General features: G+C 37.7%; 7 protein-coding genes, 2 non-coding genes and 3 pseudogenes across 54 annotated transcripts in view; 7 read left to right on the top strand and 5 right to left on the bottom strand.

Moving 5' to 3' along the window:
- The first annotated feature begins 9881 nt into the window (after positions 1-9881).
- LOC122225905 lies at positions 9882-17736 on the top strand (annotated as a pseudogene).
- Positions 17737-48697: 30961 nt separating this feature from the next.
- Positions 48698-134919, bottom strand: GIPC2 (GIPC PDZ domain containing family member 2). 3 transcript variants are annotated; one of them, XM_042952316.1, is made up of 6 exons: positions 134364-134919; positions 106537-106722; positions 92241-92421; positions 71717-71823; positions 65594-65675; positions 48698-48768 (listed from the first exon to the last, which is right to left on the bottom strand). In XM_042952316.1, exons 1-6 carry the CDS (start codon positions 134601-134603, stop codon positions 48704-48706), a joined length of 861 nt encoding a protein of 286 aa, XP_042808250.1. In that variant the 5' UTR covers positions 134604-134919; the 3' UTR covers positions 48698-48703. The 3 variants fall into 3 exon arrangements, with proteins under 3 accessions (XP_042808250.1, XP_042808249.1, XP_042808251.1); XM_042952315.1 differs by lacking the exon at positions 48698-48768 and adding an exon at positions 51722-53525 and having other exon boundaries at positions 134364-134917; XM_042952317.1 differs by lacking the exons at positions 48698-48768; positions 134364-134919 and adding exons at positions 51722-53525; positions 134180-134257.
- Positions 100750-100853, top strand: LOC122228961. Its single transcript, XR_006206843.1, has one exon. It is a non-coding gene; the product is annotated as a U6 spliceosomal RNA (small nuclear RNA).
- Positions 134920-160738: 25819 nt separating the features above from the next.
- Positions 160739-208836, bottom strand: DNAJB4 (DnaJ heat shock protein family (Hsp40) member B4). Of its 6 annotated transcripts, none has more exons than XM_042952309.1 (4): positions 208707-208836; positions 169385-169626; positions 162743-163311; positions 160739-161036 (listed from the first exon to the last, which is right to left on the bottom strand). In XM_042952309.1, exons 2-4 carry the CDS (start codon positions 169593-169595, stop codon positions 160803-160805), a joined length of 1014 nt encoding a protein of 337 aa, XP_042808243.1. In that variant the 5' UTR covers positions 169596-169626; positions 208707-208836; the 3' UTR covers positions 160739-160802. The 6 variants fall into 6 exon arrangements, with proteins under 6 accessions (XP_042808243.1, XP_042808244.1, XP_042808245.1 ...); XM_042952310.1 differs by lacking the exon at positions 208707-208836 and adding an exon at positions 208394-208693; XM_042952311.1 differs by lacking the exon at positions 208707-208836 and adding an exon at positions 195816-195944.
- On the top strand, positions 186070-186175 carry LOC122229011. The gene has a single exon (XR_006206882.1). It is a non-coding gene; the product is annotated as a U6 spliceosomal RNA (small nuclear RNA).
- A 208-nt stretch (positions 208837-209044) lies between the features above and the next one.
- On the top strand, positions 209045-283331 carry FUBP1 (far upstream element binding protein 1). Of its 25 annotated transcripts, none has more exons than XR_006206178.1 (24): positions 209046-209452; positions 215174-215264; positions 216128-216190; positions 217005-217043; positions 217514-217553; positions 218048-218100; positions 218187-218258; positions 218385-218442; positions 219922-220084; positions 220180-220278; positions 220406-220507; positions 220765-220867; positions 220963-221063; positions 221552-221693; positions 222333-222493; positions 225859-226010; positions 226098-226177; positions 229256-229393; positions 231355-231429; positions 237222-237281; positions 237362-237507; positions 240122-240168; positions 259769-259859; positions 283143-283331. XR_006206178.1 is itself a non-coding variant. In XM_042952283.1 (23 exons), the coding sequence occupies exons 1-23, from the start codon at positions 209333-209335 to the stop codon at positions 259800-259802; spliced, it is 2136 nt and encodes a 711-aa protein (XP_042808217.1). In that variant the 5' UTR covers positions 209045-209332; the 3' UTR covers positions 259803-259893. The 25 variants fall into 25 exon arrangements, 20 of the variants coding, with proteins under 20 accessions (XP_042808217.1, XP_042808214.1, XP_042808215.1 ...); XR_006206179.1 differs by lacking the exons at positions 259769-259859; positions 283143-283331 and adding exons at positions 241081-241217; positions 242404-242631 and having other exon boundaries at positions 209047-209452; XR_006206180.1 differs by lacking the exons at positions 259769-259859; positions 283143-283331 and adding exons at positions 239118-239217; positions 241081-242635 and having other exon boundaries at positions 209049-209452.
- NEXN (nexilin F-actin binding protein) lies at positions 243550-294493 on the bottom strand. Of its 5 annotated transcripts, XM_042952303.1 has the most exons (14): positions 294217-294493; positions 268733-268811; positions 267132-267323; positions 266861-266939; positions 266628-266776; positions 260831-260872; positions 259406-259600; positions 259100-259276; positions 257467-257655; positions 253640-253837; positions 249337-249558; positions 244479-244664; positions 243666-244026; positions 243550-243573 (listed from the first exon to the last, which is right to left on the bottom strand). In XM_042952303.1, the coding sequence occupies exons 2-14, from the start codon at positions 268757-268759 to the stop codon at positions 243560-243562; spliced, it is 2031 nt and encodes a 676-aa protein (XP_042808237.1). In that variant the 5' UTR covers positions 268760-268811; positions 294217-294493; the 3' UTR covers positions 243550-243559. The 5 variants fall into 5 exon arrangements, with proteins under 5 accessions (XP_042808237.1, XP_042808239.1, XP_042808241.1 ...); XM_042952305.1 differs by lacking the exon at positions 267132-267323 and having other exon boundaries at positions 294217-294490; XM_042952304.1 differs by lacking the exon at positions 243550-243573 and having other exon boundaries at positions 243655-244026.
- Positions 288103-288269, top strand: LOC122228894 (annotated as a pseudogene).
- A 6996-nt stretch (positions 294494-301489) lies between the features above and the next one.
- MIGA1 (mitoguardin 1) lies at positions 301490-406130 on the bottom strand. Of its 3 annotated transcripts, XM_042952275.1 has the most exons (17): positions 402733-402879; positions 401857-401970; positions 381827-382004; positions 379977-380113; positions 377191-377317; positions 373898-374031; positions 372810-372933; positions 337077-337177; positions 317974-318092; positions 317645-317717; positions 316869-316955; positions 314158-314256; positions 311991-312125; positions 310291-310344; positions 308355-308471; positions 304909-305173; positions 301490-304703 (listed from the first exon to the last, which is right to left on the bottom strand). In XM_042952275.1, the coding sequence occupies exons 1-16, from the start codon at positions 402775-402777 to the stop codon at positions 304955-304957; spliced, it is 1863 nt and encodes a 620-aa protein (XP_042808209.1). In that variant the 5' UTR covers positions 402778-402879; the 3' UTR covers positions 301490-304703; positions 304909-304954. The 3 variants fall into 3 exon arrangements, with proteins under 3 accessions (XP_042808209.1, XP_042808210.1, XP_042808208.1); XM_042952276.1 differs by lacking the exon at positions 402733-402879 and adding an exon at positions 406045-406130 and having other exon boundaries at positions 301490-305173; XM_042952274.1 differs by having other exon boundaries at positions 301490-305173.
- Positions 323917-330242, bottom strand: LOC122227794 (annotated as a pseudogene).
- An 8460-nt stretch (positions 406131-414590) lies between the features above and the next one.
- Positions 414591-477842, top strand: USP33 (ubiquitin specific peptidase 33). Of its 3 annotated transcripts, none has more exons than XM_042952273.1 (24): positions 414591-414808; positions 433705-433836; positions 434254-434307; positions 435395-435457; positions 437433-437585; positions 440587-440689; positions 441350-441419; positions 444391-444504; positions 448507-448585; positions 450052-450469; positions 452556-452696; positions 454710-454825; positions 456144-456316; positions 456445-456515; positions 457138-457171; positions 459887-459932; positions 460587-460767; positions 461570-461696; positions 462374-462543; positions 463666-463747; positions 464931-465039; positions 474501-474603; positions 476552-476620; positions 476993-477842. In XM_042952273.1, exons 2-24 carry the CDS (start codon positions 433756-433758, stop codon positions 477148-477150), a joined length of 2715 nt encoding a protein of 904 aa, XP_042808207.1. In that variant the 5' UTR covers positions 414591-414808; positions 433705-433755; the 3' UTR covers positions 477151-477842. The 3 variants fall into 3 exon arrangements, with proteins under 3 accessions (XP_042808207.1, XP_042808205.1, XP_042808206.1); XM_042952271.1 differs by having other exon boundaries at positions 456421-456515; XM_042952272.1 differs by lacking the exon at positions 414591-414808 and adding an exon at positions 431432-431537 and having other exon boundaries at positions 456421-456515.
- A 9378-nt stretch (positions 477843-487220) lies between these two features.
- The window catches only part of ZZZ3 (zinc finger ZZ-type containing 3), a 110896-nt gene continuing 21400 nt past the window's right edge, over positions 487221-576716 (top strand). For 6 of the 7 annotated variants that reach the window (XR_006206171.1, XM_042952266.1, XM_042952268.1 and 3 more), the window contains exons 1-8: positions 487221-487292; positions 529486-529620; positions 531220-531367; positions 532318-532416; positions 536150-537705; positions 572757-572895; positions 576200-576347; positions 576432-576547. Coding sequence is in view for 6 of the 7 variants with exons in the window: in XM_042952266.1 (XP_042808200.1) it covers positions 536201-537705; positions 572757-572895; positions 576200-576347; positions 576432-576547 (1908 nt within the window). In the remaining variant the exon portion in view is untranslated. The remainder of the gene's footprint in view (positions 487293-529485; positions 529621-531219; positions 531368-532317; positions 532417-536149; positions 537706-572756; positions 572896-576199; positions 576348-576431; positions 576548-576716) is intronic. The other variant, XM_042952264.1, reaches the window with a different exon arrangement.

Below are 576716 nucleotides of genomic sequence, written 5' to 3'. Positions count from 1 at the left end.
TAACCAAAATAAAGCCTCACTGGCAATAATAACATCAAACGAAGTAAAATTCAGAGCAAAGAATGTTACCAGGGACAAAGAGTGTCATTTCATAATGATAAATAGTTCAGTTCCTCAAAGGACATAATCATCATAAAAGTTTATGACATAAAAGTTAGAGAGGGAGAGAGCCAAACCATAAGAGAGTCTTAAAAACTGAGAATAAACTGAGGGTGGGAGAGAGGGGAGGGTGGGTGATGGGCACTGAGGAGGGCATCTGGTGGGATGAGCACTGGGTCTTGTATGGAAACCAATTTGACAATAAATTCCATATATTAAAAAAAAAGAAAATATATTTAAGGGATGAAGGCAAAATAAAGTCATTCTCAAATGAAAAAAAAAAAAAAAAAAAGAGTTGCATACTCTACCAACAAGCCAGCCAGGCACTCTTAACTATACACTTTAAATATGTAGAGTTTATTCTATGCCAGTTATACTTCAATAAAGCGGTTAAAAAAAAAAAAAAAAGACACACCAAGATAAACAAAGCTCATCAGAGCATCACAGTCACAATTTACAGAGTCAAAAACTGATGTGATTGTAGATAGGAGACCCACAAATTGCTCCTGCTTAGAACCTGCCACAGACACAAGCCTCCATGAAATTCACTTCTCTGTTCTTATGAGCTCCCTTTCTTCCTCACTGCTACATGTAACCTCATAATGAAGCTTCTGCATAATCTGAAGTTAACCTGATTTGACTCTCTGTTTCTTAAACCAAGGATCCAAACTAAAAAGTTCGTTAATGTAGAACTGGAAAGTCAAGGCAGGTGGGCAGAGTATAAGAAGTATGATTTAACTGGTTGATTCAAAGGAATTCAAGTTTTTAAACTAAATGATTCCTGTCTCAGAAGCCAAGAACTTGTAAATATGAATGAGAAAGTACCATTGTGTGGTATTCAATAAATGTTGAAATACTGTAAATCTCTGAAAAACTCAGTGTGAACTAAAAAAAGAACAAAAGATAAAAGATGGGAACCAATATCTTAATTTCCCAAATTTGAAAAGAATAGATTCTATAACTTTCAAATCATGAATTTGATGTCAATTCCAGGAAGAATTCTGGAAGTCACAAAATAAAGCAGCATTGTGAGTGCACTAAAAAAGAGCATCACTAAAACCCAATATAGCAAGTCACGGTACTCTGAAATCATTTACTTTATGATAGAAATTTACATTCTGAAAGATCAGCAATGTGTCTTTCTCTTCTATTAAATGTTGGTTTTTCTCCAGAATTCTATCCATAGCACTGAGGGAAGTTGCTAATTTGATAGGATGTAAACCTGGAGTTTCTAAGAAGAAATATGTGGGGACCCCTCCTGGAAGCAAAGAAAACACAAAGAAAAACAGAGCCAAGCAATGAAGACAGAGTTCAGATGATATATGAACCCCTAGATCTCCAGCTGTAGACAGAGGTAGACCTAGCTCTGACTTTTTCATTGTTAGTCAATATCTCCCCTCCCCTTATTACTTACCTAATGTATTTGTTTACATATTTATTCATTTTGGCAAGTGGTCTCTCTGAACTTCATTTTATCAGACTCAGTTAGGAGCACTGTGAACCACTTTGGCCACTGACTTTCTAAAAACAACATTGTGAAGCTGCATTTCATCCAAACCAGGGTGGTCTAGGTGGTGAAGATTCTCGAAACTAAGCTAGATAAGAAACTGAAGATGTTTACCCTGTGGGAAAGCAGACACAATGGCTTCCTTCGAATAGTTGAGAGGATCTCAGGTATAAAAGTGAATAGATTTGTTTTGGAGTGCCAAAGAGTAAAATTTAAAGGAAGTCAGATTTTAGCTCATCTGTGCTGATCTTTGGGCTTAATTCATTTTTTGCTCATCTGTGAAGAACCCTGAAAAGGATATTCATCACTCCCATCCTTTCCAACAGTGAGATTCTATGATATCTCATAGATAAGATAAGATAAGAATAGATAAGATAATATATTTTATTACATATTCCTCTGATTACTTTTAAAGGTAGGAATAGCCCTAGATAAAATTCAGATATTTTCTGAGTGTTTCCTTTGTGCCAGGAACCATGTGACTTTATACATTTCCTACATCACTCCATCCCTAGAAATATGGCATCCTGGCAAGGCTAAAACCATTTCAGTGCTACCACTTTTTCATACAATTCATAAAAATACACTACTTTTCTTCTTGTTAAAAATACAACAAGTTCAGGAAATAAAATGTAGTTCCTGTTTAATCTGCATACCAGATTTGGGAAAAGACTCAAATACTCCTCAGTTAGCCCATAATCCAATTTTCCCCAGTGTGCAGCTGGGCATTTTAGAATCCATGTTAAGTGCTCATTCAACAGCTATTCTCCCTTCTTTCTTGCTGGGAGAACCCTGGTGTGATTAGATCAGCCTCAATGGGTGTCCTCAGCCTCAATGGGTGAATCATACATTCATTTCATAAATGTTTACTGAGCACATACTTCTTATGTGCCAAGAACTAAAGACTCTAAAGATGCAAGTGAGAAGGCAATACCCTGTCTTTTTTAAGTTTTATTTTAGTAGAGAAAGACAAATCAGAAACAATAAATATATTAACTAAGTAAATTATATGGTTAATTAGAAGATCAATGGCATTATGAGGAAAATATAGAGCTTGGTAAAGGGAATGGAAGTGCCAGGGTAGTAGCAAGAGGCAAGTTTCGATATTAAATATGATGATCAGGATAGACCTCATTGAGTAAGTGAGATTTGAGTAAAGACTTGAAAGAGGTGCAGGAGTGAGCCATGCTGATGTCAAAGAGAAAAACATTTAGACACAGGGCACAGCTAGAGCAAAGATCCTCAGCAGGAGTATACCTGGCATGTCAGAGGTATAGCAAGAGGCCAGTCTGGCTGGCTGGAGTGCAGGGAAAGCAGTTGATGATAAGGTCAGAGATGTCACAAGGGTCCAGATGATGCAAGACCTCGTAGGCATTATGGAGTCTTTGGGTTTTACTTTCAATGAAATGGGGACACTTCAGTGGGTTTTGAGCAAAAGAGTGACACTCTTGAATCTAAAGCCCAAGCTGATGACTCTTTCCACTTTGCATTTATCCAGTTGTTCCCCTAGCCCCACCATCCAAAAAATCAAAGAAGTCATTTAGGGTTCGACCAATCTGCAATAAAACGCCAAGTAGGAAATAGCAGCAAACAAAACTTTTTCTGTTTAAATGTGTAAATGTGGTAGAACAGGTTTTCTTCCTCCCTGCTTCCCATTTACACGCAGTAACACATTTAATCATCACAACAACCCTGCAGATTAGGTATTACTATAGTTTTTGTTTTGTAGCTGAGGAAACTGAGACAGAGAATTTAAGTCACACAACTATTAACTGCAGAGCCAGAATGGAAATCCTCCTGGCTGACTGATTCCAGAGACTGGGCTCTGAATCATTACAATAAACTGTTTAAGTTTATTAAGTTTATTATCTACTAATGGGTAGATACCTGCCAGGAATATCCAGAGGCACTTTCCTGTCCCAATTTCTCTCCATCCTAAATGACCATTCACCCAGACCAGACAGAGACTGACCAGACCAAGCCAAGTCCCTGGGGAAAGCACTGTTCCATGCAGGAAAGCAGTGGGAGAGGGGGAAGATTCCAGAAGAAAGAGGATACAAAGGAGGGAGAGGAAGATTTTTCCCTAAGGACCATAATAGACGTCACTACATGGCGTGACCCTGAGTGTCTAGAACAAAGAACTTACTCTCTTGGACTCAAAGTATAGCTTTTGACCTTTTCCTCAACAATTTTATATGATTAACTGGCAACAATAACATTGTTAATAATAGGCAGTAGGACATCCCTCCCACAAAAAGGGCAGAATCCTGGAGTTACGTAAGGAACGTGGTAGTGCAAGAAACTCATCAGATTGGGACATTTTACCCAAAGCCCCCCTAATGCCAGCCTTCTCATAACAATTAGTAACACAGAGACTTTTGAGTTGCAATGTGAATGTCTCACACAGTTATTTTACCTTCAAAGAGATATTTTTCCTAAGAGGAAAAATATAAACCTGAATAAAAAAAAATTTTCTCTTTTTTCCTTCCAAGGTCACCCCCTCAAATGAAAAGTACAACTTTGTCCAGCCAAGAAGACAAAAATTAACTTAAAAAAAAAAAAAAAGGAGGTTACCTGTAAAGCCCTACTCCTTGGGTAAATTAGGTCAGGTATCTTGATTCTGTGCCTAACACACAGAATATAGTCTCTTGAAAGATTTAATACCTCTTTCACATCAGGCCCAGTACTATTTCCCTTACAGCCAGTAAGCCCTTCAGGGAAAGTCAGTTACTCTAAGGTTTTCTTGCAAAAAGAACTCTGCTTTTTACTGATTCCAAATACTAGTGTCTCTGACCTCAGTGGTTCTCAAACTGCTAGACTCACTCCTTTCTATAGAAAATATTTTTCAACGCCCATATATAGTCCTAAAATGAAATCCATACAAAATTGTAACCTACCTACACTTATAACTTTTGAACAGAAAAAAAAAATGCTTTGACTATAACACAAAGGAGGAAAAAAATAGAATTTATAATAAAATAATGTATATGCCAATATGCTCAAACACAGCCACACCAGAAGACTAATGTAGTCAATGCATCTACATGTGGAATCTATGGAAATTTGACATCTACTACCAAATTGATTAAGGTCTATTGTATTGATGATCTGAATGCTGAAAGTAGCATGGCCACTAGGCAATGTGGTTTTCCAAAATGGGGAACAACTTGGTAAAGCTTGAAATAAATCAAGTATACTCTTCCTTCAATTTACAATTATTTTAGTTTTGGAAAATGCAGCCTATTTTTAAACCATGCAAAATATATTATGAGTTTATGTAAAATGTTATTAGGCTCTAGACTAATAATTATAACAAGTTTTTACCTACCCAAGCAACTGATGAAGCAACTAAAAGTTATGTAGAACATCAAACAATTCTTCCTTGTGTAGGACTGCCCTGCAAACTGCAACTTTCTAATATCCCTAACCTTTGTCCATAAAATCCCCACTATCCCCTCAGACAACCAAAATACCCCCAACTTTCCAAAGTATTCTCTAGGAGACAGTATCATTCCTATTGGTGACAATGCATACTCTTCATGCACTTATAAAAATAAGCACATTTTAAAAGAAATTTCACTTTAAAGCTCAATATCTCAGATTTACCTTTGACTTTACCATTATCTGCATCAGAAAAGTAAAAAAATGTCTGAGTTTTGGAATCATACCTGGGTGAAACCTCAATTTCACCACTAACTACCTTGGTGACCTTGAACAATCCCCTAACCTCTCTAATCAGCAGCTCTTCTCCTATAGAAGAGAAAACTATGTCTTTACAAAAGGACCACAAATATAACTCAACCCAAATCAGTAATGTCTTGATTGTCCATAAACTAATCTGGCATTTCTCTCAGGTTCCCATTCACTCACTGGTTAATGGGGAAAGAATTAACTATATGTCCAATGCAATTTAAATTTAATCCAATCTGATAATTTAAATGATCCCTTTAGGCAGTGTTGAGAATCTCTAGGGGAAAAGTACGTTCAGGCTCTCAGCAGGACCAGCTTCGTAGGTCTGAGACCTGTGCAGTTGCACATAGTCCTGCACTTAGAAAGCCCCCACAGCTGGTTTAATGCTCTGTCACAGTCTTAAGATTCTTAATTTTTGAACAAAGGACTTGTATTTTCATTTTGCACTGGGCCTAGAAAAGTATGTAGTCAATGCTGGCCCTCAGGCACCTGCCTCCCTCCCCTGCTTCTCTCCCTAAGATGATATCTGGATATCTGAGGAGAAGGGCATTGATGGGTCCTCATGACTTTGAGAGAAAGAGCCTCCTATCTTCATGAACGTCATTGGCGTGCATTGGGAAGTTACTACTGGTCTCAAGACATCAGCCATTATTCACTGGGTGCACCTTGCTTGGTCAGGACCAAGTAACACCTCTGTATGTCTCAGCCTTACCCCTACTATGTTGGCTATAGACTGTGGAGTGACTACTCTGGTCCTCACCAAGTCTACTGGCCTGGCATTCCACCTGCCTTGTCAGGGCAGGGTGGGCAGATGGTGCCTCAGAAGGCCTTCTGGCTCTTGTCACATCATCTACAAAACATGGGACTTGGAGGAAGCATAGGAAAACAAAGCCATAGGATCTCCTTCTGTTTGTGGTGCATAGCCAAGTTGTTGTGGTCATACTCCCAAGTTGGTACAGGTGAACAGAACAAAAATGAGATTTCCAGGGCCCCCAACTTGGAAATGGGCAATATCTCCCCTCTTTGTTCTTACTATTACTCTTATTTTTGTAATACAACTTCTTTCCAAGCCATGGGGGAAAATTACAAGACACATATCACTATCTTCTACTTCTATTTCTTTCCACAATCTCCTTGGCCAAGAAAGGTATGTGGAGGTGGGGGAGGTTTTTACTTTCCTAACATCATATCCTCCTACTTGTTTTTTTTTTTAATGCTTATTTATTTCTGAGACAGAGACAGAGCATGAGTGGGCGAAGGGCAGAGAGAGAGGGAGACACAGAATCCGAAGCAGGCTCCAGGCTCCGAGCTGTCAGCACAGAGCCCGACGCGGGGCTCAAACTCACAGACTGCAAGATCATGACCTAAGCTGAAGTCGGACGCTCAACCAACTGAGCCACCCAGGCGCCCCATATATCCTCCTACTTCTTGATGCTAACCTCGTGAAGCCTTAAGTGTATATAAGTGTGTCTTCTCTATACAATGGATAGCCCTCTATGATCTGAATTTTCTGGGCTCAGCTAGTGATGTGCTAAATGGGAAATAAGATAATTAAGCAAACCCCCTATATGCACACATGGCTCAGAAGTCAATAGTTCACTTTCTCTTTCTCTAGCCAAGTAAACCTCATGGCTCTCCCATAGAACCTTTTGCAATAAAACATGATGTAAGAAGGAAATGAAAATATACCCATTTAACATTTGCAAAAATATTAAGCCAAGAACATTTGTTTTGCAGATTGGTTTCAAGTTTGGGTTTTTAGGTTCCTTCCCTTTCAACAACTCTATCTTATTATTTTGCAGTTAATTATTGAGTTTATACAATATCCAAAGCACTTAGAAAGAGAGCCTGCACATGACTATTCAGGGATGAAATCGGCTCTGCTCTAAACTTCCTGCCTGGGTCCCAGCTCTATGCCTTTCCTGAATGGCCCACTAGGACCTCAGACTCAGCATCTCCACAACTGAATCCATTCAACTTTTCCCCAAATGAGCTTTCCTTCTTGACTTCCTTCTTTTATCAGCAGTAGAAAATGAGGTTAGTGCAGTAGTTCCCAACCACTCTTGGCTCACAGTATCCTTAGCATCTTGTTAATTTTTTTCACAATGCCCCTAAACCAAAAGAAATCCTTAATTTCATTTTCTACACAGTTAGGTCCAAACAATTTGTAAGTATGTGTGTCCTCACAACCTAATTACATTTGAAATATACATATATATTTTTTTAATGTTTCATCCTTAAATAACATTAACTTAATAATGAAATATATGCACCTGCTGGGCACTGTATCACTTCTACAATCTTGGAATCAAACTGGGCACCACTCTCACTCCCTGTTCCACAGTGATTTTCATGTAGTAGTTGCTTTTTATCACAGCAACCACCAAAAACCCAGCTTTGCAAAGATACAACAGCACCAAAAGAAATGTATGACATTGACACTGTGGCAGACATAAAGTTCATAGTTTGCATGATGTCCTATAGTCATAGAGTATAATTATGTTTTGTTTGATATTTTTAAACGTCCCACAACACCCCCTGTGAATTCACTGTGGTGTTCCGGGGCACCTCAGCCACATCGTGGGAACTGCAGGGTTAGAATGACAGTTTGGAACATGCTGTGATAGATTATTACAGTAATGACCCCCATAAATCACACCTCTTTGTATGCATGCACTAGAGCCAATGGGATTTAGTTTGGCCAATGGGACATTAATAAATATAACATAGGCAGAGGCTTGAAAATTACTGTGCTTTGGAGTTTGTCCTCTCTTGCTGCCGGAAGCCATTCTGCCACTGTATGACACACCTGGGTTAGCCCCTGGGAGAGAAAAGACCTCATGGAGAGAGGCCCCAGTCATCTCAGTCATCCCAGACACATGAGGAAAACCCAAACCATCTAGCTCTAGCCAAACTGACTCAGACCGAGAGAGCTGCCCACTGAGCTATAGAATCATAAAACATTTTAAAACTTTCCTTTTAAACCACTATGTTTTGGGTGGTTTTTAGGCAGCCTAACTGATAGAATGTTAAAGAAATTGCACTTTATACTTTAGGTGATGGAAAATCAATAAAAGAATCAATTGCTTAATGAAGTTGAATAGAGTTAAAATGGATGAACAATGATCATTCAATGGTCTCCTCAGAATTCTCTTGGAAATAGCTTGTGATTTCCAGCCTTAAAGCCTCAGGAACAGATCCTGAAGTTCGTAAACATTTCAATTTTATTATAATTGAAGTTAGAAAATTGACTTCAGGGGCGCCTGGGTGGCTCAGTTGGTTGGGCGTCCAACTTCGGCTCAGGTCATGATCTCACCCTGTGTAGGTTCCAGCCCCGTGTCAGGCTCTGTGCTGACAGCTCAGAGCCTGGAGCCTGGCTTGAATTCTGTGTCTCCCTCTCTCTCTGCCCTTCCCTACTCTCACTCTGTCTCTCTGTGTCTCTCAAAAATAAATAAACATTGAAAAAATTTTTTTTAATTGACTTCATTTGTTTGAACCACAGTTCCTACAATTATAATGTAAGTGATCATTAACCTATGAGGAAGCTTATTTGTAAAGGAAAATGTGAATTTTAATTCAGTTGTCAAAAGAGTGAAGGGAAATCTTGTTACACAATACAAGAATGGCCCCTTCAGCCCTAGTTCTGATTGCTGACCACTTTAACCACAGTGGCTGAAACCCAACAGCAAACCCAGAACCAAATGAAAATGGCCTCACAGCAGCACAAATGCATCTGTTACAAGATGCTAAATCTTAATGCTAATCAGGCCTTTCCCAATCTTTTGCGAATTCAACAAAGCAAGGTTCCAACCAGAGCACGCAGATGATTGCATGGAACACTTTTTGGCAGGGGCCATAGGCCGACCATCTAAAAAACCTGTGACTGTGAAGGAAGGTACAACCAGGAGCTGCTCTTCAGAACTGCATTGGTGTAGTGTAGTCAGAGAATATCACCATTCTAAGGCACAATAAAATACGTTTTTTTAAAAGGATGAGACTGAGTCATCAAGAAAATATTGAATGTTTATGAAAATAAATTGAAACCCCTTCAGTAAGATTTCCATTAAAAATGATTAAGAGGGGTGCCTGGGTAGCTCAGTCAGTTAAGCATCTGACTCTTGGTTTCGGCTCAGGTTATGATCTCATGCTTTGTGGGTTTGAGCCCTGCATCAGCTCTGTGCTGACAGTGTGGAGTGTGCTTGGGATTCTCTCTCTCTCTCTCTCTCTCTCTCTGCCTCTCCCCTACATGCTCTCTCTCTCTCTCCCTTTCTCTTAGGATAAACTTAAAAAAAGATTAAGAAAAGTAGTATAGGCTCTTAAAGTAGTATTGCTATCTAGAAACTTCACTTATTTGGAAAATTCCATTTCCCAGGAGCCATTGCAAATAATGATGCTTTCGGCATCTCCATGAATTAGAGGTAACTGCATCAGCTCACCCTGGACTAAATACCGTCTACAGTTTAATTCTATTGAGTGGGAAAATTCTCCCAGCCCTCAATAGCATGAGAATGACTGAGGCACTGGTCCTCAGACAGCAGCTCCAACTTCCTGAGCAGGAGACTGAATAGGGCAGTAGAGGAACAAGATGACAATTACCTCATATGGGCCCAAGGGTGAGCTCCTTTCCGACCAGGTAAGGCTCTGTAGAGAGGATGAAGTCAGTAGCCACATCACCAGGGGCCAGATATCCTAGGAGAAGTTATGTAATGAAGGTGTCCAGCTGGGAAAAGCCCACCTAATTCCACATTTCCTGCCTGTGCCCAAGACCCTGCTCACCCCATCAGGGAAACTGCCTGTGAAACAAAAAAATAAGGGAAAGGACACTCCAGCCACCACAGACATAGTAAACACAGCCGTAACTACAGCCTATACAGAGGCAAAAAAACAACCTATCTTTATGTAGTTAAAGAAGCTTTAGAAAATATAGATGCAGAAAGAGAGAGGGGAAAAGAGCCAACTACATACATATACAGTAAGTGTGCTCATATGCAAAAAGGATATATTAGGATCTTCTTTTCATTTATCAATATATACCTTAACAGAATCATTTTGAATTGCATCATATCCAATTTTACAGCCATATCCTTTTAATCAATCCCATGTTTCGGGGTATCCAAATTCTATTTTGTTATTTCTTGAGGGTGTCAGGAAGCCCTGGTTCAATACCAACTGACCAGTAGAGAGGAGTCAGACAAATAGAAATCAAACTATCAGCCTTATTTTTTATAAAAGTTGGATGGAGGACACAGATCAGGTGTGCAGCCCAATGAGACTCCTAACAGGGTATCTGGAGTTAAACAGTTTCGTAGACAGACACAGGTAGAGCTGGAAAACCGCAGGCTTCCCCACAGTCAGGAGGCCTTCCGCATAAAAGCTGCACTTGGCAGGAAGCCAGTGAGGGCACATGCTCTGCAGGTAGAATGATGCAAAGTGCGAGAACAGTGGGAGCAGAGCCCTGACCACAACCAAACAAGCTGCTCCTTTTCCCCTGGGGAGGGGTCTGCGGTGGAAGAGGGGCTGGAAGTATTCCAGAAGTGGCTGTGCCCCAACACAGAAACCAGGCAAAAGCAGGTTACCTACTCAGTGCCATTTCAAAAACAAGGCTGTGATAACTATGCTTAAATTTTTACCTTTCGGCATTTGTCCTATTATTTTCTTAGAACAAATTCCTAGAAGTGGGATTCCCAAGTCAAAGCTAAAAGCATCTTTAAAATCTTTCACACATACTATCAAACTGCAGAGAAGACTATAGATTTACACTCCCAACAGCAATGGATGAAAGTGCACACTTCTTCACTCCCCTTGCTGTTGTGATAGGTTAAGATGGTATCTCATTATTGTGCTCGTTTGCATTTTGTTACTAGGAAGGCTAAAATCTTTCCATTGGACATTTTTATTTTTTTCTTTTTGGACTCCTTTGGTATGCCCTCTGCTCATTTCTTTGGTGAGATTTTCATATTCTTATTTGTTTATAAGATGCAAAAACATTTAAGCAAGTCACTCTTCTTAATCTTACAATTGTGATGCATCACATAGCAGTTAGAATCATAAGCCCAACACAGCATGATACTGAGGTTGAGAATGATCATTTCCACATTTATTAAAACTTTTCCTCATATCAAAGCAAGAACTTATTTGAAGAAGGGACAGGCTTTTGGAAAAGGTCAACATCTATAGCCCACAGAAGTGCTTGGATTTAATATCCTCTGATATTTAGTCTATGCAATGACATTTTTATTTCAAACTTTAAGACATTTCATAATTATTAATCCAGAAATCTGAAATTTTTTTCTTTTTTTTAAGGAGAAAACAGTTCATGTTTCATTTTAATTCCAAGTACAAGAGGGACAGTTAAATTTCTTTAAACAACTGCTGACATCATCTCGAGGGGGTGAGGGCAGGAAATGACAGACCTGCATTCAAACACAATAATCACTTTATTACCAGATCTAATGACATGTCTGGGAGAGACCCAGAGTGTTGTCCAGTTAATGCCCCCTTGCCCTTCACTTTTTTATCAAAAAAAAAAAAAATCCTTAACAGATGTGCTTTATTTTGAGCATATTCAGTACACAGAACTTTAAAATTTTGAAGAAAAACTCAGGGTAATTACTTGTTCTCTTTATTAAAAGATTGCCATCAGAAATATCAGGTATAAACTGCTGACTGAGGCAAGGTACACGGTTAAATGACTGAACTCATACAGACATTTTAAAATAAACAGTTCTCAGTATTTTGATCCATAATCTGCCAAGGATAGCTACTTTATGTTTTTAGGTAATACAGTTAAGCACTGGTAAACAAAACATTCTTTAAAGACCTTTAAAACTTTTAATGCATTATTCGATACTTTTAAGTTATTTAAATTCCAGTTAGTTAACATAAAGGGGAATATTAGTTTCAGGTGTACAATAGAGTAATTCGACACTTCATACAACACTCAGTGCTCATCACAAGTGTGCTCCTAATCCCCATCACCTATTTCACCCATCCCCCCCATCCACCTCCCCTTGGTCACCATCAGTTTGTTCTCTATAGTTGAGTCTGTTTCTTGGTTTGCCTCTCCCTTTTTTCCCCTTTGCTCATTTGTTTTGTTTCTTATATTCCACATAAGTGAAATCATATAGTATTTGCCTTTCTCTGACTTCTTGCACTTAGTATAACGCTATCTAGTTCCATCCATGTTGTTGCAAATGGCAAGATTTCATTCTTTTTGATGGCTGGGTAATATTCTACTGTATAAATGTACCACATCTTCTTTATCCATTCATCAATCAATGGACAGTTGGGCTGTTTCCACAATTTGGCTGTTGCAGATAATGCTGCTATAAACATCAGGGTGCATCCCTTTGAATTAGTGATTTTGTATTGAGTAAATACCCAGAAGTGCGATTGTTGGATCATAGGGTAGATCTATTTTTAACTTTTTAGGAAACATCATATGGTTTTCCACAATGGCTACACCAGTTTGCATTCCCACCAACAGTACGAGAAGGTTCCACATTCTCACCAACACCTTTTGTTTGTGTTGTTGATTTTTAGCCATTCTGACAGATTTGAGGGAATATCTCATTGTAGTTTTCATTTATATTTCCCAGATGATCAGTGATGTTGAGCATCTCTTCATGTGTCTGTTGGCCAGCTGGAGGTCTTCTTTGGAAAAGTGTCTATTCGTGTCTTCTGCCTATATATTTTTTTTAATTTTTCTTTTTTTTAACGTTTATTTATTTTTGAGACAGAGAGAGAGCATGAACGGGGTGGGGCAGAGAGAGAGGAAGACACAGAATGGGAAGCAGGCTCCAGGCTCTGAGCCATCAGCCCAGAGCCCGATGCGGGGCTCGAAGTCACGGACCGCGAGATCGTGACCTGAGCCGAAGTCGGACGCTTAACCGACTGAGCCACCCAGGCGCCCCCTGCCTATATTTTAATTGGATTATTTGTTTTGGGGTGTTGAGTTTTAAAAGTTCTTTATATTTTTTGGATACTAACACTTTATCAGATAGGTCATTTGCAAATATCTTCTCCCATTCTATAGGTTGCCTTTCAGTTTTGTTGATTGTTTCCTTCACTGTGCAAAAGCTTTTCATTTTGATGAAGTCCCAATAGTTTATTTTTGCTTTTTTTTCCCTTGCCTCAAGAGACATATCTAGAGGGGCGCCTGGGTGGCTCAGCTGGTTAAGCGTCTGACTTCAGCTCAGGTCATGATCTCACAGTTTATGAGTTCGATCCCCGCCTCAGGCTCTGCACTGACAGCTCAGACCCTGGAGCCTGCTTTAGATTGTGTCTCTCTCTGCCCCTCCCCCACTTGTGTTCTTTCCCTCTCTCTCAAAAATAAATAAACATTAAAAAAAAGAGAGACATATCTAGAAAGAAATTGCTATGGTCAGTGTCAGAGAGGTTACTGCCTGTGTCCTTCTCTAGGATTTTTTTTATGGTTTTAGGTCTCACATTTAGGTCTTTCATCCACTTTGAATTTATTTTTGTGTATGGTATAAGAAAGTGGTCTCTCTGTGCCCCTCCCCCACTCACACTTTGTCTCTCAAAAATAAACATTAAAAAAAATTTTTTTTAAAAGATTAATTGACCATATAGTTGTGGGTTTCAATAATATCTTTGTAAGAGGTCTTAAAGTAATGGATATTGAGCAAATGGTAGTAAACAATTCCTTAACAAAAAAATGTGCTTAGTCATTCTTTCTGTTAAAAAATGTTCCATTTTGGGAGCACCTGGGTAGATCAGTCAGTTAACTGATCTCTTCTCAGGTCATGATCTCATGGTCATGAGATGGAGTCCTCTGTCTGGCTCTGAGCTGGGCGTGCAGCCTAAGATTCTCTCTCCCTCTCCTTCTGCCCCTGCCCTACTCGCATGTGTGCTCTCTCATTCTCTCTCAGAAAAAGAAAGAAAGAAAGAAAGAAATCTTCATTCTTTTTAATTCCCTTCTTAACAGTAACATACTTTTAAATCTACCAAATCAATAAATTTCAGAATTCTAAAATTCGTGCTAGTATGAATTGTCCCAAAATATTCCCTTCATCATCTTTATGCTTCTCCATAAAGTATAACAATACCTGTTAGAGCCCTCATCATTCGCCATTCATTAATTCAATAAACATTTTGAGAAGCTGCTAACATTCTTAAAAACTTAGTCTCTGCTACATTAGGAGCTAAGGTACAAAGATAAGTAAAACAGTTCTTACCCTCAAGGAAAACATGGTCTAGAGTTTATGGTCTAGCAGGGTAGACAGTGTACAGTTTATAGTGGGGGAGACAGAAAAAGAGAATCCACTGTGGTATAATCAAGTACTGACACTGAGCCCAAGGAAACAGTCACACTGAGGCTGAGGGAATCAGAGAAGGCTTCTAGGAGGAAGTGATGAGTCACTGAGTCCTGGACAATGAGCATGTTCTAGCTAGGGTGATTCAGGCAAGTGTAAAGGCACAGAGGCAGATGGGTCACAACGAGGAGAACCAGTAGTACAGTTCAGTTCAGATGAAGCATAGAGTTGGGGTGGGCACAGTCAATGGTGAGAGCACTACAGAAGGAACATTACATCTTTACATCTCAATGAATGCTGACAAAAGTTGACGATGAAAGGCTATTCTTATCTTCCTCTCCCCCATTTCACAGTTAAAGAAACAGAAAAATTAAAATTAAAATTTTAAATTAAGTAACTTGCCCAAGGTCATATATTGTAGGTGGCTAAAAAAAAATTCCAACTTAGAAATTCTGATTCCAGAGCCTAGGCTCATCTGCTAATCATGAATGGATTGCATGTTATGCTAAGGAATTTGAATTTCACCTTGAAGGTCATGTGAGGACAACAATTTTAAGCAGGAGAATGCTAGAGTCCATTTTGCCTTTTAAAAGGATGACCCATACTGCTAAAGGGACGAAGTGAGGCTAGACCTGAGATGGAACTATGTACGGTTCTGCCTGATGTACCCTGCACAACTAGAGGGAGGACCATCAAATGTGGTCTATGAATGGCACTCAAAGTTGTGCAATGCACAACCTACATGACCACATTTAATGTAACTGCAAGTTAGGAGGTTATTACAGTAATCCAGACTTAAGATGTATGAGGGATTGAACTATAGAAGAAGGGAATGGTTTATAATGCAGAAATAACAATGTAGAATCAACAGGAGCTGGTGGCTGGGTGGATGAAGATGGTGACACAGAAAGAGCAGTCAAAGAAGTTTTATTTTGTCTCAGTCTAAGTTGGAACTACATTTTTTCATCTTCTTCCCTACTTGGTTCTGGATTAGAAACTTGCACATGATTTGGAAAATGAAGGAGTCAGCCCTTATGCTCCGAAGGTCATCATGGTTAGAGGTGAGTAGAGTAAGATGCAGAGAAGCAAGTGCCAGTCTGTGCTTGTTCTTCCCCACTCTACACCTTCCTCTGCCTCCAGATCCAGCTGTTCTTCCCATCTGCCTGTCCTGCTGACCAACAGCAACCCATGACCAGATACCCAACTGCAAACTCACAGAAGCAACCACGAGGACCAGATCACAGCCTTCCACAGACCTCCATGGGAGTGGAGTTCTCCTTTGTGGACCCTATCAGCAGATTCCCCTCAAGCTCTGACATGTCCACCATGCCAATTTTTCAGGAAGACTGCTTAGTGACCGCCCTGCTTCACCAACTCTCCTTCCTGGACCCTTACTTCCCTGATCCCAGCAGGCTTTTTTTGTAGCAACTGAAATGATTATTCTGAAAGGCATATAGAGCTGCAAAGAACACAGAAGAGTCAAAACAACTTTGGAAAAGAAAAAATTCGAAGGACTTACACCATTTGATGTCAAGACTCATAAATGAATCTATGACAGAGCTGTAAAGATGGACATCCAAATTACACAGGGGCAAAACATGTGGTAAACTTGCCTGGGATAACTTGGAAGGCAGAACACATGCCCATTGACACTGTAACTCTGGAGGAAGTGGTTGGCAAGAGAATAATTGTGGGCTTTTATTTTGTATCTCAGGCAAAGTATTTTAAGAAGTGAGCTCAAGTGAGGCACCTGGGTGGCTCAGTCGGTTAAGTGTCCCATTCTTGATTTCGGCTCAGGTCATGATCTCGCAGTTTGTGAGTTTGAGCCCCACATCAGGCTCTGCGCTGGCGGCATGGACCCAGTTTGGGATTCTCTTTCTCCCTCTCACTGCCCCTCCCCACCTCAAAATAAATAAACTTAAAAAAAAAAGAGCTTATGAAATAATTGGCCAATTTGCAAGCCAATTTGGGAGCCTAACGAGGAAGGCTGTATGAAAGCTATTGGGCCCCAAATTTTAAAAGACAATTTTGAAAATATATATGAACACAAAATCCCATTAAAATCTAGCTTTGTTGCTGCCACTGGGGCTAACAAAGTTAGTTGTGGTTGGGTTTGAGGATGAGGAACCCTGACTATAGAGATAGGACAGTCTCCCATTGTCCCTGACACCCTGTGAGACTTCCACCCACTCATCATCACTAGAGGAAACACAATCCCTATGCAAAGGAATGTGGAGGAGAGAAAAAATACTCAAGGACCATGCCACCCTCCATGAACTGTGGACCTTGCAGCAGCATCAACCTCCTAAAGTGCTCCTGCAACAAGATGGACAGAAGGGCCCTGCCTTCATTCTGGAGATGCTCACATCCAGATAAACTCCAGGTCTAAAGAATGTGCTGAAAATCCAAGCTTCAGAAATATATGTAATTTCTCTTCGAACTGGGCTTCTAACAACTTTTATGTATGTCAACAAAAGTACTGTAGATTGGGCTTTTCTAAGAAAAAGTGCCCCAAAATTCAGTATACTTGGTATTCTTGGCAGAATCTTTTGTTCTCTTTCATTTTTCAGTCACTTTATTACAACTTAATCTTTGTAAATACTACTTTGGGTCATCCAAGCTTCTGGAAGTACTTTGGATTATTGGAATTATAGTCTTCATTCTGAAAGTCTTCTTCATTGGCTCAAAATGCCTTACTTTATTGGGTACCCTCTTTCATGATGTCTTGTAAATCCAAGGATTACTGGTATACATTCTTAGAAGAATTGTGTCAGTATAAATGAATTTTGTTCCATAGCAGTTTGGTTTCATTACCTCATTAGCTACAGGGAGTTTGGTAATATAACTAGATTCTTGGGATATTACCAGCTTATTCTACTTCCTTTTAAAATTTTGGATTCTTTTTGGAAATCTGAGGACTTTCAGACAGGTTTTGTAAATACTTTTTACATGACCAAGCTATAGAGTGACTTGTTCAGATGATATTTGATCAATATGTCAAGCAGAATTTCTTGAGATTATTTTTCCCATCTGTCAACATATATTTTCTCAAGAGTACATTACCTCATGGTTCCACCAAGAGAATGTCCACTGGTCAGAACTGTGATTTCAGACCATGTAACCAAATGGCAAGATGGGGATACTTCATCACACCTTCAAATATAATTAAGTCCAGGGGTGTCTGGGTGGGTCAGTCAGTTGAGCATCCGACTTCGGTTCAGGTCTTGATCTCATAGTTCATGGGTTCGAGCCCCACATTAGAGTCACTGTCAGTGCAGATCCCACTTCAGATCCTCTGTCCCCCCTCTCTCTCAAAAATAAACATTTAAAAAAGAGAGACAGAAACAAATATAGTTAAGTCCTATAAACTATTAAGACTACAACATATTAATTTCATTTGGTTGTACTGACCATTGCTAAAGTCATCAGGATAGATTTTAGTATGCACTCTCTCAAATAAACTTCAAAAAAAATATGTAAGTAATGTTTAATCTAACGTCTATATTGACATTTATTCTAATTACTTGACATGTGATTGCAGTATAAAACTATAAATGTATTTTCTTACTAATGTTATCAAAAACAGCAACTGCATAACTAAATTAAGAATTAATGGCTTCAGAGGAATTCAGGTATTCTTTTCAAACAATGTTTCAAAATAAGGAATATTTTTATGATAAAATATATCTTTATCCAAAATCTCAAAAATTCTTAAAGTTTTCATAAAATTTATATATTTTTTAATTTGAGAGGGTGTGTGAGAGAGCAAGGGAGAGGCAGAGAGAGGGGAAGAGAAAGAATCCCAAGCAGGCTCCACACTGCCAGTGCAGAGCCTGACATGGGGCTTGAACCTACAAGCCATGAGATCATGACCTGAGCCGAAATCAAGAGTCAGACGCTTAACCAAGACACCCAGGTGCCCCAAAATTTACATTATTTTATTTTTATGGTGATTTTTTTAATGAGAATTTCATTTTAACTTTTTTTCATTTACATCTAAATTAGTTAGAATATGGTGCAACAATGATCAGGAGTAGATTCCTTAGTGCCCCTTACCCATTTAGCTCATCCTCCCTCCTACAACCCCTCCAGTAACCCTCAGTTTGTTCTCCATATTTAAGAGTCTCTTATGAAAAAAAAATTTAAAAAAGACTCTGTTTTGTCCCCCTCCCTGTTTTTATATTACTTTTGTTTCCCTTCCCTTTGTTCATCTGTTTTGTCTCTTAAAGTCCTCATATGAAGTCATATATTCATCTTTCTCTAATTTCACATAAGTGGGTCGTAGGGTAGTTCTTTCTCTGCATCCTCACCAACATCTGTTGTTGCCTCAGTTGTTAATGTTAGCCATTCTGACAGGTGTAAGGTGGTATCTCATTGGGGTTTTGATTTGTATTTCCGTGATGATGAGTGATGTTGAGCATTTTTTCATGTGTCTGTTAGCCATCTGGATGTCTTCTTTGGAGAAGTGTCTGTTCATGGCTTTTGCCCATTTCTTCACTGGATTGTTTTTTGGGTGTTGAGTTTGATAAGTTGTTTATAGATTTTGGATACTAACCCTTTATCTGATATGTCGTTTGCAAATATCTTCTCCCATTCTGTCGGTTGCCTTTTAGTTTTGATGATTGTATTTTTAAATGAAAGTTCTATATGTTATATTTTATCTTTAATAAGATTTTCTACGTGAATATTAATTTACTGAGGATGATATATTTTAATATTACTCTTTTAAACATTATTAGCAATAATATAATTTTAAATTTTTCAGTGTTATTACAAAGATTACATTAATGGTTAGCCTTTAACCTAATGGCCTCAAGGTAGCCACCATTAAATTGAGAAGGAAGGGTATGGGAACAAGAAAGCAAAGAAATAAGACTTGAGAATGACATCTAGGCAAACATTGGATATATTTACTGGCACATGGAACTGACTAGATGCTAACAGATCAAAAGCCTTCTAGATTTCAGACATCCGGATGGCCAACAGGCACATGAAAAGATGTTCAACGTCGCTCCTTATCAGGGAAATACAAATCAAAACCACACTCAGATACCACCTCACGCCAGTCAGAGTGGCCAAAATGAAGAAATCAGGAGACTATAGATGTTGGAGAGGATGTGGAGAAACAGGAACCCTCTTGCACTGTTGGTGGGAATGCAAATTGGTGCAGCCGCTCTGGAAAGCAGTGTGGAGGTTCCTCAGAAAATTAAAAATAGACCTACCCTATGACCCAGCAATAGCACTGCTAGGAATTTATCCAAGGGATACAGGAGTACTGATGCATAGGGGCACCTGTACCCCAATGTTTATAGCGGCACTCTCAACAATAGCCAAATTATGGAAAGAGCCTAAATGTCCATCAACTGATGAATGGATAAAGAAATTGTGGTTTATATACACAATGGAATACTACGTGGCAATGAGAAAAAATGAAATATGGCCTTTTGTAGCAACATGGATGGAACTGGAGAGTGTGATGCTAAGTGAAATAAGCCATACAGAGAAAGACAGATACCATATGGTTTCACTCTTATGTGGATCCTGAGAAACATAACAGAAACCCATGGGGGAGGGGAAGGAAAAAAAAAAAAAAAAAAAAAAAAAGAGGTTAGAGTGGGAGAGAGCCAAAGCATAGGAGACTGTTAAAGACTGAGAACAAACTGAGGGTTGATGGGGGGTGGGAGGGAGGGCAGGGTGGGAGGGAGGGCAGGGTGGGTGATGGGTATTGAGGAGGGCACCTTTTGGGATGAGCACTGGGTGTTGTATGGAAACCAATTTGACAGTAAATTTCATATATTAAAAAAAAAAAAAAAAAAAAAAAAATCCCCAAATACAAAAAAAAAAAAAAAAAAAAAAAAAAAAAGCCTTCTAGATTTCTAAGTGAACTGTACTGCCAAATAAATATAATCCCAACCTGAAAAAGCCTTAGACTATTTGAGCATTAAAACAATCCTCAGGACCTCACACTTGCACAAGTAGGAAACAGGCTGTGAAAGTTGTATAGCCTTCAAGAATACACCCCCAAATATCCTCTTCAGGTGTGGCCATAAAAAAACATGACATGGAAGTCCCTCCCAGAGGATGGACCCAGGGCCACGGACAAAGGAGTTTGACCAGGGGAGCAACGTCATGATCTAATCAAGGAACTTCCCCTAACCCCACCTTATGAAGACAGGATATTTTCATAATGCTTGTTCAGGATTTCATATATACTAGCAACTAGAAATTGTTGAGTGTCTTCTGTTTTTCTCTTTCTGTTTTTCTCTTTTTCCAAAAGAGAGGTTCATTTGTTTTTGCTTTGTTGAATTATCCTGTTCCTGATTCACCACTCTACATTCAGAGGGAGAAAGGCTGAACAGCCTTTTTATTGACAGATCACACAAGAGGCCCCGTCCAGACACCATGTCCATCACTGGAAGATCTGAACTTTGTGCCACTTCGCTGACTTCATAGGTCTTTGGGTGCCTCCTATGAGATATGGATATTTTCTATAAAAGAATGGAATAGATATTTGTGACCAGAAAGAAAGACTGTGGAGGATACTGGTTAGCAAGTCATTGAAAACCATTTTCTTTTTCTCCTGGGACACTGTTAGCCTGCTTTGTGGTCAGTACTGACCAATATAATGTGAGAAGTAACATCTGTTGCTTCCAGGCCTGACTTGTTTGGCCTCTGACTCATGACCCTCATGCCTTTTTCCTTCCAGCTGGTGAGGCTGGAGATGAGAAGAACAACTTTTGGAGTTGTGGTGTGAACATGGGGGATCCAAAGGACAGAAGAAACAGGAGTCCCTAAAAACGTGTAGAGAAATGCCACCCTCTAGGAGTGACTGTATTCCATTCTTACCTGAGCAAAAATAAATATACTTTAATCATATTAAGCCCCTGAGGTTTGGAAGGTTATCTATTACAATCACTAATGTATATACAGCAGAAAGAACAGCACAAAGATAGAAGGATTGAAAGAAATGACACAGCCTGAGGAGGGTAAATGGTTCTCTTTGGCCAAAACATAGACACAAGAAAGAGAACAGCAACGAACAAGAGGTTCCTTTGGGCATATTGCTATGGGTCTTAAACACATGCAAAAATTTGGACTTTATTATGTAGAAATGGGGACCATCAAAAGTTTATATCTATTATATATCTTCTATTTAAAACTGCTAGAGTCAGTGCTGCCAGTAATCTGCCTTTTCTCAGGCAATTGAGAATCCATATCTTTCACACACTGTTGCCCTCCAAAATTGAGAATATACAATATAATCACCAAGCTGACAACAGCTTTTGCAATCTGTTAAAGCTGCAACTCACATCAAAATGGATCCTGCAAAATTCAGTAAGAAAATTGAGAATCAGGGGTGCCTGGGTGGCTCAGTCGGTTAAGCATCTGACTTCAGCTTAGGTCATGATCTCGCGGTTTGTGAGTTCCAGCCCCGCATCGGGCTGGAAGCTCAGAGCCTAGAGCCTGCTTCAGATTCTGTGTCTCTCTCCCCCTGCCCCTCCCCTGCTCACACTCTCTCTTTCTCTCAAAAATAAATAAACATTAAAAAAAATTTTTTTTAAGAAAATGGAGAATCAGTAACCTTCAGAGAAAAAAGTCAACTTTCAAAATCTGTTTCTTCATGAAAGTGTGGTGTGTCGGGGGGAGGGAGAAAGGGAGATGTCTTTGCAGATAATGCTATTCCTGCAACAAAATAAAACTGAAAATGGGCTTAAATCAGGGGCGCCTGGGTGGCTCAGTTAAGCGCCTGACTTCAGCTAGGGTCAAGCCTTGCATTGGGCTCTATGCTGACAGATCAGAGTCTGGAGCCTGCTTCAGATTCTGTCTCCCTCTCTCTCTCTCAAGAATAAAAACATTAAAAATAAATTAATTAAATTTAAAAAGACGGGCTTAAATCATGGTCACATTTACTAAGCTCCTTCCATGTGACAATACAAAGATAAATTACTTACCAGGACTTCGAATTACTCAGAGTAATACAATTAGTAGGAACAAAAACAGATTAACCAGGATACATTAGTGTACATGCTACTATAAAAATAGGACCCAAACGAACTACAAGGTTTGGGGAAGAATCAGGGGTCACAGAACTTTCTTAGCCTCATACCGAAGATCCTTCTTGATCAGACTCAACCTACCTTTGCAGACTGAAATTTTGGTACTTTTCTTCACAAAATCATTTGCTCTCATACCTATCCTCCACCTTCCCACATCCATGCCTTGCCTTCTACCTCATTTTCTCTCCCTGACTCATTGCTGGCCACTGTTTAAGGTGCTGCCAAGACTCTACCCATGAACTCTCCCCTGGTCCCAGTGGGATGTATTCTCCCCCTTCTCAGGGGTCCCATCAGAGCCCTCGCAGGAAATTACCACTCCTCTGCTTTGCATTATGGCTACTTTCTGACTTGCTAGTCTTGTCTCATCTCCACTCTAAACTATAAGCCCCCTGAGGATCAGGAATGTTTCTGGTATGGCACCTTGTATGTACATAGTGGATTTTCAGTATTTTCTGAATGTTAGAATTTTAAACCCAAAACCCACTCCCTGCAGATGCTAACTCAGCACACACAAATAGTCACTGCATTCTTTGGTCCAGAGCTAAATCGCTGGGTGTATGGTATTTTCCCATGGGAGGGGAACAATCCTGAAAGAATATTCAGTAATAACAAGCTGAAGAAATAAAAATAGTACTACACCCTGGTTCTAACTAGTGCCTAGTTGTATTGCAAAAATTAAGATTGTCCAATTGGTCAAAATGCTTACATACTGATTAGAATGTATTAAAATGTCTAAGTTTGCCTTACTGCAAAACAATCTTTTATAGAAAAATCTCTACTTTAAAATATGTCAGCATTTGCTCTTAAGCAATCCAGAGAGGAGAAAATGGAAAGTGGCCTCCCCTTTCTAATATCAATACCATTAGCAAATGGTATTGACATGAGGGCAGCTGGAAATATGGTCTATAATGTTCCCACACTACACTGATGCTGTAAGAGCTGGAAGCTAAAACATGGAGACAAATCAGCATTATTCAGGACGGAATGGTCAAAGCCAAAAGTAGAAAAAAATTGATGTCTATAAAATATTGAAGTAGACTGAATGTGTTCACTGAGGCCTGGAATATAATAAAAGAAATACATGCTTAAAATTTAAGCGAGGACAAACTTAGGATACGTAGAAATATGTACAAGTTTTTTTTAAGTGGGATGAACTTAAGGTTTTTGTTAAGAGATAAGAGCAGATGAGAATGAAAATATAAATCCATGGATAATAGCTCCATAAAATATTAATAGAGGAATTTTTGTGGCAGTGGTCCCCAGTCTGTTGAGTACTGGGGCCCCTTGGCCACCATAATTAGTATAAGGACACTGTAACTACATAAACACAGCAAGCCCTGTCTGTGGACTGTATAAACAACATGCCTAACACATTTGTACTACCATTTGACACAAACACAAAGATGTTTTTCCTGAGTAACAGAATGTCAGGTTGGGGAAACTGGGCAGACTGATCTAGTAGGAACACACAGCTCTGAGAAGAGATGTCAGAAGGAGAGGGAAAACTCTACTCACCAGGGGGGCACATGATGTTTGGGAAGGATCCCAGAAGGAGCACTGGCTTTGAAAGGCCCTGAGCAGAAAACAGAGGACAGAGCCTGCAAGATGGCACAGGCTGTGTAGTGAGTAAAGGAACCTCTCAGATCTTCAAGACAATTACCACGTTCAAAAAATTCTGTGTATGGTTAAAGTTTTTGTGGGAAATGGTCAAGGGGCTGAGCTTCTGGATCACCGCAAACAGCAAAAAAGTGGAAGTAATGGGACACATGAGGAATTAAAGAGTGGGAAATTCAAGGAAACAGGAGAAGGGGCACCTGGGTGGCTCGGTCAGTTAAGTGTCTAACTCTTGATTTCAGTTCATGTCATGATCTCATGGTTCATGAGTTCAATCCTGCATTGGACTCTGTGCTGACAGCATGGAACCTGCTTGGGATTCTCCACCCCCCACCTACCTGTCCCCTGTTCACACGTGCTCTCTCAAAAAAATAAAAAATAAAAAAGGGGGGGCAGCATTGGGGCACTTGGGTGGCTCAGTTGGTTGAGCATCCAACTTCGGCTCAGGTCATGGTCTCATGGTCTGTGAGTTAGAGCCCCACGTTGGGCTCTGTGCTGACAGCTCGGAGCCTGGAGCCTGCTTCGGATTCTGTGTCTCCCTCTCTCTCTGCCCCCCTCCCCAACTTGTGCTTGATCTCTCAAAAATAAATGAAAAAAAATTTTTTTAATTAAAAAAAAAAAAGGTGGGGGGCAGCAGCACTATGCCTGTTATAGGCCCTGGAAATGGAGCTTAAACCTAATTTAATCTGGCATGGGGGTCTTGGGCAGTATCGGAGTTTCTTACATAAATTCACTCAAAAGTGTTCCTGAATCCTCAGAAGCTTTTTGTCATTATGTGTTTCGTTGGTTGATGGAATGCAAAAAAAAAAAAAAAAAAAAAAGATTTGCACTATAGATTTTGTACTATAAGTTGATGAAATAATGCAAAACAAAACAAAACAAAACAAAAACAAACAAACAAACAAAACCACTATTTTCAGAGTACTGGCCTGTTCTGACTGAAGCCAAGAGGAATATGAAGTTGTTAGCTTCACCAGACAGGGAAGGCTGAACTCGGTTCACCAGAGAACTATGAAATGCCGCATAGGCCACAGTCTTCTTTGAGAGCATCCATGGACCACATCCCAGTCCCATGTATTGCCAAATAAATAGGTAATGCTAGTCACAGAAAGGCCCTGAATGGGTATAATGGTTAGAGCTTTCATCAAAACTTGTTTCCTTTCCTTGCTCTGTTCCATTTAATCCTCACAACAACCCTATTTGGAAGTTAACGTTATTAGCCTAATATTAAAGATGAAGAAACTGAGGCATAGAATTAACCAAAGTCATATAGTTAGTAAACAGCACAGAGTCCAAAACTTTGTGAAGCCTGTAAGAATTAATCAACTATGGGGGCGCCTGGGTGGCTCAGTTGGTTAAGTGTCCAGCTGTTGGTTTCGGCTCAGGTCATGATCTCCCAGTTCATGGGTTTGAGCCCCGCATCGGGCTCTGTGCTGATAGTGCAGAGCCTGCTTGGGATTCTCTCTCTCATTCTCTCTCTCTGCCCCTCCCATGTGCTCTCTCTCACTCGTTCTCTCTCTCTCTCTCTCTCAGAATAAATAAATAAATAAAAATTAAAAAAAAAATTAATCAACTATGTATTGTACACTGTGAAAAGTACTAAAACAAGCATATGATTAGCAAATGTTATGTATATTACTGCATTAGGGTTCTCAAGAGAAACAGAACCAGTAAGATGTAGGAATTGGAATATACGAATTGAATCTCATGAGTATGGACGCTGGCAAGTCCAAATCTGCGGTGATCTTCTTAAAACCCAAGAGAGACAATGCAGTTCCAGTCTAAAGCAGGTGCAGGTACAGGAAACCTGATGATACAGAAGAAGTCTGAAGACAGTCTGCTGAAGACTTTTTTCCTCTTACTCCAGGGAAGGTCAATCTTATTCTATTTAGACCTTCAACTAATTGGATGATGCCCACCCACATTATAGAAAGCAACCAGCTTTACCCCTTAAAATACTAATCTCATCAAAAAATACCCTTGCAGATATACCCAAAATAATGTGTGACCAAATATCTGGGCACCCTATGGCCCAGTCACACTGACATATAAAATTAACTATCACAATTACATTCCAAATGAACTTTCTTTCAACCCTTTATCCTTATAGCACCTTTATAATTTACATACTTTACTAGTCTGGAATTTAATACAAGTACTTTTTAGTCTCAAATACTTAAGAACCCACAATTCCCTTTATAGCAATTAAGGATATAATTTACATTTGTATCTCTTATTTTTAAACTTTAAATTAGATTTTAAATGTAGGACTTTCAATTGCTATGTCCTCAGGGAACTCCTAAACTTAGTAAGACATGAATTTGAAATTAATACTTTCAGAATTAAGCTTTCTGATAAAAATCTTACTTAAGCAAATTTTATTATTTTTCACATTTACTATAGAGATAAAGATAAGGGGGAAAAATGTCTCAGGAAAATGAGTTCTGAGGCAGAAAGGACAATTTAAATCAGGAAGTGACAAAATGACAAACAGCAGCTAATAAAATGCCTGGTAAAAAAGAACTTTAGGGCTATGAGAATGATATCTAGAACCAAAAGGGAGTCCCACCTTGCTGTTCAGAGCTAAGGGTTAGTGTTAGAGTTAGGGCTAGGTCTCACTGTTAAGGTTCCCTAGGGCAGGAATCACATCTTTATGCCTCCCTCCATCTACCATGAGGTATAATACAGGCCTTGCATAATAGGTTCTCAATTTTCTCAAGTTAAAAAAGAATAGATATTTGGAGAAAAGTAACTTAGCAGAAGGGAATTAAAAAAAAAAAAAAAAAAGAAAAGAAGGAATGTGCTGTCCAGGCATGTGATATGGCTTGGTTACAGGCTTATTAGGTAAGAAGGCTGAGATTCCAAGACCTTTTTGGATTATTAAAGGAGTAAGATTTACATGAAGGCACATTCCCAAGACCTGACACACTTATTTAGCTCAAGAAATACTTTAATTCTTCCCTATGGCAATAAAACATAACAAAAATTGGTCATTTAAAAATCCCCACTATTGGGCTGCCTGGTGGCTCAGTCGGTTAAGCACCCAACTTCGGCTCAGGTCATGATCTCGCAGTCCGTGAGTTCGAGCCCCACATCAGGCTCTGTGCTGACAGCTTGGAGCCTGGAGCCTGCTTCAGATTCTGTGTTTCCCTCTCTCTCTGACCTTCCCCCATTCATGCTCTGTCTCTCGGTCTCAAAAATAAATAAACATTAAAAAAAAATCCCCACTATATCCCCCACCTACCAGGCTCCCCCCACCCCCTTAAAAAGCTGGTAACTTTTCTAGGTTATTTAGGAAAAAAGAAAGTTCATTTCCAATTCTCCTTTTCTAATCTTTCTGCCAACTTCAAATATTTGGGCTTTGCATTTCAGCTTAAAAATCTTTTTTGAAACACACACACACTAGGATTTATGTCAATCTCAGTTCTGATTAGAAATGCAAAGTCAGCTTCACTTGGGGTACAGCACTATGGGAATTCTAATTGCAATCAGAGGTCAGACATTCCTTCAAAGTCACAAGAACTCTCACATAGATTGATTATATATATATATGGCAATCCAAAAACCTTGTCACTTTGTATAGTACATTTCCAGGAAAGAAACCCCAAACTTTTATAACTGATATACACAAAACACCAATTAAACAAAGCTGTTGTCAAAGCTTTCAGAGCAAGAGCAGAAATTCTGGGTTAAAACACAGGGTCCGTAACATCTGAGAAAAGTGCCTTGAGGTCCTTCCAATTCCAATATTCCATCTGAAAGAATAAGCACAGCCAATTGTCTGGACATAGAGTCCACTCATTAGACAGCAAATACATAAGGAGAGAGTTCATTAGAATAGAGGTACAGTCAGAGAAGAATGAAAATCATTAACCCCAGGGTTAGAAGTCACATGGTAATTTTCTAACCACTCTTATTAATGAAATCATAGAATCTTAGGATTGGAGGAAGTATTAATATATAATCTAGATTCCAGACAAAACACTGCATCAGAAAGATGACTACCCATATTTTGCAAATTCAATTCTTATGCTTAGTGAACTGTCTTTGGAAACAAGCAAAAAACAAAAAACAAAACAAAACCAAAAAAAATGAAAAGCTTGACTTTAGCCTTTTTCAAGTTATTGGCAATTTTACTTGCAGCTTGAGTTTAAAAAGACTTTCCAAAAAACAATGAAGTATGAAACATTTAGGAAGATAGTTATTTAGAAAATTGATAAATTTACACAATTTTTTAAACGTTTCAACTATTTTTAGACCCATTTTAAACAGAGAAAAAGATTAAAAACCATAAGGAAGAAGGCTGAAAAAGACATGTACACTACTTCACTAAATGTGAAAAACATGGCCATGACATGTGCACCTGCTGCTTCTAGTGCCCACAATGGGATCTCTGTCCCAGTGACATAGGTCAGCTGCTTGATCCTTCAAGCTCTTGCTAAGGCCAACAGACACAGGTATTTTATTACAATATTTCTCTATTTCTTTCCAATAGCTATATTTCAAAAGAGGACTTGCTTCTCTCCTGGAGTGTGACTAAGGCTTTGTTTAAATGAAGAGGTCATAGATGCTTAACACTTCTTAACCTTATTTCACTTAGTCGGTCACTTCTTTCAGTTATCTAAGCCTTTTTGTTGAACACTGGACAAAAATAGTCCTGATGAGGTCTTCTGGAGAGTAATGTGCTGTTTGCCTGAGAGAACTAGCTTTAAAAATTACGTCCTCCTTTAGCTCTAAAAATTTATCACTTATGTCTCTGAAATAAAGCACAGCATGAAAGAAAACACAAACATTATCCATGTAACCTTGATTTTCTGGGAGAGTCCAAGTTTCATGAATTAAAATATAGTATTAAGTGTCAAATTATAGAGGTTTGGTTGAATAAGTTGTAATATATCATACAATAGGCAACTATAAAGCCATTTAAAAGATGTGTGGAAGAATATGAAATGGAAAATGTATTAAGTGTTTAGGTTAGAAACCAAATTATAAAAATTATAGTCCTGATTTTATAGAGACAGCAAGAGGATTGAAAACTACACCAAAATAATAATTGCAGTTTTATTTATGTGATGAAATTGTGTGATTTTTACTTTTTCCTTGAACTTTTCCATACTTTTCTATAGAAAGTATTGTATTATATAGGTTAAAAATAATTGTAAAAAGAAAAGTCACTATTACCACTCAGCAAAAGATACCTGAAAAAGTAAAAGTTGCAGTGTTTCCTATGATCTTTATATCTGCATCTTTTCCATGATTTTTTTTTTTTAATTTTTATTTACATCCGAGTTAGTTAGCATATAGTGCAACAAAGATTTCAGGAGCAGATTCCAGTGACTCATCCCCTCTGTATAACACTCAGTGCCCATCCCAACAAGTGTTCTTCCTTAATGCCCCTTGCCCATTTAGCCCATCCTCCCACAACCCTCCAGCAACCCTCAGTTTGTTCTCTGTATTTAAGAGTCTCTTATGTTTTGTCCCCTTCCCTGTTTTTATATTATTTTCGTTTCTCTTCCCTTAGGTTCATCTGTTTTGGTTTTAAATTCCACAAGTCATATGATATTTGTCTTTCTCTGACTTATTTCACTTAGCATAACACCCTCTAGTTCCATCCACATTGTTGCAAATGGCAAAATTTCATTCCTTTTGATTGCCAGGTAATACTCCATTGTGTGTGTGTGCGCGTGTGTGTGTGCACACACACACTTCTTTATCCATTTATCTGTCAATGGACATTTGGGCTCTTTTCATACTTTGGCTATTGTCAATAGCACTGTTATAAACATTGGGATGCCTGAGCACACCAGATTCCCTTAGATATATATTAGTAGTGCGATTGCTGAGTCATAAGACAGTTCTTTTTTTTTTTTAATTTTTTGAGGAACTGCCACAGTTTTCCAGAGTAGTTGCACTCATTTCCCTTCCCACCAGCAATGCAAAAAAGATCTTCTTTCTCCACATCCTTGCCAACATCTGTTGTTGCCTGAGTTGTTAACGTTAGCCATTCTGACTGGTGTGAGGTGGTATCTCATTGTGGTTTTGAGTTGCATTTCCCTGATGATGAGTGATGTTGAGCATTTTTTCATGTGTCTGTTAGCCATCTGTATGTCTTCTTTGGAGAAGTATCTATTCATGTCTTTTGCCCATTTCTTAGCTGGACTGTTTTTTGGGTGTTGAGTTTGATAAGTTGTTTATAGATTTTGGATACTAACCCTTTATCTGATATGTCGTTTGCAAATATCTTCTCCCATTCCGTTGGTTGCCTTTTAGTTTTGTTGATTGTTTCCTACCCCATGCAGAAGGCTTTTATCTTGATGAGGTCCCAATAGTTCATTTTTGCTTTTGTCTCCCTTGCCTCTGGAGACGTGTTGAGTAAGAAGTTGCTGCGGCCAAGGTCCAAAAGGTTTTTGCCTGCTTTCTCCTCAAGGATTTTGATGGTTGCCTATCTTACATTCAGGTCTTTCATCCATTTTGGGTTTATTTTTGGGCATGGTGTAAGGAAGCGGTCCAGATTCATTTTTCTGCATGTCACTGTCCAGTTTTCCAGTACCATTTGCTAAAGAGACTATCTTTATTCCATTGGATATTCTCTTCTACCTTGTTCAAAATTAGTTAGCCATACCTTTGTGGGTCCATTTCTGGGTTCTCTATTCTGTTCCATTGATCTGAGTGTCTGTTCTTGCCTAGTACCATACTGTCTTGATGATTCAGCTTTGTAATACAGCTTGAAGTCTGGGATTGCGATGCCTCCAGATTTGGTTTTCTTTTTCAGGATTGCTTTGGCTATTCGGGGTCTTTTCTGGTTCCATACAAATTTTAGAATTGTTTGTTCTAACTAACTAATTCTGTGAAGAATGGTGGTGTTATTTTGATAGGGATTGCATTGAATATGTAGATTGCTTTGGGTAGTATCGACATTTTAACAATACTTGTTCTTCCAATCCATGAGCACAGAATATTTTATTTTTTTTATTTTCTTTATATTTTTTCTTCAATTTCTTCCATAAGCTTTCTAGTTTTCAGTGTGCAGATTTTTCACCTCTTTGGCTAGATTTATTCCTAGGTGTTTTATGGTTTTTGGTGCAGTCATAAATGGGATCGACTCCCTGATTTCTCTTTCTGTTGCTTCATAATTGGTGTACAGTAATGCAACCGATTTGCATTGATTTTATATTCTGTGATTTTGCTGAATTCATGGACCAGTTCTAGAAGTTTTTTGGTGGAATCTTTTGGGTTTTCCATATAGAGTATCATGTCTTCTGCAAAGAGTGGAAGTTTGACTTCCTCCTTGCCAATTTGGAAGCCTTTTATTCCTTTGTGTTGTCTGATTGCTGAGGCTAGGATTTCCAATACCATATTGAATAACAGTGGCAAGAGTGGACATCCCTGTCATGTTCCTGACCTTAGGAGGAAAGCTCTCACAGTTTTTCCCCATTGAGGATGATATTAGCAGTGGGTCTTTCATATATGCCTTTTATGATCTCGAGGTATGATCCTTCTATCTCTACTTTTTTGGGGGGTTTTATTAAGAATGAATGCTGTATTTTGGCAAATGCTTTCTCTGCATTTATTGAGAGGATCATGTGGTTCTTGTCCTTCCTTTTATTGATGTGATGTATCACACTGATTGTTTTATGTATATTGAACCAGCCTTCCACCCAAGTATAAATCTCAGTTGGTCATGGTGAATAATTCTTCAATGTATTGTTGGATCTGGTTGGCTAATATCTTATTGAGGATGTTTGCATCCATGTGCATTAGGGAAATTGGTCTGTAGTTCTCCTTTCAGTGGGGTCTTTGTCTGAAATCAAGGTAATGCTGGCTTTACAGAATGAGTTTGGAAGTTTTCCTTCCATTCATATCTTTGGAACAGCTTCAAAAGAATAGATGTTAACTTTTCTTTAAATGTTTGGTAGAATTCTCCCAGAAAGCCATCTAGCCCTGGACTCTTGTTTGTTGGGAGATTTTTGATTACTAATTCGATTTCTTTACTGGTTAAGGGTCTGTTCAAATTTTCCATTTCTTCCTGTTTCAGTTCTGGTAGTTTATATGTTTTTAGGAATTTGTCCATTTCTTCCGGATTGCCCAATTTATTGACATATAACTGCTCATAATATTCTCTTATTGGTTGCATTTCTGCAGTGTTGGTTGTGATCTCATTCTTGACTTTACTTATTTGGGTCCTTTTTTGTTTTGTTTTGTTTTAATCAAACTGGTTGGGGTTTATCAATTTTGTTATTTCAAAGAAACAGCTCCTGGTTTCATTGACCTGTTCTTTTTTTTTATTTCAGTAGCATTTATTTCTGCTTTAATCTTTATTATTTCCCTTCTTCTGCTGGTTTTAGACTTTATTTGCTGTTCTTTTTAGCTCTTTAAGGTGTAATGTTAGGCTGTGTATCTGAGACCTTTCTTCCTTCTTTAGGAAAGCCTGGAATGCTTTATACTGCCCTCTTATGACTGTCTTTGCTGCGTCCCAGAGGTTTGGGGCTGTGGTGTTATCATTTTCATTGGCTTCTATGTACTTTTTAATTTCCTCTTTAACTTATTGGCTAGCCCATTCATTCTTTAGTAGGATGTTTTAGTCTCCCAAGTATTTGTCATCTTTACAAATTTTTTCTTGTGGTTGATTTGGAGTTTCATAGCAGTGTGGTCTGAAAAGTATGCATGGTATTATCTCAATCTTTTTATACTTGTTGAGGGCTGATTTGTGCACCAGTATGTGATCTATTCTGGAGAACGTCCCATGTGAACTCAAGAAGAATGTGTTTTCTGCTGCTTTAGGGTGAAATGTTCTGAATATATGTTAAGTTCATCCGGTCCAGTGTGTCACTCAAAGCCATGGTTTCCTTGTAGATTTTCCGTTTAGATGATCTGCCCATTGCTATAAGTGGGGTGAAGTCCCCTACTATTATGGTATTATCAATGAGTTTCTGTATGTGATTAATTGATTTATATATTTAGGTGCCTTCACGTTGGGGGCATAGATGTTTACAATTGTTGGGTCTTCTTGGTGGATAGACCCCTTAATTATAATGCCCTTCATCTCTTGCTACAGTCTTTATTTTAAAATTTATATTGTTGGGGCACCTGGGTAGCTCAGTCAGTTAAGCATCCGACTTCAGCTCAGGTCATGATCTCACGGACCATGAGTTCGAGCCCCACGTCGGGCTCTGTGCTGACAGCTCAGAGCCTGGAGCCTGCTTCGGATCTGTGCCTCCCTCTCTCTGACCCTCCCCTGTTCATACTCTCTGCCTCAAAAATAAATAAACATTAAAAATTTTTAAAAATTTATATTGTCTGATATAAGTATGGCTACTCCTGCTTTCTTTTGGCGACCATTAGCATGACAGATGGTTATCCATCCACTTATTTTCAATCTGAAGGTGTTTTTAGGTCTAAAATGGGTCTCTTGTAAACAGCATAGATGGATCTTGTTTTCTTATCAATTCTGATATCCTATGTCTTTTGATTGGAACATTTAGTCCTTTGACATTTAGAGTACTGAAAGATTTGAATTTAGTGCCATTGTGTTGCCTGTAGAGTTGGGAGTTTCTGGTGGTGTTCTCTGGTTCTTTCTAGTCCTTGTTGCTCTTGTTCTCTGTTTCATCTTTTCTCCGCTCAGAGAGTCCCCCTTAAGATTTCTTTCAGGGCTGGTTTAGTGGTCATGAACTCCTTTAGTTTTTGTTTGAGAAATTTTTTCTCCTCCTATTTTGAATGACAGCCTTGCTGAATAAAGAATTCTTGGCTGCATTCTTTTTATTCTGCACACTGAATATATCCTGCCACTCCTTTCTGGCCTGCCAGGTTTCTGTGGATCGGTCTGTTGCAAACCTGATCTGTCTTCCCTTGTAGGTTAAGGACTCTTTTTCCCTTGCTGCTTTCATAATTCTTCCCTTGTCTGTGTATTTTGTGAATTTGACTACCATATGCCTTGGTGATGGTTGGTTTTTGTTGAATCTAATGGGAGTTCTCTGTGCTTCCTGGGTTTTGAGGTCTGTGTCTTTCCCAGGTTAGGAAAGTTTTCCGCTATGATTTGCTCACATAACCCTTCTATCCCTTTTTCTCTCTTCATCTTCTAGGACCCCCATGATTTGGATGCTATTCCTTTTTAATGAGTCACTGAGTTCTCTAATTCTTATGTTGTGCTCTTTTGCCTTAGTTTCCTCTTTTTCTGCTTCGTTAGTCTCCATAAGTTTGTCCTCTATATCGCTGATTCGCTGCTCTGCTTTGTCCATCATTGCCGCCATGGCATCCATTCAAGACTGCATCTCAGTTATAGCATTTTAATTTTGTCCTGACTAGATTCTACCTCTTTTATCTCCGCAGAAAGAGATTCTATACTTTTTTCAGCCCCAGTTATCATTCCCATTATTGTGATTCTAAATTCTGGTTCAGACATCTTGCTTGTATCTGTGTTAAGTCCCTGGCTGTCATTTCTTCCTGTTCTTTTGGGGTGAATTCCTTTATCATTTTGGAGGGAGAAAAATAAAATAGAAATTAGAAACACAAAAAAATCAAATAAAAGATGCTATATCCTAGGTGTATTTTGATGTGATTGTTGAAAGCTGCTTGATAGAACATAGGAAAAAGAGAAAAAAGGAAAACATTTGAAAATTTCAAAATACATGAATACAATAGAATGAATTGATATAGAATCTTAAAAATATACAAAATATGGAAAAAATTAAAGAAATCTTTATAAAAACAAAATAAAAATGTTTTTTCTCTTTCTGTATTCAAGAAGGAAAAAAATTTTGAATAGATAGACCAGTGAACAGAATGGAATACGATTGAAATTACATCCAGTTTCCCCTAGAAGTCAAACTACGAATCATTTTATACATCATAAACTAAGTAGGTGGAGAGACTTGGAGTGTTCCTCCAGAGTATGGCTGGCACAGTTGGATGGGGCTTGGTGTAATGGCTCAATTCTCCACTAGATGGTGCTGCATAGCTTACTGGGATGGATTGTTGTAGCACATGTATGCGCTTGCATGGCAGAGGTGAAAATGAAGTCACCCAGCTACCCAGTCTCTAGCATCAGAACTCTGTGCTCTCGCCAATCAAACACCCTTCCCCTTTGTCTCTGTCCTCCATCTACTCCCCATTTCTACCCTGTCCATGACCAAGTCATCAGCCTACCAGGTACCTCTGGTAGACAGGTACCTCTGTCCAGAGTTTTATCTCAGATGAGGCTGTGTTTACAAATCCCTCACTTCAGAGGGCCCTGCAGCTTTGATGTGCTCAGACCCTCTGGAGGAGGGTCTCACCGAGCAATGGTGGGGTGCCAGCCCACCCCTGGGAACACTCTCATGACCACACCACTGCAGATGTCCAGAGACTGCAGCTAGGTGCCAGCCCATCCCATGAAAAGTTCACGCAATCATGTAGCAGCAGCATTTCAGGAATTATGGTAAATCACAACACACATCTGGCATCAAGTTTCATTGCCTGTTAATATTCTTATTTCAAAACCAGCAAACGTGGCTGTTCTCCAGGGCCCACTGGGACCTTTGCCTGTGGGGAGGCCACACAGCCTGTATCAAATGTCCTCTCAGCAGGGGAACTGCCTCTCCCTATGTGGCCTGAGGACCCCTCAGACTTCACTATCTACTCCTGGAGATTCACCCTTCCCACCAGAGCTCTGCCAGGTATCGAACTACAGAGTTGCAGACTCTGTGCTCCCCTGTTCATTGATCTTAATGGTATCCAAACCTCCTTTCTCCCTTTCTTGTTCAGTCCCTTATGGGTGTTTCCACTCTTTCTCTTTCTCTCCAGCTGCTTTCCGGTGTGTGTGTGTGTGGGGGGGGGGGGGGGGGGAGTGCTTTTTCTGTACTCTCCCCCATCTCTGTCCTCTCTCTGCAAGCAAAAAACAGATCCCTACCCTCCGTGGCTTCTCTCCCCCTCAGTTCACCTCTTTGTGCACTGCATAGCTGCCAAGTTCTTTGGTTCACATTATGCCAATTGTTGAGTTAATCCTCAGATCAATTTTCTAGGTGTGCAAGATGGTTTGGTGTTGACCTAGCTAAACTTCAGGGAAGAAAGAGACACAAAAAGCTTCCATGTTGCTCCACCATCTTGCCCCCTCCCTTGATCTTTGAATTTCTTCTTGTCCCTTCTAATTAAATTCTGTATTACTTTCTAATGCAATGTAACAATATACACCAAAACTAAGCAATTTGTAATAATGCACAATTATCTCACAGTTTCTAGAATTCATGAGTCTGGGCACAGCTTATCTGGATCCTGTGATTCATTGTCCCTCAGTCAAGAAGTTGGCCAGGATTTACAGTCTCATCTGAAGATTCAACTGGGGAAGGATCAACTTCCCAAATTCATTCAGTGTTTGTGGGCAGTTGTTCCTCACAGGGTGTTGGGACTAAAAATAAAAATCTCAATATCTTGCTGGCTGCTGGCCACAAATTTCTGTCATTTCCTTGCCACATGTGCCTCTCCAACGGAGCAGCTATTTTATCAAAGTATGCAGGCCAAGACAACAAAGAGGATCTTGTAGCAAGATGGAAGTCACAACATTTTGTAACTGAATCATAGAAGTAACACCCCACACCTTTGCCATAGCCATTGCTTAGAACGAAGTCATTAAGTCCACCCCACACTCAAGGGGAGAAAATTATACAAGGACACAAATACCAATGGGGGGGAACCATCTTAGAAGTCTGCTTACCCCATTATTCTTTCTAGTAGGCCTTTTTACAATTTCTCAAATATACCTTAGAATTAGTTCTCTCATATATCTTCCTTCAGTCTATAAATTTATAAAAATAAATACAAAAATCAGGTTTTCTGTTTTATACCTGAAGATTTTTAAGGAAAGTAATTTAAAAATCATTCTTCTAATAAATTGATAGATTTTTTTTATATTTGTATGTCTTTAAGTGATTTTGTATTCCTTTAACGGAAAAAAGAAAAATTGTATCACCATGTTATTTACAATACTGGCAAGCTATTTTAAAAACCTCAATTTTCAGTGTATATAAATTATGATATCAGAGGGAATAATATTTAATGAGCAAAATCATGTTGTGGAAAAACATCTGTGACATTAGAAACACCTATACTGTTAAATGAAAAAGTCAAGATCTAAAGCACCATATTGAGCATGATCACAATTTGTTAAAATACATAAGTAAACAAACAGGAACACTCCTGGCATTATGCACAATAAAATATTAACAATGTTTATCTTTGGATATTAAAATTTCAAGTGATTTTCCCCTTCACAGTATCTTCACAATTTGAATATTTTATTATTGTTACATTTAAGTATTAAACATTATTTAAGTTTTATTTCCTCTCAACAAAGTAAAACCTAAAATTAATATATTTCTTAATAGCAATTAATATATGTGACCAATATTATCCAAAAATTCCTAATAGAACCTTCAAATAATCCTTGTAATACCAAACAGTTTTGAAATTCAAGTAATATAGATTTTTAAAGTTAGAATATTGAGAAATTTACAACTATCTTATGTAGTAAAGAGGATATTATCAGTTAATTCTAAGAACAAAAAGGACAATACTCTAGAATTCTTACAGATGAAATCTCTTTAGAGCATAAGGTAAGTGGAAGATAAATTAATAAAGCTTTAAAACAATTTTTTTCATGTACTATTTGTGTGTCTACTTTGGGCAAGCCTCTGTAGCTTAAAATTCAGTTCATTAGCTCAGAAACAAAATCCAAGTTACATATAGAATTTTCCTGTTTGCTATATTAAGTCATTTTTAAATGTCTAGCAGTATTTTCTAATTTATTGAATTGGGGTTCATACCTTAAACTTTCAATAGAAGTTATCTGCTTTTGAATTTTCAATAAACGAGGCTTCTTCCATTTTTGTCACATTATGGGAAACAGACCAAAAAATTAAAACAGAAAGCCCATTCATCACCTAGAGAAAATTGTTATATCCCAAATTCAGTTCCTCCACAGTATCGTCCACAGATAATTTGCTTAAAAAATTCATTTTAATTTTTTAAGGGAAGGGAAGGGACTAGTTAGAAAATGAAGAAAAAATTAAAAGGAGAAACTTCCCAAATCTGTCTAAAGACAAAGTTAGCCATGTGAAATTGTCTAAATCTTTTTTTTTAATATTGTAAGTTTTATCATATCCTTCATGACTATATTTTGATACAGCCACTGTCTCCATTTTGAATAGTGTTCCTTTTCTGAGTATGGAAATAATGCATAATCATTGTTGAGATTTGGAAAACAAAGGTACAAGAAAGAACAAAGTCACCCACAATTGTACTACTTAGATTTTACTATTGTTAGTATTTATATTACTGCCTTTTATATATATATTTTTAACTCCATAGCAACTTTTTTCTAGATATGTCTCTTAAGGCAAGGGAAAAAAAAAGCAAAAATAAACTGTTGGGAATACATCAAAATAAAAAATTCTGCACAGCGAAGTAAACAATCAACAAAACTAAAAGGCCACCTAGGAAATAGAAGATATTTGCAAATGATGTATCTGAAAAGAGTTGGTGTCCAAAATGTACAAAAAACTTCCAAAACTCACACCCCAAAATGAATAATCCAATTTAAAAACGGGCAGAAGACATGAATAAACATTTTTCCAAAGATGAATCCATCACTGATCATTAGGGAAATACATACCAAAACTACAATATCACTTCACACCTGTCAGAATGGCTAAAATTAATGACAATAAACAACAGGTGCTGGCGAGGATGAAGAAAAAGGAACCCAACTGCACTATTGGTGGGAATCCAAACTGTGCAGCCACTATGAAAAACAGTGTAGAGGTTCTTCAAAAATAGAACTACCCTATGATCCAGGAATTGCACTACTGGGTATTTACCCAAAGAATACAAAAATCACTAATTCAAAAGGATACATGCATCCTTGTGTTTATAGCAGCATTATTTACAATAGCCAAGATATGGGAGCAACCCAAGTTTCCATCAATTGATGAATGGATAAAGAAGATGTGGTATATTTATAAAATGGAATACTATCCAGCCATAAAAAAGAATGAAATCCTGCCATTTGCAACATGGATGGTGCTACCGAGCATTATGTTACCCAAAATAAGTCAGTCAGAGAAAAATAAATACTATACAATCTCACTGATGTGTGGAATTTAACAAAATAAATGAACAAAGGGGGAATAAAAGAGAGAGGCAAACCAAGAAGCACTCTTAACTATAGAAAACAAATTGATGATTACCAGAATGGGGTAAGGGGCATGAGGGGCTGGGCTAAATAGGTGATGGAGATTAAGGAATTCATTCTTCATGATGAGCACTGGGTGATGTATGGAATTGTTGAATCACTATATTGTATACCTGAAAGTAATATAACACTGTATTTTAACCAACTGGCATTAAAATAAATACTTAAAAGAGAAAAATACATTATTAACAAAATGGATCCTGCTGAATATAAAGTTACAAGCCCTCCTTTCTAAATGAACATTATACATTTTCTCATGTCATTCATGCATTTTGAATACAGTATTTCAATGATATCCCATCAAGATGATGTTTTTATCCAAATCTCTGTTCAAGTATTCAAATCTTAAGTTGTACAGCAGCACTATGTAACACTCGTAAAGTAATGGATAGAATTTCAGCATGTCTCAATGCTCTATAATAGTTACTATAAAATAGAAATCATCTTTTTCCAAAAATAAAAAACTCACATTTTCTGTCTGCACAGAGTCATTCAGTAGATGAAGGGAATTAATTCCTCCATGGTGATTGAACTATTCAGGTTTTCTACTCACATTGAATCAATTTGGGTAATTTTTTTCCAGAAAATTACGTATTTTACATATGGCATAAATTCCTTCTCAAGTAGGGCAGATTGTTGCTGAATATTACAGTTGTCAACATCCTTCAAGATTATTGAAATGGGGAGGTAGGAGAAAGCAGATCAGGCACTTCTACCTAGCTCCTATCATATTCAGGAACCTCTCTACCAGCGTGTGAAAACTCTGGATGTGTACCAACAACAATAAACTTACTAAATACTTACTATGTTCCAAATAATATGTTAAGTGTTTTAGGTATATTATCTATGTAATCCTTGCAAGGACCTCACGACAAGTAAATATTATTATTCCCCATTTAAGACATGAAGAAACGGAATGCCGGAGAAGTAATTTATCTAACCTGTAAGTGGAGCTAGTCTAGCACCCAAGTCTATATGACTTCCATTTCCTTATGTAATATTTCATTATGCAGTATCATCTCCAATTATGAGCCATTTTTCTCTACCATTTTTTAATGTATGACTTAATTTGATATGTTTACATGCATTAACTACTTCTCTCTGTTGCAGATGATGAAATAATCTGAACTGGAAAAGAAGGAAAAAGAATCTGATGTAATTAGATACAAAAGACTTTACCACTATGCTGCAAGAAGGACAGGCTTAGAAAATCCCAGACTTTTGCAAAAACTGAAGATGTTATACATTCTATAACATTTTCTAGCCAAAATGAAATTCTAAGTGCAGGGCTTGTTTGTAGCACATTAAAAGATATAACAATGATATTTTCACTCACCTTTATATCTTAGAGCCAAGAGACTTCCAGCAGCATTAATTTCTCAGTGTACAGAACATTTAAAACATTAATTATCTACAATTTTTTAAAACAAAAATGAAAACACTTATGATGAAAATGTCTAAACTAGGGTAGTGCCTTAACAACCAACCAATCAGGGATGGAATTAAGAGTCAGTGACTAAAATAATTAAAGGAGAATAAGTGTTCACTTAGATCAGTTCTTAGCACAAATAAAGGAAAAAATCACTACCATTTAGCATTACTTATAAAATCCAATTTGGAAAGTAATATGTAATCCATTGAAAAGATGCTTCAGCATAGATAAGAGGCAAAAAAGGTCATTTGTTCATTTAGATCAATTAACAGTCTATCAGTTCCTTAATATGATTTGTCTTATATCCTTTGCACTGAGACACTCTATAATAATGAAGTAAACCTAATAAAATTCTTTCAAGCAAACCACCATTTGTGTAGGAACAAAGGATTTTTTTTTAAAGGAAAAGAAAGTTGGAACATTCACCCAGTAGAGAAAGCAAAATACAAATGAAAGAAAATTACAGCGGATGATTGCCCACTGAGCCCAAAACTAATCAGCAGCCTTGCAGAAATTCAGAGAAAAGAATGCACCAACAAGTTCTCATACCACACAACTCAACAATTAATCTATAAAGCTTTTACTTTTTTATTTTCAAGAATAAAATCTTCTAATGTAGATTGTTTTGTCTCAAGGCAATGGGATCTGCAGGGTGGTACTGTTTTATCCTATGCCCATTTCACCAACTTTCACACAAGCTTCAACAAAATATGTTAGCCAGTGATTTGATTTGATTTTACTTTATTTTATCTTATTTGAGAGACAGAGAGAGCACGAGTGAGCACATGAGCTGGGGGGGGGGGGAGGCGGGGGGCTTGGTGCAGAAGGAGAGAGAGAATCTTAAGCAGGCTCCACACTCAGCATGGAACCTGATCCCATGACCCTGGAATGATGACCTGAGCCAAAATCAAGAGTCAGACACTCAACTGATTGAGCCACCCAGGTGCTCCACCGATTTTATTTTTAAAAGACAGCATGAATTTTAAAAAATAGTTTACCAATCTATATAAATATGTTCTGGCTGTCTGCTTACATGCCAAAAAAGGCTGGCTGGTTTTTCCCAATTAGGGAAGTAAGCTGGGCTGCTTAAAAATAAGTCTGACTTAAATATAGACTATTGGTAGTAGCAAATATTTTGGATTGGCTTGCTCAACATCTATTCCAATCTTGCTGCGTTATCCTTCTGATACTAGAGTGGACAAAGAAACTTTTTACCTCAGGGTCTTTTGCAGCTACAGATTCTGGATAGGATTTAAGTTCTGCCATTCATGTGCACTCAAGATTTCAATTCAGAAGGCAGATACAGCAGAAGTGATATGGCTCCAGAGCTGCTAAAGATTTAGTAGAAACGGGGTGCCTGGGTGGCTCAGTCAGTTAAGTGTCCGACTTTGGCTCAGGTTCTCACAGTTCCTGAGTTCAAGCCCCACATCAGGCTCTGTACTGACAGCTCAGAGCCTGGAGCCTGCTTCAGATTCTGTGTCTCCCTCTCTCTGTCCCCTCCCCCTCCCCATACTCACTCTCTCTCTCTCTCAAAAATAAACATTAAAAAGAATTTTTTTAAAAAAGATTTAGCAGAACAGCTTCCTGACCATGGCAGCAGCTCCATTAGCAACCCAGTTGGGCAGCAAGACTTTGGGAATCCATCCTTGTGTCTACCTCCCTCAGCTTAGAGGCTTCTCTGGAGTGCTAACAATTCTGGGGCCTATTTGGTAACCTAGATTGCATTATTTTCCGCTTATAACAGTACAGCAGATTGTGTTCTCTGTAACTGAATCCTGACGAATAGGATGATTTTATATAAAATTCAGGGGAGGGGGCCAAGATGGCAGAACAGCATGGAAGTTTGTTTTGCATCTCTTGTCCTTGAAATGCATCCAGGTTTTATATAAAATTCAACTTACAGAGACCCAGAGACAATGAGAGGTCCCAGGTCATCGATCAGGAGAGGCGCACACTCTCCAGGACAATGGAGACTGAAGCCCAAAGTGCAGACTGTTTGTGCCCTTGAAGAAATGAACCAAAATCCTCCAGATCTGCAGAAAATGAGGTACATAGACAGACTCCTGCAAGTGTCAATCAGAGACATGGTCTTTCACAGGCTAGTGAAATCCAAGTCTAACATTTGGTTTGGATATTTGGTTCCAACCATGTGGAACATGCCATACTTAATAAAACACACTGTGGACAGAGGAAACAAACATAAGTGCAAAAATGAGCCACAAATCAGCTAGATTAAGGAATCCAACAATAGACTAATGGCTGACATTCACCATCTAGTTCACCATCTAATTGTCCACGCTTTTCCTGGAATTACTAAATTCCAGAGATTATGAAATCCTTACTATCAACGCAACATGAAGAATTTGGACATTTAACATAAGACCAATGCTTACAACAGGGCTTTTCAGGAGGTCTAATAAAGGGAAATTCTCTAGAAGCCACTGATTCCTTCCAACTTCACCTTTGCTTTTACATATCTGCTATTCCCTATGACCAGTTATAAAGCCTAGATAAAATACTTTTAATTGAGGGTGTTGATTTGTGATTCAGTTGCTTCTTTCATGGGCTAGTATACTCCATACAGCAGCAGGAAATCATGCATATAGACCCTGGACCTGAATTGACAAGTATGCCTATAAGGAAGCAGTTCAATTATAATTATAGGAAATTATTACAATCCCAACTTTTAAAACTCTTATTTCTAACAAATGTCATTTAGCTATAGCTAATGGGTCCTGAATAACATCAGTTGATAATAGATCTGATATACATTTAATAAGGGGGAAATATCCTATAAGTACAAGATATTATAACTCAGAAGTATTGGCAAATTACTTAAATGTAAAAAAACATTAGAGAGAAGAAAAGTTAGTTCAAATGACAGTCGTCGAAACAGTAACATATGAAATCAATGTCTGGCCAGAATTCTATCTCCATGGTTTTTTTCATGATGTGAATTATCACACAATATTAATTACTAAATATAAAGAAGCTCAACTTGCTTTATTTATTCAAGGAAAGAACAAATTCACAATTAACTATTTGCTTAAAACTTATTTAAAAGTTTTGAAGTCATGAATAAGGTTTTAAAGTTTTTAATGTACCTATTTAATTTTACGCTTGGTATGAAGCCATCTATAACTTTCACAGGATATTAACCATAATCACCTCCTACAGTACTTCAGTGCTCAGTCATTTATTCGCCTCTCAGATCTCAAGGAGCCTTGGTTGGTTTTGCAGAATTAGTCATTCACTCTGAACACTCTCCCAGACCAGAAGATATAATCCCCCAGATTCTGAGAAGAAACTGTCCAGGTATCAAAGACACTTGCACTGTCAAAAAGCTATCCTCCTTAGTGAAATCACAAATGACCTCAAAAGTCAGGCTGGACAAGTCAGAACAGATACAAGAAGAATACAAAACAGCTAAGTTGGTATGGAAGGTTAGTTGCATAAGAGACAGATAGACTTGAGGTAGTCCCGAGGGCAGGCAGTGCCACCTACTGGTCAGAAAATGTAAATTTTTTAAATTGCCTAGTGAATTCCCTTTGTCAGGTGGCAAGGTGGTAGAGAGCTGGGCGGTCTCCTTCCAAGCACTAGATCACCTGGAAGAAACTTCCTGGAAACTAATTATTTTAAAACATTATACCAAGGTGATTAACTGTGTTTATCAAAAAATTCAAAAATAAGAGTCACAGACACAATCCATAGAATTTTAGAATGATCAGTCCTGAAAATGCCACTTAATTCTATTTAAGTCAATATACCTTCTTCAGAATTTCCCTGGACCTCCTTTAACTAGGAATTCAATAAACCTGTCCAAATTACAAATGAATATTTGATCTCTGGAAAGACATATGATTGACTTCATTTTTTTCATTACCACAGTTACAGTCTTACTTTGGGTTTAATATTGAGGGAAGCCTCACAAATATTCCCTATTCATCAACTCATATGTTGAAACTGACCACTCTTATGTATAGAAAACTGAGCAGGGAATATATTCAGGAAATTTATAATCATCTCTATAAACTCACCTCTTTGACCCACAAATTAAATTTTTTGTCTAGAAATGGGCTTCTGAGCAACATTAACTTCTCAATTCATGTCTCAGAATTCAAGTATCTTAGTCTTAAAAATGGTTAATGGTGATATTCCATGCTCCATGAAACCTCAAATGCTAATGACATTTTCAAACAGTAAATGGTACACAAAGCATTTGGTGATAAGCTGCTTTTAAAAAATTTGTGAAACAATGATTTTAAAAAAAAAAAACTAAAGAACACAGCACTCACCCCTTAGTTTTCTGAAACATAAACAATAATGACTCCAGAAGCAAAATACCCACAACTCAAATCAAAACAATTAAACCATAAAATCACTTTAACCAGATTTGAAGGATTTCAAAGCCAGTCTTCATTCTCCAAGATATGGTCAGGAACTTTCTTAATCTTTTTTTTTTTTTTTTTCCTTTAGTTACACCAGCAAGAATTTATTATGCCAGTGACTACAATGTTTGTTTTGTTTGTTTTTAATCTAGACTTAACTATTGCCAGTCACAATTTTTTTTACTCTAAAGAATCACTAAAAATCCTTTAGCGTATGGTTTGTAACATAAAATCCATCACTTAGCCATTTAAGTCCGCTTCTTGGCTTGCCCTCAGAGTAGCTGTTCCCTACTCAGACTGATGACAGCAGCCAAGTGAGCCTATAGCCTTGTTCTCTGGGTTTAATCCCCTCTACAGCTTTCCTCAGTTGAGTGAGTGAGAACATTGCTCTGGTAAAGTATTAACAGGATCAAGCTGAGAGAGAGTCAGGACTTAAAACTGGGTTCAAATCCTGTGTGCCACTAACCAAACATGTGCCTTAGAGCAAGGTATTTAATTTCTCTGGACCTGTTTCTTCACCTTTAAAGTGAAGATGATCATTGCCTTCCTCAGGGGTTTGCTGAGGATTAGGTGAATTGATCTACTTCCAACAACTGAGAACACAGTGGGCACTCAATTAACATTTGAAGTTCCTTATTAGTAATTATTTTGTTAGTGTTTAATACATACCAGGCTCCATGCCAAGTGCTGGGGATAGAACAGTAAGAGATAAAAACAATCCCACCGCCAAGAAACTGATATTCAAGTGGGGAATATAGAAGAAAAATGAAACAATTTAAAATACTGATGGTTAGGGTGAAAACAAACAAGGGCTGAAATCAAGAATACAGAGAATAAAGGGAGGAAGAAGGTCAAAAACGTCATCCCCAAAGAAATGCCATTTAAATTAACTACTGAAGGATGACAAGGACACGGTCATGCAAATAGGAGGAACAGTACTCAGGGAAGAGAAAACAAAGTGAAATAGCTCTAAGAAAGGAAGTGCTTGGTGAAAAGTGAAAAGTGAAAAACAGTTCCGTGTAACCAGAGCACACACTTGGAGAAGTGTGGCGATGAAGTGGGCAGGGCTCTGGAGGCCGCTGTAAAGAGCCTGAAGGAGGGTGGTGTGATCCCATTAACATGTAGCAGAAAGGGTCATTTGCCCATGTCCCTGTGGAAAGTCTTGTGCTGGTACAAAAGCAAAGGCTTTCCCCACCACTCCACTAGGCGTATCCAAGGGACCATCTCTCTCTTCTCAGGTTTATATGTGGGTCACATCATTACCAAACGAAAAAAAAAGAGCCTAGAGCAGGGAACCCACAGGAATAAGCCAGAGGTCTGAGCTGATGTGACAGCCCTCCTGCTGGACAACAGTAGGCAAAACTGCATACAAAAAAGTCCTCACCAAACACTGATGAGAGAAACAAACGAGACGGGAAGTGCTGGTTCTATGAAAGCTGCTGGGCTCTGCTCAATGACTCAGGCTTCGACAAGGGTCCTGGGTGCTCAAACATCACCCCTGACTGGGAGTCTTACTGCCTCTGCAATGAGGAGACAGCAGGAATCTTTGGAAGGTTCTCGCCCCTGTTGATCTAACACTCCATCTAGCTATAACAAGTCTGCAGGAAAACAAGGCACAATCTTCCTGTTTGGACCTTTCTCCCCCCACCTTCCCCAACACACTCACACACATACACCCCCATAGCCTTTAGCCTCTGTGTGCCCTTTAGTAGAAGCTGAATCATCCAAAAACCAGTGCCCCTTCCCTCAAAGACAAAAATGAGCATTAGATCAAGCCCTTCCAGAGAAGAAAAACATTAAGACCCTGACATCTTCACTTTCAAGAAAGCTGAACACTTATGTCCTGTAATCAATGTTTTCAGAGCACTCCCATTACTAGGTAAAACCTAAACTGGAGGAAGGCAAGAATGGAAGATGGAAGAGCCATGCAGAGCCTGAAGCAGCAGCCCAGATGGAAATGAGGCATGGATGAAACAGGGGACAGTGAAACTAGAAAGAAGTAGACATTTGGGAGACAGATGAATTAGGTACAGTAGGTGAAGAAAGAAACAATGAAGCGAATTATGATGCCACTTCCTGTCAGAGAAAATTAAAGAAAATAAGACTTTAAAATTAGCTTCATCCTGAACACGTTAAAGTTCTGACACACAAGTGGAGAGGTCAAGAAAGCAGTTGATATCTGAATATAAATCTCAGAAGAGCAATCCAAAATGTTAAGATATATATCTAGGAGTTGTAACTGTAAAAATGCTGAAAGCCATGGGAATAGATGAGTCTTCCAAGAAGAGGGTAGAAAAGGGGACAGAACCCAGGTCTGGGCCTGAGGAACCCCCCATGGATAGAGGGTGGGTAAAGAAGAAGCCAGGAAGGGATGCACAGTGGAGAGGAGGGAAGAACATTGCAAGAACATGGCTGCAATGTTCCCATTTTCATTTCCCACACCTAACCTATCCTACACTGGAAACCTATAAAAATAAAATCAAACTATTTTTATAACAACTCACCTGGAAAAGTGGGTAAGAATTCAAACTTAGAGGAACTTTTTTTTTATGTTTATTTTTGAGAGAGAGCATGAGCAAACATGAGCAGAGAAGAGGCAGAGAGAGAGGGAGACAAATAATCCCAAGGAGGCTCCACACTGTCAGCTCAGAGCCTGATGCAGGGCTCAAACTCATGAACCATGAGATCATGACCTGAACCAAAAACTCAAGAGCCAGACGCTTAACTGACTGAGCCATCCAGAGCCCCTAGAGAAACTTTTTCAAAGCTAAATTAAACTCACTGGATCTACAATTTTTTTTAATCATAAATATTATGTCAACATATTTTTGGGTGACACATAAGAAGATAATGAAGCATGAATCATATTCACTCTACCCCCTACATGAAGGAACCTCACTAAGAGAAAAATCTACACAAGAGTTCAAGTAGCATTTTTAGAAGCTTAGCTTCTCCATAATTAAAACTACAGTATCCACTGAAGTTATTTCCATTGAGATCAATCTTATCATGCATGTCAATTCCACTCTAAAAACCACTAGGAGGATCCTCATCTACAAAACTAGAAGAGAATAAAATACCTAGTAAGAGAAAGATAAATAGCCAATATTATTTGTATCAATGGGAAGTATCAAATACTGCATGTAAACTGAGACAAAACTATCACATGGGTTAATCCATAGTGCACCAATTGGGAAGTCTCCTTCTCCAAGAACAAATTCTTCTGGCATACCAAGTTACATTTAGAAAATCACCCACTTGGTGAAATTAAAAGAAATCTTACTGTCATCTACAGCTTCTTCCCATACTATTTTATATCCATTTTATCACTTACCTATGGTATTTGAGAGCTCTTTTAGGTCTCTGCTTACCTTGACAGATGGTAAGTTCTTGAAGTCGTATCTATCATTCCTACCCAATGCTAGTCCATGACCTTCAGAGACTTCAAAGTAAAGGTCCATGATTCACTTCCATTGGAACAACCATCTGGAGAATGGGTCAAAATGCAGATTCCTGGACTCCACCCCAAACATATGAAATTACCATATTTTTAAGGATTTCTAACAGCTCTGATAGGGCCTTCAAACTGCATCAAGGAGATAATGAATCCAAAAGGCATAACTACCTAAGAGTTATAAGCTGATATTTCTTCTACTTACACTATTGTTTGGAAACTACTGCCATAAAATTGGTTGAATAAGGAAATGTCACCCTGGGTAAACCTCCATCTAATAAACAGAAAAAGATTATGACTATTTTATCTTAGAGTACCCCGGCAGTGCATATCTCTTGTATTTTTACTGAACCAAACTACATAATTTTGGGATTTTCATTGAGGAAAAAATACACTGAGAAAAAAAAATACCAATGATGTATTAAAAACATAAAGACCTAAACAATTACACGTGTTATCCCCTGAATCATTTAAACAAAAAGCCTAACATTTAAAACCCCAAATTTTGGGGGCACCTGGGTGGCTCAGTCGGTTGGGCGGCCGACTTCGGCTCAGGTCATGATCTCACGGTCCGTGAGTTCGAGCCCCGCGTCAGGCTCTGTGCTGACAGCTCAGAGCCTGGAGCCTGTTTCAGATTCTGTGTCTCCCTCTCTCTGACCCTCCCCCGTTCATGCTCTGTCTCTCTCTGTCTCAAAAATAAATAAACGTTAAAAATAAAATAAAATAAAATAAAATAAAATAAAATAAAATAAAATAAAACCCCAAATTTTTATGATAAAAACATTTTTTCATGAAAAGTTTATTTTAAGGAGTCATATTTTAAATATAAGAAAGATTATAAATTATAGCTTTACAATAATTTACTTTGATCAGTGCATGAACATTTATACATCTATGAGTAGAAATACAGTAAACACATTTTTAAACAATATCAAAATACGTTACGATTTCACATAACAGATTCCCAAAATTCAATCTCAAAAAAACATTTTAAAGAATATGTTATGATTTTTATAAAAGAGAAAAGCTTTCCTTTTTCCAAAACTGTAGAATATTTTACCTGTATATAGTCAATACTACTTACTGCACAGCACAAACAGTTCAAAATATAAGATGTATACTTAAAACAATCTACCAGAAAATCTTTTAAATTTCTTTTTGTTACTGCTTTAAAAAATATCTATGGCTATACTGAAGTTTTACAGAGGCTTAATGTCTAAAATTCAAGATGTCATATTCAACTTTCAATCCTCCTGGCAGATAATAACCTAGAGTCATTTCTTAGAACTAGTTTTCAGGTAATAGGTAGGGACAGGCTGTGCCATTTGTACACTTCACAATCTTAGAAACATTTTATAACCATGATATGTGTTAGGACTTGTAATTACTCTGATGTCCCTTTCAATCGGTGTCAAGAAGATAATAAATGTGCATTTTACCCAGAGCACTAATTCTTGGCACTATAGCTGAACAACATCTCCTATCTCTTTATTCACTTCTAGCTTGGGTAAAACCCCCACTGTCCTTCTAACCTATTACTTCCACCAGAATAATAGCAATGCTATTAGTACCCATATATTTTTAGAGGTATCAGAGGGTGAGAGGGTCATTATATGATCCAACTTTCATATGGCGGATAACTATGCTCTGTTTAGAAGAACCATTATTTTGAAAACTATTTGCAGATGGAATTTATTTTGCTACTCTGCCAGATAGGCAATGGTAACTGAAGAACGCCAGGAAGGCTCTCTCTCAACTTGATGAAGGTCTAGCAATAACATGGACCTAAAGAAAACGTGCTGTACTTAGAAAATGTCTATTTGTTAAAGTTATAGGAGGAAATATAGCAAATTAATCATTTGGCAAAATTATCTCTATTTAATCATCTGTTCACATTACAATATTGGATATGGCAGCCCCAAACAGAGGTTAACTGATTACTGCTTTTATAACTGAATTCTTAAAGAGTTTCACATAATTACATTTATGAAATGTCACAGAAACCCAAAATGTACCTATTTGTAATCATCAGAATTTATACACTTGATCAGGACCAAGCTATGTTCGAGGCTCCATCTAGCCCAATGTTCAGTCATCGCATGTATTCTCTGCCACAAAGAAAACATGTGCTCTTAGTAGCCACTGAAAGATGCTGTTTTTCATGGAAGAAAATCAAGAATTAAATACCCTTCTCCACCGGGCAGGGAACCCTTACAGAACAAAAGATGATGACAGAGGTTTCTGGAAATGTTCAGAGGGACCAATGAAATAGCATGCTTAGTGAGGGGGCTGGGGAAAGATTGGTCTCACTGTAGCAGGAAGGTAGCCCAAACTGCAGACCATGACATCTAAAAAGAGACCCTGTTCTTTTTGTTCAGAGTGTTACCGAAAGTCACCAAGTTCACAAACAGATATATCTTCATGTAAGGGAACATAATGACAAAGAAACTGACCCTGTTATCAGCTTAGCAATAGAGGTGAGAGAGAAAGACATTTCAAGGAAAAACTTACTAGTATTAAAGTACCTGTGCACAGCTGAAGCCCTAAATAATAACTGCCATTTAACGCCAACAGACAAGTGGAGTTACAGCTGTACCTGGACCCTGGTATCTTACATATCAAAACTCTAGAAAAATCATGGTGAGTATAACCCACTTTGTGAATATGAGACTCCATAAATCACAGGGAATCAATCTTCCTGCATCCCCAAAAAAAGGATAAACGGACATCGATCATAATAATGACTTATCATTTCAGATCTAACATCTAGTGACAAGAATTTTTTTGTTTAAAATGTTTCCGTGGGCTTCAATGTTTTCATCTCTAAAAATATCAAACTCTTGGGGTGCCTGGGTGGCTCAGTTTGTTAAGCACCCAACTCTTGATTTCAGCTCAGGTCATGATCTCACAATCTTGAAATGGAGCCCCATGTTGGGCTCTCACTGGGCATGGAGGCTGCTAAAGATTCTCTCTCTCCCTCTACTCCTCCCCTGTGCACACGCATATACACATGCTCTCAAAAAAAAAAAAAGAAAGAAAGAAAGAAAAATATCAACTCTTTCTTTGTGTGTCCTTCTAAGACAGATGGTGTTAATAATTAATAGATACTTGGGGAGCTCCAAAAGAAATCCAATGAACAAGTAACAACAAATTACATCCTGAGGTGGGTCCTATTTTCAAATGATGGGCAAGTACAATAAGACAAACCACATTCTATAACCTACTTTTGTTACACATTAATGAGTAAAACCGGGCTTCTGTACAGGTCTCAGATTAATGAGACAAAGAATATCAGCTTCATAGCATTAGATTTATGTGAAAGAGGAGTGGATGTCTGTCCAGGTAAAGTTGTACCAGAAATCAATAGTTATCTTAGCATTAACTCAGCACGAAAAGGGAACTACTTCTGATTTCCTGGAACACAGCCCTCATGGGTTATTATTTCTGATTACCATGGCAGCACACAGCATCTTCCATACAACACTTTAGAAGAATGCTTGGTCACACCATGCTCTGCCTTATTAAATGATCTATGTTGAAACCATTCATTTCCATTTCTCCTACATCTATAACATGTCAAATAAGAGTGATAAGACAGTCATTTGCCCTCAATTTTCTCAATAATGTAAGGTTTTAGAGAAAGTATGTTAGAACTCTAAAATAATAGGCTAATATATTTTCTCAATTCCTCTGGTCCTCCTTTATTTCCACCGGGGGAAATCGATTTCTGATGCTATCTCCTCTAAAGTTTAGGGGGCTTAAAAGCATTGCTCTTTCACCCAAAAAAATGTTCTCAAACATAGTTATTTTCTGAGTAAATATCTTTCAAGAGAAAAGTTCCACAAGGACTATAAAAAACCTTCCCTGGAGTGCTTATAAAAGGTAACATAAACGTGGGTATGAGTGGAAAAAGAAATAATGGTTAAAGAATTGCTTTAAAAAAAAAATCAAATATAAGTGGTTTCTACTCTATCTGCCTTTTCCACCTTTCTTCCACACAAGCAAACACATACCACAACAGATTTCACAAGATTTTTAAAAAAAGTAATTACAAAGAAGCAAAAAGCAAGTCAATCAATCCTTGTTTTATGAAGAGAGAAAGTAGGCTATAGACGTCAAGAGACTATAGAAACCTTCCTCCTCTTACTCAGTGGATTAAAGAAACAATGCTTCTAGACCTATAGGTGGCATAATTCACACTTCGCTTCCTGAACATATCCTGCTCAGGCTGGTATAACAAAATGAAGATGCTACAAGACAAATCAAACTCTAATCCTAGTTTCACTGCATTAAGATATTGACAATGAGCTACAGACCTAATGCAATCAATGACTTCTATGTGGAAAAGAAAACATGGGTTAATGTGGAGCAAAATCATCTCTCTAGAAATACTCCCTAAAACTTACTTTAAAAAGACTCTTGAATGAATATTTAAATTGATATTTTAGGTAATTTATCTTAAGAATAGCACATATGAAACTGCATTAGAAGATACCCAGAAACCAAAATTATATTTCAAAGAAGGTATTTCATACACATAAGGCCAAACCAGAGTCCGTAACAGTGTCTAAAAACAGATCTTATGGGATTTCAAAAAAGGAAGAATGGTTCATTTCTCCAGAGATGGATCATCCACATCATAATCATTCTCGTTTCACATCACCGATGGCTCCCCAAACATCAAAGAGAAATTCATCTGGGAACGCAAAGTCTCCAAGAGTTTCGTCAAGTGCCACAGCAAATTCATCTGGATTACCTTTGTCCTTTCCAGCTTCAAACATTGTGGTAGCTATCAAAAACAATTTTTAAAAATTAATGACACATGCAACAGCATCACAGATTGGAGAAAAATGGCACCAGGAAAATTACTTTCTAAATGTAACATGCATAGATATATTTCTAGTACAAGTTATAACATTAACATTCTATCGTATCAAGGTAGCAAATATATTTTTAAACAATCTGTCCCCTGCAGCCAGATTTGCAGCTGTCCTGTCCTCTCCTCCACCTTGGAGCCCAACAGTCAGGAACCACTGCTAATCCTATGGGCGTGACAAGAGCTCCTGAAAGAAAACCCTGTGGCTAACCCTGCTGGGAAACTCCAAGTACATCATCCCTCCCCCACCTCTTCACAGCCACTAGTTCTACCAGTACCCCACTCTTAACTAGAATGGAATCTAGTCCTCCCGGCCCCTCAAAAGAAAAAAGACAAAGGATAACAATTTGGAATGGGAAAATCAAGCTACGGAGAAGAGGAGAAAGGTATCTATCTACTTGTGGAATCAAGGTAACTTTTTCTGAGCCCCTTTCTTGTTTAAGATAGAAAGAGGAAGTGGTGCCCTTATTCTGTTTTTCCAGTAAATTACCTGGGCCCCATATCTTATGTCTGGGAACCAACATCTCCAGGAGTACACATTCCCATGGAACCTGCCCAAACTAGCTGGGAACCCATGAGGCTCAGGTGTTTTTGTTGTTGTTGTTTTTTCCCCTCAGCCCCCTATAAACACTAGTAACCAGAAAGAGACAATGTAGATGTGATATGGGACTTGGGTGAAGAACCTACAGGGAAAAAAGAAACACCAAAACTCAGCATCTGCTTTCCTCCCAGGTTAAGGTTGAACAAATCAACAGTTGTAGGATTTCTCTGAATGAGCCAAGAGGTCTGGTCTTTCAGCTAAAATCTACTAGGGCTCTTAAGAGCATTTAAGAACTGTGTCTTGCCTTAAACAGTTCTGTACTGACACAGACTGAAGGGAAGGAGAAGATCTGGCTCAAAGAAGGGCACCACAATCAGAGCAGAAGTGGGATGTGGCTGGAGTGACTCCATGCAGGGATGAAAGAAGCTTCCACATGGCCAAACAACCTGGTGGCAGATGGAGAGTCCAGGTGTGGTAAGGAAGGCACGGAGGTTGGGCAGGAGGGAAGAGAAGTTGGGCAGGAGGGAAGCTACAATGATGATTGGTCACACACTTGGAGAATAATCACCTACGTATATATATTAAGAATACTGGGAGCCAGATTTGTCACTGCCAGAAAAAGTTAAACAGAGAAAGGGGAAAACTAGAATGAATCCTGTGGAACAGAACTCAAGAGACCAATGGAGACATATTTCAATAGATTTAGATACCCAGATAGCAAGAAGCACACAAAGCACCCAGAACTTGGCTCTTAAACACCTTTCTCCACTAAAAAGAATCAGAGTTCACAGGAGAAATGGCTGATTCCAGGATTGGAGCAGGCAAAGTAAAATACGAACCAAGAGTAGCTAATCTTATGCCAGAAGGTAAGAAACCATCAACAACTGGTGAGAACATGAAAAAGACACAGAAGTCAAAGTGATAGAGACCCCATCGACCAGACCAGGGATAATTTAAGCAACAAATTAAGTGGCAATGTTAATAGATTATAATCCCATTGAACAAAACATGAAACCATAAATCCACAGTGAAATGACTGATAAATAGATTGAAGGAATGTAGGAACATGAGGAAGAGGATATTTACATAGCTTCAAAATCTCTTTCCACCAAATACTTATTAAGAAGAGAATAACTTTATGGTGGAGACCATTATCAAACACCACCGTAAATCATCAATATGAATATCAGAAATAGAACAAACCAAGTCCTATGCCTCCCGATAAGATGTAATGAAAAGAATCTAATAATCCAGTGAATAAATGGGCAAAAGACACGAATAGACACTTCTCCAAAGAAGACATCCAGATGGCCAACCGACACATGAAAAAATGCTCAACATCACTTATCAGGGAAATACAAATCAAAACCACAATGAGAGATCATCTCACACCTGTCAGAATGACTAACACTAACAACTCAGGCAACAACAGATGTTGGCGAGAATGCAGAGAAAGACGATCTCTTTTGCGCTGCTGGTGGGAATGCAAGCTGGTGCAGCCACTCTGGAAAACAGTATGGAGGTTCCTTAAAAAATTAAAAACAGAACTACCCTACGACCCAGCAATTGCACTACTAGGTATTTATCCACGGGATACAGGTATGCTGTTTCAAAGGGACACATGCACCCCATCTTTATAGCAGCACTATCAACAATAGCCAAATGTCCATCGATGGGAGAATGGATAAAGAAAATGTGGTGTGTGTGTATACACACACACACACACAACGGGGTATTACTCGGCAATCAAAAAGAATGAAATCTTGCCATTTGCAACTATGTGTATGGAACTGGAGGGTATTATGCTAAGTGAAATTAGAGAAAGACAAATATCATGACTTCATTCATATGAGGACTTTAAAAGACAAAACAGATGAACATAAGGGAAGGCAAACAAAAATAATATAAAAACAGGGAGAGGGACAAAACAGAAGAGACTCTTAAATATGGAGAAGCAAACAGAGGGTTACTGGAGGGGTTGTGGGAGGGGGGATGGGCTAAATGGGTAAGGGGCACTAAGGAATCTACTCCTGAAATCATTGTTGAACTATACGCTAATTTGGATGTAAATTAAAAAAATAAAACGTACAAAACAAAAAAAAGAATACAGCACATATTTGATATTTCTGCCAGAGGTATAACCTGAATGCAATTCAGAAAAAAAAAAATCAGGCAAACCAGAATTGAGGAGCATTCTATAAAATAACTGGTTTGTACCCTCCAAAAGCATCAAGATCATGAAAATCAAGAGTGGGAAACTATTCCAAATTGATATAAAAGTAACACATGATTTTCGACATGCCCTTCTATAACAGATATTATTTAGTAAAACATAAGATCTGAGTTTAGATGGTAATGATGTATCAATGTTAATTTCATGATTCATGGTTATATTGTGACTAGATAGGAGAATATCTTTGTTTAGAGGAAATATGCACTAAAGTATCTGGGGGCAATGAATATCATTAATTTATTCCCAAATGGTTCAAGAGTAAAAAGTCTTTGTATTATATTTATAACCTTCCTCTAAGTTTAAGATTGCTTCAAAAATATTTTTATAAAGCAGTAATGAATTGACTTTCTCATCATTGTCCCCCCACCCCCCTTACCTTGCCTCAGCCCTGACCCAGAAGCTACTGCATTTACCATCAATCCAGAAACAAACACTTCAAAGAAGAGCATCCGTCGGCTGGACCTGCTACTCCAGCCAAAGCATTTTGCCAAGTTTACTAAAACTTTTATATATAGATCTTAAACGATATGCAACACTAGCCAGGATATAGTGAAGCAAAGATTCAGATACACTGGCTTAACGTTGTAAGTTTGGCTTTTGAAAAACAACTTGGCAGCAGATATGATCAAAATCCTTAAAATGTTCACATTCTTTAATCTACTAACATTGTCCACTTCTGGGAGCCTACACTTTTTTTTCCTCCCAGTTTTATTGAGATATAATTGATATACATCACTAAGTTTAAGGTGTACAGTATAGTGATTTGACTTACATATATTGTAAAATGATTACAGTAAATTTACTTAATACCCATCACACCTCATATAGATATAAAAAAAAGGAAAAATTTTTTCCTGTGAGAACACTTAGGATTTACTCGCTTAACAGCTTTCCTATATGTCATGCTTCAATGTTAACTATATTGTCATCATGTTGTACATATATCCCTAGTACTTATTCATAACTGGAATTCTGTACCTTATGACAACTTTTGTTCAATTCCCTCTCCTCTCTCACCTGCCTCCAGTAACCACAAATCTAATCTCTTTTTCTAGGAGTAGGAGAGAGGAGGTTTCTTTGGGAGGAAGGGGTCTTTTTTGTGTGGTTGTTGGCTTTTTTTTAGATTCCACATATAAGTGAGACCATACAGTATCTATTTGTCTTTCTCTGTATGACTACTCCACTTAGCATAATGCCTTGAGATCTGTCAATGTTGTACAAATGGCAGGATTTTCTCCTCTTTTAACAGCTGAATATATTCCATGGTGCATATATACCACAACTTCTTTATCCATTCATCTTGATAGGCACTTTGTTTCCACGTCTTGGCTATTGTGAATAATGCTGCAATGAACATGGGAGTGCAAGTATTTCTTCAACATAGTGTTTTTATTTCTTTTGGATATACAGGAATCTAACTTCTCTAAAAATCTTAGAAACAGAGAGATGCCTGGGTGGCTCAGTCGGTTGAGTGGCTGGCTTTGGCCCAGGTCATGATCTCGCAGTTCATGAGTTCAAACCCTGCGTCGGGCTCTGTCCTGACAGCTCAGAGCCTGGAGCCTGCTTCGGATTTGTGTCTCCCTCTCTCTCTGCCCCTCCCCAACTCATGCACGCGCACGCACGCACTCTCTCTCAAAAATAAATAAAAACATCTAAAAATCTAAAAATGTTTTTTAATCTTAAAAACAGAATTTAGCATACAAATGGACCTAACAGTATCAAACACAAAAACAAAACCTAAGATGCAGAATCATTAAGTTCTCTCTGGCACAATGAATTCTAGTAGATGAAATACTTGATGAAATATTTTGAAATCATTTTTAAACTGTATTTATTATTAGAATAACTCTAATAAGCTGGGGATAGTTCTTCATCTTAACATTTACTGAGAAAGCAACATAAATTTTATATTACAATCACAACTACGTTTTTACAAAATCTCTATATAGGATGGATAAATGGAGAAGTAGGTGATGAAGAGATTATAGTAAATTAACAGAATCTTTTAACTCCGCTATATGTCTGAAAATCATAACAAAACATTAGAAAGAGGACTTCTACACAGACAAGGGAAAAATACTTAAAATACAGTAGACACAGTCAAACTGGAGAGAAAGATTGTTTTTTTAAGTTAAGAAAAGTGGAGAGCTGCCCTGAGCATGCATTTTCACAGAGAAGCCAAGGGCTCAGGAAATAGTACTTTATTGATATTCCCCCATAAACCTGGAGGGTTCTCCCTGTGTCTCTCTTCTCCTTAGGTTGTCTTGCCTTGGCGATTTTAGCCACAACCATGACCTTGCAGAAAAATCCTAAACCTTTACTTCCATCCCTGACTTCTCTCATGAGTTCCAAATACCTGTTACTGAGTAAGTGGTAGACAAGTCTTCCTAGGTGTTCTGTGAGTAAATCAACCAGCATGTCCAGAAACCAAACCTCCTCCTCTCTTCTGAAGAAATTGCTACTCTTTCTACTGTCTCCACTGTCATTCGTGGTGCACACATTCTCCCCGTTACAGCTCTCTTCTTGTGCCTGTGGACCACACACGCCTCCCCTCAGTTGCACCTCTGCACTCTCTCTGATCTGCTCCTTTACAATTCACTCCCATGGCCACCATGTTGTTTCCTTAACCTCCAAGTCTGGGCAGCACCATCCCCAGAGATACAATAGATTTATCTTCCTAAAGCACAGTGTGGATCCTATTAGACAATGAGACAAAAGGACCAGAAAGCTCCTTTCCATCTCAAAGACTGTCTGCATCATTCCCATATATAAAAATACTCCTTGGGTCACCAATGCTTACTTACAAACACCAAACTCTAGTCTGGCATTCTCATCCAAAGCACCCTTGGCTCCCACTTGGCTGTACTTCTCTACACTAACACTACGCCCTCATGAATCTGACCACTCAAACCACCACCATCCCTCCTTCCTGTCTTTACCCAGGATAACCTACTCCTAATCACCAGCTCCACTGTCAGAATCCTTTCTCTCCTTGGAGGCTCCTTCCTCCAGGAAGTCCCATGTCCACAACTGAAAGTGATATCTGCATTCCCCAAAGCCTTCTGCCAGTGCCCCTCATATTTGAATGTGCAAGCAAATTGCCTGGGACCTTGGCGAAATGCAGGTTCTGGTCCAGAAGCTCTGCTGCAAGGCCTGAGAGTCTACATTTCCAACTGACAGGTAATACCAGTCCCCAGACCACACGTTGAGTGATAAGGTCTTACAGTGCATATTTAACATTGCTCAGTATTGTCATCATTTCCACCTCTGTATCTTCTCTCCTATTAAGACAATAAACTCCCAACAGATCTTGAATAGCTCCTGAGTCTTTCATGCCCACAGGAATTAGTTCAGTGTCTTAGGCATAGTACATGCTGGTAGGTGCACAGGTACAGGCAGAGGCTTTGTAATTACACTTAAGAAATTTTTTAAGGTTTATTTATTTGATAGAGAGGGACAGAGAGCAGGAGAGGAACAGAGTGAGGGAGAGAAAGAATCCCAAGCAGGCTCTCCACTGTCAGCATGGAGCCTGACACTAGGCTAGAACCCATGAACCGTGAGATCATGACCTGAGTCAAAACCAAGAGTCAGACACTTAACCAACTGAGCCACCCAGGTGCCCCTACACTTAAATAATTTTTACACTGGCACAGGTAACATGCATTGGAGAAAGCAAAGCCCAGAACTCTGGTCCTGTAGCCAGGCTGTGAAAGAGTAAACAAAACCTGAAGTATTATAAAAGTAGGACTCAAGTTTAGAATTTTGCGTAGTCTACCATTTTAAATATTTCTCAGACTCCACACATAGCATCTATTGAGACAGTTACCTGAAGATTTTACTAACATTTGGGTCAAATACAATCTGACTGAGGAAGAAAGAAGATGCACACAGAAGATACAAGAAAAATGGAAACCAATTTGACAGTAAATTTCATATATTAAAAAATAAAAAAATTAAAATTAAAAAAAAAAGAAGATACAAGAAAATCTACACACCACTCAGAAGCAGAAACTAACAGTGCAGATAAATGATGCTCTTAAACCGGAGACACAATGACAAGGATCAGATGTTCCCTGACAATGAGTCAACCAAGCTGTCACACACATACACATACCCACTTGACTATAAGAGACAACTTGGCACATGGCTGTTTGACACCTCAGGAAGCTCAGCAGCATTGTCTAGGCCACTGAGCCCAGGAATGATATATTCTCAACCTTGCCCACTCTGACTTGCAACCTCTGGTTTAAGCTCCTTAGTTACAAAATGAGAAAAATGATGGTCTAAGATGCCCATACCACAACTTCACGATCCCAGCTGTATAATCTCACTCATGCACTCGTGATGGCACTGCAGAAAAATAAAACTTCCGCCCTAACTACAGTCCCAGAGTTGGTCAGACCTCCAGTTATGCAGTCCTACCTCTATCATCACTACTACTATTACTAGTAATAATTACCAGTGATTATTGCTAAAAATGGTTAATAGCTCTACCTATGATTTATTGTGTAACAGGAACTTTATACATATTATTTAATGATCCCACAGTTCGTGAGTTCAAGTCCCACGTTGGGCTCTGTGCTGACAGCTCAGAGCCTAGAGCCTACTTCTGTGTCTCCGTCTCCCTCTGCCCCTCCACCACCCCAGCTCACGCACGCATGTGCTCTCTCAAAAATAAACATTAAAAAAAATAAAAATAAAAATAAAAAAAACAATACATTAAAAAAATAAATAAGTAAAATAAACATTAAAAAGATTTTTTTTAATTTATACATATTATTTAATGCAATGTGTTAGCAACCCAATAAGGTTTTTATTTTACCCTTTTTATAAAGATGTGAACATTAGGCTCAAAGTTTAATAAATTTTCCCAGGAGCTAAAGCATCAAACTAATGAAGTTAGGACTCATACTTTCTGTGAATTCACTATTTTTGTTCCTCTCAAAGGTCAGTCAACAAGCATTTACCAAATATTTACTCTAGGAGAGCTACTGTAGTAGGAGCGGAGATTAAAAACAAAGTATCTGCCTTCAAAGAACTCCTGGTATGGTAGAAATAACAAAAATATCAATTAAGCAGTTTCACTGTTGTGTTAGAAACACTATATGTAATACAGTGTTTCATAAGTCTTTTTAAAAACACAGTAATTTGCTGTATGAATTCTCAAAGAAATTAAGAATGGAGCATGCACTAAAACATGTATGAAGTCTGGCTAATGAATAAAGTATAAACATAAATTTTCAACATCCTTGCACGAAAAGTAAACTAGTATAATTTTATCCTTTTTGATTAAAGACTATCTTTAAAAGAAAAGCAAAATGAAACTCAAGCAAAATAAAGCACTTTTCATAAAGTTATATCACATTAACATGACAGCTACTAAAATATTTTTTGTCTGTAACCATATCTGCAATAATACTTAACACCCAAATACTATCTGGGGGGAAAAAGAAATTGTACTGAAAGAGTCGAATTGTTAGACTACATATAGCAGCTAAGTGCTGCCCTCTAGTGGCCATTTTGAAAATATCTTTATATCCTTTCCACAACTGAATTTAACATCATTTATTAGCAACAAACTTATTTTGGTACTATAGGTCAATCTACATTTTCCACTAAGTTTTTAAATACTTAAAGCTTTTAAACATAATATATTATTTCAGATGAAAAATCCTGGTATCAAAATCCCAGAACTGAATCTCAGCTCAACTTGTTAGCTGACTTTGGGTAAGTTACCAAACTTCTCTACATCTGTTTTCAAATCTATAAAATGACACATAGCAGTATTAAATAAAGATGTCATAACCACTGTTAGCCATTAAACCTGTAGTTGTATTTCCTTCAATTGAGGGCCTTTAGCACTTATTTTCCTTAAGGCTTTTCATAAATAATCCATTTCAAGCAACTCAAGACAGGAGTTAAACATCAAAAACACAACTAATGTTGAATATGGTTTCTTGTTAATGAAAATCTATTTCATTGGCTTTATCTGAGAAGGATGGCTTTCTATAGTGTTGTTTTGAATTCACTGAATAAAATCATCTTAAGAATATAATTACCTCTATTAAAACACCATTATTGTATATTTTTAAAAGAACTAAGAAATATTTTATGAGAAAAAATTACTTAGAATCTATCATTCAAATTTCCTTTCCACACATTCCTGGATCCCTTAATAAATTAGAAATCCTAAAATTCTGACATTGCTAGGGTGATCTCCAAACTCCTAAATCAGTATCAGAACATATTATAGTTGTATATATAATTTACACAGTTGCCTTAACTTATATGAAACTTATAGGATACAACTTTTCATTAAGTTAGGTCAATCACATAGAAGGTGTCACAGGACTCAAAATCTTCCAGACTCCATTCTCCCCTAAGGATAACATTCCAAGGCAACACATATGGGCATTGGGTCAGTTGAAAAGTCATAACTCACAGATTAACTTTATAACCAAACAAAGCACTGTCTCCTTTGGGGTTACTTCCTAAACTCATTTCAATTATTTTCCATTTTCAAGTGGTAAATACATCCCAATGCTTTTTGAGGATAGTGTTTTGGTTTTAGTCATTTTACTGCCATATTACTTTTTTTCACTTTTTAATGTAAATTTATACTAACAACTCTAGAGTAACGTGATGTCACTGCAATTTTAAGACTTAACGTTTCTGAATGCTAAGAACACTGAGACTAGCAAGCAAATATATTCATTTGTCTGTTGAATCAGTGTCACAATTGTGATTTGTACTTCATGCTAATCATATCTGAATAATGACAGAAATTCCTAATTTAACAATGGTTTACATTCTTCAAATAATTACTTTCCTTAAACTTTACCTCCCTAGATGACTGATCACATTGCTAATCATGTATAATGATAATGACTTTCCATGTCATTGGAGGAATTTGTTACAGATGACTAACTTTACAATGGGATTACAAGTTAATTTACAAGGAATTTGTGAGCAATGTTTAGTGCACTGAATTTTTCAGAGTAAAAGAAACTGATTCTTAAAGAACTGCTTCTTAATTCATTCATAATTACTCCACTGTCCAATTGTTCTTCCATGTATACTTGTATATATTTAATAACAAAAGAGCAAAACTTATTTATTCCCAATTTATACTTAAGTAATATAAGGCCTGTACCCAAAAAGTTTTTTAATTTTTGAGAGAGAGAGAGAGAGAGACAGAGACAGACAGCACGCACACACACATGAGTAGGGGAGGGACAAAGAGAGGGCAAGAGAATCCATCCCAAGCAGGCTCTAGCTGTCAACACAGAGCCTAAGATGGGGCTCAATCTCATGAACCACACGGGATCATGACCTGAGCTGAAACCAAGAGTAGGACGATTAACCAACTGAGCCACCCAGGCACCCCTGGCCTATTCCCAAAATTAAGTTCTAAAGACAGTTTTAAATTCTCCCCTGTGAAAAGTGTGGTTCTTCTAAATTTGAGTTCATCAAGATCTAGCATTGATATGTTAGTTTCTGAATAGTATAATATTCAGTTATATGGTTTGAAAACTTCTCAGCTTCTCTTCTCAATAGAGATAGAGATTATTTTTCCAACAATAAGAGCACTGCCATTTCTAAATCCCCTTTGTCTTCATTTGCATAATTTCCATAGACCCACCTCACACAAATCTGTTTTTCCAAATGCAAAAAGGTTGAGAAAAATTTTAAGACCCTGGCTTTCTATAGGATAATTTCACCTTTAACTTCTTGTCTGTGTGGAGCAAGTATCTATTTCATGCAAATTTTATATTCTGAACCAAGGAACTAAAAGAGAATATCAATTTTTCTTAAGTTACAGGCAGCATCTGTATGTCCAACACAGAAATTTTATTTTAGGTCAGACAGGTAGGAAAAAATAAGAATAGACTCTATAGGAAAAAAGGAAGGTGAGTTAAAGTAGAAAAGAAAGAATGAGTTTCAAATACTCTACCCAAGCTAGAGTAAAACACTTTACTTGGCAGCAGGTAAACATAACAGTCCAAGTCTTTGGCTTAAAAAATTTTATTAAGTAGCTGATCCAAACAACACGTGCGTGCACACACACTCACACACCGATGCATATAGACACAAACCACATCACCACAGTGTGCATTACTCTTTCGTCATCCAGCATCCATCTGCCCTTCTCAAAGGCACATTTTCCTGGCTTCTACATGGGAAAGGCCAGGACTTTGACCAGCTCAACCCTAGTATTCCAGTCACTCTCAGCTCCAGAGCTGGAGCATTTGACCCAGATCTAACCATCCTGCACCCTGCACCCAAAAACTGCTGCCTCAGTGAGCCAATCAAGCCAATCAGAGTCAATCCTCAGCATTTTGTTCGAATGACTTGGAAAAGGTCTTCCCTCTTTCCCATCATGCTTGACACTAAGTTGTAGAGGATGAAGCCATGGCCATCATTTTGACTCCATGAGGGAGGGCCTGAAGTTGCCAGAGGACACTAGGTAGGGGGGCCTAAAATGCAGCCCAAATGAAAAGAAGAGAAACCACATCCTGGTGATAGCCTAAGAACTCCAGGTCTAGCCATTTTTGAAGCCAGGATCTATCTCTAGACTTTTCAGTTATAAGAACCAAACATGTCCCCCTTTTTATTCCTTAAGTCAGCTGGAATTCAGCTTGTTGTTGCTTTGTTATTTGCAATGGATAGTCTTACTTGATAAATCAAAACCCTGATATCTTAATGACGACACAAGAAATACACAAAAATTGAACTGCTCAACTGCCCTTATCAGTCATACACCAGGCACGTCCTTCCTCTTCAGATTTCTGATCCATTGTTCACAGGGTCTCAGGAATTGTATTAAGTGTGCACAACTTCGATATCCCAATATACAATTTAATTGAGATAGATCTATAGCAAAAACATTTCATGTGTCCTATAACAAAACCTGTTCACATATATATTTTAAATCCATAAAGCAAGCCTATGAAGGAAGGCTGTTATTACAGTTTATAGTTTGTAGATTAAAAACTTCAGTTTAGAAAAGTCGACTTGAGTCTTAATGCCTCACAGCTAGTAAATGGTAAGGGTCAGGTCTTTTCATTATTCTTTTATTACACTTTCATTATGTTTTTCTTATTCCACAAATAATTTTTATCACGAAGTATAAATGCAGGACATAAATAAGCACTAAATTCCATCAAATTAAGAACTATAAGACTTTTCAAAATAGTATAATCTTACCTAACTCAGGATCTCGAATTCCCATGTACAATTCAAGAAGATCATCAATCTTCTCAACTGCTTTTGTTTTGGCTTCAGAGGGCTTTATCAAAGACAAGAGAAAGAAGATACTATTTTATATAAAATCTCTTGAATGTTAAGGGAAGGTAAAATCTGATTTGGAGCCAGTTCATGGTTGTGTCCATCAGCTCATTTGAGTGGAAATCTATCCCCAATGTGCTCTGTAATGCAATACAAATCAATACAGTAAATACTTATTTTTAGTGTCAGCATTAAGTGCCATGGATTCAAAGGAGAAACAGAACACAGTCTCCAAGTAGCTAACAATCCAGAAAGGGAGACAACTGTGAAAATAAATATGTAATAATAAGGAAAAATTTTAAAGGATATAAGAGGCATCACAGACAAGGTAAACTTAAATCTCTTAGAAGTCACAGAGGACTTGAAAAAAGGTGACTTAAAAACTGTTTTCAGGGGTGCCTGGGTGGCTCAGTCAGTTAAGCATCTGACTTTGGCTCAGGTCATGATCTCGCTGTTCGTGAGTTCAAGCCCCACATCGGGCTCTGTGCTGACAGCTCAGACCCTGGCACCTGCTTCTGATTCTGTGTCTCCCTCCCTCCCCCCCTCCTTCCCCTCCCTGTTTGCTTGCTAAGAAAAAAACAAACTGTTTTCGAAGATAAACTGGTAGAAGATAAGCAGGAGAGGTTACTGCAAATAGAAGTATTGCAAATAGGGGCACCTGGCTGGCTCAGTTGGTAGAATATGTGACTTGATTTTGGGCTTGTGAGTTCAAGCTCCATGTTGTATGTAGAGATTACTTAAAAATAAAATCTTAAAAAAACTATTGCAATAGATATGCAAAGTCTATGTGAACTCAGAGTCTGATAAAAAAGAGTATACCCAGACAGGACTTGGTCTTAGGGGTTCCTGTGTGCCATGAAAAGGGCTTTGGTCCTCATCATGCAGATGAAGGGTCTCCAAACCTTTTAATGGCTCATCCCCAGGGTAAAACATTTGTGAACATATAGTCTTACTATTTTTTATTTAATTTTACTGTATTGTTGAAATAACTTCCTGGGCCCAAGATGGAGCCATGCGGTCCAAAGTGTCATGTTATCTAACTTTTTTGTCCCTGTAAATACTATGCTTGACCAGAAACACAGTATAATCCAGTCAGCCCACCCCCAAATATCAAGCGAACTCTAGGACTCCTCACACCAAACAAGATTGACTATCTAGCCCCAGACAATCAGAGATTTTCTATTTCTCTCTTACTTGTTCTCTAATCTTTATCCTACAAATCTTGTCCTCTAACCCATTTTGCAATTGTCTGAAAGGGGACTGTCCGCTTCATGAATAAAGTTTGTATCACCTAAATTGTCTTTAATTTTTTTTATTTGTGGCATTTTATTTTTATTTTTTTATGTAAGCTCTACACCCAATATGGGGCTCAAACTCATGACCCCGAGATCAAGAGTCACATGCTCTACTGATTGAGCCAGCCAGGCACCCCTTCTTTAATCATTTTTTCACAGTATGTATCTTTCATAAATACATGTATTACTATATTAATGTATTATATACATTATGAAATACACAGAAATGTTATAAAAGGAGAAGATGCTGAAACAATAGTTAATTTTTATGTATTAATGGTACCAAAATATTTTTGTTCTTCCTAAAATTATTAAAGGTTAGAGTGAAAAACATGATTGAATACATTATTCTTTGAAAATCTTGGTTTAACGTTGGCAAAGTTTGTTTCTACATTCAGTTTATTTCAATACTTGGTCTTAATGGCTTCATAGCTAAAAAAGAAATTACCCAAAGATGTAAAATAATCAACTACTGGTACAAATGCAGAATTCAAGATTAGATTGTAAGAAATTCATAATGCTTTTAAGACAGTTATAAATATATGTTGCTTTGTGTTCTCCAAACTTATTAAAATATGCATTTTATTACAAATACCATTTTATTTTTATTTCCTTGAGGATATTATTACAACTTTCTCATGTTCTTATTTATATGAACTAAGCCTTAGAAAAACAGGTACAATATACCACACTCTTGCCTTCTTTATGGTGTATTTTGGATGCGCTGTGTAAATCAACAGTCCATGCAAAGTAAGTTGGGTGTTCACCTTTGTAGCCAGCCAGCCATATTGTTAAGTTTTGTAACAAGTATCACTACTTCTCATACACAATTTTACCATTCCACCCCCTAAATAGCTCTTGATCTCATCACCTCTTCCCCACTCACATTCTGATTGTCTGGGTTTAGCCCTCAATTTTTTCATATTTGCAGAAGTTTCCTAATTTTTCTCCCTGCCTGCAATCTTCACCCTCTCAAACCCACCCTGCTCAACAACCCATCCCTTAGAACAAAGGGATTTTTCTAAAACACAAAACTATATTGCTCTCCTCAAAATATTTTTTTTTAACGTTTATTTTTGAGAGAGACAGAATGCGAGCAGTGGGGAGGCATGGGTAGCCGAGACAGAGGGAGACACAGAATCTGAAACAGGCTCCAGGCTCTGAGCTGTCAGCACAGAGCCCGATGCAGGGCTCAAACTCATGACCCGTGAGATCATGACCTGAGCCGAAGTCAGACACTCAACCGACCGAGTCATTCAGGCTCCCCACTCTCCTCACGATTCTTAAATGGCTTCCCCAATTCCACAGACCTTTCACATCCTGACCCAGGCCTCCTCACCCCCCAACCAGATCCCTCTAGCACCCCCAAATCCCAATCCCATGGATGCTTATAACATCCCCAAGCCCATCATTTTTTCAGACCTAGAATACTCTTCTCCCCATTTTTAACCAACTCAACCATTTCTTTGGGATAGAAATTCCCTCCCACCTCTCCCTATCCCTGACAGCAGCTGATCAGCTCTCCTCTGACATTAACCCTATTCCCTAGTTTTTAATGGCTTCTTTCAATACTTCTCTCCCTTTAAAAGAAAAACAAGGTTTTTATTCATCTTTGTATCACCAGCACCTGGACTATGCCTGTCTCAAGAAACACATACCAAATAATTTATGAGGTATGCAGGTGGAATATCTTCCACACTTTTCAGAATCTGTTCTAGGTTATAAGGAGGCGATTTGTTTCAGATCTATAAATTCTTTAGATCATAAGTCCTTTGCACCAAATTTAACATTAGCAACAAACTAGCCTTTTCCTTTGAATTGGGCTATTTTCAGTTACTCTATTTAATGAAATAGGCTATGAAAATAGGAATGGAGTTTAAAATTTTTTTTTAACATTTATTTTTGAGACACAGAGACAGAGTGCATGGAGGGGAGGGACAGAGACAGGGAGACACAGAATCCTAAGCAGGCTCCAGGCTCCAGCTGTCAGCACAGAGCCCAACTCAGGGCTCGAATTCACGAACTGTGAGATCATGACCTGAGCCAAAGTCAGACACTTAATTGAGCCACCTAGGCGCCCCTAGGAATGGAGTTTTAGAAGTTTATCTTCAAATGAATCTTTCCTACCTCCCCAGACAGATCTTCGGCTGCTCCTTTTCATCCCAACACCTTATAAACAGCAGGTACTCAACAAATACTAATTATGTTAACTAAGCAAAGATGACCCTCCTCCTGAAGTGACATCGAGTTTTCTGCCTGCCTCTGACCCCTTTGCAAGTGGTTTTAAGATCTGTCCTTTGTTCCTCACAGCCTGGACTAGAAAGCAGTGGGCATTCTCCTGGCTCCCCCTGCCAGCTCCCTCTCACTGTCTTCCACTCTCTTCCAGATTCCTCTTCTACTCAGGTTTGTTCATTCATGTAATAAACATTTACTGGCCTGCATCAATGTGCCCAAGGGTGTGCTGGACACGGGGGGCACCTGGGTGGCTCAGTTGGTTAAGCATCTGACTTAGGCTCAGGTCATGATCTCAACATCTAGGAGTTTGAGTCCACTTCAGGTGACCCCACCCCACTTTCTCTCTCTCCCCTTCTCTGCCTCTAACTCACTTGCACCCTCTCAAAAAAAAAAAAAAAAAAAAGTGCACAGGACACTGGAAAAGTAAAAACTCAGAACTACCAGATGTCACTGCCATGAGTTTTTCACATACCTCCTCAAATCTCATTTGTAAAATACTTTTGGCTCTCCCCGGTCTCTTCCTTGCCCCTTGCATCCACATGAATCCTTTCATTCACTATCCAAGACCAAGGTACCTGACTCAGAATCTTTCTCTGGATTCCCCCAAACTGACAACATCCTAGGGGACTCAAACATATGAAAGTACAACTTTGGCATCACGGTTCTTTGAGTGTCTGCTCCAACAAACCACCCCCATGAATGATCCTGGGCATCGTCACCCAACAAAACTCTGGGATCCCACTCTGAAAACTTGCTCACTCTGCTGTTCAAACACATGGAGAGCCCTAGGCCAATATGAACCAGCCATCTCTGGTGCCTGTGCCCTGCCTGCTGGAGCTCCCTCGCCTCAGACACATGCCTGACCTCCCCATTGTCTACAGGAGGACTTCATCACCACAGTCCTCCCTGGGAGAGCAGACCACCATGTGCCACCCTGAATCCTCACTACCCCTGTCACCCTTAACCCCTGCTATTCTCTCCTTTCACCCTTCCTCCCTCCATTGGTCTCTTCTCCTTTTAGTGTTTTTCACTTAAAAACTGACCAAGTCAGGGGCACCTGGGTGGCTAAGTTGGTTAGGCGTCTGACTTGAGCTCGGTCATGATCTCGCAGTTTGTGAGTTCGAGCCCCACGTCAGGCTCTGTGCTGACAGCTCAGAGCCTGGAGCCTGCTTCAGATCCTGTGTCTCCCTCTCTCTGCCCCTACCCTGCTCATGCTCGGTCTTGTCTCTCAATAACAAACAAACATAAAAAAAAATTTTTTTTAATAAAAAAACACTGACCAAGTCAATCAGCAAAAGTTTACTCTTCTCAAGTTTAAATAACGGTTTATTAATTCAGCAAAGATTTGTGCTCCTTTGATGTGTCAGGTACTGTTCTAGGTGCTGCGGCTACAGCAATGAACAAAACATGTGAGAAAAAGAACTAAACAGATAAGAAACAAAGATATAATGTGTCCTATTGTGCTTAGTGCTTTAAAGAAAATTAAGGGCAAGGAAGATTGGGCAGGGGGAGGAGTGTCAGGAATTGCTACTTAAGCAAGATACTCAAAGAAGGCCTTTTAGATAAAGCAATATGTGGACAGAAACCTGAAGAAGTCAAGGGAGTGAGTCACGCCTGGAGGTGGACAGGCAGAGGTAACAACAGTACAGAGACATTGAGATGGGATGTATCTGGAATATTTGGGGACAGCAAGGAGACCCATGTGGCTGAAGCAGCGAGAGCCAGGAGAGGAGAGGAGTGGTGGGCAACGAGCTCAGGGAAGAAATGCAGAGTCAGATCATGTTGCTCACTCCAAGGACTTTAGCTTTTATTCTGAGTGCAATGGGAAGACACTGGAGAGTATGGAACAGAAAAGCAATCACTTGGACTTTTAATTCTGGCTGATGCGCTAAGCACAGAGGGAAAGAGGACAAGGGTAAACACAGGAAGAGTGAATACAAGGCGACTGCAACATTCAAGACAAGATGTAAGTGCCTTGGGCCAGATGAGGAGGGCAGAGATGATGACAAGTTGCTGGATTATGTTCTATTGTGGAGGTAGACCCACCAGGGTTTGCTGATAAAAGGGACATTGGTCACGAAAGACAAAAGTCAAAGGTGATGAGGAAATGTTTTACCCGAGGAGACTGGAGTTCATGAATATAGTATTTCATTACCAAAATCTTAAGTATGCCTGCTACTACCAGTGGCTCTGAGACTTTCTCTTGCCTCTCAGAGAATTCTGGTTAAGTGTTTGAGCCAGTCCAGATGTCTACAGACTCTAGCAGATGTTCTCAGCAGGTAGCTGAAGATGGCCATAGATCACAATTTCTTCTCTTGGACTTACTTATGTTTCCTTCTTAAATGCTTTCAGTAATCTTTGTATTATTTAAGTAGGCATTGAATTAAAGTCCTTGCTTTAGCGTATATGGTACCCTGTTTAATTTTGTGGCTTTGCCTTTATTTCCAGCTCTAATAAACATGAATATCCACACATTTCCAAGCAAAATGGGAGTTAAATAAACATAACCTACCATTTCTTCCACGGTGGCAGGACCCTTTGATCTCAGGCGAAGTGTCTCCCTTCCAGTACTAATTTTTCCTGCTGAGGACTTTCCAGCTTTTGACCTTGGCTCTATTTCTATAAACATATAATAGATGGAGAAAGGTGTGTATATTCAGAAAGAATTTCAACAGATTTCTATAAATGTAAATGTATTTTCCATCATAAAACTATATACACAATTAGACATTTGATAGAAGACATGTCTTCTTATAGAATTTCCTAAAAAAAAATAAATTCGGCTGCCATTGTTTTTCTTATATTCCACATGCAGTCTGGTTACAAAAATAAAAGGGAAATATTTTAAATATAGTTGGAAAGCACTAAGAGTTAAAAGGAATAAAAAATAAAACAGGTGGCTTTATTATAATAAAGGGATGTAAGTAACAGGAGAGCAGAGGCAGAAGTTCAGCTGGACTTCATTAAGGTCATGAAGGATTCACGTCTGGATAGAAGAGAGGAGTGTAGGCACTCCTACTGAAGTACCTACCCTCTGCTTGATGCTCTATATACAAAACTCATTTAATACTCATACGAACCTATGATGTAAGTTATAGCCCTCATTTTACAGAAAAGGAAATTGGACTCCATAAAGAACAGAGCTGGGATTCAAATCCAGGTCTTGTGACCCCAAGTCTGTATGCTTTCCTCAATGACACTCCAACACCGTACCTCTTGCAAACACAAGGGATATATTCAGAGATGTCATACTGAGAGAAGCAGGATTCTAAAGAGGCTAGGAATAAGTTTCAAGGAAGGAATTCTCCTCAGAAAGTCGGTAAAAGAACAGAGAACAAAAATCGAGGGAAAGCCACTGCTTTCCTTAGGCTTGTTGTGTTTTGGTTTTTTGTTGGTTTTTCCTACGCACCAGGAGTCACCCAATACTAAGCAGTAACATGAGTGAAAGGGTAGGGCGGGGACTGAGGATAACTCCAAAGCACATGCCCTATCTAGGCCAATAACTTACTCCAATAACTTACTGCCCTGGGGAAATGTGTGCCCCGCATAGCTGAATCTACTTGTTGGCAAAGAAACTGGATACTCAGTTCTCTATGAAACTCCTGATTTTTAAGTTTTTCCAATTAAGTCAAACCTTTAAAAACAACATATTAGCAAAAATAAAAGATGTGTGGATCCAATTCCAGTCACAGGCTACCAACTCATAAGTTCACAAATATCCCCAAGTACCCTTGACCAAGGACTCTGTGGCAGCAGTTTGGGACAAAGTACAGAGGTGGGGCAGGAAGATGCCCTACCACCAACCGGAGATAACTGAGCTCCAATAAGGAGCCACAGGACAGGCTGGTACATGCAAGTAGGTAGTGAGGGATGTACAAAGCTCTCCAGACAGACATCAAGTGTCCTGCAAATATGCTTTCTTGCTGACATAGAATCTAGAATCATTCCCATCTTCAGCAAGTACTGTTTTGCTATTGGGAATCCACACCAAAGTAATTAAGGATTTTACATATTAATTGTAACTTGTAACCGGGGACAGAATCACCAAAACATAAAACAAGTTTTCCTCTGGGGTGCCTGGGTGGCTCAGTTGGTTAAACGTCCAACTTTGACTCAGGTCATGATCTCACAGTTTGTGAGTTTGAGCCCTGCGTTGGGCTCTGTGCTAACAGCTCAGAGCCTGGAGCTTGCTTTGAATTCTGTGTCTCCCTCTCTCAAAAATAAACATTTAAAAAAAAAAAAGCTTTCCTTGGAGAATGAAATTATTTAAAATTATCACGCAATAAAGAGACCAGTTCTCCTAAGCTGATGACATTAATGCTAATCATCATGACCAGACAGATTCTCCAGCAACCAGAGCTTTATCGGCAAGTCTACTGCATTTGCCTTGCCAGTCATACTGTGCCCCGAGGGAAGAACAAATTAATGGAAGATTTTCAGCACAGAATTTCCAGAAGCGTGCCCAAAGAAAAAGATGAGGTCTGTCATCACCACCACCTCGGAGTGACGTACAGACCTAAAGCACTCAAGACAGTCTCAGCTTAATATTAACCTTCAAGATAAACAACCTTACACCACCCACCCCTTCCACACCCCCCCCCACACACACACATGCACGCGTGCGCGCACACACACACCACACCACTGTGATTTCACTAAGCAACCTACTCAGTATAACCTGTCTCCCCATAAAAATTTCCTATAAGGTGGAAAATGAACTGCTCAGCTAACACAGGTGTTTTGGTCTACCACTTCACACACATTTCTAACTAAACTACTACACTAGCATTCTGACTTAACAAGTCTCTTGCAAGTTTGGTCAGCAGGATAGAACCCTGGAAAATTGGACAACTCTAACAACAGTGAAAATAAAAGGTTTCTGAGGTTTACAAAGCTAAGGACCCAGCCTCTGGAGTTTTATCAAGGGACTGTCATCCAGGCTGGAGAAGTCAGCCAGCTTCCCTAGATGATGTCTCTATCTTACACCTTGCTCTTAAAACACCAGTAGCTAGAAAGGAAAATGCATGTAGAATGGAAGGGTTTTTTAAGTTTTTTTTTTTAATATTTATTTTGAAAGAAAGAAAGAGAGCGGAGAAGGGGCAGAAAGAGAAAGAGTTCCACGCAGGCTCCATGCTGTCAGCACAGAGCCTAACCTGAAGCTCGATCCCACAAAGCATGATATCATGACCTGAGCTGAAATCAAGAGTTGGATGATTAGCCAACTCAGCCACCCAGGTGCCCCTGGAAGGTTTGCTTCTTTATTTAAATGTTTTATTTTTTAAAACAGTTTTAGGTTCAAAACTGAGAAGACAAATTTCCCATATGCCTCCTGCCCCCACATGTGTACAGCTTTCCCTTTTATCACCATTTGCCACCACAGTGATAAATTTGGTACAATCAACAGACCTACACTGACACATCATTACTTGAGGTCTGTGGTTTACGTTACGGTTCACTCTTGATGTTGTACTTTCTAGGGGTTTGGAAAATTTATCCACCATCACAGTAGCATATAATTTTTCTTTTAATTTACATGCAAGTTAGTTAGCATATAGTGCAACAATGTATTCAGGGGTAGATTCCTTAATGCCCCTTACCCACTTATAGCCCATCCCCCCTTCCACCACCCCTCCAGCAACCCTCTGTTCGTTCTCCATATTTATGAGTCTCTTCTGTTTTGTCCCCCTCCCTAGTTTTATATTTTTTGCTTCCCTTCCCTTGTGTTCATCTATTCTGTATCTTAAAGTCCTCATATGATATTTGTCTTTGTCTGACTTTGCTTAACATAACATCTCTAATTCCATCCACGTAGTTGCAAATGGCAAGATTTCATTCTTTTTGATTGGCGAGTAATACTCCATTGTGTGTGTGTGTATACATATATATACACGTACATATACATATATATGTATATATACACACACACCCCATGTCTTCTTTATCCACTCATCTGTCAATGGACATTTGGCCTCTTTCCATATTTTGGCTATTGTTGACAGTGCTGCTATAAAGATGGGGGTGCACGTGTCCCTTCGAAACAGCATACCTGTGTCCCTTGGGTAAATACCTAGTAGTGCAATTGCTGGGTCATAGGGAAGTTCTGTTTTTAGTTTTTTGAGGAACCTCCATACTGTTTTCCAGAGTGGCTGCACCAGCTTGCATTCCCACCAGCAGTGCAAAAGAGATCCTCTTTCTCTGCATCCTCGCCAACATCTGTTGTTGCCAGAGTTGTTAATGTTAGCCATTTTGACAGCTGTGAGGTGGTCTCTCATGGTAGTTTTGATTTGTATTTCCCTGATGATGAGTGATGTTGAGCATTTTTTCATGTGTCAGTTGGCCATCTGGATGTCTTCTTTGGAGAAGTGTCTATTCGTGTCTTTTGCCCATTTCTTCACTGGATTATTTGTTTTTTGGGTGTTGAGTTTGAGAAGTTCTTTATAGATTTTGGATACTAACCCTTTATCTGATATGTCGTTTGCAAATATCTTCTCCCATTCCATCAGTTGCCTTTTAGTTTTGCTGATTGTTTCCTTTGCTGTGCAGAAGCTTTTTATTTTGATGAGGTCCCAGTAGTTCATTTTTGCTTTTGTTTCCCTTGCCTCTGGAGACTTGTTGAGTAAGAAGTTGCTGTGGCCAATGTCAAAGAGGGTTTTGCCTGCTTTCTCAAGGATTTTGATGACTTCCTGCCTTACATTGAGGTCTTTCATCCATTTTGAGTTTATTTTGGGGTATGGGTGTAAGAGTGGTCCAGATTCATTTTTCTGCATGTGGTTGTCCAGTTTTCCAGCACCATTCGCTGAAGAGACTGTCTTTATTCCATTGGATATTCTTTCCTGCTTTGTCAAAGATTAGTTGGCCATACATTTCTGGGTCCATTTTTGGGTTCTCTATTCTGTTCCATTGATCTGATTGTCTGTTCTTGCACCAGTACCATACTATCTTGATGATGACAGCTTTGAAGTCTGGGATTGTGATGCCTCCTGCTTTGGTTTTCTTTTTCAAGATTGCGTTGGCTATTAGGGATATTTTCTGGTTCCATACAAATTTGAGGATTGTTTGTTCTAGCTCTGTGAGGAATGCTGGTGTCATTTTGATAGGAATTGCATTGAATATGTAGATTGCTTTGGGCAGTATCAACATTTTAACAATACTTGTTCTTCCAATCCAAGAGCATGGAATATTCTTCCATTTTTTTGTGTGTCTTCTTCAATTTCTTTCATAAGCTTTCCATAGTTTTCGGTGTATAGATTTTTCACATCTTTGGTTAGATTTATTCCTAGGTATTTTATGGGTTTTGGTGAGCATACAATTTTTTTTAATGTTTATTTATTTTTGGCAGAGAGAGTGCAAGCAGAGGAGGGGTAGAGAGAGATGGGGACAGAGGATCCAAAGTGGGCTCTGTGCTGACAGCAGCAAGCCCAACGTGGGGCTTGAACTCACAAACCGTGAGATCACAACCTGAGCTGAAGTCAGACGTTCAGGTGACTGAGCCACCCAGTTGCTCCAATAGCATGTAATCATTGTCCTAAAAATCCTTTGTGCTCTGCCAATTCACCCCAGTTTTTTTTTAAGTCATTATTTGTCAAACCATCCTTCTCCATTAAGGTAGTTATCTCAAAACCAACCACTCGGTGGCACCAAATATTAAATTTTAAGTTCTGGCTTGGACCAACCTCCTGAAAGGCAGCTTTTACAGCTAACAAAACAGAAGCCATGTTTCTCTATGATCCTATGATTCAGGGACATAAATCACCAGTTCATACATGAAAACAGGATGGTCCTGTTTACCCGCAGGAGAAAAAAACAAGTTCTGTCCTTCTGTGCTGAATGTTTTGAAGACTGTGAAAGTTTCTCGTCTGGCCTACTTTTGGCAAGCCGGCCTAAGCATGTCTAACTAACGAGGCCAAGCCCTAAGTCAGTCACTTCACACTTCCCATGAACAAGTTTACATGAGACCTCTCTTGGGACTGAGTGCAGAGAGAGACGCAGTTCGTCCAGTAGACACTAGTAGCCAGCCTGCAGCTGGCTGGATTTGCTAGATTCAGGGCTCCTCACTCCTGTGAAGCATACAGACTACCCACCTGCTGCAGATGACGTAGACCACAGGACACACACAGCTGTGGTTACACAGCTGCTCCCATAGTTGAGGGGGAGGTCACCAAGAAGCAGTCACACTTGTTCCCAAGCCCATTTTGTGGCAATTGTATCTGTTACTCTAATTATGTAATTTAATTTAAAAGTACATGCACTGATGAAGTAAGTGTGAACCAAGGAGTTATTGTGAGGAAAAGTAGGTTAACAGCTTTGGAAAGATTCCATGAGGGCAGATGCAAAAAAAAAAAAAAAAAAAAAAAAAAAAAAAAATAGATGTAAGCAAGACAACACTAGGAGATTAGGAAAAATATTTTTAAACATCCAGCATTTCGGGGCACCTGGGTGGCTCAGTTGGTTAAGCGTCCGACTTCAGCTCAGGTCACAATCTCATGTTCCATGAGTTCAAGCCCCGGGTCGGGCTCTAGGCTGATGGCTCAGAGCCTGGAGCCTGCTTCCGGTTCTGTGCCTCCCTCTCTCTCTGCCCCTCCCCCGTTCATGCTCTGTCTCTCTCTGTCTCAAAATAAATAAACGTTAAAAAAAAAAAAATTTTTTTTTAATAAAAAATAAAAAAAAATAAACATCCAGCATTTCACATATCTAGTTTTTTAAAATGAAACAGAACCCACAGATATGCATGAAGATTGTAATTATGTAAGACCTCACAGATTGGAGAATCTGTGTCCTCTACTCAAAGGGATTTTTACATCAAAAAAAAAAAAAAAACAGTAAAAGAATGTATACATTTTTAAATAAGATATTTATACACACTAGTATCATTCTTTATGATACCCCATTTTAATGGGCATTTTCAATAATTAGCCCACCCTCCAGTCTCTGCTATACCATGAAGTGGAGGAATGAGGAAGCAGAGAAGACAGATGTCTACCTCTAGTTCGACCCTGACCTCTGGAGAAATAAGAGGCTAACAAAAACTATAGCCCTGTTTTCAGGAGGGGCACGTACAACATGGCTTAGATCCCCAACTGACACAGAGTGACAAGGTGGTGAAATGGGCATTCTCCTCATGTCTGCAGAACAAGGTCCTGTTCTGGTCCCATGAGGGCTCTAGTTGGCCTACAGCATGGATCATCACTTTCATAAGGAAGACCAAAGCCAGGATTTCAACAGGAGATGGGTACAGACAGACACAGCTACATCTAACACTTACTCAGTGAACAAGGTAGAGTTCAGAATCAGAAAACCTGAGTTCAAATCCCAGCTCTTCTGTTCACAGGGAACAAGTCCTCATCCATAAAAGACCACCACCTAAATATGGTGTTGTTTTAAGCATTCACACAGCTAATGTATAATACTTGGTCAGCCCAGTGGCCTGGCTCATATCATAGAAGGTTTCTGCTGGTACATTTCAACCTGGGGAGGAGAAATCTCTTCCCAAAACTCTCTCCCCATCAGAAACACTTGCATTGGTTTTCTGACAGTATTCAGAGACTTGTCACTTCAAATAGAGGTCTCTTTTTTATTCTATTTGATCTTTTCCATAAAACTATGATTTTCCCCCTTCAATTTACAGGAGCATGGAAATAACACATGACCCTCCCTCCCATTGTTCCACTCAGATTCTCCAAAGTGGCTGAGTTTAAACCCAACCTCTCATGGAGGCATTCAGCAGTGGAGGCCCTCCAGTATCCATTCCATTGGTTGCCTTCTCAGTACCCACTGATCATTTGAGGGTCACTGTGGTTCAGGGGAAGCTGACTGCTCTCAGCTTCAGGGATGGGCCAACCTATCAGATTCCCTTCATCACAAGTGACTGTTTCAGAGATGATGATGTGACCAAAGTCAGTTAAGGCAGAATGAATCTAAGGACTTTTGCTAGAAATTCTGAGACAAGGACATGCTCCTTTTCTGTTCTGCAATGAATAAGTAAGCACACAGTCTCAGTAGTTGCTGACCTCCATTTCGGGACAGAATGTGGAGCTAACCTTAAGATAATATAGGAATAATGAAGCTGATGCCTCGGGCAGCAGAGAAGAAAGAGCAAGAAACTGGGTCCTGATCACACTGTACAGCCCCTACACGGAGCTTTGCTAATGCCAGCACCCCTCATGGACGGTTGATTTATAAGATGCCCTTTTCTGCACAAGTCAGTTTGGTAAGGTTTTCCACTGTTGCCAACTGAAAGAGATCTCACAATACAGAATTCTGTCTAAGCAGTGAAGCAATTTCTAAAAAGGCCTTCCAATGCTTGGACATACACAAATAGACCTGTCTATAAACAGTTCAAGAGCTCCCTACCCTATTCCCACCCCTAACACACACATGCCTGCACACACACTTCTCAGAACAGCTGACATAAAATCTAGCTTGTGTTCCAAAATATAAAAATGTAACTGTACATTCCCTTTTTCCATGTGCTCTTCCTCGCACCAACATTTCTCAGACTCCTTTAGAATGGCCATGAGTTTTTATTTTGTTTTTTAAATTCAGCTGGTAGGGTGCTGGGGTACATTTAAAAAAGACAAGTTGGGGCACCTAGATGGCTCCATTGGTTGAGCATCCAACTCTTGATTTCAGCTCAGGTCATGATCCCAGGGCCGTGGGATGGAGCCCCACATTGGGCTCTGCAGTGAGTGTGGAGCCTGCTTGGGATTCTCTCCCTCGCCCTCTGCCCCTTTCCCCAGCTTGTGCTCACTCTCTAAAAAAAAAATAAACATTTTTTAAAAAGACAAAAAGATAAGTGGATGCCACATGCACAACGCATCATTGTCTACTGGATCAAAGGAGCTGGCAACAATGAACCAACACCACAAAACACACACACACACACACACACACACACACACACACACACACACACACACACACACACAGTTGCTCTTGTAACTGTTCCTTTGAGGAGACTATACAGTGCATGATAAGTGTGGGAAATGGAATAACTGTACCTGAAATCTTATTCTTTAGTTAAGATGTCATTTGAGGGTGCCTGGGTGGTTCAGTGGTTAAGCATCTGACCTGGCTCAGGTCATGATCTCACAACTCTTGAGTTCAAGACCTGCTCGAGCCCCCCACCGCGGTCATGAGCTCCAGCCCCAGGTGAGCCCTCCTTCTCTCTCTCAGCCCCTCACTCACTTGTGCCCTCTCTCAAAATAAAAAATAAAAAGACATCATTTGAGAAAAACTCAGCTCTATTTTTAGAACTCCTTGAAATTACAGGCAAAAGTTAATGCACGCCTTGAAGAAAGTTTGTAGCTTTAATACAGAGGGGACTGTGTTACAAAAAAGATTATAAACCTCTGGACTCCAATAGGAGGGAAAAAAAATTTTTAAGTGCTGGATAAAATATTTTTACCCTTTTAAACTTATTTATTCCACAGCATGATTTTACCAGAGAATTCAAAAAATCAAGAGGTATTCTTCACTTTTATTATTGGTTTACTACATATTTTCTACTAGTCTTTGAAAAGGTATGAAAAGTGTTACAAAAACAATCTTAACAGTTTAAAGAAGTGATACAATGGATTCTACATTTCTAACACAGAACCATTTATAATATTAAAGAAAATGGTTGAAAATGAGAATAATCAGGGGCACCTGGGCAGCTCAGTAGGTTGTGTCCAACTTCAGCTCAGGTCATGATCTCACAGTTCATGAGTTCGAGCCCCACGTCGGGTTCCGTGCTAACAGCTTGGAGTCTGAAGCCTGCTTTGGATTCTGTGTGTGTGTGCACACGCTCGCTCGCTCGCTCTCTCTCTCTGCCCCTCCCCCACTCACACTCTGTCTCCTTCTCTTTCAAAAATAAATTTCAAAAAAAATTTTTTTAATGGGAATAATCATATAGTTAAAAATTATGAAGCCACTAAGTAGAATGACTCAGTTTCTCTACTTCTTAGCCTAGAAATGCTAGCCTCTTTTTCCAAATAATTGTTTTCTGGCTATAAAAGTTAGTATATTAATTTTATATTAAAAATGCAAAGAACACAAGAAGCCTAAAGAAAGAAGTCACTCATAAACTCACCACCTAAAAAACTATTAAGTTTCAATATACATATGCTGTAAGTCATTTTTCTTAGTTGTTACAGGAGCCCCTGAGTGGCTCAGTCAGCAGACTGTCCAACTCTTGATTTCGGCTCAGGCCATCTCACACATAGCCTGCAGTGGGCTGTGCTGACTGCGGGGAGGCTGCTTGGGATTCTCTGTCTCTGTCTCTCTCTCACTCTCTCTCTGCCCCTCCCCAGCTCACACTGTCTCTCAAATAAACATTAAAAAAAAAGTTTTACAGAAATAGGATATTACCACACATTGTTTTGTAGTCTGTCTTTTCACTTAATACATCATTAATCATTTTCCATACACAAAAGAAATAACCTCCTTAACTTATTCTGAAAACATACTCTTACCACAATTTTGAGCACAATCTGTTATATAATTATAGGATAATGGATCTGACAACTCCCATTGTAAAAATACTCCACAGAATATGTGTTGGTATAATCGCTGTTTTTCTAATAAGTTACTTTTTTTATTAAAAGAAATTTTTAAGTTTATTTATTTTGAGAGAGAGAGCGGGGGAGAAACAGCGATAGAGGAAGAAAGAAAATCCCAAGCAGGTTCTATGCCATCAGCACAGAGCCCGATGTGGGGCTTGAACTCACGAACTGTGAGATTGTGACCTAAGCTAAAACCAAGAGTCAGGTGCTTAACCGACTGAGCCACCCAGGCACCACTCTAATAAATTACATTATATTCATACTGTGCAGCCATATTAAGGAAGCCACTTACATTGTAGCATTTTTGCTCCCTTCCTCCTACAGTGCTAGGACTAAGCTTAAGAACAGTTGAAAACTTAATCTGTCTTTTATTCACAGTTATTAATTCCAAGTGTTCCTGAAATATTATAGTTCTAAGAAACCAATCTCTGTTTAAAGTAAGTGCCTTGGGATTACAAAGTTCTTAATACTATAGATTGTAATTTCACTTTTCCCAATTAAAAATGTCAGCATTTAATAAATTTTCTTTTAAGGAGAGTTTACAACTACAATAAAAGAGTGCGTATTTAGCTTGGGTCTTTATCCAGCTAAGTCTTACGCTGAAAACGCATTTATCAGTTACACTCAGTATTCAACACATCTGCCACACCCCACAAAAGAGAATTTGGCTCTTTATTTATCTTCTCCCATAGTATCTTAGTGGCAAATGCCAAACCAACATCCAGCTAGATAGAAGGGCAGAACAAATTCTGTGACATAAAAAGATGATTAAGCGGCATGTTCTACCCCCTAAATTTATCATTGTGAAGACCTTAAGCCTTTGCCTGTGTATACACACACACACACACACACACACACACACACACATATATATATAATACGTGTATATACATATGTATGTATATACGTATACACATATATACATACAAACACGAGTGCCACTGTCAGATAAAATGCAAAGTATCTAAAACTGAACATCTCTCCCTAACTTTCCCTCAAACCAATTCTACATCCAAACTGCCTCATTTCCAGTCATCACTCTTATTACACAGGCTCCAAGGATAGACATCTTGGGAGTGACATTTGTTTCTTCTGAACTTTCTCTTCTCTCTTCTTTAAGCAGCATCAATCCAACTCCTGACAACCATGTTTGCCTTGGCAATATTACTCAGGCTTCTTTCTCTCCTTCAAATCCCTACTGCTGCCCCTAATCCCAGCCCTTATTTACTCCCAGACTGCTGCTGCAGCCTCCTATACAGTTTCTTCTCTATAAAATCCAGCCACATTGATTTTCAGGCTTAAATCCCCAAAATCTATTTCATGTCATTCTTCAGTTCTAATACCTAAAGGACTCCCTCTCTCCCTCAAAAACAAGCTCAGATTCCCCACCTAGTTTTTGGAGCTCTTCTTATAATAACCCAGAACTGCTTCTGCAGCCTGATTTGCTGCAGTTCCTACAAGCCCAGGCTCTTCACTGTTCTCAACACTTCCCACAGAAAACCCTGTCTATACTTTTCCTCCCATCTACCAAGACCAAGTTCAAATGCAAATCTTCCCTAGGAAGATTTCACCTACCTACCTTTCCCTTCTCTGAACATCAATTTAAATTTCTGAAGCGGATTTAAAATTTTACTCCACAATTTTGGGTATAAGAAAGGTCAGATTGAACAGGATTCAGAGCCCCTCATTCCAGAGGCCTGGTGAGAAACCGAGCCTTAGCTTTGTTTTTGAAGTCTCTCTTCCCTCTCTGAGCATCAAGAGGGCTGCGAATGGGCTCAGTCCAACAAAAACCCTACAGTCTGAAACTATGTCCAAGTCAGTATGTCCACTTGTAGCCTAAGCCCAGGACACAGGGCAATCTTGACCTCAAGCCTGCAAGGCTACAGTTTTGTTCTTTGGAAGGTTCTTTTGTTTTTGTTTTTAGATAGCGAGCACACAAGCAGGAGGGACAGAGGGGGACGATGGATCTGAAGCAGGCTCTCCGCTGACAGTAGCAAGCTCGATGAGGGGCTTGAACTCACCAACCGCAGAATTATGCCCCGAGCCAAAGCTGGATTTTCAACCAGCTGAGCCACCACCTAGGTGCCCCACAAGGCCACAGTTCTTAAGTCTCTAATATCCTATGGAACTCTATCAGGCATCCTGTCACCTCTTATGGGGAGTTACATGGAAATAGGACCCTGGTCCCTGATTCTGGTGGAACCTACCAAAAACCATGGCTTTCTCTTTGGGGAAGTTCCTTCCCAATCTTACCATTTCTCCCAGCCCCCATCACTCTCAAAGCTTTAGAACCCTTCCCAGTCATGGACAGTCAGCTCTCAGCTGAACTGCACTTTAAATGTTTTTCTAGCACATACCCTGGCTTGTGTTGTATTCTAGAAAGGCAGTAACATCCAATGTTAATACAAGCCTCAGGAGCAAACAGGAATGGAGTACTGTACTTGCACTCCCCATCCACCGTTGGGTGACCTCAGCAAGGTATTTAACTGCCCAAAGTCTCAGTTTACTTATCTGAAAAACTCTCTCAGGAATGGCATGATGATTAAATCAGGCCATAACAGTCCTATTAGTAATGACTTACATTTATGTAGCACTATGTGCCAAGCACTATTCTAAGTACTTTACATATATTAACTCATCTAATCCTCACAAGGCTTTATAGATAAGTAAACAGGAACAGAGGGAGTACATGGTCCAAAATCACATAGATAACAAGCAGCAGAGATAGGAATTAAACCCAAGCAATTTGTCTCAGTCTATGCTCTTTATTGCTTCCTATAAGCCTTCAATAAATGGTACCTTACTGCTATTAATAGAATTACTTGATTCTTAATATATCTGCCTCCTATAAATTGGAAGCTCCTTGAGGACAGCAAACATACAAACGTATCTGCAACAGTTGTTAGAAAGCTGGCTCTGAAGGCTCACTGCATGGGTTAGAAGGCTTCCTCCATCACTCACTAGTCTAAAACCTTGGACAAACTGCTTCATCTTCTAGCATGGTTGAAAGGATTAAGTGATTTCCAACATAGAAAGTACTTAGAAAAGTGAATGGCAGGCAGCTACTATAAGGAAATACAGATATATCTCATTGATAGGAGATAGGATACCATCGTCGGTCTTTTCGAGATCTGGAACCGTGCCAGAGTTCCCAACAAATAACGTGCTAATCACCAACTCATCTCCATTACTTTTCAAGTTTCACATGTGTTTGTCTTGTTCCTAAAATCACCCCTTACAGAAAGGTTCCACCTTCATAAGAATAGTAATAAAACTTATATTGAATACTTACTAGGTGTCAGGGACTGTTCTGTTCTTTTTTCATGTATTTAATCATTTAACCTTCGCAGTGGCCTGATAGGATAAATACTATTATCATTTTCACTTTTTGTATGAAGAAACCAAGTCACAAAGTTTAATCCAATGCCACATGATCACACAGTCCAAACGTGACAGTCTATATACTTAATTACTTGTACTTTCTCTTCAGTAACTTTTATCATATTCCCCAGTATGTTTTGTAGAATTCAGTATACATGAAAAGGCACTAAAAGCACTTGTTGGTTGAAACTTTTTCACTAGAAATAGCATGAAAAATAGACATTTCAAACACTTAAAAAATACTATCTAAAAAGTCATCTAAAACTTAAAAGCCAAAGTTTCTGTCTTAATATCAAATAGACTTAGTCTTTGAAAAGGAGCACATCAGTGAAGCTGAATCACACAGATGAGGTCCGAGTTTTCCAGCTGTGAATGACTCAAAGGACTCAGACGTACTTCACATACTGAACATCCTATTCTGATAGACACATAGCACAGAAATGAAGCCTCTAAAAGAAGACATAGCCCGGAGATCTGTTACAAAATCTAACCCCAAAGCAAAGACTATTAATGCTTTAGGAGGTACACCTTTTCTTTTAACTCCCTTTCTGATTTTGAAAACAATTTACAAAAAACACTTCAGGCCTTCTTCCACAAACATCTTTCCATAAAGGGCAACAATTACAAATTAAAGAACTTCTCTGGGATACATAGAGAATCATCCAAGTAAAACAACCAAAGTTTCAGAGATTTAACAGTTATTTTTCTGCAGCTAAAAGGCCGCACAGGAAACAAACCAGTTGAACTAGTCTAGTCTTAGAGCCAGCTAAATGGAAGAGTGGGTTTTCACAGCCTTGGGAAAGTCTAGGTTTACAGGGCAAACCCTGCAGTGTTGAGCTCATTGTGGAGACATGTTCCTTTTCATTGGCAAAAAGGGAAAGGAAGTGAGCCATGCCCTAAAAAAAATATCACTAGAGACATTCCACCCGATACTTGATAAGGACTGGGAAGGCTGCCATCAACTCATGGCTAGAAGGAGAAAAATTTGGATCAGAAAGCAGCTGACCAGGAGAAACCATGTTAGGTATGGGAAAGATTTCTCAAGCTACAAATTTTTAACAAGGGAATCATTTAAACCAGTGGCTTCCATTTTTATCACTTTTTTACTATGACCCACAGTGACAAATACACATATCATAACACAATTACAAATATATACATAATTGAAACACAAATATACAAAACGTAACTGACACGTACAGTGTAACCTACCCTTACTAGGCACAAAGGACTATGAAGTTTCCGATTCTATTCTACTTTGTGTTTTGGGGTTTTTTTGTAATGTTTATTTTTGAAAGAGACAGACCAAGATAGAAAATGAGCAGGGGAGTGGCAAATGGAAGAGGACAGAGAATCCAAAGCAGGCTCTGCTCTAACAGCAGAGAACCCAATTCAGGACTCAAACTCACAAACCCTGAGATCATGACCTGAGTCGAAGTCAGACGCTTAACAGACTGAGCCACCCAGGTGCCCCTACTTGGTGTTTTAAACATACTGGTTGAGATCCACTGGATGAACAGTGATTTAAACTCTGATCAACACAGGAGAATCTGAGGGTGTGTCTTAAAATAGCCTTTAGCTCCCCCTCAGAGCCCCACCGCCAACTCAGGAAAAGCTACAGTGGAGCATCTGCTCTTGGGACAAGTACTGGGCTCTTGAGTGCTTAGGGAAAGGGCATCCAAAAGCTGTCTCCTCCAGGTCTGGCCATTCCTCACTGTGCTGGCCCCTCCTCTCTCTACTCCGGAAAGGCTGGGCTTCCCCCACAGCTCTAGGTTTGAGCTTTTTCTCTTACTACTCTGAGTGATGGGATTTCCACAGCTTGAAATTACTCCTAAATCCCATCCCCGAGGCTCCAGTTCTCAACACCTGTCTACCTCTTACACATTGCCAACTAAATTTTCCCACAAGTTTCAAATTCCTCAGGCCCAAAATTATACTGTAAGTACAGTCTCTCTTCCCTATCTTCTCACCCAAATCTGTTTCTCTTCCAGTTTTCCTCATCTTAAAGAATGGCACTACAATCCCTCACCCAAGCCACATCTGTGGGTCATCATTTGCAATATCTTTTACCTCTACAATGAGTTGCCAATTCTACCTTCTTAATATTCACTAGTACACAGATAAATGTTTAACCATCAGCTCTCCAAGCTTAAAAAAAAAAAAAAAAAAAGTCCTGATTTCCAGCACTTTTCTGTCTGTGATGTAAATGATGTCACTAAATGTGGAGTTTGGGAGAGATGTGCACAAATGGCTCCAGCATGCCACTGTCTATTCCTCGGAACCATTTCTCATCTCCATACCTACCGGTACTACCTTAATTGAGGATTTCGCCTTCTCTCTCTGCAACCTACACAATAGAATCTTCATGGATTTCGTTGACCACTATCTCATAAACCACCCGCCGCTTTGACACAGTCTCCAAACTGTCTAAAAGCCAAGTCTCATCATGTCACTCTCCTGCTTAAGCCCCTTCATTGCCCACTCTTTATCTTCACATATAAGGGTCTTGATTATTTGGTCTCTACTGACCCTTGAGCTTTGTCTCTTGCCACACAACCACCTATAACCTCTATTGGAATCACACTGACATACATGCTTATTCCCAAACATAGGATACTGCCCCATGCCTCCGCACCCTTATTGTATTCTCACTCCCTGGGACAACCTTTCCTAATTTGTTTACTGAGCACACCTCTTTTAAGATTCAGCTCAAATCCTTTCTCCAGAAAGCTTTTCCTCAACTCTTAGGTAGACCTGATGTCTCCCACTTTTATGCCTCCAATACATGTTAGCACCTCTAACACTCTATTGGATTTCCTTCTTTTCATATCCATCTCTTCCCACTAGATCTGAGCTTCTTAAAGGTAAGAATTAGATCTTATTCACAGACAGACCAAGCAGGTAATATCGTGATGGAATACAGTGGACTCTCAAGAAACTATATCAGCGATTAATATCCTAAGACCAACATGTACTAACTGATCAAACATCTATTGAATGAAAACATCAGGATGTTCTTGCCATATACCCAAGGCCAAAGGACAGCTAAGATACCCCACCTGTACCTTCTAGATTACTAGGGAGCCCATACTGCTATAGTCAAAGAATTTGCACTGTGATTTTTTTTTTTTTAAGCCTATTGGCTTCTGTGTTAGTTTCCTAGGGCAAGTACAAAAGACCACCTATCTTAAACATAAGAAATCATTTTCTCAGTTCTAGAAAAGTCCGAGATCAAGCCAACACCAAGGTTGCTTTCTTCTAAGACCACTCTTCTTGACTCGTAGAGATCTTCATGGTCACATGGCATTCTCTCACTATGTGTATTTATGTCCAAATTTCCTCTTCTTATACCAGTCATATTGGATCAGGGCTCACCCTAAATGATCTCATTTTAATTTAATTACCTCCTTAAAGACCTTATCTCAAAATACAGTTACATTTTGAGGTAGTGGAGATTAGGATTTCAACACATGAATTTTAGGGGGCAAAATTCACTGAATAACAGCCTCCTGCTAAACTGTGAACTCCTCAAAAGGTAAGAACTATAGCCTTCTTTCTTAGTATCCACTGTGCCTAATGGAGTTCCCAGAACACAGCAGATTCTTATCTGTGGGAGACAATAAATGAAAGATCTTCTCAGAAGTATAGTCCAAATCTGGATTGTTGTCCTTTCCAAATCTGGTGACCAGCACTAAGAATGTCGCTTTCACCCTTTCCCTAAAAGAAAGCTTGATGCAGGGTGCCTGTCTGGCTCAGTTGGTAGAGCATGAGACTCCTGATCTCAGGGTGTTAAATTTGAGCAAGCCTCATGCTGGGTGTAAAGATTACTTAAAATTAAAAAAAAAAAAAAAAAAAAAATCCTTAAGACCAGACATGCAAAGCCAATTGACAATATCCTGCCTCCCTCCACATCTATTCTTTTTTTTAAGTAGGCTTCACGCCCAGCCTGGAGCCAACACAGGGCCTGAATTCACGACCCTGAGATTGAGATCTGAGCTGAGATCAAGAGTCAAATGCTTTACAGACTGAGCCACCCAGGCACCCCCCTCCATATCCATTCTACACACCCAGCCTCATAGTATCATGCATGGGCACGGTCAGATTCAAAGTCAAGAGAAAACCAACACACTCCACTAAACAAGGTAATAACTTAGGAGAAATGGCAAAATGAACATCTGCTACTTTTTCCTACCCAAAAGGAAACCTCTCCCTCCTGTCCTGTATGATTTTGGTGGGCCTACTGATCATGTAAGACTGCCTTCCTCACTATCAAGATGGAACATGACTTAATCAGTGTCCCTCCCTCTCTGAGGAATCTGAATCCTCAGTGGAGAAACATGAAGATAGGAAATACCTAAAGGGAGTTAATTCGGTGCCATGAAAGGTGCCTGGTTCAAACATCCCTGAAATGGCCTTAGCTCCTGACCTTCCCAAGGCTTGACTGACACAGTCTGTTTCTGAGACCTGATAGTCTTCTAAAAAAAACAAACAAAATGGGTTTTCAATAAACTAGGAAGTGTTTATTCTGTAGCTCTCAAAGAATCTTGGCACATATAATGGCCCCAGAAGTGGGATGTGGTGGACCTATGAAAATGGGAGCAGGCTGTAAGGATTCCCCCATCCATGTCTGAAAGTTGCATTCATCATCTTTATTACACCATTGCAAAGCAGCCAACTGCACTCTTCCTCCTTGCGTTCTGGAACCCAGTCCACATGCCTCCCCAGGCTAAATCTTTAGGGAAGTTGGTAGGCAAACATCAAAATACTAGAGTGTATGGCTATTTCGACAGCTTTCAGTATAATCCTAGAAATGACTTCACTTCAGCCTAGGCAGCCTATCTGATCACAGAGATGAGAACGTTCTGCCTCACCTACAGTGGCCTTTTCTTCTGTGGGAATCCAAGACAACAAAGTCAGATAATCATGAAGGACAATGAATCTGAATCAATCCATCAATGACAATGCTATAAGATCCAGGATAGAAGGAAACAGCAAAAAATAAGATCAGAACCAAGAGAACTGGGGGAAGCTAGATCCCCTAAGTACCTCTTGATGTATACTCCCTTCTGGGAAAAGCACCAAGCACTGGGATGAAGTCAAAGAAAAGAAACAACTACTACTGCCTTTATCGCAGAGGCAAAAGCAGCAAAATTAAAGGCTGAAGGACAGAGTAGCAAGGCCTATTTCTCAGAGAAAAACCCCCAGGCTATGGCCCAAAGTCAAGTACCAACCCAGAGGAGATAATGCATATTGATCAGCAGATTTAAGTAGAGTTAAGCTGCCACAGTAACTTTGGAAAATAAAACCTATCATTACTCCAAAATCAATTTCTACATGTCCTAACCACATGTCCTAACCACAGCACCACCAGAATTTGGGATACAGAAATGATATACCCCCACTAGGAAAATCCTACCCAGTGTCCTCAAATGTGTACACAGAATTCATAGGAGCAATAGAGAGCAGGTTCAATAGTAGCTAGCACATAAGGCAGTGTGGGGTTTATCCATCTATACATGTGTCTCTGGTATTGAAAGGGAAAAAAATCTAATCATGGAGCAATAATAGCTAAATACAATGACCTCTGTAACATCCAAGACTAATATCAACCAAGCATCCAAGTTAATGTATATCAGCAACTTTCTACAAAGATACAGGGACCACAAGATTTCAATGCAGACAATAGGTAAAAATAGAGATTAATTCTGAAAAACAGATTATGTGTTAGAGACAAATGTAGGAAAAAATTATATTCCTTGAGTTGTACTAAGAGAAGAACTGATTTATGAAAAGTCTAAAATCAAACTGCTTATATCCAATCAGTTTATAGATTATGATCTGGGGAACTGGGTAGCAAACAAAGCCAGTTCACAAGGAGGTGGACAGAAACCTGAGTGTGCCCGCCTTCCTCTGTGACAAGTGTACTCAGAAGCTTGGTTGCACACCACACAGAATCACAGTATCGATAGCATGGTCTCCTAGGATGGTCTTTCCAGGAGCAGCACTGGAATAAGGGATTCTTTCCCCCCACGCCCAATGTTTGTTAGTTTAAGTTATTTTAATTCCAGTATAGTTAACATACAGTGTTATATTAGTTTCAGGTATACAATACAGTGGTTCACTAATTCTGTACATTGCTCAGTGCAAGACATTCTTTTCTTACATCTATGTAACCCCACTCCCACAAGTAATATAACCTACACCGTATTTCTATTAAATGGCACAGAATCGCTAGGAAGCAGAGAAGAATTTCCACTTCCATATGGATAGTATCTGTCGCTTACTTGTTAAGGGAGGGGAAATGTAATTCCCCAGACCCACTGCATTCTCCCATCATTTTTATTTACTGCCCTGAGAAAATATCCATTAGAAGCAAACTATAAGGAATATTTATGTTCTGTGAGCAAAGGGAAAAACAGAAGTTGGGTGGGGTCATGGATGAGTAAGGGCAGCCTAGAATGATTCTGCTAAAGATATTTCAACACCGATGAACACCAGAGGCCGTCATTTGGCTTATTAAAATAGTGCTGGATAGTCAGGAGAAGCTGGCACATTTTCCTGTAGATGAGATAGCCCTAGGGGTTTGAACAGTTGGAACACAGCTGCCATGGCTAAAACCAAGCAAGTACAGATGTCACACCAAAGTGGAAGTAATTTCATACCATCCCATGCTGCCAAATTCAAAATGCTAATGGCGAAAAAGTATTGAAGTCTTTAAAATAGACTAGATAACTATTTTAAATACCAATTCTATGTGTAACCAAAAGTTTTTGCTGTTAAGGTCCACGGACAATAGTTATGGCTTAGAGAGCCCAGTCAAAAATTTTACTCCTCAGCAAGATGAATGTATTACAATGTGCCGTTCTTACAGTCTGGAACAGCCACAAAGTCACTCGACATCAGACTTTGTAACTCCAAAGGTCCTTCAGAAAATGTCCTTTTAGGCAATTCTTTCTCCTTGAATAGTTGTTTCCCTTATAAGTAGTGCTCTCATTCTCTATATCCTTAATGGATATACTAAATCACATGGCACCACATCTCAGTGCTCACTACCCTTAGAAAGACAAGCCAGGGAAGGGAACACTTCACACACATACACACACCCAAACTTACCAAATGCCTTCTTAGGTTCTATTAACTTCAAGGTAAAGGGTTCATCTTTTTTTAATTCCTTTAACTTTTTAGCAACATCATAGTGACGCCACCCAATGATATCTTCTCCATTTATGGATTCAATATGATCCCCCACACAGATGGTTTTAATGGAGTCAATTAGGCTACCATCTTTAATTCTCTGAAAGAAAATTAAGGATAACACTTAATACAAAATGGAACTGTATAACATTGCTTTTTATGCCCCCGAGACATTATACGTATTGACATATTCACAATGCAGCTTAATGCTCAGTTAAAGATAAAGACCAGGCAACAAAGGACAACCACCATACCTCATTCAGAATTCTGCTCCATCAGTCATCATACCTCCTCCAAGAAACTTCTCCTCAAATCCTCTGGGTTACTCCCCTAAGAATCATTAAGGTGTTACTCTCCTGCTTCTATAGTAAGTGTTGTTACATATGCTGAGCTCTAAACTAAGCACTTTACATTTGCCATCTCATTTAATTTCAACAACCTTTAGCAGAGCCTCAGACCATAGACTGAAAAATTGAAGCTTGGAAAGATCTGTTCCAAAAAATAGGAAGGGAAGGAAAACTTCCAGACTCATTCTATGAAGCCAGCATTACTTTGATTCCCAAACCAGACACCCAGCAAAAAAAGAGAACTATAGGCCAGTATCCCTGATGAATATGGATGTAAAAATTCTCAACAAGATACTAGCAAATCGAATTCAACAGCATATAAAAAGAATTATTCACCATGATCAAGTGGGATTCATTCCTGGGCTGCAGGTCTGGTTCAACATTCACAAATCAATGTGATACATCACATTAATAAAAGAAAAGAACCATATGGTCCTGTCAATCGATGCAGAAAAAGCATTTGACAAAATTCAGCATCCTTTCTTAATAAAAACCCTTGAGAAAGTCGAGATAGAAGGAAAATACTTAAACATCATAAAAGCCATTTATGAAAAGCCCACAGCTAATATCATCCTCAATGGGGAAAAACTGAGAGCTTTCCCCGAGATCAGGAACACTACAGGGATGTCCACTCTCACCACTGTTGTTTAACACAGTGTTGGAAGTGCTAGCATCAGCAATCAGACAACAAAAGGAAATCAAAGGCATCAAAATTGGCAAATATGAAGTCAAGCTTTCACTTTTTGCAGATGCCATGATACTCTACATGGAAAACCTGATAGACTCCACCAAAAGTCTGCTAGAACTGACACATTAATTCAGCAAAGTCACAGGATACAAAATTAACGTACAGAAACCAGTTTCATTCTTATACACTAATAATGAAGCAACCAAAAGACAAACAAACTGATCCCATTCACAATTGCACCAAGAATCATAAAATACCTAGGAATAAACCTAACCAAAGATGTAAAAGATCTGTATGCTGAAAACTATAGAAAGCTTATGAAGGAAATTGAAGAAGATACAAAGAAATGGAAAAATTCTGTGCTCATAGATTGAAATAATATTGTTAAAATGTCAATACTACCCAAAGCCATCTACACATTCAACGCAATCCCAATCAAAATTGCACCAGCAATCTTCCCGAAGCTAGAGCAAGCAACCCTAAAATTTGTATGGAACCACAAAAGACCCTCAATAGCCAAAGTAATATTGAAGAAGAAGACCAAAGCAGGAGGCATCACAATCCCAGACTTTAGCCTCTACAACAAAGCTGTGATCATCAACACAGCTTGGTATTGGCACAAGAACAGACACATAGACCAATGGAATAGAGACTCCAGAATTGGACCCACAAAAGTATGGCTAACTAATCTTTGACAAAGCAAGAAAGAATATCCAATGGAAAAAAGACAGTCTCTAACAAATAGTGCTGGGAGAACTGGACAGCAACATGCAGAAGAATGAAACTAGACCACTTTCTTACACCATTCACAAAAATAAACTCAAAATGGATGAAGGACCTGAATGTGAGACACGAAACCATCAAAATCCTAGAGAAGAAAGCAGGAAAAAACCTCTCTGACCTCAGCCTCAGCGATTTCTTACTTGACACATCTCCAAACGCAAGGGAATTAAAAGCAAAAATGAACTATTGGGACCTCATGAAGCTTTTTATCTTTGCACTGCAAAGGAAACAATCAACAAAAGTAAAAGGCAACCAACGGAATGGGAAAAGATATTTGCAAATGACATATCAGACAAAGGGCTAGTATCCAAAATCTATAAAGAACTCCCCAAACTCCACACCCGAAAAACAAATAATCCAGTGAAGAAATGGGCAGAAAACATGAATAGACACTTCTCTAAAGAAGACATCCAGATGGCCAACAGGCACATGGAAAGATGCTCATGTCACTCCTCATCAGGGAAATACAAATCAAAACCACACTCAGATATCACCTCACGCCAGTCAGAGTGGCCAAAATGAACAAGTCAGGAGACTATAGACGCTGGAGAGGATGTGGAGAAACAGGAACCCTCTTGCACCGTTGGTGGGAATACAAACTGATACAGCCACCCCGGAAAATAGTGTGGAGGTTCCTCAAAAAATTAAAAATAGATCTACCCTATGACCCAGCAGTAGCACTGCTAGGAATTTACCCAAGGGATACAGGAGTGCTGATGCATAGGGGCACTTGTACCCCAATGTTTATAGCAGCACTTTCAACAATAGCCAAATTATGGAAAGAGCCTAAATGTCCATCCACTGATGAATGGATAAAGAAGATGTGGTTTATACATACAATGGGATACTACTTGGCAAGGAGAAAGAATGAAATATGGCCTTTTGTAGCAACATGGATGGAACTGGAGACTGTTATGCTAAGTGAAATAAGTCATACAGAGAAAGACAGATACCATATGTTTTCACTCTTATGTGGATCCTGAGAAACTTGACAGAAGACCATGGGGGAGGGGGAGGGGGAAAAAAAAGTTAGGGAGGGAGGCAAACCATAAGAGACTCAAAGACTGAAAATAAACTGAGGGTTGATGGGGGGTGGGAGGGAGGGTTGATGGGGGGATGAGCATTGAGGAGGGCACCTGTTGGGATGAGCACTGGGTGTTGTATGGAAACCAATTTGGCAATAAATTTCATATTAAAAAAAAAAATCATATGCATTCCCTACTCTTACCAAGTGGAGTAATAACTTCTTCTGAATCCACAGTATGATCACTGCATCTAAGAGTTAAGAGCAAAACTCATGTACCCCAGCATCTCTATAATTATCATTAGAAAAAAGAAAATTGTAAAAGGGTAACCTGGGAAGGTTGGGCATTTTTAAGTTTTATTACTATATACCAAAATTCACAATAGGCTTCTATTTCACCCCCAAATTTTAAGAACAATGCTATGTTCATTATAATAGTAACTATTAATATGCTTTATGCAAGTGAAATAATACCAATTCAGAGCTCATTATCATTACGAATAATCAATTATAAAATAAATGAGAAATTTATAATCTGACACTGTTTTATTAGGGGTCCATATTAACATTACAAGTTAACAGAATTAAGAGTAACCACAGCAACCACTAAGTACAACTGGAATTTCTAAAAGGTCACAGAAAAAGAAACAAGATTTTTAAGAAGACTAGAGTCTAGGGGCGCCTGGGTGGCGCAGTCGGTTAAGCGTCCGACTTCAGCCAGGTCACGATCTCGCGGTCCGTGAGTTCGAGCCCCGCGTCAGGCTCTGGGCTGATGGCTCGGAGCCTGGAGCCTGTTTCCGATTCTGTGTCTCCCTCTCTCTCTGCCCCTCCCCCGTTCATGCTCTGTCTCTCTCTGTCCTAAAAATAAATAAAAAACGTTGAAAAAAAAAAAATTTTTTTTAAATAAAAAAAAAGAAGACTAGAGTCTAAAGAAACAAAAAAAACTATTAACTATATCCTGTTATCTACCCATTCTTAAGCCATTAGAGAGTGTCAAAATCTATACATAAATATTGCCTTCTTAAATTTTACTCTCATCTATCTCTTCATACCTTCTGAACCTATTTTTTTTCCTTTGAACAACACACAAATTTCAGTGTCCTATCACATGTTAAGACTTGTCACAGTTTTATTAATACGTAGTATATAAAATTAATTAAATGAAAAATTTTACAGACATGTATAAATCTTACTAATAAATTAAAGGTCAGAGGAACAAAAATCTACACTGTCTTGGGCCTAGGAGTAGTCACAGAAGTCACTAGAAGAGTGTCTAGACAGAAGGAGGAAAGGCAGTTACCAGAAGTCCAAGTAGCAAGGCGAGAATCCAGGTGGGCAAGAAAAACATCAAAGCACAGGTAAATAATCAGAAGTAGCAGATAAGGATCTGGGATGAAGAGACAGGAAAATCGGTGTAAGAAACCTGAACACCATAAGGTGAATACAGAAGTGGAAGACACAGATTATAGACATTGTGGGTTACCTAAGCTTTAGCCTCTTAAGTTCATAAAATAAAGAATGAGGTAGTAATTGAGACAAGTTTCTGGAATATATGCTTTGATAATCATATTATAACATGACAGAGATTAGTAACCTTGCTAAAAATGCTACTCGAACACAAAGGATGGAAAAAAGATATTAATGCCATGCTTATATTTAGTGAGTCACTTAATATCCTCTGTAACACTTAAAACTTTGTCTAATCTGGTTTTATCTCATCTTGATACTGCAAAAAAGCAGAGAAGACAAATTTTTAAAAGATAGGATTTACAGCATTATTAAACTCAGAGGATCCTAGCCACCTCAGAGAATTATTATTCTCCGTTATTTCATCGCATATACTTATAAAACCTGCTAATCACAGACACCAGAACTCTAGGGCAGCATCCCACCCTCCTCAAAATCTTAGGTATCACATTCAAGGTTGTTTGAGCTGCACGCCCTGCTGCCATGGTCAGCAAGTTTGAGATCTGTGCTGCTGATCCTAACACTGTCCTCAGACTATGCTCATGATAATGTAACATTCTTAATTATAAACAGTTATTTCACTTAGTCCTCACAACAAGCCTCATTCCATTAACAAATGAGGATACCAAGGTACAATGATTACTGATGAAAAGAACACAACAAAAAGAACTGGGCTTCAAACAGACGTTGCACCCACAGACTGCATGACCCTAAATTATGACAAAGCCTAGAATATTTAGCATCTGTCCCTCTGTATAAGTGTTTGCCAACCAGTCCTAAACCATTCTGGGAATTTCTAGTTTTAAGTATACTCTGAATTTTCTGATAAGGTTATTTATATGCTCTGGTTCTGGGAAATCTAGGCTTGGATGCTAAAATCACAAATATTTAAGTCTGTTGTCTTTTACCCAAGAAGTTTTACCCGTGAAAACCACACCATACTTTAATTCAAATTTAAGAAATCACATAAATGTTTTAGATTCAACATAGATCCTACAGTATAGGTCTGACATTTCACTTACCATAATGCCCTTGAGGTCCATCTATACCGCCAAAACTGGGAAGATTTAATTCTTTTATACAGCTAATACTAATGCTCCATTGTGTGTATATATACATACATCTTTATCCATTTATCAACTGATGGACACTTAGGTTGCTTCTGTATCTTGACTACTGTAAAGCTGCAATGAACACCATACACAAAGGCATGGTGTATTTATCTTTCCAAATTAGTGTTTTCATTTTCTTCAGATAAATACCAGAAGTGGAATTGCTGAATTGTATGGTAGTTTTTTAATTTTTTAAAGAAAACTCCATATTGTTTTCTATAGTGACTGCATGCTACATTCCTATCAACAGTATTACAAGGGTTCCCTTAACGTCCCATCCTCAACATTTGTTATTTTTAGTCTTTTTGGTAATAGCCATTCTAACAGGTGGAGGTGGTAGCTCATTGTGGTTTTGACTTGCATTTCCCTGATGATTAATAACCTAGAACATCTTTTCATGGGGGCACCTGGGTGGTTCAGTCGGTTAAGCGTCCAACTCTTGGTTTCAGTTCATGATCTTGCAGTTCGTGGGTTCAAGCACCCCTCCAGGCTCCATGCTGGCAGTGCAGAGTTGGCTTGGGATCTCCCTCCCCTACCTGTTTGTCCCTCCCCCACTCATGCGTGCAGTCTCCCAAAACAAACTTCAAAAAAAAAAAATCTTTTCATGTATCTGGTAGTCATCTAGGTCTTCTTTGGAAAAATGTCTATTCAGCTTTTTTGCCCATTTTTTATTAGACTTTTTTTAGTTTGATATAGTCCAACTTGTTTGCTTTTGCTTGTTTTCAGATTCAAAAATCATCACCAAAAACCTATGTCAAAGAGCTTACTCCCCACGTTTTCTTGTAGGAGTTCTGCGGTTTCATGTTTTAATTCAAGTCTTTAGCCCATCCTGAATTAATTTTTGTGTATGATGTGAGATAATGATCCAATTTCATTCTTTTGCAGATGGCTATCCAATTTTCCCAGCACCATTTATTGAAGAGAATCCCTTCTCCACTGTAGATTCTTGGCTCCTTTATTATAAATTGACTATATACACAAAAGTTTATTTCTGGGCTCTGTATTCTGCCATAGTGATCAGTGTTTCTATGCCAATACCACACTTTTTAAATTACCAGAGCTTTGTAATATAGTTTGAAATCAGGGAGTGTGATGCCTCCAGCTTTGTTCTTTCTCAACCTTGCTTCAGCTATTCCAGGTCTTCTACAGTTCATATGAATTTTAGGACTATTGTATTTCTGTGAAAAGTGCCATTGGAATTTTGACAGGGATCACACTGACTCTGTAATATTGCTTTGGTTAGCATTTAACAACATTAATTCTTCCAAGGCATGAACATGAAATAGCTTTTCATTTGTATCTTTCTTACATCCTATAGTTTTCAATTATTGGTCTTTCCCCTTGGTTAAATTTGCTCACAGGTATTTTATTCTTTTTGATACAATTATAAATGGAATGGATTCTTCTGATAGATTATTCACATATAAAAGTGCAAGATTTTTGTGTATTAATTTTGTATCCTGCAACTTTACTGTAGTACTTCTAACAGTTTTCTGGATAAAGTCTTTAAGGTTTTCTATATCATCTTCAAGCAGTGACCATTTACTTTTTCCTCTCCAATCTGGATGCCTTTTATTTCTTTTACTGGCCTAACTGCTCTGGCTAGAACTTCCAATATTGTGTTGAATAGAAGTGGCAAGAGAGAGCATGCTTGCCTTGTTCCTGATCTTTGTGGAGAAAAACTGAAAGTTTTTCCTTTAAGGATGATGTTAGCTGTGAGCTTGTCCTACAGGACCTTTATGATGTTGAGGTATGTTCCCTCTATACCACTTTGTTGAGTTGTTTTTTTTTTTTTACCATTTGAATTCTTTCAAATGTTTTTTCTTCAACCATTGAGATAAAAAATGTTTATATCCTTTTGTTAATGTGGTATATCACACTGATTTATGGGTGTTTAATCACCCCTGAAATAAATACCACTTGACCATGATGTATGATCCCTTTAACATATTGAATTTGATTTGCTAATATTAAGGATTTTTGTATTTATGTTATTAGGAATACTGGCCTTTTTCTTGGGGCATTCTTGTCTGGTTTTTCTATCAGGGTAATTCTGGCTTCATAAAAGGAGTTTGGAGGAGTTCACTCTAATTTTTGGAAGAGTTTAAAAAGGACTGGGATTAATTATTCTCTTTGAAGGCTTGGTAGAATCCACCAGTGGAGCCATCTGGTCCTGGGCTTTTGTTGGGAAGTTTTTGATGACTAGCAAGGAGACTGAATCCATCTGTTCAGATTTTTTATTTCGTCAGTCTTGGTAGGTTGTAGGTTTCTAGGAATTTACTCATTTCTTACGTTGTCCAATTTGTTAGATAGGATAGTTCATAGCAGTCTCTTACTATCCTCTACATTTCTATGGCTCCACTGTAACATCTCTCATTTGATTTTGAGTCCTTTTTTGTGAGTCTAGCTAAAGGTCTGTCAATTATTTTTCAAAGAACCAGCTCTTTGTTTCATTGTCTTTTTAGTCTCTATTTCTGCTCTAATATTTGTTATTTCCTTCCATCTACTAACTTGGGGTTTCATTTAGTTCTTTTTCTATTTCCTTGAAGTGTAAAGTTAGGCTGAGAATGGTTTCTCAAGGCAGGCATTTACCTCTGTGAACTTCTTAGTCCGTGTAAATGTAGAGCTACGTAGTACTATTAAATACAGTTCTCTGCTCATCTAATTATGTGATGATTTGTTAGTACTCCTAATTGATAACTTAATAGCAGTATCAGATTTTTATAGATCATTCCTTTATACCTGCAACAATCCTGTGAAATAGGTGTTAATATTCCCTTTTGAGAGAAGGATCAGAGAAGCTTAATGACTTATCAAAGATCATTTGTCCAAGTAAATAAGTGGTTGGACTAAGACTGAAAGCAGGCATGTGTAGTTCTAAAGCCCATGCTCCTATATATCACCACTCCCTGATCATGGAATCCTTCTTCCTTACCCTTGTCAATCTATACCACACTGTCCTACTCTAACCTACTTGGACTTCTAGCCACTACTGAAAGGATATCAAGTACTCACTTTAGCATATATACTAAAATTGGAACTATATAGAAAAGATTAACACAGTCCCTGCACAAGAATGACATACAAACTCTTGGAATGTTTCATTTTTTTCTCCTGCTTATCTTAGCAAAAATAAACATTGAAAGGGTGAGCCAGAAATTAATGAAAATGATTACTTATAAGGAGTGGGAGAAATGAGTAATGGGATAGAGGGCCAGGAGAAAGTGACAGATCTCTGAACGTCTTTTAATATACTTTTGAATCATTTTAATATTTTATTTTTTCAGAAAAAATTAGAACATGATGCGGAGAAAACTCAATTCAAAGAGAAGTGGATTCAATAGTATTTCAAATGAATAACCATCACCTAATGGGGAAAGGGACAGGAAAGAACCCACTCCAAGTAACCTGAATAGAATACTTTGTGTATGTACATGTGTGTACATGCATACCAATCTTGAACTCTTAATAGGTTCTTCATAATATGGATATAGCAATCCTGAAACTATTTTGCATATATTGTAGGACTAAGCAAATGAGTAAATATTTTATTTTAAAAAGTATTTTAATAGGGGCACCCAGGCAACTCAGTCAGTTGAACATCAACTCTTGGTTTCAGATCATGATCTTCTGGTTTGTGGGTTTGCACCCCACATCAGGCTCTACACTGACAGTGCAGAGCCTGCTTGGGATTCTCTCTCCCCGTCTCTGCCCCTTCCCCACTCATGCTCTCTCTCATAATCAACTTTAAAAAAAAAAAATATATATATATATACATATATACATACATATATACATACATACAAAATATATATATATATATATATATACATATATATATATATATATATTTTTTTTTTTTAATGGGGGAAGGCAAGGGAAAAAAAAAAACCTATGGGGCAGGATTAAAATTTGAGGCATAATTTTGAGTCCATTTACTTCTAAAATAGGTTTTCTAACCCCATCACTGAAAAGACCCAGAAACAAGGACACTCCAGTGACCATGAAGGAGTCTAACTAGCATCCAGATCTTGACTTTGAAATATCCATCCTCACCAAAAGCAAAACCAGAGCCCCATGAAAAAATGGTTGATTCCAGGCTTGGGAAAAGACAAAAGATGAACCTAGAACATCTTGTTGTGCCAGAGAAGAAGAACTGCTTAATAAATGATCAGAGACATGTCAAAGGATACACAAGCCAGCTGAAAGATTCCGGCAGACCAAATCTCAGAAAATCTGAGCATAAGCAACAGTTGTGGACTATAACCCATTAAGTGAGAAATCATGTATCCATGCTGATAAAAACAAAAAACAAAACAAAACAAAAAAAATGCCACTTTTTTTCAACAGAATGTTTTAAATATATAAGAAATGATGGAATTTTTTAAAATTCACCATTTTGAAACCATTATAATAAAAATCAATTCAGGCAAAAATCAATCAACAGATGTTCAATCTGTAAGGTGCAAGTAGGAAAATGATATTTTTAAAATAAAGTTTCTCCCCACAAATATTAATTACAAAGGAAAATATAACATTGCAATGAAGACTGGCAGACACTATACCTTAGGTAAGTGACAAAGGTCATAAGCAAGCTAACATAATGCACCTTCCCATGTGGTACACCAAGAGGGACACATCTAATTTTCCTACCAAAAATACATAATCCGTTTCTCACACTGTCCCTCAATTCAGGCTTCTTTGAGGTTTCTCATTCTATGAAAGGCTGAGGGATTATTCTAAAGACCATTAAAAAGACAACTAAATAAAATTCATGACCCTGGATTACACCTATAAAGGAAAAGAAAAATGCTACGGAGGATATGAGGCAACTGACAGAAATGCAATATAGGCATTAAAAATTATTTTATCAATATTAGATTTTCTGAATTTCACAACTGCACTGTCTAGCTATACAGGAAAAAAACCCCTGTGCTTAATAACTACGTTCTGAAATACTAGAGGCTAAATGGGAATATATGCATTCCACTTTTTCAAATGGTTCTGAAAATTATATTTGTACATATGTATACATATACACATACACATGTGTGTATTAGACCAAAAAAGCAAACGTGACAAGTGGTAAAAATTGGAGAAATGGGTAAAGGGTATTATGGAAGTCTTCTGTATTCTTACAATCTTACAGTAAATTTGAAATTACCCCCACCCCAGTTTGTAAGAAGTCCTATTAATCGTATTCATTTCTCTTTTAAGTTGAATTCTACGTCAGCAGTTTGCTGTATGCTCCACTTTCTCCTTGCCATCATGTTCTGCCTCCCCAGGGCTAGTGACTCGTACTGACGCAGGCACATGTTCAAGGAGACATTCAAGAAAAAAAGAACACAAACTCTGAACAGAGGTTAAGATCTAAAAAATCCACGTATGTTTGCAAAACTTCTAAGCCCTTCCTGCTGACATTAGAAAGGCATTGCTGCATGTGCCTCATGTCCTGAGCTTCCCCCAGATAATCCCACATGACTTTCCCAACTCACGATTTTCCATTTGATCACCCACTCAACCTTCAACACAGTCCTATCTTTTAGCAGAGCTAAAAATAGCCATTCTATCAAGTGGGGAGTTAAATAAAGTACTATTTACAGTTAAGGAGGTTGCTTACCTAAGACTTGTTTTAAATGACAGTGCATCAGCAAAGAAAAGATTTGGACAAAATAAAAACCTGAAACATACTCTGTTGCATGAAGTTTGTAACTAATTCTTAGTGAAGTGGATGGGAATGCCAGCTCTGGAGTCAGAGCTCTTAAATTCAAATACTGAATTTTTCTGCTATATAACTTTAAAGCAAGCTACTTAACCTCCCTTATCCTGTTTCTACATCTGTAAAATAGAGGTTGGTAATAGTACCTACCCACAGGTCAATCTCCCAGACATCATGTTCAACAGAAGAATCCAGAAACGACAGAGTACATAATATAGGATTCTACTTACAGAAGGTTCAAGAACGAGCAAAACTGTAGTGATAGAGGTCAGAGTAGTGGCTACCTTTGTGGGAGAAGCATACTGCGTGGGAAACAGTACAAGGGAGACTTCTGGGTGGTGGAAATGAAGTTTCCCTTGATCTGGGTGATGGTTAACAGGTGTGAGTACAATAAGCTGAACATTAAAAATCTGTTATACCCTGGGGTGCTTGGGTGGCTCAGTCTGTTAAGTGTCTGACTCTTGAGTTTGGCTCAGGTCATGATCTCACAGTTCATCAATTCGAGCCCCATGTTGGGTTCCCCACTGACCGTGCAGAGCCTGCTTGGGATGTTCTCGCTCCCTCTCTCTCTGCCCCTCCCCTGCTCACGTGGGTGTATGCTCTCCCTCTCTCAAAATAAGTATTTTTTTGAAAATTTGTTATACCTCAACAAGAGGAAACATAGTACCAATGGAATGGTTGAGACTTAAATGAGAAAATGTATGTCAAGTGCCTAGTACATAAGCATTCAATAAAAGTCTGTTATACAATTGCTTAATAGAACTGTTTAAGAGATAAGTCTACTTTTCTTTTCCCCACACCTCAGTTCTTAGTTTTTCATACTATTTCAAACTTCCTTCTCTTGCCTTTACAGCTCTATATTGCTCTATTTGTATTTAAATAAATTCTATAGTTAAAAATTCTTGGGGCGCCTGGGTGGCTCAGTCGGTTGAGCGGCCGACTTCAGCTCGGGTCATGATCTCGTGGTCCGTGAGTTCGAGCCCCGTGTCGGGCTCTGTGCTGACAGCTCAGAGCCTGGAGCCTGTTTTGGATTCTGTGTCTCCCTCTCTCTGACCCTCCCCCGTTCATGCTCTGTCTCTCTCTGTCTCAAAAATAAATAAACGTTAAAAAAAAAAAAAAATTAAAAAAAAAAATTCTTCAAACTTTTCTAAAGCTTATTTATTTTGGGGCAGAAGTTGGGGGGGGGGACGGGGGAGGGAGGGGTGGAGAGAGAGAGAGAGAGAGAGAGAGAGAGAATATATGTATCCCAAGGAGGCTACACACTGTCAGTGCGCAGTCCAACACAGGGCTCAAACCCACAAACCATGAGATCATGACCGGAGCCAAAAATCAAGAGACAGACACTTAACCAATGAGCCACCCAGGCACCCCTGAAGACTATTTAAGATGTAAGAAGGTGTCAAAAATATGTTGGAGCGCCTAACTGGCTCAGTCAGCAGAGCATGAAACACAGTCTCTGGGTCGTGAGTTCGAGCCCCACATTGGGCATAGAGATTACTTAAAATTATATAGGTGTATGTATATATGTATGTATATATACATACACACACATACATACATATACATGGACACCTAGGTGGCTCACTAGGTTACATCCAACACTTGATCTCAGCTCAGGTCTTTGGTCTTGAGTTCAAGCCAAACAGTGATGGGCCCCACACTGGGCATGGAGCCTACTTAAAAAAAAAAATTGAGGGGTACCTGGATGGCTCAGTCTGTTGAACATCTTACTCTTATTTCAGCTTAGATCATGATATCACAGTTCATAGAATCAAGGCCCACATCAGGCTCTGTACTACAGCGTGGAGCCTGCTTGGGATTCTCCTTCTCCCTGTCCCACCCCACTTGCATGAGCTCTCTCAAAATTATATATATATGTAATTTTTTTAATATAGCAAAAATGAACTATTGGGAACTCATCAAAATAAGAAGCTTCTACACAGTGAAGGAAACAATCAGCAAAACTAAAAGGCAACTGACAGAATGGGAGAACATATTTGCAAACGACATATCAGATAAAGGGTTAGTATCCAAAAATCTATAAAGAACTTATCAAACTCCACACCCAAAAAACAAATAATCTAGTGAAGAACTGAGTAAAAGACATGAACAGACACTTCTCCAAAGAAGACATCCAAACGGCCAACAGACACATGAAAAAACGTTCAACATCACTCATCAGGGAAATACAAATTAAAACCACAATGAGATAGCACCTCACACCTGTCAGAACGGCTAACATTAACAACTCAGGCAACAACAAATGTTGGCGAGGATGCAGAGAAAGAGGATCTCTTTTACACTGCTGATGGGAATGCAAACTGGTGCAGCCACTCTGGAAAACAGTATGGAGGTTCCTCAAAAAACTAAAAATAGAACTACCCTACAACCCAGCAATGGCACTACTAGGCATTTAGCCAAGGGATACAGGTATGCGGTTTCGAAGGGACACACGCACCCCAATGTTTATAGCAGCACTATCAACAATAGCCAAAGTATGGAAAAAGCCCAAATGTCCATCAATGGATGAATGGATAAAGAAGATATGGTATATATATACAATGGCAATCAAAAAGAATGAAATCTTGCTATCTGCAACTATGTGGATGGAACTAGAGGGTATTATGCTAAGCGAAGTCAGAGAAAGACAAAAATCATATGACTTCATTCACAGGAGGACTTTAAGACAGAACAGATCAACACAAGGGAAGGGAAGCAAAAAAGAATATAGAAACAGGGAGGGGGACGAAACATAAGAGACTCTTAAATATGGAGAACAGAGGGTTACTGGAGGGGTTGTGGCAGGGGGGATAGGCTAAATGGGTAAGAAGCATTAAGAAATCTCCTGAAGTCATTGTTGCACTATATGCTAATTTGGATGTAAATGTAAAAAATTAAATTAGAAAAAAATAAAATATATTTGGAAATAACCCCCCCTCCATTTTGTTTAAATGAAACCTTACCAACCCATCCCTGCTGAGCCAGTTCTGACTGTTAAGATCATTTCTTTGACCTGGTAGATTTTCTTAAATATTACCCTCCAGTAAGTCACATAGTTATTTTTTTAAGACTTACCTTTATAAAAGCATAGCCAGTACCATTATCTGTAATGGTGAGACCAAGTGAATCCTCAGATTTATTTATATTTACTTCCTTTTTGATCCCTTTCACATGGGCAAATATAAAATCTTCAAGACCTATCTGTGATCCTAAGAGTCTTTCCATATCAACTTTAGGTGTGTTTAACGTGCAGTATAAGATCTGTAAGAAAGAAAGAAACAGTTCAGTTTCCATCAGGAAAACATTCTGGTTATTAGGGTATTTGAGTGAAATAGTCGATTTATGACAGAAGTTACATCATTAACATTGGGTAATATATATGGAGTATTTCCTATAGGCAAGGCTCTATATTAAACAATTTACGGTCATTATCTCACTAAATCCTCACAATGACTTTACAAATACTTATCCCCTCCAAATTACAGATGAGGAATTTGAGGTTTAGTGAAAGAAAGTAATTGGCCTAAGGTCACAAAGCCAACATTTGTCAAGAGCAAGATTCTGAGTTTACATCTCACCAACTTCCAAGTGATTTGAAAATACCTCCACTACCTGCCATTTACAATGCTAAAATCAAAAGATGTCTTCTCAAAGGCAAGGCCATGACATGTATGCCACAATGAAATTATAGGCAAGTCTATTTTTGAAAACTGCTAAGTTTTTTAAATGAGGAAATTTATCTTGCATTAGAATGCTTAAGAAAATTAATGAACGAGGTGCAAAAATAAAGAGGTCTAAAACATATCTTACAGACTCACTAATCCAATCCCTTAATTTTCTTGGGTATGTAAAACAAAAACATTTCAGTATAGCAGTTTTATTCCAAAATAGTTAAGGTTTTTTTTATTTTTATTATCAATTTTGCCACAGATGTTGCCAACACTTCCTTGGACCCTGAGCCTTGCTTCAGTCCTCACTTTGTACCCTCTCCCTGGATCCCCAGGTTTCATACCATTCTTGACTCCCACTGAAGGTAAGCCTTCTCACATCCATAAGCCTCATGAAGTTCAGGAATGGCACAACTACTACTTATTAAATGGATCTTTAAGGCACATCAGAATGTGTCTGAACTGGAAGCACTCTCTGTTCTACAACTAAAAGATCCAGCATGGTCAGCAAGATTCTGACCAATTTCAGATGTATATGAAAGGAGCTACTGAGAAGGACAAGAGGCAACTGGATATAAAAGAAAAAAGGCTTACAAAGAAACATGTGCTGTCCTGCCCTTTCCGCTTTTCCTCTGTGGGGAGCTGTGCTAACTGGTGGACCTTTGATTTAACCCTTTGTGTTCCTGGGCAGGGCAGAATATATTTAGTTCTGTAATTAGTAAGTTTTTGTGAAATACTCTAGTATAAGAACTGTATTATTCACAGGGAAAAAGAAAGTCCTTTAAGAAAGGTTCCTATTCTTTATTCTGTGAAATCAATGGTATAATTAGTCCACTGACAAAAATCAGTAATAGTGTGGGTAGAGGGACAAGGTAACATGCACAGTGAACAGTTTTCCTGATTTTCTTTCTCAAAACGATGGGAAGTAAAGAAACAGTTTTATTATTACTGTTTTTAACAGTGAATCTGCTAATGGTGTTCATAGTGGATCCCAACACCATTAACATAAAAAACAACTTACCAGTTAGAAAACATTAAAACAGAATGATGATGTAATAGGGCAGGAGAAAAGCCCCAAAAAGGAAATCCCACACGAAGTGGACTTCTAGTTACTAAGCTGTTTCCTTTCTTTCAATTTTTCACATTTCCCTCAGAGCAAATATTAGATTTCCTGTAGGTATGACCCTTTTTCATTGTGCTTCCTCCCCTACAGAACAATGTTGCATCCCAGGCAGCCAAAAGTTTGCAGGCAAGGCAAGACATGGGTGCCTTCCTCTTCCCCTCTTCACATAACACTCAGATCTCAAGTATCTATACATCTTATGTGCTTTGAAGGAAAATGACTCACATCCCCTATTCTAGGCATAAGATTTAAACTAGTATAAGCGGCATTTTAGGAGCAGGCATGTGGCCAATCGCGGCCAACAAGACATGGAAGAAGATGTCCAAGGATCTTCTGGAGAGTATTTTTTTACTCTGAAGAAACATACAGTAAAAGACCATCCTTTCCTTGCCCTGGATGCTGCCTTATCTGTAGGTGGTCTGGGAACTTCCACCACCATCTTACTACTGAGGAAGAAACCAGTGCCAAGAAAGGCGAAGCAAAGAGATGGAATAAACCTAGATCCCTGACATAGGGGAGTTGCTCTGTTCACCAACTCTGGAGCTCACTCTACCCCTTTTATGCAATTGTTTTATCCAATTTTAGCAAGTAGTTTCATATTATTGCAGTTGAAAACTTATTAGATACACAGTCTTATCCCAAAATATTTAGTTACACAAACCAATAATTTCACCAACCCATTTTAGATTTTGTTTTCAACTAAAAAGATTCCAGATATAAAAATACAAAAGATAGGAATTCTATTTCTTCCATTTAAAAGTTCTTTCTAGGGGTGCCTCCATGGCTCAGTCAGTTGAGAGTTCAACTCTTGATTTCTGCTCAGGTCATGATCCTAGGGTTGTGAGCCCAAGCCCTGAGTTAGGCTCCGCACTAAGCATGGAACCTGCTTGTGATTCTCTTTCCCTCTGTCCCTCCCCTTCTCACTCTCTCTAAAATAAAACATAAGCAAAAGTTCTCTCTACTTTCTAGCTCAATTTATCCTTAAACTCAGTCAGGAAGCTGGTGAATTATGTTTAATATACTGAGATACTATGCATCCTTATCCAAATTTCACATCCTATCTCCTCTATCAAAAATTTCAGGCACAGGGTACCTGAGTGGCTCAGTCAGTTGAGCGTCCAACTCTTCAGCTCAGGTCATGATCTCAGTTGGTGGGATTGAGCTCCATGTTGGGCTGTGCGCTGACAGCACAGTGCCTGCTTGGGATTCTCTCTCCCCCTCTCTCTCTCTCTGCCCCTTCCCGGCTTGTGCTCATGCTCACTCTTGTTCTCTCAATAAATAAACATTTAAAAAGAAGAAATTTCAGGCACAGAAAAGTGGCTCCCCTTACTTCCAATATCAGCAAAATAAATCTCCAAGAGGAAATATTTCATCCTTAAAATGGTTAGGAAAAAAAAAAAAAAAACAGATTAAGAGGTAAGAGATTTGGGGTGCCTGGCATGCAGCTCTTGATCTCCATGTCCTGAGTTCAAGCCCCACACTGGGCATAGGGATTATTCTTAAAAATAAACTTATGGGGGCACCTGGGTGGCTCAGTCAGTTGAGCATCCAATTTCAGCTCAGGTCATGATCCCACTGTTTTGTCAGTTCGAGGCTCATGTCAGGCTCTGTACTGACAGCTCAGAGCCTGGAGCCTGCTTCCAATTCTGTGTCTCCTCCTCTCTCTGCCCCTCCCCCGGTTCACACACAGTCTCTCAAAAATAAACACTAAAAAAAAAAAAAAAAGTAAGAGACTTGAATCTAGTCCCACTTCCGTACTCTCAGTGAGCTCAGTCAAATCATCTGACCTCCCTGGTCCTCATGCACATCATGACATTAGTAAAGTTGGTCTACTGACACACTTGTTGCAAAAACTGAGAGACTACATATATGAGTGCTTCTTAAACGAAAAAGCTCTTTATAGAGGTTATTATTCCTGGAATGTAAGGGTTTCTTGAACAGTGATGTTTCACCCATGCTTGAAAGCTGCTTAGTTTTCCTGAAGAGATCAGATTTTGTTTCTTTTTAATGTTATCAGATGGATTTTTAAATGTAACAGATGGATTCCTTTTCTCCCATAAATTACATTATCTTTCAACTTTGTTGTTAAAGAATAACTCATGGAGGGGCACCTGGGTAGCTCAGTCAATTAAGTGTCTGACCTTGGTCCAGGTCATGACCTCGACCTTGTGGTTCTGGAGTTCAAGTCCCACATTGGGCTCTGTGCTGACCACTCAGGGCCTGGAGCCTGCTTTCTTCTCTCGTTCTCTCTCGCTCTGCCCCTCCCCCCACCCACTCATGCTGTTTTTCTCTCAAAAACAAATATTAAAATAAATAAATAAATAAATAAATAAATAAATAAATAAATAAAATAAGAGGGGGCACAAGGGTAGCCCAGTTGGTTAAGCATCCAACTTCAGCTCAGGTCATGATCTCACAGTTCATGGGTTTGAGCCCTCATTGGACTCTGTGATGACATCTTGGAGCCTGGAGTGTGCTTCAAATTGTGTGTGTGTGTGTGTGTGTGTGTGTGTGTGTGTGTGTGTGTGTGTGTCTGCCCCTCCCTCCCTTGCTTGCATGCTCTCAAAAATAAATAACTCATGGACAGTATTCTTACCATGCACTGTATTTGAATTGCTATCTTCTGGTTATCATGTGGTTATGATTATTCACCCTTAAAACTCAATATAGCCAAGATAAGTCTGAACGACTATAGAGTCACTAATATAGATTAATATTGCCTTTTCTCTCCATTATATACTTTATAATGTCCCTTGTTAATAAATAGCTTGTCATTGTTGTTTCAAAAATTATTCTGGCCCACAAACAGGTCACAAATTTCTCCAAAAACATATCAAGTGCATTTTTTTTTTTTTTTTTAAATCAAGGAAGTCCATTTCCAACTTTCTTTTGTTTAATACTTTCCTTAAACAGGAACTGAGTTGGTCAAAGATTCCACATGTTCCAAAGTTCTCTGGAAGAAATTATAGGCTTGTGTAGCTGGCATGAGATTATTTGTGACTGTGATTTTAAGTACAAGCAACTGGAATCTTTACCTCTTGAGGTTTTCTAAAATAGCAGTATTACTATTTTAATACTACTTTCCTACATCTCAATCTACCAAAAATCTAACTTTCTACAGGTTTTCTAGAAATATCCATGTTATTACAGAAAATAAAAAGCACATAATGACAAATCTAGTAACTAAACCACACTTTTTGCTGTTGTTGTTTCCTTAAGTAATCTCTACAGTAAACACAGAGCTTGAACTCCTAACTCTGAGATCAAGATTAGCATGCTCTACGAACCAGGCCAAGCCAGGCACCCCAACTAAACCATACTTTCATCAGGAGTTAATACTTCATCTTTACACATAAGAACACTGCTTGGATTGTTTCCTTTGTTAATGACTATGGTTTTTATCTGGGCTGTTCTCATTATCTAAGTCTCAGACTTTTTCCTCAATAAAAGATTATTTTACCTCTATCTGATTAACTACCCTTAAAATAAGAGGAATTAGGGGTACCTGGGTAGCTCAGTAAGTTAGGCGTCTAACTTTGGCTCAGGTCATGACCCCGAGGTTCATGGATTTAAGGCCCCTCATCTGGCTCCGTGCTGACAGCTCAGAGCCTGAAGCCAGCTTCAGGTTCTTTGTGTCCCTCTCTCTCTCTCTCTGCCCCTCCCCTGCTCGCATCCTTTCTTTCTCTTTTTTCCTCTCTCTCTCTCTCTCTCTCTCTCTCTCAAAAATAAACATTTTAAAAAATGTTTTTAAATAGCAGGAATTAAAAACAACCTGAGGGGTGCCTTGGTGGCTCAATTGGTTAAGCATCCAACTCTTGGTTTCATCTCAAGTCAGGATCTCACAGTTTGTGGGATGGAGCCCTGGATCAGGGCTCCCAATCCCTGTTTGGGATTCTCCCCGCCCCCCCCCCCCACCCCTCCCCTGATTGTGCACTCTCTCATGCTCTCAAAAATAAATAAAATAAACATTAAAAAAATATATAGGGGCATATATGGGTGGCTCAGTCAGTTAAGCAATTGATTCTTGGTTTTGGCTCACGTCATGGGTCTCCTGGTTTGGGAGAGCAAGACCCACTTCAGGCTCCAACAGTGCAGTCTGTCTGGGATTCTCTCTTCCCCTCCCCCACACTCACACACACACTTTCCAACTAAATAACTAAATACATACATACAACCGGAAACTAGGAACAAAATAATTATGGGGGCGGGGGGGGGGGGGAAATTACCCATTTACTGAGTGCTTGAATAGATGAGAGTAGCTTTAGCCAAGCCAGTGACCATATTCTTATTCAAAACTCTTCCACAAAGCTCTCAAGGTCTTATGCTACATGGCTCCTCCAAAATAGGTTATGTGATAATCAAATAACTTCTAAAACTCAAATAATCCTTCAATTACAGTCATGAACTGGGGCACCTGCTCATCCCTCTTAGCTGTACACAGTTTGAATACTGGCTCCCACTTCCAGTAAAGTAGTGGCAAAGTGAAGGAACGGAGAAGATAGGTCTGGAAGAATAGAAAAATAAAATCAAAGTAAAGGTCCAAGAACCATTATGTGCACCAGGTACTTTCACATATTAGCTCCTTTAATCCCTCCAGCAATTCTAAGTAAGAGATATTACCTTCCCCCTCTTTTAACAAACTAAAAAACAAAGGCTAGAAATGGCACTATTTGCAACAAATGGATAGACCCAGGGGCATTCTACTATACTAAGATAAATCTGACCAAGAAAGATAAATATTGTATGATCTCACTTACATGTGAGCTCTAAAAAGAACAAACCTCAGATACAGAACAGATTGGTGCTTACCAGAGGCAGGGGATGCAGGGTGGGAAAAACAGGTGAAGGTGGTCAAAAGGTACAAATTTCCAGTTATAAAAAACAAGTCCTAGGAATGTGATGCACAGCACCTATAGTTAATACTATATTGTAGATTCGAAAGTTGCTAAGAGAAATCTTAAAAGTTCTCATCACAAGAAATTATAACTATTTGTGTTGACGGATGTTAACTGGATATCATGGTGGTCACTTTGTGATATATACAAATACTGAATCCTTATAATTTACATGTATTTCAGGTATACATCTCAAAAAAGTTAAAAAGACTTAGATAAAACGGGTTAGAGTCATATCAGTAGTATTTGGTGCACATGAGATTCCAACCCTGGATGTCCAAGTCCAAGTTCTTTTCCCTGCAGTGTTACCTCTCTTGACATCTAACACCTGCACAGAGAGAGACACCTAAGTTACTGATCACTTCCTAAAGCCATTAGCGCAACTAATCCTTGTGAGTCAAGTCCTGAGGGCAGGCATAACTACGCCCTGGGCAAGGTGATTTATTAGGTGATTTATCTAAGGTCACATAGGTAATGAATGACGATCAAAATGGGAATTCAAAACTTCTGGGCTTTTTCTAACCCATGATACTATAATTGTGCTGTAACCAAACTCAGCTTTGAATTTTTTTTTTTTTTAAGGTTCATTTATTTGGGGGGGGGGGGGGGGAGGGGCGGGGTGGCGGGGGAGAGACACGTGCACATTCAACAGGGGAGAGGGGCAGAGAGAAAGAGAGAGAATCCCAACCAGGCTCCACACTCAGCACAGAGCCAGACACGGGGTTCAATCCCATGACGTCACAAGATACCTCTCGAGCCAATATCGAAAGTCAGACGTTCAACTGACTGAGACATTCAGGTGCCCCTCAGCTTTGAATTTAAAATGCAGGCAGAAACTATACATTTTTTGCTCTATATAGAACCAAACTAATACTGTTTACCTAATTAACCACTTCCTGAAAGGAGTTAGAAAATCTGCAAAAAGGAGCTATTTGTAATTGATTCTAAAAATCAAACATGATTAGTCAATATCAAAATATTAACACATTGTTTGATTTACTGTAATTTTAAGTTTGAGAGAGAGGGAGGCAGAGAGAGAGAGAGGGAGGCAGAGAGAGAGAGAGGGAGGCAGAGAGAGAGAGAGGGAGGCAGAGAGAGAGAGAGGGAGGCAGAGAGAGAGAGAGGGAGGCAGAGAGAGAGAGGGAGGCAGAGAGAGAGAGGGAGGCAGAGAGAGAGAGGGAGGCAGAGAGAGAGAGGGAGGCAGAGAGAGAGAGGGAGGCAGAGAGAGAGAGGGAGGCAGAGAGAGAGAGGGAGGCAGAGAGAGAGAGGGAGGCAGAGAGAGAGAGGGAGGCAGAGAGAGGGAGAGAGAGAGAGAGAGGGAGGCAGAGAGAGAGAGAGAGAGAGGGAGAGAGAGGGAGGCAGAGAGAGAGAGAGAGAGAGAGAGAGAGAGAGGGAGAGAGAGAGAGAGAGAGGGAGGCAGAGAGAGAGAGAGGGAGGCAGAGAGAGAGAGAGGGAGGCAGAGAGGGAGGCAGAGAGAGAGAGAGGGAGGCAGAGAGGGAGGCAGAGAGAGAGAGAGGGAGGCAGAGAGGGAGGCAGAGAGAGAGAGAGGGAGGCAGAGAGAGAGAGAGAGAGAGAGAGAGAGAGGGAGGCAGAGAGAGAGAGAGAGAGAGAGAGGGAGGCAGAGAGAGAGAGAGAGAGAGAGAGGGAGGCAGAGAGAGAGAGAGAGAGAGAGAGAGGGAGGCAGAGAGAGAGAGAGAGAGAGGGAGGCAGAGAGAGAGAGAGAGAGAGAGGGAGGCAGAGAGAGAGAGAGAGAGAGGCAGAGAGAGAGAGAGAGAGAGAGAGGGAGGCAGAGAGAGAGAGAGAGAGAGAGAGAGGGAGGCAGAGAGAGAGAGAGAGAGAGGGAGGGAGAGAGAGAGAGAGAGAGAGAGAGAGAGGGAGGCAGAGAGAGAGAGAGAGAGAGAGAGGGAGGCAGAGAGAGAGAGAGAGAGGGAGGGAGGCAGAGAGAGAGAGAGAGAGAGAGGGAGGCAGAGAGAGAGAGAGAGAGAGAGAGAGAGGGAGGCAGAGAGAGAGAGAGAGAGAGAGGGAGGCAGAGAGAGAGAGAGAGAGAGAGAGAGGGAGGCAGAGAGAGAGAGAGGGAGGCAGAGAGAGAGAGAGAGAGAGAGGGAGGCAGAGAGAGAGAGAGGGAGGCAGAGAGAGAGAGAGAGAGGGAGGCAGAGAGAGAGAGAGAGAGAGAGGGAGGCAGAGAGAGAGAGAGAGAGAGAGAGGGAGGCAGAGAGAGAGAGAGAGAGAGAGAGGGAGGCAGAGAGAGAGAGAGAGAGAGAGGGAGGCAGAGAGAGAGAGAGAGAGAGAGAGGGAGGCAGAGAGAGAGAGAGAGAGAGAGAGAGAGGGAGGCAGAGAGAGAGAGAGAGAGGGAGGCAGAGAGAGAGAGAGAGAGAGAGAGAGAGAGAGAGGCAGAGAGAGAGAGAGAGAGAGGGAGGCAGAGAGAGAGAGAGAGGGAGGCAGAGAGAGAGAGAGAGAGGCAGAGAGAGAGAGAGGCAGAGAGAGAGAGAGAGAGAGAGAGGCAGAGAGAGAGAGAGAGAGAGAGAGGCAGAGAGAGAGAGAGAGGCAGAGAGAGAGAGAGAGAGAGAGAGGCAGAGAGAGAGAGAGAGGCAGAGAGAGAGAGAGAGGCAGAGAGAGAGAGAGAGGCAGAGAGAGAGAGAGAGAGGCAGAGAGAGAGAGAGAGAGGCAGAGAGAGAGAATCCCAAGCAGGCTCCACCACAGAGCCAAACGCAGGGCTCAAACCCACCTCCCACGAGATCACGACCTGAGCCAAAAATCAAGGGTCAGACCCTTAACTGAGCCATCCAGGTGCCCCGATGTACTGTAGTTTTAAAATGATTTCTTCCAGCTAAGTAATTTTAAAACTAGTTGCATTTCTGTCTTCATATTATAAACAGTCATTTAAAATCTCAAGTCTGTTATTTTCCCAGTATAATACGTGTCCTAAACTTCTAAGAAGTGTTTCTAAAATATACGTATTATATATAGTGCCTCTTTACCTTGTCAATGGCTACAGTCATCTAGAAACAAGTTTCAGTTTGCAAAAGATAAAATTGGCAACAAGACAGATATTTAGAAACCTGATACTGTATGCTCTATTTAGACCTTCATGAGGATATTGTACAAAGCCCTGCCTCGAACTGTGTAGAACTTTCTATAAATGATTCACTTCTAAATTAGCTGCCCTGGGTCAGCAGTGGCAAGTCTTAAATAAAAGGTGAATCATCCTTTGTACTCTTCCTTCTTCAGTACAACCACTTTTTCAGTGATCAAAATAATAGGACAAAAATAATTTTATCCAAAAAAAGAAAAGCAGACTTATAGTTGTTAATCTACCAAATGACTTCCCACAGTGACCAAAAGAACATTCTTTTGCTAATGAAAGCTAACCAAAGCAACTATGTATCCAAGAAACTGTGTATCCATATCCACCTATGTATCCAAAGCAATTCTCGAAAGATAAGGTTAAAAAGATAGGGATAGATTTTAGTCTTGCCTTTGTGGACATTACAGAAACACTAAACCAAGTAAGATAAATCAAATGTGTATGGCTATATATATCATCCTCTTCCACAATATTCTTCCAGTCAGAACTTTATCCTGGTCTAATAATGCTGCAAGGTCATGTGCCAAATTTAAAGACATCATAAATCACTGCTGTTCCCCTGGTCAGGTGCTGTCTCAAATTTTCCAGCTTTCTAAACCTACTTATCTCCTTAAAAAACTCCTCTTGAAACTTAAAATGGAAAATATAAAAGGGCAAAGAGACTATAATAAGGAGACATTTTGTATCTAAGAACAGTGTAGTAGGGTGGGTTTGTGAAGTATTATAAATTCTAAGAAAAAGATTCATGATTAAACTTTCCAGCTTAACAAATACAAATTTATAAAATATGGCCATTATATCCCCAAAAGGACCCTAATCAAAATCTTAAAACACGTTTGGCAAAATGCTCATGGAGCACTGTGTTCATATTAGCCCAGGTAGCAGACTTACAACCCTTATAATGAAAGGTCTATAAGCATATGGTATTTAAAAATCACCCAAAGGTGTTGGGGAGGGGGGGGGGGGGGCGGCATGGCTTGCTCAGTTGGTACAGCACGTGACTCTTGGTCTCAGGGTTGTCAATTTGAGGCCCCTGTTGGGTGTAGAGATTAGTTTTAAAAAAAAAAAAAAATTTTTTTTAAGTAAACACCCAAGTGAATCATGGAGAATTGGAAAGCAAGCATGGTGAGCCACTCAGGGGTCTATTCCTTACTACTATTTCCTAGGACAGAATTTCTGAAAGAGATGAACACTTTATGGGAAAAGTGGGCCATCTGAAGCACTATAAACATCTTCAGAGAAAAAGATTGAAAGGGATTTTTAATTTAGACTAGGACACCTGAAAAGACATTAGGAAAAGTACAAAGCAACAGGGGGGGAGGTGACAGAGGAAAATGTACTAGAGTGTTCCCTAGATGGAAGGATTGGGGGAAGACAAACCCACTGATCACCTTAGATAATTGTTCACTAGCAAGTTTAGAAGCACTGGGGGAAAAACAAAACAAAACTACACCTATAGATAGAGTCAGTGTGACACAAGTAAGGGGAGCCCTCAATCTGGAGTGTGTGTGTGAAGATTCTTCTAAACTCAGGTTGCTCAATTCTGATCCATCTCCCACCCCAGGGATAGAGAACCCCAAGAACAGAGACTGGGATGAGGTAGAAAGGAGCTGCCAAGAATAGAATTATGTCACAGGCTCAGACACTTAGGCACAGCCCTGGCTGCAAGACTCTCCCCTTTGCTCAGAGCCGTTTATTACTAGCTCCTGCTCCCTGCTCTAAGCAGCTTCTTCCCACCCTCAGCTTGCCAACATTACTGACATTCCTGACTATAAAACTCCTGGGACTGGAGCAGGCAGAAGACTTAAAGAAGGGAGAAGAACCCAGCAATGTCAGAATGCTTCCCAAAGAAGTTGGCAGGCTACCACAGGGTTCCACCTTCAACTCCCAGAAATGTGTCACCAAGCAGGAGCCAGGACGAGGAGTACCAGTGTCTCCTGGCTCCAGGTCTGGTGCTGACGCTGCGCCCTCACTATCTGCTTCTATTTTTACAACCACCCTATGCTCTTCCCACCCCCTTCCCTAGTGCTTATAATTTCACAGACTTCCTTAATGCCCAGGAAACTGGTTTATATATGGTGTTTCATTACCAAACATATGAAACTTTCTGATATTTTTCTTCTTTCTCCTTTTCTAGTAAGCATTTTGGTTATAATTAGGTGGATTCCAGGTCCCAGAGTTTGTTTTTGTTTTTGTTTTTAACTAGGTTCCACACCCAATATGGGGCTTGAATTCAAGACCTTGTGATCAAGAGTCTCATGCTCTACCAACTGAGCCACCCAGACACCCCTCCCTACCCAGCCCCCTCCCAGAATAATTCTTAATACCATCCTTCTCACTCTCTGAAGTGTCTGGGTTTGAAATACAAATTGTATGGCCATCTAGTTATAATACATCTATTAAGCTGATCAAATAAGCATATTGCCATTTCAGAATGGTAGGACTAAAGACAGCATGGGATAAAAGGAAACACATAGATTTGGATGTTGAAAAAACAGTGGTAGAGTTCTTCCTCTATCCTTTAGCATCTAAGTAATCTTCCCCAGAAGATTCTTGGAAGGAAATATCAGTGTGTAGAACTTGAGCACAATTAAAACCATAGGAGACTTGGGAGAGAGCACACAGGAGAGGGCAGAAGGATAATCTTAATCTTCAGGCTGAATGTGGAGGCTGACACTGGTCTCAATTCCACAATGAAAAGATCATGACCTTTTGTGAGATGAGCACTGGCTGTTGTATGTAAACGATGGATCACAGGAATCTACCCCCTGAAACCAAGAGCACACTGTATACACTGTATGTTAGCTAACTTGACAATTAAAAAAAAAAAAAGTCAGATGCTTAATCGACTGAGCCACCCAGGTGCACCCGTTGAGCCTGCTTAAGATTCTCTCCCTCCCTCCTCTAAATTTTTTTAATTTTTAAATTTAAACAAAAGATGGGGCACCTGGGTGGCTCAGTCGGTTGAGCGTCCAGCTTTGGCTCAGGTCATGATCTCAAAGTCCATGAGTTCGAGTCCCAGGTCGAGCTCTGTGCTGACAGCTCAGAGCCTGGAGCCTGCTTCGGATTCTGTGTCTCCCTCTCTCTCTGCCCCTCCCCCACTCATGCGGTCTCAGAAACAAATAAACATTAAGAAAAATTAAAAAAAAAATTTTTTAAACAAAAGATCCTAGGAGACTTAACAGGATTTAATGTGCACCTACTCTATTCCTTAAGAAATATGCATTTTTAAAGTGTGTATAGGTAGAAAATATTGAATTTTTATTTCAGGATAGTCAACATGGTGTTATTTTGGGCCTGATAAGGCTAGGAACCACTTGCGTAAAGGAAGAGGCCTGGACTTTGACTCAAATTTATCTGGGCCCAAAGACATCGCTTTAGACTGAATGACTTGAATAATTTACTTTCGCTCTGAGCTCTAGTTGCTTCATCTACAGGTGGTAGCCCTTTCTAGGGCTTTGGGTAGAAACCCACCATTTCAGATAGGATAGCATGGGTTAAGTGGTAAGGATAGGTATTCAACAATTCCCTTCTTGGGTGGCCTGGGTGCCTCAGTTCGTTGAGCATCCAGCTCTTGGTCTCAGCTCAGGTTATGATCTCACAGATCTGGAGGTCAAGCCCTGCACTTGCAGATAGTGCAGAGCCTGCTTTGAATTTTTGCTCTCTCCTTGTCTCCACACCCCTGCCTCAAAAAATCACCTTTTTAAAGAATTCCTTTCTTCTTAGTTCTTAAGATAGGTTTCCCTTTCCCCACTCACCTTTACATAAAGGCAGGAAGATTAAGATAGGAAGGAGAAAGTATAAAGAATATAGAAGAAAAGGAGTAAAAGGGATCATGACCATCACCTAATACCTAATCACACCCAGTACATGCTGCTAGTATCAAATGTGAAAAGCTTCAAGAGGTTAAATTAAGATTCTGGCCCTGGAACATGAAGGACCTAGTGTTAATGCCAAGCACAGAAACCACTATTATATTAATGCACTATGTAGATATGTGAGTGGTTTTAAGAACGGACATAGAATTATCATTTCCTCAAATTTGTTACTGTTATATCCTGTTAAGGCCACGTAAAATTAACACTGCAATTTAAGAACCTGTGACTTTTACAGATGGAGAGGATCTACAGGATCATCCTGGATTTTAGCCATTAAAACAACAAAAAAAAAAAGTTGAGGGGTGACTGGCTGGTTCAGTCAGAGCATGCAACTCTTGATCTCAGGGGTCAGCAGTTCAAGCCCCATGTTGGGGGTAGAGTTTACTTAATAGTAAATAAACAAAAGAAACAAAGAAAAAAGAAAGTTAAAACTATTCTCCTACATAGGCTTTATCTCCAGGGGGTTTTTTGTTTGGTTTTGTTTAGTTTTTAAAGAATAGAAAACACCACTTTCTAAATGCTTGAGTTCTTGAGCCTCTTAACCAGTACTTACAGATTGGTCATACGTTTCTACTTTTAAGTAGGCTCCACACCCAGCATGGAGCCCAACAAGGGCTTACAGACTTGAGCAGAGATCAAGAGTCAGATGCTTAACCGACTGAGCCACCCAGGCGCCCTGATGGTCATAGATTTCTAAAAACAAATATTCTATCACAGACAAGGTCAAAGGTCCCTTCTTGCTTTTCACTTATCTATAGTAGCCACAAAACCTCCCTGCTGTTACTCATGCCCAAGCTTCAACTTCCTAGTCTGCATTTTAAGCACCAAACCTCAGAATACTCAGCATACCCATAACAGCAGCGCTGGGGTTTCTAAGATGAGTAAGGAAAGCCAACTTTTAGATCCCAACCCAGAAAAGCAGTGACAGTCATCCACCCTCAGTCAGCCAACCTCTGTTGTCTATTTCAGCAAGTATTTAGCCCAAAGGTATCTGCTAGTCACTTCAATCTTAAGTAGTTTCAAGGAACATCTTTTGTCACCTCAGGTGATGGGCATTTCTAAGGAGACACAGGGAAGCAAAGAAAGCACAGGAAACCTTTTCAGAAGGCACAGACTTCTTAGAAGTTATTTTAAATTGGCTTATCACCATTAAAGACACAGTATCAGCTCTCCCAGCATGAAGGACACCCTCTGGGACACTGTAAAAACCCCAGTGACTGTCATTGACAGGCCTCAGAATCTCCCAAGGTCTACGCCCTTGCTTCTGCTACTACCAGCTGTACAGAACAGATATATAGTGTTTAAAAGAAAAGTGAAAGGAGAAGTTTATAGTCACAGATATGCACGTATTTTCACACATACAGACTTGTAAATTCAGAGAGTATTTTTCTAGAAGGATGGCCAAGAAAGTGGCCACAACAGATGCTTCTGGCGAAGACAAGGGAACTGTGGTTCTGGGTGACCCACTTTTTTCTTCTAGTTTTTATTTTGTGATATATTATTATTTTTCAATTAAAACCTGGTTTCATAGAACATCATTTACTCTGTAGCTCCACTATGGACTTCTACTACACAGAGAATAATTTCTGCTAGTAGATTCAGTAAATGAATGAAACAAAATTAAGAGACACCACTTTCCTTAACTTATGGATACCCTTAACTGAGAGCCAACAAGTGGACGGGAAGAGGAGGACCTGAGACGTAGGATGGAACTACTAACACCAGGAGGAAGAAACTAGACACATTGGATTAAGAATCGATTGCATGAATTAGTTACAACTATCCTGCTTATATCCAGTTTTGAGGCAACAAAAGAACTTGTGTGGCATAACCATCCCCGATGTCCAAGCAATATATTTGATGTCAGAAAAGCAGAAAAACATACCCTAACTTCTAAAATTTTATTTCAAGTTTATATTACTGCACCTTACTGAATCATACATGGAATTGTTTTCCAAAACAGTTCAAAACACTTCATTTTTAATTTATCTGATTGACAGGGAGCACGGTCAGCATTTCGGTCTTATACTTTCTATCCAGAACTTAATAAGAAGGAAATGATCTCTAAATGATCTTTTTTTATAAGAACTACCAGTAAACCAAAAAAATTGTGAGAAGTTATTTTTTTAATGTTTATTTTTGAGAGAGACACAGAGTGCAAGCAGGGGAGGGGCAGAGAGAGAGAGGGACACACAGAATCTGAATGAAGCAGGCTCCAGGCTCTGAGCTGTCAGCACAGAGCCCAATACGGGGCTCAAACCCCACCCCCATGAGATCTTGACCTGAGCCAAAGTCAGATGCTTAACTGGCTGAGCCACCCAGGCACCCCTCTCAGTGATCATTTAAATACACTAGGGTCTCTACAATTTCAAGGATTTCTTTAGTCCATCCACTTGCAAAGCAGAGAGAACTTTCGCTGTTTTGTTTAGCATTTTAGAAATTAAAAAAAAACTCCTCTGGTTTGAAGTCTTATTCAGTTTCATTACTACAACTTTCCTCTGTAGCTATAGCTTTGCATTTGTGGAATCAAAATTACATGCTAGGTATATACGCTGAGCAGTAAACGTACACATGGCTCAATACTTCAGGGCTCTGCCATAGCTTTCCCAGCCATATCCCAACTCACCTCTCTTTGATCTCTGCCTACCATATTCCCATCAGCATATCTTGTACTACTGGTAACATTCTTCATTTTCCACCTTGTATTATCAACATATGATACTTATCTCTTCATTTGCCTTGTTACCACCACACCTATATATTGTAAGCTCCAGGAGACAGGCACTTAGTAACCTCTGTATTTTAATGCTTTGTGGATTCAATTAAAAATAAATGTTACCTTTATGTACAAACTCTGGAGAAACATTCAGGCTGAAAAATACTTTGGATCTCATTTAACCCAGTGGTTTCCAAACATCTATCAATAATAGATGACAGGCCAGGGATATAAGGGAAAGGTAAAATTCACAATATGCAGGCCCTAGCCCAAATCTACAGAAGTGGGGCTCAGAATCTCTGGTTGTTTTAAAGGTCTCCAGGTGATTCTGAGGTGCACCAGGCTTGGGAATCACTGGTCTCGTCTACCAAACACATATTACATATGGAGAAACTGAAGCCCAAGGAGATCGAAGACTTGCCCAAAGTTGAATAGCAAAGTAAACAGAAGAGCAGGAACATCAGCAGAGGACAATGATGAAATGGAAACCACCTGGCAGAGTTCAGAATGAAATAAAAGATAAGCATTAACTAGATCATCATCCTAGACCATCTTTCTATCACTGAATGTAGCAACTGCTGAATAGCTTTTTTAAAACTATGGGCTTTTTTTTTTTTTTTAATTTTTTTTCCCAACGTTTTTTATTTATTTTTGGGACAGAGAGAGACAGAGCATGAACGGGGGAGGGGCAGAGAGAGAGGGAGACACAGAATCGGAAACAGGCTCCAGGCTCCGAGCCATCAGCCCAGAGCCTGACGCGGGGCTCGAACTCACGGACCGCGAGATCGTGACCTGGCTGAAGTCGGACGCTTAACCGACTGCGCCACCCAGGCGCCCCTACTATGGGCTTTTTTTTAAATAATTTTTTTAAGTATGTACCTCAGAATATTGGCCTAAGGAGTACTAGGCAGGAAAAAAAAAGGGGGGGGGGGGTAAGTTCCACAGTCAAGTAAACATAGGGAATGAGAAACACCAAGCTTTTTAAATGTTTAGTGGACTTCTTAGAGCCTTTAATATATAATTATGAGCATACAAAACACATCTCCTCCAAAGTTATCCGACAACTGAAGACCCTTTCTATAATAGTATTTCAAGAGATTAGTATTCCTTGGAACACATTTTAAGGAAATTCTAGCTTAACCAGAAACTAAGTTTCTAATCTTCGAATTGAACTGGAGGAAGGGGCTAAATATTTTTTACCTTTATGTTCCCAACATCAAATACAATACTGGACTCATAGTGAGCACTCAGATAAATGGACTCCTTCAGCAAAAATTGGTTAAAAGTAATCAGGCACAGGTTTATTTGGTGGGTAAACAAGTTAAAAAGTTGGATTATAATAAGTCTCACCCAACTCCAGAATTATAAAACATTTAATACCTGGCATTGACCTAGATGTTTACATAAATTATTTCATTTATACTTAAGTCTTTTATGGTAGCTCCTAGCAACACTATTTTACAGGTGAACAGAAACCGAGCAGCCACTAACTTGCCCAAAGTCTCAAAGAAGTGGCACTCCCAAACACTGAGCTATATTGTCATTCAATGCTTCTAGACAGGGGCAAGGCGGGGGTGGGGGCAGAGTTTAAGGATAGGCACAGAGGAATTAAGCAGGAAAACCTCACAGAGGGTTATCCAGAAAAAAGTATATACATGCTTATGCTAGCAAAGCTTAAGAAAAAGGTCCCTTTTTCTTAAAATGCAAGAAATATGAATGGTTAAAAAAAAAAAAAAACACTTTATAAAAGCTCAGAATAGGCCAACAAATGCCCAGTCTGGCTGGTGTTGGTCACTGACTCAAGAAGTATCCACCTAAGGGGTGCCCAAGCGGCTCAGTCGGTTAAGTGACCAACTCATGGTTTCAGCTCAGGTCATGATCTCACTGTTCAGGAGTTCGAGCCCCATGTTGGGCTCTGCATCTGGCAGCATGAAGCTTGCTTGGGAGCTTAAGTCAGACTCTTAACCCACTGAGCCACCCAGGAGCCTCTATATTTAAAAATTCTTAAATGGGATTTAAAAAATATTGGAACCCGGGTGGCTCAGTTGGTTGAGCGTCCGGCTTCGGCTCGGGTCATGACCTCACGGCTCAGTGAGTTCGAGCACCACGTCGCGCTCTGTGCCGACGACTCAGAGCCTGGAGCCTGCTTCGGATTCTGTGTCTCCCTCCCTATCTGCCCCTAACTCACTCGTATTCTCTCTCTCAAAAACAAACATTAAAAAAATGCTTTTTTAAATATTGGCAAGTGTTGATAATTGTTGAAGCTGGACACCTGGGAGGTATTATACTATTTTCTTCCACATGTATTTAAATATTCCATAATAAAAAGTTAAAAATGAAAAAAATTACTGCATACTAACTGCTAGTCCCTGCCTAGAGCAGTTCTCAAATTTATGGCAAAGACAGGCAGTAAATCAAGTTATTTAGTTTGTAAGATTTATGGAAGCTAAGAAAAGAGGCAAGGAACCTTGAGGTGGGCATGGGGATGGGGGGGGAGGGAGGGGGAGCTCTGGGTATGGACTTCTAAGTAAAAGTGCTTTAATTAATTAAACAAGGAAGCTTTTAGACTGAGGTTGTTCTAATACCTCGGCAGCCTATGTAAGCAAACCAAAATCTACACCTGCAAATGCCTCAAGAATACAAAACCTAGAGACAACCAATCACAAACCACCAACCAGGCTTTCCTAAACAATGCAAAAGAATTGTGCTTTGCTTCCACATCTCTTCTGTAAAAACCCTGCCCCTTGGGGCGCCTGGGTGGCTCAGTCGGTTAAGCGTCCGACTTCGGCTCAGGTCATGATCTCACAGTTCGTAAGTTCGAGCCCCGCATCGGGCTCTGGGCTGATGGCTCAGAGCCTGGAGCCTGTTTCGGATTCTGTGTCTCCCTCTCTCTCTGCCCCTCCCCCGTTCATGCTCTGTCTCTCTCTGTCCCAAAAATAAATAAAAAACATTAAAAAAAATTAAAAAAAAAACAAACCCTGCCCCTCACTCCCTACACTCCTAGGAGTGTAGAACACTCCTAATCACTTCTGTTTTGGCACTGCTCAATTCCAGTCGATTTTGCTCAAGTAAACTCTTAGGATTTTTAATATGCTTCAATTCATCTATTAACACAGTTAATAGAGAAAGACAAGGGGAAAGATTCCCAGGGAAAGGGAAGAACAATGCATAAAAGTCATAGGGAACTGAAAATATTCTCACATTTTGGACAGGCCATGGAAGAGATCTACCATTCCCTTAATTAAGGAAGTCTTCAAAATACCTATCATGCCCACAATGCTCTCCACTGGGACTCCTTAACCACTGTTCACCTGCCTTTGTACACATGCCCTACAGGCTGGACCAGAGAGAGCCCCTGATCCACAGGTTCATGGGTCCTGTCCCACCTGTTCTGTACCCAGACTTGCCAACACAGAGACTCACTCTCAGGGAAGTCAATTTTGAGACAGAATGGGGCACAGAAAGTAGACAGGTAACAAAACAAGACAGAGATGAGGCAATAAGAACCTTAAAGGCACAGAAATCAAAAGGCTGAAAGGCATTAACCAGTCAAGACAAGAAAGCGGGGGTGGAGGGAGGAAGAGATTGATTGATTGAAATGGAAGGTCAAGGACAGACTTGTTCTTGGTTCTCCAAGTCTAAAGCTACTGCTTTCACCTGGACAGCATGAATGATTGTACAGTTGTCCATGGAACCTGAATGTCCAGCTGCAGAGGCTATCCTGAGCTTCTTTACCTCCCTATACATCCTCATATAAACAAACCCACACATGCAAGTTGCCTAAGATAATCCAAGTGTCTCCATCTCCTGCTATCTGCAAGAGCCTTTCATGTCTACTCAGGATGGTTGGAGTGGTGGGAAGGAGTGAGGGAAGGCAAACAGACCAGCCGTTAGCCTCTGAAGTGGCAGGGGAGGAGTGTGATTGGCCACTGCCCAGGGATTCAGACTTTAGGATTATCCACATGCCACCCTCAGGGGATTTCCAGCACAGAAATCAACAGTTTTATTCATTTCTAACCCTCCTGACAGCAATGAGGTCTATAAGGCAGCTGATTAGATTCTCCCACTTCTCAAAGTCTTTTGAGTTTTTTGTAAAAATAAATAAATGAAGCTGATGTTCATGAGGGATAGTAAGCATATATATTGATTGTAATATATTTAGAACTTATCAGACGGTACTATGCAATTCCAGAAAATACCATCATATTCAACTTACAAAATATGTATAAGGAAAACATAGCAAATGAATGGTAAATTGGGTTTCTACTTTATAAAACACAAGTCAAAGATCATTCCTCTGCTGAAAAACATTTGAGTTCTTTTCACTGCTCACATAACAAAATCCATACAGCTTCAAGGATGTTTGTAGTCTCATCATCTACATCTTCAGCGCCTACTGTATCTACCATTTACTTATCAGACTTTCATGGAGCAGCTAAACTATCTAGCTATCCTAAGGACAATATTTAAAAAAAAAAAAAAAAAAGTCCCAGCCCCTCCTCCCACCTCCCCACCACTGCTGCCCTGGAAGACAGGAGTAACTAAATTCAATTCAATGTGTCAACGTGATGTTAAAATCATGCAATAGTGGGTATTATACCTAATCTAGACTGACAAATTCACAAGGAAGGCTTCTTGGAGGAGGTCACAGTTGAGATCGGAGAGGTGAATGGGAGTGATCAGAAATGAGAACAGCACAAGAAAAAGCACAGAGAAATGAACAGTTAAGTATTCTGGAATATAGAGGGGATGGTTAGAAGAGATTGGAGCAGGAAGCACAGGACAAGACTTAAGAGGGAGGCCGGAATGGAGACATTGTTTAGCTGGTGGGGTATTTGTGTTCTCCCTCCAAAATTCAAATGGTGACTCCCCAAAGGGGATGGCATTAGCAGTAGGGCCTTTGGAAGTTACTTAAGCCTTGAGGGTAGACCTTATGATTAGGATTAGTGCCTTATCCGAAGTTCCAGAGAGACTACCAGCTCCTCCCACCATGGGAGGACACAGTAAGGAGGTGCCAGCAATGAACTAAAAAAGGGACCCTCACCATAAGGTGCTCATGCACCAGCTTTTAGAACTGTGAGCAAGAGATTTACATTGTTTAAAAGCTACACGGTGATATGGTTATAGCAGCCAGCGAGGAATAAGGCAGGAAGTAACTGGGAGCGCTGAAGGTTTCTAATAGGTATGATCAGACCATCAAAATACTAAAATAGAAGATGGGCAGGATCAGGAAAATCATTTTCAGGGTGCCTCTTTAGCCTCAGCATTGTAATAATCTAGCAGTAACAAATGTCAATACCCTCCAACCAAAGACCACCAGCATTTTTCACCTCTAGTTTATTGTTCTTGGCATCAAGGGACACAGCATGCCTTGAGGCACCATGGAGGGGTCTGAGTAAGAAGATGCTAGAAAGGATCTGGACTCCTGTTAGATGATTTGCGAGCAGCTCCAAGGAAACAGGAGTCTGCTCTAGATAGGGTGCCACCAAGAAGTAGGGCAATTCTAGGACTATTTTAGTAAACCTATCACTAAGGTGGGAGAAGTTATCAAAGCTAAAGTAGGATTATTAAAGGAGCAGCAATCATTTAGATCAGTCACCTGGTGGGGGGGGGGGGGGGGGCAGTAGGATACCTGGTGATTTTTGTGGTTTGAAAAATGTTCATGTTTTGTTTTCTGTCCAGGTATGATGACAGAGTAGTCTTATGATTAGAGAGCAGTCTTTTAAGTAGTGTTTGTTTTTGTTTTTTAAGTAATCTCTACATGCAACATAGGGCTTAAACTTATAACCCCCGAGATCAAGTCACATGCTCTACCAACTAAGCCAATCAGGCAGGTGCCCCCAGAGTGGTCTTATTTTTTACTTGACCCATAAGTCACAGAATGGTCTTATCCAAATTTGATGTTCTAGGAAATCATTTATGCCCGACAGGAGAACACCAAGGCCTACCTGTGAGAGTCAGGCCAGCTCCCAGACAGCAGGGACTGCTTTTCTCACTCTTACACTCCTATTTAGATCTGTTGGACTGGCTTCAGAGTCCTCATAGCTCAATGGTAAAATTCACACTGAATTCCTAGTTCCTTCATTTTGTATTGTGGTTCCTAGCAGGGACTGTAAGTCAGTCAGTGAACCCCATTTTGCTTTCGTCTTCCTGGATTTCCCATTCATGAAACAGAAAGACATGGTTCCATGTTGGGATGAGCACTGGGTGTTGTATAGAAACCAGTTTGACAATAAATTTCATATTAAAATAAATAAAAAAGACATGGTTCCACTTGCCAGTTATCTGCATTGCTGGGAAATTATAAAGTCTGCAGTGCAGTTCATGTTCTCCAGATGTGCCACATAAATACAGAATATTGACTTTCACAAGAGCTCAGTGCTGATGCCAGCAAGTTGAAAAAAAGCAGTTTCTGGGAAGCTTCACAAGGCAGCTTCACTAACTCAGCTAGGAAGCAATTCTGCTTGTAAACAAAGTCTCCAACTTCATAATTTCTGGAATTTTTAGAGATGCAAGAATTAGATAAAAATAAATCTTAGCTTCCCAGTTTCCATACTTTGCCCTCTTACTCCCCTCCACCTTCAAGATATGAGGGATGCTCCTCACTCCTACCTCCATCAAAAGCTAGTCTTTCTTGGGGCGCTGGGTGGCTCAGTCAGTTAAGTGTCCAACTTCGGCCCAGGTCAGGATCTCACGGTTCGTCGGTTTGAGCCCCTCATCAGGCTCTCTGCTGACAGTTCAGAGCCTGGAGCCTGCTTCAGATTCTGAGTCTCCCACTCTCTGCCCCTCCTCCACTTGTATTCATTCTCTCTCTCTCTCTCTCTCTCTCTCTCTCTCTGTGTCACACACACACACAAATCAATAAACTAGTCTTTCTTCACACTGCAATATGAAAAAATTAACATCTATAGAAGATATCAGTATTATAACTGGTACTAAAGCTTCATACTAAAGCTACAGGATTTTAAGTACTGTGAGGATTCATTATTCAATGAATATTTGAGCTCTGTTTTGGATACAACTATAGGCCCTTTGGGGCTAGGTCTGTAAATAGACAAAATCCTTGCCTTTGTGGAGCTTATATTCTACATAGGAGAGGAAAAAGACAAGTAAGTTCAATATACATAGGATGTTAGTATCAGGGAAAATTAAGTGAGGAAAGGAACAGGGATGCTGTCATTTTAAATGGGATGATCAGTACCAGGCTCACTGATAAGGTGACATTTGACCAGACTAAGAGGAACAACATTCTGCAAAAAGAGGTTCTGGTAAAGACAACAGCCCTAAGGCTCCAGAGTTCAAGGAACAGCTAGGAAGCCAGATTGGCTGGAGCAGAAGGAACAATGATATTAGAGAGATATCAGGGCCCGTAGCCCATAAGGTTTCGACTTTTGCTGAAAGTGAGATGGGGAGCTATCAGAGTTTTGAACAGATAGAAGTGATACAGAATGTGCCTCACGGGAGGCAACTTTTGAGATTTACTATAGAAGAGAAATGGGGTAACGGATGAGATGGGACAGGTGAAAGGTAAGGTTTGCTTTGTTGAGAGGAATAACAGAATTGCAGGTTTATAAAAAAAATAGCTTGAAATTAAAATCACAATTCTTGAAACTAAAATCTGATCTTCCCAAGAATACTGCTTTACTGGCTTTACATAATTGAGAAGTTAGATTTGCTTGACCCATTCATTCAATGATTTAGTAACATATATATGTACAAATATAACCAAATCAAAGGAAATGATTTCTGAGATTTGTAAGGAAACTAAGGTTTCAGTTTCTGGAAATGTAAGGTATCTAACTACAAAACTGATTTCTCTAAATGCTTGTTCAGATTACCTTTCTCCAATCTTTCCACATAATAGAGAATTAAGAAAACAGGTCATGGAACAAACTATTGTCAAACAATCACAGTGGTCAAATATTCAAAATGCCCCTTCAACAAATTTTATGACTAAAGCTCAGGAGTTTAATGATCAACTCCTTTATATAACCTGAATATTTTAAAAGATGGTATTAAACCTTTTGTAAAAGTATCCCTGCATTTACAGAAGTGAACTGCTCTTTTAGGCAAGATTTACTTTTCTCTTTTTATTGAATTGCTCGTTTAGTTGTTTAGAAAAAAATATCAGCTGAAAGGGATTTCTGCATAATTGGCCATCTGTTTCAAGGTAATGATCACAGACTGCAGCCTACAAGTGATTCATAGCTTAGATTCATAATTTCCTTAGCTTCCTCCTTCAGAGACCTTGAAATAGGTGAAATCCAAATTAGTTTCACAACAGCATTTTTTTTTTAATTTTTTTTTTTTTTTTTAACATTTATTTATTTTTGAGACAGCGAGAGACAGAGCGTGAACGGGGGAGGGGCAGAGAGAGAGGGAGACACAGAATCCGAAACAGGCTCCAGGCTCTGAGCTGTCAGCACAGAGCCTGACTCGGGGCTCAAACTCACGGACCGCGAGATCATGACCTGAGCTGAAGTCGGCCGCTTAACCGACTGAGCCACCCAGGCGCCCCCAGCACTTTTTTTTTTGAGACAATATTTTTGTGGGTAAGTCTGAGGCTTTAAAATAAGTTCTTCTGGGTTTGTATTTGGAATTTGAATGCAGTTACCAAGATCCTCATAGCTGCCATGTAATGGTCTTGGAACCAGGAAACCTGCATTCAAATCCTGGTTCTGCCCAATACCAGCTCAGTGACTCTGGGCAAGCTACTTAACCTCTCAAAGCCTCATTTAACTTAACTATGAAAAGAACCCTTACGCCATTGCTATGGTGAGCATGGAATGACCACACTGTAGACTTGCATGCCTAGCACAGCCATGGGCATGTTATGAACTCCCAGTAAATCTGCCACACCTGAAATCAGGTCAGGCCAAGTCCTTCCTTTTCTCCCTCCTTAAAGAAGGTTCAACTTTTTATACAGTGCTATTTATAACCTTATAGCCACCTCTCTAGGAAAAAGGCAGGACTTCAGAGTTAACAATCGTTGGAAAAAAGGGGGAAATTTTTTGTTTTGTGCCTCCTGACCACTCAAAAGTTTATACTATGATTTCCCCCTTGAGGGCAGGGGGAAAGGAGATGGGAAATGGGGAGCTCACCATAGTGCATTTTAATAAATTACTTGTTTCAAAATTAACTATGGAGATATTTAGGATATACTATACTATGATGACCAGTATTTTATCCTGGATATACTTAACTATTCTTAATCCAAATGGAAAACTCACATTAATGTTGGCTGTATACATAAAGTAACATATTTGGAATTAGAAAAAATAAATCAACTTTGATATAGCAGGTTTAGATTATCTTGGAATTTTATCTAATTCAGTGCATTTGAAACTGAAAACACTGAAAATGACTGCCAAACTGTCAGACACCCTGGAAAACTTGGGAAGCAATACAGCAATAGAGGTTCGTGGAATTTGGAGTCAGGAGACACACACATACACCTGGGTGTAAACCCAGGCTCCGCTACTTCGTGTAATTTTGAAAAGTTTGAGAACCTAAACACCTGTTTCTTCTCTGAAGCAGTGATGATAGTAATATTTTTCAGGAATTAAGTGGATTAAATAAAGTCATGCATCTTGAGCTCTCAATATTGATAAGGAAGACTATTAATGCAAAGCAACTAAATCTAGAGTTCCTGGATACAGGAGAGACATTTAAAGTTGTCAGTTAAATATGCTAACAAGCTTACTTAGCTTAGAAACCAGAAGATCCAAGTTTAAGTAACATCCCAGATTTTTTTTCTTGTTAGTTATGTGACCTTGCAAAGACCCAATCACTTTGTACTTAGCTCCTCACCTGTTAGGTATTAGTAATATTAGTTACAATTTGTTAAGCATAGACTATGTACCATGCAGTCTGATAAGTTTATTATATAGGAACTCCATCTTTTTAAGGTTATTTTTGAGAGAGAGAACGTGTGCATGAATAGGGAGAGGCAAAGAGAGAGGGAGACAGGAGACGGAGAATCCCAAGCAGGCTCCGTGATGCCAGTGCAGAGCCCAACACGGAACTCGATCTCATGACCCCAGATCATTACCTGAGCCAAAATCAAGAGTCCAGCGCTTAACCAGTTGAGCCACTCAGATGACCCCAAACCCCAGTCTTTACAACACTTCAAGGTAGATGTTATCTGATTTTTAAGATTTTACTTTTAAGCTATCTCCACACCCAGTGTGGGATTTGAACTCCTAATCCAGAGATCAAGAGTCACCTGCTCAACCAACTGAGCCAGCCAGACATTCCTGTTCTCATCTGTTTTATAGATGGCTGAAAGGGAGGGAAATTAAACTTGTTCGAAGCCACACAGCCAGTAACTAGTAGAACCTGGACTCACATCCAGGCTTATGGGTCTCCAAATCCTGTCCTTGGCTACCCAATGAACTACCTGTGCCACCTGCCTCTCCTAAAGGACTTTGTTCTTGTGAAAGAGCTTTTTGAAATTGAAATATCCTTAAAATATTGTTACTATTCTAAATCAATATAAATAATTCACAAAATGGGTTTGTGATTTGCCCCTCGGCTCCTGGGAAACCTGAAAGAACAAAAGGTTACACTTCAAGCGCCCTTTCATCTCCCCTTGGAAGTTTGCCGTGACCTCAATTTTACTTGAACAGGTCTGATAAACAACATTAAACAACAGAAATCCAAATGCACCTCTGTGCCATTCAAAGGCAGCTCCCTGGGGTCCAGGGCAACATCTCATGCTCTTCCTCGAAATGCGGACAAAATATTTTTTTGCGCTGACTTACATTTGCACTTCGCGGGAGGAAGCATAAAGTAGCCCCATAAACTAGTGCTTTCTGAATCACGCCCACGGCCAACTCCAGTTCCAGGCACGCAGGCAGCCATTCTAATTAAAGCAAATTGCAGTCCCTTTTCAAAAATATGGTGCAAAATTTTGAGCTGATTTTCCCTCTGAAAGTTGTGTTAACTAGTCCCAAGTAGTTAGCTATAATACTCTCTAGTTATCCACCCTTGGTTTAACAAATTCCTTGGGGACGCCACCAAAGGGATTCTGGTATTTGGTGCCGACACCTGTGGGGCTAAGGGGACCTCTGGTTTGCTATCACCTGGAAGGTACTTATCTCTCCACTCCTCAATCTGGGAGATCCTCAGCGTGACCCTCTCCCGACTGCATAGGAAGGAGAGTAAAGTCCAGATGCAGTCGAGGGTGTCAACTTGTCCAGCCGGAACTCCACTCTGGGGAGGCGCTCACGCCCCGAACGGCTAACTCCGGGACAAGTAAAGCATATTCACTTACATGAGGAAGAAAGGTCGCCCCCGGTTTCCCAAAAGCCAGGGGCCTGGGGAATGTGACCTTCTCGGGGCTGGGACTTACCTGTCCCCTCCCGCGAGGCCCTCTCAGTGCCCCACCAGCGCTGCAGGTGGACTCCATTCTGGGCTCAACACCCCGGCGCCCCGCCAGCCGGAGCCAATTTAAGCCGGTGCGGCACGTGGGAGACGCTGGGGGCGCGCGGGAGCGCGCGCGCGCGCCAAGCTGAGCCGGAGCACCTGGTCCTTACCTCCGACGCCGAAATCTCGAACACTGCCGCAATCTTGGCGTAGAGCTCCTGGATGCTGGAGAAATTGTCCACTCGGCCCGTGGCGCTGCCGTGCGCCAGCTGCGTGTGGAAAACCAGCTTGTGTGTCGGAACCGGGGGGTCCGGGAGGCTGCCGCCGCTCGCGCCCGCCTGCTCGCCCTTCACCAGCCGGGCGGTCTCCTTGGACTTGGTTTTCATCTTTCTCCGCAGCCCCAGGGGCATCTTGCCTAGCCAAGGGTGGGAGCCCACCTGCACTGCCAACCGCCGCCTCCCCGGCCGGATGCCGCGGACTTTGAGCTCAGGCCACGGGGCTCCGCGCAGGTAAAAGTCGCCGCTGGGCCAATGGCAGAGGTGCTTCCGCCTGGCCGCGCCGGGTCAGCGGCCCCCTCCTTCCTCGCGAGGAGAGGCACCTGGGCCGCAGCGGCCACCTGCCCTCCCAACGCGGGGATCTGGAGACAGGAAAAGTTGGGCCCGTTCCCGATTCTCATCTACCGGCTTCTCTCCCCGCCTTTTAAAAAATGCCAAGATTTCCGTAAAAGCCTTGGGATGCTGAAGCTACAGAACACATCTTAGAATGCAAACACGCTGGCCTTTCTGGTAGGACCTCACACAGGATTGGGCCATTGGGGATAGGGAATTAGGTAGAAGTCAGCTTTCATCGGCCTTCTCTGAGCCTCACACCCTGCAGGGCCGAGTTGGAAGGGAAAGTTTTGAGATTGGTGCCGCATTAAATTCATAGTCAAACGCTCTCAGCCGGGCCTCGGCGCCTCTCAGTAACCCTTTTTATCCACCCCCACCCCCACCCCCTCTGGCAGTTTTCTCTCCCAAAGGTTCAGCGCTCTTCCCAAGTCATGTGCTCCACTCCTGCTTCTGGGTCTGTGCAGAGCACCCTGCCTCTTACTCTGCAGAGAAAAACTGGAGCCATTCTGTGCAGTGTGTGAGCCACCTCAATTCCCCACCCCTCTGTGTAACTTCACGCACCTCTGGTCTCCAAACTCCGAAGAAATCTCTTTTTATTTGACCCTTGCACTTCTCTCTTCTAACATCTCTATTTTTTTTTTTTTTTTTTTTTTTTTTTTTTTTTGTCAACTCTAGTATAATTAAGGTTCAGTGTTGTTAGTTTCTGGTGTACAATATAGTGATTCAAGGATTCTTAAGATCTCTATTGTTAAGCTACCTGTTGGCTCTTGTCCTTTCCCTCCCCATCTGGTGCCACTCACTGGTGGTCAGAAGCCCAAATCTTTTACACTGTTTTCAAGTCCCACCTTTGCACTTCCCTCTAGCTACATCTTCACAACAAAGCAAAAACAATCTTGACTTCTAGGCTGCTCTTCCTCACTTCCCCCTTTGCTCTTAGACTTGTTGTGATCAGACTTTGGCCCCACACTCCACTGAAATTGCTTGTACTATGATCAGCTTCTTAATCATCAGGTATGATTAACTCTTTTCAGTCTTTATCTTACTAAGACCTTTTAGAGCATCTGACAGCCTCAACCATTCCAGTCTTAAAACATGCTTCTGTTTTAACTTACCTCTATCCCTTTTTCTAACTGTTACTTTCCAGGAACTGTTTTCTTAAAGGCTATTATTTTTCCTTAGCCACCTTCTCTTACTCTGCATGCTCTCCCTAATGACCACACCTATTCCCTTGGTTTCAGTAGATGTTATTGACTTCCAAATTCATATCTGCAGCTCATACTACCGCAAGGGGAGAGTACTGCAGAAAACTCAAAGTGAGATTGTACAAACTAATCCTTTTCACTCAAAGCATCTTTTTTTTGAACTCTTGATTTCAGAAAATAGGATAATGTACTTAGTAACCCAAACCAGACATCTTTGAGTCATTACACCAACCTTTTTCTGGTTCCCTCCCTCCTCACATCAATTCAGTCCTGAAAAATCCATGTTTCCCAAATTAAGGTTAGCAGAGCAGATGTCCTAGAATAGGGAGGGTATCTATTCTTTAGGATAATTTTAATATTTTTGTTTTCATGTTCTATGACTTAAAATTAGTGTAAACATATTCCAGTTCATGTGGACTTTAAAACTTAATATAAAAATATTCCGGTTCATACTCTCTGAAAATGGAATACTACTTCAGGATCCCAGGGCTTGAATTTGCCTTTGTGTTTATGATTGCTATTGCACCAAATACTATTACTTTGTATGGTGCTGAGAAAAGAGTAGAGAAAACCTAATGTGTAAATGACGCATTCCCATCAAGCGAAAGCTAGTTAGCTTCACAATATATTGTGTGAATAAAAAGCTCACTAAAGTTTGATTAAAGTAGGAAGAGACAAAGGGGAACCCTCTTACACTGTTGGTGGGAGTGCCAACTGGTGCAGCCACTCTGGAAAACAGTATGGAGTTTTCTCAAAAAGTTAAAAATAGAACTACCCTATGACCCAGCAATTGCACTACTAGGTATTTATCCAAAAATACTGATTGGAAGGGGCAGTGTTTGTAGCATTGTCAACAATAGTCAAATTATGGAAAGAGCTCATATGCCCATCAACTGATGAATGGACAGAGAACATGTAGTGTGTTGGAATGTTACTCAGCTGTCAAAAAGAATGAAATCTTGACTTTGCAATGATGTGGATAGAGCTAGAGTGTATTATGCTAAGCAAAATCAGCAAGAAAAAGACAAATACCATGTGATTTCACTCATGTGGAATTTAAGAAACAAAATAGATGAACATAGGGGAAGAGGGGGAAAAAAGGAAGCAAGCCTCTATAAAAAAACTCTTAACTATAGAGAACTGAGGGTTGCTGGAGGGAGGTGGGTATTTAGAAGGGCACTTGTGATGAGCACTGACCATTATACGTAAGTGATGAATCACTAAACTCTACTCCCAAAACCAATATTATACTATATGTTAACTAGAACTTAAAATTTTGAAAAAAAAAATCTGATATTTATGAATGTTTTAAACATAATCATTTAAAAATTGTACTTATCTATTCTATAATTTTTTTTTTCAACGTTTATTTATTTTTGGGACAGAGAGAGACAGAGCATGAACGGGGGAGGGGCAGAGAGAGAGGGAGACACAGAATCGGAAACAGGCTCCAGGCTCTGAGCCATCAGCCCAGAGACTGACGCGGGGCTCCAACCCACAGACCGCGAGATCGTGACCCGAGCTGAAGTCGGACGCCCAACCGACTGCACCACCCAGGCGCCCCTATTCTATAATTTTTAAGACTTCAAACAATTCACCTACTTTGAATTAATGAGAACACAAATATATTCATAAATTATATTACTGATTTTTAGTTTTAAAAGAGAATAAAAGTAGGATGAGAATTGAGTCTTCCTAGGGTATATGGCAGGTACATTCTCAATATCTAAGAAGTGTGAGGGAACACAGGATGTGAAAATAAAAACTTCAAAGAATAAACTGTGTCAAATAAAATATCAAGCAGAGCAAAAGTATTGGCATAGGATGGGAAGGGTGGATTCTACAGCCCTTCAATTCCCTTTAATTTCCAAATCCTGTCCTTGTTTGCCTAGAAACTGAAAGTGTTCCTTGAGGCGTACATTAACTTCAACTTCCTGTACAATCTCACTTAGGGAACCAGTTGTATCAGCCATAGTCACAGAAGGAAACAGATGGTACACTCAAATTAAGAATATTTGGTTATGGTTTAACAAAGGGACTGGGCAGGTGGTAGTCAAGATATACTCCTAACACAGAGTATTGTATGTACCCCAGGGCTATTTCTATCCCAAAGTCCAAAGTGGTAAGGAATTAAAAAGTTCTATAGGCAAAAACACCTTAAGAGGACCTGTTGACATTTGTTTGGAGGAAGCCTCTAGGCAGAGGCAATCTAGAAGAAAAGCAGCTGGGAAAATGGATAGCCTGACCCAATATTCTTAGACCTGAGCAAAAGGAGCCCCTGCTCCAGCCCCCCTCCAGCTGCACAAAACCCTACAAGGTATGGAGTCCACAGAGTCAAGGGGCAGTGGCCACCCAGAACCCATGCTGTCCCTTCTAGACCATGCCTTTAATAATACCCAGGATCCCAGATTTCCCTCCCAAGTGTCCCCAAGTCTCCTTCCGGAAACCTGTATAGGCTTTCCTAGGGTCCAGGCAGCCAGCACTGCCAGAGCACACAACCCTATCTCTGGGGATAGTCAAGGAGCAGCTCTTTGTCAAGAAAAGTTGGGGTAGGGCAAGTGGGTGTGGGAATATACAAAGCTGGGTAAGAATATAGTATATAATGGGGTAGGCTGCAGGCAGCCTTGTTTCTCCCCATGTCCCAATTCTCTAGTGTGGAACTCTGATGAACTGAGGAACTCTAAATTTGAACTTCACCTTTCAGATCATTATGAAAATCTATTAGTTAAAATAGGAGGGTAGAACATATATTATTTGACAATCTGTTTTTAAAGCAATTAGTTTTAGTTAGTTTTCAGTAATTAAAATATGGTATCTGGAGCCCCTGGGTGGCCCAGTTGGTTAAGCGTCAGACTCTTGATCTCAGGTCATGGTCTCAGGGTCCTGAGTTAAAGCCACTTAAAAGAAAAAAAAAAAGATATGGTATCTGGGCCTCCATTTGTACTCTGGCCTCAGACCCCACAAATGTGCCTACCCTGACCTCATTCTCCTTCCTGCGTCAAATCAACATTGAACTAAACCAGATGCCAGAGGAAAGAAAGTCTCTATTGATATGGCCCAGGCTACCGATACCACCAGGAAAAACTGAAAAAGATTAAGGTTGATCTAGAGAGGCTGGCACACCAGCCCACCTAATCCCTATTTTTCCTGAATTCCTAAAATACAATCTATTGTACTATAAGTAGTGCTTTACAAGAGAGTTTTGAATTTGCATATATGGTAAATTGTCTACCTAACCACACAGTGCCTTGATGGTAGAAACCATGTTCCACATTCCTCTTTAATATCCTCTCCAGATTCTCACATGGTATTATGTATATAATAGATATCAGTAAATATGATTGATAAAATTGATCTTTCTTAATACCTAAAATAAATGAATTCACTTCAGTTAATCAAAAGTATAAAGTCTGCACTTTACATCTAGGCTTACAGTTCAACCCAGGTTATTGATCTACAGTATTTTCACTCAGTAGCATTTAGTGTTTCTAACAGCTTAAAAGTATCAACTATAAAATCAAATATGGGGGCGCCTGGGTGGCTCAGTCGGTTAAGCGTCCGACTTCAGCTCAGGTCACGATCTCGCGGTCTGTGGGTTCGAGCCCTGCGTCAGGCTCTGGGCTGATGGCTCAGAGCCTGGAGCCTGCTTCCGATTCTGTGTCTCCCTCTCTCTCTGCCCCTCCCCCGTTCATGCTCTGTCTCTCTCTGTCTCAAAAATAAATAAACGTTAAAAAAATTAAAAAAAAAAAATCAAATATGAATGAGTCTTAAAAAATTATAATATTAAATTAATATAACCTTGTATGTCTGCCAAAAGTAATAATATCAACTGGTTTATAAGAAAACATGTAGTCATCAAGTGAATCATAATATAAATTTACTAATTTGTTTTTCCCAGCAAATATAGCCTCTAATTGCAACGTGTAATATCAGGCATTTTGAAGAAATAACTCCCCCCCACCAACCATTCTAGTTATGTATGTAAGCAAATACTTGAGAGAAAATAAACATAGGATTTGTTAAGCCATATGCAGTTTTCCCTGGAACTAAAGATAGCATGTTTTATAGTTGCATGGCAACAATGAACAGCTGAAGGTGACAAGCGGATAAGGAAATGACTCTCATTTACCTGAAATTCAAGTAAATTTTGTTAGGAGTAATTGGAAATAGAGAACTAGAAAGTGGGGAGAGGAAAAAGAAGTTAAGTGATATAGTGGGAAGAATAAAGTTAGTAATCAGTAAAGTGTTCACTGAGCACCTACTATGTGTCTGACTGCTCAGTATTTTTTTTTGAAGGTAAGTCGGTCATATATATTTTTCTTTTTTTTTTTTAAGCTTATTTATTTATTCTGAGAGAGCATGCCTGTGTGGGGGCAGGGAGAGGCAGAGAGAGAATCCCAAGCAGGCTCCGTGCTAACAGCATGGGTTTGAAACCATGAACCGTGAGATCATGACCTGGGCCAAAATCAAGAGTCAGACGCACAACCGACTGAGCCGCTCAGGCACCCAAGTCATATGTTTTTCTAGCGATCGTTTGTTAGCTGTTTCTCATACGTTAACTTGGAACTCACAAACTGGCTAAATAAGTTAAAATGAATTAAAACCTTAGGTAAACACCATATCCTGAGACCCACAGGATAAGTCTCAGAGTTCAAAGATATACATATTTCTGTCAGAGTCACAGCAAAACAGCAAGAAGGAAAGTGGTGCTCTAAGAGAATTTCTGAAAGATAAATGCTTCAGGGATTCAGAGGGAGTTAATACCCTTAAACGGGCTTCAAGGATATTGGTGGGACTGGGGCACCTGGATGACAGTTAAGCGTCTTAGACTCAGGTCAAAGGCCAAGTTTGAGCCCGCATTGGGCTCTCTGCTGACATCACAGAGCTTGCTTCAGATCCTCTGCCCACCCCCCTGCCCCTCCCCTATTCCCTCTCTTTCTCCCTCTTCCCACCTCAAAATTAAAAAACATTAAAAAAAATAGTTCGACAGGGGCACCTGGGCGGCTCAGTCAGTTAAGCGTCCAACTTCGGCTCAGGTCATGATCTCGCAGTTTGTGGGTTTGAGCCCCACGTTGTGCTCTGTGCTGACAGCTCAGAGCCTGGAGCCTGATTCTGTGTCTCTCTTTACCCCTACCCCACTTGTGCTCTCTCTCTTTCTCAAAAATAAAAAATAAACATTAAAAATAAATTTTTAATAAAAAATAGTTTAAAGAATGTCGGTAGGACTAACCACACTGGGTACTTAGTGCTTAGTGTGCATATGAATTATGAGCAAAGGAGAGATTTATCTGAAATGCAGATGCCCTGGCCCCAGGTCCCGTCCCAAGATATTCTGATCCATCTGGGATGCACTCCAGCAATGCACATTTTCTCATAACCACCCCCAGGTAATTCTGATACAGGTAATCTACAGAGCATACTATATGAGTAGGTGACAGTAGACATTCACCTTGGAGGAGTTGGGCAGTGAAAAAGAGGGTAGAGAAGGGTAAGGCCATTCTGTGTGGGTACTCAACTACAAATTCTTTCAGTAGGGTTGTGTTTCCTATACATTACCAAAAAATTATTTGTTTGAATAGAGGTCTTTGTTTATTGAATTTTACTATTTTTCTGGAAGATTTCCCTACACAAATAAAGTGATGAACGGACATGTTTGTGCACTCAGTAGCTCAGTATTTTATATATATTGTCTCATCCAGGAATACTTGGAAGAAGCCCTCTGGTATGGAGTCCAAATTACTCTGCATCACCAAGGTTATGGTAAATAAAACAGTAAAAAAGCAAGAACAGATGTGACTGGTAAGCTAATTTAACCTAAGTTCTATTATAACGTACATATGTTAGAGCTGCATTGACCTTAGAGAGCAGCCACTTTCCAAGGTCATATATTTTATTCATTTAAGACCTGTATACGAAACTGAAAATAGTTGACATACAAGCCTTTGATGACTCTTTCAGAGTTGGGCAAATAATTTCCTTTATCCAGAACCATACATAGGAGATAGAGTAAAACAAATATTTTCAATAAGAGTAATTACCTAAACAATCTTTTGAAAATAATTATTATAGTAGTTTTAAGGTCAAGAGATAGTAAAGACAGAAAGATATTTCTCTAAGAAAAAAATAGCTCACATAAGAGTAGAAATTCTACAGTAATTATGTTACATACCAAAACATGAGCTCTACTATCCATTTGCTGGTGGAAAATGTGAAAGATTGTCTGCACCTGAGAGTCAAGTGATGAGATAATTGTCTCCAACTGGTCCATTTTAAATTTATACATGGAAGTGATAGTTTCTCAAACATGGCCAAGCATTTTTCATTTTGTTCCTTGATTTTATTGGAAAAATTATACTAGTAAATATTATCCAAATATTTTTGCACATTTGTTCACTAAAATTAGAGTACTGAATTTACCTGGAATTTTTTTTTTAATTTGATCTGTAAACTAATCATTATAACCTCAGTAATTTGAGATAACCTGAGTATTTCAGGATATAAACTATTCCAAAAAGTAATCAAACAATGTGTCTTTGTGATCATTATATTTAATACTTAGTTCAAAATAGTCTACTTCTTCCAAATTACTTCTGGAATAAATAAACCTAATTTATTCTGTTTAAAAGCATTTTGCATTGGGCCACCTGAATGGCTCAGTCAGTTAAGCATCTGAGTCTTAAAGTCTGCTCAGGTCATGATCTCACAATTATGGGTTTGAGCCCCAAGTCAAGCTCTATGTTAAAGTGCGGAGCCTGCTTGGGATATTCTCTCTCTCTTCCTCTTCCCCCGCCTTTCTCTCAAAATAAATAAACCTTAAAAAAAAAAACCAAAAAACATTTTGGATTATCTGTCTTCTTGGACATCTTTCTTAAATAAAAATATTAACAAATAAATTTTACAAAATGTCTACTATTTAAATTATTCAGCATAAATTCAATCCAACAGTTTTTGAGAAATTGTTTTGTATAAGGCCTGACCTAAAGGCTGGGGAAGAAAAGTCAGTTTTCAAGAAGACCCACTGTAGTGTGGAGATTAGCATAACTGTTCATTATACAAGGGAGAGTATAATAAGCTCTACCAGGAAAGAAACAGAATGAGGAAAAGATTGTTTCTCCAGAGAGATCTCCAGAGAAATCAGGAATGTCTCACATCTGAGGTAGACCTTGATTTTGATAGAAGATGAGATTGGAATGATATAAGGAACACATAAGGAGAAAAACTGGGGGCCTTTCTTCCTGCAGAAGCCAAACATAAGTAGATATGAATGGCTTATCTTACAAACTCGTCCCTAGGGTTAGAGTTTCAACATATAAAATTGAAAAAGCAGGTTGATACCAGATTGTATATGGTTTTGAAAATAAGGATGTCTGAATTTTATTTTGTGAGCAACTGATTATAACTAATAACGTGGTGAATGCAGAATACCAGACCAGCAGTGAGGAAATTTAGTCTAAGTTCTATTAATTAGCTTGTGGACATGTCATTTAACAGCTCTGGACACCAGTTTCCTCACTTGTTTTTTAAAACAAAACAAAACTGAGATTTGGGTAGAATCACCTAAAATTCCTTTAAGTATAAAATAATATAATTCTAAAAAAAGTAATATAATTCTAGATTCAATATAAAACTATGGGACTGCTTTAACTTTTTATCAGTCTATCATTTAAAAGGTGAAAATGGATTATTCCTATTTAAATAGAAAATTTACAAATTTACCATCCTTGTGGTTGTTAAAAGATGATTCAGTTTTGCTGATATCTGCTTCAAGTTTTTAACAGACATTTATTTTCTGGGAATTAAATATATTCCCCCAAAGAAAATTTTCCCCATCTTCTGCCATTATAGCACTTTCTTCTCTGCCAGGATCTCAAATGCTTTGAGAAACTCCAGAGTGCCATAAAAATTCAAAGCAAAATGTTTAGGCACAGTATCTGGCATTTAAAAAGTGCTAAATATTTTTTGAAATTATTTCCTCCTTCCCATTTTTTTTTTTTTTTTTTCGCTAACTTTAACTCAAGCCCTCATAATCTGTTAACACAATCATTTTGGTTGTCTTCCAACTAGTCTCATTCCTCCTGTGCTAAATCTTCCCTATCTATCTGCCATACCTCTACCTGTAGATGATCTTAGTAAACTTAAATCTGATTGTGTTACTTCTCCATTTAAAACTGCTTGTTTGGGGGTGCCTGGGTGGCTCAGTCGGTTAAGCGTCCAACTTCAGCTCAAGTCGTGATCTCGCAGTCTGTGGGTTCGAGCCCTGCATTGGGCTCTGTGCCGACAACTCAGAGCCTGGAGCCTGTTTCAGATTCTGTGTCTCCCTCTCTCTGACCCTCCCCATTCATGCTCTGTCTCTCTCTGTCTCAAAATAAATAAAGGTTAAAAAAAAATTATAAATAAAACTGCTTGTTTTGGGGGGCACCTCTGTGGCTCAGTTGGTTAAGCCTCCAACTCTTGATTTTTGCTCAGGTCATGATTTCACAGTTGTGAGATTGAGCCCCACGTGCTGGGTGGGGAGCCTACTTAAGATTCTCTCTCTCTTCCTCTGCCCCTCCCATGTGCTCCCTCTCTCTCAAAAAAGCAAACAAACAACAACAAAAACCCTACTTACTTGTTTTCCATTGCTAATAACAGTAGTTCTCAAAGTGTGGGCCCCAGACCAGGACTATCAACATCACCCATGAACTTTTTATAAATGCAGATTCTCAGGTCCCATCCCAAAGCCACCATCCATGGTTTAACAAGCTCTCCATGTGACTCTAATGCACCCTAAATCTGGGAATCACTGTCTTATAGGATAAAATACAACTACCTTGGGATAGCATACATCTAGTGCCAGTGCCCCTATTCCCCTACCTTTCCCAAATCAAAACCTCTATTTTAACCCTGTTACAGCACTGGCAGCTTCCTAAATACTGCTGCCCTTTGCTCATGGTACTCCTAGAAAGCACTTTCCCAACACGGCAGCCTGATGGCCCCTGCTCGCTTTTCAAAATTCAGCTCAAGGGTATATGGGATATTGTAGCAGTAGAACTTCTGATAAATCCCAATAGGAAAATAATAGTGCAAAGCCCTAGGATTCTGGGCTAAAGGCATTCCCTCTACTGCCAACAACCATTTTGCCTTTGAAAAGCAGCTCCTGGCCTGTTTCGGATTCTGTGTCTCCCTCTCTCTCTGATCCTCCCCCATTCACACTCTGTCTCTCTCTGTCTCAAAAATAAATAAACGTTAAAAAAAAAAAAAATTAAAAAAAAAAAAAAAAGAAAAGCAGCTCCTGACCTACTGACAGATGTTGGTAGAGATTCATTACCTGATTGTGAGACACCAAGTAATTATACAACCTGAGCCACTCCTCATGCATTGAATACTTGGTCAACCAAGTCATAAAGTTGAAACATGTACTCCATTATTAACTAATAGAATAATGCATTCCATTAAATATAAATGACATGGCAAGACTGGGGCCAAGTAAAGACTAGTTATTAAGGAGGAAGACACACAGGTGTGGATCTGCACAGTATGCTGACACCAGCTAGAAATGGAAAGCTACTGCATTACAACCCACTGAAGGTAGCTCTAAAAGACACTGTGAAGGGAAATTCCTCCAGTGTGAAGAACTTTGGACAGTTTGCTTGATTGTCCACTTTGATAGAAAGAAAAATGGTCTGGTATCTATTTACTTTGGCCACATTCCCCTAGTTACTCTAGCTGATAATATAAATTGACAAAAGGCCTACAACCAGGACCCTAGTTTAATCAGTGAGTTTAAGGACTTGGGAGGAGCCTAAGGCACAGAACCCCAGGCAGTGCCTAAACACTATTGATCTTTCTTGTTTGCTGCTTATCATTAGGCAACTCCTTTGTCAGAATTTTACTTTTTTTTTTTTTAATGTTTTTTTTTTTCTTTTTTTAACATTTATTTATTTTTGAGACAGAGAGAGACAGAGCATGAACGGGGGAGGGGCAGAGAGAGAGGGAGACACAGAACCAGAAGCAGGCTCCAGGCTCTGAGCCATCAGCCCAGAGCCCAATGCGGGGCTCGAACTCACGGACCGCAAGATCGTGACCTGAGCTGCAGTCCGACGCTTAACCGACTGAGCCACCCAGGCGCCCCTGGAATTTTACCTTTAAATCCTTAGTAAGAAGCACACTGGGAGAAGTAATTCAGCAGCCCACGGGCTTTGAAGGAAAAGAGAAAGAGCAATGAATATTCAGGGACTACCAGTCAGTCTACCCTTGTTTTCATCAAAACCTTTTGACACCAGGCTTTGCACTGCCCTGGCAACACTCTGCAATTATCAGTATCTGCAATCCAGGCTGTTGCCTCCAATTTTGGGTGTAAAATGCAGGTAATGTCTATTACAAGGTAGTGCTGGAGAAAGACAAGAGGAGACTTACCTAACAAGCTTTCCTTCAACAAATCCTCTCCCTGCTGCCCTACTAGCCTGCCGTCTATTAACCCTGACAAATGAGTTCAGTACAGCCTAAATTTCAATAAGTTTCTTTTGCCAAATGGCTCTATGGTTTCTCTAGGGTTGATTATCAGAGAGTTCTTGCTGCTTTCCTGTCCCGGCCAGGAGGAGAGACCCTCAAGTTCTCATTTATTTAGTGCTTGGCATTAGTTTGCTCTTAAATGTTTAATATTGAGTGAATAAATTCTGACACTAAGGTCTGAAACCAGTATTCTAAGTCCACTTTCAAATGAAAAGATGCTGTGACTAATAATAAGCTAATATTTACTATTGAGCCAGATACTATTATAGGTTACATTTATTTATTTATTTATTTATTTATTTATTTATTTATTTAACTGGGGAGGGGAGAGGCAGAGGGAGAGAGAGAAAGAATCTTTAAGTAGGCTCCATGCTCAGCATGGAGCCAGACTCAGGGCTCAATCCCACACCCTTGGATATAACCTGAGCTGAAATCAAGAGTCAGATGCTCAACCGACTGAGCCACCCAGGCACGCCAGGTTATTTCTTTAAATGAGGTAATACATGTAATAAATGAAACAATGATGATTTTCTTTTGTGCTCTGAGTGGGAAATCAGAAAAAGAGGTATTCTTCTTTACAATACTAACATAATTTAAGTGTTCACTATGTCTGATAGTAAATTTTGTGTCAGCTTGACTGCGCTAAGGGATGCCTGCATAGCTAGTAATACATTTCTTCTGGGTGTGTCTGTGAAGGAGTTTCTGGAAGAGATTAGCATTTGATTCAGTCAGCTAAATAAAGAGATCTGCCCTCACCAGTGTGGATGGGTATAATCCAATGTGATGAGGGCAACAGTGGAACAAAAGTCAAAGGAAGGGCAAATTGCTCCCTCTCTTCTTGAGCTGACATGTCCATCTTTTCCTGCCCTGGGACATCAGAACTCCTGGTTCAAGAGCTTTCAGACTCTAGGACTTATACCAGTAGCCCCCAAGTTCTCAGGCCTTTGGACTTAGAGTGAATTATATCACTGGTTTTCCTGGTTCTTCAGCTTAATCAATCAATCTATCTATCTAATTAATTGGTTCTGTTTCTCTGGAGAACCCCAGCTAACACACTGTAATGATTTACCTAACAGGGCTAATATCTTCCAAGTACACTTAGTTAACTAATACTCTTGATTTTACTTTCTGAAGAAAAAATTTTAGTTTTTCTGAAAATATAATTTCATGGCTTTGGAAATTTTATATATATATATATATATATATATACACACACACACACACACACACACCACTTAATACAAATTGATTTTCTAATAATTTCTAATATTTTGAAAGAACAATTTTTAGACAATTTCTTCACTGCTGCTTTAGAGATATATGTATGTGACCCATTTATTTGTATCCCTGAAGCACATCCTGAAGCTGAAATAGCAGTGGTAAAGAGGACACTTAACCCAAAGGTCTATGAACTCCAACAGCCTACCCATGGTAAATACTACATAAATCTCCTCAAACGTCAAGATTACATTTAATACTTGCAAAAGAAAAGCATTGAATACAACAATTTGGGAAACATTTCCCTACATTATTTTTGTGGCCACTGATGATGACCATAAAATTAAGAAAAATGTGAAACTAAGGGCATCTGGGTGGCTCAGTTGGTTAAGCATTGGATTCTTGATTTCTGCTCAGGTCATGATCTCATGGTTCATGTGAGTTGGAGCCCCCCAGTTGGGCTCTGCACTGACAGTGCGGAGGGTGCTTGGGATACTCTCTCTCCTCTGTCTCTCTACCCCCGCCCCCCCCCATGCTCTTTCTCTCTCTGAATAAATAAACCTTAAAAAATAAAAAATAAAAAAAAGAAAGAATGTGAAAACAGAATTCAATCAGACTCTTCTAATGGTATTTTATTTTCTCGTATATAGTCTTAAGAGAAATGGCAAACAGAATGGAAGTTTTTAAAAGCCAATCTTAAATTTACTTTTACAGTTTAAGACAAATTAAAAAAAGTTTTTACAGTGTGCTTGATTTAAATTATCTTCCCTTCAATCAGAGTAAAGCAACACATCAGAATGAAGTTCACTCAAATCTGTTCTAAACTAATATTCCAAATAAACTGAATGAGAAACTTAAGATATTTCTGTTTCTTACTAAAACATTTATTTCTATGTAAGATTTTCATAAAGTCTTTGGTATGTAAATTTATTTTTTTAAATGTTACCAACTAATAAAATGTATTGCTAAAATAACATATAAGCACTTGTTGGGATGAGCACTGGGTGTTGTATGTAATATTTTTATATATGTATGCATTTTATGTTATGTATATTTATGTATTTATGAAGTTAAATATAACTTCATATGGTTCAAACAAATATACACAAACATTCATGTACAAATGTAAGCAACATATTCTTGCTAACAAAGAGTAAGAAACAAAATGCTACTATACATTACATAGTTCTAGAAAATAGCCTAATATTTAAGAATTTTTGTTGCTTTGAATTTATTTTTTTGAATTACAGAGTAGTTTTACTTGCTTATGAAACTTTTGTGGTTTACCAACGTCTTAAACTATGTTATAATGTGGGTTGATATTTGAAAATGAATTCTAACAAGCTTATTAATAGATATTTTAAATTTCTATTATTATTTCTAAATTTCTATTTATTATTATTTTTAGTAACAACCTTGAGGAAAAAAATGGGGTTAAACAAAGAATAATCAAAAGAGGTGGGCAAGCTAATTTTCTAATTTTGTTCCCTGTATCAATTTTTTAAAACCATATTTATTATTCCTGTAAATAATTTAAATTTCAAAGCATGATGAAACACTAACATTACCTAATTTAAATTTCCTGCATCATTTACTGTGATTTATAATTATAAAGGGCATATATTATTCTTTTCTACCCTAACACTATTATCTAGTACTAGTTGTGCTAGTACTTTATTCTTTTAGGAAACTTGCAGGACCTTCTAAAGTTGTTAATGATACAAATAAACTTCTGGCCCACATGTTAAAAAAAAATACTAGGTTCTAGTTAATTAAATTTATGGCACAATCGTTAAAGGCAGTTTCATGTATAGGAGGAAAGACCTCATCTACTGTCATTGTCATCTAACAGCAGTCATCAAAATTACAATAAATAACACTGTAAAACAACTTTATGCTATAAATACAGCATGTGCTTCTTGAAGAAAATTTTTTAAATTTGAAAATGAAGATGAAAGCAATGGATACATTAATCCTACTATCTTCAGATCATCACTCTTAAATTTTTTGGTTTGTTTTCTTCTAGTCTATTTTCTATAGATACATTATAATGTAAAAAAAAATTTTTTTTTAATTAAACCTAACCTTAAAATTTGACCCTTGGAGGAAGTGCTTGGGTGGCTCTGTCAGTTGAGTGTCCAACTCCTGGTTTTGGCTTGGGTCATGATCCCAGGGTCGTGGGTTTGATCCTGCCCTTAGGCTCTGTGCTCAGAGTGGATCCTGCTTAAAATTTCTCTCTCTCTCTCTCTCTCTCTCTCTCTCTCTCTCTCTCTCTCCCTCTTCCCCTCTCTCTCCCTCCACCCCTCTCCCCTGTCATGCTCACTCTCTCTTTCTCTCTCTCTCAAATTAAAAAAAATTTTGACTCCTGGGGCACCTGGGAGGCTCAGTCGGTTAAGTGTCTGATTCTTGATTTGGGCACAGGTCATGATCTCACGGTTCATGAGATTGAGCCCTGAGTTGATCTCTGCTGGCAGTGTGGAGCCTGCTTGAGATTCTCTCTCCTCTCTCTGCCCCTCCCATAATTGTCTGTATACATGCACATGCACGCCCTCTCTCTCTCAAAAAAAATATTTTTTAAAGACTTAACACTCTAAAATAAATGATAAAATAAAACAAAATTTAGAAGTCATCATTCTTTAAATTTTTTTTTTTTTTTTTTTTTTTTTTTTTTTTTTTTTAGTATTTATTTTTGAGACAGAGAGAGACAGAGCATGAGCAGGGGAGGGGCAGAGAGAGAGGGAGACACAGAATCCGAAACAGGCTCCAGGCTCTGAGCTGTCAGCACAGAGCCTGACTCGGGGTTCAAACTCGCAGACGGCGAGATCATGCCCTGAGCCGAAGTCGGCCGCTTAACCGACTGAGCCACCCAGGCGCCCCAACAAGTCATTATTCTTTAATATTCCTCGTTAAGAATACAATATTTTCAGTTAACCTAAGATTTAGAGATCATCTTATTATTTTATTTATTTAATTTTAAGCAGGCTCCATGCCCAACATGGGGCTTGAACTCACAACCCTGAGCTGAAGAGTCACATGCTCTACTGACTGAGATCATCTTATTAAACTCTGTACTTTACCATTAAGAAAAACCTAAGCCAGGGAGGTTAAACAACCTCTCCAAGGTTACAGGGTAGTTATTGGTAAAACCTGATGCCTAGTAGTATTCTTTCCACAATCACTTTGCCTTCTTTCGTTAAGTGGGTCATATTTTAAATAGGCCACCATCTAATACTATATTATTATGTGCTTTAATTATTTCAGGTTATACTTCAGAAGTGAGCAAAAACATTACTCCTAAAAAAAAGAATGGAGATACATTTATCCTCTTTCTCCAAAGCCATTTGTTAAAACACATTGTTGGGGCACCTGGGTGGCGCAGTCAGTTAAGCATCAGACTGCAACTCATGTCATGACCTGGCGGTTCTTGAGTTCTGAGCTGTGCTGACAGCTCAGAGCCTGGAGCCTCTTCAGATTCTGTCTCCCTCTCTCTCTGTCCCTCCCCCACTCACACTCCATCTCTGTCTCTCCCTCTCAAAAATAAATAAACATTAAAAAAAATTAGGGGTACCTGGGTGGCTCAGTCAGTTAAGCATCTGACTTTGGTTCAGGTCATAATCTCATAGTTCACAAATTCAAGCCCCATATCGGGCTCTGTGCTGACAGTTTAGAGCCTAGAGCCTTCAGATTCTATGTCTTCCTCTCATTCTGCCCCCTCCCTCTCACACTCTGTCTCTCTCTGCTCTCAAAAATAAAAACATTTAAAAAATTTAAAAAAAACCCACATTGTTAGTAGTTTAGGCATTTTATTTTATTTTTAAGTGTTTTTATTTATTTTTGAGAGAGAGAGAGACAGACCACAAGTTGGGGTGGGGGACAGGGAGAAAGAGGGAGACCACAGAATCCAAAGCAGGCTCCAAGCTCTGAGCTGTCAGCACAGAGCCTGATGTGGGGCTCGAACTCAGGAGCCGTGAGATATGACCTGAGTTGAAGTCAGACACTTAACCCACTGAGCCACCCAGGCACCCCCTTCATTTTATTTCATTTTTACTTATTCTTTTGTTTATTTAAGTTATCTCTGACCCCATGATTGGGCTCAAACTCACGACATCGAGATCAAGGGTTGCATGCTCCTCTGAGCCAGCCAGGTGCCTCTAGGCATTTTAATAATTGCACAAATATGAACAACTAAAACATATTAGAAGCAACATACCTATCACCCTATCAAGAAACAGTATATATTTTTTTCATCTGTCAGGGTTTAACCTGTGTGAGGTTCAGGTATGAGACAGCATGAGAAGCTATGCAGACCTACTCCCCAGTGAAACTAATGAAAAAACACCTATTTAAAGTCTCTGGAAATGGTTCTAAAGACATACAACAAATGAAGAAGTATTTATTCTTTTTTTTTTTTTTTTTTTTAATTTTTTTTTTTTTCAACGTTTTTTATTTATTTTTGGGACAGAGAGAGACAGAGCATGAACGGGGGAGGGGCAGAGAGAGAGGGAGACACAGAATCGGAAACAGGCTCCAGGCTCCGAGCCATCAGCCCAGAGCCTGACGCGGGGCTCGAACTCACGGACCGCGAGATCGTGACCTGGCTGAAGTCGGATGCTTAACCGACTGCGCCACCCAGGCGCCCCAAGAAGTATTTATTCAATAACATCTATTAAAATTTGATAAGAATAGTGAGAATTTGCGATGTTTGACCAAGACCCACTCTATCCTTCCCCTTTCTAAAGATCAGTGAGGTGGAAACTCCACTAGAGACTGCCACAACCTAGAATATCCCAGTGTCTCCGATTTGAAGAATTATGATCCACTCAAAAGACTGTCTTCCTGGGAAGGGCAAGACCTCAGCATTTCCCATCCTGCCCCAGCTACCTGTTGCTAAGGCTAAATCCTGGTGAATGTGAGGGAGAGTTGGGGGAATCCTCTCTTCTACCACTATCCCGCCCCCTTCTTGGGATACAGGATCTACCTTGGAGACAGCACTGCTAAAAATATTGGAGCCCTCGGTGCCCTTAAACTGGTTTATGGGTCAGGATTTCCTTGCTGGGAGATAAAAGCTAGAGAGACCTGGGGCTACTCCCAAACTGGCCCCCATCCCAGTATTCAGCTCCTGAAGCAGGGGTGTCACTCAAAAAAAAAAAAAAAAAAAAAAAAGCATCATTGTTCCTACCCCTTCCCTACCCTGTCAGCTCTAGTTTGCCAGAAAGGTCAGAGGAAAGAGACAAATGGGAGGAGCCCTCCAGGGGTCAGAACATATCTGAAACAAAATTTCAGAACTATGCCTTCAAAGGAGCCCTACTTTGATTTAATCAGTTTGTGGAGCAATTTATGACCCACAGGCATTGTTGAAAACAATAGAATATCAGTGAGCAATTAGTGTAAGTTTAAAATCTGGGTGTGGTCAGGGAAAGAGAAAGAACCTTGCCAAAAACACTGTTATCCCAGGGTGACTGTGAGCATACCCAAACACTATCAGAGGCTTCACTTTATAGGGGTTAATAGAGTTCACTAAAATAATTCAACCAGTCACCAAACAACTAAGTAACAAGTCCTAAAGGAGGGCGGGAACTAGTGCCCAGAGTTGCTATATTATCTAAAATGCCTAATAGCCAACAACAACAACAACAAATCACAAGACATGCAAAGAAATGTAAAGTCTGACCCATACACCAGGCAGAAAAGGAAGAGAAAGAAACTGCTTCTGAAGAAACCAGATGTTAGATTTGACAGACAAAAACTCGGAAGAAGCCATTGTAAATATGTTCAAAGAACAAAAGGAAACCATGATTACTAAGGGATGATATGGTGATACTGTCTCATCAAATAAAGAGTATCAGTAAAAAAAAAAAAAAAAAAAAAAAAAAAAGTATCAGTAAGGAGAAATTGTGAAAAAAAAAAGAACAAATGGAAATTCTAGAACCGAAAGGACAGTAAGTGAGATGATAAGTTTACTAGAGGGGTTCAACAGCAGATTTGAAGTGACAGAAAAAAGAATTAGCAAACTTGAAGATAGACTGATAAGATTATGCAATCCAAAGAATTGAGAGAAAAAAAGAATGAAGAAAAATGAACAGAGCCTCAGAGAATGGCGGAATACCATTAAGCATACCAATATGTGCAAAACAGGAGTATATTAATCTAAATATCAACAAACTCAATAAGCATAGAGATCCACAAACATCAGACATCAGAATAAAACTGCTGAAAGCCAAAGACAAGGAATCTTGAAAGCAGCAAGAGATAAATGACTCATTATTTACAAAGGAAATAATTACAATTACAAATAATTACAATAAGATTGGCTGACTTACAACCAGAAATAATGAGACCAGAGACAGTGGGATAACATACTCAGAGTGCTCAAAGAAAGAAAAGTTCTGTCAACCATGAATCCTGTATCCAGCAAGGCTATCTTTCAAAAATGAAGGCAAAATAAAGATATTCCCAGATAAACAAAACCTAAATGAATTTGTTGATAGCTGACCTGTCTTACCATAAATACTATCAGAAGTTCTTCAGGCTGAACACAATGGCCCAGGTTAATAATTCAAATCCGCATGAACAAACAAAGCACCAGCAAAGGTAATTAATGTAATTACAAAAACAGTATAAATGCATATTTCTTCTTCTTAACTTACTTAAAAAACAATTGTATAAAGCAGTGTATGTGTAATGTATTGTGACTGCAACATACAGAAATATACTCTATTTGACAGGAATAGCACAAAGGAGTGAGAACAATGATGTATTAGAGAAATTATAAATAATAAACCAGACTTGCACACCTAGAATAAATCACACTTGGTCATCATTTTTACCCTTTCAAACTTAATGAGAATAAACCTATATAACCCAGCAAGTAATTTTTAAACAATGCTAAGGCCCCATTATCAGTTCAGAGTTTCAATTTTAACTTCTGAAAAATCTTTAAAATGTATGCATCAAATACTCTGGAAAAAGGGCATAAAATGCATAATCATTCCTATTGTGTGATTAATCCTGATGTTGGCTGTGCCCACTTTCATGATTAATAAGTAAGGGAGTGTAATTTATAAAAAAAAAAAAACACAGTAAAACATACTTTCCCCAACTGAAAGGGTTGTTTCTGAAACCATTGTGGTACGGCAATGATTAGCTGAGGAATTTAAGTTGTTCTGAAAAAAAAATAGTTTTATGCACAACTCTAAGAAGTCAGTTTTTAGGTTCACTAAAATTAAGATTGTATTAAGTAAGGAGAATGATAGTCTATATATTTAATGAGTAATAAATATATGGTTTATCATTCCTTGCTCGCTAGAAACCTTTCAAGATCTCCCACTCCCACTGTTTCAAATTTGGGGTTTTTTTAATGTTTGAGAGAGAGCGTGTGCATATGTGAGTGGAGGAGGGGCAGAGAGAGGGAGAGAAGGAATCCCAAGCAGGCTTCACGCTGTCAGCACAGAGCCCAACACGGGGCTTGATCTCACAGACCTGAGCCAAAAACAAGAGTCAGATGTTTAACTGACTGAGCCACCCAGGCACCCTGAAATTGTTTTTGCTATGTTAGACACACTAATAAGCACATTAAGAAGAAGCCTAACCTCATTCTAAATGTTCAATACTTTTCAGGGGTTCCTGGGTGGCTCAGTTGGTTAAGCGGCAGACTTAGGCTCAGGTCATGATCTCGCGGTCCGTGCGTTCGAGCCCTACGTTGGGCTCTGTGCTGACAGCTCAGAGCCTGGAGCCTGTTTCAGATTCTGTGTCTCCCTCTCTCTGACCCTCCCCCATTCATGCTCTGTCTCTCTCTGTCTCAAAAATAAACGTTAAAAAAAAAAAAATTTAAATGTTCAATACTTTTCAGATCTTATGAGTCTCAGTTAATCTCATCTCCTGAACCCCTCAGTACCCAGTCTTAGAGATGCAAAATACATAGTTGATTTGAAATATTGTGTAACTTTTAACCTATTAAAAAATGTCACTAAATATTTCTCAAGCTCTTCGCTAATACAGAACCTCCTATTATAGCTTAATACTACTTTCTGTCCAGAATTTTTATATTCATCTCAGTGCCACCCCTTTAACAAACAGGAATGGGGTTGTCTCTGGTTATATTTCTCATGTTTAAGGCTGTATCCAAAACTTATTTTCCTCTGCCACTTACTTTAGTCTTTTCCGTTCCTTATCTCCAGTTTCCCCTTTTTAAAATTATCTCACAGGAGTGCCTGGGTGGCTCAGTAGGTTGGGCATCTGACTTCAGCTCAGGTCATGATCTCGAAGTTCCTGAGATCGAGCCCTTGTCGGGCTCTGTGCTGACAGCTCAGAGCCTGGAGCCTGCTTCGGATTCTGTCTCCCTCTCTCTCTGCCCCTCCCCAGCTCATGCTCTGTCTCTCTCTCCCTCTGTCAAAAAATAAACATTAAAAAAAATTTTTTTTTAATTATCTCAGGGTACCTGGTTGGCTCAGTCAGTTCAGCATCCAACTCTTGATTTTGGCCCAACTCATGTCCCCAGGGTCATGAGATTGAGCCCCAAGTCAGGCTCCATGCTGGGCAAGGATCCTGCTTGGGATTCTGTCCCTCTCCCTCTGTCCCTCTCCCCTGCTTGCTCATGCATACTCTCTCTCTCTCTCAAAAAATAAATGTTTAAAAAAACAAATACATAAAATAATCTCTTTAAGATGGGTGCCTGGCTGGCTCAGTTGGTGACTTGATGTGACTTGATCTTGGGATCATGAGTTAGAGATCCATGTGTGGCAAAGAGTTTACTTAACATAAGAAAAAAATAATTATCTCTGTAAGAATGGCCTAAGAACTGCATTGATACAAACCAAATTTCTAAAAGCTACAGAGAAGATGTACCTACCAATTTTTAGTTTGGGAGAGATTACTACATTTGCAAATGATTATAGATGGTATTGTACTCATTACAAATTTTCTCCTCAATATAATCTGCAGGTTTTTTCCTTCCCTCTTCCTCCCTTCAACTCTCCTCCTCTCTCTCTCTCTCTCTCCCCAATGATATAATTTCACATATGTTGGATAGCAACTTTTTTACTTGGAAAAATGTTAATTTAATTATATTATTTATCTAAAAGCTCAGATGTGGCCTTGAAGTATTTTGAAAATAACATTGGAGTACATCTTTTTTAAATTAATGATGGATACATTTCAATTCTGAGCTCTTTTCTCCCTAAAAAAACGGCTGTTTTCATAATTAATCTTTCAAGTTTTCTAGTTAACACCATCAAATTATAGGTTTATATTCTACATGCTCATAAATGACTCACAGTATTTCAAATATGCTGAGTTACACAGATTGCAACAAAGAAGTAGGTAAATGCACTTTAACAGAATTTGACCTAGTCTGGGAAATTTAACAATGGCACATCATAGCATATTGGTAGGAAATGTTACTGAGAATAAGGAACAGGGAGTCTCAGAATTCCCTTACAAGTTTGCTTTTTAGCCATAGGCAAGTCCCTTAGCCTCTCTGGGCTTACTTCCTCATCTAGAAAATGTGATCTCTAAAATTCTGTCCAGCTCCAAAATTTTACAAATTTTATGAACTAAAATTATCACAGAAAAAAAAGAAATGATAAAAAAGTTGAAATATTCAATCCATAAAACTTATCTATTCAAATAAATATTAAGCTACAATTTATAAGTAATAAATCACATTTCTTTCTATAATTCTCCATAAAGGGGGATATGAAAGCCAGGTATACAGGCAGGACACTACATTACACATTGTTGGATAAACATTGTTACTAGATTACGGGTAATGTTTAACCTTTGAAATACAAGAATAGAGTAGTTACTTCTAACCATTTGCCTAGTCCAATCACATGTATTAATTTCATTTTATTCAACGTAACTAGTCAAATGATAGGTGTTTTCTTAAAGATAAACAAGCAAAAGTATTTTCAATTCCTTGCCCCCAAGAAAGGCTATTAATAGGCAGGAGTGATGAACTAAAAGATAAAGGGTCACAAACAGATGCTTTCAGAGGCAGCAAAGCAAATGAACTAAATGTGGGAAGTAGCTTTATAGAACGCAAATGAGATTGGTAGGTCAGTGACAACAGAACAGTGAACGCCTTGCTTATACACACCCTGATTAGAATGCGTGAGCATCTGGTTTTTCTTGCAGGAAAGATAAACATCTCTATCAATTAGCTTACTGGCATCTACAGTACTTCAAGTATCCAAGTATGTGGCTGAACTTAAAAAGAACACTTTAAAATCAAAAGTACCTTCACAATTTACATCAGTAAGAATCCTTTAAAACTCTACTTTTACATTAATTCAACATTCAACAAATAAAAATTGGGCACCGATTACTTGCTAAGGCATTATCAGTATTCTTTTAAGACAAGAAAGATACTGGTATACTGTTTGTATATAGCAGTAAAAATTAATTTTTTTATTAGAGAAGAATAATTCTGTACTTTTTTTTTTTTTTTTTTTTTTTTTAAGAGAGTGAGCAAGTGGGGAGGGACAGAAGGAAAGAGAGAGTGAAAGAATCCCAAGAAGGCTTCACACTCAGCATGGAGCCCAATGCAGGGCTCAGTCCCACAACTCTGGGATCATGACCTGAGCCGAGATTTAGTCAGACACTTAACCGACTGAGCTACCCAGGTGCCCAATAATTCTGTACTTTAAAGAAAAAATACTTTTTAATCCAAAGATTATCCATCTACCTAATCCACAAATCCTTTATTTAGGAGAAAAGGCTTAATCAAGAAAATTGCAATAAATGACAGTAGGTTTAATATAGAAATCATATCCACCACTCTGACTGATGCTTTCAGTTCTCTTTACACCTGTGAGAAAGTTTCTATGATGTTTATACTTCCCTAAGAAGTTTAGGGTTTTTTTTTTTTGCTTTTGTTTTTGTTCTAGAGAGACAGAGAGAGACTGTGTGTGTGCACAAGTGGGGGCAGAGAGAGAGAGAGAAAGAATCTTAAGCAGGCTTCATGCTCAGTAGGGAGCTCACTCGGGGCTCGATCCCATGACCCTGGGATCATGACCTGAGCTGAAATCAAGAGTCGGGCACTTAATCAACTGAATCACCCAGGCACCCCTTCCCTAAGGAGTTTTAGTTGTTCAGGGAACCAAAGTTATAGAGGAATTATTTATTAATTAGGTGGAATAGTAAGTGTGATTAGCTGAATTCTCTGGCATTTTCAACATTTTTTTTTAAGATTTTATTTTTAGTAACTTCTATACCCAATGTGGGGCTCAAACACACAACCTGGAGATTAAAAGTCACATACTCTACTGACTGAGCTGGTGAAGTTCCATTTGCAACTAAAGCATGTGATGATTTCCAGCAATTCTATTCTTAGATATATACCCAAGAAAATTGAAAAGTTATGTACACAAAAACTTGTATAAAAATGTTCATAGCAGCATTATTCACAACAGCCAAAAAATGGAAATAACCTAAATGCCCATCAGCTAATAAATGGATAAACAAAATGTGGTATCTCCATAGAACAGAACATTATTTGGCCATAAAAAAGGAATCATCAGAAGTACTGATACATGATGTAACATGGATGTACCTTGAATACGTCATGCTAAGTGAAAGAAGCTACGTGAAAAAAAGCCACATATTCTTTGATCCCATTTATACTAGATGTCCAGAATACACATCTCTAATCCATAGAGACAGAAAGTAGATTTGTGTTTGCCAGACACTGAAGAATAGGAAGTGAGTGCTAATGGATATGGAATTTCTTTTTCAGGTGATGAAAAGTTCTGGACTCAGTGGTTATGTAACCACTTAACTATATACTTTTAAAAAGGTAAGCTTATGGCATGTCAATTATATTGCAGTAAGGCTGTAAAAAGCATGTGTTAATTACAACCTATTTATTGACTTTCTAAAAGACTCTTAGTCTGCTAAAGAGTGATAGGATCCAGTATAGCTTGTACATATATCAATCATCCTGAAAACTACTTTTGAACCAAAAACTTTGTTTCAAGACATCACTCTTACTCTAGTTAAAAGAAAAAGAAAACAATTTTTTAAACATAAATATATTTAAAAAATTAAAACACCTAAGAAATGCAATCTATGTATATGAAAAAGTAAAATATTTATATGCATAACAAGTAGTAGCAACATCATTCATAAGCAGCAGTTAGTGTTTATTTTCCCCATATTTTGGTTTAACACCATAGTGGTACTTTATTCTTTTTAGGGAAATTGCATAAGGTACATATAGCATATTATCAGTAAGTTATAGAAGACTGTATAATTGGAAAATTAATTCCAAGTAACAATATTTCCTCTAAAAACACATTTATTATTAAACAAATTATTTTAAACTAGTGGACAATAAAATGTGCCTATAATTTATTAAGTCCAAGATATATAGTCAACTTGCATAAAATTACATATGGCATTTTAAAAACAGCCTATTTCTAAAATATCAGTAATTCAGGCAATTGGGATTTCCACAGGAGATAAATTGCCATTAATTTCCTTTTTATGATGAAAATGTCTGCCTTAAGAACATTACAACTATGTTATTAAGAAATGCTACAGCATACTTTAAAAATCAAAATGGTGAAACATATGCATTAGTATATTCTTTTACGGGTACCAGCCCTATAGCAGCATTTCAGATGGAGATTTAAATCTAGTCAACCACATTTCCAAATGACTTGGGCTTTAATTTTCTAGAAATACATATCACATGTGTATTTTAGTTAAGAATTTAAATTTCCATTATAAATGAGAACCTATCATACTGATAATGTAAAGATAAAAGAAATAAAGTACTTTAGGATAGGCTAGTACTTTATTAGAAATATATCCACTAACTCCACAAAAACAAATTTTACATGAAGCAAAATACTAAAAATTTGTGATTTGGGAGAAATGAAATAAAATACAGTGAATAGGTTTTCTCTTCATCTCTAACTGTAAAAATCCCTTTTGCCTATTTATTTGACCCGTCTCTATTCATGCAATTTAATGAATCCTCAAAATAATTTACACATCTTTATACAGAATTCACATCTACATCAGTAAACTGCCAGTCCTTTTATATTTTCAGTGCCTTATCAAAATATGGGTAACAAAGTTTTTCATTCTATGAGGCAGGAAGATGTTTCCTAAGTACTTCTTTGGATGATGAGGATATAGTATCTGGGAAGGACACCTCAAATTCTATTAGAAGGTCACCACGCTGGTCAGGATTTTTTGGAAATGGCAGCCCGTATCCAATAATTCTTCTCCTCATTCCAGGTTTCACAATATCATTTATTGACATAGGTATGGTTCTTCCATCCATTGTTGGCACGTTAATTGAGCAGCCACACAATGCCTAAAATAGACCAAATAAAATGAACAAACTCCAAAACTTAAAAAACTCAACAAAAATATAACCAAGTATGAAGAATGAAACCACTAAGGTAAAACATTAACCTCTAAAAGAATATCAATAATTGTAAGACTTTTTCCCCGTTAACAAATCTCTTTAGGACATGCATGATCAGACATATTATAAAAGAAGGAAAGGAGAAGGGGAAGGAAGGAAAAGGAAAGAGAAGTAAAGGATGTCTTCCACTATGCCCTGAAATGAAATGGAATGTTTGAGACTGCCATTACAACATTCAAAATGCAGGGATGGAAATGGACAAGAAAAGAGGGAGAAATTTAGGAAAAGAATAGAATAAGAGTAAGTACCTACTTCTCTGGAAGGAAAAATATTAGGATAAGAAATACATTTATTGGTTTAGTCAACAAATGTTTACTGAGCGCGTACTATATGCCACACATTCCTGCTAGATGCTGAGCTAAGGGACCATGAACAGGGACCCCCACCTCAGGGAATGCACAAGGAACTCAGAAGCAAACCAGTAATAACAATACAGTATATATAACATTGGCACAGAGGTGCAGAAGTCTTTTGTGAGACAAAGGGCACCCATCATACCCCCTTATCTTCTGACAGTACAGAATGAGCTAAGCTTTGGACCGTTAGCAAGTATTGAAGCAGAGCGAGGAACAACAGTGTTCCATAGACTAGAGCTCAGACAATGACATAGATGTATATAAGATAATAATAGAGCAAATTTAGGGAAATGTATATACATTTATGGGTAGAAACAGAGGGAGACAAAATCCCAAGCAGGCTCCACGCTGTTAGCTTAAACTCACAAACCATTAGATCATGACCTAAGCTGAAATGATGTCAGACGCTTAACAGACTGAGACACCCAGGCACCCCTAAAATGACCTTTCATTTTAAGCCAAAAAGTTTGGACTTTATGGTAGATGCTATATGGAATTATTTAAGAATTTTAAGCAGGGAAGTGACATGGCCATATATGCAGGATTATAATGCAATTTGAAAAACAGTATCTAAAAACAGAACAAATAAGAACTTATAAAGCAGTACCTTTAACAATTATATTAAATTAATATCTTTTTGTTATATAAGTATTACTCCAAATGGGAAAACCTTATACATGGACTAAGGTGATAAAATTCCAATGTATATCTCATAAACCATATCTATAAAAACTGAGTAGAGTTAACCCAATATTAGGTTTCATAGTACGTAACCCAGTTAGCACTTAAAGTTGGCATTTAAATTGCTAGTACAGGTAACTAAACTTAGAAAATATAATCCTACCCATGAGAGAGGCATTATAGGGGTGCCTGGGTGGCTCAGTCGGTTGAGCATCTGACTTTGGCTCAGGGCATGATCTCATGGTTTGTGGGTTTGAGCCCTGCGTTGGGCTCTCTGCTGTCAGCACAGAGCCCACTTCAGATCTTCTGTTCCCCTCTCTCTCTGCCCCTCCCCCACTAACACGCACACGCGTGCGCTCTCTCTCTCTCTCTCTCAAATAAACAAACATTAAAAAAAAAAAGAGGTATTATAGTAGTACTACCTCTGGGGGTTCTTATGAGAATTTAAATAACATACTAAACATTTAATAAATATTAGCTATTGTTTAGATAAATTCCCTAAGATCAGATGCATAATTCTGTCTGGTTTCAGAATCCCTGGTGCTATTAACTTACCTCTCGTAAAGTAATTTTAGCAGTGTAAATTATATTTGATCCATCCCTTTTAAATTTTGGGTGATCTTTATCTTTAATGATAAAAACAATGTCTGCTGGAATACTAGTTGGCGTTTCATCTCCTTCCCTTGGAAAAGTAATTTTGGTGCCTTCTTTCCACCCTTTCTTAATCTCGATGGTGAGAATTTTGTCCTCAGATCTATAACTCCTTCCATCAGGATTTAACCTTTTTCGAGAAATCTTCATCCGTTTGGTACAACCACTATATATTTCTTCAAGTGATACTCTAAGTTCATGAATAACTGGAGGATCTTGTTTAATGCGGGATGGTCCCACAGAATTCCTGTCTCTCGGATATCCATTCATGCTGAATCCAAAGGCAGTAAAAGGATCTCCATCTACTTCCATTTCATCGGAATCTCTACCACCAGGCATCCGTCTTCCAAAGAAAATTTCAAAGGGATTGGAACCTCCAAAGAATGCTGCAAATGTGGCATGAGGGTCACCGTGAAAGGTGTACCGGAAGGTACCTCCTTGTCCATCAGTACCTCCTGCTCCTCCTTTCAACCCTAAATGAACAAATAAACATGATTAGAAAAAAGCTTGCAACTCTCAAAAGTTAAACTTTCAAAGTTGTATCCCTAATTAAGATTTTGGCCACCTTAGGTTATAATTTATTAAGATTGGCCAGAAATGCCATTGTAACTAAATACAGAACAGTTACCTAACTTTTGATCATTCCATCCTAAGTTAAATGTTTAGCTTTCAAATTCTTCCTCCACATCCCCATCTTTAGTGACAATTTATTCCTGAATCTTTGTTCTATACATAAATAAGAAAATAAAGTCAGGAACCTCTTGTTTCATAAACCACTGGTTTGATAACCTGACGTATGTAAGTTTTCAAAAGATGACAATTGAAAGGTCTTTGGTAATAGATGCAAAATGCATAACTTAAATCTTTAAGTATCATTATAGAGCATAATCAATAATATAAAATACCATATTCATACTAACTAGCTTCATTTTAGATCATCTTTTACTTTAAGAATTAAAATAGAACTCTTTCTGTGGCAGAAAGGGGAAAAAATTTTATTAGGACACATTATGAAAAATGTTTCTTTAAACTGTTACCCTATTCTAGCTAACAAAATTGTTTAGGCATATCCTGTGATAGCATTAATTTCAACACTATGTAGAAAGAAGACTAACATCAAGAGCTATAAACACTCTGTAAGTCCTTTGGACTGGTTATTTCTGTCTGTTGTGCACAACTTGCTTCAGACTCTGAGATAGTGACCTTTTGACCCTGTTCTTTAAGATTCAACTAAGTAATATGTAGTTCACAAACAATTATACTTTTGAGGCTGCATTTTCTGCTATATACTAAAGACAGTTTCTGTTAAAGACCCATCAAACATTAGTATAGTGGTCTTTTAAAGGATCAATACTGACAAGGATTTATATCATTATAGTAGTAGCAAAGTTTCTGAATGAGCCTTACGGGCATTCCTGAACAAGGAAACAAGGAGGAATAGAATCTAAAAATTTTTAAATGTGATAAATTCAAGAGATTAAGAGATTCCAATATCTTCAAACAGTGAGTAATTTGAGGGCAGGAAATACATTCTATTCATTTTTGCATTGCTCACATATACAGGGCTGAAAATGATGGCACTCGTGTTTATTGACTAGAGAATAAACTAATTCTTAAAGTGTGTTTAAACTTTGAAAGGGATCTTGAATGTCGGGATAGAGAAGAGGCAAAAGCTATATAAAGTACAATCATACATACACATACATGAGAGATTTAATAATAAAAAATTATACTGGAATCACTCAGCATGCTTTCAAAGAGATTTAGTTTTGTATGTTTTATTCTATTTGGCTTCTTCCATTAAAAAGTACACATATAGTATGGAAGTATTGAATCACTGTATTGTACACCCAAATCTAATATAACAGTGTATGTTAACTGGAATAAAAATTAAAATTTCAAAACAAACATATATATATATTCTTTTTCATCCAACAGTCTCAATTGATGTTTAAATTTTTACCTTCATCCATGAATAAAAATCTGAGAGACTAAGAAAAATTTAATAATCTGAAAAACTGTTAAAATATGTATTGAATGATACATCCAAATAGCAGTTAGGATGTTCCTTTCAGAAAGAGAATGACAAGTATAAGCAGGACAAGGAGTTTTAACATGCAGCTCACACAAAACTTCTTTTTATAATTTTTAGTGGTACAGTTTTAACTCCAAATGTTAAAAAAAGATAGTGACAGAGTTTTATAAATGACAAGTTATGTATATAGCTCAAGGTCATGACCAATGTGACTGAACCAATGCTTAAATTACTTCAATCATTTCATCTTTTATCCCACAAATATAATAGAGTATAATAGTTTAAGAACGAGTTGAGTACATTAGCTTGCCCAATCTAACTCTCTACAAGACAAAATCTAAATATTTTGGACTCATAATAAATTCATGAAAAGAAAGAACAACATTTTAAGTTATTACACTATGGGTTTGGCTTTTCCTTAAAACCTCTTCTCTTCTCTGCCAAAAATGGTAACTCAGTCAGGATTACAGAGGCTCTGAGAAGATTCACACAGTCTGAAGTGACATTTATCAAAGCTGACAATGGAGCTTTGAGGTTTTCCTTGACACTAAACAGTCAAGTACATGCATCGCTCAGATTAAGTACAAGGCTACTACAATGACTGAGAAAATCATACCAATATTCATAACAATATAACATGAATTATTATGTAAGTATCACTTGATTGCCTAGCACCTGAATTATAACAGGCATGTTATCAACTATACAGTCAACTCTTTATTACATACATTTTGAGTGCTCATGGAAAATTTTAATATTCAACTGGATTCCTCTGTTCTCCAAAATATTTTCTAGACACTATCATCACTTTTCATGATAAGGAATATACTCTGGAATCAACATTTGCCCATGCTGTGTAGCAAGACTGCTATTATTTAAAAACCAACCAACCAATTTGCTATCCAAAAACAAGTATGTGTTTGGTATACTCTCCATAACAATAATTTCCACTAGTTAGTTGAAAGTTTGTCAAAAGAAGCAGCACTGGAGAAGAATTAGGATTTCAAAGAAAAAAATTACAGGACTTTAACAACTCTTATTTTAGGGAGATTTGATATGTAAAAATCTAGATTTATAGCAAGACTTACAAAGTTACTAGAATAATGAGATCCTTTAAGTAGTCTTGACTCAAAATTTCAACTTATTTTTAAAAATACATAGCAAATAAAGAGATTCAGTTGATTACATAAAGAAGGAACAATTGAGTATAAAGATTAATATACTAAACACAAGTTTGATCATTATAAATACTACCTTTCAGTAGTTAAAGAAAGTTACTCAATAAACTACATACCAAAAAAAGGCATAAAGGAAAAGAGATCTAGGATCTAGGGTTACAGATCTAGGATGCTGTAAGGAGGCATTACTGAAAGTCTTTTTTTTTTTTTTTAAAGCATTTTAATACAAACTTCTGTTGAAATCCATTGAACCACAAACCTAAAACCTTCTAGGAGATACAGGTTCAAAATCCAATTTTAAATTTCTGTATTTGTGGGTGTTTTTTGTTTTTAAATGATTCAACTATGGAGAACATTTCTCTATTTTTAAAAATAGCTTTATTTATTACATACTATAAAATTAACCCATTGCAAATATATAAATCAGTGATTTTAGTAAAGTTGTAGAGTTGTGCAGCCATCATCACAATCCAGGTATAGATCATTTCCATCAACCTAACCAGTTCTCTACTTTCTATTTGTAGCTGATCCCTGCTCCCACTTCTAGCACTAGGCAACCCATTGATACACTTGCTTTCTCTATAAATGTGCCTCTTCCATGCATTTCAATAAATGGAATCATAGCATATGTAGCCTCTGACATCTGACTTCTTTATCTAGCATAGTTTTTGAGGTTCATCCATGTTATAGCATGTTTCATTAAATCAATCTTTTTAATGCTAAGTAGTATACCAGTGTGTCCGTGTGTATGTACACACATACATATATATCACATTTGGTTTATCCATTCAGTTAATGATAGTACTTTTAAATTGTTCCCAGTTTGGGGCCATTACAACTAATGCTGCTATGAACATTCATGTACATATCTTTTTGTGGACCTATGTTTTCATTTCTCTTTACAGATTCCTACGAGCAGAACTGCTGGGTCATACGGTAAATTTAAAACATCTTTAGTTTTGTCCAAAAATTTTAAAACCCAGCATTTAAAACTGTGGATATTAGAGATTTTCAAAACATGAATAAACTGGATCACTGGTTCTCTTAGTCTCTAAATATATAAATTTAGCATGTTCAACTCATATACTTCTCAGTTCATGGTTCCTGTTCCCACTGTCCTAGACCTTGACAGCGAGTGTAATAACTGGGGGAAACAAGCATATCATATAAATTACTAACAGCTCCAGAGTCCTAACATTCAGTGTTTTGTTACTACTGAAGAAACACATAGAGCTATGGAACCAGGCCTGCAGATACAAACTGACCAATGAAAGGCAAAGAGAAAAAATGTTTTCCCACATTTAAACAGTATACCTAAAAGGGATTTTTTTCAAAGAATAAATGAGCTATTCTGAATAAAGAGCAAATAAATATAATGCTTTTCTGTAAAGGAAGAATACTTTTGAAAAAAATCATCAAATAACTTTCATTTAACTGTATTTTCAAAGAACTCCTAACTAGAGAATGATATTTCTGAATATATTTCAATGCTTTAGAAAATTTATTCTCCCCTCTCTATTACCTTTATTGTTTATGGCAATTATCTGAATCAAGAACAAAAAAAGATTCAGGGTACAGAGATGATACTGCTTTTGTTCTTTAAAAATTCACTCACTGTGATGATGACCAGTAAAAATCAAACTAGAGAAATACTACTGAAGAGAAACACTATTAAGAGGTAATATTAAGCCAAGAAAAATGTCTCATTGGATGACTTGAAAATTCTGGAGATAAATATCCTTAGTATACACTGAATTCTATGGCTTCGTCATAAACAAACTTGAGCCATCAGGGAGATGTGGGTTAAGCAGTGGATATCTGCTTTTTCTTGGGAATGTATAGTGTTGCTTCATGTTTGTGAATTCCTTTACAAAATCACAAATAACTTCTTCAGAAAGAGTATATTATAAGTATCTCACAATCCTGGTTAGCTTTTGAGATGAACCAAATCGTATTTTGATTAGTATGGCCATAAGGAATAAGCAGAATTGAACTGGCCATTATTTGCCTTTTTCAATATTTATCTTGTAAGAGCCTGACACTGCAGGTCCTCATCACCAACAACAGAAACTGCAATTTAAGGCAACTCAGATCAAAAAGAAAAACAAAACAAAACAAAAAGAAAAAAGTTTCTACACAATCACGCTGCTTATATAAAATTTTTTTTTTTAAATGAGTTAGTGCTTCACTGTATTTTAGGGTATATTTCTAATTAGGAAAATTTTACGTTAAATGCAATAAAGGAGACAAAGAAATAACAAAAAAGTTTTCATAACTACAATGATTTAAAAGAGAACATTTTGGGAGGAAAAAAAATAATGAAATAACGTGGTCCTGATTTGAAATGTTAAAAATCCCAGAACCTATAGGAATTAAAGTGTTTTTGTTGTTGCTGTTAATTAGCAATTTAAAATAGTCTTCATAGCTACATTTATATGGAGATGATGGACAAATTTAATTTAAAATCCGGAATGATAAAAGGATAATCTTAAATAACCCCTGTTTACTGTATTCAACTAGTTTCTGATCTCACAGTGCAAGAAACAAAAGTATGGCAGGGAGAGGAAAGGGAAGTTGTCACGCTTTCCTCAATACCTAGATAGTAAAATTTCAAAAGAAATAATGTTACCTAAAAGTAAATCAATAATTGTTCTAACTAGGTGGCCATTTTAGGTCAAAAATTGTATTTCTGAGATCTCAGTTTCTTGGCACACACTTACTGTTTACAATTAAGCTAAAAACTTGTTCTGGTATTTTATGACATCAGGAAAATTCTTTCCTCTCCAGGCGGAATGCCAAAAACAACTACAGCTGAATGCCTGGGCCTTCTGCTTCTCAGGGAGACGATTCTGTCTTGTTCCATCTAAACTAAATTGCTATCAGAAAGGCAAAAAACTTCTCTAGTTTTTGCGAATAAAATATAAACTACCCAGAATGTGAACTGCCAATGTTAAAATTTTAAATGACTGAAGGATCTTTATTGGTTCTGGCAGAAAATTCATTAGAAAACAAAACAGGTTGCATAAGACTTTGACACAATTCATTAATGGGCAAGGGAATTTAAGGTTTCTTTTCAAATATACAATGTTAACATAAATCTACTGGTAGAATATATATATTACAAAATTCCAAAAAAAGGGCAAGCAAATACATTTCATTCACAGCTATGTAATAATATTTATTCATATGATCAAAGATGAAATCTTGCTTTTATCTATTTGTCTTTCTACTTTGATGCCTGATGATTTAATTTAATTATGACCAGAAAGCTGAAAGCGGGGGAGAAAGAGAGACAGAGCTGGAGAGACTTAAAGATATACACAGAATACTTACCTTCCTCCCCAAACTGATCATATATTTCTCTCTTTTTAGGATCACTCAATACTTCATAAGCTTCTGCGACCTCTTTAAATTTTTCCTCTGCTTGAGGAGATTTGTTCTTGTCCGGATGAAATTTGAGTGCTTGTTTTCGGTAAGCTTTTTTAATATCTTCATCTGAAGCTCCTTTTTCAATTCCCAAAATGTAATAATAGTCTTTCCCCATTTCGAATGCCTTGAAATGAACTTAGATTTCCCTTTGTGAAAGAAAACAGCGTCCCCAGTCTTAGCAATACAACGATTCCAAGAAAAATAAACCAAGCTGGGTATTTTAAAAGTTAAAGCAAATCAGCAATTCAGCTTCGCTGTCTTAAGGCAGCAAGCAAGCAGCGTCTCTATTTAATTCCTTCCCCAAAGGCTTACTTACAGATAAATATACACTACACAGGAGACAGCCTCCTTCTAGATCCTCCCATTTTCACTACGTGTCTCTGTACTTTCTAGAACAGCAAATGCTACAGGACGTCACTTCCCCAGCTGCCTCTAGTCAAAGTACAGAGCTAGGTTTTCTCCTCCTCCACGATTAACTATTCATTTTCCTTCTGGCTCTACCATTTTTATTTCCTTTTTAAGAAGCTAAGTGGATTAAGAACCCAATATTTCAGCACAGAATATCATAACTACGTTTTTATTTACTCTATTGTAGGAGAAAAAAAACAAAATAATTATAGCCAATAGGCATCCTATGTTAAAATAAATTAAAGGCATTATACAAATTTAAAGGTATCCTTGAACTGATTTTAGGTATTTTAATTTCAATTTCAAGTTATCCAAATATAAGATACACAATGCTAAAATATGGTTTGTTTAAATTAACATTTTCAGATAATTTGTGTCATTTTCAGAATTCCTGGGGTCTATCAATCAGAAATGCCAGGAGGTCAACATACCAATTTCACATTGTAAAAGGATATCATAAACATCAAAAGCAGTCAAGGACTTAAATATTATCTTAGTTAGTGGTTTTAACTAGTTTTCTGTAATATACAAGAGTTAGTAGTTCTGGCAAACTAAATATTTGTGAAAGCTTCTTATCTGATTTTAGCTACTTTAGCAAAAACAGAATGAGATCCCACTCCCCCCACCTCTGTCTCCGCCCAATTCTTAGGGTCACTATTTAAAGAATTTTTGTGCTGCAGGAAAGATAGAAGAAAAGTATCAGGTTACAGACAGTAAATACTCACGTTTCTTATAAGACCTTAACTGGATCATCTTAAAATCTGCATATGCTATTTACAGGGCAGCGATATGAGAAATATTTTTGCTTTTAAAAACACATTTCCCTAATTATGATTATCAATACTCATTGCTGAAGGTTTTGGAAAACACAGAAAGAAAAAAGAATAAAATAAAAACCTCCCTATCATACCACTTTATGTAATTCCTGCTAAGTATATTTCCTTGTAGTCATTTTTTCCTATGAATATTTATATTATATTTATATTTATGATATTTATAGTTTTGTATTTGTTTTTTTGTTAACAAAGTTTATGTCATATCATTTACATACCCTTTTGATATCTGCTTTTTTGTATATATTTTGTATATTTATGAGAAATATTTTCAATCTATATTACTCATCTTTTATCTCCTATTGTTTTGTCATCTTTTCAAAGATGTTCCCATTTCTAATATAATGGAAAGATGGATTAATAAGAAAATGTCAAAAGAATTGCACACAGCCCTATAGATACCTTAAATCTGTAAACTTGGAAGAAAACAAAGAACATTTAAAGGAAAAGTAAATGTACATATATGTTTAGAGTATAGTGAAAAGGTAACAATCACATGTTAACCTTTAAAGATATGGGAACACCTACTCTATCTATATGCCAAGCAGTTTTACATTAATGATTCAGCAATTCTTTCAGAACATTCATCTTTTTACTTTGACAGCTAGGATTTCCTGTTTTTCAAAACTCTCTCCTTTAAAAATACTTTGGTATTAGAAACGAATAGCATCTTTCTAGCTTATTTACAGATTACAAAGATTTGTCAGCCATTCAAGCAAATTTTTTAGTTCCATCAAGGAATACTCAATGTCAAAAGGTTAACATTCAAATCCAAAAACCTTAGGGGAAAATGCTAATATCCAAAGTCAACTTAAAACTCCTACTTAAAAAAAATTGCAAGCTGAAGTCCTGTAGAAGTACAGCATCTCCAGTAAGAGTAAAAATATAATAAAAATCACCTTTTCTAGAATTAATTTCCAAAAGAATTCCTTTAAAATACTCATTACCAAAGGAACACTGACATTACTATCTGTGAAAAGCCTGAATTGTTCTGGTAGGTAATGCTGGGAGGAAAGAAAAAAATAGATTCTTATCTGATTTAATCATTTTCAGATAGGTAGAAATATTACCAGGACTTGGCATATTAAATGACTTTAGAACCCGAAACTAGATCTTTCACATTTCAAAGAAATGCATTACCTATTAACAAATGGAAACAAATCTGACTTTCTACATGTAGAGAAGGATGATAAAGGATTTTTATATTTCTTCAAATATCATACACACAAAAAAGAACCATAGTGGTAAACCTGAAAAGCAAGAATTCATCTCAACTGTGAAATTTCAAGTTATTAAATAAGCAGTTATAATTTGAAGATTTTAAATAATAAAACAATCTAGCTAGGTTTTGGTAAAATGAGTACTGTAAATAATTCTTTCAAACATTTGGGAACAATGCCAACAGACACATGAAAAGATGTTTGGCATCACTAATCATCAGGGAAATGCAAATCAAAACCACAGTGAGATATTACCTCACACCAGTCAGAATGGATAGTATCAAAAAGACAAAAAATAACAAATGTTGGTGAGGATGTGAAGAAAAGAGAACCCTCATGCACTGTTAGTGGAAACGTACATTGGAGCAACCATTGTAAAAAAGACTGTGGAGCTTGCTCAAAAATTTAAAAATAGAAATACCACAGGATCCAGTAATTCCACTACTGGGTATTTTACCCCAAGGAAACAGAAACACTAATTCAAAAAGATATATGCACCCACACATTCACAACAGCATTATTTACAATAGCTGAGACATGAAAGCAACCTAAGTGTCCATTCATGGATGAATGGATAAAGATACTATATACGGGAATGAATAAGTCACAGGGATGAAAGGTATAGCATAGGGAATATAGTCAATGGTATTGTAATAGCACTGTATGGTGACAGACGGTAGCTACACTTGTGGTGAGCACAGCATAACCTATAGAGTTGCTGAATCACTGTGTTATACACTTGAAACTAATGTAATATTGTGTGTTCAACTATACTGCAATAAAGAAGATAAATATGGCAGCATCAGTGGGCAGTTGAGGGGTCAAGGCCAACTCATACCCATAGCCAGGTGAGCCTGACTATTCCTCCATTGCTTCAATGTCAAGTGAGCAGAAAAAAGCACCATGGAGCCTAGGAAATTAGGTAGGCCCAGAGGGGGGGAAAAAAAACAGCACACTCAGGCTATTGAGGAAAAACATCCCTTTTTTTTTAAGAGCTAAAATCCACTACATTTTTTTTTTAAAGAATGAGAAACACTCATAACAGGAAAGTTATTCCTAAAATGTATAACTCTATACTACTGTCCTAGGATTCTCTCTCAGAACCCTTGGAGGAGCGTGGCCCTACCCACATCTTGGTTTAGCTGCCAAAAGTGTAAGAATAAATTTTTGTTGTTTTAAGATGTTTACCTTGTGACAATTTGTTTTAGCAGCCCTAGGAAACTAAAACAGCGAGAAATACAAAAAAGTATGTATGATGTAAATGGACAGTTCAAAATTGGTAACAATAAACACCCATTTATCCATTAAAAAAATAAATAATAAATATAATTTTAAAAATCATTTGGGAACAAGTATTAACAATTTTAAGGGGCACCTGGGTGGCTCAGTCGGTTAAGCTTCTGACTTTGGTTCAGGTCATGATCTCATGGTTCAAGAGTTTGAGCCCCACGTCGGGCTCTGTGCTGACAGCTCAGACCCTGGAGCCTGCTTCGGCTTCTGTGTCTCCTCTCTCTCTGCCATCCCTCCCCCTTCATGCTCTCTCTCTCTTTCTCTCTCTCTCTCTCTCTCTCCCTCCCTCTCAAAAATAAATAAACATTAAAAAAAATAAAAAAATAAATTTAAATCCCTATAAATACCATAACCTGGAAATTTGTCCTTAAAAATAATTCACAGAAAAAAAACTATGAACATACCAATAAACTCATTGCACTAGATGTAATAGGGTAATAGATTAATATAGTCATTAAACTGCATAGTATTTTAGAGAAATTTTACTCGTTACATTTACTTTTTTCAGACTGAGCTATCTCCTCTACCACTTAGGAGTTAAAAATCCATTACACAATCACTTTACATTAAAATTTTTTCATCTAAGTTTTATTTCATCTATGAGATTAGGGTGTTTTGTTTGTATGATTTTTTTAATCAGGGTGGGTGACCAATTGTCATCCCTGTAAATAATGATCATGACAGAAATAGAGTATGTAAGGGAAAAAGTAGGGGCAGCCTTTAGGGATAATGGAGCTGAGATGTGAACAAGGTTCTTTTACTATTTTTTATTTTTATTTATTTATTTATTTATTTATTTTTAATTTTTTTTTTTTAACGTTTATTCATTTTAGAGACAGAGAGAGACAGAGCATGAATGGGGGAAGGTCAGAGAGAGAGGGAGACACAGAATCTGAAACAGGCTTCAGGCTCTGAGCTGTCAGCACAGAGCCCGATGCGGGGCTCGAACTCACGGACCGCGAGATCATGACCTGAGCCGAAGTCAGTTGCCCAACCGACTGAGCCACCCAGGCGCCCCACTATTTTTTAAAGTAAAAATAAAAACAGGGGCACTTGGGTGGCTCAGTCGGTTGAGCGTCCGACTTCGGCTCAGGTCATGATCTCACAGCTCGTGAGTTTGAGCCCCGCATCGGGCTCTGTGCTGACAGCTCAGAGCCTGGAGCCTGCTTCGGATTCTGTGTCTCCCTCTCTCTCTGCCCTTAACCCACTCGCATTCTGTCTCTGTCTCCCTCAAAAATAAATAAACATTAAAAAAAATAAATAATAAAAATAAAAATAAAAACACAGCCAAAAAACTACATAATAGTCTATTTGAAATACTGTTTAAAAACATAGATCCTTGCTTATTTGATTTTATACATATATATGTGTATGGCAGAAAGTTGGGTAACAAGAACCAGAGTTAATAAAACATACACTTTTTTTCCTTAAATTTCTTTAAGGCTACTATATTTTTAATAAAGACATAAAATTAGTATATGTATTTTAAAATTTTTACTAATCAAACATTAATGTGATTATTCCATGAAAACACAATTCTCTTCTGTTTATTAAAAGAAAATTACAGGGGCACCTGGCTGGCTCATTTGATAAAACTTGTAACTCTTGATCTTGGGATCATGAGTTCAAGCCCCATATTGGGTATAGAGCTTACTTTAAAAATAAGTAAGTAAATTAATTAATTAATTAATTAATATTACAAAGATTCTTCTCCTTAATGTTTATAGTTAACAAGATTAAGTTCTCATGCTGGAATAGGGGTGGTTCATCTCTAACTGAAGTAAAGATAATGTATTTTAAGAGATTTTAATTTTTTCAACCGAGTCAGAAAACTTAAGTGTAGTTATTATTTTATTTATCAAAGTTTTTTTGTTTTTTTTTTTTTTAAACATGGTTTAATGGTTTTGGGCCCAATTATTTATTTGGAGGAAGTGTGCCACTCTATTTTAGGGAGACATGGGCCAGAATTCAGTAAAAATTCTAATGACATTATACATATTTTTTCAATAACTTTAACAAAGATTCCTTATTTGGGATATTATGCTTTCATAGTAACTATAGATAAATTATTTTTACAGAAATTATTTTTGATTGTATAATCAGTTTCAAATATTAAATATGTTTAGATATCAGAGCTAAAGATAGCACTTGAATCACACACTAAAAATCCTAAAAGTACCTAACTAGTCATTCAACTGATGCCATCTTCACCTTCTACTTTGGCTTTATTAATATACAATAAAAAAGTTTTTTTCTCCAATTCACAAATCATTTCCCAGTTTATAATACATTAGTACAAAGAAAGACAGCATGCCTTCTAGAGTCTCAGAAGAAATTATTATTAAAATTCAGATCATCACTTAAATACTTGAAGGCAAACGACTTCTAATATTTTACCAATGCTCCTGTTGAAAACTTTTTCTGTCGATATTTAATTCATAAATGGGTAGGTACATTTAGTTCAGAAATTTCTCATCAAGTGATTAATTTTAGTAAGTTGTGACTTCCATTCCCTAATACTTCTTATCCAAGAATAAACAGACTGAGGCTCTTTTACACTTGTCCTCACAGTACTTTAGATAGTTAAATAGTGGTGGGGCACCTGGTTGGCTCAGTGGGTTTCTGATTTTGTCTCAGGTCGTGATCTCAGGGTCATGAGATAGAGCCCCGTGTCAGACTCTGTGCTGACAGTGCAGCGCCTGCTTGGGATTCTCTCTCTACCCCTTCCCTGCTCACTCTCTCTCTTCTCTCTCTCAAAATAAATAAGCATTTTTTTTAAAAAAAAAAAGAGAGTTGAATAGTAGTTATAAAATTTGCTAGGGTGGCGCCAGGGAATATTGATTGTGTACTGGTTAAAAGCACAGATTTTAGAGCCAGCCTGCCAGGGTTAGTGTCCTGACAACATGACTCCAGCTGTGGAGCCTTGGACTTAACTTTACTATGCCTCAGTTTCCTTATCTGTCAAATGGGATTAACATTAATATCTACTTCATAGGGCTGTTGTGAGGATTAAATGAGATAAATGTGTGATGCACTTAAATGTGACTGGCACATAATGAGGACTATGGAAGTATTGAGTACTATTGTGATAACAATGATCTCATCATATCAACTAGAAGGACTTTTTCCTACAAAATAATTACTACACCATAGGGATAATAAAATGTCTTTATTTACAAGTGTATGCATCCACACACACAACAGCTGTCCAACTAAGAATAAATGGCTCTTTCCAAATGCTCCAGTTAATACTTGTTACTTATTCATCTTGACTTCACTAAAATTTACAATCATTAAATCTTCACATAGGTAGCATTCATAGTATTTCAAATACATACACTTGTATTTCAAATGCAAATTTCAAATACCTTGACTGTATTTCAAACATAGTAATCCAGACTGGTATTGGTGAAAGAACAGGCAAATAGACCAATAGAACAGAATAGAGAGTCCAGAAATAGAGATGTATAAATATAGTCAACTGATCTTTGACAAAAGAGCAAAGGCAATACAATGGAGGAAAAAAATAGTCTTTTCAACCAACAGTGCTGGAACAACTGGACATCCACTTGCAAAGGAATGAATCTAGACACAGACCTTAAACCTTTTACAAGAATTAACTCAAAATGGATCACAGACCTAAGTGTAAAAATGCAAAACTATACTAGAACATATGAAAAAAATCTAGATGACCTTGGGTTTGGCAATGATTTAAATAAAATACCAAAGGCACAGTTCATGAAAGAGAAAACTGTTAAGCTGGACTACATTAAAATTACAATTTTCTGCTGAGAAAGACATTGTCAAGCAAATGAGAAAACAAGCCACAGACTAGGAGAAAATATTTCAAAAGACATATCGGATAAAAGACTATTATCCAAAATATATAAAGAACTCTTAAATCTCAACAACAGGAAAACAAACAACCCAATTACAAAAATGGGCCAAAGAGGGGCGCCCAGATGGCTCAGTCGGTTGAGCGTCTGACTCTTGATTTCAGCTCAGGTCATGTTCTCATGGTACATGAGTTTGAGCCCCGTCTCGGGCTCTGCACTGACAGCGTGGAACCTGCTTGGGATTCTCTCTTGTGCTCTCTGCCCCTCCCTCCCTCTCTCTGTTTCTCTCTCAAAATACATAAATAAACGTTTTTGTTTTGTTTTTTTTTTAATGGGCCAGGGGTGCCTAGGTGGCTCAGTCAGTTAAGCATCTGGCTCTTGACCTTGGCTCAAGACATGATCTCAGAGTTAGTAAGTATGAGCCCCCCATGGAGCTCTGCACTGTTAGCACTTAGGATTCTCTCTCTCCCTCTCTATTTCCTCCTCCCCGGCTCTCTCTCTGTGTTCCCTCTCTCTCTCTCTCTCCTTCCCTCTCAAAATAAATAAACATTAAAAAAATTTTTTTGAAAGGGGGCATCTGGGTGGCTCAGTTGGTTAAATGTCCAACTTCGGTTCAGGTCATGATCTCGCATTCATGGCTTTGAGCCCCAAGTCAGGCTCTGAGCTGTCAGCACTGGAGCCTGTTTCAGATTCTGTGTCTCCCTCTCTCTCTGCCCCTTCCCCACTCATGCTCTGTCTCTCAAAAATAAATAAACATTGAAAAAAATTTTCCATAAAAAAAATTTATAAAAAGAAAAATGGGCCAAAAACCTTAAAAGAAACCTCACTAAAGGAGACTAGCAGGTGGCAAATAAGCATATGAAAAGATGCTACATATCAAAAGTCATCAGTGAAGTGAAAATAAGCAAAGACATCACAACACACCTAGAAGAATGGCCAAAATTCAGAACACTGGCAACACCAAATGTTGGCAAAGATATAGAGTAATAGGAATTCTCATTCATTGTTGGTAGTACTGCAAAATAATAGTACATTCTAGAAGATAATTTGACGGTTTCTTAAAAAAACGAAATACACACTTATCATTCAATCCTGCAATCATGCTCCTTGGTATTTACTCAAAGAAACTCAAAACCTAGATCTACCCAAAAACCTGCACACGGATGTTTACAGAAGTCTTATTTGTAATTGCCCAAACTTGGAAGCAGCCAAGATGTCTTCCAGTGGATGAATGTGATAAACTGTGGTCATTCAGACAATGGAATATTATTAAGCACTAAAAAGAAATGAGCTACCAAGCCGTGAAAAGACACTGGAGGAACCGTAAGTGCATATTACTAAATGAAAGAAACCAGCCTGAAAAGGCTATATATGACATTCTGGAAAAGGCAAAACTATGAACACATTAAAAAAAAATCAGTGATTGGCAGGAGTTAGTGGAAAGGGAAGGATAAATAGGTAGAATACAGAGCATTTTTAGGGCAGTGAAACTACTCTGTATGATACTGAAATGGTGGGCACATGTCATTTTACATTTGTCCAAAATCATAGAATATACAACACCAAAAGTGAACCCTAATGTAAATTATGAACTCTGGGTAATAGTGATTTGTCACTAGAAGTTCACCAGTTGTGAATAAATATTCCATCTAGTGGGAGATGTTGATAATGGGGGAGGGGGAATTGTGCATATGTGGAGGTTTATGGGAAATCTCTGTACCTTCCACTCAATTTTGCTGTGAACCTCAAACTGCTCTAAAAAAATAAAATCTACTTTATTTTTTTTTAAAATGGAAAAAAGTGCAATGTTTATATTCTTAAAAATGTTTGTTTTTTTTTAAGTCATCTCTACACCCAGCATGGTGCTTGAACTCACAAACCAGAGATCAAGAGTCAAGCACGCTCTACTGACTAAGCCAGGCAGGTGCCCCTTAAAATATGTATCTTTGATTTTAGGGCCAGAAGATCTTTCCAGTTTTAGTTTCTGCCAATGCCTCATATACCTCAATCATACTAATTTGGAAGTTGCCAAATTGAATCTTCAATTTCTGTTAGTGGACTAGCATAAGGGGGGCTACAAATGTCTAAAGAATAAAGACCTAAGAATTTAAATGCTTTCTAACCTCAGCTCTGTCACTTAATAAGTGAGTTATTTAGGCACATCATTTAATTTCTCTGAATTCCTAAGTCACAAAGGTTATTGTGAGAATTAGATAATACACATTGGGAAGCACTAATATGTATGTGATGACATATCCATATAAACTGTTTTCATTAGTTTAAACTATACAAACCATTTTGCTACCACTTGGAGATCTCCCTTAATTCAGGAAGTTTTACTTGTTACAAAGTATGAAAATAACTAGAGTCACCTCTACAGGACTCAGGCATCCTCTAAGGTCATGCCCTTTACCATGTTCCCTTTTCAGAGTTTTCTTTCTGAATTTTAGTTTCTTAGTGTCAAAAACAGTAACTGTTCTATGTCTTCCCTATAATAACATTTATACAATATAGTTTATCAAAACACTTCCATGTGCTTTCTCATCTGTTTTCCATATATGCATACACATCTGATATTAAAACTAGTGATAAGATGTCAAAGAGCTTTTCTCTAGCTAGCAATCTAATAGTTATGATATTTATTCTTAAAATTAGAGTAGACATTGTTCTAATATTAACATACACTTAAAGAGTACTGCGTCTGTTCTATTACTTGGTCTGCTTTTAGATATCTAAATAATTTCATATAATCAAACTACTGACCATGTAGTAATTGGATACATATTTAACCTTTACATGTTATATTTTCCTAAAATGCCTTTAAACCTGAGAATTCTTGTTGAAATTATCATTTATTTCTTACAGCAAATTGCTTGATTGTAAATTTGGAACTCAGATGCTAAATTTTCATTTCTGTGAAAAGATTTCAGACTTTGAGCATAAGTTACAATCCCTAAAAATTTTATCATGGCTACAAATGCAAATTTATCTTTAGGGGAAAAAATAGAAAAAATAGAAAAATAGAAAAAATAGAAAAATACTGAAGACATTCATTTCTTGCTCCATCTAGGCTATAAGACAGAATAATAAGCTTAAGGCAAATGTCTTTAAGACATTACACCCTATTTAAATTGTTCTAGAAATCCTACTTTTTTCTTGACTATAAAATGTCCTTCCTTAGGTAATTACAGTAATTTGGACTCGTATTTGGAATTAGGCAGTCAATAACATTTGAGTGCACATTTTATAGTATTTGATGAATACTCTAAAACTTGTTTTAAAAGATGGATGTTATTATAGTGAACATTCTCCATAAATAAAGTATCTCATTCGCAAATATTTACTGAGTGCTTACTATGTGCTATAAACTAGATAGAGAACATCCTTGCTTTCATTCAATTCATATTCTAGTGAGAGAAGAAAACCAAGAAACAAGTTAATAAAGAAGTGATATAATTTCAGATAGTTTGAAGTGCTTTAAAGAAAATATTTCAATGTTACTAAGACAGGGGTTGATGGAGAAACGTTACTTTAGCCAGGATGGTCAGGAAAGACTTCTGTTCAGCTATGTTTTAAGAATTATACCAAAAATTTGGCACTAAGGTAGGTAGAGGAAAAGGATCAAGTCTCGTCATTATACTTTTGTTTTTAATGTTTGTTTTTGAGAGAGAGAGAGAGAGAGAGAAAGAGAGAGAGAGAACAAGTCAGGGAGGGGCAGAGAGAGAGAAAGGGGATCAGAGGATCCAAAGCGGGCTCTGTACTGACAGCACAGAGCCCTATAAGGGGCTCAAACTCACTAACTGTGAGATCATGACTTGAGCCAAAGTCTGACCTCAACTGACTGAGCGACCCAGGCACCCCTAGGTATACTTTTAAAAAGGTATAATGCAAATATACCTTTATAAAGCAAATGGAATGGTAAAGAGCTCTTAATGATCTCTTTGATTCTATTATCAAGAGATGTATTCAGCTCTCTTCACCTTTTCTATTTATTCACTTTTCCCATGTGTAATCTGTACATATCCCTTCAAACCTACAGCTAACAATCAAGTTAAATAGTTTAATACAAATAGAGTAAACAATTAGTAGCTTCAAATAAGTGTGTTATGTAACTGTTATAGTACTTAAGGGACCATTAAGCCATGAGGAAAGATCATGAAACTTGGAATAAGAGCAGTGGTTCTAATATTCTTAGCTTCATTACCTAGTATCTATGTGAAGTTCTCGAAAAATGACTATTTCTCCGAGACTCAATTCCCTTAATCCATAAAATGGATAACATCATCTATCTCGTTAGATTAACATAAAGAGTAAGAGGGGCGCCTGGGTGGCGCAGTCAGTTAAGCGTCCGACTTCAGCCAGGTCACGATCTCGCGGTCTGTGAGTTCGAGCCCCGCGTCAGGCTCTGGGCTGATGGCTCGGAGCCTGGAGCCTGTTTCCGATTCTGTGTCTCCCTCTCTCTGCCCCTCCCCCGTTCATGCTCTGTCTCTCTCTGTCCCAAAAATAAATAAAAAACGTTGAAAAAAAAATTAAAAAAAAAAAAGAGTAAGAAAATATGTGGAAGGGCTTTACAAAAGTAAAATACTATGCAAATGTTAATTATATACTCCTCTTGAGCTGGAATGGTAGGTATGGAAAATGTCTATAAAAGAAAACTATGAGCAGCGCCTTGAAAGATTGATAGAATTTAGAAAGAAAGAGGGGCACAGGGAAGGTTTTCTGTTTGGATCAAGAACACAAAGCCCAGACAAAAAGAGCATAAAATGTATGTGATACAGCAAAAAGACTGGTCAGGTTAAAGCATAGGATTTAGGAAGGCTCACTTTAGGAAGATTACCAAAGTTATGGTCAGATTGTTGAGAGTTTTGAATGTCATTTTTTTTTTTTTACTTAATGATTGCTTTCATGTTCTTCAAAAAGTGACTAGGGCGCCTGGGTGGTTCAGTCAGTTAAGCATCTGCCTCTTGGGCTCAGGTCATAATCTCATGGTTTGTGAGATCTGGGCAAGCCCCGTATCAGGCTTTGCGCTGACAGCATGGAACCTGCTTGGGATTCTCCCTCTCCCTCTCTCTCTGCCCTCCCCAGCTCATGCTGTCTCTCAAAATAAATAAATAAACTTAAAAAAAAAAAAGTGCTAATTCATTAAGTCTTTGAAACAAAGTTTATTTTTTTAAACAATATTACCAATGTGGGGCTTGAATTCATGACCCCAAGATCAAGACTCGCACCCTACCAAATGAGCCAGCCAACTGCCCTAAAACAAACTTAAAAAAAAAACAAACATATTTGATATTTGACATCTCTTAAGTGTCAATTTACTTTGAAGCTAATGAAATTACTTTCTTGGTTCTCTTAGCGTGCAGTGTTATTAACAAAGTTTCATTAATATTTGTAAGCTTCAAGAACACCAGTAAAAGATGTCAAACAAACCTAAAAAGGTAACAAGAGCTTTATCAATCATAATTCTTCCTGGACTCCTTACTATCTGTACCACCAGAATTTCCCAGCACTTTATCACTATAGTTATATTAGAATTCCCAATGATTTCAAGTTTTATACTGTGTCATTGCTTTATTTTACAATACTTTTCCTTCAGGAAGCACTATAATAGAATACACACACTCTATTTTATTCTACATTTTATTGATTTAATGGTCTTTACAAAAGAAATGATTTACAACAAAATTTTAAAAATTTCAAAATACGGTGGTACCTGGCTGGCTCAGTCCACAGAGCATATGACTCTTGATCTCAGGGTTGTGAGTTTAAGCACCACATTGGGTATAGAGATTACTCAAAAATAAAATCGTTGGGGGGCACCTGGGTGGCCAAGTTGGTTGGGCATCCGACTTTGGCTCAGGTCATGATCTCACGGTTCGTGAGTTTGAGCCCCACGTCGAGCTCTGTGCTGACAGCTCAGAGCCTGAAAGCTGCTTCAGAATCTGTATCTCCCCCTTTCTGCTTATCCCTTGCTCATGCTCTGCCTCTCTCTCTCTCAAAAATAAATTTAAAAAAAAAAATTGGAGGGCACCTGGTTGCCACATTGGTTAAGCATCCAACTTTGGCTCAAGTCATGATTTCATGGTTCGTGGGTTTGAGTCCCACATCGGGCTCTCTCCTTCAATGTGGAGCCTGCTTCAGATCCTTTGTCCCCTTTCTCTCTGTTGCCCCTCTCCGGCACTCTCTCTCTCTCTCTCAAAAATAAACATTAAAAAAAAAACTTAAGGGGCGCCTGGGTGGCTCAGTCGGTTAAGCGTCCAACTTCGGCTCAGGTCATGATCTTGCAGTCCGTGAGTTCGAGCCCCACGTCAGGCTCTGTGCTGACTTCTCTGAGCCTGGAGCCTGTTTCATATTCTGTGTCTCCCTCTCTCTCTGCCCCTCCCCCGTTCATGCTCTGTCTCTCTCTGTCTCAAAAATAAATAAACGTTAAAAAAAAATTAAATAAAATTTAAAATACATGCCTTCAAAATAATAAGATAGCATGAAACTGCTTTAAGAGGTTTATAAAAATTGGGGCACCTGGGTGGCTCAGTTGGTTGAGTGTCTGACTCTTGATTTTGGCTCAGGTCATGATCTCATGGTTCATGGGACTGAGCCCAGCATGGGGCTCTGTGCTGACAGCACAAAGCCTGCATGGTATTCTCTTATTCTCTCCCCTCTCTATCCCACTCCCCTGTTCGCACTCATGTTCTCCCTCTCTCTCTCTCTCAAAATATATAAACTTCTTTTTTAAGTTTATAAAAATTACTAGAATTATCTGAATCAGAAGTATTTTGTTTTGTAAATAATAATTTCTGGGTGCCTGGGTGGTTCAGTTGGTTAAACATTGACTCTTGAAGTCATGAGTTCAAGACCCATGTTGGGTTCTGCACCAGGCACAGGGTCTACTTAAAAAAAAAAAAAAAAAAAAAAGATATATACAATGGAATACTACTTGGCAATGAGAAAGAATGAAATATGGCCTTTTGTAGCAATGTGGATGGAACTGGAGGGTATTATGCTAAGTGAAATAAGTCAGGCAGAGAAAGACAGATACCATATGTTTTCACTCATATGTGGATCCTGAGAAACTTAACAGAAGACCAGGGGGGAGGGGAAGGGGAAGGAAAAAGTTATAGAGAGGGAAGGAGGCAAACCATAAGAGACTCTTAAATACTGAGAACAAACTGAGGGTTGATGGGGGGTGGGGGAGAGGGGAAAGTGGATGATGGGCATTGAGGAGGGCACCTGTTGGGATGAGCACTGGGTGTTGTATGGAAACCAATTTGACAATAAATTATAAAAAAAAAAAAAAAAGCTGAAGGCATCCTAATGTATACTTGAGATAAATCTATCCCACCCATAGAGGGCATTTGCAATATATTTAATAACCCATCCTTATCTTTAATTCCCCAAAGAATGGTGACCATTTTGTTTCTATAACCAACATTAAATGAAAAACTAAAACTGTTAAAAAAAAAAAAAAAAAATAGAGGCGCCTAGATGGCTCAGTTGGTTGAGTGTCTGACTCTGACTCCTGATTTCGGCTCAGGTCACGATCCCAGGGTTGTGGGTTTGAGCCCCATGTCAGGCTCTGTGCTGAGCATGGAGCTTGCTTAAGATTCTCTCTTCCCTCTCCCCAACTCGCACTCTCTCTCTCTCTAAAAATAATAATAATAATAATTTCCTGGAAGGCCTGGCTGGCTCAGTTGGAAGAGCATGCAACTCTCGATCTCAGGGTTGTGAGTTCAAATCACACATTGGTGTAGAGATTATTTAAGTAAGTAAATAAATGTTTTTTTTTCCTTTTTTGGGGAATATAGAACTGATTTTATTCTGTGATGGTATTAAAGTGTATCCTAGGGGTGAGTGGCTGGCTCAGTTGGTGGAATAAGTGACTTTTTATCATTGGGGTTGTGAGTCCGAGCCCCAAGTTGTACATGGGGCCTCCTCAAAAAAAAAAAAAAAAAAAAAAAAAAAAAAAAAAGACCTTCTCCTCACAAGGCTTTCCTTATTAAAAAAAAAAAAAAAAATATCCTAATAAAATAGCCCAGTAACAACTTGCCCTTCTTTCTTACCCTCTTTGATAAGAAGTCATTGAAAAGCTTTACTAGAGGACTAGTGAACATAAAGTGAGCTAATCCCATACTTTCCTAGCAGTTTGGAATCAGTTAGAAGTGTTCTCTACATTACTTGCCAATATTGAATCAGAGAACCAAAAAACTATAGACTTCTAGGTCATTTTAATTGGATCTTGTAAATTGATATTTGATTATTAACACTTTGACTATGTTTAAGGATCATATCAGCGTGTTTGGGTGGTTAGTCGGTTGGCCATCCAACTCTTGATTTTGGCTCAGGTCATGATCTCACAGTCGTGGGATTGAGCCCCATGTGGGGCTCTGCACGGACAAGGCAGTGCCTGCTTGGAATTCTCTCTCCCCTTCTCTCTACCCCTCCTAATCCACATGCTCACAAGCTCTCTCTCTTTCACAAAAAATAAACATTAAAAAAAAAAGATCATATCATCTATAGCAATACTATCCAACAGAAATATAAAGTGAGCTACACATGCAAGCCACATATGTAAGCATTTCTAGAATCCACATTTTAAAAAAAGTGAAAAGTGAAATTAATTTTAATAATGTATTTTATTTAACCCAGTAAATCCAAGATATTGTCATTACAACATGTAATCAATATAAAAATAGTAAGATCTTTCACATTCTTTTTTTTGGTATTACGTCTTCAGAATTTAGTGTTAATTTTACACTTACTCAATTCAGATAGCCACATTTCAAGCCCTTAGCTTCATGTGTCTAGTGGCCACTGTATTAGCCAGTGTAGATTCAGAGGTTCCTACTAATGACCAGTGCTATGATCCAATGTTGTAGAAACCTCAACCTGTGAACTTAAGTATATCACATACACATATCCCTCACAGATGCACATTTAGGGGAAATAAAATCTTAACAGATACACTCTAAAGAAAAGTCCATTATAACTTATAAAATAGTATCCCAGTGCTCAGTTCAACAACACCTATACTGTAATTGGAATAACACTGAAAGATTAGCAAGGCCTCTGTGCAAGAACGACGTTCAAATTTGTGAAGATTTACTATCTTAAGAAGAGGTAAATATGTGAAGTGATAGACGTGTGGATTAACTAAAGGGGAAGGAATCCTTTTACGTTGTAGACATATATCAAATTATCACAGTGTGCACTCTAAATATGTTACAATTTTGTCAATTTAATTTTAATGTAGAAAAATAGTATTCCATTTTTTTTTTAAATGGACATCAGGCTTGAACTCACAAACTGCGAGATTATGACCTGAGCTGAAGTTGGACGCTTAGCCAACTGAGTAACCCAGGCACCCCAATAGTATTCCATTTTTTTATCTTAAAAAAATTTTTTTAAATGTTTATTTATTTTTGACAGAGAAAGAGAGAGAGAGAGCAGGGGAGGGGAAGAAAGAGGGGGACAGAGGATCTAAAGTGAGCTCTGCACTGACAGCAGCAAGCCCAATGCAGGGCTTGAACTCACGAATTATGAGATCATGACCTTACCGGAAGTTGGATGCTCCACCAACTGAGCCACCCAGGTGCTCCCATTTTTTATCTTTAAATAAAACATACTTGTATTTTTTTTTAATACTTTACATTTAGAATGAAATAGTGGGAATGGCTCCATTTACACATGCTTACTCAGTGTATACTTTTACAATGCTGAAAGTAAAAGCCACATTAGGAAATGAGGAATTTATGTGATTTTTCACTTTATTCTTTTCTAAAGTTTCTCCTTTCATAAGAAGTCAAAGAAGGCATCAGAATCCCTTGAAAAACTTAACTGACTGGCTAGAGAAAGGGTAGTAGTCTGTAGCTACAGTGAAACCAACAGTTCCTCAGAATAAGACAACTAGCACAAATAAAAAAAAAATGTCTGTAGCACAGAGGAGAGACAGGAAAGATTACAGGCTATTTCACTGAACTGTCAGAATCTTAGCCAAGACTGCAATAAACTGATTATCTAGCAAGTTTGTTTGTTTAGCTCTACCAATGTTTAAAACTCAAATGATTTCATTTAAATCAGTACCTAATCCAAACTATCAAATATCTTCAAAATATGTTGCATCCATTAGGTCATAATCAAACCACTGCTACTATGATTCGACTATGATTCAAGGACTTTATTTGCAACCTGCCAAATATTAATTAGGAAATGTATAAAATAAGCCAACATATTATATAGTATTCAACACTACTATAAAATTAGGCCATGGACTGCCTAATTCCAAATAAAATGAGCCCAAACTACTGTAACTGCTTAAAAAGAACAACTGAAGTTTAAATGGATAGGGTTTAACATTTGGCTGTTTAATATCTTAAAATGTAGTCTTTTTATTATCTAAACTAAATCAGGAAGTCAAGGCAACAGTTATTGAGGCCTTCCTGTATTATATGCCATGAAGTATAAAACAGTAGAAGGCAGGATCCCTGCCCTTGGGAGTTTACAATACAAATATATAAAATAGTACCTTTCACTATATGGTGGCACAGTTGGGGGGTTGCAGCAGAGACTATGGCCCACAAAACCAAAAAATGTAAATGTTTCACCTTTAACAAAAACATTTGCCAACCCTTGCTTTATACAAATTATTCTTGACTAGAGGGAGAAAGAAGTCTAAATATGCACTAGAGTAAAATTTTATTATATCTAGCAAACTTTTAAAAACCTAGTTTTGGGGTGCCTGGGTGTCTCAGTCAGTTATGTGTCCAACTCTTGCATTCAGCTCAGGTTATGATCTCATGGTTTATGGGTTCGAGCCCCGCATCGGGCTCCATGCTGACAGTGCAGAGCCTGCTTGGATTCTGTCTCTCTGTTCCTCCCTGCCTTATGCTCCCTCTCTCCAAAATAAATAAACTTAAAAAAATAAGATTAAAAACTGTAGTTTTCACTATAAACACAGCACTCACTATAAAACATCAGCCTGGTTGATGGTAAAATAAAACTTGTATGTATTAATTCTCAACCAGGACATATCTGCTAAGGGGAATATATTTGAATATTTAGGGTGGTAAGTAAGCTATTTGTTTAGCAAAAAGGGGGAATATGTTTTAAAAGGTTGACAAAGACTTTAATCATACCTCTATACTGTCCAGCTTAATCATCTTCAACTAACCCATGAGTAGTTCTCATTATTTGCCATAGTTATGTTCTATAAAGTTGTCATGGATGCTGAATTAGTGAATGCTAATTAACAAATAATAATACTAATTAGTGAATACAAGCGAAATGGCAGGGTTAAGTCAGGTCATCAATACATAACCTTGTTTTATGTGTTTCTGTTTAGACACCTCATTTAATGTACCATTGAACTCATGGCCAATAGTACTATAACTTGGGCCTCCATGAAGCTTTTCTAACACATGTATTCTCTCTCACCTCACAGCCTTCTTGTGCCTAGGAACACTAGACAGCAATTCAGCCGTATGCTGAAACATTAAACAGTAAAATCACCAACAAAAAGCATAAAATGCAAAAATGCACTAACTAGATCACAAAAACTTGTTTATGAGAGCTAAAATAAGTTGTAAGCACTGCCTTGCTAGACCTCAACTGGGAACATAGGATTTATGTGTATCCATATCAATATCTATATATATATATAGATATCGATATAGATATGTATAATATATATAGATATAGATATAGATAGATATCTATAGATATATAGATATCGATATAGATATGTATAATATGTATACACTTTTTCTTTCCTGCTCTGCCTGTGCATATGTCTGCAAATGACCAGGAAAGCATCTCAAATACTAATTTCAGAGTTACAAATACATTTTAGAGAGGGCAAATATGAAAGTACAGAATTGGTGAATAATGAAGGATCAACTATATGATACACTACTACTGATAATCTTCTAAATTAATGATGATCAGTTAAAAAACTGTTTTTGAGCAAAAGCAACATTAAGTCCAGTCACCCAAAGTAATGTCTCTGAAGTAATATTTCATTATAAAGGAATATAAAGGAAAACAATGTGGGTGTATTCCATTCTTCCCCCTTTGCACGGAGCTTACTACTGCTTTGAGACTCAGCCTCTAGTTGGGCAAATCTGAGCCCCAGCTTGATTAGGTTCTCCTGAGCTCCAGTTCCCATATTTTCCCCAGTATCTCCACTCTATCACTTATCACAATGATATAACCACCTCTTTGCTTATGCCTTACCCACACAGTTGTAACTTTTTTCCCTACAACTTTTTTTTTCTAGTATAAAGCCATATTTATAATATATTGCTATTCAATTAACTTTTACTGAGTAAATAATTATGAAATGAGAAATTACAAGGATGCAAAGTATAATGACTATAGTATACAATCACAAGTGGGTAAATTTAAGTAATAAAAAGGTAAAATGTGTGCAATTTGCCAACAAACTGTATTTGGGGGTTTGGAAGGATTTTAGATTGCCCTGTTTCTAGACTGAAGAAAGGTGTGCTCAGTTGGACTACTAATGAAAGTATAGAATATACGAAGAGTACATTTGAAGGGAAAAATGAGTTCCACCTAGAATATGCCTACCACCCTATTAATGACCCACTCATCTAGGTTACTTCCATACTTGATAATTTTATTGCTTGCTAAGACTGCATTTGTAACTACTATATGTTGTAACAACTCCTTTTTCTAGCTAACTCCCCAACTACAGTGTAATTAAAAAAAATTTTTTTTAATGTTTATTTATTTTTGAGACAGACCCACAGACTGCGAGCAGGGGAGGGGCAGAGAGAGAGGGAGACACAGAATCTGAAGTAGGCTCCAGGCTCTGAGCTGTCATCACAGAATCCCAATGCGGGGCTCGAACTCACGAACTGTGAGATCATGATCAGAGCTGAAGTCGGATGCTTAATCAACTGAGCCACCGAGGCGCCCTGGTTTATTTAATTTTTGACTACTAAAAACCTAGTACAACAATATTTAATTGAATTGAATGTGGATGAAAATGTCCAGAAGAAAGTTGGATATTCTGAACTGGGGGCTAGGGAAAAAAAAGTCTTATGAGATACCACCTTACACCTGTCAGAATGGCTAACATTAACAACTGTGGCAACAACAGATGTTGGGGAGGATGCAGAGAAAGAGGATCTCTTTTGCACTGCTGGTGGGAATGCAACTGGTGCAGCCACTCTGGAAAACAGTATGGAGGTTCCTCAAACAATTAAAAATAGAACTACCCTACAACCCAGCAATTACACTACTAGGTATTTATCCAAAGGATACAGGTATGCTGTTTCAAAGGGACACATGCACCCCAAAGTTTATAGCAGCACTATCAACAATAGCCGAAATATGGAAAGAGGCCAAATGTCCATCGATGGATGAATGGATAAAGATGTGGAACACACACACACACACACACACACACACACACACACACACACACACAATGGAATATTACTCAGCAATCAAAAAGAATGAAATCTTGCCATTTGCAACTATGTGGCTGGAACTGGAACTGGAGGGTATTATGCTAAGCGAAATTAGAGAAAGACAAATATCATATGACTTCACTCATATGAGGACTTTAAGATACAGATGAACATAAGGGAAACAGATGAACATAAGGGAAAGGAAGCAAACATAATATGAAAACAGGGAGGGGGACAAAACATAAGACACTCTTAAATAAGGAGAACAAACAGAGGGTTACTGTAGGGGTTATGGGAGGGGGAATGGGCTAAATGGGTAAAGGGGCATTAAGGAAACCAGTCCTGAAATCCCTGTTGCACTATATGATGCTGGGGGAGAGGGGTGCCTGGGTGGCTCAGTTGGTTAAGCATCTGACCTTGGCTCAGGTCATGATCTCATGGTTCATGAGTTTGAGCCCCGTGTCGGACTCTGTGCTGCCAGCTCAGAGCCTAGAGCCTGGAGCCTGCTTCAGATTCTATGTCTCCCTCTCTCTCTACCTCTCCCCTACTCACACTCTGTCTCTCTCTCTCAATAATAAACATTAAAAAAGAAAAAGAAAAAAGGCACATAAAAAAAAGGAAAAAGAAATTTTTTTTTTAAAAAATCTATAAAGAACTCCCCAAACTCCACACCTGAAAAACAAATAATCCAGTGAAGAAATGGGCAGAAAACATGAAGAGATACTTTTCCAAAGAAGACATCCAGATGGCCAACAGACACATGAAATGATGCTCAACATCACTCATTATCGGGGAAATACAAATCAAAGCCACACTGATATACCATCTCACACTGGTCAGAGTGGCTAAAATGAACAAATCAGGAGACTATAGATGCTGGTGAGGATGGGGAGAAATGGGAACCCTCTTGCACTGTTGGTGGGAATGCAAACTGGTGCAGCCGCTCTGGAAAAGTATGGAGGTTCCTTAAAAAATTAAAAATAGAACTACCCTATGACCCAGCAATAGCATGCTAGGAATTTATCCAAGGGATACAGGAGTGCTGATGCATAGGGGCACATGTACCCCAATGTTTATAGCAGTGGTTTCAACAATAGCCAAGTTATGAAAGGAGCCTAAATGTCCATCAACTGATGAATGGATAAAGATGGGGTTTATATATATGATGGAATACTACTTGGCAATGAGAAAGAATGAAATCCTGCCATTTGAAGCAACATGTATGGAACTGGAGGTTACCATATGGTAAGTGAAATAAGTCAGTCAGAGACAGATGCCATATGTTTTCACTCATACGTAGATCTTGAGAAATTTAACAGAAGACCATGGGGGAAGGGAAGGGGGGAAAAATTACAGAGAGGGAGGGAGACAAACCATAAGAGACTCTTCAATACAGAAAACAAACTGAGGGTTAATGGAGGGTGGAGGAGAGGGGAAAGTGGGTGATGGGCATTGAGGAGGGCACTTGTTGGGATGAGCACTGGGCGTTGTATGGAAGCCAATTTGACAATAAATTATATTAAAAACAAAAAGGAAAAAAGTCTTAGCTGGAAATAAAGCTTTAGGAAAGATTATAACAGAAGTAGTATTTTAAAATGTAAAAGAGGAATTTTTTTTTTTTTTTTTAAGAGACAGAGGGTAGGAGGGAAAGACAGAATCTTAAGCAGGCTCCAATCCCAGCGCAGAGCCTGATGCAGGGCTTGATCTCACAAACTATAAGATCATGACCTGAGCTAAAATCAAGAGTTGATCACTTAACTGACTGAGTCACCCAGGCACCCCAAGAGGAATAATTTTTGGAAGAATCAAAGAGCTTTAGGATGCCCAGCATTTAAGGGGTACATCACTCAAAGGGAGACAATGAAAACCACTGAGAAGGAACAGAGACTAACCAGGTAAGAATGGAATGGCAGATACTACTGATTATGAACCAAATAGCCATTCTTATCTTCTTTCTGGCTTAACAGATATCCAAATTCTCCCAAAATAATGAACTCAAGGAAGGTGGGAGCTTCCCCAGGCCTGGGGAATGACTCATGGTTAGCTTAAATCAATCATAGTAATCGCATTTCCTTTTGCCAATGATTGGTGTAGGGGTGGCCAGTGACATGGAAGGGAAATGCTCTGGGGAACTTTAGGCAGACTGTCCTCCTTATAAATACCTACTCAGGAGAAACCCTAGTACTGCCTTTCTGCTTCTGGATAATGAAAAATGCTTGTTGCCTTACAACCCTGAAAGTAAACATCTGTGACACAGTGAGAATGGTAGAGGGTAAAGAGCAAGAGCCTGGGTTCTGGACACTGTTGTTACATCTTTGAATCAATCCTGAAACCACCCATCATTGGACTTACTGTTAGAGAGATTTTGTTACTTGGAGCTGAAAGCATCATGATACCATTGGTGTCCCAAAACCAAAAGGAGGAGTGTTTGTTTTTTGTTTTTTTTTTTTAATTTTCTTAATCTTTATTATTTTTTTTAATTTTTTTTTTAACGTTTATTTATTTTTGAGACAGAGACAGAGCATGAACAGGGGAGGTCACAGAGAGAGGGAGACACAGAATCTGAAACAGGCTCCAGGCTCTGAGCTGTCAGCACAGAGCCCGATGCGGGGCTCGAACCCACGGACCGTGAGATCATGACCTGAGCCGAAGTTGGACGCTTAACCGACCAAGCCACCCAGGCGCCCCTAATCTTTATTTTTGAGAGAGAGACAGAGTACAAGTGGAAGAGGAAGAGAGAGAGAGGGAGACACAGAATCCGAAGCAGGCTCCAGGCTCTGAGCTGTCAGCACAGAGCCCGATGTGGGGCTCAAACTCATGAACTGTGAGATCATGACCTGGGCTGAAGTCAGACGCTTAACCAACTGAGCGACCCAGGTGCCCTGGTTTATTTAATTTTTGACTCCCAAACACCTAGAACAACAATATTTAATCAAATTAAATGTGGATGAAGACGTCCAGAAGAAAGTTGTAATATTCTGAACTGGGGACTAGTTCATGACCTGAGCCGAAGTCAGATGCTTAACCAACTGAGCCACCCAGGAGCCAAAAGGAGGAGTGTTTCATGAAGGATATAGGAAAGTCAAAAGTAATAGAATACCCACAAGAGAATGATTTTGGTTTCAAGAGTTATAGGTATTCATGGTAAGCATTCAAAAAAGCATTAACTATGTGCAAGCCCTACTCTAAAAACTTAACACAAAGAATCCCGTTTAATCTCTTACAACAATCCTATGAGGGAGGCAGATGGAATTGTAGTCAGTGAAAAGCAAAAGCCAGCATCCAGTGGATTGAACAAGACAGAATAGTAAATTTAAACACTTCTAGGAAATCATCTGAAGAAAAGAGAGAATTATATATAAGGGAAGGAATAAAGGAGGTTTGAAGATGGTCAAGAAAGGAAGAAAACAACAGAGAGGAAAATGAAATATATAAAAATACAACACATAAGAAATGATTGCTTAGGTAAGGTTCAGAGAAGATAGGAAGGTTTGGTACCAAGAGTACAAGTAGATAAAATTTGAACAAAATGAGAAATGGGCTCTGAGATGAAGAGAAAATAAATAAGGACAAATTTATAAATTTGAAGGCAAGAAGACTGACTAGGAAGACCAAGAAGTTCATACATGATATCGATGTTCTTTTTAAAAGAATGTAAGTTTATTTATTTTTGAGAGAGAGCACACGTGAGCATGCACACATTGGGGAGGGGCAGTGAGAGGAAGAGAGAGAGACAGAGAGAATCCTAAGTAGGTTCCTTGCTCTCAGCACAGAGCCCAAGGCGGGGTTCAAACTAACGAACCATGAGATCATGACCTGAGCTGAAACCAAGAGTTGGATGCTTACCTGACTGAGCCACCCAGGCGTCCCTAAAAATTTTTTTAAAAAGGACATCCACTACTAAAGAGTTGAGGAAAAAACTGGGCATTTGATAAGAATGGTGGTGGTCTGAAATAGCAGTTATGGGAAATAGAAAGGCAAATAATCAGGAACAAGTAAAATATTACTAAATTGGACCCAGTCAAAACCAAGAAATCATGATGAATGGACATTTATTTCTTTACAAACATTTTAAATTTAAAAAAAACGTTTTAAGTTTATTTTAAGAGAGAGAGAGAGCACGAGTGGGGATGGGGTAGAAAGAGGGAAAGAACCAAGAGTCAGACGCTCAACCAAATGAGCCACCCATGCACCCATCTTTACAAACATTTTAAGGACCTTCCATATGCCAAGGTATCTTTCTAGGTACTTGGGGATACAGTATGAACAAAAATCCCTGCCTCATGTATTTCACATTCTAATGGGGGAGATATAAAGATTTTTTTAATTAAAAATATTTTTAAAATACTACTATATGGAGTAGTATTCCTATGGTGGTAGGAATCAAGAAAAATGAGGAAAAGGAAAATAAGGGAACTAAAATTTTATATTGGGTGGCCAAAAATGGCTTCACAGAGAAAATGACATTTGTACTATGACAGAGTGAAAGCTATGTATATTTGTGGGGGTTGAACATACCATGTAGAGGGAAAACTCAAGTACAAGAGTCTGGAGGTGAGGGAATGCCAAGCATCTTCAAGATGTAGCTGTGTCAGAATGATGGGGTGGGGATGTGGTCAGAGAAATAATAAGTGGCTAGATGGTGTAGAGCCTTGTAGGCCACTAAACACTTTGGCTCATATTGAAGGAAGATAAGTCATTGGAGCGTTTTATGCAGAATGACATGATTGCTTTGGCCTCTGTGTTAAGAGTGAGAAAGGATGGTGGGCAATGATGGAAGACCAATAAGATTATATCGCAGTAATTCAGATGGCTTGGACTATAATGTAGCAGTGAAGGTGTTATTTATTTTAAAGATGGAGTCAATAGGACTTCCTGATGAATCAGATGTGGGATATGAGAGAAATCAATAATGACAACAAGGTTTTTCAGCCTCAGCAAACTGAAAGAACACAATTGCTAATGACTAATATAGGAAGATAGGAGAGCGGAGGGTTGGGGAATTGGGGAGTTCAATATAGGACATATTAAGTTTAAGATGCCTATTAAACTTACAAATGGTAGTATCTAATTGGCAGTTGGATATAGGAGTCTAGTATTCAAAGAAGCAGTCCAGATGGAAGATAAATCACTGGGAGTAGAGGTAACCTTAAAACCTCGAGGCTAGAGATTATACTAGAGTGAATATAGACAGAAAAAAAGACCCAAGGACAGAGTCCTAAGATTCACAAATGCAGTAGTAATAACTATTACTAGGAAGGTGGGGCCTCTCACTTATCCCCAGGAGATGAATCTTAATTATTCAAAACCGAGCATGTTACTTGCTAGAGTAAGCCTGTGATTCAGCTTTGGTCAGCACAAGGTTAGTCCGATTGGTGTCCGTGGGAAGGGAGTAGTAGAAAAGTTTCCTTCCTTTTAAAGACAAAAAACTTTCTTCTACTTTATAGTTATGAGCGCATAACATTGGGAACCATGGTAACATTTATGCAACCATCTGGAGCATTAAGACACATGCTGAGGATGGCAGAGGGCAAAGATGAAAAAACAATGGGTATATCATATATTGCTGAGCTGCTAAATCAACTAGCCCTAGAGCCACTTAATGCCTGGATTTTTTGGCTATTATTTAATATTGGTTTTCATTACTTATGGGAAATAGTATCTGGTTACAATCTCATTTTTAATTTTTTTTAGAGAACTGATTTTGTTTATTTATTTTGAGAGAGAGGGAAAGAGAGAGCACATACAGGGCAGAGAAAGAGGAACAGAGAGAATCCCATGCAGAGCCTGATGAGGCTTGAACTCATGAACTGTGAGATCATGACCTGAGTTGAAGTCAGATGCTAAAATGACTGAGCCACTCAGGCGCCCCTCATTTTTAATTTTCATAGCAATGCTTAGGGTATCAAAAACAAACTGAAACTCAGGGGGCACCTGGTTGGCTCAGTGGGTAGAGCATGTGACTCTTGATCTTGGGATCATGAGTTTGAGTCATACATTGGGCACAGAATTTAAAAATAAAAACATTTAAGGGGCACTTGGGTGGCTCAGTTGGTTAAGCGTCTGACTGTTGATTTTGGCTCAGGTCATGACATAACGGTGCATGAGTTCGAGCCTTGCATAGGGTTCTGTGTTGATAGAGCAGAGCCTGCTTGGGATTCTCTCAATCCCTCTCTGCCCCTCCTTAAGGAGCATGTGTGCACGTGCACGGACACATACATGCTCTCAAAATAAATAAACTTAAAAAAGAAAGTTTAGGGGTGCCTGGGTGGCTCAGTCAGTTAAACATCTGACTTCAGCTCAAGTCATGATCTCACAGTCTGTAAGTTTGAGCCCCGCGTTGGGCTCTGTGCTGACAGCTTGGAGCCTGGAGCCTGCTTCGGATTCTATGTCTCCCCTGCTCCCTCTCTCTCTGCCCCTCCCCCGCTCATGCTCTGTCTCAAAAATAAACATTTTTTTTTAATTTTTTAAAAAAAGAAAGTTTAGGGGGGGTGCCTGGGTGGCTCAGTCGGCTAAGTGTCCGACTTCAGCTCAGGTCACGATCGCACTGTCCATGGGTTCGAGCCCCGCGTCGGGCTCTGTGCTGACGGCTCAGAGCCTGGAGCGTGTTTCCGATTCTGTGTCTCCCTCTCTCTGACCCTCCCCCGTTCATGCTCTGTCTCTCTCTGTCTCAAAAATAAATAAACGTTAAAATAAAAAAAATTTAAAAAAAAAAAGAAAGTTTAGGGACACATGGGTGGCACAGTTGGTTAAGCATCTGACTTTCACTCAGGTCATGATCTCACGGTTCGTGGCTTTGAGCCCCATGTCAGGCTTTGTGCTGACGACTCGGAGCCTGGTGCCTGCTTCAGATTCTGTGTCTCCCTCTCTCTGCCACTCCCCAACTCTCTCTCAAAAATGAATGAACATTAAAAAAATTTTTTTTTTAAGAAAAAATTTAGGGCGCCTGGGTGGCTCAGTCTGTTAAGCATCCAACCTTTGGTTTCAGCTCAGGGCATGATCTCAGTTCATGAGTATGAACCCCACATGGAGTTCTGCACTGATGGTGTGGAGCCTGCTTAGGACTCTTTCTCTCCCCATTCTGCACTCTCATTCTCAAACTAAATAATTAAACCTAAAAAAAATTACTAATATTAAAAAGAAAGTTTAATAAAAATAAAAACAGATTTAAAACCAAACAGAAACTCAAAAAAGGTTAAACTTGGTAAGGTTAAAAAACTTCACACCTAGGTAACAAATGGTGAATTGAAGCTCAACTAACTCCAATATGTATTTTATTAAAAAAAAATTTTTTTTAACGTTTATTTATTTTTGAGACAGAGAGAGACAGAGCATGAACGGGGGAGGGAAAGAGAGAGGGAGACACAGAATCTGAAACAGGCTCCAAGCTCTAAGCTGTCTGCACAGAGCCTGACGCGGGGCTCGAACTCACGGACCGCGAGATCATGACCTGAGCCGAAGTCGGCCGCTTAACTGACTGAGCCACCCAGGCGCCCTCCAATATGTATTTTAAATGATTAAGAGTCATGGATTTAGGGGTGCCTGGGTGACTCATTTGATTAAGCATCTAACTTGATTTCGGCTCAGATCATGATCTCATGGTTTGTGGCTTCAATCCCCTGTTGGGCTCCATGTGGACAGTGCAGAGCTTGCTTAGGATTCTCTCTCTCCTGTCTCTCCCCTACTCATGCTCTCTCAAAATAAATATTTAAACTTTAAAAAAAAAAAAAAAAAGAGTTGTAGATTTAGGGGTGCCCGGTGGCTCAGTCAGTTGAGTGCTCGACTCTTGATTTAGACTCAGGTCATGATCCCAGGGTCATGGGATCAAGCCCTGCATTGGGCTCTGCGCTGAGGATGGAGTCTGCTTGAGATTCTTTCTCTCTCTGCCCTTCACCCCCACTTGTGCACACTCTCTAAAAAAAAAAAAAAAAAAAAAAAAAGAGTTGTGGATTTAAAGAGTAGACACGACTGACAGAAAAGGGGAATGAGAGTTGGGAATTCTTGAAGTGACTGGCAAACTGAGGCCAGGAAGTACTAGAGATTGAAAGAAAAGGGAAATATGAAAAGACTAGAACTTTGGTGAATATGGAGTTTCTGGCCAGCATAGTCAGAAGTACTCAGTAGTATCTGATTTAAGATGAAGTTCCCTGAATGTGACCTGGCTAGCAACTGAGGCCTTTACTCAGGGTTGCAAACAGAACACAAATGAATGAGAATCAGGATGACAATAACTGGCAATTATGTGATTATTTCAAGTAATTTTACATACTCACACTCAGAAGTAAATGTTTAATGAATGAATGATCTGATCATTAAACTTCTTCCATTCCAACTCTTCATCCCATTGTTTAATAAACTACAGATTATTCTTAGGATTTTATTTTTAAGTAATCTCTACACCCAGTGTGGGGCATGAATTTACAACTTTGAGATCAAGAGTCCAAACTCTCCACAGACTGAGCCAGCCAGGGGCTCCAGATTATTCTTTTTTAGACTGATGCAAAGAACTATCTGAAAACAAAGATGGAGTCTTTGCAGTGATTCATGGTTTCCTTCAATATTCACTTGCTAGAATAAGCTTCCTGAGGGTAAGCATATTTGTCTGTTTTGTTCACTAAGGTATCTCCAGCACCAAGAACAATGCCCAGCATTTTTCCTGAATTGAATAAGTAAGTACCTATGGATGACAGGTATTATTTTAATCACAAAGGTAAATAAAACAATTCCTACACTTAAGGAGTTTACCATTTTAAAGGCTCTAAGCAAAAATCTCTTGGTCTTCACTTATATCAAATACATCATCATTAAAGAGCAAGGTTGTTAAGAATCCAAGTATTTATTACCTGTCCTGGATAAAAGAAATGTATTGTAGTTTTCATATGTTTTTAAATTTAAAAAATAAACTACTATCCTATCTTGAGAAGTTAGTACTTGTATCATTAGGTACAATTAGATGACCTGTTATAAGTAATGATTATGGTAAATCACAAAAAATAATTTGATGCTTCTAAAAATTTTAATTCCTTCTTTTCATTATCAAGTCCTTTCAAATATATTTAACAAAAATGAAGTGAGAATATCAGTTAATATGAAGCAACATAAAAGAACAAACAGAATCAGAAGGCAAATTCCAAAGAGATCACTGGCTATAAATAGAGACATGGAAATGTCAGGAGAGAGAAGCAAAGTTCCACTAAAAAACAACAACAAAACTGTATGCCCAGTGGGCTTTACATCTCAAACCCACCCATTTTCAGTTAAGGATTTCTTTGGCAAAGATCCTCTTTCTTTCAATAATCTATCTCAAAATGTAAATATTGTGAGTAAAGGTAGATGTCCTCATTACAAATATCAAGATGTTTTTGGTTCTGCAAAGATTCTTCTTCCCTTTGTATTTAAGAAGCAGAAAACCTTCAACTGAAACTTAACCCAATCACTGCTGCTTCACAGAGTTTGTTGATGAAATAAAGAGCGCTGGATTAGGAATCTAGTCTTGGCTCTGCCATTAATCTTGTCACTTTGTGTATGGCTCTCAAGCAATCTGGGTCCCAATTTCCTCCACCATAAAATGAAAGAAACAGACTAGATGATCTTCAAGGTCTTTTCAAGTCTGCAAGTCTAAGAAAAGCTGAGTGAGGGTACACTTCCATGCTATAGCCTCAAAGCCCCCCAACATTCATAACCAAATATTCAACAATTTGTTTAATTCTAGTTTTGCAGGAAAATGGTTAATATGGTAACAAACAATTCAACTTGATATTAAGATTTTATCAACATAAAAGCACCAAACCATACTGGGCAAACCAAAGAGTAAGATCTAGTCCTTGACCAGCCCTCTCTTACACAGACAGAAAAGCAGAGAACAAGATCTCGGTGTTTAGAACATTTACTAGTCTAGCTGGGGAAACAAAATTTAAGCTAAATTCCACATTTATTAAATACTTTTTGCATAATAGGGCAGTTTTCATTCTGATAAGCAGAATAATCAACTATGATGTTTATTAAAAAAAAGAAAGAAAGAAAGAAAGAAATGTAGATTTCCTGAAACATTTTTCACTAGGTCCAGGTGGGGCCCAACTATCTACATTTAAAAAAAAAACACCCCAGATGATGTAGGGTGTTTCTCAAACATACCTTTGTTTTAAGAAACACTGCCCTAGCCTCGATCAACAAAAAAATAGGGTTCAAAAATAGAAAATGCTTTTAGACCTTGAGTTCTCTAGAAAACTAGAGAAAAAACTAGAGGACAAACTGTAAGGCATCAAAAATAAGCAAGTCTAATGGAGCATGTAGGCTTCAGTTATATTTCAGTGGTTCTCAAGTGTGGGCTGCGCTTTAAGGATCAACTTAAGAAGATGTCACACATAGAGATAATAGACCAATTAAATCAGTCTCTGGGAGTAGGGGTTGGGGCTCAGCTTAAACATGTTTAGAAAAGCTCCCCTGTAACCAATACACTGAATTAAGTAAAAGATCAATGGAATTGGTTAGTCAGGTTAAGGTTCATGAAAAAAGATGATTTTTAATTTTCATTTTTATTTGGCTAAAGTTTTAATGGAAAAAGATAAATGTAACAGAAGTGAAAGGAACTTGTGTATAAATATATGATCTAAGTAGGGAAGGAAAAAAACATGTTTTGGCCACAAGATAAAGGGAGAATAAGAACAGTAAATGTGAATTTATTTTAGACATTTTGGTTTTGAAGCAACATGCAAGATGAGTCTTGGAGGTTGCTGCAGACACAGATTTGGAAGTACATTTAGGGAATAGGTAGAGGACCAATTCAAAGTAAATTATGAAAACTTATATCACACTATGTTAACTGTAATATAATTAAAATAAAATTTAAAAAAAGTTTCATAGGTCAAAAAAAAGAAACCATATATATTATACATTATGCAGTTTTATTATATATTATATTCTGCAGTATTATATACCAGCTTTGTTGTAAGTTATTGGAATGCATGCTATAGAATTAACTAAAATCACTCAGGAACTGGGTGGTAAAGGCCAGTTTTTTGAGACAGATGCTGTCAGGAGTACCAAATTTCAATCTAGAATTATCCCTAAAGTAAGGGGAAGCTGGGAGTATTATGGCTCATCAGCAAGGGCAGTCAGCTCTACATTTTTTTCACTAAATATGGATATTCAATTTCTTATATATTTTATGATGCTGTGCTAGATCTCCTATGATCCTGGTCAAGGGACAGATCCTGCTTACACACTGGCTGCCAAAAGATGTGAGCAACTAGCCAAATACTATCTATATTCAAAGAAGTCCTTTGTATGATACAGTTAAGGATGGTCCTTCTCTCATAAAACTTGAAGAACCCTGTAAAGTTGGGAATGGTACTTTAGCAAGCCCCTCCCTCTTCCCCCATACAGTATATGCCTTTCCCCTTCACTGAAGGAGGTCTTAAAGAGCAAAGAAAATTTATATTATTTTCACAAAGAACCTTTGTCTCAAACACTAATTGTTCTAAAAGATTGAACTATGAAGAATTTTATCCTCAATTCTCAGAAGACTCTGATTTTAAAATTTTTGGTATGCTTCTTTTGGGAGGGGGGCTAGTTTGTGGAGGAATCCAATATGCAGACAAAGAGTAAAAACACTATCATAGATGCTGTGTGGTAATACAGGGAAAAAATTAAAATTAAGCAATCCTATTCTTGTCTTGAAGATGCTTACAATCTAGTTAGTGGTGTGAATTACAAAACAAAACCCCCCTGTACAATTTCTTTGAAAAATAACACTAATTATACCAAATATATATGTATGTATACACATACATCATACACACACACACCATAAAGCACTATAGTTTATTTAGGAGAGGGAGGGAGGGAGAGAGAAAACACCAGGGGAGGGTGGGGGGAGAGGCAGAGGGCAGAGAGAGAAGGGGACAGAGGATCCTAAGCAGGCTCTGTGCTGACAGCAGAGAGACTGATTGCTCAAACTCACGAACCATGAGATCATGACCTAAGCTAAAGTCAGATGCTTAACCGACTGAGCCACCCAGGCACCCATAAAGCACCATATATACTTTAGTAAGGCATATTACTAATCCATCCAATGCAATTAACAATACAGAAAAGCAAGCTTGTATCATGTTATACATACATGGGTTCTTTGATTTTGTAACATTTTTATTACCTTACATTAAGATCTGCCTTCCCATGAAGAACTTCAGCATATGTCTTAATAGAAACAAATGCAAATACATATTTTTAAAATCCAAGTGAGAAATACTAAATTGTGAACCATACCATAGAAATTACAAAGACATATATCCCATTACTTGACTTTGAATAGATTCTTCCATTCTTTCAACTCAGACTGCCTGGGTTCAAATCACTAACACTAACATGTGACCGTGAGCAAGTTGGTTAACTTACCTGTACTGCAACAAAATGGAGATTTTAATAGCATCTCATAGAGCCATATGAGAATTAATGAATTAAATACAAGTAAAGCACTTAGAACAGGACCCAGTATATAGTACTAGCCACTATTAGCTATTGCTATGTTTTAGAGCATGCTATGCAGTAAAGGCACAGAAAAGACAGAGCTCTTACTGCCATGGACCTTACAACCTAGTGGGAATTCCAAATAAAAAATAAGTGATATTATGTTATTATTACCATGATGTAGTACATGATAACAAATAAGAATCCCTAAATTTGAGAGGCTTCTGGGTGGCTCAGTCAGTTAAGCATCCGACTTCGGCTCAGGCATGATCTCACAGTTTTGTGAGTTCACACCCGGGATCGGGCTCTCTGCTATGAGCACAGAGCCCATTTTGGATTCTCTGTCCCCCTCTCTCTGCTCCTCCCCCACTCGCACTTTCTCCCTCAAAAATAAACATTAAAAAGAAAAAAAAAAAAGAATCCCTAGAGAGCTCTGGACTAGCCAAACACTATATATATTCAAAGAGGCCCTTTGAATTTTCTGGAAAAATGGAAACAATCAGCAACAGTAAAATGGAAGAGGTAGGAAGGATACCTGACAAAAAGGGGGCTCTGCAGTTATGGATAAGTGAGAATGATAAGGATGATAAAAAGCTGGATTTAGGGCAAATCAAATGATTATGAGCAATATCCTAGTATTCTTCAGTCTTCTTACAGTACTTTAATCAGGACCACACTATCAAATTTGGCAACCAAATCAGAGAAGAAATTTCTAATAACTGAGGGGAAGGGGATATGTTTTCACATAGTGACTTCTATTTTCCCTTTCAGAAGTTTATGTAAGACTTTTTATTATCCTTTACTGTTGGCTACTTTTCAGAAAGAGTAATTGCCCTCTTTTTGGTATGCTGGTAAAAGGAAAAAGTTACATGACTTACCAAAGGGCACAGGGGTTATATTTGAACACAGATCCTCTGGGACCAAGTCCAGAGTCTTTTCCACTATCTGGGGCTGCCTCCAGTTTCAGACACTGGTCAAGCTGTTGGTTCTCCACAATGGTCCAAAGTCAATTTGTGCTAACTTTGTCCTCTAAGATGCAAATATACCCTGCTTCCATTCATACCTTAGTCTGAAACAGAATTCTAGAAACTCAGTCAGAAGGGATATAAAAGTCATTAAGACCAGTGACCAGGGGCGCCTGGGTGGCTCAGTCGGTTAAGCGTCCGACTTCAGCTCAGGTCACGATCTCACGGTCCATGAGTTCGAGCCCCGCGTCAGACTCTGGGCTGATGGCTCAGAGCCTGGAGCCTGCTTCCAATTCTGTGTCTCCCTCTCTCTCTGCCCCCCCCCCCCCCTGCCCCGTTCATGCTCTGTCTCTCTCTGTCTCAAAAATAAATAAATTAATTAAAAAAAAAAAAAAAAAAAAAAAGACCAGTGACCAGCCTAATGAACAAACACCCTAACTACATCCTGGTATGTTTAATTTGAAGTGGCCACTTCCCTCCTCACATCTAAACTGAATCTTTTGTGACTATGATACTGAGGAAATACTGGCCTGGTTAAATGACACAGAGTATAGCAAGAAGTTACCAGATCCTTCTGCCTAAGAGTTGTTAGGAGGTAGGTGATGGGCATAAAGGTGAGGCAGGAAGCCTGTACAATTTTGTCACTCTAAAATGCCTGTTAAAAAGCCATAATGGGGGGCACCCAGATGGTTCGGTTGGTTAAGCATCCGACTCTCAATTTTGGCTCAGGTCATGATCTCACAGTTCATGAGTTTGAGCCCTGATTATGGCTCATGCTGACAGCATGGGGCCTGCTTGGGATTCTCTCCGTCCCTCTCTCTCTCAAAATAAATAAAAAACTAAAAAAAAAGAAAAAGAAAAAAAGAAAGCAATAATGGACTACTTTTCTATAATAGCTAAAAATAAGAATCTGTTAATATTTCAGATTTACCAACTCCAAAAGTGAAAAGTTGTACTAAGAAAAAGGTCACTCAGTCATTTGGTAACCAATAAGTCAGAAGGTAAAATGAAGAAACTTGCCAGTACATTTAATAGCCCAACTTTTATTATGCTTGTTAATCTTTTCACTGTTATTTGGTGAATCTAAATGCTCCCCGCTAGACTTCTGTAAATTCAGACACTAACTTTTGCTTCATCCTAAGAATGAAATATGAAATACCAATTTCTGTGTTAAAAGTGTGACTATAAAATATAATCTAGTCAAATATTTAGCTAATCTCTCAAAGCACAATAAACCAATTTTAGATTAGCAATGATATACCCACTTTTAAGAAAAGTTACATTGCAAAAGGGAATGAATTTAGTTAAGAAAATCCTGATTTCAGGGGCACCTGGGTGGCTCAGTCGGTTAAGCATCCAACTTCGGCTCAGGTCATGATCTCACAATTTGAGAGTTCGAGCCCTGCATCAGGCTCTGTGCTGGCAGTTCAGAGCCTAGAGCTTACTTTGGATTCTGTGTCTCCCTCTCTCTGCGCCCCTCCCCCACTCATGCTCTGTCTCTGTCTCTTAAAAAAATGAATAAACGTTAAAAAAAAAAGTTTAAAGAAAATCCTGATTTCATCAGTTATAATGAAATTACCTAGAATAACCAGCAAAATACAAATGGGTTTAAAACGATTGTGTAGACTGAGAATTCACATATAGCTTAATCAAAAGTCACTGGTTATTTCTCCCACAACTCAGTTGCTCTTGCAGGATTCTGGGTTTTACTAAAACTAAGATTTGAACATAGCTGTAATCCAAAAAATTTACATGGATTAGCCTTCCTTCGTGATAAGATGCCAGAAACTGAATTACATGTTAATAATATTAATTTCCACTTTACAGCACTTTCTGGTTTCTGAAGAACTCACAGATACCTCATTTGAGGATAGCAAAGCAAGTTGTCATAATGTAGAGGAGAAATCTGAGACACAGCAACTAAATTACTTGCCTAAGGTCACAAAATCAACTAAAATGTAGAGACAGATTTTTTTCAATATTCTATTCATTCAGCAAATATCTAGAACACTAAGACTAGACATTAGGGACAGGTCAATGGTAAAGGTAGACAAAGTCCTCCCTCTCCAGTTTACATTCTAAAGGAAAAGAGACAATAAACAAGTAAACACACACACACACACACACACACATATATATGTATATACACTTATTTATATATAATTTTTAGAGAGAGAGTGCAAGTGAGGGAGAGGGGCTGGGGGGGGGGGGGGAAGAGAGAGAGAGACAGAAGTAATAGGATAGTGATTGCAGAATGGCACAACTAGAGGTCAGAGAGGGCCTAAGGAGGTGACATCTGAACTGAGCCTTGAATGACGAGGACAGATTATCCATGTGAAAGTCTACGAGAGCATCCACACCAGGCAGAAAAAAAAGGAATCCTAAAGGCAGGAATGATCTTGGACAGCAAGGTGGGTGAAGTGGAATAAAAGGGAGGAATGTTTAGAGACAGTGGCCTGATTATATGGAGCCTGTACACTATTCCAGGGTATAGGATTTAAAGTGCAATAGGAAGGGTTGCCTCAGTGGCTCAGTCAGTTGGGCGTCCAACTCTAGATTTCAGCTTGGGTCATGATTTCGTGATTCATGGGTTCAGACCCCGCATCAGGCTCTGCGCGGACAGTGAGGGGCTTGCTTGGGATTCTTTCTCCATCTCTCTCTGCCCCTCCCCTTCACGTGCACACATGCACTCTCTTTAAAAGGTAAAAAAAAATAATAATAAAGTGCAATAGGAACACAAAGGTGAGATGACCTGATTTATGTTATAAAGGAATCATTCAAGGAGCACCTGGGTGGCTCAATCGGTTGTCTAACTTTGGCTCAAGTCATGATCTCAGTTTGTGGGTTCAAGCCCTGCATCGGGCTCTGTGCTGACAGCTTAGAGCCTGGAGCCTGCTTCAGATTCTGTGTCTCCTTCTCTCTCTGCCCCCTCCCCCACTCATTCTCTCTCTCTAAAATAAAAAGTTTTTTAATTAAAAAAGATTTAAAGACATTATTCAAGCTGCTATATAAACAATTGCAACACAATCATCAAGTAGAGGCTTGAGCTTCAAAAATATTGGAAACGGCTGCTTGTTACTTTTGAGAACTTACACATATATTACATACTTTTCTGTATGAAATTTCATAATATTAAAGAGCAAACTGTAGACATGTAAGGGTAGAAGCAGAAAAACCAACCAGAATACTATAACAGTCCAGGATGGAGGTGATGGTAACTTGGGAGCAGAAATGGAAATTAATAGAATTTGGAATATACCTCAAAAGTATGATAAATAGGTCTTCCCAATGGAGAGGCAGGCACAGGAATGAAGGCTGACTAGTGGTTCTCAATGTGAGATGATTTTGCCTATCTGGAGACATTTTTGACTTTCACAACTGAGTGTGTGTGTGTGTGTGTGTTTGTGGCTGGGGGGGGGGGTGTGTTACTGGCATCTATGGGTAGAGGCTAAGGCTGCTAAACATATTACACTAGATACTAGTATTACAAAATATAGAGTTATCTGATCAAACAGTCTAAATGGTATTGAAGTTAAGATATCCCTATCTAAACTGATTTCAACTGGGTCCCATCCTAGAATACCCATTCTTCCAGGACAGTCTACAAATAAACTAGAAATGGAGGCCCTTATTTTCAATATTTAGAGACAACTAATACTGTCTGAAATAAAGTTTATTTGAGGGTAAATTATATCACTCTGTGGTTACATTACATTGATCAGGATGGAATAGGTCTAATTAATATGAAGAAATCAATTGATTAATAAATGCCATTTGTTGGATAATCTTTTTCAAAACAACTGTAAAAATTTTGTTTAGCAATACCACCCAACAACGTTTTACAGTCTTTTTTTTTACGTTATACTTAAATATGTAGTCCAATACATTCACTGCTTTTCCAAATAGAAATCCCACCCACCAACCCAAATCTAAAAGGATAGTTATGAACACTGAAAAAGATAATCAAAACTGTATAACTCGTTAAGATGGTAAGAAAAGCTTCACTGGAGGAAAATGATGCCACAATTGTAGCTATATGCATATAACTGTCTAATGATCCAACTTATTTGGGGCCTTGAACAAATGCACACATTAGTTATCAGTAAGACAGCAGCACACATTTCTCCCAGTTACTCTTAAGACTAGCAATGGGGAAAGTACTCTTTTAGACCTAACTCACCAAACACAAAATGCCAAGTTGATAAAGTTCATTTTACCTAGGTCTTTGTTCTCCAAAAATAAAAGAATTCGGGGGAGAAAACCATTTCGGTCGACTCCTAAATAAGATTCCCGAAGTATCCCCATGAATCTGAAACTACTACTAATATTGCAGTAAATTACATGCCATCATATGTCGGGAAGGCCTTAAGTTACCTGATAATTGGGAACAGATAACAAAATATACACATTAACAAAGCTATCTAGTCCAGGGATGACAATTCAGAACATTACATGTGGGTTCTTACCGGTAGGGGAAGGGGCAAAATATTGTTAGAAGAATTTGATGTTGTTCTTATAAGATGATCTCAATAAAACTGATCCCGGACACATACAATACTAGATTACTAAGTGTGGTTACAACAGAATTTTAGGAGCAGTCACATTTTTTAAAGGTAAAGAATAGGGCCGTCATAACTTCAAAGCTTCATCCACATTATTTACACAAGATGTCGAAATCAGCTCAAGAACTAAAAGGCCTCCAGCCTAAATTAATCCCCACTTGTGATAAAGCTAAAAGACCTGGCAATCTAGAAGTAAAATACAGGGACACTTTACTACCCTGAAAATCATGCCGAGATCCCGCTAGGCCGGGCGGACGTTTTCAGGAACATCTCCGCGTGGCGTCCCGGGCACGCTTCTCCCAGGCGCACTCCTGGTTGCGGCACTCTCGAGATACTGTTGCGTCGTCCTAACGCCCGTCGACGTCACCCACTTTCCCATGGATACACGGAAGGACCTTTGGAGGAAAATTCACCCACACTCCCTCCCCGAGGCGGCAACCAATAGAAAGCAACTACTCCTTTTCTTCAGGTTTTGAGAAACTCCAGCCAACAGGGGTCGCCGCGCCACTCTTACCCACCACCCCGGAAGTACAACCACACAGTCTCAACACGCGAATGCGCGTAGAGGAGGCGCCAAAAATAAACTTCACTCTCGCGATATCGTGAACACACTTCTCGCGACATCTCTCTGCTTCACCTTGTTTTTTTCAACCCCACCCCCACAGCAGCGCGTCGCTTCAAAACATCGCGAGATTTTTCTCCTTTCAGTCTCCGCCCCTTTACGGCACGATGGTCGCACAAGAATGTGATACAGCCTCGACGGCCGCCATTTTCTTTCTTTCTTAGCAGTTGGCTGAGGGAACATCTCTGCGAAGAAGCGGCAGCGGCCTCTGTAGCCTAGACATGGCAGACTACTCAACAGTGCCTCCACCTTCCTCTGGCTCAGCTGGTGGTGGAGGCGGCGGCGGTGGTGGTGGAGGAGTTAACGATGCTTTCAAAGATGCGCTGCAGAGAGCACGGCAGGTAAGTCTGGACCGTGCGGCGGGATTCCGAACGCTCACGGTAATTGGCCGCTGGCTGAGTAGGCCGCTACTTCGCGCATGAGGAAGAGGAAAGAAGTGCCCTTCCGGGCTCTGAAATGTGAGGAGACTCAGGGTTCCCATGTTGGTAATACAGTTTAGAGGCTGGAACTCGATTTTGTGTTTCTTAGTGTTTAAGCCATTTAGAACCCCAACGCGTTAGGCATAGATGGCTTTAGGTCTTTCGCTTCTGCGGCAGTCGCGCTTCCTTCTCCGAGGAGTTAGCTTGGCATTTCCTTTCTCTCAGAATGAACATCCTCCACCATGGGATAAAGCGCGCGTAGTTTTACACAATAGTATGGAAGGTTCTGGTAATGAGTTAGAGGACTAGGGTTTGTCCTCAAGAGCCATAGTAAGGAAGGGTTATGTCAGTAAAGCAGTTTTCACAGCTTCCAGTTCATCCGAGCTCTCTCGAAATTAATTTTTCGCTTTCGTTCACTTTCACATCTACAAGGAAGAGGCTTCAGAGAATACTAGTATCCGAGGTTGGAATCCTTCCTCAGAGCAGGATTTACGTGTCAGTGTTCTACCACTTCTTCCCCCTTATTTCTCAAAATGGCTTCAGGCCCATTATACCCGAAGTTTCAGTTTGAATCTGCCTCTCTGTTCAGAGTCGTAAACTGACCACACTTCTTTGTATTACGTAGGTGCGTACATATGACCTCAAGGCAGTTCTTTCCCAAATGAAAGCTGTTAAAAAACAGAAAATTACTCCAGGAAATGTAAAGACTTATTAGTTTGAACTTTACCTTTATTAGGTAGTCCCTTAACATAATTATAACTTAAAATGTTATGATGTTGGTATGTGTTTGTATGTAAGCAAAATCTTATTCTCGTTATGACATGCGTATTAGGTGCTAGACGTTTTTAGATTAGTGTTTAAAGCGAACGCTAATCAGATACTAATACTGTGCTGTGTTTTGTTTGCATTAAGGAGTTCACTTCGTTAACCTTTTTCATCCTCCACTTTCACTAAAGGATCATTTGAGTCAAACTGCATAAAATCTGCAATAATGTAATAATAAGCTCTTTTTTAAGTAATGTGAACACGTTATAAATAAAAATATACCTATACTGGTTTATAATCAGAAATATCCGACAGTCAACAAAAAGTTACCGTTAATGCTAATTCTGTAGTTTCTTTACTTGAATTCTATTACTTCTGAACATTTTTAGAATAGCGACTGAAACATTTTTTAAATGACACTCTTATTGGAGTTTTATTAGATTGGATTAAAAGATTCACCTAATTTTTTTCAACCAGTGTATTGAATTAATTTGTGCCACACACTACTTAGATACTAGAGGGTTTTTTACTGTATGAATTGGAGTTCTGCCTTCTAGGAAGTGTTGATACAGTCAAGAAACCAAATGCAAATGAATAGTAGTATTTGTTAATGCTTTCAGAGAGGAGTAGACAAAAATGGGCACCGTTAATTTATCCACTTGTTCTGTAAACATTTATAGAGTTCCTGCTGAGTCAGGCACTGTACACAACACCAAAGAGTGGGGTGCGTAACTGCCAAAGTAAAGGACTGATATTTTAAGCAAGACGTTAAAGAATGTGTGAGAGTTTGATCAGTGGAGAAAAGAAGCAGCGTGTGCAAAGGTATGGGAGTTTTTGGAATAACAAGAACCCATGAAGGAAGTCACTGGAGGATAATGTTGGTTGGGGGAAAGAGGGTGGAAATCAGGTGAGTACAGGTGGATACAACTTCTGAAAGACTTTGGGTTGCCATGCTTTAATTAAAAATTGGCTAATCTGTAATTTCGTGATTAAGTTACACTGCTTTTTTAAATACAGAAATTGTCCTCAAACTATGGATTTCTTATACTCTCTTTTTATGCCAGTAGGTCAGCTGCCTCAATGTCCTTGCTGTAATATGATTCTTTACAGATGTCTTCGTGTAATAATTTGATTTTTTCTTTACAGAACTGACCTTAAACCTGAGATACCCAAATTTAGCTTTTGAGTTGAATTTCCCCTTCTGGTTACATTTGAAGATGCCTTTATATGTCCGTTGTAGCTGTTTGTCTGATTATATAAATGGAATACAGGGAGGAGTACTTGGACTGAAGGAACAAGTTTAGGTTAACATCTGAACTACTTTTTTATTTATATGAAAAGCATCCTGGATTATATTCCCAAAATCCCCATCTAACCTTAGATTTCTTTGTCTGGCATATTGTGCCATGTTCTTGGAAGGACCAGGAGATACAAGGATAGCTTCTTGCCCTCAGAGAGCTGTGTATTAGTGGGCATGTTGTTGACATTTTTAATCAGACAGTTCTTTGTTAATGCAGGACAAGTGAAGAGGATCCCTGGTCCCTACCTAGCTCGTTTTGCCATCTGGTAGTTTAGACCAAGCTGCCCAATCGTTTTTCCAGAGAATCCTGATGGCTTATTTTTTAATGTGAAATTTGCAGATTTTTAAGATACTCTCTTAGCTAACGTCAGCAGAGGAGCACCAGATTGCTTTTCTAGTTTAGGGTTTCTAACCTGTATACTTGAAAGATTTATATTTGTGTATTTTAAGCTATAACTCCAGAGGGTGAGGTTGGGATTCTTTGGTTAGGATTTTGGTGACCACATTAGATAATCAGTTCTGTCTCTGAAACACTGGGAAATCAAAATGTATCTCTCTACCTTTTTTCCCCCCCTTTGAGGTTATGTGAAGATAGAAGTGAATTAGACTGGCACTAAATGAGTGGTAGATCTCAAGTTAAGGTTATCAGCTCTGATGCCTTCACTTCTAAACAGCTGTTAGTCTTTAAGTACTCAGTTATTCTTGAAATCTTTCTTGATGATTGTAAAAGTGATTCAGATTGCATTATGTTGTTTGAATACAATGAAAATTCTACAAAACAGAATTGTTGACTTTTCAGTTACCATTAATCTCAACTGAAAACTAGCACTTTAGGGGCATTCGGGTGGCTCAGTCGGTTAAATGTTGGACTCTTGGTTTTGACTGGTGAGTTCGAGCCCCGCATCGGGCTCTGCACTAACAGCATGGAGCCTGCTTGGTTTTGTCTCCCTCTCTCTCTCTCTGCGCCTCCCCTGCTCACTCTGTCTCAAAAATAAAATAAACATTAAGAAAGAGGGAAGGAAGGAAACCAGTACTTGCATATTGGGTGTTTTGTTTTTTATATTTTGTGACAGGATAGCAAAGCTTGATGATTAAAAATATTCTTGTGTTGTAGGGAGAGGACCATGTTGTGTCATTAAAAATGGTAGTATTTTTACTGAGAGCTTTTCTGTAATGTCTTTGTATTGTTTCTGAATTTTTGAGATGGTGTAACATTATTTTGAGTGAACAAGGTATCATTTTTCCATTTTCATTTGGATAGTTTTAGAACTATTCAGTGAATAATAGGGAGGTATAAATTATTCTTTCTATATGCAGAAGTTCTTAAGGAGTTTAAGAAGTACTACTCTGCAAACTTCTGCAGCATTTACAAAAGCTAACTGCAGAAGATTGCTGATTGATTACTTCTCTGTTCTTACAGAGATTTATCAGAAGGTATCACAGCTTAAACCATTTTCCTATCATCAGTAGTACTTAACAGTAGTTACGGTCTTCTCTCGGCCTGAAATACTGTAGTGCTCATCAGTGCCACAGAAGTGTATTTTAAGTTCCTAAGGAACAATTCAGATGTTAAGCTTTTAAAACTTAAGGGTAGAAAAGCAGTTGTTTTTAAATGTGGTGAAGAAGCTTTTCAGAAAAAGAAATAAGATTTTAATTAGATACTCAAAGACAAGGAACAGGCTTTTGAGAAAGTGAAAGGATGATTAAGGAAGGTTAGATTGACCAAAGCCTTTTTTATTTTATTTCAAAGTTTTTATTTATTTATTTATTTATTTATTTATTTTGAGTAATCTCTACCCAATGTGGGGCTCGAACTCATGACCCTGAGGTCAAGAGCCCCATTGCTTTTCTGACTGAGCCAGCCAGGCAAACCACAAAGCCTTTCTTAAATTAAGAATTTTAATATTTAGTCCTGATATGCTTTGAGTTAGTGTTTGCATTTACAGGTGAGGAAAAGGGAAATCTAGAAACCCTAGGAAGAACAGTTGGCATATGGTAACTGACAACATATATTAGACTCAAGTGATAAGTAAGTGGATTTTAAGACTCAAGTCGTTGAATATAGTTTCCTAACTGTAATGAAGCAGTTGGGTTTTTCATTTCATATCAGTCTCTTTGGGGGAATTCTAGACACCAGAAGTTTGGTTTTTCTGTGTAATTTTTTTTTATCATGGAAAATTTCAAACATACTTGAAATTAACAGATTAATATAATGAACTCCAATGAGCCTGTCACTCATTTTCAGTGGCACCCCTTATCGTAATTAATTAATTAGCATGGAGCTGTATAGAAATCATTGGGAATCTCCACCATTGACTATGTAATCTGAGTTAAGTTCTCGAGATTTTTTTCAACTGTAAAATGGATCTCTACCTAAGTATCCTTACCTCATAGTGTTGTGATGATTCAGTGACAAAATGAATATAAAACATAGTGTGGAATTTGACTTACTGCTGACACTCAGAAACTAATATTAGTTTCATTTCCCCTTTCATAGAAAAATGGAGTCGATATCCACTGGTTGTGTCCTACTTGTGACTTGAAGCTAGTGTGTCTCATGTGATGTTTGTTTACTTAAGTGCAAGCAATTATTTGCCCCATTCTTCAAGATTGAAATGATTTATGGTTCTGTAGCTGAGACTTTTCTTACAGGTACAGCTTTCCAGGCTTTTCCCCACGCCCTGTTTCTATAGAACAAGATTGTCTGATAGAAATACAATGCAAGTTACATACTTTATTTAATGCAACGTACCCAAAATATTACCATTTTAGCATGTGTCTAATTTTTTATTTAAAAAAAAAATTTTTTTTTAACGTTTATTTATTTTTGAGACAGAGAGAGACAGAGCATGAACGGGGGAGGGTCAGAGAGAGGGAGACACAGAATCTGAAACAGGCTCCAGGCTCTGAGCTGTCAGCACAGACCCCGACGCGGGGCTTGAACTCACAGATCGTGAGATCATGACCTGAGCCGAAGTCGGCCGCTTAACCGACTGAGCCATCCAGGCGACCCGTAATTTTTTAAAAAATTAAGATGCTTTCGGTTCTTTATGTTTGTTTCAAGTTTTCAGTATCCATTATGTATTTAACATTTAAATACATTTCAATTTGGATTAGCCACTTTTTAAGTACTCAGTAACCATATGTAGCTACTAGCATTTACCTTATTGGGCGACACAGCTTTGAAGTCCCATAAGGTGTTCACATTCTCTGTGCCCACAGCACACTTTTTGAAGAGTCATGGGAGAGAGCCATGGAGAAGAATTAAGACCTAGATTTTCCTCAAAGCTATTTATTTGGTCATTGGATTCTGGAGATTGCTGATTGATTACTTCTTTGTTCTTACAGAGATTTATCAGAAGCTTAATTCCAGATGATGATTGTTAACTCATCGAGGTTATTAAATGTATTAATACATTGATCTGTAATTTTAATAATTTCTTTTTCAAATTAATTTACTTATGTGTTAGATATTTAGCATATATGTGTAGTAGGAAATTTATGAAGAAATTTGGCACTGAGTAGTGTATAGTAGTTACAGTGTTATTCTTAATGATGGTGTGCTTTTGTTTTTTAAGATTGCAGCAAAAATTGGAGGTGATGCTGGTACATCACTGAATTCAAATGACTATGGTTATGGGGGACAAAAAAGACCTTTGGAAGACGGAGGTAAGTTGTAGTCATAAGTATTTTAATTGTTTTACACACAGTTTAGTTGAAGGCGGTTTTTAATATTTTTTGCATGTTCTTTATTGAAACATTACTTTTATAATAAGGTTCCTAAAATTGTAAGGTTTATATTGGCCTCAGAAGGAAAGGGGGGAAAAGACCTTAGACAAGGTAGGTAAAATTTTGAGCTAATCAGCAAGTTTTGTCTTAGTAGAAAACAACATTTTCTTTTTTTTAGGATTGTGCCAGATTGACAGTTTGCACAGACAACTTGTTAACATACTGAAAAGAACAAAAATATAAAATGTTTAGAAGACATTTCACTGGGTTTTTTTCTTCATACATGAATTAATCTTTATATGCTATGTTTTCATTATTTTACTATTTCAGATTTCACTTTAAAGGTTGATGTTGCTATAGCTTGCTACTCTAGTGTGTTGCAGGTTATACCTTTTTTTTTTATGTTACTTTTTTTGTTTCAGTACCTTGTTTTGTGTTTCAGGTTTAACTCAAAATGTGGCTTAAAAAAGTAGATTTACAGTGCTTTGTTTTTTTTTTTTTTTTTTAAACATAATTGTTGAAGCTTCTGAACTTAGAAGTCTGCAAGTATTTTTTTGTTTTAGATTTGATATATGAATTTTGATACATTTTCTTTTTGCCATTTTATTTATTTAACTTTTTTTTTTTTTAAGGAGGATTCTGAATGAGCCTATAGAATGTATTTGTAGCTTTTGACCAGGTGTACTTGGTTTTCTTTTATTTAAGTGTCTTTCACATTTATAGTGAGGTTTTGATATACAAAAAAATGAGCTAATGATGCTTCAGATGTTGTATGTAATGTATTCTTTTTATTTTATGTGTAGATGGCTCTTGGACAAGTCCGAGCAGTACAACACACTGGGAGGGAATGCCCTCTCCTTTTAAAGGCAGGAATTTTTATTTATTACCTGTGTTTAGTATGTAAACGTGAAATAAACCAGTGGATTCTTAAATGGACACAAATATTTCTTGGATTATGTGTCTGAATTTTTGCTGCACAACATTCTGATGTTTAAACATTTAAGTTTGAAGGGGGGAGGAAAATGTAGTACTTTCAGATGTAGGTTGTCTATTCTAAGGTATGCATTGTATTCATCTGTGTAAAGGATGTAGATGAAGGTAGTCATGTAGTTGCTTTGAGTTTTTCTGCTGAAGTTTATGCCGTGAAATGTTTGGTTAGGAACAATAGAATAGTTTAGATTGAGATTGCCTTGTAATGTGATTTTTTTTTATTTATTTTGCATAGCCTTGTGGTCACTGTCAGATACACTCAACTTTTGATATGTCAAATTTTCACGTTCTGATAGGTTCTGTTTTTCTTCCAGTCTTCAGTTCCTACAGTGGGAAGCATCATTAGCCTTTAGCATGTGATATTTTGCTAGTAATGGACCTAAGTACTTTGTCTTGTATCATTCTAAAGTGCTTAACATACATTAAGGTCAGTGATTTGATACAATCAAAAAGAATTTTTTTTTAATGTCTGTGCATCTTTTAAACATGAAAAGAATTAAAGAAATGTAATGTTTCTTTTGATTATTAAGAGTCTGGGATAAGTATTGGCACTTTTTGGTTCAAATGATAATTACCCTCAGCTATTTCAATAAGTGTTTACATTGATATTTATTCTTACTTGGGCACGGGTTAGCTAAGTCTTGTATTTGTACTTATTGGCAAAAAGTTAAAAAGCTCTTAATTTTGCAGATCAACCAGATGCTAAGAAAGTTGCTCCTCAAAATGACTGTAAGTATTTTAAATTGAGTCAAAAGCTAAAGTAACTGGAATTTAATACGAGGGTTTTGTTCCCGTTTTTTGTTGCGTATCTTTGGAGTTAGTGTAAGGCCATGAATAGCTTTGTAAATATGTATTTCATGTCTTTATAATCTCCCACTTCAGTTATGGCCGGGTATATATTAATAAGATTTGGTTGCTAAATTGTTTTTGTATTCAATTTGTTTTATAATTCCATTTTTAACTTAAGCTTGCACCCCTTGAGAAAGGACAGTTTTTTTCCTATGTCATTGCTGATGATCTCTGCCATTACAGTGACTTTCTTGACCACTGTCAATGTTGATTTAAGTATTCTGCATGAAATTTTACTCTCTTAAAGATACTGTGTGTATTGAGGAAAGATTTTAGAATTGTTGGATATAATTGTGTTAAATATGTGGGAAACTTAGTTTTCATTTTATTTTTATTTGATTTTTTGGTAGCTTTTGGAACACAGTTACCACCGATGCATCAGCAGCAAAGGTATAGTGAAATGCTTTTCCAAGAGTTCTTTGCAAATTTTAGTTTAACTGTTGGTGAAAACACAGCCAAGTTAGTGTATAACGAGTATGTGTCTGCATTTTTTTTTGCATATAAGAATTCATTTCCCTCCATTTAAGAAGGTGATACAGAAGGATAATTTTACCTTTTGAGTGAGATACATTTATAATTTGGAAGGATGGGTGGAATTAGCCATATTTTAGAAGAACTAAAGTGAATAATCACTAAGATAACATTACCTGAACTCCACCCTAATTCCTTTGTAGTTCCTTCCTTTAGACTGTTCATCTACCATACCTTCTGACTTGATGTGTCAATTCTGACTTGAACTACTCAAGCTGTATTTTGACTATGAATATGTGCCTGAAAACCTAGTTTAAGCCTTTAGACTTTGATTTTTTGTTCGTGGGTTACCTTTTATGTGTAAACAGAGCTGCTTTCTTTGAAGGAAAATGTTAGTTTTTGTTATTTTTTAGCAGGTCTGTAATGACAGAAGAATACAAAGTTCCAGATGGAATGGTTGGATTTAGTAAGTAACCTAATTTTTAAAGCTTTGACAACAATCAAAACATACTCTATAGTCTTTTAGCAACTAATGTTCTTTTTTCTTACTAGTAATTGGCAGAGGAGGTGAACAGATCTCACGCATACAACAAGAATCTGGATGCAAAATACAGATAGCTCCTGGTAATGTTACTCTCTTGCTGTTTTCAAAATGACTAGAAAACTAGCATGTTTTTGTCAGTAGCTAGTGAATGATGCTGTTAATCTTCTCTTGGCCTAAAATTTGTTTGGTGTTGTTTTTAATTGTAGACAGTGGTGGCCTTCCAGAAAGGTCTTGTATGTTAACTGGAACACCTGAATCTGTCCAGTAAGTATGAAATCCTATGCCTGAGGCCAGTGCATCCTTCCTACCAGAGGATATTGCCCGTACATTTGAGCCAACTTTGTTCTGCACTATTAATTTTCCCATTTTCCAGATAATTTCTAACAACATATAAACATGCTTGAAAATTCCTTCATCTTGACAAAAACCGTCCTTGAACCCCACATTTATATTTCTCTGCCTCCTTATACAACAAAACTAAAAAGCGGTAGCTCGATTTGCGGTATCATCTGCCTCTTTTCATTTTTTCTTGAACATGTATGAATCAGTTTTATTCCCGTGGTTCCATTGAAATTGTTCTTTCTGAGATCGCAAATGGATTCGTCATCATTCCACCTATCAACATTGTTTGACACAGTGAACAATCTTCCTAGAAATCGCCAGCTCCCTGGCTGCCCTTTCTCAGTCATTCTTGGTTGTCCTGCTTTATATTTCTGACCTTTTGTTGTGAAAGTGCCCCAAAATTCAGTCCTCCTAAAATAGATCTATATGTGCTCCTTAGAGTACTTCATTTACTTTATTAAACTTCATTTAATATATAGTTTTAGATACCATAAATTTTATGTACTTTTAAATTTTTAACTTCAGTGTTGCTCTCTTTTTCTAAATTCTAGATTTCCTGTCAAGCTGCTTACTTAGTATCTCTGCTTGAATGTCTACTAGACATCTCAAACATCAGATTGTTATAAAGGGGAAATTGTTTTCCATCCCATTCCCAGCCTGCTTTGTCTTTTACTCCTCTTACTCATCTCAGTGAATGGCAACTCTGTTTTAATACTTTTAGTTTTTTCTCATGCCTCAATTTATCCATAAGGAACTCTTGGGTCATTTTTCTTCATAATTGATTTGGAATCTAGCCTCTTCTTGCCACTTCTATACTGTCACCTTGTCTGTGACATCATTTGCCTATATTTCAATATGTTTCCATTCTTTTTAGCCTTGTTCAGCAGTAGTATATACTTATGCTAGTATAGCCATAGTGATCTTTTTAAAATGTGAATCAGTTTATATCCCTACTTTGCTCAGATCCTCTAATGCTTCACCACTTAGAGTAAAAGTGTTTTTATCAAGGCCTGACTCACTTGCCACCTTTCTCATTTCATTTTTTTTTTAATGTTTATTTACTTTTGAGAGAAAAAGACAGGTGTGAGCGGGGGAGGGGCAGTGAGAGGGAGACACAGAATCCGAAGCAGGGTTTGAGCCCCGCGTTGGACTCTGTGCTGACAGCCCAGGTCCTGTGTCTGTCTCCCTCTGTGTCCCTCCCCTGCTCACGCTGTGTCTATCTCTCAAAAATGAATGTTGAAAAAAAAATTTTTTAATAAAATTTTGTTAAATTAGTGTTAAGCCCCCTAAACCTGAATTAGAATGGGAGAAGTACCTGATCATACTATTTTGTATTTCTCTGTTTGCGATAAGGTTTTGATTATGCTGTAACTTACTCTTTGACTCTTTATTTGTTAACAGATCGGCAAAACGGTTACTGGACCAGATTGTAGAAAAGGGAAGACCAGCTCCTGGCTTCCACCATGGTGATGGACCAGGAAATGCAGTTCAAGAAATCATGATTCCAGCTAGCAAAGCAGGATTAGTTATTGGAAAGGGGGGAGAAACTATTAAACAACTTCAGGTATTATTATGTTTGTAAAATGACTACTTTTCATCTATTTTGAAGCCTGTTTCCTTCCACTCCCCTTTCGTTAATACTTGTGATTTCTGTAACAGGAGCGGGCTGGAGTTAAAATGGTTATGATTCAAGATGGACCTCAGAACACTGGTGCTGACAAACCTCTTAGGATTACAGGAGACCCATACAAAGTTCAAGTAAACTTAAGTTTATATTTTACAAAGAAGGATTGGGGGTGGAATGGGCAAAACATGTATGAATAATTACAGTGTTTTGAGACATACTTTCTAAATTGGGTGATTTTTTTTTCCTCCCCTACTTCAGCAAGCCAAGGAAATGGTGTTAGAGTTAATTCGTGATCAAGGTGGTTTCAGAGAAGTTCGAAATGAGTATGGGTCAAGAATAGGTGGAAATGAAGGGATAGATGTAAGTAAAAATACCCATTCACAAATGGTTGTATACTGGTTGATAAATATGTGTTTTTTCTGTTCTGTGTTACAAAGCCATCTCTAACGTTGTATCCCCTCACCCTGTTTCTGCCTTAGAGTGTAGAATGTATAACTTGTATCTCATTACCCTGTTTGATGGCATATCAGAGCATAGTGCTGTTTTTACTTTTATGATTTGAGGTAGATTAATTTTCAGGAAATGGCTTTCTTAATATGTAGTCTTCTTTGTATAAGGTCCCCATTCCAAGATTTGCTGTTGGCATTGTAATAGGAAGAAATGGAGAGATGATTAAAAAAATACAAAATGATGCTGGTGTTCGAATTCAGTTTAAGCCAGGTGAGTATACATATTTAATTTTCTAGGTGTTGGTAGCAATTAGTTTGACATCCATTTGTTGCTAAATAGATCCATTTTGGTTTTTTATTTTGAAGATGATGGAACAACACCTGATAGAATAGCACAAATAACAGGACCTCCAGACCGATGTCAACACGCTGCAGAAATTATTACAGACCTCCTTCGAAGTGTTCAGGTTTGACAGATGTTACTATTTTCATTGTTTTGTTTTCATTTAAAAAATACTTGCCAGGATGCCTGAGTGGGTCAGTCAGTCAAGCATCTGACTCTTGATTTCGGCTCAGGTCATGATCTCATGGTTCGTAAGATAAAACCCTGCATCAGGCTCCACAAAAGTATATATTTTCTTGAAAGCCTGAAAGTGTCCCCCCTCCCCCTTCAGTTTTATGTCAGAATCTGTCTGATAATGCTTTGTTAATAGTTAGAAAGGTAACTTTGAGGTAGACATCTTGGAACAGAAAGGCAGCTACATAAGTACAGTCTTATTCATCCTAGTGTAAAAAGAACAAGCGGTGGGTAGTATTTGATTCTTTGGGCCAAGTCATCTCTCAGCTTCTTTAAATTTCTGGTTTAGGAAAATAGACATGTAATGACTTCACCATGGAAAGAAGAATATTCTTCTGTGCTGACTTTTATTTTTTTCTTTGTGTTTCCCTTCTTTAGGCTGGTAATCCTGGTGGACCTGGACCTGGTGGCCGAGGAAGAGGTAGAGGTCAAGGCAACTGGAACATGGGACCACCTGGTGGACTACAGGAATTTAATTTCATTGTACCAACAGGGAAAACTGGATTAATAATAGGAAAAGGCAATGTATTTTAAATAATGTCTTAATGTGTGGGTAAAAATGTTAACACATGACCTGATTTTTCTGGATGCTATTTCTCTTGTAAATCAGTAGCAAGGATTTTTCTTTGGCTCTATTTTATGTTGGTTTGTAACAAAAACATAAATGAGGGCCTTATATGCACATAAAAAGAATGGGATTTGAAAAACATTGGCTTCTAGAGGGTGGACCAATAGTTTATTAGTGTAAGAAACTTGTTTTGACCCAAAAAGTGGTTTGGATGTTTTTGTGCCATTTGCTTTTTTTCCTTACATCTTTTTAAAGTTTAGGACTTTTAATAAGTGTTACGTTACTTGTGAAAGCAATTTATTTGAACCAAATATTTTGATGAGTGACTTTTTGTTGTTACAGTTGATATTAAGGTTAGGTACAGACATGCTAAGCTGTCTTGAAACTTGAATGTATTTTAGAAGCATGAGATGCTTTATACAATTTGATTTTAAGTGTAGAATAAGTGGAAAATTCTAACAGAATATTGGCAGATGGGATACTGCTCTAAACTTTTTTCTTAATGGCCCTTTTAGTTGTGGTCATTTTCTTTTAAAGAGTTCTTTTTGTATCCTTTGACTCTTTAGAAAAATTACTGTGTTTTGATTTTAGGAGGTGAAACCATAAAAAGCATAAGCCAACAGTCTGGTGCAAGAATAGAACTTCAGAGAAATCCTCCACCTAATGCAGATCCTAATATGAAATTATTTACAATCCGTGGCACTCCACAGCAAATAGACTATGCACGGCAACTTATAGAAGAAAAGATTGGTGTGAGTATGCTTTAAATTTCAATTTATAGGGGCACCTGGTTGGCTTAGTCAGTAAAGCATGTAAAGCATGCAACTCTTTATCCCCAGGTTGTGAGTTCAGGCCTCATGTTGGGTATAGAGCTTACTTAAAAAGTAAATCAGTAACTACGATATTTACATAGACCCTATTCAGATGTTTCTATAACTGCTATATAAAAAAATGCCAATTTCTAGTCTAAGATTGTAGGTTTCACCACAAAATGAACACATATAACAGGAAAGATTGTCCAGCAGTGACAAATAATTCAATTAAATACACATTTATAAGTATTTGGAACTTCGTGTGAGTAAATAATAGACTGCATTACTTGCAGATACAATGTAAGAGTTGGTGGATGGGTTGTAGAATGTACTTGTAGGACATAGTTAACAGGAATTCAGTATTTATTAAGGGCTTAATGTACTCCACCCTGCTCAGGTAAATATGTATTAGATGAATCCCCCAGTTTAGAGTAGAAATTTACAAATCCATCTTAGATTGACAGTCATTTGGGGAGTTTTAAAGTGTATACTATTTGAATGCTTTCCACCTTTACACATGACAGACCGTTCTGATACACAAATTTGGAAACTTTTCCTTTAGATAAGTTTCCTGGTGGTAGTACAAAAAAAGTATAAAGAGTCTTGATTGTGCTTTCTTATAAGAGGAGGATGTAGTGTCTTAACTGTGTTCTTTTACTATAGGATGTAAGGGAGCATTTTGAATAATAATAATTAGAATCTCTTAGGAAAGTTCTCCCTGATGATTGCCATATTGTGGAAGGGATACAAAAGAAGTTAGATACTGTTTCTGTCTTCTGGGAAAGACAAAAATAGATGTATAAAAGACACTTACAGAATATCTTACCAGGGGTACCTGGCTGGTTCAGTCAGTAGAACATGTTACTCTTGATCTTAGGTTGTGAGTTTTGAGCCCCATGTTGGATATAGAGATGACTAAGAAATTAAAAGAAAATCTTATAAAAATATATACAAATGTAAGTTTTGTGGTATTAATAAGTGTAATTGTTGGGGCACCTGGGTGGCTCAGTCAGTTGGGCATCCTACTTAATCTCCACTTGGGTCTTGATCTGAGGGTCTTGGGTTTGAGCCCTGCATTTGGCTCAGTGCTGGGCATGAGGCCTACTTAAAAATACAGGTGTCTGGGTGGCTGAGTCACTTAAGTGGCTGACTTCTGATTTCAGCACAGGTCATGATCTCCAGGTTCATGAGATTGAACTCGCACTGTTAGCACAGAGCCTACTTGGGATTCTCATTCTCTCTCTGCCCCGCCCCCCCCCCCCCCCCCCCCCCCCCCCCCCCCCCCCCCCCCCCCCCCCCCCCCCATGCTCACATGGGCTTTTATTTTCTCTCATTCTCTCAAATATACATTTAAAAAATTACTAAGTATAGGAGCACCTGAGTGGCTCAGTTAGGTGTCCTACATCAGCTCAGGTCACAATTTCATGGTTCACGAATTTGAGCCCCACGTTGGGCTCTGTGCTGATAGCTCAGAGCCTGGAGCCTGCTTCAGATCCTGTGTCTTCCTCTCTCTCTGCCCCTCCCCCACTCACGATCTGTGTCTCTCAAAAATAAACATTGAAAAAATTTTTAAATATAAGTGTAATTGAAAACATGAAGAAAATAATTATGTACCCAGTATTGGCAGAGGTTGATGCTAAAAAAATGAATTAACGTTTTGGATTTTACTATCCTTAGCATGCATGGATCAAGGTTTCTTCTGGATTGATGGGCAAACAAGATAGGTCCTAGAGAAGCAGTTTAGTTTGATAGTTAAGAGCATGGACTCTGGAATCAGGCTGTTAGGTTCAAAATACTCTGAATCATTTACTGTGTGACCTTGGAGAAAGCTGTTTATACTCGTTTGCCTCTTGTTTCTTTCTCTGAAAATAAGGATAATAATAGCTATTTTACAGGTTGTACAAATGATATGAGGTTTATGTCACTTAAAAGAGTGCCTTGTACATAACCCTATGAAAATGTTGCTACTTTTTGTAAGGGATTGGTTATGGATAATAGAAGTGAAGGATAATGAAAACAGATTTAAAGAGGTAAAGTAATAGAAGGAACTTGAAAAGTCATGGAGTTTAGGGCGCCTGGCTGGCTCAGTCAGTTAAGCGTCTGATTTCAACTCACATCATGATCTCCCAGTTCGTGGGTTCGAGCCCTGCGTCAGGCTCTGTGCTGACAGCTCAGATTCTGAAGCCTGCTTCAGATTCTGTGTCTCCCTCTCTCTCTGCCTCTCCCCTACTCACGCTCTGTCTCTCTCAAAAATAAACGTTAAAATTTTTAAAATGACAAAGTTTAGCTTCATTATTTTGTAGTGAGGGAATAGACAACTAAATGTGATTTAAGCATTTTTCTTTAAAATGTCACGTGATCAGTATTAACTTCATGAAAGCTAATTTGGATTATCAAAAGGAAAATCAACTAAGGATTATTAAGTGGTATGATATGAGTATGAAGATAGGGTATTTAGAAACTAATGATAAAGGGGAAGAGAGGAATTTAAATTACTGATTTTAAATGGGGTTCCGGGGCACAAAGGTTATAAAGAGGAGTTTAGTTTTTTGAGTTACTAAAGTTACTAGTTGTTACTTTACATGATAAAGTACCCAGTAGTTCACAGTATAAAGCCTTAGCAATTTGGGGAATATATTGTCAAGGTGGTTGATTGTTAGGAAAGTAGATGCGGAATAGATGTAGAGAAAGAAAAGTTAGAGAAAGCATGGTATTTGATACACTTCCATGATAAGATAATAAAGAAGTGTAGTAGAAGTAAGAATTATAAAAAAGAAAGGGAAATAATGGAAAAGGGAATTCGTCTGAAAGGAAGAGAATGGAAGGTAAAGGAGATGTTTCAGTTGTTTGCTGATGCTGTTGATTTTAATGAATTTTCAGGTCTTAATATTTAATATGGTAGAGTTGAGTTTTTTCAGTATGGGCGCCTGGGTGGCTCAATCAGTTAAGCGTCTGAATTTGGCCCAGGTCATGATCTTGCAGTTCCCTGAGTTTGAGTTCCGATTTGGGCTCTGTGCTGATAGCTCAGAACTTGGAGCCTGTTTCAGATTCTGTGTGTGTGTGTGTGTGTGTGTGTGTGTGTGTGTGTGTGTGTCTGTCTGTCTGTCTCTCTCTGCCCCTCCCCTGCTTGCTCACACACTCTGTCTCTTAAAATAAGTAAACATTAAAAAAATTTAAAAATTTTTTGCAACATGAATGAGGAAATGAAGGAAAATCTAAAATATGTTGTTGGTGTTATTTGGCCTTTGAATTGTTAAGCCATTGCTGTTTTTCTGATTTTTTTGTACATCTCTGCTTTTTTACAGGGCCCAGTAAATCCTTTAGGGCCACCTGTACCCCATGGGCCCCATGGTGTCCCAGGCCCCCATGGGCCTCCTGGGCCTCCAGGGCCTGGAACTCCAATGGGACCATACAACCCTGCACCTTACAATCCAGGACCACCTGGCCCTGCTCCTCAGTAAGTACTGAGTTTGATTCTGGAGTTTTCCCCAAACATTCTAGCTTTTGGTAAATTGTGTTTTTATATTGATTTCTATCTTTTCAGTGGACCTCCAGCTCCTTATGCCCCCCAGGGGTGGGGAAATGCATATCCACACTGGCAGCAGCAGGCCCCTCCTGATCCAGGTAAAAGACATTTATCATTCATGTGTAATCTGTAGTTTTGTTTGCCTCTCCTGTTATATATACTCTTAAATTTTCTAGTGTCATTTCTACATTGTGTGCATTTTTCGCACTTGTTTCACTCTTTCAACAGGAGTCTTAGTTTCTGATTTTACCACAGTGTATGAGACTGAGTGAATATGATGTTTTCATGTAACTTTTTTCTACCTACGTTGACTTTCTCTCCTTTCAAAGTGATAAGAACAGAGTGCTAAAAGCCAGAAGCTATAGGAAGAAGTACAGTGTCTTAGTTTTAGATTCCAGTGCCATCAAATGTATGATGTGTTAATTGTGACATTGTCCATGAAAGAAGAGTGTACATTTATTTGTATAATTATGTGAGCATCTAATGGAGCATTTAATACTTAAATTTGAGAACTTGGTAGTTCTCAAATAAGATATGTAAGCTGTTTTAATCTTTTAATATTCCTTACGTAATTTCATACATTAGTAAAAATCAGGCCTCTGTTTAATGTCTGCATGTTAGAAATTAAAAATACGTTTAGTTAAATGTTTTCTCTGTTCCGATCTGGATTTTATATATATTACATCGTATTCTGTTATTGCATCTTCCACCCTCTAGTTTTCTTTCCATGATGGTCAAAGGGGCATTCATTGAAACCAATTAACATTTATTGATGATCCTTCTTTCTCACCTACTACCTATCTTTTAGGCCTCTTTCACTGGAGTAGTTTCAAGGAAGGTACTGAATTATGGATTCCTTTCCACACTAGTGTATTTATTTCTTGAAAGAACCTAAATAATTGATTTAAATGAAATTGTTTTAGTGAATTTTATTAAAACATTGTTATTTAAATGTGGCCCTATATTTGTAACAAACTTTAATTTCCTAGGAAGTGTGCTCTTTGAAATATGGTTACACATGACAGTAACCAAATAACCACAACTTTCATTCAAGAAACAACTTGAGTGTGCTAAGATGTGGGTACGCAAAGATTAGTTTACATTCTACAGCAGAAAAGTACACTCCCAAGTGTTAGCAATGCTATTATAGGTGGACTTACAGAAGGGTCAAATATAAGTTAGTGTATAATAGCTTAAACATCTTTATTAGGTATTTTTTTCTTCATTTTTATCTTAGTGCACACGAATAGGGAAGGGGCGGAGGGAGAGAAAGAATCCCAAGCAAGCTTCTTACCCTGCACAGAGCCCATAGCAGGGCCTGATGCCATGACTTTGGGATCATGACCTGAGCCAAAGTCAAGCATCGGATACTCAACCGACTGAGCCTAGTTGTCCCTAGATGTCTTTAAAGAAAGAAAAGATTTTTCCTTCCCTCTTATAAGTTAATTGGGATGGTGTGATTAAGCAGAGAAATCCGATAATTTAAGAGATTCAAGAGTTAGAGCAAGTTAAGGGGTGAATTTCTATTGGGGAACTTGGATCTGCAATATTGCACCATATGAGCCCTGTTCGGATCAGTAACGTGATTGAGAGAAATGATGGGAATAAGTAGTCTCTGTATCACAGTCTCATTTTTCCCTCTGGGAGTAGTAGTGAAGTCACCGCTGTAAGAATTGGTTGATGAATATGGTTTGCGACACTGTCTTTGGAAAAGAAGTAACCCATTAGCTAAGATGGCAGCTAGGGTTAGATATTGTTTATATTAGACTTCGCATTATGTAATAACCACATAATTGATTTAGATGAAACTTATAGTCAGTTTAACATTTTTTCTTACCTATAAAATGATAAATGAAACAATATCATGTTGAGTGAATAATTCTCCATATGTATTATATCTAACTGTAAGTCTGGTTTTGTTAATACAGTCTACACATTCAAGAGTACAAGTATTGCCTTTCAAAGTCTGTTTTATCTCAGTTTCTCTAGCCAGAGATGGTGTCAAGTGAAATATTTGTATTAGTACACAGGTAATCCTACTTAGAAAAGCAATACATTTTTTACTTGGAAGATGTGGAGGGTAGATAATGCCTTACAATTGTATTACCTTAAAAATTGTATCACTCTAGAAATCCCTGCTCCTTTTTCCTCAAACTTCACTAAACTTTATTAAGCAGCTGAGACTCGCTGCCCACATGGGATAAAGGATAAACAGATTTCATATAGATACAGGCTCTGCCTAAGGAAATTACATTCTTCTTGGTGATATAAACTAATAAAGATATACTGTAGTGTCACATGATGTATTCTTGGTATAAAGGACAGAATCAAGAAGAGGATTTCTTTTTCTAAGAGGTCTCAAACTGTGATTGCATGAGTTGGTTTTTATGGAGGATGAATGAGGAGTGCAAGTCCAGAGAAAACATAACAAGGTCTGAGGCCAGATATGAGCATTGCAACTTCTGAAAAGTACAAGCAATTTACTGTGACCAGAACTTGAGTGTTAGAAAAATACTGACAAAAGAGGGGAAGATGAGGCTGGAATGGAAAGGATAAGCCAGAGGGTCAGATCATGAAAGATATTGGGTGATAATGTTGCACTTAAAAGCTTTTGACAGCCCTGAGGTCTCTGGAATGAAAAATTTCAAGTAGGGCAGTGACATCAAGTGTATGATTTAGGATAATTACTGTGAAATATGATGAGGTGAAATATGACTGTTTAAGATTCTTAAAGAATGCAGGACTTTAAGACAGGACAAAACTCAGTTTTAAAATAATTGTTTCTTGTACAGATAGTTTCTAGAAGTCCTTTCCTTTAGTCATCTACCACGTAGAACTGCTGTGCTTGAGGCAAAACTAGGTTAAAAAAAAAGGTACAGAATGTTCTAAGGCAAATTGGATTTGAAAGCAAAAGATCTTTATTCCTATTACGATTCTGCCACTCAACTAGTTTTCTAAGAATTAGGTCACTTAATTTCTGTACCTCACTTTACTGAAATTAAAGGAAATAATGACAATTAAAATAAGAATTTAAAACTTCCCATTTACTGTTTTTGATCTCCAGTTAATTTTGGGGTCTCTTTCTTTGCCAAAGAGGGTGTGAGAGAGAGTGTGTGTGTGAGAGAGCGAGAGATTATGGACTTTAGATGCAAACCTTGAATTTGTGTTTATTCTAGCTAAGGCAGGAACAGATCCAAATTCAGCAGCTTGGGCTGCCTACTATGCTCACTATTATCAACAGCAAGCACAGCCACCACCTGCAGCTCCTGCCGGTGCACCAACTACAACCCAAACCAATGGACAAGGTAACTATGGTAACTAAAACATTTATTTTGTATGTAGAAATAGAAACTTATGTTTGGAATTCTGTATGAAGTACATCAGTGTATAACACCTAAAAATTTTCCATATTTCATTATAGCTTCAGTGAGCAGATTTCCCTTATTAAAAATAAGTTTGAAATAGTTTAAAATAATTGCATCTTACATAAAAGTTTAAGTTGTAAGATAACATTATAGAACACCCAGATAACCTACCTGTCAATATTTTATCTCCCATCTCCCACTTGTCCCATTATTCTGTCATATGTGTCCATATCCATTACCAGTAATCTTTCAGAACCATTTAAGACCAAGCTGTGCACATGATGTCCCAGTACCCTTAAATACCCTTTTGTATTAACTCCAATAATACATGACCATCATACAGTCCTCTAAAACATTAAGTCAGCATTGATACATCATTACTGTCCTGATGCAGAGCCCTTACTCCGATTTCACCATTTATCCTATCAGTTTCTCTATTCTGATCTAGGATCCCATCTGGTAAAAAAAAAAAAAAAAAAAAAAAAAAAGCACAGACCTTTTGTCTTATGCGATGACTATCAAATTAGCATAGGTCACCTGAGCCTTTTCTCAAAAAGATGAGGTCATGATCGTGAAGTCCTACTTGGTATGTGGCAGTACCTCAGAAATATTGCTATGTTCCTCTTAGTGCATTACATCAAGGGTCATATAATGTTGACCTGCTTCATCCCTGGTGATGGAACCATAGTCGCTTGGTCATGTTGGTGTCTGCCAGGTTTCTATACCATAAAATTACCATTTTTCTCTTTGAAATTAACAAATACTTTTTGGGGAATTATACTGAGTTCATAAGACTATTCTGTTCCTTCCTGAACTTCTGCCCATTGGCCTTAGCCTTCTTTGATAACATGTGCCTGATTCAGCTACAGCCATGATGGTAGTTTCTGTTTGCATCATTCTGCGTGTATTAGTTGGTATTATAAGGAAGAAGTTTTCTTCTATTTCTTTATATCAGTATGGACTCCTGTGTTATTCAACATGTATTTTAAACTATCTTTACTATTTTGATTATCAGATTGCCCTAACTTTGGTCATTCAGGAGTACCTTTGAGATGGTTCCTGTATCCTTTTGACATGTCTGTCATTCTTTTTTAACTTTTTTTAAATGTGTGTGTTTATTTTTGAGAGGGGTGGGGAGGGAGAAGATCTGAAGCAGTCTCTGCCAACAGCAGCAAGCCCGATGTGGGGCTTGAACTCATGAACCGTGAGATCATGACCTGAGTCAAAGTCAGATGCTTAACCAACTGAGGCACCCTGACATGTTTGTCATTTTTTAAGCATGTCTTTACTTTCCTGCCCAAAAGATGCTTATTTTGTGCTTTCTGGGCTCAAGCCCTAAAATCAGCTATTTTTCTAAGTAGCCCTGATTTCCTTTTAGCAGATGATGGTATTTGAGAAATCAAAAACTCCGTGTGTTCATTTCTACCATGGTGATATGGAACCTAGGAAATTTATATACATGTATGCCTATGAGTTCATATATGAAACATTAGTATCTATGTATATATTTCTCAAACCATTATACTGCCTGCAGAATTCTATTGTAACACATCAGAGTTCTTTCTGGCTTTTTCCCTTTCATTGCCTATAAATAGTGAATAACTTGGTATCCTCAGTGTATATCCTTACTTGACCAATGAATTTACTTACATGCTCAGTGTAACTCCTCTTCCCTGTGTATAAACAAACTTTCTCTGTTGAGGGCCTCTGTACCTCCTGTGTCCTGTGTTTTTGGCACCAGCAAGGATCCCACTACCACATAGCACCCTCCCTCCTGCCCCTCACTCCCTATGGCAGGCCACTCCTACTTTCTCCATTCAAGGAATAGAAGTAAAGGGCCAAGATTGTCTTTTGAAACTGTTAATCCTTTTTTTTTTTTTTTTTTTTTTTTTAATAATGTTTTTCTTAAGGAGATCAGCAGAATCCAGCTCCAGCTGGACAGGTTGATTATACTAAGGCCTGGGAAGAGTATTACAAGAAAATGGGTATGTTCTACATTTCTTTTTTATACATTTAGTTAAATTGAATTTGAAACATTTAATAAATCTCACTAGAAGGATGAAGATTGTTATAAGACCATGTTTGCCTTATGTTTTTGTTACTTGCACTTTATTTTTAACTTTTAATATCTTGAAGGGAATATCGAATGTGTTCTTTTTTTTTTTTTTTTTTTTTTTTTTTTTTAATGTTTATATTTAAGAGAGAGAGTGTGGAAGCGAGGGAGGGGTAGAGAGAGAGAGAGACAGAATCTGAAGCAGGCTCCAGGCTCTGAACTGTCAGCACACAGCCTGACACTGAGCTCAAACTCACGAGCCGTGAGATCGTGACCTGAGCTGACGTCAGACGCTTAACCGACTGAGCCACCCAGGCACCCCTGAATACATTCTAAAATCACTGATTCTAAAAATACATAATTCTTAAAATTGTGGTTACATAACAAGGAAATCCTTTTGTTTCCAAATGCATTTGTCAGCCACAATAATTAAAACCAAAAGTTCCACTGTTGGCACATATGACCCTGAATATTACTTGTACTTTTGTCAAAGACAGTTACATGTATCAGTAGCCTGAATGGCATAGGTTAAATTCTAGAGAGCCAAGCAAAAATTGGTTGTGTGGTATTTTCTGCTGCACAGTAACTAGATAAGTAACCTACAAGGACATAGGATGTTAGTTACTTAAATAACATTTGCATATAGGAGAAAGGAAAAGTTGTACTCTAGAAAGGTCATTTCCATTCAGTAACTGTAGAACACATACTACATACCAAACAGTGATAGATGCTGAGAATGTGATTGTGAGGGTAAACAGGTAGGAGCCCCTGACCTTCTGGTTATTATATTCTCATGGAGGATACAATTGTTAATCAAGTGTTTTGCTAAATATATTACTACAAATTGTTACAAATGAAAACTGTACTTCTACTAACAGTTGAAATGTACAGCCACTAAGTGGTAGAACCACAATTTGAACTCCCAAGAGGGCCTAAACTCCAAGCCCATCTCCCAGATTTGTTTTTTTCTGGGACTATTTGGAACCTGATATTCATTTGACCCTTAACATAGGTTTGAATTTTATGGGTTTACTTATAAGTGGGTTTTTTTTTTTTTTTTACAGTATTATATAAATGAACTTTATGATTTTCTTCTTGTTTCTCTAGCTTACTTTATTGTAAAATACAGTATATAATACTCAAAATGTGTGTTAGTCCACTGTTTATGTTATCTGTAAGGCTTCTGGTTAAAGACTATTAGTAGTTAAGCTTGTCCAAAGTCAAAAGTTGTATGTGGGTTTTCAACTCCACAGAGGTCTGTGCCCATTAACCCCTGAATTGTTCAAGGGTCAGCTGAACAGATAGTAGTTTTTGTTTTTAGAAGGTTATGGTGTCATTTGAAATTGACCCATGTATACTACAGCCACTTGTCACAAATGAAAGCCAAACAGATAAACTTGTCCATTCTTCCCAGGTATAGAATGAATGTATAGATGGTAGAATTTTATCATAGTATACAGTCTGTTTGAGATTTTCAACATAAACTTCAATGTTTCTTTGCCTGTGAGTGTTTTGTCGTCTTCACAGAAAGAAAATTTTCCAGAATGGTGATTATATTAAATTTTCTTTTGTGTAGGATACGTTTACTTCATGATAAGGATGTTTTATGCAGCTAATTTTCTATTTAAAGAAAGAAAAATTGTTTTTCCTGTTAGTATGACTTGCCATGCTACATTCCTGAGGCTAAAACAGATTATGTTTTTGTGACCCATCTTATCTCAGGCAGGTCTACAACAGCTAAAATTCTGCAAAAAAATACTTTTAAAAAACTTTAATCTCAAAGCAGTATACTCTAATTAGGGTGATCACATAATTTATTATCCTGACTGGGATATACTTTTGAGAATAACTGAGAATGCTATTAATAATCATCCCATGATAGTGGTCAGGACATATGGTCACTTTAACTTGTATGAAATAGTGTCACCATTGTAAAAATTTGAGCATGTTGCAATTAAAAGTCGCTGGGTCTGACTTATATTTTCACCATGGTTAATGTGCCAGAGATGTTCCCTATGTTAATATTAAAAATAAGTAAAAACAGGCCTGTTTGTGGACTTAGATAATTATTGGGGAATTGGTGAAACTTGTGTTTTATTATATTTTATCATTCATTTGCAGCACGTTGATAAATTTATGGTTTGGCTTTTCTACCTTTTATTTGCCCAGAGTGAGCAAGTGTGTTGAATGTAATCTGTGAGGTCTTAATACCATTCAGATTTTTTTTTCTCAGTTATGTGTTTTTCTGTAGCACTATAGTGATCAGCTGTTAATTTTTTTGAGCAAAAGATAAGTTGAATGATTATTTCACATATAAATCTTAAGGGAAATAATAATAAATTGCCAGGTCTCTAATCCTGGCTAGCAAGTCAATTTATTTTGTCCTATAGAAGTTCTTTTTGCAAATGAGTTGTTGCTTAACTACCTTAATTTCTTCTGGGTGCATTACTTGCCAGATATTGAAGCATAAGACTAATATAATTCAGTTTTCAAGATTTTGTTTAAGTAATCTCTATGCCCATTGTGGGGCTTGAACTCACAACCCTGAGATCAAGAGTCATGTGCTCTACCAAGGCAGTTTTCAAGATTTGTAAATAAAAGGGAAGAAAGTAATAAGATATTAGGGAGATAAAAATTTTTATCTCCAAATCCAACTATCTTATTTGGAGAGGCCAAGTGGCAGAGCTAGGATTTTCTAGGACTCTGGACATCCCAGTTCCCAATCTAGTAACCTCTTTACCAAACTGGGCAGGCTGTCCCAGCTTCTGAAGCCAAATCTCAGCTTTGCCTGTTAAGGACAGAAAATATCCACTAACGTTATAAATGTGTCATTGTTTATAAGTAAGTAAATCTCTTAAAACAGGAGGGGGTTTTTTTGTTTTTTGTTTTTAATGTTTGTTTTTGAGTGAGAGAAAGAGCGAGACACAGAATCCGAAGCAGCTCTGAGCTGATAGCAGAGCCTGACACGGGGCTGGAACCCATGAGCTGTGAGATTGTGACCTGAGCCGGTCGGACACGTAACTGACTTAGCCACCCAGGAGCCTCAAGTTAAGTTTTTTAGTTAGTTTTGTTTTCTGAAACAGTTCTGAATTTCGTAGGATTAATATCAAGAGAATTTAGGAGAGAAATTCGCAAAGATGAGATTATAGAGGGTTAACAAAGGAAATTTTAAGTCTTACAAGGAATGGCAGTAAAGCTCGAAGAGTGGGTATTTTTGGAGCTAGAATGAGGAAACTTTTGTAATAAGTAAACAGATCAAACTGGATTTCAAAGTAGACAGGCAGTTCCCATTTGGAAGAGGGCAGGTGAAGGCATTTTTTGGAAAAGGTTGACTTAGAGAAAGGCTCTTACAATATTAAGTACTGATGTGGTGGACTCTGAGCCTTTGGCATATGGTACCTTAAGGGGAAAGGGTGTGTAGTGAGGAAAATGGTTGTGGGAAAGAGGCAGGTATATAGAGCGATAACTTGTAGTGACATCTATTCAAGCAGGTTTGGCCATTGGGCTGTTATGTGTGAACTCTAGGGCAAGTCTTACCTCTTGAATGAAATGAAAGTCAAACCTTACAAATGATGAATCTACATGTAAATGTTAAGTGATGTTCTAAAATATAAACTAAACAGGCATCACAATAGTTCTTGAACTAAGAAGGATAAAGGGAGCAAGCTAAAGTACATTTCGAAAGGGGGCAGAGAGGCACAAGAGGCTAGGGGAGAGCCAAGTAAGTCCTGAGCAGATAGGAAGAGTTATTTTCCAGCAGGGCAAAACTTGCCCCTCATGTTGGAGGAGTGAGATGACTTTTTCTTTGGACACCTTCAAGATTGGAATGTGAGGTGTTTACGACTTACCAAGTGCTTGATTTTCTTACAGTCTGACATGTTTACCCTTCACTTTCCACAGAAATATTTGAAATGGGAGAGTAGGTAACATTTGAATTGGATCAATTTTCTTAATGTGTCTCTGTTTCTACCATCTTATATTGTAATTTTGCCTCTAAAATGAGTATCTCTTAACAATGATGTTCAGTTCCTTTTTGTAAACCTGAAGTAGAAATTGTTGCTGTCTTAACCAAGTTTGGCCTCAAGTCAGCAGGTTTTCAAGTGTACAACTTGTAAGAGACATTGTGTGGTTTTATTACTTTTGATACCCTGGGATATTTGGCAGTTGTCTAAATACTGAAACCTATTTCAGATTTGTTTAAATTGTGTCTCCTCATTGGATCAGTATGTTAAACTCACTTCCTCTTTGAAAAGAATTCTGGAAAACAAAACTAAGAATTTTGTTTATATTACATGGGATTTCTCTGTTGCCTATAGAAGGGGGGTTTTTTCTTGGATTTTTAAAGTTACTCATAAAAGTTAAAATTCTATTCACTGAGTTGCTTTTAATTCTTCAATTTTGTGATTGATGGTGATAGCCTATTTTCAGCAACTATACAGAGTTCAGCTATACAAAGTTGGCAACATCCAACAAACATAAAAAACAACTTTCCCTGTGTCTGTTCTCTAGAGTATTTTTTATCTAGCCATAATAATTTCACCAGGCAAGGTAATAAGCTATATAAAATTCTGCTCAAAAAAGGGAGCTCAATAGGAAAACACATGTTCTTCCTCCCCAACTTTTTATTTTATAAATTTTTATACCTTGATAAAATCAGAAAAATCATACAGTGAACACCCATATTTATATTTTCTATTCAAATTCTACATTTTTAAAAAGTTTATCATATGTAATTTGTGTGTGTGTATATATGTATTTTTTGTGCCTGAGCCTTTAAAAAGTAGGTTGCACACTGTTGTAAATAAATTATTTAGTAATATCAACATATAGACCATATTTTCTTTGGTTGTCAGAAAAATGTCTCTTGTGGCTGTGTGTATGTTGTCTTTATTTTAATCCAGAGCCCATTTAAGTTTTGTGCGTTGGATTTGGTTAATTCTGTTTAGTCTCTTAATTACCCTGCTTAAAAAATACCTGCTCATGAAAGCTGTTGAGTTTTGTGTTTCATTGATCTTGTTCCTTCGAGTGTCTTTGGTAATTGTTCTTTATGTTCTTTGTCATGTTACTTTTAATAAAATTGTATTGTGGTTTGAACATATATTAAAATTTTAAACATCTTATTATTAAAGAGTATTTTGATGGTTAGTCTTCGTACACATAATTTATAGGTCACAAATCAGGAAACAAAGATCTTGACTGTATCTTAAAATAATGAAGTCTTTAATAGATTTCACATGGGTTTTTTGTTTTTCAAAAATGTTCTTTTCCTCCATCAAAGATTTACATTTTATTTAAAACCTGTAGTGTAACATCCAAATGAATAAGACAAGAAAAAATAGTGGTCTCCCCCCTCCCCACACCCAGCATCACCATCAGGGAACCATAGATTGTTTACTTGAAATACTTGCCAAACTCAGTTTAGAACATTAATATTTATAAATTCTGTAATTGAATCCAGATTATGCCTAAATCATTGCCTTTCTTGTTAAAACTATGTGGATGGTTTTGATTTCGCTTTTTATTAATAGTAATGCTTTAGAACTAAAAGTTCGATTAATATAAGGCAAAAAGAAACAGCATTCTGATTTCTTTAATTACAGAGTAGTTTTCTGACACTAATGAATAAGATAAAACAGGAGCAATTCTGACCCTCTGTGCTTGTCTTTGTAACCTGTACTTACAGTGGATATAATTTTGTATTAAAATTTAGGGGGTTTTTTTTAGGTCAACAAGGGCAGACACAAGATTATTCAAAAGCTTGGGAGGAATATTACAAGAAGCAAGGTATTGTTTTTATTAGAAATGAGATTCTTTTGGGCTTTTAATTGTGGTTACAGCAACAAAGTTGTTCTGTTTTCTCAAAGGTCAAGCGGTTCCTGCTCCTACTGGTGCTCCACCAGGTGGTCAGCCAGATTATAGTGCAGCCTGGGCTGAGTACTATAGACAACAAGCAGCCTACTATGCCCAGACAAGTCCCCAGGGAATGCCACAGCATCCTCCAGCACCTCAGGTATACTAAACTTGCTAATGTGTTGATTTCTACTCCAATCATGTTTTCTGCATGTTTACTGTTTTGTCTGTTTGGGATTATGTTTGCCTTTTAAATTTTTATCTGGCATAGCATAACTAAATGAAGTACTGTGATGTATTGTTTGGGTTTTTTTGTTTGTTTTTTTTATAATGCTTTCTGGCATCTGAGTGCTGAGTATTTCTACAGTGCCTCTGATTTTAAAAATAAATTTTTTTCCCCCAGGGATTTGCAAATCATGCAAGAAGCCACCACCATTTATATTAACCAGTTTTTCTTTCTTAAAGGATTCACTCCTGAGTTAGCTCCATTTAAAGGATTTTCTTTAACTTTTTGTGTATTTCTTATGTATCTCTTCTGCACAGGGCCAATAATAAGAAGTGGACAATACAGTATTTGCTTCATTGTGTGGGGGAAAAAAACCTTTGTTAAATATATGGATGCAGACGACTTGATGAAGATCTTAATTTTGATTTTGGTTTAAAATAGTGTTTTTTTTTTTTTTTTTTTTGAAAATGTACAAAATATCTATCACTACTGATAGGAGGTTAATATTTCTGTGTAGAAATGAAAATTGGTTTGTTTTTAGTATTTAGTGTAGATGTACACATTCCAGCAAATGTATTTGCAACTATTATGTGGTCAATGCTTTGTGATATAAATGTACTTTTTCAATGTATACTTTCACTTTTAAAATGCCTGTTTTGTGCTTTACAATAAATGATATGAAACCTCCTGTGTCGGTAAGTTGGATATGTGGGTATTTAAAGGATTCATAATTTCTTAGCAATGATAAATTAAGATACATATACACAAAATATAAGCTTTCCCCATGAAATATTAATTGAGTTTTTAAACACTGGCATGTTTTTTCCCCCTTGCAGTATAGTAGTAGATTGGAGGATCTTTTCCATTTATTGTATTTGGCTGTTTCAGCACAAGTAATCCTGATATCTTCATTTTTTTTTCCTTCTGTTTGATTCAAAACTGCATGTGTGTACAGTGATCTTTTGGCATACTTCCATTGCATTAACAGTGAAATTTCCTTTTATACATGACCACTGTTTCAGATCTGTACTGCTGCTATAACAGTTAACCTTTCTGTTCTTAATTTGATAATTACTTCGATTTCCAAGACTGTTTCAGCATAACTAATTTTAAACAGTTTTCGGATAGTGAATATGAGTAGTTGAATAAGAAGTTTTTTCATGTAAAGAAACTTTCAATGTATACAGTATTAGTGTGTTTCTTTTTAAATTTAGGGTAGAAAAGTAAATAGTATGCAAAAAGTATAGCTACAGTGCATCTGCCATTGAAACATTATTGGGGTATGGAAATGTTCAAGCTTTTTTCTTTTTTTTTCTTTTTGCAGTATAGTTAAGCCTTGTTTTGTAAATGCACAAGTCCAATCATTGAATCAACTTAATTTTTTATGTACTTGAAATCACTTTATTACCCTATAACACTCATGCTGAAGTTCTGATATTTTGTTGAAATCCATTGTTTTACTCTTTGCATATTTGTTGGCTCTTTGCATATTAATATATTAGACTACATGCAAATACAGTCTGTCTTGCCATTGTCTGTTGAAGTGCAGGTTTGATCCAGCCAGTATAGAACTAGCTCTGTAGGGGTGAGGAGGACTGTGCTGTGTATCATCCTTGATTGTGTTCCTTCAAGGAGCATTGCACTGTAAGTACATCAGAATGACAAATTGATGAACTGCAACAGTATCTTTTTGTCAATGTTCCACATAATGTAAATGCCATACTTTGTGTGAATATTATGTTGGAATACAGTGCTGATATCTTGGAAAACCATAACTGCTTCTTAATTTAACATAGAATAATACATAGGTCTGTATTTTTTTTTTTAAGTGAGCTTAATGGGTAAGTATTTTTGATATGCTTTAGCTATAGCTAAAGAAAACTGATCATTAAAATTGAATAGTATTACTCATTGGTGCTCCTAAAATAATATTGCTTTTCAGTGTACAGTATGCATATCTTCTATATTAATATGAAAGACTTGAAATGTGTCAGACAGAAGTGGTTTTCAGTTTGCAAATATTAAGCAATGTAGCAGTTTTAACACCATTTCATAAATAAATATATATATATGTATATATATATATATATATATTCTTTTCATTGGTGGGGAGCACCAGTTCTGAATATACTATAAAGGAAGATGTACAAGGACATAAATGTTGAGATTACTTATAGGGTAGAAAATAGCAGTTCATTTCATTATAGATATTTGAAATGTTTTTGATTGTTTTATAGAACCTGGAGTGACTTCCCTTGCCCTTATTTAGATATGGATATATAGTTCTAGTTTGAAGTTTAATAGTTAAGGAGTTAGTTATGTGTTACCTTTAAGAGTAGGGTTATTGACATGAATAATTTCAGTATTTTGCATGATACTGTTTTATAGATGACCTTTTAGGAAAGTGGTGCATTTATTGATTAAACTGAAGAAATAGCTCAGTTGGATTCAATATCATAACTCACAAATTGGAGGCTGTTGATTTTGATTCATTTAAGGTTTAAAATCTTTATTAATTGCAAACAGTGCAATTATTTATACTTCACAGTGCCTTCCCAGACCTTCCACCTTAGGTTCTGCTGCAAAAAGCAACAGGTAAGCACAACCTAAGGACATATATAAATAAATATTTCAGTACATTAATGTTGTCCCTGTGAGGTTTTTGTGGTTGTGTATTCAAAAGCAATCTGCTACTGCTTCCCCAAAATGTATTTTGTTATTTATGCTACCATTTCAGTGGAAAGTCTGTAAGTTGTTCAAACAACTGTTTACATTTCTGGGTAATGTTTTTTATTTTAATTTTTTTATTAAAACAAGAAAAAAGAAATGATGAGTAGATTGCTGCTATAATTGAACTACATCCAAACTTTTTGTAATCTTTTCCCAACTACAGAAGAATTGTTAAGAAAGGGCAGTTAACATAGTTTTCGAGATTTAGGAAATCACTTGGTTAGAAACTTCAACAGCCTTCACAAGCTTTTTATGATTGACAGGTTGACAGGACATTTTCTTTCCTTGCCCTCCAAAGCTATATGGAGTTTATTTTTTTCTTATTCTTGAAGTATAACAATTCAGTAAGGACATTATGGGTCAGAATTTTATTACGAAGTTTTTTTTTTTTAAGACAATTCAGTTTTCGTAACATACACTGAAAAAGGAAAATATAAGGAATACTGGCAGTATGTTTTGATAAGGCATGTGCATCAGTGAAATGTTAACTGTATAGCAAATAACCTTTCATAATCTGTATAGCAACCAATATTTTTCTGATTTATAATACTTTAATAATTGACGTTGCATTTTACTTTTTTTGCCAGTTTAAAATGTTTGTGTTCTTATAGATGATTTTAACTGGTACATATTTTGAGTTAAGATGAATGTATTAAAGCAGCATCCTATCAGTTTTGTTTATTCAGTTTCTAAAATGTGCTGATCCTTTTAAAACTCCTGCTTATCTCTACAACAAAGAAAAATATTCAAAAATACTGCCTTCATTTTCACACACAGTGCTGAAGATGCTGCAAGCACCAAATCATAGCTCATAAAATCAGGTCCTGAGATAGTTACCCATAAAGAGGAATCCTTTGAGTGTATGCCATTGGTGAGCCGATGAGCATGGACCATAGAAGGGCTCAATGTAGAAGGTAAAATTGGCAAATCATAACTGAGAAATATGAAATGTATTCCCATACATTGGTATAGGGTGTAATGTACCTGCTTTTGATCACTTTTCATTTTAAAGTGCTATTTGCTTGATCTTAAATGTTCCATGAACTGTTAAATTTTGTAAGTTGTGTAGTTACTGCACCACATTTATGTGTGTGTGTGTATTGTTTTAATAGTCAATGATAGGTATGTTAAGACATAATATAAAGGAGATCTTTGAACCTTAAGGAGCCTTTCAACTTTTGGTTAGCTGTAGTTTGCATTTTTATAAAATAATAGATGAATGCTTATAGATATTGGGGCATTGTTTCTATCTCAAGAGTTTTTTTTAACTCATTACCATAAGCCTTCACTGATAACTGCATTTTTAAAATGGCGCTAATCTTAACCTTGAAATAAATGGAAAGCAGAAAAGGTGAGCCAGTTGACTTGAATGCAATGGATGTTAGGAGTGGTAGAAACAATGTTTAGATTGAAATTGAACTGATTTATTTTATTTAGCACTTACTTGACAATGTGTTTAAGATATTTTAGTGTGGTGATACTTAGAATTCTAATGGGTTTGATGTTTCTTTTAGAAATGAAAAGTATACTTTTATTTTTAATTAACAAAAATGGTTTTAATACTAAAACTAGTGATTTAATACTAGTTGTTTATAAACATTGTAAAATATTTCCTTAGCCAAATACCTTGGTAGTTAATTCAAAAGGGTGGGTTTGGGTAGGAGTAGCAGAGTAAACTTAAGCGGGAAATAGGAATATATGCAGAAGTGATTACGTTTGAGTGCTCTGCCAGGAGAACCAGTTCTACCTGTGAACATCTGTTGTCTAGAGTAAGGATGTAGAAATTATCAATGAGGATGTCTTTTTATTTTCTGAAAATTCTGCCTCATTTTAAAATGTATTTTAACAGTACCTAAAGATAATTTTGACTCTGAAAATAACCTTTATTTTTTGTTTAGTCACTTGAGTTATCTTGCCACAGTATAAACTTCTGAGGGATTTAAATTGGTGCTTTTAAAAAAGAAGCAAATAAATCCCAAGGTTTTATTTTCTTCAGTGATAGCCCTATAGAAACTCATAAATGTATTTGCGCATATATATATATATTTTTTCTTATGCATGCTCGATGCATTTTCGTCCTGAGAAAAGTGTTCTCTACAGAAACTACCCGTGTGTAAAAAGAAGATTGGCTTAAAATGGCTACTGTGATGGGAACAGTGTCTTAGGGAGATGCAGCTTGGACTTGAGGTAAATTGAATACTTTACAAACTGTGGTTTAGAGTTTGCTTTAATGACATTGTATGTAAAAGGGCACGATTGCTGTAATTTTGTATTGATTATGGTTTCCTCAATAAAAAAATAATAAATGTACATTGATGAATATTATAAGGGAGTGTTTTGTTTCTTTTGTAAAATATTGAAAAGACTTTATTTTAAATACACAAGTTATTTTATTATGGGTTTACATTGTAAAATAAAATTGTCTTCCAGAAAACTAAAATATAAAACAACTTGGTAATAGAACATGGTAATTAATTATTTACAAACTCATTTTAGACCAGATTTTAAAATTGAAGATTGTGCCTTTTTTTCCCCCCCTCTTAGACGTCAAAATCTTCAATTATGTTGAAAGTGTTTTCTCCTGCATGAACTACTGATACAAAGTTTTTTTACTAAAATATAATTTGTTCAGGCAAGGTCACAACGTAAATTTGCTTTAGAAGCTTGAATATAACACACCTTTGAATAGTACATGTTAATAGTCTCAACACTCAGAATTCTAGATAGGCAGTGGTTTCCATTAAATTTTCTCCTTAAAAGTCTTAACTTTTGTTGTTCTCCATGTTCCCCCTTTTCCCTCTGTGCTTCAGAAAGACTTTAAAACTACAACAAGAAAAATGACTATTAAGGAAAACTCAGTAGTTTCCAAATTATGAAGTCTCCATTAATTTTAGGTGTATAAATAGCTCATAAACATCATTTTTTCATGCAAAATAATGTTTTATTTGTGATCTTTAAAACGTAATTGCTATAAGCTTAGAATAATTGAGTAACTTTTCCACTCTACCCCATTAAATACACATTAACTTCACAATAGGGTGACGAATCTGGTGATGATTTGGATAGGAAGAAGGTATTCTTTAGATGAGCTTGTGTTTTGAAGACTGTTAGGAAAAGGAATAAAAAGTCAATATAGTGGCACTTCTGGTTTCCATTTTTGGCCCCGCCACAGAAAACATGGATGTAGTAAGAAATTCGGGGGGGGGGGGGGGGGGGGGGAGGGGGCAGAGAAAGTTCCAGGGAGAGGGAAGGGGAGCTAGTAGTCGTCAGCTAAAAAAGAGAAGAAGAAAAGTGATTTTTTAAAGGAAAAAAAAAAATTTAAATACAATAAAAGTTCTAGATTAAAAATGATTAATTCTTACTTTCAATTGTAAGAATACAGGTACTAGCTGCAGAGCCTTTGTTGTTGACCGCTTTACACATATATTCTCCTTCATCTTCTGGGAAAGTTTCTGGTAAATAAAGGCAGTAAGTTTCTCCTCTTTCAATATATTGATAGTCTTCTCCATCTTGCAGTATTTCTCCTTCAAACCACCATGTAATTTCTGGCTTGGGTTCTCCTGTTACTTTAACAGTAAATCTAACTGGCTCACTGTCTACAACTGATGTGTTTTTTAGAGGCCTCTTGAACCATGGAGCTCCTGATCTCGTTTGCTCCTCATCTTCAATAGTGGAACCATTCATGATGCTACCACCTTCTTCTTCCTCCTCCTCTTCTCTTTTCTGTATTAAAATAGGTCCATTCAAGTTGGCATTTATAGTAGCATTTTTAGGACAATGCTTTAGTAATAGAATTTTATGGATAAAAGGGTTTTTTCTTCCCAAAGAACATGTAAATATGCTTACTACAATTATGTCCTTTATAAAACATTCCACTGACTTGAAAGCTATTAAAAATTACTTTAGGGCACCTGGGTGGCTCAGCCGTTAAGCATCTGACTTTGACTCAGGTCATGATCTCACAGTTCTTGAGTTTAGTCCCACATTGATTGAGTTTGAACCCCACTCCTCCCTCACTTTCTCTTCTCTCCCCTTCCCCCCACCTTGCCAGGCCCCTCGTGGGATTCTCTTTCTCATCCCCTCGCTGACTTGCGTCCTCCCAAAATTTTTTTTCCTAATCCCCCATAAAATTTCAAGAGCATCTTTGAAAAATAAAGGACATGTAAGCCTGGTACCTTTTGTAGTGCTGCATCAATTTCCTTTTGTTCAAACTGCATGCGTAGTAACTTTTGTTCTTCAATTCTTCTTTGTTCCTCTTCTTCTCTTGCCTTAGCCATTTGTTCAAATCTAGCTTTCATATTCACTTTATGAGTAAATGGAGCCTCACTTTTTTTTGCAGGCTTGACATCAACATCTTCTTCCTTTATGAAAGTGGGCCAAGAATAGTAATTGCATATTTTCTAGAAACCAACAAGAACTAAAGCAGTACTTCTGAAGATGTCATTTATGGACACAAAATAATCATACCATGTTTGGTTTAATTGTGCTATACTGCAGCCATGTAGATTTTCACTATCCCCTAATTTGAGAAAAATGAAAGTTTCATTTATGAAACACTCTTGACAATTAGAATCCTTTTCTCCCAGTGTAAAGCTACAATGTCATTGGAGTCCCAGGGTATTTGCTTAATCAATTCTTTGTGCTAGCTGATAGTACTGAATAACAGAAAAGGGTAGGGATGTTATACATTGTTAACAACTTAAAATACTTCTTGTCACAAGATTGTCCATCATTCTTCACTCTGCTATATAATAGAAAGTGCAATTTCCATTACTTCCCACTTTGTGATTTTCTTCCCCACCCTTCTTAGCTAGTAATTGTCTTTGAGATGAATTCCATCCAACAAAATTTATTGATGGTCAAATGACAGACAAGAGTGTTCACAGAATAAATGGAAGACAACTACTGAAAGAGGCATTGGCTGGAATGTGGGGGAAATCGTTGAAGTATATGGTTAGTCCTCTATATAGGGTGAGAGTTGGAAGCTATGGAAATAATTAATTTAAGAGCAGAGTTTCAATTGTTAAATAGTGTGAGTGTATACAACAATTTGGTGATGATGGGGTCACTGGTGGCCTTTGAGGGCAGTTTTAGTATAGTGGGTTGTAGGTACAGTTAATTCAGGGTTTCTAAAGTACTTTAGCTGTAGTGGACTCTTGGTTTCTAAACTACCTAGACTTTTATGTCTGGAAATCTCACCATTTATATTTCACAGTACTATGAAGACATTGCCTCAGTGTACCACAATCCAACTAAAGTTAGGAAATTTTGAAACAAGCTTTGAAGTAATTGCCTATGTAAGAAAAAATCTTGGTGTGTGGATGTTTTACATCAGTTTGAGGTATTGTACTCCATTCCAATGAATGTAGAAGGAATTGGATAGTTTTTCTTGTTTTTTAGAATTAGATTTTTATTTAATGTTGGAAAATCCTAGAACATCAGACACAACCAAATAGCTAATGGGTAAATTCTAGTACTTCTGCCATTAATACCAGTGTTTCAGTTTGAAATGATAAACCTAATGCCTATTAATAAACACAATGCAGAACTACAGTTAATTGCTATTATGAATGATGTTGCTGTGGTTTTATTACAAAAAGGGCTAAAAGACATGTTAAACATTGGTTTGGTGCATTCTTAGGGTATTGATACCTACCACATGAATATTAAAGGAAACACAATTGGGTAGTGAACTTGAGATAAAGAACGAGAAATGGTTTTGGAGTATGCCTTACTTGGAAAACTAGAAAGTCAAACACTATAAGTGATTTAAATGGGTGGTATGGATTAAGGCTACAAGGAGCTGTGGAATCTTGGATTAGGGGAGATTATATGGATGAGGTTACCTTGAAAGATGTTTGGAATACAAACAAGCCATGTTGAACACAGACATTTTTATTTTTTAATTAAAAAAATTTTTATAATGTTTATTCATTTTTGAAAGCAAGAGAAAGAGTGGGGGCAGGGGAGGTGGACACAGAATCCAAAGCAGGGTCTAGGCTCTGAGCTGTCAGCACAGAGCCTGATGCAGGGCTTAAACCCACAAATAGATAGATCATGACCTGAACCAAAGGCAAACACTTCACTGAGCCACCCAGGCGCCCCTTTTTGAGAGAAAGCACAAGCAGGGGAGGGGCAGAGAGGGAGACACAAGTATTCAAAGCAGGCTCCAGGCTCTGAGCTGTCAGCGCAACCTGTCCCAGGGCTTGAACTCCCTAACTGCAAGATCATAACCTGAGTGAGCCAAAGTCAGATAGTCAACCGACTGAGCTACCCAGGCGCCCTGAACAGATTTTTAAAGGAGGAAACCAGATAATATTACCAGATAAGTGCAAAGGGAGTCCTATGCTGGAAGTTGATTGCACTCCATGGCAAAACTGCCAACAAGTTTTTAAAGGGTATCTCTGACCTTAATCTAGAGAGAAGATAGGAAGGATGTCAGCATCCTTCACAATCAGTGAGGATATCCTCAGGGATTCCAGGAAATCAGACATGTCTTAATCTGTCCTTTCATACAGAAGAGCCAGTAATAGCAATAAAACAGTTAAGTCCTCTATCTCATTTTTAATCTTCCCTAAATATTTTGTAGGACTAGGTATGACTGCTCTGAGGTTTCACTACCTTTAACAAGGTGAGCAAGTGCATGCTGACTGAACTTTAGCTTCCATGATACATTTCTGTAAAAACTGATCTTGTGGCCAACTATTAAATGTCGGTGTTCTCCAGTTTTACTATTCACTTCCAACTATTAACCCTTTAAATATAGCTTTACTCTGATATGTTTAAATACTATTTATGATAGTTGCAATCTATATAATTCCAGTCTCTTGCCTGAACTCAGTACCTATGTTTCAGACTGCTTTTATCTTATCCCAATATAGTTCAAACTTCATGTGTCCAAAACTATTCATCCTACCATCTCCAGACTGAATTCTCTGTAATATCATCTAGTTAGTTTCTCTGGTAATCTTAATGTTGGGCTGGGCTTCTCAGTAACCACCTGCCCATAAACAGCCTGTTACCCAGTTTGATTAAAAGTTGGGTCCATTTTTACCCCTGGATCCCAACTTAATGCCCTATTCCTTTCTTCTTCATTCTCTCTGATACCAGATTTCTTTAAAAACAGAAGCTTTTTATTATTCTGTCCTAAAATGATTACTAACATTGTTCCCAAATCATAGTCCCTGCAAAGTTAAAAAGACCCAGTACCAACTAGCCACTACTTTTACAACTTTATTCCATTACCCATTATTCTATGAACCATGCCTTTGAACAAATTTTCCATTCCCCAGACACATTTTCACAACCTTTATGTGAAGGCTGTAAACGGACTCCCATCTCCAATCTGGAATGTTTCCCCTCTTTAACTGCAAGTTCTAGTTAACCTTCACACTTTGCTTAAATGCCATTTTCTCAGCCCTGTGAAACTTCTAGGAATACTGAGTCCATCCTATTTGACCCTACAACATTAAATATACAACTCCTATTTTAGCACTTAAGTTATAATTATTTTCATACATCTCATTAGGCTGAACTTTTTGAGGGCATATTATATTCACTTACATGAACCCAAGACTGAACACCAGGCCCAGCATAGATGTTAGCAATAGCATTTGCTTCTAGCAGTGACAGTAAACCTTAAGGTTTAGTGTGCATCGCACAGAGTTCAAATGCAAATCAGCTTCACTGATGAATACCTGATGTTCCACAGCATCTCCATTTATCTAAAATAGCTTATGATTTGCTTCCAAACTCTATTCCCATATTACTTTTGTTCGTGTATACCCACTTCAGCTCATTCCTTTCCCTCTCCTCATCTCTACCACCATCCCCGAGTCTTCTCAAGTTTCATATCCTACACATTTATCTATTTTCTCTATTTGACTTCTCGTTCAAGTTCCTCATCAGGCCTCTGACCACCCTGTACAAAGAGTAGTATCCTACTTTGTTAATTTCCATAGCTCTTAACTTACTACTCAGTAATTGTTTTCCATCCTCCCTACCTGTTAGATTCTAAACACTATTGAGCAAGGACTGCAGGTTTATTCAGTGTACTCCCAGTATCCAGAACAGTTCCTGGAACATAATAGCCATTCAAATAATTTTTTAATGCATGAATCTAAAACTATCTTTAGCTTCACTATGATCTAGGTATAAAGATGCCTATTTGATAATATCTCCATGTTTTAAAGATTCCTTCAATGAACAATAAAGCAAAGTTCCTTAACATCTAAGACCTTCCATGACCATCTTGCCTGCGTTTGCATCTTCATCATTATCTTTGATGTTCCTATACTGTTTGCTTTAATAATAATGAATTGCTTACAGTGCAAAGAATTTGCACATAATTTTTTCATTCTTTTAATTCACAGTCTCCCCTGAAGGCCCTCCCAACTTCCCACACCTACCTTATTGAATATTTAATGGAAATTCATTGTTAGAAGAACATTAATGCTGTTAAGTATTATAAAATGGCAATTCTGGCAGAAAAAAAATTCCAGATCCTACGTAAAGCGGTACTCATAGTCATGGAACTAGATCTTAAGCTGGAAGGAACATTACAGGTTATTTAGTAATTGCCTGTTTTTTAACATATGGAGGTACTTCTAATTCATGTCATCTCAATTCTAATTTAGGCTCTGCCACTGAATTATTGGCATGACTTTGAGATCATTAGGCTTTATTTGTCTCATCTTTAAATACGAAAGTAAATATCTGGAATTTCTTTTAAGTTATATGTACACTGGTTCTACTAATTCAAACTAAAACTTCTGCCAGTAAATACATGTAAACCGTTATTTCCGGAGTGACCTATCTGATGTTCACAATAAGCGGCTTTAATTCTGATAACAGCCATTTTGAACAATGCTAGAGTGAGGAAATCTTTCAAAGTCTCTTGAGATCTTAATATGCTTTTGCTACTTAGTTCCCAGATAATATTGTATACATCTATGGTTAATTGTAAGTACCAAAACTTATTCAAAGTCCATGTTACATTTATACCATGACTGTTAAATACAAAATAGTATATACCTCATGAAAGTTTTCTGCTTCTCGCTCTTTAATTTCAAGGTCAATTGCTCTCCTTTTTGCTCGTTCTTCTTCTATCTTTTTCTGGATTTCTTTTTCAGACAGTTGTCCAATTTTTTCAAACTTGCTTTTTAAATTTTTAGCTTGAATAGAGCCACTTCTTTTCAATTTTATTAATTCTTCATATTCCCTACTCAGTTCAAAGGTTTCATGTTCTTCCTCTTCCTTCAAAAAAATTTTTATATATTAAATACCAGAGAATTAGTTTGTACAATAAAACATCCAAAAAGCGTTCATTTCTTTTCTTTTATTTGTTTGGGTTTTTTTTAGTGTTTATAATGTTGAGAGAGTATGTGTGCGAAGAGAGGGGCAGAAAGAGAGGGAGAGAGAGGATCCCAAGCAGATTCTGTGCTGTCAGTGCAGAGCCCAACACAGGGCTCAAACTCAGGAACATGAGATCATGACTGGAGCCAAAATTGAGTTGGATGCTCAACCAACTGAGGCACCTAGGCACTCCCAAAAAGTGTTAATTTCTTATTTGAAGCAAAAAATAAAGTTTAAATAATCTCCTCCATAAACACAATGCCTAAATTTACTGATTAAAAGTAATGCATATGGGCATCTGGGTGGCTCAGTCGGTTAAACTCATCAGACTCTTGATTTCAGCTCAGGTCATGGTCACAGTTTGTGAGTTCAAGCCCCATGTTGGGCTCTGCACTGACATCACAGAGCATGCATGGGATTCTCTCTCTCTCAAAATAAACTTAAAAAAATGTAATGCTTCAAATTTAAGACTTTACATAACATTTAAAATATTTCATTATGGGCGCCTGGATGGCTCAGTTATTAAGCATCTGACTTCAGCTTGGGTCATGATCTCATGGTTCATGTGTTCAAGTCCCACATCAGGTGACCTTAAGCCCCACTTCAGGTGAGCATGAGCCCCGCTTTAGGTAAAAACAGGAGATTTGCTTCAATGAGCCCTACTTCTCTCTCTGTCTCTCTCTCTCTGTCTGCCTCTTGCTCATTTGTGCCTTCCCTCTCCAAAAACATAATAATGATAATATTTCATTACGGCTCAAAACATCATTTAACATTCCATTATAACTCTATTATAACTAGAATATGCATATCAGGATTAACTTTTACTAGGAACTATAGGAAAATTTTTGCTTAGGAGAAGATGAAGAACTGTAATTAAAAGAACATGACTGGGGGTAAGATCTAAGTTCTAGTTCTGACTTTGATACTGTATGGCCTTTGCCTGGTCACTTAACCCACTAGACATGATTTTTTCATCTCTGTATAGAACCAGAGTATCCGAAAATTCCTCCTTTTTTTTGATGATAGTCTAATAAAGTTAAATATCACTTAATACTCAACTTAAGTGAATGAAGCCTTTCTAAAATACAGTCTGGCCAAATCCCTACATTTTGATACATATCACTTTTATTCTATTTTATATTCTGCCATGAAAGAAAAGGAGTCAAACCAAAATTGGGCTCCCAATTCTTTAGAGCATTTTTTTAAATTTTTTTTTTTTAATGTTTATTTTTGAGACAGAGACAGAGCATGAACAGGGGAGGGTCAGAGAGGGGGACAAAGAATCTGAAACAGGCTCCGGGCTCCGAGCTGTCAGCACAGAGCCCGATGTGGGGCTCGAACCCACGGACCGCAAGATCATGACCTGGGCTGAAGTCGGACGCTCAACTGACTGAGCCACCCAGGCACCCCTCTTTAGAGCATTTTATCTTAAATACTTTTTACTCAAGTTTCCCTTGGCTTTTCACAATTTATTCCTAGTTCTTTGTATACTTCTTACACTAAACCCTAATCTCACTATATGAAGTGGTTTAAAAAATTGCAGTTATTCCTGATATACTTTTCCTGGAGAAGACCTAAAGTCCTAGGTGTGGAGCAGGGGTAGTAGGGAAGGAAAATGGAGGGGAAGGATGGGATCACAGTGGATGATGTGATGTGAGGCTTAATTTCTTGGTTCAACCAAAGGGATGAAAGAGAAAATTTATTCCTTTATACTACCCTCCACGTTTTGGTCTCTGAGGGTCCAAACTGACAACTCCTAAAATACCAGAAACCTAACAAATTTGTGATACACCTCATATTACAGTGGTTCCCAAGTCATTCTGGTCAAATGAACTAATTAGCTGCAGTGCAGATGATCGTGGAACTGGTGTGCTACTCGCTTGGAAACAGACGTAGTAGGGTAAGTCACTCAGTAGCACCAAAATGTCAGTTACATACTGCCTTATGTTAATTAGAATCCATCTCAGTGTACTAAAATATAATTTACAAGTTTTTCTAAATGATTCATTTTAAGCTTCCTTTATAAAATAAATGCTGTTACATTTAAAAAACTTTAAGGCAAGGGGTGCCTGGGTGGCTCAGTCGATTAAGCGTCCAACTTCAGCTCAGGTCATGCATGATCTTGCAGTTTGGGAGTTCCAGCCCTGCATCAGGCCCTGTGAGGATCATTCAGAACCTGGAGCCTGCTTCAGATTCTGTGTCTCCCTCTCTTTCTGCCCCTCCCCTGCTCATGCTCTGTTTCTGTCTCTCTCTCTGTCTCTCAAAAATAAATACACATTAAAAAAATTATAAAGAAAAGTAAAATATTTTAAGGCTAGACCTTGGAATATTTTTCTACAGCATATTCATGATACTTTATTATTACCTATATGTTTATATAGTATTTATAGTCTCTTGATTGGCTAGGGCAAGGAAGTAAATAACCCCACAGGCCCATTGTCTTAACCCATAACCAAGAAGGTAACTTCTAAGAGACTGCAACGTCTGCATAGGTCACAAGCTGGCAAGAAGTCCCCATCAAGTTGCCCACCAAACATGCCGTGTCGTTGCCAGTCTTAGTCTGGGACAGCCACTGTTCATCTCACCCCAAGTCATGTTCATCCCCAATTCTCCTCATGCTGCTGCCAGGAGCCTCCTCATCAGAAGCCGAGGGTGACAGTGGAATGCTGGCCCCCTCTTTTTCCCTCCCCTCTTCTGTCTACACAACTGGCCATCCAGATGCAGGGTGGCAGCTGTGGGAAGGAAAAGGTTAGGCAGGGCCTTAGAGCACCAGGAGGTAGAAAAAGGGCTTCTGAGAATGCACCATAGGGAGGCAGGGGACAGAAGAAGGTTTGAGTGAGCCAAAGCTCTAAAACTCTAGCACATACTCCACTGTCCAGTCAGCTTTCACTTACACACAAATTCAAAGATAAGATTATTAAAATTTTAATTTTTAAATTTTATTTTAATTAAAATTTTTAATTAAAAATCAAGATTGGCCAGGTGCCTAGCTGGCTCAGTCAGAAAAGCATGTTACTCTTGATCTTGGGGTCGTGAGTTCAAGCCCCATGTTGGGTGTAGACACTGCTTAAATAAAAAAGATTTTTTTTAATAAATAAAAATCAAGATTGGCAACCTCAGAGCATTAAATCTTATGTATGCATGGCCTATTTGAGCATATAGGGCCCTGTGACGGCACAGGTTGCCTGCCCATGAAGCTGGCCCTGTACAGTCCTGTATTTATATACATATATATTTGTATATATCTTTAATTCATTTCAGTACTAGAGAAATCATACTAAAATATTTAACATCAAAGTCCCATCTTCTAATTTAGTAAAATAAAATTATTCAAAAACTTGCCACACTGATGTTCTAGTATCCATGGTACTCTTGTAATTTTATTTTGACTAATCAGTTTAATTCTGTTTGTTTCAAGAAAAATAAGCATAAATGAGTATATTAAACATTTTAGGAAACAATTCTCAATCATAATGTGACCGCACAATTGTGAGGTATTTAGGAAGAAATATTTACTTAAGGTAATCACTTGCAATCATTTGTTTTATTATTTTTTTAATGTTTATCCATTTTTGAGAGAGCACAAGCAGGGGAGGGGCAGAGAGAGGGGGGGACAGAGGATCCCAACATGGGGCTCAAATCCAGGAACCAAACCCACAAACCATTGAGATCATGACCTGAGCTGAAGCTTGATGCTTAACTGACTGAGCCCCCCAGGTGCCCTGCATCATAAGTGATTTAAATTAGTAAGGAAGAAACAGAGTTCTATCAGGCTAGAAAGCGCACATAACTGTGCTGAAACTTGTACCAAGCGCCTCATAGTATGATGAGTGTCCTTTGTGAATAATAATACTCAGAAAGTTATTGTAAGATACTATATGTAAAATACTTACATTAATAAACATTTGGAAGAAAAAAATGGATATTTCCACATTTATAAACATTTGGAAGAAAAAAAAATGGATATTTCCTCAAATCTCACCTCTCCCATTTCTTGTCTCAGTTGTTCAAATTCCTGTTTTTCCATCTCTAGCTTATGCTTCCTTTCTTCCTCCGTTCGTCGTTTTTCTTCTTCCATTTTTTGTTTTAATAATTCTTCAAAATTAATTTCCAGTTTTCCCGGTGTAAGAGATTCTTGAGAAATTGTTTTATACATCTCTGGGAAGTCATCATCTACTACCTATTTAAAATAAGTCTCTTATTACTCTTTCCAAAATTACACATACTAAAAAGGGGAATTTTTTTTTTTTTTGTAGAAACTGTGATTACTTGAGTAAAAAGGTTTCACCCTGAACTAAAAATTTGAAGACCTAAATCTCTTCAAAAGTATAAAACAATAAACAAGGTAAAAAATACTAGAAAATTTAAGGTGTTTTTGTGGCTACGGAGGAAACGGTGACCATCTGTTCTCCATTCCAACAAACACAAATCCTTTGACTTTGTATTATGAGTAATTCGAATTAGACATTAAGATTTTATAATACTGAGAACAATTTCTACGTGAGGTAAAATTTCCATTTTGGCGATTAAAATGAGCATTTCGCAGCTAAATCATGGTTTTGTCTGAATGAATTAAATAACCCATCAGGATTCCTTCATAATCAGGTAAAAATCACTCTTAATGCTGTAATTTTATTGTATTTAATGCTAACAAGAATAGTTAATACTTACTCAGAGCTGCCATGTAAAATTCTAAGCACTTTATATGGATGAGGAAACTGAGGCACTGAAAAGTAACTTGTCCAAAGTCAACACAAATATTAAGTGGCAAAGGTGGTATTCAAAACTTCAAAAGTCTAATAAAATTATAAATAATGATTTAGACTTTTTGTAATTTCATGAATTACATGTCTAATTGCCATTTATTTGTGACCTTGGGCAAGTTACCTAGCCTCTGTGAGTTTCCCCATTTGTGATGACTTTTCATACAGTTGTCAGGAGAATCAAATAAAATTTGGAAACACTTAGCAGTATGCTTGACACCCAATGGTAAGCTCCCAATGGCAGTTTTATTATTACATTAGCATTCCCTGTAATAAAGGCAATCCCTAAATTGCAAATAGAAACTTTGCAATCCAAAGATTGCCCCAAATTTTTACTAATATATTAGTTAACTGAGCTATAATACAAAATTAAAATATGGCCCTGGATAAGAAAACAACATAAATAAAGGAATTAGTTTTTCCTTTCCTGATACAGAAATATCTCTAGGAAACTAGAGTTTGGGTTTAATGCAGTTTTCTTTCCCTGCACTTTTTCCACTAGTGAATCCTGGCAGTTTCAGCCTAAAAATCTGACCCTGGGACTAGATCTCCTGATCTTTACAACTACTTCTTGTCTATCACTTCTGAACCTGTTTATTCTCCAAAAAATTAAGTGCCTTCACAAGGTTTATAGGGTTTCTGTGTAGAAATCATATGTGAATCAAGGATTACCTTGTAATACATATAAGATAGTTTTAAGGGGCACCTGACTGACTGTCAGTACAGCATGAAACTCTTGGTCTTGGGGTTGTCAGTTCAAGCCCCATGTTGGGGGTAGAGTTTACTTAACAAATAAAAAATTAATTTTTAAAAAAGTTTTAATATATTCCACAAACATTTATAGGCAATTTGTTACTCTAGAATGCATTGTGCCACATGCCAGATGAACAGTCTCAGCCTCATGAGTGAGAAAGGCAGCCGTAAGCAACAACAATACAGCTTTAGTGCTATGCCAGGGAAGTACTAAATGCTGTAAGAATGTATAGAAGGAACATGTCTTTGGAACTTGTATTCTCAGGAAAGGCTTCCCAAAGGAAACAGAATATATGAAAAAGAATTAGAGCATAGGGAAAGGAAAGAGGGACATGTTTCATTTAGCATTAATGAAGGTCCAGAGATGGATGAGAACACAGTATTTTGAAGAAATTGGGAGAAATTTAGTATGTCTGGAAAAAAGATGAAGAATCAAGAAATGAAGCTGGAAAAATACACCAGGGCAATATTATAAAGAAACTTGTTTTAAAATTTTTTAGATTTTTTTTTTTTAATTTAGATTTTTGCTTAAGGGAAGTAGAAATTTTTTTTATTTTTTTAATGTTTATTTATTTTTTGAGAGAGGGATAGAACTTGAGTTGGGGAGGGGCAGAGAGAGAGGGAGACACAGAATCTGAAGAGGCTCAAGGCTCTGAGCTGTCAGCACAGAGCCTGATGTGGGGCTCACACTCACGGAAGATCATATCCTGAGCCGAGGCTGAATGCTTAACCAACTGAGCCACCCAGGCACTCCTTTCTTTTTCTTTTCCTTTTTTTTTTTTAAGTAGGCACTACATCCAATGTGGGGCTTGAACTCACAACCCTGAGATCGAGAGTCAGATACTCTACCAACTGAGCCACCCAGATGCCCCAGAAAGGGAAAATTTTTAAGCAAAACAGTAACACAATAAAATTTACTTGAAAAGAGAGAGAAAGATCACTCTTGGCTTTACAAGGAAGAATGGATTATAGGCAAGAAAACAAGTTAAACAGGAGTTAGTCTGAAGCTAGAGATAATTGACCTGGGAGGAGATAGGTGGCCCTAGAAAAGGATAACTATAGTAGTAGAAATGAGGGGAAAATTGATAGATTTTTAGAGTGATTTAGAAGATAGAATGAATAAAACTTAATGAATGATTGGATGTGAGGCATGAATGAGAAGGTTGGAAGTGTTTAAGGCTCCCAACTTTCTGGTTTGAGCATCTGGATTGGTGATGATGCCAAATAAAAACATGGATGGATATATGTGCCTGAAGCTCCCTTAGACATAGTAAGAAAACCAGGTCATATCATTGAAGCCAATTAAAATGTTTCAAGAAGGGTCAGGGGTGCCTGGCTGGCTCAGTCGGTAGAGCCTATAACTCTTGATCACAGGGTTATGAGTTCAATCAAGCCCCATATTGGGTGTAGAGCCTACTTAAAAAAATGGTTTGGCGCATCTGCCTGGCTCAATCGGTGGGCTGTATGACTCTTGATCTTAGGGTTGTGAGTGTCAGCCCCATATTGGTTGTGGAGGTTACTTAAAAATAAAATTTTTGAAAATGTTTCAAGAAGGGGATGCAGCATTCACATCAGCTTGCTTGAAAATAAAGTTTGTCAGATAACTGTACATTTTACAAACATTAAAATTGTATAAGGAGTGTAACTCTGTGACAATTAAGTTTGGTAGCAATATCCAAAAGTGATGGGTGAGTATTTTGGAGAGTTAAATAATTGTGATTAAATGGCTTTGACTATTTAATATATACTGGATGGAATGGAAAGTGAAACAAAAGAAGGAAAGGAAGGAGGGAGGGAAAGAGGAAATGTGGGAAAGGAAAGAAGAATGGAGAGAATAGAAGAAAGGGTGAGGGTAGGAAACTCCCTGCTTAGATACTTACTTCTGGAAAACATACCTTCCCAGAGAAGGAAGACAATATTCAATCATCTATGCCAGGCATAGCAATTTAATCAGAAACTTCTCAACATTACATTGAAGCAAACACCTTTAACTGACTGGTTTTATGCCACAGGAGACTTTTAAAAACTCATTTGCTATCCCTACTTTTGAAACTTTCCTGAAATAATAGAGTATTCCCCAAAGTTTAATTATTTCTCTTAACATACTCTTTAAATTTTTTTTTTAATTTTTAAAAAATTTTCTAAGTAATCTCTACACCCAACATGGGGCTTGAACTCACAATCCTGAGATCAAGAGTTACATGTGCTACTAGAGGCAGCTAGGCACCCTGTCTTAACATACTCTTAAAAAGCTGAATCCTAATGTCATTCTCCCAATTACATTCTGTCTTACCATGCTTCTCCTTGCTTCAGCAAATGCCTTCTTTTCTTCCTCTATTCTCCTTCTGGCTTCTTCTTCTGCTTTCTTTTTTTCATCTTCTCTCCTTTGTCTTTCTATTTCTTCAAAGCTGAGTTTGAGTTTACCAGGGCGGTACCCTTTTAAAATTTTTTCTGTGTCTTGGTTTTCCTCCTCTTCATTTACCTAACCAAGAAACAACTCATTAGTAAGAACTGAGATTCATCAAAGACAGGAATGAATGACCTCAAAAGGGACAGAATCAGCCACCTCACACATGAACATTTCCTTACCCTTAATATATTTGACCAAAAATTCCCTTCCTTTATATTGTCTTTCATGATAAAATATTCAAATTTGAGGAAACTCCAGGCAAAGATGTACTCAAGTTAAATAAAAGTTCCCAAGAAAGTCAAATTTTTAAATAGATAAGTGGAGTGTGAAAAAAGTTAAGGGGTCATTTAAAAGTTCTGTTAAATATTAACTCTCCCACGACAAAACAGAAAATGTGTATGTGTATGTACTTACTGAGGTTCAAGGTATATCTTTATCTGGAATTTCCTCAAATTTATTATATAACTATTATACATAATTTATATGTTATAATCATTATACATATATATAATGCCATTATATGTAAAAAAAATATGTTATAGCGGTACCTGGCTGGCTCAGTTGGTGGAGCATGCTACTCTTGATCTCAGGGTTGTGGGTTCAAGTAGAGATTACTTAAAAATAAAATCTTCAGTGTGGAGGTTCCTCAAAAAATTAAACATAGACCTACCCTATGACCCAGCAATAGCACTGCTAGGAATTTACCCAAGGGATACAGGAGTACTGATGCATAGGGGCACTTGTACCCCAATGTTTATAGCAGCACTCTCAACAATAGCCAAATTATGGAAAGAGCCTAAATGTCCATCAACTGATGAATGGATAAAGAAATTGTGGTTTATATACACAATGGAGTACTACGTGGCAATGAGAAAGAATGAAATATGGCCCTTTGTAGCAACATGGATGGAACTGGAGAGTGTGATGCTAAGTGAAATAAGCCATACAGAGAAAGACAGATACCATATGTTTTCACTCATCTGGATCCTGAGAAACTTAACAGAAACCCATGGGGGAGGGGAAGGAAAAAAAAAAAAAAAGAGGTTAGAATGGGAGAGAGCCAAAGCATAAGAGACTCTTAAAAACTGAGAACAAACTGGGGCGCCTGGGTGGCTCAGTCAGTTAAGCATCCGACTTCGGCTCAGGTCACAATCTCATGGTCCGTGAGTTCGAGCCCCACGTCAGGCTCTGGGCTGATGGCTCAGAGCCTGGAGCCTGCTTCCGATTCTGTGTCTCCCTCTCTCTCTGCCCCTCCCCCGTTCATGCTCTGTCTCTCTCTGTCCCAAAAATAAATAAACGTTAAAAAAAACTGAGAACAAACTGAGGGATGATGGGGGGTGGGAGGGAGGGGAGGGTGGGTGATGCGTATTGAGGAGGGCACCTTTTGGGATGAGCACTGGGTGTTGTATGGAAACTAATTTGACAATAAACTTCATATATTGAAAAAAAATGTTTTAAATCTGAAAAAAAAAATCTTGAAAAATGTGTGTGTGTGTCTGTTACATATATGTTTTACCATTTGCCGCCTTGCTTCTTCAAAAGCACGCTTCTCTTCTTCTAAACGTTGTCGTGCTTCCTCCTCAGCTTGCTTCCTTCGGTTTTCTTGTCTTTGTCTTTCCAATTCTTCAAAAGTTAGTTTCAATTTTCCAGGAGAAATGGAGTCTTTTCTTGCCTCGCTTTCTAGTTCATCATCCTAAGAAACATTGTGAAAACACAACTGTTAATTATAAAAGGAAATGGTGCTAACCAACTTAGCTGCTTTGATTTGTTCCAATAAATAAATAAATAAATAAATAATCAATCAATCAATCAATCAATTTACCATGACCAAGGAAAGACACTTTGCTTCCTTGAGAGATCGCCGTTGTTCTTCATATCTTATTCTTTTATCTTCTTCATACTTGACCCTTTCTTTTTCTTCTCGTTCTTTTTCTAGATCCTCGAAATTCTTTATCTTTCCAGAAGTTTTGTGTGATCTGACAGGTACCACTGTTACAAGTAGTGAATCATCTCCTTCCTAATTTATAAAATAGATAATTAGCATGTTTCTTCCTAACCAAAATTTAGGTTTCACAGGATTTATCTCCATTATTGGTGAATTTTGTTACATGGCCATCAATGTTATGAAGAACAAAAATTTATATATGTATCTATATCTATATCTATATACTTTTTTTTTTTACAGATTTCTATTCAATAGCTCTTTCTCTGCACATTGAGTTAATCTTTGAAATCCATTGATGAGAAGGTTCAAGGAGCATCTTCTTTCCTAGAAGGTGATGTTAATACAGCTGTTTGGATAAAACTGCATGACATTATCTGAATTTAACTGTCCATGCACTAGTTCCACAAAAGGTAATGTGCATGTGAGTATACTCTACATCAATTTGATGGTGGATAGATTCAGTTTAAACACACAGAAAGTCTTTCCATATGATTTTTTTCTCCATGCAAGTTTTAAAATACTTAACTAATATTTTGTGAGGGAAAACAATATTATATTGTTTTTATAAAACACTTACAGACAAAATACTTATAGACAAAATAAGTATAAAATACTTATAGACAAAACTCATTGGCATTTGGTCTTAGTAAAATATTTTTAAATTTGTTGTTTTTCAAATTCATTTTAATTAGTTCCATTACATAATCTATTGTTACATCTCTCTGAATTTTTTTCAAAAATAAAGTGAATTATAATATGCAACACATGCCGCTAAAACAGAACTGCTTCCACTTTATGTGGCTGTAGTTTTAGGCACACCATCAAATTGACTGATGTTTAACTTTCTCTGTTAGATAAAAAGGGATTAACTAAAATTTCTGTGGTTGTGGAACATTACTTCATGGTGCTATATACTGTACTTTCTACTAGTATGTGATAATAAAAACCATCAGGAACTCTGAGGAAAGAAGAAGACAAATGATGAAAAAAACCCTGCTTTTTGAAAACGTTACCTTTCAACAGTCTCAACTATTATTAACAGTTCAAGAAATACAAAGTCTTGGCAGAGTATTTCAAGCTGAGAGTTGTGTCTCTAACCATGAAAGCAAAAACATACTTTTAAGACACTAAGCTATAATATTTGAGAAAGTGAAAAAGTATGATCTTGCTTTGTAAAATGTTTGTCCTTTTGTTGTTGCTATAGAAATAAGAATAGAAATGCTTTTAATTTTTTAATTAAAAGACTATTTGTGAGTCAGATAATTTTAGGTGAATGTTTCATTAAAGGAAATGTCCATTTACCTCTGATGCTGATTCAGTTCCCGTATTGTTTATGTCCTCAATCTATTGAATGAGAATTTCATATCATTACATTACATTGAATTTCTGCTTTTTGCTTTTAAACATACAATTGAAAAGTAATTTAGTTGTGACTTATAGTAAATTTTCAAATTCATAATTTTAAAAATATTTTTATTTTGCTGCAAATTAGTCCTTTTAGGTGGAGATTAAACCTTATATTCATTTTTATATTTTGACATCAAAATCAATATATGGGGAATTGTATATTAAGAAAAATTAAGATAAAGCCTATCTTTGTAATTCTGTAATGTGAATGGACCAAACTGTTATGACCTGTCTGTAAGCTTACAAGCAGCAATTATTAATTAAATTAGTAACTTAAACTGAGATACAGAAACATTTCTTCATTCTATGTCTCTGCCCTAGCCAAACCTATCATTGGTAATCAAATAATTATGACTATATTTTACAATATAAATACATGGCAGAATATAACTGATACAATAATACAGTGCAGTACACCAGCTCTCACATGGCTAGTTTAGAAGGGAGAATTCTGGTAGATATTATTGTTTATATTTTGACCACATCTAGGAAGGAAAGACCCTCATTCAATAGAAGGGGTTCTCAATTTGGCTTTACTCGTAAGAAACACCATTAGGTTAGCTGGAGGAGCAGGCTAATGTATATAACAGATTGAGAAATGAAAAGGAAGACAGGTGATTTAAATAATGCAATGTTTGAGATGTCAGGAAAAGGAAACATAAGGAATGGTAAAATGAGAGAAGTTAGAAAGTAAACATTCAGATTTTATTACTTTAACATTTTTTAATGTTAAATTAATTTTTAACATTATTATTTAACATTTTTTAACATTTAACATTATTTAACATTATTTTTAACATCAGTGAAACACTCTGGAAGTAGTTTGTTCCTTATACAGTCTAAGAGAATTCTGGCTAAGACCCTATTCATCATTCCATTTCCCTTTTCTATATTCTCTGTCACAGGAGAATTAATACATTTTATTAAGATACCAAATTTTTGAAAATTAATTCCAAAGAAATAATTTATCTATTTTATATAAATTATTTTGTATAAATATTTTATATAAATATATTTGTATATTTTACATAAATTATTTTATATAAATATCTATTTTATATAATAATGTATCTATTTTATATTTTAATATTTGTATTAAGTTTTGCTTGGAATAATTTGTTTTGCAGACTTACTTACTGTGACTTACTATGCTTTGGGACTTACTGTGTAAATGGTGAAAGTTTTATTGAATGATGAAAAAAACCCTGCTTTTTAAAAACATTAGCTAAGAAAAAAATTTATTTTATTAAAAAAATTGTTTTTAATGTTTATTTATTTTTGAGAGAGACAGAGACAGAGCACAAGCAGGGGAGGGGCAGAGAGAGGGAGACACAGAATCCAAAGCAGACTCCAGGCTCTGAGCTGTCAGCACGGAGCCCAATGCGGAGCTCTAACCCACGAACCATGAGATCATGACCTGAGCCACAGTCAGAAGCTCAACTGACTGAGCCGCCCAGGCACCCGTCTAAGAAAAACTTATAATAATAATATATATATATTTATAAATATATATATATAAAATAATTACAAATTTCTTTCCCTTCAGGGGTGCCTGGCTGGCTCTGTTGGAAGAGCATGCGACTCTTGATCTCAGGGTCATGAGTTTGAGCCCCACACTGGGTGTAGAGATTACTTAAACAAACTTAAAAAACTATTTCCCTTCAAAGGAAGGCTAACAATTCCTTCACAAATCACATTTGTCTCTCAATAAAAAGTTCTAAGAGATATGGTAAGAAACAAGACATTGAGAGTACAGGGAAGGTAAATTCTAATTTTTTTTAAGCTTATTTATTTTGAGATAGGGAGAGAAAGAATCCCAAGCAGGCTCCACACCATCAGCACAGAGCCCAACACGGGTCTGGAACCCACAAAACATTAGATCATGACCTGAGCCAAAATCAAGAGTCAGACCCTTAACCAACCGAGCCACCCAAGGTGCCCCAAATTCTAAATTTCTTAACCCCAAATTTCTTTTACTAGAACCTTCTCAGATTTTTATTAGCTTATGGTAAAATAATAAATTATATTTGGAGTGGCTTTTCTTTGTTTTGTTTTTGTATGCTTTCTTCTTTGCTCATTTTAAGCCATTACCAAAACTTTAACAGGAGACAGGATTTTTTTTCCATTGGGTTTCAGCAAAGGAAAAGATGAATTTGTCTAAGTGGCCATGGTGTCAGTACATTCAGAGAGAAGTGAGATAGCAGTTTCGTTATAGTGTTTGCTGTCAGAAGCTACCATTGAAGAGCTGCTTCCCAACTATTTCTTTTGATTATGAAAAGGAAACTCCTTTTGCTCCTTCCCAAAGCAACTTCCTTTTCTCCTCTTTCTTTTCTTTTCCTCTTTTTTTTTTTAATTTTTTTTAACGTTCATTTATTTTTGAGACAGAGAGAGACACAGTATGAACGGGGGAGGGGCAGAGAGAGAGGGAGACACAGAATTGGAAGCAAGCTCCAGGCTCTGAGCCATCAGCCCAGAGCCCGACGCGGGGCTCGAACTCGCGGACTGCGAGATGGTGACCTGAGCTGAAGTCGGACGCTTAACCGACTGAGCCACCCAGGCGCCTCATCCTTTTTTTTTTTTTTTTTTTAAGTTTTATTTATTATTTTTTTTGAGAATGAGAGCGCGCGCGTGAGAGAGAGAGAGCACAAGTAGAAGAGGGGCAGAGAGACAGGATCCCAAGTAGGCTCTGCACCATCAGCACAGAGCTGGATGCAGGGCTCAAACTCATGAACCGTGAGACCATAACCTGAGCCAAAAACCAAGAGTCAGACACTTAACCGCCTGAGCCACCCAGGCACCACTCCCTTTATTTTCAACATCACAGTCCCCTATCAACAATTTCTCTTTTTCTAAATTGATAGATGTTAACCTTGCCCATCAGGATATCCTCAAAGATAACCAGATCATACTAAATAAAGGGGTACCTGGGTGGCTCAGTCAGTTAAGCATCTGACTTCAGCTCAGGTCATGAGTTCAAGCCTCACATAGGGCTCTCTGCTGTCAGCACAAAGCCCGCTTCAGATCCTCTGCCCCTCTTTATCTGCCCCTCCCCTGTGTATGTGCTCTCCCTCTCTCTCTCTCTCTCTCTCTCTCTCAAAACAAAGAAAAAAAAATCTTTAATTATACTAAATTAAGATTCTCCCCCAAATTTTACTGGTCTTTGGTTCTAACATCCAGTATACAAAGTATACTCATTTTTAATTCATCATAAGATCCTAGAATCTGGTAGTTCTCCTGACTCAAGAATCCCTTCTAAAGCAGTCTTGAATATGGACTTGTACAAGTGGATTTTTCAAATTAACATTAAGACATTTTTTCCTTAGTAAACTCTACCCCCAAAGTGGGCCTTGAACTCATGACCTCAAGATCAAGAGTCTCATGCTCCACCAACTGAGCCAGCCAGGTGCCCCAACATTAAGACTTTTCTTGGGGCACCTGGGAGGCTCAGTTGGTTAAGCATCTGACTCGATCTCAGATCAGGTTTTGATCTCAAAGTTGTTAGTTCAAGCCCTGTATTGGGCTCCACACTGAGTGTGGAGCCTATTAAAAAACAAAAACAAATTTTTCTTGATTACCTATGTCATACTTCTTATATTCAAAGACAGATTCACTTTTATTAGATTTGAGCAGAAAGTGTACTTAATTTTTAAAATTGGACTTTCCATATTTGAAAGATAAAATTACTATTGATAGTTTATTTTGCTCTACCTACGTATTCTCAAACAATGTAATGGATCAAAATTTTCATTAATCGGGATTCTATGGCACCCTGCCATGTAGTTTCTGGAGTTACTAAAAGAAGCGGTTCTTTCTCATGATACTTTGTCTCCCTCTCTGAGTATCCCATGTCTTCATCATATTCAAACACACCTCCTTCAACATACACGTCGTTTTTCTTTGAGAAACCACTGTATATTCAGTTCTTGGGGTTGTAGTGGGTCTTAAAGTCTAGTGAGTCATCAGTGCTTTTTTGGAAAAGTTGATAAGACTTAATATAAGTAGACTAAACCAATGTACAGTACTTGCTGCCAAATACCATATATTTTAATTACATATTTTATTACCTTATTTTATAATTTATATTGTAAATATAACTACATATACTGACATATTTTATATTTGACAATGCATACTCTATAATACTCACTTATATTTATATTCCTGGGTGAACTTACATTGCAAAATGAATTCTCATCTTTGATGACTGAAGATGTCAAAGTACATACCATCCTTTCTTAAGATAAAGATGTACAAAGTAATAAAATATAGGAAATTCCAATTCTTTTCTATAATTCATCTGGCATTATGTCATTATTTGCCACTATACAAGTGGTTATTTGTGCCACAGAAGTGGCTATTTGCGAAGTCTGGGTAAATACATTTTTTTGACATGCAAACATGGCATATGCTTTGCCTTGTCATTTTTCTTTTTAGAAAGGTAGGAAACTGGAAGGAGCATAGCAAACAGATTTAAAGCACTTAAAGAGTAGACAAAAAAGAGCCAAGTACAACTTCACAATAAAAATAGTTTTGTACTTATGAAGACTATGTTAATATATCTGTTAACATATTGATGAGAGAAGAAAGAGAAGCTAAAATGGTTTCATGACATTTAGGTGAAACATTTATAGTCTACTTACGTGTACCAGGCACTGTTCTAAGTGCTTTGCATTTATTAACTCATATAATATTATTAACAACTCTAAGATAAATGCCATCTCATTAAACTCAATACACTGATCATCTCTTTTGATCTTATAATGTAGACTAGGTTAAGTTCATAAACAATATAACGGTCATCAAGTCTATGACTAGGCATAATTTATAATGTAAAACAAGTATCAGTGCATTAATTTTTGTGACCTGATCAATTCTTTACTTAATAAAAGTATGACTATTGATCAAGTTTCTATGTCATTATAATCATTAATCACTTTGAGACATTAACTTTTTCTGGAAATTAGATCATATTCTTGAGTATTTTAAAAATACTTACTAGCCTCTAAGTTCTCATGCTCTGAGCTAAAATACGTGGGAATTCTAAATTCATTAAGAGACTATATAAGATCATAGTAACAATTTTTTTCTCCCCTCTTATTTGTCCCCTGTAGCTATGGGCATCAGTAATGGCTATATGAAAGAAATGGCTGTCACACATTTCTCCCCTCTTCTACTACCATCCCCAACTTAAAAAAAAAAAAGTTAATAAGCTAGCTAATACTACCATTATTAAATAAAATGTGATTTGTTTCAAATTCTTGGGTAGGAAGATTTCCTAATTATGCTTTAGTGTGTAATAATAACCAAGTATTTATTGATTGCTACTGAAAGACCAGCATACTGTAGATAGTTTATGTGACACTGCCTTATATCTTTGTAAAATCCTCTAACATGTCAGGAAAAACAAGAAATGTGGACAGTGTAAGGAATATGGACTAAATGACAAGTTGGTGCATAACAAAAGTTATCCTAGCATTCAACCTTAAGGTAAGTATATTCTGCCCTTAATCCTTCTAGGCATGTGATATATTTATCTGATATTAAATATTTGTGTTTAAGATCTTGTTTTCAAGTTAGCTGCTATTTAATAAGTTTATGTTATATTAAAATATTTTAATTAGGCAATGTACTGATTGTTTTATTTTGTACCATTAGTTTCTGAAGAAATACCAATTTAATATTTAGTGTATACCTGCTCAGCCCTTTTTGCTAATTCACGTTGTATCTTCCTCTTCTCTAACATATCCTGCTCAATTCTGCGTCTTCGTTCCTCCTCTGTCCTCTTTCTTTGTTCTTCTTGTCTTTGTTTCTCCATTTCAGCAAATCTACCTTTAACAGTTCCTAAGAATATACGAAACATGTTTGATATTTGCTACATTTCTGTTTTTGCAATTTCATTTGCAGTTTACCCCTCAAGTTTCTTACCTGTTAGCTTTGGGACATAAGCCTTTTCTACTTTAGAAGATGCCTCTTCCTCATCATCAGAAGCAAGCATTTCTTTAATCTAAATGGTTAAATAAATTAATAGGAGCATGTCAAAAATTTAGACTATATTATATGCAAAGTTTGAAATTAAATGACAAATACAGAAAATTATTTTAGTTATATTTAATATAAAATATGGTTAATGTGAATAAAGCATAAATTAGAAAGATGAAAATGAATTTTGCACAAGAATAAAATAAAATAAAATAACCTCCTGCTTTCTCCTGTTCCATTCTCTCTCTCTAATATATTGTTCTTTTCTTCTTTGCTTTTCATCTCTAGATCTCCTTTGATTTCTTTCTTCCCTGGCTCTCTGCATGGCTTCAAACTTATCCTTTACATCACCCTTGCCAAGTTTTGGCACATAGGTTTTTGGGACAGGTTTAGATGAAGAAAGCAGAATCTTCGTTAGAAGAAAATAAAGAGAAGAAAGTTAAAAAAAAATAAGATAGGAAGAAATCAGGTAAAGATAGATCAGCATAAGCAATATAAGAAATACTGAAACAGAAAACAAATGAGTTTGAAATATTTGTACAGTCAGAATCTGATTACTTTCTAAAGTCTAATTATGAAAAATGAAATTACAGAAAACAGAGTAAAAACTTCATTAATATAAAGGAGTTCCACTTTGTAGGTGCGAAGGCTAGCAAAATATAAAAACTGAATACTGGATTCTAATTTAAAACAACCTGTACTTTATTTTCCCACACCATTATTAAAGATTCAGATTTTACATCTCTTACTTAAAAGACACCAGGACTCATTTCAATAAATTAGGTGAAGGTGAAAATAAAGCAAAAGTTCAGGCTTTAAAGTTTATAGCCTCATTCATATGTCAACGCTCTTGCTTGTTTCCATATCAAATAGAAGTAAAACTGAAGGGCAGCCCTTTAGTACCCATGTGCTCCAGGTTCTTTGTACAAAGCAGTGATTTGTATGCTGTTACTACTGCTGTACTGTCCATCTAGAACTTCTGTAAACCAACATTAAAAATGTGTAAAAAGGCTGTATCACTCCAAGAAGGCTGAGCTCTAGGATGGCAAAAGAGATTCCCCTGGAAAAGGAGGGGTCTAGTAAAAGACTGGAGAAAATATTTCCCTCCACTCTAAAACCAGGAAAGCAAATTATTTTCATCATTTTGAAAATTAAGCTGATCACCGGAAGACGTTTCAGTAAATAAAACATCAGTGCCTCAGAACACCAAACCCGTTATCCTAGTAATAATGACAAGTTACTTATTAATCTGTGGCATACCCAGCCCCTCTATTATTTTCTTATGGTGTCATTGGCCATTTAAGGTTTTTTAAACTTCATAATGTTGGGGTGTCAGCAACTGAGCTCTTCTTACTACAACTCTCAGAAACTACAGCCAAGAACCAGAAAAAGACTAAGAGAAATTTTACTGCAGCTGTTGGGAGAAGTAGCTAAGACGGAGCTTTACCCGAGAGTGATTTTATTGCTTTCTCCTAAGAGTATATGTCAAATCTGGGTGGTTTTTTTTTAATACTAAAAAATAACTTCTAAGATTTATCAAGGTATTAAAATTCTATTCAAGATGTTAGCCATCACTTGCATTTCACTATCATTTACAGATTTCATAATTATGCTTCCAAGATTAGAATCCAAATGAAAATACTGGGCCCAAGACCGGCCTGTGAATTTTAGCTCTTACATTTTATATCTTGACACTATGTCATTATGAACGTCTGGATATGACCTTTCCACAAAGCAACTGCCCTTTAAGCAGTTCTACAGTCAATCCTATGTTTTCCCCCACCTTTTTTTTTTTTTTTTTAAAGGTTTGAGACTTACCTCAGCCTTTTGGGAAATATCATTCATGTTTGCTCTATGTGGTCTCAGGGTGATTATGGAGCTTTGTATATTTTTGCACCTGAAAAAATACATTAGTATTGTATAAGAATTTTTAATGACTTAATTTTTCATATTCTATGTATTTTTGTAAACAGAAACAGCATGTTAATTGCTCCTCAAAAAATACTGACACAATCCAGGCCAGTAATAAATTGTGATAACCTTCAGCTCCTTTGCCCAAGATTCAGGGTAAAAGAGGATACAAGGTGCATGGTATTAAAAGATCCTTGTAAATTTATGGCCCAGAATAGCTTGGTGAATGTATCAAGTGTACTTGCAAAGAATTTGTGTTTGACAGTTACTGGGTGTATTACTCTAGAAGTACCAACTAGGTCAAGGTGGTTTATCGTGTTATTGAGATCTTCTGTGTCTTTTTCTTTTGGTGGCCCAGTTATTCTATCAGTCTTCAGGTATGTAGGATTGTCTAATAAAGGATTCTTCCTTTAATTATGTCATTTTTTTCGTGTAATTTCAACCTCTTAAGTGCATATGCATTATGATTATAACATCTTTTTGAATTGACTCATCAGTATGAAATTTCCTTTTTAAAAAAAATTTTTTTTAACGTTTATTTATTTTTGAGACAGAGAGAGACAGAGCATGAATGGGGGAGGGGCAGAGAGAGAGGGAGGCACAGAATCGGAAGCAGGCTCCAGGCTCTGAGCCATCAGCCCAGAGCCCGACGCGGGGCTCGAACTCATGGACCACGAGATCGTGACCTGAGCTGAAGTCGGACACTTAACCGACTGAGCCACCCAGGCGCCCCTGAAATTTCCTTTTTATCTCACTGTCTTGAACTTATCTGATATTAAAATAGCTGCACCAACTTTCTTAAGTTTAGTCTGTATGATATATATAATTTTCTAGCTATTTACTTTCAACTTATTATTTTATATGTACACTGCATCTCTTGGACACAGCATATAATTGGACCTTGTTTTGAAAAATCAATTCTGATTTTAAAAAAATTGTTTTAATGTTTATTTTTGAGAGAGAGCAGGGGAGGGGCAGAGAGAGAGAGAGTGAGACACAGAATCCGAAGCAGGCTCCAGGCTCCAAGCCGTCAGCACAGAGCCCGACGCCAGGGTCAAACCCACGAATAGTGAGATCAAGATCTGAGCCAAAGTTGAATGCTTAACCGATTGAGCCACCCAGGCGCCCCAATTATGATATCTTTTAATTGCAATGTTTAGTCCATTAACATTTAATGTAATTATTTTTATAAATGGACTTAAGACTACCATTTTACTATTTGTTTCTTGTTCGCCCCTTTTTTTCTTCCTCTATTACTCTTTCCCTGACTACTTCTGAACTATTTGAGTAACTTTTAGAATTTTATCTATTGGCTTTAAAAAATTTTTAATAGCTTTACTAAGGTATCACTGACCTACAAAAAAACTATGCTTTTAAAAAGTGCACAATTTGGGGGTGCCTGGGTGGGTCAGTTGGTTTTGGCTCAGGCCATGATCTCATGGTTTGTGGGATTGAGCCCCACATCAGACTCAGCACTGACAGCACAGAGCCAGCTTGGGCTTCTCTGTCTCCCTCTCTCTCTGCCCTTCCCCCACTCACGCTGTCTCTGTCTCTCTCAAAATAAACTTAAAAGAAAAATTTTTTTAAAGTGCACAGTTTGATAAGTTCACATATGTATGTACCTGTGACACCATCACCACAACCAAGATAATATAAACATTACCCTGAAAAGTTTTCTCAGATCCCTTAACTCCCCCCTTTTCTTGCTTCTCCCACCCACATCCCCAGGCAGGTATGTTTTTGGTCACCAAAGATTCAATTTTCTATAAATGGAATCAGATAGTATGTACCATTTTCTCAGGCCCTTTTATCCAGCGTAAGTATTTTGAGATTCATCCATCAATAGTTGGATCATCAATAGTTCATTCCTTTTTAGTACTAAATATTATTCCATTGTATGAATATACCACAATCTATTGAGTTGGTTAAATACCACAGTTTGTTGAGTATACCACCATTCATCTGTTGCTGGACATTGGGCTGTTTGCAGTTACTATTATAATGAAGCTGTTATGAATATTCATGTGTAAACTTTTATATGAACATATACTTTTTTGAGTAAATAAAGTATAATGGCTAGACCTTATGGTAGATGTATGTTTAACTTTTTAAGAAACTGACAAACTGTTTTCTAAGTGATTGTACCATTTTGTCTTCACACCAACAGTATATGAAAGTTATACTTTCTCTATAGCCTCACCAGCACTTGGTATGGGTCTTCTAACTTTTAGACATTCTAAAGGTGTGTAGTGACATCACATTATGGTTTTAATTTACATTTCCCTAATAATTAATGCTATTGAGCATCTTTTCATATGTTTCTTTTCTACCTACAAATATTCTTTGGTAGAAGTATCTGTTCAAATCTTTTGCCCATTTTGTTACTGGGTTATTTATTTTCCATTAACTTTTGAAAGTACTTTACATATTCTGGATAGAAGACCTATATCAGATGTATGATTTGAAAAGATATTCTCCCAGTCTTTGGCTTGTCTTTTCATTTTCCTAACAATGTCTTTTGAAGAGCAGAAACTTCATTTTGATAAAATCTATTTTATCATCTTTTTCTTTTATAGTGTGTGCTTTTGGTGTTGTACTGGCTTAACCCACAATCACAAAGAACTTATCCCATATTTACTTCTAAGAGGTTTATAGTTTTAGGTTTTGCATTTAGGTCTTTTATCCATTTTGGGTTGATTTTTGTATATGGCAAAAGTTCACTTTTTTGCAGATAAACAATTTTTCCAGGACCACTTATTAAAAAAAAAACAAAACATATCTCTCAGATGAAATGCTTTTGCATTTTTGTCAAAAATCAATTGACTATGGTGGGTCTATTTCTGGACCCTCCATTCTGTTCCATCAGTCTGTCTCTCCTGATGCCAAAACCACAGTATTTTTTTTTTTTAACTCCAGTCACCGTGTCATATTCTTGATTAGTGTACTTTATCATGAGCCTTGAAAAAATTAGTGTAACCCCAACTTTGTTCCTTTTCAAACTTGTTTTGACTATTCTAGGTCCTTTGTATTCACATATAAATCTGTAAATACTTCTGTATTTGTTGATGCTATTGTAAATGATGTTATTTTTTAGATTTCAATTGATGATCATTTGTTGCTGGTATATAGAAATATAATTTATTTTTGTATTCTCATCTTCTATCCTGCTACCTGGCCAAAGTAACTTATTAGTTCCATTGGGTTGTTTTTATAGATTCCATTTGGTTTTCTACATAGATGACTATATCATCTATGAACACATTTCAACTTTTTCCCTTATAACCTGTATGTCTTTTATTTCTTTTTTTGGCCTGGACCGTTCTGGATAGAACCTTCTTCAGTACAAAGTCAAATAGAAGTAGGGAGAGCAGACATATTTGCCTTGTTCCTGACCTTAGGGGAAAAATGTTTAGTCTTTCACCATTAAATGATTTTAGCTACAGATTTTTCTTAGATGCCCTGTATGAGATTAAGTTCCTTTCTATTCTTATTGTGCTAGAGTAATTTTAGGAATGGATGTGGGATTTAATAAAATGTCTTTTCTGTATCTATTGAGATAATCTTATGTTTGATTTTCGTTATAGTAAGCTACATTAATTTATTTTCAAATGTTAAATCAACTTTACATTCCTAGGAGAAACTGCATTTGGTCATGATGCATTATCCTTTTAACATACTGATAAATTCAATTTAATAAAATTTTGTTAAGAAGTTTTCCATCCATGTTTATGGGATGATATTGGTGTGTAGTTTTATTTTTTTGTAACATCTGCTTTTGTTAATAATAATACTGCTCTCATAGAATGAGTTGGGAATTATTTTGTCTTAATTTTCTGTAAGATCTCATGTAGAACTGATATCATTTTTTCTTTTTTTTTAAATGTTTATTTATGTTTGAGAGAAAGAGAATGTGAGTGGGGGAGTATCAGAGAAAGAGAGAGAGAGAGAGAGAGAGAGAGAGAGAGAGAGGGAGAGAGAGAGAAAGAGAAAATCCCAAGCAGGCTCCATGCTATAAGTGCAGAGCCCAATGAGGGGCTCAATCTCATGAACTGAGATCATGACCTGAGCTGAAATTAAGTGTCAGACACTTAACCAACTAAGCCACCAAGTGCCCCTATGTAATTTTTTCCTTAAATGTTTGCAAGAACTTTCCAGTGAAGCCATTTGGGGACTAAAGTTTTCTCTCTGGGAGAAGACAATATGATGAAGGTAGATGGGACATGATTCCATGTAATTATTAACAAGGTCCTAACTTTTGTTGTTCAGTGGGTCTGTGGGTGCTTATTACATTATTAACAGTACTTTCCTAATAAAAGCAGGCAGTACATGACTATCTGTCATTACCAAGGTTTGTGAGTAATCTAATTCTATGTGCCTGAGATAAAACTAACCAGTAGTTCTAGTCTTGATCTCTTACCTGAGTCATTCTATCATATCTAGAGTTACCTATTAGATATTTCTTCTTGTATAACCAAGAGAACTTATCCTTCATTCTCATAGCTTCTCAAACCTTAGAGTTATTTCTGGTTCATTCTTTAGATCTCCTAAATTATGATAGACTGTCAAGATTTGTGATTGTTTCTTTCAAATTTGTTCTTATATATTACTTCACTATTTCCATTGTCCTCATAATACAAGACTTTATCACCTCATACTTTGATTACAACAATTTGATAATCAGATCTAAATCCAAATTTCAATTGTGTGCTTCCTGGTTAGGATTAGATAACATATGTAAAAAATTCTAGAACAATACCTAACATTAGTAGGTATCAATAATTTTGATTGATTTCATCACTCATGGTCTCCCTATCCTTTTTATCCTCTTCAGTAAAAACGTACATTTCCCTGCCAATTAGCATATATGAATATATTATTTGTGTAATCTAAAAGAGTAATTAATACCAAAGGGTATGAGGAAACTTTGAGCAATCTCACATAAATTGATAAATTTAGCTGGATTAATTGGCCAGAGGGAACTTGAAGGAGCCTTTTTTTGTGGCAAAATGAAAGAAAATTCTGTCGTTTGGTGACAGTGAAAAATTACCCTGTCAAGAGTAGTCCTGGAGAATAAATGAATCAGCTAGCTTCTTCATCTAATTTTTTTTTAAATCTTCAAATTATATCTTGACTTATTTATAGATTCTGAATAAAATAAGTTTAATTTTTAAATTTAATATGAGTAAAACCAGTTAAAATCGTTTTTTAAATGTCATTTCAGTACTCTGAGCTCTCATTCTGAAAGTCTGTGAAAATTTGAATAGTACTAACTTTAACTTTTTTAATTAAAATATGAGCAGACAATCTTTTGCTGAGTTTGCTCTGTTCTGCATTTTGAGGATAAAAAAGTTGTAGCAAACTAAGTTTGTTAGCTTTTTGTCTTATAGAATTGTCTTTTAAGATGTAGGTTACAAACCAATAGGACTCATATCTCTAGTTTTATAGAGATATGAAAAAAATTCAGAGAAAAAAATTCAAAATCAAGCAGGCAAATATCTATTGGATTCCTTTATAATTTTTTAAAGGAATTTTTTAAATTCCTGGTAGAAACAATATTACATTCCAATTGCTAACTCAGTTGTCTTTCTGTGCTAAAGTTAAAGGTATGAATTTGACTATGTTAGGTTCATTGACTTCACAAGAAAGAACTCTGTTCTTGATTGTAATGTCTTATTAATTATTGATAATCAATTAGTTATTGATTGTAATGTCTTATTAAAACCAATTATCTTGGGGCACCTGGGTGGCTCAGTCCGTTAAGTGTCCAACTTTGGCTCAGGTCATGATTTCACAGTCTGAGTTCGAGCCCCACGTTGGGCTCTGTGCTGACAGTTCAGAACCTGGTGCCTGCTTTGGATTCTGTGTCTCCCTCTCTGTCTGCTCCTCCCCTGCTCATGCTGTCTCCCTGTCTCTAAGAATAAATAAACCTAAAAAAAATACTAAAAAGAAAACAACTATTTCACTAACACATGCTTTGATCACATATGAATGATAATAATCCAAGCTAACATTTATGGAGCCTTTATTGTGTGCCAGGTAATGTGCCAAGTGTTTAACAAGCATTATTTCATTTAATCCCCTCAATAGCCCTTTACGGTAAAGATTATTATCAAGCTCTCTCTCAAAATTTCCAAGCCCAGTAATTTTAAATTCTTAAAATATTAAGATGAGAATAATGTCTTTTGAGTTTACAGATGTGAAGTCTGTAAATTGTTACAGATGGAAAAACAGAGACCTAGGGGCATGTGGGTGGCTCAGTGGGTTAAGCATCTGACTTCAGCTCAGGTCATGATCTTCTGGTTCCCACAGGTTTGAGCCCCATGTCAGGCTCTGTGCTGACAGCTTGGAGCCTGGAGCCTGGAGCCTGCTTCGGATTCTGTGTCTCTCCCTCTTTCTGCCCCTCCCCCACTCATGCTCTTTCTCCCTCTCTCTCAAGAATAAACATTAAAAAAAAATTTTAAGAAAAACAGATTTAGAAAGTTAAGTAACCAAGGGGGCTCCTGGGCGGCTCAGTTGGTTAAGCCTACGACTTGGGCTTGGGGCATGATCTCACAGTTCATGAGTTTGGGCTCTGCGTCCCACTCCCACACTGGGCTCTCTGCTGTCGCACAAAACCTGCTTTAGATCCTCTTCCACCCTCTCCTTGCCCCTCCCCCACTTCGCGCACATACATGCACACTCGCAAAAATAAACATTAAAAAAAAAAAGTTAAGTAACCTGTTTAAGACCACACAACTAATGAGTGGTGTTGGACACAGGATAAAAGCAGGCAGTTCGACTGCGGGGTCTGCATTCTTACTGTATTATACTGATGCCAAAAAAACAGTGCAACTGGCATGTGTGGTGGGGCAAGGGGAATACCAACCAGCTTATAATGCCTAACCGACTAGTGCAATCAAAAGATCCTTTAATCGAATTATTTGAGAACCATAATTCTGAGCAGCAGAAATATATTGGAAGCTCAAAAGACATGACTGAAAGTATTCTCTACATTTTTTTTAAATTTTTTATTTTTCAACGTTTTTAATTTTATTTTTGGGACAGAGAGAGAGCATGAATGGGGGAGGGGCAGAGAGAGAGGGAGACACAGAATCAGAAACAGGCTCCAGGCTCCAAGCCATCAGCCCAGAGCCTGACGCGGGGCTCGAACTCACGGACCGCGAGATCGTGACCTGGCTGAAGTCGGACGCTTAACCGACTGCGCCACCCAGGTGCCCCAAGTATTCTCTACATTTAGTGAAATTGTAGTTTTTAGCCGGCAACGGGCAGTAGAACAGGGTATTTTGTCCCACGTGAGCACAGTTTTATTTAAGGAAGTTTATTTTCTTCTAAACAAATATGGGGGCACCTGCGTGTCTCAGTCAGTTGAGCGTCCAACTTTGGCTCAGGTCATGATCTCACAGCTCATGAGTTTGAGCCCTGCGTCCGGCTCTGTGCTGACAGCTCAGAGCCTGGAGCCTGCTTCGGATTCTGCGTTTCCCTCTCTCTCTGCCCCTCCCCCACTCATGCTCTGTCTCTGTCTCAGAAATAAACATTAAAAAAAAAGTTTTAAAAAATAAACTAATATGTGCTAGCAATTATTCTCTTAGAATTACTTGGCATTAAGGAGAACACAGAGTTAGGTTATTAAATGATTCTCAAATACTGAATGAAATGCAGTTATCTCAGCGGGCTGTGTTTTAGAATTCATTTAGTGAATTCATTCACATGTGATAAAGTCAGGTGCTGTTTTCTCTGATTTTCAAAGTGCCCAAGTCAGCAACATGCAGGTAGCACTTCTATTGTTGTAATTAATGACAGTGAAGAATCAAGTAACAATATTCACATGTATGGCATTGTCTTAAGGAACACACTGACCTATCTCAAAATTCTGCTCAACTGTCAAGAGTATAGAAGGCTTCTGAATTTATCATACAGAACATTATCTAACAGTACTCCTAGAATAAGCCAAATTCCCTCTTAATTGTATAATGACAGTGAGAATTCTGGTTTTATGAAGGCTTTTTAAAGTATGTATGTTCCAACAAAGTCATGACATGGACACTGAAATGTTCAAAAATTATTTGAATGTCACACATTTTAGTGAATCTCAACACTGAACCATAAATCCATCAAGGACGTTCCTGTGGAAGGGAGTCAACAGTACTGACATTTAAGTCAAGGAATGGATCGTCATGCTCTCTAAATTGCAGCTGAAAGTTTTCAGTTTCCTTAAATCCTCTCCTTCCTGTCTCCTACCACCCCCTCTGCACCCTCACTGCACAATACCCTAACTACTCATGCCCTTCCTTCAAGGGCATAATGACCTGCGACTCTGCCCAAACTGCCTCCCTCTCATATATCAGCCAACTAGAGACCACGTCTTAGACTAAATAATAGCTGCTTAATATGCAAATGATCTTAATTATGTGGTGCAATGTGTATTATGATATAAAAATTCCAGACAATTAATATACAGAAATCTGTTGCATTTCTATACACTAATAATGAAGTAGCAGAAAAATTAAGAAAACAATCCCATTTAAAATTGCACCAAAGAGAATAAAATACCTAGGAATAAATTTAACCCAGAGGTTAATTTTTCAGTATGGTGAAAACTCTGAAAACTGTAAGACATTGATGAAAGAAATAGAGGACAACACAAACAAATGGAAAGATGTATCATGCTCATGCATTGGAAGAATTAATCATTAAAACATCCAAAACATACCCAAAGCAATCTACAGATTTAATGCAGTCTGTCTCAAGACACCAAGCATGAGTACTTGGGTGGCTCATTTGATTAAGTGTCTGACTTCAGCTTGGGTTATGATCTCCTAGTTCTTGGGTTCAAGCCCTGCGTTGGGCTGTCTACTGTCAGCCAAGGGCCCGCTTAGGATTCTCTCTCCCTGCCTCTCTGTCCCTCCCCTGCTCACGCTCTCTCAAAAATAAATATCTTTTTTAAAAAGATACCCAATAGTATTTTTCACAGAACTAGGAAAAATAGCTCTAAAATTTGTATGGAACCACAAAAGACCTCAAATAGCCAAAGCAATCTTGAGAAAGAGGAACAAAGATGGAGGTATCACAATCCCAGATTTCAAGATATACTACAAAGCTGTGGTAATCAAAATAGCATGGTACTGGCACAAAAAGAGACTTGTGAATCAACAGGAGAGCCCAGAAATAAAGCCACACTTACATGGCCAATTAATTTACAACAAAGGAGGCAAGATTATACAATGGGGAAAAGACAGTCTTTTCAATAAATGGTGTTGGGACTGACAGCTACATGCGAAAGAATAAAACTGGACTTTCTTACACCACACACAAAAATAAACTCAAAATGGATTGACCTAAATGTGAGACCTGAAACCATAAAACTCCTGGAAGAAAACACAAGCAGTAATCTCTTGGACATCTCCCTTAACAACATATTTATGGATATGCCTCCTCAGGCAAGAGAAACCAAAGCAAAAATAAACTATTGGGACAACACCAAAATAACAAAGAAAACACAGCAAAGGAAACCATCAACAAAACAGAAAGGCAACCTGCTGAATGGGAGAAGATATTTACAAATGAGATATCTGATAAGAGGTTAATGTCCAAAATATACAAAGAACAGGGGAGCCTGGTTGGCTCAGTCGGTTAAGCATCCGACTTCCGCTCAGGTCATGATCTCACAGTTCCTGAGTTCGAGCCCCACATCGGGTTCTGTGCTGACAGCTCAGAGCCTGGAGCCTGCTTCGGATTCTGTGTCTCCCTCTCTCTCTGCCCCTCCCCCAGTCATGCTCTGTCTCTCTCTGCCTCTCAAAAATAAAGAAACGTAATAAAAAAATTCAAAATATATAAGGAATTTCTACAACTCAACACCAAACAAAACAAAAACAATCCAATTGAAAGATGGGCAGAAGACCCAAATAGACTTTTTTTTTCAAAGAAGATGTACAGAGGGTCAACAGACATATGAAAAGATGTTCAACATCACTAATCATCAGGGAAATACAAATCAAAACCACAGTGAAATATACCCTTACACCAGTCAGAATGACCAAGTACCAAAAGGACAAAAAAAAAAACAAGTGTTGACAAGGAAGTAGAGAAAACAGAACCCTAATACACTGTTGGTGGAATTGGAAATTGGTGCAGCCACTGTGGAAAAATGGTATGGAGGTTCCTCAGAGAAGTTAAAAACAGAATTGCCATATGAACTAGTAACTCCACTACTGGGTATTTAATCCAAAGAAAACAAAAACACTAATTCAAAATGACATATGCACCCCTATGTTTATTGCAGCATTATTTACAATAGCCAAGATATGGAAGCAGCCTAAGTATTCATCAATGGATGAATGGATAAAGATGTGAAGATACACACACACACACACACACACACACACAATATTGTTCAAACATAAAGAATGACATCTTGCCATCTGCAACAACATGGATGAGTTTACAGGATATTATGCTAAGTGAAATAAGTCAGAGAAAGACAAATAGCTTATGATTTCATTTATATGTAGAACCTAAAAAACAAACGAGTAAGGACACAAATCCAATAAACTCTTATTTTTTTTTAATGTTTATTTATTTTTGAGAGAGACAGAGACAGAATGCGAGTGGGTTAGGGGCAGAGAGAGAGGAAGACACAGAATCCGAAGCAGGCTCCAGGCTCTGAGCTGTCAGCACAGAGCCCAACACGGGGCTCGAACTCCAGAACTGTGAGGTCATGACCTGAGCCGAAGTCGGATGCTCAACCAACTGAGACACCCAGGCGCCCCTCCAATAAACCCTTAAAAGGAGAGAACCAGTGGTTGCCAGAGGGAAGGCGAATGGAAGGATGGGCCAAATACATAAAGGGAATTAAGAAGTACAAACTCCCAGTTATAAAATAACTAAGTCATAGAGACGAAAAGCAATGCATAGGGAATATAATAAATAATACCGTGTAACATTGTATGGTGACAGATGGTGACTACACTTATCATGGCAAGCACTGAGTAATGAATAGAATTGTTGAATCAGTATGTTGTATACCTGAAACTAAAATAACACTGTATGTTAATTACACTTCAGTTTTTAAAGTTACATATACAAATTCAATCTTGTCATAATTTTTCATAAACCCTCTCTCATACAAAAATTTGCAAACCTGTGTATTTTTACATTTAATAAAAGGGTAATACAAATATATTTTGAAGTCTTCCAAAATATTCTACTAGAGCTTTTGTTGTTTAAGGATTTTGTAGCAAATATTCAGGATTATATATTCTGATGACAACTTCTCAGTTAATTGTTGATTTTCTAAGCACATTAAGCAGACTGTGATGATGGAGGAAGACTGGGGTTAGAACCAGAAAACTACTAGGGTTTCTGTTTGGGTTGTTTATTAGATGTATGGTCTTGGGCAAACCAGTTTACTTCTCTCAATTTCAGTTTATATAAAACTATATATATAATATGTATATATTATATACAGATTATATAATTATATAAGTTATATTTACAAGTTTTTATATATTTATGTAAGTTATAATTATAGATGTTACATATAACATATAAGTTATGTATTATTCTATAAAATATAATTATATAATTATTATATATTATATAATATTATATATAGTTGTATATAAACTGAAGTTGATATATATAATATATATAAAATAGGAATAATGCTTTTCTCATTTTCTCATTATATTCCTCATTATATTGCCCATAAAATGTACAGTTCTCTCCTTCAGAATGTCACTACTACACCTGATATTCTCAGCCACTCCTTCATTCTTTTTTTTCAACGTTTTTTTTTTTTTTTTTTTTTTTTTTTTTGGGACAGAGAGAGACAGAGCATGAACAGGGAGGGGCAGAGAGAGAGGGAGACACAGAATCAGAAACAGGCTCCAGGCTCCGAGCCATCAGCCCAGAGCCTGACGCGGGGCTTGAACTCACGGACCGCGAGATCGTGACCTGGCTGAAGTCGGACGCTTAACCGACTGCGCCACCCAGGCGCCCCAGCCACTCCTTCATTCTGAAATCCTTTTCACTCAGCTCCATGACACCATTCTCTCCCTGTTCTTTCGTGTCTCTAACCATTCCTTCTGTCTCCTCTGAGGACTTCTCTGCCTCTCTCCACCTCTTCGGTGTTGTTTGCCCACGTTTCAGTCTTTGCCCTTTTCTTCTTACTCTAAACTTTTCCTTCAGTGATACACTTTGGCCCTTTAAATTGCCTCATTAGCTTCATCTCTGTCACACCTACCTCCCACCCCATCACTCACACTGAAATATTGGCACACCTCAAGCCTTTGCACAGCTACCTCCCTTGGCTTAATGTTCTGCCCATTCCCTTATCTCTTAGCTAACTCCTACTCATCCTTTAGTACTTAGTCACTTTTCTCCAGGAAGTTTTCCTCGACTCCACAAGACTGGATTACGTGCTTCTCCTGTGTGTGTTTCCATATCACCCCCATACTTACGCTGACTGTATCATTTACCACAACGTATGGTAATGAACTTTCTTGACTACCTCTTCTACTAGAATGTGAGCTCTTTGACAGTAGAGACTGTAATTTATGCACTACTGTATCCATAGCCCATGGCATTTGCCCAGCATAGACCTACATAATAATTGTTTGCTGATAGGTAAATCCTGCCAACTCCAAGGTGAAGCACTTTATAAACAGTTAAGGACTACTGTTCTCATCACTATCATTATGATTTTCATTATACAATAATGGAATACAATATAAATAGAATACACTATTTATTACACAAATACTTATTAAGCATCTGCTACGTGCCAGGCACTCTGCTAAGTATTGAGAAATACAACATTGAATAGACAGACGTTCTCCCAATTTTCATGCTGTTAATAGTCTCTTGGCCAAAACTCTCAACAAAAGCCTTGGAACAGGATTTTTAATGGTCCAGTCTGCTTTACTATCTACAAACACAGGTGGGGTTCTAACATCAATCATCTGATACAGAATTGAAAGGAAGCATACACCATACCCCAACCTTCCAGTCAGATGCCTAAGATAATGACTTCTATTCTCAGACTACTTTTTGCACTTCTCTTAATTCCATCCAGACTTTGACCTGTACATCTGATAGACTTTATGCTCCTTTCCCAGATTACCGTGGATTGGTTCCTTTCCAGTGCCTACCTCAATGCCTATAAATAAGAAATTATAATGTAAAATAAACTCCAAAAGGCATCATGGAAAGATTTTCAATATACATGTAGTAATCATCAAAACTGAGAAGTCTAAAACATCCCATCCCTTTAACCCAACTTTTATTTTCTTAATGAACTGTCTGTACTTATTTTAAAATCTGCTATTGGACATTTACAGAAGATTTTCAAATTAATCTTTTGGGAACATACTCTCATATTCCAAATATCCACTCAATCTTAGACTCATTGATTATTGCCTCCCACTTTCATGCTTTTTATATGCTATTAGTCAACATTTCCCCTACTAGTCTATAAACTTGTGTGGAATTTGGGGTGCCTCAGTCAGTTGAGCATTTGACTTCAGCTCCAGTCATGATCTCACTATTCATGAGTTCAAGCCCTGCATCGGGCTCTGTGCTGACAGCGCAAAGCCCACTTCACATCCTCTGTCTCCTACCCCGTCTGCCCCTCCCCCTCTTGTGTGCACACACGCTCTCTTTCAAAAATAAAAAATATTTTTTAAAAACTCATGTGGAATTTGCAGTTTTATTTAGAGCAGAGACCCCAGGCCCTCCTTTAACTACATATAATTAGGTAGCTAAAAGTATTCATATATTTAGTATTCACATGTATCACTGTCATTTTAATAAGCCTACAAAATGAGGGGTGCCTGGGTGGTTCCATCAATTGGACATTCGACTCTTTGGCTCAGGTCATGATCTCAGTTGGTGGGTTTGAGCCCCCTGTCGGGCTCTGTGCTGGTGACACAGGGCCTCCTTGGGATTCTCTCTCTCTGCCCCTCACCTACTCTCTCTCTTTCAAAATGGATAAATAAAAAAACTGTACAAAATTCAAAGTATTCACTTTAACAGTTTTCCCTTCCTCAGAAACCTGATAAACATTTTTAAATTATCAAGTTTTTTCAAGAGGTACTAGAATTCAAGTGTGGTGAGTACATAAAGTTACCTCAGTTTCTACAGGGAAGCTCTTTTAATGAGGTTTCTTTAAAGTTCTTAACTGATACATATTATCAGAATAATGATTTTAAGTATACATTATTAGTAAAATGAGGTTTAAAATGTTCTGTAGTAACTTCTAGCCATGATTCCTTTGGTTTATAATAGGGTAACAGTTTGCCATTCTTTGTGTTTTCATCAGGCTCACCAGGCTGCCTCCTCAACTACTGCATCCCCTGCCCCTCTGTGCTCCTTAACTCTGGTCCGTCACTCCAGCTCTGAGAACATTACCTGCATAGTGCATCACAGATCAGAATTAAAATTCTCATCTGGGTCTGTAGGTCTTCTGCAGGCTTCCTCATGAGGACCTGGTTTCCCTTATCTTTTCCCATTCCTTCAACCTCCCACCTAACAAATTTAGTCAATAGCCTATTTCCACCTCCAAGATAAAATTTCTATACCCAACACGGGGCTCGAACTCACAACCCTGAGATCAAGAGTCACACGCTCCTCCCGACTGAGCCAGTCAGGTGCCAGGCACCCCCTTCCAAGATGATTTTTTTTTTTTTTTTTTTTTTTTTTTGAGAGGAAGAGAGCAGGGGAGAGGGGCAGAGGGAGAGAGAGAATTCCAAGCAGGCTCCACATTCAGCATGGAGCCCAACACAGGGTTCAATCCCACAACCCCAGGATCATGACCCAAGCAGAAATCAAGAGTCTGACACTCAACTGACTGAGCCACCCAGGCGCTCCCTTCCAAGACAATTCTTAAGCCACATTTTTTTTTTTAAACCAATGAAGTACTTTCCCAAACTAATCATAATAGAAATGGTGATTTTCTCCTCTAAGCCCTAACTAAGCATGAATGTTTGCTCTCCTTCAGTCTCTGACACCTCTAAATGTGCTTAGGTTTCTAGGTGTATCTGGCATTTAAACTTTTAAATTTTTTATATTGTTAAACACCCCCCCCCACACACACACACATCTAAGAAATATCAGTCTAATCTACTTTAACTTTTTTTTTTTTTTTTTTAATGTTTATTTATTTTTGAGACAGAGAGAGACAGAGCATGAATGGGGGAGGGGCAGAGAGAGAGGGAGACACAGAATCGGAAGCAGGCTCCAGGCTCTGAGCCATCAGCCCAGAGCCTGACGCGGGGCTCGAACTCACGAACCGTGAGATCGTGACCTGAGCTGAAGTCGGACGCTCAACCGGCTGAGCCACCCAGGCGCCCCGACTTTAACTTTTTATTATAAAACATTGCAGACATCTGCAAAATTAGACTAATATAATGCACTCTCATATAACCATCAAAAAGCTTCAAAAATCACCTGCTTTTTCCATTGTCCTCAGCAATACAAAATCTGTTTATTTGTTATACCAGTGCAGCATGACACATAAGTGATGACACTTTTCTGAGGTTTTAAACCCTACTTCAGCTGAAATCACTATATCCTAGGCACCACAGAGTACATCCTCCTGTTCCCTCAGAATTAGGCCCAGAATAATGCTTACCTTTTATTCTCTCTCGGGAAGACTTTAAAGTAACTACTTAAAGAAAATCAGTACATTCTCAGTTGATTAAATCATTGATAAAATTAAGTTACATATACAAATAAAATGTAAGGATTTTTTTAAAGCTACAATACATCTCAGGAAAGACTTGGAGTCTCTACACTGAATGAAGGAGAAGAGCTGAAACTAACAACTGAATCCATATTATGAAGCCACACAGTAGGTGTTTTACACATGTTATTTCCTAGATTTAGAGGTTATGAGTGTGATAGAATTACAAATAAATGAGAAAAGATGGAATTAGCTGAAATGAATATTCATTCGCTCAAGAAAGTTACTGAACATCTTTCTGGGGTGCCTGCGTGGCTCAGTCGGTTAAGCTTCTGGCCCCGGCTCAGGTCATGATCTCATGGTTTATGAGTTCGAGCCCTGTGCCGGGTTCTGTGCTGACAGCTTGGACCCTGGAGCCTGCTTCAGATTCTGTGTCTCCCCCTCTCTCTGCCCCTCCTATGCTCATGTTCTGTCTCTTTCTCAATAATAAATAAACATTAAAATATTTTTTTAAAAAAGTTATTGAACATCTTTCTGCAATGTGCTAGATGCAGTGTAAGGCACTACATATACAAAGATGAATAAAATCTATCTTTTTATGGAGCTCACAGTGTAGATGGGATGAAAGCTAATTACCGATATAACAAGGCTAACAATTTTAGTTAGAAAATGATTCATTTAAATAACATCTGAAAGTGTGGGAACGCATATAAAAATAAGTTTTCTGATGTTAAAGAAAAATGCCTCCAGTAGAAGAAAGGCTATAAGTTAGAGGAGTGGTTTTAGAACTTTTTGAGTTTAGGACTAATGTCTGGATCTATTATTGAGAAGCCTTAGAGAGCTTCTGTATGGATTTTATCTATAGATATTTAAAATATTGAAAATTAAAACCCTCCACTCTCATCCTTTGTTCAGTGTAGAGGCTCCAGGTCTTTCCTGCGATGTACTGTAGCTTAAAAAAAAAAAAAATCCTTATATTTGAGGCACCTGGGTGGCTCAGTTAAGAGGGTAAGCATCTGATGTCCACTCAGTTCACAATCTCGCGTTGAGGTCAGAGCCCCATATTGGGCTCTGTGCTGACAGCTCAGAGCCGGGAGCCTGCTTCAGATTCTGTGTCTCCCTCTCGTTCTGCCCCTCTCTTCCTCATGCTCTGTCTCTCAAAAATAAACATTAAAAAAACCCTTACATTTTATTTATATATGTAACTTAATTTTATTAATAATGTCATCAAATAAGAACTTACAATTTTTTTTGACTGGTTACTTCAAAGTCTTCCCAAGAGAGTCCTTTCAAATAATAAAAAACCCCATTACATATCAACACACACATTTTATGAAAGTAACTATTTTTCAGAATAAAAATAGTAAGAGTGGCATTGTTTTACATTTTTTGCACATCTCTAATTCTGACTTAATAAAAGGTACATTCTCATACCTTCTTCTGCATTTGAACTATTGTGACATGTTGTTTTGATTGAACTATTAAAGATATGGCCTCAAAAAAGAAAAATCAAGATATGGCCTCATACAGATGCATAATTGAAAAAGGAAGAACTTTATGGGCCCCTAAAGGCTGTTGGATATTCCCAGGAATTCTAAAACCACATTCTGAGATTTGCTGAATTACAGGAAAGAATGTTCTATCAACTCACGTTAGTTCTTTCTACAAAGGGAGTAGTTGGACTGAGTACCCCTCACTGTTTTAGAATGCTAAATGAAGTTGTTTTAATAACTTAATTCCTATACTCAGTAACCTGAATACCAAAGGATTTTGGGAATCTCACAGTCTTTTCCTAATCTAATTAAGTGACTTTTCTTCCCCTTGTTCAGGCAATGCAGTGTCTTTGGCCACCTTAAGGGGGCAGCAGCAACACAATAATTCAGCCTCGATGCACTGTTGTGTTAAAGATCTCAGGCAAGCCAGATGAATTGTTATCAAGAATGAGTAGAGAGAAAACACTAAAGGACAAGGTTTAAACATGTAGCTCATCAACAAGAGCTTGGTCATAATAAAGAAGGCTGGGATGATGAAGGGATTTAATGATGCCAGTCTAGCATATTAATCATTCATGTTAAATGAAGACAGCTAACTATTCATCATAGGTTTCAGAGGGAGTATCACAATACTACCATAGCCTATAGCATATTATGATAGGATTTATCAAAAAGGTTGCATTTTTCTCCGAATTTGACATATATGGTCTGTATTAACGATACAGTATTTTTGTGAGAAGGAAAACGTACTTTGTACTAGACATTATGCCTGGCAATGGGATACTAGACACTATGCCTGGCAAAGGCTGTATGAAACAGCCTTTGAAATCAAATAGCTTTGTTGGAAGAAATAGATGGGACCGCAACTAGTTAATGCACAACATATTAAGTGCTATAATAGCAGTATATACACAGGGCTGTAGAAACATGGAAAAGTTGTGGAAAAGACAATGGTGGGATAAAGGAGGGGCTTGGGACTAAGGAACATTACACAGAGATAGTGACATTTGATTTAGACCTTGAAAGAGAAATAGGAGAAGATAAATAGGATTTCACACATTCAGACAAAAGAAGCAACAAGAACAAAAACACCAATTGCCTGATAACCTGTTGCAAATTTGAGAAACTATAAGTTACCCAGCAAATATATGGTGAAACTAGAAAAACAGGCGGGGCACAGACTGGGAACATTCCTAAATGTCATATTAAGAGAGTTTAGACTTGATCCTATAGGCAATGAGGATCTAGAAAGGGATTGTTTTAAAGCAAGAATATGAATTGGATACATAGTCTAGAAAGAAAAAGCACTCTGACAGCCATGCAGAAAATTGAGGTACACGGAAGAGGACAAATACAGTGGTCCCGGCAAGAGAACACCTGAATTAAGACAGGGGCATTACAAATCAAAAACTGGAAGAGACATTTTAGCAGTGGAACTGACAGGACATAGTGACCCATTCATGCCCTTATTTAATACGTGTTCATTAAGCTCCTACTATATGCCAGGCACTGTCCTAGGCTGTGAGAGATGAAAGTGAACCAAAAGACAAAGTCCCTGCTTCCAGGGAACTTACCTTGCAGTGGGGCCACTACTGCAAGAGCTTTGGCCAGTTAGATTTGGAGAGGGAGAGGAGAGGCAAGGAATACTGTGAAGAATTAGCTCGAAGTTTCTATTTGGAGAAAATGAGTAGACAGAGTTACCATTGAGATTAAATCTGAAAATATGTTTAAGGAGTCAGAAAATGAGCTCAGTTTTAAATAGGTTTTACTACCTGTCAGAATGACATGGATTTTAATCCTGGGTGGCTCAGTGAGTTAAGCATCTGAATCTGGATTTTGGCTCAGGCCATGATCTCACAGTGAGTGTGATCGAGCCCCTTGTTGACAGCATGGACAGAGCCTGCTTGGGATATTCATTCATATTCATTCATTCTTTCTTTCTTTCTCTCTCTCTCTCTCTCTCTCTCTCTCTCTCTCTCTCTCTCTCTCCCCCTCCCCCCTGCACTCACTCCTGTGTGCATGCTCTCTCAAAATAAAAAAATAAGTATTAAAAAAAAAAAAGAATCAGGATTTTTAGAGCTCATTATACAAAGACTTTAAAGATCAGCTTTGTGCGGTGGCAGGATCATAGCCAATGAGGGTTATCCGAAGCACAATTATTGCTAATTGAAAGATCGTTTAGTCCAATCCCTTCACTTACCATATGGAAAGAGAGGCACAGAGACTCAGTGACTTATCTGAGGTTGCAAATGTTCAGCTGCAGGTTTGACTGCTACTCGATTACTTATTTTATCATTCTCCATTTTTATCTAATTTTAAAGTATGTGAAATATATGTATATATAAATAAATATATACACATATATATATTTATATACATAATATGCTGGATGGGTAATACTAATATTGGTATCAACAGGTACAGCAATTAGTGAGACAGGCTTTAAGACACTTTTGAAAATGACTTAATAGCCTGATAAAATGTGTTTCAAGAATAGAGTATAATTTGGAGCTGTTATAAAATAATTTCCAGGTTGAGTATTAAGGTATGAAGCTCAAGCTGTGAGACAATATGTAAATCTCATAGAATATAATATTAAGTACATCAGATCTAAAAATATTCATGCTAATGTTTCTATTCTAGAATTTCATTGGATCTATGCTTGACTTCTATGTTTTCTAAATTAATTTTCCTTGACTTTTTTAGATATTCAATTAAAATATTTCAACATAGCAAATAATGCAGGAATCAAGAAAATAATTTTTTTAAGTTTATTCATTTATTTCCAGAGACAGACAGACAGACAGAGAGAGAGAGAGAGAGAGAGAGAGAGCACAAGCAGGGGAGGGGCAGGGAGAGAGGAAGAGAGAGAGAATCCCAAGCAGGCTCTGCTCTGTCGGTGCGGAGGCTGACCCAGGGCTCAAACCCATGAACCACAAGATCATGACCTGAGCCACAACCAAGAGTCAGATGCTCAACCAACTGAGCCACCCAGGTACTCCTTAAGAAAAGAATTTTAAATCTTAGCTATCATTTATAATAATGGTTACATTGTGTTAATGTGTTATCTCCTTTCTCAAGGAACAGAATTGTCACGACTGACAGCTTTAAATCTGCATTTCATTAAACTCAAGTAAATTATTTGTCTCAAATTTTAAGAAGGTTTTAGAACACCTAACTATATACTACAGGTATATACTACAGGTTTTAACAGGGTTAAAACCTATCCCTTTACAGTCTTTGGAACTATCCCATAGGTTAAAACCTATCCCTTTACAGTCTTTGGAACAAACAACAACATTGTTTTGAGCTTCATAAAATGTGAGCCTAAATTTTATCATTTTTCACTTCACCAGAAATATATACTTAAATACAATATAACTTGGGGCACCTGGGTGGCTCAGTCGGTTAAGCATCTGACTTAGGCTCAGGTCATGATCTCATGGTTCATGAGTTTGAGCCCCTCATTGGGACCATAGAGCCCGCTTCGGATCCTCTGTCTCCCTCTCTCTCTGTTCCCCTCTCGCTTGTGCGCCCTCATGCTCTCTCTCTCTCTCTCTCAAATAAAAAACATTTACAAAATACAACTTTATTACATTTCTTTAGTAAAGATGGTAACTTTATACTTTAAAAATACTATAAAACCTGTGATAAGCCTTGTCACAATTCAAAAATGTTAAATTAGATCCTATTTTATCTGTTAGAAATAGATTTTTTTCTTCCTACCGATATAAACAATTCCTCACTAGTGACAAAGAATCTTATTTTCAACCTGCCTTGACATTCTTCTGTATTAATAAAGTATAATACTTTGCACTCATATGACTGTATTTGATAGTTTTCAGAGGGCAATCACTGTGCTAGGAGTACCCTTAAAAGCAAGAATGCTGCTCTATTCTTTTTTTTTTTTTTTTAATGTTTATTTATTTTTGAGAGACAGAGCATGAGCAGGGGAGGGGCAGAGAGAGAGGGAGACACAGAATCTGAAGCAGGTTCCAGGCTCTGAGCTGTCAGCACAGATCCCAACACAGGGCTTAAACTCACCAACGTGAGATCGTGACCTGAGCCAAAGTCAGATATTCAACCGACTGAGCCACCCTGGTGCCCCTGCTCTACTCTATTCTTTATCCTTAGCATCTCATACAACTAGGACACACAGTACAAACTCAACTCAAATTTGGAGGAGTGAATGAATGACAAAGAGAGAACAGGAAAATTGTCTAATCCAAAGTCAACCCAAATAAAACTTATGATTAACATCTCCCAAAAGAAGGCTGCTGGTAAGAATGCATGCATGAATGAATAGAAAACGAAGTAAAATGGACTGGATTTACATTAAACTAGGTCTCATGAAAAACCAGAAGTTGGCTTCCAAAGCACATGGATGTGGTACTCTCTGGAGGAGAATGGGCTTCCTCACCTTCTCTGCAAGTGGAAATGGCCTTTCAAATGAAGGACACAGCTGGGAAGGGGCAGCCCCAGGCCCTGCCTACAAAGAAGGGGAGGGCGGAAAGACAGAAGAGGAACAGTAGTTAACTCCTCTTTATGGCCAGTCTCTAGGGGTCAAAAAAACTCTCCTAAACATTTCCAGGAGGGGAAAGGATTAGGATTATTTAAGAGTCCCAGAAATACCTACCCTATGCTTTCTGAAATCCCACCACTTAAAATCTTTTTACTCATTTTAGCTATCAATACATGGCCCCTTCCAGGTCAAATTGATACTAGCAATTAGTGTCAGTGAATGTTAACCTGTTCTTCTCATTCCTATGATCACATTATTTAAGAGAAGGATTGCTAACCAAAATATGTCTACACTTAAAGTCCGGATTCCTAATGCCAGGTCCAGACTTCCCATCATATCATAGCTTCAGACTTGCCCTCATACTTAGATCAGAAGACTCAAGCATACTCAAGCGTCTAGGGTCAGGCAATGTAAAAGTAGTGGAAGTCAATGTTTTGTAGTGTTAATTGACAGTTAATGTAAGTGAATGAGGACTGGTTGTAAAACAACAGGGAATGGAGGAGACAATGTCAAAAGGAGCCTGTGTACCCTGAGGGGGAAGCAACTACTTGTCCCAGGGTATTGTTGCGGTGCAGAAAGGACCCAGTTTTGCCAACATCCTCCAATTTTTCAAGAGAGGCTGGAAATCCAGGTTTTATTTTTTAAGCCTGTTTGTGGCTGTAAATGGCTTCTGGCTGCCAATTTGTGGCCCCTGATCTAAATGAACAGGCAGCACTAAGAAAATGGAGAGACAAAGGGAGGCCTAGTTTGGCCTGAAAGGCGGAGGCCCAGTCAAAGGGGAGGAAAGGACAAGAAAGAGGCACAGAAAGGAAGGTGGAAGTCAAATTTCACCAACCTCAAAACGTGGCCCAGGGAGCTCTAATCTGTCTTCCAATCTGACAGCAAAAGGGAGGAGATGACAAGAAAAAAAAAAAAAAAAAAAAAAAAGGAGGGGCAGGGAGAAAAAAAAAACGCTACTGATAGAAAAAGGAAATACATCAAAATGCTAACAATACATGTGTCACATTTTGAAGGTCCCCTTTTCTATTCTTGATATTTTTTAACGTCAAATTATTTTTGACAGAGAACGAGTGGGAGAGGGGCACAGACAGGGGGAGACAGAGAATCCAAAGCAGGCTCCGTGCTGTCAGAGCAAAGCCCGATGTGGGGTTCGAACCCACCAACGGTGAGATCATGACCTGAGCCGAAGTCGGAGGCTTAACATACTGAGCCACCCGGGTGCCCCTCCATTCTTGATAATTTTTAACCATAAATATGGTTATATTAAGTTTAGAACAAAAAACCCACAAATTTTACTAGAAGTTAAATAAGTTGGATTTCAGGGTAAGAATCCACTCATCACAGAGTGTAGAAAGTCTACGCTATGGTTAAGTCCAGCCAAACTATTCACTGAATACTTAAATAGAAAAAGAAATTATAACAATTCCAAGTGTATATAAATAATATGTAATTTTCCAATTATAAAACCAGAAGAGAACATGAAAAAACCTACACAGGTGATATAGACCACAAATTGATTAAGAACAAAACTATGTGAAATTGTTAAGAATGCTGTAGGTCATTTTCCCTCTAAATTATAAAACAGCTACCAAGATATTTTGTGTGTGTGTATGCCTCACGTACTAAAATATACTGCGTCCTCTCTCCCATAAAAATGTTTAGACATCTGCCCACCTATTACATACTTTTCTACATTTACTTCATTGTTTTCCTTCTCAGAGGCATGTGCTTTTATTTAAACAATACTTTTATTTGCCTTTGGGGTGTTTTGAAGACAACGGTAAGTTTTATCCTTTTTTCCTAAATGAAGAAGTATGTCATTTCAGGTCACTCGGGTTCGAAGCAATCTAAATCCCCAATTAATCTCTTCCAAATATACATACTCAGTTTTCATTCTGTTCACAAATGGAACCCTAACCTAAATACTTCAAGTGTAATTTCAGGGGAAAAGTACTGTTCAAAAGCCTAGATAACGCATTCCTTTGTTGATGCTAAATATAGTCATCTCGAGATGACACACATTTTGACAATGATCAGTCTTACATATCAAATTTTCAAAAATAGCACAGATTCCATTGAAGGTGAACAAGAAAAATGGCTCTTCACTACATTCAGCTGAAAAGGGATTTAGAAGTGTGAATCTTCCATTAAAACCGAATTTTGCCAATTTGAGGGAAACCGGAGTAAAAAAAATTTTGTTGTAGTTTTTGCTTAGGGCTCCTTAAGGGAGTTGTTGTAGATAAAACACACAATTTCCCACATTTTTCTTTAAATTATTCCAAAGTATAAAAGATCTTCAAAAATAGAGGACTAATAGCTGTGAGGAAGAATCATAACTAGTTGTATTAAATAATCAAAGTTCATTTATACTAAACATATCTCAAAAAAACAACTGTCCCTCAGTTTGATTAATTACACATTTTCCACCTTGGCACACCTCAAAACTCAGAAGAATTTCAAAGATTTAGTGTATTTTGAGTTTTCTTATGGCAGTAATCCAACCTGTAAGGGGGGGGGGGGGGGAAAGGAATAATGTGGTTCACTTAATGACGTGTGACTAAAATGGCATAAATACTCAGGTTTACTAATCGTACTACCCAACACATAGTTATGTTGTGACTCGCAGGCCAATGGGCCCGCTACACAAATTCATTAACAAAATTTAGCTGATGAATGATGCTCCCATGGCTTTGCTCATGGAACTATTTCTCATGGCTTACTTCATTTTTTCTACCTGCCTCTTTCCCAAGGACAGACATTTTGTTAGGACATACCCTTATGCTATTTTTACCTTGTTCTCGCTCGCTCTCCACCGCACCCTCCCCCCAGCTCTCTTTGTTTCGCGTTATGGTCCTCAAATAAATATAAAATGAAGGTCTCGAAGCCACTGCGATAATCATAACCTCTCAACTTCGTTTTTTTTCTTTACAAATGCCAGTAAATTTTTAGCACTGTAGAGCGTTTCACAGTTTACAAACAGTTGGAACGGCGTGGCGTTTTCAAAAAAGAGAGGACAAGGGAGGTCTACGGAGGTGACCACATTATGCACTCCACTCCAACTTCCCACTGTAGTTGCGCAACCCCAACATCCCACCTCGGACAAAATAGCTTCCAGAAAATACTTTGGAGGGAGGGGGTAGCTGACGGGCTGTTAAATCACATATTACTCCCCAAGCTCCGCAGGGACGCACCAGAAAGGATTTCTCTTAAAAACAGCAGGCATCGCTGGCGGCGACGGAGACCGCTCCGGGGGCACGTGGTGGGTGGGGGGGACGCCACTGAACTTGGAGCCTGCTTGGACCCCGAGGGGAGAGCGAGGGGACTGGCACCCACTGCGCTCGCGGAGGGCCGTTCCCTGCAGGAGTAGGGAAGGCACCCGAGCACCCGAGTTCCGTGCCGACAGGGCACGGGCGGAGCTGAAAGCAGGGGAGCGGGCCGAGGAAACCGCCGCCAGAGCCCAAGGCCGGCTCGCGCCGCCAGAGGCGCAGACCCGGGCCGGCACCCCGCCGAGTCCGCAGGACGCGGCTCCCTCGGGCCGGGCCGGGCGCGCAGCCACAGCTGGCCGCAGCCCGGCGCGCTCAGGGGGCTGCGGCTCAGCCCGGCGGCGGGGCGCGTCTTCCCGCAGCCCCCGCCCCCGCGGGGGACCCGACACCTCCGTGTCCGCCGCCCCCGCCCCACGTTCCCCGACTGCTCTCACCCGCCCGGAGCCGACGAGCAGCGAGTGTCCTCCTCGCGCGCGGAGAGGCTGTGCGCGTCCTGCGCCTGGGTGCGGGTAGGGGTCTGGGCGCTCCGGCCGCTGCCGCCGCCGCTCCGGCCGCTGGGAGCCCTCTGGCCGCCGCCGCCGCCTCCAGCAGCAAGTTTCCATAAAAGTCCTGGTGCGCAGCCTGTTCCCGCATTCCAGGCGGGCCCAGCGCCGGCTGCAGCTGTTCCAGAACACCAGGCCAGTTCCCCCAACCCCCACCTCCGCCGTAGCGCCCGGAGGGGGGTGGAGTGTCGAGGAGGGAGACTGGAGAGGGGCGGCGGCTGCCAACTTTCCGCCAGAACCTGCCGGTCGCCCGAGTCTGGGTCGCCGAGCCTCTCACCGGGGGTCTGGCCTCCACCTCCCGGCAGGGACCGGACACGGGAGGGCGGCCTCCCCGGTGGGTAAGGAGTGATGTTGGAATGGGATTCACAGACAGGCTGGAGCCGGCTCCCCACTACCCACAGCCTGTTGGCCCTGGGGCTCACTTCTCTCAGCGGCTCTTGCAGTCCTGATTTCTAACCCGCACGCCGAGCCACCACCTTGTCTTCAACGAAAGCATGACTTTTGACCAATTTTTCCTTTGTTGCTGAGACCACAGGGCAGCAGTCCGGGGACCACTTCGTCTGGCTGTGGCTGTCTTTTGTCTTGGCTTTCGTCTTGAACTCCAAAGAGAGTGGTGATAGAGAAAAGTGGAAGGAGAAGGGGGAGGGAGAAGAAGAGGTTTAAAACACACACACACAACTAAAAGCGAATAATACTTATATAATCGACCACCTTTCCCTAGTTAAAAGCAAATCATCTCTGGTCTTTTTAAACTAAAGGCACCTGAGAATATTGGCACCCACACGCCTTTTCAACCAGCCTGTCAGTTAAACCCATCAGACAACCCACGAAGGGGGGGGTTTCTGGTTTGGGAGATCTTCAGTTTTTCACTGCATGCACAAAATAAATAATAAAAGATAGAAGAAAGAGAGAGAACGAAAAAAAGAAAAATATAAAAACTTTATTGAAGTAGCATCCACAGAGATACAGCAGGGACAAACACTTCCAACTTCCAGCTCTGGACAGACAGTGGTGCTCAGGTTATATTTTCAGGGATATTGAAAAGGCTTTCTACTCCCAGCTGTAGCTTTTCTTCTCCACCCCATCACCATACACTCAGGATGGAGATTTATTTTTTTAAGTTTATGTATTTATTTTGAGAGAGTGTTCATGCTACAGTGTGGGGGTGGGGGAAGGAAGGGGCAGAGAGAGAGAGAATCCCAAGCAGGATCCACACTGTCAGTGCAGAACCCGAGGCGAGGCTCAAACTCATGAACTGTGAGATCATGCCTGAGCCAAAACCGAAAGTGACTTAACTGACTGAGCCACCCAGGTGCACCATGATGGAAATTCTTTTAAGAGGTGTAAGCTGGGGGGGGTGGCGCGCCTGGGTGGCTCAGTCCGTTATGCAGTGGACTTTGGCTTAGATCATGATCTTACAGTTGGTGAGTTCGAGCCTCACATCTGGCTCTCTGCTGTCAGCTTCGAGCCTGCTTTGGATCCTGGGTCGCCCAACCCCCCCATCCGTCTCTGCCCCTTTCCTGCTTGCATGCCTGCACACTCTCCCAAAAATCAATAAATGTTAAAAAATAAAATAAAAGGCGTAAGCTGAGGCAGCACAGAGCCTGCTTAAGATTCTCTCTCCCTCTGCCTTTCCCTCTCCTGCTCATGCGCACATGTGTGCTCTCTCTAAAACAACAACAACAAAAATGAAATAAAAATACGATATCCACTCACCCCATTCACAGCATTCCCTCCTTTCCTGCTGTGGTTTTATCCATATTGCATATTGCTAAGTACAATGTTTATTGTCTGCCTTCTTCCACTAGAATGTCTGATCATGATGGCAGGGCTTTTTATTTATTTTGTCAACTGCTACATCCTCAGTATCTAGAACTGCATATTTGTTGAATGAAAGAATGAATAATGAATTGGTGAAGGGAGAAGAAGGCCTCCCATGCCTTGGATACCTACTAGAGGGTTTTCTTTTTTTTTTTAAGAGACCGAGACAGAGCGAGTGAGAGAGGGGCAAAGAAGGAGAGAGACAGAGAATTCCAAGCAGGCTGTGTGCTGCCAGCACAGAGCCCAACTCGGGACTCAAACCCACAAACCATGAGATCATGACCTAAGCTGAAACCAAGAGTTGGATGCTTAACCAACTGAGCCACCCAGGCGTCCCCCTATTAGAGTTTTGTAGGAAGAATGAAGCACTTTGTTTAATGAGGTGAGCCCAGCAAATGGATTATCAGTTAAGAGAGCTTGTACTCACTTCTTTAAATCATAAAAATAAATGCATACTTATAAGTTGGAAAGTTTCAGGAGGAAAGGGGTGGAATGAGAGTTCATAATAGGGAACACTGACACAGGTTGGGAGTGAAGGAAAGGCTTCTCTGAGAAAGCAGCATTTAAGTGGACAGCAGGAGCATATGTTGAAGTTAGGTAAGTGGGGAGTGGGGAAAGAGGATGTCATGCAGAGAGATCAGCTTGTGCAAAGGTCCTGCAGCCAGAATGACCATGGAAAGTTTCATGAACTAAAGAAGGTTGAGGTAATGGTACTGAAGGGAGCAAGGGGGCGAGCTGGACCATCTAGGCCACCTGTCTAGATTAAGTTTAAATAGCTGTTTCAATTACCGATTTAGAATGTTTCTCTAATTGAGGAATGAATAGCTTACACCTCTTAATTTTAATTTTATTTGTTTATTTTCAGAGAAAGGGGGGGCAGGGGAGAGAGAGAGAATCTCCAAAAAACTCTGCTCTGTCAGCACAGAGCCCGTTGCGGGGCTCGATCTCACAAATCATGAGATCATAACCTGAGCCAAAATCAAGAGTTTGTCGTTCAACCAACTGAGCAATCCAGGTGCCCCAAACATTGTACAAAAGGGGTCCAGAGAAGAAAGATCCTGACATGTTCTAGAAAGAGCAAGGAGGCTTGTGTGGGTGAAGCTGAGTGGCATAGGGTGAAAAGAGGAAGTAGACAAGGACAGGACACAGCGGAGCCTTTTGTCTAACATTGTAAGGACTTTGGCCTTTAAGATGGCTGGCCATGGCAGATTGTGAACAAAGTAGTGACATGATCTGACATATTTTTAACATGTTCACTCTGGCTGATATGCTACAAATACACTAGATGAGACCGGAGACCAATTACAAGGTGTCCAAAATAACCAGATGACAGGTAACAGGAGTTGGGACCATGGTGACACCTGTGAAGACAGAAGTGCTTGGCACTTTTTTTTTTCTTGGTACATTTTAAAAAATGTAGAACCAGTAGATTTTGGCACAAGATACAACATGAAGTGTGAGGACAAAGTTTTTGGCCTGAGGAACTGGAAGAATGGAGTTGTCAGTTGTCAAGTGCTGGCAAGAGGCGGTTTAAGCCGCTGTGGTCAGGAGCTCAGTTTTGGACATGCTAAACTTAAGACTATTTGAGGGGTGCCTGGGTGGCTCAGTCAGTTACGTGTCCAACTCTGGATTCTGGCTCAGGTCATGATCTCAGTTCATGAGACGAGCCCCTCACTGGGCTCTGCACTGATGGCCCAGAGCCTGCTTGGGATTCTCTCTCTCTCTGTCCCTTCCCCACTCACACACACAGTCTCTCTCTCTTGCAAAATAAATAAGTACATAAATAAAAAGAAAAAAAAGACTATCTGAAATCTAGGATTTGCCATTTTTTAATAAACATACCTCATATACCTATCATGAATCACTTGGGTTTATTCTCAAACTTGATTATATCAGTTGCACATTATTGAAATGACATAAAATTACAAAAAGGAATAAATGTGAAAGCAAAGTAAGTAATGTTTTTACAAAAGCTAGGATGAAAGCTTTGAAGACTTGATAAAGGCAAATAGATTATAAAAATTACCATTAAGCTAGGTGGGGGTAAGGCAAAGTATAAAAGTGGCTACAAAATTAGGAAAACCAGGTGGATTTGGCATTCATTGCTTCCCATGTAAGTTTTTTCTCCTTCAAAAGGGAAACTGGAAATCCCAGATGATGATTTAGATGGATAGTTTATACAACAAAGATACCTCAGAATACCAAACAGATCCATACTCGTAGTGAAGGCCTTGACCCTACATCAAATTATTGCCCAAAGAATATATATTTATTCATTTAAAGTATCTACCTTAACTATATATAATGTATTATGATTCCCTGTGATGGTATCCAGCCACTAAGATGACCCCAAATGATCCTGCCTTTTAATGTTCACACCCTTGTGTAATGCCCTTCCGTATTGTGTCACGGTTGTCACAGTTGGCCCGGGTGATCAATAGAACACAGCACAAGTGATGGTGTGCCACTGCCAAGTCTAGGTTATCAAAGATACTGTGTCTTTTGTCTTGATACCGCTTGAATTGCTCACTCTGGAAGATGCCAGCAATAGTTTTAAAGACACTTATGTAGGGGCGCCTGGGTGGCTCAGTCGGTTAAGCGTCCGACTTCAGCCCGGGTCACGATCTCGCGGTCCGTGAGTTCGAGCCCTGCGTCGGGCTCTGGGCTGATGGCTCAGAGCCTGGAGCCTGCTTCTGATTCTGTGTCTCCCTCTCTCTCTGCCCCTCCCCCGTTCATGCTCTGTCTCTCTCTGTCTCAAAAAATAAATAAATGTTAAAAAAAAAAAATTTAAAGACACTTATGCAGCCAAGAGGCCCACATGGCAAGAACCTAATACCACTTAACGACAGCCATATAAGTAAGCAAATCTTGACGGCAAATCTTCCAGTCCGGCTCAAACCTTCAAATGGCTGCAATCTCAGGAGACACGATAAGCCAGAACCACCAGAAACAGCCATTCCTGGATTCCTAACCCTCAGAAACTGTGAGATAATGTTTATTGTTTCAAGCTGCTAAATTCTGAGATAATTTGTTACGCAGCAGTAGATAACAAACACACCTGCTTTAAACTACTTTTTTTTTTAAGTTTATTTTGAGAGACGGAGAGTGGGGGAGGGGCAGACAGAGAGACTCCCAAACAGGCTCTGCACTGTCAGCTCAGAGGCCCATGTGGGGCTCAAACTCACAAATTGTGAGATCATGACCTGAGCTGAAACCAAAGTCGGATGCTTCACCAACTGAGCCACCCAGGCTCCCCTAACTTTTTTTTTTTTTTTTTTTTGGATTTTTGAAGGAGAGAGACAGAGCACAAGTTGGGGAGGGGCAGGGAGAGAGGAAGACACTGAATCTGAAGCAGGCTCCAAGCTCTAAAGCTGTCAGCACAGAGCCCAATGCGGGGCTTGAACTCACAAACTGCGAGATCATGACCTGAGCCGAAGTCAGACACTTAACCGACTGAGCCACCCAGGTGCCTCTAACCTACTTTTTTTTAAAAAAGAGAGACAGAGAGAGAGAGAGAGAGACGGAGAGAGAGAGAAAGAAAGACTTTTAAGCAGGCTCCACACTCAGTGTGGAGCTCAATGCAGGGCTTGATCCCATGACCTTGGGATCATGACCTAAGCCGAAATCAAGAGTTGGATGCTCAACGGAGTTACCCAGGCACTCCCCTACTTTTTTAAATTAGCCATCTCCTAACCACATTAAAGATCCAGTCCTTTTTAAAGTCTGTGGGCCTATTTTCTCCCAGTGCTGTTAAATAAATAAATTTTTAAAAAATCAACAAAGTTCTGGAAGTCATATATTTCAAGTGCTTGCAAATGTCAAAGTGCTCCTCTATAGTCAAGTATTATGGTATTACTTCAAACATAGCAAATCATAAAAGTTCTGTAATCTCCTATATATAAATGTACTTTGTGAAAGGCTTTTGTGACACACATAAGAGACAGTTAAAAGCAAAACGTTGAGGTGATATTTGATGTACCAGTTACTTTGCTATGGCTTTTAAGCAAAGAATAAGGTGTCAAAGAAGGTTTGCTTTTTTCTTCTATATTGGAATTCAGTCCTTCCCTGCCCAAATGATGAAGGTTACTTAAAGGTTTTCACTGTTCAGAGGCAGGGGTAAAAAACAACACCACCTCAGCAGACAAGAAAGCTGTGCAGCCTGATCAAAGATAGCAGCATGAGGAGAGGGAGAGATTAAAGGAGAAGACGTGGCAGGATAAAGTACTACAGAATACAGAGTATAAAAAGAAACACTTTGTAATAAAAGTCAAAAGTAGCATAAGAACAGTAGGGAAGACAGTGGGTAAAACCAAATGAGTTAATAAAGATTTCCAGCAAAACCCTACAAATAACGTAACAAGACACTGACATGCTTGCACAGACGTATTCTAAACAAACCTAAAATTTCAGAGATGTTTAAATTTTTTATTTTTATTTGTTTACTTACGTAATCTCTACACCCAGTGTGGGGCTTGAACTCACGGCCCTGAGATCAAGAATTGCGTGCCCTTCAAACTGAGCCAGCCAGACGCCCCCAAATTCAGTGATGTTTAAAATACAAAACATAAATTCAGGCAGCGGGATTGAGGATGGCAAGGAGGGTGCCGGATGACAAAGAAAACAGAGGCGGAGACAGAGATGCTGCCCCAGATCCCAGCCCCATTTCCTCGCTGGGAAGAGAGTGACCTCGCACTTGTAAGGCAGGTGCTGTTTATGTCCAGATAAACCGTTCTTTGCCGCGTGGTGCTTCCAGCGGTGTCCAGGCAACAACCCCCTCCTTGACTGACTGTATCTGAACTCTGATGAGGAAGTGGTGGGAAATGGGATGTCTGAATAGAGACAGATGCACAAACATCATTCAGATAAATTTATATTGTTTGACAGCATTGCCAATCAAAACACTTTGTTAACTGAAACACAAGTACTTGTGGGGCACCTGGGTGGCTCAGTAAGTTAAGCATCCAACTCCTGATTTCTGCTTGAGTCATGATCCCATATTGAACTCTTGCTGGGCGTTGAGCCTGCTTAAGATTCTCTCTCTCTGCCCCTCCCCCCAATTGCACTCATGCTCTCTCAAACAACAACAACAACAACAACAACAACAACAAATCCCAACTCAAGTACTTTGGCTTCACTCATCAGAAAACTGTCTTTTCTCCCACTCAGTCCATAAAGAAAACATCTACTTTGGCACTTGATTCCAACAGTTCTGCCGTGTCTGTGTTCCCTGTGCCTGTGAATGTGATCTTGCCGAGACTGAAAGTTCCTATATGTCAGGGTCTGATGAGACAAGTATGATCTTGCAAAAGTATAGAAGCATTATATAAAATAGTCGATACCTCAGTAAGATGTACCGTCAGTTTTTTATTTGGCAGTAGTAGAAATACATCCATGTTACAGAGCTTATTTTGGCTAAAGAGCCGGTACAATTTTTTTCTGCTACAGTAGTGTTTCACTTTTACATAAATTAGTAAGTACAGTCCTTACATTTAGGAAATAGACACATTTACTAATATCAGCCAAGTAAAGATAATACATGGTTGTTCTCAAACTAAGCAAAACAATAACACAATAGAATCATTAGGAACAAAGAAAGAATGCCCCTATTTCCATTAATCATAGATTATATAAATTCTTGAGTCCCAGAGAAATTTCTAAATATGATTAATCCAAGCAAAAAACAAAAGATTTGAATTCAGCCTCATTCTTATAATTACTTTGAAAGATATACTCCAAATAATTTCCTATATGTGTTCATATTAAAATAAAAGCAAATTATGTCATGAACATAATTAGAAATTTCTGATTATGAAAGGTCACAGAGAAGTATATTAAATGTTACTTTGGCATTCCTATTTCAATGTTTAAAAGGATAATAAACTAATTCTTTTGTGATGCAAATAATCACTCTTTAGGTAATCATTTAAGTAGAAAACGTGACCTCTTTTTTTTTTTAATTGAAACATAGTTGACACACAATGTTGCATTAGTTTCAGGTGTGAACATGTTACATCTTAAGGCAAGAGACAGTTTGTAAATATTTTTTTTATAAAGTCAGATAATTTAACAATAGAATCAAAATAAAGGGATGCAAATAAACAGTACTTTTTTCTGAGAGAAAGTTTTTTGAAGCGGACTGTAACAGGATGAAAAACTTGGCTTCTTTTAAATAAAAAAGTAATGTCAGTTTGATTTTTAATAAATGTATTGTAAGCCTTCGAGAAGAAGTAACTAGACTTTTAGTTGAACAAAAACATAGAGAAACCAAAATAGAAAAAAAGTTAGCAAATATAAATCACCTGAACACTGACTGATCTTTTTTCTTCCAGAAAACAGGAAGAAAAAGCCATTTTCTCAGGATGATTTCAAGGCCCTCTTATCACATACACAGGGGAGTGGATGTTAGTAGGACTCATGATGGCAATGTTAAGTGTCAAACAGGGTTCCTTCCTAAGAGGCTCTAGACTAGTTTAATCCTTTTTTATTATTACAACATTGTTTTAGCTGTTTACCCCTATATCAAGGCAAACTGAAACTGGTACATATGTGTTAAGCACTCTTCTGTGGTCAGAAACTGTTTTTGAGAGATGTTTCTTTTAAAAAGTTCAAGTTTCTTCCCTTACAATAGAGAGGTTTTTCCTATACTTACTACCCTGAAGTTCTACTTGGTCACTCTTGTCTCTTTCATCAAAGGCCACAAAGAAGCATTTTGCTAAAATAGTAGCTACACAGCTGACCAGAAACTAATCAAACTCACTGATTTTGAGAAACCAACCTCTTGAATATGGGTGGCTTTTTTTTTTTTTTTTTTTTTTTAAGGTGAAAAGTAAAAGAGAAGATAAAACACCTTCTGGAAAGCTATTCATCTTATCTGATGAAATAAATTCCCCAGAGTCATCTTATGTAATAGCAGCATTATTAAATAGTGCAATTCTTCAAAATAGGTTTAAAATAATATCTTCCTCAACTAAAAAAGTAATTAAGTTTACTTCTAGCTTTGTTTGTAACATCACAGCTTAGAACAGTTAGCCTCCCCCTCCCCCCGTAAACAGGAAGATTAATATAAGCAATAATTGTCCTGTCTACACAATGATGGGAGTGTGTGTGTGTGTGTGTGTGTGTGTGTGTGTGTGTATACACGTGTGTGTGTGAATCATTCGAGGCCAGGGGTACCTCAACAAGAAACTAAAAATACAAGAGATGAATTAAAAAATAAAACAACACATAATGGAATTTTTAGTTTTGATACTTCTAATGATATTCCTCCATCAATAATAAAAGTTATGAATAGCCAATTGTTAAATTACAAATACATGTAAGAAAGGTCAGGAGCTGAATATCAGAGCAATATTTCATACTGTTTAACACTCTAACCCACATATTATGGAACACAGTAACATGAAAACAGCATAAAGATTCTGAAACTCATATTTCATAACCAATATTACATAAATATGGCACATATGTAAATTTAAAACCTTAAAAGATTATGCTTTCCTCCTCACTTTTCATTTTCTACTCATTAATCAGAAACTAGGCACTTTAATCTAAAAATTCATTTTTAAAAAATATACTTTAGATCTTTCTGGGTAACTCACTCCTAAAATAAATAAAGCCCATCTCAGGAGCATAATCAATGAATCCCAATCCATTGATTTGCTGAGTGAGCCACTTTAAATAAGTGGTATATGATTTAGACACAAAATTAATACAGCTCTGAATGTATCTAATATACCCTGAAGAACCCCTCATATGAACAAGCCATTTGTTCATCTAGTTATCATAAAGGACATGAAATATACTTCCATGCCATTAAAAAATATTTTGTTCAACTCAGGGGGAAAAAAACCTTTAAGACCTCACTAAGATTCAAAGTATGAATATTTTAAAAATAGGGGCATAATATGACAAACCCCCAGTATGCTACGTTATGTAGAAGGAGAAAGGAGAAATTATTTTACTGTATCCAGATTAATACCTTCAGATATTCACTGGGAGATAGTCTCAAAACTACACACACAAAAAATCTTAATTACCTCTCACAGTTAATAAATGTTATCTTTTTAATCAATATTCATTCAAAGGAAAATGCTCTAACCTATAAAAAGATAAAAGAAATTTCTTCAGTCTCTATTCTAACTTATAGGCCCAACAATAATATATTTTGGAAACTGCAGTAAATCTAATGTAAACTTCTCAGTGTCAATTCATTTAAGTGTTTTATGAGATAGCCATGACAATTTCTTTGATTCAAACATAAGCGAATGCACAAGCAATAATGTAAGCAGTACATATTAAACACCACTACTGCCCAAACTTGATTAAACAATGAATAACTTTACAATGAAAAATACATTTTCAGGCAAAGTTAAACTTGTTGACACAAGGAGTAATATATTCTTACGTATGTGGGCCACAAAGGTCTTGGCTAAAGTGTATATTTTCAAGGTGCAAAGCATAAAAACAGAGCTTTTGAAAATGATACTGGACATTGCAGACAGCTTCAAGACGACGTATCAATTAACTCCCAAATACTGGTTTCAATTCAAGCAGTATTTCTGTAAAATATACAACATTTCACCACACTTGAATTATTACCTAAAGACTAGAAAACATCATTTTGGGTACAGTACACAGGGATTCAATGACAGAACTTCTGTGTAAATATAGTAGGATCACTCTTTCTTTCCTAGATTTTCTTTTCTCTCCCTGAGTCCATATCCCCCAATTCCTTATAACGTGTGTTACAAAATCAATAGTTACCTTAAATATTTCATAGCACACTCAAGTTGTATGGTTTTTATGGTACTTATTGTACTTTGGCTTCCAACAGGCCACTGGACATAACATGACCATGACTACTTATACAACTACTTGTATGCCTCAGTGCATCAGCCCCAAGATAGGCCAGTAAGAGTTCAGTGCGGCGAATAAGTAACTGCATGAGGTCTTCGGCCAAAGTCTCTATACTGGAATAGCGCACCTTCTCGAAGTCAAAAATGTCTTTGAGAAAGAAAAGAACTTGATTCTGGAAAATGAACACAAAACAGATTGGTACTTAACAGACCAAAAGTGCATTAATCTAAATAGCTACTAATATTGTAACAAGCGTTGAATTAGTAGTCAGAAGGCCTGACTCCCAGTGCTAGTTCCACATCCACTGGAAAAAGGACCTTGTACAAATGCTTAAACCTTTCCTGGGTCTCATTTTCTTTTTCTGTAAAATAAGGGATAATACTACTTGTTCTCTGTACCACTCAGAGCCGACATGATGATGAAAAAGAAATAATGTATGGGAAATGCCTGTAAACCCTGAAAGTACTATATAAATGTAAGAGGCTATTGTTAATTCTTTCCCATTAACCGATATTTTCATTGTTACCTCTGAACACTGGTACGAACTTTAAGATAGAAGAGTAAACTATTTCCCGTAATTGTAACTCTTACTTTTTTCAATTAATTAAATTATTTATTTTTGAGAGAGAAAGGAGTGGGGGGAGACAGAGAATCCCAAGCAGGCTCCACACTGAGAGCATGAAGCCTGATGCAGGGCTTGAACTCACAAACCGTGAGATCATGACCTAAACTGAAACCAAGAGTCGACACTTAGTCAACTGAGCCACCCAGGAGCCCCAATTTTATTTATTTATTTATTTATTTAAAATTTTTTTTTTTTTTTTTTTTTTTTTTTACGTTTATTTATTTTGGGGACACAGAGAGACAGAGCATGAACGGGGGAGGGGCAGAGAGAGAGGGAGACACAGAATCGGAAACAGGCTCCAGGCTCTGAGCCATCAGCCCAGAGCCCGACGCGGGGCTCGAATTCACGGACCGCGAGATCGTGACCTGAGCTGAAGTCGGACGCCCAACCGACTGAGCCACCCAGGCGCCCCCAGGAGCCCCACTTTTAAGTTTCAAGTGTGTATTTTTCTGTACCTAAAAAACTTAAGATAGATGAAAAATAAAAATTTCAGATTTCAAATAGATCATGAAAGATATTTCATTTCAGTAAGTTAATACTTACGCTGAAACCCATTTTTTAAAAATTGACGCATAGCTGACATACTGTGTTATATTAATTTCAGGTGTACAACACAATGATTCAACAAGTCTGTACATTACTCAGTGCTCACCAAGGTAAGTGTAGTCACCACCTGTCACCATACAATGTTATTACAATATTATTGACTATATTCCCTATGTTGTACTTTTCATCCCCATGACTTATTTATTTTATAACTGGAAGTTTCTACCTCTAAATCCCCTTCACCTATTTCGCCCACCCTCCCAATTCCTTCCCCTCTGGCAACCCCCAGTTTGTTCCCTGTATTTATTTACTTAAGATTTTCTTTTTAAAGTAATCTACACCCAACGAGGGGCTGGAACTCACAATCCCAAGATCAAGAGTTGTATGCTCTACCAACTCAGCCAGCCAGGTATCACTCTGTATTTATGATTCTATTTGGTTTTTTGTTTGTTCATTTGCTTTGTTTTTGGTTTCCACACATACGTGAAACCATATGGCATCTGTCTTTCTCTGGCTGACTTATTTCACTTAGCATGATACCCTCTAGGTCCATCCATGCTGTTGAAAATAGTAAAATCTCATCCTTTTTTTTTTTTCCGAAACTCATTTTAGGTAAGTTGTGTACTACTAAGTATTAAGTCTCAGCCTGTTATGCCATGATGGGAGAAAAAAAGTAATTCCAAAGAACTAAAAAACAGAAATACTTACTTTCTATCCAACAAAAACCAAATGTTAAGAAGTACTAAGAAGGCATGTTTCATAGATTTGCTTGACTTTATACCTGGACAAATCGTTAGCAATCATCTCTAGCAATCTTAGAGATGAAGAAAAGGAGGACAGAGCATGATTTGCCTACAGTCAGACTGTTTATTAATGACAAACTTAATTCCCAGTCCAAATTTTTCCAAGAAACACATACATTTGGGAGTTCAAGAAAACTAGTCAAAAATTGATCAGTTTTGAATGACAGTAAAATAAGTATTTCCTAAACATTTACATAAATGCTACATTAACAGTACAAAAACATAATAATTTAAATTTTTTTATTTTTCTGTAACATTTTTGTTGTTTTTTTTTTACCGTTTTATTATTTATTTTTGAGAGAGAGACAGAGTGTAAGCCAGGGAGGGGCAGAGAGAGAGGGAGACTCAGAATCCGAAGCAGGCTGCAGGCTCTGGGCTGTCAGCACAGAGCCCGACGCAGGGCTCAAACTCACGAACCGTGAGATCATGACCTGAGCCAAAGTCAGATGCTTAACCGACTGAGCTACTCAGGTGTCCCAATAATTTAACTTTAAATCATCAGTCTAGTGAAACACCCAAACTTACATCAAAAACTTTCAAATTCACTTGATTATGTTTACTTTTATTTGCTCCTTGAAACTCAGCTTAGATTCAAAACTATTAAATGGTTGAGACTTGGGGCGCCTGAGTGGCTGTCAGTTGAGTGTCTGACTCTTGATTTCAGCTCAGGTCATGACCTCATGGTTCATGGGATCGAGCCCCATGCTGGGCTCTGTGCTGACAGTGCAGAGCCTGCTTGGGATTCTCTCTCTGCCTCTCTCCTGCTTGCATTCTCTCTCTCTCTCTCTCTCTCTCTCTCTCTCTCTCTCTCTCTCACCCTCTCTCAAAATAAATAAATAAACTTAAAAAAAAAAAAAAAAAAAAAGACTTTTCTTGGCACTGTGCCAGGCATAGAATTCTGCAGTACACTGTAACTTGTGTTCTGGCAAACTGCTGGCATTGGGATACAACCTTAAACTTTCGTGTTATTTCTCACAACTAGGGTTCTATCACTCATGTTAACCTGGAACAGAACTTACCTCTAAATTGCCTACATGTGCAATAAAGACTGATATTTGCTTTATCAATTTCAAAAGGGTCTAGAGATGAAGAACAACTGTCTGCAGCAACTTGACTGTAACATGGTAACACCATACACACACGTCTCCATTACAGACGGAATTGAATTGATAAGGTGAATGGACTTATGGAATCTACTCCATGATAAAGCACCAAATCTATACAATAATGTTCCACTGGCATTTAAACACTGAATTTAGGTGACTTTTATAACTTTACCTTTTTTTAACATTCTTTTTTTCTACAAAAGCAAAAGCAAAACAGAACAAAACTTACCTGCTTTTTGATTTAGAAAAAAATGATTCAATGGCTGAACATACCTTAAAGAAGCAACATAAATCATAGAGAGAATTTCTAGGACCCAAAAAGCCCCAGGCTAGGACAGGGCTGATTTGCTCGCAAATGGCATAAAAATGGGCAAAAAATCCATCTGGGATCTGTTGGGAAGTAAATGAGAATCAAATTATTTTTACCTTCTTGAATTAGCTATCTCTAGTAGAGAAACTTAAATTCCTACCTATTACATGACCAGCTCTTTTTGAGGGCAGACCAAGTCTACTAAGGAAGTAAATAAGCTTACAAGTAATTTTTAGAGTCACAAAATGTTTTATGTAATTTACATATCCTAGCCAATGGTTTCAAATGTGCTGAGGAACATCATTTCCTGAAGGCATTTTCACCTCATAAAAATACTTCATAAAAAAGCAATCATATGAGTGTTATAACCAAGCAATAACAAGAATGCCACGGTGTTCCTCAGCAGTGAAATTTTTAGGATGAATGAGATGACCAGGGTTTCAGTTATTAAACAGTTCTACTCAACCACTTAATTAGATTATGTGAAAAAGACCAAAATGATTTTTAAATGAGTAAGCACATAAATATGCTTATTAGAATCCTAACTTTTGGTTGAGGAACCAGATGTTACCGAGGCATTTAATTGTGTAATGACCTCTTCTTGTGCGATAGTAACACATACAGTTGTAATTTAGGAACCTCTTCAAGTTTATTAACAACCTTCTGAAATCCTGGGGAATTTGTCACATAGCATCAACTGGGGATAACTGTGCTTCAAGATTCTGTTTGCTGGAGGGGTTATTTTCTATTTTACAGGCTCCAAAATGTCTTCTGAACATCAATTTAAAGAATGTAGATATTGTAACAGCAATTACCATTTAACGAGTACCCATTATATTCCAGATAATGTGCTAGGTTCTGTTTAATCTAACAGAAAGTTTCTGAAAAAGGAGGTTGTGTTAACATCATTTTAATCATGTAGAAAGTGATACTTTGGAGGAGTTAAGTAACCTGTCCTAAATCACACAGAGCTAACCAGCGAAGGCCAAAAAGTTATGAGGGATGCACTCAAGTTATCATTCAGTCTGAGAGGTTCTGCATATATTAAAATTCTAAATCCCATAGACTATACTAGGAGTTCAGACAGGTAGGACATTAGCATGGGGTGAAATACAAGTAATAATGTGAGCTGAACTCAACAATAGGTAAGATGTATTAAACACAGAGGATAGAGCATGGCATTCCAGTAACAGAAAACAGTTCCACAGGAGGTGAGATATATAGGTTATCTGCGGATATGGGCAGGAGACTAGACTAAGGCACAAGATTTATGCTAAGAAGAAATAAAGTTAGATATGTTATTATTGTCATGATTATTATGGTAACCAGCATTTATTAAATTCGTTTTTGTATTTGCTCTTTATTTTATGTTTAAATGAAGCTGGTTGATATTGTCTCATTTCACCCTTACAGCAACCCTATGGGCTAGACACCAACTCCATCCTGCAAAAGGGAGAACTGGAGCTCAGCAGATAGTCAGGAACTGCCCGAGGCCATAATATCTGGTGAGAGAATTAAGCCCAAGTCTATAAGTCAGCTCCCTAGCCCTAAACCAGTGTTTCTCAAACATCTGAGTTTATAATCATCATTTGGAAAGCTTGTTCAAAACACAGGGTCTCTGGAATCATTTTAAACAAAAATTATTCAAATACGTGGTCCCCAGAACTACTTAAAAAATTCTATCTGAGCCATTTCTAACGCTAAACTCTTTCCCACATAGTGGAAATCCCATGGCTGCCTCAAGAGGGAGAAGGACTTCAAAACAGGAGAGGCCGACCCAGTACCAGTAAGCCATTCACCTAGCTTGAGGGGCCGTCCTTATGAGCTGCTGCCCCACTTGAGGACTGACAGGAGCCTCAAATCACTCAACAAAAAGGTCTAAGGCACAATGAAATTTACCTTCATCTGTTGCCTTTTCTGTTTCAGCACTGACCAACAACTTGAAGCCACAGCCTAGATAAATGCAGATGAGAAAAAGCAAGGCTTAAATTTACAACTATATAAACTTTGCATTAGGAGTGATTTTTATTAGAAATTAATAGTTTATAAGTCTAAAATGTTCAAAGCATTAACCACTGATAACAACTAGTCCAGGTTCCTTCTACTGTTTCTAAATAATAATGAAAAGATATTTTGTTTTTATAAATTTTAAAATCAAATGCAAAGACACTGAAGGAAAAAGGTTAAACCCTGGTACCAGAAACTTGGTAACCATAGTTCAACTCTCAGAGTTCTTCAATTCTGTTCCGATGGGAAAAGAGTGAAAATGAAAATATGTGTACACAGATACACATATACAACAATTGTTTTATGTGTAATAATGAAGACAAAGTAATTTTTTTTTCTTCAAGAATAGTACTGCTGGAGGGGCGCCTGGGTGGCTCAGTCGGTTGAGCGTCCGACTTCGGCTCAGGTCATGGTCTCATAGCTTGTGAGTTCGAGCCCCGCATCAGGCTCTGTGCTGACAGCTCGGAGCCTGGAGCCTGCTTCAGATTCAGTGCCTTCCTCTCTCTCCACCCCAACCCACTAGCATTCTGTCTCTCTCTCTCTTAAAAAAAAAATTAAAAAAAAAAAAGAATAGTACTGCTGGAAATAGCTGTGGGTGGAGCTAAAAGTTTTATTCTAATAAGAACTAAGAAAACAACCTTAATGATAGGGACTAAAACACCCAAGTGGATCTTAAAGAAATCTGGCATGGCCCAACTTTGATCAAGGTCACCTTACCAAATCAGTTACAGAAATGGGAGAACATGTACCTTTTATAGTTAAAACACATTTTAAGGGAAAAGTGGACTTATTAAAAATGCTTTAAAATATAGTGGCAGGAATTTCCAAAATAATTGTAAAACAGGCAGCTGGGACATTTCTTAAAAGGCATTCAAATTGCATCATTGCATTGAATATCTATTCCACCTGCTTCCAGGTACACACTTAAAACACAACAAAGAAACAATGTCAGATAGAGATTTGAATACAAAAAAACAAGAGAAACTGAAAACATTTAAAGTACAGAATACAGTTTAAAACTTGTTTTATTTTTGCATATGCCTATTTCTTTTCCTCCCCTAATTTTTAAAAAATTTTTACAAATTTTTCATTTTTAAGTTATTTCTACACCCAATGTGGGGATTGAACTCACAACCCCAATATCAAGAGTCACATGCTCTACCGGCCGAGCCAGCCAGGCGCCCCTTTCTCCCCTAATTTTTTATATTATTTGAGAACATGAATCTCCAGATTTTCCTCTAAGAAATACATACTGTCTGTTTACAACCGCTATATTTCAGTTTGGTCATAGAGACAGTTCAGTTATAATTTTTGGTTAGGCCTGAACGAGTCTGAAGCCTGAGTTTATTTCGAGATCTGAAGAAATACTGGGTCCTCCAGGTCAAGACAGGGACTGACAGAAGAGCCAAAGAGGAATTTCATCTGAAGATACAGTGTATCATACACGTCTGATCCCAATATCAAAGAATGAGCTCAGTTTCCACACTAGTCATTCTATAGGTAGATATATAAATAAATCTTATTAATCTTCCCGGTTCTGACCATTTTTCATCAAATTGAAATGGTTGAGAAAAAGGAAAACCACCACTTACAGTTTCTTTGAAGGAGGAGTTTAGCCAGCGATTATTTACTACATTCTGTATGGATGTGGGTGGGTTTTCTAAATCTTCAAAGGAATCCATTAATATAAAATCCAGAACAACATCATAAAAATTTAGATTTTTCACCTGCATTAAATTATGAGTTAAAACACGAATTATTGTTACATAGAACTGAAAAAAAGTCTGAGCCAGGGCTTCATGTTTTGTAACAGCAGGGTGATTTTAGTTGAATCAGATTATATCTCTGACAAAAAAGAGGAAGAGGAGAGACAAATATGAAAACAACTCACCACCAGAAATTATAATTCACATAAAACAGCTGTTCCTTCCTAGATCCCATCAGGTGAAATTAACCTCTCCTTCACTGTATTCTAGGAGTCCTTTGTTCATGCTTTTATTATGGCATTCACAATCTCAGCTCGCTTTGTTATTTAGTTACTGGGATGTCTGCCCATCTTCCCCAGCACATCATGAGCCTCTTGCTCCTTCATTTGCTCATGCATGTTGTGTTGTACCACACACCTGTACCAGGTGCTCAGACTTCTACAGCAACTGAATTACATGCTTAGAATTTAGTGGAGAAAACAGACAGCAACTAATAATTCCACAAATACACAATTATAAACTGTGATAAACCCAGTAAAGGAAAAAGTACAAGGTACTATGAGCGCTTATGATGGAGATGCTAATCTAGACTAGATGTCAGAGAGGGCTTTCTTTAGGGAGCAAGGCATCCCAGGTACAGGAAATACCGTCAAAGCATTTAAGGTAAAAAGGAACACAGTGGTGTGGAGTCAAAAAAAATCACCGAAAGTGTGCTGCAATCTCTATAGCAAAGAGCACAGGGGCAAGTGGCTGGAGACAAGAAGGAAGTGCTAGGTCCATGTGAATGATCTGAATTTTATTTAGTCTTTTGGAGAGGCAGTGGTGGAGAGGAGATGGATGCTCAGATCTGCATTTTTAAAAGATTGGCAGCAACATGGAGAGGAGAGGAGAAAAGGTGATGGGGGGCGGGAGGGGTAGTAAGCGGATCCAGGAATGCAAAGACTCTTTAGTCCAGGGAAAAGAGTAGTTGCTCAGGCTACAATGGCGCTGGCAGGATTAGAGAGAAGTTGAAGAAAGCAAAAATATTTAGGGGTTAAAACTGACCAAACTTACACATAAATATGACAGAGCACACAAGGACCAGGGAGGTGTGAGGGAGGAGTCCCAGGTTCTGGCCCGCACAACTGCATGGATACCAATTCCTTCACCGAGTGAGGGAACACCACAAAAAGAAAGATTATGTCTCTCTGTCCGTGTACCGACGGGTTTCTCTGCCTAGAAAGCCTCTCAGCCCCTTGCGAACTCATTCTTTAAACTTCTGTTACAACAAAATGTTCCAGGCTCATCATGTACTTGACCTATCCCAGTGCTGATATCAGACATTTTTCTAAGGAGTTCTCCTTCCTTTCAGTGAACAGTACTTAGAAGCCAAGCTCCATGTGCAAAGAGTAATTTCTTTTGAGGTGTTGCTGCTCCCAAATCCTCTCAGTAAACAGAACTAGAAACTATATGTATGCTTATATATACACGCAAACCTTTGTATTTATTTCCCCATCCGTCTGTCTGTCTGGCTGGCTGTCTATCTATCTGGTAAACTAAAATCCACATGGACAGCTCCAACTCCAATCTGAGCTTTTTATACTTTCCTTTTGTGACAGTGAGAAACCTGGCTCCCATTATTCTCAATATATTTAATTATTTGTTTGATCCTGAGTAGCCAATCCCCTGGCCTCTCTAAGCAGTCTGTTGTCCCATTCAAAATCATCCTTGCACAGGCCACCATAACCATTCTGCTAGGGCCTTCTCATTGATGAAGGAAGGAAGGAAGGAAGGAAGGAAGGAAGGAAGGAAGGAAAGAAAGAAAAAGGAAGGAAAGAAGGAAGGAAGGAAGAAGGAACGAACGAATGATTAGCTTAAAAAAACAATCATTTTCAACTATTGCCCCAAAGTATAAAGACTGTGGTTGCTATTGTTTATGACTGTCATAACCGCTATCACATAATTGGTTTTATTTGTCATTTAACAAGGACAAGGAAACAGTGGCCTCAGATAATGTAAATATTATATGTATATAACTAAGGGGAATGAATATTATAAAAAAATTGAAACTTACTCCTCTAGCAGCAAGTTCCATTTCAGTACTATCCCAGTGATCAGTCTGCTCTAAAAAATAGATCATCTCATCAAAAACATCTTCAAACTTCTTTGGATTCTGCAGAAGAAAACACATTTTAATCCTAAACTTAATTTTATAACAAGGCTCAAGCCTACAAAGTAAATGAGTTACTCTTCAAGTATGTTTGTTAGATCTTTATTCTATTAAGTAACTGAATTAAAATATATTTTCAAGGTATGACATATTCACTTGGTTTAATATATTTTTGTTCCAACATTTGCCAGGAGCCAAGACTAAGAACATTAGTAACATGTCATAAGCAAACTGCTTACTCATCAAATATGTATGCCAACTTAGGTCAGTTCTTGAAATGAAAACTTGGTTACAGCAGATACTATGTGATTGATGCTTTTGATGCGGTTCTACTCCTCTTGGGGAAAGTCTAGTTGAAATCACTGGGTTTAATCTGTCATGGGAACGCCAAGGAAGCAACATAAGATTTACGTTGGGAATTGCAAGTAGTTAATATCACCTTATATTTATTTTGCACTTACCTTTTTATTTATTTTTAATTTTTTTTTTATTTTTGAGAGAGAGAGAGAGAGAGCATGAGCAGGGGAGGGGCAGAGAGAGACAGAGACACAGAATCCGAAGCAGGCTCCAGGCTCTGAGCTGTCAGCACAGAGCCCAACGCAGGACTCGAACTCATGAACAGTGAGATCATAACCTGAGCCGAAATCAAGAGTAGGACGCTTAAGCAACTGAGCCACCCAGGCGCCCCTCCACTTACCTTTAAAAAAATTTTTTTTTTAATGTTTATTTATTTTGGGGAGGGAGAGAGAGCGTGTGTGAGTGGAGGAGGGGTGGAGAAAGAGGGAGACACAGAATCCGAAGCAGGCCCCAGGCTCAGAGCTGTCAGCACAGAGCCCAATGTGGAGCTCAAACTCATGAATTGTGAGATCATGACCTGAGCTGAAGGTGGACACTCAACTGACTGAGCCACCCAGGTGCCCCTCCACTTATCTTTTAATTAATCATCATAAGAACCCTCTGAATGGTGTACCATAAATATAATTCTATTATACAAATGAACTAATTGAGGTTCAAAAGAAGTGGGTTACTCTTGCATTATTGGTGGGAATGCAAACTGGTGCAGCCGCTCTGGAAAACAGTGTGGAGGTTCCTCAAAAAATTAAAAATAGAATTAACCTATGACCCAGCAATAGCACTACTACTAATTTATCCAAAAGATACAGGAGTGCTGATTCATAGGGGTACATGTACCCCAATGTTTATAGCAGCACTATCAACAATAGCCATATTATGGAAAGAACCCAAATGTCCATCAACTGATGAATGGATAAAGAAGATGTGGTATATACATATATTAAAAAATAAAATAAAATAAAATAAAATAAAAAAAAAAAAAAAAAAAAAAAAGAAGATGTGGTATATAGATACAATGGAATACTACTTGGCAACAGAAAAGAATGAAATCTTGCCATTTGCAACAATGTGGATGGAACTGGAGGGTATTATGCTAAGTGAAATATGTCAGTCAGAGAAAGACAGATATATGTTTTCACTCATATGTGGAAGCTGAGAAACTCAATAGAAGACCATGGGGGAAGGAAAAGAAAGAAAAAGTTACCATAAGAGACTTTTATTTTTATTTTTTAAAAAATTTTGTTTTTAACATTTTATTTATTTTTGAGACAGAGAGAGACACAGCATGAACGGGGGAGGGGCAGAGAGAGAGGGAGACACAGAATCGGAAGCAGGCTCCAGGCTCTGAGCCATCAGCCCAGAGCCTGACGCGGGGCTCGAACTCGCAGACCGCGAGATCATGACCTGAGCTGAAGTCGGACGCTCAACCGACTGAGCCACCCAGGCGCCCCATAAGAGACTTTTAAATACAGAGAACAAACTGAGAGTGGAAGGGGATGGGGAGGCGGGGAGGCAGGAGGGGCAGAGAAAATGGGTGATGGGCATTGAGGAGGATACTTGTTGGGATGAGCACTGGGTGTTGTATGTAAGTGATGAAACATGGGAATGTACTCCCGATGCCAAGAGCACACTGTATATGTTGCATGTTAGCTAACTTGACAATAAAGTATTGAAAAAAAAAAAAAAGAATTGGGTCAGAAAACCAAGTGTTCCAAGTGGCTCAAGAAAGGCCTGTTTTATTTGACTTTTTCTCAACATGTGGACACAGCTTGCATAAAGGGAAGTGGTTCCTTACAGTCTTCATGAAGTTCTTGCGATTGCTCTGCCTCATTTAGTCCCATGAGTAGGAGTAAGAGACAACTCCATTTGTATTCCCAGATTTCTGAGACCTATTCTATTTCCTAGAACTTTACCGACCAGGATTTGAGGGAAGAGACGAAGTATTAGAAATAATAATAGTGGTAGTTGTAGTATATCTAATGATGACTCTCAACATGACATTCATAGACTTTCAGCAAACTGGGAATAATTTATGAGCGACAACTTGATCAAAATAGTGCAGACTTCATACACAGAAACTAAATCAACCCAAGAAGAACTCATGCTCTTTGGTAATTTATTTTTATTACTTTATTTTTAGTATGTGAACCTTTGCAACAATCTGCAAAAACTTTTTCTTCGATTAAAAATTCAATGTACTGTAATCTTCAGTTCAAATGAAACAAGAACAATAAAAAAACTTGCCAACAAAACAAGTTTACCTTTCGTGCTTTCACAATTAATGCTGACAAAATTTTCCTTCCACTCTCAGCAAGGAATATCCTGTTGGCTGTTTCCGAAAGTATTACCTGAAAAAACATTCAACCCCAAAGAAAAAAAGAACCAATAATTAATCTGAACAGACATTTGATTCTATAGCACATCTATGCATAAACAACCCTGATATAGTCAATGCATTGGATGCGGCACTATCTCTGCAGGTAGACCACAGAGAACGTTGTAATTTACTAAAATAAAAAGAGCTCTTGAAGCCTATAATCAAAAAAGATTAAAAGGAAATAAATATGAATTTAAATTCTGTTCGATATTAGAAAATCCAAAATAAATGTTATATAGCCCCCAAAACACAGAAAAATAAAGATACTTTTTTTTCTTAAATGATTTTATTTCATTTTAGGAAATCAATGATTTTACAACTGATTCAAATAAAAAAACAATCTAGAAAACACACTAATTGATAATAAGAAAGGATTTCTATTTTACGTAGCCATTTGTACACATCTCCAGTATCAAAATACCCTGTTTGACAAAGTGTGGTGGACCTGGGGAACCATGGCAGAGGACAAAGATAAATGAAGACAAATGAAAGGAAATAGCAGCCAGGAAAAACAAACTTAGGAGATTTTATATTTGCCATTAAAAATAAGGATAACGAAGAGCAAAGAGCTGTTCTGTTTATATACAGCTGGACTCTATAGCATGAGGGTGAGGATGAGTGGCTAGGTGAGGTCACTTAATGTTTAAAAAAAAAAAATACCTGAAAAGCCTGTCGAATACAGTGAAGTTTGGCAAGAAAATCACTGTCTCCTAGGCACTCCAACATTTCAGTTCTATGTAATAAACAGGAAAGACAACTGTTAAGCTGCATTCAAGATCAAGCCCACTACAAATTTGGACTCAAGGCTTAACCTCCAGACTTTAATATAAAACATATGTCTTTTCAATACTGACAAGCCATGCAAAAATTTTTTTTGAGCCTAAAAAACATTTCCTCCCATTCTTATAAACATCTTTCATAAATATTACACAAACATAGCAACGGCAACTTAATGTTTTTCATAAACAAAAGCAAAATTGAAATGGTACCTAAGCACTCTCGAGTAAATTTTCCCTTCTTCAACTAAATGCATGGCTTCTTCATAAAAAGGGCAGTGGCAAAGAGACTCTAGACTGTAGGTGTGCCGTGCTTCTCGGTGTTCTGCAAGCTAAGAAAACAGCAGGTTACAACCGATTACCCTGATACAAGGAAAAAAACTTTATAAAAGATAGGAAATAGGATCTTGCTAACATCAAAATGTACTCAACTTGATTAAACCATAAAAATCATTCAATAAGATTTTACAGCTAAGTTTTACAACTGGGGGCGCCTGGGTGGCTCAGTTGGTTAAGCATCCGACTTTGGCTCAGGTCATGATCTCACAGTTGGTGGGTTCGAGCCCTGCGTCAAGCTCTGTGCTGACAGCTCAGAGCCTGGAGCCTGCTTCAGATTCTGTGTCTCCCTCTCTCTCTGCCCCTCCCCCACTCACACTCTGTCTCTCTCTCTCTCTCTCTCTCTCTCTCAAAAATAAACATTTAAAAAATTTTAAAAATGCTTATTTATAACTGAATTTTACAGATTTTACAACTGAATTTCAAAATTCAGTTGTAAAAACGAGTACAATTTTATAACAAGCTTTGAATTGAAGAACTTAAATCCACAGGATACAAAGAAAAGCAGTATCTTACAGTTCACCAATACAAATAGCTGAAGATGAAGCATTAAAAAAGAGGGGAGGATTTTATCATCCAAAGAATGCTCAAAAGTATTATAACTCACAATTGTGACTAAAGTAAAACTTTCTACAAAAATACTGAAATCTCAATTTGGCTAATTCTAAGGAATGTTTTCTTATATCTAGCTCTGACTAACCTTTGTACAACTGACAAATAGTCATGCAACTCTGGCTCGCATAACAGCTCTACAAATGAAACTACAGGTTTCTAACAATTCATTAAAAAATAACAACTGCAAACACTATAGAATAGCCTGCTAAGCAAGAAGCCTTTGGAGTGATTTTCATTTTTCAATACTAAGTGATCCATTTAAATGGCATACTATAGGGGTTTTGGTGGTGATGTTTGCTTTAAAAAAAAATGTTGTTTTTTTCTTAATTTTTAAGTAATCTCTATACCCATTGTGGGGCTCAAAAAAATTTTTTTTTAACATTTATTTATTTTTGAGACAGAGAGAGAGAGAGCATGAACAGGGGAGGGTCAGAGAAAGAGGGAGACACAGAATCCAAAACAGGTTGCAGGCTCTGAGCTGTCAGCTCAGCCAAAGTCGGATGCTTAACCGACTGAGCCACCCAGGCGCCCCCCATTGTGGGGCTCAAACTAACAACTCTGAGATCAAGAGTCACATGCTTTTTTTAAAACATTTTTAAAATGTTTATTTTTGAGAAAGAGAGAAACAGAGTGTGAGCAGGGGAGGAACAGAGAGAGGGAGACACAGAATCCAAAGCAGGCTCTAGGCTCTGAGCTGTCAGTACAGAGCCCAACTTGAAGCTTGAACTCACGAACTGTGAGATCATGACCTGAGCCAAAGTCAGACGCTCAACCAACTGAGCCATCCAGGCACCCCCTAAGAGTCACATGCTTTATCAACTGAGCCAGCCAGGTGCCCATTTTGTTGTTTTGAGTTAAAAAAAAATTTTTTTTTCAACGTTTATTTATTTTTGAAAGACAGAGACAGAGTGTAAACAGGGGAAGGGCAGAGAGAGGGGGACACACAGAATCTGAAGCAGGCTCCAGGCTCTGAGCTGTCAGCACAAAGCCCAATTTGGGGCTCGAACTCATGACCTAGGCCAAAGGTGGACGCTTAACTGACTGAGCCACCCAGGAGACCCTGTTGTTTTGTAGTTTTTTAATGTTTATTTATTTACCCTGAGAGAGAGAGAGTGAGAGAGAGCCAGGGAGGGGCAGAGAGAGGGAGAGACTGAATCCCAAGCAGATTACGAACTATCAATGCAGAGCCCGATGTGGGGCTCAAACTCATAGACAAGTGAGATCATGACCTGAGCCAAAACCAAGAGTCAGACAATCAACGGACTGAGCCACTCAGGTGCCCCTGCCCCTCCCCCTCTCTTTTTTTTTTCTGTTTTGTTTTTTAATAACAGCTTTATGGAGATATAGTTCACGTACTATAAAAACTCATCCTTTTCAGTGTACAATTCAGTAGTTTTTTTAGTATATTCACTGGGTTATGCGATTAGCACCACTTTCTAGTTCCAGAATATTTTTACCACCCCAACAGGAACCTTTGTATCCATTATCAGTCATTCCCCATTTCCCTTTCTCTCTAGCCCCTAGAAACTAATCTACTCGCCGTCTCTGGAGTTTCCTACTTTGGAAACTTCATGTAAGTGAAGTCAAAGAATATGTGGCCTTTTGAGTTTGATTTCTTTCACTTAGCATAATGTTTTCATGGTCCATCTAAGATGTAGCCAGTATCAGTATGTCATTCTTTTTTGTGGCAGAATTGTATAGGTATACTGCTTTTGTTTTTAATCCATTCCTCATGATAGACATTTAAGTTGTTTCCACTTTTGGCTATGATAAGGCTGATTTGAACATATGTGTAAAAGTTTTTAATGTTTTCAATTCTCTTAAGTATATACCTGAGAGGAGGGGTCAGTTGGTAACTCTGTATTTAACTTTTTTGAACTGCCAAACTGTTTTGCAAAGAGACCACATCATGTTCCACTCCCACTAGCGATGCACAATGATTTAGACTTTTGCACACCCTCCCCAATAATTATTATTGTCCATTTTTTACATTACAGCCACTCTAGTGGGTGTGAAGTGGTTTTTAGTTTCTCTAATGACTAACAGTGTCAAGCATCTTTCATCTCCTCACTGGCTTCTGTATATCTTCTTTAGAGAAATGTCTATTCAATCCTTTGTCCGTTTATGGTTGAGTTGTAACCATATATTCTGGATATGTGTCTTTATAAGATACGTGATTTATAAATATTTCTCCCAATCTGCTGTTCTTTTCACTTTCTTGTTGGTATCCTTTAAAGCCCGAGTTTTTACTTTTGATAAATTACAATTAATTATTTTTTTCTCTTTTTTCTGCCTGAAATTTTACTACCTGCTTATACAGAACATGAAGGTCAGCCAGAGGTGAGGGGTCAGGGACTGCTAGGTCTTTCCTGGACATATGCATAGTCCTGTGCATGCCTGTGGCCTTTTAGATTCCCAGGAATATGTTGGAACTTTTCAAAGTCCCCTGTTAAAATCTCATTGCCCAATTTTTCCTTTTGAGTTTTTGATCAGCCTCTTATTAGCCCTGACAGGTATCACACCACCTCAGGTATATTAATGTTAAACAATTGCCACTGAATGTTTTCGACAAAGGCCATAGGATAGGACTTTCCTACAGAGCAAGCTCTAAGTCAGATCAAAGTAAGTCCTGAGAATGGAACTCTGCAGAGAGCTGCCACACAGGTCAAACAGTAAGAATTTTGTGAAGCTCCAAAGCCATTAAGTTTCTTTTAGTGGTTGCCAGGCCCCTGGTTTCTGCAATTTCCACAGTTGTGAGATTGCTAGTTTTCAAGACTATGGAGGAGAGGGGGATGCGAATAGATCAAATTAAAAATCCTTAAGTTCACTGTTCTTATGGAGTCATTTTTCTTGAATAAATGCCCCCTGAATTTCTGTAAGTCTTTCATTAATTTTCAGTTATTAAAATTTTGATTTTGACAATTCTTGCCAGTGTTTTCATTACTTTTGTGGAGGAGATTTTCAGAGGTTTTCAGTCTATTTTTCTAGAAGTATTTCTCAACACTGTAGTTTTGGCACTTCATATGCACCCGGGGCTATGCTAAATGCGTTGATAATCTCATTTAATCTTTACAACTCATAAGCTAGGTACTATTATTACCCACATCTTACAGATAAAGAAACAGAGATAGACTTACATTAGCAGGAACTTGCCCAAGTCCCACAACCAAATGGTAGAATTTAAACCCAGGCATTAATTCCAAAGCTTGCTTATACTCTTAAATATCAAACTATACTCTTATCAGCCTTATCCAAAAAGCCAAGGGGAAAGAAGTACAAGCATCAGCAATATTTAAGATAGTATAAATATGTCTATTAGACCAGAGGCAAAAAACAAAACAAAACAAAAACATAAACAGAACTGATAATATCTGATATTATATATTCTCTACTTTAAGTAATATTTCCTCTCATATTTTAAGGAAAACATATTATGCTAAAGGCAACATGTTCTTCAGGTTAAAAAAAAAACCTAATAGGTTTTAAAATAACTTAGAAATTCTTTAGATATTAAATAAAGTTTTGTACCACTATCAAAATAAGGATCTATGTTCACCTACCAACAGAGAAACATCCTAAGGAGGAAAATAGGATTCCAGTTAAACTTTTTACATAAAATAATTTATACTAATAAGAAATGAATAAATCCAACAATGACAGATTCCAGAGTCGAGTCTTGATTTATTGGTCTACCTTGCTTATTTGTTGGTTTGGCTAAAGTGATTGTTTAAAGAAGTCTCTTGAGATAAGCTTGCAGTTGTGAAAATAGATCATAATGAAGATTTGATACTAACGGTATCATCAGTCCTTCTTAAGACATGATGACAACTCAGAGACATTAATTTACAGTATCAATATTAAATTTCATAGAGCAAAAAGCAAACTATTAAAATGATGGCTAAATCCTCATTTTACAATATATCTTATAGGGAGAATTTTTTGACAAAATTCCAATTTTTTTTTTTAAGTTTCAGAAAAAGATTAACATTTTACTATAGCTGAAATGTTATTTCTGAAGCAGAGGTCAGTAACACAGTTTAATTCCAGCATATGGAAATGTACAATTTATCATGTGGAAATGTACAATTTATCATGTGGAAATGTACAATTTATCATGAAAAAGAGTTTTGGGTTTGTTTTTTTTTTTTTGCTAGCCAAAGTTTGAAATGTCCTTTATTTCTAAATTATTCTTCCCCCAAAGGGCACATTTCAAAAACTCATTTTAATATTTTTTAAAAGAAAAGTAATATTATATTCATTTATACCAAAGCACCATCCTGCCTCATTAGTTATCTCCCATAGTTCACAAGTACTATAAAAATTACCATATAAGAAATCAAATAAGTCAATAACAGCAGCAACAATAAAAACAGACAAAACAGACAAAACCCACAAATGAAGCAACCAGTGCTTCATTAGCTGCAGATTTCCAACATCCTAAATTACTTCTCTTTTGTTCTCCATGTGTTGGATGGGTCTTCCTTAGCAAGCAATGACTTTGCTGAATGTGAACTAATATTTTTAAAAGCCTTAATATTTTTTTAAGGCTCTGAACACCCATGAAAGAAATGTCCAAAGTTCTAAAACTATATAAGTTGGGTCATGAAATAGGCTAAGTTCCATTTTAATGTGGACTATTTTTTTTAATATGCTTACATTTTCCTTTCAAACCAACGACCTAAAATTACAAATAGGACTTAGAGCTAAAGAAAGCAGGCTGTTTCTCCTTATCTCACAAAAGAAATTAAAAGGGAAATACACCCACAATAACCACGCTCCAAAATAGCCCTCAATGACTCTTTCTGGTACTCGTACCTCATTTCACACTGAATAGGGCCAACCTGTGTAATTAACAGCATACTATAGAAATGGTGAATGTGAATTCTGAGGCTAGATCGTAACAATCACTGCTTTCATCTCATTCTCTCTTGGGTCACTTCTTCTGGAGGAAGTCAGGTCCCAAATGTGATGACACTTAAGCAGTTCTGTAGAGAAGTCTTAAGTAAGCAACTTAGGACTTCTAACAACAGGTAGCACCAACATGCAGAAAGTGAGCTATCTTGGAAGCAGATTCTCTAGCTCCAGCCAAACCTTCAGATGACTATAGCCCCAGCCAATATACCTGATCACAACTTCACAAAAGACCTCAAGCCAGACCACCTAGATAAGCCACTTCCAAATTTTTGGCCCTCCAAATTGATGAAATAGTAAATGTTTACTGTTGTTTTTGAATGGGAAAATACTTCATTTGGGGGAGTGGACAGGTGTCTAGTCTCACAACTTCTGGAACTGCTTCCTGGTGTCTGTGGCTTTGCTGACCTCAAGCACATCAGAGCACATGGTCTTGCTCAAGGGCCAACACTTGCCCAGTGAGACCGTGTCACTGATCTCAATGTCTCCAAAGCAGGAGGACAGGGGCACAGACATATTCTTAGGGCACTTCTCAATGCACTTGTACTTTTGGACATAGTGAAGGTAGTCTTGGCAGGTGACAACAGTCCCCTGCATCTTCATCTTGGTCACTATACCAAATAGGATCTGTCCCTTTGACCAATAAAGGGCATTTCTTGTTAATGTAGATGCCTTCAGTGGCCTCCCTGGCCATCTTGAAGCCCAGACCAATGTTCTTGTAGTATTCTTCTCCTTGCTGATTTTTCCAAGCAGGACTCTCTTATTTTGAGAGATGTTTAGCTGCTTTTGGTAGGCTGGTAAGCCCAGAAGATACTCCTTATCTAATATATGCAGGGTCAGAATTAAATACCAAAACAAAGGGTTCCTTGGACTAGCCCTTAAGACTCAATTCTCACAGGACTAACCCTAAGGCCTAAGACTTCTAACAAATCATCCCATAAAACTTGAATTTTAAGAAAATAATTCCCAGAGGGGCGCCTGGGTGGCTCAGTGGGTTAAGTGTCCGACTTCGACTCAGGTCATGATCTCACACGGTTTGTGAGTTTGAGCCCCGCATTGGGCTCTGTGCTGACAGCTCAGAATCTGGAGCCTGCTATAAATTCTGTGTCTCCCTGTCTCTGTGTCCCTCCCCTGCTCACAGTCTGTCTCTGTCTCTCTCAAAAATAAAAATTAAAAAAAAATTAAAAAACAAAAAAGAAAGAAAATAACTCCCAGAGTGCCTGGGTGGCTCAGTTGGTTAAGCGTCCAACTTCAGCTCAGTTTGTGATCTCACAGTTCATGACTTTGAATCCTATGTCTGGCTCTGTACTGACAGCTTGGAGCCTGGAGCCTGCTTCAGTTGCTATGTCTCCCTCTCTCTCTGCCGTTCCCCTGTTTACACTCTGTTTCTCTCTCTCTCTCTCTCTCTATTAAAAATTTTTTAATATTAAAAAAAAATTTAATATAAAAAAAAGGGGGCATCTGGGTGGCTCAGTCAGTTAAACGTCTGACTTCAGCTCAGATCATTATCTCGTGGTTCATAAGTTCGAGCCCCGGGTTGGGCTCTGTGCTGACAGCTCAGAGCCTGGAACCTGCTTCAGATTCTGTGTCTCCCTCTCTCTCTGTCCCTCCCCTGCTTGCATTCTCTCTCTCTCTCTCTCTCTCTCTCAAAATTAAATAAACATTAAAAAATTTTTAATATAAAAAATTAAGAAAGAAAGAAAGAAAGAAAGAAAGAAAGAAAGAAAGAAAGAAAATAATTTCCCAAACACTTGAGCCTCCATTAGAGCCCAAGAATGGAGCCCCCAGGATTTAAAAGGCTCTAATTACTAGACTAAGGCAAAGACATATACCCTCTGCCCAACTTAATCCCCCCAAAATCAAGGGCACCCAGAATTAAACCTCAAATTGGGGTGGAGTCCCGCTATCCAGGACTTGCCCCTGAGGCCTGGGGGTCTTCACAGCTTTGGCCCCAGCCCCACTCCACACCTGAATCCTATTGTTGTTTTAAGACAATAAGTTTTAGGTAATTTATTACACAGCAACATATAACTAATACACATAATGGTGAGAACAATACTAACAAAAAAGAAAGACACAGATTTCAAAAAACTGAAAAGCAAATGGAAGTGTGTGGACAGATGAGAAATGACGAGGAACTCATAGTCCAGAATACATTTAAGAGAAGACATAATCAAGGGAGAGACATTTGCTAAGCAGAGGCTCAAAAGAGCACCAGGCTTGAAGCAAGGCAGGTATGGGACAGGATTTAAAAAGGGATTAAAAATGGCAGGTTAAATGAAAGTCTGTGTACAAACAAGTATAGTAATCCCACATATCATTGTAATTCCTGCTCTCCCCTTCATCACTGAATAGGAGGACAGCTTATAGAAAAACAAATTTTCAACCAGATAACATTTCCCTTTAAAAATGATCTGATCTGTCTGGGTAAAGAAAAGCTTGCCAATCAACACACCTCAAAGAAGTCTCGTTAGTCTTCCTGTTCATAGGAGAGACAAACATCATAAAACACTGTAAACCTACACAATCTATCTAAGAACATCAATTCAGTCACCAATTAAGCTTTCAAATTTGAGAAGAAAATCACCAGCACAAGAATGAAAGCCCACGACAGACAAAATTGACCCCAGAGAAAGGAAAATAATTCAAGAAATAGAAATTTTAGGGGCGCCTAGGTGTCTCAGTCAGTTAAGAGTCTGGCTCTTGGTTTCAGCTCAGGTCATTATCTCACGGTTTGTGGGTTCGAGCCCCGTGTTGGGCTCCGTGCTTGGGATTTTCTCTCTCTCTCTCTCTCCCGCTCTTTGCCCCTTCCCCGCCCTTTCCTCTCTCTAGCTCTCTCTCAAAATAAGTAAACTTTATTTAAAAAAAAATAGAAATTTTAAGTGGCAGATACAGCTTTCCCTTTTCAGATTATGATTATTCTAAATATTTATCCTTATCATTTTATATATTATAATTAGTGCATTATTTTGGATTGCTATCAATAAGTGTTATCAAGTCAGAGAGGTGGGTATTAAAACACTTTCCAAGCTTCCGTTTAGCATATGAGTAGAAGTATCTGGATTATAAGAAATAAAATTTTCCCCTTAAAGAGCACCCTATAATTTATAAATTAAATACAAACACATGCTGCAGAGTGTTAATTCTAAGAAACACTGAATCCACAGCTAAAAATTACTCTTTGCAGTATTAGTTCCTACCTATTAATGACAATCTCTTTAACAGATGGGAGAGCTAGGAGCACTCAATGCAGTGGTACACTAACATTAAAAAAACTTTTCAGAACTTGAAACCATTATGCCAAGTGAAAGAACATCAAAAACAAAAGGTCACATATTGCATGATTTTATTTATATGAAATGTCCAGAATAGGCAAATCCACAGAGCAGAGGTAGATTAGTACTTGCCAAGGGTGGGGGGTTAAGAAAGAACAGGAAGTGATTACTAATAGGTGGAGGTTTCTTTTTGGGGTGATAAAAATGTTCTGGAAGTAGAAAGTGTTACTGGTAGCACAACTGTGAATATACTAAAATCCACTGAACTGTACACTTAAAAAAATTTTATAGCATGTGAGTTATTCTCAGTAAATCTATTATTAAAAAAAGACTTTTCAGAGAAAACAGGCTGTAGTTCCAAACCAATGTTTGGCAAAGCTTATATAGGAAAATCTTGTTAATCACTTTCACAAATGACTGACCTAGCTTAGAGAAAAGCCTATGCCAGGATTTCTTTAATCTAAATAGGTAAGAAATCTTCCTGGTAATTCTGAATGAATCTTTCAATTATTCACAAACTGTCTACTTCCCAAGGAGTTCAGATTTTCTTAATAACTTTCTTCATTAAAATGGTTGTCCCTAAGTTAAATATCTGGCATATAGTACATGCAATTAAAAATAATTTAACAAGCATTTCTTAGAAAAGAACTTATCTTGGAACATTTACATTCCAAGATCATACATGTATGCCCTAGAAACATTCCTAGGATGTTTCTCAAATGTTGAGCCCTTCTTGTGGTATTCATGTATTTTGTTTTCCATAAGGTTTTTTTTTTTAATATTTATTTATTTTTCAGAGAGAAAGAGAGAGAGAGAGTGAGTGAGTGACAGGGCATGAGCAGGGAGGGGCAGAGAGAGAAGGAGACACAGAATCTGAAGCAGGCTCTAGGCTCTGAGCTGTCAGCACAGAGCCCGACACAGGGCTCGAACCCATGAACCGTGAGATCATGACCTGAGCCAAAGTTGGACACTTAAGTGAGTGAGTCACCCAGGAGCCCCTCCATAAGGATTCTTTTTATCAGACCTTTGTAAATTAAACAACTAAGTAAGTATAATAAACACTTGGCAAAATAATATTTTTTAAAGTTGCGTATTTTGAAGAAACTTTGGAGCAATTAGGTACATCGTTCCTCACAACAGAAAAATGCAAAGTAACTAACAATTCTTATAAATCATCTAGGACATAAGCATCTACAGAACAGAAAGATAAAAAGTAGTTGACAAAAAAGAACATCCTTTTATGATAAAAAATCTCAACAAATTTGGTACAGGAAAAACATACCTCAACACAATAAAAGTCATATATGACAAGCCATAGTAAATATCATACTCAATAGTAAAAGACTGGGGGCACCTGGGTGGCTCAGTCAGTTAAGCATCCAGTTCTTGACATCGGCTCAGGTCATGATCTCACAGTTTGTGGGTTTGAGCCCCATGTTGGGCTCTGCGCTGGCAGTCTGAAGCCTGCTTGGGATTCTCTCTTTCTCACTCTCTCCCTCTTTCTGTGCCCCTCCCCTCCTCATGTGCTCTGCTCTGTCTCTCTCTCTCTCTCAAAATAAATAACCTTAAAAAGAAAAAAGAAAATGTCTTAAAAAAAAAAAAAAAGGTAAAAGACTGAAAGCTTTTCCTCTAAGACCAAGACAAGGGTGCCCAGTCTCACCACTCCTATTTAACATAGCACTGAAGTTTGAGCCAGAGCAATCAGGCAAGAAAAAGAAAGAAAAGGCATCCAAATTGGAAAGAAAAAAGTAAAACTGTCTCTGTATGCACGTGATATAATCCTATATATAGAAAATCTTAGGGGCACCTGGGTGCCCCAGTCAGTTAAGCGTCCAACTTCAGCTCAGGTCATGATCTCATGGTTTGTGAGTTTGAGCCCTGCATTGGGCTCTCTGCTGTCAGCATGGAGTCCCCCTCTCTCTCTGCCCTTCCCCTGCTTGCTCGCAATCTCTCTCTCTCTCTCTCAAAAATAAATGTTTAAGGGGCGCCTGGGTGGCTCAGTCGGTTGGGCGGCCGACTTCGGCTCAGGTCATGATCTCGTGGTCCGTGAGTTCGAGCCCCGTGTCGGGCTCTGTGCTGACAGCTAGGAGCCTGGAGCCTGCTTCTGTTTCTGTGTCTCCCTCTCTCTCTGCCCCTCTCCCATTTGCACTCTGTCTCTCTGCCTTTCAAAAATGAAATGTTAAAAAAAAAATTTTTTTTTAAATAAACGTTTAAAAAAAACTTAAATAAAATAGAAAATCTTAAAAGATTACCAAAAAACTGTTAGAACTAATAAACCATTTTTTAATTGAAAAAAAATTTTTAATGTTTATTTATTTTTGAGAGAGACCAAGACAGAATGCGAGCGGGTTGGGGCAGAGAGAGAGGGAGGCACAGAATCCGAAGCAGGCTCCAGGCTCCGAGCTGTCAGCACAGAGCCCGAGGCGGGGCTCAAACTCACGAGCTGTGAGATCATGACCTGAGCCAAAGTTGGACGCTAAACCGACTGAGCCACCCAGGCACCCCAGAACTAATAAACAAATTTGATAAAGTTGCAGGATACAAAGGCAAGATACAAAAATTAGTTACATTTCTGTACACTCACAGCAATCAATCAGAAAGAAAAATTAAGAGGAACATGGCAGGGTAAGAAGATCTTATGCTTACTTCATCCCAGGGATACAACTAGATAATACCCACATCAATGTAAATAACCCAAAAAATGACTGAAGACTGGCAAAACAAACTCTCTGCAGCTAAATGTAGAGACGAGGCCACATCAAAATGGGTAGGAGGGGTAGAGAAGCAGTCAGGAGCTAAATGGACTCACAGGACTGTTCATGAGATGTAGGGATACCACCAACATGGACAAGGGAGAGAAAAAGATCCTCACACCCAACACCCAAGCCACCTAAACCTTCAGAGTAAAACAACCAGTGGCTTTGGTCCACATTTCACAAGTTCTTACTATTGGCAGAGCTTAACACCTGCAACTTGGGTCTATGTGAGCCAGAAGGAAACAGCAAACTGAGTCCTCACCCTTAAAGAGACAGCACAATAAACAGCCCACTGAGATACTGCATAGAAGCAGCACTTTGAAAAATGCCTGGAGTATCCGGGAGGGAGATTTGTTTACTAATCTCAGAGCATGTGCTGGAGGGGCAGCGGTCTTTGGGAGAATTCTCAAACAAAGGAGCTGGTAGGCACAATTCCCCTTTCCCACCACCCAGCCTAGACACATGGACACCTGCAGTAACCAGTGAAGCACCAGTATTCCACAATAACTTGCTAACAGTGTACCCTGCCCTGGCATTCTCCTGCAGACACGTCCTCTCCAACAAGGTCTTCCTCCACGTCTCTTCTCATAGCAGACCTGCACAAACATTGCTAACACACCACTCTGACTCTGTGTTCTCCTGGGTCCTATCCCCTCCAATATGCACTTGAATGGAGTCCATCCAAAGTGATGCCATGAGCCTGGCAGTCTGCAAGCAGCCCTGACAGGGGCCAGCACCACTCCAAAGTGACTCTAGCTCCAGGAGAAGGGGGGAAAAAAGCCCATGTAACAGTCTGAATGTGGCTCCAGCATGGGATGGGGACAGACATCAGGTCTGACTACAGGACCTGCCCAATAGTGAAAGCTTCTCAGGGGACAACACAGGGAAAGTGCCCTGCAGTTCAGTGCTACTGTATCTCTGGCAAACGCCTGGTCTGACCCAACTCAAGCCCAAGGCCCCAGACTGGCCCACTAACAACTTAGGGACCAAACCCTGCCCATAACAGGCAAAGACAGCCACATCAGACAATTGGACTGAAGGCAACAGAGGCTTACCCACAACAGCAGAGCACTAGCAATACACATAGGAGACACTCCTGAAGCATCAGGTTGTGGTCAACAGGGAACACTGCATTACAGGGCACTACAGAACCTCTTCTTCATAAGCCCACTACTTTGTTGTTGTTTTTCAGTTTCTTTTTTTTTTTTAATATAATTTATTGTCAAATTGGCTTACATACAACACCCAGTGCTCATCCCAACAAGTGCCCTCCTCAATGCCCATCACCCATTTCCCCTCTCCCCCTGCCCCCGCCATCCACCCTCAGTTTGTTCTCTGTATTTAAGAGTCTCTTGTAGTGTGCCTCCTTCCCTCTCTGTTTGTAACTATTTTTTTCCCCTGTCACTTCCCCCATGGTCTTCTGTTAAGTTTCTCAAGATCCACATATGAGTGAAAAATATGGTATCTGTCCTTCTCTGACTGACTTATTTCACTCAGCATAGTATCTTCCAGTTCCACCCACATTGCTGTAAATGGCATGATTTCATTCTTTCTCATTGCCAAGTAGTATTCCATTGTATATATATAAACCACGTCTTCTTTATCCATTCATCATTTGATGGACATTTAGGCTCTTTCCATAATTTGGCTATTGTTGAAAGCGCTGCTATAAATGTTGGGGTACATGTGCCCCTATAATCAGCACTCCTGTATCCCTTGGGTAAATTCCTAGTAGTACTATTGCTGGGTCATAGGGTAGTTCTATTTTTAATTTTTTGAAGCACCTCCATACTGTTTTCCAGAGTGGTTGCACCAGTCTGCATTCCCACCAACAGTGCAAGAGGGTTCCCATTTCTCCACATCCTCGTCAGCATCTATAGTCTCCTGATTTGTTCATTTTAGCCACTCTGACCAGTGTGAGGTGGTATATCAGTGTGCTTTTGATTTGTATTTCCCTGATGAGGAGTGACGTTGAGCATCGTTTCATGTGTCTGTTGGCCATCTGGATGTCTTCTTTGGAAAAGTGTCTATTCATGTCTTCTGCCCATTTCTTCACTGGATTATTTGTTTTTCAGGTGTGGAGTTTGGTAAATTCTTTATAGATTTTGGATACTAGCCCTTTATCTGATATGTCATTTGCAAATGTCATTTTCCCATTCCACCCGTTGCCTTTTAGTTTTGTTGACTGTTTCCTTTGCAGTGCAGAAGCTTTTTATCTTGATGAGGTACTAATAGTTCATTTTTGCTTTTAATTCCCTTGCCTTTGGAGATGTGTCAAGTAAGAAATTGCTGCGGCTGAGGTCAAAGAGGTTGTTGCCTGCTTTCTCCTCTAGGGTTTTGATAGTTTCCTATCTCACATTTAGGTCTTTCATCCATTCTGAGTTTATTTTTGTGTATGGTGTAAGAAGGTGGCCTAGTTTCATTCATTGCATGTTGCTATCCAGTTCTCCTAGCACCATTTGCTAAAGAGACTGTCTTTTTTCCATTGGATGCTCTTTCCTGCTTTGTCAAAGATTAGTTGGCCATACATTTGTGGGTCCAATTCTGGATTCTCTATTCTATGCCATTGGTCTACGTGTCTGTTTTTGTGCCAATACGTGTCTGCTTTGTAGTAGAGGCTGAGTCTGGGATTGTGATGCCTCCCTCTTTGGTTTTCTTCTTCAATATTACTTTGGCTATTCAGGGTCTTTTGTGGTTCCATACAAAATAGGCCCACTACTCAGGAGATAGAGCTGACTTATACATAAAACTAGACACAGAGAATTAGACAAAATGAAGACACAGAGGAATATGTACCAAATGAAAGAACAGGACAAAATCACAGTAAGTGAGCTAAATAAAATAGAGATAAGTAATATGCCTGATAAAGAATTTAAAGTAATGGCCATAAAGACACTCACTGGACTTGAGAGAGAGTGGAAGACCTCACTGAGACCCTCAAAAAACAAATAGAAAACATAAAAAAGAATCAATCAGAGATGAAGGACTCCATAATCGAAATTAAAAATATACTAGATGGGGGCGCCTGAGTGGCTCAGTCAGTTGGGTGTCTAATTCTTGATTTTAGCTCAGGTCATGATCTCACAGTCATGAGATCAAGCCTCACACTGGGCTCCCCACTGGGTGAGAAGCCTGTTTGAGATTCTCTCTCTCTCTCCCTCTTCCACTCACATGCACACGGTCTCTCTCTCTCTCCCCTTCCTCCAAAAAACATTAGATGGAATAAATACAGGATTACAGGAAGCAGAAGAACAAATCAGTGACGTGGAAGACAGAATGATGGAAAGCCATCAAGCTGAACAGGAGAGAGGAAAAATAACAATAATAAATGAAAACAGACTAAAGGAACTCAGCCAACACCATCAAGCATAATAACATTCACATTGTAAGGATCCCAGAAGGAGAAGGGGTGGGAGGAAAGGGCAGAAAATATATTTGAAGAAATAATAGCTGAAAATTCCTGAATCTGGGGAAGGAAGCAGACAGTCAGATCCAAGAGGCACAGACAGCCCCCGACCCAAGATCAACCTAAGAAGGCCCACATCAAGACACATAGTAATTAAAATGGCAAAAAGTATAGATAAAGAGAGAATTTTTAAAGCAGCAAGAGAAAATAAAATAGTTACATACAAGGGAAACCCCAAATGGCTATCAGCTGATTTTTTTGTGCCAGAAACTTTGCAGGCTGGAGGGAGAACCATGATATATTCAAAGCACTGAAAGAAAAAAAAAAAAAAAAAAAGCTCTGCAACCAAGAATACTCGACCCAGCAAGGCTATCATTTAGAATAGAAGGAGAAATAAAGAGTTTCCTAGAAAAACAAAAGTTAAAAGGAATTCATGACTACTAAACCAGCCCTACAAGAAATATTAAAGGGGGCTCTTTAAGTGGAAAGACCATATGCAGGAGTAAGAAAAGTAGGGAGCACAAAAGCAGTACAAATAAATATATCTATAAAAATCAGTCAAGGGACTCACAAAATAAAAGAATATAAACCATGACACCATCTACCTAAAATGTAGCAGGGGGCGAGGGGAGAGAGAAGTAAAGAATGGGTTAAACTTTAATGACCATCAACTTAATATAAACTGCTATATGCATGTTATTACAAAACTAATGGTAACCACAAATCAGAAACCAGTAATACATACGCAAAAAATAGAGAGAATGGAATCCAAGTATATCACTAAATAAAACCAGCAATCCTTGAGAGAAAAGAGAAAGGAACAGAGAACTACAAAACAACCATAAAACAAGTAACAAAATGACAGTAAGTACATACCTATCAATAATTACTAAGAAAGCAAATGGATTTAACCCTCCAATCAAAAGACAGAGTGACAGAATGGTTAAATATAAGATCCAGGGCATCTGGGTGGCTCAGCCAGTTGGGTGTCCGACTTTTAATTTCAGCTCATGATCTCACGGTTCATGGGTTTGAGCCACAAAAGTATATTATTCACCCATGGTAGAGAAGGAAATCCTGCCATTTGCAACAATATGGATGGACCTTAACAGCATTATGCTAAGTGAAATAAATCAGAGAAAGACAAATACTGCATTCTATCATTTACATGTGGAATCTGAAAAAGCTAAACACGTAGAAACAGAGAGTACATTGGTGGTTGCCAGGGGCTGAGGGGTGAGGGAAATGGGGAGATGTTGGTCAAAGGGTAAAAACTTCCAGTGAGAAGATGAAAAAGTCGAGAATCTAATGCAGAGCATGGCAACTACAGTTAACAATACTATATTATATACTGGAAAGTTGCTAAGAGAGTAAATCTTAAATATTCTCACCCCCCCTCCCCGACACACACACACATAATCCTGTGAGGTGATGGACATATTAACTAATCTTACTGTGGTAATTATTTCACAATATATGTGTATCAAATCATCACATTAGACACCTTAAATTTATACATTATATGTCAATTATATTTCAATAAAGCTGGAAAAGAATTTTACAAAATTCTTTTTATTGCAAACATAAATATATTTATTTTATAAATATAAAAATATAAGTTAAAATGTAAATAATTCAGGAGATAATACTGTAAGCAATAGCTAAAATATATATAAAAGAAAAATATTGAGAAGAATAAAGATCATGATCACCACAGCTTTAAAAAAGGCAGAATCAGGGGCACCTGGATGGCTCAGTCGTTAAGCGTCCCACTTCAGTTCAGGTCATGATCTTGTGATTCATGAGTCCAGGCCCACATCGGGCTCTGTGCTAACAGCCTGCTCCAGATTCTGTGTCCCCCCCTCTCTCTGCCCCTCCCCCACTCGTGCTCTGTCTCACTCTCTCTCTCTCTCTCAAGAACAAATAAACATTAAAAACATTTTTTAAAAAAGGCAGAATCAAGGCTTAGGGTACAGAGTATTAGAATATCTACAGCTTTCCACACTACAGCATGAATTACAGATGTGTGATACTATTTATACGAAAAAAGACAGCATTAATATCCAAAATCTACCATAAAAATAAAATTATTCTAAGATAAAATTGGGCATATGTGATTTTTAAAGTTACTTTAAGCAGAAAAAAAGTATAAAAAGATGTGCACTCTGCAAGTATTCTTTTTTTTAAGAAATTGTTTTAATGTTTATTTATTTTGAGAAAGAAAGAGAGAAGGGGGCAGGTGCAGAGAGAGGAGAGAGAATCTCAGGCAGGCTCCATGCTGCCAGCCTAGAGCCTGATGTGGGGCTGGATCCCATGAACTGTCAGATCGTGACCTGAGCTGAAACCACGTGTTGGTCGCTTAACCACCTGGGCCACGCAGATGCCCCTGCAAGCATTCTCTTTTGATACAAAATTTAAATCTCAGTAGAAAACAAACTGCCCATAAATTTATAATTCATTGATCACCATTGTTTACACATTGGTGTATTTATATCTAACCTCTTCTTTGTCTGCCTAAACACTTATACTATATACTACATACATGTTTTCTGTTCTCTTATTACTAAATTACAATCATACTCTCTATATAAAGCCTTATATACCACACTTTTCATTTAACATACATTCCCATGTCATTAAAAATAAATGGAAACAGGGAACACTCTTGCACTGTTGGTGGGAATGCAAACTGGTGTAGCCTCTCTGGAAAACAGTGTGGAGCTTCCTCAAAAAATTAAAAAATAGATCTACCCTGTGACCTAGCAATAGCACTGCTAGGAATTTACCCAAGGGATACAGGAGTGCTGATGCATGGGGGCGCCTGTACCCCAATGTTTAGAGCAGCACTTTCAACAATAGCCAAATTATGGAAAGAGCCTAAATGTCCATCAACTGACAAATGGATAAAGAAGATGTGGTTTATGGGGCGTCTAGGTGGCTCAGTCGGTTGAGGGTCCAGCTTCGGCTCAGGTCATGATCTCACGGTTTGTGAGTTCGAGCCCCACATCAGGCTTTGTGCTGACAGCTCAGAGCCTGAAGCCTGTTTCGGATTCTGTGTCTCCCTCTCTCTCTGCTCCTTCCCCGCTCATGCTCTGTCTCTCTCTCTCTCTCAAAAATAAATAAAACATCAAAAAAAAATTTTTTTTAAGAAGATGTGGTTTATATATACAATGGAATACTATTTGGCAATAGGAAAGAATGAAATCTGGCCATTTGTAGCAACGTGGATGGAACTGGAGAGTATTATGCTAAGTGAAATAAGTCAGGCAGAGAAAGACAGATACCATATATTTTCACTCATATGTGGATCCTGAGAAACTTAACAGAAGACCAGGGAGGGGAGGGGAAGGGGGAAAAAACAAGTTACAGAGAGGGAAGGAGGCAAACCATAAGAGACTCTTAAATACTGAGAACAAACTGAGGGTTGATGAGGGGTGGGGGAGAGGGAAAAGGGAGTGATGGGCATTGAGGAGGGCACCTGTTGGGATGAGCACTGGGTGTTGTATGGAAACCAATTTGACAATAAATTATATATATAAAAAAAAGTAAATGGAAATACGTTTTTGGCAGTACAATATTTCAAATCATGTATGCACTATAATTTGGCATTAGAATAGTTTCAGTTTTTCATTATTGTTAAAATCACATAGTGATTATTTTTATAAAGAAATATTTGATCACCTCCTTGAAAAAAATTATCTAAAAGTATGATTTCTAAGCTAAGGAATCTAAACATTTTTAAAAATTCTGATTATATTACTTTCCATGAAGATACTTATATGCCTCACCCATAATCCACAGAATATGACAGCACCCCTCTAAAATATGTGTTTACATGTTCACATCTCTAAAATGACTACAAGCTCCCTTGCTAAACTCATGTTCATTTTAGATTCATCTTTGTAGGCTGGTATCTACCACATAGTAGATGCTACATAAATGGCAACTGATATTCAGCACATGGCAAAACTGTACTCTCTAGGTGACAAAGAATGAGGAATTAATTCTCAGTCCTACCTCTGCTACTGAAGCAAAGGAATCAGTTGATGCGACGCTCAAGGTGTCTCGCAGGCCAAATTCATCCACATTCCCCTTCATGGTGACATCTGTATCTTTATCTTAAAAGTAAAAGAAGAAAAGTGAAGAAATTGATATTCCTTCTCATTGACATTCTATACTATGCCTGTCTTTTCTTTCTCTCTTTCTTCCTCCCTCCCTTCCTTCCTTCCTTCCCTTTCTTCCTTCTTTCCATCTTTATTTAGGCTGAAACCTAAAAGAAAATAAATACAAACCAATGGTATATAATCTGATAAGATTCTCAAAGTGTATTCACTGTTTAAGTGATTCTGAAATGCTGCTGAGCAGAGGAGAAAGTGCTATAAAGCAGACATTTTTACTTTAAAAGGGAATTAATTAAACTTACTATCAGATTTAAAAAGCTTTTGAATATGTAATATTTTAAACTGGTAAATAATAACTAGAGCTGGATTATCTATGACATGTTGTAAAATCAGCACATACCAAAGATAGCTGAAACAGAGCAAATTAGTTGCAAGTGGCCTTGACCAAGTTGTGAGAACTGGTAAGTTTATTCAAATTAAATGAATTATTAGCATGAAATGTTGTCTGGTCAGTTATTTGTGATAAACTGATCAATTAAAACAATTCATGAAGAACTTATTCTTCAGTCCTTAAGGCCTATGTCAAAGGCCAAAAACAATCAGGGCTGATGTTTACTCTGGTTACTTGAAGGTCAAATACAACTGTCTCGATTATAAGGGCTGAAAAAGTTTAAATACATTGGCGAATGGTTAATCTGGCCATGCCAAGACAGTCTACCTATTAACACATGGGGCATTTGAATGTGGGTACCAATACCTTCACATACTATCATCAGGAATCTGTAATTTTCAAATAAATACTGTACTTGCTTACAGATGTGTCTATATTGTAGCAAACAACTGATATGCTTTAAAATTTATCACAAGTATGAAAAAACAAAGAACAAAATATATACTGATTTTTCATATTGAGTCTCTATCTGCTAAATTTGTCAGAAACTTTATCTTCTTTAAAAAAGAACCAGAGGGGTGCCTGAGTGGCTCAGTTGGTTAAGCATGTGACTCTTGATTTCGGCTCAGGTCATGATCTCATAGTTAGTACGATGAAGTCTTGTGTCAGGCTCTGAGCAGGGCACCAGACACTACTTGGGATTCTTTCTCTCCCTCTCCTTTTTTTTTTTAAGTTTATTTGTGAGAGAGAGTGTACAGCCATGTGCATGTGTGTGCAAGTGGGGGAGGGGCAGAGAGAGGGAGCGAGAGAATCCCAAGCAGGCTCTGCACCCCCTGTAAGTGAGGAGCCCCATGTGGGGCTCAAGGTCACAAACAGGCAGACCATGACCTGAGCTGAAATCAAGAGTTGGAGACCCAACCAACTGAGCTACCCAGGTGCCCCTCTCCCTCTACTTCTGCCCCTTCCCCAACTGCACTCTCTCTCTCTCTCTCTCTTTCTCTCTCTCTCTCAAAAAAAAAAAAAAAAAAAAAAAGGAAGCAGGAATCTCTTTTTGGCTTTCATTCATCCAAATTTCTATTCCATCTTTTTTCCCAAACTAAATTCATTACCTTTACCAGAAATTTTGCAAGTCCTGTTTAAAACCCCCAAGTACCAGAAAACACAAACATTTGTGATTCTATACAGGAAGAGTAGTTTTGTTTTTTTTTAAAGGGAAACCATTAATTTATTTTCAACTCAGAAGGGTTGCAACCAATTTATATTCCAAACTCTAAACCACGCAGAAAAGCTAACAAGCCATACTTGGTACAAGGCTCATTCTTATTAGGTATCAAGAATAACCATACACAAAGCGTATTTTTCCCCTCCTTTATATTTAGTGGGCCCATATTTGACAATTTAACCATTTATATTCCAAGTTTAAATTATAATTGTTTTCAGATGAAGGTTACATCAATCATTTTAAAGTACCTAACCTCACAGCTTAAAATCCTTCCACTACTAAATGACTAATGGAACACCATCAGAGGTTAAACTATTCTATTTTCCAAATACATTCTTTTGGAAATTTAAATTTTTTCATTGAACTTGAGAACAAAACAACATAATTGGTTTTGCACTTATTAACAGCTATAAGACTGGTATTTTTGGACACTCAATTATCCAGAAAAATTCCCATTATTCTCTTTTTAGTGCATATGTGATTTTAAAAACTACACACACAAATACAAACTTAATTGTACACACAAAACTGAACTGGCATTTACAACTTTCACACCTTTATCTATCTTGTTACTTTTCCATTGTTAGTATTAATTATGCAAAAAGAAACCACAGTACAGTTTTCATTATGCCAAACCACTTTTAAAGTGGGTTAAATTATAAGTCAATTAAGTTAAATCTTGGTTCCATAGGACTTTTGCTATTTTCAGAGTCGAACAGACATTTATCTTATGTCACTTTACCTTTCAGACATACCCATGGGCTGTTAAAAGTCTGTTTTACATCACTCAACAGTAACCAGCCAGTACTTTACTCAAAAAAAAAAAAAAAAAAAAAAAAAATCTAACAAAGAAAAATGGCTCAGAGGAATGGAAAGATTTATTCATTAAATCTAATTTCGTAAATCACAGACCATACCTCTCATTTCAGTAATTGTTATGTTTCCTGGAATGGCAGCTTAAATTATGAAGAGAAATAATACATCTGTTTTTTAGATAAGCCAATAAAAAGCATGAATAAAGAATACTGAGTAATATCTCAAACTACTTGCTTTCATGAATCAAATTAAAATTTAAAATACTCTTTCACCTGAGTGTCTGACTCTTGATTTCAGCTCAGGTCATGATCTCACGGTTCAGTTCATGGGTTTGAGCCCTGCTATTAGTACAGAGCCTGCTTGGGATTCTCTCTCTCCCTTTCTCTCTGCATTCTCTCCCTCTCTCAAAATAAACTTAAAATAAAGATAAAATACTCTTTCTAAAAAGTATAAATTCTTGATTGTAGTACTGAAAGACTGCGACAGCATGGAAAACTGAAAACCAAAGGTTTCATTTTAGTCAGTATTTTCAGAAACTTCTTACCAAATTTTTCTTAGCAGAAAACACACACACACACACAATCATTACACACTTACCAGAATGATATGAGTTGGAAAAAATGGCAATTTTTTGTTAAAGATGTATAGTATTGAAAACTCACATACCCGTAGTAGAAATGTCAATTAGCAGAACCACTTTGGAGAATTTGGTAGTATAATGAAAGTTCAAGACTGTATTCTCTGTGACAAGCAATTCTACCCTTAGGTGTTTTTTTACAGAAGTGCATGCTTATATGCATAAGAATATTCATGACAACATTGCTTACAACAACTCCAAACTAGGAAAAAAAAACACAGTTGTTCTCCTACCATAGAATACACAAACTGGGATATATTCAAACAATGAAATAAGTATACAACAATGAAAGTGAATGAATTGCTGTTATATGCAAGAATAAAGATAAACCTCACATGTTGAGTAAAGAATTATATGTATGATTTCATTCACATAAAATTCAAAAACAAGCAAAACTAAACTACAGTGATCAGGACTACACTTAGTTGGTCAAATAAGAAAAGCCAGGAAGTAATTAGCATGAGCATCAGGACAATGGTTAGTTTTAGGAATGGGGAGAGGGGTATTGATTAGGACCAGGTACAAGGAACCTTCTAGGGAGTTGGCAATGTTTTATTTTTTATTTTTATTATTTCAAAGATTTTATTTTTTTTAAGTAATCTGTATACCCAACATAAAGCTCAAACTCACAATCCCAAGATCAAGAGTCACATGCTCCACCAACTGAGCCAACCATATACCCCAGCAATGTTTTATTTTTTGATCTACATGATAGTTACACAAGAGAGTGAGATAAATCACTGTTTTGTTTTGAACACTTTCCTCTAAGGATTTACATAGAAGGAGAGGAAACAATATATCTATGTATGTTGGCCCCAAATGGCTGACAGCAGAAAAGACAATGAAGTATTTCAACATTGGCAGTTAAGCTGTGAATTATTAAACGTGAATTTTATTCCCTGATAGGGGATGCTAAGTTCAAAAAGTCAAAAGATCTCATGAGTCTGTTAAGTATACTAGCAAATCAAAACAATCTATCTGCACCCCACAGTGGAATACCAGTAGTTGTGGGAGACTCTAATGCCATGCATATACCACTCACGACCTTTTTCCTCCTAGTTTACCCATCTTTCTTTGCTATTTAGTCATTGGTTTAGGATTTTAAGTGGGAATGTTTTGGTGGGGATAATCAACTATCTGCAGGAAGAAGACATGGAAACTAAGAGATGCTTACTATTTAATGACAATAAAAGTATGATGAAACCAACATACATTTATTTCGCACTTACTACTTGCCAGAAACCAAGTTACATGCTTTACATACATTATCGCATAATTCTCACAATAATCCTTTGAGGTAGGTACTCTTCTTTTTTTTCATCATACATATGAAGAAGCTGAGGTACAGAAATGTTAAGTAATGGTCCATACTCACACAGTTAAGAAATGGAATGGCAGGATTCAAAAGAAGTCATCTGACACCAGATTCCATGCTATGAAACTATGGAGCTGTGGTGTCCAACATAGTAGCCATTAGCCATGTGTGTCTACTGAGCGCATGAAATGTGGCTAGTCAGAACTGAGATGTGCTGTAAGTGTAAAATACACAATGGATTTTGAAAACTTGGTACCAAAATATATAAAATCTTTTTAATATAAACTAGGTTTAAGAAAAATATATTACTAAAATTAATTTCACCTCTTTCATTTTACTTTTTCATGTACTTACTAGAAAAGTTAAAGTTACATTTTGTCACTTACATTATATTGCTATTGGACAGTACTATTTGGGCATTCCTTTCTCGTATCTTATCTAGAGTGCAAAGAGTTTACAAGCTCTACAGGATTCAGACTCAACTCACATGTTTTGAGTGACTAAAAGTAGTACCCAAGCTATTCTGCTAAATGCTTTCAGAGACTATTGCATTTAATATGTGTAACTGTTAGACAGGACTAGCCTAATTATGGATAAGAATGCTTTATTGTAACTAGAACAACAAAAAAAAGCCATTCTCCAGTCAAAATCTTCAACGGCTCCTTGTCTGGTTTTCAAAGACTTCCATAATGTCTGTTCACCCTACCTAATATTCTTTTCTATTAATTAATAAAAGACTCAACTTTATGCTGTACTACATGTTATATTATACTGTATATTATATATTATCATACTAGAATTATATAACATATAGTCTATGCCATATAGTATACTTTATTATATACTATATATACATTCCTATATATTATACTAAACCATTATACTTACACTATATTATATACTGTACTATTCACTATACACCCACTTGCCATAGTAATGCAATGGGTAAAAGCTTGAGATTTCGAGTCAGCCAGTTAACATAGCATCTGGATCCCAATTCTGATCCCAGCTTTGCTACTTGTTATCAAGGTAAACTAGGAATAACAATATTGATTTCACAGAATTGTCATAAGGATTAAGTGAGAGATTTATGGAGGCATAGTTCTTTGTACATAGTAAGTGCTAAATAATTTTTCACTGCTATTACTATTGCCACATATATTCTTTATCAAGCCTTTAGTTCCTCCTGCATCTTCTCCAACACACAAATTTTTCCTTCTGCTCTCTTGCCCCATGCTACCCAGAACACATGTGGTTTTACAATGCAACTCAAGTACTATCACCTGTAAGTATCCTCCAAAAATTATCTAATTTTTTGCTTCTATATAAGGCAGTACAGCAAAAGTGTGGGCTCTGGAGCCAGACTGTTTGAATTCAAATTCTGACTCTGCTACTTAGCTGGATAACGATCTTAGGTAAATTTATTTTCTCCATTCCTCAGTGTTCTCACTTGAAAAATGGAAGTAAAATCTACCTCATAGAGTTGTGTAAGGATTAAATAAGTTAATACATGTAAAGTAAGTGTTCAACAATTGTTACCTATTCATAATATTATGTAAAAAAAAAAGTATGTACAATTTGATACACTATCTGAATTTTTATTTAACTATTACTATTGCCTGAATGTAACAATCATTCATGGACTTTCTCATCTGTTTTTTTTCCTTTCATTTTTTTTCCTGGTAGTTCCTATAGTTCTTAACAGAGCATTGAACACACTGTAAACACTTCAATATTTGTTGATATAAACTAAATAAAACTTGTTACACCAAGTGACCATAACCAAGACATGAAAATCCCTATTTTTAAAAGGCCTCTCATATATTTCATCTGGATCATTTTACCTGTTACATTACCTTTACATGTTTTCAGAGGCCTGTTAAAATTCTTATTTTTCCAATACATGGCTCTAAATTAATTAAATTTATGATACTTTCTTATAAACTTAAAATATGCAGCTTATGCCTCATACATAATGCCTAATCTTTAACCTTAGATGTGCCTAAAAGAATGCTTTCCAGGGGCACCTGGTTGGCTCAGTCAATTAAGAGTACAGCTCTTGGTTTCAGCTCTCAGTCATGATTTCACAGATCATGAGCTCGAGCCCCGCATCGGGCTCTGTGCTGACAGTGCTGACCTTGCTTGGGATTCTCTCTCCCTCGTTCTCTGCCCCTCTCCTGTACTCTCTAAACAAACAAACAAACAAACAAACAAACTTTTTAAAAAAAGGAACGCTTTCCATATAATTGGGGGACTAAATATAAAAAATATATGCCAAAAAAAAAAAAAATGCTGTATGTTACCACACTGGCTCTCAAGAGAATAGTTCTTTTTCTTCCTCTCTTTTATTTTTCTAATAGGCTCTATGCCCAAAATGGGGCTTAAACTCACAACGCAAGAAAGAGTTGCATGCTTTACCTACTGAGCCAGCCAGGTGCCCCTTTTCTTAACCTTTTTAAATAGTAAACCGAAAACTTTTAATTTAATTTAATTTAATTTAATTTAATTTAATTTAATTTAATTTCATTTCATTTCATTTCATTTCATTTAAAGTAGGCTCTATGCCCAATGTGGGACTTGAACTCATGAGCCTGAGATTAAGAGTAGCATGCTCTAGGGGAGTCTGGGTGGCTCATTCAATTAAGCATCTGACTCCTGATTTCGGATCAGATCATGATCTCACGGTTCATGAGTTTGAGCCTCACTTCGGGCTCCATGTTGACAAGTGCAGAACAGCTTGGGATTCTCTCTCTCTCCCTGTCTGCCTCTACCCCACACACTCTCTCTCTCAAAAAATAAACTTAAAAAAAAGAAAAGAATAGCATGCTCTACTAACTGAGCCAGCCTGGCGCCCCAAGTCTAAAACTTTTTAAAACATTGCTCTTTACCTATCTCAATCACCCAGAACTTTTTAAAATATTCATGCATAGACATAAACTATGTTCTTCTTTGGAAGGATAATAAAGGTATGATGTTTACTTTTAACACAACAGTCATACATTTTAGGCCAAAAATCTGACTGGATTCAAGCCTTGCTCCTTCTTTCACAATCTCATAATTCACGTATTTTTTTTTTTCAAAGCAGAGTTTGCTTGAAAGTTAAAAAAACAAAAACAAAGAGAAAACACAAAGAGACACTTCAACCTTGGAACTTGAACTTCAGGCCTGTATCTACTTCTCTAAACCAATCCAAATGGGTTTTCTACAGGTCTCACTTTTGCCATCCTTAGACACATTCTATTTTCTGTTGCTTAGAAGCCATCACGTCTATTTTAACCTCAGCAGATCCTAGTGGAGATTCCAAAGATGCCACTCTTCTTTTAAAGTCCACTGTGGATTTTGTAACACCAGTAAGAAGAGGAAGGCTGCCAAATGTCTAATGTCATCTGACTTCTATGTCAGCAGCTATTCTCCAGATGATTTTTAGCAACCTAAATATGATTTGGAACCTTGTCTTTTGTGTGGTTTTACTGAAAGTGGAAAAGTTCCTGCTGCTGACAAGCTATTTTCCACAGTCTGCTATAATCTGTTACAATAATTAAGAAATCTAGAAGACTCCTGCTGCTCTTTGTCCATCTTACATGACTACCTGCCCCATCTGGTCTACAGTCCTCTGCTCTACCAGCTGACTACTGAAGGGTGCAGCTACCTGCCCCATCTATACTGCAAACAGTTTTTTATTTTGGTTTGTTTTAAAATGCTATAGTATGAGACAGAAAAAAGTCGAATACAAAAATTTAAACCATCATAATTTCAGAAAGTAAAAGAACTAAGAGATATTTTCTTGATTTTTCCCTCAATGTGTCTTAATAGTGATGAGTTACAATGAAACAAGAGAAAAAACTGATCAGTTCTTGATGTGTTATGATTTACGCAGTTTTAACTATGTGAAATACATACATGTACAAAAACAGCCTGATACCATTGATCTACCCAAAAGATATTTCCGTAACAGTTGTCTCTGGCTTTCTCTATTTATCAAAACGTTTTATATGGCATGTCTGCCCAATATAGCAACTGTGATTCCTAACTGGGAAATACAGCTGCCAATGCAAAACAAGTAATAGAAAGAAAGAGAAAGGAGTAACAGCACTTTTTATCTTTTTTTTTTTTTTTTTTTTTTTTTTTTAAGAAGAAAGAAATGACTGGATAACCCAAAGTGAAACAAAAAGTAATTAAGGTTAGGTCTGCAGTTCGAGAGACTTTAACAGGGTCACTAGCAAGAACTGGTCACTCTGTACACCACACAAAGGACACTGACCAGTGGGACAAGTCAGCCCATAACCTGGGCCTGCATCTTCTAGGAGGAAGGTGAACCTTTTTCTTATCTCAAAAGTGCCCTTTCCAAAGGGCTACATGGGCCTTTTTCTAAATCACACAAAGGTCTCCAGTTAGTGAAGTGTTAGACTTAGAAATCCAAGCTGATAAGATGTAACTTGAATACAAAAGAGGCAAAGGCAAGTAGCAGGTTATTTCTCTTGTTTCTGGCACCCAAAGATTTTCATTACACTGCTTTAATCTCTGAACCGATTTTGACTTACATATATAATACCAGTTTGTAGTATTATTAAACACTTTGAAATTAAGATTGTGAGCCTTAATACATAGGAGGAAATTACTAAGCCCAATTTCTTATATGTTCTGCAATTTGTACTCTGTATATTTAGAAGCCTGATTATACAAATTAAGCTTGTAATTCATGTCACTCCCTAAAAATAAACCCTCAGGGAGCTTATCCTCTGACCACAGTGATTCTGCAGAAGAGGAAAAGGACAAGGTCTTAGAGCATCAATTCTGTGTTGTCTGACATTTGACTCAAGATGATAGGTTGAGGTATTTCCTCTTGCTGCCAAGCTCTTTCAATATTGCTAAATGTTCTATCTGGCTGCTTATCAAAAAAGAAGAATAACATCTCTCTCGTGGTCAGGAGGTCCCACTTTATTCTCTGCCAGGGAATTTGTGCAGTCAGTACTAAGCTGGAAAAACCTCTAATTTTCCCTTACAGGATATGTCACTCTCTCAATGAAATCCTCAGCATAAGAGAGCAGAAAGATGGATAAAATATTTAAATTTTACTACTCAACACTTCCACAATCTCCTCCAAACACATAAATTTGATTATGACTTCTTATAATTCTCAGTGGCCCCCTTTTGCCTAAAAGTACAAAACAAGAACTTTCACGATTTATCTCCTGCCCACCTGTCTTGATTCACTTCTCACCACTCCCCTACATATGTTGTATTTCCAAGACATAACAGGCTCCAGTCTACACCTTGATCCATGTTGTTTGCTCCGCCTGAAGTGCCCCTTTCTCAATTATCTTCCTGATGGATCACCTTTCTTCAAGTGTCACGCATATGAAGCCTTCCTTGAGCCCCCCAATGAATAATTTAGGCTTTTCTTTGGTGTTTCTATAGCACTTTCTAAACACATTATTATACCACCCACTCTACTGTGCTACATAATTTTTATTTTTTTAATTATTTTTTTAATGTTTATTTATTTTTGAGAGACAGAGACAGAACATGAGCGGGGCAGGGAGGGGGTGCAGAATCTGAAGCAGGCTCCAGGCTCTGAGCTGCCAGCAAAGAGTCCAACGCGGGGCTTGAACCCACGAAACGTGAGATTCGTTACCTGAGCCGAAGTCGGACACTTAACTGAGTGGGCCACCCAGGCACCCCTGTGCTATGTAATTTTTTTTTTAAATGTTTATTTTTTATTTTTGAGACACAGACAGAGCATGAACGGGGGAGGGTCAGAGAGAGAGGGAGACACAGAATCCGAAGCAGGCTCCAGGCTCTGAGCTGCCAGCACAGAGCCCGACGCAGGGCTCGAACTCACGGACCGCGAGATCATGACCTGAGCCGAAGTCGGACGCTTAACTGACTGGGCCACCCAGGCACCCCATGTAATTTTTAATGCCTACCTAGCTGCAAAACTAGTCTCTGTGTTGCCGAAAAACAAGGATGAAATGTCCTTCATCCTAGTCTTTCCAATGCCTTATAACATGTCTGACATATATTAGGCGATCAAATGTTTGTTAAATAAATATTAGAGACCTAAGATTTTATGAGTTCATTCTGTTCAAAAAATAGATTATAATGAGGACTAAACATGTATCTGAAATATGCAAAGCAATACTGTAAAACTATAAAAATTCTTGGTTTGTTTTTAAGGGCTAAATTTGTTCCTACACATCAGTATGAAAGAATCTCAAAGTCCTCTGCTCAGCCAAAAAAACAGTATTTATCAAACTTGTGGCTTCAGAGTTGCCTGCTAATACAGCTATTGCAAATACATACTACTCTTTATAGAAAATGTAAGCAAACAAACTATGAAGCCCAATTAATTTTAAGAGAAATCTAATTAAAGTGTAGATTAACAAGCTTGAACTTAATTTCTGTAAACCACATCAACTAAATCATGTCCCCAAGAAACTGTAAGCAAGCTTCATTTGTTGTTAATCAATTTATTTTACACTGGTATTAAATTCAGCAATTTAGTATGGCCCCAATAGCCTAACCAAAAGAATCTTAATCTTAAATGTACCATTACTGAAATACACTACCAAACCATGTAATGATGCATACCCCGCATGATATGATGATAAAATGATAACAGAAATCTCCCAAAGTATAAATCATTCTGAGGTGTTAGGTTTTAATCCCATATTCTCCCAACTTCTCACTAGTTGCTGGAACCAACCAAAGTCTAATTTTTCCAAAAATAATTCAGATAATAACACAAATTTCTGTTAATATGAAAGATAAATATACTCTAACTGTACAATATCTGATATGTACAAAGATTATGTATGTAGCACAGATGTGTATTTTGAATCAAAATACTACAACAAATATTTGTGAATCTATCATCCATTTATAGCCACTCTTCAAAGTTTACAAAATTATTTCCTTAAAAGGAAAAATAATACAGTCATGCAGTACTGTATATATCTTACCTGTATTCATGATACAAATATGGGTTTCCAAATGAATTTAAAAGATGTTCAGATATTTTAGCAAAAAAACAACAGCAGATAACTAAAGATAAACACATGTCCCAAACCAGATCTGTTTACTTTCAACTTCTTATCTTAGGCTCTTAAACAGGTTGAGGGCACTTCAGTTGGGAAGTACAGAAAAGAATGGAGGCGGGAAGGAAAGTTAAAAGAAGGATCTCATGCTTTGTGGAAGGAGTTTAGACTCTGAGTCTTATAGAGTAGCTCAGTCTTGAGGTATATACTAACCTATATTGCTTTCTAATTGCTTCATAAGAATAAGTCTTAACTGGACAATCATACCACAGGCATCCTGAAGACTGGGACTTGAGCCCTTACTTATCTATCTAATCACATATAAGGCAAAAAGTAAAGTTAAATAAATAGTACCAAGTTTTTTTTTAAATTTAAGTTTATTTATTTATTTTGAGACAGAGAGAGCAGGAGAGGGGCAGAGAGAGAGGGAGAGAGAATCCCAAGTAGGCTCCGTGCTGTCAGCGCAGAGCCCAACACGGGGCTTGAACTCATAAACTGTGAGATCATAACCTGAGCTGAAACCAAAGGTCGGACACTTAACCAACTGAGCCACCCAGGCAGCCCCTGTACCAAGCTGATTTTTAAGCAATCATTTGCCTTCAGGTCTTCATGAGTCCCTGCCATCAACACTCCTGTACTTCATCAGAAGGTTATAGCAACAGGGTAGAGACTGCTACACAGTCCTTGATTCTGTGTGGTGGGACAGCTAACTTGTAGTCCTTTCTACATAGCTCTCTTCAGAGGTAAAAAGAACCATAAGAATCTACCTAAAGCAGTAGATGTGGGGGGTGGGGGGTGGAGGAGGGCAGAGGAAGAAGAAAAGAAAAGAAAGCATAAGTGTTGAAAAGAAAGAAAAATAAAAAACATGTTATCATCCACAGGTATATGTTCTAGATAAAAATTCCAAAAGAACCTATAACAAGTTACTGGAGGCAGAAATAATAATTGCTGAGAATATTCAAATACAAGTTATCAGTAACATCTTATTTATTTTTTAATGTTTATTATTATTTTTGAGAGAGACAGACAGAACACGAGCAGGAGAGGGGCAGAGAGAGAGGGAGACAGAATCTGAAGGAGGCTCCAGGCTCTGAACCGTCAGCACAGAACCTGACATGGGGCTTGAACCCACAAACTGTGAGATCATGACCTGAGCCAAAGTCGGACGCTTAACCGATTGAGCCACCCAGGTGCCCCTTTCGGTAACATTTTAGATATTGACAATAAAAAATCATAAAATGTAAATTTTAAAAATGTACTATGTACAATGACAACTAAACTGTAAGGGCCCTAGGAATAAAAATATGTAAGACCTTTATGAAGGAAAATATAAAAAGTTATGAAAGACATAAAAGACTTAAATAAATGAAAAACCATACTATGTTTCTAGATGGAGACATTAACTTATGAAAACTAAATTCTCCCACAAGCTGACCTATAAATGCAAGGCAATAATCAAAATCCCAAGAGATGTTTTCATGAAACTTAAGGTTTTCATGAAACTTAAAAGGTGTCCTAAACTTCACATGGAAAAGCAAAGGGCTAAGAATAGCAAAGGCAATTCTTAAAAAAGAACACAGTGAATGGACTCATGCTGCCAGGTGTCAAGGCTCATAATAAAACTATATAAAGCTACAGTAATGAAGACACCGTGAAACCAATGCAGGAACAAACAGACTAGCAACAGGGTCCACAAATGACATACATGTAAGACAACCTGACACATGAGAGGGACATTTCAAATCAGTGAGAAAAGCTCTGGAAAACAGTATGGAGGTTCCTCAAAAAGTTAAAAATAGAATACCCTACCCAGCAATTGCACTACTAAGTATTTATCCAAGGGATACAGGTGTGCTGTTTCGAAGGGACACACATTCCCCAATGTTTATAGCAGCTCTATTGACAATAGCCAAAGTATGGAAAGAGCCCAAATGTCCACCAACAGATGAATGGATAAAGATGTGGTGTGTGTATATATATACACATCATATATATATATATATACACTACATATATATACACATCATATGTATATATATGTAGTGTATATATGTATACATATATATACACATCATATGTATATATATGTAGTGTATATATATATATACATATATATACACATATGACGTGTAGGTGTGTGTATACACACACACACACACACACACATATATAAAACGGAGAATTACTCGGCAATCAAAAAGCATGAAATCTTGCCATTTGCAACAACGAGAATGGAACTAAAAGGTATTATGCTAAACGAAATAAGTCAGAGAAAGACAAATATCATATGACTTCACTCATATGAGGAATTTAAGATACAAAAGAGATGAACATAAGGGAAAGGAAGCAAAAAGAATATAAAAACAAGGAGGAGGACAAAACATAAGAGACTCAAATACAGAGAACAAACTGAGGGTTGCTGAAGGGGCTGTGGGTGGGGGGATGGGCTAAATAGGTAAGGGGCATTAAGGAAGACACTTGGGATGAGCACTGGGTGTTATACATAGGGGATGAATCACTGGAATCTACTCCTGAAATCATTATTGCACTATATACTAACTAACTTGGATGTAAATTAAAAAATAATAAAATTTTAAAAAAACAGTGAGAAAAGGATATATTATTCATTGAATGGTGCTGAGGCAACTAGTTATCCAAATGTTAAAAAAAAAAAAAGCAGTAACATAGATTTAACTTGGGGTACCTGGATGACTCTGTCAGTTGAGCCTCTGACTTCAGCTCTGGTAATGATCTCAGGGTTTGTGAGTTCAAGCCCTGCATTGGGCTCTCTGCTGCCAGCAGAGCCCTCTTCTGATCCTCTGTTCCCCTCTCTCTGCCCCTCTCCCAGTCATGTGCTCTAGCTCTCTCTTTCTCTCCCTCTATCAAAAATAAATATTTTTTAAAAAATCAGCTCCTAGCAGATTAAACACCTAAATATAAAAAGCAAAGCTTCAGAGAACTTCTGGAGAAGACTGTAGAATAGATCCTAGGCTCACTTCCTCCCACAAATACACCTAGATAACACCCACATCAATGTAAGTAACCCAGAAAATGTCCACACACTAGCAGAACAGACTCTTCATAGCTAAATGTAGAGAAAAGGCCACTCCAAAGATAGGAGTAGGGCAGAGACATGGTCAGGAGCCAAACGGACCCACAAATTGTATGTGTGAGGGACACAGCAGGTGCAAATAGGGGAGAGGAGCAGACCCTCACCCCAGGTACCTCAGGCACTGGAAAGATGAATCTCCAACACGTTTGGCTTTGAAAACCAGAGGGACCTAACTTCATGAGTTCTTACAATCAGTGGGGCTCCACACCTGGAACTGGAGCATAGGAAACTGAGTCTCCACTCTTACAGAGTCCAAAAAAAATAGTCCTGATGAGATACAGCATAGAAGCAGCAATGTGGGGGGAAAAAAAGCCACAGCAATGTGAAAAACACCTGGGGTGTACAGGTGGTTTTTGTTTTGTTTTGTTTTGTTTTTTACTAATTTGAGGGCATGTGCTGGAGAGGCAGGAATCTTTGGGAGACTTCTCCAAGAATAAAGAGTTGGCAGGTATCATTTCCCTCCCCTGCCCCACAGCCTAGATAGAAGGATGCTGTGCCTAACACAGCCTGAACAAGCTCTACCTAGCTTGCTAACACTGTGACCCGGCCAACACTCATCTGCAGATCCACCCCTCCAGTGCTGCTAGGCCTGAACAGTTTTCTCTGCACCTCCAGGTTCCCTCCCAAGCAGACCTGCACAAACCTTGCTAACACCCCATCCCCACCCCTGCATTCTCCTGCGGACCTACCCCCTATAATGGCCCTTGGCCAGAGTCTATCCAAAGTGGTGCCAAAAGCCTGCGAGTGTGCAAGCAGCCCAGAAAGGGGCCAGCACACTCCTGCCTTGGAAGAGGACAAGATAACAACACACACCAGTCTAACTGCTATCCCAGCTGGGGACAGACACAGGGTCTGACTGCAGGTCCCACCTAACAACAAAAGCTTTTCAGCACACAACACAGGGAAAGCACCCTGCAATTTGGTGCTACTGCATCTCTGGCAAAAGCCTGCTCTGACCCAACTCAAGCGCAAAGTGGCCACAGACTGGCCCACTAGCAACACAGGAACCAAGCCCTGCCTATGACAGGTAAAGAGAGTCACTTCAGACAACTGGACTGAAGGCAAAAGTGGTCTAGGCACAATAGCAGGGTACATGAAACACACATAAGAGACACCACTGAAGCACCAGGCTCTGGTGAACAGGAGACACTGCACTGCAGGGCATTACAGGGCATCTTCATGAAGCCACTACTTTTAACAGTAGGAAACAAAGCTGACTTTCTTAACACATAGAGACAGACACAGAGAGTTAGACAAAATGAGGAGACAGAGGAATATGTCCCAAATGAAAGAAAAGGACAAAGTCACAGCAAATGAGTTAAATGAAACAGAGATAAGTAATACACCTGATAGAGAATTTAAAGTAATGGTCATAAAGATATTCACTGGACTTGAGAAACAGTGGAGGACCTCATTGAGACCCTAAACAAAGAAAAAGAAAACATTAAAAAAAAAAAAAAAGATGAAGAACTCAATAACTGAAATTAAAAATATACTACATGGGGGGCTCCTGGGGAGCTCAGTTGATTGTGCATCTAACTTTGGCTCACGTCATGATCTCACAGTCCGTGGGTTCAAGCCCCGCATCAGGCTCTGCGATGACAACTCAGAGCCTGGAGCCTGCTTCAGAATCTGTCTCCCTGTCTCTCTGTCCCTCCCCCACTTGCGCTCTGTTTCTCTCTCAAAAATAAAAAACAGAAAAAAAATTTTTAAATATACTACATGGAATAAAGAATAGACTACAGGAAGCAGAAGAATGGATCAGCAACCTGGAAGATAGAAGAATGGAAAACCATCAAACTGAACAAAAGAGAGAAAAAAACAATAAAAAATGAAAGTAAACTAAGGGAACTAAGAGACATCATCAAATGTAATAATATCTGCATTATAGGGATCCCAGAAGGAGAAGAGAGCAAAAAAGGGAAGAGAAAATTTATCTGAAGAAATAATAGCTGAAAACTTCTGGAATCTGGAGAAGGAAACAGACATCCAGATCCAAGAAGGCAGAGGCCCACACCAAGACACATAGTAATTAAAATGGCAAAAGGTAGAGATAAAGAGAGAATTTTTAAAGTAACAAGATAGGGGCGCCTGGGTGGCTCAGTCAGTTGAGCATCCAGCTTCAGCTCAGGTCATGATCTCGCGGTTTGTGACTTCGAGCCCCGCGTCAGGCTCTGTGCTGACAGCTTGGAGCCTGGAGCCTGTTTCAGATTCTGTGTCTCCCTCTTTCTCTGCTCCTCCCCTGCTCGTGCTCTGTCTCTGTCTCTGTCTCTCTCTCTCTCAAAAATAAATACATAAACATTTTAAAAAATTAAAAATAAATAAAAATAAAGTAGCAAGAGAAAATAAAAGTTATACAAAGCAGCTCCATACAGCTAGCAGCTAATTATTCATCAAAAACTTTGCAGGAGGAGTCAATACTATCCAAAGCAATCTACATATTCAATGCAATCCCTATCAAAATACCACCAACATTCTTCACAGAGCTAGAACAAATAATCCTAAAATTTGTATGGAACCAGAAAAGACCCCGAATAGTCAAAGCAATCTTGAAAAAGAAAACCAAAGCAAGAGGCATCACAATCCCGGACTTCAAGCTATACTACAAAGTTGTAATCATCAAGACAGTATAGTACTGGCACAAGAACAGACACTCAGATCAATGGAACAGAATAGAGAACCCAGAAATGGACCCACAAATGTACTAATCTTTGACAAAGCAGGAAAGAATATCCAATGGAATATAGTCTCTTCAGCAAGCAGTGCTGGGAAAACTTGACAGCAACATGAAAAAGAATGAACCTGGACCACTTTCTTACACCACACACAAAAATAAACTCAAAATGGATGAAAGACCTAAATGTAAGACAGGAAACCATCAAAATCCTTGAGGAGAAAGCAGGCAAAAACCTCTTTGGCCTTGGCCGCAGCAACTTCTTACTCAACACGTCTCCAGAGGCAAGGGAAACAAAAGCAAAAATGAACTATTGGGACCTCATCAAAATAAAAAGCTTCTGCACAGCAAAGGAAACAATCAGCAAAACTAAAAGGCAACTGACAGAATGGGAGAAGATATTTACAAACGACATATCAGATAAAGGGTTTGTATCCAAAATCTATAAAGAACTTCTCAAACTCAACACCCAAAAAACAAATAACCCAGTGAAGAAATGGGCAAAAGACAGAAATAGACACTTCTCCAAAGAAGACATCCAGATGGCTAACCGACACATGAAAAAAAATGCTCAACCTCACTCATCATCATCAGGAAATACAAATCAAAACCACACCTGTCAGAATGGCTAACGTTAACAACTCAGGCAACAACAGATGTTGGCGAGGATGCGAGGGAAGAGGATCTCTTTTGCGTTGTTGGTGGGAATGCAACTGGTGCAGCCACTTGAAAACAGTGTAGAGGTTTCTCAAAAAAAACTAAAAATAGAACTACCCTACAACCCAGCAATTGCACTACTAGGTATTTATCCAAGGGATACAAGTGTGCTATTTCGAAGGGACACATGCACCCCAATGTTTATAGCAGCACTATCAACAATAGCCAAAGTATGGAAAGAGCCCAAATGTCTATCGATGGATGAATGGATAAAGAAGATGTGGTATATATATATACAATGGAGTATTACTCGGCAATCAAAAAGAATGAAATCTTGCCATTTGCAACTACATGGATGGAACTGGAGGGTATTATGCTAAGTGAAATTAGTCAGAGAAAGACAAATAACATGACTTCACTCATATGAGGACTTTAAGAGACAAAACAGATGAACATAAGGGTAGGGAAGCAAAAAGAATACAAAAACAGGGAGGGGGACAAAACATAAGAGACTCATAAATATGGAGAACAAACTGAGGGTTACTGGATGGGTTATGTGTGGGCGGATGGGCTAAATGGGTAAGGGGCACTAAGGAATCTACTCCTGAAATCATTGTTTCACTATATGCTAACTAATTTGGATATAAATTAAAAAGAAAAAATTAAAAAAAAAAAACTTTGCAGGAGGGACTGCCAGGTTTTATATTCAAAATGATGAATGAAAAAATCTGCAGCCAAGAATACTCTATCCAGAAAGGCTATCATTCATAATAGGAGAGATAAAGAATTTCCCAGAAAAAACAAAAGTTAAGGGAATCCATGACCACTAAACCAGACCTACAAGAAATGTTAAAGGGGGCTTCTTGAGTGGAAAAAAAAGACCATGAGCAGGAGTAAGAAAAGTAGAAAGCACAAAAGCAATAAAATTAAGTATATCTATAAAAATCAGTCAAGAGATTCACAAAATAAAAGGATGTAAAGTATGACACCACATATCTAGAATGTTGGGGGACAGGAGTAAAAAATGTGTTCAAACAAAAGTGATTATCAACCTAATACAGACTGCTATATGCATGTAACCACATGTACACAGTAACCACAAATCAAAAGCCAGTAAAATATATGCAAAAAAAAAGAGAAAAGAATCCTAGTGTATCACTAAATAAAACCAGAAAATCATGAGAGAAAAGAGTAAGAGAGAAAGGAACAGAGAAGACCTGCAAAAACAACCATAAACAAGTAACAAAATGGCAGTAAGTACATACCTATCAATAATTACTTTGCATGTAAATGGACTAAATGCTCCAATCAAGAGATGTAGTATGACAATAGATAAAAAAGTAAGACCCATCTATATGCTGCCTACAAGAGACTCATTTCACACCTAAAGACACATGCAGATATTCCATGCTCATAGACTGGAAGAACAAATATTGTTAACAATGTCCATACTACCCAAAGCAATCTACAGATTTAATGCAATCCCTATCAAAATACTAACATTTTTCACAGGCTAGAACAAACAATCCTAAAATTTGTATGGAACCACAAAAGACCCCAAATATCCAAAAAATCTTGAAAAAAGAAGAGCAAAACTGGAGGTAACAATCTCCGATTTCAAACTTTGCTACAAAGCTATCCTAATCAAGAGTATGGTGCTGGCACAAAAATAGACACATAGATCAACAAAAACAGGAGAGAAAACCCAATAGTAAATGCACAATTATATGGCCAATTAATATTTGACAAAGCAGGAAAGAATATCCAATGAGAAAAAGACAGTTTCTTTAACAAATGGTGTTCAGAAAACTGGACAGCTATATGCAAAAGAATGAAACCAGACCACCTTCTTACACCATTCACAAAAATAAACTCAAATGGATTAAGCACTTAAATGTGAAGCCTGAAACCATAAAAATCCTAGAAGAGAGCACAGGCAATAAATTCTGTGACATTGGCCATAGCAACATTGTTCTAGATATGCCTCATGAGGCAAGGGAAACAAAAGCAAAAATAAACTATTGGGACTACATCAAAATAAAAAACTTGTGCACAGCAAAAAGCAAAACAAACAAACAAACAAACAATAAAACAATCAACAAAACCAAAAAACTGAAACAACCTATTGAGTGGTATAAGATATTTGCAAATAGCATACATGATAAAGGGTTAGTATCCATAATATAGAAGGAACTTATACAACTCAACACCAAAAAACACGATCCAATTAAAGATGGGCAGAAGACGTGAACAAACATTTCTCCAAAGAAGACAGCCAGATGGACAACAGACACATGAAAAGATGCTCAACATCATTCATCATCAGGGAAATGAAAATCAAAGCCACAACGAGATATCACCTCTCACCTGTCAGAATGACTAAAATAAAAAACAGAAGAAGCAACACGTGTTGGCGAGGATGTGGAGAAAAAGGATCCCTTGTGCTCTGTTGGTGGAAATGCAAACTGGTGCAGCCACTGTGGAAAACAGTGTGGAAGTTCCTCAAAAAATTAAAAATAGAATTACCATAGGATCCAGTAATTCCACCAATAGGTATTTACCCAAAGAATATGAAAACACTAATTCGAAAAGATATATGCACCCCTATATTTAGTGCAATATTATTTACAATAGCCAAATTATGGAAGCAGCCCAACTCTCTACTGATAGAGGAATCGATAAAGAAGAGGTAGTTTATATACAATGGGATATTAGTGAACCATAAAAAATGAAATCTTGCTATTTGCAACAACATGGATGGATCTAGAGACTATAATGCTAGATAAGTCAGACAGACAAATACATACGATTTCACTCATGTGTGGAATTTAAGAAACATACAAAGAAAAGAGACAAACCAAAAAACACACTCTTAGCTACAGAAAACAAACTAATGGTTACCAGAGGGAAGGGGGGAGGGAGAATAGGTGAAATAGGTGAAGGGGATTAACAGTACACTTATCATAATGAACAATGAATCATGTACAGAATTGCTGAATCACTATATTGTATGCCTGGAACTAATATAACACTGTATATTAAAAATGTTTTTTAAATCAAAACTTTAAAACTTGCCAAAGAAAATACAAAACAATTCTCTTTGTATCTTCTAAACAATACACAAAAAGTGCAAATTGTAATGGAAAGATTGATAAATATGGTAAAATTAATTAATGAAGACCTCTTAAACAGAAATGCACATGAGAATCATCTACTGAACTATGAAATATGAATGTATTTCACAATCCTAACCCCAAAGTTTCAAATTCAGCAGATGTGGAGCAAGGCCTAGGAATGGGCCTTGCTTAGGCCAATTTATTGGGCCTAGGCCAATCCATGTTGTTGAAAAGCTACAGAAGGGATTCTGATGAACATTTTGTCAAGACCCTTAGACCACTGACTATACTACAGTGAAGCCACAGTATCAGCACTGAAAAGAACAGAATTAAATACTCCATCTGCCCACAAGGAGGTTATGGTCTAAAATCAGAGACTGGATGCGTACATAAATAATTATAATTTACTGTCAGAAGTAACCAATTCCACAAAGAAAACCATTAAACCTCCCACAACTTCATATTTCATATGGGACTCCCACTCCATTCTCCAGGAAGAAGCTATACTGGTTTTACACTTTACGTTGCTCCTTTCACCTCTTTATTTGTTCTTTCTGATGGGAAGAGTAACCTAGCTAATGCTGAGAACCTGAGTGCTATTAAACAGAAGAAAATAAGATAAAGTCATTGTTCACTGCATGGCTCTTGGTGTGCAGTCATGTTAGTTCTTTCTCAAGTCTTCTAGAGAAAGGTGTAGGTCTGCAAACCCATCACTTTGGTGCTGGATCTCACTCTCCTGAACTGGACAAAATTGGCAGGGATTATAAGGCAGGCAATTCCGTATGCAACTGGCTAAGTGTGCTAGGCATTTTCTTTGCATTCACAGCTCTTCTCCAGAGAGTTTCTTTTAAGGTTTTATTTAATTTTGAGAGAAAGTGTGCAAGCAGAGAGGGGCAAAGTGAGAGGGGGACAGAGGATGCAAAGCGGGCTCCATGCTGACAGCAGAGAGACTGATGTAGAGCTCAAACTCATGAACCATGAGATCATGACCTGAGCCGAAGTTGGACACTCAACTGACTGAGCCACCCAGGCACCCTCCAGACAATTTTTTGAGGTGAAGTAAGGACAGTGCAGGAAGTCTCACCACATTTTCCAATTCAGACATTAGCAATAAAAGTTCTAAATAAAGTTAATACTATTGTATAATCAACATCAGGTTCTTTTTGTGTTCTCAATTTATTCAGAAATCAGAGAGACTGATAAGTCTTTACATGGTACCACTAAGAACAACATATGCTATTATCATGGAACAGAGAAAGGTATGAGGGGTTTCCCCTGGTTGGAAAAGCAGAGAAAAATACACAGAGGAAGTAGTTTTGAACAAAGCTGTGTTCTAGAGGCAGAAAAAATGCTTCAGAGCATGTTGAACCATGCAAAGGAACAGTATCAGAAAAAGAATGCAAAAAGAAAAACAAAAATTTACTAAAAACCTGGAGTTGATTATACAACTAAAATCTTAGAAAAGAATTTCAGTTCTGGAAGAGACTTTGTTCACTTTGGCTAGAATATATGGGAGAAAGTAAGATAAACAGGTCAGAAAGCTACTGAGAACCTGCGAGTGACAAGATGGAAGTTTTGCACCAAGAAGATAACTCTAGAAACAAGGTGTATATGTACCAAAGTGGGGAGAGAGACTGGAGGAAGGAACCCAATTAGGAGAATATTAAATCCAAGCAAAACATGGGGCGCCTGGGTGGCTCAGTCGGTGAAGCGTCCGACTTCGGCTCAGGTCATGTCTCGTGGTCCATGAGTTTGAGCCCTGTGTCAGGCTCTGTGATGACAGCTCAGAGCCTGAAGCCTGTTTCGGCTTCTGTGTCTCCCTCTCTCTCTGCCCCTCCCCTGTTCATACTCTGTCTCTCTCTGTCTCAAAAATAAATAAACGTTAAAAAAAATTTTTTTTTAAATCCAAGCAAAACAATTATTTTAATGTTTATTTATTTGAGAGAGAGAGAATGTGAGTGAGGGAGGGGCAAAGAGAGGGAGACTCAGAACCTGAAGCAGGCTCCAGACTCTGACCAGTCAGCACAGAGCCCAATGCAGGGCTCTAACCCACGAACAGTGAGATCATAACCTGAGCCAAAGTCGGACACTTAACTGACTGAGCCACCCAGGTACCCCCAAATCCAAGCAAAATTTAATGAGGGTGCACAGAAAAGAGAATGAATGAGAGCTATATTATGGAGTCAGAATCAAGAGAATTTGCTAAATAATTGTATATGCTAGCAAAAAGAATATCCATTACCACTTTTTGTTTTTCTCCTATGCATATGTCAAGATCAGGAATCAAAGAAACCTTGTAATCTTAGCTATATCTAGAATAAATAGTTTTGCAAAGTATTTGTCCTTCAGGATGGCATTTTCTTTTCTAACACAGAGACAAAGTATATTTATAAAGAGTATCTTCTTTACTTTCTCAAATAAATAATTTTAAACATGATAAATACCTTGTTTCAGGAAATGCAAATTTAAGTTACCACTATAACGTGAGAAAAACCAAATTAATTCCCCAAAACAATGAATGTTGCCTGGAGAATATGACTGAACAATATCATTGTAAAACAAGTTAGGAACATGTGACACCAATCTACCTGTAACCATGCAACTTTAATATAATCTTTGGTCTCATAAAAATGCTAGACTATAACTAGAATATGAACAGATAATAAGCATTTACCATGTGCCCATGTTAAAATGATAATACATGTTATCATTAACATGTTAAGAGAGGCAAACCAGAAAACAGGCTCTTAACTATAGAGAACAAACTGAGGGTTACTGGAGGAGAGGTGGACAATGGGACGTTAAATGGGTGATGGGTTAAGGAGGGCACTTGTTGTGATGAGCACTGGGTATTACAATGTAATTGATGAATCACTAAATTCTACACCTGAAACTAGTATTACACTGTATGTTAGCTGGAATTTAAATAAGACTTGAAAAGGAAGAAAAAATAAATACAATGATACATGTGATCTCACTTAATCTTCACAATTCTATGAAGTTGATCCTAATGTAGACCTTCATCTTACAGATGAAGAAGCTGAGTCTAAGAAAGGTCAAGGCTTGCTTACGTTTCTTAGCTAGTAAGAGTGCTAGAGCCAGGATCTGAACCCACGTCTGCTTAACTCCGAAGACTTATGCTCTTAACCATTAAACTATACTGTCTAAAATTGAAACCATATTGGCGTTTTTTGGTTGAACCTTCAAAAATTACAATAACTAAATTATAATTTAACAATTCTCTAAAAAAATTGTATATAAGCATAACATTTACAGATGCTGTTAGCTAGAACTTGTATACTAATGGAAATTTACACTAATGTTATTTCAAGTCTGTGCATCATCTTCATGCTCTTACTCTGAGTTACAGTAGCAGGTGTATACAAAACATGCCAGAAAAAAACGTGGTGACCTAAATTTAACTTCCAGTGAGAGGAGCAGCACAGAATGGCATTTATGAGTCATTGGCTTTTAATATGTAGATATAATATGCTGCCCTCTAGTGATTTCAATACCTTGCATTTATTGAGACTGAAGAGCCTCAATAAGGAAGAAGGAAAACATTTTTTTATTATTAGAGAATTCAAATCTTCATTTTATTTTATTTTTTAATGTTTATTTATTATCAAGAGGCAGAGACAGACCATGAGAGGAGCAGAGACAGGAGGAGACACAGAATCTGAAGCAGGCTCCAGGATCCAGTTGTCAGCACAGAGCCTGACGTGGGGCTTGAACTCATGAACTGAGAGATCATGACCTGAGCCAAAGTCAGACGCTTAACTGACTGAGCCACCCAGGCTCCCCTCAAATCTTCATTTTATAGTAGGAATAACTGAACAAATAACTATTGTTTAAGCCCTAAATAAACTTTTGATGTGTAAGAGCACATATAGAAATAGAGTTGACCCTTAAACAATGTAAAGGTTAGGGGTGCTAACCCCCCAACACAGTAAAAAATCTGCATATAACTTTTGACTACCCCAAAACTTAACTACTAATAGCACACTGTGGACCAGAAACCTTACAGATAATATGAACAGCTGATTAACACACGTTTTGTATGTTATATATATTATGTACTGCATTTTTACAATAAAACTAGAGAAAAGAAAATGTTATTTAAAAAATCATAAGGAAAATAATATACATTTATAGTACAGTGCTATACTTATTGAAAAATATCTGTGTATAAGTGAAACTGTGTTGTTCAAGGTCAACTGTACATCCAATAATGATTTACCAATTCAGAATGGTTAAGGAAATACCAGTACAGAACACAGGAAAAGATGAATTAGAGAATAAGGAGTGATTACATTTTATGCAAGGAATTCATGCCTTAAAACCTTGCCTAATCCAAAGGTATTTTCCTAATCCAAATATAAAAGGGGTTGAAGTAGACAACTACTGTGCTGTATTTCTTTTTTCAAGCATAGGTTTAAAGCACAGTAAATGATTACAATTAAAACAGTTTTTAAGAGTGCTTTTAGGGTGCCTGGGTGACTCAGTCGGTGGCAACCAACTCTTGATTTCGGTTTAGGTCATGATTCTCACTCATGGGATTGAGCCCTGCATCAGTCTCTGCACTGAGTGTGGAGCCTGCCTGGGATTTTCTCTCTCCCTCTCTTTCTGCCCCTTCCTCACTCATGCTTGCTCTCTCTCTCTCTCTCAAATCAACTTTAAAGAAAAAAAATGCTTTTAAAACATTTGCAGTATTTGTAAGAAAATTTTTTGCATCACTATTTCCTCCCAAATATCAAAAGTATTTCCTATTATAAAAAAAATGACAGCTTGGCTTAGAAGTACATTAGTGGTTGTGATGTCAGACCAGGTTGTCAGAAGTTTTTAATTTTTTTTAAAAAAGTGCTTTTGCTATTAATTCTGCTCTTTTATTTTTTTCAGCATTAGTGCCAAATTTCCAGCATGCTCAGTACTAAATTAACAGCAAGAATATCATCAGTTTCAGTATTCCTAAAATTTAATAACCACTTGGGTGACAATATTACAAAATATAAAAAAGACTAAATTTAACAATAGCAGTAAAAATAACATCAGAATTACTAAAACCACTTGCAGAAGTTTTCATAGTGTGGTTCATAGGATGGTTCACAGAACATGTACAAATGATACTCAGTATTTCTAGTTACCAGCTGAGGTGGCACCACCTAGAGCAAACAGTTTAAAATTCACCAGGCCCACAGCTTTGTAACTAAGTGATTCATGATTAATTTTTTTGAAGTTTTTGGGATTTGCATTATTTGAAATTTTTAGTATAAAGTGATATTTTGCTAATTCAAACTAATTCAAACTCATGAAAACTTACTTAAAATTAGCTTAACAAGAACCATACTGTATTTTTAACAGCTTTACTGAAGTATAATTTACATACCATAAAATTTCCTCCTTTTAAATGTACAATTCAATGAGTTTTAGTAAATGAATTATAGACTTGTACAGCCATTACCATAATCCAGTATTAGAATCATACTCTACATGGGGTGCCTGGAAGGCTGAGGTGGTTAAGCGTCCGACTTCAACTCAGGTCAGGATCTCCCGGTTTGTGGGTTCAAGCCCCGCATTAGGTTCCATGCTAACAGCTCAGAGCCTGGAGCCTGCTTCAGATTCTGTGTCTCCCTTTCTCTCCGCCCCTCCCCAACTTATGCTGTGTCTCCATCTCTCTCTCAAAAATAAATAAATGTTAAAAAAAATTTTTTTAAAGAATCATACTATACATTTATTAAACTGTTACCAACCTCACCTATGTAAAGTAACCAAATAACTCATAATACCAACAACTCGAAAGGTTTTTGGATCTGCTATTTTTAAAAAAGAGAACAGATTTAATCTACTTTCAATAAACACAAAATTACCTAAAGGAAAAATGCTAAGACTATTTTAAACATACTGAAAGAATCATGCTGAGGAGGATTTAAACCGTCCTCTTCATAATCTTGTCCACAACATTAACCAGGCAGACTACTATAGGTAGTACCTATGTAAAATTATGCAGAGTCCTTGTTTATGTTTTGAACTCCAAATTAGTGAAATAAGTTTTGCTGAGGTTCTACTATAGTTAATAAAAACCTGACACGTGTGACTTCTAAAATGAAGATGATTTGCAAGTGAGTATAAAACCAATCATAAATACTTGATAGCAAATATTCACCTACAAAATAGTTCAGTATCTGCAATATTTCTCAAAAAATATGAATTGATATCAGCCTCTTTTAAAAAAAAATTTTTTACATTTTCCTAAACTACTGGTTAAGTATATAAGTACACATTCATTTTGACATGATATATAACAAAGTCTTCTATAATCTTTTAGTGATCAACATGAAAAAAATGAGAAAGAAGAATCAGTTGAACCTATAGCTGGTTGAACTACCAAGTGTCTTAAGTGATCTAAGACAACTTGGAAGTATCTGTCCCAGATCTCTGACTCTGTCCACTTTAAGATATGATATTGACAAAATAGTATATATGTAGTCCAAATTCCAGGCATAGAGCTCCGAAAACTCTTAGGATTTCCCAAGTGATGGAGGTGAGAGAAGTGTCTTTGTTATCCATAATAAGTTCCTTTCAACCATACCAGAATTTATGCTAATGAGTGACTCTTGGAGGTGGGGGATGGTTGTAAGGGAACCAACCATATAAGTAAAAGATTGGAACTTTCAGCTCCAAACCAGATCCCTGAGGGGAGAAAAGGTGAGGATCACATTAGTCACCAATGGCTGATGATCTAATCAACTGTGCCTACAAAATGGAGACTAAACTAGGGTCCAGAGAGCTGCCAAGTTAGTGAACACATCGAGGTGTGGAGGCTTGTGCACCTGGAGAGGGCATAAAAGCTCTATGCCTATTCCTCATATCTTGCCCTATGTATCTCTTTCATTTGATTGTTCCTGAGTTATACCTTTTATAATAAACTGGTGATAGTAAAGTGTCTCCCTAAGTTCTGTGAGCTGTTCTAACAAACTGTCAAGCTTAAGGAGGGAATTGTGGGAACTCCTGATTCCAGAAATATGGGAAACATGGACTTGTGACTGGCATGTGAGTGGAAGGCAATCTTGTGAGGCAGAGCCCTTCATCTGTGGGGTCTGTGTAAACTGGGAAGTTAGTGTCAGAACTGAATTAGACTGTAGGACATCTAGTTGGTATCTACAGAGAATTGGAGGATTGCTTGATATTGAAAACAACACATCTGGTGTCAGAAGTGTTCTGAGTGTTCTAAGCTTTCCTTGAAATATTTTTTGTTAATGCTTTCAACAAGAGCACCAGTGACCAACTAGACCAAACTGACAACACTAGAGACTCACAGCTGAAAGGGATACCAAATCAAAATCTAAACTATGAAGGCACAAAAACAGACACTCAGATCAATGGAACAGAATAGAGAACCCAAGAATGGACCCACAAACGTATGGCCAACTAATCCTTGACAAAGCAGGAAAGAATATCCAATGGAATAAAGACAGTCTCTTCAGCAAGTGGTGCTGGGAAAACTGGACAGCGACATGCAGAAGAATGAACCTGGACCACTTTCTTATACCATCACAAAAATAAACTCAAAATGGATGAAAGACCTACATATAAGACAGGAAGCCATCAAAATCCTCTAGGAGAAAGCAGGCAAAAACCTCTTTGACCTTGGCCGCAGCAACTTCTTACTCAACATGTCTCTGGAGGCAAGGGAAACAAAAGCAAAATGAACTATTGGGACTTCATCAAAATAAAAAGCTTCTGCACAGTGGAGGAAACAATCAGCAAAACTAAAAGGCAACTGACAGAATGGGGGAAGATATCTGCAAATGACATATCAGATAAAGGGTTTGTATCCAAAACCTATAAAGAACTTCTCAAACTCAACACCCAAAAAACAAATAACCCAGTGAAGAAATGGGCAAAAGACAGGAATAGACACTTCTCCAAAGAAGACATCCAGATGGCCAACCGACACATGAAAAAAATGCTCAACATCACTCATCATCAGGGAAATGCAACTCAAAACCACAATGAGATATCAGCTCACACCTGTCAGAATGGCTAACATTAACAACTCAGGCAACAACAGATGTTGGTGAGGATGCGGAGAAAGAGAATCTCTTTTGCACTGCTGGTGGGAATGCAAACTGATGCAGCCACTTTGGAAAACAGTATGGAGCTTCCTCAAAAAATTAAAGATAGAACTACCCTACGACCCAGCAATTGCACTACTAAGTATTTATCCAAGGGATACAGGTATGCTATTTCAAAAGGGCACATGCATCCCAGTGTTTATAGTAGCACTATCAACAATAGCCAAAGTATGGAAAGAGCCTAAATGTCCACTGATGGATGAATGGATAAAGAAGATGCAGTATACACACACACACACACACACACGCACACACACACAAAGGGAGTATTACTCGGCAATCAAAAAGAATGAAATCCTGCCATTTGTAACTACTTGAATGGGACTTGAGGGTATCATATTAAGTGAAATTAGTCAGAGAAAGACAAAGATCATATGACTTCATTCATATGGGAACTTTAAGATACAAAACAGATGAACATAAGGGAAGCAAAAATAATATAAAAACAGGGAGGGGAACATAAGAAACTCTTAAATATGGAGAACAGAGGGTTACTGGAGGGGTTGTGGGAGCGGTGATGAGCTAAATGAGTAAGGGGCATTAAAGAATCTACTCCTGAAATCATTGTTGTACTATATGCTAACTAACTTGGATATAAATTAAAAAGTAAATTAAATTAAAAAAATAAACTATGTTAACAATTCAGAATTATGATTCAGAAGTGACAATTTAGTAAGAATAATAAATACAACATCTAAAACTTGTACCCAGAAAAACAACTGCACAGGAACAAATGAGGGAAGATATGGTTTACCAATAATAAATCTAACAATAATAAAGAAAAACTTAGAAGTTTCAGTAACTGTAAGTTCAACACTAGCAGTGTTAGAAAAGCTAATGTAGTCCTTGGGCTCTGTGATTATAATGTCCAGAATTTTTTAATGTTTATTTGTTTTTGATAGAGAGCATGAGTGGGGGAGGGGCAGAGAGCGAGGAGGGGAGAGAGGATCTGAACTGGGCTCTGTGCTGACAGCAGCAAGCCAGATATAGGGCTTGAACTCATGAACCATGAGATTATGACCTGAGCCAAAGTTGGACAGTCAACCAACTGAGGCACCTAGGAGCCCCTAATGTCCAGAATTTCTACTTCAAGATGTAGAGCATAGGCATTTACTTCTCCTTTTTCCCAAAGGCCCATTGAAAGTGACTTAAAAAAAAAAATTTTTTTTTTTTTTTAATGAGGAAAATTATAGCATCACTGGAAAACATGAAAAGGGTATCGGTGGACAAGAAATTTTAATGACTACCTTGAAATTAGCAAATACAGGATAAGGCAGGTGGAATAAGAACAACAACAAAAACCCCACAGCCTTCCTGAGTGTCCCAGAGAGGGTCCAAATTCCGAGCCGATAAACACTGTTACCCTGTACCTAGCACTTTTATTGTATTATTTCATTTAATGCTCATAATTATTTTGAAAATAGGTATTATATGCCCATTTTTCAGATAAGAGAGCTGACATTTAGACAAGTTATATAATCACACAGCTAATCAATGGTGAAGCCACGACTTGAATCCAGTTAGTGTGAATCTGGAGTCTGCTTTCATTTATTATGCAGATACAGGCCAAAGGGTAATCCATTACAGTAATCATTAAAGCACTACACTAAATCCCGCTGGTACTGGGGGTGCCTGGCTGGCTCAGTTGGAAGACCAGGCAACTCTTCATCTCAGAGTTGTGAGTTCAAGACTCACGTTAGGTGTAGAGATCACTAACAAAAATAAATAAATAAAACTTTAAATTCATCTGGCACTATTTCCATCAGGTAAGAAGGGTAGCTCTCTTCTTTTGTTCTTGAATTAAACCTTGATAACTTCCTTCTACAAAATGAGTGGAATCTGTCTAGAGTGCCCAAAAGCGCCTGAGAGAGGAGTAAAGAAAGACACAAGAGTTAACGTCAGATCCCCACACAGATTTGGAAGAAGGAAAAATGTTTTAAGGAAAGGAAGATCCACACTAAATAAATATCACAAGAAATGCTTCCTTACTTTGGCAGCTGTGGGGTTCCAGGCTCCCTGCTCCAAGATTACATTTCCCAGAGTGAACTTTGCCAGTAGGCACGCTCTGCTCACAGAGTTCACAGTCAACCATCCTATTCAAGGAAGGTATCTGTCTTTTTTTTTTTGGATTTTTATTTTTTTTTTATTTTTATTTTTTTTTCACTTTTTTTTAAATTTATTTTATTATTTTTTAATATATGAAATTTACTGTCAAATTGGTTTCCATACAACACCCAGTGCTCATCCCAAAAGGTGCCCTCCTCAATACCCATCACCCACCCTGCCCTCCCTCCCACCCCCCATCAACCCTCAGTTTGTTCTCAGTTTTTAACAGTCTCTTATGCTTTGGCTCTCTCCCACTCTAACCTCTTTTTTTTTTTTTTTTTTTCCTTCCCCTCCCCCATGGGTTTCTGTTACGTTTCTCAGGATCCACATAAGAGTGAAACCATATGGTATCTGTCTTTCTCTGTATGGCTTATTTCACTTAGCATCACACTCTCCAGTTCCATCCACGTTGCTACAAAAGGCCATATTTCATTTTTTCTCATTGCCACGTAGTATTCCATTGTGTATATAAACCACAATTTCTTTATCCATTCATCAGTTGATGGACATTTAGGCTCTTTCCATAATTTGGCTATTGTTGAGAGTGCTGCTATAAACAAGGTATCTGTCTTACAAATTGGTGAGGCAATGTCGTATGGTGGTTCAGAACATGAATTCTAAAGTTAGCCTGCCTGGCTCCAAATCTTGGCTTTCCCATGCAACTCTAGGGAAGTTACTCAGTATCTCCTTCCCTCTCTTTCCCCATCTGAAAAATGAGGATGATAACTATATTTATCTTATGAAAGTTTTTGTGATGATTAAGTAAGATAACTTTCACTCAGTGTAGTGCTTCTCTTATGTAAGTGCTCAGCAAAGCGCTTGGCACATGGTAACCTGCAAGCAATGGTGTGTGTTAGTTATGAAGTACAGGGGACAAAAGGGAAAGGAGATAAATTAGATTACGACTGAGAAATCTTCCAACCTTGAAAATCTATCAAATTCTTAAGAGAAAAAAATTTTAATTTCATCAAATAAGACAAAGCAAATTCCAGAACAGTGAAGTATTCACTGACGCTAGATCAATACTTGGTTTAAATTCACTACTGAACCTCTGAAGGCATTTATTAACCTCTTTATTTATGACTACTAGCTATAAGTTGCCTCCCAATATAAATTAAATGTGCAAAATGAATTTGAATTTAGAAAATGAGGAGAGCTAACTGACTTCTAAGCAATTTTGATTAATATCAATGAACAGATATAACAGAGCTACTCCCCTACCAGAATCTTGACCATAGATTGAGCTCTTTCATCCAGAAGTTCAAAAACAGAAATTAGCAATAATAGAACAATATCTAAAAAACTGCCAAGAAGGAAGATAATAATACAGCATCATGTCAACTGGAATCTCCAGTGCAATAACAGGCCAAAGCACTGCATGGCTGCAGGGAAAAGCCAGGCAGCTTAGAAGGTTGTGACAGCCCAGGATGGGAACTTCTTATTCCAAACGTAAGCTAATCAAATTTTATGATTTAATTATGGGTCTCCTCTAGAAATCCTATCCATTTAGGGTTCTAAATTAATAACAATTTACTCAGAAACAACTTAAAGTTAGGTCCCAGAAATTAAGCCATTTGCCTAGGGAACTTCTTATCTAGAAGCAGTGTGTATCCAAAGCAGACCTTCCGGGCCAGTGCTAAGAAATTTTTATAACCTGATAAACTAGGAAATCAGAGATGGACTTTGCCAACCACCATGGTCAGTAGAAAAAGAAACTTTAGGCATGCCAAATCTGAGATGCACATTAAATTGTAACAAGTGCAAGAACTACACACCTACATGATCCTTACCATGAGCCAGGAAAATGCAGGTAGATAATTAGAACAGTGAGGATAAAGCCTCCATTCCCAGAATAAGACATTAAGCCTTGGGGCCCTTTTCCTCTCCTCTCCTTATATTTATAATTTTTTCCTACTCCTTTTTCTCTATGGTCATCCTTGCCACATAACCACCCTCCTATCTTTTCCAGTTGTTCCACTCCCGCTGTTACACTTGAATTCTTTTAAAATTCCTTCTCTCTGTTCTTTCTACAATGTCATTCTAGTAAGTTACAAAAGGAACTGTATAGAAAGAAACAAATATAAAAAGAAGGCATTGGCAAATTCTATTTGTTGACATGAATACTGTCTACTTTTTCCTGGCCTGTAACTTCCACATGTCAAAACATTATGCCCATGATAAGAGCAGAGCAACTGTTAAAAAACACTCAAGTCTAATGAATAATTTTAGTGACAATATAGAATGAAAGAGCAAAGAACAAAATTAATACAAAGAGGCCTCGTATAACATTATGACATATACAGAGCAATTCTTTTTAAGTTTTTTTGTTTTTTTTTTTTTAGTAATCTCTACACCTAACAAGGGGCTCGAACTCATGACCTCAAGATCAAGAGTCACACACTCCTCCAACTGAGCCAGCCAGGTACCCCTAAACAGTAATTCTTAATTCTAATACAAATAAAATCTTTTACCTAAATTCAAAATACATAGATACCTAAGTATTTCAAAATGCAGCCACTTTTAGTATATTATGTTCAGAAAAAAATGTGGAAAAACTTAACACTCCTTAACTATTTTTTTATTAAAAAAATTTTTTTAATGTTTACTTATTTTTGAGAGAGAAAAAGAGACAGAGCGCAAGTGGGGGAGGGGCAGAGAGAGAGGGAGAGACAGAATTGGAAGCAGGCTGCAGGCTCTGAACTGTCAGCACAGAACCTGACACAGGGCTCAAACTCATGAACTGCGAGATCATGACCTGAGCTGAAGTTGGACGCTTAACCAACTGAGCCACCCAGGCACCCCACTCCCTAACTATTTTTATTCCTTATAAGAATATAACAATTCTCCTCAAATTAAAAAAAAAAAATTATTTTTGCCAAAAAGAGATGCAATATAATCTTGTCTTACTTCATTCTTTGGAGCATTTACAGAATTTAAGGAAGAAATTTTAATTATTCTTTCCTTTGAAGATTTCACTCAAAAAGTCTTTTCAAAGTTTTTTTCTCTTTAAAATAGGAAACAAGGGGGGCACCTGGTTGGCTCAGTCAGTTGAGCGTCCGACTTTGGCTCAGGTCATGATCTCAAAGTTCATGAGTTCAAGCTCCACATCAGGCTGATAGCTCAGAGCCTGGAGCCTGCTTCGGAGACACAGAATCTCTCTCAAAAATAAACTCTCTCTCTCTCTCAAAAATACACATTAAAAAATAAATTTTAAAAAATAATAAATAAAATAAAATAGGAAACAAGGGTAATTGCATATATTAATGCATGCCCCAACTGCTGATATCAAAATCTCGCTTGCAATTAAAATGGGGTCGAAGATGGGGCATGTGGGTGGCTCAGTCAGTTAAACGTCTGACTTCAGCTCAGGTCATCATTTCACGGTTCTTGAGTTTGAGTCCTGCGTCAGGCTCTATGCTGACAGCTCAGAGTCTGGAGCCTGCTTCATTCGGATTCTGTGTCTCCCTCTCTCTCTCTGTCCCTCCCACTCTCTCTTTCTCTCTCTCTCTCTCTCTCTCAAAAATAAACATTAAAAAAAGATTTTTAAATGGAGTCCAACAAATAGAATTACTTAAAATATTTTAAATGTATGCCATGAGCTACATGCACACTTTCGAGCCATGTCTCTGTCCCATTTTTATATTTCTGTTTATTTTCTTCCTCTCTCCAACACTTGAACTGGGATTCTTTCACTTAGAATGTAATTTTAGGGGCACTCAGATGCCTGAGTGTTGGTTTAGCATCCAACTCTTGGTTTCAGCTCTGCTCATGATTTCACGGTTTGTGGGATTGAGCTCCATGTGGGGCTTTGTGCTGAGCGTGGAGCCTGCTTGGGATTCTCTCTGTCCCTCACTGCCCCTTCCCTGCTTGCATGCACAAGCACAGGCTCTCTCTCTCAAAATAAATAAACATTAAAAAAAAAAAAAAAAAAGAATGTAATTTTAAAACAAAGTCACAATCCTACCTACACACTCGAAATTATATCTTATGGGCATTAAGTTCACTAGAAAAATAAAACTGAAAGAAAAACCAGGAAATATGATAGAACATTTTCTGTTGACTATTTTCCAAAAAATATGTAACCATATCATATTAATACACTTAAATGATTCTAAGAATTTTTTTTTAATTTTATTTTAATATTTATTTATTTTTGACACAGAGAGAGACAGAGCATGAACAGGGGAGGGTCAGAGAGAGAGGGAGACACAGAATCCGAAACAGGCTCCGGGCTCTGAGCTGTCAGCACAGAGCCCGACACGGGGCCCGCACCCACGGACCACGAGATCATGACCTGGGCCGAAGTCGGACGCTCAACTGACTGAGCCACCGAGGCGCCCCAATGATTCTAAGAATATTAAAGAAGAAATTCACACGTTTCCTAAAAAACCATATAAAATGTCCATCTTACCGATATCATTAACAAGGGAATTGGAATCAGATGCCCCCAGGGTAGCTTCGAACTCCTCTTGGAGACGATATGCTCTTTGCAGGAGAGCTTCAAGTTTATGGATAAATTCAGTACTAATAATATCCTACAAGGAGAAGAAAAGTACACACAGCAAATATTAGATTCTAATGTTAAGATTCTCAATACCTTCCACTCTTAAATGAAAGACAGAGAAAGTGTGGATTATGAGGAAGGTCCATTGGGTGGTGACAGCACTGGATTCTGGCTGTGCCTTTGGCCAAGTCACCCCAGTTCTCAGGGATTCAGCTTCTCTACCTATAAACTTAAGGAGTGGGATTCGACCAGGGTTCTCAAAGTAAGATCCCTGACCAGCAGTATCAGTATCATGTAGGAAGTTGTTAGAAATGCAAATTCTCAGGCCCCACCCCAGCCACTGAATTAAAAACTCAAGTCTGTTTTAATAAGCCTTTCAGATGATTCTAATGCATGCTGAAATTTGAGACTCACTAGCTGACATGATTGGTAAATATCAGTCCAGCTCTAATTCTGTGCAACCTTTATGAATATAATGGCACTTAATTAAAACGAGGCTTTAAAAAATCCCTTTAGAAGTCACAATAATTCTATATATTCTTAGAAAATCAGGGAACTTGATTATGAATTGCAAATTTGGGATTTAATAACTAACTGAACAGAAAAAGCCCAACAAGACATACCCCTCCACACATACACTCTTAGTCCCAAGGGAGAAAACAAACCCATTGTATTAAATGCCACAAAAAAGAGGCACCTGGGTGGCTCAGTTAGTTAAGCGCCCAACTTCAGCTCAGGTCATGAACTCACAGTTTGTGGGTTCGAGCCCTGCATCAGGCTCTGTGCTGACAGCTCAGAGCCTGGAGCCTGTTTCAGATTCTGTGTCTCCCTCTCTCTCTGCCCCTCCCCCACTCATGTTCTGTTTCTCTGTCTCAAAAATAAATAAACATAAAAAAAATTCAAATGCCACAAAAAGCAAGTAAAATGAATCAACATTAAACATTGTTCAATTCTTCCACTATTATAAAGGCCACTCTCAGGCAAATCACCCTTACATCTACACTTTCTTCAGCAATGGCATCTCCTGCACCCAATTTAATGGAACTACAGGCTTCATCTTCAGCCTGTCTATTTCGAAAGGTGAGAGCCTGCTCCCATCGACGTAGCGCCTCTTCAAACAATTCCATACCTATGAATTAAGAACAGAATGATTGTAAATAAAAAAAATCAATGCCAAAATAAAATCATTTGGGGCTGAAATCTTTTTCATATGGTTATCAACAATGGCATAGTCTGACTGTAATTTTGGCACTACAGAATAATCTTATGCTCACCTGATTTCATAGCAGAATTTTATTTTATTTTATTCTATTTTATTTTATATAATTTATTTTATATAATTTATTTTATATAATTATTTTATTTTTAAGTAGGCTTCACGCTGAGCATGGAATCCAATGCAAGGCTCAAGCTCATGACTCTGAGATCAAGACCTGAGTTGAGATCAAGAGTTGGACACTTAATCGACTGAGCCACACAGGAGCCCCTTCATAGCAGAATTTTAATTTCTCAATATTTTCTAGGCCTATGGTGCTAGCCAACCAAAAATCAGAGAGAAATGACCAATATGTTTTCTTTTATTTAAAGTAACTCAAATATATACAGTGCTTGGGATTTTTCTAGAATAGTATCATGCGTTCACCAAAAGTCCAACAATGACTAATTTTTATATTCACACAACTATCCTTCAAAATATCCACCTATATTAAAAATTAGGTAAATAGAAGACAGTAGTTGTTAAGAAGCTATCAGGTTTATAAGAGGTTGTCAGAAAGAGAGAATAAAACTAAGGAGAAATAGCATACTAAGTCTAGAATAAAGTTTTGCTATGTCGATTTGGATAAATACAGTAATTGCTGCGTCAGTTAAAAATCTACAAGACCACTGCAAGAACCAAACAAGGGTTACAGTCTAAGTAGAAATTCATATCCCCTCAGCTATACACAGCTTTTGTGGGAAAAAAAGGTATGTGCTTCTTTTTCTCCAAGTAAAAAAAGTCTTACCAAAATAATTATGTACTTCAAACAAAACCAAAATATTTCAAAACTTCAATTTTTCTAGACATATAAAAGAAAAAGATCTTTAAAAGCTGCTTAATCTGGGGGCACCTAGATGACTCAGTCAGTAGAGCATGCAACTCTTGATCTCAGGGATGTGAGTTCAAGCCCCACACTGGGCATGGAGCCTACTTAAAATAAAAATTAAAAATAAATAAACAAACAAATAAAACAAAGCTGCTTAATCTGGGCAAGTCATTCTCAAGATGTTTTCCATATATAGTAGTTAAGGAATACCTCTCCTCTGAAATCATTTCTTCAAGTTCTCTGAAGAACCTACAACCCTAAACAAAAAAAGTGTTATTTAAATACAACTCACGCCTTTCCTTTTTATGTAATGTAATTTTCCATAGCGAAGAACCAATGCTGTGTAGATCTTCCTTCTAAAAAACCTATACACTTAAAAGACAATTAATTACATCACCATCTACTCTCCTTTCTCCAAGCTTTACAATTCTAGTTCCTTCAACCTTTTCTCACTCCATCTACTCTCCAGCCATCTGATTATTTTGGGTAAACATTAAGGAAGAGTGATGTAATCACAGAATAGTCCAAAGATAAAAGCTGCCTCCCAGGAAGAATTGTGTCTCACCTCGTTGCAGCACAGGGCCCAAACCACCACATATCTTCAGTTTTGTAACAGGAATTCAAACATATTTCACTAATACATTCTTTTAATGCCATCAATCTTGTAAAGGGAATTCAAATAATAGGTGGGTGATTAGATGACCCAGAGGGCTTCTACCAATCTTAATTCTATGATACTGAGACTCCCTGCAGCTTCTCTGGTTTTGCTCTATTTCTCTACAATTCTAACTCCCAATAATCCAACGGAAGTTGTTAGTGTAGGTTTATTAGACTTAAAGTAATCCAAAGGCATAGCTTAATTCTCAAGAGACCTTTGGAAAAGATGGCAAAAGAACTACTCTTACATCTTTCCCCATAGGCAGGAATAACTATGGTGATACTGCAGGAGATGATACAGTCTAACTCCTCTAGAATGTGGGAATATATTCAGAGGTACACAGTCCTTCTACAAATCATTATCTCCTTTACTGTTCATTGGCCAGGGCTATATCAAAGTTTTTTTGTTTTGTTTTTGTAATTAGTATGCACTTCCATCAAAAGAAATACAGCCTGAAATAAAGTAGCCAACACAGAAAAGCATTTGAAAAAGTATTTCAACCTAATTCAATTCTTTTTTCTTTTTCTGGGCTCCAGTGATACTCTCTAGACATGCTCCTTGGTCAAGCCAAGAGGAATACTAAGATGTGAAACACAGTCCTTTTTTTGTTATAAAATCATTCCTGGATATAAGAATACAGGGCACCTGAATGGCTCAGTTGATCAAGCATCTGACTTTGGCTTAGGTCATGATCTTGCTGTTCCTGAGTTCGAGCCCTGCATCAGGCTCTGTACTGACAGCTCAGGGCCTGGAGCCTGTTTCAGATTCTGTGTCTCACTCTCTCTCTCTGCCCTTCCCATGCTCACACTCTGTCTCTCAAAAATAAACATTAAAAAAAATTTTTTTTTAATACAAATGATAGATAAAAAACAGATTAAATAAAGTGGACTCTGATAGACTCATTAGATAAGAACCAAGAGATCAGGTTAGATGAGTGAAACAGACTGAATAATAGCCACCCAAAGGCATCAGGTCCTAGTCTCTAGAACGTTACCTTACAAAGAAAAGGGGTCTTCACAGATGTGACTGAATCAAGGAATCTTAAAATTAATTAATTAAGAAATTTAACATGGGGAGATAACCTGGATTTGGTGGGGCCTAAAACCAATCACAACTGTCCTTATAAGAGGCAGAGGGAGATTTGATATACACAGAGGAGGTGATGATGGGAGGTAGAGACTGGAATCACACAGCCACAAGCCAGAAGCCATCAGAAGCTGGGAAGGGCAAGGAACAGATACTCTCCTAAACAGGAATTGTTGTTGGAAGCATAGCTCTAATGATACCTTGATTTCAGCCCAGTGATAATGATTTCAGACTTCTGGCCTCCAGCACTCTGAAAGAATGCATTTCTGCTGCTTAAAACACCAAGTTTGTGGTAATCCGTTAGAGCGTCCTCCAGAAATAGGTTATATTATATACACCATATTCAACAGATACAAGAATATTTAAAAATTACGTTGCTTCCCTTAGAACAATTCATCATTATTTAGTTTCACATTAAATGTAAGCATAACATCTTAAAACATTATTATGTTATTCCTACCCATCAAGTATAAGTTCTCAGGAGTGGTCACAGGAATATTAACAAGTTTAACATCATCTTCATCTGCTTTGTCCCAGGAGTTAGAATTGCCACAAGCACAGCTATGACAAGAATTGACGCTCTGGACCTAAAATTAAAATCGACAGCAGTGACTTCAAAATCTCTTTTGTGACAGTATTTTGCCATCTTTTATATTTACAAACTATTTATATAAATCCTATTCCAGGTAAAACAACCCATGTAATCCCCACCTGAACAAATAAATCTGATTATATTCAAAGTTAGGAGTCATACGACCCTAAGTATTTTAAGCCTTTGTTTGCTCAAAAATACACGAATAGAAGAATATTTCCAACAAAAATCAGTTATTTCCATTAGAAATCAAGCAGCTATTTTTACAGTTTACTGTTTTATTAAATATTTGCTTATAAATTTTATCCACACCTACTCTGGTTTGAGGTAACTAGCTTATTTCCATTTTAAAAATTATTAACAGTGCTGATTATGCTAAACAATAACTAAAATTGAAAAGCCTCTATCATCTTCCCTTCCCTAGCAAGGTTCATTGAGCCAATCATTTCAGTCATCTTTATGTAGATGATTCCCAAGTCTCTGCCTCCAATTCTGTCCTTTTTCTTTTTTTTATTTTTATTTTCAGAGAGAGAGAGAGAGAGAGAGAGAGCGCATGCAAGAGAAAGCGAAGGAGAGAAGTAGAAAGGAAGAGACAAAGAATCTCAAGTCGTATGCTCAACTGACTGAGCCACCACCCCTCCATTCCTGTTGCGTTTATGTTTATTTATTTTTGAGAGAGGGAGAGAGAAAGTGGGAGTGGGGAAGGGGCAGAGAGAGAGAGAGACCAGAGAATCCAAAGCAGACTCCACGCTGCCAGCACAAGCTTGACGTGGGACTCAAACCTGCAAACCCTGAGTTCATGACCTGAGTTGAAGTCTGATGCTCAACCAACTGAGTGACCCAGGTGCCCCCAAGTTCTGTCCATTTTAAGGGTGCCTTGAGCGGCTCAGTCAGTTAAGTGTGACTTCAGCTCAGGTCATGATCTCGTGGTTTCCAAGTTTGAGCCCTGTGTCGGGCTCTGTGCTGCCAGCTCAGAGCCTTGAGCCTGCTTCACATTCTGTCTCTGTCTCCCAAAAATAAATAAATGTTAACTTTTTTTTTTAAGAAGTCTAAGCCTGGGGTGCCTGGCTGGTTCAGTCAGTAAAGCACGGGACTCTCAATCTCAGGGTCGTGAGTTCAAGCCTCAAGTTGGACATGGAGCCTACTTAAAAATATATAGGAGCACCTGGGTGGCTCAGTCCATTAAGCGTCTGACTCTTGATTTGCCTCCGGTCGTGATCCCATGCTCCATCTCACGCTTGAGATTCTCTCTCTCCCTCTGTCTCTTTGCCCCTCTTTTGCTTGAGCATGTGCACACACACACTTTCTCTCAAAAATAAAAATAAATAAACATCTTTTAAAAATTCAATATGTTTAAGAATGGGGCAGCTAGATATTCCAACAAAACAGAGAAGCCAAGTACAGAATATGGTGTTTAATAAACTATTTAAAATAATGACAATACATGATGGCACAGACATACACTCCCAGAGGTATATATGTAAGAAATTACCGATGTTGTTTGTCTCTAAGGACGGGAACCGAGAGGATAGGGAGCATATTTATCACTGTACATTTTTTTGCCTCTTCTTTATTTAGTAGCAAGTATGTATCCTACCTATTTAACAAAATTTTTAAACCATAATAAGTCAAAAAAAATACTAACTTTATTCCTCACTTGTCAATCAATACTATATTAATGCTTCAAAGAACAAGGCGAGGAACTCCACACTTGGCTTCAGCAAGCCACATACTTTTACCTACGCAAGCTCATCATCTTGTGACCTAGTACAAAGTCTGGCTGTATCTTCCAGCTTTTTTGCAGAACATCTAGTTTTTTTTGTTTAGATTTTTTTGTGTTTTTTTAAATTACTATTTTAGACAGAGAGAGAGAGTGCAAGTGGGGGAAAGGGGTGGGGGAAGGGAGGGAGAGAGAGGGAGGAAGGGAAAGAGGGGGAGAGAGGTGGAGAGGGGGGAGAGGGAGGGGGGAGGGAGAGAGAGAGAGAGACAGAGAGAGAGAGAGACAGACAGAGAGAGAGAATCTTAAGCAGGCTTCACACTCAGCACAGATCTCAACCTAGGGCTCCATCTCACGACCCTGGGATCATGACCTGAGTGGAAATTGAGTTGGACGTTCAACCTACTGAGCCACACAGGCGCCCCAGAAATATCTAGTTTGAAGCAATACTTCCACATCAGCACTATTCTTACAGGACCCCACGTACCCATATCACTTGCTTAAAGAAAGCTGGAACCAAACTGGCTGGTTATTTACCAAAAGGAAAGTTTTACTTGCCTAAAGAAAATAGACTCAATAAGATGATTTAAGGTTCTTTCCATACTAAGAGCTATCTATAATTATATGACATTTAAAAAAATTTTTTTCTTTTTTTAAGTTTTATTTTTATTTATTTTGAGAGAAAGAGAGCAAGTGGGGGAGGGGCAGAAAGGGAGGGAGACAGAATCCCAAGCAGGCTCCACACTGTCAGTGCAGAGCCCGATGCAGAACTTGAACCTATGAACTGTGAGATCATGATTTGAGCTGAGGTCAAGAGATGGATGCTTAACCAACTGAGCCACCCAAGCGCCCCTATTATTATATAACATTTAAACCAATATATAACAATAGACACAAAAACAAACCTATAAAATAATAAATTTTTTTCTTTACTTACGGAGGCTAAACTCTGTGCAGAACCTGAGTATTTACTGAAAAGTCCTCCATTAGCATAGTTACAAGACTGAGATCCTTTGTCTTTGGCAGAACTTAAAGATAATGTCAAATTTTGTCTACTACTGGAACAACTTGAACCTATCAAACAAATATATCAATAATATTAGAAGTATCAGTAACTCCAATGACAAATTTCCGATAAAATTTCCAAGTTTACATTATATTCCTTCAGAAAGCTTCTAATTTTAAAACACATTTCCCTCAATTGTGTAAATTATTAAGTGTACAGCATTATTAAAATCTACCTCTCTTTACAATTGTTTTTAACACTGATAAAATATGCTTCCTAAATGAAGACTAAACCATTCATCTAATTAGGGTATTTGATATGATATTTGAATGACCTATTATAATCAGTTTAAAATACTGGCAACTATGAATCTTCAAGTTATAAATTAACAAAATATAAGCACTTCCTTTCCTGAATTACATCTGTACCATGTCCATATTGCATTACATTGTAATTAGTTTTTTCTTTTTCTGTATCCCCTAACCATCTATCTATCCGTCTATGGCCGACATTGTATCTCAGTCTATCTTAATGCAACAGTTAAGACACTACTCAATTCAATTCCTGGGACGTGTATGACCCTAAGCAGGTCACTTAAGTTTTCCTTATCTCGATTTTCTTTATGTCTAAAATGGAAACAATAACACAGGATATAGTCCTAATTCATAGAATTGTTATAAAAGTTAAATAATGTAGTGAATATACAGCATTTAGCACTAGGCCTGAGATCTAATAAGATCTCATTAAGTGAGAGCCATCATTACTGTAATGTTCACTGTACTTGGCACAAAATAGTCATTCATTAATCATTTGCTGGACAAATTAATCACAAAAGCATATGATACTCTAAATAATAAATTAAAAATAATTAAAAGTTTTAAAAATAAGAAATTCAGCATGCTCAAGAAGTTATTGGGTTTTTTAAAAATTTTTTTATGTTTTATTTTCAAGAGAGAGACAGAATTTGAGCAGGTGAGGGGCAGAGAGAGAGAAGGACACAGAATCCGATGGAGGCTCCAGGCTGTGAGCTGTCAGCACAGAGTCCATTGCGGGGCTCAAACTCACAAACCGTGATATCATGATCTGAGCCGAAGTCAGACACTAACCAACTGAGCCATCCAGGTGCCCCAAGAAGTTATCGTCATTGATACAACATGGCAATATGTACCATATCTCTAACAAAAACTACAGGTCTTTTAAAAGCCAGCAATTTTCCTTCTATTTATACACTAAGAAAATAATCAGACAAGTATATTCAAAGCAAGAAAAACATTCTAAAGGGACTAACAGAGAATTGGTTAAATAAATTAGTGGATATGTTTTCAAATTTAACACTAAGTACATATTAAAACGATAGAAATATATTTATTGACCTAGAAAAACAATTTTATATATTGTTAAATATTTTAAAAGCAGGCTACAAAAGGTGTAATCATAATTTTATTTAAAATACATACATCATCTACTTGTACATAATATAAAATTGTGTATCTCAATAGACTTAAATGCAAATAGAAATGGATAGATATATGCCAAAGTATTATAAGTCATTACTTCTGGGTAGCAGAATATCAAGTGATTTTAATTTTTTGTTTGCTTCTCTATATGTTCTATTCTTTCTAAAATCAATCTGTATTATCTGGGAGTTAAATATTAAGGAAAGACATTTTGGAGGCTACAGCACAGAAATCACTGCACTCCAGTTATGATTAATATATAAATCTTTCTATGATTTAAATATAAACTTTCTTTGTAGACTCAGTTCAGCTATCTCCACATACCTTTGTCTGATGCTGCTCTTTTAGTGTATTCAAGTATGAGGTGCTCTGGTTCCCATGGTAATATTTTTCCTTTCTTCTTTCCACGTCTTCTTTTAAAGTGACGGGCCAGAAAAATTACAGATACGGCACTCACTGCAGTTACCACAAACAGCTTTTTTGCTACTGGTGAAAATCTTATCTGGAAAAGATGTAGTTAGATTGAAAAAAAATTCTTATATTTGTTCACTTTAAATAAAGATGTAAAAGGCAAACTTTTTTTTTTTTAATTTTTTTTTTTTAACATTTATTTATTTTTGAGACAGAGAGAGAGAGAGAGCATGAACAGGGAGGGTCAGAGAAAGAGGGAGACACAGAATCTGAAACAGGCTCCGGGCTCTGAGCTGTCAGCACAGAGCCCAACGCGGGGCTTGAACCCATGGACTGTGAGATCATGACCTGAGCCGAAGTCGGACGCTCAACCGACTGAGCCACCCAGGCGCCCCTAGGCAAACTTATTCTTAAGATAACCTAGTTCTGGGGCGCCTGGGTGGCTCAGTCGGTTGAGCACCAACTTTGGCTCAGGTCACGATCTCGCGGTCCGTGAGTTCAAGCCCCGCATCGGGCCCCTGTGCTGACAACTCAGAGCCCGGAGCCTGTTTCAGATTCTGTGTCTCCCTCTCTCTGACCCTCTCCCATTCATGCTCTGTCTCTAAAATAAATAAACGTTAAAAAAAAAAAAAAATTAAAAAAAAAAAAGATAACCTAGTTCTAACTACTATGAGAAGAATATTATTTCACTCTTTGAATGACAGCTCAAATGAAAGCTGTCACTCTTTGAATGACATTTTGTTTAAAAACAAACAAAACGTACTAACATATGAATTTCTGAAAGTCTTAGGTAAATAAACAGTATTACCACAAACATCAAAAGGAGCACAAAATAATTCAACCCCATTAAAACCTGTTGAACAACTAATGATTAATTCATGCAACTAACTGAATCATAGCAAGATTTTAAATTACAGGAATGATTAATTCAGAGATTTATTTATGTATTTATTTTTAACGTTTATTTATTTTTGAGAGAGAGAGAAACAGAGCATGAGTAGAGGAGGGGCAGAGAGAGAGAGAGAGAAATGGAGACACAGAATCCAAAGCAGGCTCCAGGCTCTGAGCTGTCAGCACAGAGCCCTATGCAGGGCTTGAAACTGTGAGATCATGACCTGAGCTTAAGCTGGTTGCTTAACCGACTGAGCCACCCAGGCACCCCAGTTCCAAGTTTTAAAACATACCAATTTTTTTTAACTATCTGGAAATTTGAGCAAACATGAATTAACTTAATTTCTAAATAGAATCTGAATAAGCCCTTTTATGCATGAATTATTCAACAAATATTTACTCAGCATTTTACAAAGTACCACACTGTGCTATGAAAATTAGAATTAAAATCTTATCGTAATCCTATTCAACAAGCAACTATCAAATGCCTTTCATTGATCAGGAAGCACTAGGCATAGAGGACACAGATCTTGCCTCCTTCAAGCAGTATGTTATAGTAGAGACAAATATATTCACAAGTAATTACAATATAGTGTGATAAATACAGTAACATAAGTATACACTAAGTATTCACATCACCTTCACATAAGAGGTAACTAACTTTGTCTTGGGGGACAGACACAATCACCTAAAATACAGGAGAACTATAAAATAAAGCCATAATCTTGGGGTGTAGAGGGCTGGAAAGAGTGTCACTTTCAAATGAACAACAAAAACAAGCCAGACAAATGGCAAGTTCTCAATTTTTCTTGAAACCGTCACAATGCTGAGGACAGAGGGCAATCACTTGGCCCCAAAATTAAGGAGACACAGGTATCTGCAGGGAGAGATAGGGCATAAGCACTGGCATGCAGAGATAAAACACAGCAGGACATCAGTAAGAAGAGTTCAGCTAGTATGGCTGGTAAATTGGTGGAAACAGTAGCATTGGTGAGAAAGGGTAAAGCACCCCCAGGAGCACTGGGGATGTTGTAAATATGGGCATAATCCATAGTTTTTGCAGGTTTTATCTTCACGAATCCCACCAGGCACTACTCACAGAAAAGACTGCAAGACTCCTAAGTCTCCCCAATGGTGCAGAACCCAGGGAGGGAAACAGGAGTTTCTGTGGAAGGGCATGAACTGCATCAACACCCTTCTCTATTCCCTCAAAAGAACAAAAGACATAAACTGTAGGATGCAGCTTTAACTTTCAAAGGAAATACATACCATTAAACACTTACATTAAAGAAGGTATAAAATCCATAATCTGAGTTTTTACTTTAAGAAACTAGAAAACAGATGAACAAATCCAATCCAAAGCAAGTAGAAGACAGGAAGTAATAAAGACTAAACAGAAATCAATGAAATAGAAAACTAAATCAATAAAATCAAAAGCTTATTAAAAAGAAATCAATAGATTCACTCCTGGCTTTTGGCAAAAAAAAATAAAAATAAAAATTCAGTAAAACTGACAAACCTGAAGCCAGTCTGACCAAAACAAAAAAGAAAGAGAAAGAAAGAGAGAAAAGATGAAAAGACACATACTACTAAAATCAGAAATGAGAGAGGCATTGTCACTAAAGACCTCATGGATATGAAAAGTTATTACTATGAACAACTCTATGCCCATAAATTCACTCTGGAAGAAATAGATAGAATGAATAGTTACATATGTACTAAAGAAATTGAATTTGTAGTTAAGTAAAACCTTTTAACAAAACTATAGGGCAAATTCTACCAAATATTTAAAAAAGAAATATTAATTCCATTCAATGAGGGACTACTTCCCAATCATATGTGAAGCTAGCATTACTATTAATATCAAAACCAAAGACGTTACAAAAAATTATAGACAAATATCTATAATGTAGATAGATTTTTTTAAAAGTCCTTCACAAAATAGTAACACATTGAATCCAGCAACATATACAGGAGATACTACAGGAAATAAATACTACAGGAGAGTCTGGGTGGCTCAGTCAGTTAAGCATCTGACTCTTGGTTTCCACTCAGGTCATGATCTCAAGGTTTGTGGGATCAATACTACAGGAGAGTCTGGGTGGCTCAGTCAGCTAAGCGTCTGACTCTTGGTTTCCACTCAGGTCATGATCTCAAGGTTTGTGGGATCATGCCCCGCATCGGGCTCCATGCTGACAGCACTGCTTGGAATTCTCTTTCTCTGCCCCTCCTTCCCCTCTGAAAATAAATAAACAAACTTTAAAAAAAAAAATGAACACTATATATGACCAAGGAGTGTATATCCTAGGAATAATTATCTGAATAATTATCTACTCAGAAGGTGTTGCTTTATTGAATGAGGGTGTCACACCTGTTCCAATGTCCACTTGTTAAGAACCTGTTGGACTTGGCTTTGATTTCTGATTGAAGAAGTAAGTGAGCCCCCCTAAATTTGGCAACTCGTAGACCCTGTTAGAAAATGGTGTGTGGTTTTGGTTTCCACATTATACATATATAGGGAAATTGGAAGGAGTTCAGAGAACAGAAACACAATGATTAAAGGGTTGGGGAAATAAGGAGCTGGGATTATTTTATCTGAAGAAAAGCTTTCAGGGAAAGCATGGTGTATGTGTGAGTGTGCATGTGTGTGTGCCAAAGACAGAGTCAAAGAAGCCAAATCTTAAAGGCTATGTGTTTGAGCAGGTTTGATTGGCCTTTGTAGGCCATCTGGAGTCTGGTGGAGGGAGTGAGGAGAAGCTGGTCTGCCTTACCAATTACTGGGAAGGAGAATAAGCAATTTAAGAGAAAGAGGGGGGACTTGGCCAGAATCAGGCAGGAATTACTTTAGCTAGGGGTTCTGTCTCAGACCTACTTATATTATAATCTTCAAATGTAGCAAGAATTTTTGTCTACGTAACCCTTACATTTCAGCTTCTACTAGATTTGAAAAATATGATTAGGTATAGTATATCCAAAACTACTTAATGATAAGCCATGTCCTATTTCTCTCCAACTATATGATGAAATCTTTAGATAAAGTTTTTCTTCGTCTTCTCAAATAAAAAAAATAAATAAATAAAAACTCTCAGCAAATTAGGATTAGAAGGTGTGTGCATTAAATAGTGTCCCCTCAAAATTCATGTTCACCTTGAAGATCAGAATATGATCATATGAGCCCACGTGGCTCAGTTGGTTAAGAATCTGATTCCTGATCTCAGCTCAGGTCTTGATCTCAGGGTTGTGAGTTCAAGCGTGGTATTGGGCTCCACACTGGGCATGGAGCCTACATTAAAAAAAAAAAAAAAGACAGAAAAAGAAAAAAAGAATATGATCTTATTTAAAAAAAATCTTTGTCGATGTAATCAAGGTTAGAATCAAGATGACATTGCATTGGATTAAGGTGGACCATATGTCCAATGAGTGTCTTTATAAGGGATTAAAGGACACATAGAGACAAAAAGGAGAAGGCTATGCAAAGAAAAAGACAGAGATTACAGTTATGCTGCCACAGCCAAGGAATGCCTGAAGCCAACAGAACCAACATCATATTAGAAGTAACAGCCAGTGCCAAAAGTCAAGAAAGAAGAATAAAAGAAATACACATTGGAAAATAAAAAGTAAAACTGTCTCTATTTGCAGACAACTTGATTGTCCACATGGAAAATCCCAAAGAATCTCCCCCCAAATCCCCTAGAACTGGTAGGTAAATAGGCTACAAAGTCAATGATAGCAATAAGCAAATGGAATTTGACATTAAAAAGCAATACTACTGGGGCACCTGGGTGGCCTAGTCAGTTAAGCATCCGACTTTGGCTCTAGTTATGATCTCACCGTTAGTGAGTTCGGGCCCCACATTGTGCTCTCCGTTGACAGTGTGGAGCCTGCTTTGGATCCTCTGTCTCCCTCTCTCTCTCTCTGCCCTTCCTCAGCTCACATGCATGCCCTTTCTCTCTCTCAAAATAAACATAAAAAAAAAAAGCAATACTACTTATAACAGCACCAAGTAAAAGAAAAAATAGAGAAAATTTTTAAAAATTCAGTTAACAACAAAACACTAATCAAAGAAATCAACAAAGATAAAAGGAGATACATCATGTTCATGGACTGTAAAATATCATTCTCTCCAATTTGATCTACAGAAAATAATAAAAATCCCAGCAAAAATTTTTGTAGATATTGGCAGCTTATTATTTTTTAAAAAATTAAAGAAAGGCAAAGGAAGTAGGATAACCAAAATAACTGAAAAAGAACAAAGTTGGAGAACATACTCTAGCCAATTTCAAGACTTAACTATAAAGCTACAGTAATTAAGAGAGTGTGGTATTGGTATAAACATATAGATCAGTGCAACAGAATAGAGTTCAGAAATAAACCTGCAGAAATAGTTAATCTATTTTTGTTGAAAGTAAAAAGGAAATTCAAGGAAGAATTTTTAGAAGAAAACAGAAAATCTATGTAATCTTGAAATCACCCAAACCCAGAAACCACCTGGGTGTCCTTCAACAGATAAATGGATACACATTACATCCATATAATGGAATACTCAGCAATAAAAAAGGACATAATATTCAGATACACAACAATGTGAATGGATTGCAAATGTATTATGTAAAATGAAAAAAGCTAATTCCAAAAGATTATATGCTGTATAACTCCACACTATATACAATAATTCATGCACAGATCATAAACTTAAAACTATAAGGACATAAACTCTAAAACTATAGAGTTCTAGAAGAAAGCATGGGAGAAAATCTTTGTGAACTTCCACTGGGCAAATATTTCTTAGAGATGACACAAAGAGCCTGATTCATTTTTTAAAAAAGAAAAGTTGACAAACGGATTTCAGAATCAAAAACTTCTGCTCTTTAAAAGGCACTGTTTTGGGGTGCCTGGGTGGCTCAGTCGGTTAAGCGGCCGACTTCGGCTCAGGTTATGATCTCGCGGTCCGTGAGTTCGAGCCCCGCGTCGGGCTCTGTGCTGACAGCTCAGAGCCTGGAGCCCGTTTCAGATTCTGTGTCTCCCTCTCTCTGACCCTCCCCCATTCATGCTCCGTCTCTCTCTGTCTCAAAAATAAACATTAAAAAAAAAAATTAAAAAAAAATAAAAGGCACTGTTTAAAGGGGTACTTGGGGGGCTCAGTCAGTTAAAGCATCGGACTGTGGTTCAGGTCATGATCTCACAGTTCGTGGGTTCAAGCCCCACATTGGGCTCTGTGCTCACAGCTCACAGCCTGGAGCCTGCTTCAGATTCTGTGTCTCATTCTCTCTGCCCCTCCCCAGCCTGTGCTCTGTCCTTCTTTCAAAAATAAACATTAAAAAAACATTTTTAAGACACTATTTAAAAAAATAAAATAAAATAATAATTTAAAAAGAGGATGTCTGGGTGGCTCAGTCAGATAAGCATTCAACTCTTGATTTTGGCTCAGGTCTTGATCTTGCAGTCTGGAGATTGAGCCCCTGATGGGCCCCCCCTACACTGAGCATGGAGCCTGCTTGAGATTCTCTCTCTCCCTCTCTCTCATAAATAAATAAATAAATAAATAAATAAATAAATAAATAAAGGCACTTGGGTGGGTGGCTCAGTTGGTTAAGCATCAGACTCTTGATTTTGGCTCACATCATGATCCCAGGGTCGTGGAATCAAGACCCACATGGGGCTCTGCGCTGAATGTGGACCCTGCTTGGGATTTTTGTCTCTCTCTCCTTCTCTGTCTCTCTCCCTCTCACTCTCTGTCCCTCTCCTCACTCACACTCTCTCTAAAAATAAAAAATAATAAAATAAATAGATAAGAATAAAAGTTAAATAAAAGGCACTGTTTAGAAGTAGAATAGGCAATCTACAGACTAGGAGAAAATAGTCGTAAATCATATATCTGAAAAGGAATTATACCCAAGGTATATAAAGAATTCTCAAAACTGAATATGAAAACAAAAAACCCAATTAAAAAATGGGCAAAAGCTCTGAACAGACACATCAACAAAGAAGACTTATGGATGGCCAATTAGCATATGAAAGCATGTTCAACATTACTGGTCACCAGGGAAAATCAAATTAAAACCACAAGAAGGGTTCCTGGGTGGCTTAGTCAGTTGAGCATCCAACTTAGGCTCAGGTCATGATCTCGTGTTTCACAAGTTCAAGCCTTACATCGGGCTCTGTACTGACAGCTCAGAGCCTGGAGCCTGCTTTAGATTCTGTGTCTTCCTCTCTCTCTGCGCCTCCCTCACTTGTGCTTTGTGTCGCTCTCACTCTCAAAATAAATAAACATAAAAAAATTAAAAAATTAAAAAAAAAATAAAACCACAAGATTCTACTACATACCTATATTAGAATGGCTAAAATTAAAAGACTGGCCATACCAATGATATAGCCACTTTGGAAGAAGTCTGGCATTTTCTTTAAAAATTAAAAACATCTAGGGGTGCCTGGGTGGCGCAGTCGGTTAAGCGTCCGACTTCAGCCAGGTCACGATCTCACGGTCCGTGAGTTCGAGCCCCGCGTCAGGCTCTGGGCTGATGGCTCAGAGCCTGGAGCCTGTTTCCGATTCTGTGTCTCCCTCTCTCTCTGTCCCTCCCCCGTTCATGCTCTGTCTCTCTCTGTCCCAAAAAATAAATAAATAAATAAAAATTAAAAAAAATAAAAATTAAAAACATCCCTATCTTGTGATTCAGTCATTCTACTCCTAAGTACTTACCCAAGAAAAATGAAAGCATATGTCATACAAAGACTTGTATTGGGATGTTCTTAGCAACTTTACCTACAATTAAAACACAAAACAGGAAACAACCTACATGTCCACCAAAAGATGAACAGGTAAACAAACTGTGCTGATACATACAACACATATATATTTCAATATAATCAGACTACTTGAAAAAAAAAACAGACAAAAGAAAGTATACCAAAATACCAAAAATATTATATAATTCCATTTTATATAAAACAGAAAATTCAAATTAACCTAGAGTGACAAAAAGATCAATGGTTGCCTGGGGGGAAGGGAGGGAGGGGAGTGGGACAAGGAGATGCGAAGGGAGAGATTACAAGGGGAAATAAATTTTTGGAGCTTATGGATACATTCATTAATCTGATTGTGGCAAGAATCAAGAATTGCACAAGTACATACAAATGTACGTCAAAACTTAAGTTGTAAACTTTTTTTTGTTTTTGTGAGAGAGAGAACATCGGAGAGAATACTGGAATACTCGAAATGATTTACTTCCATTTACCATTAGCATTTGGCCTCAATGACTGTGGTCCAACAAAAACATTAAAACTATTCTTAAAACTATTCTTACTCTACTTTTCTTCCAAGTCCATTTAAATTCCTTCAACATTATCCAGAAAAAGTAGAACATTCCAATATTGCCTCAAATATTTTCCCTTAATGATCTTTAAGAATTGGGGCACTTGGGTGGCTCAGTTGGTTAAGCATCCAACTTCGGCTCAGGTCATGATCTCATGGTTCGTGAGTTTGAGCCCTGCATTGGGCTCTGCGCCGACAGCTCAGAACCTGGAGCCTGCTTCAGATTCTTTGTCTCCCTCTCTTTCTCTGCTCCTTCCTGCTTGCACTCACTTGCGCGTGCTCCCTCTCTCTCCTCTCTCTCAAAAATAAACATTTAAGAAAAAAAAGGATTGGGGCGCCTGGGTGGGTTAGTTGGTTAAGCATCCAACTTTGGCTCAGGTCATGATCTCACACTTTGTGAGTTCGAGCCATATGTCAGGCTCTGCACTGATAGCACAGAGCCTCACTTGCCCTCTCTCTTTCTCAAAAATAAATATACATTTTATAAAAAAAGAATTATTCTCTTAAGCAATGTCTCTACGACAGGTATCAGCAAATTTTTATTTCTTTCTGTTTCTATGTTTTTTGCTCTGGAAACATATCTTCAGTGTTCATAGCAATTAAATGAGATTTGGAAAAAAACAGCAATTCCTTGAATTAGGATACTAAAGATCCAATGATAAAATAAATTCTAAAAACAGCACTATTATTGGGATACCTGGATGACTCAGTTGGTGGAGCGGGCAACTCTCGATCTCAGGGTTGCGAGTTCAAGTCCCATGTTGGGTATCAAGATTACTCAAAAATTAAATCTTAAAGAAAAATTCTAATATTTTTATTTTATATTAAATATAAAAAGAACTCTATTATTAAGAATACCTTAATTTTCAATATATTGTATAAACTGCCATGACCTCATTACCAAAAAAGTATTAACCTTAGATCAAATGTAAAGATTATTTACTGCAGGAATAAATGTAAGATAACATAATTAAGACCTCCATTAAAGAAAATAATCTATCAATACAGGTTCAGTCACAGCTAAGTGATCACGTCTGCTTAAACTGTCAGCTCTACTATATCCAAGGGCACTGAAGTTAGAGAACTATTCTATTAAGAGATAAAAGTACAAAATTAAGGGGTCCTTGTATGGCTCAGCCGGTTAAGTGTCTTGATCTCAGCATCATGAGTTCAAGCCCCACACTGGGTTCCTCACAAGGCATGAAGTACATAAATAAATAAACAAACAAACAAACAAACACAAAATTAAAGCTACTCCATCAGGCATATAATGTGTTTTACTAATATAAATTCAAATACAATAAAAATCAATTCACTTTTGTTAAGATCTAAGTTCTGTTTATATACTATTTTTATATTAAAAAACCACCGAAGTTTACAGTCCTAATCTCATGAAAAAAGAAACCTTTTCCATGACAAAAAAGCAACTAATTCCCCAGAGAAAGATGTTTATCCTAAGTAATCTACACAAGGTCTGAAAGTCTCCAGTATCACTCCTGCCTATCATTTGTTTTGTTACTTTTTTTCCCCAGAGGAAGGTCAGTTACTTTCATATCATTGCTTAGAACACTGGAAATACAGCATCCAGAATCCTAAAGCTCAGAGGAACCTTTTGTGGTGATACAGTCCATTTCATGACCTCCAGACAAATGAAAACTAGACACATCCTATTCATTCAACATGAATTGAACATGCATTTATGGCCTAGACACTGAGAATACAAAGGAAAAGAACACTACTCCTTATGCTCAGATTTCACAATCCTCCCCATTCCATAACCTGATGCCATTGTTAAATGCTCTTGTCAAGTTTCCCCTGCCATCTAATGTATTCTGGAAGACAAGGAATAATTAGTCATACACAAGTCTCCGCCTCCAATAACTTTATTTCCCTTTACTCAGCATAAACTTCTTCCCAGAACTAAGTTGATCTATTCCTCAAACACAGTACTTACAACACCTTTTGGGTTGGGTGGGGGGGTCATTTCTACAAATTTTACTGAGAATTAGGGCTGGGCCTGTATTTAGATCTTGCTCACCACTTTATATCTGGACTGAAACACAGTAGAGGCTTAACAAATATGCTTCGAATGAATCTCTCTGATAACTAGAACACACTGCATTCAAACTGTAAACTCTGAACAAACAGGAATAACATCCTCCTCATAGGGTTTTTGTGAATAGAGATAACCTACATAAAGTAGTATCTGACACATAGCAGGCATTCAAAAATGTGAGCAATAATTTAATGTTAATTTAATTTAAAAATTTTTAACAAATCTTAGTTTGAAATAATTTTAGATTGACAAAAAAGTTGCAAAGATTGTAGATTTCCTATATACACATCACTTAAGATTTTCCTGATACTAACATCTTATATTAACACAGTACTCGTCAAAACTAAAAAATTAACATTAGTACAATATTATTTTTTTCATATTTTAATGTTTACATATTATTTTTGAGAGAGAGAGAGAGCACGAGTGGGAACAGAGGGCAAAGAGAGAGAGAATAAGAGAGAGAAACCCAAGCAGGCTCAATGCTGTCAGTGCAGAGCCAAACATGGGGCTCGAACCCACAAACTGTGAGATCATGACCTGAGCTGAAACCAAGAGTTGGCTGCTTAACCAACTGAGTCACCCAGGCACCCCTACTACAATATTACTAACTAAATGATACAGACTTTATTCTGATTTCACCAGTTTTTCCACTAATTTTCTATTTCAGGACCAATTCACAATGTCACACTGCATTTAGAAAGATTTTTATTTTAAGTACTTTGTATTTCTCACTTAACACTCTGAAGTTGGAGAACCAACTAAACTACTTACCACTTCATGTTGTGGTTTCCCGATGAAAAACACAATCTGCTTGTATTAACATGATACACAGTGATATACCAAAGTAATCCTTAAGAAAACCACAGATGCAAAAGAGACTTAAGTATTTTGTTTAAAGTATGTATTCATTATTTTTTAAAGATTTTATCCCTAAGCAATCTCTACATCGTGGGGCTCGAACTCACAACCCCGAGATCAAGAGTTGCATGCTCTATCAACTGAGCCAGGCAGGTGCCCCTAGAGTATGTATTCATTAAATTAAAAAACAAATACTTGGAAAATGTATTATTCCTTAAATAAATGACACAGGGAAATAGGAGTCAACATTTATTGGGGTGCTCACTCATTTTTATTGTATGTCAGACATGGTAAATTGGCTTCAAAGAGGTTAAGCAACCTGCCAGAGGTTACACAACTCTACAGTGGTGAAACATGAATCAAGATGCATTGTGGAAAGCGTTTAAATCCATTCATGTTATACATCATGTATTAAAAATACTACAGGGGTGCCTAGGTGGCTCAGTCGGTTAAGCATCTAACTTCAGCTCAGGTCATGATGCCACAGTTTGTGAGTTCGAGCCCCACGTCAGGCTCTGTGCTGACAGCCTGGAGCCTGCTTCAGATTCTGTGTCTCCCTTTCTCTGCCTCTCCCCCTCCCTCACTCTGTCTCTCAAGGGTAAAAAAAACATTAAAAAAAAAAAAAAAAAAAAAAAGAAACTACAGTCACACCAATGACATATCTCACTATGCAATTAATTATATAACTGAACTGCATCCAACATGGCTTCTCAATCTTTGGAGGCTGAACTAATGAAAAAATCTTACATGTCTTTTTTCATAAAAAAATCAATCCGGGGTACCTGGGTGGCTCAGTCAGTTGCAGTTCCACCTTTAACTCAGGTCATGATTTCATGGCTTGGGTTCAAGTTCAAGCTGACATTGGGCTCTCTGCTGTTAGCACAGAGCTCACTTCAGATCCTCTGTCCTCCTCTCTCTCTGCCCTTCCTCCGCTCATGCTCACGCACTCTCTCTCCCTCTCAAAAATAAAAAAACGTTGAAAAAATATTTAAAAAAAAAATCAATATAATTCTAAAGTTATAGAATTGTCCAAACAAGAACTCTGAGCTTTGGGGTGCCTGGGTGGCTCAGTCAGTTAAGCCTCCAACCCTTGATCTCAGCTCAGGTCATGATCTCATGGTTCGTGGGATCAAACCCCGTGTCAGGCTCTGGGGTGACAGTGCAGAGCCTGCTTGGGATTCTCTCTCTCTCCCTCTCTCTCTCTCCCTCTCAAAATAAATAAATAAACTTAGAAAAAGAAAAAGAACTCTGAGCTTGGGGCACCTGGGTGGCTCAGTTGATTGAGCGTCCAACTTCGGCTCAGGTCATGATCTTGCAGTTTGTGAGTTCGAGCCCCGCATCGGGCTCTGTGCTGACAGCTCAGAGCCTGGAGCCTGCTTTGGATTCTGTGTCTCTCCATCTCTCGGCCCCTCCCCTGCTCATGCTCTGTGTTTGTCTCTCAATAATAAATAAACATTAAACAAAAAAATTAAAAAAAAAAGAACTCTGAGCTTTTCCTTGGCCCTTTCTTAGCCCTTTGATGCTGTTCAACCTGTAACTTCTCTTAGTGTAGGAATCAACAAACTTTTTTTCGTATAGGCCAAGTACAAATATTTTAGGCTTGTGGAACGTATGGTTTCTACTGCAACCACTTAACTCTGTTAAGTGTTAAGTGTAGGTCAGAAGCAGCCACAGATAATACACTAACAAATGAGTATGGCTGTGTCCCAATAAAACTTTACTTACAAAACCAGGTGGTAGTCTTGATTTGACTCAGAGGCTGTAGTTTACTGACCTGCCTTAGAGCACTGATAGCATGGAATGAGTTTTGAATACTAAATACCATGACTAAGAGTATAGAACGTATACTTCAGTTTACCTGCAATGACTCTTCATATTATTTTTTAAAATATTCCATGGGACAAGTTGAACAATACACATGGCCTCAGAAAAGTATTCTTAGGATTGGAAAGTAGTGGTATAGCAAAATCAATACATGCAAAGGATACAAAAGTAATTCTTAAAAAACAAATACAAAATGCTAATGAACTCTTTAAAAATTAATATTTTGATTTCTAGGCTGTGAAAAAACATATATTATCAAATGATTAAGATTAAGATTAAGACTGGATTGCTATAGCCAATCTGAAAAGCAATTTAAGAATGACAAATGAGGGGCGCCTGGGTGGCTCAGTCGGTTAAGCGGCCGACTTCGGCTCAGGTCATGATCTCGCGGTCCGTGAGTTCGAGCCCCGCGTCGGGCTCTGTGCGGACAGCTCAGAGCCTGGAGCCTGTTTCAGATTCTGTGTCTCCCTCTCTCTGACCCTCCCCGTTCTGACCCTCCCCTGTCTCTCTCTGTCTCAAAAATAAATAAACGTTAAAAAAAAAGAAATTAAAAAAAAAAAAAAAGAATGACAAATGAAAGCCTTCAAAATGTTCATACTTAATACAAATTGCTCTTAAATCTATGAAAATATTCCCAGCTTAACATAAGAGAGAGATAAAATTAAAACCATGATGAGGGATGCCTGGGTGGCTCAGTGGGTTGAGCACCCAACTCTTGATCTTGGCTCAGGTCATAATCCCAGGGTTGTGGGATCAAGCCCTGTGCCAGGCTCTGTGCTGAGTGTAGAGTCTGCTTAAGATTCTCTCTCTCTCTCTGCCCTTCTCCCCCACTTGCACGTATACTCTCTCTAAAATAAAACAAATAATAATAAAATAAATGAAAACCATGATAAAATACCATTCTCAACTTTCAGATTGGCAAGAACCCCAAAATTTGGGAAGTACAAAATAATACTATTCCTACAGAGGGCAATTTAGCAGTATCTACCAAAATTCAAATAAACTTGCTCTTTGGCCCAGATATCCAAAGTCTAAAAAATTCATCCTATGCCTATACCTGTATCCTATGGCTATGTTGTATGAATTGAGATATATCAAACTTACTCACTATAATAGCATTGTTTATAACAGTACAAGATCAGAAACAACACAAATGTTCACATATAGAAATATTATGTAGGGGTGCCTGGGTGGTTCAGCTGATTAAGTGTCCAACTTCGGATCAAGTCATGATCTCACAGTTCATGGGTTCGAGTACCGAATTGGGCTCTCCACTGATAGCTCAGAGCCTGGAGCCTCCTTTGGATTCTGTGCTTCTCTCTGTCTGTCTCTCTCTCTCTCTCTGTCTTTCCCCCTCCCCAACTAGTGCACGCGTGCGTGCTCTCTCTCTCAAAAATAAATAAACAAAAAAAAAAAGAGAGAGAGAGAAAAGAAAAGGGGCACCTGGGCGACTCAGTCGGCTAAGCATCCAACTTCAGCTCAGGTCATGATCTCAAGGCTTGTGAGTTTGAGCCCTTTGTTGGGCTCTGTGCTGACAGCCCAGAGCCTGAAGCCTGCTTCAGATTCTGTCTCTGTCTCCCTCTGCTCCACCCCCACTCATGCATTTTCTCTCTCTCTCTCAAATATAAACATTAAAAAAATTTTTAAAGAAATATTATGTAGCTGTAGGAATAAAAAAACTAAGAAAAAGAAAAAGAAGATCTACATATATTAATATGGAGAGATCTCCAGGAAATTTTTTAAGTATAAAAAAACGGGAACATAGGTAGTATGCTCCCTTTTATAAGAAGAGGAGTTATATAACTGCTTTTGCTGATATGTGAATAAGGAAACCCTGAAAGATATTCAAGTAATCTAAATGGTTACCTATAGGGAGTGGATGGGAACTGAGATAGAGTAAAACACCTGTGTGTGTGTGTGTGTGTGTGTGTGTGTGTGTGTGTGTACACACACACATATATATATATGTATATGTACATGTGTGTGTGGTTTTGATTTGTGAACCATATAAATGTATTAGCTATTCAAATAATACATTTTAAAGAATATTATTTTATATCACTTTAAGGATTAAATGAGTTTGTAAATGCACCTAATATAAAATGTCTAGCATATTGCTTTACATACAGTGGATGCAGCTATGACCATCTGGAAGTCTTTTTATTTTATTTTTTTTAAGTATGTTTATGAGTTTTGGGTGGGGGGTGAGGGGCAGAGAGAGGGGGAGGGGGGGAGAGAGAGAGAGAGAGAGTGAGTGAGAGAGAGAGAGAGAGAGAGAGAGAAAATCCCAAGCAGGCTCTGAGCTGTCAGTGCAGAGCCCAACACAGGGCTTGTACTCATGATTATGAGATCATGACCTGACCCAAAATCAAGAGTTGGAACTTAACCAACTGAATCACACAGTCGCCTTTGGAAATCTTTTTAAATGCTATCCAAATGGCATAACAAAAACAAATACAAAATACCAAACATTTAGACTCAATATTTTCACCTCTAGGAATCCACCTTAATAAAATCTAAAAATGGGACAAAGTTTCATAACTGTCGAAACAAACCAAAAACATAAAAAAAGAAATATTCAATAAACTATAGTACATCTATATTCATAAAGCATTTCTAAGGACAGAAAATGCTCAAAATATGAAACTTTATAATCTCAAATGGTGGAGGGGAACAGGGCAGTGGGGGTGGGAAGTGGGGCATGGAGGGCAGAGATATATATGCAAAAATAAAAGACCTAGAAAAAGTATAGCAAATAAGCTTTTACAGAGGAACTGTTGGTAATTTTTTTTCTCTTTTATTCTTTTACATATTTGTCAAATTATCTTTCAAGCACATAGTCCTAAAAAAGGAAAGAAAAGAAAAGAGAGATGGGCGCCTGGGTGGCTCAGTCAGTTAAGTCTCCTGCTTCGGCTCGATCGTGATCTTGCGGTTTGTGGGTTCAAGACCCAAGTCAGGCTCTGTGCTGACAGCTCAGAGTCTGGAGCCTGCTTTGGAGTCTGTGTCTCTCTCTCTCTCTTCCCCTCCCCCCCTCTCAAAAATAAATAAACATTAAAAAGAAAAAGTATAGCAAATAAGCTTTTACAGAGGAACTGTTGGTAATTTTTATTTTCTCTTTAATTCTTTTCTATATTTGTCAAATTTTCTTTTAAGCATATACTCCTGAAAAAGTAAAGACAGGAAAAGAGAGATAGGGCACCTGGGTGACTCAGTTGGTTAAGTGTCCAACTTCAGCTCAGGTCATGATCTCACGGTTTGTGAGTTTGAGCCCCACATGGGGCTCTCTGCTGTCAGCAGAGAGCCTGCTTCGGATCCTCTGTCCCCCTCTTTCTCTGCCCCTCCTCTGCTCTCTCTCTCTCAAAAAAATGAATAATCTAAAAGAGAGAGAGAGAGAGAGAGAGAGAGAGAAAGGAAAAGAGAGAAAATGGATTTGGGGATGAAGGAGATACAAGTTAAAATCTCACATTATTATATATACCTTTTGGACAAGTTAATTAAGCCCTTAAAGCCTCCAGATCTGTAAAATGGAGATGATATCTAAATTCCAGGGTTACTTTGAGGATTACAGACATTTTATGTATAAAGGACATAAATAATATCTTAAACACAGTGAACACTAGGTATAATTGCTACTTCTCATACATCTGTGCCACATCCTTCCCTATATATAAATGTAAAATTACACTATACTCCTCCCATCTGAGATACCACTCACTTTAACACGTAAGCAAGTTTTGCAAACATTGAAATGTAAAAAATGATCATCTTGGATTTAATGAAATACATTATAGCTTTAGTGAACTAAATGCTACTTTCCACACATACCTTTTTCTTCAGTACAATGAAGTACATATTGCATTAGAAACAAATATTAAAAATAAAGGGACTGTTCCCATGGAAATGGGATTCCCTAATCATTAGGAAAATGCAAATCAAAACAATGATATACCAACTCAGACAGCTTTAGGTGGCTACTATTAAAAAAAAAAACAAAAACAGAGAAAGATGTTTCCAAATGACATATCAGATAAAGGGTTAGTATCCAAAATCTATAAAGAACTTTCCAAACTCAACACCTGAAAAACAGATAATCCAGTGAAGAAATAGGCAGAAGACATGAATAGACACTTTTTCAAAGAAGACATCCAGATGGCCAACAGACATATGAAAAGATGCTCAATGACACTCATCATCAGGGAAATACAAATCAAAACCAAACTGAGATACCACCTCACACTGGTCAGAGTAGCTAAAATGAACAAATCAGGAAACTATAGATGCTGGCAAGGATGTGGAGAAACAGGAACCCTCTTGCACTGTTGGTGGGAATGCAAATTGGTGCAGCCACTCTGGAAAACAGTGTGGAGATTCCTCAAAAAATTAAAAATAGAACTACCCTATGACCCAGTAATAGCACTACTAGGAATTTACCCAAGGGATACAGGAGTGCTGATGTATAGGGGCACATGTTCCCCAATGTTTATAGCACCACTTTCAACAATAGTCAAATTATGGAAAGAGCCTAAATGTCCATCAACTGATGAACAGATAAAGAAGATGTGGTTTATATATACAATGGAACACTACTTGGCAATGAGAAAGAATGGAATCATGCCATTTGCAGCAACATGGATGGAAATGGAAGATATGCTGAGTGAAATAAGTCAGTCAGAGAAGCACAGATATCATGTTTTACTCCTATGTGGATCTTGAGAAACTTATCAGAAGACCATGGGGGAAGGGAAGGGGTAAAAATAGTTACAAACAGAGAGGTAGGGAGGCAAACCATAAGAGACTCTTAAATACAGAGAACAAACTGAGGGTGGATGGGGTTGGGGGAGAGGAGAAAATGGGTAATGGACATTGAGGAGGGCACTTGTTGGGATGAGCACTAGGTGTTGTGTGTAAGCGATGAACCACAGGAATCTACCCCAAAAACCAAGAGCACACTTTACACACTATATGTTAGCCAATTTGACAATAAATTATATTTAAAAAAAAACAAAAACAAAAACACAAAATAACAAGTGTTGGTGAGAATGTGGAGAAATGGGAACCTTGTGCACTGCTGGTAGAATGAAAACTGGCAGAGCCACTATGGAAAACAATATGCCAGTTCCTCAACAAATTAAAAATAGAATTACCATGTGATCCAGAAATTTCACTTCTAGGTATATATCCAAAAGAACTGAAAGCAGGGACTTGAGTAGATATTCATACAGTCATGTTCATAACACCATTATTCACAATAGCCAAAAGACAGAAGTAACCCAAATGACCTGTGATGAATGAACAAATAAAATGCAGTGTATACATAAAATCAAGTGTTATTCAACCTGGGAAAAGAAAGAAATTCTGACGTGCTACAAAATGGATGAATCTTGAGGACATCATGCTAAGTAAAATAAACCATTCCCCCAAAGACAAACATTATATAATTCCATTTATGAGGTACTTAGAGTAGTCAAATTAGAAACAGAGGGGGAATGGAAAGTTGCTATTTAGTGGCTGTACAGTTTCAGATTTGCAAGAAGTTCCAAAGATTGGTTGCACAACAATATACCTAACGCTACTGAACTATACATTTTATAATGGTTAAAAAGGTAAATTTTATGTTATGTATATTTTACCCCTATAAAACAAAATTAAAGGACTGTGATGAGAACAGGTCCACTTCAATAACATAATTCACTGAAAATATTTTTTTTTTACTTTATTTTGATTTGAGAGAGAGACACAGAGAGAGAGAGTATGAGAGGGTAGAGGGGCTGAGGGAGAAAGAGAGACTCCCAAGCAGGCCCTACACTCAACACAGCCCAACGTGGGGCTCGATCCCACAACCCTGGGATCATGACCTGAAATCAAGAGTTGGGACACTCAACTGAGTAACCCAGGCACTCCATCACTGAAAATAACTTTAATGGACTATGTAAATTCACTTAAGGAGGACTATTTATTCTTAAGTTTTGTTTGTTTATGTATGTATGTATCTCTATACCCAGCATGGGACTTGAAACTCACAACTCCAAGATCAAGAGTCACTTGCTCTTCCAAGTGAGCTGGCCAGGCACCTCAGTACTATTTTTTTTTTTTTTTAAGTAATAAAATCTCCTTTTTTAAATTTTTTTTAATGTTTATTTATTTTTGAGAGACCGAGAGAGACAGAGCACAAGCAGGGGAGGGACAGAGAGAGAGGGAGACACAGAATCTGAAGCAGGCTCCAGGCTCTGAGCTATCAACACAGAGCCCGATGGGGGGCTCAAACCCATGAACTGTGAGATCATGACCTGAGCCACGCAGGTGCCCCTACAATCTCCTTTTAAAAGTTATGAATATGAGAGGAGCCTGGGTAGCTCGGTCGGTTAAGCAGCCGACTTTGGCTCAGGTCATGGTCTTGTGGTTCGTGGGTTTGAGCCCCACATCAGGCTCTGTGCTGACAGCTCAGAGCCTGGAGCCTGCTTCGGGTTCTGTGTCTCCCTCTCTCTCTGCTCCTCCCCCACTCATGCTCTGTCTCTCTCTCTCAAAAAAAAAAAAAAAAAAAACCAACATTAAAAAATTTTTTTTTAAGTTATGAATATGGTAACAAAAAGCCATGAAATAAAAACCAAGTAAGTTTTAAACCACATTAATAAACATTTTAAAGTTTTTGGTTTTTATTTTTTGTTTTTATTTCGAGAGATAGAACACATGCACGTACATATATACCAATGGGGAAGGGCAGAGAGAAAGGGAAATGGAGAGAAGGAGAGAATGCCAACCAGGCTTTTTGCTGCCAGCACAGAGCCTGGTGTGGGGCTCAAACTCATGAACTATGAGATCACGACTTGAGTAGAAACCAAGAGTAGGACACGTAACTGACTGAGCCACCCAGGCATCCTAAACTACCTTAATAAACATTTTGACTGAACCATTTAAAACTTCAATTGAAATTTAAATACTATAAACAAAATACTATGCTCTGAGCAATAAACTTATTCGACTTCATGTTTTTTGTTTGTTTACCTGGGAGAGAGAATAGTACCAAGACAGAGGAAGATCAAACACTCTTAGTACTGCAGTCTTCAAGGAAAACTGTGATTCGCTTACTGTTTCTTCTGACATGACTCCTCTTACAACCTTCATTAAATGAAACATAAAAACATATTAGCTATTAAATGAAAGATACAAATTGAAAATTTAACTCTATCAGTGTTTTCTTTTTGCAGTTAATTATTCATGATATACTTCCCTGAAGAAAATTATGAGCCAAATTTACTCGAGCTAAAAGTTTATTAATCATCAAAGCATCCAAAAAAGAAAATGTGTTAGATTTGAACTATGAGTTCAAGTAGCACATTTTCCTTAGAAAATTACAGGTCCTAGATTCTCTCTTTTCTGCTTAAATAAATATTTCAGCTTTTTAAAAAAATTTCAGTTTATTTATTTATTTCTGGGGGGAGAGGGAAAAGAGCGAGAACGAGAGCGAGAGCGAGGGAGAGGGAGAGGGAGAGGGAGGGAGGGAGGGAGGGAGGGAGGGAGGGAGGGAGAGAGAGAGAGAGAGAGAGAGAATTCCAAGCAGGCTACACACCGGTCAGCATAGAGACCGATGTGGGGCTCACTCAGGAACCGTGAGATCATGACCCTCATCATGACCCTCATCGTGGGAAACAGAACACCACAATTACCATAGGCGCATATTCATTCAGGCTCCAAGATCTCTGAGAAAACGTGAGATGGTGAGGTTAAAAATAACCTGAAAGGACTTGAGTGAATTGCCCTTGGAAAATGTGGTCTGTTCTTTAGTATGCAGATAGGGATGTTTTGCTTAAAGGAAGCCAGCTGTATATAGCACAGTGCATTCACTCCCTTTGTCTTTGCCTCTACTGTAAAGATTCTTACCGGAACATATGTATCTGCAAGGCTGCTCTTGTACACAACATACATGTACGATAGCTGAATCAGATGTACACCATTGACATGCTTTGCTAAGCTTTCTGTTGTTAATCATTGCTGATCTGTTTTTCCTGAAAACGTATATAAGAAGATGTACAATAAACCTCGGTACCTAGGGCTGTTGGCTCCGGGTCCCCTGTGCCTCGCTATACTGTTGTCTCTTTTTCTCAGTTCCTTCGCCACCCCAGGTCCACGGCCCTTTGAGGCCGACATCAGATACTAAACCAACTGAGCCACCTAGGCACCCCAATATTTCAGCTTTTAAATAAAATTTAAAACCTATTTCTTCCCACTTATTTCCTTCAAATAACAGGAGGTACAGGTACTGAAAGGAACCTGATTGGAACCATGACTCCTGGGGCTAGAAGGTAACCTCAGTTCACTGAACTGAACTTCAGAACTCAGGCACTTATTCTCCTACCATTCCATTTTAAAGATGTTCAAAGAAATGCTACATGCATGCTATGAAATTTTAATATTGTTTTAATGCCTATTTCTATTGAAACCAAAGAAAGAGAAGTAGGAGGTCTACAGAGAAAGCAGCTATCTCTCATAAAGGCCCTTAAGGATAGCAGAACTTTCACAGACATGATGGTTCAGGGTCTGGGTCTATGCTTTTCAAAGCCAGAAACTCAATTTTATCTGCGTACCCAGTTGGACACACAATAAACAAATTCACATAGTACTGATGTATATATCAGCTTACATATTTATTCATTTATAATAAGGAAATACACTAGTCAAAAAAATACTTATATATGTCATCAAGACATACCCTCTGAGATAAAACACTGTAGGAGCTAGGGGCTCCTGCGTGGCTCAGTCAGTTAAGTGCCCAACTCTTGATGTCAACTCAGGTCATGAGCTCACAGTTTATGAGTACAAGCCCTGCACAGAGCTCTGCTCTGTGCTGACATGAGGAGGTTGCTTCATATTTTCTCTCTCCCTCTCTCTCTGTTCCTCCCCTGCTCACGCTCTCTCTTTCAAAATAAATTTTAATACCATTTAAAAAAAAATGTGGGACCTAAATTCATACGTTAAACAGTTTGCCTGGTAAACACAAAATTAATGGAACCTAAGGAATATTTTATCTAGGCCAATTAAAAGCCTGAGAACAGTCTCTGGTACACAAGAGGGTAGGCTTTTCCAGTAACCAGAATGTTTACGTCTACCAAATTTAATATTTCTTTTCCTTGAATAGCGCTATATAAACATTACTAAAGAGAAAATAAAAATCAAAAATCTTCCAATAAAAGCTTATTGGCTAGAGGCTCCTGGGTGGCTCAGTCCAACTCAATTTCAGCTCAGGTCATGATCTCACGGTCGTGATATCGAGCCCCGCATGGGACTCCTCACTGGGCAAGGAGCCTGCTTCAGATTCTTTCTCTCCCTCTCCCTCTGCCACTCCCCTGCTTCCCAGCACGCTCCCCGTTCAAAAAAGAAAAAAGAAGGGGAAAAAAAAGCTTATTGGCTATACTTTCAGTCCCTTATTTCTGCATATATCTCTGTGCTTTTTGTAGACTCCAGACCACTTTCTGTTAATATGCAGACTACCCTTTACTGTTAATATCTTTTTTTTTTCAGACAAGCATCAAAACCATTAAGTAGTAGTATCCTTTCAAGAAAAACAGTAATACTAAAGGTAGGTTACTGCTACTGACACCTTATTTATTCCCTACTAGCGACACTCACAGAGTGTAAACTTAATCCCCCTTCACACATACTCTAATTGCAATGTTTAGACCCAGTATAATTCTTTCTATTTTTTTTTAATTAATTTTTTTTTTTAATGTTCTGAATCAGAGGCAGGCTCCAGGCTCTGAGTTGTCAGCAGAGAGCCCAACCGCCGGGCCTGAACTCACAGACCAAGAGATCATGATCTGATCACGACCTGAGTCAAAGTCGATGCTTAACCCACTGGGCCACCCAGGCACCCCTAGACCCAGTATAATTCTGATTGAAGTACACTTATTCCAAGCAACAAACTGTGATAGAAACATATTGCTGAGAAATACAAAGGAAATTAAACCTGAGAAAAATGGTCCTCTGGAGAATGAGATTAGGGGTATAAGGTTGTGCAGGGAATCATTCCTTTTCATTATAAGTCTTCTCTAATATTTGATTTTTTTAAATACCTACATGTATTACTTTTCAAAAATACTACACTAAAGGGGTGCCTGGGTAGCTCGGTCGGTTAAGCCTCTGGCTCTTGATTTCTGCTCAGGTCATGATCTTGAGTTCATGAGTTCAAGCTCTTGAGTTGGGCTCTGCCCTGACAGTACAGAGTGATTGAAAACTTAATAATTAATAACTGAATAACTTTTAAAAAACTAATCATTTCAGTTTCTTCCATAAATACTAATTAAAATAAACACGAAGGCAGTTTAATTATTATTCAAATTTGTAGAAGGCTCTAAAACATCACCAAAACCACTATATTATGTAATTATGTAACCGTTGGAGAGCTAAAAATGTGTGATAGTTTGTTTCTTAAACACCCTAAAATTCTATTCTACAGCTTACTTTATAATTTAAGCAATAATGAAAGTCCAAATACCCCTCCCCAAACTGACGTGAAACGTAAACTCATGCACCCGAACTGAGTAAATAAAACACAGCAAAAATATTTAGTTGCAATAACGATAAAATAACAACAATAAAGGTCTGTGCAAGAGCAAGATCTTTTGGAGTCCTCCTTCCACAATATAAATGTGGAACAACTTTGTTTACAAAAGGGCCCTGAGGCCACAATCCTCCCTATGCTCTATTATTCTCTGAAAGCACCAGCAAAGAAAGAGTAATCTTCCTCATTCAAAAACCACTCCCTGCTCAAACCACTGGCATTCACGCAAAAACTTGGACCACGCTAGCGGCCCTACCTCCACCAGGACCCTCACCCCCGACCTCCACAAGCACTATCCTCAGCGGTCTTCCTTTTTTTTTTTTTTTTTTTTTTTTTTAATTTTTTTATTAACCAAGGGACCAGAAAAGTGGACTCTCGCTCGGCTCGCCCGCCCAGACCCTCGGTTGGGCTCTGAGCAGTAGTCGGGAGCCCACCCTGATTCAGCGCTCCCCTTGCGGGCCTCCCTCCGGCGTGCGGACTTCTCTGGCTTTCTGTTCCTTCACCCGCCCTGGGATTCCCGAGGGCCAAGGCCGGGGCTCCTACCCGCGCCCCACCACGCCCCACCCTGCTTGCCTCGGCCCCCGCGGGCTACACGACCCCACCCTCCCCTACGCCTTCCCCCTCCACCCTTGTACCTGGTGCTACAGGTCAGGTGCTGCGGGCTCACTCCTGATTCCCAGCCGCAGCCCAGCACTGAAGAGCCGCCTGGCCGCGGGGGCGGAGTCCTTCCGGGGTCAGAAGTGGGAAGGTGGAGAGAATGTGGCGGGGGCCTTGTAGCCTTTCAGCGCGAGGGGCTACGTGTGAAGCCGCTCTCGCCATTTTTGTGTAGGGTAGAGGCTCCTGCCTTGGCAAATGAGTTCTAAAGACTGCCTAAGAACTGCATTGTTACAGTGTTGTCAACTGGTATCGCAGTTTGTAACCTTTTGAGGGATCTAGGTCTATTCAGCGAATCTGGTGCCCTGTGGGGATTTTACCCCAGACGAATGCACATAGACTCTTACAGACGCTCATACATTATTAAAAGAAAAACATATGTACAGTATATACAAATTCAGATGCCCGAAACCAATCCATGGATCCCGAATTAAGAACTTCTACTCTAGATCCGCAGCACCTAAACTAATGAATGTTAAGAGGCATTCCAATCCTGTATCGATGAAGTTATTGATTTCAATTACTCTCCACGTTTCCCACTGAATTAAAATATGTAAATATGGCCACCTATGAGTTGTCAGGCAGGGTATTCACTGCTCTTAGGTTCTAATACAGAGAAAACGAGGGAGGGAGCGTGGAGAATGACAATAAAAAAAGATGCTATTTCTATTTGCAGTCTTGAGTCAAAACATTCCATCAGAACTGCAGATTTAAAAATTCCAATTACTTATCATATTTGTGGTGAAATGCCCAAATAACTTTGTAAGGATAGCTAAAACATGACAGCAGATGTTACTATTCCAACCTAAGGAACAGGAATGAATAATCATTTCTATTAGTTTTCAAAATTCCTATTTAGTCAAATGGAAACTAGGAAATGACAATACTGATGTGTGACATCACTAGATGAATAATAGCCAAAAGTGCACAGAGTTCTTGGTGAAAATATTTTGCACTTTTTAAGTAAATGGAGGTATTGACATTTGAAGAACCTGGAATGTGTAAGGTTTTTTGTTTATTCTCCCAGTCTCCTTTCTGCTGCCTCCTCCCTACATCCCACAACTTACATTCAACATAATGGGAACAGCAGTAGTAATGATAAGTACCACTTAAAGCAACTTTACTGACGACATTATCTCTTTGAATTCCACAATAGACATTATGAAGGAGATATTTGTACATACTGGTTATGGATTTTACTCTTTAACAGGGGAATAAGAAATGCATATTTTCTTTATTTTCCTAAATCAGTGTAAATTGCTCCAAGCCCCCCTTCTCCTGGGTTGGCAGATTATTTGCTAAAATTCATGAAGGGAAACCTCATTAAAGTGGACATGAGGTGCTACAAGGAGAGTGGAAGGGGAAAATGTACCACTTGATGTCAATTAGAGAAAGAATCATCAATCACAAGCCCCAATAAGGAAAGAATACACTGTATCTCCTACAAGAAATCCATACTACCCCTACAATTCAGCCAGTGAGAAGCCATCATCACCCTGAATCCTTGCTTTTCTCCAAAGGACTTTTGTTCAAAACAACCCCTCCCAACTTTCTCCTTCTCCATAAAATAATGTTCTTCTCCTGTGTTTGTCAGACTTGCCTATGGTTTGCCATAGCTTGCTTGTCCCAAATTGCAATTCTCTGTTATTCCTAAATAAAACCGTGTTTGCTGATAAAATAATTGACTTTTATTTTTAAGGTTAACATGCAGTGTTAGTCATTAGTATGTATATCAGTTAGGATGCTGTTAGCTAGAAGCAAAAAACAAAAACAAAACATAAGTAGTTTGTTTAATAATGGCTTAAACCATAGGACAGAGTATTTCACATGGATGCAGCATCAGGCAGGCAGAGTCTCATATTTGCATATGATGTCACAAGCTATCTTAGCCCAGGGGAAAAATGGGTCTTGGTTAATTCTAAAGGTCTGTCCCTCACCCAAAGTGAGGGTAATCATTAATCAACCATTAATGAATGTGGGAGATCCTATATGCATAGTATCAAAACAATACTGTAGTTTCAGACTGCCTGAGTTCGAATCCTTTGTCTGCCACTTACTAGGTATGTGATCTTAGGGCAAAAACTTAACCTCATTATGCCTCAGTTTCCTCATTGGGGTGTTGGGAGATAAATGTAATAGTATTTGTAAAGCACTAAGATTCTTATATAAGTTTTTAACTTGGGTTACTTGTAACTCCATGGGCTCTGAGGATAAAACTTTATCTCCATATAATCGGTTTCCTTTGTTATCCTATATATTTTGTTTATGCACGTAAAAACATTACTTTGAGAAGAGGGGCTCTGTCAAAGGGATCCAAGATAACAAAAAGTAGTTAAGAACTTAGAACAATCCTGGCACAAATTTCTAAGATGTATGGCATATTCCGTGGGACTTTTCTACATTCTTTGGCATAAGCTCCAAAGTTAAGAGAAACAGATGCCAAGTGCCCTAAGTATTCTTAAAAAGGATGCTAGACCAACTCCACAAGGCATGTTAGGAGAATGTGAGGCTGATTTAGCAATCCTCAGTACTCACATACCTCCAGGGAATGATATGGCAAAATTGATCAAAGAAGATGGAAAAATGAAAATGCCTACGAGAGAGTTTTCTGGAGTGCTGTGCAATTTCCTCCCCCTCCTCCCGAGTGGGGAGAGCAGGGTGCATAACCCATCCTACTCCCACCTCAAGCCAAGTGAAGGAATTTTAAGAAACTCAGAGAATTTGACTTCCATGTCCTGTAGCATATATCACCTGAAAAGTCTAAAGACAATAGACTATCCCAAGAGGCCTTTGATGGCAGAGCAAATACAGAGGGCTGCAGTGGCAGTGGCCTGTACTTGCAATTCTGCAAGAAAAATTATCCTATGGGCCAAATGAATGCCACAGAAGGTAGCCAGGCTTGAATTACCTTAATAGTTGTTATCTTTGAACCAGGAACTAAGTGGACTATCCAAATGGTTAGCCACAGATTTTTTTCCCCTCCATATTAGAAAAATACAGTGAGAGGTTCCCAGCAAGGGGGGCAGTCATTGTGGAACTCACAAAAGGGCTATAAGAAAAAAGCCAGAATTTAGGAGTGAGCCACGTGCAGAAGGCACCCAAGTCAGATTGAACGCATATATCTGGTATTTCATTTAGGATATTTAGGCTCACTGCTCACTCTAACTGACACAGTAAATGGCCAATGAACTTCATAAATTATTGGTGGAAACTGCACTTATCAAGTGAAAATATTAAGCCTGACCAAAATCTAGCACTTTAGTTAAAAACAATCACATCACCTAAATAGATTAATTCTTTTAGGTAATTCATATATCCAATTACTTTTTCCATTAAGTGCTAAAATCTGGCAGAGTTCCCAGAAATAACTCAGGGCCTCCTTTTAAATCCATAAAATGCCAAAGGGTATATAATGGCCATTATATCCTTGTTCTCATTATCCACCCAGGAGTGTTTGGCAGACTCCTCCACAAGTCTCAACTAAGCTGATCAAGGCATTTAGAACTCAGACTATGGTTCTAGATGCTAATTTAGAACATTTAGTCCATATACATCCAAATATTACAGATTCAGTTCCTCAAAATGATAAGTGTAGTGATACCATATGACCCAGAATTCCTATATAATACACAAGAGAAAGTAGAAGATACATTACATAAAAACTTGTACACGAGGGGTTCCCCAGTGGCTCAGTCTGTCAGGCGTCCAACTTCAGCTCATGATCTTATGGTTTGGAGCCTGCCTGGGATTCTCTCTCTCCCTCTTTCTCTCTCCCCTTTCCCCACTTACATGCACTCACTCTTTCTGTCTCAAAATAAATAAATAAACTTAAAAAAAAGTTACTTTGGGGTGCCTTGGTGGCTCACTTGGTTGAGCATTTGATTCTTGATTTCAGCTCAGGTCATGGTCCCATGGTTGTGGGACTGAGCCCTGCATCAGGCTCCCTGTTGAGTGTGGAGCCTGCTTAAGATTCTCTCCCTCTCTTCATCTGCTCCTCTCCCCAACTTTTGCATTCTATCTCTAAAATAGAAATTTAAATAAATAAATAAATAAATAAATAAATAAATAAAAGTTATTTGACACAAAGGCACCTGAGTGGCTCAGTCAGTTGAGCATCTGACTAAGGCTCAGGTCGTAATCTCACAGTTCATCAGTTTGAGCCTGGCATCAGGATCTCTATTGTCAGCACAGAGCCTGCTTCTGATCCTCTGTCCCTTTCTCTCTCTGCCCCTCCCCTGCTCACACTCTCTCTCAAAAATAAATAAAACATTAAAAAAAAAAAGAACAAGAACAAGAACAATAGAATTAAAATTAAAACACATGGAAACAAGAGTTCCTATTTTGCATATTTGGAAATTACAACATTTCAAAAGTCTAGAAAACCATACTATTTTTAAAATTAATAAAATTAAAAGAGTTGCATCTGTTTTCTATATATTTAAATGAGAAACATTTTGTAAAGTATAAGAAAATTACTATCTTAATTTAGAAATATATTTTATATAATTAGAAAATATATTTTATGTTTCTTTCATAATTTCATATTCACTCATCTTCTTCCATAGCAGGTTTACTGATTTGTCCATTCTTATACATTGTGGCATGCACTGTGCTGAATGCTGGAAAAATAAGAAAAATTCCTGCTCACAGTTTGGTTCAGGAGATGGAAAAGTGAACAAATCACTGTGGTGTATAATAATGACACCACAGTGTATAATTTATACTAGAAGTTTAATATCACTAAAGAATATTCCATAAAAGAAAGGGTCCAAATGGCCTTAAGAAGTTGAAGTTTGCTTCTCCCAGGAGGTAACCCTTGAAGGATGTGAAGTTCACTTTTAAGAGAAAGAGTAAAAGGCAAAAAGTCATTCTATGCTTAGGGTTAAGGAAAGCAGCACTAAATAAAAAAGGCAAGGAGCAGGGGCGCCTGGGTGGCTCAGTCGGTTAAGTGACCTCAGCTCAGGTCATGATCTCACAGTCTGTGATGCCTGAGCCCTGCGTCAGGCCCTGTGCCGACAGCTCAGAGCCTGGAGCCTGCTTCAGATTCTGTGTCTCCCTCTCTCTCTGCCCCTCCCCTGCTCATGTTCTGTCTCTCTCACTCTCAAAAATGAATAAATGTTAAAAAAATTTTTTTAAAAAGGCGAAGAGCAAATGTTTTGCCCTTTAGGAGAATGAAATGTAGGGGCGCCTGGGTGGCTCAGTCAGTTAGGTGGCCGACTTCGGCTCAGGTCATGATCTTGAGGTCCGTGAGTTCTAGCCCCGCGTTGGGCTCTGTGCTGACAGCTCAGAGCCTGGAGCCTGCTTCAGATTCTGTGTCTCCCTCTCTCTGACCCTCCCCTGTTCATGCTCTGTCTCTCCCTGTCTCAAAAATAAACGTTAAAAAAAAAATTAAAAAAAAAAAGGAGAATGAAATGTAAATTCGAAGAGCTTGAGGATTGCATGTGTTTGATAGGGTGTAACAAAAGATGAGATAAGAGGAGAAAATCTGGGTGGAACTAATGCCACCAGGGGCTAGGATGAGGCAAGCAAGGTGCCTAAGGTACACAGGTGCTCTGTTTTAGGCAAGTGCAAGGTCCTTAGATATTGCACTTTAGGTACCTTGCTTATCTCATCCTAGGCCCTTGATGAGAAACAAAACAAGACAAAACAAAACAAAATAAAACACTTTTGGGGCAACAAGGACTCATTAAAGAGTTACAAGATGGGATTTATGTTTTAGAAAGAGTTATGTTCAGAATAATAACATTAAATTAGAGGAGAGACTAGAGTCAGACATGCAGCCATCGAAGTAATCTACGTAAGAATGAAGAGGATCTGTACAGAGGAACCTTCTTAGGTTCTCTCCCCCATGGAGTCAGTTGAACATCTATTGATTTTTTTCTTCTTCTTTTTTTTAAAGTTTATTTGTTCTGAGAGACAGAGTGACAGAGAAGAGGGGCAGAGAGAGAGGAAGAGAGAAAAGAGAGACAGAGAGAGAGAATCCCAAGCAGGCTCCATGCTGCTAGCAGCATGGAGCCTGATGCAGGGCTCAGTCTCACAAACTGTGAGATCATGACCTGCATGGAAGTCAAGAGTTGGATGCTTAACTGACTGAGCCATCTAGGCAGTCCCTTTTTTAACTTTTTGAGGAACCTCCATACTGTTTTCCATAGTTGCACCACTTTACATTCCCACCAACAGTGCAAGAGCATTTCCCTTTCTCTGTATCCTCACCAACACCTGTTGTTTCTTGTGCTGTTAATTTTAGCCATTCTGACAGGTGTGAGATGATACCTCATCATGTTTTATTTTTTTTAATTTTTAGTGTTTTATTTATTTATTTTTATTAAATACAATTTTTTTTAACGTTTATTTATTTTTGAGATAGGGAGAGACAGAGCATGAACGGGGGAGGGTCAGAGAGAGAGGGAGACACAGAATCTGAAGCAGGCTCCAGGCTCTGAGCAGTCAGCACAGAGCCCGACGCGGGGCTCGAACTCCTGGACCGCGAGATCGTGACCTGAGCCGAAGTCGGACGCTTAACCAACTGAGCCACCCAGGCACCCCAGTGTTTTATTTATTTTTGAGAGAGAGAGAGACAGGGCATGAATGGGGTGGGGGCGCGCGGAGCAGAGACAGAGAGGGAGACACAGAATCTGAAACAGGCTCAAGTCTCTGAGTTGTCAGCACAGAGCCTGATGTGGGGTTGAAACAGAATGGTGAGATCAAGGCCTGAGCTAAAGTCTGACACTTAACTGACAGCCACCCAGATGCCCCTCATCGTGTTTTTCTGTTTTTGTTTTAATGTTTATTTCTGAGAGAGAGAGTACGAGTGGGGGTGGGGCAGAGAGAGAGAGGGAACAGATGATCCAAAGCAGGCTCTTTGCAGGCAGCAGAGAGCCTGACTCGGGGCTTGAACTCACGAACTGTGAGATCATGACCTGAGCTGAAGTTGGACACTCAACTCACTGAGCCACCCAGGCGCCCCTCTGATCTTGGTTTTGATTTGTATTTCCCTGATGATGAGTGATGTTCGGCATCTTTTCATGTGTCTGTACACCATTTGGATGTCTTCTCCGGAAAAATGCCTAGTCATATGAGAAGGTATTTGTTTTGATATGACCATTTCAATTATCTTCCTTCTCCCTCTTCCTAACTCTATTTCTTTTCTTCTTTTTCCCCTTCACTTCTTCTCCCCCACCATTTTTACTTTGATTAAATGTAAAATGTGCACATTAAAAAATATTGCATATTGATGAGAGCCTCTTTCATATGCTTAACAGACTGAGCCACCCAGGTGTCCCATCACTCTTAGTTCTTAACAAAGGAGTCATATTTAAAACACTTAGGTATTTGATTTTTAAAAATAAAAATTAACCACATTGCTGATATCCTATAGCCTGTAAACTGCAATATTTTGAAATATGCTGAAAAAAAAGGGAGGAGTGGTAGTGCCATGGGCACCCTCCAAATTGTGAAAACTCCATTCTCTCTCCATGAATCCAGGGTAGGTGACCATTCATAGTGAGGTCTTTGTGTCAATCTCTACATAGCTAGCAAAGGTTCATTTTTTCCACTTTTATCATAAAAATAGAAGCTCCCATATCTTCTACTTGATTCTGATGGAGATTGAGCATCTTGCATAGCACTTGGCTATGTGCTTCTATTTTGGAGACCACAAAGTTAGAGGTAATTGGATATATGAAACTGGCAATTTTAACAATAATTTCCATTAATTTAACTGCTTTTATTGTTTGTGTAGCAATCAATTGATCACATTTAAGCTAAATAAATTAGAAGGCAGGTCTCTTCCAGTACTCTAGGCACTAAGCAGATACTAAGGTTTCAATAAATGATTTTGATTTTGGCCTTAGGGGAAAACAGGAGAGATGAATTTCTCCTTTGCAGATGTAGAAAAGTAAAGACAATTACTTTCAGAGAATCTAAGTCCTAAGAAGTTGAAAGAAGAAGGAGAAAACAGTGTTGAATCAAGTTGTAAAGGGGCCCCTGGGTGGCTCAGTTAAGCGTCTGATTTGGGCTCAGGTCAAGATCTCACAGTTCACCAATTCGAGTCCCGCCTCTGGCTCTGTGCTGACAGTTCAGAGCCTGGAGCCTGTTTCAGATTCTGTGTGTCTCCTTCTTTCTCTGACCCTCCCCTGCTCACGCTCTGTCTCTCGCCCTCAAAAAAAAAAAAAAAAAAAAAGTTGTCTAATGTTTCTTTGCCTAAGGTTGGACACCTGAGGCCCTTCAGCAGCCAGGCTTAATGCAAATTCTCTAACGCATTGAGACAAGACCTGCTAAAGGCCGTATAGCGTGAATGCAGAAGAGCGGGAGAACACGTGTAAAAACGACAAGAGCCCAAAGCCTAAAACTGCTCTGATTTGTACTCAGTTCCAGTACCCAAACTACTAAGTAAGCCCTGATCCTGAGGGCAGGCCTGGGTCTCCGCACCTGGTCCCTGCCGCCGCGGCCACGCCCTGGGGGCGGGGCGGGGTATCTTTGCAGCTCCGCCCCTTCCCGCCCAACCGCGGCGCCCCAGACGCCTGCGGCGTCCGCGGAGACACCGGAAGGAGCTGCGGCTGCTGCGGAAAGTGGCCGGTGCGGGAGGCGGGGACCCTGCGGGCAGCGCTGCAGAGCCGTTTTCCTACCTTCCCGACGCGACGCCTCACCTCCCTGAATCCCGGGTAGTGAGAGAGGATTTTGCGGAGGTGCGGCCGCAGGCCACCATTGGCTGTGCTGGCGGGGCCCGCGAGGAAGGCCGTGGAGGTGAGCGCGGCGCTCCTGGGAGGGGCGCGGGGCCGAAGGGCGCCTCGCCTGCAGCCAGGGGCCGGTCTCGGTTCTCGCTCCCGCGCGCTGGGGCTGCGGCCGCTGCAGTGGCCTCTTTTTCTTGGTCTAGGGATGTGGTGGTCGCATGGACGAGAAGAAGGCCTCAGTCTCTCTCAGTGCTCTGCGTTTCAGGAATGATCTGGTGGCCGCCCCGATAGGGGTCGGCGGAGGACGCGAGTCAGTCGTAAATTTGAGGAAGGGTCCCCAGGGGGCGCTCCCCTGGGAAGCCGGAGATAAGAGGGGTGTAGCGAGTCCCTGAAAGGGGCCCCGCTCCTTTCCTTGGTATCTCCATTCCGGCTTGCCAGGCCCTCCCGGTGGGTGCAGACTACTGAAAGCCCCGCAGCGCGCTGGCTCCTAGGTCCCGGTTTCGTTTTGCAGCGCAGTTGAGGTGATCGGACCTGTTTGTGCAGCCCCAAAGCCCCGTTATTCGTTGTTATTAACGGGAAAATCTTAGGTGTCATTCTCCCTGGAATGTTTCTTCGACCAGTGTTTGATCCATATTGTTTCAGAGGTTATCCCGTACAGTCTGTCCATCTACAGCTTTTGTTTGTGTCGAATTTCCATAGTGTGTGGTTTCCCAGATCTTTTTACTCGTACATATTTACCAAGTACAAAATGTTCTTTATTTGAATGTTTACAGGGTGCAAGTTGAATTGTTGTTTGAAAATCTCCTAGGTGTTTTGCCCTCAACTTAATATTTTTATTAGGATTTACATTCTCATGTAATTAGTATTAGGCCTGGAAAATTGAATCAGAGGGTAAAATCCTAGCAGGAGCACCCATAGGCTCTAAACTGAGAATGAATTTTACAAGGATCTCTAGACTTCTTAATAGTTGTATAGAATTATATAATTTGTTAGCTTAATTAGATTATTTTTCTTTTAAGAAAAACCTGTTTAAAAAATAATGAGGCCTTCTTCGTTCCATTTCTAGATGAGACGATTTTATCGTTTGGGAAGGTCTGACCAAAGCAGATAATAAGCTATTACTTGAACCTAATACAAATAATGAATTCGGGCTATTAATATAAGTAAGGAGAAAGAGTAGGAATCTTACTGAAGACAAAGCTAATTTTAAGAGAAGGTAATAGTAATAGTTACATTATGCTGGTAGGTTTATGTTATTTCACTTACTTTGGTAGGATTAAAAAAAAGAACTATACAAAAATATTACAAGAATATAATATTTGAACTGCTGTATGCAAGAGGGGTAGTCTACATAAGATTGCATCTTATTTTTGATCTGGTTTATTGCCGACTTTCACTTTTTTGTCTTAATGAGCTTTTTATAAACTACCAATAACCAAATAACAGGGCAGTTAGATTGTAGTAAATAGTTTATTTTAAATATTTGAAATTCTGAGTTAAGGAGATAATTCTTAATTTTTATGTATTGCTGCTAGAATTTTCAGTGACCTTTCACATGTGCAATCTTGTTTGAACCTCATGCCAGTTTTCTAAATTAGGAATGCCAAGAAGTAAAGTCTTTTCCCATGACAGAAGCATTTCGAAATTGTGTAAGGATCAGAATTTCCTTAAAGCCTGAAAAAATCTTGCTGAAATAACTGATAAAAATTGGAATTCAGCTGGATATTAGAGCACTGTGAATTGTAATATATGACAGATTGTGGACTCGTTGCAAGAAAATGAAGTACATAAATAATGAATGATTTTTGGTGAGACATGAAATGTAGACATTTTTTAAAAAGAAAAGAATAAGTAACAGCTCTTTTTTTTTGTTTTAAGTTTTATTTACTTAAGTAATCTCTACATCTAGTGCGGGGCTTGAACTCAGAACCCTGAGATCAAGAGTCACATACACTTGGGACCCCTGGGTGGCTCAGTTGGTTAAGCATCCAACTTCGGCCCAGGTCATGATCTCACAGTTCGTGAGTTCGGGACTTGCATCAGGCTCTGTGCTGGCAGCTCAGAGCCTGGAGCCTGCTTCGGATTCTGTGTCTCCCTCTCTCTCTGCACCTCCCCAGCTCATGCTCGCACTCTGTCTCTGTCAAAAATAAATAAACTTAAAAAAAAAAAATTTTAAAAAGAACCACAAAATCCTCCGACTGAGCCTTCCTCAGCCAGGTGCCCCAGTAACACTTCCTTATTTAGTGTAGTTTTTAAACCTTTTTTTTCAAGTCTGCATGTGATTACAAGAGCGTTTTAATAAGTAAGATAGCTCCAAAGAGTACAAGATAAGTAGAATGGTTTAATCATCTATAAAAAGGATCATGAATTTTGTACAGTATAGTATATAAATAAAACTGATATTATTATCTTTCTTTAAGCGGTACACCCTACATGGGAGTTGAACTCATTACTCTGAGATCAAGAGTTGCTTGCTCTACTCACTGAGCCAGCCAGGCTCCCCAAGAACTAATATTTTAAAAATTATTCATGTATCGAAATAAATTTATCTTAGAAGGCTAAGTAAGTTATCTGTTTAGTTTACAAGGAAAAGCCCTTTGGAAAAGAAAGAGAATGAAACATGGTTTCTGCCTTCAAAGAACGTAATTACAGTCAAGCCTTCTGTCAAGTAGTCGTGCCCCCCTTCCCCCCCCCCCCCCCCCCCCCCCCGCTGTAAGTACCATATGAGTATTATAATCAGGAATTTAGGTGAGGGAGATATTACTTGTGATTGAGTCTTGGTAGAGATAGTACTTGAGATGAGTGAGCTTTGAAAGGTTTTCGATACGAGAATTCCATAGGACATTTCTAAAATGAAAAGATAGTTGTGCCTGGTTGGCTCAGTTGGGTGACTTTGGCTCAGGTCATGATCTCACACCTTGAAAGTTGGACGATGTGTTGGGCTCTGTGCTGACAGCTTAGTGTCTGGAGTCAGCTTCCGATTCCGTGTCTCCCTCTCATTGCCCCTCCCCCACTTGTGCTCTTTCTCTCAAAAATAAGTAAACATTAAAAAATTAAAAAAAAAAAGATAATTGGGTTCCTGGAAAGGTACAAGTTATATTTAAGAAAGGATTAGTAGAATAATTTGGCAGATAGTAAATTATTATGTTTTATATAAGTTAGTAATAGGAGGTGAAAAAGACAAATTATGAAAGACTTCATTAAAGGTGTTTGATCAGAAGAGGTATGTGTTAGCACATGAATGCGGAATGAGCTGTAATTGGGAGTAGGTTGAGACCAGGAGACTGCTTGGGCAGCTTTAGGTTATGATGTCCAGAGCATTATTTCTGTGGCCCTCGTAAGTTTCTCTGACGTGCTATCTTGAAAGTAGGCCTTGAGATAAGAATATGGGTTCAGGGGTGCTTGGCTGGCTTAGTCAGTAGAGCATGTGACTCTTGATCTTGGGGTTGTGAGTTCAAGCCCCATGTTGGGCAGTATAGCTTACTTAAATGAAAAAAACAAAAGACACGTATGCAGGTGAGACGCCAGAAGTTGCAGTGAGAGAGTGGGCAAAGAGTCAAGGAAGGGTGCAGCTCTTCCTGCCCATGGGTCCTGCCCCCATGTTTTAATAAAATCACCTTTTTGCACCAAAAAAAAAAAAAAAAAAAAAAAAAAAAGAGGGAAGGGGAAAGAAAAGCCAACTAATGGGCAACTGGGGAGGTTAATCCTATGGAGATTTTTGTAGAACTGCCTCAGAATTGTCCTGCCAAATGAAGGGGAGTTGAAGAGTTTTTCTCCTACTGGACCTCACTGATTGAGATTGTCTTTGAAATGCCTTGCGCACAGTTAGTTGCCTTGGCTAAGGTTAGGCAAGCTCCTGAGGTGCTGGAGAATTTAGAAGCAGAGGAGTGGTGGAGGTGGGAAGTTGTGAGTGTGTGCTCGGATAATGTCCTTACCAGACTGCAAGTGAATACTGAGATGAGCTGAAGGGATAGGGGACCAGATCTTAACTCTGTTAATATGTGTTCTCATTAAATAATTCAGCTGTGCAATAAAAGCCTCAATTTTTGTGGAAACCTAGAAGAAGAAATGTGAATTGAGGAAAATTGGTGAAAAAGCACAGAGAATCTAGTAATTGATAGAATACAGGATGTGTACAGGAGGGAATCCAAGATGGCTCTGACATTTGAAAGTTAACTTGTGATTGAGGAGGGTTGCCGGAAGGTCACTGATACTCACATTAGTTACTTCAGGAGAATAAAAATTTCAGGGTGTTGAAGAGCATTAATAGAGAGTGTATGACCATTCAAAAGGGAAAGTACTTTGGGGATTTGAGCAGTGCTGCCACCCTGACTACACTTACATTGTTTGGCCCATCTTGATCATAAGTCTTTGTTACTTAGATCTCTGTATTACCAGGGCCTAGCACATTCCTGAAATATGGTAATATGAAAATATGGGACTGAGTGTGATATAAAATAAGACCATTCACTACAGTTTTAACTATAAAATCTTGAAGAATTTCTGATATTTTTAGTAGAGGAATAAATTTTGATGAATAAATTGTGATTCTTTTAAAATTTATTTACTTTTAAACATTTTATTATTTTTTTAAATAATCTATACACCCAATGTGGGACTCGAACTTACAACCCCGAGATCAAGAGCTTCATGCTCTAGTGACTGAGCCAGCCAGGCGCCCCTTGATTCTTTTTTATAATCACCAATATTCTGGTAAACAAACAAAAAAGACAAAATTAATTCTTAGAGTGGTTTTCATTTGAATATGGTGGTTGCATTTGTTTTTTCATGTTTCTAAGGTGTCTTCATAAGTGATTTTAATGATTATCCCATAATGCCAACATACTGTTGCTTAATCACCTCTCCATCTTGCTCAGAAGTGACTTAGGGTGAAAATTACCTCAGCTGGTTTGAACCTCTCTCAGAACTCTGTCATATTCATTCTTTCTTGTTTTCCCTCTCTCTTCCTCTCTCTCTTTTCTCTCCCCCTCCTTTCTCTTCTTTCCCTAGTGTTTGTTACAGGTATTTCAACTAGATAAAGTGACAGTTGACTGTACTTTGCCATTATTGGACAGATTTTTTTTTTCTTGTAGGAAATGCTAATTAATTACAAATTTCACTTTATTTAGAGTGAGAGTTATCAGATCAGAGAGATGCTTTTGGATGATTTATTGTGTCAATGTTAAGAATAGATTCTAGAACAGATACATTGCAGGTAGAGAAATCAGGAGCTTATATAGTTCTCTCAATAGATTTAATGAGGCTCTGCCATTGATTAGACTGTTAAGGGTCAAAGGCACATGTTTTTAGAAAGATGGAAACTAGAAAATTAGCGTTACATTTCTTTTTCTATGTTATGGTTTGAATCTTAACGAATAGGGAAGGAGTTATAGAACTGTGAGACCTGTGTGAAGATTTGAAGGAGTTTGTGTTTGCTAGAATGTTGGTTTTTTTTTTTAATTTTTTTAAACGTGTATTTATTTTTGAGACAGAGAGAGACAGAGCATGAACAGGGGAGGGGCAGAGAGAGAGGGAGACACAGAATCTGAAACAGGCTTCAGGCTCTGAGCTGTCAGCACAGAGCCCGATGCGGGGCTCGAACTCACGGACCGTGAGACATGACCTGAGCCGAAGTCGGACGCTTAACCGACCAAGCCACCCAGGCGCCCCAGCTAGAATATTGTTTTAAAGGACAAGAAACAAGAAATTTCTTTAAAGTGGTCATCAGCAGATTTCATAGGTTAAAAAGTCTCCATGAACACTTAGCTGTAGATTGATTTAGAATGAAGTAAACTTTTCTTTTTGTTTTTGCACTCTTTTCATTAATATTTCCACTTATCAAAACAGTTTTTTTCTGCTTGCTTTTATTGTATAGCAGTTTTCTTCTATGGTAAATATGGAAAAATTAGCCATAAGCTTATTACAATATTGCATTTTTGCTGTTAAATAATTCTAAAGCCTAATATTTAAAATAGTGCCACTTGGTCTAGTCAGATTAGTTGTGGTGAAACAGTAGTCTAAATTGAAACTTCTGACAGGCAAATTAATTTTTCTAAATTAGAGTATCTTAGAATTGACTTTTTAGTGCAAAATACTGTCCTTTGGAATACCTCTGACAGGTGGTCATCCAGCCTCTGGTAACAATGATGGGCAACATCCTATTTCCCAAGATTGGACCCTCCATTTTTGCGTAGCTCTAATCACTGAAAATCTTCACCATTGATTGGGTTTGCTATTTCTCACTTTTCTCTGGTTATATAAAAAAGAAAGGATCCCTCATACTTTGATCATTATGTCCAAATAATTGGAACACATATGTAAAGTCCTCCAACCTTTGCTTTCTCTCTAAATGTCCATGCTTTGAATTGCTTGCATAGTGGTTAATATTTACTTATTGAGTGCTTATTATCTCACCCTGTATTAAGTATATATATATATATATATATTAGCATATATGTGTGTGTATGTATACATATATATACATATACATTTACCATCACTTTAGATAGTAGATTCTTTGAACCCTCCTTTAGAATATTGTATCAACATCTTTAATTTTAGTTCATTTTTCTAAAGTTTATTTTTTCCTTTTTTTTTTGTTAAATTTTTTTTTTTTTTTAACATTTATTTATTTTTGAGACAGAGAGAGACAGAGCATGAATGGGGGAGGGGCAGAGAGAGAGGGAGACACAGAATCGGAAGCAGGCTCCAGGCTCTGAGCCATCAGCCCAGAGCCTGATGCGGGGCTCGAACTCACGGACCGCGAGATCATGACCTGAGCTGAAGTCTGATGCTCAACCGACTGAGCCACCCAGGCGCCCCTATTTTTTCTTTAAAAACTATTTTTTCAGTTTATTTTTTATTAAGTTAAAAATTGTTTTTGTTTCAGATTTTGATTTAAATTCTAGTTAATGTATATTGTAATATTGGTTTCAGGAGTAGAATTCAGTGATTCATAACTTATGTATAACATCCAGTGCTCGTCATAACATACTTTATCTTTTTAAGTGTTTACTGTGAGACAGACAGTGTGAGCAGGGGAGAGGCAGAGAGAGAGAGATTGAGAATATCCCAAGCAGGCTCCATGCTCAGTCCAGACTGCTATGTTGGGGCTTGACCTCACAATCACGAGATGACAGCCTGAGCCAATATCAGGAGTTGGATGCTCAACCGACTGAGCCACCCAGGTTCCCCTCATCATAATAAATTTTATTTCCAGTATAGTTAACATAAAATGGTATATTAGTTTCAGGTGTACAATATAGTGATTCAACAATTCTGTACATTACTCAGTGCTCATCATAAGTGTACTCTTTAATCTCCATCATCTATAAAAAAACATGTAAGAAAGATAACGATTTTATTCAGTTTTTAGGTTTTATGTTTTAATTTTATTTATGTCTTTAAAAAATCTTTTTGTGGGCACCTGGGTGACTCAGTCAGTTCAGTGTCTACCTCTTGATTTCAGCTGAGGTCATGGTCTCATGGTTTGTGGGTTTGATTGAGCCCCATGTTGGGCTCTGTGCTGACAGCATGGAGCCTGCTTGGGATTCTATTTCTTCCTCTACCCCTCCCCCACTGTCTTTGGCATGTACGTGCCCTCTCTCTCAAATAAACTTAAAATATTTGTTTCATTTATTTTAGGGAAAGAGAGAGAGAGAGAGAGAGAGAGAGAGCGCGCGCACGTGAGGGAGAGGAGCAGGAGGAGAGAGAGAATCCCAAGCAGGCTCTGTGTTCACACGGAGTTTGATGGGGAGCTCGATCCCACAGCCCTGAGATCATGACCTGAGCCAAAACTAAGAGTTGGGCACTCAACCTACTGAGCCACTCAGGTGCCCTATTTATTTATTTATTTATTTATTTATTTATTTATTATGTTTATTTTTGAGAGAGAGGGGGGAGAGAGAGTGGGGTGGGGGGACAGAGAGAGGGAGAGAGAAAGAATCCCAAGCAGGCTCCCTGCTGTCAACACAGAGCCTTTTGCAGGCCTCAAACTCATGAACCTTGAGATCATGACCTGAGCTAAAATCAAGAGTCAGATGCTCAACCAGCTGAGCCACCTAGGTGTCCCTATTTTTATTTTTATTATTATTTTTTTTATTTTTTATTTTTTAACGTTTTATTTATTTTTGAGACAGAGAGAGCATGAACGGGGCAGGGGCAGAGAGAGAGGGAGACACAGAATCGGAAGCAGGCTCCAGGCTCTGAGCCATCAGCCCAGAGCCCGACGCGGGGCTTGAACTCACGGACCGCGAGATCGTGACCTGAGCTGAAGTCGGACGCTTAACCGACTGAACCACCCAGGCGCCCCACCCTATTTTTATTTTTTGAGTAAACTCTGTGCCCAGCATGGGGTTCGAACTTACCCTGAGATCAAGAGTCTACTGACTGAGCTGGGCACCCCCCCAAAAAAAATCTTTTTTAAAATAATTATATAACTATATTTCACTAGCCTGCCTTCTGTATATTCATCCAGATTTTTGTTAAAAGTACGAACAGTTCTGCCACCTGCTAGTAGAGACCTTCTGGATTCGTATCAATCTTCTCTATTACTGTTATTTACCAGTTTTCCTAATTCTTTTCTCATGGTTGCTTGAATATGACTTTATATTTACCTTTCAGGTTAGACTAGACAGTGGAATGCAGGCAGTTTCCCAATATTAAAAGGTTCTCATTAGGTCACCAACTATGTCTTGATGTGTAACATATATTAATAACACAGGTCCCTGTGCTTTTCCTAAAATTTGAATATCTGGTCTTATTCGGATGGCAAGGCCAGAAGTTTGGGCATGAAACTTGATTTTACTGCCATGGTATTTCCCTTCTCCCATCCCCCCACTTAAAAGTATCATCTTCAGAAGCAGTTTTGAATCTATAGATAGGCAATTGAGCTGTGCGTCATAGTGTGTGAATTCAGCCAGAAACATTTTTTAGTTGGGGTTATTACTATCATTATAAGGCTGAGAAAATTTCAAATACTGTAGCTAGGCTAGACAGAGGAAAAGGTTGCCAGATAAAAGATTGTAAAGGTAAGGACAAATTGAGGTCAAATTATGGAAAGCCTTAATTTCCATGCAGAGCTTGAATTTTCTTGTGCTCCATAGTGATTCCCATCTTGTGAACCACACGCTTCTAGAGGAGTCTCAGACTTCTGTTGGATATACATCTATATACTGAACAAATAGCATTTTCATATACATTCATTTTTACTGCCTTTATGTTGTCTGTCTTCTCTAATGCTTAGTACCTGTCTTCCCTGGACAAACTGTCAGGCCAGAATGAAAGCATGCATGCCTTCTTTCTTTTGGTATATGCTGGAGAAGAAATTGAAGTAGCTTAGAACCCCTGTTGTCTTACTCCCTTATATCTAAATAGCCTACTCTCAGTAAATCTTTATCAAAAGAAGGAATAAAAGAGTGATTTTTTTTTTTTTTTACCATACTGAATTAATTGAGTAAAACTAGGTAACTAGAATATTAAGGGCCTTCTATTTTGATAGTGTTGTGTTTAATTGTTAAGGAATACTAAATAGCCTTGGTTCAAATTGTTAGCTTTTGTTTATATTTATTAATTCTCATTAAATTGTTTATATACCAGAAAATTAATACCAGATACTAAAGCAGAGAATTTATTCCCCGGTCCCCATTTCTTTGTTCTGAGGCAACATTCAGAGTGCACAACCTGCAATACCTCTTGTATTTTTATAGGATGTATCTGTATCCAGATATAATGTGCTGTAATGCTGGTTTAAAATTTTTACTTCAGTGGTTTTATACAGTATGTATCATTCTATAGCTTCCTTTTTTCCCAATCCAACTTATGTCCTTTAGAGCTTTCTCTGTTGGTTAATTATCCATCCATGTCATGCAGTTAAACTATTGTGTTGTATTTAGTTGTGAATGTGCCATTTGTATATCCATTCTTCTAATGGTGGAGTTAAAACATTTTAAAATCAAAGTGAGATTAAGACTGTCTAGAAAGCCATGAGAACATTTCCATTTAATTGGTAAACATTAGAGGAAAATGTAATCAAATTAAATACTTTTATTAAGTAAAAAAATAAGAGAATTTAGTACTTATATTTAGGGATTAAGAAAATAAAACCAAAACCAAGTAGGACGTGGAAATTAAAGATAAAACTTTAATGGAATTGGAAGCAGCAGAACAAAAAATAGTGGAAAGGATAAATTGCAAAGCTGTCTTTTTGCCAAGACCAATGAACTAGATAAACCTGCTATAGAAGGAAAAAAAGAATTCAAGTAAAAACACTCAAGATTAGGAATGAGAAAGGAAACATCATAGATATCTGGATATAGGAGAGATTAATGAAATGTTATGCAAATTTTCTTGAGAATATCACAACCATGCTATAATGCCAAAGTTGAAAATTGAGAGGGCATGCATAATTTAATAGCAAAATATAAATTAGTAAAATTGACCCAAGAAGTGAAAAACTTGAATTGACCCATTCTCACTAAGGAATTTAAAGATGATTGAAGATATGTCCTGAGTCCCTGGGTGGCTCAGTAGGTTAAGTGCCTGACTTTAGCTCCGGTCATGGTATCGAGGTTTATGAGTTCGGGCCCCACATCAGGCTCAGTGCTGACAGCTCAGAGCCTAGAGCCTGCTTCAGATTCTGTGTGTGTCTCTCTCTCTGCACCTCCCCACTCATATTCTCTCTCTCTCTCTCTCTCTCTCTCTCTCTCAAGAAACATTAAAAAGGAATAAAAAAAAAAAAAGATGTGTCCTTCAAAGAGGCAGCATAGCAGATAGTTTCACAACTGAGTTTCATTTAATTTATAAATAATATATAATAATGATAATAATGGAACATTTTCTGTGGTCTAGAAGATGCAAAAGGTAAATGCATTCTGTGAAGCACGCATAACTTTTATCCCTGATAAAAATGTTACCCAAAAAGGCCAATTTCACTTGCAAAATCTCTAAATAGAAATACACAGTGGAATCTAGATATGAAGCAACAGGCTAATAGTACATTTTGACCCATAGGGTATATTACACCAATGCAAGGGTTATTTATATCAAATCTGTTAATAGATTATATAATCTGATGAAGTAAGGAATATATTAAACCATCAGTAGCTGCTGAGAAGACATTTAATAAAGTTCATTAAGATTGTTTCTAATTGGGGTGCCTTGCTGGCTTAGTCAGTAGAGCATGTCACTCGATCTCAGGGTTGTGAGTTCAAGCCCCATGTTGGACCTATAGTTTACTTTAAAAAAATCAAAAGTAAATTAAGAATAGGAGGAAATTATAGCAAATGTCCTGAATAGCAAAACCATTACAATAAGGACCCAGACATGGATGCTCACAATCACTTTTATTTCTTTATTTTTATTTTATTTTATTTTACCTTTTTTTTTTTTTTTTTTTTTTTAACGTTTATTTATTTTTGAGACAGAGAGAGACAGAGCATGAACAGGGGAGGGGCAGAGAGAGAGGGAGACACAGAATCTGAAACAGGCTCCAGGCTCTGAGCTGTCAGCACAGAGCCCGACCCGACGCGGGGCTCGAACTCACGGACCGCGAGATCATGACCTGAGCCGAAGTCGGCGGCTTAACCGACTGAGCCACCCAGGCGCCCCTTATTTTACCTTTTTTAACATTTATTTATTTTTGAGAGAGACAGAACATGAGCGGGGAAGGGCCAGAGAGAGAGACACAGAATCTGAAACAGGCTCCAGGCTCCCAGCTCTAAGCTGTCAGCACAGAGCCTGATGTGGGGCTTAAACCCACTAACTGTGAGATCATGACCTGAGCTGAAGTCGAACCCTTAATTGACTGAGCCCCCCAGGTGCCCCTATTTTTTAAATTTTTTAATGTTTATTTCTTTTCTTAAAAAAAATTTTTTTAATGGTTATTTTTGAAGGAGAGAGAGAGAGACAGAGTGTGAGTGGGGGAGGGGCAGAGAGCGAGGGAGACAGAATCTGAAACAAGCTCCAGGCTCCCAGCTGTTAGCACAGAGCCCATTGCAGGGCTCGAACTCATGAGTCTTGAGATCATGACCTGAGCCGAAGTCGGATGCTTAATCGGCTGAGCCACCCAGGCACCCCAAATGTTTGTTTATTTTTGAGAGAGAGAGAAAGAATGAATGAGTGGGGGAGGGGCAGAGAGAGAGGGAGACACAGGATCTGAAACAGGCTCCAGGCTCTGAGCTGTCAGCACAGAGCCTGATGTGGGGCTTGAACCCAAGAAGTGTGAGATCATGACCTGAGCCGAAGTCAGATCCTTAACCGGCTGAGCCACCTAGGGCCCCTCACAGTCAGTCACACACGTGTGTGTGTGTATGTGTGTGTGTGTGTGTGTGTGTGTATGTATATGTGTATATATTTATATAAATACATTTTTGTAATGTTTATTTTTGAGAAAGCATGAGTGGGGGAAAGGGAGAGAGGAGGGGGGAGAGACGGAGAATCTGAAGCAGGCTTTGTGCTGACAGCAGAGAGCCAGATGTGGGGCTCAAACCCATGGAGTGTGAGATCATGACATGAGCCAAAGTCAGATGCTTACCTGACTGAGCCACCCAGATGCCCCCACTTTATATTCAAGATGGTCTTAGAGATTCTAGTAAATGCATTACAACAGTAAAATTAACTAATTAGTATTGATATTGGAAAACTAGGTAAAACTATCATGTTTCCAGTGTATTCAGAGAATAGCCAAGGAAACTGAAAAGGAATAGTGAAGGAGGAATGCCTTACAGTTATCAAAATATTCTACATTTTTTGTATTCAGATTAAATATGGTATTGGTGGGGCACCTGGGTGGCTCAGTTGATTACGAATCCGACTTTGGTTCAGGTCATGACCTTGCAGCTCGTGAGTTTGAGCCCCACATTGAGCTCTGCATTGGTGGTGTAGAGACTGCTTAGGATTCTCTCTCTCTCCCTCTTTTTCTCTGCCCCCTGCCACTTGCCTGTGTGTGGGTGTACGCTTGTGCTCTCAAAATAAATACACTTAAAAGTATTCAGGGATACATTAAAAAATAAATAACTATGGTATTGGCATACGTAGATTAGTGGAACAAAATAGGGGATCCAGAAATATGTGCAAGTGTAATAAAGATAGTATTACAATTCAGTGGGTAATGGGTAGATTGTGTAGTAAGTGGTGCTGGTACAACTGTCAGCCCATCTGGAAGAAAATAACATTGGGTTCCTGTCTTAAGGTCTTTAAAGACAGGTCTTCCTGTCTTTAAACCCTTGTTTAAAAAAAATATTTAAGGTTATTCTATAGCGTTAGGTATATAAACAAGGATGAAGGAAAATTTTTTTAAGTTTATTTATTTATTTTTGAGAAAGAGACGACACACAAGTGGGGTAGGGGTAGGGGTAGAGGGAGAGAGTGAGAGAGTGTCCCAAGCAGGCTTCACACTGTCAGTGCAGAGACCAGTGCAGGGCTTGAACTCATGAACCATGAGATCGTGACCTGAGCCAAAGTCAGATGCTTAACCAACTGAGCTACCCAGGTGCCCAAATGAAATTTTAAGATCAGAAACTCAGAGCTGTTATAAGAGACATGTTTGATTTTATAAAAATTAAGGGCTTTAATGATAAAGGCTACCATAAGAAAGTTAATAGTATTGGTACTAAGACAGACATAGACCAGTAGAATAGAATAGAGTTCATAAATAATCTTCACATGTATGATTAAATATATTAAAAAATTTTTTTTATTATAAAATTTTTTTTAGGGGCTCCTGGGTGGTTTAGTTGGTTAAGCGTCTGACTTTGGCTCAGGTCATGATCTCATGGTTTGTGGGATCAAGCCCCACATTAGGCTCTGCTCTGACAGTGTGGAGCCTGCTTGGGATTCTCTCTCTATCCCTCTCTCTCTGCCCCTCCCCCACTCTTTCTCTTTCAAAATAAATAAACTTACAAAAAAGTTTTTTTAAGTTTACTTTTAAGAGAGAGTGTGTGTGTTGGGGAGAGGTAGAGAGAGAGAGGGAGATAGAGAATCTGAAGAAGTCTCTGAGCTGTCAGCACAAAGCCTGATGCAGGGCTTGAACCCACAAACTGTGAAATGATGACCTGAGCCGAAGTTGGATGCTTAATTGACTCAGCCACCCAGGTGCTCCCATGATTATTTTTAATAACAATGTGGAAACAAAGTGAATATTCATCAGTAGAAGAATTAATTGCATGATTTATGCAGTGTATGCATCATGACATGTGTATTCAAGAAAAAGTTGAGATAGAGGGATGTCTGTATTATTGCCCAAAAAAGGCCATATATGTCTCTTTCTATATTTGATTATATGAACAAGAAAAAATATTGAAACACATACATACATTCTATAGTGCAGGTATGCTGGTAATAAATTCTTTCAGCGTTTGTATAAGAAGTCTTTATTTTGCCCTTACTTTGCAAGGTGTTTTCCTAGGTATGGAATTCTAGGTTGACAGTGTTCCTTCAGTACTGTACAGATGTTGCTCCATGGTCTTCTGGCTTGTATTGTTTCCAGAATATGTTATTGGCCTTTTTTGGCTACTTTGAAGATGTTCTTTTTATTATTGGTTTTAAGCAGCTTGTTTTTAGTGTGCCATGATATAATTTGTTTATATGTCTTGTGCTTCAAGTTTGTTGTGTTTGTTTTCATCAAATTTGGACTTTTCTACCCATCTGAGTGATACTCTAATTTCTCAATTTTTTTTTTGTATTTCAATTTGAATAGTTTCTTTCACTGTGTCTTTAAGTTCATTATTCTTTTGCATTGTCTAATCTGCTGTTCATCTCATACACTGTATTTTTCACCTAAGACTTTTTTTTTTTTTTTTTTTAACATTTAGAAATTTGCTTTAGGTCTTTTATCTTCTATCCTTCACGTTTCTCTTTAAAATATGTATCTTGGGGGCGCCTGGGTGGCTCAGTCGGTTAAGCGTCCGACTTCGGCTCGGGTCATGATCTCACGGTTTGTGGGTTCGAGCCCCGCGTCGGGCTCTGGACTGACAGCTCGGAGCCTGGAGCCCGCTTCGGATCCTGTGTCTCCCTCTCTCTCTGCCCCTTCCCTGCTCATGCTCTGTCTCTCTCTCTCTGTGTCAAAAATAAGTAAACATTAAAAATAATTTAAAAAAAAAAAAAAATAAATAAAATAAAATATGTATCTTGGGGGGCGCCTGGGTGGCGCAGTCGGTTAAGCGTCCGACTTCAGCCAGGTCACGATCTCGCAGTCCGTGAGTTCCAGCCCCGCGTCAGGCTCTGGGCTGATGGCTCGGAGCCTGGAGCCTGTTTCCGATTCTGTGTCTCCCTCTCTCTCTGCCCCTCCCCCGTTCATGCTCTCTCTCTGTCCCAAAAAAAAAAAAAAAAAAAAAAAGTTGAAAAAAAAATTAAAAAAAAAAATAAAATATGTATCTTGGGGCGCCTGTTTGGCTCAGTGAGTAGAGCACGCGACTTTTTATCTCAGGGTTGTAAGTTTGAGTCCCATGTTGGGTGTACAGATTACTTTATTTTTTATTTTTTTTTATTTTTTTATTAAAAAAATTTTTTTTAATGTTTATTTATTTTTGAGACAGAGAGAGACAGAGCATGAATGGGGGAGGGCAGAGAGAGAGGGAGACACAGAATCGGAAGCAGGCTCCAGGCTCCAAGCCATCAGCCCAGAGCCCGACGTGGGGCTTGAACTCACGGACCGTGAGATCGTGACCTGAGCTGAAGTCAGACGCTCAACCGACTGAGCCACCCAGGCGCCCCTGTACAGATTACTTTAAACAAATGTGTATCCTTGGGGCGCCTGAGTGTCTCAGTCGGTTATGCATTTAACTCTTGGTTTTGGCTCAGATCTGATCTCACGGTTTGTGAGTTTGAGCCCTGCATCAGGCTTTGCTCTGACAGTGTAGAGCCTGCTTGGGATTCATATTCTCTCTCTCTCTCTCTCTCTCTCTCTCCCCCTCTCCCCCTTTCTCTGCCCCTCCCCCACTTGCTCTCTGTCTCTAAAAAACAATAAACTTAAAAACATTAAAAAAAATTTAAAAACATCTATGCTTTATCCTGTCTTCTGTGTTATCTCTGGATCTCTTTTTTTTCCTTGTTTTTGTTTTGTAGTTTTTGAGTGGATACCAGACATTGTAATCTTTTTAATCTTGTCAGGTGCTGGGGTTTTTTTCATTCCTTTGTTCTGGGGCACAGTTATGTTCCTTGAGAATAATTTGACTCTGTAATACTCATTTTGAGCTTTTTAAAGGCAGAACGAAAGTAATCTTTAGGGATACATTTTCCTATTATTGAGGTAATACCCTCTGAGTACTTTATTCCCCGTGTATTATGAACTCTTTAAACTCTGGCTGGTGGGGACACAAACAAACTTGTGTTGGCTGCCAGAGTTGTTCTACCTATTCTTTTCCAGTAATTCTTTCCCCTGCTTAGGGTAGTTTAATCACATGCACATGCTCATAAGTACTCAGCTGAAGACCTAATGGTAGCCCTCTACAAACCTCATGAGTTTATTTGCTCTGTGTTTAGTTCTTTCCTCTCTGTTACTCTGCCTTGTGAATTCTAGCCACCTTGGTGCCTCTGCATTTTCAACACTGCCCCTTCAACTCAAGGAGACTGCTGGACACTGGGTTTTCTCCTACGTGCACTGTGGCCTAGAAGTTCTTTCTAGGCGTAAGCTGGGGTAATTGTTGCCTACTTTCCAGTGCCTGATAACCGTTATTTTATATATTTTGTCTAGCTTTTTAGTTATTTAAAGAGGCTAAATCTGGTTCCTGTCACTCCATCATGGCTGGCAGTGGAGGTAATTGGATAAGAAGGAAGAAATATCTAAGCACAGAAGGAAGTGAGAGGTGGGTGGGAAAGATTGCCAGACCTTTCACAAACATAAATAAGAAATGGAAAACGTTAATAGTTATTTTAAGTTAAATTTCATGCATCTGAAAGCCTGGCACATGGCTTGTTTAATCTTATGTAATAATTTCATGTTTAGAGGGGTGCCTGGGTGGCTCAGTTGGTTGAGCATCCAACTTGGGCTCAGGTCATGATCTCATGGTTCATGAGTTCCAACCCCGCATTGGGCTTGCGGCTGTCAGTGCAGAGCCCGCTTCAGATCCTCTCTCTCTCTCTCTCTCTCTCTCTTTCTCTCTCTCTTTCTCTCTTTCTTTCTCTATCTCTGCCCCTTCCCCACTCATGCTCTCTTTCTCAAAAATGAGTAAACATTAAAAAAAAAATACTGTTTAGAGATAATGATTTATTCAGTATTAACCCCCAGAGTGATTTCTGTTGTATTTTGTCGGTTGCAAGATAATATTTGACTCATTTGATTGAAACTTTCTGTTTAATGTGTTTACTAATGGGCTAGTATTTTAGCACATTTATAAGTGTTTATTCTTTCCTAGTAAGTTTCTTAATTTTTTCCAAAATAGTGTTCTCAAACCCCAAGGATGAACTAAAGGCATGAAAAACCTTATTGTTAAGAATGTACACATTCAAGAAATATCTGGAAGTACTGACTTAAACTTGAGATTTTACTTGGAAATCACTCACTTTACTTGAACCAGTTGTGAGATTTCTATGCGTTGAATGCTGTAAATCAGTTAGCTCTATGATTCATAAGATCTGCAGGGGAGATAGATAAAATTTAGTGACATTATAGTATTCCTATCATTCTCATAAATTACATTTATAATATTGTGATGTCTTGGAAGAAGTTAAGTATATTGGGGTTACAAAACATTTTGCCTTCTGTTTATTTTAATGGAATTTGAGGAAACTCCTGAAGATAATTAGGAAAGTTGTAATTGATGTGGGAAACTACCTCAGTCTTAAACTGGTGGTCTCATGGGAGAGAGAGGTATGAGACCTTACTGGTCATCTAAAAAGAAGTACATAAAGGGATGCTGCAGAGTGCCTAATAAAATTATATGCATATGTGTAGTACTGTGTGTGTGTATGTACACACTTGACATGTGCTACCTCATTTCATCCTTAAAGTAGCCCCTTGAGTTCATTATGCCAGTCTACTCTTAGTCTTATATGCAATTAAGATAATAATGGTACTCTACGTCAGGGTTGCTGAAAGGATTTTGTGAAGATGTTGTTTTCAACCTGAGATAATGTTGTCCCTTTGAGGACATAATTTTATTTTATTTTATTTTTTTTGAATTTTATTTTATATATTTTTTAAGAGACAGAGCATGAGCGGGGGAGGGGCAGAGAGAGAGGGAGACAGAATCTGAAGTAGACTCCAGGCTCCCAGCTGTCAGCACAGAGTCTAACACGGGGCTTGAACTCACAAACTGTGAGATCATGACCTGAGCTGAAGTCAGACGCTTAACTGACTGAGCCACCCAGGTGACCCGGAGGGCATAATTTTATACTGTACTTGTAAAAGCAGTGGTGAGAGTGTTCTGGCATCTAATGGGTTGAAGCAAGAATGTTGCTAAACACCTTACAATGCACAGGGCAAACCCCCACAGTAGAGAAGTATTTGGTCCAAAGTATCAATGTGGTGCCAACTTGAGAAACTTTAGTATGTGACCATCTTGGTATATTGCTAAGATACCAGACAATTTCATTTATATCATCACTAGGGGCTGCAGCTAGTGTGAAAATGAATGTTTATATTTGATGGTTCTTTTAATTCCTATTCCAGTCTAAGGATTAATCTTAAAAAAGAAAAAAAAAAGATACAAGTACTTAAATTGAATAACTTTAATTTTTTCCCTTTTATTTATATTCTAAAATATGAAATGGGAGAAAGGGGGAAAAGCAGCAAAAGTAATGGAGAAACAAACTTACATTGATACATAGTTATCAGTTTCAATATAATGTTAATTTTGTGGAGAAATTTCCAGTGTACATGTTAACTTAAATTATGAAAGTAATCTAGGTATATTTGAAAAATATACTAGGGTAGACTTGTAAACATGCATGCTTATTATTTTAGCCTTTATTTTAATGATTTTAAATATTTACCATTTTTTAATTAATATTTTCTGGTTGTTTTTCCCATAGGTGTTACCTCATTTGGAAATACTTGGGAGACAGGAAAAAGTTACTAACAAAATGTCACCTTTTCAAAATCATTGTCCACATTTGGATTCAGTTGGTGAAATAACGAAAGAAGACTTAATGCAAAAATCTCATGTAAGATATAGGGTTTTTTCCTTGCTTAGAAAAATCATTCATTGCTCTCTCAAATGTGTGTTTTTTTTAAATAAATTACTGTAATACTCTGTGTTCATGGGCTCCAATTTATTATTTTTTTAATATTTATTTACTTTTGAGAGAGAGAGAGAGCGTGAGCAGAAGCAGGGTGGGGGTGGTGTAGAGAAAGGGGAGACACAAAATCCGAAGCAGGCTCCAGGCTCTAAGCTGTCAGCACAGAGCCCTATCTGGACTCGAACTTGTGAACTGCGAGATTATGACCTGAGCTGAGGTTGGACGCTCAACCAACTGAGCCACCCAGGCACCCCTCCAATTTCTTATGTAATATTATTAGTCACTTGTATGTGTTTGGCTGTGTCAACATAATGATAATGCTATTTGATTTTTGTTTTATAGGGTACTTGTCAGGATTGTAAAGTCAGAGGACCAAATCTTTGGGCATGTTTGGAGGTACGTATATGTTTCAAAACTTTGGTATTATAAAAATTTATATCTGAATAAGGATAACTATAAGAGTTTTTTGACACTTAACAGATTTCATAAATGAACATGCTTTAAAAAAAGATGATTAGTGATAACAAATTAAACTTTATAAACTTTGGGTTTTAAATTCCAGTGCTTTCGCAGAGTTTTAATAAATCACTAAATATATATGTGTGTATATGAGACTTATTTTTTTAATTTTATCCAAATTTTTTAAAATTTTAAAATTTTAATCCAAGTTAGTTAACATATAGTGTAATAATAGTTTATAAGAGTAGAATTTAGTGATTCATCACTTACATATAACACCCAGTGCTCATCCCAACAAGTGCCCTCCTTAATGGCCATCACCCATTTAGCCTGTCCCCCCATCCAACACCCTTCCAGCAACCCTCAGTTTGTTCTCTGTGTTTAAGAATCTTTTATGGTTTGTTTCCCTCACTGTTTTTATTTTATTTTTCCTTCTCTTCCCCTATATTCAGCTGTTTTGTTTCTTAAATTCCACCTATCAGTGAAATCATATGATATCTGTCTTTCTTTGACCTACTTCGCTTAGCATAGTAATTTTTGGTTCCATCCATGTTTTTGCAAATGGCAAGATTTCATTTTGATCGCTGAGTAATACTCCAGTGTGTGTGTGTGTGTGTGTACACACACACACACACACACACACACACACACATACATACACACCATATTTTCTTTATCCATTCTTTAGTTGATGGACATTTAGGCTCTTTTCCATAATTTCGCTATTGTCGATAACACTGCTATAAACATTGGGGTGCATGTGCCCCTTTGAATCATCATTTCTGCATCTAATCACTAAAATATTTTATTCTTGTCTTATATTAGAGGTGACATAGCTTGTAATTTAGAAATATTCTCATTTTATTCCTCTGTTCCTAATGCCATTTGGTTAAAATAAATGAATATGGAAAGTCATTTAGTCATTAAGTTAAAATGTATGATCAAAACTTAATTGTAAATGTGATGCTGTTGTATATTTACACATGTTATAAAATGACTTATTTTTCTTTCTGTATAATTATAGAATAGATGTTCATATGTTGGTTGTGGTGAATCACAAGTAGATCACAGCACTATACATTCTCAGGTATGTATATAGAAAATTTTTTTGGTGTTTATTTACTTGCTTTGTAAGTTTTCATTTATTTATTTATTTATTTATTTATCTGTCTATTTGAGAGAGAGAGAGAGAGAGAGAGAGAGAAGAACGGAGGGAGGGAATGAGGGAGAAAGTGCTTCAGCAGGGGAGAGGCAGAGGGAGAGGGAAAGACAATCCCAAGCAGGCTCCACACCCAGCACTGAGCCCAATGCACAGGGGTCAGGGGCTCGATCTTACAACCGTGAGATCGTGACCTGAGCCAAAATCAGGAGTCAGACACTTAACTGACTGAGCCACCTAGGCATTCCTTAAGTTTTTATTTTAATTCCAGTTAGTTAACATATAGTATTATATTAGTTACAATATAGTGATTTAGCAATTCCATATATCACCTGGTGTATAGAAAATTTTTATGCAAGATATTTAAAAAAATTTTTTTCTAATGTTTATTTTTGAGAGAGACAGAGCGTGAGTGGGGGAGGGGCAGAGAGAGAGGGGAGACACAGAATCCAAAGTAGGCTCCAGGCTTTGAGCTGTCAGCACAGCTCATGGACTGCGAGATCATGACCTTAGCTGAAGTCAGACGCTTAACTGACTGAGCCACCCAGGCACCCCTTTGCAAGATATTTTTTAAAGCGAGCCTGAAGGAAAGGGAAAGCAAGCAAATACAACATTATTAATTCAAGTTGTAATTCAAAATTTTCCCCTTTTTTATATAAGAGGAGTTAAACCTTTGCTTATACTTTCTAAAAGGTGGGGAGGGGAATTGCTAAGATTAATACTAGATTGAGATTGTAATTAAGAGAGTAATGATTTAAGAAATTTGCCTCCTGGTTTATGAAGATGATAGTTGGAATTTTAGGAGAATATGAAAATTGAAGTCAAGAGTGGATGCCTATGCCTATGATAGGGCCTGGCTAACTTTTAAGTCTCAACTCATATTACCTTCTGCACATCTTAATTGGAGTTCTCTTTCTACTTCACCCTGGTTGTTTGGTGCTTGTGTGTAATTCTGGTATGGTATGGTATGGTAGAGTGTAGTAGAACTTCTATTCTAAACTGTATGCTTCTTTTCTTTCTTTCTTTTTTTTTTTTTTAAACTATATGTTTCTTGAGCATGAACTGTCTTTTTCACATTGATGTCTCTGTAGCATTAATTGTTCTCAGTCAGGGTTCCTCAAGACAATTAATTAAGCCTGAATATTCCAAAGCCCTCAGGCATCATTGTACATAATTTACTTCTATTTTGTGCATCCAGAATGGTAGTGCTGTGTACCATTCTTGTGAGAATTGAGAAAATAGTTACTAAGATAATTTTCTGTAGGCATAAATTCTCTCCATGAACTCTGGTTGAGAAAGGCCAGAATTTTATGTATCCAAGATCATATATTCATATTGCTTGAGATGTTTTTTGCTTTGACTTACATCATTTGACTCATTCTTTTGAATAGTTACTATGATCTTTTAGAATAGTTACTATGCTTTGGTCAATTATTTTCTTGTATTATACTTATTTGCTAACTCCAAAGGAGAGTCTTAGTCTTATGTTTATTTTTATGCTGAACAGTGGTGAAAAATGACAATAGTATAATTTCTAGAGTAGGCTTATATATTGTTACTATTCACTATACTTTAATAGTTTATCTAAAGAATATGTTTTTGGTGTTCAAGTTTTAACTCTTCTTTTTGGAGTATATTGTTATTCATTAAAGGCCAGCAGTTTATCTTATATGATTTTTTTAAAGTGTTTTTTTTTTTGTTTTTGTTTTTGTTTTTGTTTTTGTTTTTGTTTTAGTAATCTCTACACCCAGTGTGGGGGATTGAACTTATGACCCCAAGATCAAGAGCCACATACTCTTCTTCCAACTAAGCCAGTTAGGCATCCCCTTATATGATCTTTTGAAATGTTTTCAACTATACCTAATTTTGGTTCCTCTTCTCCCTCTGCTATGAAATTGTATAGGAGACAAAGCATTATCTTACTGTGAACCTTACTACTCTTCGAGTATGGTGTTATGCTTGCAGCAAAGAAGTATTTTTGGATAGGAAATTAGGAACTCATCCTTCTTTGCCTCATGTAAGACCACTTCACCAAACCCAAGAAAATAGTGTCCAGGTAATAATCAAACTTTATTTAATTAAGATATATATTTTCAGGTATGAAAAGGTATGATTTTAGAATTTGTCACGTAGTTGAAATGTATAACAACTCTACCTCACTTGTACTTTAAATATTTCTGTAATGTGCCTTTTTTCTTGATTGCAATACTGAGGCTAGCCTTTGCTCTTTTATAGAATGATATGTTATAGTAAGATTGAAGCTCACCTGTCTGAAGATGGAAAAGCATGTTTTGTGTTTTTAAAACTTAAAAACAAACTTCTTTTTTTTTAAGTTTGAGAGACATGTAGAGAGCACAGTGGTGGGGCGGGGGGGTGCAGAGAGGGAGACAGAATACCAAGCAGGTTCCACTCTATCAGCATAGACCCCGATGTGGGACTCAAACTTCCAAACTGTGAGATCATGACCTGAGCCGAAATCAAGAGTCAGCTGCGTAACCAACTGAGCCAGTCAGGCACCCTAACAAACTGTCTTTAAAAAGTGTATATTTTTCTAGCAATCTGATTCTAGGAGAGGGGGCAGGCCTTTTTTGATAGGAAATTACAAATACAAATTCAGCTCCCTTTTCCTCATTTCTCTCCCCTTTCTACCTCCATTAATATTACTAAGAACATTTTACTAATTTATCGAAAACCAAATAGGATATATTAAAGCTTAGCATTGATCTTTGGTTTCACAATATGTGTAGGCTTGCAAAGATTAATCACTTAATTTTGAGAATTTTCTAGTTCTATAAAAATAGGGAAAAGGAAATGAAAATATTAGAAGAGTTGGTTTCTAACTTACTGTACTCATCATTTGCTCTGTATGGTTTAATTAACACATTAGTGAGGTTTTTTTCCCCTCATGTATCAAAAAAATCACATTGTATTTCTATACTTGTCTTCCTTGATACCAACTTTTAACATTTTTCTATTATATCTTTGTGTCACATTCTGATAGTACACATTTGTGTAAATAAATTTGCTTGTCTTACACATCATGTAACTAAAATGAGTAGATTTTAGACAAGCTATATTTTTTTGTATTTCAAAGTTGAATGGCTGTAGTGGATAAATCACCAAACTACCATTACTATTTCTGCCACTGATATTATCATTCAGAAATGTGTTTTTTGTCTTGTTTTTAATGCCTTGATAGTTTGAAAGTAAGTTTTCTGGAACACACTTGCATTAATTAACAAAAATGTGGTAACTAAAAGTTTAATCACATAAGGAATTGGTAACAGTTTATAAGGGTAATACTCAGGTGGTTGAAAGAATAAGTGCAGATAGTTCACAAAAAGGAAATACAAATAAAAACACATTGACAAAGTAACCATCACTGACTAAAGAAAACAGTTGTCTGTTGCCATTTCTGCCAGATTTTGCAGAATGTTGAATGAATGTTGAATGTCTTAATGAATGTTGAATCTGATTGAATAAATATACTGATATTTTTCTGATGGCTCGTAAATAATTCTCTGTGAGTTATATTTATAACACATAAAAGGCATGAATTTAATTTCATGCAACTTCCTGATCCCATTGTTGAATAAAATTACTCAGAAGAAAAAAGTTATTTGTACAATTTTTTAATATAAAATTTCAATGCTATTGGAACATTAATTATAAAATAATAATATTGGAAACCAAATGTCATTAGTAAGATTTCTTAAATAAAAATTTTTTCTAGGAGGTAAAATTTTAAATGATTTTTTTTTAATTTTTTTTTTTTTAACGTTTATTTATTTTTGAGACAGAGAGAGACAGAGCATGAACATGGGAGGGGCAGAGAGAGAGGGAGACACAGAATCTGAAGCAGGCTCCAGGCTCTGAGCTGTCGGCACAGGGCCTGACGCAGGGCTCAGGCATCACAGACTGTGAGATCATGACCTGAGCTGAGGTCACTTAACCGACTGAGCCACCCAGGCGCCCCTTAAATGATTTTTTAAAAACCTCTATACTTAAATACAATTAAGTGAGAATATGGGGCCAGCTCAAATGTTCAGTATCTACAGATACCAGGAAAGTAAAATAAATGTATAAAGTGGGTAGGTAGAAAAGTGCATATGCATGCATTGTAGAGGTGAAATAAGGCCTGAATAAGTTGGAGAGTCAGAGCATATGCTAAGTGCATGCTGCTGTTCAGTTTCCTCCTTTAAGTGATAGTTGCTAAATGGGTTCAGTGTAGTTCAGTCTTCTATTAAAAGAGAACTTGCAGAATCTGATATTTCTATGAGCTCTCCTGATTTTTAAAATATTAGATCAAAGTTTTTCTTCTGTGTCTTTTTTTTTTTTTTTTTTTAAGTGTGAGCTAGCATTTGACGAACAGGTCACCATTGCAACATTTGAGTTAAGACAATATTTGGAAATTAATTCTGGAATATTTTATTACTATTTAAAATAACTGAACTATTCCATATGTATAAAATAACGCAAAATAAGTATGGTAACAAGTATCAGGAGAGATTGTAGAAGTCTACAGATAAGTTGGTGTGTTATGATAGAAAAACTTTAGTATTTTCTTCCTGTAAAAAGTTAGAAAAATCTGAAAAGATGGTGTAGGAATGTGTGCCTAGATTTTTTTTAGCTTGATAACACTGAATTGGATTGGAATTCACTGAACTGATAACTGTTAACTTTTCTTTTTAAAAAAAATTTTTTTAAAATTTTTATTTATTTTTGAGACAGAGACAGAACATGAATGGGGGGAGGGTCAGAGAGAGAGGGAGACACAGAATCTAAGCAGGCTCCAGGCTCCAAGCTGTCAGCACAGAGCCCGATGCGGGGCTTGAAATCATAAACTGTGAGATCATGACCTGAGCCAAAGTCAGATGCTTAACTGACTGAGCCACCCAGGCGCCCCAGTTGTTAACTTTTCAATTCAGAAAAGTCGTAAGTGGCTTTGTTATTCAAGGGCATTTTTAATAAAGATAGAGTGACATGCTCTTTCCTAGTGTAGATCCTCATTACTTTCAAGATGTAAATGTAAATTTGCTGTCTTTTCTGTTATCAAGGATTTTAAAATACCAAGTAGTACAACATTAAAAACTCCTCTGGTTGCTGTATTTGATGATTTGGACATAGAAGTGGAAGAAGAAGATGAACTTAAGGCAAGAGGTAAAATCTCCTATATAACACTCTTTTCTATGGTACTACACATTTCTTTAGGAAATTGTAATGTGAAAATTTCAAACTCGAGAAGTGAAAGAGACTCTGTAGATGTTGATGGCCTAAATAAATAAATAAATAAAATCTAAAATTTGGCCTAGTACAATTGTATTTGCAGGGAAAGCAGACTGACAACTTTTGAGTGATGCTTGGTTTCTCTGGCATCACTTTACCAAAGCCCTTAGTATAAACTATCCAATACAATTTAGTACAAATTTTGTGTTTTATAATTGATGCAAGGGAATTTTAACTTTTTAAATGTTTATTTAAATAATTATCTGAAAATTAACACTTTAGTAGAATCCTGACCTCTGAGTTGTTCAAGTTGATATTTTGTATTTCCATAATGTATTTTGTGGTTTTTTTCCTTTAGTTTTTAAATATTTTGAGTTATCTCTGTACCCAATGTGGTGCTTGAACTCACAACCCCATGATCAAGGGTTGCATGCTCCACAGATTGAGCCAGCTAGGTGCCCCTATTTTGTGTGTTCTTAACATAGTTTGAGAACTGTAATAAGTATCATACATAGTTACATATTCAGTAAACACTTAGAAAATTAAGTCACTGCATTATTGAGTGATGACATAATTTATGATTGTTCTTAATAGGTCTTACAGGTTTGAAAAATATTGGAAATACTTGTTATATGAATGCAGCTTTGCAGGCTCTTTCTAATTGGTAAGTATAGAAATTAATTTTGTATAGCTTTTTAAAGTCACTCTTTATCACAGTTCTTATATGGCAGTTATACTTCAATAAAACTGTTTCTAAATGAAAAAAAAAAAAATAAAGTCACTCTTTGAGCAGAAAACCATGCTGCTGGTAACCTATGGCCATACCACTCTGAACGTGCCTGATCTCACCTGAGCATGGAAGCTAAGCAGGTCGGGTCTGGTTAGTATGTGGATGGGAGAAAATCATGCTGCTCTTAATTTGCTAAAAAAAAAAAAAGAAAAGAAAAGAAAAAAAAAGAAAGAAAGATGAGTCAGAGGAGGAAAGAAAGAAGTATACTACTAATAGTAATATGAGAAAGAGTTAACAATTCTATTCAATTTCCCTAGCCAATAGGATCCCATAAATCCTTGGCTGTCCTTCTTCCCTCAATGAATTCCTCTCCTTCCCTCTCACTTTCTGAAATGACCCCATTTAAAAGATTCTGTGGATTAACTATGTAAATGTCCTGAAAAGTTTCTTTTTTCTTTCTTGTTAAGTAATCCTGAAGGTAGAGTAGGCAAGAAACTGGGTTGGTACTAATCCATTGTCCCAGTGGGATTATTCATGCCTGTATTTCCTGAGACTGCTGGTTCTGGTGTAAACCCTAGTTAGTGTGTGCCTTTGAGCAAGTTATTTGTTTTAACATCTAGAAAATGAGAAGCTTGAACTAATTCCTCAGATCACTTTTTTTTTAATGTTTGTTTTTGAGACAGAGAGAGAGAGAAACAGCATGAGTGGGGGAGGGGCAGAGAGAAAGGGAGACATATAATGGAAAACAGGCTCCAGGCTCTGAGGTGTCAGTACAGGGCCTGACATGGGGCTCGAACCCACGAGCCAGGAGATCATGACCTGAGCTGAAGTCAGATGCTCAACCGACAGATCCACCCAGGTGCCCCTTCCTCAAATCACTTACAGAGATGCTATGAAAATATTTTGTACTTTTCTGTAGGTGAAAAGTCTTTAATAAAAAGTATTCAGGTTTTTTTTAATGTTTATTTTTGAGAGAGACAGCACGCAAATGGGGGAGGGGCAGGGAGAGAGGGACACACAGAACCCCAAGCAGGCTCCAGGCTCTGAGCTGTTAGCATAGAGCCCAATGCAGGGCTTGAATCCACGAACCACGAGATCATGACCTGAGCCAAAGTTAGACATCCAACTGAGCCACTCAGGTTCCCCTAGATTTTTTGTTTCTTAATCATACTTTTACAGAATAGGTAGGGGCAGCATGGAATGCTCTGTAGACATCTGTTGAGTCCATCTGGTCCGACATGTAGTTTAAGTCCAGTGTTTATTGATTTTCTGGCTGGAAGATCTATCCATTGTTCGAGATGAGTATTGAAGTCCCCTACTGTTACTGTATTGCTGTTTATTTCTCCCTTCATATCTATTAATACTTGCTTTGTTTATTTAGCTCCCCTATGTTGGGTGCATATTTATAGATGGTATCCTTTTGATGACTCAATTCCTTTATCATTATATAATGGCCTTCTTTATATCTTTTAGAGCTTTGAGTTAAAGTCTGCTTTGTGGGGGCGCCTGGGTGGCTCAGTCGGTTAAGCGTCCGACTTCAGCTCAGGTCACGATCTCGCGGTCTGTGAGTTCGAGCCCCGCGTCGGACTCTGGGCTGATGGCTCGGAGCCTGGAGCCTGCTTCCGATTCTGTGTCTCCCTCTCTCTCTGCCCCTCCCCCGTTCATGCTCTTTCTCTGTCTCAAAAATAAATTAAAAAAAAAAAAGTTAAAAAAAATAAAGTCTGCTTTGTGTAATGTAAATATAGTTACCTATATTTTCTTTTCATTTTCACTTGCATGGAATATCTTTTTAGGATAGCCAGTTTTTGTTTTTTTTTTTAATGTTTATTTATGAGACAGAGACAGAGCATGAGTAGGGGGAGGTCCAGAGAGACAGGGAGACACAGAATAGGATAGCCACTATCCTATTGCAGGGTTTATTGCAGGGCAGGGTTTGGTCCTTTGCCCAGTCTTTTTCCTGTAACTGAATAGATTCACTGAGGTTCCCTCCAGCTAATCATGCTCATAGAAGATAATATTGCCTTTTTTTTTTTTTAATGTTTATTTTGAGACTGAGATAGTACGTGTGTGAGTGGGGGAGGGGCAGAGAGAGAGAATCCCAAACAGAGCCTGTCATGCACAGAGCCCAACATGGAGCTTGATCTCATGAACTGTGAGAACATGACCTGAACTGAAATCCACAGTTGGATGCTTAACTGACTGAGCCACTCAGGCACCCCAGCGGTATTGCCTTTCAAATTGCTAACTGAGCCACCAGATGGATAGTAGTACCACTTAGTGAGATGTAGAAGCCTGGAGGAAGAATAGATTCACTTGAAGGTTAAATTTTGATCATGTTAAATTTAAGATGCTCAGCATAGCCATCAGTTTGGATATTTGATATAAATCTGGAATTTAGATGAGATATTTGACTTTCATAAGTTTGACTGTCATTGGCATGAACATGAAAATTTAAGGACACCCCAGGAAAAGAGTATATAGGGAAGAGAGGTAAAGTCCTAGGATCCAGTCCTGAGGGACTTTGATATTTATATATCTGGTAAGAGTCAAAAGAACAGTAAAGAAGGGAAAGAGTTGCCAGAGATAAAGAAAAATGGAAAAATTCATCATTGTTCAAGAGAATGGTTGCTCAAGAATGAGGGGTAGGTCACTTGTAATAAATGCTACTAAGAGGGAGTGAAAGATGTTGACTGCATCTGGCAGCATTGAGGAGTCTGATACAGTGGGGTCAAATTTGATTTGAATGGGTTGAACACGAATATGAAGAAGTGAATGTGAAGTTGTAAAAGGGAGCAAAGAAATGATAGATATGGGGCTGTATGTGCTACCAATTTATTGAATGACTGGAAGTCAGTCATTATTAAGCTTTGATTCCACTTTTACATTTTTCTTTTTTTTGAATTAGCCCACCTTTGACACAGTTTTTTCTTGATTGTGGAGGACTAGCTCGAACAGATAAGAAACCAGCCATTTGTAAAAGTTATCTCAAACTGATGACCGAACTGTGGCATAAAAGCAGGTATGTACTTAATGTATTTATTCTCTTTATTATTATTATTTTTTTAAGTTTATGTGTTTTGAGGGAGAGAAAGCACATGGGGAGGGGCAGAGCAAGAGAGAGAGAGAATCCCAAGCAGACTCCGTGCTGTCAGGTTGGAGCCTGACGTGGGGCTTGAATCCACTTAACCGTGAGACCATGACCTGAGCTGAAATCAAGAGCCAGACGCTTAACCGACTGAGCCACCCAGGTGCTCCTCTTTATTATGTTTTTAAATGAATATCAAATATTAAAAGGATATAGGTGCACATATATAGAGCTGAAAAAAAAGTAAATTTGAGACAAGTTCATTTTACAGTATGTTCTGTTTCAAACTGAACATCCAAATGAAGTATCTGGACTGCAGATAAGTCGAAATGCTAAAGCTGCTATTACTGACACTTGAATTTTAATGCAGGAGTAGACATTCTCACAACGCTAAAATCAGACCATAAATACTTAGGTGAATGTTCATTTTTCTGCTTATGTTTATTTCCTGTAAAGTGTAGCATTAGAAGAATAATTGTTCAATGTAATATTTTACTAATTTTGTTTTAGAATTATTCAGAAAATTGTGTTTACCATTAGTCCTAACTGCTCAACCTTATCTGTAAAGAAAACAATCATAAAGCTTTTTTTTTCAAAACCTCACAAGACTTTTGAGATCTTGATTTGTAATGTAAAAATTTCAGTATTTAAAGTTTTAACATTCCGGGGCGCCTGGGTGGCGCAGTCAGTTAAGCGTCCGACTTCAGCCAGGTCACGATCTCGAGGTCTGTGAGTTCGAGCCCCGCGTCAGGCTCTGGGCTGATGGCTCGGAGCCTGGAGCCTGTTTCCGATTCTGTGTCTCCCTCTCTCTCTGCCCCTCCCCCGTTCATGCTCTGTCTCTCTCTGTCCCAAAAATAAAAAAAAAAAAAAAAAAAAAAGTTGAAAAAAAAAAAATAATAAAGTTTTAACATTCCCCTATTCCTAAGTGCCTCAGTTTTCTTTGAGATATTTTACCCCCTACTAAGCATCTCTTAAGTCAAACAAAAATTTGTTACTATTTTGATTTAACATGCTAGGAAAAGAAAATGGCTTTTCTTTTTTTTTTTTTTTAAATTGAAGTGTAATTGATACACATTGTTATCTTAGTTTCAAGTATATAACATTTTTTTTAAACGTTCATTTATTTACAGGTACCTGGGTGATTCAGTCTGTTAAGTGTCCAACTTTGGCTCAGGTCATGGTCTCACGTCTCACAGTTCGTGAGTTCGAGCCCCATGTCAGGTTCTGAGCTGACAGCTCAGAGACTGGAGCCTGCTTTGGAATCTGTGTCTCCCTGTCTCTCTGCCCCTCTTCCGCTCATGCTCTCTCTCTCAAAAAAATAAACATTAAAAAAAATTTAAACTTTCATTTATTCATTTTGAGAGTGAGAGAGGGCATGCGTGTGGGCGGGGGGGGGGGGTAGGGGGGGGCGCGGGGTGGCCAGGGGCAGACAGGGAGAGATAGAGAATATCCCAAGTAGGCTCTGCACTATGAGCATGGAGCCCAACATGGGGCTTGAACCCCCAAACAGTGAGATCATGACCTGAGCCGAAACCAAGAGTCAGACACTCAGCCAACCTAGCCACCCAGGTGCCCTTCAAGTATGTGACATATTGACTGGGCAATTCTATACATTACTTAATGCTCACTATGATAAGTGTAGTCACCATTGTCACCATACAATGTTATTAGAATATTATTGACTATATTCTCTATGCTTGACTTTTCACTTTGTGACTTACGTATTTTATAACTTGAAGTTTGAACCTCTTAATCTCCTTTATCTATTTCGCTCATCCTCTTCACACACCTAACCTCTGGAAACCACAAGTTTGTTCTCTGTGTTTAAGAGCCTTTTTTTTTTTTTTTTTTTTTTGCTTGTTTTGTCCATTTGTTTCTTAGATTCTACATATAAGTGAAATCATTTGGTATTTGTCTTTCTCTGACTTATTTCACTTAGCATAATAAACTTGAGGACCGTTCATGTTGTCACAGATGGCAAGATCTTACTCTTTTTTATGGCTGAGCAAATATTCCATTGTATATATACCATCTTGATCCATTCATCTGTGGATGGACACTTAGGTTGCTTCCATATCTTGGCTATGGTAAATAATGCTGCAGTAAACATAGGGGTGCCTATATATTTTTGGATTAGTGTTTTTATTTTCTTTGGGTAAATACCCAGTATTGGGACTGCTGAGTCATATGTTATTTCTGTTTTTAATTTTTTGAGGAGTCTTTATGCTGTTTTCCAGAGTGGCTGTACCAATTTACTCTCCCACCAATAGTGCACTTGGGTTCCCTCTTCTCCACATCTTTGCCGACACTTGTTATTTCTTGTCTTTTTGATACTAGCCATTCTCATTAGTCCTCTGCCCATCTTTTAGATTTTTTTTTTTTTTTTTTTGGTGTTGAATTGTATAATGTCTTTATATATTTTGGATATTAACACTTATCTGATAGATCATTTGCAAATATCTTCCCCCATTTATGAGGCTGCTTTTTTTGTTGTTGTTGATGATTTCCTTTGCTGTGTGTAAGCTTTTTACTTTAGTCCCAATAGTTTATTTTTCTTTGGTTTCCTTTGCCTGAGGAGAAATATCCCTAAATATGTTGCTAAGGGTGATGTCTAAGAGATTATTGCCTGTATTTTCTTTCAGGCATTTCATTGTTTCAGGTCTAACATTTAGGTCTTTAATCCATTTTGAGTTTATTTTCATGTAAAAAAAAGAGTATGATTTTAATGAGTTCCTTGGGGCTATGAACATTAAAGAGCCAGAATCCTCCATTGTCATTTATCCCTATTGAGTGTTATCCAGTGCTGCTACAGACTCTATAGCTAGAATTAACCCTTAACTGCTGTTTTTTAAGCTTCTTTGCCCTGAATATGTATTTTAAACTTAAAATTCCTGAAAGTTTATCAGACTTCAGAAGTGTCAGTACAGAATTCTAAAAGTGGTTAAATATCTGGGGCACCTGGGTGGCTCAGTTGGTTAAGTGTCTGACTTTTTAAAAAAAATTTTTTTTTAATGTTTATTTATCTTTGAGAGAGACAGAGACAGAATGTGAGTGCGTTAGGGGCAGAGAGAGACGAAGACACAGAATCCGAAGCAGGCTCCAGGCTCTGAGCTGTCAGCACAGAGCCCGACGCAGGGCTCAAACTCACGAGCTGTGAGATCATGACCTGAGCTGAAGTTGGACGCTCAACCAACTGAGCCACCCAGGCACCCCTAAGTGTCTGACTCTTGATCTCAGCTCACGTCTTGATCTCAGGGTGGTGAGTTCAAGCTCTGCATTTTGCTCTGCATTGGGCGTGAAGTCTACTTAAAAAGAAATTAAAATCTTATTTATGTCAATTACACTCAAGTAAAAAAACCAGAATTCAAAAATTTAGATAATGTACTAGGTATATTTATCTTAATTATCCCAGGAATTTAAAATAATTAGAATTTTGTTTTAAGTAATTGTAATTGTTTTTGAAAAATAGAGCATGATCATTTCATTAGGGTCGAGAGCTATAAAATATATCTTAATTGTCTTAAGTATATCTTAATATAAAGCTATTCTGGTGAGCCTATGAAACATAACACTGGGCAATTTTTAATGACTTTGTGAAACACATTAACAACTTGAATTATTTTTTTTTAACTTTTTAAAAAATATTTATTTTGAGAGAGAGAGAGACAGAGCACAAGGAAGAGAGGGGCAGAGAGAGAGGGAAACACAGAATCCGAAGCAGGCTCCAGGCTCTGAGCTGTCAGCACAGAGCCTGACGCGGGCTCAAACCCACAAACTGCGAGATCATGACCTGAGCCGAAGTCGGACGCTCAACTGATTGAACCACTCAAGTGCCCCTACAGCTTGAATTCTTGATTGTTACTTACTAAAATAAAAAGTAAAAATTTTAGATTTCATTCATCACAGATTTCTCATTAAAAATGTTATCTTCCTCAGGCCAGGATCCGTTGTTCCTACTACTCTGTTTCAAGGAATTAAGACAGTAAATCCAACATTTCGGGGGTATTCTCAGCAGGTAACTCTTCATTCTTTTTCATTCACAATCTTAATGTTTAATAAGTTTGAAAAATGCCATTATGCATTATGCTTTTATGGAGCCTTTTGTATTTCTTCCTTTATAATTTATTTGTCCGTTGTCTTGGGTCATCCTTTCTTGTGTGTTTATTTACTGACAATAATAGCCTATTGTCATTTTTTTGCTTATATTTTTCCACCTTTCTCATAATTTTATGTTTTTCTAGAAATTGTTAAATTTTGGAGTGCATAAATACGTCTCTATTCTAATGCTTTTAGCTTCAAAAAGTTACACATATAGAGATAAATTTTCACCTATATTTTATGCTTTAATTTTTAAAATATTTAATTCTTCTCTGCATCTGTCATTTATTTTGTGTTACAGTGCAAATTTCATTTTTTTTTCACAAATAGCTAACTAATTGTACCAGACTACAGATTTGAAAGAATTTTCTTTTCTGATTTTAGAAATTTCTTCTTTTTTAGTTTTTATGCTTACATTAATATTTTATAGGGTTTGTTTCTGGGCTTTCTGATTCATTGCATTGATCTATGTTTTGTTGAAGTGGTACCAATGGCAGTTTCAATTATTGTAACTTTATATATTCCTTTGATATTAACACCTAACCCTTGCATATTTTTCTTTTTCAAAATAATACCTGTTCCCTGTTAATTTTTTCTGGTGCACAGACACCAGAGACTGATTTCTTAGATGTGAGTTGGTCTATAAATTTATAAATTTGTATTTTCTTTCTTTCTTTTCTTTTTTTAAATTGAAGTATAGTTGACACATAATGTTACATTTGTTTCAGATGTACAGCATAGGGATTCCACAATTTTATACATCATGCTATGCTTGCCACAAGTATAGCTACTATGTAGCTATTATTTATCACCATATGACACTATTAGGATACCACTAGTAATATTCCCTTGCTGTACCTTTCATCCCTGTGACTTACTCATTATGTAACTGGAAGCCTGTGCTTCTCACTTTCCTTCACCCATTTTGCACATCTCTGTACCCACAAATTTTCAAAAAGCATTCCAGGTTGATTAAGGATTTTTCTTTGAGATGTAGTACAAGATTGGAAAGCTTTAATTTTAAGCCAAACTGATAAAATATTTGAATTTTAGGACATCTCTGAATTCTAATTGTCATATGAGACAAATCCAGTTGTGTTTTTATAAATGCCTCTTCATTTTTAAAAAATAGCAGCAGTACTAAAAGCTGACCTCCAGATCATCTTCAGTTTTTAAATTACTTTTGTTTTATTTATATAATTATTTAGAACTCAGTGCTTCCTATTACTTCTTCAGGGCCTTATGTTCTACTAACTGGTGTTTCCTCAGTATAACACTACACCTTTATAAATCAGTTGATAAGCACATTTTGTATATTTTTTCTTAAGTTTCTACATACACATATTTTTAATGAAGTGGTAATATGTGTTGTTTATATATTAGGATGCTCAAGAATTCCTTCGGTGTTTAATGGATTTGCTTCATGAAGAATTAAAAGAACAGGTCATGGAGGTTGAGGAGGATCCTCAAACTATAACGACTGAGGAGACCATGGAAGAGGACAAGAGCCAGTCAGATGTAGATTTTCAGTCCTGTGAATCTTGTAGCAGCAGTGATAAAGCAGAAAATGAAAATGGCTCTAAAGGCTTTTCTGAAGATAATAATGAAACAACAATGTTAATTCAGGATGATGAGAACAATTCAGAAATGTCAAAAGATTGGCAAAAAGAGAAGATGTGCAATAAGATTAATAAAGTAAATTCTGAAGGAGAGTTAGATAAAGACAGAGACTCTGTGTCTGAAGCAGTTGACTTGAACAACCAGGAAACTGTCAAAGTGCAAATACACAGCAGAGCTTCAGGTGACAATTTAATAATTGGAAAATGATAGTGTTTCATTTGTAGACAATGTGTACAAGATAGCATATTTGTATTTATTTGTATTATATTTGTAATTTCACTGTTTTCTGATTTTTGGAGAGAAAATTAGCATGGCCTGTGAGTGAAATCAGACATATTTCTAGTTTACATGTTAATGTTCCCAGTCTGTATTTAGCATAAGAAATGAAATAGACTGATTAGCTTAATATTTTATGTGCAGGATATGATCAAGTTTGAAGAAAGCAGGAATAAAATAGTTGTTACTTTTGGGCTAAGTAGTAGAGTTTAGCAATATTTGCATGTAGAATATTAAGTTAATGTCATTTTATGTGGATTCTGTTAAGATCCTGGGGAAAAAGCAAAATAACTCAAATTACAATTCTGTAATCTTACACACTTTTAGATTTAGACTACTGTCATTGGAATACTATCAGCTATGAAATATTTGGCATATATTTTGATATAGCAGTTTAACTATAATGAATCCTGTTATGATAGATTATTACCAGAATACTAGTGTTTTTTTGTTTTTTTGTTTTTTTTTTTGAAAAGAGCAAGTGGCCAGATGAAAGATAATTAGGTTAGATTGCTTTGCATTTTACCTTTATTTCTTCAAAAGTTAATTTATCTTGGCCTAGTGTGATACTTAATTTTCCAAAGCACGTTAAAAACCATCAGAAGTGTAAGTTCTTTGATCTTAAAATAAGTGGCAGACAAGTAACATAAAAAAGTTTATCTTTTGTAATTTGAAAAGAATAAAACTAGTAAACAATTTATTTAGGTATTGAATGAGCCCAAAATTTCTTCTTGAGGAAAAGGATATTTCCTTGAACACAGGAATAGTAGTGGTTCACCTGTGTGTGGTGCATATTGGTGTTCTAGTCAGGGAAGTCAGGAAAGCGTTTTAGGCTCCTTAGTTACAGTGGCCTTATTTTAGAAGTTTAGATGCTTTTGGAAGTTGTTTGGTCAGTAAATACTGAAAGACAGCCTAGGCTTCCGTAGACTGCTGTTCAGCCCGCCCTTGTCAAAAGCCTGATTAAGGGACTTAGTGGTTCTTTATTGCTCCGTAGCAGGCTTTTTCTTATACATGGTGACTAATTGATGAGCTAGATCAGGGATCTGAGCTTTTACATTTTACAAAGACCTGATTAAAAAATGTGACAAAGACTGTATATAGGATGCAAAACCTGAAAGACTTATTATCAAGTTTTTTACAGGAAACATTTGCCAATCCCTGACCTTGATAATACTAACTTTATTCCCTGACCTTGATAATACTAACTTTATTCCCTTCAGAGAGGGTGAGTGAGTCTCCTACTCTTTCTCCCTCTAATATTACGCAGTCTTCATTTAGTCATGGTTGGAATCGTGAGAAATGCTTATGTGAAAATAATAAAGGTGACTTACTTTGCGTTATCTGGAAAAATCTCTGAAGTCATTCAGTTTCAGGGTCCTTATGAACAGTTCTTTTTTCTTCAGATACTTATTGAGCACAATCCCTTGCCCTGAAATCTGTATTGTATATATATACTAGGACTCCAACAGCACAACTGTCAAGATAGTGGTCATGAAGTTTTTATTTTCTTGATTCATAATTCATTCTAAAAAAGGTTCTTTTCTGATAAAGGGATGTATTTCCTTTTATCACAGTAAGAATAAAATAATTTATGATTCTGCCTAAGTTTCTTCTTAGATTTTGATTATTATGTTAGTTTGAGAAGATAATCTTTTTCTCCTACAGTTTCAAAGCTTTTTAAAAACTATCATAAATACTAAAAAATACTAAATTAGAACAAATACAATTCCCTTTGGCTTTATGTTACCACTGCTCACTTCCTAAATTGCTAGCGCAGTAATGTGTTACAAACATTATTTGGATTCCTAGGTGGAAAATCACTGTTATTTTGCTTAGCAAGAACTTTGTCTATCAAATATTTCACTTGACATTTATTAATGGGAATTGTGTTTAAAATCTCAAATGAAGAAACCTTTAAATTAATTAATATTATTTGATAAGTGGGATAATTTTACTATTTAAGGTAATAATACAAATTTTAAATATTACAGAATATATTACTGATGTCCATTTGAATGACCTGTCTACATCACAGATCCTCCCATCAAATGAAGGTGTTAATCCACGTTTATCAGCAAGCCCTCCTAAATCAGGCAATTTGTGGCCAGGATTGGCACCCACACACAAAAAAGGTAGAAGTTTCAGTTATTCAGGTTCCTTTGTTTTGATAATTTAAAGTGTTAATTATGAAATATTTAGTACTTTAAAATTGACAGCATAATTTTATATAACCATGATTTGAAATTTTTGTGTGTGTGTGGCACAAATTTACATACAGTAGAATTCACTCTTTTGGTGTAGAGTTCTGGATTTTAACACACGCATAGATTTTTGTTACCACCACACAAACAGAATATAGAACAGTTCCAACACCCCCAAGGAATCCCCTCATAACTACCCTTTGTAATTAGATCATCCCCCTACCCCTCCCTAAACCCTAGGCCTTTGATCTGTTCTCTATTGCTATTGTTTTGCCTTTCCCAGAATGTCATATAAATAGAATCATACAGTACATAGTTTTTTGAAACAGGCTTATTTCACTTATTGTAATGCATTTGAGATACAATCACATTGCATGTCTAAATAGTTATTTTTATTACTGAGTAGTTATTTCATTGTGTGATTATACTGCTGTTCATTCATTTTCACTTTGAAGAACATTTGAATTATTTGCAGTTTTTGGCAGTTGTGGATAATGCTGCAATAAACATTCGTGTACAGGTTTCTGTGTGAATATAAGTTTTCATTTGTCTAGAGTAAACACCCAGAAATGAGGTTATTGGGTTTTATGTTAGTTTCATACTTAATGTTGTATGAAATTGTTTTCCAGTTTAGCTGTATTATTTTGCATTCCCACTAGGCTATGTATGAGAATTCCAGTATTACAAAATGTAAAACTCTAAAACTCTTAGGAAAAAACATAGGAAGGAGAAAGTCTTCATGACCTTTTGTTGGACAATAGTTTTTTTAAGACATCAAAAGCAATATCCATAAAAGAAGGGACGCCTGGGTGGCTCAGTCAGTTAAATGTCTGACTTTGGCTCAGGTCATGATCTCATTGTTCATGGGTTTGAGCCCCATATGGGCTCTCGGTTGACAGCTCAGAACCTGGAGCCTGCTTCGGATTCTGGATCTCCCTCTCTCTGCCCTTCCCCACTTGTGCATGCTCTCTCTCTCTCTCAAAAATAAGTAAACATTAAAAAAAAAAAAAAGCACAAAGAAGACAAAGTTTTAAAAAAATCCATAACAGAAACAATTAAAAATTTTCTTGGCAAAAGACACTATTAAGAGATTGAAAAGATAAGATTGGGAGAAAATGCTTGTAAATCAGGAAGCTCACAAAGGATCTGTTCAGAATGTGTGTATATATATATATATATATATATATATATATATATATATATATATAAAATTCTCAAAACTTAGTTATAAAATCCCTTTTTCTTTTTCTTTTTTTTTAATTTTTTTTTTAACGTTTATTTATTTTTGAGACAGAAAGAGACAGAGCATGAATGGGGGAGGGGCAGAGAGAGAGGGAGACAGAATCGGAAGCAGGCTCCAGGCTCTGAGCCATCAGCACAGAGCCCGACCCTGGGCTCGAACTCACGGACTGCGAGATCGTGACCCGGGCTGAAGTCGGATGCTTAACCGACTGAGCCACCCAGACGCCCCATAAAGTCCCTTTTTCAAATAATACCTTATTGGATGCAAAAACAAGGAAAAGCAAAACTATTCTGATTGAAGTCAAGCTGGAGAGACTGAACCTCTCTTCTATTTCATCTTGGCTTCTTTTGGGATTTTTTAAAAAAGTTTATATATTTATTTTGAGAGATCATGAGTGGGGAAGGGGCAGAGAGAAAGGGAGAGACAAAGTCCCAAGCAGGCTCTACACTGTTAGTGCAGAACCTGAAGTGGGGCTTGAACTCCTGAACTGTGAGATCATGACCTAAGCCGAAATCTAGAGGCAGATGCTTAACTGACTGAGCCACCCAGGCGTCCTTGGGATTTTTTTTTAAAGTAATTCTCTTGAATGGTACTTTGACAAGTTACTTTAGGATAGTAAATTTTACTGTTAAGGATTCCAGAGAAACTGGTAAAGGAACTACCTTTTAAAAGAATGTTCTTCACTTGTTTTTCAATCCTAGCTCAATCTGCATCATCTCCAAAGAGGAAAAAACAGCATAAGAAATACCGAAGTGTTATTTCAGACATATTTGATGGAACAATTATTAGTTCAGTGCAGTGTCTGACTTGTGACAGGGTGAGTATGAGGGAATTATAATATGCAGGGAATTTCTGTCAAATGGTCTTAAAAAAAAAACCTGACAAATGGGATGAAAAGTTTAATTTTTTCTCCTTGCTACTTATGGTTATACATGTATTTCTTATGTTTACATCAGCATAAATTGATTCTAGGAGTAGAATTTATTTTTTGGAAGTAGTAGCAACATCAGTTTGAAAGGATGGGTCTTGACCTGTCATTGGACAGGCATGCATTAGCAAGAATTAACTCTGTTGTTCATCTCTGGTCACATGGAAAGGTGATATGTTGCTCAGCAACAATAAATGGTAACACATGCATATCCTCCCAAGGTTGATAAAATTCATATGCTGGGAAACTGTTGCTGTTCACAGGCACAAGGCTGTGAGTGTATCTTCTACATTTGGTGGTATGGCTTATAAATATTTTCTTTTGTTAAGATTACGGCTCAGATAATACAGGTAGTGTCAGATTCATGCATAAGAGCATAAGTTAAAATCATGAGTTCTTTAATCTTCCCTAAATCTATGAGTTTCTTTGAGCTTTTCTTAAGAGTGGTTTTGTTTCAGTGTAGTAATGAATTAAAGAATATAAAATGACTTATTAAAAAAACCCTCAAAAGTAAGTTTTCAGCTATTGTGGTAGGATCTTAAGTCAAATCTAAGAGCTACATCATTTTAATGTAGGCTGTTTGGGTACCAAATATTTTTTATTTTTATTTTTTAATGTTTATTTATTTTTGAGAGAGAAAGAGCATGGGCAGGGGAGGAAGAGAGAGGGGGACAGAATCTGAAACAGGCTCTAGGCTCTGAGCTGTCAGCACAGAGCCTGATGTGGCACTTGAACTCACAAATGTGACATCATGACCTGAGCCGAAGTCGGACGCTCAGCTGACTGAGCCACCTAGGTGCCCCTGGGTACCAAATATTTAAATGGGATTATCTTGAATTGTTTTCAGCTTTTTAAAAGTTACATGCCAAGTTTTACATCTTTTTAAAAACCATCATGAGACGTCATTTCCAAAAACAAATGCAGTAATAGTTCTTACGAGTTTGGAGCTCAAGCTACTGTGGCTGGATGTACTTTTCTATGCCACAGTGTCCTTGATTAATGGGAATGTTAGTAGTAACTTCATAAGATTTATGTGAAGATTAAATTTAGAACAGCACCTGGTACAGAGCAAGTGTTTTTGCCATTGCTATTACTGTTACTGATATTTTGGGGGTTTTTTGCTTATAAATTGCTTTGCAGTCTAAGATTTGTTCTCATAAATGTGTTGGATTATTTTCATCCCATTTTAAACACAAAACAATTTTAGGTGTCTGTAACCCTCGAGACCTTTCAAGATCTGTCCTTGCCAATTCCTGGCAAGGAAGACCTTGCTAAGCTGCATTCATCCAGTCACCCAACTTCTATAGTCAAAGCAGGATCATGTGGCGAAGCATATGCTCCACAGGGGTGGATAGCTTTTTTCATGGAATATGTGAAGAGGTATGTATGCATTTTCCTTGTACTATTTGAATGTTATAGCTGCTGTTTCTGCTGTACTGGCAGAACACTTCCTTTTTTTTTTTCTTCTATCAATAATGTTTCAGGTTTGTTGTCTCATGTGTTCCTAGCTGGTTTTGGGGTCCAGTAGTAACCTTGCAAGATTGTCTTGCTGCCTTCTTTGCCAGAGATGAACTAAAAGGTAAGAAATATGAAATAGTCTTCAACTATGGCTAAATTGTTTTGAGTGATCTAAAATACTAGTGGGACTAAATATAAAATGTGTTTATAAAAGCTAAGTTTTAAGGTGGCTTAAACAGTACTTGCCCATATATATCATCATCATAGTTGCCAGTATCTACCATGGCAATATAAATATAAATAACATAAATCATATCCTGAAATGATTGATACAAATTCCTGTAGTATAAGACAATATGGTGAGGGATTCAAAGAAGGGAATTCAACCCATATAAATGTTGTATATCAGGAGTACTCTGAATTCCTCCATAATATTTAAGATTTTCCACTGTTTTTGTGGGTTCAGCACCTTGCTGGAATATATAACAGGCAGTCAGTAAAGTCAGGAAAGGGTATTTTTTTGAGATAGGCCTTCAAGGTTGAAAAGAGAGAGAGGAGAGGGTATTTTAGGCAAGGTAAACATCATGAATTGATTCTTGAGCAGAGACTAAAAAATGTGAGCTTTGTGTTACTGTGCTGCAAAATCAGCATACGGCAAAGTCAAAGAATTGCAGAACCAAAAAAAAAAATACAGTAACTTACTTTTATTTTGAGAGGAATGACCAGATCTGTTCTATTTCCAGGTGACAATATGTACAGTTGTGAAAAATGCAAAAAGTAAGTGTCATTGATAGTGCTTTGAATCGCATGTTTTGTATTATAAATGATAATTTTTCTTGGTCACTTGAATTAGGTATGTGGAGTTAATTTTGCACCTTATTTAGAAAAATAAAGGCTAATAAGCTTTGTTCTAGTAAAAATAGAGAGACTGGCTCTTCTGTAAAACAAATTTGAGGTAAAAGTTTAACAAATTTAATAGTCTTATTTAAGATGTGAAAGTTTGTATGTATTTTGAGATATAAAATAAGTATATAATTTTGCATAAAACATCTTCTAAATATGGTATAAAACATATATTATGATGTATAATACACATTTTCATTATATGAGTTTGCCATCATAAATAGGGCAATATTCTCTTCTGGATGAACAGGCTAGATTCAGGATGTCAAAGTGACTATAAAGGCACATAGTTTCAAATCTGTATAAAATTCAGAAAGGTTATACCAACTTTGATGTTACCTGTTGTATGATGGCAGAATAGAAAGTTAAGAAAACTATGGTATTGTTTCTTTACATCTACTACTAGCTGCCTTTTAAAAGTCTTATAATAAACTCAAGCTTTTAAGCCTATGTGGTGCAAAGTTAGAAAAGAAAAGTAATTGGAGGATTGAAGGCAGATATGTTTGTGTGAACTGAGAAATTTGTCTGAATCTCTGTAAGAGAAAAATAATGGGATCCTAATAAGAACTAGAACCTTCATAATAACAAACATCTTACTGTTTAGCAATAACTCCAGGGAAGTGTTGATCTGTAGCTATTGGTTTTCGTCATGCCAAAAAGGAATGGTATGTTGTTTGGTCAGTAAGGATTAAAAGCTGTTTTATACTTTCTAGAAAAACATACACCTCTTATGAATTGGGAAGTATTTATTAGTTTGTCTCCTTGAAGCTGTAGCTAATAGATGAAGAGGGATTTGGCCTGGAGGGGCAACTTTCCTTGAAAAGCAACATGAACTAGGAAAAAGATACTAGTGAAGGTGGAAAAGAACCTTGCATCTGCCCCAAATCCAAAGTAGATACCTGTCAAGTATATATTAATACTCATTAATACTAACCACCCTTTAATTTAAGTTATTTGTTTCTACATTTGAGAGTAAAGATTCTATTGCCAGAGTGGGATTGGAAAGTGGGAAAAACGGGTGAGGAGGATCAAAAGGTATAAGTTTCCAGTTATAAATTAAGTCATGGAGATATAATGTGCACCATAGCAACTATAGTTTATAATACTGTATTTCATATTTGAAATTTTCTAAGACAGTAGATCTTGAAAGTTTTCATTCATCACAAGAAAAAAAATTTTGTGACTATATATGGTGACACATGATGTGAACTAAAATTACTATAGTGATCATTTTGCAAAGTATACAAATATTGAATCATTATATTGTACATTTGAAACTAATTCAGTGTTATCTGTCGAGTATACCTCAATTAAAAATAATAATAAAATTTGGGGCGCCTGGGTGGCTCAGTCGGTTGGGCGGCTGACTTTGGCTCAGGTCATGATCTTGCGGTCCGTGAGTTTGAGCCCCGCATCAGGCTCTGTGCTGACGGCTCAGAGCCTGGAACCTGTTTTGGATTCTGTGTCTCCCTCTCTCTGACCCTCCCCCGTTCATGCTGTGTCTCTCTCTGTCTCAAAAATAAATAAACGTTAAAAAAAAATTAAAAAAATAATAATAATAAAATTTAAGTAATAAAGGTTATAATATATTGACCAATATATAATATATTGGCCAATATAATATATTGGGATTTTATTTTACTCATTTTTACTTGATATCTGGATGTTATAAAGGCATAGCCAGGCCATAGACAGTAGCACATTTGTTTAAAAAAGTAGTTTTCAGGAGGTGCCTGGGTGGCTCAGTCAGTTAAGCGTTTGACTTCGGCTTAGGTCATGATATCATGGTTTGTGGTTTTGAGCCCCACATGGCTGTTAGCTCAGAGTCTGCTTTGGATCCTCTGTCTCCCCCTCTCTGCCTGTCCCTAATGTGTGTGCATGTTCTTTTTCTCTCAAAAATAAACAAATGTAAAAAAATAATAATAATTTTCAGGGTACCTGGGTTGGCTTAGCATCCGACTCTTGATTTTGGCTCAGGTCATGATCTCACAGTTTGTGAGATCTAGTCCTGGAGCCTGCTTGGGATTCTCTCTCTTGTTCTCTCTCTCTCTGTCCCTCCCCCTGCTGTCTCTCTCTCTCTCTCTCTCAGTAAATAAACATAAAATTTTTTTTTCCTCAAAGAACTAACTCCCTGAATTATTATTACTGATAGCTTAAATATTTTTTTTTAATTAAGAGACTCCAATGTTTCATTAGTATTTTTTTTTTTCTTCATTTTTCTCTTCTCTTTTTTTTCCTCTCCTGTTCTGAATGATAGCCTTGTTGTCATTAGTATGTATTTTTAAATGGGTAGCATATAATTCAGTAGTGAGCATATTTTGTCCCTATGTTTTCTAAAATATTTTGCTGTATATTTACAAATACTTTGGGGCACCTGGGTGGCTTAGTCGGTTAAGTGTCCGATCTCACATTTTGTGAGTGAGCCCTGCGTCCTGCTTCAGATTCTGTGTCTCCCTCTCTCTGCCCCTCTCCTGCTTGTGCTCTCTTTTTCTCTCAGAAATAAACATTAAAAAAAAAATTAAAAATACTTTGTAGATTCATATGGGAAACAGGTTTACTTAAATTTGTTTTTTTTTTTCCTCTTTCCAGATTAAGGAATGGAGTAAAGTTTTGTAAAGTACAAAAATTTCCTGAGGTATGGGCTTTATTAGAATTAAGTTCATTTTGTGTTACAGGAACGTAAAACATTAACATAATACAGTGTAGCATGGTTGAAGAACGGAGTGGTTCTATTGACCAATTGTTATGTTCATATACCCTATTAGGATTATTCATTTTTAAAATACTGACTTATGGGGCACCTGGGTGGCTCAGTCGGTTAAGCAGCTGACTCTTGATTTCGGCTCAGGTTGTGATTTTATGGTTCATGGGATGGAGCCTCATGTCGGGCTCTGCACTGACAGCACAGAGCCTGCTTGGGATTCTCTCTCTCCTCTGCCCCTCTTCTGCTTGCTTTTACTGCATTCTCTCTCAAAATAAAATAAACTTAAAAAAAATACTCAGTTACATACCAACTAAGTGCCCTTATCTGTAAAACTGTGTTGAACACAGTTTAATCAGACAGTGTAGGATTTTGCAGGTATAATATAAAATTAGAAAAGCCAGCAGGTTTGAACTTAGGAAGTACCAGGTTTCACCATTTCCATATTCTGATGTGTTTAGAATCAGGTTATCATCATTGTAGGGTGATGTGTAACCTTGACACTTAATTCAATACCTATATTTAATAGATTCCTTTATTAGTATATAAAACAATAGAATTCTAAATAACCTTATCTTTCTCTGTTAGATTTTATGCATCCATCTTAAAAGATTCAGACATGAACTTATGTTTTCCACCAAAATCAGTACCCATGTTTCATTTCCACTGGAAGGTCTGGATCTTCAGCCATTTCTTGCAAAAGATAGTCCAGTTCAGATTGTTACCTATGATCTTCTGTCAGTCATTTGTCATCATGGAACTGCAAGTAGTAAGTATATAGGTTTGACATATGTCTAGATCAGGGGGAAAAAAAGTAACGGTCTGCATTGATCTGTTAAATAAGACCTGATTAAATAAAAGAAATGTAAAAATAGATTTTTATTTTTTAGTTTTATTTTAATTTGGTTGTTATAAACAGGTCTGAAAATTTTAGGTAATTGAATAATTTTGCTATGAAGTTTTGAATACTAGAAATATTTTGTATAAAGCTTAATATTAAGGACTTTAATATGATCATTTTTGGGGGGCACCAGGGTGGCTCATCTGGCTCTTGATTTCAGCTCAGGTCATGATCACAGTTCGTGAGATCAAGCCTCACGTTGGGCTCTGTGCTAATAGCACAGAGCCTGCTTGAGATTCATATTCTCTCTCTCTCTCTCTCTCTCTCTCTCTCCCCCCTCTCCCCCTCTCCCCCTCTCCCCCTCTCCCCCTCTCCCCCTCTCCCCCTCTCCCCCTCTCCCCCTCTCCCCCTGTCCCCCTCTCTCCCTCTCTCCCTCTCTCCCTCTCTCCCTCTCTCCCTCTCTCCCCTTGCCTTGCTTCTGCACTTTCTCTTTCTCTCAAAATAAATAAATAAAAAGATTATATTTTTCACTTTTTTTAAGATTACATTTTTGTCCTTATTTTCATTTCCTCAGGTGGTGATGGTGAGGATACATACTGGAAAAAATATAGATGCATAGTTCTTGCTATATCTCTGTCTCTGCTAGGAACTGAGGATTCAAAAAGTACTTTAATTCTTGTGTTAATCTTGTATTGCTGAAATTATTTAAATTTTTTCAACTCAAATTCAGGTGGACACTATATTGCCTACTGCCGAAACAATTTAAATAATCTCTGGTATGAATTTGATGATCAGAGTGTCACTGAAGTTTCAGAATCTACTGTACAAAATGCAGAAGCTTATGTTCTTTTCTATAGGTAAGGAAGTAACTCTCATGGATAGATTATTTTGACAAATATGAAAGAACATCTCACTTTGGGGTTTTTACTTCTAAGACTTTCAAGATGTATTGCTGAGTAAAGATTAGAAATTGTTTTTTTCTAATTTCATTTTGTAAGTAAAGTGAAAGGTTGCATGCAGAATGATCTTTTGTTAAGAAAATGTTAAATCATTTAGTTGAAAGGTAAATGAATATATTTTGTTTTAGAAAGATTGGTTTTAATAAATTAGTCTCTGACAGTAGGAGTTAAGTACCAGATTTTCTCCTAAAATAGCTAATAAAGGAGGTATTACTATAAAAATAGATCTTTGGTATTTTTCAGTATCTTGTAAAAAGATTACTAACTACTGAAAGAAGAAAGTAGATGAACTATTTAGGTTGATTTTATTAGCAAACATTTGAACGCCAGCTGTATACCAGTGGTTATGTAGATACCAGTAGTTCTGATACAGTGGTGCCCATTAGGGGTATATAATGTAGTTGGGGCTAGGGGTGGGGTGATACAAAATATATTTCTGTTGTATAATTCCCAAGCCTAATAAGATTCATAGTATTACTGTGTGTGCTAAGTCTAATAAGGAAGACGAAAAATCCATCAACTGATCGGATGGAGGAAAATGCATATTAAGTTTAATGAATCATTGTCCTTAATAGGAAGAGCAGTGAAGAGGCACAAAAAGAGAGACGAAGGATATCAAATTTATTGAACATAATGGAACCAAGTCTCCTTCAGTTTTACATTTCTCGACAGTGGCTAAATAAATTTAAGACTTTTGCTGAACCTGGCCCTATTTCAAATAATGATTTTCTCTGTATTCACGGAGGTAAGAAATCCTGAATTGGAAAGTAATGGTAGATGTTTGCCCTTAAATAATTTACAGATTAAGAAAGAGCCAAGAGTTTTCCTCTTCGACTTATTTTCCATTTCTTTATCTGCATCCAACTTAAATCTTGTTTAATTCTCTAGTTTTAGAAATTGGCATTTTCTTCTATTTATAGGCAGTCTGTAGCCTGTTCATAGGAGAGATATTTATTGAGAACCTGTTCCAAACCCTGTGCTAGACCCTGAGAATACCAAAGACACTGTTTGTTTTCTAATTTCATAGTAGAGACAGATCCATACACAGCCAGTTATAGTACAGTGAGCACTTCTATTACACATTATTCTTCTCTGCTGAGAGGCATTCAGCTACCCCTTGTATCCATGATTTTTACCCTTTTGCCTAAATTAATAGCTGGCTCTTTTCCTAAGTATGGACATGTCCTTGGAATTTAACAAAAAAGCCTTGTATAGTTATTTGCTAAATGTAACTTATGCCTTTGTGACTGGCTATGTTAGTGTTTGTTCTCATGATAAATAACATGTTAGTGTGATACCTTGATTAAATTTCATGGTTGAAGACTCAATATTCTTATTAGTTAACTATTTTTGCAGTGAAACCACAAGAGATAGTAGGAATGTCCCGTAGTGAATATAGAAACCTAAACCTTGAAATGTTTCTATATGTGAATTTATCTCTTATTATTTCCCTACTTGAAGTACTAACATAAGGCTCTTCTAGTTCTGAATCCCCCCATAAGCTTTTTATGGTATTTATCTGTGACTGCCTTTTATTATAGTTAGTTATATAAGTGCCTCATGTCTTTTGCTGGCTCAAGCTCCATGAAGGAAAGAGTGTCTCTTATTTTCCTTTGATTTCCCCCAATACACAGTCAATGCTTGGTAAGGATTTACATAAATTACTTGAAGATGTTGGTTACCTGATTTTTCTCTAACTACTTCAAGAAGTAGGTTCATTTTTAGGAATGTAGTCACCAGAAATACTTAATTTTTAAGAATACTGATTGAAAAATGCCAGTGATTAATCAGTTTAAAAATGAGTTTAACCTTTAAAAGTTGTATAAAGGAATTTAAGAATGAAACACACCCATCTAAACTTTTTTAGGCGTTCCTCCACGAAAAGCTGGTTATATTGAAGACCTGGTTTTGATGCTGCCTCAGAACATTTGGGATAACCTGTATAGCAGGTTTGTTTTTTTTAAATCAGACAATATGGTATTATGAAAATCAGTTGGTGAAACTTGTTAAAAGGGGATTGTATTGTTTCACATATGCTCCTTATGCTTTATGTCGCTTATGTAGAAAATTCTCTTTTTTCCTGTCATTATTCACTCTGAAGTGAACAGGAAGACTTCATAGTTAACGTGGCCCAAGTCTAGATAATTAATTCTGATTTTTATGTTCTAATTATCTGTATCTGTAGAAATATATGGGTGATATTTAAGTCTGAGATTTTAAAGTTTTAAATTTTGTTTTAAAACATTTCATGTATAATTTCCTTACTGTGTTTTCCATAGTTAAATATTGAAAATATGGGGTACCTGGGTGGCTCAGTCATTTGAGCATTGTACTCTTGATTTTGGCTTTGGTCATGATCTCACAGTTCATGAGTTTAAGCCCTACCTTGGGCTCTGTGCTGACAGTCTGGAACCTGCTTAAGGTTCTCTCTCTCTCTCTCTCTCTCTCTCTCTCTCTCTCCCTCTCTCTCCCTCTCTCTCTCTCCCTCTCCCTCTCCCTCCCTCTCCCTCCCTCCCTCCCTCCCTGCCTCCCTCCTTCCCTCCCTCCCTCTCTCCCTCTCTTCCTCCCTCCCTCCCTCCTGCCCGCCCGCCCCTCCCTTGCTTGTGCACTGTTTCTCTGTTGAAAATAAATAAACATTAGAAAAAGTTAAAAAAAAAAAAAAGATCCTCTCTCTCTCTCCCTTTGCCCCTCCTGCTCTTGTGTGCACACACACTCGCTCTCAAAAATATATATATATATTGAAAATAATTTATTCCATGAACTCTTACTTAGAAGCCAGGGAAAGCCTCTTTCTGATTAAAACTTAAGACTATGGCTGCATTAACATGTTGTATTGTAATTTTTTGAAAGCCACCTCTTTTACTTTGTATTGTTACCTCTAGCGTATTTGGTAGCAGAAGTAGCTGTAAGGGAAAGTTAAAATATAAAGCAGGTTACTTAATACATTGATAGTCATCCTGATAAACATAAAATCAAGTTGTTATAATTATTTGATTTTTACGTTAGTTTAATTATGACTGAGAATTTTTTTGTGGCGGTTGATTCTTTACTAGGGATTTAGCCTAGTAAAGATTTCCTAGAACATGAACTTTCTTTAACATTATCATAATTATTAAATTCTTCTTGCTTTAGGTATGGAGGAGGACCAGCTGTCAACCATCTGTACATTTGTCACACTTGTCAAATTGAGGCAGAGAAAATTGAAAAAAGAAGAAAAACTGAACTGGAAATTTTTATTCGGGTAAAAGTTATGCTTTTCAAGTTGTAAATGTGATTTAGGATAAAGATCACTGACAATTAGCAGAATCATTATGTTAATGAAATGATTAGATGAAGGAGTTGTAGGTGTTCAGGGTGTGTAACAGCCAGAGACCTCCAACAAGTCATTAAAATTCTAGTGAGTTAAGGTCTCCTTTTGTGGGGTTTTGTTTTCATGGATTGGTAAAAGATTTTGTTGTACAGATTGGTACTTGCAAGAAGTCTCCTTATTGAAATGGTAAATTACAGGTTTCTTTTAGTGTTTTTCTGGAAGTATCTACCCAGACTGGATTCTCTACTTCCATCTTTTTGTGAAATATAGTATTGTTTTGTGGGACTGTCTATTCTTTCAAATATACTCCTCAAAATGAGTATATTAAGAAGCATTCCTTGATTGCAGGCAACAATATGAAGGTCATTACAGAATCAGTAGGAAGAGCGAAACAACCAGGTTTTTGTTTGCTTGTGTGTTTTTTTTAATAATCTATTTGATTTTTTTAAGGAAGTTTAAACTGTATCTGTGCAGTTTTCACAGACTTACCAATACAGCAGAATTAGCCTTTGATGATTTGAAAGTAAATTGGATTATCTACCTTTTGAAAAGGATCAACATGCAAGTAAATTAAAAACCATTTTAATTTAAAATTTAAAAATGGGGGAGAGGTGGGCGATACAGGGATATATATATATAGGTTGTGGTTATGGAATGAATAAGTCACGAAGGAATGTAGTCAATGCTACCGTAAGAGCGATGGATCAAGATAGGTGGTAGCTACACTGGTCGTGAATACAGTATAATGTGTAAACATGGAATCACTATGTTGTACACCTGAAGCTAATGTAACATTATGTGTCAGCTATACTCAGAATCATTTAATGTGTATATGCTGACTGAATGACCCATCCATATGCAAATTCAGGGTTTTTCTGTGTGCTTAGAGCTGTTTGATGGTCTTAGGCTCTGAAGTTTTAAAATACTATAGTGGTTGAGGAAAAAAGACATATTTAAACATGCACTAATGATATGCACTAATTCAGAGAGGCAAAATGAAGTAATTCATAGGTAATTAAGTAAGTAAAGAGGAGAAACTGTTGTAGTATCACTGGTTAATTATAGCAGATTACCAGTCTAGATGATGATGATGATGATTTTATATACACTGCTAGGTTTTATGGGGGTGCCTGAATGGCTCAGTCAGTTGAGCATCTGATTCTTGGTTTCAGCTCAGGTCATGATCTCACAATTCATGAGTTGGAGCCCCACGTTCGGCTCCGTGCTGGCAGCATGGCGCCTGCTTGGGATTCATTCTCATTCATTCTCTCTCTCTCTCTCTCTCTCTCCCCCCCTCTCCCCTCACCCCCCCTCTCTTTTCTGCCCCTCCCCTGCACACATGCTTTCTGTCTTTCAAAATAAATAAGTAAACACTAAAAAAAATAAACAACCAGGATTTATGGACAAGGACTAGTACAGTTCCATTTATCTAGGTAACAATAAGTAAGTATCTTCAAAGTACTGTTGTCAGTAGCACAGTTCCAACTTTTTATTTATGGTCCAAAGTCCCAGTAGAGAATCCTAGTAGAGTTTTAGTCACCTGAGAACCATGTGCATTGATAATCCTACTAAGACTATATTGGTGGAGGGATGGGTTACTTTTTAAAAGAAAATTGAGATTCTTTCAGTAAAAAAGGAGAGGAAGTTGTTAAATAGACAAGAGATGGGGGTACCTGGGTGGCTCAGTTGGTTCGTGGGATTGAGCCCCATGTCGGGCTCTGTGCTGACAGCTTGGACCCTGTTGAGGATTCTTTCTCACCCTTTCTCCCTCCCCCTCCCCTGCTTGTTATCTCTCTAAATAAATAAATAAACATTAAAAGACAAGACATGAACAGTATGTTCCATGTTATGGCTGCCCAGCACATGTTCACACATCATACACATGTGTACATACTTGCTTTTCTTCATGGATTTAGAGTTTTTTGTGTGTGCCCTTGCCTAAAGTAAAGAAATTTTCACACACACACAGGAAGATAATATAGGTATCAATTTGTGTATTGTGCTTAGGCCTCATTTGTTTCCTAAATTTAAGGAGGCAAGTTATAGTTGAATATTTAAAATAGTTCACTCCAGGGTGCCTGGGTGGCTCAGTTGGTTGGGCATCTGACTTAGGCTCAGGTCATGATCTCGCAGTTCATGAGTTCGAGCCCTGTTTTGGACTCTGAGCCTGCTTTGGATTCTGTGTCTCCCTGTCTCTCTGCCCCTTCCCTGCTCATGCTCTGTCTCTCTCAGAAATAAATAAATAAACACACACACACACACACACACACACACACACACACACACACACACAAATAAAATAGTTCATTCCATGAATGCTTGAATAAATGGTTAATGACTGTATCCATTAGGGTTGGGGGAACAGAAGTTATTGTAAGTATTTTGAATATAATAGGAATATAGGCAAAGAAATACTTAAACAACTACTGAAAGGACTAGGCAGTGAAGGTCAAGAAGACCATTTATGGCGTTTGGACCATAAATAAAAAGTTGGAACTGTGCTACTGACAACAGTACTTTGAAGATACTTACTTATTGCTACCTAGACTTATTGCTGACTCTTAAGGTATCTAGAAGTGGGATAGGCTGCCGTGCTAGAGGTAGGAGAGGTGGCCTGTGGGGGTTTCAGAGCCCAAAAAGGTTAAGGAGAGCTTCTTGTGTGGACCCAGTCAAGGGGGTTGGAGCCCAGGTAAGTTGAAAATGGATACCCATGTTGGCTGGGGGTTGGGGTGCCGTGGGTGATAGGATTGAGGGATGGATTCCATATGTAGAATTGATCAAATAATAAGTATAGTGAGAGCCACATTTCTCATTGTCAGATAAGAGTTACAGGTATGGAAAGGGAGAAAACTAAAATGGATCGTGTTACTAGATTGGACTTATAGGTATCTTTGTGAACTCATGGTGATACATATATACACACATACATACAGAGGTACAAATGTGTGTACGTGTACGCATGTATAGAAGCAGATGGATGTGTATATATGTTAATTCCCTACCTTTGTCACTGAAAGCGCCTGGGAGCAATGCTAATTCCAATAGGATTGAAAATACCTAGCTTTCATCAGGTCCTGGCCTCTTAACATCTTTCTTCACTAAAAGGTACCAGCCTTCCTTAGAGAAGTGGCTGGTTCATATCAATGTTAATTTCCAACTTTTAGTCATTTCTGTTGCGTAGGAAAATGTCCTTGTGTGTATGAAATGTACACCAAGATGTTTGGAGGAAAGGAACATCTGCTTAGCAGCTTACTCTCCATGATCTAAGTAAAGGAAATTTCTTTGTGTCATATTGGAGTTTTCCTGTAAGTTAGATTGTTTCCAAGTTAAAAAATTTAAAATTGTGCAGTCCCTGGAAATTATCTCAACTGTTTGCCACTGGTAATTCTCAGAATAATGCTCAGAAATCTATTAAACTTGATAACCTGTTAATCTCAGGACTCTGGTGGGTTATTCTCAGGATGCTCATAAGACACAAGATGCTGCTGCTTTTAAAGATGTTAGCTGCCTGTGACACCAAGTGAAGGATTCTTGGGAAGATGCTTGGCAGTAGTGGCAAAATCCTATTTATGCCATCTGTGGATGCTTCAGTCCTACTCACAGCTGCCACCAGAGGGGAGAAGTTGCTTTCTTTTGTGCCTTCTATATATTGCATAGATCATTGATAATGCCTAATCTGTAGTACTCCTGGCATGGGATCCTGGAAAATGTAGGCTTCTCTTCTTCACAGAAGGGAGTGTAAGAATGAATGGAAATGATGCTTTATCAGCTGTACAGTAAAGTCTGTCTCTTGTCACCTCAGTATTCATACATGTAAGCAACAGCAGTAGCAACAATATCATGTTTCTGTTTAACACCGTGCAACCAGCTCATGTACCAATACATGCTGCGTTTACATTTTCCTAAACTTGGGAGACTCAAAGTTCTATGAGTCACTATATCCATTTTTGGATGTTAGTCATTCATCTTTAGTTCAGTCAATTCAGTCATAATATCCCTTTCATACTGTGAAGAATAAACTATAAGATTAACTACAACCAGTATACCTTATATGAAATAGTAGAGGAAGAAAAGTAAATTTGTAATTATTTACAAATTTGCTAAATGTTTACAGATATGTATATGTGGTAAGGAAGAAATATGTATGTACAGCTGATCATTTACCCATTTCATATTCTCTGTTTTCTTAATCAGCACTTAAGTTGGTTGTGGTTGTATTTACCCAGACCATCATTACTGAAGAATCTGAGGTCTTTGTAATCTTGCCTGGTTTAGATTTTTCTAGTTGTCTATTAGCTTTTAACCTCTGGGTTTGGAAATACTGAATGGTGCTTGCTGTGGGTTGAATGGCGGTCCCCCCAAAAAGATATATCCATGTTCCAATCTCTGTAAGTTCACCTTAATTGTGAATATGACCTGATTTGAAAAAGGGTTTTGCATATGTAATTAACTTAAGGATCTTGAGAGGAGATCATTGTAGATTATATGCTTGTACCCTAAATTCAATGATCAATGTCCTTATAAAAAGACCTGCAGAAGAAAGAGACTCAGAAGAGCTGAAAGCCATATATAGGCAGGAGGCAGAGCTTGGAATATATAGCCACAAAGCAGAAACTTTAAGAGGCAAGGAACAGAATTTCCCCTAAAATCTTCCCTAACGTATGTTCCTGCCTACACCTTGATTTTGGGCTTCTGTTCTCCAGAACTTTGGAAGATTAAATATCTGTTTTCAGATACCAAGTGTTTGGTAATCTGTTATACAGTAGCCCTCTGAAACTAATACAGTAGGTATAATCTGTTTTTCAGACATAAGCCTCTTTGTTCCTGTTGTATAGTGGCCATTTTATTTCAGCCTTTAAATACCCAGGGCTGTAACCCACTCTGCCTCTTGGTTCAGTGACTAGAGGAACCATACATAACCAGAGGAGTATTTCAACTTTTAGTCCAGTAAAACCATTGTTGTTTCCTTGTGGAATTGAATACCTCCAAACTAGTAGAGGCCAAAGTTGTGGAGATGAGAAGCAAAGATTTGTGAATATGTCATTAGGTACTTTCTTTACCTGGTATCTAGCCTCATGTATTCTGGTTATGGGGAAAATACCATATACTGATTTCTAGTTTGGAGCATATACCATACCACAGAGGACAGTACCAACCCCACCAAATTTTGCCACCCATGCACAAAAACTGAGTCTTCAATAGGCCAGCAGCTTTTAGGTGATGCCACATGGTAAGGTCAGTGACTCCCATGAATGTGAGCCCGACGTGGGGCTCGATCTCACTACTGTGAGATCATGACCTGAGTTGAAATCAAGAGTTGGCTGCTTAACCAACTGAGTCACCCAGGTACCCCACGGAAAATATTTTAGTAGACATTCTTTCTAAGAAGGGGTGACTAGTAAACACACGAAAGGGTACACTATCAGCAATCATTAGGAACATGCAAGTTAAAACCTGTGAAATACCATCACACAAGTCTTAGAATAACTGGATAATATCAAGTGCTTACAAGAATGCAGAGCAAGTGGAATCGTCACATGCTGGTGGGAATGCAAAACGTTACATGCCAAATGATAGATTGGCAGTTTCTTCTAGGTTCAATAAGCATAAGTGCACGTGACTCAGCAGTGTCACTCCTGAGTATTTACTCCAGAGAAATGAAAACTTATGTTCACAGGAGGTGTGCCTGGCTGGTTCAGTCTGTAGAGCATGTGACTTGAGGTCGTGAGTTCAAGCCCCATCTTGGGCGTAAAGCTTACATTAAAAATAAATAATAGAAAAGAAACGTGTGTACAGATGGTTATAGCAGTATTGGTCATAATTGACCTAAACTGGAAACCATTGAAATGTTATCGGCTGGCAAATGGATAAACAAAATGTATAGCTCTATAATGGAATACTACTGGTAGTAAAGAAGATTGGAGTATTGATGCATGCAGCAGCATGGATGAATCTCAGAAACATTAGGCCAGGGGAAAATAGATGTGAAAAGGCTATGTGATATTGAATTCCATTTATATGAAATATCTGAAAAGTGGGAAACCATGAAGACAATGTACATCAGTGGTTTCCTGGGGCTGAGAATAAGAGATTGATTGTAGAATGGTGCAGGGGAACTTTTTGGGGTGTCGGAAATATTCTAAACTGGTTTATGGTTGTGTTGCAAAACTATAAATTTACTCCCCCCCCCCCCCCCCAAAGCAGGCTCCATGCCCAGTGTTGGACTTAAACTCACAACCCTGAGATGAAGAGTTGGATGCTCTATAGATTAAGCCACCCATGCATTCCCCCCCCCCCTTAAAAAAAAAAAAGAAAACAGTGTGTGAGTGTAGAACTTAACACTGGAGTACAAATATAGGTGCCCTTGGTAGACTGGAACTTAAGTAGAGTTTCTGAAAAATTGAAAAAGTAGATAGGATCAGGTTGAAGAAGCAAACCAAAGGCCACAGGAAATACCATACAGATTTCAAGCTTGAAAATGGCAGACACCAATAATAACCTCAGCATTCTGTCCTCTGCATTGTACAAGGCAACAAGCATAAAGGTTTTTGCTTGGATACAGCAGTAAATAAGGAGATGTGGGTCAGTTAAAGAAGGAATTATCTTAGGTAGTTTCTAATCCATAGAATTGTGATTTCTTAAATTAAGCTTTAAAATAAACACAATTGGGGGTATCTGGGTGGCCCAGTCGGTTGAGCGTCTGACTTTGGCTCAGGTCATGATCTCACAGTTTGTGAGTTTGAGCCTTGCATTGGGCTCACTGCTGTCAGCGCACAGCCCGCTTTGGATCCTCTGTCCCGTTCTGTCTCTCTACCCTCCCCCCCCCCCCCCGTGCTATATCAAAAATAAATAAACATTAAAAAATTACAGTTGATCCTCAGATAAAGACATAAAGATATTATATCATAAAAACAAAACTCAACAGATGAGTTGATTGAATAGCAGCATAAATAATGCTGGAGAGCAAAGTGGTGTACTGAAAGGTTTTGCAGAGTTTCTCCTAAAATGAAACACAAGGATAAACAGATGGAAAACAGAAGTTTCAACATGTTGGACAGATATAGAATCCAATGTTTTTCTAATAGGTAATTTTATTTTATTTTTTTAATTAAAAATTTTTTTTTGAGAGAGTCAGAGCATGTGAGCAACTGGGGGAGGGACAGTTGGAGAGGGAGAGAGAATCCCAAGCAGGCTCCACACCCAGTGAGGAAGATGACTGAGAGATTGAGCCCAGGGTAGAGCCTGACTCAGGACTTGCCATGAAATTATGACCTGAGCTGAAATCAAGAGTCCTATGCTTAATCGACTAAGGCACCCAGGCACTGCATATTTATTTTAGAAGAGACTAGAGGGAAGGAACAACTATTAGGGCAACAGTTTAGAGAAATTAACCTGAAGTAGAAAAAAACATGTATCTTTTTTTTTAAGTGTTTTTTTGTTTTTTTTTTTTGAGAGTGAGCATGAGCATCTCGTTTTTTTGAGATGAGTTGGGGAGGGGCAGAGAGAGAGAGAGAATCCCAAGCAGGCTCCACACTGTCAGCATGGAGCCTGATGAGGGGCTTGAACTCACAAACCATGAGATCATGACCTGAGCTAAAATCAAGAGTCGGATGCTCAAACTGACCGAGCCACTCAGGCGCCCCAACATGTATCTTTAAATTAATGAGGTGGTTGTAGTTAACTGAATATTTTAAAAACCCCACCTAGACACATAAGAAATATCCTAATGCCAAAAATGAAGTCCTGAAAGTATTCAAACCTGATAAAGCTATGCGTTAAGTGTATTTAATTGGTATAATCAATCTGACATTACATTTCAGAAATCTCCATTCTCTAGGGATAAATTGTGCATCATAGAAAGTCCCAACTTTAATTCTCTACCTTGAGACAGACATACTTTGATTTCTTCGTTAACCATCAGCCAGCCACAGTGTTTTTCATTGCCTTTCATTGTTCTGTGGAAGCAACTGTCTTATATCCCAGAAAGATCCTTGCCCTCAAATAACTTTAATAAATAAATAATACATGATGTATTGAAAGGTAATGAGTTCTGTGGAAAAGGAAAATAATAGAACAGTGTACTAGAACATAGTACAGTGATGATGGGAGGTGTCAGGTGCAATTTCAAAAAGGGTGATCAAGATAGGCCTTTATTGAGAAGGTGACATGTAAGCAAAGACTTGAAGGAGGTGCGGAAGGTTTTCAGATAAGCGTGAAAAGGAGTGATGGCCATGTAAAAGCTTTAAGAAGCAGGAATGTAAATACTTGGTTCTGGGAATAACAAAGAGGTCTATGTGACTACAAGTGAATACATGATGAAGAAAGTATTAGAAGATGAAGTCAAATCATGGAGCCAGATCATGGAGGTACTTCTGTGCTATTATAAGGATCTTTGGGGATAATGGCAGGGTTTTACTAGATTTGATTCTAGGAGAGACATTATCTGAACTTGGCTGTCTTTGTCCTCAAATAGTATGTACCATGGGCATTTAGTTACCCATAATGAAATATTTTTAAGAGTCTCCTGTCTTTTCACACGAATACAGGTAGATAAATTTCAGATACCCTTCATCTTTCCCAAGCTCTTTGCCTCCACCTTTCTTTTCATACTAGTTTTTCTATCAATTCAGCTTCTTTAGTTGAAAGCAGTAGTAGCCCACATTAGCTAACTTAAGCAAAAAAGAAATTTATCAAAAGGTAAAATTGAATAACCAACTTCTCCAGAATTTTAGGATCCAGGCTAGTTCTGAGTATGTAGCTAACAAAATTGACATTGGAGTGACTTCATTCTCACCATTAGATCGCTCCTGAAGATTTCCATTTCTAGTAGAGTTTTGCCTAGATGAGTCACATACTCATTTCCTTAGGCCTTAGAAGAGGGAATGGAACAACTTTAGGGACTTTTGTCCCACCACTTTTGGGAATTTGTCCTATACATATATGTATATTGTTGGTGAAATGACATGTACAAGATTATTCTTTGCAGCACTGTGCTTGTAATTCATTGCAGCATTGTGTTTGTAATAGCAACATGTCCACTAATATCTTAAGTGAACAGAAGTAAAGGGTAGACAGTGGATATGATATGTTTAAGTAAGATTTACACATTTGATTTTTATAAATATGTAGAGTATTTGTTGTTTTGAAGACTTACCTTGACCATTTTCAGTTATCCAGTCTTTGATTCTCCTTTTGTGTATACATGTAAATTTTGAGACATAACCTAGACTTGTTTATTAATAGTGTTACTATGGTACTAAGATAACTTAGCATCAATGTACATCACATTCTTTATGAGGAACTGGCCTTTTCAGATGCTAAAGTAGAATGGTTGTATTCTGCTATAAAACAAGTTTTAGATATTAGGTGACTGATTTTTTTTCTTCCTATAGCTAAACAGAGCATTCCAAGAGGAGGACTCTCCAGCTACTTTTTATTGCATCAGTATGCAGTGGTTTAGAGAATGGGAAAGTTTTGTGAAGGGTAAAGATGGAGGTAAGTGGTTAACTGAAAAATGAAATTCTTTGTTGGGGCGCCTGGGTGGCTTGGTCGGTTAAGCGTCCGACTTCGGCTCAGGTCATGATCTCACGGTCCGTGAGTTCGAGCCCCGTGTCGGGCTCTGTGCTGACAGCTCAGAGCCTGGAGCCTGTTTCAGATTCTGTGTCTCGCTCTCTCTCTGCCCCTCCCCTGTTCATGCTCTGTCTCTCTCTGTCTCAAAAATAAATAAACGTTTAAAAAAAAAATTAAAAAAAAAAAAAGAAATTCTTTGTTGATTTTTTTTTTAAATTAACAAATACTTTTTGAGTATCTGTATGCACTTGGGATTATATACCAGTGAGCAAAAAAGAAAAAGATCTAACAGTCTAGTTTATATTCTGGTTATATAAATGCTTTAAACCTATTTCATGAATTATAGCATATTCATAGCAGGAATAGAGGAACCGAACAAAATTAGTCTACAATCTTAATATCGAAAAGTTAAAAAAAATCTTCCCAACATTGGTTACATAATGGTTTAACCATTGCTACTTTGTGGGCTTTAAAAACAAATTTGTGGGGCGCCTGGTCAGCTCAGTTGGTTAAATGTCTCACTCTTGATTTCAGCTCAGGTCATGATCTCATGGTTTGTGGAATTGAACCCCACACTGGGCTGAGGGTGCAGAGCCTGCTTGGGACTTCTCTCTCCCTCTTTTTCTGCCCCTCCCCCACTTGCATGCACTTTCTCTCAAAATAAACATTATAAAAAATTTAAAAATAGGGGCGCCTGGGTGGCTCAGTCGGTTAAGCGTCCGACTTCGACTCAGGTCATGATCTCACGGTCCGTGAGTTCGAGCCCCGCGTCGGGCTCTGTGCTGACAGCTCAGAGCCTGGAGCCTGTTTCGGATTCTGTGTCTCCCTCTCTCTCTGCCCCTCCCCGGTTCATGCTCTGTCTCTCTCTGTCTCAAAAATAAACGTTAAAAAAAAAAAAAAAAGTTTAAAAATAATTTTTGTGACAGTATGGGTAAAAAGACGTTCTTGATATATGAAAAAGGTTGCAATACTGTATACATCCTCTGAAACTTTTATTTAAAAAAATGGCAAACATATTCAAAGGCAAAAAACCCCACAGATATTAAACCTGCGTATCTCTCTGTAATGGGATTACAATATTTTTTCTTCCTTGTGCCTTTTTTTTTCCTTCAGATTTTGGTAATGAACACGCACTGTCCTTTTGTATTTTGTATTCAAGGGGAAAATGGGTGTTTTTCCCCCTTAAATTAAAAAAGGATGTATTTTAACATTTCATTTTATAATGCTTTTGTAATGTTTTTAGTTTAAATAATGACAATCTGAAATAAATTGAGAATTACACGATTTCTTCTTAAAAAATAAATTTTTTTTAATGTTTATTTTTGAGAGAAAGAGAGAGCGTGAGCAGGGGAGGGGCTGAGAGACAGGGAGACGCAGAATCCAAAGCAAGTTCCAGGCTCTGAGCTGTCAGCACAGAGCCCAATCCAGGACTCGAACTCACGAACCTCGAGATCATGACCTGAGCCCAAGTTGGATGCTTACCCAGCTGAGCCACCCAGGCACCCCTACATGATTTCTTTTTAAATTATAAAAGAATTGTTCTTTTATAGTATTAAAAGTGAATTTTATTTTACTTTATTTTATTTATTTTTTAAAAGTGCATTTTAACCTGTGATCCTCAAATGGATAGTTAAGCTTGAGATTTTGGATGGTAGTGAGAGAGCCTCTCTCCCCCTTTCTTTCTTGGTTTTGTTTTGGGGGAACCAAAAAGACCCAAAAAGAAGCTCAGAAGACAGTTCAGAATTCACTATAATATTCAGTGTGATTATATAGTTACATTCCTCAACTATTTCAAGCACAGAAGTATGTAATTCTTTGGTGCATTCCTTTGAAAAGTATGCATTTTGATCATTTGTTTTTCCTTTTGACTTAGATCCTCCAGGTCCTATTGATAACACTAAAATTGCAGTCACTAAATGTGGCAATGTAATGCTCAGGCAAGGTAAGTTTGACTAATATTTAAACTATTTGTCACTATTAAGAATATATCATTACTAGCCATCTGTGCCACATTTTTTACGCAGCTCAATGATATAATTCATACATGAAGTAGGACAAATACTTGCCTAAAAGTTGCCAGTGTTTGTTATTTGAGCAAAGGTTTTAAGGCTTTCGTATGAGCTAGGAAAGAGTACTTAAGACAGACCATATGTTGCAGCTTATAACAATATGGGCTGGTAATCTGAAAATTCATGTTCCACAAGTTCTCAGTTATCCCTGGAGTATTCATGCTGGGGGGAGGGTACATTATGAGTGTTTTTGCAATATGAATATGTAGGGTTGTAAATATTATTCTGTTTGAACTTAATTTTAGGAGCAGATTCTGGTCAGATTTCAGAAGAAACATGGAATTTTCTACAGTCTATATATGGTGGAGGGCCTGAAGTTATCCTACGACCTCCAGTTGTTCATGTTGACCCTGATAGTCTGCAAGCAGAAGAAAAAATTGAAGTAGAAACTCGGTCCTTGTAATTTTGAGGATATAGAAAGTTCTAATGAGAAATCATTTTCATTTCCTCTCGCATACACATGCAAAAACATTCCTAAAAACATGTTAATTTTCTTGATTTTTAATATTTTATCTCTTATTCCTTCTTACTGGGCATTATGGAAGAATGTGTTAAAATGTATGATATACTACAGGTTGGTATATTTAATGCTAGATAACTTACCGTAAAGTCTTTCAGTGTAATATTTTTGAAAGAGAAGGGATAATTGTGATCATTTGGTAATCAGTAGGTTATCTTTGACCTTTATACTACATGCAAATCCATAGTATCCTTTGTAGTTTTGTAAATACTCTTGCTTTGGAAACTTTTTCAGTACCTTAAAATACCATAACTCTGACCAATCATTTCAGTTCTCCAGAAACCTAATTTAATTGTATAGTTTTGACATGGCTTCATATAATAAAGAGCCTATTTTCAATTGAAAGTTGTAGTCAGAAAAATGGTAATTTCCTAAAGCTCAGGAAACGTTAAGGTGTCACTTCTTTTGCACTGCAGCATATAAACTAGCATATTAATATTTACAAAATGTCTTTTTGAATGTATCAAGGATGTATTTAGTTTGAGTGGAATTTGTGTCAGCAGTTATCAGTAACTTATTGCCTCTTATACTGTAAAAGGTTAAACTTCAATTCCTGTAACCCTGGATAGTATTCATTAATATTAGTAAAAAACTTAGAGTTAGTTTTAGGGCACTTTTTATTTTGAGAGCATGAAGTATGGAATGTGTTGATGAGATTGTTGATAAAGCTAAAGACACTTGCAAAATGATTTTTTTAATGAAATGCATAAAGTCTTTTTGGATAATATAGTATGCACTGCTATTTGCTTGATTATGTGATGTCAAAACTTTAACTATATTCCAAGTACAAAAACAAACTGGATTACTTTGAGGATGTTGAATAGCATTCATGATGGGTTTGTTTTGGTGTGGGGTAACTGCCACCAGCTAAAACAGTGTTGTTAAAATTAGTTCAATAAAAATGATTTTAAAATGTGTAACTTGGGTGTTGAATTGACTTGATGAATATTAAGTGTGAAAGGTATAAAGTTTGTTAATATTAATGTCTTCCTGTTATTTCTTAATCACAGGTAGGCAAAATAAGTCATTTGGTATAGTACTTAAAGTTTTGATGTTTAATGAAACAGCGAGCTTAATTAATCAGCATTAAGATGTATTTGAATTTTTAAAAAGATGTATCTAGCTTTCAGATTTCTTCTTCCTCGTAGTTACATTATGATCCTCTTCACAGATTTAATGATGTTGTATCCAACTCTGAATCACCAGAGTTTATTGTAATTTTGGTATTTAAGAGATAGTCAAAAAAGGTTTGTTTTTAATAGTGCTTGTCGTTTATTGAATATTTACGATGTTTCAGCCACCTTACTAAAGTGCTTTACTTATATTTAATCCTTATTACAGCGTTATGACTTAGATCAAGTGGCTTGCCCCAAGTTACACAGCAAAGAAGTGGCAGATGGGGACTCCCAACTCCAGTCAATGTAACTTCATACCAGTGCTTATTCACCATTTTATAATATCTCCCAATGAATTCTTTTGAAACAGATGATAGTATTAGTCACATTCATTATTAGCGTTACTATTTTCATAACAAACTTTGGAAGATTATGTGTGATTAATTATATCAGAAAGAGGTAATTTCCCTGTATTTTGAAGCTGCTCCTGTAACTCTCCAAGATGATAAGTTTGAATATACTTGTTACCGTTTTGAAGGATTGCATGTAAGGGAATTAGGTAAGAAACTCTTTCTCTCTCTTTTTTTTTTTTTTTTTTTTGAGAGGGAAAGTGCATGTACAGAGGAGGAGCAGAAGGAGAGGGAGAGAGAATCTTTTTTTTAAATGTTTATTTATTTTTGAGAGAGAGAGAGTGTGTGTGAGTGAGCATAGTGGGGGAAGACGCAGAGAGAGACACACAGAATGTGAAGCAGGCTCCAGGCTCTGAGTTGTCAGCACAGAGCCTGATGTGGTAGCACACAGTTTGAACTCACAAACTGTGAAGTCATGACCTGAACCGAAATCAGATGCTTAACAGACTGAGTCATACAGGCACCCAAGGGAGAGAGTTATTCTTAAGCAAACTCCACACCCAGTGTGGAGTCCAGTGTGGGTCTCAATCCCAGGACTGTGAGATCATGACCTAGGCCAAAATGAAGAGTTGGACACTTAAATGACTGAACCACCCAGGTGCCCCAAGAAACTATTTTTTTTTTAGGGGAAAAAACCCAGGCCACTGTTCAAGACTATTTTAATGATAACACAGCTACTGCTAATCACTACTAATGCTGAATTCCTACTAATGCAAATGTTTGGCACAGATTAATATGCCCAAGTACACACAACTAAGTGTCAGAATTCAAACCCAGATGTGTCTTACTTCAAAATCTATGCTTCTTTCAGAAATCACAAGTAAATTTCCATTTAGAGAATCCAATTACTGTTTCTCAGCCACTATTATATCCTGAAACTTCCTTCTTTAAACTTGCCTGGTGCTGCATTTTATCCATTTTCTTCCTCCGCATATCTCCCTATTTAGAGGGTTCACTCACTCCCTTGCTTTCAGCTATCACTTTTTTTTTTTAAAGCAATCTCTACATACAATGTGGGGCTCAAACTCTCAACCCCAAGATCAAAACTCTGTGCCAAATATATATGCTCATATGTCAGTCACCTAAAACTCAAAAGTTTGAAAAAGCAGTATAAATAGTTATTAGAATGGGCTCTAGAGTCCAGTGAATGTATTGGTTAACTTCTGGTGCAAAAATGCTATATAACAACCACAAAAACTCAGTGGTATACAGAAACATTTAGTTTTTTTACAAGTTTGTGGAGTTCAGCAAATCAGGCTGTGGCTGGTCTCCACTGGGCTCACTCATGTATTTGCATTCAAGTTGGGCGTTGGCTAGGCAGGTCTTGAGACCTTGGCTGGGCTCACTCATTTGTCTTGAGTTGGGCTCTGTTTCTTGTGTCCTTCACCAGGCTAACCCAGGCACGTTCTCTTGTTCATGGCAGAGGAGCAAGTTGTTTTCAAGCCTCTGCATGTGTCCTATCTGCTAATAACTCATTGGCCAAACCAAGTTACATGGTGGAACCTAGAATCAAGGGATGTGGGAATACAGTCTACTTTTAATGAGAGGAACTGCAAAGTCACATGGCAAAAGGTGTGGATACAGAGAGATATGAACAATTAATGCCATTAATGCAGTCAATCTAATGTAGTTAAATTGCTCATTTTTGAATCCTGGCTCTGCTACTTACTAGCTGTAAACCTTGACACATTCCCTGATGTTGGTTTCCTCATCTGTAAAATGAGTATCTACCATCTTGGGTTGTTGTGATACTAAATGCTTTAAAAGATACAAAGTACCAGGGGCACTTGGATGGCTCAGTCGGTTAAGTGTCCTGACTCTTGACATCGGCTTAGGTCATGATCTCACAGTATGTGAGATTGAGCCCCATGCAGGGCTCTGTGCTGACAGCTTGGAGCCTGCTTGGGATTCTCTCTCCCTCTCTCTTCTCCTCCCCTGCTCACCTGCACATGCGCATGTGCTCTCTCTCAAAATAAAAATAAACATCAAAAGATACAAAGTACATAGTAATTGTATATCTCTTCCCAATTTTGGGTGCAAAAAATGTGCCCTGACAGATACATCATCCTACAGTGCTTTTTACATGTCATCAATGGCAGAAAGTCCAGGATCCCAGTCCATTTCTCTGTATGGCTTTAATTGCTAAGTGGGTAAGGACTTCAGTAACTCATGTCTGAAGTGTGTACATTTGGCAAAATTATGAACGTATAATTATGATAGCAACTGTTCAGGTATAGATTTATCAAACAAGCTCTTTGGGTTTAAGTTCATTCGATTTTCTTTCTCACCCATGTGAACTTGTGCTATAAGGACCTGTGGACACTGAAGGGTGAAACTGTTCATGAATATAACAGCACGTATAGTTCTCTAACAGCAGTCATGATGCTACTCAGGTTGAAGACTATCTTTTGTAGTATAACAAAGCCCTCAAAAGTTGGTTAAAACAAGGATTTATTATTTTTCATGATTCTGTGGGTTGTCTGGAGTCACTCATGAGGCTGCACTGAGCTGGCAGATATGCTATGTTGTTAAGTCCAAAAAGGCTCCTGACATAACTGGAGCCTTGGTGCTGATTGTTGGCTGAGCCACAACATTCATTTCCATCAAGGTCTCCATAGGATCTTATCCTCCAGGACCTCTCCATGTGGCTGCTCTCAAGGATAGCCTGATTTTCCTTACTTAGAGGATTTCAAAAGGGTGAAAGAAAAAGCTGTAAGGTTCTAAACGGTTAGGTCTGGAACTGACACAGTGTCATTTTTGCTATCCTCTATTGGGAAGGAACTATATAGGGGCCTGAATACTAGGTGACCATTCACTTTGACCAACCTGGTAAAGCAAGGGAAAATCAGGAGGGGGTCACACATACTTGGTTATTCCACTTTAATGCTACAAGGATTAATCTGGGTTCAGATGGTCAGTAAAGCGTTCTTTCTTCCACTGTAAAGATACTGATCAATTTTTCCACTAATAATTTTATCTACTGATGAGTATTCCCTGAATCAATGATTTCATTACGGGTTGCAAAATGGCAATTTAATCATTCTAGGATTTCTTTTGAGGGACTTTTTCAACATCACTCTATAAATGAATCATAGAAAAAGAAAGTGGTTCAGGATCTGTGATGTGATAAATGTTGAAACCAGTACTAACTTGGTGCTCCTGTGGTCAGTTGAGATCCCAGAGATTAGTATCTATGTACTGTACCATCCCTGGAGGATGAATGGAGGATCATGAAGGAATGGGGGGATCATCTGAAGAATTGTTATAATTCATTTATCCTTTTCAATATTTCCAAATATTTCCTTTGCTAAATTAGACTGTTAAGAGTTTCTTACCTGGGCTATGCTGTTGCCCTCTTTCAAGCTTAATAGAATTGCCGTCAGCCTAGGTGGAGAGAGGTTGTAATAAAGAGTCCCACAAAATTAGTTTGGATTTACTGTAAAGATGCTGTTGAGGATACAGTTCACTATATGACATAATCTTGTTTTGATAAATTGTGGGACAAATTTATCTTTGATCTTAGTACTGGGAATAGTAATGCCTCCCCTGAGCAACTGGTTTGTTATCCTATGGATGCTGACACTGTCATAAATGATCTTGTTTTTCCTTGTTACAAGGTATGCCAGAATTGAAGCAGTGCTCAGGATCCTAGAATAGGTATTTTTGTGCATTATTTTACTTCAACTTTCCCATTTTAATCATTTTAAATTTGATTTTGTCTATTGTATTAATTTTTTTTTGGTAAGCCCCATACGTATTTTTAGAAATAAGCAAGGATAATTTAAAAAAAATTTTTAAAGAATGTTTATTCATTTTTGAGAGACAGAGTGCGAGTGGGGAGGGGCAGAGAGCGAGAACACATAGAATCTGAAGCAGGCTCCAGGCTCTGAGCTGTTAGCACAGAGACTGATGCAGGGCTTGAACTCAAGAACCTTGAGATCGTGACCTGAGCCGAAGTCAGATGCTCAACTGACTGAACCACCCAGGCACCCCAAGGATAATTTTTAAAAATATGCCAAATATACTGGTTTTTTGGGCACTGTACAACGTCTTCCCCACTAGTCAGTAAGCACCAAAAGGATTTGTCTTGTTCACTCCTGTGCTTAACACAGTGTATGGCACAAAATCTGTAGCTGGTAAATTTCTGTTAATTAATGTTGATGGCTCTCTTTCAAGTTACCTTCTCCCTGGTTTTGGAGGTACTATTCTATCCCAGTTTTTCTTTTACTGTTCTTGCCTCTTGCTTCTCCTCTGTAGTTGTCTTTTTTTTTTCCTTTGCCTCCAAATGTTTGAATTTCTCAAGGTTTTGTTCTACATTTTCAATTCTTCTCATTCTTTGTGCTCTTCCTGGATAATCTAAACCCAGGTTTCAGTTTCTGTTTGTATGTTGAAGACTCACAAATCTGTACCTGTAGTTATGACCTAGGGCTTGCATCCCAGATCTATATATTCTACTGACTCCTGGGCAGCTTCATTTGGATGTATGAGTTAATTCAAATTCAGTATACCCTAATGGCAGACATCATTTCCTCCCCTAAACCTGCTCCTACTTATGGTATTTCCTATGGTCTTCAGTGACACCTCCATCTCTCTGGTCACACAACCCAGGAATCCTAGACTCCCTTTTAACATACTAAGAAATTCAATCAGCTACCTAAATCTTGGAGATTTAGCCCCCCAAATAACCTAGATACATATTTGGATATAAGGGCATTTATCAAACCAATCATTTGTAATAGCAGGAAAGTAGAATAGCCTTAATACCCCCAAAGAGAAAAACGTTTAAATAAATTATATAACCATCTCCGAACGATATGACATGGAAAGCACGAGCTAATGAAAGTGATTAGGATACATCTCATATTTTATGTATATCCACAGTAAAAGAAGCAGCTTATTTCTGGTGGTAGTAGTTCTGTGTTTTTAGGGGCCTTTCCATCAACCTCTCTCTGTGTAATGTTTTATACCTTCTGCCTAACTCCTAAATGCACATTCACACTTTTGGTTTCATTCAGCCTAGATGTTATTTCCTCAGGAAGCCTTCCCTTTTTCTTCTATCTAAAGACCTCAGAACATGTACTTTGGAGCATATGGACATATTTTCATTAGTCACCTGTAATTTTCATTCATGGTGCTTATCAGTTTGAAACTTTTTTAAAAGTAGGCTTTACACCCCGAGTGGAGCCCAGTGAGGGGCCTGAACTCACGACCCTGATATCAAGACCTGAGCTGAGATCAAGAGTCAGACGCTTAACCGACTGAGCCACCCAGGTGCCTCTAGTTTTAATTTATGTACAGTATTTGTGTGATTCTTTAAAAATTAAAAATATATATATATTTATTTTGAGAGAAAGAGAACAAGCAGAGGAGGGTGGGGTGGGGGGAGAATCTCAAGCAGGCTCCACAATGTCAGTGCAGATATCATGAACCATGATATCATGACCTGAGCTGGTATCAAGAGTTACCAGCTCAACTGACTGAGCCACACAGGTGTGCCTGTATGATTATTTCTTGAATGTCAGCCTCCCTCCCTAGACTACAGGATCTGTAAGAGTAGGGTCTATGCTTGCTTTGTTTACTACTGTATCTCCAGCACCTTGTACAGCAACTAGCATGCTTATTGAATGAATGAATGAACTAACTACATAAATGGTTTTCTAAGCATGTTCTGAGGCAGTGCCTTAAAGGCAGATGTCAGTGGTTGCCAATTCCTAGGTCATTTTATTTGGATTAAGTATTGGATTCTGGCAGAAGACTATGTGTGTAAAAGGAATCCCAGTGCTCCAGTAAATATTGTGCAAATCCCTGAATTAGATGATCTTGAAGTCTCTTCCATCTTCAGTATTCTGTGATCCTAGATGAAAACAACCAACAGCATATGGGATATATCATAATTAGGGAGTGACCTTCAGTAGTGAGCTTGGCAGTGGTTTCTTTTTCTGAGTGCAAGAGAGCTCCTTTTCCCCCCTCTTAGATAATTGAAGATCTAAGGGGGGCTCTTATCCCTTTCTGCTTGGCCAGGATCTACACCCAGGCCTAGAATTTTCTCTCCTTGGCCATCTTCTTTACCATCAATGAACTAGTCTATCCCCCTCACCCCTTAAGTGCTTGCTCCAAAGACCCTAGAACCCAGCCACTTGGGGCTACTTGTAGTTCCCCTCTCACATTCCTACATACTCTCAATCATGCAGTTCCCTTAGCTGAGAATGGTCTTTTTTTCTCTGCTTTGCAAACTCATGCTGTAACCTGAATGCCAACCCTTGTAAAAAGCCTTTCCCAACCCTCCTCTGTTCCCACAATATTTATATCTCTACATAGAGCCTTCTGCAGTTCAAATTTATGCAATTACATAACTCTCTAAGCCTATTTTCTCACCAGAAAAATGTGAATAGTGTCATAGGTTGGGCTCTCCAAGAAGCAGACACTTACGTGATTAGTGTGTAGATTTTTTTAGGAAATGCTCTTAGGATCATCATTTTTGAGGTTAGGGAAGAACTGGGCAGCGGAAGAAGTCAAGCAGTCATGTAGTCTTAATGGGATGCAACAGCTGATACAAGTTGTTCTGCATATAGGATGATCCACTGGAATTATCCCAAGTTGAGGTGAGAGGGCCAGTCCTTCCAACAATCCTGATAGATACTATTAGTGGCTCTATATTGATCAGTCTTTGGATGTGGCCTCCTTGGGAAGAGGTGTGACACTGAGCAACACCAGAAGGGGGTTGACAGTTCATGGCTGTCTGTGGGCAACACTCCTGGCCGCTGGGTAATAAGTCCTTCATTTCTGAAGGGTATCTGAGAAGTACATTTTGGTGCCTAACATTAACAGTATCTATCTTAGAACATTGGAAGATTAAAATAGAATCAGTGATAAAAAGTACATAGCAGACTGCCTGCCACATATGACTCAAGAAGAGATGGTTGTTATGGTTATTATACATAGAACTTGGCTCTAAAACATATAGAGCAAGGTAGGGAAACCTTGTTTATTTTTGTGACTGTAGTCCTAGAATAGGGCCTGGAACCAATTAGGTTCAGTAAAGGCAAGTTGATGTGTTAATATAAAAATATATTTGTCACCTTTTGTCTGGAAGCAGATGTTATTTTGAGTTAAACTCTCAACTAAAACAAATAAAAAAGTCAATTCAACATTTAATGACTTACCAAAAAAAAAAAAAAAAATAAAGCAGGCACATACATTCATTTGCCTGGAAAAAAAGTTCCAAAGACAAGGAAAACAAAAGCAATGAAGCAGTACTTGACAAATGCGTAAGAGCTCCAGTTAAAATGGCTTCTATCACTGGATTTTATATTTTTGGAATATAATTTTCCTATAAACAGGGAAAATTGTAGTTCAGCTTTTCCACCGTTCATAAATGGTAGGATTGTCAATGGAACAATCAACCCAAAGGAAGTACTTATTTCCATCAATGTTTATTGGGCTTTATCTTCCTGCATGCCCAATGTAGTTTGTTGACATGTTTTATTATTTATTTATTTCTATTTATTTAAGTAATCTCTACACCCAAGGTGGGTCCTGAACACTGAGCCAGCCAGGCACCCCTAGGGACATGTTTTAAACACAGTATTTATTAAACACTGCTTTGTGCCTGACACAGGTCTGGGGATATAGCAATGAGCAAAAGTTACAAAGTCCCTGCCTTTATGGATCTCACATTCTTGGTGGCAGGAAACCGACAAAGTCTGTAAGTGATAACCGTCGCTTAGAAATATAAGCAGGTGAAGAGAGTTAAGACTGGTGGTGCAAGTGTGCTCTTTGGATACAGTGGCCTGGAAGCCTCATGTTGACCTTCGAGAAGGGACTTGAACTACGCATTGAACATCAACGAGTTAAAAGAAATCTGAAGAGTTCTATCCAGGGGGGAACAGCAAGCTGAAAGTCTGAGAGCCTGCGTGTTGTAGGAATAGCCAGAAAGCCAGAGGAGTGAGCGAGGGGGCTGTGTGTTTGGCGATGAAGTAGGCAGGAGCATATATAACATACAGCTTGAGACCACATCGCTAAGGGAGCCAGTGTGTACAAACCTTTCAAGAGACCACAGAGGGCACGATGAAGCGGACTTCCAACAGCGGAGCTACAGCGACTCCTTTCCTCTATGGGTAGGGCCAAGTTAGACTATAGTAGGGACGGAACTGGGTCCTGCTCTCAGAAGACCAACCCTCGCCCAGGGGCGAGGGCGGACCTCGGCGGCCCCCAGCCCGCCCGCGCTGCACGGGCCGCGGTTACCAGCAGGCGGTGTAGTGAGCTCGCCTGCAGCCGCCGACGCCCGCCCGTCCCAGCGAGAGAGGAGGGGACCGGAAGGAGCCGCTGGTGCTGCGGGAAGTGGCAGGAGCGGGAGGCGGGGACCCACCTGGAAGCGCCGCGGCGCCGCTGTCGAGCTTCCTGCGGCGGCCACCCGAGCAAGTGCCGTGGCGGGGGCAGAGAGCGGCCACGGCGGCGGCGCTTCCCCAAGTAGCTCACGGCGCCCTGCCCCGCGCGGAAGGTGAGCAGTCGCTCGGGGCACGTGGTGGGGGCCAGACGTGGGGTAGGGAGAATGGAGGAGGAGGGAACCCGGGGCACCATCGGCTTTGCGACCCGGATTTAGAGCCCAGTGCTGGGAGGGGGTGGGTTGGAGGCGACGGCGAAACCCCCACGTGGGGCGGGGGTGCGCGCGCACGTGTGCGCGGGCGAAAGGGGGGCGGGGAGGGCTCTTGGGAGGACGACCAGCGCGCGCTCGCTCAGTAGCTGCCCACGTGACGGCACGCTGAGACTCTCCTTCCACGTGACAGGCTGTGAGGCTGGTTGAGGCAGAGGGTTGTTGTGTCTGTGTGGTATTAACCGTGGTCGTTGGATGTTTTAGGGTTTTCTATCGCTTCTCCTCTCTACTAGGGGGGACAGGATGAGAAATAAAAGGCGTAAAAGACTTTCTGCTATTTCCTTGTTATCCACGTTCTCAAGTCCCTTAATGAAGCACTTTCCAAGTTCCGAAATACCGATTTCACTGTACCGCCATGTTGGTTCCAGGGGAAACTCGCGAGATGCTAGTGGGTTTGTATCGCGAGATCTCTCGATTCTCGCGGGACCTTGTTGGCAGAGCAGTTGTCCTGGATGGCGAATCCTTGGGTTCCGGGGGCCTGGGACCCGCAACTCTTTCTACCAGGCAAGTTGTTAGGGAGGGGCCGGGGGCGAGTGCCTCTTGGTGCCGGGAGACGTGCTAGGTCAGCTTCCTTTAGTCTTGAAGGGAATACATTGACCTCATTGAGGCGACACGGTCCTCCTCCCCACCCCCTCGGGCGCTCCGCCACCTGCAGAAGCGTCTGCACCCCTCAGCCCCGGCTCCTTTTCCCCAGCGCAGTGATAGTTCCACCCCTCCGGCTTACTCCCTCGAAGTCCAGAGCCATGCTCGCGCAGTCGTGACGATTCCATAGGATAGCGTTGCTGTTAACTTTCAAACGTTCATGTCAGTTTTCCCCCTTGTTGCCATTTTCTAAAGAATTCCAGACCTGTTAACCATTCTGTCGCTTGTTTCTGCCGCAGTACCTTAGTCCACTGGTCATTTTCAAACGCTTAAAACTACTGCGCCTTTTATTTTTTCCTCTCTGAGCATCATTTACTCCCACTTACTTGGTCATTGATAACTTCCTCACGACTCTAACTTACTTTGTATGTACGATAACTTTTGGCAGTGTTTGGAAGGAGCCCTTATATCTCTGACAATAACTGATGTCAGAATAAAACCGTTCTTTTAATTTTGTGCGTGCCTATTAACTCATAATTATCGATATGATTTTGATTACTACTGTATTATGAGGTTGCCATCTTTGATGTTCAGGGATGGTTGTTTTAGGTCACATGGTTACAAGTAATAGTGGAATGTTTTAAGTCAAAATTTTAATTAAAACCAAACTTCTCTTCATAAACTTTGGTATCAAAGTTTGAATTCGGTTTTTCTTTAAATGAGTTTGACATAAAATTAATTTTTCTCCAACTTTCAATGTCTGAATCAGAAATAAATTTACAGTATACCTACTTTTCGTATTCTTGAGCCAAGTAATTTCATATTTCGTAATTTCGTATTCATGAGTCTTTGGATTTATTTGGTATTTGTAGTGGGGAGTTAATTACATAACTAATGAGATAACTAGTAATCCACTCAAAGTTTGTTTTTTTAAAAAACTACAAAAGTGTCATTTGCCTTTACACTTGATACAGAGAAATATATACAGTAAAACGCTCCCTGTTACACTCTTGCTAAGTTGCCTTACTTAGTCTTAAATCTCTGTAACTACTCTTAGCAGTAGCTGTGTATTATTCCATGTATTTTTTTTTTTTTTTTTTTTTTTTTTTTAAGGAAGAGGAGGAAGTGGAGTGGTGTTTTGAGATACACTATCACAACATTAGCAACCAGTAAAAAATTTTCTACCCCGCGAAATTTTCATTTAGCGATGCATACCTATTGTCTTGACAAATATATGCATATTTGCTTTAAAATAGATTTGTTTATTTCTTTATTTTGAGAGAGAGGGAGGGGTAGAGAGAGAGAAAGAGAGAAAAAATCCCAAGCAGGCTGCACCCTGGGAGCACCAAGACCAACACTGGGCTCAGTCTCCCAAACCATGAGATCATGACCTGAGCCGAAATCAAGAGTCAGACTCTTAATGCACTGAGCCACACAGGCGCCCAGACAAAAAAAATTGTACAGATTTTTTGGTGGTTCGGTTTTATGACAGTATCTTGAGTGATAGCATTATTTTTGTCCTGGAGATTTAGTATGCTGGTAGCTTTGCACTAAAATAAAATAGAATTTAAAGAAATAAGTATGTTATCAGTTGAGCTTTATATTTTTATATTTAGTACTTGTGTTATACATTCACCCTTACATTTATGCTTATATTTTGTGATACTTACATATTCTAAATTATAACCCAAGTTTGTGTATAGGAATTTTAAAAAGTTACCAGCTCAGTTAAATAGTTCTGACCATGCAATTTACTGAGCTCAACAGTAGAGTGGTAGGTATATTATTAGTGAATACAGACAAATGTACATATACTCAGAAGTTGCAGCATTTTGTGATTGTTTTTTTGTACTTTTCCTGCAAACCTACTAGCAGTATTATTTATTAGTTACACAAAAGTATCTATTCTTCTTGGGCAGTGTGATTTTCTTTTGTAATTGTTCCAATTAGGAAAATTGGGGAATGAAAGTGAGTGTGAAGGGTGTGATGAGGGAAAGAGGAAAAGGAGACGTGGGAATGTGTAGTTTGATACTGAAATGGAATTGGAGAAGTTGCACAGAAAAAAGAGGATGGTAGAAGTTTGACAGGGCTGTGGTCCAAGACTAGGCAGATTCACGATGGTTGGAGGGCAATTTGAGTTGACTAGAATTTGGAATCAGTAACTTTAGTAATTTTTTTCTCTTAAAATTTTTAGACTGTTTCAGTCCATCTCAAAAATTGCTTGATATCATTTGTCATAAAAAATCAGCAATTGAGTTTGATACTTAATTGCAACTTTGTGAATTCTTTAGTTAGGTAAAGCCCTCTTGTTAAGTAACATTTGTTGAGTATATTTTATTATTTTTAGAAGTAAATTGTATTATTTTTAGAAGTAAATTTTATTATTTTTAGAAGGAAATTGTCAAAATGGCAATGGTTTCAAAGTTCACAATTCTATAATGGCCTTTGCACAGGGATCTACAAAGTTGTGCTTGGTATTTGGGCCTTTGGTAGTTACCATGTGTATCTGATCCTTGCGATACTGTATATATTTCTTACACTTTTGTAATTAATAAACTTTCTGGTAGTGGATCTTGGGAATACCAGTCTTTTAGAGATTAGTATTTATCTGAAATACTGGGTAGAAATATACTGAGAAAATCTAAGGAGGAAGAGGAATGTATTTTATATGGTTCGAGTTTGCTTGAGTAAAACTTAACCAAGAAATTTTATTTTCCTTTTCTCATTTATTAACTGTCACTGAAGTGATCTGAGAACTGATGAGCTGCAGTGATGAGAGGAAATTAATAACATTGATAATTCAATACTGATTGGGCCTCACTTGGATTTTTTTCTTAGGGCCTGACGCAATGCTAATTTCCATAGACCTATAACTTTGTAAACTATACAGTGTGATACCTATATTACATATTAATATACCAAGAATATAAATTTTATTTCTTAACTCTTCATGAACCAGTATCCAAGAGAGATTACCAGAAATTACTTGGCCAGAAATGTCAGTGAAAATATGTTGCAGGTGCTTTTTAAAAAAATCTATCTAGTTTCATAGGAAAATTCAGTTTGGATTTAACTACAAGGAGTATTTGCTGGAAGACTTTTTGGTTTTTAAAGTAGTATTTAATATAGATGTGGTATACATTGTGGTGCAAATTTCTGTAGTTAATACTTTGATAACTACTGTAATTATACTTTAAAAACATTGAACAGTGAGTATTTCCCAGAGCCTTAAGTGTTAACTTCCAATACCATGGAAGTATAGACTTTGCTATTTTATTTGAACTTATCCTTCTCACCTCTTTCTGTTTTTTTTCTTTTTAGCTGTTCTTTCTCATTTAGGTAGATCTTTTTTGTATTGTCAGAGACCAGTGAGTTCAGTAACTTTTCTTGAGGAGACTCTCAGACTATTCATTCATTATTATTAGAAACTCTGTTATATTTATGTTATATTCAGTAATTCAACAAACGTTTTTTGAGTGATAGTGATCTCAGCCATTTGAAACAGCATGGATTTCCTGAGCCATCAAAATAACTGTAAGCAAATACCATAAGCCTGTGGTCTTTATTCAGAAATTCCTAAGTGGAGTAAATAAGTTTTGCAGTCCCAACAGGATTGGTTATCTGATTTTTTAGCCCACAGATCATAATCCACAGGATTGGCCATTGGAGTTAGGCACAATGATTGCTGAAATGTAATTATGTTTCAAGGGAAAGGGGAGAAAAACTATTAAAAAATAGATGGAACTATTTTAGAAGAATAGAAGAATAGTGTTTTAAGGCCATTACATAGGGACATGCAGTCCTATAATCATTAACTTCAGAGGGAATCACAGTATTGCCAAGCAGTGTAGTACATGGTGTGTCACAGGATGACCTTAGTCATAAATAAACTTTTATTCTATGTACTGTGTTTAAGGAAGTAAGAAACTGGTTTCTTTTTAGAAGATTATTATAAGGGTAAGCATTTTCAAAGCTTTGTTAATTAATGCATTTCAGTTTTCTGGAGAATTGACCTATAGAACTCAACTGATGATACCAAATAAAAATGATGCTGTTGTGTATGACATTTCCTGTGTTTTATTTTATTGCATTTCTCTATTTATTAATTTCATTATTTATTATTTCAAGGGATTACCTCCCAAATAAGGCTCTATTACATTTAATATTTGATATCAGTGATTACCAGTTGTCTAAAGACTAGCATCTTTATTTTTTTTTTTTATTTTTATTTTTTTTATTTTTTTTCAACGTTTATTTTATTTTTGGGACAGAGAGAGACAGAGCATGAACGGGGGAGGGACAGAGAGAGAGGGAGACACAGAATCGGAAACAGGCTCCAGGCTCCGAGCCATCAGCCCAGAGCCCGACGCGGGGCTCGAACTCACGGACCGTGAGATCGTGACCTGGCTGAAGTCGGACGCTTAACCGACTGCGCCACCCAGGCGCCCCAAGACTAGCATCTTTATTAATGAAGGAATATTCAAAGCAAATAATTAGAAATAGTAAATGACCAGTTTGTATAATTAAGTTCTGTAGTAAAAAAAAAAATTTTTTTTAATGTTTATTTATTTTTGAGAGAGAGAGAGAGAGAGACAGAGTATGAGCAGGGGAGGGGCAGAGAGAGACACACACACAGAATCAGAAGTAGGCTCCAGGCTGTCAGCCAGAGCCTGATGCAGGGCTCGAACTCACAAACTGTGAGATCATGACCTGAGCTGAAGTTGGATGCCTAACTGAGCCATCCAGGCGTCCCTATAGTTTTATTTTTTGTTTTCATTAAAAAAATTTTTTTTAATGTTTATTTATTTTTGAGACAGAGACAGCATGAACGGGGAGGGCAGAGAGAGAGGGAGACACAGAATCCGAAGCAGGTGCCAGGCTCTGAGCCGTCAGCACAGAGCCTGACGTGGGGCTTGAACCCATGGACTGTGCGATCACAACTTGAGCTGAAGTCAGAAGCTCAACTGACTGAGCCACCCAGGTGCCCCTATAGTTTTTTTGTTTTTTTTTTTTTTTTTTTTTTTAATGTTTGTTTAATTATTTTGAGAGAGAGAGAGAGAGAGAGGGGTAGGGGCAAAGAGAGAAGGAGAGAGAATCACAAGCAGGCTCCGTGCTGTTGGTGCAGAGCCTGATGCAGGGCTCAGTCTCACAAACTGTGAGATGATGTGAGATCATGACCTGAGCCAAAATCAAGAGTTGGATGCTTAACCAACTGAGCCACCCAGGTGCCCCTTTAGTTTTGAACCGTGAAGTTGAGTCTCCATCCTTAGCACTGATGAGTTTCCTGAGGAGAGAACTGTTTCATTTTGTAGTGGATTTTCTTTGTTGCTTTGCTTCCCTTTACAGTTTCTTTTAATATGTTAATTTAAACTGTGTGTTCTGTTTATTGGTAGAGTAATGGTAGATAGTATTTGATTTAGGTATAAAGTGTGTTATGTGGTGTGTTTTAATGACTTTAATGACTGGCTTGAGGATTTTAAATGTGAGGAATTAATATCACCATATTAAAATTTTGATATATTTCTTACATTATTTTAAAAACGCATCTTTTATATACTTGTGGATAAAACATTTAATTCCATGTTTTGCTTTCTAACCTAATGTTGGGTAACATTTTTCCATTCTCACAATGAGTCTTCATAACCATAATTATAAATAGTTGTATGATGTCCCATGTGTTGATGTATCATTCCCCTATCCTAAATTTTTGCATATATAAATAACAGTGTGAATAACATTTATACATAAGATATTTTCTTGTGTATAGTATTATCTTCTAGTATATTGCCAACACCAGAAGTGATTTTTAAGTATATTTTTAAAGGCTTATAAAACCTATTCGTCATACTATCAAAAGGATCAAATTATGTTCATGTTGAAATGGCTGTTACTCTATACTTCTACATTAAGGATTATTTATAAAAACTTAATAGAGTATAAGTTATACCACTTTTTTCTTAGATTACTAAGGTGAAACATTATGCTTAACAGATGTATTTCATTTATGAATTAAGATAAACAGAATTTCAAAATTAATGTAAGTAACCAAATCTTTTGACCTAAGTTTGTTTGTTCACTTTTGAACTTCTGAAATTGCTTCTCTGGAAATGTAATAAATAAACAATACTGATTTAATACTGTCTCTTTTAGTTTTTCTAAGTTAGATTAAATAAATTGAACTTTTTACCTCATCTGATATTGGTGTGAAGTGAGAATATAAATGTTTTTCTCCAAATTGGTAATTGTCTCAACTCTATTAAATAATTTTTATTTTCTCATTGTTTTGTGTTTCATTTTTATATTTTAAATGTTTTTTATTTCATTTATTTTTACCCCAAACTTAAAAAAATATTACTATTGATTTTTAGATGATTCTTATGACACATCTTTCTTTTGATCTGGTGTCTTTTTATTGTGATACTTGTTTTTGTATTGATTTTTAAGAGCACTCTACAAATTGAGGATAATAAAGCTTATTCTGTACAAAAACAGTGTTTTATAACTCTTTTTCTTGTCAGCCAAAATTTGAAATTCTTTTCCCATACCACAGAATTTAGTAGGATTAAATGAAGCAATTTCTCCTTTCTTGAATGGACAAAATATGAAACTACTTAAGAGTACTGTATTAGACGCTATACAGAGAAAAACTACTTCGGTAAATTTTTGTGGAATTAGAGAATTAAACTGCTAAGGTCAACAATTTAGGATGTGTGCTTAAGGTGTTTTCCTTTATTAAATAGCAATGTGTAGTTTGACATCATTATTAGCCTCCAGTCTATTTAATGAAAAAGAGCTAATTGGCAGTTCTAGAAATTAAGTTACAGAATCACAATACCTTTTTTCTTCAGTTGTTAAGAACAGCAGTATGGCACATTTACTGACATTTAGTAATGAATACTCTAAGAAATTCCAGGTGAGCATTAGTGAGGGCATAATTCGTGCCAAGGAGAACATTTTTAATATTGAAAGTTCTTATTGTTTATGAAGGTATGGTTTTTTTCTTTACAAAATAATTATCCAAGATCTTAAAATAATTTTTTAAAGAAGGGAGATATTTTTACCTATTTACACTTTAAAACTGTGGAGGCTCCAAAGTTACTATTTTATTAAGTAATGACTATCATGTTCTGTTGTTTACAGATTGGTGTGATTACATTAATGCTAGGAAGAAATACCAGATTAACTTTCTAAGTGTGGAATCATAATAAATATTTGAAAAAATGTGTGTCCTGTGCTTGGGGATCCCATAAAGAGAATTGCAGGTGAATGATGGGATGAAATTTCTTTCTACCTTGGATCTACCTTGGGATGCGATTTAAAGGGATTGAAACATAATTTATACCTTTTATTACTATCAGAAGGAATTCTGCTTACTTCATAAGGGATAAGTTGATTTTACAGAATGGCACTGAACTAATCCAGGAAATAGTAGTTGCTAATTGTAATCTGGCACTCATTTATACTTTTCTTACTAGTTTTTAAATTTTTTTAAATTGGTCAGAAGCTTAAGGAAAACCTATCCTGCAGTTCATATACACTTTCCCATTAGAAAGCAGATTTATTATGTTTCATAAATAAGGTGGAATACTGCTTTTTTCTAGGTTGATGGTATTATACAGGGAGGTGCCAGGAGTTTTTTCTTCTGAGAAAGATGTGTGTATTTGTGAGATTTATTTAACTGATAGCCCTTAAGGAACTTTGTGATACTTCTCTGTCTTTACTCACCCCAAATTTGTAATTCTTGAAGTTTATTTTTTTAAATCTCTACACCCAACCTGGGGTTGGAACTCACAACCCTGAGATCATGAGTCACATGCTTTTCTGACTGGGGCAGCCAGGTGTTCCTGTAATTCTTAATCTCAACTGGCTTCACTAAAAAGAAATTTTAATGTTTGTGTTTGCAGTAAATGTTTCATTTTCTGAGAGAGAAATGTCCTTTATTTGCTCCCTGCTTTTAAATAAATGTAAATATGATTGTAGTATAATATATACAAAGTTCTCATAAGTGTATATAGCTCAGTGACTTTTTTTAATTTTTTTATTATTTTTATTTATTTTGAGAGAGAGAGAGAGTGCGAGTGGAGGAGGGACAGAGAGAGAGCGAGGGAGACACAGAATCTGAAGCAAGGCTCCAGGCTCTGAGCTGTCAGCACAGAGCCGGATGTGGGGCTTGAATCCATGAGTGTAAGATCATGACCTGAGTCGAAGTTGGATGCTCAACTGACTGAGTCACCCAGGCGCCCCGGTTCAGTGAATTTTCAAAATGTAATCCTACCTGTGTATTCAGTACTAAGAAGCAGCACGTTATCAGAATCTCAGAAACTTGTCTTGTGTTGTATTCTGGTGATTAACACTACCCCATCCCATGGGAAACCACTCTTTTGATGTCTGGTACTATGGAATATTTTTGTCTGTTTTAGAACTTTAATTTTATCAGCATCATTACATTTTTACCATGCTTTAGAAATCCTAGAACTTAGTGTAATTTATACATGGAGATTTCAGCTCTTTGACTTAGACATTTTCCTCATCGCATTCATGATTTTAAGAACTCTTAGGGGTGCCTGGGTGGTTCAGTCGGTTGAGCATCAGACTTCGGCTCAGGTCATGATCTCGCAGCTTGAGAGTTTGAGCCCCCTGTTGGGCTCTGAGCTGTCAACACAGCTTTGGATTCTGTGTCTCCCTTTTTCTCTGTTCCTCCCCCTCTTGCTCTCTCGCTCTCTTGCTCTCTTGCTCGCTCTCTCAAAAATAAATAAAGATTAAAAAAAAAAAACCTCTTAGAAGGGGACATCAAAGAAAATCCTTGCTTTCTTGCTTTCAGATAAGTTAGTAGACCCTTTCAGTGTTTTAGTGGAACTTGGGCAAAGAGGATACTTTTAATTTCTGTCACTGATTGGCCTGCAGTAGTACTGCAGCACCCCCCCCCCCCCCACCCACGCTTAATAATTTTGTTTTGAACATTTTGGTATAGCATTCCTGACTAGCTAATGGCTTTTTGGACTTTTATCCTATGAATTGGCAGCTTTCTTTTCATTCTTTGAATTCCTTTCAAGCAGTGATTCCTATTCTAGTTTTTATGACAGACACCCTGTGGTATCCTCTGTTATTTTAAAGAATATTGTGAGGGTCCCTCTCCCCAAGAAAAACGTCCCAATTTGTTTAAGCCATTTTAATTTTAAGATACTTATTGTATATTTATGAACAGTGTAATGTTGTGGTGTGCATATTATAAAATCAAGTTATAGGCTATTAAAAAACGGAAAGCTAAAAGCCTTTTACCTAGTTTATATCCCCTTTCAGGCAGGCTTCAAGTGTAAGTGCAACTTTTTTTTTCTGTGTATTTTATTTTTAATTTTTAAAATTTTTAAAATTTATATCTAAATTAGCATATAGTGCAACAATGATTTCAGGAGTAGATTCCTTAATTCCCCTTACCCATTTAGCCCAGCCCCGCTCCCACAACCCCTCCAGTAATCCTCTGTTTGTTTTCCATATTTAAGAGTCTCTTATGTTTTGTCCCCCTCCTTGTTTTTACATTATTTTTGCTACCCTTCCCTTATGTTCATCTGTTTTGTATCTTAAATTACACACGAGTGAAGTCATGTGATACTTGTCTTTATCTGACTAATTTTCCTTAGCATTATACCCTCTAGTTACATCCACATAGTTGCAAATGGCAAGATTTCATTCTTTTTGATTGCCGAGTAATACTCCATTGTGTGTGCATATATATATATATATATATATATATATATATATATATATATATGCATACATACACATCTTTATCCATTCATCCCTTGGACATTTGGGCTCTTTCCACACTTTGGCTATTGTCAATAGAGCTGCTATAAACATTGGGGTGCGTGTGTCCCTTCGAAACAGCACACCTGTATCGCTTGGATAAATACCTAGTAGTGCAATTGCTGGGTCATAGGGTAGTTCTATCTTTAATTTTTTGAGGAAACTCCACACTTTTCCAGAGTAGCTACACCAACTTGCATTCCCACCAACAATGCAAGAGAGATCCTCTTTCTCCGCATCCTTGCCAACATCTGTTGTTGTCTGAATTGTTAATGTTAGCCATTCTGACTGGTGTGAGGTGGTGTCTCATTGTGGTTTTGAGTTGCATTTCCCTGATGATGAGTGATGTTGAGCATTTTTTCATGTGTCGGTTGCCCATCTGGATGTCTTCTTTGCAAAAGTGTCTATCATGTCTTTTGCCCATTTCTTCACTGGACTGTTTGTGTTTTAGGTGTTGAGTTTGAGAAGTTCTTTCTAGATTTTGGATACTACCCCTTTATCTGATATGTCATTTGCAAATATCTTCTCCCATTCTGTCAGTTGCCTTTTAGTTTTGCTGATTGTTTCCTTTGCTGTGCAGAAGCTTTTTATTTTGATGAGGTCCCAAGAATTCATTTTTGTTTTTTGTTTTTTTCCCTTGCCTCCGGAGACATGTTGAGTAAGAAGTTGCTGCGGCCAAGATCAAAGAGGTTTTTGCCTGCTTTCTCGAGGATTTTGATGGCTTCCTGTCTTACATTTAGGTCTTTGATCCATTTTGAGTTTATTTTTGTGTATGGTGTAAGAAAGTGGTCCAGGTTCATTCTTCTGCATGTCGCTGTCCAGTTTTCCCAGCACCACTTGCTGAAGAGACTGTCGTTATTCCATTGGATATTCTTTCCTGCTTTGTCAAAGATTAGTTGGCCATATGTTTGTGGGTCCATTCCTGGGTTCTCTGTTCCATTGATCTGAGTGTCTGTTTTTGTGCAAAGTGCAACTTTTTTATCACATAGTCTCCCTTTCCATTTTCTTTCCTACCCCTTCCATTTCACTTTTTTAACTTGAAAAAGGCATAATGAAAAAAAAAGGCATAATGAAAGATACATTATTGTGTTTCTCCACCTAATTTTTCTTTCATCTATGTCCCACAGTTAGCCTGGAAGATACACTTAATTTTCTTTATAAACTAATTTTGTTCATGGTCAGTCAGTAATAACTAAGGACAAGAATTTTATAAATGAGCTGTAACTGTTGAAATTAGGTGTTTTGTTCAAGAATAATGTAAGAATAGCATGCACCAACATTTTGGACTCTAGTGATCTTTACTGAGCTTTTGTAGAAATTAAATGTTATACAAAGTTTTAGACTCATTTCTAAAGTTTTCTTTTTGCCTCGAGATTTTAAATGTCTGACTTTAATTTTTTTTTTAATTTATTTTAACGTTTATTTATTTTTGAGACAGAGAAAGACAGAGCATGAACGGGGGAGGGTCAGAGAGAGAGGGAGACACAGAATCTGAAACAGGCTCCAGGCTCTGAGCGGTCAGCACAGAGCCCAATGCGGGGCTCGAACCCACGGACTGCGAGATCATGACCTGAGCCGAAGTTGGACGCTTAACTGACTGAGCCACCCAGGCGCCCCTTAAATGTCTGACTTTAGAGGAACATCCTGATATAGGAGAACATCTCTTGAAGAATGAAGGAGAGAGTAATGGACTTCTTTTAACTGTTACAGAGTTACCGCTAAATTTGAATAAATGCTGTGGTTTTTTTTTTTTTTTTTTTTTTTTTTTTTTTTTTTTTTTTTTTTTTTTTTTACGTTTATTTATTTTGAGAGAGAGAGAGAGAACGAGAGAGAGAGAATGAATGAATCCCAAGCAGGCTCCACACCTGTAATACAGAACCCGATGCATGGGCTCATATCCACGAACTGTGAGATCATGACCTGAGCTGAAGTCCAACATTTAACTGACTGAGCCACCCAGGTGCCCTGAATAAATGTTGTTCTTACTTACTTGGTGAATGAGTCAGGACATTTTCAGTTTGACTTAAGCCACATAGGTAGATGCTTTTCTTCCTGTAGTTAGCAAAATTTCACCAAGGAAATTCTGAGTTATTTGTAATGATAAGGCAGTGGTTCTGAGACTTTAACATGCATCATAATCACCGGTAAGGTTTGTTTGTTTGTTTGTTTGTTTTAAATAATGGATGGCTGGGCTCTACCCCTTAAGAGTCTGATTTAGCAGGAGACCATACTTTGGAGACTAATAAATACTAGGGTATAGTCAGGGCACCCACCTCTAAATAATAAACCCACGCCCCACAAGTGTTTCTGATGTACGTTGTAGCTGAGAACTTTCAAGCAGTTGTTCTCAAAATGGGAATGGCACGATAGCATCATATGGGAACTTGTTACAAATGCATTTTCTCCCGGACTCTGGGTTGGAACCCAGAAATCTGTTTTAAACCAGCCCTTCAAATGATTCTGATGTGTCCTAAATTTGAAGAAACCTTCTTGTAACTCAAAAGTATCCTTCCTGGGCACTTGAACTTGTTAGAAATGCAAATTTCAGGCCCTACCCAAATCTCCTGTATAACAATCTCATTTTAAGGAGAGTCCCAGGCATTTAAAATGTATATTGAAGATTGTATAGGGTTGCTCTAGATGATTATTATAAAAGTAGGGGTGTTTGGCTGGCTTGGTTGGTGAAGCATGCGACTCTTGATCTTGAGGTTGTAGGTTTGAGCCTCATGTTGAGAGTAGAGTTTACTTAGAGTTTAAAAAAACAAAACAAAAACACTTTCAGAAGAAATACATATTGGGGCATCTGGCTGGCTCTGTAGGTAGATCTTCAGGTTGTGACCTCAAGGCCAACTTTGGATGTAGAGATTACTTTAAACAAGCAAGAAAATAAAAACAAAGTAATACAAATTAAGTTACTGAACATTTGCTATGTGCTAGATGCATGTAAATACTCTATTCACTATTATTAGTCTTCTTAACAATGTAGTAAGGATGGTTACTGTTCTTAATGGGATATGAACCTAAACATTCAAACTCTGCTTTTGGAGTGAGGTGTTATAGGACCATTTATGTTGGTTTATATTTGTCCTTCCTTGTTTTTTCAGTACCATAGTGTATGTTGTATTCAAATTTTTTTGTATTCTATTTTACAATGACCTGAATTTTCTTTAAGGTCTTATGTTCCAGGACTGTTTTTGCTAAAATACTGTGTTTTAGATTAAAACAAAAACAAAAACAAACCTGGAAGTAGATAAGATTTGAATACTTTTGTCTTTAAAAATACATTCTCTTAAGTTTATTCATCAAGGTTACAACTTATCCGAATTGTTCTCTTACACATTTTGTCCTTACATGTAATTTTAACGAGGCAGCCCTTACTGGTTAGGGTTTCAGATGAAATTTTGCACAGTGGGAAGTGTCCTATATTCAAGGACTATATTTGTTTATTAAAGACCACCACAATGTAGTTCAGCACCTCGAGTCCCCATTGTGCTAAAATTGAACTTTTGGGTTCAATTTCAAGTAGGACATGAAGATTTCCAGAGTAGGAGACCTAAATACTGGTCTTAATTTCAAGGTAGTATAAGAGAGGAACATTCTGGTCACTTTATTAATTACAGGATTTTTTTTTTTTTTTGGAGGGAGGATTTCTGCGTCATATTCTTCTAAGTGTACAATTCAGTGATTTTTAGTAAACTTACAGTGGTTTGCTACCAACTCCATAGTCCTGTTTTAGAACGTTTTCATAAGTCCAAAAAGATTTCTTTTGCCTAGTTTATTAAGTCATTCTAACCTTCAGCCTATAATAGATTAAAAAAAAATCAGCTGGTATATTTTAGAAGTCCTTGAGTACAGTGCCAAACTACAGCGTAGTAGTAAAAACCTGTTTATAAATCTTAATACATAACCCTGTTTTTACTTTTAAGAAACTGAAAAAAATACTATATTAAGTCAATTATTCTAGTTGAAAAGATTAAATATCCCTTCACACATCCTTCCCTGGTAAAATGGTTTGTGTACTTGTTTTCTTTTCCTGTAATAGTTGTATATTTGCATGGCTTGCTTCCTTCTCAGGTTCAAATGTCACCTGGTGTAGAGAGGTTTTTTTTTTTGAAGAGGGAGTTTCCAGGTGGTATCATTTACATAGACTTCTGTGTGAATGGTGCTCACTGATGTTACCTTCATTATGCCATCGAAAATAGCCCCCCTCTACACGTTTCCTTGGTTTTATTTTTCTTCATAGTAATTATCATCACTGATATTTATTCTCTTCTTCTCATTAAATTATAAGATTCATGAAGATTGAAATTATGTTTTATTCAGTGATTTAGTCTCAGTCTGGAATGATGCCTTGTTCATGGTGGATGCTTAGTGACTGCTAAATGAATGAATTGAAAATATGAAATACTTGCAACAATGTTGGACACTAGGAAAATGCTCTTTGAAAAAAAGAAAATGCTCGTTGAATTCTTAGCTGTTAGTACTACAGCTGCTTAATTCTTTATACATTTAATGTACTGGATTTTATTTTATTTTTTAGCACTTTATATGCCTTATGGAGTGGTATAAAATTTCAATAAGCAGGACTTGTTTTGAATACTTAAAACTCTTTTAAAGTTAAATAAAATTTGTAAATATAGTGAGTCACAAGTTCTTTTAAACATTCCGGTATTGCTTATTAACCAAACACACTTAAGTCTGTCAGATTCTATAGAGTTAAAATTCTCCTAAACATGACAAGAATGTAAAAAGATATATAGAATAGTTTTAAAACCTAACATAGACTTACTAATATTGTGAGTTTGACATACTTAATTTCAGTATTTAGTTCTAGTTCGTGTTGAAGGTTGGTAGTCACTTAAGGAAAAACTTCTGTTGTCTTGAGCAGGTTGAATTTTCTGTGACACCTTTATGACCACAGATCAGTTACCATCTCCTCATCTGACTCTCAGACTAATCAGTTACCATCTGATTATCAGCCTAACACTGGCCTTGGAAGCTGCCTTTTGTCCAGGTGGTTTTTCTTAAACCACGGAGAGGCACATTGAAATCTCATCCCTATGATAACTGGAACTCCGCCCTTTTGGTTTCTTCTGAATTCAAGTTTAAGGCCTTTTGTAAATATTTTGTAACTGCTTTTTAACTCCATTGCCTGAACAAGGTTATAAACCCCACCCAAGTTGCTTCACCACTTGATTGGATTCCAAGAATCCTTTTCTACCTATCTGGCTAATGCTGCACAGGTTTTAGATCTCTAAGTGATACAAAGGAACTAAGAAGTGTTGATAGCTTTTGTTAATTTGGGATGATTCCAGGTGTGCCTGGCTGGCTCAGGTAGAGCAGGAGACTATAGATCTCAGGGTTGTGAGTTCAAGCCCCACGTTGGTTGTGGAGCCTACTGAAATTAATTTCTGGTGACTCAAAGTATGTTACAGGGCTAGAAACAGACATAAAATCTTCTTTTTAAAAAAGAAAATAGTGGTTTTTGAAATCATTTTCCATCGTTGGAGGTAATGTAGAAAGGTACAGGCTAGCTTATCAGCATTAAGAACATTACATTAAGAGGCATAAAATAACCTTTTTTTTTTTTTTTTAATTTTTTTTTTCAACGTTTTTTATTTATTTTTGGGACAGAGAGAGACAGAGCATGAACTGGGGAGGGGCAGAGAGAGAGGGAGACACAGAATCGGAAACAGGCTCCAGGCTCCGAGCCATCAGCCCAGAGCCCGACGCGGGGCTCGAACTCACGGACCGCGAGATCGTGACCTGGCTGAAGTCGGACGCTTAACCGACTGCGCCACCCAGGCGCCCCTAAAATAACCTTTTTAAAAAAAGTTTATTTATTTATTTTGAGAGAGAGAGAGAGAGAGAGAGAGAGAGAGAACGAGAGCAGGGGAGGGGCAGAGAGAAACAGAGAGAGAATGCTAAGCAGGCTCCCTACTCTCAGCACAGAGCCCAACAGAGGCTCAGTCTTATGAACTGGGAGATCATGACCTGAGCTGAAATCAAGAATCTGTTGCTTAACTGACTGAGCCATCCAGGTGCCTCCAAAATAACCATTCTTAAAAAGTGTTAAAGGGCACCTGGCTCAGTTAAGCGGCTGACTCTTGGTCTTCCTGGTCTCAGCTCAGGTCGTCATCTTGCGGTTCATGAGTTCAAGCCCCCTATCGGGCTTTATGCTGCAGTGTGGAGCCCGCTTGGGAATCCCTCTCTCCCTCTCTCTCTGTTCCTCCCCTGCTTGTGCGTGGACACTCTCTCGCAAAATAAACTTAAAAAAAAGTGTTAAAAGGGGGGGGGGGGGCGCCAGGTTGGCTCAGTTGGTTGAGCGTGTGACTCTTGATCTTGGGGCTGTGTGTTGGAGCCCCATATTGGGTGTGGAGATTACTTAAAAAAAAAAAAAAACTTTAAAAAAGTGTTCAAAAGGGATCAGTGTCAAACTTAGAGATATATCTAAAAAGGCTATTTTTGTCCTTGTCCTTTTTAATATTTTTATTAATGCTTTGGAAAAATATGCAGTTGTGTTTGTAAAATTTCAGAACAACTCACTGGCAAGGGTAGGTATAACGTGGAATTCAGATAGAAAAATTCTATGAGCAGAATTCTGTTCAATTCACCGATATTAAGGCACTGTACTAAGAGAATAAAAAAAGAATTGCACTGCTTGTATAAGGAGCCTATAATCAAGTAGGGAATATAGACACACCCAACTATACATTATAAAATCTGTGCTAGAAGAATTAAGCCTTATGGGAGCAAAAGAGGGAGAAGTTAATTCTGATGGATCATTGAATTGGGCTTTGAGGAAGAAGGGTTTTCCATTGAAGATGGAGAAAATCATTGTGTCTTTTATTTATTTTTTATTTGGAGGACTGAAAAAATCAGAATCAGCTGGATTTATTAAGACAGGTATAATATTGTGAGCGGATAAAGAATAGATTGTAATCTCAGACTAATCAGTTGTTCAGCTGAATCCTTCAGTTGTTCAAGAAGGATGACAGTGGCCTGAACTGGAGCAATAACAATAGGACAGAAAGAGAAGTAGACTGTTCTTTTCAAGACATTTTAGAAGAAGAATAAGTAGTTTGTTGATTGTATATTGGTGGGAAAAGGGAGAGCTCAGATGTCTTAAAATTTTTTACCTTGGGTGATTAGATATTTTTCATTGAGATTGTTGACATAGGGAGGAGCTAATATTTTGGGGGTTGGAAGAAAAGGACTACAGATTTGTATTTGTTGAATAAAAGTAGAGTCTAGAGATTGAGACCTCAGATTATGGCATACTGAAGGTTGTGATGGAGTTTGGGGCTAGAGATATAAAACTTCATAGTTAAAATAATCTGAATTATAATAATGGTTTTACCTGGGGAGAGAGGATAAGAAATGGACATGCACATTTTGGGGGGTGCAGAGAGCAGTCACAATGCCTGAGAAAATGATAGGGCGGAGACTTGGAAAATTGATTTCAGAGGTTAGAGGAAAACTGGAAAGAAATGGGGATCAAACAGAGATGGAAGTTTCAAAGTGAAGAGGGAACTGATGACTTGGTTAAAAGATTCTGAGGGATTTAAATGGTGTAGGGACTGAGAAGAAAAACCTTTACATTTGGGGGAAGAACTAGTTGGATTTGATAGGGACTTTTAGGAGTTTGATTTTGTATAATCTCAGGGATCCAATAGTTTGTTGCTTTGAAAAGGAAAAAACAAAGGAAATACCAGGCCGCATTGGTCTCTGTTGGTATATCTCTACTATAAATTTAGTTTTCTGGCTTTTTGTTTATACTACTGTTAGTTTCAAGTGTAATTAACTTTAAAAAAAATTTAACATTTATTTGTTATTAACAGACAGAGACAGAGCATGAGCATGGGAGGGGCAGCAAGAGGGGGAGACGCAGAATCCGAAGCAGGCTCCAGGCTCTGAGCTGTCAGCGCAGAGCCTGACGTGGGGCTCGAACTCATTGACCAGAGCCAAAGTCAGACGCTTAACCCACTGAGCCACCCAGGCGCCCCAAGTGTAATTAACTTTTAAAAACTTTTTCGTTTAAGCATAACACATACACGTGTACAAATGTAAAACATTATCATAACTAAGTGCATAGCCTAGTGAGTTTTCAGAATGTTGAACATTCCCCAAGTAACCAGCAACTAAAGCAAGAAAGAGAACATTAGCAGTACCTTCTAGTCACTTTCTACTTCCCCATCCCAGGGGTAGACTTTATTCTGACTTTTGACAGTATACTTTTCATTGATTTTGAACTTTATGTAAATAACATCAAGTATTAGTTTTTGAAAGATTTTAAACCTAAATATTTTTATTATTTTTGTTGTAAAATTATAGAATCATAAAATTTTTGTCCTTTTGCTTACAGGGAAAAGATCATCTTTTGTTTATGTGATTAATATGTGAATGTGTACTGACTTTTTCATTGCTTGGTAGAAATTTCCAGAGGCACCTGGGTGGCTCAGTTGGTTGAGGATCCGACTTTGGCTCAGGTCATGATCTCACGGTTCCTGAGTTCGAGCCCCACATTGGGCTCGCTGCTATCAGCACAGAGCCTCTTTTGGATCCTCTGTCCCCCCGTCTCTCTCTGCGCCTTCCCTGCTCATGCTTGCTCGCTCTCAAAAATAAACATTAGAAAAAGGTTTCCGTAGCTCTGTATGATGAAATTAATGCTGAAATTACATTAATTTATTTCTTCTGGATAAAGGTAAAACTTTTTTTAGTGAAAAATTGAAAAATCATCAAAAGTGGCTTAGATATAAAGCAGGATTTAATTTAGAATATCCAATTTATGTATCTTCTATAAGATTTTGTTGCTTTTATCTTCCGATGAACATACCGATTAGGAAAAGAGATCTTGTAGAAAGAAAATAGATAAAAAGATAAAGGACTTTAGTGGTAAGTGTTTGATATTAAAACCAGAAGATAGACTCTGATAAGGCAGGAGAACATAAAACTCTTCTCATAGGGGATTTGATGACACTTGACATCTTTTTATGTCCTGTGTTCCTTGGTAAATGTTTTACATTGTGAGTTTTCTTACTGCGGAAAGTTTGGCCATGCACTTAAAACAGTGGAATGAAATGGCATTTTTGGCAATGGTTCCTGAGGGATATGTTTAGTCTGAAGTTTTGATAATCAGGTTTTGGAATTTGGCATCTGTGTATTTCTCTGATAAAGGTTGTTGCTACCTCAAATGTCAAATTACTCTGGTTTTTTGGATATAAAAATTTTCCTTAGGTAAACAAATATCCCAGAGTCAGCATTTATAACCATTCTATAGCCTTGAACAGGATGTCTAAATGCCTTGTTAGAATTTCTAGCAAATGTTTCTTTTAACCTTTATTGATTTGGCTATATTTATGACATGCCGTCTTCAGGTTTGATTTTTTTTTTTCTTTTTAAAGATGTATGGAAATTAAAAAAATCTGAGACCCTTCTCATCCTTACACCTTTAGTCATACTTCTTTGGAAAGGAATTTTTTCTTGTTCAAAATAGAAATACCAGATTAAACTTAAAAAAAAAAAAAGTTTAAGCAGTTGATTAGGTTTATTAGATAGAATTAAATGAAATAGCCTAAATCTAAAATTGTCTTGGGGCACCTGGGTGGCTCTGTTGGTTAAGTGTCCAACTCTTGACTTCAACTCAGGTCATGATCTCACGGTTTGTGAGTTCAAGCCCCACATTGGGCTCTGAGCTGACAGTGTGGAGTCTGGTTAAGATTGTCTCCCCCTTCTCTCTGCCCCTACCCTGCTCATGTTGTCTTTCAAAATAAATAAATAAACTTAAATTTTTTTAATCTAAAATTGTCTTTCATTAGTAACATTAAAACATTTAAAGCCACAGAGTGATAACAAATCAGTAAAGCATATTGTAAGCCTTCTTTTCTATGTAAACTATGTTCATAAGCATATCTTAATGCATTTTTTGTAAAGTCGCTTTAAAATTTAGAAGTTTTGAGGTGCCTCAGTGGCTCAGTTGGTTGGGCATCTGACTTAATTTCAGCTCATGTCATGATCTCGTGGTCTGTGGGGTCAGACCCAGAGTTGGGCTCCATAGTAGCAGCACGGAGCCTACTTAGGATTCATTCTCTCTCTCTCTCTCTCTCTCCGTCTCTCTCTCTCTACCTCCCTCTCTCCCTCCCTCCCTCTCTCCCTCTCTCTCCCTCTCTCTCCCTCTCCCTCCCTTTCCCTCCCTCTCCCTCCCTCTCCCTCCCTCTCCCTCCCTCTCCCTCCCTCTCCCTCCCTCTCCCTCCCTCTCCCTCCCTCTCCCTCCCTCTCCCTCTCTCTCCCTCCCTCTCCCTCCCTCTCCCTCCCTCTCCCTCTCTCTCCCTCTCCCTCTCCCTCCCTCTCCCTCCCTCTCCCTCCCTCTCCCTCCCTCTCCCTCCCTCTCCCTCCCTCTCCCTCCCTCTCCCTCTCTCCCTCTCTCTCTCCCTCCCTCTCTCTCCCTCCCTCTCTCTCCCTCCCTCTCTCTCCCTCCCTCTCTCTCCCTCTCTCTCCCTCTCTCTCTCTCTCTCTCTCTCTCTCTCCCTCCCTCTCTCTCTCTCTCTCTCTCTCTCCCTCCCTCTCTCCCTCTCTCTCTCTCTCTCTCTCTCTCTCACTCTCTCACTCTCTCACTCTCTCTCCCTCCCTCTCTCACTCTCTCTCCCTCCCTCTCTCCCTCTCTGCCCTTCCCCTCCTTGCACTCTCTCTTTTTGTCTGTCTCTCTCTGATTATAAATAACTAAACACTTAAGAATACAGAAATCTTTATAAAAAATAAATTTAGAAGTTTTGTTAAATACAGCTTTATCTTAAAAGCAACCTGATTGTCTCCCATCAAGGGCCTTAAAAAGTTTGTATCCTGTGACCTAATAAGGTTGTTGTGAAGAAGTAATTAGAGATGCAGACATACAATGTACAAGGATGTTCGTCAGAGCTATTAATGAGTAGTAAAATATCAGAAATAGCCTAATATCCTAAGAGAATGGATATAGTTAAATTAGGGATTACTTAGGTTTTTGTATAGGTATTAACAGTTTTAAGACTTTAACCATGTGGCATGTTAAGTGGAGTGGGGAAGGGGAAGAAAGCAGGATACAAAGTAATGTGGGGTGCCTGGGTGGCTCAGTCGGTTAAGTGCCTCAGGTCATGATCTTGAGGTTCCTGAGTTCAAGCCCTGTGTCAGGCTCTGTGCTGACAGCTTGGAGCCTGGAGCCTGTTTTGGATTCTGTGTCTCCTTCTCTTTCTCCCCTGCTTGCACTTGTGCATCTCTCTCTCTCTCAAAAATAAACAAACAAACAAAAACTCTTAAAAAAAAGTAAATGTGTGTGTGTGTGTGTGTGTGAATTTTGATTTAAAAAATGCACATAGAAATAAGAATGGAAGGGGCTCCTGGGTGGCTCATTCAGTTGAGTGTCTCACTCTTGATTTTGACTCGGGTCGTGATCTCACAGTTTGTGAGTTTGAGCCCCACATCGGTCCCCGTGCTGGTGTTGTAGAGCCTGCTTGCGATCATCTCTCTCTCCCTCTCCCTCTCCCTCTCCCTCTCCCTCTCCCTCTCCCTCTCCCTCTCCCTCTCCCTCTCCCTCCCTCCCTCCCTCCCTCCCCCCCCCCTCTAATAATAAACGTTAGAAAAAAGTAAGAATGGAAGGGAATGCACCAGTATGTTAAGTGGTTGTTGAAATGATATTTGTACTTGATATTAAGGCTGTCTCTAATAATGATTGTATAAATATTCATTTTATAAGTACGTATTGGACCTCAAGTTTTAGAGTAGGCTCTGGAGTATAAAAGTGAAGAAAACAAGAGAAGTCCTTCTGGTGGAGCTTATATTCAAGTTGTGGGAGACAAAACAAGCAAATATTTGGTTGAACGTTATGAAATTGCTGTTATTTAGCTATTTTTGACATAGAAAACTGCCAGTTTCTTATGGTTCAACCTAATATATAGGTCACATGGTGATAAGTGCTCTAGAAAAACCTGAAAGTAGAGTAACAGGGATAGAGATTGTGGTTGTGTGGAGGCAGGGAATATCATATATAGGTGGTTAGGGAAGCCTGATATGGTGATACCTGAGCAGAAGACTGAAAGAAGTGTGGGAACTCACCAGGAATGTATTCTACACAGATGGAATAGTAAATTGAATTGCATGTTACTCTATGCTTGGGAGAATGCTTAAGTGTTTTGCACTATCATGTATTTTAAACAACAATCTAACTAGCTTAGGCCACTATCTTAGCACATTCAGTTTTCCTAGGCAGATGAATAGAACTAAGATATGATTTATCTTCTATGTGTTTTTTACATACATGTATTTTCTGGGTAATAGTTCCCAACTTTTACCTATAAAAAAAATCTCATTTATTATTTTCCCTCGTAATCTATATTATCAAAGGTTTTGTTTGATAAATTTTGTTAATACCTTTTTTTTAAAGTTTATTTTGAGGCGGGGGTGGGGCAGAGAGAGAATCCCAAGCAGAGCCTGATGTGGGGCTGGAACTCACCGTGAGATCATGACCTGAGTTGAAATCAAAAGTCAGATGCTTAACCAACTGAGCCACCCAGGCACCCCAAATTGTGTTAATACTTCTGATCAGCATTGAGATAACTAACATTCCTATGTAACTTTCTAGTCAAGAAACATAGGTAGAACTAATGAAAATTTAAATATGGTTGATTCTCATTATTTGTTGATTCCATATTTATGAACTCACCTACTTGCTAAAATATTTATTTATTTATTTTTCCTAAAATTTATTTATAGCCCCAAAATGAATACTACTGGAACTTTATTTATAGTCACTCACAGACCTGTGCAGAGTGATGAAAAGAGTCATCCAAGGGACATGTTCCCACCTGAAGTTGATCAGGGTTATGCTCCGTCTGCTTTCACTTCTCATACTGTAAACTCTTTTTTTCACAGTCTATTTAGTGCCACATCTTTCACATTTGTGTGTGGTATTTTTTTTGTTTGTTTTTTTGGATGTGAATGTGCTGTTTAACATGTCCCCCAGGGGTGCCTGGCTGACTCAGAGCATGTGACTCAATCTTGGAATTGTAAGTTTGAGCCCCATGTTGAATGTAGAGTTTACTTTAAAAAATAGAAATAAAATGACCCCTAAGTGTACTACTCGAAGTGCTGTCTAGTGTTCCCAAGTGCACTAGGTTGTGATGTGTTAGAAAAGCTTCTTTCAAGTATGAGGTATACTACTGTTGGCAGTGAGTTCAATGTGAGTTAATACATATTAAATAAGGTGCATTTATTTATTTAGTTAGTTAAGTAGGCTTCACACCCAGCAAGGAGCCCAGTATGGGGCTTGAACTCATGACTCTTGAGATCAAGACCTGAGCTGAGATCAAGAGTTGGATGCTTACCCGACTTAGCTACCCAGGCACCCCAAATAAGCTTTTTTTTTTTTTTTTTTTTAATTTTTATTTATTTTTGAGAGAGAGAAACAGAATCTGAAGCCGGTTTCAGGCTCTGAGCTGTCCGCATAGAGCCCAACGCAGGGCTCAGACTCACAAAGATCGTGACCTGAGCCTAAGTCAGAAGTTTAAACAACTGAGCTACCCAGGTGCCCCCACATAAGCTGTCTTTAAACAGAAACACATGTTAAACATGATTATATATCAACTGGCTGATGAAAATGTGACCAGAGGCTTGCAGGAACTTAACCTATAGGAAAAATGTTTCAGTATTGGCTAATTCAGTATTTGTGACACCTTTATAGAACAAACTACTATGAATAACAAGAATCAACTACTGTATAAGAGATTTGTTATACCAGTTCTTTTTATTATTATTATTATTATTATTATTATTTTAATTTTTCTTTATTTTTGAGAGGCAGAGAGAGACAGAGAGAGGGAGATACAGAATCTGAAGCAGGCTCCAGCCTCTGAGCAAGCTGTCAGCACAGAGCCCGACGCTGGGCCTGAACTCAGGAACAGTGAGATCATGACCTGAGCCGAAGTTGGATGCTCAACCAACTGAGCCATCCAGGCGCCCCTGTTATGCCAGTTCTATGTTTTTGAAATATTGAAACTGTCTTGGAAACTCCCTAATCTCCTCTATAGATTCTTAAAGGTGGTGGAGCATCCTCATAGAGGTGGATGAATATGCTGATGAAAATTTTTTGTTCTCTCAGAGAGAATGACGGTAAAAATGCTAGAACTTGGAGGAATTCCTATAGGTCTGGTAAGATTCAACTTGCTTGCAATTTGATATTCAGCCCTTGACATTGATATCAAAAGATTCTAGAAGGGCTCTGTTCTGATAGAGGAATGGTAAAGTGTTCTAATTCCTTGTGAATCTTTGTCTCATCTTGATTATTTTATTTTCTCTTCACACTTTTTGTAGTCTTGTTTTTCTTGATTGTTTTGTTGACTAAGACTATTGAGAATTCTTAGGACAGATGGAGTCTGGCTTTTAGAAAGCATTACCTAATCATTATTACCTGTGACTGGGTTTTAAAGAAACTGCCATTAAACTGAATATCCTTAAAGATAAAAATCACTGAATAAAATTAATGTGAATTTAACTTTTTTCCTAAATTTATTTAATTAATTTAATTAATTTATTTTTTCATAGATATAATTTGTCAAATTGACTTACATACAACACACAGTGCTCATCCTAACAAGTACCCTCAATGCCCATCACCCATTTTCCCTTCTCCTCCACTCCCCCATCCACCCTCAGTTTGTTCTCTGTATTTAAGAGTCTCTTGTGGTTTGCCTGCCTCCCTCTTTGTAACTATTTTTCCCCCTTCCCTTTCCCCAGGGTCTTCTGTTAATTTTCTCAAGATCCACATATGAGTGAAAACATATATCTGCTCTTCTCTGACTGACTTATTTCACTTAGCATAATACCTTCCAGTTCCATCCACATTGCTGCAAATGGCATGATTTCATTCTTTCTCATTGCCAAGTAGTATTCCTAACTTTCTCCCAAAATTTAACTAATTGACAAATTTATAACTACTCAACACAGCACTGCAAAAATTGAATTTAACATTATTAATGTAAGACTTGTTTTTCATATTTTAAAGCAAGCACTTAAGAATCATAATTATAAGCATTTTTTCTTTTTCAGTGTTTATTTAAAAGTTTTTAACATTTTTTCCATTTTTGAGAGACAGAGTGCTAGCGGGGGAGGGGCAGAGAAAGAGGGAGACACAGTATCTGAAGCAGGCTCCAGGCTCTGAGCTATCAGCACAGAGCCTGATGGGGGGGCTTGAGCCCATGAACCATGAGATCAGACCTGAGCTGAAGTCGGACGCTTAACTGACTGAGCCAACCAGGTGCCCCTATGAGCATTTTCAAAATGTTATATAGTTAGCTAGCTGTGAAAGATAGCTTTAATGGGGAAAACTGCAAGTCAATAAAAATGGACATTTATTAAAGTGGAAGATAATAGAGGGATCTTTTTTTTTTAAAAATTTTCTTAATGTTTATTTTTGAGAGAGACATAGAGTGTGAGTGGGGAAGGGGCAGAGAGAGAGGGAGACACAGAATGTGAAGCAGGTTCCAGGCTCTGAGCTGTCAGCACAGAGCCCGATATGGAACTTGAACCCATAAATGGTGAGATCATGACCTCAGGACACTCAACAGACTGAGCTACCCAGGTGCCCCAAAGATAAGAGAAGGATCTTTACATCAGACATTTCATATAGGTCTTGTTGAATTAGTAATACATACTTAGATTGCAAATGTCCATTAAAAATGAATAGTCATGTAGAGCTGAGATTATGTCTTAATGATGGTAAATGCACAGTACATAATACGTGCTCAATTAATGCTATCTTGAAATGAATCAGTCTAAGAATCTAAGTGGTCTGAGAATTATTTCTAAGCTCTCCAGTTCTAAGAATAACCAGGCTAATTTGGACCTCAGAATGCTATGTAGATACTTTCTCATCTCATTTCTTCTAAATCATCAGTCAACTAAGGGAATTTTTTTTGACTTGTGAAATTAGAAAGTTCAGGTTGTTTATCTGGCTTCAGGCAAAACTAAATCAGAGTATTTAAATGATGTCCTTTCAGGGCTTTTTTCCTTCTCTTGCTTGCCACTGACAGTTTCAGCCTTAAATTTTTCTACTCTAGAGAGAATCCTATCTGTTTGGCTGTCTTCTCATTAGCCCTAGACCAGATCTCATGGAAGAACTATGATTGGTGATGCTTGTGTCATATACTGTGTGTGTATGTGTATGTGTATGTACTGTGTATGTTGTGTACCTACAGGTATACATGTAGGTGGGCTCAGCCATGCTTCAATTAAGTGTATCATCACACATTTTTCACATTTATTTTATCGGTTCTGCAACTCATAAAAATGGAAACATACAGTATGCATTCCTTTGTGTCTCTTTGGCAAAACAGTATGCTTATGAGCTTTATATTGTTGTATGAACTTCCAGTTTGTTTATTTCATTGCTGTGTATATACAAATTATATATCTATTGTTGATGGGCATTTGAGTGGTCACAAATAATGCTGCTATGAACATTCTTGTACATGTCTTCAGATGTGCATATGCATGCATTTTTCTCCACGTATATGTATTTCTTTTTTTAAAGTTTATTTTGAGAGAGAGAGAGGGAGGGGCATAGATGGAGAGGGAGAATCCCAAGCAGGCTCCACGCTGTCAGAGCAGAGCCTGATGTGGGACTGTATCCCACGAACTATGAGATCATGACCTGAGCTGAAACTAGGAGTGAGACACTTAACACCCTGAGCCATCCAAGTGCTCCCATGTGTATGTATTTCTATTGGGTATATACCTAGGATTGAAATGGTTGGGTCAGACAGTGTGTATTTATTAAGCTGTAGATGTTGCCAAACGGTTTTCCAAAGTGGTTGCATCAATTTACAGTAGCATATCAGAGTTCTGGTTGTTCCACATTCTTGTCAATACTTGGTTTTGTCTTTTTTTAAAAATCTTGATCACTGTGATTTTGATTTCTGTTTCCTTGATGACTAATAAAGTAGAATGTTATTTCATGTTGATTGGCTAATTGAGTCTCTTTTGTGTGTGTGAAATGCCTGGTCAAGGCAATACTCCATTTAAAAAATATTAGGTTGTGGGGCGCCTGGGTGGCTCGGTCGGTTAAGCATCCAACTTCGGCTCAGGTCATGATCTCGTGGTCCGTGAGTTCGAGCCCCGCATCGGGCTCTGTGCTGATAGCTCAGAGCCTGGAGCCTGTTTCAGATTCTGTGTCTCCCTCTCTCTGACCCTCCCCCGTTCATGCTCTGTCTCTCTCTGTCTCAAAAATAAAATTAGAAAAACGTTAAAAAAAAAAAAATTAAAAAATACTAGGTTGTCTAATTCCTATTGGTGTATAGGAATTTTAAAAATATATTTTGGTCACGAATCCTTTCTTTGATCAAAATATGCGCTGCAAATATTTTTTCTCACTCTGGGGGTTACCTTTACATCCTCTTAATGGTGTATTTATTTATTTTTCGTTTTGAGAGAGAGGGAGAGAGAGAGAGAGAGAGAGAGAGAGAGCGAGAGCGAGCATGAGCAGGGGAGGGGCAGAGAAAGAGGGAGACACAGAATCTGAGCGGGCTCCAAGCTGTGAGCTGTCAGCACAGAGCCCAATGTGAGGCTTGAACTCACAAACCGAGATCGTGACCTGAGCCAAAGTCTGCTGCTTAACCGACTGAGCCACCCAGGTGCCCCTCTTAATGGTGTCTTTTACTGAACAGAGGTTCTGAATTAAAATATCCAATTGATACATTTTTTTTAAATACTATTTTTTGGGAATGGTTTACGAAAATCTTTGCCTACTTCAAGATCATCAAGGATGTTTTCTTATTTTTTTTTGCTAAAAAGTAAAATTTTGGTAGGTGCTTGGGTAGCTCAGTCAGTTAAGCGTCAGGCTCTTAATTTCGGAACAGGTCATGATCTCACGGTTTATGGGACCCAGCCCTGTGTCAAGCCCTGCACTGACAGCACGGAGCCTGCTTGGGATTCTCTCTTTCACTTTGTCTCTCTAATAAACATTTAAAGTAAAGTTTTTTACTCTGCACATTTAGATCCATTGTGTGAATTGATTTTTATGTGTGGCATGAGGTAGTAGTCAAAACATGTTATTCCATATGGATATCCAGTTGACCCATTATAATCTGTTGAAATAACTTCTTTCTCCACTGTACTGTAGTTTCACCTTTGTCATAAGTCAGATGGCCATATTTGCTCATACCTCTGTTAGTTAAAGGTAAAAAGATGAGGAGCGGCACCTGGGTGGCTCACCTCAGGTTGTGATCTCCAGATCCTGAGATCAAGCCCTGCATAGGGCTCTGTGCTGAGTGTGAAGCCTGCTTGGGATTCTCTGTCTCCCTCTCTCTGTCCTTCCCCGGCACTTGCTCTCTCTCTCTCTCTCTCTCTCTCTCCCTCCCTCCCTCTCTCTCTCCCTCTCAAAATAATTAAATAAACTTTAAAATATTACTAAAATAAAGGTAGACTTGTTCCTTTTAAACATTTAAAAATATTGTGATGACTAAAATTCAAAGTAAAGATAATTCCAGAAGAAAAAATTTTGATCTTAAAAAATCTTTGCCCACGTTGTGTCAGTATTATATATTTAATAATAACTGTTTAATTACTTGCTTTTCATAAGTTTTCTATTCTAGGAGATAAATAAATACAGTGATGGGTACTTTCGGTATCAAGCCTTAGGCACTGCCAGTGTTTAGGCCTCACACCTCTCCATAGATGGATATCTTTTCCTTCTTTTAAATTTTTTTTTTTTCAACGTTTTTTATTTATTTTTGGGACAGAGAGAGACAGAGCATGAACGGGGGAGGGGCAGAGAGAGAGGGAGACAAAGAATCGGAAACAGGCTCCAGGCTCCGAGCCATCAGCCCAGAGCCTGATGCGGGGCTCGAACCCACGGACCGCGAGATCGTGACCTGGCTGAAGTCGGACGCTTAACCTAAGACTGCGCCACCCAGGCGCCCCGGATATCTTTTCCTTCTTAAAAAAATTTTTTTTAATCTTTATTTAGTTTTGAGAGAGAGAGAGTGTGGAGGAGGAGCAGAGAGAGAGGGAGTCACAGATCCAGAGGAGGCTCCTGGGTCTGAGCTGTCTGCACAGAGCCCAACACAGGGCTCAAACTCATGAACAGTGAGATCATGACCTGAGCCAAAGTCAGAGGCTTAACTGACTGAGCCACCAGGCCACCCACTTTTCCCTCTTTATCAACACAGAGAGGGAATGACTTGGTAGGAGAGACTGAATGACTTACAGAGAAGTATAAAACTCTTCTCTAGTTCTGTGTTAAATAATGTGATTCATCAAGCAAGAAACCTACTACAGAAAACAATAATAGATCTGTCAAGATATCTTCTTTTGATTAGCACGGGGTTCTCACATATTTTGTAGAAGTATTCTAAAGTTGTTATGGATATTCTCAAGTAAATCTTAACTTCTGGAAAACATACTGTTAACTGCCATTTGGAGGAAGTATTAGCTTAAGGTCATGTATCATTTGTTTTCTAGACATAACCTATCTTATTTTCTCCTGGAAGAAGTTCTTTTTTCACAGTTTTATCATAGTGCAGAGAGCTAACAGAATCTCATGGATTGAACCCTGGTTTAAGCAGTAAGACCTAGGTTCCAGTTCTGACTCCATTAATTGTGTGATCATAGGTGTTCCTTGAGTTTGTTGCCACATATAGGAAATGAAGATGATGCCTAGCCTAGTTTTGAAGTTATTGTGAAGGTATAATAAGAAAGTTCTTTTGTTATTGTAAAACACGGTATCAGTAGAGTGGTTAAGACTGTTCTGCCACTTGATTAGCTGTGTAATGTTGGGTGAAGTATTTAACTTTTAAGCCTCAGTTTTCTCATCTGTAAAATGGTAATAATGATAGTACTTGCTTCCATAGGTTTTTGAGAGTTTTAAATGAGGTAATGCAAATAAAGTATAGTGCCTGGCCTAGTGGACATAATAAATGTTAACAATTACAGTTATATACATTTACTGGTTATGCACTATATGTTGCGGGTACTTTATATAAATTCTTTTATTTAATTCTCAGGACAGTTCTGTGTGGTTGGAATGCTTTTTTCCCATTTCACAGATGAGGACTGAATATCATAGGTTAATCACTCAAGGTAACCAGTAAGTTGTTTAGTTGGATGGGAATCTAAAACTTGTGTCTTTTTCCCTCAGTATACCAGGTTGCCTTTCATGTATATGCTGTAGGTGCATCAACAACACTATATAGACAAATCACCTTTGATTCACGTTTACAGAGTTTTTCGAAGACTGAGTTTTGTGGATAATCCACTGTTTTCACAAATCTTCTTTCCCAGTCTTCCTAGGTTTCTTTAATTTGCTCAATAGGCCAGAACTGCTGCTACAAAAATAAACATGCTTTGTTGATATATAATTAAGAACAGTTAATGGTTTGTTTACAAACCACTAGACTCCTTGAGTCTGGCTGTGTTAGCTATTACAGAGTGACTTTAGATTGCACCTCTCGAAAGGGAAAAATACTCTGAATTTATTATTTGTAAGAAGCTTACTTTAAGGTGAAGTGCAGAACTGTAATGACTTTATAGCTGAGAGAAAAAAGGTCATAAGATCCAGAAATGAACAAGTACCTAGCCTTAAGTATTTCTGGGTGAAGTTTCTTGATGTTGAGTCTGAGAAAGTAAGAAATAGTCATTATATTCAAAGGAAATCTGGAGTACTATACTGAGATTTTCTCCCCCCCCCCTTTTTTAAAATGAAGTCCATTTTTTGAACTTGGAAAACTAGTAAGAGACCTTTAAATTGTTCTTAGTCAAGGTATCTCCTATATAATTTCCTTTCACAGTTATCAAATGGGTACCATTGAAATGAACTCTTTCACTTGTTGCTATATATATATACACACACACACACACACACACACACACACACACACACAAAGTCTTTTTAGAGAAAGCGTTTCATTTTAGTTTATTTTTAATTTTTATTTATTTTTTAATGTTTATTTTTGAGAGAGAAGAGTGCAAGTGGTGGAGGGGCACAGAGAGGGGGACAGAGGATTAGAAGCAGGCTCTGTGCTGACAGCAGAGAGCCCAGTGAGGGGCTCCCACTCATGAACTATGAGATCATGACCTGAGCCAAAGTTGGATGCTTAACTTACCAAGCCACCCAGGCACCCCTATGTGTTTATTTAAAATCCATTAAAAAAATTTTTTTTTCACGTTTATTTATTTTTGAGAGACAGAGACAGAGCACGAGCAGGGGAGGGGCAGAGAGAGAGGGAGACAGAGAATCTGAAGCAGGCTCCAGGCTCTGACCTGTCAGCACAGAACCTGACACGGGGCTCAAATTCACAAACTGTGAGATCATGACCTGAGCTGAAGTTAGTTGGATGCTTAACCAACTGAGCCGCCCAGGCGCCCCTTAAAATCCATTTTTATTTTTTTATTATTTATTTATTTATTTATTTTAAATATTTAACGTTTATTTATTTTTGAGACAGAGAGAGACAGAGCATGAATGGGGGAGGGGCAGAGAGAGAGAGACACACACAGAATCGGAAGCAGGCTCCAGGCTCTGAGCCTTCAGCCCAGAGCCCGACGCGGGGCTCAAACTCACGGACCGCGAGATCGTGACCTGAGCTGAAGTCGGACGCTTAACCGACTGAGCCACCCAGGCGCCCCTTAAAATCCATTTTTAAAAGACAGTTTTCATGTAAATGTTTGTGTATTTGGGACTAAAAGATTTTCTATTGACAAGTCATCTGTGAAGTTGAATTTATAAATTAATGGGAAAATAATATAGCATTTATGAATTTTATCAACACCTGGGAATTTATCTTCTATGTGGAGTTAGACACAGGTGTTTATGAAAAATAATTTGTTGTGTGTTTGTAGTTCACAGGAACACTGTCTTTCAAACTTTAATTCTTCTAACTTTATTGTTTTTGTTGTATGTGGGTATAATCCATATAAATTCTTTACTTTAGACTTTGACTTTTTTGCCTAGCCTCAATTAAAATATTAAAAGAAATTTTTTTTAAATGTTTATTTATTTTTGAGAGAAATAGAGTGCAAGCAGGGGCAGAGCAGAGAGAGGGAGAAACAAACTGAACCAAACTCCAGGTTCTGAGCTGTCAGTACAGAGCCCGACTGTACTGGGGCTCAAACTAACTAACTGTGCGATATGACCTGAGCTGAAGTTGGATGCTTAACCAACTGAGCCACCCAGGCACCCCATCTCTCTTTTCCTTTCTTTCCTTTTTCAGGACTGTATGGTTAAGCATCCCACTCTTGATTTTGGCTCAGGTCACAATCCCATGGTTCGTGGGATTGAGCCCCGTGTCAGACTCTGTGCTGGCATCACGGAGCCTGCTTGGAATTCTCTCTCTCTGTCTCTCTCTCTTTCTCTCTCTCCCCCCTCCCCATTTCTCTACTCCTCACCCGCTCCTGCTATCTGTTTCTCTCAAAATAAATAAATAAACTTAAAAAAAAAAAAAAAAAAAAAAGCTAAGGTTTTAACCTGTATTCCTGAAAAGGTGTTTTTATTTTTTAGGTATATTTTGGAATAACTATATTGACGAGTAATTTACTGCACGATAATTTAAAATATGCAATTTGATATGTTTTCATATATGTATATACTGTGCAGCCATCACCACAATCAAGGTAATGAACATAGCCATCTCTCCTCAAAGTTTCTTCTTGCCTTTTTGTAATCTCTTCCTTTTGTTTTTCCTCCCCCACCCTTACTTGACCCAGGCAACCACAGTGATCCATCCTCTTTTTGTCACTAGGTGTGGAGGTGGATTGTTGTCAAATGCCTTTTTCTGTATTTGCATTGGAGATCTTACGGTTTTCTTTTTTAGTCTGTTAATAGAGTGAACTATATTGAATCAACCATATATACATATAAACCACTCTTATGTTTTGGAGCTAAACATCATTTGATCGTGATGTATTATCCTTTCATACAGGCCTACCTCAGCGAACACTTCAATAAAGTAAATATCTCAATAAAGCAAGTCAAATGAATTTTTTGTTTTCCATTGTATATAAAAGTTATATTTATACTATACTGTAGTATATTAATTGTGTAATGGCATTATGTCTACAAAAACAATGTATATGCCTTAATTTAAAAATGCTTTGTTAAAAAATGCTACCCATTACCTGAGCTTTCAGTGAGTGATAATCACTTATTACACATCATTCTAACATAGAATGTAATAAAAAAGTTGGAAATACTGGGAGAATTACCAAAATATGACACAGAGACAGAAAATGAGCAAATGCTGTTGGGAAAATGGCATCAATAAATTTGTTTGAGTCAGAGTGGCTACATACCTTCAATTTGTAAAAATGTAGTATCTACGTAGCACAGTAAAGCCAAGTGCAGTACTGTGAGATATGCCTGTGTGTTGTTGGAATCAAAAAAATTTGTTTAGAATTTTGCATCTGTGTTCGTGAGGAGTATGGGTTTATAGTTGTGTTTTCTTGTGTTGTTTGTGTCTGGCTTTGATATCAGAGTAATGCTGGCCTCATAGAATGAGTTGAGAAAGTATTCTTGTTCAATTTTCTTGAAGAGTTTCAGTAGATTGGTATTTCTTCCTTAAATGCGTAATATGTAGTATAGTCAGAATTCACCAGTGAAGCCCCCAAGGCCTTGTGTTTTACTTGTTAGTAAGTTTTTAACTGCAGTTTCTTTAGATATATTTAATGTATCCATTTCTCTTTGGGTAAGCTTTGGAAGTTTCTGAACTTTCAAGGAATTTGTCCATTTCATCTAACTTATTTACTTTGTTGACATGAAGTGATTTATAATCTCTTTTAAAAATTGATATGGCATAAAAATTGAGATATAATAAAATCCACCCTTATTTTAAAGTGTACAATTCAGTGATTTTTAGTATATTCACAAAGTTGTGCAACCATTACCAGTATCTAATTGCAGAATACTTTTTTATTTTTAATGTTTGTTTTTGAGAGAGAGAGCACAAGCAGGGGTAGGGGTAGAGAGAGAGAGGGAGACATAGAATTCAAAGCAGGCTCTAGGCTCTAGGCTCTGAGATGTCAGCACAGAGCCTGACATGGGCTTGAACCCATGAACTGTGATATCATGACCTGAGCCGAAGTCAGATACTTAACCAACTGAGCCACCCAGGCGCCCCCAGAATACTTTTATCATTCTAAAAAGAAACGGCTACCTGGGTGGCTCAGTCGGTTAGGCATCAGCGTTCACCCAAAGTGATGATCTTGCCGGTCCTGAGTTCGAGCCTTGCGTAAGCCTCTGTGCTGACAGCTCAGAGCCTAGAGCCTGCTTCAGACTCTCTGTCTCCCTCTCTCTCTCTCTGCTCCTCCCCCACTCACACTCTGTCTTTCTCTTTAAAATAAATAAACATTAAAAAAAAATAAAAAGAAACATTATACCCATTAGCAATCACTTTCAACCATTTCTTCCCACCTCCAGTCTCTGCAGAGTCACTAATCTCCTTTTTGTCTCTATGAATTTGTCTGTTCTAGATGTTTTATATCCGTGGAATCATACAGTGTGAGACCTTTTGTGACTGCCTTTTTTTGCTTAGCATAATAATGTTTTTACGATTTATCCATGTGATAGCATGTATCAGCACCTCACCCCTTTTTATGGCTGAAAAATATGCCGTTGTAGACTAAAATTTTTTTTTATCATTCAGCAGTTTATGGACATTTCAGTTACTTCCACTTTTTGCCTATTATGAGTAATGCTGCTGTGAACATTTGGGAACAAGTTTTTGTGTGAAACCTGTATCCTTTTTCTTGCCTTTGTATCCAGGAGTGTAATTCCTGGGTCGTAGGGTAATTCTATGTTTAACTTACTGAGGAACTGCCGAACTTTTCCAAAGCAGCTAGCTGCACCATTTTGTATTCCTGCTACCAGTTTTATGTTATGCCACATTCTTGCCAACACTTGTGTTATCCATCTTTTTATTACCTTTATTTTAATGGGTATGAAGTGGTATCTCATTGTGGTTCTTACTTGTATTTCCCTGATGGCTACTGATGTTCAGCATCTTTTTATGTTCTTATTGGCTATTTGTACATCTTGTTTGCAGAAATACCTGTTCAAGTCCATTGCCAATTTTTAAATTAGATTGTCTTTTCGTTATGTTGTAAAGGTAGAATTTTATAGACCAGTGATTTGCAAATACTTTTTTCTCATCGTTTGGGTTGTCTTTTCATGATCTTGATGGAGTTCTTAGAAGCATAAAATGGTTTGATTTTGAGGATTCTAGCTTATCTGTATTTTTTTTTACTTTTGATTTTAAATTTTTAATTGTAGAATATACATAACATAAAATCGACCATTTTAATCATTTAAAAAAAACGTTTATTTATTTATTTTGAGAGAGCGTGATCAGGGGAGGAGCAGAGGTGAGAATCCCAAGCAGGCTTTTCACTATCAGAGCAGAGCCTGATGCAGGGCTCAACCTCATGTACTGTGAGATCATGACCTGAGTCAAAATCAAGAGTCAGATGCCCGACTGAGTCACCAGAGGCACTGTTAACCATTTTTGAGTGTACAGTTTAGTGGCATTAAGTATATTCATGTTGTTGGACAAGCCATTACCACCATTAATCTCCAGAACTTTTTTCATTTTGCAAACTATAACTCTGTACCCATTACACAATAACTCCAGTTTCCCCCTTTTCCTAGTCCCTGGTAACCACCATTCTGTTTTCTCTCTCTATGAATTTGACTACTCGAGGCACCTCATTTATAGGTAGAATCATACAGTATTTGTTCTGGGTTGCTTTATGCTTTTACTGTCAAATGTAAAAAAACTTTTATCCAGGGTCATAAGATTTATACCTATGTTTTCTTCTAAGAATGTTATTTTGGCTTCTACATATAGGTCTTTGATTCTTTTCGAGTTAATTTTTATGTATCACATAAAGTAGAGGTCTAACTTCTTTTGCATGTGGATATCCAGTTGTTTCAGCACCATTTGTTGGAACGATTATTCTTTACCCATTGATTTGTCTTGGTACCCTTGTTAAAATAAATATCTTTTAAGTATAGAATCTATAGTAATATTACTAATTTCTTATCTAAAAATTGGTGATTTGTATTTATTTTTACCTAGTCAGTCTGGCTAGAGATTTATTAGATTTGTTGATTTTTCTTAAAGAACCAGCTTTTGGTGGGGCGGTGGGGTTCCTGACTGGCTCAGTTGGTAGAGCATGTGACTCTTGATTTCAGGGTTGTGAGTTCAAGCTCCATGTTGAGTGTAGAGCCTACTTTAAAAAACAAAACAAAATTAAAAAAAAAAAACTCCGTTTCTTGAAAAAGAAAAAACAAAGGACCACCTTTTAAGGTATAAATTTTTCTGCTTTCTTTTATGTTGGTTATTATTTATTTATTTATTTATTTATTTATTTTTGCCTTTTCTTTATTATTTCTTGTTTTTATATGATTATATTTTCTTTTTCCAGTTTCTTAAGGCAGAGGCTTGATGTCATTGAGTCGAGACCTTTTGTCTTTACTAATGTATGCTTACTGCTGTAAATTGTCCTGTAAGTACTGCTTTTGCTGTATCTAACAGATTCTATTTTTTTATTTTTTTAATGTTTGTTTATTTTTAAAGGAGAGAGACAGCAAGCATGAGTAGGGAAAGAGCAGAGAGAGCAGGAGATACAGAATCCGAAGCAGGCTCCAGGCTCTGAGCTGTCAGCACAGAGCCTGACGCAGGGCTTGAACTCACAAACTGTGAGATCATGACCTGAGCCGAAGTCGGATGCTCAACCAACTGAGCCACCCAGGCGTCCCCTCACAGATTTTAATATGTTGTAGTTTTGTTTTCATTTAGTTCTATAATTCTCTAATTACTCTTTTGACTTTTTTTTTCTTTGACTTTTATGGGTTATTTGAGATATTTGGGGATTTTTGAGATATGTTTTTATTACTCATTTCTAATTTAATTCCTTTGTAGTCAAATTATGTGTTTTGAATCCTATAAAATTTATTATTCTTTCCAAATAACTTTTTTCAAATAATTTAAAACTACTTTTAAACTGTTTTTAGACTATTTACAATTGAAGGGTTACTATAAAGTGACTCTTGATATAGGTAAGTTTAAACCTGCTACTTCCTTCCTATTTGTTTTTTGTTTCTTCTACATGTTCTTTATTCCCTTTTTCCTTTTGTTCTGCCGTATTTTGGATTTTTAAAAAATTATTTTATTTCCTTTGTTGGCCTATTAACTATCACATGTGTTTCATTTTGTTTTTCTTTTATTTATTTTTTTCGAAGTTTATTTATTTTGAGAGACCGAGAGTGCAGGCAGGGAAGGGGCAGAGAGAGGGAGAGGGAAAATTCCAAGTAGTCTCTGTGCTGTGTCACAGTGCCTGACACGGGCTCTATCCAATGAACTGTGAAATCATGGCCTAAGCGAAAATCAAGAGTTGGACGCTTGACTGAGACACCCAGGTGCCCAGTTTCTGTTTTTTTTTTTTTTTTTAAATGGTTGCTTTAAGTTTTATAGTATACATCTTTAATTTATCACATGCATCTTGACATGTGGTATTATACCACTTCACATGTAGTATTAGAGTCTCTTGGGTCTTGTGCTACTACAGTTTACTTCCATTTATGTTCTAAATTTCGCAATGTATTGGTATCATTTTTGGTTGAAACAGTCAATTTTCTTTTAAAGAGATTTAAAAACTAAGGGGAAAAATCTTTATATTTAGTCTCATTTACCATTTCTTGTGCTTTTCATTCCTTTGGATAGATCCAGACTGCCACCTATTACCTTTTTCCTTCTGTAACTTCCTTTAACATTTCCTATAGTGCGTGTCTGTTGGTGATGGATTCTTTTTAACATTTACAATTTGAGATCATCTTTACTTCATCTTAGTTTTTGAAAGATATTTTCTCTGACAGTTGAATTCTTAGTTGATAGTTTTTTTCAATACTTTAAAGATTAAATTTCACCTCTTTAACCTCTTTGATCTTTAGGTTTATAATTTCCGTGAGATTTGTAAAGTTTTGGGACATTATTTTTTCAGACTCTTTCCTACTTCTTTTGGGTGCTCCACTTATCCATATACTGAGATGCTTGATATCCTACAGCTTATTTATGCTTTTTTTTCAGTCTTGTGTTCCTGTTTTGTATAGTGTCTGTTGCTAGGTCTTCCTGTTCATTGACATTTTCTTTGCAGTGTCTAATCTGCTGTTAATCCCAAACAGCATTTTTTATTACTAGAACAATCAAATTTTTATTTTTTTATTAAAAAAAAAGTGTATTTACTTATTTTGAGAGACAGAGTGTGTACATGTGTGCCAGCCAGGGAAGGGGAGAGAGAGAATCTCAAACAAGCTCCATGCTGTCAGCATGGAGTCCGACATGGGGCTTGATCTGACAAACCACAAGATCATGACCTGAGCAGAAAATAAGAGTCAGCTGTTCAACTGACCACTCAACCAACTGAGCTGCCCAGGCACCCCTTCATCTGCTTTTTTGAATGTATGAACTACGTTTATGATAAGTGATTTAATGTTCTTGTCTGGTAAATCATGTATGGATCATTTTCTGTTGATTGATTTTTGGCATTATGAGTGGTATTTTCCTTCTTTGCATGTCTTCTAATTTTTTTTTAATGTTTATTTTGAGAGAGAGAGGGTGCGCATGAGTGTGAGCAGGAGAGGGGGAAGAGAGAATTCCAAGCAGGCTCCACATTGACAGTGCATAGCCTGACACAGGTCTCGAACTCATGAACTAACTGTGAGATGATGACCTGAGCTGAGATCAAGAGTCAGATTCTTAACCGAGTGAACTACCTACCTAGGCGCTACCCCTCCCCCCTTTTTAAGATTTTATTTTTAAGTAATCTTTATACCCCAGATGGGGCTTGAACCCACAACCCCAAGATCAAGGTCCAGAAATTCCTTAGGTGTTTGAAAACCAATAAGCTAAAGCACTTCACAGGCGTAATCTCTTCTGAACTTCACAGTAAGCCTGAGAAATACACTACTCCTGTTTTATAGATGAGGAAATGAAGCAAAGAAGAGTGAAGTGGCTTACTCATGGTCCGATAGTTGTTAGTTATATTTGATGATAAGGAATCATGTTTCTGTCTCCTATCAAACCTGATGCTTCTGTTACCTCTCTGTTGACTATGAAATAGGCTTATCTCTAAAGTCTGTTAAACATACCCAAAAACACTGAATCTGTGGTTCCAAACAACTTAGGGATCCAGAAAAGTGTGCTTTTCTTTGTTTATACTTTGCACCAAATATTCGATTTAGCTCTCTATAGCAACTGACTGTGATAAGCTAAATTGTCTAGCAAAGGTGTTTCTGTCCCAGACCATTATCTTAATCCTTTGAATGTCCTTGTTTGTTTCTTTTAAAATCATTTAAAGACCTGGAATAGTGCACAATTTAATATTTTCATTTATAACAACTGAAGAATTTAATATTTTCATTTATAACAACTGTACTAATATGAGTCCATAGTGTAACTTCTGTTTTGAATTTTTTCCAAGTTTTATAAAACTAAAAAATATTTTCAGTGTCTTATAATTTAGGTTGCATTTAGCTCTCAGACTTCACAGTTTTGTAGTAAGTTGTGTAGCTTATAACTTTGTTTAATCAGAACTGGTAATATTTGCTAGTGAGATTTTCTGTAGTCTTTTGAAGTGATTTCATATGTGCCATGAATCTTAGATCCTGCAATCTATTTAACACAGTAGTACCAGTGTTAGACTACAAATACTAGGAAAAGTAATTCTTTTCAGTCAAGATTGGTTTTGGATTTACTTTTGGAATTCTTGAATAGTCAATTGATTTTATTAGTATGTGAAAACAAGCAAAGCTCTGTAGCCAGGAATAAATAAGAAGGCCTTAGGAATAGGATTTAAATGGTTTGTTTTCCATTTTGGATGCTTTTAAAAGACAAAATAGCTAAGTTTTTCAAACTTCTGGAAGTTACTATAGTTAAATAATTCAAACAAAAAATGGTCACAAATCAAACTGGTTTATCTGCTACATTTGAAATGCTATAGTGAATGAGAGAATGCAATGTAGGGAATATAAGAAGTTTGGCTAATTTAATTTGCTTGTTATAAAAGACTTCATAGCAACTTTTAAATTTGGGAATACTTGGATCTGTGTTAATTTTTTTTATGACATTGTTTATCATTTGTAAACAAATGAATAAACTCGTTTTAAGTGCTTGATATCAGTTTCTTAATCACTATTTACTCTTTCTCTGTTTTCATTGAAACATAATTGATATAACATATTAATTTCTACTCTATTGTAATGAAACTTTTTACTGATAAGATCTGGCAGGTTGACAGATCAGTTTTATCCATAAAACAGGTATAAGGCTATCTGCATTTTCTGTATAGATTAAAAAAAAATTTTTTTTTTAATGTTTATTTTTGAGAGCTAGAGAGAGCACAAGTTGGGGAGGGGCAGAGAGAGAGGGAGACACAGAATCCGAAGCAGGCTCCAGGCTCTGAGCTGTCAGCACAGAGCCTGATGAGGGGCTGGAACTCACAGACCACGAGATGGTGACCTGAGTCAAAGTCGGACACTTTTAGCCGACTGAGCCACCCAGGTGCCCGTCTGTGTAGATTTTTGCTTTCTTTTTATTACATAAGAATTTGGAATGGCACACAATGGTAAATCATTTAAGAATGATATTCATAGGTTTATTTCTATGATATATATGAATGAGTTTTTTGTAGCTCATGTTTTTCTTTTAATAAACTGGTTGAAATGATTTAAAGTTTTACATAATGCTTTTTGTCATGATTATAAACACATTGGTGTGTTTCTCAGAGCTGTAATCTATAAGTCTTATGTTTTTAAGAAGCTTACTTTTAGGGAATGTTTGGATAGCTTCATCTTGATTTATTTCTTCACTTATTTTGTCACGTGTATTTTCTATTTACTTCCAAAATAATGTTCACAGACTATTCATAGAGGGATAATCTAAACAAGACAAAATCATTACTTTAGAGGATATGGAATGTTTTAAAGTCACATTTAAGAGAAAGTCATGATCTTTTTTACTGCATTCTTTAAAAATATTTTTTTTTAATGTTTATGTATTTTTGAGAGAGAGAGCGTGCACATGAGCCGGTGGGGGCTGGGGGGCGGGGTGCAGAGAGAGAGGGAGACACAGAATCCAAAGCAGGCTCCAGGCTTCAAGCTGTCAGCTCAGAGTCCAATGAAGGGCTCTAACCCACAAACCGTGAGATCATGACTTGAGCCAAGTCGAATGCTTAACCAACTCAGCCACCTAGGTGCCCCTATTCCCTAATACTATTATAAAACACATATGAAAAATTCTTTTGTATTAATCCCTGAGCAAATTATAGGCTTCTGGGAAATGAGGTATGTCTTCATTAGTAGTCAGAAAAGGAATCTAAGGAGCTCTTAAATTTGTAAGAATTTTAATTTAGAATTAGATTTTGAAATGTTTTATGTGGGTACTCTGAGAAGCATTTGTAAGATTGTTAGCAACTCATCTTAGTCTATTGAAGATAACACATATTTTGTAGGCTAATATGAGGAATTATTTGTGAAATTGATAGAAAATGCAGTGTGTTGTCTAAGTGTTTGGAAATACCGTTTTTGTCCACAAATCTGTAAACAGGAACACATCCATAGTGACTATATTGTGGTTTCCCTTCACAGATACCAAGTTGTGCTAGTACATCCATATAAATAATTAATACCTGAAGTCTCAATGTAACATGGACATTAACAGTGATGACAAATAAATACAGACGCTTGGGAATCAAATACTAGGCGAAAAACACTTTTAAAAAGGTAAGAAAATAAGTAATCTTAATTAAGGCCAAGTGGGCTTTAGTTAGTAGAAGCCATTGACCAAAATTTCTTTTTCAGTGTATCAGGCTTTTAAGAAACACGTCTGGGTAATCCTGTGTATCTTAATACTGGTAGAACTCAGCTGTAAGTATCAGTTCTTGTGTGAAATGACAGTTGCAGATATCCTTGCCTGGTAAATATCATAACAAAAGAGGTTCCTATAGTGAACACCCAGTCCACAATGGGTAGTAAGGTGGCTTACTAGAACTTTGAATAGAGTGCTAGAATGGGAGTGTCCATGTATACTCAGACACATGTTAAATTGTGCATCCTGCCTCTGATGATTGCCACCCCCACCACATACTTATAGAATGTAATGTTTTGCTATGTTTGTGAAAGGCGTTCAGGTTTGGATATAAAGGAGTTGGCAGTTGGAGTCTTTGTTGTAAGAAGAGTGAATTTTCAAGTCAAGGGTTACTTTTTGTAGGATTGTGTTTGCGCTGTGCACCTTCCTGTTAATTTAGCATATTTCTTAATGCAGTATTAAATGATTTTGTTTAGACATTTTTCCTACCTTGTGTTTTTCAAGAATTTACAGGGCACATTTGGGAGAGGTTGCATCTGTAGATATTAGATGTTAGTACTGATCTCCTAGCTGATTAAAACTGTAATCTTTTTATATTTAGTAGGCAGTAACTCTAGATTACAAGGTTTGTTAACTGTATCAGTTTTAAAATTGTAATCCTTCACTGAAAATAGTGTCACTTTTAGAATATTTATTTTCGTGTTTATAATAAAGGGACAATCTGTCATAAACATTGCTAGTCTTTTTTCTTGTGTTCTTTCTTTTTTCTAAATGGGCACTCATAATAATATTTAGCAAGATTCTCTGAAAAGGATATCATAATACATTATTATAAAGTAAAATTCTTAATTAACCAGCCTGTCCAAGAAATGGAGTGTAATTAGATTAATTAAAATATCTGGCCAACTGGGTACTTACTAAAAGAAAATCCTTACTGTTTTTGTCCTAACTGAAAATCCATAAGCCAAAAATAATAAAGTTTCTCTTTGTAATAGAGTCTTAGGGCACTTAAGTAATCATCAAGGTTACCATATATGGATATTTGAAGACTTAGTTGATTCTTTGGTGTGCATAACTTACATTATTTTTGTTGTTCAGTCCCCAGTTTTTCATATTTGAGGCCAAAGCTTGGGAAGGCCTCTAGAATAAGAGTAATAGATTATATATTCTTACTTATATCTTGTTAAAGGCAGTCTTTGGGTCACCTCAAAAAAATATTGCTGTAGACTCTAGGAAAGAATGGAGTCACATTTTGATGCAAACTAATAATGAGTTGTTATAAGGATTTGGTATATTTCAAGCTCTTTTTGATTTGTTTTTGTTGGTTTTTAAAAATTCTTTTGTGGTTCCTTAGTATCTCTGAGACTATGGAGTTACTAAGAAGTATCAAAGATGTTATTTTGAATAGATACTCTGTTACCTACTATTTCCTCTTATTATAGGTGGGGTAAATCTGTTAGCATAAGTTAATTTGTTTCTTTAATTTTTTTTTTATTATTTTATTTTAACGAAAGGAATTTAGGAGGTTCTAGTATTCTCCATGGCTGAAGCTGAGAGTCTGAAACCCTGATGCTTAAGCTCTATTCTAGATCATAGCTCCAACTCCTTCAGGATATAAGGAAAAGATAATATTTCCACAATGATAGATCTTTGGTTGTTCAGGTAAGTTATTTAGTTTTGCAGTAGTGAAGACAACTATAGTTTTGTTTTGTTTTGTTTTTCTTTTTGGTGGGGATGGTTACTTGTTATATTTCTGTATGTCTGCATGGCAAATTGTATAGTCTGGCTGGCAGTTCATAGGAGTGTGGAGCTATAGGCAATGGGTTAGGGATGAAATATTTTCCCACTCTTCCCGTTAGGGGTATAAACGAAGTGCCTAAGTATGTTGGAACTCTAGAGTATTATACCTATCTTTGACTCCTAGGTATTTTTGATTCAAGGGGCTTTATGAAATTGCTTGATTTCTGTTTCTCACCGGTTTTCTTTTTAAGTATGTATTCATTCAGCTTTCTATCTATGTATCTATCTGTCATCTATATCCATCTCTCTTAATGGGGAAGAAAGAAGAGATCCCTTTGTACGAGGTAGTATATAATAGAATCTATAGTTTCAAAAAGGCAAATATTAAGAACTTTAATTTGAAATCCATAGGTGGGTCCCCGGGTTTCACTCTCCTACTTTTAACTTTATAGTGATAATTGCTCAACTGAAGAAATTTGTCGTAGAATTGTATGACAAGGGTAGTCTGAACCATTACTAAACAATTTGTGTTTATGTTTTAGACAGAAGAATCCTATGGTAACACTGATCAATTGTTCTTGTTTTTGCCTTTCACTTTGGTTTGATATCATGACCAGTTTGGTAAAAATTGTTCAATTAATAAAACTTAATATTGTGATAGTAAATATCAGCTAGAACATTGGTGTTAATGGAGGATTGCCAGTCCCTCAATTCCCAAAATGCACCATACCATACTATTTTGGTAATTATAGTGGAGCAAAAGGTTATATGCATTATTTTTAAATACCTTTTTGAGATTTCTTATAAGTGGGTGATAGAGTAGTATTCCATTAGGTGGACCATTTTAATTTAATGTTTATTATTCCTTTTAGTTCATATTGATGCAGTTTGCAGATGTGATCACAGGGGCTGGACATTTATGATGTGAAACACTGCTGATACTGTTTCAGGATCCTACAGTTAGATTTGAGGTAAAAGTAGATTCAAATTTCGGGGAAGATAGTTCAGCAGCAAATAAATGGGTGAGATGTTAGACGTATAGGTAGGATTTGGGGTTTAATATGAGTAGACAGGCTGAAATTTGGTTGACTGTCCTTGATGTGCTCTCCAATAGGATAAGAGCTTTGAGGGTGGGAGTCAGAGGAAAAGAGTCTGTTTAATTCTGGTGATTGATCATATTCTCTTCCCTCTATTCTAGAAAGTGCCATATTCATTAGTTGGTAGATAAAATATAGGAACTACATTCTAGTTGCTAGATTCAGTTTTGCCATAGGAATATGTTAACTAACAATTTCCCTTAATTCTAAAACAAGAGTGATTGAATTGGGTGCTGGCTAAGATTTTCACCATGTGCCTCCTATTTAGTTAACTAGCAAGGTTATTTTCTGAGATTCTTAGCTTATAAACAAGTCCCTTTCTGTTCCCTTAGTAATTTAATATTTGGCAGGAATATAATTTTGTGCTCCAAACCTGTTCACTGAATTTCTTCAGTAACTCTATATTATATAGCTAAAATGAGGAAAATAACTACTTAAGTCTATAGTACTTTGCTAAACATGGGAAACAATGTTAAGACTTGGTTGAGATGGTCAGGACATTTTTAGTCCCTTTTTGGTAATTGAAATTTGCACTCAACTTACTAGATAACTATAGAAAGTATGTGCCTTTGTATAAGCCTATCCAGAATAGAAAAGATGAAGAAAAAAGTTAGAAGAAAAATTATCAGAGGGAAGAATGCTCAGATTTCATTTAATCTTCAGAATGTTTACCAATTTATTACCTTAAGTGCATACAATATGTTAATTTCAGGCAAGCAATTGAGTCCTACTTTGTACTTCTTTAACCAAAGTGGTCATAGCTTGCTTGCTTGCTTTATTATTTCTAGAATCAAATAAGGACTTTTAAAAGATATATTATAAATAGGTCTAATTTAGTTTGAACCTGATGACTATATGATTTTAGTAGAATACTGTCTGGATGCAGTGGTCTAAGGCAGTGCTTCTCAAATACTAGCAGGCATATAAATCACCTGGGAATCTGATTAATTGGTAGATCTGGGACAGGGTTTGATATTCTGCATTTCCAGCAAGCTTCCAAGAGATGCCCATGATGCTCGTTCTTAGGCCACACTTTGAGTTGTGAGATTTTGAGGTACCAAAACTATCCTTGTTATAAAACAGGTTCGCTTTAAATATGGCTCAATAGCACAGGATTTGAGAACTGTAAATAAAATGGACTTTATTGTAGTTGTTGAATGGAATAAGAATGCTTTTTAGGGATCAGAAGAAACAAAAAGAGGTTTAATCTTTCATATTTATTAGTGTTTTGATCACTGAAATGGTGAAGAAATAAAATAGGCCCTCATTATAGGTGGTGTTTTATAATTATATATATTATGTATACATACATAATACTAATAATATGAAATATTATACATATGTTCTTTACAAGTAACTCTGAGTAATAATAATAGGTTTATTTTATTAATAATGACAGGGCAGCAATTTTGCTTTCATTTGGATTGCTATGGAAAGAAAAGGGCTTAGGAGTGCCTATTATGGGTATCATTTGAGGTTTATATGTCTTTAATTGGCATCACCTTTTAAAAAGTAAAGGTTAACAAATTCTTTTTTTATATAAAATATTACTATTGCCAATATTATTTTTGAATCATAAATCATGAGTGTAATCAAATTTGCATTAAAGATGTTTGCATTATATTTTGTAAAGTTTAAAAAATTAACTTATGTTTCTTTTGTGTATTTACATAGGTAATTAATATTTAAAAACTAGTAACCTTCAAATTTCAGAGCTCCAGATTTGGGTGTATAAACAAATAAATTGATTTTAATATTTTTTTTAGTTTGTGCTGTTTTGGAGCATCATTTGAAGTTTAACTTATATTTTTTGTAATTAAAAGTGGATATTTATGGTACATTCAATATTTATTACCTGTGATTTAAAATAGACTGTAATCTTCATGACAAGATTTAAGCAAAAGAGAATTACATATCACGTCCCTCTAATGAATCCCAAAATAGGAGAAGTTTACTATGTGAAATGTATTTCTAAGTTCTGATTGGTGTCCTTTACTTATTCATGCGATGGCTGTATAACTCTCTAGAACAAATTATCATATTCTAATTCCAGAGCTGGTTTTGTGAGTCTTGTAAGATTTTTAAAAACTGTTAATTAAAAATTTAAAAGTATACCTTACTGTGAAACAAAACTAAACTCAATCAGCTTACATATTTTTGGGAAACTTAATACATTTGTCAGCAGTCAGGAACAGGAAGACATTTCCCTTTAATATTTCTTTTTTTTGGTATGTGGTAGCATGTTGCTATGGCTTCTGTAGTTCTTCATAACTGTTCTGCTGTTAGACATTTCTGGTTGAGGCAAAGGAGAGATTGTATTTGATTTGCAGGGGGAGAGGTAGAACGGCATTGGGAGGGTTTGTAGGAGGAGCTATGGGAAGCGTGGAAGGGAGGGGGAAGGGTACTATGCAACTATGTACTACAGCTGTTACTGGCTTCTTTCTGTATCCATCCTACCCCCCCATTTGGAAGTTAAGCAGTGAAGTGGCAAATTATCTTGTGAAAGCTAAACAGAAGAGGAGCAGAAGAATGGATACTTGAAATGTTAATAGCTCCTTTATTCTGCTTTATGGGAGAACCTTTGGAAAATAATAACCACTTAAGAGTTTATCCAGATAGATCAATCAGGGCAGTTTTCAATTTCCCTTGCATTTCTATCTTAGACACACCCAACATCCACATCAGAAAACCAGCTCATTCCCAATATGAGTTAAAACTGTGGCATATACGTATATACAGGAGTTTAAAGAAGGAGAGAATGTGTTGTCCTTATTTCTTAGATGCAGTATTTGCTTTGGGGGGGCTTCTCCTTTTTCTTCTATCCTCTTCAGAATACTTCCTTTCACTTGCTAATTTATGGCTGTACTTCTAGAGACTAGGGAGGTTTGGCTTTCCTCTGTTTTGCTTTTAGCTTATTGCAAGCTAGGATTGTGATATCTGTTCATCTGCTGGTTACAACCGAAAGTTTTTGGATGTCACATAGTTTGTTATCAGAGGATTTGACCTAAAACTCATTTTAATAAGAGTGAATTAAGAAGAGCTGAGCCTACCACTTTACCTCCCAGGAATGTTTTGAGAAAACATAAGAAATGATTGGGATAGTTTTTGTGATTGTTGCTATATAAATTCGTAGGTATTATTTTAATAACCAAGATGAAATCCTGTCTTTGAGGTAACTCTTCTCTGGGCCCTTTGTGCCTTTGTATCTGAAAAGCAGATAAACAGCAAGGCAGGTTAAAGGCATGGTCTCTAGAGCCCTGCTCTGCCACTTCTGTGTATGGTTTTGGATACATTACTTAAACTATACACATACCTCATCCTCTTCCTCATTTGTAAAGTAGGGATGGTAATAGCATCTACCTTAGTTGTTGTGAGACTTAAATGAGTTAATGTATGTAAAGCATATAGAATGATTCCTGGAACATATTAAGTACCATATAATTGTTAGCTGTTATTATTAATATCATTTTTGGAAATGTTAATAAATTATATCACGTAATTTATTAATATTGGCTATACTTGGATTTAAAAGTTAATAGCTTTATGCTTTTGTTTTAGGTATATTAACTATTACCTTTTTCTCATTATTTTGTTTACATTTTTGAAGGTTTCCCAATGAGTGGATCATGATGACCGTATTGTAGGGACTTGCCATAGTATGGCTGCTTCCCGATCTACTCGTGTTACAAGATCAACAGTGGGGTTAAACGGCTTGGATGAATCTTTTTGTGGTAGAACTTTAAGGAATCGTAGCATTGCTCACCCTGAAGAAATCTCTTCTCATTCTCAAGTACGATCAAGATCACCAAAGAAGAGACCAGAGCCTGTGCAAATTCAGAAAGGAAATAATAATGGAAGAACTACTGATTTAAAACAGCAAAGTACTCGAGAATCATGGGTAAGCCCTAGGAAAAGAGGACTTTCTTCTTCAGAAAAAGATAACATAGAAAGGCAGGCTGTAGAAAATTGTGAGAGAAGGCAAACAGAACCTGTTTCACCAGTTTTAAAAAGAATTAAGCGTTGTCTTAGATCTGAAGCACCAAACAGTTCAGAAGAAGATTCACCTATAAAATCAGACAAGGAGTCGGTAGAAGAGAGGAATACAGTAGTGGACAATGATGCAGATTTCCAAGGGACTAAACGAGCTTGTCGATGTCTTATACTGGATGATTGTGAGAAAAGGGAAATTAAAAAGGTGAATGTCAGTGAGGAAGGGCCACTTAATTCTACAGTAGTTGAAGAAATCGCAGGCTATTTGGCTGTCAATGGTGTTGATGACAGCAATTCAGCTGTTATAAACTATGACGACTGTCAGCCTGATGGGAACACTAAACAAAATAGCACTGGTTCGTATGTGTTGCAGGAAAAGTCAGTAGCTGAAAATGGGGATTCGGATACCCACACTTCAATGTTCCTTGATAGTAGGAAGGACGACAGTTATATAGACCATAACGTGCCTTGCACAAATTCAGAAGTGCAGGTCAAGTTGGAGGACCACAAAATAGTAACTGCCTGCCTGCCTGTGGAACATGTTAATCAGCTGACTACTGAGCCAGCTACAGGTCCCTTTTCTGAAATTCAGTCATCCTTAAGGGATTCTGAGGAGGAAGTAGATGTGGTGGGAGATAGCAGTGCCTCAAAAGAGCAGTGTAATGAAAACACCAATAACGCCCTGGACACAAGTCTTGAGAGTATGCCAGTCTCTGGAGAACCAGAATCATCTTCTGTTCTAGACTGTGTTTCAGCTCAAATGATGTCTTTATCAGAACCTCAAGAACATCGATATACTCTGAGAACTTCACCACGAAGGGCAGCCCCTACCAGAGGTAGTCCCACTAAAAACAATTCTCCTTGCAGAGAAAATGGACAATTTGAGGAGAATAATCTTAGTCCCAATGAAACAAATGCAACTGTTAGTGATAATAGAAGTGAATCTCCCACAAATCCTGATGAAATTTCTCAGAATGAAAAAGGAATATTTTGTGACTCTGGAAATTATGGGAGTGAAGGACTAAGTAAGCCACCCTCAGAGGCAAGACTTAATATTGGACATTTGCCATCTGCCAAAGAGAGTGCCAATCCACACAATACAGAAGAAGAAGATGATGATCCTGATGTTTATTACTTTGAATCAGATCATGTGGCACTGAAACACAACAAAGAGTATGTGTAAATATGGTAACCATGAATTCTGCTTTGTTTATTATTCCCCACGCTTTCAGTATCTATTCTTAAATGTCTATTCATAGCATTTTTATTATAGCTGAAATTAATGCTTTAGCTTAAATTTTAGGTTTAACATAATGATTATCTCAACTCTTAAAAAAGCTCCAAAAAAAGACTTTAAAACTCAACTTACTACTCTTCTCAATGACAATATGGTTTTCTAGTTTTGATAGTTCATACATCTTAATTAGAAAAGACATGTGGAAGCCATGGTTGATGGTGTTTTTGTTTATTAATAAGTTTTATACCGTTTCAGTTAATTTGTAAAATGGAAACATCTTTACTTATCACAGTACACTTTGATTTATAGTCGCAGAACTTTATGAAGTGTCTAGGCCTTCTAGGCAGTGTAGAAGAATTAACGAGTGCTTAGACATCATATAGATTAAGAGAAATCTGGCAGGCTATAAATCCACTTTTATCTTAGTTGCTTATATCTACTTTCCAGTTAAAACTTTTGACTAAAAAATGTACTTTATGCATTACCTTTGACTTGTGATTTGTAGAGTAGATATTACTGTTAATACCATGACAGCTAATTGTATATTGTAATTAGCATATTAGCAAGTTAGTCTGTTGCATAGTTTACATAAAGCATTTGAGACAAATTTTTCCTGACTCTGAATTATAAGGGGAGACTATCTTAAAATACTGTCAGTTCTTAGCCTTTGTTTTGAAGGCAAAGTATTCTGGGTAATAACACAAATAAATTGGAGCTAACTCCGAGTAATCGTGCAAGGAACTGTTGATGAACGGCGAACAGTGCTTACTGTAAACACCATGATCAACAACAGAAAAATCACCTTTTGCCCCTACAAAATATGCTTTTGAATTGCTATCACATTATATAGGCTATGTAAAAATGTTAATTTGAGGAAACTTTGTAATGCTTTTGTTGTGACAATTGCCAGATTCTGGTATGTATCAGATCAAAGTATCAAATCCTGGTTGTGGAACATAATAATTTTTTGCCATACATTATAGATAGGTTGCATTTGTGTATGATAATTTAGTGGCCTTTTAACATAGATTTCTTTTCTGAAAAAATTTTTTTATAAATAGTATTTTAATATTGATTTAATAGAGGTCATTTTATGTGAGTATTTTATCCATTTATTTTTATGGAACTGTTAGCATTTTTATGTATTTGAAATATTTGAAGTCCAATCTGAGAGAAAAACAACTAAGTGAGGTTTTTTCAATTTCAGATAATTTGAGTTCTTACCATTGGTATTATTCATCAGTTTTTAAAACCAGAATTGTTTATCTGGAGGCACAAGGAGGAAGAACATATGTCTTGGGGAAAGACCAAAAACTCAAGAAGTGTGCATTTTTACAAAATATACTCATTAGTTTAATTTTTTGTTTTTTATTGTTTCTTTGGCAAAGAAATGCTCTTTTTAAGGCTTAGCTGGTTTTTTTTTTTTTAAGTGTTTTATTTACTTTTGAGAGAGCATGAGTGGGGGAGGTGCAGAGAGAGAGGGGGACAGGATCTGAAGTGAGCTCCGAGCTGACAGCAGCAAGCCCAAGGGGGGCTCGAACTCACGAACTGTGAGATCATTGACCTGAGCTGAAGTCAGCCACTCAACCGACTGAGCCACCCAGGTGCCCCAAGACTTAGCTAGAATATTGATGGGAAGTATTTTCTCATAACTCATTATGGTCCTTTTTTTGTTAGAGCTCTCCTGATAGTAATTCTGAAGGATGATGTTTATAAAACAGTTGTGTAAAGATAGTGGTCTTAATATTTAAAAAGTGATGTTCCGTATTCCTAACCCTTTGAGAATGAGACCAATACAGTTTCATGGGTTTCTCAGGATGTACAAAGTCCTTTGGAATTTGGATGGTAGATGCTTTATTAGGACAGTATTTTTAAATTAATGCCTCATTGGGTGACCTTGGGCAAAAGAAATCATTCTTTTTTGGTTTGTTGCCTTTCTCCAGTCTTTTGAAGATAGCATCTTTTGACAATTCACTTTCAATGTTTTTTCCCTCTGGAGGAAGCATGTTGGTAGAAGTGAGATGGAGAGTGAGAGCATCTTGATTAGCATCTTGGTTAGAGATAATTTAAAGAAAATTGAGAGAGGGTGTTTGATCATGTTAGATGCAATCTCTTTCAGTAAGATCCTTCTTCAAATGCTTTTTGTCTAGAGCCAAGAGCCTTTTGTCTTGGCCTTTTTTTTTTTTTTTTTTTTGTACCCAAATTATCATTGTAAAAGATAGCATCGTGATACCCATCTAGTGCTTTGAAGTCTCAAGCTAATTTCTTGCATTTGAAAATGCATTTGGGGTTAAAAAAAAAAAAAAGATAAATGGGGTAGATGGAATATTCTACTGCATACACAGGTACACATTATACTGTATCAAATACTTTGTTTTTCTTTCTCATTCTCTTCATGCTAGTAAATTTCTCTATAGACAACTTCCTTTGGAAACTGGGAATTGGGCATTGCTCAGATTACACATGACTGTCTTTACCAGTAGGGAATGAGTACTTCCTGATGGCCAGATTAAAAAATATGTTATTGATAGAAAACACTCAGTATGGCCTAGTTCTTTGGAGCCAGGAAGACATAGCTCTTTATTCGAGTTACAACTCTTCTCTAAGTTAACATTGATTATTTAATCAGTAACCTTCTATCCTACCATTTAGCCTATAATTTATCTGTCTTGTTTGCAGGGATATCACATATAAGGTCATCTAATGAAATGGTTTGTAAATGTTTGAAAAGATACTGTGTATAGAATGCTAGCCTTAGGGGTGCCTGAGTCCTTCAGTTGGTTGAGTGCCAGACTTTGGCTCAGGTCATGATGTCACAGCTCCTGAGTTTGAGCCCTGCATTGGGCTCTGTGCTGACAGCTTGGAGCTTGGAACCTGCTTGGGATTCTGTTTTCCTCTCTCTCTGCCCCTCCCCCACTCATGCTTTGTCTCTGTCTCAAAAATAAACATTAAAAAAAAAAACAAAGAATCCTAGCCTTAGACCTGATTCATGGTAATTAGGCCATAGGCCAGAGAAATGAATTTGTGGGCATTTTGGGTACTTACCCTGTTTCCTTTTTAGATGCCATCCCTCTTCTTTAGCATATAAACCCACAGTTTGCTTTTATATATTTATTTTTCCAAATGGAAAACTATGAGCACGGGGGACTGAATATTATCTTTGTTTCTGGCAAGATTCCAGCTGTGGATTATTTTACTAGATGTGCTTTCTCAAAGAGTAGTGGGTGGGGAATCAAAAAAATATTATTTTACCTCAAAATCCTCTGATCTTCAAGATTGAAGGATTCTGTTAAAGTGGTAGGTAATACCTGGTGACTACCTTTTTGGCCTAATAGCCAGACTGACTGAGATCATGTACTTAACTATGATTTGCCTTTTCTTTTTGAGAATTGACCTTTTGTGGATTTTGAATCAGAAGCGTTGAGTCAGGTGTCTTAGATTTGAAGTTCTTGTTCTAGGGGGAGCAGGTATAGAGAAGGTCCTGGGTTTTAATGTTCAGAGCTTTTTTCCCAGTTCACAAGGCAACCACTAGAAAATAAATTTTTGAATGGAAATGTGATTTGGTCAGTTGTCTCTGAATTTCTCTCTGTATTCTCCTTGTACAAGAACACTTAAATTTATATTCGAAGGGCCTTGGATAGCTTCATTTAAAGATCTTACAACTTTTCATGAACAGGCAGAGGATAAAAAGCCAGATTAAGAGTTTCTGGATTCTTGAGGTTTTCTAAAGGGTTAACTCACTGATAAGATTATTAATGCTTATACCAATTTTCAAGTTTCTAGATAATGAAAGTTTTAAGAATAAGCCAGTTGTTTATCAAATAGAGTATTGCTTATGTAGTCTCTAGGTAAGACATTTTTAAGCCATATTAGAATATTTATAGGAATTGTATTTTTAAACTTGGTCCTCTGAAAACGTTAATATACTTTAAATAATTACAATATGTTCTTTTACACTATGCTTATGATCAATCTTCTCATATCTTCATCGGTTTCAGAAGCTGCATAGAGAAAATCCTCATGAGGTCTTGTAGATTCACTTCCTGTGAGACTACTTTTACTGTTTGTCTAAGTTTCTTTCAAGGGACCAGAAAACTCCAGGATTAGGGATCGATTTTGCTTAGAAAGCAATAGAGGAGCCATCTTGCCCTAGATAAAATAATGTTATATTTGTGTTATACTTCATAAGGTACCAAGTGATTTCACTGAATTTCTCATTTGACACTCCAACTCAGAAGTAGATAGCATAGGTGGCATTATACAGTCCCCATTTCCTAACTCACAATTAAGGTTTTAAAGTTATTTATTGAAAGTATGAGGAACTATTGGCAGACATAAGATAGAGGCAGATATCTATAGGTACATAAAGAACTCCCATATTCTAATTCATAGTCTGAACTACTCCTGGTTTACCTCATCCAGTAAAGACTTAATTCCGTGGATTTTCGGGTTTCTAGGTTTAGAACTCTCAAGGAGAAGGTGCTAGGTACTCAGTTTTTACAGTTCTTTGCTCTGAGTTTAAGCTCTGTAATTGCATAATCATGATTATCTGGTTTTATCTGTCAGAGAATCAGCATTATTGGTAAGTAACCTGTTTTACTTATTGGATGAAATGTTTTCATGTTCATTGTTTTAAAGAACATTTTGTTAGTTTATCTGTGAAGAATAATTGCCCTGTATGAATTGGGGGTATAAAACTTATGCTACAGCTTGACTTTAAAAAGAGAACTTGGATAATTTGCAAAAAAATACTTTGGGGGGGGCGTGTTTAGAATGCATTTAAGTATATTAAAGTCAGAGGTTACCAGAGAAAACTCATGCGTGGTGTACCTTCTCAACTAATTGGAAAAGACTGTGGAATATAATAGCTGGATTGGCCCCAGTAGTTTGGCACAAGATTAATGAGAGGAGAGAGATAAATAATGTCCTTAGTATAACATTTTTGGTTGTAAGAGGAGTATGCCGTTGACTAAGAAATAATCAGTGAATTCTTTGTTTTTTTCCTTTCCATATCAACATCTTTTATTTCAACTGATGTGAATGGTTTCCAAAAGGGATTCTCTTTTGTAATCTGAGTGTGTTTGTAGTATAATTTACCTTTTTCTTCTTGACTCAGAGTCATTTTTGCTGACAGAGGTTATGTAGTGATACTTTTCTGGCATCACTGCCAGAATATCTCTGTTTTAGCTTATGTGAAACGATTCACACTTCTCTGCTTTTTATGTTCTCATAATTTAGCTTCTTTTTTATGTTCAAATTCTGTAACTTACAATTTTCTTCTTTTCTTCATTTTTGTTGACTTTCATTTTGTTGTCTCTAGTGCTATAGTGCTTTTTGTTCTCTTTAAACTTAGAATCAGAATAACCAGGCTTGTCAGAATTATGTCTCAAGATTCTTGAGTGATGCACTGAAGAATTTCTCTTTGAATGCATAGATAAGCATTAGTGCAAGGAGATGTTCATTTTAATTGTATGTTTTCTTGTTTGCTTGGTTTAGAGGCTGTTGCTTACATAAGCTACCAGGTATCTAAATTCTGGATAGAGAAACAACAGTTGTTTCTTTATACATGGCAATAAGTACTCATTAGCAACAAAACCCTTTTGGTTTTTTTTTATTAAAAAAATTGTTTTTAATGTTTGTTTCTTTTGAGAGAGAGATAGCATGAGCAGAGGAGGAGCAGAGAGAGAGAGGAAGACACAGATTCTGAAGCAGGCTCCAGACTGAGCCATTAGCACAGAGCCCCATGTGGGGCTTGAATTCACAAACCATGACATCATGACCTGAGTCAAAGTCAGAGGCTTAACCGACTGCACCATCCAGGTGCCCCATATTTTTTCTTTTTTAAAGTTTGAGAGAGAGCGAGCAAGCAAGCGAGCATGCACATGTGTGTGAGCCAGGGGAGAGGCACAGAGAGAGGAAGAGAGAAAATCCCAAAGCAGGCACCATCTGCACAGACCCCAATGCTGGGCTTGAACTCTTGAACTGTGAGATCATGACCTGGGCCAAAATCAAGAGTCGGAGGCTTAACCGACTGAGTCACCCAGGCACCTCAGCAGTAAAACCCATTTAGTATTTGAGACTAATTGAAGCTGAGCCGTTAGTTGCAGGAACCTGATTTTAATAGTTTTTTGTAAGCTCAAAAAGTTTGGGGTGCCTGGGTGGCCAAGTCAGTTAAGTGTCTGACTCTTGATTTTGGATCATGTCATGATCTCATGGTTCGAGAAATTGAGCCCTGCTTTGAGCCCCAAGTTGGGCTCTGCTCTCTGAGCACGGAACCTGCCTGGGATTCTCTCTTCCCTTCTATCTTTGCACCACCCCCCCCCCCCCCCCACCTCTCAAAATAAATAGACTTCTAAAAATGATGTGTTTTTATAAATTGGTGAGCAGACTATACCATATATGTATTTCTTTGATGACTCATGTCATTAGATATTACAATGTTCAGTAATAAATGAGAAGATCTGTTTTGTGACTTTTCTATTTCTTCAGTGAAGTATGTGTCTTTAGTGAGGTCTGTGTACCGCTATTTCTTTTACATTGTCATGGAAAGCTGCTTCTACTTTTCTCTTTAATCTCTGATTTTAACATAGAGAAATTTGTAAAGTGATGAGAAAAGTCTGAGCAATTTGTTCAGGGCACTCTCAGTAGGCAGAATTATCTGTAGTGTGTTATGATTCATTTTCACATACTTAAAATATTTCAGATGTCCACCATACAAATATTACTGAGGGTCTGGATTTTGTTCTCTTTCTTTAAAAGTATTGAAATTTGTTCTGACAGGCAGTTAATTTACTTGATAATATGCTTGATCCTATTAAGGTTTATGTTTTAGCTGTGTTAGGGGGATGTCCAGGGTAGCCTGTATTTTAGGTTTAGTTTAGCCTTACTTCTTGGCATGGCCTTTCTGGTGTTTCATTTAAAAAGGTCTTTACTCTGGCTAGTTGAAACCTGAAGGAAGACTCTAGCCTCATGAAAACAGTTGGTCTTGTGGAATCTCATGTTTTACATGTGCAGCTTTGTACATGTAAGATTCCAGGGGACCCTTACACAAATATTTGGTGTTTTTCTGTCTTTTTCTGTTTTGCTTCTTCCTCTTTGGTGCTCTGTCCCACAAATTCCAGCTGCCTCACTTCCCCAAACACTCTTTTTTTTTCTCTCTCTCTGCTCAGCAAGACGGCTTCCTGTTCTGCAGTACTAATGATACTTCCATGTGGAAAGTGTGATCATAGTGTGGCTTATCTTATTTGTTTGTTCTCTCTTATAGGTCATAGTCCTGCACTACATATTGTCTGTTGTCAAACAATAATTGTTTCTGTGTTTTCTCCAGTTGTGTAGTTGTGTTTGGCAAGAGGATATTCAGTGTTTGTTTTCTGTCATGATTGAAAGTGGAACTTTCTGATTTGATTTCAGTATGCACTTAGGTATGTTTTCTTCTTATGACATTCACCCCAGCCTGAAGTTTGACCATTTGGAAATTATTTTTGTTGACACTCCTGTGACAGTGAGGACTAGTTTCTACTTATTAGTAAAACATTAGTTTAAGTAGCTTTTTTTTCTGAGAAGCTGAAGTCAGAGAAATTGGAATAATACCAATTTGAATTGAAGAATGAGGGTAAAAGAGACTTGACATTGTTTTAGTTGTGTTGATGAAGTGTTGCTATGGTTTGAGCAGAAGTAAAAATTGGGTTACTGGTTCAGATACACTTCATGAGGATGGGTACAAGATACAGTGATGCATAAGAAGATACGAAACAGGGTTTACTAGGTTTCAAGTGTTAACCTTAAAAGATGAAAGAGTAATGTATCTAGATTTTAGTTGTTTTTCCTTTCAGGTCTTTTGGCTGGGCCAAATTTGATGTAGTATATTTCAGAAAGCTATGGTGAATATGCTTTCTTTATGACTGTCTGTCTAATGTAGTTTCTTGTAAATGTTAAGTATTTTGCAGAAATTTATTTTCCCTGGTACTATTTTTACCATTTATGTGAAGTTGGAGAACTGATTCAACTTTTGTTGTTTGCTTCTTTTCACTTGTCCTATATTATCATTCCTCTTAATTGTAAATGTATTTTTTATATTATTTTAACTGACAGTTATCAGAATATAAAGCCATGAATTATTTTGTTATGATTAAATTTTCAGTTGGAGAGAAAGGGTCATGCTAATAGCTTACTGGCAATGAGAGTGGAAAGTGCCATTGAAAAAGATTATAGTCAACACCTGAATTATCTTCTTAATAAACATTTCAAAATATATATATGGATATGAAGAGTCAAGTTAAATGAACCAAATGTAATGTTTTATAAGGTTTTTTAAGTCACCATTCATGACTGGATAATGTTTTTATCTTTAAAATGCTATCTTATTTAATCTAGAATCTTAATATTTTTAAAAGTTTTATTTGTAGATTATTTGCAAAAGAACTAGATTTGAGGAACATCCCAGTCTCCTTCCAGTAGAATTCTCAGCTGGTAGTTTGATGCTGGGTAAATGTTTTTAACTTCTGAGGTTGTTAGTTTTCTTATCTGTTAAAAAAAATTTGGACATGATTTGATTTCTGTAATTCAAATGAATATATAAATATATCTTTGCCCTTCCCCTTGCTTTTGGCACTGCTTGAGCTTTGGTTATTGACTTCTTTCTTATTTTGTATGCTCTCTGTTGATATTCTCACACAGTGCTGTGGTTTAAATTATCATTTCTATATTGATGGATTTCCAAATGTATATATCTCCAATCAGATTATTCTTAGGCTTCAGACTGCTTGCAAGATATATCCATTTGCTTTCTCCACAGTAAACTCAATGGAACATGTCTAAAATTGAACTTACCATTGCTTCCTTCGCGCACATCCAATATTCAACACTATCTTTTCACTTAATTGTATCTTTCACTTGCCCAGTCTGGAAAAACAGGAGTAATCTTCAATTACTTCTTCACTACACCCTCCTCTCCTACCAGTGTTATGATTCAACTTTATTTCTTTGTTCTCAGTGTTGCTTTCTTAAATTTAGGTCATCTCTGTCATCTCTTTTCTGGATTACTGGAAATGCTTCCTAACTTACTTTCTGCAGTGCTAGTGTACTATTTCCCCAATGGACTCCTACAGTGTAGCTAGAATAAATGTTTTTAGAATAAAATCTACTCTTTAAAATGAATTATTTGGGCCTGGGTGGCTTAGTTAGTTAAACGTCCAACTTCAGCTCAGGTCATGATCTTGTGGTCTGTGAGTTTGAACCCCTCATTGCTGTGTGCTGACAGCTCAGAGGCTGCAGCCTGCTTTGGATTCTGTGTCTTCCTTGCTCTCTGCCCCTCCCCAACTCGTGCTCTGTCTCTCTGTGTCTGTCAAAAATGAATAAAAGTTTTAAAAAATTTAAGAAAGTAAAATGAATTATTGCACGATTTTTAAACATTCTTTTACTGTTTCTCGATATTCTAAACAGATTATTAGTTCCTTGTTATATTCTTTTACTTGAGGCTTTCTTATATGCCTAAATGCCTGCTCTAGTCCACTCTTACCCCATCTCCCTGGTTATCTTCCTTTCTCTGTCTGCAAAAGGAGTAAGATGTTTAAATTTAGAAATTCTATACTCTGAGAATTCTTTCCTATCTTCCCAAGATTGACTGATTGCTCCTTGTGTGCATTATCATAGCAACATGTACAATAGAACTCAAGCTCTTTGGAGGAACCATGTCTTTCTGTTGGTTGATGTATCTTTGGAGAAATGTAAACCTTATCCTGCTTTGAAAATGTCAGAGAAAAATTTAGCATGCTTTTCATAGTAGAGTTTTTTTTATGCCATTAGTTGAACTTTTAATACTTTGAATTTATAAAATTTAGTACTAGTGATTATTTCCTTTTTTTTACTTAAAAAATCTAGATTTTAAGTTTTCAAAAGAAATGTTGAATCAGTGACAATCATTCACATAGTTCACTAAACTCAGGAGTTGTGGAGAGATAATTGGTATGGTGGGGGATTTGGGGAAGAAGGGTGTGCCTCATGATCACGTTGGTTGTCTGAACACATTATCAGGTGGTAGGATAATGTTTTTACATGCCTGTATAAAAAAAATGTAAGCTCAGTTAATACCAGACCCCAAAGAGAGAAAGTGGTTGTATTACAAAATAAATTTATAAGTTTGGTATGATCAGAATGTTTTGTATAGTTTTAAATATATTTTTACAGTCAATCTAGAGTTTTGACAGTAGGCTTTAGGAAGCAACAGAATGGTAAGAATCTGTTTGGGTTATCTTTATTGAGTTGAAGGACTTGAAAGAAAATGTGTGTCCCTGCCTATTTATGTGTCTGTTCTATTTAAGATTTTCAATAGGGGATATTATTTAGCTTTTTCTGTATGAACTCATAATTTTGAGTAGAAGCTAGAAATAATTAAAAACACAAGACATATCCTGTGTCTTTGAAGTTATTGTAAGATGATTGTATACAGATAGCTTAACAGATAAATTCTTTAGCTATATTTGAGGTATATTGCCCTGTAGAATATTAGTTTATTACTAGAGATTACTGGTTTGTCTCTATTATGTGAAATTTTTATGTATTTGCAATTACAGAATAGAAGGGCAACTTTTTACTTGTTATAATGTATTGTTTCTTAGAATGGGTAATCTAAAACTCTAGAGAAAATATGTAAATCTTGATCTGACTGGTGGTCAGGATTTTTTTCTAGATTATTGTACAACTTCTATAATGTTAACCACAGTACAGTCAGTTGCATTCAGCTTCCTGAATTCTTAAAGAAACTCAAGAATTTTATTGAATAGATTTAGAGAAATAGGTATTAGGAACCAGTTATAAAGTCATCTTTTATGGTTTCTTATTACAAGAAGCCTAGAGTCTTTAAGGAGGAAAAAAACCACAATTTCTTGAAGGCTACAAATATGTGGATTAAAAAAATACTGATATATTCCTTTAAAAATTCCCTGTGACTCTGGTCATAGTCATGATTCCAGGGTTGCGGGATCGAGCCCCGCGTGAGGCTCCATGAGCCTGCTTAGGATTCTCTCACTTTTTCTGTCTCTGTGCACCTCTCCCCACTCATGCTCGCTTGCTCTCTTTCAAAAAAAAAAAAAAAAAAAAATTCCCTGTGAAAGCCTTTGTATGAGACTTCAAATGATATTCAGTTTGAATACAAGTTTATTAAATTCCAGCAACTAGTAATGAACTGTAATTTAAAACTGGTGCGGGGAATAAGCAAAGTCACAGTGGTCAGAGCTTGTTTTAGTAAGGGCTTGTTGGTTGCAGGAATTAGAAAACCCAGTCAAAGTATATCAAATATAAAAGGTTATTTTAAATAAATAGTAGGCAATCTTATGAATATTCAAGGTCAGAAAATAAAGCCTAGCCAACCCTTGTGAAATTGCAATCTTTTGGTTTCAGATTATACTCTCAGAGGTGCCTGGATGGCTCAGTCAGTTAAGCATCCGACTCTTGATTTCAGTTCAGGTCATAATCTCACTATTTGTGAGTTTGAGCTCCATGCCGGGCTCTGTGCTGACAGTGTGGAGCCTGCTTTGGATTTTCTGTCTCCCCCTCTCTCTGCCACTCCCCCACTTACACTTGCACGTGCCCTCTCTCTCTCTCTCTCTCTCTCTCTCTCTCTCTCCAAAATAAACATTAAAAAATTTTTTTAAAAAGATTATACTCTCTTAGCTATGCTTCTCTTTGTGCAGTACAGACTGGTTTTTCTTTTTTTACTAATGTTTTTTGCTCACTTTCTCCCCTATAATTTTGATTTGCAAATGGCAGATCTTTCCTCTAGGTTTCCCCTGGTCCCAACTCCTCTACTTGACCTTTCTTCTCTAGATCCTCTTCACATTCTGTAACAGAAGGCCTGGTTATTGACTGTACAGTAGATCAGCTTCCCTGGGTCAGGTTTTCATCCCTGGTAAAATTATTGTTGGTTACAGGTGGAACAAATGGTTGGTTGGGGGCGGGGAAAGTCTGCCTTGGCCTATCCTTTCTGGAAGGATATCTTCCGGAACAGAGGTTATTGGGCAGTGTAGGCTATCAGAAGTTGCCCATCATGGATCATTTAGTGTTTTGGATTCAACTGGATTCTTGACCAGTTGTCTTTAGTAGAAGTGGCAGAGCTGTTATGGAAATCGCCCATGTCATTGAACCTGGCTTTTATTTTTCTCTTTGAAATTAGAGGTACTACAGAATTCTTTGTTTAATATTATGAGCTACTAAGAAAAAGAGATTTACTCTATGACTTTACAGTAGGTGTAGGGATAATGGTTTCAGAGGCTGTTTTATCTCTCTCAATTTATAGGTGTAAATCTTAGACCAGAAAAGATGAGTCATGTCCAAGATTTCAAAATTAGTGGCGGAGTTGCTACTTTTTCCATGTTTTCTAACTCTCAGGTTAGGCATTTTCTGCTCTTGATTCCTTATAAAAGTTTTAAATTATTATGTGCAAATCCCTGTGCTGTCAGCTCAGAACCCCATGTGGGCTTAATCCCACGAACCCAGGAGATCATGTGCTGTACCAAAATCTAGAGTCGGTCACTTAACCCACTGAGCCACCAGGCACCCCTTTCCTATATGTTTTAATGGACTTTAATTTTTAGTACAGTTTTAGATTTACAGAAAAATTAAAAAGAAAGTACAGAGAATTCCCATAATACCCTGCAGCCAGTTTCCTTTATTAACATTTTACATTAGCACAGTGTAACTCATGAACGGATGCATTATGATTAACCATATAAAATAAAATTCTTATTAATATATGTAATAAAGTCTACATTTTTTTTTTTCAGAGTTCTTTAGCTTTTTACCTACTGTTCTTCTGTTCTAGAATTCCATCTAGGATACCAATTACATTTAATTTTCGTGTCTCCTTAAACTTCCCTTGACTGTGGCAGTGTCTCAGACTTGTCTTGATGACTTGGGCAGTTTTGGGGGATACTGGTCTGGTGTTATAGATACTTCTCTATTGTGATTTGTCTCCTGTTTTCCTCATGATTAGACTAGAGTTGTGGATGGGAGGAAAACCATAGAGGTGAAGTGCCATTATTATCATGTATATACTATACTATTAATATGATTTATTATAGTTGATGTTGACTCATCATCTGGTTGAAGTAGTATTTGTCAGATATCTTCACTGTAAAGTTATTCTCCTCTCCATACTTTCCATATTTTATTCTTTAGAAAGAAGTCACTGCACAGCTCAAACTTGAAGAGAAAGTATCTACATAAATTATTTGGAATTCTGCATGAGAGATTTTTTTCTCTTTTGTTGACTTATTCAGTCACTTATTTATGTCAGTATGGACTCCTAAATATTTGTTTTTATACTTGGGGTTATAATTTAGTACTACTTTGTTGCTTAAATTGTTCTAGCTTTGGCCATTGGGAACCTTTCTGTTGGTTCCTGTGCATCATCAAGATGGTTTATTTTTGGTGTGTTTGGTTTTTGAGCACTTCCTTACTCTCTGGCACTTCAGAATACTCCAGACTCATCTTGTATATTTCCTGCCCTAGTCCCAGAATCAGCTGTCTCTCTAAGGAACCCCAGTTCCCTTTATTGGAGAATGGTGTTGGAAACGAATATTTGGGTACTAAATGTGCTCATTGCTACTGAGAGGACTTGTTGCTTTTATTGAGCTGTCATAGCTGATCAAGCAAGAAAATGTATGTGCATATCTATACACACATCCATAAATCTGTATGTAGTCATTTGTATCTATACCAAGCTAAACCTGGTTTTATAATTTGACTTTACCTCTAATCTGTTATATTACCACATGGATCATTCTAGCCTCCTCCCCTTGCTTATCTGTAAATGCTCACTGCAACAGGGACAAAGCTGGCTCTCTCCATTTGCCCTTATTAAATTTTTTTTTTGTTTTTTTAAGTTGGCTTTATGTCCAGCATGGAGCCCAGTGCAGGGCTTGAACTCACAAACCTGAGCTGAGATCAAGAGTAGGACGCTTAACTGACTGAGCCACCCAGGCGCCCCATTTACTTAATTTTTTGGTTCTAGTATGTACATACAATAGTATCAGAATTGTTAACCTATATTCCCATGGGAGATAAGTTTCTCAACTAGAGTGTAGGTCTTATGTGCAAGACTTTTTAGCTTTACATATACCATGCATTTCCAGAGTTACCTGGATCAGGACTTTTTCCTTTTGCTCTCTGTGATGTTATTCATGCATTTGCAGCACAGTTAGATCCTTTTTGTCACAGTTTGCATTTCTGACCTCCTAGAAGAGTTTTAAAAATTTGCTTACATTAAGGTTTATTTTTTATACTGTAAAGGTCTATGGGTTATAGCAAGCAAATGGGTAATGCCCTGCTTTCACCATTGCTATGTCATAGTTTTACAGCAGAATAGTTTTACTGCTATAAAGATCTACTTTGCTTCACCTATTCTACCATACCTCTTTCTCTTCCTGATCTTCTGGAAATCAGTGATATTTCTGCTGTCTTCATAGTTTTGCCTATTCAGAGTGTCACATGTACTGTGAATCTTTTTCAGACTGGCTTCTTTAACTGAGTAGTATGCTCTTAAGGTTCATCCATATCTTTTTGTGGTGTGATAGCTCATTTTTATTTCTGCATAATACTCCATTTTATGGATGTATCATGGTTTGTTTATCCATTTACCTATTGAAGGACATCTTAATTGTTTCTAGATTTTGGTGATTATTAATAAAACTGCTGTAAACATTTGCATTTAGGTTTTGTGTGGACATAGGTTTTCAAATCAGTTGGGAATATACCTAAATTTGTACTTGCTGGGTCTTATGGTAAGAGTATGTTTAGTTTTGTAAGAAGCTGCCAAACTGTTTTCAGAGTAGCTGTACTATTTTGTATTCCTATCAGTAATGAATGAGAGTTCTGTTGCTCTGTATCCTCCCAGCATTTGGTATTATCAGGATTTTAGGTTTTTTTCTTTAATTTTTTTAATGTTTATTTTTGAGGGAGGGAGGGAGAGAGAGAGAGAGAGAGAGAGGGAGGGAGGGAGAGAGGGAGAGAGAGGGAGAGAGAGGGAGAGAGAGGGAGAGAGAGAGAGAAAGTGAGAGCCGGGCGGGGCAGAGAGAGAAACACAGAATTTGAAGCAGGCTCCAGGCTCTGTCTCCCAGCACAGAGCCCCATGTGCGGACTTGAACTCATGAACCGAGAAATCATGACTTGAACCAAAGTTGGACACTTAATTGACTGAGACACCCAGGTGCCCCTGTCAGGTTTTTAGATTTTATCAGACTGATTGGTCTGTGGGGGCCCTGCCGTATATTTAATGTATACGTAAGCAGAGATCTTTTGGGCCATATAAAAATATTTGCCATGATTGATAATTCATGTAATAGATGTTTCTATAAACTTTTTTGTAAATGAAATAGTTTTAAAAGATTTTGGCTTTTAAAGACTTATCTTAAGGATAATGTTGATAATTTTTAAAGCAAAGAATTTTTTGCATAAATAATCCCCTGTTTATAAATCTTTTCAAAAGTCTTTTAGAAGTGAACCTTTCATTAGAAGAATATAGTATATAGTATACTACTAGAAGAATAGTGAGGTGTTTATTCATGTAATAAGAAATTTCTTATTATTCATATTATTATATTCCCCTGCTTTTTGAGTTACAGCATATAGTACCTTATAATTTATTTTTCCCAAAAGAGAAAAAAAAGTGGTAACTATTTGATCTTGGAATTACAGGGACTTTATTTCTTTCCATGATTTACATTTCCTGTTCTTTGTGTTATGTAACTAGAAAATACTTAAAAAATCAAACATAAAATTTATTCTCATAAAGATATTATAAGGGATTTAAAAAAGAACCTCCCCACCCGCAAATTTTCATTTTCTTCTGTTGTGCTTAGGAGCAGTAGGTTGTTGAAGCAAGAGACACTGGCATGTTTCTCAACCCTTACTTAGCTGGCCAAACATGATGGAGTCCCTTAATCTCTCTGAACTTCATTTCCTTCCAACTGTGAGATGAATAAGTTGCACTTATCCTTGAGGTGGTACCTTTTAGCTCTAATATTTTATAATTTTGTGGCACCTGTACTTGCTATACACTCTAGCTCCTTTTACACCATTGGATGTGCCTTGATAAGTTCCCATTAAAAACAATTCAGTGGCTAAATAATGGAAGTTATGTTTAAATCCTGCTATGTAGCAGTCTACAGATGTTTGAAAAACACAGGTAAAAATACTTTGTATTTATTAGTGCCAGTGTCTTTAATCAATGTTTATATTTCTGGAAGATCTTAGTTGAGATATACATTTTAAAAATTAAAAAAAAAATTCTGTTTATTGTCTGTAGCTGTTTTTTGTAGGGCTTACTCTATTTTATTTGTTTATTTAAAAAAAATTTTTTTAATGATTATTTGTTTTTGAGAGAGAGAGAGAGAGAGAGCATGAGCAGGGGAGGGGCAGAGAGAGAAGGAGACACAGAATCCAAAGTAGGCTCCGGGCTCTGAGCCGTCAGCACAGAGCCCAGCGCAGGGCTCGAACTCATGAACCGTGAGACCATGACCTGAGCTGAAGTCGGACGCTTAACTGACTGAGCCACCCAGGGGCTCTGGGCTTGCTGTATTTTAAAAAAGCTGCCATGCAGTCTATACATTAGAGTCAGCACTGCAGAAATTTAACTGCTTCCTTCATATTTATTGAGTTATTAGGGTGTTCAGTCCAAGGACCCTTTGAAATGTTTGATATGTTACAAATGGACTGTAGAGTATACTGAAAGAGAGAGGTCTTAGTTTCTAAATTTTTAGGAATTTAATGTGTATTCAGTATAGAAATAAGCAGTTAGTATGCAGGCTGTACCCACTTTGGTATATCAGATAGGAATAGGACTCTTGTATTTATTTCTGTGGGGTCAGGAAGTGTGGCAAGATATAGAGAACAGGAGGAAAGAGAAAGGTCCTTTGCTGGATGTCTTTATTTTATTCTAATAAATCATTTCATTTCTTCCTTTAAAAATTCTCTTTACCTGTTCTCTCTTCCTCATACTGAACAGCAGCACTAGAGATGAACCACTCTGTATGGTTCCTCAGTCTCTACCCATTCATATACATACTAAGAAAAACTAATTCTAAATAGCTGAGAAGCAACATTTAAAAATAGGTTTCTTTTTTTCTTTTTAAAGGAGTGGAATAGGAGTGGAGAATAAGTTTTGTTTCTCTTGATTCTAATAAAATTATTTCTTTAACATCTGATCATCACAAGTTTATTTTATAGTTAGGATTTGAAAGTGTAACTGCTAAATGCAAGTGAAAACAAGCTTCTAATTTAAGAGCAATGTCAGTTTTACTAACATTTCTCTGGAGATGGAAGAGTTATCCCTACAAGTTATTTATGTTAGGAATTTTATGTTTAGTACTAAAGACCAATAAGTTAACAGCAACTAGATGATGTTGTTAATGATTTACTGAAGGTAAAACTTGCCAACTTTAACCTAAAGAAGTGGTAAAAGTAAAGATCACCAAACATTTTAAAGAGCTTATATAAGAGCACACTCTGTAAATACTGATTTTCTTGACATTGGTCATTTTTTCTCTTAGCTATGAAAAATAAATGATATTTCTATTTTTAATATGCAGGCTATTTTTTTCTAACCCGATTATACTTTGCCTTTAGAAATTTTTCAATCCAAGCCATGTAAGGAAAAATTTTTCTCTTATAGTTTGTAGTTTAAAAATTATGTGTATAGGGGCCACTGGGTGCCTCAGTTGGTTGAGCGTCCGACTTCAGCTCAAGTCATGATCTCATGGTTCGTGAGTTCAAGCCCTCCGTTGAGCTCTGTGCTGACAGCTCAGAGTCTGGAGCCTGCTTCAGATTCTGTGTCTCCCCCTGCTCTCTATCCCTCTGTCTCCACCCCGCACCCCCTCCCCCCCTCCCCCCCCCCTCACACTCTGTCTCAAAAATAAATAAACGTTAAAAAATTTTTTTAAAAATTGTGTATATATAACAAATAGAGACAAACTTTGTTGTTTGTGTGTATGTGTTTAACCAGAAAAAACATAAGAAGCATGGGAATATGTTTAACTGTAAAGAGAGTTAAGGGCTCATACTGTCAAATACTTAACAAAATTTTTGAGATGTTCATAAACCTCAGTTCAGATATTTACATTCAAAAGCAAATGGATAGTCAGCAAGGTTAGTGATCCATGGAATGGGTGTAGAACATATGAGGATGTTGAGTTCCCTATTCTCACATAGCTTACTAGAAATATTACTTCTGGAACTGAGAAAAATGTTAAAAAATCATACTTTAGCATCAGAGTATAGAAATATACTTGTTTAATTTTTTTTTTTTTCAACGTTTTTTTTTTTTTATTTATTTTTGGGACAGAGAGAGACAGAGCATGAACGGGGGAGGGGCAGAGAGAGAGGGAGACACAGAATCGGAAGCAGGCTCCAGGCTCCGAGCCATCAGCCCAGAGCCTGACGCGGGGCTCGAACTCACGGACCGCGAGATCGTGACCTGGCTGAAGTCGGACGCTTAACCGACTGCGCCACCCAGGCGCCCCGAAATATATTTGTTTAAATCAAACCAGCTGGCTAATCTTTCCTGACTTATGTTAAGCCAAATAAACAGTGATAAGAAGAAATAGAGCTTAACTGTCAAACTTGAGTTTTTTAAAACAATTATTGTACAGAGAAATAGTGGACTCCTATGTAGATCTCCTCTAGACCTATTGCCAGTTTTCAGGTACACAAGCTAGACTCTGGAAAGAGAACGCTGATAACTTTTGTTATAGAGGTCATTGAAAGAATGAAGGACTATATTTTCAGGATCATTGATGAAACCTTTATGTAAAAGAAAATACCCTTTGAAACACATTAGAAATTATACTTCTTTCAGTGGGTTAATATACATTGAGAAAATATACAATGAAGACTTTTTGGAAAGGGGCAAGTGTTTTTTTTTTTTGTTTTTTTTTTTTTACAACTGTTGGAGGCTATCAAAATTCCTCTTTAACTATGAATGACATATGTTTTAGTTAAAGTATTGCTTACTCTGTTTATGATCTATTCAATAAAAAATGGCATTCTTTCTTTTCTGTTGCATTCTAAAATTAGTATTTGTACTTGTAGGTGAATAGAAAGAGTTGTTAAATAGGCTAATTTTCTTTCTCTTCTGCTATTTAAAAATAAGGCAGGATGGGCACCTGGGTGGCTTAGTCGGTTAAGCATCCAACTGTTGGTTTTGGCTCAGGTCATGGTCTCAGGGTTTCTGAGTTCAGGCCCCACATTGGGCTCTGTGCTGACAGCGTGGAGCATGCTTGGGATTCTCTCTGCCCCTCTCTCTTTGTCCCTCCCCCGCTTATGCCATCTCTCTCAAAGAAACTTAAATAAACTTAAAAAAAAATAAGGCAGGGATTAAGGCTTCAGTTAGGTTTTGAGTAATTTCTGAATTTTAGGTATAGGCTAATTTTCCCATTGTATACAATCTAAGCTCAATATTGCACATAAATTAGGATATGTAAATAATTGTATTATGGAAAGAATGATGGCAAGAATCTACCAGTAGTTAACCTTTCCAAGTTTTAGTTATGCCATTCATAAAGTGGTAGTAATACCTACTTGAAAGGGTTTTTGATCTGGAATAGATATGATCATATATTGAACATAACTAATTTGTACTCTAAAGATTTATAGAAAGTACAAGTAAGGTAACAATAGCTGTACAAAGAGTAAAGTTAATAGTAGTATAGTTATAATGAGATTGTAGTGTAGTAGTGTCGATACAAGAAGTAAAAAATGTTTTTATTTCACCTTGTGATTAAAAAATTTTTAAGTCCAGCTATTACCAAACACCTAAAAACACTTATTTAAATACACTGTGCTGTAAATACATTGGTCTAATATTGTTCCATGATTGTTATAGTACTGTTATATGTATATATATCACACTAAACTGTTGTCCTTAACCTTTTCCTTGCCCCAGCCTCCACATCAGAATGTATTTTTTAGGAGTATATAGCCATGCCAGGCATAGTGGTGTGTATTTTAATGCCACCACTGTGCTGGAGCACTAAAATTAAAAGTCTAGAATTGTGCTTATTTAGTGACTTAAGATGGAAAACCATAGTAGGTCTGCAGATTAGGTTAATTTGACAGATTTTTGCATTTAAAGTACTCTGAGCTGTTACTACTTTTAAGCAGAACAGATACAATATTTATGTTCATATTGAACAGAGATAGCAGGTGAGGATTATTTATAAATTGGTGAGTTCTAGAACTATTAGAGTGATTGTTTAGTGTGTTAAAGTTTAACCAGGAGTAAATGACAGTAAATTTGTTAACACAAAATTTTTAATTTAGTTTTTAAAAAGATTTTTTTTGTTTATTTTGAAAGAGAGAATGTGTGCAAGTGAGCGCATGTAGGGGAGAGGCAGAGAGAGAGAGAGAGAGAGAGGCAGAGGCAGAATCTGAAGCATGCTCCAGGCTGTCTACGCAAAGCCCTACATGGGGCTCTCAAACTCATGAACTGTGAGATCGTGACCTGAGCCAGAGTCATATGCTCAACCGACTGAGCCATCCACGTGCCCCTAAAATTTTTAATTTTAAAATAATTAGATGGGATCTTGTAAGTTCTGATATTTCAACTTAAATACATACCTCAACTAAATACTTTCCCTTTTGCTCTTCCAAGGTAACAAAGCAATAGTGGCTATAGAGAAGATTGTAAGATTTAAAAAAATTTTTTTTTAATTTTTTTTATTGATTTTTGAGAGCAGGGGAGGGGCAGAGAGAGAGAGAGGGAGACACAGGATCTGAAGCAGGCTCCAGGCTAAGAATAATTTAAGCAACAAAATAAAGTAGTACAGGTATAAAAATAAATATTTGAGTTATACTGATATGAATAAATAATTGAATGACAAAAGAAAAAAATATCTCCCAAGCAGAATTCCAAATAATTTATGTAAATATTCTGCCCTCAAGAAGAGAACCTAACTCTCCACTCCTTAAGTATGTACTGTGCATAGTGACTTCTTTTCAAAAAATACAGTATAGAAAGGGTGAGGAAAAAAGAATACAGTGGAGAAACCTGACAAATACCTCAGCCAGGTGATCAAGTCAATATTGACAGCACTAAATCATATTAACAGTATATACCCTTGGTATAACATGATAAAAATGGTACTTTACCTCTGTGTTCTCCCCAAACCCCAACCTAATAAGGAGGAAAACATCAGATAAATTCCAGTAAAGAAAAATCTATTAATACCTGACCAGTACTCCTCAAAATTGCCCAGGTCATCAACAATAAGGAAAGTTAGGTCTGAGAAACTGCCACAGCTAAGAGAAGCCTAAGGAGACATGAAAATTAAATCTAATTGGTATTCTAAAGGGATTTCAGAACAGAAAAAAAGATACTGGGTAAAAGCTAATAAATAAAGTATAGATTTTAGATAATATTAATAATTATTAATATTGATTTATAAATTGTAATATGGTAACATAAGATTAATAATAGATAAATGGGAGTTCTAGAATATATTCTTGATTTTTCAATAAATCTAAAAATGTTCTTAAAACAACTATTTAGAGCTGCCTAGGTGGTTCAGTTGGTTAAACGTAAACTTGATTTCGGCTCAGGTCATGATCTCATGGTCATTGAGACAGAAACCCCACATCAGGCTCTTTGACTGTGCACTGGGGGTGGAGCCTGCTTAAGATTCTCTCCCTCTCTGCCTGCCCCGCCTTGCTCTCTTTCTCAAAAGAAAAAAAAATAAGTAAAACATTAAAATTTTTTTTAAATAAAATAAAAATTAAATCTTACAATCTTGGGGCGCCTGGGTGGCTCAGTTGGTTGAGCATCCAACTTTGGCTTAGGTCATGATATCACAGCTCGTGGGTTTGAGCTCCACATCACACTCACTGCTGTCAGAGCAGAGCCCACTTCAGATCCTCTGTCTCTTCCTCTTCTTGTGTGCGCTCTCACGCCCTCTCTCTCTCAGAAATAAACAGACATTTAAAAATACATTTTAGCTTTGGCCATCGGGAACCTATCTTTTCCCTCGTATATCCCAATAAGGTGGTGTATTTTTGGTGTGTGTGTGTGAGCTCTCTCTTTCTTTCTTTCTTTCTTTCTTTCTTTCTTTCTTTCTTTCTTTCTTTCTTTTCCTTCCTTCCTTCCTTCCTTCCTTCCTTCCTTCCTTCCTTCCTTCCTTCCTTCCTTCTTTTCTTTCTTTTCTTTCTTTCATTACAAAATACTACAGACTCTTACTTATTTCGTACCCCATTCCTAGAATTGTTTTTGGAGAATGGTGTTAGAAGCCTGTATTTGGGTATGATGTGTGCTCATTGCTACTGGGGTGTGTTATTTTATTTAGCTGTCTCAGCTGACAGAATAAGAAAATACGTATGTGTATACTAACCTGTATATATACACATATCCATAAGTATTTCTATGTGTAATCATCTGTATCTATACTAAGCTAAACATGAGTTCATGTTTTGAGTCTCCTTCCAATCCATTATATTACCACTGGATTATTCTAGCTCCTCCTCTTGCTTATCTGTAAATACCCACTGCAGCACTGACAAACATGGCCATCCATCACCCATTTATTTAATTGTTTAATTCCATTATAATTTTTTTAATGTTTATTTTTGAGAGAGAGAGAGAGAGCAAGCGAGCACGAGCTGGGGAGAGGCAGAGAGAGAGAGACAGAGAAAGAATCTGAAATAGGCTCCAGGCTCTGAGCTGTCAGCACGGAACCTGATGTGGGGCTCAAACTCAGGACGGTGAGATCATGACCTGAGCCAAAGTCGGATGCTTAACTGAGTGATCCACCCAGGCGCCCCTGTTTAATTCCAGTATAAATGTATAGCAGTATTAGAATTGTTAATTTTTACTCTAATGGGAAATAACTGTCAGCGTAAGTGCTTATGTGCACAATATTGTGCCGTTAGTCTTAGAGATGCCACTCATTTCCAAAGGTCCTAGGTCAGGACCTTTTCCTTTTTACCCCCTCAGTGAGGTTTATAATACAGTTAGATCTTGTGTTTGTTTATATTCCTTCCTAGGGATTCCCTTACCTTCTAAATGATTTTTTTTTTTTAATTTGTATACCTTTACAGTTCATTCTTTACCTTTACAGTTCATTCTTTGTCCTTCAAAAGTTTTATGGATTTTGCCAGATGCATGATGTATGCATCCTAGATTACAGTATCCTGTAGAAAAATTTCACTGGTGATATTATTTCAATAATAATTACAAAGGTGATTTTAAAAAATCACCTTTGTATCATATTCAAACCTCTTCTCTTCCCCTGAACTTCTGATCTTTTTATTGTCTTTTAGTTTTACCCTTTATAAAATATATAATTGGAATCATAAAATGTAGCCTTATCACGCTGAGGAAATTTACGTTTTAAATGTTCTTTTTTAGTATCCTTAGAAACTTTGTCTTGGAATGACCATGATTTAAGTCTAGTTCAGACTTCCACCTAATGTAACACCTGTATAGTATCCTTTGATGCTGGTCATTCAGTGTCTGTTTGAACTTAACTAGTTAAGCGTTTACAACTTTATGAAACCTTTACTGTATTGAGCCTCAGATTCTTCCTTAGAACTTCTACTCAGTGATGTTTGACTTTGGGGTGACTTGGAATGTCTCTTCCATTTTCTACATAGCAGGCTTTCATATCTCGAAGACAGTTTTAGTATGTTCTTTTGTGTTAGCTACATTTCTTTAACTTTTTTGTGTTTCAGAACCCTAGCTGGTTAACAACTTCTGAGTATACTATAGTACTAAATATGGTGTTCAGAATGTAATCTTATACATCAGCTACATAGCTTTCTGTATTGTTTCTTTTGCCACTTTCTCGTTTATCTTACACACTGCAGCCTTATTATTAGCCTTCCAAATGCAAATGTGTTCTTATATCATCATTGTTGAAAATTTGCAGTTGCTCCTTATTGTATTAGAGTGGTATTTATTTATGAAGGACATGTTTCAGAATTATCTGTAGAGTTTTGTTTTTTTTTAATTTTTAAAAAATCTTTATTCACTTTTGAGAGACAGAGACAGAGCATGAGTGGGGTAGGAGCAGAGAGAGAGGGGGACCCAGAGTCCAAAGCAGGCTCCAGGCTCTGAGCGCTCAGCGCAGAGCCCGACGTGGGGCTTGGACCCACGAACTGTGAGATCATGACCTGAGCTGAAGTGGGATGCTCAACCGACTGAGCCACCCAGGTGCCCCTGTTTTTTGTTTAAAAAAAAAATTTTTTTTTAACGTTTATTTATTTTTGAGACAGAGACAGACAGAGCATGAATGGGGGAGGGTCAGAGAGAGAGGAAGACACAGAATCTGAAACAGGCTCCAGGCTCTGAGCCATCAGCACAGAGCCTGACGCAGGGCTTGAACTCACGAACCACGAGATCATGACCTGAGCCGAAGTTGGACGCTTAACCGACTGAGCCACCCAGGTGCCCCTGTTTTTTGTTTAAAAAAAAAATTTTTTTTTAACGTTTATTTATTTTTGAGACAGAGACAGACAGAGCATGAATGGGGGAGGGTCAGAGAGAGAGGAAGACACAGAATCTGAAACAGGCTCCAGGCTCTGAGCCATCAGCACAGAGCCTGACGCAGGGCTTGAACTCACGAACCACGAGATCATGACCTGAGCCGAAGTTGGACGCTTAACCGACTGAGCCACCCAGGCGCCCCTGTTTTCGTTTTTAAATACAGACGCTCAAGCTGTGTCTCCTGGGGATTCTGGAAATGGAAAGTGATTTTAGAGAGTCTTATTTTGTAAAAGAGGAAATTGAAGGCCTGATAGGCTGATCTATTTGATTTTGATCATAGCTTGTCAGAATGGGACTAGAACCCATATGTCTTGGTCCTACTGGATCTACAGTTCTTCATTTCAAGAGTTTTATTTTGTGTTCTCAGCTTGCCCTAAGCTGTATTTTCTCTGTACTATCACTGTTATCTCAATGTACATGCCACTTAACCTGCCTCTGTGCTTTTCCTTGCACTGTTTGTTCTACCTGGAATATCTTAACCTTCTTTCCTATTGAATTATCATGAATTTTCAGAGTTTACTTGGTTTTTACTTCTTATATAAAATATTGTTTGAGTCTCTCAGGAATGATCATTCTGTTCATAACATGCTTATGTACTTATGATTAGTCAAATTTTACATGTTTTTCTCTTGCAGTATATTAATCATTACAGTTTTTGCCAGTTTTAGGAATTGAATAGGAATTTTAGAAGCTTTCTTGCTTTTCAGTATTTACTATTTTTTTAATGTTTAATTTGAGAGAGAGGGAGAGAGTGTGGATGCATGTGTGAGTGGGGGAGGGGCAGAGAGTGAGGGAGAGAGAGAATCGCAAGCAGGCTCCGTGCTGTCAGTGCAGAGCCCAACATGGCTCAATCTGTCATGAACCACGAGATCAGGACCCGAGTCAAAGTTAAGAGTTGGGCACTTAACAGACTGAGCCACCCAGGCACCCCTTTTTTCCCCCACATTTAAATAAGCAACTACCACATACACACGTACACTCTCTTACCTAAATTGTAATGATCAAGATGTAGGGTTGCACGGTGATTATAGTTGTACCCTTCAGACTGGCTTACATAGTGCTATGTACAGTGAGCACACTTGGTAGGTGTTTGAATGGGTTTATATAAGTTTAAGCTATTATTATGTGTTTTTTAGCAGCTATTTCACACTTTAGCATCATAATTGAACTTAGGATCAGTTGGGAGGCTCACAATTTTCTGTTCCTGTTAAGGGAAGTTCATGCCATTCTGTACTTGTTTGACTGTTCTGTAGTTCAGTTCCATACTTTCTGCTCATGTGGTTAAATTTCATCATTTCTAGTATTCTGACTTGTTATTTTTTAATCTTGATATTTTTCATCTACAGTATTTGCTATCCTTCTCAGCTTCATGTCATCCATAAACTTGGTAAGTTTGCCATTTATTCTGTCCCTCTAAGTCTTACATGTGGAAAAAGACCAACCTGTATGTATCTTTAGCATCCCTAAAAACTCACAAGAACATACATACCGTTATAACAGTGTTCTGTATGCAGTTGTTTAACAGCTAAAAAGTCATCCAAATAACTATTCACTTCCTATTTTCTTTTGTGTGTTTTTATTTTTTAATCTTTATGAGCACTTTCTATGTCTCTTGAATCTTAATATGCTGTGGGACAGTATTAAAGAAGTAGAAAAATGGCCTTCCTCTCAAGCATAGCACACTACAATAAATAAGACATACATTTTAAAAACTAGTGGGGTAGGTGCATCTAAAAATGACTGCCTTCGGGAATATACTATCTGGTGACCTAGAGCCAGAAGAGCCAATTTCTTTATAAACCATAGAGATTATTATATTTCACACAATTTCTTTTTGGAAGTAAGGTCTGTGAGAGAAAAGCCATTAATGTGTCATGAGTAGACATTGTGAAGTAGGGGAAACTTATCCCTTAGATCTTCTTAAATACCTTCCTCTCTGAGAGCAGTTACTTGACATACTTTTTGCTATGGGCGGAGCTGATAAAACCCAGGTATCAGGTAGGATTCTCTATGAAGAAAAGAATGACTTGATGCTGTATTTATGAATACAATATGAATGACTTCCATTTCCAACTCAGAAAGAATGTGAAATGAGTGACCAGAATTTTTTTGTATTTTATTATTTAATTTTAATTCCAGTATAGTTAATACAGTGCTGTATTAGTTTCAGGTGTACAATATCATGATTTAACACTTCCATGCATCACCTGGTGCTCATGACGCCTAGTTCTCTCATTAATCCCCATCACCTGTTTCACCCATCCCATCACCTGCCTCCCCCCTAGTAACCATCAGTTTGTTCTCTATAGTTAAGAGTCTGTTTCTTCGTTTCTCTCTTTCTCTATTTTTCCCCTTTGCTAATTTGTTTTATTTCTTAAATTCCACATATGAATGAAATCTTTGTCTTCCTCTGTCTTATTTCACTTACCATTATACAATGACCAGAATTGAACAAATATTTTATAATCCTAGAATGTTGCACTGTGAAAAAAGCTTTTGCAATTATGTACTTGGTCCATTTTTCTAATTTCGTAGCTGGGAAAGCTAAGGCCTAAGGTTTAGTGATTTGAGGAAAATCTCACAGTTTCTGATAGAGCTGGGATTTGAACCAGGACTCCTGTGTGAATATTAAATAAAGTTCTAAATGTAGAAGTGTTCCCTCTGTAACATCTTCTTCCTAGAAAACTTTCCCTTTTAAGAAAAATGTGCAGTTTCTTGTGCATGTAACAGTAATGAAATATTTATATACAGATATGGAATAATTATGAAATCAAACAGTTTATAATTGTTTAACCACAATCCAGGTTAAGAAATACAATATGGAGGCACCTGGGTGGCTCAGTCAGTTGAGTGTCTGTTGATTTCAGCTCAGGTCATGATCTCATGGTCATGATCCCACGTGAGTCCCACATTGGGCTCTGCACTGGGGTGGAGCCTGGTTAAGAGTCTCAATCTCCCTTCCCCCCTCACCCTCCCCTGCTTGTGTACTCTCTCTCTCTCTCTCTCATTTGCTGTTTTAAAAGGTTTTACCATTTAGGGTGTATCCCTAAATAATAAAATTTAGTTAAGAAAAATGTTTTTAATGTTTATTTATTTTTGAGAGAGGGAGAGACAGAGTGCAAGCTGGGGAGGGGCAGAGAGAGAGGGGGAGACACAGAATCCGAAGCAGGCTCCAGGCTCCGAGCTATCCAGACAGGCTTACACGGGGCTCGAACTCACAAACCGTGAGATCATGACCTGAGCTGAAGTCGGACGCTCAACCGACTGAGCCACCCAGGCACCCCAAAATTTAGTTTAGTTTATGAACCACACTGCATGTACTCTTTTGTGATATGTTTGTGATATTGATCTGGGTTGATTTACATAGATGTACTTCGTTCATTTTCTTTGCTGTATAGTGTTCCATTGTATATCTAAACCATAGTTTATCCTTTCTGCTTAGATGGACATTTGGATTATTTCTGGTTTGGGATCATGAATAGATTATAGGTCTGCTATAAATATATGCTTCTGTGTATATTCAAGAGTTTCTTGAAGTAAGATACCTACATATGGGATATCTGGGTCTTGGGGGTATGTGCATCTTCAGTGTACTAGTTAATTATGAACTGAGATATACTAGTCCATTCTGAGAGGGCTGTTTACTTCCTTTTCACCCTTATTCCTGGGGTGTAGCCCTTTAGGATCCAAGGCCAAAGCATAGGCTTGTTTCCCAGAGCCTCTACCTTTGGTAGGTCCTAGACTCCCTAGATTCTGTGTGTCTTACTTTCTTGTATGTTTGGTAATTTTTAAATAGGAGCTTTTACTTTCTTTGGAAAACTCTTAATGGGTTATCTTTGAGGTCTGGGGTAAAGATGAATTCATCCAGAGAAGATTGCATTTGATTCTGTGGGTATCTTGGTGGGGGATGGGTTTGTATGCATCAGTCCAGAAGCACTGCTTTAAACAATAGTCATGGTTCTTTAAGGCCACCCAGGTGATATGATTTGGACTATCTTATGGTAACAGCATTTTGTGGTTGAAAATTTTATCCGTGGCTTTTCTTAGTCCCAAAGCAACTTTTCTATGGGATGGGAGTGAGGGGTAGATGAGCCTGAGGGAAGAACATCTCCTATTAGACTATCTGCCTCAGTGGCTTTGATTTTTGTTTCCTGGGCAAGTGAAATATAGAAAATTGAGCCCAAGCTTATATGGTCCAGTACCTGCCATCAAGGCAAAAGCAGATTTGTGCTGTTTGACACTCCTAATTTGTGCCTTCAGTTAGATTTTGGCCTGATAATAAAAAGTCTTAGCATCTTAACAGTTCTTCCATGATTTTAAAATAAACGGGTACTGTACATGGTTTTTTCTTAACTTGTCTTTAATTCAGGGTTTTTAGTTATTTTCAATACAAAATTGATCTTTGTACTTGGCAAAGGCATATTATCAGAAGCTGAGGTATTTCCGTCTTAACACAGAATATCATAAAAGGTTTTTTGATCATCTAATTTTCATAGTGAGAAATCATTTATGAATTATTGAATTTTTGCTTTTCTGTAGTTTCAGTGTTTGAAACTCTTCACGAAGGAAGAGAAAGTATCACAGCTTTTGTTTCACTAAATTGATAATTTTAAGATATGTATGTTCTGCTCATATCAAAATAATTTTTGTTAAATTATGTATGTGTTGAGCTCAGTATTTTGCAGAAAGTAGAAATACCTTACTTGATTGAAATGATGGTGTAGAGTAAATTGAAGCATTTTTCCTTAAATTGTTTTACGCTGGTAAGTTGTTAGGATGGAATTTGTTACCATTTAAAATTGCCTGATTGTTATTCCTGAGAACTGATTCATTTTATATAGTTTTTATCCTGTTGAAAATAATATCCACTGTATGTCTTGTTCTTCTTCCTCTTGCTCTTACTTCCTCCTTGCTCACCAGTGCACACATGTGAAAACATTGGTTGGCTTATAAGTTTTTCTATACTCCTTTCCCTTTTCTTTGTACAATTTAAATGAATAAATTTATTTTTAAATCAACTTCCTTTAGTTTTTTCAGTGTTTAATCAAGTTCAATGTTCATAGGATAATCAAGTTGTTCTTTTTCAGTAGCAAAGCATAATGAATAGCTTCTCCATTACTCAGTTTTTATTTAGAAAAGATATAAAAGTTAGAAAAGCTAGAAGGATAGTATGCTCTTCAGCTAAATTCATCAGTCAACAGCTTAACATTAAAAAAATTTTTTAATGTTTATATTTGAGAGAGTGTGGGGGAGAGGCAGAGAGAGAGGGAGACACAGAATCTGAAGCATGCTCCAGGCTCTGAACTGTCAGCACAGTGCCCAATGTGGGGCTCAAACTCATGAGCCGTGAGATCATGACCTGAACTGAAGTCATGTGCTCAACCGATTGAGCTACCCCAGCGCTCTTTAGCTTAACATTTTATAATATTCTCTCCCTTTCTCCCTTTCCCCTCATGTTCCCTCCCGTCCTATGTACTATAAACTTTTCTTTCTTTTTCTTTTTTTTTTTTTTTTGTTGAGCCATTTAAAAGTATATTATAGATTCATTACCCTTACACTTCAGTATACATCTAAAAATTAGAATATTTTCCTGCATAACCTTAAATACCTTATTATACCCCAGCGGTCTGGCATTGATGCAATAAAATGATATAATTTATAATCCATATTTAATTTTTTTCCATCTATCCCCAAAAATGTCCCCTGAAATGTCCATTTTTTCCTCCTGTGGGACCTAATTCATGATCATATGTTACATTTGATTGTCGTATCTCTGCATCTTTAATCTAGAGCAAGGCCTAGCAGACTTTTCTTTGGAGATCAGCTGTACTTTGCAACTATTCCACTCTGTCATTGTTGCTAAAAAAGCAGCCGTGGACATTATGTAAACGGATGAGTGTGGTTATGTTCTAATAAAACTGTTTATAAAAACAGGCTAAAGGCTGTAGACCTCTTGTCTAGAATAGCTTTCTATATTTTTTTGTCTTTAATGACACTATATAATGACTGAACAATCAGGTCAACTTTTTGGCAGGATGCCCCCCAACTTGGGTTTTTAAAAATGTTCCCTCATTATTTTTTTAAGATAGCAAATGCCATGCAACCTTAAGAGTTGTTTCCACAATAGAAATGGAAATCTAATTTCTTGGGAAAGATTCTCGTTTAGTTGAAAATAAAATCTTATTCTTTCTTCCTTTGTCTCTCTTACAGTGTGTATAGAAATTGGACATTAAAATGAAACTTCTAGACTGCTAATTTCTTGGTATTCTCTTGTAATGAAACTTCTAGACTGCTAATTTCTTGGTATTCTCTTGTAGACACCAAAAATTTTACCTATATATACTCTTTTATATAAGTGTGTTATATTCACAGATGTAAATAAAGAATTCAAGAGGGCTTGGATAATGAACGGTAGTGAAATAATTTAGATTTAGAATTGAAGAGTATTTATATTTTAGTCAAATATAATTCCATAATATAAAAGCTAAAGTTGTCTTATGTTGAAGACATGCGACAATAAAATTAACAATTCTTTGCCACACGTAAACCTACTATTTTTAGCACTGGATTCATTTTTAGAAATAAATATTTTTTGATAGATTTAATACAGAGTTGTCCTTGTGGGAATGATGTTACTATATTTGCATTCATACAAAAGTATATACATTTAAAAAAATCATTCTACAGATTACTTTGTTGAATGAGTAGCAAAAGTGTGAAAGTAGCATGTTTTACTGGAATTAAAGAGTGTGAGTATTTTTAGTGCTTGAATTTCCTTTAAATATCTGTATGAATATCTGTGGTTGGGTGCTATACTGCCTTCATTTATTAGTTTTGACTAAGACAATGTTTTTCTTCATATTGTGCCTTTATCACAATTTGATTCTTGTTTGACTCTTGACCCTGTAAAACAAATCTGTTTCCTTTTCTGCATAGCTGTGTATTAAATAAAGATTGAAACAGTATTCTATTGGAGGATTTAATTTCTTGGCTAAATATTCTTAGAGTCTTTAACCATTCTTCACCTCACATCTCCACAATAAATGGCTATATGATCTTGACAGATTACTTACTCTGTGCCTTGGTTTCCTTATTTGTAAAATAGAGATAATAGTACCTATCTTACAAGTTTATAATGAGGACTGTGTTATTATACTTAAAATACAACGTCTGGCTTATAGTATACATTCAGTAAATGTTAGACACTATTGTTATTTCTTATTCTATACTTTCTCATCCATCTTGTCTTTTCATGAACCTGTTTGTCTCTCGTAAAGCAGAACTGAATATAGTAAGAGGGATGATCTGACCAGTCCAGGAGGAATACAATGGTAACATCCTCCATTAAGTTGAAGTTTTCTTATTTTAATTCATTGTGGAGAATTTCAGACTTACAAAAATGTAGACTAATATGATGGACCCTCACATACCCATCCTCTATTCCCAACAAAATGACCAATCCTGTCCATTCAATCCTCAGCTTTTTTTCTCCCTCTTTGGTATAATTGTAGCTCCTCTGTTATACCTAAAGTCCATGCCCGACTTACTTTGATAATTACTAAAGCTTTAGCATCTTATTCTCTTAGTAAATAATTATGAAATTAATGAACAAATGAACCCTGCCTTGATTGAGGTCTGGATCAGCTTCCAGTAGTTTGTTTTTGGAGGTTAAGTGGGTGGGTAGGTGGGATTGAAAATATGTTTGCTTGTATCATACTTTTAAATTTTTTTTCATATTGGTTTTTTTTTTAAAGATGTCACCCCAGGTTTTTACAGTTCCTTCCATTTCTGCATGGGGATATATGTGGTAATCTTACTGGTAAAATCTCTGAATACTCTAGGAAATAATTCAAATTAGGTGGACTAGAAGACTTGAATTTACTATTTTCTCAATATTTCTTAATTTTCTTAATTTCACTTATCTGGATTTTAAGACTTTTACCAATGTTTATTATAGGCCTTTCAATTTGATAATCATTTTATCTTGATAAAAGAGAAGCAAATAGAGGTTGAAGAATTCTACTTTGTCATCTCTGTTGAAATATTTTTTTAAAGTCAGAGTTATTGTGGAATACTTTAAGTACACTAAAAATTGTTAACAATTTATTGGTTTCAAAGAGAGGCTTTCTTCCTAGTGGCAACAGCTGACTATAGCACTTTTTAAAAAATTTTTTTTAGTGTTTTTATTTATTTTTAAGAGAGAGAGAGAGAGAGAGCGAGCAGGTGAGGGGCAGAGAGAGTGAGGGAGACACAGAATCTGCAGCAGCTCCAGGCTCTGAGCTGTCAGCACAGAGCCTGACTCAGGGCTCAAATTCACAAGCCATGAAATCATGACTTGAGCTGAAGTCACACGCTCAACTGACTGAGCCACCCAGGTGCCCTGACTGTAGCACTTTTTTTCAAGCCTGTGCTTATTTTTTCTATAACTCTGTTCTTGTTCCTTATTAATTGTTAACTGTGCTTTCAACAGTTTGCTGAAAATTTAATAGGCTCATAGCCATTTTTATATTGATGATACAGAAGTATGCAACTCTTGCTTAAAACAGAGATCATGTTATAGAGACACCATGAGAAGTCTTTGGTTGTTCACTTAGTGGGGAAGGACTTCTGAAGTTGAAGTATGGCAGGCAGTTCAGAGTATTGTAGAGAGGATAGGTTCCAGTACTCAGCTCACTACCATCACCTTAAGATTGAGCCTGGGTGAGCCTGCCTGGTGGAAACAGCCAGCATAGACAGGGTTTGTATGCTCCATACATTTCAAAGCAAATTAGGGCTTTGTGAAAGTGAGTTTAGACTCCATATCTGTAACTTATCCAGGAGTGACTTAGTATGGTCCTTGATAAGGAGTGACTTAGTATGGTCCTTGCTTTCTAACTCAGTTCTAACTTTTCAATGAAGTATCTTTAGCTTCAGAGGAATTTACCCTTCAATGTTAGCAGTTTTTACCTTAATATACACATTTCTTTTTTTTTTATTTTTTTTTTATTTTTATTTTTTTATTTTTTTATTTTTTTAACATTTATTTATCTTTGAGACAGAGAGAGACAGAGCATGAACAGGGGAGGGGCAGAGAGAGGGAAACACAGAATCGGAAACAGGCTCCAGGCTCTGAGCTGTCAGCACAGAGCCTGACGCGGGGCTCGAACTCACGGACTGTGAGATCATGACCTGAGCCGAAGTCGGACGCTCAACCGACCAAGCCACCCAGGCGCCCCAATATACACATTTCAAGAACAAGAATAACGTATGTTTTTTAGGCAGGGCGCTTAAAAACTGTCCTGGTGAAGAATGCCATGTTGGAATTATGCCATGGCTGTGAACCTTAGAATTACATTGTCTTACCTTTGAAATTTCTGCTAGTTTGCAGACTTCTGAACTTAAAAGAGACTTTGGTTGCACAGAACATCTGTCTATTCATTTGTTCAATCAAAAAATATTTATTGATCATCTATATGCTGGGAAGTGTGTTGCACAGTGGATAAAACAGTAACTTCTCAGATGTGTTTGCCATAATGGAGTTTACAGTCTAGTGGGAAATGGAGTGAAATTTATTTGAAGCCATAAAGAAAATTATGTTTTACTTACACGTTAAGGACTTAACCACTTAGTTTGAAGCAAACTTGGAATGACTTGTTCTTGATTGTTTTTGCACAATGTATTCGAACATTCAGGATTTGGGGGTAACATATTTCCATATGTATATGTATCAACATGTGAAAATAGACATCAGTCAGAGAAGCAGGACAATTTGTACCAAAAAGAGAGAGAGAGAGATAAAGAGAATTAACTAGTATACACATACCATTGTGAGATTTCAGGTTAATGACAGACAGTAGATTTGTCTGGGTAAAACTATATGTCAGTTGTGCTAAACAGACCTTTGTAGATAGGGAGTAAATATCTTTAAGACCTTTCTTCTTTAAAAGTGTTCAATAGTTAAGAATTGCCTAGAAAGTAAACTTCCTGTGTGGGAGTATAATAGAGTAAATGAGAACCATGACACCTAAGATCATATCTGAATTATTTGACAGTTTCCTGTAACTCTGGGCAAGAAAATGTACTTCGGATTCCTTACTCCCAACAGAGTACAACAGAGGGCTGGATTTGCTGATTCCTTCTAGTGCTAAAACCTTATGATTTTATTTTATTTTTTATTTAGCAGTTTCCTAATGACTTTGTTGGAAAGTCAAGATGCCTTCTTATTTTCTTTACTTGTTCAGGTTCAAGAATTAAAAACTTAAGATGGGGGAATAAGGCTTTGCTTTCTCTAACTGATATTTTCTGACTAGGTACTTCGTAACTCAGGAAGACCTCATTTATTCCCAGTAATATGTTTTACTAAACTCTTTCAGGTAACTTTAAAAAGACTGTGTGGCTTAATAGTAGATCATGGCTTGAACTCAGTTTTTAATTTATTGTTGTTACTAGAAAATTTTAGTGAGGTATTTTTCTTTGTCTCTGTAGTTATCAGAGACTGTTACAGACGATTGCTGTACTCGAGGCTCAGCGTTCTCAAGCAGTCCAGGACCTTGAAAGTTTAGGCAAACACCAGAAAGAAGCACTAAAAAATCCCATTGGATTTGTGGAGAAACTCCAGAAGAAGGTATATATTAGCACTGTTTTTGAGCACTGTTACTGAGAATATATTTGGTGATAACTTGATTTATTCTTTTAATATGGGTAAATATTTTTTAAGTGTTTCATTTTTTTCCCTTCTATACCTAACCATACTACTGAAGGCAGGATGATGCCCCCCCCCCCCCCAAACACACAAAATATACCCCAATGAAAATAGCTGGGAACTTTAATTGAATATTTATATTAGGAACTTGTTCTATTGCCTAGCCATTTTTAGGATCTTTTCCTGTTACCTTTCCCATCTTAGAGAGTATTCCTTCTTTCACGACTTCAGGATTAATAAAGTGAAAAGAAAAATTACTTTAGGGTTTATTAATTGCTTTAAATATAAGTTACTTTTGTAATTTCCCTTGTAATATGACAGAAAATATTTGTGGTAAGAACAAAAAGTATTTTAAATGCCTTTAAGGTTATGGTTGCCAAAGACATGAGGATAAGATACAAATTTTACTTAATTTTATAATGTCCTTTATTTTAGTGAAAAATTCCTTTCAATTTTCTCTTTTCCTTAAAACAGAACTTTCATATTTAACAGTTAACCATTTGAAAGTGATTCAAGGTTTTATCACTTTCTTGTATGTGAATATGGAGATAATTTAGATGTGCATTTATTACCATAGTGTGTGTCTTGAATTAGGGATCCACTGATTGTTCAATAAATTTGAGAGGTGTAATATTAATCAGCATTGTATGAAAACATTAAAACTGAAAAACAATGAAAAAGAATCTTCTTATTCACCTTAAAAAACAAAAAACCTATAAAGCATGACTACTGTAACATAGTTATTAGTTACCAGTTTTTAATGAGTCACAAAAGTGGTGTACCAGGTGTTGAGGGAACAGCCCTGGGGACTTTGTTTCACTTAGTTGTATTAATTTATTATTTGGATTTCTCTAGCTGTATTATTCCTTGGCAGTCATTACTTTCTCTCCATGCTTGAGATCACTGAATATCATCATGTGTATAGAATCTATATATTGATTTGCTAAAACTTCTAAACTTTTTAGGATCCTATTTGCCCTCTTTGTATAGTGAGTCCACTTAGGTGTTTATTGATTCTGCATTGCCGTTATTAAACATTTGCTGGTGCAAAAAGATAGAGCACTCACTGTGGTTGCTTAAAATTGATTCAACTAAAACAGACGGTGATAGAAAAGTAATTATTAGTAAAAGATTTATTAAACTTGATCTTACTTTATTCATGTTCCCTGCTGGGCAAAAAAGATGCAATTATGCTTATTTACTAGATTTATAGGCAGTTGGTTATTTGCTGGTTCTCCATTTCCAGGTATAATTTAGAACTGAATTTCCTTTCACTTTATCTCAGAAGCAGAGATGGGATATTGACCATCTTAACAATTTTTTGTGAAAGTGTACAGAATTACATTAGATCCAGACACTTGAACAATTATGACTTACATTTCTTGCAAAGAAGTTTTTCTGCTGGATTTAATTTAGAAGTTTGATTTTTCCTTTTTGTGTGTGTGTGTTTATTCATGTATACAAATCTTCCTCAACTTAGATGGGGTTATGTCCTGATAAACCTATCTTAAGTTGAAAGTATCATAAGTCGAAATGCATTTAATACACCTATTCTACTGAACCTCATAGCTTAGCCTAGCCTACCTGAAAGGTGCTTAGAACACTTACATTAGCCTGCAGTTGGACCAAATTACTTCACACAAAGCCTGTTTTATAATAAAGTGTTGAATATCTCATGTAATTTATTGAATACTATACTGAAAGTTAAAAAGAGGATGGTTATATGGGAACAGAATGGTTGTCAGTGTATTGATTTTTTACCCTTGTGATCCTGTGGCTAACTGGGAGCTGCGGCTCACTGCCACTGCCCAGCAGCACGAGAGAGTATTGTACTACATATCGCCACCCTGGGAAAAGATCAAAATTCAAAGCACAGTTTCTATTGCATACGTCACTTTTACACCATTGTAAAGTGAAAAAATCCTAAGTTGAACCATCGTAAGTTGGGGGCCATCTATACCTAATTTACCTATTTCTTTAGATTTACCATGCTATAAGTTGTTGACATGTATATGTTTGTTTTAATGGACATTTAGAAACTCCTAATTGAAATAGAGGAAACTTGTGGTATATGTTGTTGTATAGAATGCAGAGAACATTTATGGCTTGGTAGCTTCCTTCTATATTACTGTCACTATTTTAAAAGACACTCTAATTTTGCAGAAGTTGAACCTTAGACTAATGTGTACTATTATGATGGTGATAATGTAATATAAATAAAATAAAAATTATGAATTCTGTGTCAAACAGTTAAACTGGATTTTTCTTTTCAGTTTCATAGTTTTTGAGCTAATTTTTCTCAGCATCTTACTATGGAAAATGTCAAGTACACAGACAAATTGGAAGTATTATATAGTTAACATACACATATTCACCCCTAGATTCTATAATTAACATTTTACTATATTTGCTTTATCATGTATGTATCTATCAATCTTTCATCATTCCATCTTATAGCAAGAATGCATTTTAAAGTTGCAGACATGAACACTTCACACCAAGTTACTTTAGAATGCATATTATTAACAAATTATTTTTTAAAACATTTTTAAGGTGAAATTTCTATATAGTGAAATTCACAAATTCTAATTGTACTATTCTGTGAGTTCTGGCAAAAAAACATGCATATATGTAACCAGAATCCCTATCAAAAGATACTGATTATAATGATCTGTTTTTAGTGATTATGACAACTAATGACTTCTGTAAAGGTGGTTGGTTAAGTAACTGAATTAATTCCAAGTAGAATGAAGGTGTAGCTGTGATTCTCAAGGTGTCATAATTTTTTGTATATGTGATGAGAGTTATATTATTGTGAAAATAATTCATTGTTTTATGAATAAGTCATGAACACGGGAGTACATTTAAAATGAATTCCATGTGTCAAGTTTCATCTGTTGCAATCAAAACATTTCATGTGCTGTTCTTAGAGATAAAATCCTTTCTTGGCTTTGTTATTTATGTTTAAAGTGTGTTAGTGATAAAGTACAGTATGTCTATGTAGTTCAGCTTTGGAGCTGTATCTAAAAATAGTGCTTATATCATTAAATTCATTCTTCCTTACCAGCTATCATTTTTACTATTTAATGTTTAGACTATATTATCTTTAACTTTATTGGCTGTTGGATTCAAACAGTGAATAGAAGTGCCCAGTTGATGATAATTTAGATTTGGAGTCCTCTGAAAGTTTCAGTTAAATTTAAACTGTCACGTTTTTTCCCCCCAGGCTGATATAGGGCTTCCATATCCACAGAGAGTTGTTCAATTGCCTGAGATTGTATGGGACCAATATACCAATAGCCTTGGGAACTTTGAAAGAGAATTTAAAAATCGTAAAAGACATACTAGGAGAGTAAAGCTAGTTTTTGATAAAGGTAAGAAATTACATGTTAAGAATTTACATAAAGAACTATCTGGCAGTCTTGCTTTAATAATCCTATACATGGTCTTCTTTTTAGTAGGTTTACCTGCTAGACCAAAAAGTCCTTTAGATCCTAAGAAGGATGGAGAGTCCCTTTCATATTCTATGTTGCCTTTGAGTGATGGTCCAGAAGGCTCAAACAGTCGTCCTCAGGTAAACAGTATGAAGTGTTGGAGTAGGAAGATTTGAGTTATAGATAAAATATGTTAACATTTCCTGATTTGTATTCTTAAAATTTAGGCAGTGTTTCACTGAAGATAGTGGGAACATGAACTTCGAAGTTAAGAGAAACCTGGGTTGGAATCCCAGCTGTATTGCTTAC

This window comes from Panthera leo, chromosome C1, assembly GCF_018350215.1.
Source record: "Panthera leo isolate Ple1 chromosome C1, P.leo_Ple1_pat1.1, whole genome shotgun sequence".
Classification (NCBI taxonomy): Eukaryota; Metazoa; Chordata; class Mammalia; order Carnivora; family Felidae; genus Panthera; species Panthera leo.
The sequence above is the reverse complement of the archived record's forward strand: the minus strand, read 5'-3'. Positions and strand labels throughout refer to the sequence as shown.

What these genes read in the sequence shown, in the direction of transcription:
- MIGA1 (XM_042952274.1), bottom strand. Translation starts at nt 402,777, where the DNA reads ATGTATGTTGTGTACAAGAGCAGCCTTGCAGATACATATGTTCCG. An exon ending in CTGCACAGAGTTTAGCCTCC is followed by an intron (nt 377,318 to 379,976) that starts GTAAGTAAAGAA and finishes TTTTAATTTTAG; the next exon opens with GTCCAGAGCGTCAATTCTTG. An exon ending in GTATTCGACAGGCTTTTCAG is followed by an intron (nt 316,956 to 317,644) that starts GTATTTTTTTTT and finishes ATGTTTTTTCAG; the next exon opens with GTAATACTTTCGGAAACAGC.
- NEXN (XM_042952303.1), bottom strand. Translation starts at nt 268,759, where the DNA reads ATGAATGATATTTCCCAAAAGGCTGAG. An exon ending in ATATTTCCCAAAAGGCTGAG is followed by an intron (nt 267,324 to 268,732) that starts GTAAGTCTCAAA and finishes CTTCTAACGAAG; the next exon opens with ATTCTGCTTTCTTCATCTAA. An exon ending in TTGATGCAGCACTACAAAAG is followed by an intron (nt 244,027 to 244,478) that starts GTACCAGGCTTA and finishes ATTTTAATACAG; the next exon opens with AAAAGAGAAGAGGAGGAGGA.
- DNAJB4 (XM_042952309.1), bottom strand. Translation starts at nt 169,595, where the DNA reads ATGGGGAAAGACTATTATTACATTTTGGGAATTGAAAAAGGAGCTTCA. An exon ending in TGATCAGTTTGGGGAGGAAG is followed by an intron (nt 163,312 to 169,384) that starts GTAAGTATTCTG and finishes TTGTTCATTTAG; the next exon opens with GGTTGAAAGGAGGAGCAGGA. An exon ending in CTAAAATTACTTTACGAGAG is followed by an intron (nt 161,037 to 162,742) that starts GTAAGTTAATAG and finishes GGTCTATTTTAG; the next exon opens with GCATTGTGTGGCTGCTCAAT.
- GIPC2 (XM_042952315.1), bottom strand. Translation starts at nt 134,603, where the DNA reads ATGCCCCTGGGGCTGCGGAGAAAGATGAAAACCAAGTCCAAGGAGACC. An exon ending in TCGAGATTTCGGCGTCGGAG is followed by an intron (nt 106,723 to 134,363) that starts GTAAGGACCAGG and finishes TCTTTCTTACAG; the next exon opens with ATCTTATACTGCACGTTAAA. An exon ending in AATTCGAGATCCTGAGTTAG is followed by an intron (nt 53,526 to 65,593) that starts GTAAGATTATAC and finishes TGTTTTTGATAG; the next exon opens with CTACCACAATGTTTGAAGCT.
- USP33 (XM_042952271.1), top strand. Translation starts at nt 433,756, where the DNA reads ATGTCACCTTTTCAAAATCATTGTCCACATTTGGATTCAGTTGGTGAA. An exon ending in AGTGTCTGACTTGTGACAGG is followed by an intron (nt 454,826 to 456,143) that starts GTGAGTATGAGG and finishes AAACAATTTTAG; the next exon opens with GTGTCTGTAACCCTCGAGAC. An exon ending in TGTGAAGGGTAAAGATGGAG is followed by an intron (nt 474,604 to 476,551) that starts GTAAGTGGTTAA and finishes CTTTTGACTTAG; the next exon opens with ATCCTCCAGGTCCTATTGAT.
- FUBP1 (XM_042952280.1), top strand. Translation starts at nt 209,333, where the DNA reads ATGGCAGACTACTCAACAGTGCCTCCACCTTCCTCTGGCTCAGCTGGT. An exon ending in AGTTGCTCCTCAAAATGACT is followed by an intron (nt 217,044 to 217,513) that starts GTAAGTATTTTA and finishes ATTTTTTGGTAG; the next exon opens with CTTTTGGAACACAGTTACCA. An exon ending in ACCTCCTTCGAAGTGTTCAG is followed by an intron (nt 221,064 to 221,551) that starts GTTTGACAGATG and finishes TCCCTTCTTTAG; the next exon opens with GCTGGTAATCCTGGTGGACC.